General features: G+C 40.2%; 13 protein-coding genes and 5 long non-coding RNA genes across 20 annotated transcripts; 5 read left to right on the top strand and 13 right to left on the bottom strand.

The window, feature by feature from the left end:
* Positions 1–2484: 2484 nt before the first annotated feature.
* On the bottom strand, positions 2485–26628 carry LOC134677999 (kanadaptin). The gene is made up of 10 exons (XM_063536440.1): positions 26215–26628; positions 24643–24775; positions 22991–23183; positions 15277–15454; positions 13442–13613; positions 11863–12011; positions 10890–11050; positions 5409–5567; positions 4617–4759; positions 2485–2885 (listed from the first exon to the last, which is right to left on the bottom strand). The coding sequence occupies exons 1-10, from the start codon at positions 26471–26473 to the stop codon at positions 2504–2506; spliced, it is 1929 nt and encodes a 642-aa protein (XP_063392510.1). The 5' UTR covers positions 26474–26628; the 3' UTR covers positions 2485–2503.
* Positions 26629–27917: 1289 nt separating this feature from the next.
* LOC134677788 (uncharacterized) lies at positions 27918–115181 on the top strand. The gene is made up of 53 exons (XM_063536215.1): positions 27918–28072; positions 29160–29282; positions 35678–35804; positions 37321–37458; positions 37876–37972; positions 38622–38771; positions 39718–39859; positions 40535–40705; positions 42319–42451; positions 43629–43754; positions 46534–46635; positions 48272–48399; positions 53638–53781; positions 54754–54889; positions 55302–55397; positions 56474–56584; positions 58632–58721; positions 59441–59618; positions 60510–60673; positions 61497–61710; positions 64825–64989; positions 66020–66207; positions 68155–68259; positions 69941–70055; positions 72009–72175; positions 74334–74388; positions 74783–74835; positions 77289–77415; positions 78171–78257; positions 78877–78978; positions 79713–79853; positions 80693–80832; positions 82185–82376; positions 83848–83952; positions 84504–84718; positions 85030–85182; positions 85496–85595; positions 86413–86486; positions 88080–88185; positions 89625–89717; positions 90153–90259; positions 91823–91982; positions 94144–94199; positions 95845–95998; positions 96552–96678; positions 98117–98226; positions 104255–104419; positions 105433–105531; positions 106376–106463; positions 108959–109059; positions 110073–110132; positions 110799–110837; positions 114125–115181. Exons 1-53 carry the CDS (start codon positions 27918–27920, stop codon positions 114209–114211), a joined length of 6561 nt encoding a protein of 2186 aa, XP_063392285.1. The 3' UTR covers positions 114212–115181.
* Positions 114608–454511, bottom strand: LOC134677979 (fatty acyl-CoA reductase wat-like). 2 transcript variants are annotated; one of them, XM_063536412.1, is made up of 13 exons: positions 454367–454511; positions 453438–453531; positions 448121–448287; positions 447041–447131; positions 446078–446223; positions 443606–443715; positions 443086–443157; positions 442159–442279; positions 441198–441320; positions 439933–440052; positions 438084–438235; positions 434518–434623; positions 432412–433322 (listed from the first exon to the last, which is right to left on the bottom strand). In XM_063536412.1, the coding sequence occupies exons 1-13, from the start codon at positions 454498–454500 to the stop codon at positions 433208–433210; spliced, it is 1551 nt and encodes a 516-aa protein (XP_063392482.1). In that variant the 5' UTR covers positions 454501–454511; the 3' UTR covers positions 432412–433207. The 2 variants fall into 2 exon arrangements, with proteins under 2 accessions (XP_063392481.1, XP_063392482.1); XM_063536411.1 differs by lacking the exons at positions 432412–433322; positions 434518–434623; positions 438084–438235; ... (8 more) ...; positions 453438–453531; positions 454367–454511 and adding exons at positions 114608–116394; positions 116507–116870; positions 118042–118222; ... (7 more) ...; positions 140771–140954; positions 170328–170457.
* Positions 157419–162901, bottom strand: LOC134677967 (uncharacterized). The gene is made up of 2 exons (XM_063536398.1): positions 162343–162901; positions 157419–161799 (listed from the first exon to the last, which is right to left on the bottom strand). The coding sequence occupies exons 1-2, from the start codon at positions 162766–162768 to the stop codon at positions 157711–157713; spliced, it is 4515 nt and encodes a 1504-aa protein (XP_063392468.1). The 5' UTR covers positions 162769–162901; the 3' UTR covers positions 157419–157710.
* LOC134678051 (uncharacterized) lies at positions 191584–194224 on the top strand. The gene is made up of 2 exons (XR_010100157.1): positions 191584–193230; positions 193704–194224. It is a non-coding gene; the product is annotated as an uncharacterized LOC134678051 (long non-coding RNA).
* Positions 197118–206484, bottom strand: LOC134678052 (peroxisomal biogenesis factor 19). Its single transcript, XM_063536496.1, has 8 exons — positions 206350–206484; positions 205342–205500; positions 204378–204428; positions 204068–204153; positions 201891–202013; positions 200155–200306; positions 199359–199479; positions 197118–197682 (listed from the first exon to the last, which is right to left on the bottom strand). The coding sequence occupies exons 1-8, from the start codon at positions 206411–206413 to the stop codon at positions 197581–197583; spliced, it is 858 nt and encodes a 285-aa protein (XP_063392566.1). The 5' UTR covers positions 206414–206484; the 3' UTR covers positions 197118–197580.
* Positions 227569–234717, bottom strand: LOC134678030 (uncharacterized). Its single transcript, XR_010100155.1, has 2 exons — positions 234402–234717; positions 227569–227686 (listed from the first exon to the last, which is right to left on the bottom strand). It is a non-coding gene; the product is annotated as an uncharacterized LOC134678030 (long non-coding RNA).
* On the bottom strand, positions 262717–265552 carry LOC134678012 (uncharacterized). The gene is made up of 3 exons (XR_010100149.1): positions 265486–265552; positions 263631–263700; positions 262717–262806 (listed from the first exon to the last, which is right to left on the bottom strand). It is a non-coding gene; the product is annotated as an uncharacterized LOC134678012 (long non-coding RNA).
* LOC134677830 (uncharacterized) lies at positions 268303–272803 on the bottom strand. The gene is made up of 2 exons (XM_063536256.1): positions 271807–272803; positions 268303–268500 (listed from the first exon to the last, which is right to left on the bottom strand). The coding sequence occupies exon 1, from the start codon at positions 272721–272723 to the stop codon at positions 271812–271814; it is 912 nt and encodes a 303-aa protein (XP_063392326.1). The 5' UTR covers positions 272724–272803; the 3' UTR covers positions 268303–268500; positions 271807–271811.
* On the bottom strand, positions 301608–342268 carry LOC134678006 (uncharacterized). The gene is made up of 3 exons (XR_010100148.1): positions 342093–342268; positions 323243–323383; positions 301608–302554 (listed from the first exon to the last, which is right to left on the bottom strand). It is a non-coding gene; the product is annotated as an uncharacterized LOC134678006 (long non-coding RNA).
* Positions 325788–326948, bottom strand: LOC134678023 (uncharacterized). Its single transcript, XM_063536459.1, has one exon. It carries the CDS (start codon positions 326761–326763, stop codon positions 325810–325812), a length of 954 nt encoding a protein of 317 aa, XP_063392529.1. The 5' UTR covers positions 326764–326948; the 3' UTR covers positions 325788–325809.
* On the bottom strand, positions 348539–406859 carry LOC134678026 (uncharacterized). Its single transcript, XM_063536462.1, has 7 exons — positions 406752–406859; positions 388828–388891; positions 387024–387139; positions 376441–376596; positions 350263–350469; positions 349478–349636; positions 348539–348543 (listed from the first exon to the last, which is right to left on the bottom strand). The coding sequence occupies exons 1-7, from the start codon at positions 406819–406821 to the stop codon at positions 348539–348541; spliced, it is 777 nt and encodes a 258-aa protein (XP_063392532.1). The 5' UTR covers positions 406822–406859.
* LOC134677966 (uncharacterized) lies at positions 359546–362476 on the top strand. Its single transcript, XR_010100141.1, has 2 exons — positions 359546–359674; positions 362119–362476. It is a non-coding gene; the product is annotated as an uncharacterized LOC134677966 (long non-coding RNA).
* On the bottom strand, positions 414544–423846 carry LOC134678025 (uncharacterized). The gene is made up of 7 exons (XM_063536461.1): positions 423743–423846; positions 421982–422122; positions 417922–418104; positions 417250–417459; positions 415901–416122; positions 415405–415569; positions 414544–414751 (listed from the first exon to the last, which is right to left on the bottom strand). Exons 1-6 carry the CDS (start codon positions 423813–423815, stop codon positions 415415–415417), a joined length of 984 nt encoding a protein of 327 aa, XP_063392531.1. The 5' UTR covers positions 423816–423846; the 3' UTR covers positions 414544–414751; positions 415405–415414.
* Positions 454512–476597: 22086 nt separating the features above from the next.
* Positions 476598–480523, bottom strand: LOC134678029 (ubiquitin-fold modifier-conjugating enzyme 1). The gene is made up of 4 exons (XM_063536464.1): positions 480272–480523; positions 479250–479381; positions 478541–478708; positions 476598–476727 (listed from the first exon to the last, which is right to left on the bottom strand). The coding sequence occupies exons 1-4, from the start codon at positions 480392–480394 to the stop codon at positions 476644–476646; spliced, it is 507 nt and encodes a 168-aa protein (XP_063392534.1). The 5' UTR covers positions 480395–480523; the 3' UTR covers positions 476598–476643.
* A 4371-nt stretch (positions 480524–484894) lies between these two features.
* LOC134678054 (BLOC-1-related complex subunit 5) lies at positions 484895–495497 on the top strand. Its single transcript, XM_063536498.1, has 7 exons — positions 484895–485021; positions 485868–485975; positions 487875–488041; positions 488865–488940; positions 489605–489717; positions 490299–490433; positions 495357–495497. Exons 1-7 carry the CDS (start codon positions 484922–484924, stop codon positions 495435–495437), a joined length of 780 nt encoding a protein of 259 aa, XP_063392568.1. The 5' UTR covers positions 484895–484921; the 3' UTR covers positions 495438–495497.
* Positions 495498–505433: 9936 nt separating this feature from the next.
* Positions 505434–506991, bottom strand: LOC134677789 (uncharacterized). The gene is made up of 2 exons (XM_063536217.1): positions 506956–506991; positions 505434–506165 (listed from the first exon to the last, which is right to left on the bottom strand). The coding sequence occupies exons 1-2, from the start codon at positions 506989–506991 to the stop codon at positions 505662–505664; spliced, it is 540 nt and encodes a 179-aa protein (XP_063392287.1). The 3' UTR covers positions 505434–505661.
* A 20170-nt stretch (positions 506992–527161) lies between these two features.
* Positions 527162–560149, top strand: LOC134677980 (fatty acyl-CoA reductase 1-like). Of its 2 annotated transcripts, none has more exons than XM_063536413.1 (13): positions 527162–527297; positions 528508–528601; positions 537863–538029; positions 538351–538441; positions 540675–540820; positions 541874–541983; positions 543574–543645; positions 548292–548412; positions 549354–549476; positions 550183–550302; positions 550631–550782; positions 556661–556766; positions 558264–560149. In XM_063536413.1, the coding sequence occupies exons 1-13, from the start codon at positions 527164–527166 to the stop codon at positions 558388–558390; spliced, it is 1563 nt and encodes a 520-aa protein (XP_063392483.1). In that variant the 5' UTR covers positions 527162–527163; the 3' UTR covers positions 558391–560149. The 2 variants fall into 2 exon arrangements, with proteins under 2 accessions (XP_063392483.1, XP_063392484.1); XM_063536414.1 differs by lacking the exon at positions 527162–527297 and adding an exon at positions 527340–527375 and having other exon boundaries at positions 558264–560148.
* Positions 560150–568463: the final 8314 nt, after the last annotated feature.

The following is a 568463-nucleotide window of genomic DNA, read 5'->3' on the forward strand; positions in this document are numbered from 1 at the left end:
TAAAGGGTGTGTTTGTTTTTTTTACACATGTAACTTGTCTTGTGTCTAATTTATTGTACTGTTTTACTATTATAAACATCACTATATACGCACATCATACAACAGTTTGCGCCGAGGGGCACCATACTGCTGCGTGTGTCATTTCGCAGCCGTATGGTTTGTCTCTACTGCGCGATGTTACTAGCCCCAACGACGGTGGTAGTGGAATATTTTTTTATTCTTATTTTTACAATTAAGTACTCAACAATCTGAACATACATCAGTTTGCGCCGAGGGGCACCATACTGCTGCGCGTCCAATTTCGCAGTGGTATGGTTTCACTCTACTGCGCGATGTTACTACGCACAAACGACTTAATTTCATGTTAGCCGAGTATGGGTTAAAGGGTGTGTTTGTTTTTTTTACACATGTAACTTGTCTTGTGTCTAATTTATTGTACTGTTTTACTATTATAAACATCACTATATACGCACATCATATAACAGTTTGCGCCGAGGGGCACCATACTGCTGCGTGTGTCATTTCGCAGCCGTATGGTTTGTCTCTACTGCGCGATGTTACTAGCCCCAACGGCGGTGGTAGTGTGGAATATTTTTATTTTATTTTTAGAATTAAGTACTCAACAATCTGAGCATATGATTCGGTTAAATTATGTTCTAATGTATGGGCAAGAAAAACAAATTATATCCAGCATTCAATGAATGTAGTATGATACCTTTGGGTATGGTGCTTTACGCACACTAGCGTCCCTCCCCCTCCCCCTGACGTAACCTCCCCTTTTAGCTTGAAATATGTCCCGGTTTACGGTTTTTTTTTTTTTGAGAAAAGTATTAGAGTTAGGAAAAAAGTGTAAAAGTAAGAAATAATCCTTAATAAATTTTAAACAAAAAAGGTTATATAAGTTTTTCAACGGTAAAATTTTGTCGAAGTTCATCTAGCTAAAACATCAATATGGTGCGTCGTATCAAAAAAATGAATATAACCTTTTTTGTTAAGAATTTAATAGGGAACATTTCTTTCATTGACACTTTTTTCCTATATTGTATACTTTCCCCAAAAAACAAAAAACACTCTCAACCGGGACATATTTCAAGCTAAAAGGGGGGGTTGCGTCAGGGGGAGGGGGAGGGACGCTAGTGTGCGTAAAGCACCATACCCAAAGGTATCATACTACATTCATAGAATGCTGGCTATAATTAGTTTTTCAAAAAACACAATTTGACCGAATCAATACAACAGTTTGCGCCGAGGGGCACCATACTGCTGCGCGTCCAATTTCGCAGCCGTATGGTTTGTCTCTACTGTGCGATGTTACTAGCGTCAACGACGGTGGTGGTGGAATATTAAAATTGTATTTTTTTAGTGTCACAATTATTCAGCATACAACAGTTTGCGCCGAGGGGCACCGTACTGCTGCGCGTCCAATTTCGCAGCCGTATGGTTTGTCTCTACTGTGCGATGTTATTTCACACAAATGACTTATCAATTTAATGTCAGCCGGGTATTGGTTTAGGGGCGTGTTTTCCTTTTACACATGTTACTTGTCTTGTGTCTTATTTATTGTACTAAGTGTTTTACTATTATAAACCGTTATATACGCATACCATACATTGAAATTTATTTATTGTACATACCAGCTACCAGTTACATTAATCAGCATAAAACAAAACAGTTTGCGCCGAGGGGCACCATACTGCTGCGCGTCACATTTCGCAGTAGTATGGTTTCTCTCTACTGCGCGATGTTACTATGCACAAACGACTATTAATGTCAGCCGAGTATGGGTTAAGGGACGAGTTTGCCTTTTACGCATGTTACTTGTGTTGTACTAAGTGTTTTTCTAATATTAACATCGTTATATACGTATACCCGGTATACCATACAACAGTTTGCGCCGAGGGGCACCATACTGCTGCGTGTGTCATTTCGCAGCCGTATGGTTTGTCTCTACTGCGCGATGTTACTAGCCCCAACGACGGTGGTAGGGGAATATTAAAATTTTATTTTTACAATTACTCAGCAATCTCAGCATACAACAGTTTGCGCCGAGGGGCACCATACTGCTGCGTGTCTAATTTCGCAGCCGTATGGTTTGTCTCTACTGCGCGATGTTACTAGCCCCGACGACGGTGGTAGTGGAATATTTTATTTTTATTTTTACAATTAAGTACTCTACAATCTGAGCATACAACAGTTTGCGCCGAGGGGCACCATACTGCTGCGTGTGTCATTTCGCAGCCGTATGGTTTGTCTCTACTGCGCGATGTTACTAACCTCAATACTGGTGGAATATAAAAAATTTGTGTTTACCTGACGAAGCCTGCGTTGCGGATATAAAAGTTTAGTCTCTGAATAAACAAAGTATTTACCAATTAAATAAACTTTAAAATTACTTCCCTTTCTCGTTTCACAATATATTAAAATGTTATATTTGTTATGTTATTTAAATACTTAAAGATACAGAGTATAAAATAAAACGAGCAATGATTCAATACAACTATATTTACACATCATCTGTCATTTCAGGCATATCCCTATCGGACTCTTGCTCAAAATAATTCTCCGGAGCCACATAATTCTCCGGCGGCCTCATGGGTCCGAACACTCTCTTCTCTGCTTTAATCTCTGCTTCATCAGTTTCTGCATTGTCTATATTATGTGTGGTTGTATCACTAGTATCTACACTTTTGTTACTCATGTCTATATTATCTGTATTTTTGTCCACGTCTGAGTTTTTATTATCTGTATTTTTGTCTAAGTCTGGTTTATCTGTGTCTGTATTTGGTGTTTCTTCGTCGGAGTCCATTTCTTCGACGAATTCTGTTTCTTGCTGTTTTTGCGGAGCTGGTTTTGGGAGTTGTTTTTTGTCGTCTTTTAGTCTTATTCTGAAAACAAGAAAACAGTGTAATTATTAGAAATGCCCTGAATAGTGGTTTTGGACGAATACTGAAGAGTCAGACTGAGAAATGTTTGCACCGATTTTGATAACCCACGCAGTGCACGCGTCATTTTAAACGTCAAACTTCAATGAAAATATGACGTATAAAACCTCGGAGTAATTAACAACGGAGACGCCATGTCTAAAATTTTCGGTACAAAATAGTCTGCCGTTTTTTGCGGGGGAGGGGCACATCAAATGTATAGGTATGTACGTCATGTCAGATAAACGTCAGTCCATACATATGGTTGACCATTGGCCGCCTATTTTCGACAGAGGGGAATGCCTGTTAATGGCGGCTCCATTGTTAATTACTCCGAGTATAAAACACACTTGCACTGCGTGGGATTTCAACTACTGCCAATCATTCAAACCCTTGATAAAAATAAAATATTTTGTAATCTACTAATGCTCAAAACAGAGTCTTTTTGTGTTTAACAACCACAGACAAAACATCCTCCAGACTGAGCATAGTCGCGCTACCCCCTCTGCCACGCATACGGTAAATTTACTCCATGTTCGAGTCGAAAGTGTCTTTGTGTGACGTCGGTGTCTTTGAACGGACCAATCACGGCACGGGACTTCGCTCACCTCGTCCCGCGCACCCCCGCATTTTCATCATTGGTTGCATGAAATAATTGCTCTAACCTCGGTCTAGAGGATTCCTAGTCTATGTTAACAACTTTCCAAGAATACTAATATCTATATCTAGGGGAGACCGAGGTGAATTGACACAGAGGAGGGTTGGAACATCGTCGATTTTTTGGAATTTATTAACTAGAAACTAGGTCGCAACAGTGTGCGTTTGTTAGCTCGTAACTTGAACTAACAAACGCGCGCTATTGCGACCTAGATTTTAGTTAATAGATTCCAAAAAATCGACGATGTTCCAACCTTCCTCTGTGTCAACTCACCTCGGTCTCCCATATAGCCCGCGAGCATAACTTATAATTGAACATATGGGTACGCCATTTTAAAAAATTCCAAAAATTGAATCGACAAAAAAAACCTCGCGAAATTTTTACGAAAATCAGTTGAGAATTGCAACCTGTAGTGGAGACCATACAAACGAAAGCATTTTTTTTCCCAAGCTGAAACGGAGACCTTCGTTGACGCTCGTTCTATTTTTTTCAATTTTGTTGTGTTTTATTGATAAAATTAGTTTGCCAGACTAATTTGATACGTTTAGCGGATTACCCTAAACCGGCGAGCGTGTATGAGGAATGTTATGAAAGCGAAGTAAGCGAAAGTGGTATGTCTGGATCGTAGCAAGTAGAAATGCGTGGTCTCTGCCTACCCCTCCGGGAAATAGGCGTAATTATATGTATGTAGTAACGTAGGGTAGGACGCCCTCCGACCAGGCGGGATGACGATCTGCGAAAGACTGCAGGCAGATGCTGGATGCGGCAAGCTGAAGACGGCGCTATGGCGCTCTTTAGGGGAGGGCTGTGTCCAGCAGTGGACTAATATAGTCTGATGATGATGATGACGTAGAGCTAAAAGATATGATTGAGTGCAAAGTGTCCGAAAACGACGTCGAGGATAGGGCGAAGGGGAAGCTAATAACACGGAAAGCTGACCCCATCACCATATGGGATATATAGCTCGGGAGAGAGAGAGAGATGATGATGATGATGATGATATGTATGTATGTGTATGTAACGGATTGAAAATGTACCTTTTCCCGTAGACGACAGAGTTGGCGGTCTTCAGTCCCGGCGCGGGGGCGGTCTGCGTGAGGAGGGGCGGCGCGGCGGGGCGCGCCAGCTGCGCGAGGCGGCGCCGGGACGACAGCTCGCTCTGCAGCTTACTTATGGCCATCTGTTATAGAAAATATCAAGTTAAGGCAGGGGTACGAAATTTCTCCTTTCGGGCATTCTCGACTCCATTTACATGGCTCAACATTGCTCCGAGCAATTATTAGGGTTGGCACTACTCGACGTCCCTTTGCATGTACAACCGCAGATAAGAATTATCTATTCAGATAAGAATTATCTATTCAGATAAGAATTATCTGTGGTCGTATACGCAAAGGGACGTCAAGTTGTGCCATTAGACCTGAATTTTGACAACCCTAAATAGCCGAAAGGGATAGTACTATACGTTAGAAAGGGGCAACATGATTCGTCCCTGAATCGCTGTCTAACTTCGGTTTTGTACGAAGTTTCCTTCTTATACTTACGGTAATAGGTACTATTATTTATTCTGTGCCATTACACCATCGGATAACCTTTTTATGATTTATGATACACATTACATTTACGCAAACGAGTCCTCTGACCTGTCTGTCCGTCGATATAACGATTAATATGTACAGTCAAGGAACTTTGTCACAGTGACAATCAATATGAAAGCCGCTAGAGACCTCATACGGTTGTCACTGTGACAAAGTACGAAATGGGTCGGAATTTAAATTCCTTGACTGTACAAATAAAATATATTCTATTCTATTCTAAATATAATAACTAACCTTAGTCTTAGAAATTTCAGCCTTATGCGCCATGGTGGTCCCGGGTATGGCTTGCATGTAGTCATCCATATCTTGGGGCTGGTTCTTGGCGGCTCTGAGTCGTTCTAGAGTCTTCTGTTCCACGGCGATCTTCTCTTCTAGATCTTTGATTTGCTCCAACTAGAATTAAAAAGAATTTCAAATGAAGTAGTCAAGATGAGAAATGAAATTGGTAATTAATATTTATAACTGGCTAGTGGGGCCTATATCAGCACAACATGCTCTTTTTTACATATCTCATACATAAACTACATAACTCTTACTTTAACACTTGATTTTTTAAATATTAATTATTATTATATATTTTTGGACCCGGGTATGTCCTTAAACTACGTCCAAACCAGCGGTGGTAGGTCCCGCAAGGGGCCGCCTGGTTTGCTACCACCCTCCCGCCGGAGTCAGGCGCCAAGCAGCCTTGCTGCGTTTCGTCTATGTGCGGGAGTACCAGTGCCTTTGGGGGATGATTGGCTGTCAGTTGTGTTGCATAATGCCGGTTTTTGGATTCCTGAGTGACGTCGGGCCGAGCGGCTCACGCTGGAGGGTAGCGGGATCCGAGGCACGGTCTTGCCGGTGGCCGACCGCAGGAAGTTGGGGGCCCAATTGTACGACAGCCACGTGCGAGAGGCTGCCCCGCCACCTAGCGAAAAATCCTGGAATAGCTCCACCGTGCCAGTTGGCGACTGGACGGGAGGACCCGGTGGGTTATTTCAGGGGGGCTCGGGCGTCCCCGCAGTCTCCAAGTGAGCTCCTCATTGTCCGGATTAGCTCAAGTGATCCAAATGGTAAACGCAACGCCTCGACAGGCATTTTTTCACCCATCCCACACTCCACAAATATGAAATTGAAAAGAAAAAAGAATAGGGTTAAACACCGGCTGCACTTCCTCCCATTGAAAGTGCACCTCACCAACATCAGGGGGTTGCACTCAAATATCGATCCGGTCCACCACCATCTTGAAACCGAAAAACCGCACCTATTCTTTTTGACGGAGACGCAAATCAAAACCCCAGCGGACGCGTCGTACCTCAACTACCCAGGCTACTCACTGGAACATAAGTTCAGAGCACGTGCTGGGGTCTGTGTGTACGTCCGCGATGACATTTGCTGCAAGCGTCTCCGTTGCTTTGAGGCTGCCGGGTTTTCCACTTTGTGGATTATGGTTGACTCGGGCTCAGAGAAAACTCTGTATGCCTGTGTCTACCAATCGCACAGCGGAAACCAGGAGACAACTAGGCTCTTTGACCACCTTACTGAGATGGCAGATAAAGCCCAACAGCGGTACCCTGCGGCTCAACTCGTATTCCTTGGGGACTTTAACGCCCACCACGAGGAGTGGCTGTTCCCGTTCAAGAATACTTGCCACGCTGGGAGGGAAGCGCGCAAATTTGCTGTATCCCTAAACCTTACCCAGCTGGTAAATGTTGCGACGCGGATACCGGATGTTACTGACCATACACCCAATTGCCTTGACCTTCTGCTGACAACTGATCCAGACAGGCACTCGGTTTCGGTCTCAGCTCCGCTAGGATCGTCCGATCACTGTCTAGTGAAATCCGTGTCGATCCACTCTCCTCCTGATCTCTGCCCTAGGGGCACGAGGAGAGTATGGCGATACGAGTCAGCGGACTGGGATGAGATGCGGCATTTCTTTGCGTCTTTCCCCTGGCGGCAGGTCTGTTTTTCTTCGGGTGACCCCTCGTGTTCTGCTGAGGCTGTTGCGGATGTGATTCGGCAGGGAATGGAATATTTCATTCCGTTCTCCGACCTATCGCTCGATCACAAGACCCGAGCATGGTACAATTCGGACTGTGCTCGTGCCCTTAAGCAGTCTGCATACCAGGCTTGGGTATTAGCCCGCGATACCAAAGCTGGAGCACAGAGGGTTCGCGCGAGGAAAAAAGCCTTTAACTCAGCTGCCAAGTCCTGCAAACGGGTGCTTCGAAAGGCTCGATTCGACCACGTCAGTCGAATAGGGGCCAAACTCGCCTCCTACCCTCCTGGTAGCAAGCGGTTCTGGTCCCTGTCGAAAGCGGTCGAATCCAACTTCTGCCGACCCACATTGCCACCTCTGCAGAAACCTGATGGGACACTGGCCCACTCCGCGACAGAGAAAGCAAACTTGTTTGCTTCTCTGTTTGCGAGCAATTCACGTCTAGACGCAGGCTCAAAACTTCCACCTACGCTACCTCAATGCAGTTCCTCTATGCAGAGAATTGCTATTCATCAAAAAGAGGTACGCCGAGCTCTGCAGAATCTTGACGTGAATAAGGCCAGTGGACCAGACGGTATACCTGCACGTGTACTAAAGTAGTGTGCGCCTGAGTTGTCTTCTGTACTGACACGCCTGTACCGCCTCTCTCTCCAAACAAGAACGGTGCCGAAATCCTGGAAGCTTGCAAACGTGCAGCCAGTACCCAAGAAGGGTAGTCGTGCTGATCCCTGCAATTACCGACCAATCGCCATTACCTCCATGCTCTGTAAAGTCATGGAAAGGGTACTTAACGGCAAGCTGCTGGCATACCTCGAAGCAAATGATCTGCTCAGTGACCGTCAATATGGCTTTCGCCGAGGTCGGTCTACTGGGGATCTTTTAGCGTATGTCACGCACTGCTGCGGCGAGGCCATCGAGAGGAACGGTGAAGCGCTTGCTGTTTCACTGGACATCTCGAAGGCCTTTGACAGGGTTTGGCACGCAAGTCTCCTTAGCAAGCTTCCTGCATACGGCATCCCTGCTGACTTTTGTAGCTGGCTATCTGATTTCTTGAGTGAACGGTCGATCAGAGTAGTTATTGATGGCTGCTCTTCAGACCTCATGGCCATTGACGCCGGTGTTCCTCAGGGGTCTGTTCTCTCCGCAACCCTTTTCCTGCTCCACATTAACGACATGCTGCAACCCAGCATTGTAGGTTATGCAGATGACAGTACGGTTGTTGAGAGATATTTGGCTAGTGCAGGGGACAGCAGGGAGGATATACGTTCACAGAGAGAGGCCATGGTTGAGCGAATGAACTTGACCCTTAGTCTCGTTTCCCAGTGGGGTGATGACAATCTGGTCACGTTCAATGCCTCCAAAACGCAGACGTGTCTATTTTCCGCAAAACGGAGTCCATTCGACCTGACTCCTTCTTTCCGGGGTGCATCTGTACCTATTGCCGACAGCCTGGAACTCCTCGGCATGGAGCTGAGTTCAGTCCTCAGCTTCGGCAGCTTCATTGAGTCTAAAGCACAAACTGCGGCCAGAAAGCTGGGCGTCCTAAATAAGGTGAAGCGATACTTCACACCTGGACAGCTTCTAACACTTTACAAAGCTCAAGTCCGGTCGTGTATGGAGTATTGCAGCCACCTGTGGGATGGCTCAGCTAAATACCAACTCGCCGCTTTGGACTCAGTGGAGCGCAGAGCCAGGAGGATGATTGGCGACAAGAAGCTAACGGCTAAGCTTCAGTCTTTGGCCCATCGGCGGAAAGTCGCCAGCCTGTCGGTATTCTACAGGTTGCACTTCGGGGAGTGTGCCCAAGAGCTACACGAGCTTATTCCACCGTCCCCATTCTACCATCGGAATTTTAGACGCACGGCCGGTTTCCATCCTTACTTGGTAGATATTCCACCAATTCGCACGAAGCGCTTTGCTTCTACTTTCCTTATGCGCACTGCCAAGGAATGGAATTCCTTGCCGGCGTCTATATTTCCGTGTTCTTATAACCCGGCAACCTTCAAATCAAGAGTGAACAGGCACCTTCTGGGCGAGCTCGCTCCATCGTAGGCCACGTCTACGCCTCGGCTAGTCTGTGGCCATGAGTAAGCCCATTCATAATAAAAAAAAAAAAAAAAAATTTAATATAATAAATAATAATTATGGGCTCAATATTAACGACATTAAAAAAAAAGAAGACACCCGGTGTTTTTACGTAACGTACAAATAGCCATGCCAGATAAACGTAGGTCCATACAAATGTTTGCACAATTGTGCAAGGTTTTCGGCAGAGGGGTAATCTCTTATAGGCGACTCCGGTTAAATACTCTAAGTTCAAGACTGACCAGTTTGTCATGTCTCCTTGTCGTCGCCGTAATTGTCGCGTCGCTGGTCGCGTTACTCAGATCCTCCTCCCACGTGCCATTAACCGGTTAACCCCGGGTTAGTGGCGATAAGACTAACCAGTTTGTCATAGGTGAGCAGCTTCTAGCTACATAATTTACCATGACAACTCTTACTTTACCATGAAACCGGTTAACTCCGGGTTAGTGGCGGTAACTCACCAGTTTGTCATAAGTGAGCGGCTCTAGCTACATAACTGACACTAATAAACCGGTTAACCCCGGGTTAGTGGCGCTAACTCACCAGCGTGTCGTAAGTGAGCGGCGCCTCCTTAGTGTCGCCGTACTTGTCGCGTCGCTGGTCGCGTTACTCAGATCCTCCGACCTCCCACGTGCCATTAACCGGTTAACCCCGGGTTAGTGGCGCTAAGACTAACCTGTTTGTCATAAGTGAGCAGCTCCTAGCTAAATAACTGAAACTAAAAAACCGGTTAACCCCGGGTTAGTGGCGCTAACTCACCAGCGTGTCGTAAGTGAGCGGCGCCTCCTTAGTGTCGCCGTACTTGTCGCGTCGCTGGTCGCGTTACTCAGATCCTCCCACGTGCCATTAACCGGTTAACCCCGGGTTAGTGGCGCTAATACTGACCAGTGTGTCATAAGTGAGCAGCTCCTAGCTACATAACTGACACTAATAAACCGGTTAACCCCGGGTTAGTGGCGCTAACTCACCAGCGTGTCATAAGTGAGCGGCGCCTCCTTAGCGTCGCCGTACTTGTCGCGTCGCTGGTCGCGTTTCCGCTCGACGGCGCCGGTGCGGTCCAGGAAGGTGTCGTCGTCGCTGTCGTAGTAGTCGTCCGCGCCCCAGTCGCGCTGCTTGCGCCGGCGGGACTCTGATCCTCCCACGTGCCATTAACCGGTTAACCCCGGGTTAGTGGCGTTAATTCACCAGTCTGTCATAAGTGAGCCGCTCCTAGCTACATAAGTTACCATAACAACTCTAACTTTACCATGAAAAAGGTTAACCCCGGGTTAGTGGCGGTAACTCACCAGTGTGTCATAAGTGAGCAGCTCCTAGCTACATAATTTGCCATGACCGGTTAACCCCGGGTTAGTGGCGTTAATTCACCAGGCTGTCATAAGTGAGCCGCTCCTAGCTACATAAGTTACCATAACAACTCTAACTTTACCATGAAAAAGGTTAACCCCGGGTTAGTGGCGGTAACTCACCAGTGTGTCATAAGTGAGCAGCTCCTAGCTACATAATTTACCATGACCGGTTAACCCCGGGTTAGTGGCGTTAATTCACCAGGCTGTCATAAGTGAGCCGCTCCTAGCTACATAAGTTACCATAACAACTCTAACTTTACCATGAAAAAGGTTAACCCCGGGTTAGTGGCGCTAACTCACCAGCGTGTCGTAAGTGAGCGGCGCCTCCTTAGCGTCGCCGTACTTGTCGCGTCGCTGGTCGCGTTTCCGCTCGACGGCGCCGGTGCGGTCCAGGAAGGTGTCGTCGTCGCTGTCGTAGTAGTCGTCCGCGCCCCAGTCGCGCTGCTTACGGCGACGGGACTCTGTAATAAAGGATACTTAAGGCCACGCCACATCGGCTGCGTCACGCAAGCGGTGTGCCGTCTCTCATAAAGAACTGTATATTACAACGTGCACGTCTACGCACACGCACCCGGTGTGCACAGGCCTTTAACATAGCGAAAAACGTCGAAGGCCATTGAAGCCTATTAGAATTATGTATAGGATAAATGTAAAAAGTAATGAGGACTGTCTCATATTGTAGCATGCGACAAAAAAATTTTCACCACACCAGCTCGGAAAGGCTTACTTTGCGCTTCAAAAACTGATAGCAAAGTTGCATTTTATTCACATGTGAGGCAAAGTAATCAAATGTAAATTTTGAGTTGTTATCTTATGTTTCCTGGTTGAATTGACTTTTAAATGATAATTTGGGATGATAAATATTTAATAACATTCATTTGGATTTGATTTGGTTTGATTGTGTTTGATATTTTACATTTAATATTTGTGTGGTGTATATGTTGGTGTGGTGAAAATTTTTGTGATTCACTCGGGGGCAAATTTTGTTTAACCCTCGTGCTTTGAAACCCTCGCAACGCTCAAGATTCCATTTCTCGAACCACTCGCTGCGCTCGTGGTTCAATTATGGACTCTTTCGCCTGCTCCGGTATCGATATTAGCACGAGCGGTTAAACAACAAACCCCCGAGTGAAACAAATAACTATTGTCAAAGTTGTCAGACCCAAAATTGCAGTTCAATATCTTACGTCTGTCTAATCTACCAAGCCCTTGAATTCGATTGTCCCTATCTGTCATTGTAAAGTTCGTGTTAGTTAGATAGAGACGAACATACCATGGCTAGCCTGTCGCAGTACCCCAGCCCGGTCTAGTAAGCGGCATGCCGCAAGGGCGCATGCCACAACCGCTTCCTTCTTCTTCCCCTTGTGCAATACTTCTGCGATGACTGGCTGGCCGCGGGCGTCCTCTATAGGCAGCTCTACCCTGTGGACAATTAAATTCGTGTGAGACCACAGAATAAGGGCCACCCCACATCTAGCGTCCCTCGAGCGTCGGCGTCTGGTCAGCGCTATGGAAAATGACGTCGCTGCGCAGTTGCGTCGACGTTGCGTCGAGCAGCGGCCATAGAATTGTAGACGCCGACGCTCGAGGGACGCTAGATGTGGGGTGGCCCTAAATAATAGTACTAGGTACAGAAGACTCGCTCTCTAACAAAACGCGTCTGTTACGATCAGGACATATATGACCGCTAGGTGGCGACAGCGCCACGCGCGGCTTATGGCTAGCCACCAAAATTGGTGTGGACCGGATGTACTTGTAGCTGCCTATTGCAAAGCGACGAACTGCACGGTACTCTATAGCATTCAAACTTCATCATTATTACTTCATCATTAAGTCAACTCTACAGCGCTCTAATTTCTTCTATATCACTCTAAATCACCACTACAGCACCTGCAATATTATCTTTACCTGAATTTGAACTGTCCCGCGCCTCTCTCGTCACAATCATAGGTGAGTTCATGCCCATCCCTTTCGTAGTGAAGTGTTGTTAGTATGAACACTAAATATACTCCTACTTACTCTAATTCGATCCTCAGTACTCTTAATTTCTTCTATATCACTCTAAATCGCCTCTAAAACGCTCTAATTCATATTTACCTGAACAAGCTCGTCTCTATAGCACTCTAATTTCTTCATTATCACTCTAAGTCAACTCTACAGCGCTCTAATTTCTTCTATATCACTCTAAATCCCTCTATAGCGGTCTAAACTCATATTTACCTGAATAAGCTCGTCTCTATAGCACTCTAATTTCTTCACTATCACTCTAAGTCAACTCTACAGCGCTCTAAAATCACATTTACCTGCACAAGAACTGTCCTGCGCCCCTCTCGTCGCAATGATAGGTGAGCTCGTGCCCCTCCCTCTCGTAGTACCCGCGCAGGGTCTTCTTAGGGTCCTGCAGGAACAGCTCCTCGTTGTTGGTGGCCGCGTAAGGGTTCCCGGAGAGATCTGGTTCTTTATTCCTTCTACTAATACTAATACTAAATAGATACTTATATATATGTATGACTCTCTAATAAGGCTTCTAAAGCTTCTGAATCACTGTAAATATACTCCACCTTACTCTAAATCGATTCCATAGTACTCTAATTTCTTCTGTATCACTCTAAATCGCCTCTAAAACGCTCTAAACTCAAATTTACCTGAACAAGCTCGTCTCTATAGCACTCTAATTTCTTCATTATCACTCTAAGTCAACTCTACAGCGCTCTAATTTCTTCTATATCACTCTAAATCCCCTCTATAGCGGTCTAAACTCATATTTACCTGAACAAGCTCGTCTCTATAGCACTCTAATTTCTTCACTATCACTCTAAGTCAACTCTACAGCGCTCTAAAATCACATTTACCTGCATAAGAACTGTCCCGCGCCCCTCTCGTCGCAATGATAGGTGAGCTCGTGCCCCTCCCTCTCGTAGTACCCCCGCAGGGTCTTCTTAGGGTCCTGCAGGAACAGCTCTTCGTTGTTGGTGGCCGCGTAAGGGTTCTCCGAGAGGTCTGGCTCTTCTTCTGCGTCCTCGCCTGAAAAATTAAATTGTAAATGTAGATTTCACTTTTTTAGGGTTCCGTACCTCAAAAGGAAAAAACGGAACCCTTATAGGGTCACTCATGAGTCTGGCTGTCCGTCTATCACAGCCCATTATCTTCAAAAGTACTGGACCAATTAGGTTGAAATTTGGTACACATTATGTAAATTCGTGACCCAAAGACGGACATCTAACATCAAAATGTTTTGATAAGTACAGTCGCCATCAGATATATCGAAGCGGCCAAGGTGTTCACAATATCTGAACATGCACTCTAACGCCTTGAAAATAGAGGCGTGTTCAGATATTTGGGAGCGCCTTAGCCGCTCCGATATATATTGGCGACTGTACATGGATTTTGAGCTGACAAAGACCATAAATGACAGCGCTGGCTAACCTTAATACCATATCCTAACGTTGAACGAGGATTGAAAAAACCGGCCAAGTGCGAGTCGGACTCGCGCACTAAGGGTTCCGTACCATTACGAAAAAAACGGCAAAAAAATCACTTTTGTATGGGAGCCCCACTTAAATATTTATTACATTCCGTTTTTAGGGTCCCGTAGCCAAATGGCAAAAAACCGAACCCTTATAGATTCGTCATGACTGTCTGTATGTCCGTCCGTATGTCACAGCCACTTTTTTCCGAAACTATAAGAACTATACTGTTGAAACTTGGTAAGTAGATGTATTCTAAGAACCGCATTAAGATTTTCACACAAAACTAGAAAAAAAAAACAATAAATTTTGGGGTATAGGGGATAGGTCTTCAAAAATGATATTGAGGTTTCTAATATCATTTTTTTCTAAACTGAATAGTTTGCGCGAGAGACATTTTCAAAGTGGTGAAAAGTGTGTCTCCCCCCCTGTAACTTTTAAAATAGGAGAATGATAAAACTAAAAAAAGTATATGATGTACATTACCATGCAAACTTCCACCGAATATTGGTTTGAACGAGATCTAGTAAGTAGTTTTTTTAATACGTCATAAATCGTAAACCGCAATTTTATTATGTTACTTGCTGCTACGGAACCCTTCATGGGCGAGTCTGACTCGCACTTGGCCGCTTTTTAGTATTTGTTGTTATAGCGGCAGCAGAAATACATCATCTGTAAAAATTTCAACTGCCTAGCTATCACGGTTCATGACTTTCATGAGATACAGCCTGGTGACAGACAGACGGACGGCGGAGTCTTAGTAATAGGGTCCCGTTTTTACCCTTTGGGTACGGAACCCTAAAAACGTTAAAGTTGGTTTGGCAGCTGATTTTTATACCGGGTGTGGCCTGTAATACGAGCAAAAAATTAAACTGTAGGCTCTACTCCTCATACTGACCAACATTTGTTCAGCAACTTTTAAAAATAACTTGTGGTTTGATTTTTAATACACTTTAAAGTTTATTCTACGACGCAATGTATTGCGAATTTTGTTATGTTTAAGGCGTGACAAGCAACGTTAAACACAATGGCATGGCGATGGCGTCCATTGAAGATAATATTTATTTTGTATGAAAAATAGGGAGTCTAAATACTTCATATTTTTTAAAAGTTGTGAACAAAAGTGTCACCGTTTGAGGAGTACAATCTATGTTTTAATTATTTGCTCATGTTACAGGCCACACCCGGTATAATAGGAAATAGTTACGTAGGTCACTCACCCATCCCCCAATCTATCCCTTGTTCCTCCTTCCTCCTCTCCTCCGCCTCTCTATCCTTCTCCCTCTGTTCCACGGCCTCCTGTATCATCCTCTCCCTTTCTTGCTTCATGGTTTTCGCGCGCTGTTTTATCTCCGTTACGGTCAGTTCGGATTCGCCCTCGCAATCGAAGTCTGGGCCCTGAAAAAAAAAGGATTTTTTATATTAAATAGAAAAAACTGGACAAGTGCGAGTCGGACTCGCCCACCGAGGGTTCTGTACTTTTTAGTATTTGTTGTTAATGTTGTTATAGCAGAAACAGAAAGATATCATCTGTGAAAATTTCTACTGTCTAGTTCATGAGATACAGTCTGGTGACAGACTGACAGTGGAGTCTTAGTAATACGGTCCCGTTTTTAACTTTTAGGTACGGAACCCTAATAAAGCATACTAGCTAGAGCTAATTTAACAGTCACCACGGCAGTTTGACGACCAGTCTGGCCTAGTGGGTAGTGACCCTGCCTGTGAAGCCGATGGTCCCGCGTTCGAATCCCAGTAACGGCATTTATTTGTGTGATGACACAGATATTTGTTCCTGAGTCATGGCTGTTTTCTATGTATTTAAGTACATATTTATATATTATATATATCGTTGTCTGAGTACCCACAACACAAGCCTTCTTGAGCTTACTGTGGGACTTAGTCAATCTGTGTAAGAACGTCTTATATTTATTTATTTATTTATTTATTTTATTTATTTTACACCCAGTGTATAATCGCTTCTGCTTATCATGATATACCTGCTAGGATATCACATACAATGTCATTACGACAAGCGATAATTAACTACTGCTTAAAGGTCAGATTTGACTGGCCCCGTAAACAAGGCTGGCAGCCATGAGTCGAACAAAAAACCCTCGCATGTACCTATTACTAACCAATTAAATCTAAACCTTTGTTAAGACCAAGAGTCAAATCTTTTTTTTTTTATTATTATGAATGGGCTTACTCATGGCCACAGACTAGCCGAGGCGTAGACGTGGCCTACGATGGAGCGAGCTCGCCCAGAAGGTGCCTGTTCACTCTTGATTTGAAAGTTGCCGGGTTATAGTAGAGTTTGCTAAAGAATTGACCTTGAAATACGAGCTCTTATTAAAAAATAAGCGAACACTGTTTTATTCCGAGCAGATTCGTAACGACCCCAATAAATCAAAACGAATGTGGAAGGTCGTAAATGTAGAATTAGGTCGTAAGACCCGCGATCGTGTTGACTATACCGACCGCATAAGGGACCCAGATGGTAAACCTTTTTCATCTAAACAGGAACTAGTTAACGCACTGAATGTGGAGTTTATAACTGCGGCAAGCAAGTGCGGTGCCCCCCCGGCCAACCGGCCCCTCGCCGGCGGTGCGCTGGCAGCTAACGCGGGAGCGAGTGACGTGTCAATGTGGTTTACGCGGTTCAATCCCTCCGAAATAGTTAACATACTGAGATTCCATATAGCTTCAAAAACTAGCACCGACTACTACGGTCTTTCCGCAAGCTTACTTAAATTAATAGCAATACCAACTGCTACTACGATCTCGTGCATTTGTAACGCTAGCGTTCGCAAAGGGACCTACCCCTCTGCCCTTAAGAAGGTAAAAATCAGTCCGCTGTACAAGGGTAAAGGAAAACGATCTGAAGCTAAATCATACAGACCGATTTCCCTTGTACCAGCAATCAGTAAAATATTAGAGGTAGGGCTAAATAAGAGATTGCTGAATTATGTACTGGATAGAAACATTTTATCGGATCGTCAATTCGCATACCGGGCAGGACGCGCGACCACTGACCTGGTTCGAGAAGTGGTGTGGCGCGTGCTGAGCGCGCGCGAGGCGGGCCTGCGCGTGGCGCTGCTGTGCTGCGACCTCTCGCGCGCGTTCGACACCGCAAACCATGGCCTCATCGCCGACAAGCTCCAGTTCCATGGGATTCGGGGTCCGGTCCTCTCCTTGCTCTCCTCATTTATGTCCAACAGGATCCAAGTGGTGGTGGGCGAGGGGGGACGTGTCACCTCCACGGAGCTGGAGAATGTCCTCGGGGTACCCCAGGGATCGTGTCTGTCGAATACGCTCTTCAGCCTCTTACTGAACGACCTTCCCGCGTCCATTAGAGGCGCCGAAATTTATGTGTACGCAGATGATGTGGCTGCGGTAATTGAGGCTCCTTCGGACGCTATGCTCGAAACTAAAGTTAACCAAGTAGTCCATAAGCTCGAGGAGTGGTTTGCGTCGAACGGCCTCGCATTGAACAGGGACAAAACTTGCTTCCTGACATTCGATTTGAACGGTAAAGCTCAAAAGTCTCTCAATGTGAAGGCTGGCGACACGTTATTACAACAAGTACGGTCGACAAAGCTGCTGGGTTTTCTAGTCGATTCCTCTCTCACCTGGGACGGGCACATCGATGAGCTAAGCTCGAAACTTGGGCGGGCGTGTTTCGCATTGGGTAGGCTGGCCAACACCGCGTCACTGAACGTAGTGCGCTCCTGCTATTTTGCGACAGTGCATAGTCTACTCACATACGGTGCCGAGGTGTGGGCCCGCGCGGCTGATTCTCTGCGCATATTTCGAATGCAAAAGAAAGCATTACGTGCCATTATTAAAGCACCAACCGACACCTCATGCAGGAACCTCTTCGAGGACCTAGGGGTCTTGTCATTGCCAGGCGAACTTGTGTACCAGGTGGCGCTATTCACTCACACTAACTTACACTTGTTCAAGAAGCGCGGCACGAATGAGGGTCATGCGCTCCGTAGCAATAAATATAGTTACCGTCTTGTCACACCGAAACACAAGCTTTCGAAGTCAGAGCGTTCTCCATACATTATGGGTCCGTCCGTTTATAACAGACTACCCGCAGCGGTCAGAGATGCAGCCTCCACCGATGTATTTAAATGTAGACTGCGAAAGTGGCTACTAACCTTATCTTTGTATGACGTCGAGGAGTTTTTTAAATTACCATATACATAGGTAATAGGTTATAGGTTATAACTTATTAATACTCATACGTTGTATTAACATATACTTAATGTAATTATTGTCTTTATACGAAATGTAAATGATTAATTAATATAATTTTTTTTTTTTTTTTTTTTTAAATTAAATAGTCATTTATTATTCATTTTATACAATCATAATATTACACATCATTAATATAATTATTGTAAAAAAACCCTAAAAATAATTCAAATAAAACTTAACCTACACAAAGCTTAAAATAACCCACCCTGCATCGTACCTGGCTCAAAGGTCCCCATAATGCCTGCAGCGTTCCCCCGCTGAACTGCTATGGAGACCTGTTGAACCAAGTACGACCCAGAGCGAGGATCACCACCTCTCTCCCGCAAACGCCGGCCTATTTCCCCAAAAAGTCGGCGAGCTTCGACTCCCCACGGCCCCGCTGTCTCCAGTGCTACCGGCACAAAATCGTAAGCGGATGCCAGTGCGGAGTATTTAACGTGCTTATAAATCTGCGTTTTGGAGGCATTGAACGTGACCAGATTGTCATCACCCCACTGGGAAACGAGACTAAGGGTCAAGTTCATTCGCTCAACCATGGCCTCTCTCTGTGAACGTATATCCTCCCTGCTGTCCCCTGCACTAGCCAAATATCTCTCAACAACCGCACTGTCATCTGCATAACCTACAATGCTTGCTTACGGTGCTTCAGAGATAAATACCATTTTTGTTCTGCAGAAGAGGGCTATTCGAGCAATATACAAAATGAACCATAGAGACTCACTTAGAGATAAATTTAAGGAAATTGACATAATGACAGTGCACTGTCAATACATTTATGAGAATATTCTGTATGTACATAAAAATATTGTAAATTTTAGGAAAAATTGTGAAAACCATAATATTAATACTAGAAATAAACATAAGTTCGCAGTGCCCTTCACTCGGCTCCATAAAATTAAAAAATCATTCATGGGTAATTGTGTAAGATTTTATAATAAACTTCCAAACCATATTACTGAATTATCTATTAATAAATTTAAGAATTATGTAAAGCGTAAACTTATTTCCAAAGCTTATTATACCACACAGGACTACATGAATGATAATACAACGTGGGATTAATTGTTATTCGAAATGATTATTTATTTATTAGGTATATTTGATTATTGATGAGGAAATGGATATTCCGATGTAATATTATCTACTTGTTTGTTACTTATGCTTTTTTTTTTACATTTAGATTTTATTCTAGAAATTCTAGACTAGTATTTTTTTATACAATTTTTTTTTAATGTTTGACGATCCTTTTGTGAAATTCTTAGTGTTAAATTTGACATGTATAATAATCCAATTTTATTATGGAATAATATTAACATCAATAAATTGCTCTGATAATTAGATTAAGATTAATTACGATTCATAAGAGCTTGTTGCTAGGCCTACATGAATAAAGTACATTTTGATTTGATTTGATTTGAATGCTGGGTTGCAGCATGTCGTTAATGTGGAGCAGGAAAAGGGTTGCGGAGAGAACAGACCCCTGAGGAACACCGGCGTCAATGGCCATGAGGTCCGAAGAGCAGCCATCAATAACTACTCTGATCGACCGTTCACTCAAGAAATCAGATAGCTAGCTACAAAAGTCAGCAGGGATGCCGTATGCAGGAAGCTTGCTAAGGAGACTTGCGTGCCAAACCCTGTCAAAGGCCTTCGAGATGTCCAGTGAAACAGCAAGCGCTTCACCGTTCCTCTCGATGGCCTCGCCGCAGCAGTGCGTGACATACGCTAAAAGATCCCCAGTAGACCGACCTCGGCGAAAGCCATATTGACGGTCACTGAGCAGATCATTTGCTTCGAGGTATGCCAGCAGCTTGCCGTTAAGTACCCTTTCCATGACTTTACAGAGCATGGAGGTAATGGCGATTGGTCGGTAATTGCAGGGATCAGCACGACTACCCTTCTTGGGTACTGGCTGCACGTTTGCAAGCTTCCAGGATTTCGGCACCGTTCTTGTTTGGAGAGAGAGGTGGTACAGGCGTGTCAGTACAGAAGACAACTCAGGCGCGCACACTGCTTTAGTACACGTGCAGGTATACCGTCTGGTCCATCGGCCTTATTCACGTCAAGATTCTGCAGAGCTCGGCGTACCTCTTTTTGATGAATAGCAATTCTCTGCATAGAGGAACTGCATTGAGGTAGCGTAGGTGGAAGTTTTGAGCCTGCGTCTAGACGTGAATTGCTCGCAAACAGAGAAGCAAACAAGTTTGCTTTCTCTGTCGCGGAGTGGGCCAGTGTCCCATCAGGTTTCTGCAGAGGTGGCAATGTGGGTCGGCAGAAGTTGGATTCGACCGCTTTCGACAGGGACCAGAACCGCTTGCTACCAGGAGGGTAGGAGGCGAGTTTGGCCCCTATTCGACTGACGTGGTCGAATCGAGCCTTTCGAAGCACCCGTTTGCAGGACTTGGCAGCTGAGTTAAAGGCTTTTTTCCTCGCGCGAACCCTCTGTGCTCCAGCTTTGGTATCGCGGGCTAATACCCAAGCCTGGTATGCAGACTGCTTAAGGGCCTCGGCTCGAGCACAGTCCGAATTGTACCATGCTCGGGTCTTGTGATCGAGCGGTAGGTCGGAGAACGGAATGAAATATTCCATTCCCTGCCGAATCACATCCGCAACAGCCTCAGCAGAACACGAGGGGTCACCCGAAGAAAAACAGACCTGCTGCCAGGGGAAAGACGCAAAGAAATGCCGCATCTCATCCCAGTCCGCTGACTCGTATCGCCATACTCTCCTCGTGCCCCTAGGGCAGAGATCAGGAGGAGAGTGGATCGACACGGATTTTACTAGACAGTGATCGGACGATCCTAGCGGAGCTGAGACCGAAACCGAGTGCCTGTCTGGATCAGTTGTCAGCAGAAGGTCAAGGCAATTGGGTGTATGGTCGGTAACATCCGGTATCCGCGTCGCAACATTTACCAGCTGGGTAAGGTTTAGGGATACAGCAAATTTGCGCGCTTCCCTCCCAGCGTGGTAAGTATTATTGAACGGGAACAGCCACTCCTCGTGGTGGGCGTTAAAGTCCCCAAGGAATACGAGTTGAGCCGCAGGGTACCGCTGTTGGGCTTTATCTGCCATCTCAGTAAGGTGGTCAAAGAGCCTAGTTGTCTCCTGGTTTCCGCTGTGCGATCGGTAGACACAGGCATACAGAGTTTTCTCTGAGCCCGAGTCAACCATAATCCACAAAGTGAAAAACCCGGCAGCCTCAAAGCAACGGAGACGCTTGCAGCAAATGTCATCGCGGACGTACACACAGACCCCAGCACGTGCTCTGAACTTATGGTCCAGTGAGTAGCCTGGGTAGTTGAGGTACGACGCGTCCGCTGGGGTTTTGATTTGCGTCTCCGTCAAAAAGAATAGGTGCGGTTTTTCGGTTTCAAGATGGTGGTGGACCGGATCGATATTTGAGTGCAACCCCCTGATGTTGGTGAGGTGCACTTTCAATGGGAGGAAGTGCAGCCGGTGTTTAACCCTATTCTTTTTTCTTTTCAATTTCATATTTGTGGAGTGTGGGATGGGTGAAAAAATGCCTGTCGAGGTGTTGCGTTTACCAATTGGATCACTTGAGCTAATCCGGACAACGAGGAGCTCACTTGGAGACTGCGGGGACGCCCGAGCCCCCCTGAAATAACCCACCGGGTCCTCCCGTCCAGTCGCCAACTGGCACGGTGGAGCTATTCCAGGATTTTTCGCTAGGTGGCGGGGCAGCCTCTCGCACGTGGCTGTCGTACAATTGGGCCCCCAACTTCCTGCGGTCGGCCACCGGCAAGACCGTGCCTCGGATCCCGCTACCCTCCAGCGTGAGCCGCTCGGCCCGACGTCACTCAGGAATCCAAAAACCGGCATTATGCAACATAACTGACAGCCAATCATCCCCCAAAGGCACTGGTACTCCCGCACATAGACGAAACGCAGCAAGGCTGCTTGGCGCCTGACTCCGGCGGGAGGGTGGTAGCAAACCAGGCGGCCCCTTGCGGGACCTACCACCGCTGGTTTGGACGTAGTTTAAGGACATACCCGGGTCTTAGTTTTATTCTGTGTGTTTGAATCATTAGTTTATATCCAAATGCAACTGTGTATTATTGAACATTGTCATAAGTGCTTGCTTATTGCTGATAAGTGATAATTTTTAAGTTAACTGTTTAACTGGACTGTACTGCACTGGTAAGCATGGTAACTCCTGGTTTAACCGGTTAACCCCGGGTTGGTGGAATGGTGCAAGTGGGCCTTACTAAAACTATATAAGTCCTTGTGCTGCTGCCGAACTTGATCTGATGCCCCACGCGGACTCTGGTATAGTGGTTTGGCTTCAGCCGATCCCGGTTGAGATGTGTGCCATGGGTGCTCCCGAGGTCATAGAGGTACCAGCCGGAAGGTGGCTCGTCAGCTTCAGCGAACGCCTTGTATTGGTATGATATATTACATGTCCTAACGGGTATAGTTTTAGAGAAATGTTGCTCCAAGTGAAGCGCTGCAGTATCGAACTTCCCCCCTCCCCCCCACTAAATGAAAAGTGGCTCTACGGCTCCCGGTCTGTATCTGCTCATGACCAGCTAAGAATCAACTGTGCCAAGTTTCAGCGCATAGTCGCAAAATGCAAGGTGTCATGCTCTAACAAACCAGCTAGAAAGTTCCATAGGCCTGCAAAATTATCTCAAACTGTCAACTGGAACTTACTAAAACTATATAAGTCCTTGTGCTGCTGCCGAACTTGATCTGATGCCCCACGCGGACTCTGGTATAGTGGTTTGCCTTCAGGCGGTCCCGGTTGAGATGCGTGCCGTGGGTGCTCCCGAGGTCATAGAGGTACCAGCCGGAAGGTGGCTCGTCAGCTTCAGCAAACGCCTTGTATTGCAGGACTGCGTGATGTCTAGAATAAAGAAAATATTGTTAATGTTATAAAATAATAAATTTTATTAATTTCCGATAGCTAAAGGTGGTTTGGAAGAGATCGCTTTTTAGCGATAAGACCGCCTGTTGTTTAACCTCTTCTGTATTCTTTGTATTGTTTTCCGTAATGAGGTGTGCAATAAAGAGTATTTGTATTGTACTGTATTGTATTGTTACACGGAGCCAGAGGAGACCTCGAACAAGATGGGATGAACTCAAACTCATAGAGGGTCCAAACTGGAGAAGAGTGGCCCATGACATATCCCAGCATTGCAGCAGCATTGGCGAGGCGTCCAAACACATAGTATGGTTGCTGGAAAGAGCTAGAGGAGGCCTTTGCCAAGCAGCACACTGAGCTTAGAGATATACTCTAACTCAAAAAAGGGCTTAATAAATAAATTGTATTGTATTGTAAGGGGTTAAGAGTGTTGCTCATAATAAATAAAAAATATAAATAAAAAGCCTTTTATTTCCTTTCGTTATAAGGTTTACTCGGGTAACTCCGAATGTCGAAAACTGTCGGATAATTCCGAAAAGAGACTTTTATTATGATGGAATTTAGGGTGATTTTCATCTGATTTTCGGAATTATCCGACATTCGGTATTACCCAAATACACCTTACATAAAGTTTGTTAATATAATTTTGTTAATTTAATTTGTAGGAACCCGTTAGGTGAAGGCCTCTTCCAAAGATGTCCATTTTTCACGGTCTTGTGCTATTCTTTTCCAATTTGGACCAGCCATTCTTTTCATGTCTTCCTTTTTTTTTTATGTAATAGTCAGCAAACGAGCAGACGAGTCGCCTGATGGGAAGCGGTCATCGTCGCCCATGGACATAAGCAACACCACAGGAGCCACTTAAGCGTTGCCGACCCTTGAGAACCCTAAATACCCGCTTCTTGAAGAATCCCATGTCGTAGCGCAAAGGAAATACCTCAGGAGGCAAGTCATTCCACATTCTGCACGTTCTGGGAAGAAACGAGCGAGATGCCCGCTTATTCTTGGTGTGCCATGTATCTAAGAAGTGGGGATGAACTTTGCTCCTTTGGCGGGAGGTTCCTCCCAGCGCATGTTTGGTTTGCCTTTTCGGCGCTTACCGTGTGGGCCTTTCAAGTTCGTGACTATGGCTGTCCATCTGTGGTCTTTAAGGCGAGCCACATGTCCAGCCCATCTCCATTTTAGCTTTCTAGCGTGTTCTAGAGCATCTATTGCTTTTATTTTACTATGTCTTATCTTTTGTATCTTTTTTATGTTCAACATGCTCATAATTGGCTCATAATAAGGAAGAGTGGAGAAGATTGGGGGAGGCCTTTGCCCAAAGGCACACAGAAGCGGTTACCGTAGAATGTAGAATAAGGAAAACGTTAGATATAGTATAAAAAAGTACCTTTTCTGAATTAAGGCTATAAATAAATAAAAAAAGTGTTGCTGTCCTCACCTGGAAATAGTAGGATGCGCCATGACAACATCACAGTTGGCGAGACGTCCAAACACATAGTATGGTTGCTGCGTGAGGGGCACTTTGTCCACTATCATACCAGACTTTATGACCTCCAGGGCATAGTCGGAACCTGAAAAATATAATATAGCCGGTCAAACACGTTTCACAGTAGAAAAAGGCAAGTAAATTAAATTTCCTACGGGTCAATAACCCTTTGTGCCTACGGTGTTTAAATTTGCCGCTCTTTTGCCACTGACGAAAATAGCTTGACAGAGTATAATAAGTAAATTATAATATAAATGTGCAAAATATAATGGTAAAATATAAAGTATATATGTGTGTAACTTGTTACTCAAGCTGTAAGTTTTCCTAATAAATAAAATAAAATAAAATAAAATATATATTAGGAAATAGCAGCTCAGTCTTTACTACACCTATTTCTGATCTGAACTGCTTAATTGCTCAAGACAGGCTGGCTCACTTCGCGATTTCGTCGCTTTGCTACAGGTAGCTAAAACCCCATCCGTTCTACCCCAATTTTGGGGTTTGCCATAAGCCGCGCGTGGCGCTGTTGCCACCTAGTGGCTATATCTGTCCTGATCGTAACAGACGCGTTTTGTTAGAGAGTGAGTCTTCTGCAGAGATGTGAAAAATACTTTATAAAAAGTATTTAAATACAAAATACAAATACTTTCTTGATAATACTATTTCAAATGCAAAATACAAAATAGTTTTTGAATTTGTATTTAAATACAAAATACGAAATAGGTATTTTCAAAATACTTTTTAAAAATACAAATACTTTGCGATAAAAGGTACTCTGAGTAGTGAATACCTAGTCTGAATTAAAAAGTATTACTCGGAATTTCCGAGTTGAAAAGACTCTCTTTATTCTTTGAAATCAATCATCAATCCTCTATCTAAAGTGAAATTTTCTAGTTGTTTGCTCATATTAACCGGTAGGATGTAGGTATGGATGATGGTTTTTAACGGCCAACTTTTAAAGCATTAATTTGTAATGTTTTACAGCTAGTATAATGCCTCTCGTTAGTGTAATGAAAACGTCTCGTTTGTGTTGCACCAGGGCAGAAAAGTCTGTTCTCCTCTCGTGCCTTGAAACCCTCGCAACACTAAAGATTCCACTTTTTTAACCACTCGCTACGCTTGTGGTCATGTGCGACGTTACTAAACAGATTCAACAGTTCCATGTTAAAAGAATGAGAGAGTGGCCAGGATTGTAACATCAGAAGAGATTGTAACTCCTACCTACATTACCTACCTACTATAAAGTATTTTGTATTTGGAAAATAGAAAATAGGTCCCAAAAACTATTTCAAATAAAATACAAAATAGTTTTCTTTAAAAGGTATTTAAATACAAAATACAAAATAGGTATTTTGCATTTTGTATTTGCATTTTAAATACAAGTATTTCAAATAAGTCACATCTCTGGTCTTCTGTACCTAGTGCTATTATTTATTCTGTGCTCAAGATTCAATTTGATTGTGCAAGGGTCTTATAATAGTTTACAATAACATTCCTATGCCATTAATGAATAAAATAACTTACCATCAGGGCAAAGACCAGACCACTTCGGTTCCTTATACGGTATAGGTGTAGAAATCTCTTTCAACAAAACAGCCGGCGGGAGATTACTTTTCGCGCTAGATTCAGGCTTGCTCGGGGTCTCAGGCTTCTGCTCGGGTGGGGGAACCTTCTCAGGTTCAGTCTTAGCCTTTTTAGGCAATTTCCCAATGCGGCCGACTAGCACAGGCTTTTTAAACTCGGTTTCTGCGGAAGTTTCAACATGTTCCGACTTTTCATCCATTGTTTTCTTGTAGTCCAACGGATATGAGATGAGATTTGTGGCTTTAAAGCAACAGTTCAATGGTTTTTATGCAGCTGTATTAAAACTATTAATTATAAATCAGAATAATATAATAAACAAAGCGAATTGAATTCACAAAAGCCGTGAGAAGAGATGCAGACATGACAGTGACAGTGACGTGACAGCTTGGTGGCGGCCATCTTGGCAGCATTTTTTTCATGTATTTGGTAGGCTATGACCATGAAATATACTGCCAAACTAATGAAAATAGTCTGGCAAACCCAAACTGTCAGTAAAAAAAAACTATACTCATCCCTGTCTTTTGGATGTAACTAAATGGACTAGCGTAAGACAAAGACAGTATGACTCTCTATCTATGTTTACTTGAAACGACAGCCCCTGGCCAAACTATAAATAGTCAAGTAAATCTTGTCAGTAGAAAAAGGCGCGAAATTCAATTTTTTTATGAGACGATATCCCTACGCGCCTACATTTTTCAAATTGGGCGCCTTCTTCTACTAACAAAATCTGCTTGACCAACTATATAAAAACTTTTTTGAACCAATGCGTTTTTTTTTTCAATGTTATGACATTGTTTCAATGCGAAACAAAAGGGCATCACGACGTTAATAAATACAAAAATCTATGGCTGCGTTTGTCAAATGTGTTGTTTTTAATTGAATAAAATTAAAATAAAACGTAAAAAAAAATTGAAAAACTAATGTGTACCTACATGTGTAAGTATTATTATAATTTTTATAGAGGTAAGGCATAGCCACAGCGTAATGTTATTACGTTCGAATAACCACCAGGGTAAAAAGGGAAATACCTACCTTACAAACAAGAGTAGCTACTTTAAGGGGTATCCAGACGGGACTGATGAAATCAGTCGATTTGTTCAGGAAAATCATCTAGCGTCCACACGTACACAAATTAAATCACCAATTTGCATTCTACTATGAAAATTGGCATTTTTGTGTCTGCACCTGCTGATGTGATCGGGGAATCAAATCAAATTGGTATTTGCGTCCGCACGGCCCTTTTCGATCGGAGAATTTCATCAGATTGGCGAAAAATTGTCTCGTCTGGATACAGCTTTACTCTCAAGTATAAGATGTAGTACCTAGGTAAGGAAGTCGGTACTATGACTACTGTGTGTAGTATTATATATTATCTATCTATTGATTTCTGACGATAATGCTGCCGGATTTCTGATGATAATTTGATAGCGAGGCCCCTTAAATTAAGACCTTTAAACTTTTGACACCATTTTATTTTTTCATTCTAACTATTTGGGTAAAAATAGTAAAAATATTGTAGATGTAGATCCTATGGATATTTGGCTTTGTAATACATACTTTAAAATTTTCATTCCAGTAAACAATACTGACTTACCGTCATTCCGGAAAATAGTACTGGTTCAATTTTCAAAAACTAAGTAGAAATGCCTCCCAAGACTAAAATGCCTCAAGACAATAAAACGCCTCAAGACACTAAAACGCCTCAAGAAACTAAAACGGCTCAAGACAGTAAAACGGCTCAAGACAGTAAAAATGCTCATGACACTAAAATGCATAATGACATTAAAGAAAATAAAAAGTGAGTATTCCGTACAGGGCTATAACCGCGAAGTTCGCAAATTGCGGGGATTTTTCTCTGTCACTCTAATTACGCCGTCATTGGAGTAAAAGAGAAAAATCCCGCAATTTGCGAACTTCGATTTTCGCGGTCATAGCTCAGCAGGTTCCATTGTCCAAGCAGGTTTATAAATCTGACTGACAAATTGGTTTTACAAACTTTAAATGCGAAAGTGTGTCTGTCTGTTACCACTTCACGCTTAAACCGCTGAACCAATTTGGGCAAATTTTGGTATGGAGATAATTTCGACCCGAGAAAGTTTCTGCACTAGAGGATTTTGGGTTCTAAGTACGATTTTATAATTTTTTTTACGATAAGCTTTTAAAATTTGGGTATAAGTAAATGGATTTGATATACAATTTCCATTGTGATATTTGACTCCCCATTCCATAAATAACGATACTTTTGCCTAAATTGTTAATTGAAAGTTATACTTAGTCATGCTTTAAAAACAAACACATGCATTTTGCTTTCCTCGTATTTTAAACGAAAAGTAGAGTGTTTAACTCAGGTGAAAGGCATATTTTAGCCTCGGACTATTGGCGTTCTCATTGCGTTCGAGCGCCAAACTACCTCAGCAGAAATGAGTGCCTTTCATCCCTTGGTCACAGAATATAAAATAGTACTATCGTACAGAAAGGAAACTTCCTACAAAACCGAAGTTTGACAGCGGTTCAGGGTCGAATCATGCTATCCCTTTCTATTAATATATGGCACTATCCCTTTCGGCTATTTGGGGTTGTCAAAATTCAAGTGATTATCTTAGGGCCACCCCACATCTGGCGTCTTTCGAGCGTCGACGTCTACAATTCTATGGCCGCTGCTCGACGCAACGTCGACGCAACTGCGCAGCGACGTCATTTTCCATAGCGCTGACCAGACGCCGACGCTCGAGGGACGCTAGATGTGGGGTGGCCCTTATCTGTGGTCGTGCATGCAAAATGAAGTCATAATTTTATTGCTCGGAGCAATGCTGAGCCGAGCGGAGCCAAGTTTGGCCGAAGTCAGGAGTTTCGCACCCCTTGGTTAACAATCTACTGTTTTTCAGTGCCGGAGATGCACCCTCGCCAGGCTCGACCGTACCACAGCACTCCAACGAGTTTGTTGAGACGGTCATGGCGAGGTCCCCGCCGCCGCCGCCGCCGAAATCACCGTCACGAGTCCTGCTTGAGTAAGCACGATCTCTCTCTCTCTTTCTTTAGCCCTTCTACCATTCGTCGAAGGGAGGAGTTTCTAAATAAATTATTTCTGTTCTATTCAAGTCTAAGTATTTCTATCATACTTACTAAGAAATGTTTCGGTATCTATAGTTCTTTTTTTTAGCATTAGAAAAAACTTGAAAGAAGGTAAGCGATCTTGACATGTCTTTTAATTGGAAAACGCTTTTTAAAAATCAATAACTATTACTTATGAAAGCAGAAGAATATAAATCATCGTATTAGATTCATAGTTGTAACATATTTGCCGTAACTTATTTTTAAAATGTGTTTTTCAATTAAAAGACACATCAAGATTGTTTACCTTATTTCTAATGCTAAAAAAACGAACTATATAGTCTGATTAGTCCGTATCTTTAGGTACCTATTTAACCCTTTACCAGGCCCCGAAGAACCAGCGTGTCTTAATACGTACTTTATATGCTGTTGCAACCGTATTGAACGCCTTGTAAAAAATGTATTTATGAAAGTCGGAGATCTTCCTCTAAACCAGAAATAAAAATGTGGGTTACGGTTATCCCATCGCCTGTCTAAGTAATGAACTGTCATACTAGATTTTGTCTTATTATATTCTTGATCAGGCCAAGGGATATATTCCACCCACATCTTATATCGGTTATAATAGTCAAGGTTTAACTCCAAATCTCCTACGAACCATTATATCAATCACTGAAAACATTATTTTATGATCTTCATTCATGGCACGCTTCAAAATCCAATAATATATCTTTAGCAGCCATTTAAATCCACTTGACCAGTGATGTTAGTGGTTTGTTTACAAATTCGAACACTTTACTGAATTTAAGAAAAACACAAGCAGATATATAGAACCATTTTTTGTTATTTTCATGATTTTAATGATTGTAAGGTAATATAATCATATATTTTGCTAAATACTCCTGCGTCCTTGTGATATGACCAGAATTAGGATGTGGGATGACTCTATCCCATTGCCTGGCTAGAATTTGCCTGTGTGGGAACTATTCTTCCCATGACCCGATTAGATTTTGGGGCTCTTTGGTTTTTGTTATTTATTTTTAAGTATACAGGCTGTATCAAAAATACGAGTAGGTACCTAATTCGTTTAAGGGCATTCTCGGTACGTATTTATTTTTTGTAAGTATAATAAAATAACACAGTCTCACACCTAGACAGGCAATGGGATAAATACTTACCTCATTACTTTTTGGTTAAAAGCAGGGCTTGTTAACGTTACCAATTCACATTATAAAGTAACGTTACTTAACGTTAAAATCATAAATATACCTTATTACCGGTAGTAAATGGTAACGATACTTGGTAACTTAACATTACTATAACGTTAGCTAGTTAACGTTAATTTTACCGGTAAATCTACTTTTTATTGCAGGGCTTCTTAACGTTACCCAATTCCCATTATAAACTAACGTTACCCAACTAACGTTAACACTATGGTTCATTAAGCTGATATTTGCTTGTAATTTCATATACAATTTTAAGGCCAGTAGACCTTATTGAGCATAAATAGGGTAGGGCTTCTGTCAAATTTAAATCAGTCAAAATACATTAAAGATAATTATGTACGTTAGTAAAACTCAACTTTAATTCTAGTAGTTAGAGTTCATAGTCTTTTGTCATTATTTTTCATGTTTATCAAATGAAAGAGGTGTATTCTACTTGTTTAAGATCTTTGTCTAATATGCATTGCGTCTCCCTCTCTCACTATGCAAAATGTGAGACGCGAATACACATTGGACCGAGATTGGACAGATTGAATACCACCCGGCTGTGTCGTAATATATGTATTTGCCAAAATAAGGAGGTTGCAAAACGTCATAATTTTGTTTGTTAAATATGATGGTATAGCTAATTCGTTACTTGGTCGGTTTATATTAGGTACAGGCGTCTTTGATATAAAATACGTCAAGATTATATAGGTTGGATAATGTCTTGATTTATTTTGTGAAATATGGAGGTGTTACTGAAATGTAATTTAGTCGGATTATATTAAATGAGACACCTGTTTATTGATGTCATTGCTTGTTTGTAAAAATGATTCCATCAAAAACATTGTAAAAAGATGCAAGTCTCACAATGCAATTCTTCTACTACAAAAAAGTTTTAGTAGTTAAACCGTATCAATAAGATATCTTTAATTTTTTCACCACACCAGCTCGGAAAGTCTTAATTTGCACTTCGAAAACTGATAGCAAAGTTGCATTTTATTCACATGTTATTTAGACTTACTAAGACTTCGATGTCCGTCCGTCCGTCCGTCTGTCACCAGGCTGTATCTCACGAACCGTGATAGCTAGACAGTTGAAATTTTCACAGATGATGTATTTCTGTTGCCGCTATAACAACAAATACTAAAAACAGAATAAAATAAAGATTTAAATGGGGCTCCCATACAACAAACGTGATTTTTGACCAAAGCTAAGCAACGTCGGGAGTGGTCAGTACTTGGATGGGTGACCGTTTTTTTTTGCATTATAGTACGGAACCCTTCGTGCGCGAGTCCGACTTGCACTTGCCCGGTTTTTTTATTTCGTACGAAGTTCATGGAAATGCACGTGTAGATTAAGATAATAATGGTTTGCGGGCGGCACATGCAATAAAATAGCCGTGGCAATTTTGACACCGGTATTTTACCCGGCATACCTTTTGTTTGAAAAAAGAAGTAGTCGTGCTGTTTTACAAACAAGAATTGGATTTTTTTAGTTATTTTGGAGGGGGCAGCTTTTGAACTCACAAGTACCCCTACCCCCTACCCCTACTTAGAACCAACAGATTCTTTCAGACGTTGATTGTCATGTGCTTGTGGCACCCACTACATCTGTTTTGAAAAAAAATTAGCTAGTGACAATAATTCTGGGTTCAAATCACGACGCTGCATAATTTTTTTATTAATTTATTTACTATATTTATTTTAGCGCAAAACTAAACAAATTTTTGTTTCCCTTTAGGAAACCCCAAAGTAATATCTAAAAAACACAAAAAAAGAAGAAATAAAGAAAAAGAAAACAAGCAAGAAAAATATTTATAGGTATGTATCTCCTAAACCGTGCGTCGTAACGCAAAAATAATAAAATGTTCGTTCCCCTGTAAGAAACCCCTACTTGGTAATAAAAAAAATAACGACAAAACTTTATAATGCTGTATCTCCTAAACCGTACGAAGTAGCCCAAAAATATTCAAATTTTCGTCACCCTTTAGAAAACCCCTAAATAATATTTAAAAATCACAAAAATAGGAAAAAAAGCAAAAAGATATGAATAGCGATGTATCTCCTAAACCGTGTGTCGTAGCGCAAAGATAATAAGATATTCGTTTCTCTGTATGAAACCCCTAATCGTAAATAAAAAAATTAACAAAAAAACTTTATAATGCTCATTTTCGTTCCCCTTTAAGACACTCGTAAGTAATATTTAAAAATCACAAAAATAGGAAATAAAAAGCAAAAAAAATATTTATAGGTCTGTATCTCTTAAACCGTACGTCGTAGCGCAAAAATAATCAAATTTTCGTTCCCTTTTCGGAAACTCCTAAGTAATATTTTAAAATCACAAAAATAGGAAAAAAAAACAAAAGCAAAAAAATATTTATAGGTCTGTATGTCCTAAACCGTGAGTCGTAGCGCAAAAATAATAAAATGTTCGTTCCCCTGTAAGAAACCTAACATAATTAATATTAAAAAAAAAAACAAAAAAGAAAAATAAAAACAAAAACATACTTTATAATGCTGTGTATCTCCTAAAATATCCTAAACCGTACGTCGTAGCGCAAAAACAACGGAAAACCCCTTTAGGAAACCCCTTAATAACATTTAAAAAACACAAGAAAAGAAAAAAACGAATAAAAAGAAGAAAAAAAATTAAAGAAAAATCTTTAAATAGGGCTGGATCTCCTAAACCGTGCGTCGTCACGCGAAAATAATAAAATTTTCGTTCCTCTTTAGAACCACACGCACTGAACATGAACAACCTATCACATTAGGACATATTATAGTAATATTTTAAGGACATCATTATTATTTCATTGCATGTTTGAGAAAAGCACTATACATGCCTAGCCGCGAAAAGATCTTACCGGCTTCGTATCACTCTCTAAAACCTATAAAACGACACCCATGATGACTTTTATGTCAAAGCACACGGCAGGCATCTTGGACTCCAAAATGGTCATTTTCGAAATCTGCACACCTGATTCAAATAAGGTGCATTTATATCTAGTAAGCCAACATCAACAACATCTATACATATTTACAGTCGAAATGTACTTTTGATAGTAGTAGTACGAAATGTAATCTGAAAGAAATCAATTAATACATTCCTGTAGTGAGGAATCGACATTGATTCCAATTAGTAGTAATTGTAATATTAGAAAAGATGATTCCTGATTCAAGTGATCAGATTACAAAGTAATTTCGAGTAATCGTAGAATCAGGAATCAATTACGAAATGCCCATCTCTGCTTGAGCTTGAGAGTGAATGAATATTCGCTCGATTGTCAACGATGATGACATCTATCAGTTAATCAAACGGGTAATAAGCAGCTGTTAACGTTACCAACTAACGTTAAAAATGGTGTATCGATACCTTTGACTTAACGTTAGCTCAAATTGACAGCTGCTAACGTTACCATTTTATTACCGGTAAAGAGTAGTATAACTAACGGTACCTGGTCTAACGTTAGTTACAACTTAACGTTAAATCTGTCACCTCGTGGTAACGATACCAACTTTTTAACGGTATTTAAAGCCCTGGTTAAAAGCAACACAATTATTCAATTTTATGATACTATCTACAAGAAGAAATTCTTCAGGGAAAGCCTTTAAAAGGAGATTTTATAGCTAGGTACATGAATTCGCTCTAGGTTGAACACAAAAACTGTTTTATTACTTACGTGAGTTTTTATGACATGACAAGACAATTTACCGGGCCATGGGAAAAATAGCTCCCACACAGTTAAACTCTAATAAGGCCATGGGATAATGTCAACCCACATCCTAATTCTGGTCATACACAATAATGCATGAATATTTAGCAATGTTTACGATTACATTTGCTTTCAACACTCAAAATCTACAAAATATCAAAAAATTGTTCGATCTATGTACTTCTGTTGCATGGAAATTATGGAAAGTGTTCGAATTTCTCCGTAGTTTGCTGAAATTAGCGTTCAAGTGAATTGAAATGGCTGCCAAAGATATATTACGCAATTTAGAAGCGTGTTGTGAATGAAGATCATAAAATAATATTTTCAGGGATTGACAAAATATTTTGTAGGTGGTTTGGAGTTAAAACCTGACTACGGTAACCGATATAAGATGTGGGTGGAATATTTCCCTTGGCCTGGTAAAGGGTTAAATAAAAGTACACAAAATCTACCCTCAAATGGCTCCTTAAGTCAGTTGAGGGTAGATGAAAACATTACATGATCAAATAATGTGGATTACAGTTAGGTCGTCCAGTGACAGATCCAGGCGGTTTTATATTGTGTTGCACGATATGGCTGGTGTTCGCTAGGCAGATCATGAAATGCCGGCGTTTCATGATCTGTCTAGGAATATCACCCCTTGAGGTTTGCACGATATGGCTGGTGTTCGCTAGGCATATTTTATTATTATTATTTATTTATTTTCAATCATGTTCGGCTTACAGCGGAAACCAAACGCCAGAACATGGAAAAAACATGTCAATTGAAAAACATACAGATTAATATTTTACAAATACACAAGACAAGTAAAAGGACACAGACAAGTAAACAAAAAAGAAACAATTCATAATCATCAACCAACCGCTTTAGTCTACGGACGTCCGATAAAAACAATTAAATATTGAGATATTTTTGAGTACAAAGCACCCAAGTTATCATTAAAAAGGTCAGCATCTTGGACCGAGCCAACTATACCGTTTAGAAGTGTGAGAGCTCTCGACGTGGGCGCTCGGCGCGCGTACTGCGTGCGCGTCGCGGGGACTGCGAACAACGCATGCCTGCGTCGAGCGCCCGCGCGCACATAGTCGTTGGGGACGAACAGCCGTATACTCGAGAGCACACAAGGATTATCCACTTTACCCCGGAAAAGCAAAATATAGTGGATCGCGAGAAGTATTTTCCTCCGGAACTCCAACGTCTCCAAATATCACGAAATGCCGGCGTTTCATGATATGCCTAGGAATATCATACCCTACTTATTTGATATGCCTAAACGTCGCTAGGCAAATCGTCAAACGTTGAGCTTTGAACGATATGGCTGGTCGTTAGTCAGATCACGAAATGGCGGCGTTTCATGATATGCCTAGGAATATCTCGATATGTCCGATTTTACGATCTGCCGCCGACATATATTTTATTGGGTTGATGACAGGCAACAATTGCGGCGCGCCGAAGAGCGAAGGGTACGTTTCAAGCCGCGGTGGCCGGAGATAAAGAAGCCACCGCTAATCTGCAAGCCGTGGAAGCCACCCGGGCCTCCGACACGAGAGCCACCACTGGTTAGTACAAACACCAACACTCTTAACTAGGGTTACCAGATACAAATTACGAATTTCCTGACAAAATTCCTGATTTCCGAATATTTTTCTCATATTTTTGATGACGGGGGGGGGGGGGGGGTCTAGCTAGGGATGGGATGGCCACTATAGTTACGATTTCTAAAACATCAATAAGTTGAGTGGATCTCATTTATTATTTTTTTTACAATGTTTTTGGATTACTTTAAGTAAATAAAAAGGCACTTTATAAAAAATTCTATCAATTCAAAAAATTCCTCACATTTTCGTGTTCTGTCCCCATTCTGACAAAAGGCCGAAATTCCTGACATGTCAGGAAAAATCCTGCTATCTGTGGTAACCCACTGTCCATCGGTGGACAGGGCCGTCTTAAACTATGCTGGGGCCAATGGGCACATAAGAATTTGCGGCCCTTTGGGAAAGTAAAGAAAGCGAATTAAACTAAGGTTTTTCTACTATGATCTTCTATTTATTATGAGTTATCAAATATACCTACTGTTACTGTCTGTCCTGTAATGTATGGATCAGAATGCTGGGCGACGAAAGTAGTCGATGAAAGAAGAGTGCACGCAGCGGAAATGAGAATGCTGAGATGCATGTGTGGAGTGACGAGAAAGGATCGGATTAAGAATGAGTATTGAGGAAGTTTGAAAGTAGCTCCAGTAACGGAGAAAATGAGGAGTTAACTAGGTTAGCGTAGTATGGGACTATGGACATGTAATGAGGAGAGATGAATGCCATATAGGCAAAAGAATGTTAGGGATGAATGTTGATGGACGGAGAGCGGATGGTAGACCCAAAACACGGTGGATGGATTGTGTGAAAGAGGATATGAGAAAGAAAGGAGTGAGTGCTGAGGACACGAAAGACGGAGGAGAATGGAAGAGAAAAACATGTTGTGCCGACCCCGCATAACGTGGTATACTCGTAAGGGCAGAGGAAAGAAGAGAAAAAGTTCTCACCCTCACCTCACCTAAGTTGACCGTGATGTATATGTCGTCGGGTGAGAAGCAAAAGTCACCAACTAACATTGTTGAAATTGGACAATAAACCGTGTTACAAGTGTAATAAAGTGCATTGTTTACTTTAATTTTTTGATAGTACTTAGTGACTTTTGCTTGTCACCTGACGATGTATTGACTAATGTTACATATAAATTCCATATTAGCAAATCGTTTTGACCCCTATTCTGATATTGACCCCTATATTGATGACTGACTGACTTATAACTTATGTACGAAATATCATTTGATATTTAATTTACTATAGTCGCTTTTCGGTGAAGGAAAACATCGTGAGGAAACCGGACTAATCCCAATAAGGCCTAGTTTCCCCTCTGGGTTGGAAGGTCAGACGGCAGTCGCTTTCGGAAAAACTAATGCCTACGTCAAATCATGGGATTAGTTGTCAAGCGGACCCCAGGCTCCCATGAGCCGTGGCAGAATGCCGGGATAACGCGAAGAGGAGGAGTTTTGACCCCTATTCCCTATTGTTGTAGAAACTCGAGTTGCCCGCGTTGAAGCTGCGCCGCTGGGTGCCGCCGTACCGGCGCAGGCGCCGCCGCCGCCCGCGCATGCTGCGCATCCCGCCAGAAGAGATCAATAAAGAGTTGTATGAGTGCGCCAAACTTAAGAAGGTATTTCTATCGTCATACCAAATATCATGGTTGTCCGATTTGACATAGCATGAACGCACGAGACCTGACCATAACGGATATGATGGTCGTTCTTGTCTACGTGACAGCGTGATTAAAGTTTAAACGGTGTCCGTCATTTTCTATCCCACGGTGTTAAAAAGTGACAGTTACTCGTATTTTATCACGTGGATAAAGCTACCCATTACGCTGCCACTGGCTGCTGGTACTGATAGTTCCACTACTTGACGTTAGATGTGGACTCCGAAATAACCCTTGTTTTGGTAACTGATGTATGGAGTTACTTTCTATGATGCCGGTGCTCAAAAGACACTTAGTATTGAGTGTCTCTTAATGTTACAATCCGTTATGCCTGTTTCATATCTGTTTCTGAGTTTGTAACCGTCTCGTGTGTCCCAGATTTGGCACAACTTCAGCCAAGTGGACCGCAACAAGATGATGCTACGTGGCAAGTTGGCCTGCAACTCCCAGCGGTACCGGTGCGGCATCGGGAGTGGTGAGTTTCACCAAAAAGAATAGATAGTATAGAGGGGTCCTGTCATTGTAAATTTTGTAGTCACAGTAAATTTACTGCCATCTATCGACACACGACTAAAACTCAAAATGGAAACGTATAAAATTATCAATAAAATGTATATATTATGGATAAATGATTTTATTATTTTTATATAATTTTGATCCATGTTCATTCACTGATATCTATGTGTTAAAATTGTTAAATATGAAACGGTGTCGTCACGCCATCTAGCCGAAGATAGGCTAAAGGTGTGTGCGCCATCTATTCGAGAATGACTTAATTTTTCTTGAATTCCGAGGCACGTTTTTTCCTTAGACTTTATTCGTCTTATACGAAGTTACATTATGTCTTTGGTTTCACCTAAGAGGATTTGAAGTAGAGAGTTACTGTCATGGTAAATCATTTAGCTACAGTTCATTTACTGCCATCTTTCGACAGAAGATTAAACCTGTTTGAACGCCATTTGACTTTGATCCTTATTATTTACCTGATATGTGTTAACTTTTTAAATATTAATATGTGTCGTGATGTGCAGATTTCTGAATTTTATATGAAACTAGTGTTAAAAACTTTTTTCACAAAATACCTAAGTTTAAAAAAAATTTTAAACCCATATTGATTCATACAGGTACCCAAACAGCGTGCATAGCGTTCGTAGCGCGCGCCCTACTAAACGATAAGGCAGCATCAGAACTTACTCGACGAGATGTGGACGAAGTCATCGACACGGGGGACAAATTCTACCACCAGTGCATGCTGGCCTTGAAGTGCTACAAAGGTAAGTTTAATATAACAACTAAAAAAAAAACAGGAGGGGCTTAAAAACAGAGATATGCAGGCTATGACAATACAAAATCAACTGAAACATTAGATCCAGGGAGACATACATTGTATTTTGATATACAGTCAGATCAACATAGCGTGCATAGCGTGCCTAGCGTGCATAGCGTGCTTAGCGTGCATAGCGTGCATAGCGTTCCTAGCGCGCGCCCTACTGAACGATAAGGCAGCTTCAGAACTTACTCGATGAGATGTGGATGAGGTTATCGATACGGGGGATAAGTTCTACCACCAGTGCATGCTCACCTTGAAGTGCTATAAGGGTAATTGACGACCGGAACGCAGCTATACCATTAGGGCTACCAGACGTCAGGGTTTTTTAATATTTGTCAGGAATGCGACCATGTCCTGGAATCCCCCCCCCCCTTCAAGAATCAGGATTTTTTGACGTATTGCTGCGCCCCCCTGTTGGTAGTTACTTACTTGGTCACCGCGAAAATCGAAGTTCGCTAAATGCGGCCATCTTTCACTGTCACTCTAATTACGCCTTCATAGGAGTAAAAGACAAAAATCCCCGCATTTTGCGAATTTCGGTTCGTACAGGACCTCAGTTATATAAACTTCCAAGGACATCTATGATTCAGTTTAAACCTCCTAAATTTAGATGGAGTTTACACCGACTTAAATTGGAAATGCCAGGCGTGGCTCACTCCGCGATTTCATCGCGTCTCTACAAGTACATGCGGCCCACACCAATTTTGGTGTCTAGCAGTAGTAGTTGCCTCGCACCGCTACAGAATAGGCGCCTCGCGCTTGCGCCACCTTGCGGTTATATCTGTCGTAATAGACACGTTTTGATAGAAAGCGAACCATCTTGTACCTAGTAATATATCTATTCTGTGGAAATGTCTGAATTTTGTAAACATTTTAAAAACCTATTTTAGGCAAGCGTGAGTTGGAGTTAAAGCAGCTCCTCACCTCCTTCTACTTCAAAGACCACAAGTACACCGTCAAGATTGACGAGAAGGACCGAGGTGTTCTGGCCAAGCATCCGGACAACGTACATTCACCGCCTGATCTCATGGGGTTAGTTTTAGTCATACATACATAGTTAGAATTTTTTAAGCAAGCGTGCGTCCCCTGCGCGCCGCTTTGACTCGTGCCCAAAAAACCGCTCCTCCACGCGAGCCAAGCCACGAGCCCACCGCTTGACACTCGCGACTCGTGGCGCGGCTCGGTTCGCGGCTCGGCTCGCGGCTCGGGTCATGGCTCACACTCGAGTGAAAACAGCGGCTTACATAATATTACCTAGGTACTCCATTGTAGTTGCATCTCTATAAGCCAACTAAGGGTCTCCCCAAATATATCGATGCGCATTCGGCAAAAGCCGATAGGAAAAAGCTTTATGTCCACGCAATAAGAGCGAAGAAGCTGACGACGCGTCGGCCGGCGCCGGCCTCTTATTGCGCGGACATAAAGCTTTTTCCGATCGGCTTTTGCCGAATGCGCGTCGATATATTTGGGGAGACCCTTATTCAATTCAGATTTGAAAATAAGGTATTTATAGCCGGTCAAACAACTCTGTCAGTACCTAGTAAAAGGAACGAATTCATATTTTCTACGGGACGATAACCCTTATATATAATAAAATATAACCCTGCCGCTATTTTCTACTGACGGAAATCGCTTGAGAAGACTATAAGTAGGTTACCGAGTTCTCCGTCACATGTTTCTTTTCCTACAATTCTTACTTATTTTCAGGCTAATGGAAAAGCGCGCCGGCACCAACTACATGTCCATCCTTACCGTCGGCGACCGCAATTTCCTGATCTGGGGGCACCCCCCACCCCCTGAATCTGGCTCGCAGGTCAAGACTGTCTGCTACGTCTTTGACCCACACATGCAGAACGAGATTGGACAGCCGAATAAACTGTACGTCTCCTTCTAAACATGTCTCTCTCACTCTAACTACATGTCTGTCCTGACGGCCAGCAACCGCCATTTCCTGATCTGGGAGCAGCCCCCACCGTCTGAATCTGGCTCGTAGTCGAAGACTGCTATAGCTTCGACCCACACATGCAGAACGAGAGGACAGCCGCATAGATTGTACGTCTCATTCTAAACATGTCTCTCTCACTCTAACTACTATGTCTGTCCTGACGGCCAGCGGCCGCCATTTACTGATCTGGGGGCACCTCCCACCAGCCGAATCTGGCTCGCAGGTCAAGACTGTCTGCTACCAGTGCTACCTCTTCGACCCACACATGCAGAACGAGATTGGATAGCCGCGTAGATTGTATGTCTCATTCTAAACATGTCTCTCTCACTCTAACTACTATGTCTATCCTGACGGTCAGCGACCGCCATTTCCTGATCTGGGGGGCATCCGCCCACCCCTGTATCTTGCTCGCAGAGCAAAACTGTCGGCAATATATTCGACCCACACATGCAAAGCGAGAAGCGACCCACACAGCTGCATAAACTGTGAGATTTCACTGCTAAAGATACACAGATACAAGAAACAGCTAAAGATGAAACAAAGGAATTCCAAGATGGCGCTTGCTTATCCACTATCTATAGTTTCAAGCACCCATGGCAGTGGAGGCGTAGAGACCTATTCGTGGGAGTGAAGCAGCACGACAAAGTGTGGCTGAAAAACTAGAGACATAAGGCACAGGCATCATCGGGCTGGTAGCCTGGTCTCAAATCCAGAGGCTCATCAAATTCACACAGGCGATATAAGCGGCATGAAGTGCCGTGCAGCGATAGCCTTGTATAGCCATAGGCGGAAATGCATTCGCCTTTTGAACCGCTCTTGATACAGGGTTGCAACAATCATCCGTCAGGGATTCAGTGGCCATTGATGATGGTACGATTCATACGATGGCTTCATAAGATCCATCATTCATACAGGGTGTTACTGACCATCGGGCTTTAAATTCAGGGCTCGATTCTACTCGCTAAACTGAGCTACTTTTACTATGGCACCAACCCCGAATTTTTTTTACGTTTTCATAGATTTTGTCTGATCAGATGTCGACGTTTTCTATGGAAAAACCAAAAATTTTTCTCCGATTTTAGGGTTGGTCCCATAGTACAAGTAGTTCAGTTTAGCGAGTAAAATCAAGTCCTGGAATTAAAGCCCCAATGGTCGGACACATACTGTATATAATTAGGTACCATTTAAGAGCGGTGGTGGCCGAGTGGATATGACGCCCGGCTTTCAATCTGGAGGTCGCGTGTTCAAATCCTGGCTCGTACCAATGAGTTTTTCGGAACTTATGTACGAAATGTCATTTGATATTTACCACTAGCTTTTCGGTGAAGGAAAACATCGTGAGGAAACCTGCATACATCTGCGAAGAAATTCAAAGGAGTCCCCAATCTGCATTGGGCTAGCGTGGGGACTATAGCCCAAACCCTCTCGTGCTTAAGAGGAGGCCTGTGCCCAGCAGTGGGACGTATATAGGCTGAATTATTATTTTATTATTAGGTACCATTTTCGTGGTAAAATAGCAATGGCGTCACCGTGTTATTTGTTGCAGGTATGGTGGCGCCGCGTTCATTCGTTACGCCGGCGTTACTTCCTTCGTACTGGACTTCGTGGCCAACTATGGGGGGCTGGACGCCAGCAAACGGGAGTGCCCCATGCCGCCAATTATCATCACTGATATCGAGGTAAGTTTCATGTATTGAATACTATTGATAATAGGCAGCGCCGTCTTAAACTATGCTGGGGCCCCAGGGCACCTAAGAATTTGGGGCCCTTTTGGAAAGTAGAGAAAGCGAATTAAAATAACATTTTTCTACAATGATGCTCTATTTATTATGGGATGGGTAATCAAATACATATACTGTTACTGTCTGTCCTTCGGGGCCCCCTGAGTATGGGGGCCCTGGACAGGAGCCCCGTGTGCCCTTATTGTAAAGACGAGGAGTTATAGTAGATACACTCATCATTAATCTTCCTCGCGTTATCACGGCTCATGGGAGTCTGGGCGGACCCCAGGACGCGGACGCGGAAAAAAATTTGGATGTTTCATACATTTTGCTGGTCTGATGTTGAACATTCCTATGGGAGAGTCAATTTATTTTCGCGATTTTGGGGTCCCATAGTAAAAGTTGCTTAGTATGACCTAACCATTTGATTTGAGTAATTGCTTTTCGTCCAGTTACATACTACATGAATTACTGTCACATAATAAATAATAGTACTAGGTACAGAAGACACTCTCTAACAAAACGCGTCTGTTCCGATCAGGACAGATATGGCCGCTAGGTGGCGACAGCGCCACGCGCGGCTTATGGCTAGCCACCAAAATTCGTGTGGAACGGATGTACTTGTAGCTACCTGTAGCAAAGCGACGAAATCGCGGAGTGAGCCACGCCTGCCCATAGTAAAAGTTGCTTAGAATGACCTAAACATTAACGGGATTGAGTAATTGCTTTTGGTTCAGTTACATGTTACATACTGTATACCATAGTCTAATAAAACATGGTCTTCTCTTCCCAGACTGACACAAGCCTACGTCACAATAACATGGCCGCTATATATAGCGCTATCGCATATTATCAGATAGCGCTGTCGCATGATGACGTAGGCTTGTGTCAGTCACGTGACCACGAAAAGACGGGAAGAGAGTACCAGGCGGAATATAATATAATGAACTTTAACAGTGACAGAGTGATCTAATCACTGACAACTGTTTTCACACGTCTGCCTAGACTGAATGTATCATGGGACGCAATGCTTGTAATTTAAGATCTTATATTACCATATGTTCATTGTGAATAAACGATTTCATTCATTCATTCATTCATTCATTATTATACCATGCTGTATACATTGTTGCAGGTGCTAGCCCGTGAGCCTCTGATCCGTCAGCCGCGATACGAGCTGGATTTGAAGGCGCTACCCGCCCATTGCGAGTCTGAATGGATCAGCTTGCATAACAACACACTCATCGAAAAGAAACAAGGGGTATGTTGTTACTTCATTTGTGCCATTTGCTGGCGCACGGAGAATTTACCCGCTAATAAAAAACAAAAGTATCGGTGAAATAGAGTAGGTATACTAGCCCCGATGCAAATGATTTCGTCTAGTTCCGCGCAACAATTTTGTTTATTTTAATAAATTTTACACATGAACATATAATGACCCAGTAATGGGAACCATATAATAGCAATGTTTAATGTAGTTTATTTTGATCGTATAATAAAATTGCATGAGACTCTTATTGCTGAAAAAAAGGACTTTTCAAAAACGTTGTCCAAATCATATTGTCCTCTCCTACAGCACTGCTGCATGCATGGGCTCGAAACAAAATTGTCAGTACATTGGCAGAGCCCTATTGCTTTCCCTGGTAATAGCCCTTTTCACAGATGTTGTAATCCCACCCGTCAAAAAAAAAAGACATTTTTTTTTTCTTTCAGTACAAACGGTATTTCTTGTATTTGGATTTAGTTATTGCAGAGTATTACCATATAAAATTAAATTACATTAGTATAAGCATTAAATATTAGCAATTTTTAAACAAAAACATTATTTTTGAACAAACGCGAGAACCTCAAAAAATGGGGTCACCTGACGAAAACATATGCATCGGGGCTCGTACTATTAATAAAGACATGAGGACTCCTCGTCCTCTTAGAATAAAATATAATATAAAATTGTAACATTATATGAAACACAAAATACTAACATCTTCAACTCGTCACTTGTGACATGACACCTTCAGCTTACAGATCTTTTTAGGGTTCCGTACCCAAAGGGTAAAACGGGACCCTATTACTAAGACTTCGCTGTCCGTCCGTCTGTCCGTCTGTTTGTCACCAGGCTGTATCTCACGAACCGTGATAGCTAGACATTTGAAATTTTCACAGATGATGCATTTCTGTTGCCGCTATAACAACAAATACTAAAAACAGAATAAAATAAATATTTAAATGGGGCTCCCATACAACAAACGTGATTTTTGACCAAAGTTAAGCAACGTCGGGAGTGGTCAGTACTTGGATGGGTGACCGTTTTTTTTTTTTTTGCTTTTTTTTTGTTTTTTTTTGCATTATGGTACGGAACCCTTCGTGCGCGAGTCCGACTCGCACTTGCCCGGGTTCTTAGACACAAGTTAGCTGACACAATCCTGCGGGAACTGAAAAGCCCGCTCCACACTCGTGCGCGAATCGCGGCGCGAAGCCGCGAACGCGAGTCTGGAGTCGATTTCGCATATCAGCGAACTAGACTCCACACTCGCGTTCGCGGCTTCGCCCGCGATTCACGCGCATAGTCTGGAGGGGGCTAAAGATGTAAACACTATCAGGCAATAAACGATTTCTGATTCGGATTGTGACATTTTCTACCAAAACCAAATTGTCAATAAGTCGTCATTTTCACATAGCTTCAATTTGAAATCAACATTATCGACAACCGACAATTTAGCTATTTCGGGGTTGGTCCCATCCCATCTTCGAGCAACACCGGCTTCCGACACGTCGGAAGGGAGGGGCCCAAGCGATATCTCACCGTACAAATCTTTCTGCCATTTTTCGCGGGGGGAAGGTGCACACAGTCGCACTTCTCACACACTTACATACAAAATCTAATCAGAGGCCCTACCGCGAACCACGTTCGACGTGTTGCCTCTCTATGGCACTTGTAAATTCATACGTAAGTGTGGCAGGGAGGCAACACGTCAAACGTGGTTCGCGGTAGGCCCTCTGTAATGACGACACAAATACATAGAAAATGACACACGTCAAAGACAAATCTTGCAAACCTCGTTCTCTTTTTGTGTACGGACGAGTGACTAGTGTCACAACACGCACACTAACACATTTTCGTTGAAGTATGTCATTGTATTCTGAGAGATGAGAAGTCGGATTTGTCGCTCGACCGATCCGCAATTTGTACTGAGCGAGCAAAATCGATAAATCCAACAATTACTTGAGACTAAAATATAATAATTGTATTTAAATGTAATTAAACGTATGATATGTAAAAAAAATATTACATGTGAAATGTAACACTTTCTTTTTGTAAATTTGATGTCCCCGACCTCTTTTTATAGCAAAAAACCGAGCAAACAGGCATTTTTGTGCAGCAGTGTTCACGCGCGCGTCTGGACTCGGTCTAGTGAAAAATCCAAGTGCAACTAGTTTTATTACCCGCGGTAGATTAGATTGACGCGCTAATCTTGTACCTCGGCAGAGGGGAAATAGTGCGAATGCCGCCTCCGTCCGTGTTGCTCGAAGCATCCCATAGTAAAAGTTGCTCAGTATAATCCCTAAACCTCCCTGGCAACGGGAACGCACTTATTTTTTGGCCACCCTGTAGGTATACTGTAAAATCAATAGATATAGGTATGATAGGTTCATTAGGTGCTTCAGATGCCCGAATGGCAAACTCTCCAGAAATAGGAGCCCCGCGTAGCGGGACTCCGTTGACTCAGGGAATGAGACAATGATTTTCACGATTCACGGTATGCCTAGGAATTTCAGCATCTTTTTTTTTACGGAGAGGGGATGCGTTTAAGCATGGTGTGTGGGACTCGCCGCTCCTTGTTCCTCTCGTGGTGAGAGGGGGGGAGAATTCGACCCTACCCACTAACCCCACTCCGGCGTTTCACCCTCTTTGCCGTTCGTGAGAGGGCACTGGGATCGATGACATTCCACCACGGGAGAATTTCAGGATCTGCCTGATTTTACGATCGGCCGCCGACATGCAGGTGTTATTTTATTAATTGTTCATGAATTGTCCGCAGGGACAGTATCCACTGGAATCCCTGAGCGCAGTTTCGCTGGCGACGTCGCGCACCATCTCGCGTCGGAAGCTTCGAGAGTTCTATCAGAAGGTGCCCAAAGAGGTGAGGCTACTATGATGATGATGATGATGATGATGATGATGATGTGCTCCTAGTCGTATCCGTCAACGGCGATACCAGGACAAATCAGTATCAAGGCGTATCCAGTATTAGTAAATTTTTCACCAATCTGATTCAATTGCCCGATCGAATCAGGAGGTGCGGACGCAAATACCAATTTGGCTCGCCGAATTCAACCGCCGATAATGACCGATATTACCGATAAAATGAGGCGCGGACCGCGGACGCAAGAATACCAATTTGTGAGGCCATTGTTTTCGTTCTGGGGCATTTTTTCAATTTAGAGGGCTCTAATATCACCATCTTAAATTGGACATTGACGCCAACTTCATTTCTGATCAAATCGGTATCGTCTTGGGTCGTCCCATTCGTTTTTCGTCAAGTTCTTAAATTAGTCCTATTCTGCTTTCGTCACTCATTCTACATTCGTCACAATCGTTGGTGGCTTTCAAAGTAGAATGAGTGACAAAAGCAGAATAGGACTAATTTAAGAACTTGACGAAAAACGAATGGGACGACCCAAGACGATACCATCAAATCGACCGATTTGATCAGTCCCGTCTGGATACCACTTCAGGTATTCAGTAAAGCCTGACGTGCATGGGCTGGAACGTGACTTGCAAAACCAAGTTTGTTTTAATCTTCCGGCCACAAGACATGCAGTAAAGCTCGCCATTTAAGTAGTAAGTGTATGTGTAGAGCGGGGGTCTCCAAACCCCGGCCCGCGGGCCAAATCCAGCCCGCGACGCGTTCGTATCCGGCCCGCCGACACCAGGCTGTATCTCACGAACCGTGATAGCTAGACAGTTGAAATTTTCACAGATGATGTATTTCTGTTGCCGCTATAACAACAAATACTAAAAACAGAATAAAATAAAGATTTAAGTGGGGCTCCCATATAACAAACGTGATTTTTGACCAGAGTTAAGCAACGTCGGGCGGGGTCAGTACTTGGATGGGTGACCGTTTTTTTTTTGCCGTTTTTTGCATTATGGTACGGAACCCTTCGTGCGCGAGTCCGACTCGCACTTGCCCGGTTTTTAGAGCCCAACGAGGACGCGGAGTGTTTGGGTCGGCGGTCCAATATATTTCATTCTTTTCCTATTTTCTCGACTCTCGAAAAGACCCGCATACTCAGTTTCTTCGGTCACGTCTCGAGACGAAAGAATTACTCTATAGAGCGTCTAGTGTTGCAGGGTAGGGCAAACGGAACAAGACCGCGTAAAAGGCCACTTATATAATGAAATGATCAAATTAAATCTGCCATGAAAAGACCCCTGAACGCGTTTGCCAAAATGACACCCATTACATCCAACCACGGAAAATGACAGAAATCGTACGGCAAGCAAAATCTGTGCCTGAGCGGCTACCGCGAAAACCGAAATTTGCTAATTACGGGGATCTTTCTCTTTTACTCCAATGAAGGCGTAATTAGAGTGACAAAGAAAAATCCCCGCAATTTGCGAACTTCGATTTTCTCGGTTATAGCCCTGATGTCAGCAGTTGACCACGACACTCTGCAAAGAGTATAACCACTAAGAAGAAGAGTATATTCCTATATTTGAAAATACCTAACTTTTTGTTAAGAAACATGTTCCGAATCCTAATGTTGTTCCAGCCGGTGCCAACATTGCCAATGGCGCCTGAGAAGGGCCCCGTTATGCCCACCAGGGACGAGATCATGGGGTTCCGTGGGGAGGACTTTTTTCTGTACTGCCCGAAGGGAGAGGCGCACATGTTTGGCAGGTAATGTAGACAAACTGATGCACTGTGTAACGACACTACACTTGTATAGTTAGACATAGGATGTTTCTGTTTTTCGAGGAGTTTTTCCATATTTCATTTATTGCATAGTCATGAACATAAATGTAATTTTTTGGTGCTGTAGAATCGAAAACTTTGGGAGGAGTACATAGTCCTGAATGCATGTGGCACGAGCATGCTTCTCACGTGATCAGTTGAATGATCTATGACCTCTGGATCCTGGCAAAAACCTTGATATCAAGCGCAATTATTTACTAGGTACTTTTGGCTGGCGCGATCACCCAAAATGAGTCTTGGCCTCCAAGAGCACGCCATTTTGCTCAGTCCAGAGCGGTATCCCGCCAGCTTTCGCTGACGTCGAGCTCACGGAGATGTGGCTCCACTCTATCTGCCCAACGGTATTTAGGAGGACAGGACGGCGTCCAGTTGGTCGACCCAAGTAGGCCCTTTTGGCTGCCCGATCTTCATCCTTTCGAGGTGGCCAAGCCAGCGAAGGCGTTGCGCTTTGGTCTCATCTATTATATTCGGCACTTATTTACCGTCTTCCCCATCCCAACTACGCAGTCTATCGCGCGTCTAGAGGGCGTACTCTGGAGTACCAAATGGCCGTAGACCGTCTAGACGCCTTAGGTACCGCTGGAGAGACGAAGTGCAGAAAGACCTTAGCGAACTCGGCACCGTTGACTGGACAGAAACGGTATAGTCTTGGGTCGTCCCATTCGTTTTTCGTCAAGTTCTTAAATTAGTCCTATTCTGCGTTCGTCACTCATTCTACATTGAAAGCCACCGACGATTGTAACGAATGTAGAATGAGTGACGAAAGCAGAATAGGACTAAGGGTCTAGCCGTGTTTGTATGGAGCATCGGCCCCAGAAGCCAAATTGATTGCCGTTTTGCCAATTTATTAGGCCAGATGTAAGATGCTATTTCACCAAAAAAATAACCCTAAAATGCTGCAGGTTTTTGAGAAAATTAAAAAAAAGGAAATTTGGTTTTCATTTTTTTTTATCTAAACTACCGAACCGATTTTTTTGTAACTTATACACATTATGTAAGTAATCTAGATAAATTATTAAAAAAAAAATGGAGTTTCAAATATCCTTATAACTAGTAATATTTTCACTTTTAATTTTTCAAAAATTTTTTTTTTATATTTCCGAAATAGGGACACCCACCAATTTTGGGTATTATATGTACAAATTAATGTTCTATAACATATATTTTTTTCAAAAATATTCATTTGGCTCAACAGGGTAAAAATACCGTATGTATGTATGTAATGTATGAACAGACACAACCGGGAGAACTCCCGGTCCCATATCGACCACCGCGCCGCTCTGTACGAATTTGAATTTCGAACGTAACAAATTGCTAAAATGGACTATATTATTATTGGCTGTATGCGGCTTGCTTGTCGTCGCGTCACGAAATTAAAAAATAAAAAGTCGGGAAACGCGGCTCACTAAAAAGTTCCGTTTTAATATGAGCTGCGTTAATATTGATCTTGCAATGGAAAAAAAGGAGATTATACACAAAATATTTTCAAAATCTCCACGATCGTTACATTACTAAAGTCGCACCAAACAAAGTCTGCAGCGTATTTGATAGCTCACGCAGTGTAAGTGTTAAGTATACGTCATAATTTCATAGAAGTTTGACGTTTAAAATGACACTTGCACTGCGTGGGCTATCAACATCGCTGCAGACTTTTTACGGTCTAACTATACGTTCTTAGCAATATCTGCAAACGGCTTCGAGAATATGCGATTGATTATGTAGAAAAAACCCAACTAGCAAAAAAGTCTCAGATTGCGCACTTTATAAGAGTAGTGAGCTTATAGCGCTCTTATTTTTGTTTTGAACTTGTCATCGCTCTTATATTAGTCTTAGACAAGCTAATACGCACTTTAGTAAGTTTAGTCTTATTACCTAGTCTTATATATGTATATTAGAGCATTTTATAATACCATTATAAGCCTCTCGCTCTTACAATAACATTTACTAAATCTCATTGAACTTGAGAGTACCTGGTCTTATATCCACATTCTCTAAGTTCATTTGATCTTATAATAGACTTTCTAAATGCTATTATAAGAATGTAAGACTAATATCAACATGGCATAATACTATTATGAGCCTCTCGCTCTTACAATAACATTTACTAAGTCTCATTGAACTTGAGAGTACTTGGTCTTATATCCACATTCTCTAAGTTCATTTGATCTTATATTAGACTTTCTAAATGCTATTATAAGAATGTAAGGCTAATATCAACATAGCATAATACTATTATAAGCCTCTTGCTCTTACAACAACATTTACGAAGTCTCATTGAACTTGAGAGTACGTGGTCTTATATCCACATTCTCTAAGTTCATTTGAACTTATATTAGACTTTATAAATGCTATTATAAGAATGTAAGACTAATATCAACATAGCATAATACTATTATAAGCCTCTTGCTCTTACAACAACATTTACGAAGTCTCATTGAACTTGAGAGTACGTGGTCTTATATCCACATTCTCTAAGTTCATTTGAACTTATATTAGACTTTATAAATGCTATTATAAGAATGTAAGACTAATATCAACATAGCATAATACTATTATAAGCCTCTTGCTCTTACAACAACATTTACGAAGTCTCATTGAACTTGAGAGTACGTGGTCTTATATCCACATTCTCTTAGTTCATTTGATCTTATATTAGACTTTCTAAATGCTATTATAAGAATGTAAGACTAATATCAACATAGCATAATACTATTATAAGCCTCTTGCTCTTACAACAACATTTACGAAGTCTCATTGAACTTGAGAGTACCTGGTCTTATATCCTCATTCTCTTAGTTCATTTGATTTTATATTAGATTTCTAAATGCTATTGTAAGAATGTAAGACTAATATTAACATAGCATAAGAACACTGTAAGTACGTACTTTTCTGATCTTACTAAAGCTATAATAAGATCAACAGCAGCACTTTAGTAAGATATTAGAGTGATATAAGATCAAGACACTTATATCACAATAGAGAAGATCAATATCAGATGGTTTGATCTTAAATCGTTTTTGGGAACACTATTGTTAGTATAAGTAATTCAACATGGCCACATCATTTGTATTCAGAATGCTTAAAATACTCTAATAGTGCGCTTGAAAAATGCACCTACATCAATGGCTGACTATCAATACAAAATAAAGAAATAAAATAATTATAAAAATATTCAAATACCATATTTGAGTAGGCGCATAAAGTTTGAAGTGTAAAACAGGGTCTACTTTACAATAAATAATATTTTCCCATGTGAATACTTACCCTGAAACATAAACAGACGATGATAAACAGCACGTTATTATATTTAAACATAATTCATAAAAAGTATGATAAACACTTACACTAATATGTTTTTGTCACGTTGCAGTTAATTTCACCCGTATATTTATACTTCACAAATAGAATGTTTCAAACCAAAATAAGCTTATTTAGGCTTACAAGATTCTAACGTTCGACCAATATAAGCCTATGTAGGCTTACAAGATACTTACGTTCGACCAATATAAGCCTATGTAGTATGTAGGCTTACAAGATACTTACGTTCGACCAATATAAGCCTAGTAGTATGTAGGCTTACAAGATACTTACGTTCGACCAATATAAGCCTATGTAGGCTTACAAGATACTTACGTAAAAGCGATATTAGCCTAAAGCAGCTTAATATAGTTTTGAAAAAGATTACTGTGAATGCAAACAACATTCAATTAGACTGATATTAGAACGATATTAAAATAAATACGCTTATGCTTTGTGCCCAAACCCGGGCTTATACGATGATATAAAATCAATATAAGAGCGACAAAATTGTAGTCTAGAGACTGTTGTTAGCGTGATTTTGCTAGTTGGGAAGCCCACTGTCCTTAGAGGAAAACGTAAGCTCTTATAGGAACACTAGTGCGTCTGTCTGTCTGTCCGTCTGTCACAGCCTATTTTCTCGGAAACTACTGGACCAATTAAGTCGAAATTTGGTATACATATGTAAATTCGTGACCCAAAGATGGACATATTTTTATATAATTTTAAAATACATAGGTTCGAAGTTATTTAAGAAAATAGCCAAAAAATGACCATTCCCCCCCTTTAATTCCGAAACTACTGGGTCTAACATTTTGAAAAAAATACTCAAAATAGTTCTTTACCTATAGATGACAGGAAAACCTATTAGAAATGTGCAGTCAAGCGTGAGTCGGACTTATGTACGGAACCCTAGAAACGCGAGTCCTAATCACACTTGGCCGGTTTTTTAATTTCGTGACGCGACGACAACCAAGCCGCATACAGCCAATAATAATAATATTATTATTATAGGCTGTATGCGGCTATTATAGACTATATTATAGTCCATTTTAGCAATTTGTTACGTTCGAAATTCAAATTCGTACAGAGCGGCGCGGTGGTCGATATGGGACCGGGAGTTCTCCCGGTTGTGTCTGTTCATACATTACATACATACATACGGTATTTTTACCCTGTTGAGCCAAATGAATATTTTTGAAAAAAATATATGTTATAGAACATTAATTTATACATAAAATACCCAAAATTGGTGGGTGTCCCTATTTCGGAAATATAAAAAAAAAAAATTTGAAAAATTAAAAGTGAAAATATTACTAGTTATAAGGATATTTGAAACTCCATTTTTTTTTAATAATTCATCTAGATTACTTACATAATGTGTATAAGTTACAAAAAAATCGGTTCGGTAGTTTAGATAAAAAAAAATGAAAACCAAATTTCCTTTTTTTTAATTTTCTCAAAAACCTGCAGCATTTTAGGGTTCTTTTTTTGGTGAAATAGCATCTTACATCTGGCCTAATAAATTGGCAAAACGGCAATCAATTTGGCTTCTGGGGCCGATGCCCCATACAAACACGGCTAGACCCTTTAAGTTGACGAAAAACGAATGGGACAACCCAAGTCCATAGATACCACAGAAACGGCTTTGGACACAGTGGCATGGCGTTCTTTGGTGTCGGAGGCCAAGCTCCATTTCAGGTCGTTGGCTCGTTGCACCACAGCAGTAAGTAGGTAAATAAGTAAGTAAGCCGCATTGGCTTATACAGCCACGAGAGACGTTTTTTCTTACAGACGCTGCATAAATCATCTATCAAGATGTTTAAGGCCCGATGATGATTTACCGTAATATTTCCCACGTTGCAGGGACGACATGGTCATCCGACCCAAATCGGACACAGTCCTGCACAGTCTGGTGGATGTGGCCAACAAGTGCTTCCCCACGCAGTACGAGCAGCTGGACGCTGAGAAGTGGATCCTGCGAGCCACCAGGCATATGGCTAGTTACAGGTACCGTTTGTGCTCTTCAGCCTGTGGCGTCTCCTCGAGCTGTCACTGCCAACGTAGTGTCATTAATAAATAAATATTATAGGACACGTTTACACAAATTGACTAAGCCCCACGGTAAGCTCAAGAAGGCTTGTGTTGTGGGTACTCAGACAACGATATATATAAATAGTTAAATATATAGAAAACAACCATGACTCAGGAACAAATATCTGTATCATCCTACAAATAAATGCCCTTACCAGGATTCGAACCCGGGACCATCGGCTTCATAGGCAGGGTCACTACCCACTAGGCCAGACCGGTCGTCAAACACTAATAGCGTGGGAGCTTGAACGCAATTAGTAAGAGACCTACATCGCGCTTACGGGTTTTAAATGTCAGTTGCTATATATGTAACCGACCAACTCTCCGTGGACTTCGGTCCCCAGGCATAACACCCGCCTGGAGAGAGTACTCTTTATTGCGTCTCTATACCTCCTACAAACCTATTCCATGCCGCGTGACGTGATGTTTCAATCCGGAGGTCGTGGGTTCAAACCCCGGCTCGTACCAATGAGTTTTTCGGAACTTATGTACGAAATATCATTTGATATTTACCAGTCGCTTTTCGGTGAAGGAAAACTTCGTGAGGAAACCGGACGAATCCCAATAAGACCTAGTTTCCCCTCCGGGTTGGAAGGTCAGATGGCAGTCGCTTTCGTAAAAACTAGTGCGTCTCGTGCGTCCGATCGAAGTATTTAGAAGATGTCGCCATCATAGCTTGCCCTTTCAATTCCTGAAAATTTTTTTTTTTTTTTTAAATTAGTTTTTTTTTAATGGAATATTATGCCCTGGATGCCAGTCCTTTAAGCCGAATCTCATGCAAACCTGTGAAAGATTTATGTTTTTTTTTTAGGTTTTTGTTTTGTAGGTGGTTTTAATTTTATATTTATTTTTATTGTAAGTTTGTAATCAAATTGTTATTTTCCGCAGATATAAGACGTTCAAGGTGTACACGGCAATTCCGTGCTGCCTAGTCGCCCTGGCGATGTTGCGTCGTATCCGAGCCCGAGCGTGGAATGAAGATATCCTTGATGAGACGCTAGACCTTGGTTATAATGTGTATCGGGTGAGCTTCCTCTCTCTCTCTCTCTTTCTCTCCCTCTTCCCCCCTCTCTGTCTTTCTGTCTATGTCTGTCTCTATTGCTCGATATGCTACGGCGCGTCCGCGCGCAAGCATATTGCAGGAGAATAAAACTGTTAGAACGCCATTTGACTTTGATCATTATTCTTTCACTGATATATGTGTTAACTTGTTAAATATTAATATTAACGCCATATATCCCTTTAAGTGACTACAGGGGACATAATTTACCATGACAGTAACTCTCTATTTCAAATTCTCTTTACGATGCAGATAGACGAAGATCGAGAGGCCTGGAGAGCAGTGGTAGGAAGAATAACCCATAGGAGTAACGTCCCTCAGACATGAGGTCACGACCACGAATATAATGTTAATATTTACTGAATGATGCCTACAGGAGTCGTTACTGCCCCGCGGTGGACCGATCAGACGCCTGGTGCTCGGTGAGATGGCGGAAAGTTTTCAGATCAGAGACAAGGAATACACGCACAAGGTTTGTTCTATCTCTTCTTCTCTTACTAAACTTTAATAAACTGTATAAAGATAATTACTATTACAGACAGATAAGGCAAAGTAGAAGTTCTCACGGTTCAAAATCAAATGTCAAAATCATTTATTTCGTTAAATAGTATGTCAAGTCTAGATATGTATGTATGTACCTGTGACTGGAAGCCCCGCTCCTCCACGTTTAAGGCCGAGCCACACCGGCTTGCGTGTGCGTGACGTGCGCGTGTGCGTGCGCTAAAATGTTGGAGCCGCACACGCACACATCACGCAAGCGGTGTGCCGTCTCTCATAAGGATCTGTATACTACAACGCCGCACGCGCACGTGCACGTCACGCACACGCAGCCTGTGTGCACAGGCCTTTATATACTTATCTTTATTTGAGTGATGCACACTCTCAAATAATATTAATTTGAGTCTACATCCAGAAAGTTTACCGTTGTTATATTTTTACGCACTGAGGACGCTTTTTAGGGTTCCGTACACAAAGGGTTAAAACGGTATCGTCTTGGGTCGTCCCATTCGTTTTTCGTCAAGTTCTTAAATTAGTCCTATTCTGATTTCGTCACTCATTCTACATGGAAAGCCACCGACGATTGTGACGAATGTAGCATGAGTGACGAAAGCAGAATAGGACTAATTTAAGAACTTGACGAAAAACGAATGGGACGACCCAAGACGATACCGTTAAAACGGGGCCCCTATTACTAAGACTCCACTGTCGGTCCGTCTGTCTGTCACCAGGCTGTACGTATCTAGCCCGCTCCACACTCGTGCGCGAATCGCGGCGCGAAGCCGCGAACGCGAGTCTGGAGTCGATTTCGTATATCAGCGAACTAGACTCCACACTCGCGTTCGCGGCTTCGCCCGCGATTCACGCGCATAGTCTGGAGGGCGCTTCTCACGAACAGTTGAATATTTCACAGATGTAGGTATTTCTGTTGCCGCTATAACGACAAATACTAAAGAAGTACGGAACCCTCGATCGGCGAGTCCGACTCGCACTTGTTCAGTTTTTAACGTAGTGCCAGTTTAAATACTACGTGTATTTTAATTCCGTCAGGAACAAGGCATCGCAGTGTGGGGTAAGCTGATATCGAACAACCCGAGAGTGTTTGATCTCTGCCGAGGCCTGGACGAGTTCTTCAGAACTGCTGACTCTGGGATACTCCAGGTGACTACTTTGAAAATAAATTCCTACTCCAAAGTCGGGTTAGGGTATTTGACTTTATTTAATAGTTATTTAATAGTTTAACCGCTCGTGCTAATATTGATACCCGAGCAAGCGAAAGATTCCAAAATTGAAACACGCGCGTAGCAAGTGGTTCGAAAAATGGAATCTTGAGCGTTGCGAGGGTTTCAAAGCACGAGGGTTAAATAAAATTTGCCCCCGAGTGAAACACAAAATTTGTCACCACACCAACCCGAAGCAAATATTAAATGTAAAATATCAAACAAAATTAAATCCAAATGAATGTTATTAAATATTTATCATCCAAAATCATCATTTAAAAGTCAATTCTACCAGCAAACATTAGAAAACAACTCAAAATTTGCATTTGATTACATTGCCTCACATGTGGATAAAATGCAACTTTGCTATTCGTTTTCGAAGTGCAAAGTAAGCCTTTCCGAGCTGGTGTGGTGAAAAATATAGTACATTACTTTAGAGGAACGAAAGAAACGAAGGTTTGCAGGCTAAGTAGATACAAATATTATTGGATAAGGATACGCGGCCGGCAACTCCCTTTCTCGCCGAGATTTGTATAATGCTTTTCTCAAATTGCAATGAAATATCCATAGGCTAAGGTGGCAATCGATATTAGCTAAAGTTCGTTTTTTTAGCATTAGAAAGAACTTGCAAGAAGGTAAGCGATCTTGACATGTCTTTTAATTGAAAAACGCTGTTTAAAAATCCGAAACTATTACTTATGAAAGCAGAAGAATATAAATGATCGTATTGGATTTGTCGTAGTCAGATCGTATAATCCGCCGTATTACATAACGGCTAGCCGTTTTCAAAAACAGGGGCGTTTTGAAATGCGGCGGTTCGACGATTAGCCGGATTGTCACTGCGATACGTTCTTCAATAAGGCGGCCCACGTTTAGCCGCATCGTACATTGTAGAGTGACCAGTTCTTTCGGTCGCCTACGTAACCGGAGTTTGACAATGTTTGCAATTTAATTTATTTCTACCATGGTCCCACCGCACTACATGTGTTTCTTTTCCAAAACATTTCCTTCACAACTTAAATAGACGGAGCCCCGCAAGCGGGGCTCCTATTTCCGGGCGGTTTGCCCTTCGGGCATCTGAAGTTACCTAACGAACCTAACCTAATTACCTACCTACGCTTTTTTCCCCAAAGTGTAATGTTTTCACGGACGTCTCACTTAATCAATAGGTAGGTAGGTTAGGTTCGTTAGGTAGCTTCAGATGCCCGAAGGGCAAACCGCTCAGAAATAGGAGCCCCGCGAAGCGGGGCTCCGTCTAGTTAAGTTGCGAAAGGAATTTTTTTTTTGAAAAGAAACAGTCCGACAAGCTCCAGATTTGATGGACACCCCAGCGTTTGTCAGGCAGCGCCACGAGTGTTAAAAATGGGAACTAAAAACTGTCAAAGCGGCGGCTATTGACTCGCTGTATTACATTACGGCTAGCCGTGTTGAAGAACGTATGGCGCCGAATACATTCCGGCGGATTCTCATTCAGCCGCATTCAATACGGCTAATCGTTAAACCGCCGCATTTCAAAACGCCCCTGTTTTTGAAAACGGCTAGCCGTAATGTAATACGGCGGATTATACGATCCGACTGCGACAGATTCATAATTGTTACATATTTGCCGTAACTTATTTTTAAAAAGAGTTTTTCAATTAAAAGACACATCAAGATTGTTTTACCTTATTTCTAATGCTAAAAAAACGAATTATTATAGCTGATCGAGAAAAAAATGTAATTTAGCGCTACACAAGTACCAGGGGCTCATGAGTTACGAGAAGGTGTCGTTGACCGACCTGCCGGGCCCCGACGGCCGGGGCATATCCGTGCTCCCAGATATTATTGCCTTAAATATAGTTTGTTAAAGGACTGTCTCATTTATAGAGAAAATCAAACTATCTTTGTCTCACACAAGTACTAGCACCCAAAAGAAAAGGATTAGTATAGTTTTTTTGTTCTTATTTACTGACTTTGGTTTGACCAATTACTTATATATTTATTGTCAGATACCCGGAGCCCTGGAGACGGCGATCTGGAACGAAGGTGGCATGTATTATCTGTACCACCCGTGGCCCGCCGACCGGTATGGAAACAGGGTTTGTATCACCACAGAATAAATAATAGTACTCGGTACAGAAGATTCACTCTCTAACAAAACGCGTCTGTTACGATCAGCACAGATATGGCCGCTAGGCGGCGACAGCGCCACGCGCGGCTTATGGCTCTCTCCAAAATTGGTGTGGAATGGATGTACGCCACGCCTGGTATCACGGCTTGTCAAAACAATATGCCTTTCAGTTCTCATGTTCGTAATGTCCTGCGCTGATGGCCTAGCAATAAGGGTGTGCGACTTTCAATCCGGAAATCGCGGGATCAAACCCCGGCTCGTACCAATGAGTTTTTTGGAACTTATCTAAGAAATATTATTTGATATTTACCTACTAGCCGCTTTTCGGTGAAGGAAAACATCGTGAGGAAACCGGACTAATCCCCCGATAAGGCCTTGTTTACCCTCTGGGTTGAAAGGTCAGATGGCAGTCGCTTTCGTAAAAACTATAGTGCCTACGCCAATTCTTGGGATTAGTTCTCAAGCGGACCCCAGGCTTCCGTGAGCCGTGGCAAAATGCCGGGATAATGCGACGAAGAAGATGCTCGTAAAGTACTGCACCTATATTGACCTCACTTATGCTTGGACCAATAAATTGCCCCGGATAAAATAAAATGTGTGTCCGAGAGATATTAGGCTATGCGAGGAAATTTAACCACTGAAATTTCACGTTGTAAATATGAATTTGATAATATGCTGCTTATGCAGGTGAGCCTTCAAGGCGGCGGTAAGGCATGCCTCCTCTGCTTCAAGCGGATCAGCGGCCTCTGCGACCATTTCCTGGCCGCCACCCGCGACCTTCGCCGGAAGCCGTTCAGCATCAGCGCCGTGAGCGTCACGGAGCGCCCCGGGGGACCGCTTCCTGAACCCATCAATAACTTGAAACGTAAGTCTATTCATCAGCCAGAGGACGTCCACTGCTGGACATAGGCCTCCAAAGCGTGCCACAATGACCGGTGCGGCACCCGCATCCAGCGGACTCCCGCGACCTTTACCAGGTCATTAGAACCGTTCCGCCCCAATGGCCATCGGTTCTACGGGCAATGTGGTGAGCCTTCAAGGAGGCAAGGCGTGTCTCCTCTGCTTCAAGCGGCCCAGCGGCCTCTGCGACCATTTCCAGGCTGCTACCCGCGACCTTCGCCGGAAGCCGTTCAGCATCAGTGCCGTCAGCGTCACGGAGCGTCCTGGCGGACCGCTTCCTGAACCCATCAATAATCTCAAACGTAAGACAAATATCAAAGAGAGTGTATAAGGGAGAAGTGGAACTTGGAGTTGGAAGGGGTAGACCTCGGCGGACTTTCTAAGATCAGATCGGGAAAATCCAAAAGAAAGGCCAGGTCAAGAGCACCCTAAACCGGCGAGCGTGTATGAGGAATGTTATGAAAGTGAAGGAAGCGAAAGAAGTACTTATGTCAGGATCATAGCAAAATATCTTCTGGGAACTAGGCGTGATTATATGTTTGTAATGTTTGTAAGTGAGGATGACGCATTCCTGTTATCCCTCATTAGGGACATAGGGCTCGCAGAAACCTCCATTTGTCACGATCGTTAGCGGCTACTTCCAGCTCTTTCCAGCTGAGGACAGTTCAGCCAGCCTCCTTCTCAACTGATCGCCTCTATGTAGTACAAGGCCTTTCCGACCGCCTACTGCCAGCCGACTGCTAGCGGAGACCCTGCTTGGCCAGATGGCTGTCCGGCTTCGTAGCACGTGTCCGTGAGAGAGTGAGACGCAATGACCAAGAAATCCTTAGACATAACGTCCCCTTTTTTGTTCCAGCGGTGGCCCAAAACCGCTGGGTGGTCCGCGGCAGCTTCCACGAGGGAGACGAACGGTTCCCTGAAGAACACAGGAACAAACAAGCCACTCCTATATCTATAGCTGCTATCGCTATGGCACATGTAGCGCCGATTGAAGAGTGGACCCAGGAAGAAGTTAATGAGGTAGTTTTACTTCTTACCTTATGCTTTATCTTAGTTTATCCTAAGAAGCCAGCCCATCCAGAGCCTACAGTTCACTTTTCAACCATCTCCTCCACTATGTATCATAACGCTCCGCTATTGTTATTTTCAACCATCTCCTCCACTATGTATCATAACGCTCCGCTATTGTTATGCCATTAAGGTCCCAGCTAAATTGGTTGCTCAATACTTGCGCTATGGAATGTCCAATTTAGCTAGGACTCTAAATGGCTTAACATTCCCGTGTGGTGACTGTACAGTGAGTGCTCTAAATTAAGCATCCACGTCGCCATAATTGCTGTACAGAAAAGTAGATATCTATGTTAGGGAACCATCTGTACACTCAGAATTCTCTTTTGTAAGACCATTGGGAAACATGACATCCCTCGCAATATCCCAGCACTCCCAGTCCATTCATCGTTTTTTGGGTCTTACCATCCGCTCTCCGGATGTGATGTCCGCGATCATTCATCCCTAACATTATTTTGCCTTTATTCATCCCTCCTCATTACATGCTCATACCACTAAACCAGTTTTACCACAGTTGTTTTAATAAATGTAGTGGCGGATTTGCAGTCTTTGCCGCCCTAGGCCCCAGGCCCTGTAGACGCCCCTTTCAAGGCACCCATAATATTGACTACATTTTGAGTTATTTCTTGTTACCATCAGCGAATTTTTTGTCACAATTTGCCGCCCCTAAATATCTTGCCGCCCTAGGCCCGGGCCTACTGTGCCTTAGGACAAATCCGCCACTGAATAAATGTAAAAGACCAATGAAGACAAAAATAAACATTACTTTCTTTAGACGCTGATCCGAGGTGACATACTCTACGAAAGCACAATGGAGAACCTAGAGAAGATGGGTATCAGCATGGACACCGGGCCGGCCGAGGGCGAGGGCGAGGCTGAAGAGGAGCCGGCCCCGGCGGGGACCCTGGCCGCTGCTGACGTCATGACGAGGTTCAGGATCACGGACTTTGACTGTATAGAGACGGAGGTCGAAGATGGGAAGTACGTTGGTGAGTTTCTTAGAATCTTATTCCAGTGCTTTTTCAGAAAAAATACTACTTATTTGGTTGGCGCGATGACCCAAAGTCTTGGCAAACACAAGAGTATGTCACTTTGATCGGTTCAGAGCGGTATCCCGCCAGCTTTCGCCGACGCCGAGCTCACAGAGATCGGACTCTACTCTATCTGCCCAACGGTATTTAGGATGACCAACACGGCGTCCAGTTGGTGGACCACAGTAAAGTTAAGTTTTCAGAAAAAATGGTTCCATTTTTTTTAAACCAACTTTTGGGTTATATGGACCCAGAATCACGAGTACCCCAACTAACAAATTGGTCATAAGATCTGAACCTTTTACGACTGATTAATCGTAGATGCGTCGTAAATAAGCAAGGTTTACAACGTGACGTTGTATAAATGTCATTTATACAGCACTTTAGTATTAAAGCAAATTGTGCTTAAATCATAGTTGTACAAACGTTTGTATAACATAGTAATGAAGCAATTTAGTCATTGTCGTATAAAAGTTTTAACCATGACCTTTTCCCGGATTTACAACTTCAATATGACATCTTACAGCACTTTGGTCATAGAAAAGCTTTATGAGTTACTACTGTACAACTAGTCATAACGTCAGCTGTTAAATTGCTAAAATGCCATACAACAGTCATAAACATGACCGTCTTATATAGTTCGTTTTTTTTAGCATTAGAAAAAAGGTAAACAATCTTGATGTGTCTTTTAATTGAAAAACACATTTTAAAAATAAATTACGGCAAATATGTAACAATTATGAATCTAATACGATCATTTATATTCTTTTGCTTTCATAAGTAATAGTTTTTGATTTTTAAAAAGCGTTTTTCAATAAAAAGACGTGTCAAGATCGCTTACCTTCTTGCAAGTTCTTTCTAATGCTAAAAAAAACGAACTATAGCTACTGGGTGATGATCAGGGTAATGGCGGCCGTATCGTGTCGGCTTACGAGTTATAAGTCGTAAGCTGGTGCTTTTAATTGTATATGAGTCATATAACTAATCAAAGATAAATATTCAATTAATTTATTAAATTATATATAATAAATAAACAATATTGCATGCGTATCTGATTTGTTATACTCGTATCTAGTAGATGTCGAGTTACTATACTGGAGTCAGTTATGTAACGCTGCCATACATGACCCAAAAAATTTTTATTAAGCTATGAGCTTCATCACATCTGATATTTGAGTAATTCTAAGCATTTCTAGCGTGAAGTGGGGGGGAGGGTGGGGTACAAAGACGGCCGCCATCCGTCATCTTTAAAAAAAATCTACTCTGATCCTGGTGGGTACTAGGGCAAGTTTGGTATCATTTTCGTATAAACCAAAGACGTAGAATTCATTGCTGATATTTGTTTTTTCAATTTCATAGTAATTTTACAAGAAAAACGTAAAAAGGTGAAAAATTTGGTTGGAGATTTTTGCTACGCGGAGCCGAAACTACAAAAGATAGAAAGTTGAAATTTGCACACTAGATTACATTTATAAAGTGTACAAGAGATAAGAAGCGATTTTGAGAAATTCAACCCCTAAGGGGGTTAAAAAGGGGATGAAAGTTTGTATGGGGTTCAAGTTTTATTTTAAGCTAGGAATTTGAAACTTCGTAAAATGATATATTATTAAAATACAAGAAAACTAATTTCAGCGTTTTTGAAAATTCATCCCCTAAGGTGGTGAAAAAGGAGTTGAAAGTTTGTATGGATATCAAATAAATTTTCGAACGCGGGACTTGAATCTTTGTATTTGGGGATATTATTAAAAGACAGGAAAAGTAATTTCAGCGTTTTGTAAAATTCATCCCCTAACAGGGTTAAAAAGGGGTTGAAAGTTTGAATCCATTACAAATCCGAGTAGACACACATTTCTTATTGGCTCCCAGGCTTGAAATGCTTAGAATTACTCAAGGAACATATGTGATGAAGCTCATAGCTTAATAAAAAATTTTTGGGTCAACTTTATAACTGCTTCCGCTACTAGTACTTAAAATGGTAAAAAGTATAATACTAATACTTATTACTGTTTTTCACAAATTGTTTGACCTGTTATGATACTTATGATTGAAACTGCTTCGCTGTTGCATTTCACCGACTCGTATGTCGTACAAACGTCTGCGTTATGATCACTCTACAAGCAATTGCACTTACATAGCGAGAACTTACGATACTTTTCCGACTAAAAAGTCGTTTAATATATTTTTTATGACAGCTGTAGGACTAAATGTGCTTGCTTATAACGATTGAGTGACCACTCTACGACTGTTTAGCCATAAAAACTGCGCCAAAATCGCGTTGTATAAACGTTTGTATGCCTAAAATTGCATACCAATAAGTTTTAAAAAAAACGTTTGTAAAACATATTTATGACTTATTTTTGCTAGTTGGGACTGTTGCGATAAATCGATCTAGCTCGGTCTTAGCCCTGGGAAAACTCGCATATTTGAGTATTTATATATGTTTTCCGAGCAAAGCTCGGTCTCCCAGATATATATACTCAATTGGCGCAACAATCGAGGAGTGTGATGTACCTATTTTGTATTTTTCTTATCTTTTATATTACAGTATGGTATATTTGGCTTCTTCTGTTTTGAGAGCACATCTAATAATTATGTTATGATGTTTACTGCCCCATTCTGTAGACAAATTTAATGATTAAATAGCTGTCGTCTTTAACAATCTGCCAACCATCAACCGTCACCAATCTCATGATGACGTTTCAGGATCCCTGTCGCCATCGGAAGGAGTGCTGTCGTTGCGAGAGTCTCTGACAAATTTAATGACTAAAGAGCAGTTGTTTTTAACAATCTGTCAACCAAAACCCGTCACCAATCTCATGATGTTCCAGGATCCCTGATGCCATCAGAAGGAGTGCTGTCATTGCGAGAGTCTCTGACAAATTAATGACTAAAGAGCAGTTGTTTTTAACAATCTGTCAACCAAAACCCGTCACCAATCTCATGATGTTTCAGGATCCCTGATGCCATCAGAAGGAGTGCTGTCATTGCGAGAGTCCCTGACAAATTTAATGACTAAATAGCAGTCGTTTTTAACATTCTATCAACCATCACACCAATCTCCTGATGTTTCAGGGTCCCTGTCGCCATCGGAAGGAGTGCTGTCGTTGCGAGACTCCCTGAAGAAGGTCTTCGACGAAGTGTCGCACGCGGTGTTGACCGCTCGAGGCAATTCCATGGCGTTGATGAAGGCTGATAACAAGTACTACATGTTCGATCCACATGCGTGTGATGAGAATGGTAAGTGTAGTCACAGAATAAATAATAGTACTACCGTCACAGAATAAATAATAGTACTACCGTCACAGAATAAATAATAGTACTACCGTCACAGAATAAATAATGGTACTACCGTCACAGAATAAATAATAGTACTACCGTCACAGAATAAATAATAGTACTACCGTCACAGAATAAATAATAGTACTACCGTCACAGAATAAATAATAGTACTACCGTCACAGAATAAATAATGGTACTACCGTCACAGAATAAATAATAGTACTACCGTCACAGAATAAATAATAGTACTACCGTCACAGAATAAATAATAGTACTACCGTCACAGAATAAATAATAGTACTACCGTCACAGAATAAATAATAGTACTCTCGTACAGAATAAATAATATTCCTAGGTACAGAAGATTCACTCTCTAACAAAACGCGTCTGTTACGATCAGCACAGATATGGCCGCTAGGTGGTCCAAGCGCCACGCGCGGCTTATGGCTGACCACCAAAATTGGTGTGGGATGGTTGTACGTTGTACTTGTAGCTGCTTGTTGCAAAGCGACGAAATCACGGAGTGAGCCACGCCTGCTACCGCGCAGAAAGGACTCTTCCTAAAAACCGAAGTTTGACAGCGGTTCAGGGACGAATCATGATAACCCTTTCTAATGTATGGCACTATCCTTTTCGGCTATTTAGGGTTGCCAAAATTCAAGTCTTTATCTATTCTTATCTGTGCAAGAAAAAGGACGTTAAGTGGTGCCAAAACTAATAATTGCTCGGAGCAATGCTGAGCCGAATGGAGCCGGGTTTGCCCGGAAGGAAGAGTGTCTCCCCACTGGTGTAGGCAGACAACAATAAGAGGAAAGGGGACAGCCGCTTCTCCATCCAAACGTAGTCCTCACACTAAGGAAAATATTATTTCCCACATACGGCCCTTCAAACATGTGTTCTATGTTAGAACAGTAAAACTGATATTCGATTGTCATTTTTGAAGTGTCAGCCTGGTAAAAGGTTAATGATACAATCCAATTTCCCCCAGGCTACCCGTCAGATGAGCTAACATCCGCAGCCTGCCTCGTCTGCGTGGGCAGTTCCATCGACGCACTAGTAGCCGCCATTGAGAGTAACCTGCCTTCTGGCAGTGATGATACTTTCAACATCTCGCCTGTCGAAGTTACGCAGGCTAAACTTAACATGGAGTTGGGGGCACCTGAACCCAAATTAGAGGTTAGTTTACACTCAATTTGATCAATGAAGTTTACACTCAAGATGGACTTTGAGATACCAGGAACTACGATATATGGGGTAAGCTTTACAAAAGAGTGCACGAGGTTCTGTCTACCTGTTATCTATTACGCAGGCTAAACTTAACATGGAGTTGGGGGCACCTGAACCCAAATTAGAGGTTAGTTTACACTCAATTTGATCAATGAAGTTTACACTCAAGATGGACTTTGAGATACCAGGAACTACGATATATGGGGTAAGCTTTACAAAAGAGTGCACGAGGTTCTGTCTACCTGTTATCTATTACGCAGGCTAAACTTAACATGGAGTTGGGGGCACCTGAACCCAAATTAGAGGTTAGTTTACACTCAATTTTTGAGCTTCAGACGGACTTTGAGGTACCATCAGGATCTACTATATGGGGTAAGCTTTACACAAGAGTGCACGAGGTTCTGTCTACCATTGTCATGTCATTCTGTTCTCTATGCTCTGCTCTATAAGAACAGATTGATGCTTAGAGGATATAACCAAACGGAGACGCCATGTCTGTAATTTTTGGTACAAAATAGTTGCCGATTTTTGCGGGGGAGGGGCACGTTAGATGTAACTATACGTAACGTAAAAATAGCCATGTCAGTTAATGTCAGTCCATACAATGTGTATAACCATTGGCCGCCTATTTTCGACAGAGGGGAACGCTTGTTAATGCCTACTCCTTTTGGTTATATCCTCCAAGGACTGATGCGTTGTGTAGTTAGTATTTTTATATACCACGAGCCTTTAAGACGTTATTTGTGGCCTCAAATGCGTCGGTAGTTCTACTGACGCACTGGTAGCCGCCATTGAGAGCAACCTGCCTTCTGGCAGTGATGATACCTTCAACTTATCGACTGTCGAAGTTACGCAGGCTAAACTTAACATGGAGTTGGGGGCACCTGAACCCAAATTAGAGGTCAGTTTACACTCCATTTGATCAATGAAGTTTACACTCAAGATGGACTTTGAGATACCAGGATCTACGATATATGGGGTAAGCTTTACAAAAGAGTGCACGAGGTTCTGTCTGCCTGTTATCTATTACGCAGGCTAAACTTAACATGGAGTTGGGGGCACCTGAACCCAAATTAGAGGTTAGTTTACACTCAATTTGATCAATGAAGTTTACACTCAAGATGGACTTTGAGATACCAGGATCTACGATATATGGGGTTAAGCTTTACACAAGAGTGCACGAGGTTCTGTCTGCCTGTTATCTATTACGCAGGCTAAACTTAACATGGAGTTGGGGGCACCTGAACCCAAATTAGAGGTTGGTTTACACTAAATTTTTGAGCTTCAGACGGACTTTGAGGTACCTACCAGGATCTACTTATACATGGTGGCCAAAAAATAAGTGCATTCTCGTTACCAGGGTGGTTTTGGGATTATACTTACTGGGCAACTTTTACTATGGGATCAACCCCGAAATCGCGAAATAAAAATTTAGGGGAGAAACGAGCTCTCACTGCAAAGCCTTTTGATTCGAGCTTTAGGGCTCATCTAGACGATGCAAGAACTCGCATGCGAGTTTCATTACATTGCGGGTTTTGACCATCAGTCGGTTGAATTTGGCGTAAGCAACAGTCCGCAATGTAACAAATCGCATGCGAGTTCGCGCACCGTCTAAATCAGCCCTTAGACTCTGGACTCTAAATCGTTATCTGCCATCATTGAGTATCAATCATCATCATCATCTCAGCCATAAGACGTCCACTGCTGAACATAGGCCTCCCCCTTATGGGGGGTGAATGCCATAATCGCCCCGCTTGGCAGGCGGGTTGGCGATCGCAGTCGAGTACACCGAATTTGAGGGACGCTGCTGCCCGTCCACCGGTGGCCTTTGAGTGGGATGGGATGGATGGGCTTTGAGTATCAATATATATTTTATATTTATGTGGTTGTTTCCAGAGCAAGGACTTCACATGGATTCAGAAGCGCGCCGCAGCCATCATGCCCGGACCACGCGGGGAACACTCGGCGATCGGTAAATCTGCCAAACGGGCCGGCATCGGGGTAAGTCATGCTATCAATATTAGAGATACACCGGATATTCGGTTATTATCCGGTATCCGGCCTATTCGGCCGTTATTTTTATAACCGGCCGAATACCGGATAGTGACCTACTATCCGGCCGAATACGGGATAGTAACTTTGCTTGATTTCGGAGTAAACAAATTGGATTTAAGAAACAGTCACGTCGTAAGTAATCGTACTCGTTTATTACATTTTGAAACAATTTAAATATTCCACTCACTTGCACGAGCACTCATTTTGAACCTAGGGTATCGTCTTGGGTCGTCCCATTCGTTTTTCGTCAACTTCTTAAATTAGTCCTATTTTGCTTTCGTCACTCATTCAAAATTCGTAACAATTGTCGGTGGCTTTCAATGTAGAATGAGTGACGAAAGCAGAATAGGACTAATTTAAGAACTTGACGAAAAACGAATGGGACGACTCAAGACGATACCGAACCTAGAAATGAGTCCGCGTGAACGTTCACTACGAAACAGATCAAAACCACTTAAACAACCGAATTGTAGGTATAGTTCCGCCGGCCGAATATTCGCGGCCGGATAACGAATATTGAATCAGGCCTAACATCCCGGTATCCGGTATCTGGCCAAACAACTATCCGTTGCATCTCTAATCAATATTATCATCATAAAGGTGAAACTTTTTGAAAGCCATCTGTCAAACCCAAGCACGTTATGTATACGCCAAAATCGCTGGCATAAACTTGCTGCTTAATTTGATTCACTTTGCCAAACGATGAACCAAATTGAGTATCACACGTGGGCTATAATTATATGGATGAATTGTATATACTTAGGTGGTCGTTTGAAGGGTTAATTGTCCCCATGAGCTCCATCATCCGGTACATGGATATAGTCGGAAAAGCTCTTGAGTAGTTGACGGATCTTTTCTAGGGGGTAATTGCACAAAAGATCCCTATGGGTCGAAGTATATCCGCAAGAGCCCCCGAAAACAATAAGATAAGATTTATTTTATTTTTATATGAGCCTAGTGTGTCCTACTGCTGGGCAAAGGCCTCCCTCCTCCCTTTCCACGTATCCCGGTCTTGACCCGTCTCCCGCTAGTTCCTATCAAAGGCGTCAAGGTCATCTCGCCAACGCCGTCGAGGTTTGCCGCGACCCCGTGTTTGATGTGGGACCCAATTGGTTGTTGTTTTAGCCCACAAGTCATCTGGCATACGACAAACGTGCGCCCAGTCCCATTTCAGCTTGGCGGCTGTTTCAGCCACATCATCAGCTATTTGGGTTTCGGAGTGTTTCTAATGCGATCGGTTAACTTCACGCCGAGAATACTACGCTCCATGGCGCGTTGACAAACCTTGAGGGTGGATAAGATAAGATAAGATAACAGGGGTTAATTGTTGACTTCAATTTTCTTACACACTGAAAGAAAAATCATTAGTAAACTAAACCAGGAATTAAAATACAGTTCTGTACTGGGGGAAAAAATGAAGTTTAGTAATAATTATAGACGTTTCACTATATCTGTAAAGTTTATTTATTTCTACAAACAGCTCAGTAATCCTAAATCTAATTTCAACAAACAGATAATAGAAATTGCAAAAGTCAATTTGTTCTTATTAGTTGACTCTCCTTGTCCCCGGATTAAGCTTTTTTTGGAATTCTAAGTGTGTTTTTGTTATCCTTTTCTCTCCGTGCAGGATGAAGACAAAGCTGGAAGGACATTAGGGCTACCAGCTGTCGCAGCATTCGCGGCAGCCACCGCCGCGGTACCTCCGCCACACATGCATCAGGACCACATGTTCAACTTCCTAGGTCAGTCTTATGGGTATCGTCTTGGGTCGTCCCATTCGTTTTTCGTCAAGTTCTTAAATTAGTCCTATTCTGCTTTCGTCACTCATTCTACATTGAAAGCCACCGACGATTGCGACGAATGTAGAATGAGTGACGAAAGCAGAATAGGACTAATTTAAGAACTTGACGAAAAACGAATGGGATGACCCAAGACGATTCCGTCTTATGTAATGCTTAAAGTTCGTTATGTTTGAGCAACATTACCGTTGCCTGTGTGGGGTAATGCATCAATCCTGACCCAGTTCCGAGTGGAAACTCGTCTATCCACCATATGCCAACAGCGGATACTGTCTACTGATATTTCGGACTCAGTGCGCAGAGGCGAAGAAAGTTTGGAAAACTGTGATTGGACACACCGAAGGCAGAATATCACGCGGTCATTCACCAATAAGATGGACCGCTCAAGTTAAAGGCTCTGCTTTCTACACGGTCGTCAGAGACGCGTTGGACAGAAACCGGTGGAGACAGATCATCCGCTCCAGATGCAACTCTGATACTGACCACGATCCTCAGACATGAGGGACCGACCAAAGAGAGCCGTGGTAGCATTCGCGGCAGCCACCGCCACGGTGCCCGCGCCACACATGTATCAGGACCATATGTTCAATTTCCTAGGTCAGTCTACGTTATGTCTAACACTCGTTATGTTTGAAGAACATTAGCGTTGCCTGCCGTGAGGTAATGCATCAATCCTAACCCAGCTCCCGAGTGAAAACTCGTCTATTCACCATATGCCAACAGCGGATACTGTCTACTGATATTTCGGACTCAGTGCGCAGAGGCGAAGAAAGTTTGGAAAAAACTGTGATGGACACACCGAAGGCAGAAGATCAAGCGGTCGTCCACCAATAAGATGGACCGATCTAGTTAAAGACTCTGCTTTCTACACGGTCGTCAGAGACGCGTTGGACAGAAACCGGTGGAGACAGATCATCCGCTCCAGATGCAACTCTGATACTGACCACGATCCTCAGACATGAGGGACCGACCATATGTTCAATTTCCTAGGTCAGTTATGGTAGAAGAGCCGACTGCAATATTTAGAAACGACTTGATACCGCGATGAAATGCACAATGGTTTCCCATAAAAGTGATGTTAAATTTGATAGTCTGCCACGGCGGAACTTGCTTCGGCAAAAAAGAAGGCCACTTCCGGTGCGAAAAAAGGAAGCTGATTTAAAAACCCATCTGATACTGAAATAATAGTTATGGCGGCAGTTAGAAATTTACATGTAGACACAGAAAAGCGAAGTCTGTCATTACTTTTTTGCCGGATGTGCTTGGCAGACGCTCCCAAAGGTGACCATCGGGACCCCTAAATTAACCCATCTGATACCATCATGAACAGAGGTCGGACAGGGTGAGCTATTTACCTTATAATTTGACATGTATTACGTCATATTATAAAGCAAATAGCTCACCCCCGCCGACCTCTGATCATGAAACCAATTCTAGTCGGTAGGTATGAACCCTCATTTCAGGAATATATACGTCTGCCAAGGCTTTTTCTGGCGAAACATCTTAAAGCCGACCACTGACTAACAGGCCGCCGGACGGTATCGGCCAGTCAGTTCGAACAAAAATTTGACAGCTTCGAACAGCTGACCGGCCGATACCGGTATCGTCTTGGGTCGTCCCATTCGTTTTTCGTCAAGTTCTTACATTAGTCCTATTCTGCTTTCGTCACTCATTGTACATTTGTCACAATCGTCGGTGGCTTTCAAAGTAGAATGAGTGACAAAAGCAGAATAGGACTAATTTATGAACTTGACGAAAAACGAATGGGACGACCCAAGACGATACCGGACTGTTAGTCAGTGGTCGGTCGGCTTAACACGTTATAAGGCCGGGTTTTTAAATGGTATAGTTTCAAATTCGTACCTACTTAAAAATTCTATTTATCCATTCCCATAGACGCTGGCGCGGACTACTATCTCCAGCACGTGAAGCAGACGGGCAACAAGAACATCAACATCGAAGACTTGTCGCAGAAGTTCGAGATGGGCGCCAACACCTTCTCCATCGCCCTGGAGGAAGCTTACGCGAGGCTGCCTTTGCGACTGCCTGATGAACCCACCGGGGTATGTATAGCTAGAGGCCTTTGGGCCCCACTGGTTACCAGTTCGAGATGGGCGCCAACACCTCCATCGCGCTGGAAGAAGCTTACGCCAGGCTGCCTTTGCGACTGCCTGATGAACCCACCGGGGTATGTATAGCTAGAGGCCTTTGGGCCCCACTGGTTACTAGTTTGAGATGGGCGCCAACACCTCCATCGCGCTGGAGGAAGCTTACACGAGGCTGCCTTTGCGGCTGCCTGATGAACCCACCGGGGTATGTATAGCTAGAGGCCTTTGGGCCCCACTGGTTACCAGTTCGAGATGGGCGCCAACACCTCCATCGCCCTGGAGGAAGCTTACACGAGACTGCCTTTACGGCTGCCTGATGAACCCACCGGGGTATGTATAGCTAGAGGCCTTTGGGCCCCACTGATTACCAGTTCGAGATGGGCGCCAACACCTCCATCGCCCTGGAGGAAGCTTACACGAGGCTGCCTTTGCGGCTGCCTGATGAACCCACCGGGGTATGTATAGCTAGAGGCCTTTGGGCCCCACTGATTACCAGTTCGAGATGGGTGCAACACCTTCTCCATCGCGCTGGAGGAAGCTTACACGAGGCTACCTTTGCGGCTGCCTGATGAACCCACCGGGGTATGTATAGCTAGAGGCCTTTGGGCCCCACTGGTTACCAGAACGAGATGGGCGCCAACACCTCCATCGCCCTGGAGGAAGCTTACACGAGACTGCCTTTACGGCTGCCTGATGAACCCACCGGGGTATGTATAGCTAGAGGCCTTTGGGCCCCACTGATTACCAGTTCGAGATGGGCGCCAACACCTCCATCGCCCTGGAGGAAGCTTACACGAGGCTGCCTTTGCGGCTGCCTGATGAACCCACCGGGGTATGTATAGCTAGAGGCCTTTGGGCCCCACTGATTACCAGTTCGAGATGGGTGCAACACCTTCTCCATCGCGCTGGAGGAAGCTTACACGAGGCTACCTTTGCGGCTGCCTGATGAACCCACCGGGGTATGTATAGCTAGAGGCCTTTGGGCCCCACTGATTACCAGTTCGAGATGGGTGCAACACCTTCTCCATCGCGCTGGAGGAAGCTTACACGAGGCTACCTTTGCGGCTGCCTGATGAACCCACCGGGGTATGTATAGCTAGAGGCCTTTGGGCCCCACTGATTACCAGTTCGAGATGGGCACCAACACCTCCATCGCGCTGGAGGAAGCTTACACGAGGCTGCCTTTGCGGCTGCCTGATGAACCTACCGGGGTATGTGTAGCCTCCTGACTGCCAGATGCGGAGTCTCTCAGATCCATTGCAATTGTTCGATCTATAACAAAACACTGTTTTTGATTTCAACTCTACTTCACATAGCATTATTTTATTTAGTCCTCATGTCTGAATTCAACGGAACGATACCGCTGTCTTAAAAGGCAGGGTCGCCATGTACGGACGGTGTTAATCAAACAACAGCTTCGATGAAGATTATGATTTATTCTGATCTAATTGGGCAAGATACATGTTTTTATATGCACTAACGTACTACTTATATATTACACTACAGATCTTTAAGGGAACCACTGATTGTTTCTGACGATATCAGCCTGTCAGTTAAACGAAAAATTTTACAGCTCTGAACAACTGACAGGCTGATATCGCCCGGCGAACTGGTATTCTGCCCCTTGAATAATGTAGGTAGGTACCTGAGTGAGATATGGCACTTCGTTTACTCTGCTTCAGTGGCGCAATATGATATGTATGTATGTATGTAAACACTTTATTGTACATTATACAGGTATACAGGTAAGTAGGTCATCGGCTTAGACAAATGAAAACGAACTATACTAAACTTACATATGTGACGTCCCATGGGTACCTTATGGCGGTTGGCGCTTACGCTATTATTAACGCCGCTCCAATATTATTGCGGCGCTATGCGACGTAAGCGCCAGCCGCCATAAGGTACCTTTTGCCATGGAACGTCACATATACTAATATGTGACGTTATCTATGAAAAGGGACCTTATTGTTGATGGCGCTTACGCCATTATTGGCGATGCTTCGACACAAATACAATGCCGCGCGACGCTGTGCGGCGTAAGCGCCATCGACATTAAGGTCCCTTTTCATAGATAATGCCCCAAATTATACTAAAATTATGATCGTTATAGGAAGGCGCCGAGGCCGGGGGCGGGGAAGCGGGGGAAGAGACTGAAGAAATAAAACGTAAGTAGAATTTGCTCCTTGAATTTCGGTTTTTAGAATTTACTCTTAAACACAGAACTAAAACAAGTTTACTATTTTAGGGTTCCGTACCCAAAGGGTAAAAACGGGACTATTACTAAGACTCCACTGTCCGTCTGTCTGTCACCAGGCTGTAGGTACCGTGATAACTAGACAGTTGAAATTTTCACAGATGATGTATTTCTGTTGTCGCTAGTTATAACAAATACTATAAGTACTAAAAAGTACGGAACCCTCGGTGGACGAGTCCGGATCGCCTGATGGAACACCAGACGGGTTGCAAGTGCGTTACTGACCTTTATGTTGGGAGTACGCTCTTACTGTTCCGATAACGATTGGTCCTATATACTGATACAATGATGCATTTGATTTTCAGAGATAAAAGACCTGATGACCAAAATGTGGAACGACCAGACGAAGCCGACACAGGTAGGCGCGGCTTATGGCAAACCCCAAAATTGGGGCCGAACGGATGTACTTTTAGCTACCTGTAGCAAAGCGACGAAATCGCGGAGTGAGACACGCCTGGTACAAATAACAAAACTTTGGCATCAAGATAGGATCTACAGTCGTTTTGTAAAATTGACCTGTATAAAATTCATCTTCTCCTTCCTGGCGCTATCCCGGCATTTTGCCACGACTCATGGGAGTCTGGGGTCCGCTTGGCAACTAATACCAAGAATTGGCCTAGGCACTAGTTTTTACGAAAGCGACTGCCAGTGCCATCTGACCTTCCAACCGAGACGGTAAACTAGGCCTTATTGGGATTAGTCCGGTTTCCTCACGATGTTTTCCTTCACCGAAAAGCGACTGGTAAGTAAGTATCAATAGTTATTTGTACAACAAGAGATTTTGATATTTCTTCGAGTGCTTATTTTGAGTCCCGTGCAAGCGAAACATTCTATAATAATTTAGAATCTTGAGTGGTAGTAAGGGATTCAAAAGCGCACGAGATGTAAATAACTTTGATCTCGTGTAGTACACAAAAATTTTCACCCTAAGCAGTGAGAACATACCTAGAGGTACAGAGATAATGGAACCCAAGTATATCGAACTTGTATTAGACCCCGCATGTTGAAATGACATTTGACTATAAAGGTCACTTGAATGTCATTTTGTCTCACTCAGTGAGCAAAATGCGATTTTGCTCACTGGGTGAGACAAAATGACTCAGTGAGCAAAATCGCATTTTGCTCACTGTTTTTAAGAAGCAAAGTACCCTTGTTCGAGCTGCTGAGGTGAAAATGATATTTCGTACAGAAGTTCCAAAAAACTCATTGGTACGAGCCGGGATTTGAACCCGCGACCTCCAGATTAAAAGTCGTACGCTCTTACCGCTAGGCCACCAGCGATCGGTGTTTTATTACCAAGATCAAATACAGGCACGTGGGAAATTGGAGTTGGTTGACTTGATGACTTGGTATCGTCTTGGGTCGTCCCATTCGTTTTTCGTCAAGTTCTTAAATTAGTCCTATTCTGCTTTCGTCACGCATTCTACATTGAAAGCCACCGACGATTGTGACGAATGTAAAATGGGTGACGAGAGCAGATTAGGACTAATTTAAGAACTTGACGAAAAACGAATGGGACGACCCAAGACGATACCGATGACTTTGGTTGTTGGGTGTCGAAGCTAATTCCTAAAGTAGTCTATTTTTTTTTCACTGGTTTGTTTGTTAACTAGAGATGCACCGGATATACGGTTACTATCCGGTATCCGGCCTATCCGGTCATTATTTTACTATACGGTCGGATACCGGATAGTGACCTACTATCCGGCCGGATACCGGATAGTAACATTGCTTGATTTCGGAGTAAACAAATTGGATTTAAGAAACAGACACGGTCATAATCGTACTTGTTTATTATTTTAAAAATTTAATTATTCCACTGACTTGCACGCGCACTCATTTCGAACCTAGAAATGAGTCTGCGCGAACGTTTACTAGGAAACAGGTCAAACCTGCAGAATGCGCACCTGAAAAACCGAAATGAAGGTATAGTTCCGCTGGCCGAATATTCGGCGGCCGGATACCGGATATTCGGCCGATGGTCAGGCCGAATATCCGGTATCCGGCCAAACAACTATCCGTTGCATCTCTATTAACAACATAATACTGGTTGTTTTTTAGTCACCTGGAATAATTTACGGGGTGAATTATAGGCCATACTGAGCAACTTTTAGTATGTGACCAACCCCAAAATCGCGAAAAAACAATTGGTGTTTCATAAAAAATGTCAAGGTCAGATAGCCAAAATGTATGTGGCTTTCCATCAGAGAAGGCTCCTTATTCTTCATGTGCATAAATAAGGACCTTCTCTGATGGAAAGCCACATATAGGGTCTATCAACTTAAGGGTCTTACGGTGTTAGTTCGTAGAGTAAAAATATTAAAATGGCTTGATAACCATTTGTAATTTTTCACCACACCAGCAGAGCTCGCAAAGGCTTACTTTGCACTTCAAAAGCTGATAGCAAAGTTGCATTTTATTCACATGTGAGGCAAAGTAATCAAATGCAAATTTTGAGTTGTTTTCTTATGTTTGCTGGTAGAATTGACTTTTAAATGATGATTTTGGATGATAAAATAAATATTTAATAACATTCATTTGGATTTGATTTGGATTGGTTTTGTTTGATATTTTACATTTAATATTTGCTTCGGGTTGGTGTGGTGAAAAATTATGTGTTTCACTCGGGGGCAAATTTTGTTTAACCCTCGTACTTTGAAATCCTCGCAACGCTCAAGATTCCATTTTTCGAACCACTCGCTACGCTCGTGGTTCAATTTTGGAATCTTTCGCCTGCTCGGGTATCAATATTAGTACGAGCGGTTTAACAACAACTTTGCCCCCTTGTAAAACAAATAACTATTTTTCCAGACTGCGTTACTCCTCGGTGACTACCACCAACTGGGGGTGTGGTGGTCGGCCGGTGGCCAAGTGGTCGCCTTCGACCCGGCGCCCACCATGCCACGTCTTATGCTCACGGAGCATCGGATACAGAAAGGTGAGAAAGAATCCGTCAAGAGCACCCTAAACCGGCGAGCGTGTATGAGGAATGTTATGAATGTGAAGGAAGCGAAAGAGGTATGTCAGGATCGTAGCAAGTGGAAACCCGTGGTCTTTGCCTACCCCTCCGGGAAATAGGCGTGATTATATGTATGTATGTATGTATGAGAAAGAATCCATCTTGTCTAAGGCTGGCTTGTAACCAAAATTGTAACCATTTTAATACACAGATATATTTTTATATCAAATTTCTATAAAGAAAAATACCCTGTATGTAATTGCATGAATTCCATAGTAATTTAAATTATATTTTTTCTTATTTACTCGTAATGGAAGTAAATTATAAGATGTAATGTTTTGAAAAGATATGTCCCGCCGAGGGGGGACTTAAATCGGTATCGACTTGGGTCGTCCCATTCGTTTTTCGTCAAGTTCTTAAATTAGTCCTATTCTGCTTTCGTCAATCATTCTACATTGAAAGCCACCGACGATTGTGACGAATGTAGAATGAGTGACGAAAGCAGAATAGGACTAATTTGAGAACTTGACGAAAAACGAATGGGACGACCCAAGACGATACCCTTAAATCTTTTCGAGGCAGAGGCGTAGGGTTGGAGCCGGTGTAGCTTTATTTGACGTTCATAAGCGCATTGTAATATGCCTACTTGAATAAACTATTTTTATTTTTATCTTATCTTATTTTATCTTATCTTATTTTATCTTATCTTTATATTATCTTATGTGTGTGTGCAGGTGACGAGATCCGTCTCCAGCGCATCAGGGATGAGATGGTCGGTGAAGCAGGGGGCGGGGGGGACGAGGACGAGGAAGTGGGGGGCGGTGAGTCAATGTTTAATCATTTAACTATTTAAATCTTTTGACCACCAAAGACGTCAACTGACGCGCTCGGCTACAACCCAGTATTAACCTTTCTGCATTCCAGCAAGGTTTATGATGACGATGACACGCGACGTTCAAAAGATTAAATACCGTAGAGGCTCCAGTGCTCGACACAGCTCCAATAATCGACATTTTCAATCATAATGTCATAGCAATAAAGTTGACAGCAAGATGTCGAATGTACTATTATCTATCTTATCTTAGCTTATCCTTTCCTCCTTGGCTTGTCAATGTAGAGTCAGACCAAGAAAAGTCTGCAGCGGATTTGATAGCCCACTCAGTGCAAGTGTCATTTGAAACGTCATACTTCTATGAAATTATGACGTGTAAATAACACTCGCACTGCGTGGGCTATCAAATCCGCTGCAGACTTTGCTTGGCCCAACTCTAGCGCTATTTAAATTATTGAGTTTTACAATTGTTTAACTACAGATGCCTGATTCGTTGCCACAGAGGAGTTATTTTCTTATCTTATCTTATCGTATCTTATATCATCTCATCTTATCTTATCTTATCTCATCTTATCTTATCTGATCTTATATTACCTTATGTTTGACAGAGGGCGAGGCACAGCCGGAGCCGGAGCCGACACCGGTGCCGCGCGAGGCCACGCCGGTCCTCATGGTCTTTGCCAGTCCTTCCGAGTTCATTGACAAACTCAGTAAGTACTCGTACAATAGTCATTTGTTTTACAAGGGGGCAAAGTTGTTATTTAACCGCTCGTGCTAATATTGCAAAATAATATAAAATGGAATCTTGAGCGTTGCGAGGGTTTCATTCAAAGCACGAGGTTTAAACTAAATTTCCTCCCGAGTGAAACACAAAATTTTTCACCACACCAACCCGAAGCAAATATTAAATGTAAAATATCGAACAAAATCAAACCAAATCAAATCCAAATCATCATCATCATCATCATCATTTCAGCCTATATACGTCCCACTGCTGAGCACAGGCCTCCTCTCATGCGCGAGAGGGCTTGGGCTATAGTCCCCACGCTAGCCCAATGCGGATTGGGGACTTCACATACACCTTTAAATTTCTTCGCAGATGTATGCAGGTTTCCTCACGATATTTTCCTTCACCGAAAAGCTAGTGGTAAATATCAAATGATATTTCGTACATAAGTTCCGAAAAACTCATTGGTACGAGCCAGGATTTGAACCCGCGACCTCCGGATTGAAAGTCAGACGTCATATCCACTCGGCCACCACTGCTTACTCGGCCACCACTGCTTCAAATCCAAATTAATATAAATATTTATCATCCAAAATCATCATTTAAAAGTCAATTCTACCGGCCGAATATCGGTTCTGAAATTCTATTGGCGGGGTATGCGGCCGATAAATCGTACTATGCCTGGAAAAGGGTTAATTATATATTTTTTAATTTCAGCACTTCAAGGCCCCCTGGACCGCAAGCAATGCCTGGCCCCATACAAGCTGTACACCGTCAAGGTCATCAACGAGCTGACCTCTCTGCTCAAGGACAAGCGACCCGCGCCCAAAGGAGGGGAGGACGAGGGCGAGGGAGAAGGTATGATGCTTACTGTAACTGTCCCACTCAAAAGCGGTCTGTTCCCGACAACGGTATCGTCTTGGGTCGTCCCATTCGTTTTTCGTCAAGTTCTTAAATTGGTCCTATCCTGCTTTCGTCATTCATTCTACATTCGTTACAATCGTCGGTGGCTTTCAATGTAGAATGAGTGACGAAAGTAGAATAGGACTAATTTAAGATCTTGACGAAAAACGAATGGGACGCCCCAAGACGATACCCCGACAACTTACTCACTTACTCGTCTGGCGCAGCGACCCAAAGTGTGTCTTGGCGTCTGACACGACTGCTCGCCACTGATCCCGGTCCTGTGCCGTTTCTCGTCAGTCTTCAATCTGGAGCTCGCGCAGATCAGCGTCCACCACATCCGCCTATCGATACCTGTGCCATTATATATAAAGTTGTCCCCTAAACTTCCGCCCATCAATACCTGGGCCATTATATTTAAAATTTGTGAAATTTTATGTTACTTCTTCTCAGAATCACGAGCTCTTTCTATCATAATAGGAGAAAAAAAAGTGTGCCAAGGTTTTTATTTCCATTCTCTTACCATTTTTTCATAGACTTTGTATGGCGGTCACGGAATGGAAAGATCGAAGATTGAATGGAAATTTTGGGACACTTTTTTTTCCTATGATCAAAAGAGCTCAGAATGATTCCGAGCACCTAAAATAACATAAAAAATCTCAATTTTGATAAAAAGTGTAGGGGACACAACTTCAAATGAAACGCACCTTCCCGGGGTTTTCCCGCGATAACGCGAGGAAGAAGAGACAGAAATAAAATAAAATATTATTATTAACGTGAGATTAATTTTTCAGAGACCGAAGTCCTAGTGGATCCCCTGAGCGACGATGCAATTGGAAAGTACATGGTGCGGACGGGCCGCACGGTCGCGTCAGTCCGCGGTCGCGTCGCTCAACACGAGAACTACTTCAGCGAACCGGCGAGGGACAACCAGGTGTGTATGGAGCCCTAGTGGGGGCTGGGAGGCCTACTAGTACCCTTTGGTCTATTGGTCCCTCTTCGTTAACCCTTTACCAGACTGACAGTACGTGGCGCAACGTCCCGAAGTGGATCTTGGCCTCCGACACCAAAGACCGCCATGCTACTCTGTCCAAAGCCGTTTCTGTTCAGTCGACGGCGCCGAGTTCGCTAAGGTCTTTCTGCACTTCGTCTCTCCAGCGGTACCTAGGGCGTCCAGACGGCCTTCGGCCACTTGGTACTCCAGAGTATGCCCTCTATGCGCGATCTTCCCCCAGCCGGACTACGTGCCCGAGCCATCGGAGTCTAGCAGCTTTCGATTCTCCAATGATGTTCGGTTTGGACACCAGTTCTATCCCCTGGTTCTTGCGGAGCGACGATGCAATTGGAAAGTATATGGTGCGGACGGGCCGCACGGTCGCGTCAGTCCGCGGCCGCGTCGCTCAACACGAGAACTACTTCAGCGAACCGGCGAGGGACAACCAGGTGTGTAAGGAGCCCTAGTGGGGGCTGGGAGGCCTACTAGTACCCTTTGGTCTATTGGTCCCTCTTCGTTAACCCTTTACCAGACTGACAGTACTTACTGCTGTGGCGCAACGACCCGAAGTGGATCTTGGCCTCCGACACCAAAGAACGCCATGTCACTATGTCCAGTTCTGTCCAGTCGACGGCGCCGAGTTCGCTAAGGTCTTTCTGCACTTCGTCTCTCCAGCGGTACCTAGGGCGTCCAGACGGCCTTCGGCCACTTGGTACCCCAGATTACGCCCTCCAGACTGCGCGATCACCCCCCATCCGGACTACGGGCCCGAGCCATCGGAGTCTAGCGGCCTTTGATTCTCCAATGATGTTCGGCTTGGGCACCAGTTCTCCTGGTTCTTGCGGAGCGATGATGCACTTTTAAAGTATATGGTGCGGACGGGCCGCACGGTCGCGTCGCACAACATGAGAACTACTTCAGCGAACCGGCGAGGGACAACCAGGTGTGTATGGAGCCCTAGTGGAGGCCAAGGAAGGGGAGGCACTAGTAAGCCACCAGAACTGTCAAATTTCTATAGAAACTTTTTCACTTTTGCTGCAAAGTTGGTGCAGAGTTAGCTTCAACGAAACTCTAATCCCCGTATACCATCGAGCTGATCTGGTAGCGGGTCCAGTAGGTGGTTACTGGTCGGTAGAACCTTCAATATTATGCGCATATGATTCGTTTTATTAAACCTACTTTTGGGAGTGTAATGTGCAGTAGACATTTGGTAAATAATGTTTTTAAACTGAAATTTTCGTAGAAACTTCATTTCTCATGGCGTATTTCATGTCAACCATTTTCTTTGACAGGACGCCGCCATGTCAGTGGTAGCCATCGCGGTCGCGCACATCGAGCCATGCCACTACTGGAAGCCAGCCCTAATCGACGCTGTGGTCAAATATGGTGACCGATTGTATACAATGTCGCTGGGGAGTGCGAAAAAGCCACCGCGGGTGACCACTTCAGAGTGTGTGCGGGACTATAGGATGACTCACTTTAACGTAAGTACTACTACTAGTAGTAGTAGTAGTAGTAGTAGTAGTAGTAGTAGTAGTAGTGGTATCGTCTTGGGTCGTCCCATTCGTTTTTCGTCAAGTTCTTAAATTAGCCCTATTCTGCTTTCGTCACTCCTTCTACATTCGTTACAATCGTCGGTGGCTTTCAATGTAGAATGAGTGACGAAAGTAGAATAGAACTAATTTAAGAACTTGACGAAAAACGAATGGGACGACCGTAGTAGTAGTAGCAGTAGTAGTAGTAGTAACTTAGTAGTAGTAGTAAACTCTTTATTGTACAAAAAGACATATTAAAAATAACATAAAAATAGTAAGAAGTACAAAGGCTAACTTATCCCTTTGAGGGATATCTTCCAGTTAACCTTTGAGTAGATCCTAGTACCTTTGATTCTTTGAACCTTTGAGTAGTAATAGTCCTTTATGTTAGTCTGTAAGGTATTTGTAATATGGGCCTTATTGCCTGATTTTAAATGTTAAATACATACATATATACATACATACAGGGTCATTTTTGGACCGTAAGCCATATTGTGCGAGGTGATTAGGTAGCCCATACTGAACAACTTTTTCTATGGGACCAACTCCGAAATCACAAAAATTTTTTTGGCCGTTTCATACATTTTGGTCGAGTGGATGTCGACGTTTTTTATGGGAAGGTCAATTTATTTTTGGGGATTTCGGGGTTGGTCCCATAGAAAAAGTTGTTCAGTATGACCTACCTAATCACCTCGCACAATATGGCTAACGGTGCAAAAAATAACCCTGTATAATCACGCCTATTTCCCGGAGGGGTAGGCAGAGACCACGGATTTCCACTTGCTACGATCCTGACATACCTCTTTCGCTTCCTTCACTTTCATAACATTCCTCATACACGGTCGCCGGTTTAGGGTGCTCTTGACCTGGCCTTTCTTCAGGATTTCCCCAATATGATCAGAGAAAGTCCGCCGAGGTCTACCCCTTCCAACTTCCACTTCTCTTTTATACACTATCTTTGTTAGCTTTCTTTCACTTATTCTTTCTACGTTAAATAAGCTACATATAATTAAACGCACATAATCTATTTTATGGGGAGTTAATGCTTTTAATGCAAACGTTGTGGTCAAATATGGTCAGAATTTATACGATGTCGCTGGTAAGTGAGAGCAAGCCACCACGGGTGACTGCCAGTGTGCGGGACTATAGGATGACTAACTCTAACGTTAATCTAGGTCAGGAGTCTCCAAAGTTTCTACCTGAGGGCCATATTGCCCCTTAGAAACTTTCGCGAGGGTGTCTGGTTGCTGCTGTTAGGAACAGTTCCACTCTCAAAGAAGCCTGAACCCCTGGAGCCTGGTTCCGGCGGGCCGGACAGTGGGCGCTCGCTTTGGGTGTCGGCGGGCCGGGGCTTGTAGACTCCTGGTCTAGGTTTTGTAACCAAAGTGAAGTGATCAACCTCTGTCTGGTCTGGTTTCAGGTTACAACGACTGTAGGCGACGATGTAGTGAATGGCGATCTGAAGGCAGGCGACTCCGGATCACTACTCAATGTGCGTCGGGCCATCGCCAAATTCTTTGAATCGGTAAGTATATAGAGTACTAAATCTAAATAATGTTATAAAAAAAATGTGAGTTATATGGCGTTAGCGCTCAGCTCGCTAGCTCATAAGCGTCTGTCAAATCTAAGGGCCTCGCGTTGTATAGCAAAATAATTAGCAAAAAGATGATGCAGTAGAATATTTTTTTTCCTTTGGTTGATGCTTCCAGGCGTGGCTCACTCCGCGATTTCGTGGTGTCGCTAGTAGTACATGCGGCCCACACCACTTTTGGTGTCTAGCAGTAGTAGTTGCACCAACGCACCGCTACGGAACGGACGCCTGCTCGCGCTTGCGCCACCATGCGATCTTATCTGTCATGATAGACGCGTTTTAGAGAGTGATCATTCTGTACCTAGTATCTACTATTATTTATTCTGTGATGCTACTAGAGTTAGACCAAAAAAAGTCTCCAGCGATTTTGATAGCCCACGCAGTGCAACTGTTATTTTAATTTTCCGCCTTTTGTACGATATGTTTTCTTTTGTGCAATAAAGCTGAAATAAATAAATAATAATTAAATATCATGATATATCCAGAACAAGTACGGTGTGATCTGCGCGAAGGACTACTGCGTGGCGATCTGGCAAGGAGAGGCAGGCTCCTTCTGTATGTTCGACCCTCACTCCGTCGGGCCCACCGGGAAGGCATCGGCCATCGGAGGCGCTGGGCTGATTGTCTTCAGTACCACGGATGACCTGGCTGACACCTATCGGGAGAATGTGGAGGGACTGACTCGGCCAGGGAATAACCTGTTAGTGCTCTTAATTTTTTATTTTTCGGGGACTAATTAAGTTAAAATCCGTTGCATCTCCTCAAATTTGCAGGGTGTAAGATTTTTGGGACAATAATCCATAGATAACATTATTAAATTCTCTGTCCGGCTGATAAAAGTACCAGGAGATCATAGCTCAGTAGGAGCTTTCTTCGACCCTCACGGCATCGTACCGACTGGGAAATCATCTTATCGCTGTGGAGCGATAAGATGATGGAGTGTGGACTCTATGTACAAAAACACCATGATGATAAGACTGGCAAAAGAACCCGGCGCTCATAGCTCAGTAGAAAGTTCCGTTTCTTTGACCCTCACTCCGTCGGGGCTACCGGGAAGGCATCTGCCATCGGAGGCGCTGGGCTGATTGTCTTCAGTACCACGGATGACCTGGCTGACACCTATCGGGAGAATGTGGAGGGACTGACTCGGCCAGGGAATAACCTGTTAGTGCTCTTTCAAATACTTTTTTATTTATTTTACGCTCCTCAAAATTACGCCACATAAGATTTTTGGGACTAATCCATAGTTCACCGTTAAATTCTCTGTCCGGCTGATAAAAGTACCAGGAGCATATATCTCAGCAGGAGCTTTCTTCGACGTTCACAACATCGTACCGACTGGAAAATCATCTTGTCGCTCCACTCCACACTCCTGGTACAAAAACACCATAAAGCGACTGGCAAAAGTACCAGGCGCTCATAGCTCAGTAGGAAGTTCCGTGAACGAATACATCTTCTATTCTATGTTTTGTTTCAGTTTCTCGATAACTCCGATCTCGGTTACGTGGGAGTTCACTCCGATACCGGGCAAGGCGGTGGCACCGAGCGCCGTGCCCGACGAGGGCTATGAGTGCAAGGTGAGCGGACTTGTCATCCTCAAGTCAAGACAAAAGTTAGTTATTTCTGCCAACAAACTGTTATGCGGCGGTTGCACAAAAAACCGGTCAAGTGCGTGTCGGGTTCCGTACATAAGTCCGACTCACGCTTGACTGCACATTGGAGCATTCCACGGGCTGTCCCGTACAAACACGCATTTTATTTGCTGTGTTGCGACTTTTTTCTCGGCATTTAAAGCAGGCGATTATTTTTCTGTGCATATTTTTGACTATTTGTCATAGAAAAGGAAACTCTTATACCTTTAAATCTTCAGAAACTTCGCGTTTGTACGGGACAACGGTAGACGATTTCATGGAATGCTCCATTTCTAAATAGGTTTTCCTTTCATCTATAGGTAAATACTATTTTGTGTATTTTTTTTAATTTAGGCCAAGTAGTTTCAGAGATAAAGGGGGGGGGGGGAATGGTCGGACAGACAGACAGACAGACGCACGAGTGATCCTATAAGGGTTCCGTTTTTTCCTTTTGAGGTACGGAACCCTAAAAAAGGTAAAAATCTTCGTCTTCTTCTTTTCCCTGCACTTTTCCCACGTTATGTGGGGTCGGCACAACATGTTTTTCTGTTTAATCTTTCGTCACCTCAGCACTCACTCCTTTCTGTGTATATTACTGCTTTTTATCCGTTTTCTAGGGATACCATACTTAAGTTTTAGTTTTAGTTTGGCAGATAAGTAACAATAATTAATGTAACTTCTCTTTTAATAAAAAAAAAGTTTGATTTACATTGCTACTGACATATCCGGGTTGACAGACTATAACTTAATAATTGTTCGACAGGTGCTGACAGCATTCGTAGAGATGGGAAATGGCCGCACCATCCTACGGGGCTCGCGTCCGCCGGACTCTATGAGGTGAGTAACCTTCACGAAAGATCCAAATATATTCCAATTAACCCGCTTTGATGATTCATTTGAAGATAAGTCATAGTTCCCGAAAGTACAATCTAATTTGAATCTTGAATTGGAATGCTAAAGTTGAAATTCTAGAGGCGCGTATGTGGTCGATAAATCGTAAAATGCCTATACAAGGGCTAAAAGAAATTTGGTATGGGAATAGTTTGAGGCCTGGGGAAGGACAAGATAGTATTAATCATATCACCCCTTACCGAAGACAAGAGAAGGGTAAATAACTAATTATAAAGCCTGACAACAGTTTATTTAACCCTGAGATAGTGTCGCTGCAAACAGCTTACGTATGGCAATAATGTGCGTACGTCATGTATAGTTGGGGTAGTGGGCATTGGCTTCATGTTGATACTCGTATAATGTCAGAAACATTCCTTACAGAGAATTCGGTTCTTTCAATTTACCTAATCGTCAAAATCTGATTCTAAATATTTAATATTTATATATTCTTCGTTTTCTGACTCTGACGAAGTCTGATTTTCATCAGATGTTGTGTCGCTTTCAGGACGACCAACCTCTATTATAAAACGTTCAGTCTCCAATTCAATTATAGGACCTTTATTCCTATAATCGCCTTCAATTTTTTTAACATGATCACAGCAATTGCTTCAATTTTCTTGAGTTACTTCCTATACGATACGATAACCAGTTCAATACAACCGCACTATAAAACGTCAATACCGGTCATGTCAACTTTAAAATTTACCAACAACAACAAGTCAAACAACACAATCCTTCGTCTTTTTTAAGCTGTAAGTATTTGATTGCATTCACTACAATTTTTTAGCATCTTTGGAATATTTTTAATGGCATTTTTGTAATAAAACCGTTTATATTTGAATATATTCGTAGATATTTTCTATTTGTTCACATCGGTGACATTCGATGACATCCAACGTTCGTTGTCAAAGAGTACTTGTTGCCAGTAAAAGAAATTAGTACCATTGAAAATCCGCAAAATGGCGAGGGTCAAATAAACTGTTGTCAGGCTATACTTAGACGAAGCATGCATAAGCTATCTAGACTAGTCAATTTTTCGCCAATCTGATTAAATTGAGCGATCGACTCAGGACGTGCGGACGCAAACACCAAATGGCGGTATCGTCTTGGGTCGTCCCATTCGTTTTTCGTCAAGTTCTTAAATTAGTCCTATTCTGCTTTCGTCACTCATTCTACATTCGTCACAATCGTCGGTGGCTTTCAATGTAGAATGAGTGACGAAAGCAGAATAGGACTAATTTAAGAACTTGACGAAAAACGAATGGGACGACCCAAGACGATACCAATTTGGCTCGCCGTATTCAACCGCCGATAATGACCAATATTACCGATAAAATGAGGTGCGACTCCAAGAATACTATGTACTAATTTGTGAGGCCAGCATTTTCGTTCTGGGGGTATTTTTTCAATTTAGATGGCTCTAACATCACCATAAATCTAAAATTGGTGATTAAATTGGAGATTGACGCCAATTTAATTTCTGATCAAATCGGTCGGTTGATCGTCTGGATATCGCTTTAATATTTCCCTTCGTGTCAGGTTCTGTCGCGATGCAGTACTGCAGTCGGCTGCAAGTGCAATAGTCGGTGCCTGCTTGTCGCAAGTACGTCAGCCGCATCTTTGGACAAGGAACACCGTTGATCAGGTTAGAAAGTTTTCCTGGTATCGTCTTGGGTCGTACCATTCGTTTTTCGTCAAGTTTTTAAATTAGTCCTATTCTGCTTTCGTCACTCATTCTACATTCGTCACAATAGTCGGTGGCTTTCAATGTAGAATGAGTGACGAAAGCAGAATAGGACTAATTTAAGAACTTGATGAAAAACGAATGGGACGACCCAAGATGATACCGTTTTCCTTCCGAAATATTAATCTTGCAGATTCTCCATGACGATTGATACCATCATTCTGCTCTCATTCCCATCTAGTGTTGGTAGGAACTCGAGTCCTTCTGAATTTGAAGAACTTGGCTCGTTTTTACGAGACTCTGCGCTTACAAAACTTCTGAGTCTTTAAGAGCCAACAGGACTGGTCATTTCTACATACAAACGTACTCGACTGTTTCCTCCGTGGGTTTTGATGCTAGAGCCATATTTTTTTCTACACAGATTAATATTGTTAATATCTGTCTCGGACCGTTTTGCTTTTTTTTGTATATTTTTGTTTTCTAAAGCGCTAGAGCCCTTCAAAAATGGTCAAAATGGCCTAATTGACTATGCCGCAATGAGAGGCGTAGTATTCAAAACTGATATCAATTAGCCAAAAAAGCAAAACGGTCCGATACAGATAATTTTATAATCAATTAGATTTCCAAGTTTGGTTAGAGTTGGTTAAGTTTTGAAGGAGGAAATAGTCGAGTACGAAACCTCGATTTTTGAGATTTTTACGCGGGATTTTTCGCCTTGTTCTTATCGCACTACTTTTAGGAGCCGCTTCCGTTAGCGAGACGGGTATATTTACCTAAAATATTTAAAACTCAGGTCCTGTTTCGTCTTAAAAGTCCCGAGTCGAGTCCTTTGATGAGTTTTTTTTTTGCAACTCAAAAGGACTCGAGCCTCCTAATAAAGACTCCGTCAAATATTTTATAGGTTTTTCCTAAATAACAGTAAAGAAATTAGGCGTGTACGTAATCCACAAATTAAATACACATAAAGTATAAAGACATTTCAATAGGTATGTCTGGTTCTTAGTGACGAACGAAATTTTTTGATTTGGTGCTCCGGCAAATATTTCGCTTTCCAAAAGAGTTTGAGAACCGGTGGTCTAAGATTAATCCATGTAGTGTTTTTCATTGACTTACTTACACGCGATTATCCTTAAATAATTTGACGACCAGTCTGGCCTAGTGGGTAGTGACCCTGCCTATGAAGTAGATGGTTCCGGGTTCGAATCCTGGTAAGGGCTTTATTTGTATGATGATACAGATATTTGTTCCTGAGTCATGGTTGTTTTCTATGTATTTAAGTATTTATATATTATATATATCGTTGTCTGAGTACCCACAACAAGCCTTCTTGAGCTTACAGTGGAGCTTAGTCACTTTTGTAATAAATGTCCTATAATATTATTTATTTATTTATCTAATAGGTGATGTCGGAGGGATGCAAGCTGTTCACGGCATCCATCAACAACCTTGGCTACGAGTTCAGACCTGGAGACGATATTCTTATGCCCTTACAGGTAAATAAACCATTTCTAAAATGCGCGCCCCTCCAGAACACCTTCAATTACTAATGGAATATTTCAATATTGTCAAAATTTTTGACATTTCAGACATTGGTAAAAAAAAATCGGATTTTGACACAACAAAAAAAAAGTGGCGGTAATTTTTTCAATTTTTGACTACAAACTCTTGAGTATCTTTTGGATCCTCAGATGTCAATTTTTGTCATGATTAGAGCAAATTTTCCGTCGGACGTACCGTTTTCGAACTACAAGCAAAAAAACTGAAAAAGAGCAAAAATAGTTTTCCACAACTCCTGGAATGGAGCAAACTCGGATTACGCTAATTTAGAACCAAATGAAGGTATTAAGACGATTTCCAGCATGCTGGGAATTCATTCCTGGAAAAAATCAATTTTATTGGCCTATAAAATCGAGTTGTGTTTGTGGCAGGTGATGAAGCGTTTCGTCCTGGGCTCGAATTACGTCCGCTTCGATCTGCAGGAGATCTCTGGTGGACGCATCGAGCAGTTGAAACCCGAGGGTGCCGACACGTTGAGGTAATTCTTCTTCTTAGTCGTTATACCTACTCTTTGCAGAGCGTCGTGGTCAACTACTGACATCAGGCATATTTTTCGCCATTTTCCGCGGTTCGAGGTCATTCTGGCAAATGCGTTCAGGGGTCTTTCCATGGCAGATTTAATTTGATCAGTCTATCGCATACGGCACACACAGGACCACACACACACACACACACACACACACACACACACACACACACACACACACACACACACACGACGACGACGTGATACGGCACACGACCGGGATCAGTGGCGAGCAGTCGTGTTGGAGGCCAAGACACACTTTGGGTCGCTGCGCCAGAGGAGTAAGTAGTAAGTATCGCATAGGTGGCCTGGCCGTGTAGCCAAGATGCCGATCGCTTACGCTCCGTAGCGATCGAAACGCAACTGTCACTGTCACACTAATGTGGAAGAGTGATAGAGAGACATAATGCTTTTCGTTTTCGAAGCGATAGCGATTGTAACCTTGGCTAGGCCGGCTGTTACGCGGTCTTGTTCCGTTTGCCGTACACCACTAGACGCTCTATGGAGTCATGTTTCGTCTCGAGACGTGACCGAAGAAACTGAGTAAGTATGCGGGTCTTTACGAGAGTCGAAATCGAGGTAATTCTAACTACTAAGAAAGCATTTGATCCTAGGCTCGAACTGCAGGTGTCCGGCAGACGTAGCGAGCAGGTGAAACCGACGGTGCCGACACGTTGAGCTAATTCTAACTACTAAAAAAGCGTTTGATCCTGGGCTCTAACTATGAGTACTGAAGGTGTTTGGTGGACGTATCGAGCAGGTGAAACCCGAAGGTGCCGACACGTTGAGGTAATTCTAACTAATAAGAAAGCGTTTGATCCTGGGCTCAACTGCCAGTGTCCCGCGGACGGACCGAGCAGGTGAAACCCGAGAGTGCCGACACGTTGACGTAATTCTAACTACTTAGAAACGTTTGATCGGATCTTGGGCTCGAACTACTGCAGGAGGTGTCCGGCGGACATGTCGAGCAGATGAAACCCAAGGGTGCCGACACGTTGAAGTAGCTTTGCTCAGAAAACATATAAAAACTCCAAAATGCGCGAGAAAACTCCAAATATAGAGATTAAACTGAGTTATAAATGATTGTATCTTCAACCTTCTAGAATGAGATCTTACAGCAACAGCAATCTTAGAATATTTAATATGAAAAATATTTTTTTTTTCATATTAAATATTCTAAGATTGCTGTTGATGATGATGATCATCATCATCATCATCATCATATCAGCCAGAGGACGTCCACTGCTGGACATAATAGGCCTCCCCCAAAGAGTGCCACAATGACCGGTCTTGCGCCACCCGCATACAGCGGACTCCCGCGACTTTCACCAGGTCATCAGTCCACCTTGTGGGGGGTCTACCCACGCTGCGCCTTCCGGTACGTGGTGGTCGAGAACCTTTCCGCCCCAACGGCCATCGGTTCTACGGGCAAAGTGACATGCCCGATTGTTGTTCTAAAAGGTGTGCAGATGTTGATGATGATGATGATTTCTAATATTCGCCTTCCCGTTCCAGAACGGCGATAGCCCGTTTCTTCGGACGCAGGAACACGCACGGCATTTTATGGTGCGCGCCGTATGCGGCCGCCATATGGTCCGCAAGGGGTCCGACCCCGCCGTACTATCTGTTGGAGCCACACGCTGCTGGACCCACAGGCTTGAGGACGGACGGACGGGTATTACAAGCTTTTTCAAATCATTTCATTCGGTCATTCGTTTAATCTTTAGTTCATTCATTCGTTCTTTCGTTTGGTATCGTCTTGGGTCGTCCCATTCATTTTCGTCAAGTTCTTAAATTAGTCCTATTCTGCTTTCGTCACTCATTCTATATTCGTCACAATCGTCGGTGGCTTTCAATGTAGAATGAGTGATGAAAGCAGAATAGGACTAATTTAAGAACTTGACGAAAAACTAATGGGACGACCCAAGACCATACCTTTCGTTTTTAAATTCGTTCAATATTTCATAAGTTTTCCTTCAAGCACAGAATAAATAATAGTGCTAAGTACAGAAGACTCACTCTCTAACAAAACGCGTGTGTTACGATCAGCACAGATATGGCCGCCAGATGGCGACAGCGCCACGCGCGGCTTATGGCTTTCCCCAAAATTGGCGTGGAACGGATGTGCTTTTAGCTACCTGTAGCAAAGCGACGAAATCGCGGAGTGAGCCACGCCTGCTTGAAGGTGGTATTCCATCTCTGTCCATCAGCCATTCATCTCATCTTTAGTTAATTCATTCGTTCTTTCAGTCTTTCGTTCATCTATTCGTTCAATATGGTATTAATTCGTTCTTTAGTAAAATTTTCCTTTAAGGAGGTATTCCATCTGTCCATCAGTCATTCGTTTAATCTTTAGTTCTTTAATTCGTTCCTTCAGTCTTTTATTCATCTATTCGTTCAATATGTCATTTTAATTCGTTATTTTTAATTTCTCATGTTCTGAAAGAGGGTCATTGTTGTTCTAAAAGGTGTGTAGAAAATGATACGTTTTGCACTAGACCATTTTAGTTTCCAAGTGCGATTTTTTTTTTCTACACCGTGTTTTTTTTATTTCCGTTAATTTCAAGGGTACATTCCTGAGCTTAAATCAAGTAACTTTCTCAAAGACACCTACTAAAGACACATATTTTTTTCCTATAAGGCCTCTACAAGCGTGTACACTTGCCTTAGGGCCGGTTTACATATTGATTAGTGTTTAGAATGAGTTCATACATTTGCTACTAAACTTAAGTACAATCTCGGTCGATCGATGTTCGAAATGACATTGATATGTCACAGATTTCAATTGTTTGGTTGAGTTAAATGTAATGCCCGTGTTACAACCACGCTTTATGCTACATTTAATTGCTTTTTAAAAAAAAATATATTGTTTAAAAAAAAGCAAAAAAAAATTTTTTTTTTTAAATTAACTATGCCATTTAGTTCTCTTTAACGTTCTTAATCATACCCCGAAGTTAACGGAATTCAATAAAAACACGGTGTATAAGCAATTGAAAGGGTATTTTTTTTTAAATTTATTTATCATAAAGTACACAACAATTTTATAACAAATTATATTCCTCGCCAAACTGCATTGCCGAGATGGATTTGTTGCACAATTTACATTCTGATATTTGACTCCCCATTACATAAATAACGATACTTTTGCCTAAATTAATAATTGAAAGTACCTACCCTCAAAAAATACTATAAAAATGTGTACTTTGACATGTTTTTTTAAACATCATCATCATCATCATCATCATCATCATCATCTCAGCCATAAGACGTCCACTGCTGAACATAGGCCTCCCCCTTGGACCTCCATACATGCCGGATGGGGGTTGAATGCCATAATCGCCACGCTTGGCAGGCGGGTTGGCGATCGCAGTCGAGTACACCTAATTTGAGGGACGCTGCTGCCCGTCCGCCGGTGGTCTTGGACGTAGTTTAAGGACATACCCGGGTCCACCGGGTCCGAGTCCGGGTAACATGACTCATGTTTAAAAAAACATGCATTTTACTTTCCTTGCATTCGAAATGAAAAGTAGTGTTTAAGTAGAGTGTTTCTTGGGTGAAAGGCATCATTTCAGCCTCGGACTAATGGCGTTCTCACTGCGTTTGAGCGCCAAACTACCTCGGTAGAAATGAGTGCCTTTCATCCCTTGGTTAACAATCCACTCATTTCATTAAATTTTTCGGAAACGTTCGTATTTATCACGCTACTTCAGTCAACGTCAGTACTTTTTATTCCGACACTGACTGAAACAGCCAGACACGTTCGTAGGTTTCCGTGAAAATACGATGGAAAATAATTATGCCCTACATCTGTACTAATTATAATATTTTGTTTTTAGGATGTTGGAACAGCGTGCGTTCTCACGTTCACATCTCCAAAACTCTTAGCGCATGCGTAAGTTTAAATAATACTTTTAACTCTTGGAAAATATAGACAAATAATACATTACGAATATTATACGATACAAGTACAACCACCCGCTATCTTCAGTTACCCGTGAACAAGATGCATGTAACCGCATCGAAATATCGGGAGCTCGAAAACAATACAAAAGGTAATCAGGTATCGTCTTGGGTCGTCCCATTCGTTTTTCGTCAAGTTCTTACATTAGTCCTATTCTGTTTTCGTCACCCATCCTACATTTGTTACAATCGTCGGTGGCTTTCAATGTAGAATGAGCGACGAAAGCAGAATAGGACTAATTTAAGAACTTGACGAAAAACGAATGGGACGATCCAAGACGATACCGGTAATCACGGTCCATAAGGACTGTATCGTTTATTATGAATACAACTTTACGTAGCCGTTTTTTCTGGTATTATATTTTTATTAAAAAATTACACATATAGTTTAATTAGTGCTTTAATAATAAGTAACATTTGGTCCTGGGAGATCACGTAATAAAGCATATGGTTTGGACAATATTTACTCAATCCTCCCGAGTAACTACAATGATTTTGGACAAATACTACAAGAAAATTTACAGTTTGCGAACAAGACGAGATATTACACAAAAAAAATCGTAGGTACTATGTAAACAGCAATTACATATGATTCGTAAAGCGAAACATCTGGGCATGGTCTAATCATTTCTTTTAGTTGGAAAAAAAGTTTTGGATCTGTGCTTGGTGGCCTTTTAGAGAATATGGCATGTTACTTACGACAACCCCGACTTTGGTATACAATATAACCATCAAGGAGCGTTTCTATCGACCTGTTCTAGCCATGGTTCAACGCCATGAATGTCCGTTAGGCTTTGGATTTCGGTAGATTCTTTTAGCTGTTTCCGTCATTTCGCTGGCGTCAAAAATTGACGGGAATCCAAAATGTTGCATAAAAAGTCGTTTTCATGTAAAGATAAAAATTCACCACATTTATTCTGTGGATGTTCAATAGAGCAATCATGAAAAAGACACTTAGATGGCATATTTTGGCAGCACATTAACCTTTTGTTTCTTTAAATCGTACCAAGGAATCGGTGAAATAGTCTCAAATTAAGCTCGATAGGCTTGTCCAAATTACATTTGCTAGACGGTATTAAAATCATCATAAAGTCCCTAAAATAAAATAAATGTAAAACCTTCTTATATCAGATATGGCTTAAAAATACCCCCAGATTATACCTTAAGAACATAGTAATACACAATAATACACACGTCAACAGTTAGACCAGGTTTTATCTGTAGGTATTTATAATAAACGATACAGTCCTTATCCTGGTTGATATAAGTCTGAAATTAACCGTGAATCATTCAAAACTGTTATAGGCCCCGTGCATGAACTATAGGGAGCAGCATAGGAGCCGTCAGATTTTTGGCGCGAGGCGTATATGTGTCGTTTATATTTCCTTTGTAGCCCACAAGATGGCAGAACCTACTATGCACAAGGAAACGAATCGATAAGAACGGTAGATGGTAGCACTTGTTTTGGCAATGTGCACATATGTTTCCGATTCAGGCCACAAGATGGCAGACTCTCGCTATACGATTTTACTTTAATAAACTTTTTGTCGGTTTTCGGTAAAATATGATATTCACAGCTACCTACAAAACATTCCTACGAAAGAACGTCTGAAGAAGAACTACCACCTCTACAATATCTCCGTGCATGTGGCACCCATCAAGAAGTTATTAAAAGAACCACCATTAGTGAAGTCTTCACCTGATGTTAAACTGGTGCCCGCGACTAGCAAGGTAAGCTATCTAGACAGCTACCCGCATGTGGCAGCCGTTGAGAAATTAGTTATCATTTTCGAATATCGAAGCCATTTTTTTAAAGTATTCATTTCACCAATAAATTTTTATTAGGAACCTTGCCCTTAATTTAATTGATAATACCTATAATACTACAACCAAAGAGAATAGATAATATAGAGGGGTCCTGTCATAGTATATTTTGTAGTCACTGTAAATTTACTGCCATCTATCGACACACGACTAAAACTCAAAATAAACACGTATAAAATTATCAAAATAGTGTATATAAATGGATAAATGATTTTATTATTTTTATATCATTTTGACCCATGTTCAATCACTGATATCTATGAGTTAAAATTGTTAAATATGAAACGGTGTCGTCACGCCATCTAGCCGAGCATAGGCCAAAGGTGTGTGCGGCATCTATCCGAGAATGACTTTTTCTTGATTTCCGAGGCACGTTTTTTCCTTAGACTTTATTCATCTTATACGAAGTTACATATGCCTTTGCTACAACTCAGGCACTAATTCACCAATATTAATCCAGGTGGGCGTGGACGGTCTGCGACGGCGAGCGTCCGAGGCCGACAGAAAACATCCGCCTGGTGGCATCACCTGTACGGATGCTCAGAGGGCCACGGAGGCTCAGGACAAGGAGGAAGCCAAGCTAAAGGGTGAGTCATCACCATGTACCATTGGAGACAGAAAGCATCATGGTGGCATCACCTGTACGGATGCTCAGAGGGCCATGGACGCTCAGGATAAGGAGGAAGCCAAGCTGAAAGGTGAGTCATCACCATGTACCATTGGAGACAGGAAGCATCCTGGTGGCATCACCTGTACGGATGCTCAGAGGGCCACGGAGGCTCAGGACAAGGAGGAAGCCAAGCTGAAGGGTGAGTCATCACCATGTACCATTGGACACAGGAAGCATCCTGGTGGCATCACCTGTACGGATGCTCAGAGGGCCACGGAGGCTCAGGACAAGGAGGAAGCCAAGCTGAAGGGTGAGTCATTACCATGTACCATTGGAGGCAGGAAGCATCCTGGTGGCATCGCTTGTACGGATGGTCAGAGGGCCACGGGTGCTCAGGATAAGGAGGAAGCCAAGCTGAAGGGTAAGTCATCACCATGTACCATTGGAGACAGGAAGCATCCTGGTGGCATCGCTTGTACGGATGGTCAGAGGGCCACGGGTGCTCAGGATAAGGAGGAAGCCAAGCTGAAAGGTGAGTCATCACCATCTACCATTGGAGACCGGAAGCATCCTAGTGGTATCACCTGTACGGATGCTTAGAGGGCCACAGAGGCTCAGGACAAGGAGGAAGCCAAACTGAAGGGTGAGTCATCATCACCTATTATTGTAGACAGGAAACATCCTGGTGGCATCACCTGTACGGATGCTCAGAGGGCCACGAAGGCTCAGGACAAGGAGGAAGCTAAGCTGAAGGGTGAGTTCATCACCATGTACCATTGGAGACAGGAAGCATCCTGGTGGCATCACCTGTACGGATGCTCAGAGGGCCACGGAGGCTCAGGACAAGGAGGAAGCCATGCTGAAGGGTGAGTTCATCACCATGTACCATTGGAGACAGGAAGCATCCTGGTGGTATCACCTGTACGGATGCTCAGAGGGCCACGGAGGCTCAGGACAAGGAGGAAGCCAAGCTGAAGGGTGAGTTCATCACCATGTACCATTGGAGACAGGAAGCATCCTGGTGGCATCACCTGTACGGATGCTCAGAGGGCCACGGGTGCTCAGGACAAGGAGGAAGCCAAGCTGAAAGGTGACTCATTAACTCATCACCATAGATACCATCATCTTCCTCGCGTTATCCCGGCATTTTGCCACGGCTCATGGGAGCCTAGAGTCCGCTTGGCAACTGATCCCAAGAATTGGCATACGATGTTTTCTTTCACCGAAAAGTGACTGGTACCCAAATATCAACTGATATTTCGTACATCAGTTCCGAAAAACTCATTGGTATGAGCCAGGGTATGAACCCGCGACTTCCGAATTGCAAGTCGCACGCTCTTACCGCTAGGCCACCAGCGCTTTTTTAAGCACAAACTAAAACTAGGTATACATATTTATTTCGTATGTTGTTCCAGGTCGTCGCAACGCGAACGGCTGGCTGGTGCTCGCTGACGGCTCGCAGTACCTGAGCGCGCGACACTCCATCGCGTGTCGCAAATTCCCTCCCGGTTCCCGTGGTCACCAGGTACGTTCGTCAGTCGTCAAGTCAGTTAATAAAGGAAAAAAGAATCCCTTAATACCATCCCCCATGCTCTTAACTGTCCATCGATGGACCTTATGCCTTTTGTAATAAGGTCCACCGATGTAAGCGCTGAAGCGCTGGTGGCCTAGCGGTAAGAGCGTGCGACTTTCAATCCGGAGGTCGCGGGTTCAAACCCCGGCTCGTACCAATGAGTTTTTCGGAACTTATGTACGAAATATCCTTTGATATTTGCCAGTCGCTTTTCGGTGAAGGAAAACATCGTGAGGAAACCGGACTAATCCCAATAAGCCTAGTTTCCCCTCTGGGTTGGAAGGTCAGATGGCAGTCGCTTTCGTAAAAACTAGTGCCTACGTCAAATCATGGGATTAGTTGTCAAGCGGACCCCAGGCTCCCATGAGCCGTGGCAAAATGCCGGGATAACGCCAGGAAGAAGGAAGAAATCCACCGATGTACAGTTAAGAGTGCATGTTGCTGTTGCTGGATTTCCAACTATCATTTATTAGCGATTCTTCCAATGGTCACTCAACATCATCATCATCATCTCAGCCATAAGACGTCCTCTGCTGAGCATAGGCCTCCCCCTTGGACCTCCATACGTGCCGGATGGGGGGTGAATGCCATAATCGCCACGCTTGGCAGGCGGGTTGGCAATCGCAGTCGAGTACACCGAATTTGAGGGACGCTGCTGCCCGTCCGCCGGTGGTCTTGGACGTAGTTTAAGGACATACCCGGCTCCAATGGTCACTACGTCAGGCTAAATCACGGCTACGAGCGCAGTCCAGTGAGGACGTGTTACAAGTTAATTTTAAAAATATTAAAAGTCCTGTTTTTCTAATGTTAACCCTATTTCTACAAACGCATGGATTAAAGTATAGTGACTAAAAGTGCATCAATTATTACTTATTGCCACTTAGTGAGATTTCAAACGCTGCCGTAACCGCTCCTCTACCCCGCGCGGAAACGAGACGGTTTCATTATTTTTCATACCGCTCACACGTAGCGCACCGCGCCGGTAAGCAGCGTCAAGGAGCCACCATGTCCACCAAGGAGTCACTAAGCTCACCAAATGGATGCGGCGTTAGCAGCGAATTGGGCGGGTCTCAGCCAGATTTATCAACTAACACCGATCTCGACCGACAAAAGGTAACTGTTCGCCACAAACGAAAATTATCTGATGGTAATAGCCATATTTTATCAGATTTAGCTGAGCTAAAAGGCCAGATGGCAGAGATGATGTCTCTCATAAAAACAAATGCCGCAACCCAGACGCAAAACATAACAAAGCTCTGTGCAGATGTTAATACCATTAAAAATTAAATTAGCAATATCTCAACCCGCATCGAGGCCATTACCACTGAACAAGACAATTTAAAGACAGAGGTGTCAAACCTGACCACCTCTATGAGTGCAGCTAACAATAAGGTACAGCTTCTTGAAACAAACTTGAACACACTCAAGTCGTCTATTGAGCAGGCGCCGACAAGCATCACACCGGCTTGCTACAATGATGTCATCGCGGAATGTCAACAACGCACTCTGCGTAGCAAAAATATAATAATAGTAGGTATTGAAGAAGTTGACCCTACGATCGACGACAAGGACGCCCACGAACGACAAGAAATCAACAAAGTCATCCGAGAAATATCCGCCGACTGTCCTGAACCCCAACAAATCTTCCGTCTCGGGAAATATACTCAAAATAAAAACCGACCAATAAAGGCCTGTTTCCCATCAGAGGGACCAGTAAAACACATACTTAGAAACAGAAACAAGACTAAAAACGTAAAAATATATTCGGACCAAACACCTTACCAAAGAGAAATTCTGAAGAACACAAAACAAGAAATGGACTTAAGAAGTTCGAACGGAGAGAAAAATTTGGGCATCAAATACGTAAAAGGAATGCCAACGATTGTTCAGTTGCAGACAAAAAACTAAATCCCAACGGCGTAGACGATTCGAAAAGTCAAATTACATATCAAATTTCAAATATATACTCCCAAATAGAAGTAACGAGCAAGTCAATCAAATGTTTCTACACAAACATCCGAAGCATTGTGAAGCCAGGTAAACTTGACGAACTTAAATGTATCCTGAGCTCGTTTGAAACGATTATACATATTGTTGCTTTAACAGAAACATGGATTAAGGACGACGACGAAGCTAAAAGGCTGCAAATACCAGGATATGCTCACTATTACAACTTTAGACACAATAGCAGAGGAGGATGAGTATCTATTTTCGTACATGAAACCCTGAAACACCATCTAATTGAAGAACGCAATATAAACGACAACCATTTTGTATGGATACACATTGAAAAGTTTTCCCTAGATATTGGAACGGTATATAAACCAGAACGTACAAACTCTGCTGAGTTCATCGAAGAATACTCTAAACAACTACAAGGACGCCAGAGAGTGTTGATTTTTGGAGACTTCAACTACGATCTACTTAAACCAAACTCATCTACAAAGCAATACACACAGACTCTTAAAGAAAAAGACATAAAAATACTAAATAAAATCGACCCAACATATTGTACTCGCCAAACATCTACAACGAGAACGATCTTAGATCACGTATGCTCTAACTTAAAACAAAATAAATTTCATATAGCCATTATAGACTCACAACTGGCCGACCATAAACAAATATATTGTGAAATCAAGAATTATCAGCCACCGCTAAGGAATAAAGTCGAATATACTGCAATAGATTATGATCAATTCTACAAAAACCTTGATACATACAATAAGGAGAATGACGTATATGAACATTTTGAGCAGAAACTACAAAAGTGTTTAACGGAATGTAAAATATTAAAATTTAAAATTTTAAATCCACCGAAGCAAGAGTGGATAAATAAAGAATTGGTAAACGATATAGACAAAAGAAACGAACTTTGGCGAAACTACAAAAATGACTCACAAAACGAACAACTAAAGGAAGAGCTCGAGCGACAGAAGAACCTGGTAACAGAAAATATACATAATGCAAAGAAGACCTACTACTTTAGAAGCTTTAAGGAATGCGTACACAAACCTCGGAAGATGTGGAGCCTAATAAGCGAACTTTCACATAATAAAAGAAAGGAAACTGCACCACCAGCTAAATTGCTATTGGACTCAAAGATCATTACAGACACAGCAGAAATGTGCGAGCAGTTCAATGTATATTTTTCTACGATCGGATCATCACTTGCTAATAAAATTCCAGTAGTTAATCAGAACCCTGTTCAGACTCGTGCAGTTTCTCAAACAAATCACACCGAAACCCTTAATCAGCTAGAGCTAGCCACTACAGACGAAATAAGCAAAATCATAACAAGTCTAAAAGCAAATACCAGTTCTGGCTACGATGGTATTACAGCGAAACTGATAAAATCCGTGAAGCCAATAATAACAGACGAACTCACGAAGTGTATAAATAAAAATTTGGAACAAGGCACTTTTCCCGACACCTTAAAGACCGCTAAAGTAACACCGATTTTTAAATCAGGTTGCAAAACCGACCCCGGAAATTACCGCCCTATCTCAGTACTCCCTATGATCTCTAAAGTCTATGAAAAAGTTATCTACGCTCGTCTTAACAAATTTCTTACGTCAAAAAATATTATATCTCCACATCAATATGGTTTCAGATCAAAATCAAACACGCTCTCAGCTACAATCGACTTAGTTACCACAATTAAAACAAAGATTGACCAAAGGCAAATTACCGTAGGCGTCTTCATTGACCTCAAAAAGGCCTTCGACACGGTCTGTCATGAAAAACTCCTAAACAAACTTCATAATATAGGGATCATAGGAAAAGCCCATGAAATATTAAAATCGTATCTGTTAAACCGCCAACAAGTAGTTAAAATTGACAAACATCAAAGCAGTCCTAGGCTAATAACGTATGGCGTACCGCAAGGATCTATTTTAGGGCCACTCCTATTTCTTCTATACATAAATGACATCCAAGACATAGGGCTAAAAGGTAAATTGACTTTATACGCCGATGATACCAGTCTTTTTTACTATGGACATGACATGGAACATATAATGATAGAAGTGCAAAGGGATTTAGATCTTCTCAATACATGGCTTCAACATAACTTGCTTACCATGAACGTTGCAAAAACAAATTATGTAATTTTTACTGCGAAAAATAAAAATATCAATAACTACACTCCTCCTTCACTAAACAATGAACTTATAAATAATAAAACAGACGAAAAATATCTTGGCTTAATAATAGACAGTCAATTAACATGGAGGCCACATATTGAGAAGATAAAATCAAAACTCACCTCCCTAACTGGTGCAGTCCGCTCTATTGCGCGGTGTCTCCCACAAAAGGTAAAATACTTAATATACAATTCCTTAATCAAGCCACATATTGATTACTTAATCGAAGTATGGGGGACAGCAGCCAAAACCAATCTATCCAAAATACAAATAGCCCAAAATAAACTGATAAAAGCCCTGTTTAACTATAATTCCCGAACCCCTACTAAAAAAATTTACAAAACTCTTAAAATTATGAATATTACCCAGTCATATATCTACTATACATGCTTACTAGTCCGTAAAATACTCCAAAAAGACATACACTCACAGATAAATTTCACAAAAAAACACACAGTACAAAAAATGAAATTACGAAATGCGGATCATTTAATACTGCAGACGCCGCGGACAAATTATGGAAAAAAAAGCATCGTCTATGAAGGGGCGCAAATATACAACAAGCTACCGAGAGATATCAAAGAGTCTAAAACTATAACTACATTCAAAAAACACCTAAAATTCCATATATTCAATAATCTACAATCTGTAAAATAATAATAAGCTAATAAATTGTTATACTAAGTATAATAATTAAATTAGTTAAAATAAAAATTACAAACAAAATAAATTACTTAGATATTAATAAATTGGAAAAATAAAACCAATAATAATAATCCATTGATTAATAGATAAATAATTATACAATTTAATATAAAAATCTCCTTATAATTAATGTGGTAAATACGGTAAATAGAGATAATAATAGATGAATAAAAATGAAAAAATAAAAATATAAAAACCTTTAATAAAATTATAAACAGCAAATAAAATCGAAACGGAATAATAACTAAGAAGACTATAATATTACCTTTTAACTCAAATATTTTACCACATCTGTAGTGTGCACAGCCATGCCGCATCCATCCATGCCGCGTTACATTATAACTCGTGAACATTCATACTAGTTTCGTTATCTACGCTGCAACGCATCTGAACAGGACGGTCGAAATAACTTGTTCTCTAAGCCGCTGGTAATTAATACCTACATGTTACAAACGATTTCTACCCACTTTACCATGCATTACAAAAATTATAGTATAAATTATAGTGTAAATTGTAGTAATTATTATGTATATAATATTGTTTACATTTAAATTAATTAGTGCACGTTAGCCCAAAATAAAAAGTGTTGTTTTATAAGTGTATCTCATGTAAGTGAATTTTGTAAATTCTTAATGAGATAATAAATGTCTTAAACCATAAATGTGGCGTTTATGCTTCCGATGTAGCCCACAAGATGTCAGAACCTACTAAGCCCAATGAAACGTACCGACGAGAACGGTATATGGTTTAGTATTCGCTTTGGCAATGTACATGTGCAATTGTGCATAGTAGCTTCTGCCTTACAGAAACATATGTTTCCGATTCAGGCCACAAGATGGCAGACCCTCCAACGCGCACACTCCCTATACGACCGATTGTCACTTACGAAGTGTAGAGCGTACTTAGACAATGTTCTCTGGTATCGTCTCGGGTCGTCCCATTCGTTTTTCGTCAAGTTCATAAATTAGTCCTATTCTGCTTTCGTCACTCATTCTACATTGAAAGCCACCGGCGATTGTGACGAATGTAGAATGAGTGACGGAAGCAGAATAGGACTAATTTAAGAACTTGACGAAAAACGAATGGGACGACCCAAGACGATACCTGTTCTCTAACCTAAACCCTTCCAGGCCTTGGCGTGTGCCGTGATGGCAGTGGCCATGTCCCGAGTCCAGGATGTCTGCCGCTGGTGCTCTTCCACATTGGACGCTGTTCTGCTGAGTGGCGACCAGCTGTACCAGGACAGTTACCTTCACTACAGGCCAAAGAACACCAAAATACTTCAGATAGAACAGGTTTGGTTTACTTTACTCACTCATCATCATCATCATAACAGCCTTTTAGCGCCCACTGCCGAGCATAGGCCTCTCTTCGAGTACGCCACTTATCCCGGTCTCGAGCCAATCTCATCTAGAAGTGACCCGCAATTTTCCGAATGTCGTCCACCCAACGAGCCAACGGACGCCAGGCAATCCTTTCGTCTGTATGGATCGGTTTTTCGGTATCGTCTTGGGTCGTCCCATTCGTTTTTCGTCAAGCTCTTAAATTGGTCCTATCCTGCTTTCGTCACTCATTCTACATTCGTCACAATCGTCGGTGGCTTTCAATGTAGAATGAGTGACGAAAGCAGAATAGGACTAATTTTAAGATCTTGACGAAAAACGAATGGGACGACCCAAGACGATACCGGTTTTTCTAGGATAGCGGTGCCGTCATATAGCGGCAGTCTCCATACTAATACGGTTAAATATGGATGTCGTAGTATTTGTATGGAGACGGCCGCTATATGACGGCACCGCTGTCCTAGGAAACCAGAGCATAAGCGGCCACCATTCCGTTAACATTTTGGCCCTTAATCACTACACCTTATAATTCCTATAGTTAAAACAAAGTCCCCCGCCGAGTCTCTCTGTTTGTGTGTTTGTAACTCAAAAACTACTGAACGGATTTACATGCGGTTTTCACGTATCGATAGAGTGATTCTTGAGGAAGGTTTGTGTTTAATTTGTTAACCCGTGCGAAGCCGGGGCGGGCCGCTAGTAAATGATACAACCGAGCGCGTTTGAATCTGGATAAATAGTAGGTAGCTTTTGTTGGTATTGATCATGGCTCAAGACAAGGTACGTAATTCGGCCATATAGGTACAGTCACCAGAGCGTGTGTAGAAATAGTGTTGAGTTTTAAGTTCATATTACATGTGTAGGTAATATGTTTGTCTGTAAGGTATTTGTAATATGGGCCTGGTTGCCTGTTTTAAATTTCTAAATATAAATAAATAAATAACGCCATGTAAACCAATCGTTGCCAGATCCTGCGCAAGTTCTACACGCCGGGCAACTGCGTGTGCCGCGTGGTGGTGTTCCAGCCGCGACAGGAGGGCAACGTGGACCTCGACCTCACCGACCAGGTACACACGCTTAAGGCCCCCCCACATCTAGCGTCTTTCGAGCGTCGGCGTCTGGTCAGCGCTATGGAAAATGACGTCGCTGCGCAGTTGCGTCGACGTTGTGTCGACGTTGTGTCGACGTTGCGTCGACGTTGTGTCGACGTTGCGTCGACGTTGTGTCGACGTTGCGTCGATCAGCGGCCATAGAGTTGTAGACGAACTGCGTGTGCCGCGTGGTGGTGTTCCAGTCTCAACAGGAGGGCAGCGTGGACCTCGACCTCACCGACCAGGTACACACGCTTAACATTTAGGCCCCCCCCCACATTTAGCGTCTTTCGAGCCCCAGCGTCTACAACTGTATGGCCGCGCTCGACGCAACGTCGACGCAACTGCGCAGCGACGTCATGTTCATAGCGCTGACCATAGACGCCGACAGAACGCCCTAAGGGCCCCCCCACATCTAGCGTCTTTCGAGCGTCGGCGTCTACAACTGTATGGCCGCGCTGCGCAGTTGCGTCGACGTTGCGTCGACGTTGCGTCGACGTTGCATCGAGCAGCGGCCATAGAGTTGTAGACGAACTGCGTGTGCCGCGTGGTGGTGTTCCAGCCGCGACAGGGCGGCAGCGTGGACTTCGACCTCGCCGACCAGGTACAAAAATTCCTGCCATCTGGTAACCCTGACCCCGTCGCCCCCGCACCGCGCAGGCGAGGACTCATTTAAGCGCTCGGTCTAAACGATAATTTACTTTGACAATATTCCTCTACTTCAAATTCTCTTTGCCGAAGTTAAAGGAATTCAATAAAAACACGGTGTACATGAAGAAATAATAGCTCAATGTAATATCCTCATTGGTTATATTCGCAGCTCTCCGCGTTCTTCAGAGAGGAGAGGCACGGGGTGCTGGTCGCGGGGGATGGGGACTTCGCTGTCGCGCTCTTCAAGACGCCAAAAGGTCAGTACCATCGCGCACTGTTAACTGTACATCGGTGGACCTTATGCCTTGTAGTGTATAAAAAATAATAAGGTTTTTAAATGTTTAAATAGTTAATGGGAAAAATGCCTCGGATAAGATCCGCAGCAAAACATTGGACTATTGGAGTACAAGGGTCCTCTTGTTATTCTAACCTGGTTAATGGGGAGACTTGGTAGGGTGTTGAAAAGACACAGCCAAATATCTGTCATGCAATTTAATACACTTCGCTAACTACTTACAATGCACTCCGCTTTAGGGCGGGCGCTGCTCAAAATACAATCGGTTTCTATAAACCGTCGGCGGTTATGGGGTGACACTATAGTAAACCTTAATCTACGATCGCGAGATGGACGAGACGCGGGGTTTTGGCCAAAACCTGGGATAAAAGTCTAGTGCACTCACGGGTACCGAACGTAGCTATCATCCACAGGCCCGCTGGTATTTAACGCAGCAGGCGGATCGCTGACGGTGGGCGGCGGGCGTTCCTCAAGCTCCGGCTTTGGCAAGCCCGGGCGAGAACAACCCGCGGCGCTCGGAAGTTCCACAAGAAGGACCCGCGCGATGATACCTTGGGATCGTCGGACCGCGGCAAGGCTGTCCGACACACGGCTCGCGGGTCAAGGCCGTGCCCTACGGCTTGATGGTGGCGCCAACATGACGCGCCTCGGAGTCGACAGGCCACGCAAGTGAAGGGGAGGCCTGTGTGAAGCACCTCGGGTTCGCCGGGCGGCACGCCGTACCGCTCGACACACAGTCCACAGGCCTTGGAAACTGCGCCCTGCGGTGAAAACCAGCGTCCCCACGACGCTCAGCACATCAGGGAGCGCGCAACGACGCTCGGAGCAACACGACCGTCGGCCATGCTTGCGCTCGCCGGCGGCACGGAAAGCACTCGGTGGGCTACGCCCTTTTCGCGCACAACACACACACACACGGCGCAATTTACATATATCCCAATCTTCCACCGGCCGGGGTAGGCGGCGGAAGGGGGCGAGGCGGTTTATTTCGATATTCAATTAGGAGCTGTATAAATGCTAGCGAGCCCCAGTTCCAACTGACATATCCATCATCGATTCCAAAATACCCCAGCCCTCCGTTTCGATCCATATCGACGCATCAAACGTCAAACCAACTTAAACCTTTTCCAAATCAGATGACTCTCGAAAAAATATCAATGCTCATTAATACTTGTAATATTTTAAGTGGTTAATAATAATTACTAATAATTATATTTTTATCGTACGTTTTCTACCTTGTTTCATTCAGAATACCTTCTTTCCGATGCGGTAACTAAACGCATAATTTACTTTCTGACAGTTCTCCTGTCACAGATTTCAACTCATTGACACCGTCAAAATCATCATTTATGTTTCATAAAAATTCCGAAAATGATTCTAAAATACGAACTAAATTAGGATGTGACCTACTTGGGCAGTTGGGATGGGTCACGAGGATCACTTTGATATACGTGAAGCCAGGTTTGGTCCAGCAACCTCTGCACAATCTGGGTGACAAGTTCCGTTCAAGTGGCATACTCTTTGGACTTGTTTCTTCGAAACCAGTTAGCCAGGAGGCAGGATATGTTAATCAACCTGCGGCCAAGAAGGTACGTTACGGTTTTACCTAAGTGTCACACTGTGGTGTATGTTATTTTGTTGGAAATGCGACAGTCATGTTGTACCGGTTATCTTGTATGGAAAAGTATGTATTTATCCTAGGCAAATACGTAGCATCGCTACAGCCTTTTGTAATAAGGTCTACCGATGATTAGGAGTGTTCAAAAATGCGGGGGTGCGCGGGACGAGGTGAGCGAAGTCCCGTGCCGTGATTGGTCCGTTCAAAGACACGGACGTCACACAAAGACACTTTCGACTCGAACACGGAGTAAAATTACCGTATGCGTGGCAGAGGGGGTAGCGCGACTATGCTCAGTCTGGAGGATGTTTTGTCTGTGGTCCCACTACTGGACACATAAGCCTCCTCTCATGCGCGAGAGGGCTTTTGGGCCCCACGCTAGCCCAACCATTGCGTATTGGGGACTTCACATACATCTTTGAATATCTTCGCAGATGTATGCAGGTTTCCTCACGATGTTTTCCTTCACCGAAAAGCTAGTGGTAAATATCAAATGATATTTCGTACATTAGTTCCGAAAAACTCATTGATACGAGCCAGGATTTGAACCCGCGACCTCCGGATTGAAACTATTGAAAGTCGGACGTCATATCCACTCGGCCGCCACCGCTATAATAAACTGTAAGGTATCGTCTTGGGTTGTCCCACTCGTTTTTCGTCAAGTTCTTAAATTAGTCGTTAGTAGTTCTGCTTTCGTCACTCATTCTACATTGAAAGCCACCGACGATTGTGACGAATGTAGCATGAGTGACGAAAGCAGAATAGGACTAATTTAAGAATTTGACGAAAAACGAATGGGACGACCCAAGACGATACCAACTGTAACGTTTTTATTCCAGGGTTCTACATGTTCGACGCGACGGACCGCGACCGGTACGGGCGAGCTGTACCGCCTCCCTGTATCGGACACGCACGCGCTTGCTTCTCGCAATATCGTACAGTGAGTCATTTGTTGTTGCTTGTTGTCATTTTTCTTTTTTATGTTCACGTTATTAATTCATGTTTATTTAATTTCGGAGACATTTACTTTAATTTATTTGACTTTTTATTTTTATTTGGTGATGTATATTATTAATTATTTTTAAATTGGTGGCTATGATGTTGTTTTGTAATATGTTTTGTATGCATTTAAGATTTCAAACACAATGTAATATTGTTATTGAATAAATTATGATGATGATGATGATCATCTTCCTAACATTATACACGATGTTCACGAGGAACCCGAAAGATTTTAATCACGCATTTCCGAGGCTTAGCCGCACTTGCACCATCCCACTAACCGGGGGTTAAGCGGTTAAACCGTTAACCCAGTGTCAGCTTGTACTGGTAAAAATGGTAACTCCAGGTTTAACCGGTTAACTCCGGGTTAGGGGGATGGTGCAAGTGGCTCTAATGGAAGGAAAAATTTAATATGAGCTAAGGTCTTTTTTTTTGTTTTGTATATGTGTCGGCGGCCGATCGTAAGATCAGGCATATCGTGAAATTTCTAGGCATATCGTGAAACGTGAAAATCTTTGACTGGTTCCCTGATTCGATTGCTTGAGGGCTTCTATTTCTGGCCAGTTTGCCCTTCGGGCATCTGAATCAACCTAAGGGCCCCCCCACATCTGGCGTCTTTCGAGCGTCGGCGTCTGTCGGCGTCGGTCCAGCGCTATGGAAAATGACGTCGCTGCGCAGTTGCGTCGACGCTGCGTCGACGTTGTGTCGACGTCGGCCTTAGAATTGTAGACGCCGACGCTCGAAAGACGCCAGATGTGGGGGGGGCCTAACGAACCTATCCTACCTATATATTGGTTTAATGTGACTATCGTCAAAACATTACACAGGAACATTACGATCTGCCTGATCTTACGATCGGCCGCCGACATATATATAGAGGATCGGAATGTATGTCGTTCCTAGCCTAAGTTACATTATAAACGTTTAAACTACATTATATGCTTACTACAGGTTCAATCTCTAGCAGAGAAGCTCGGAGCCAACATACCGCCCGTGATGAAGGCTGAAGAGGTATTCTTAATTACAACTTTAAGCCTTTGACGTATATCTAAGGACTGGCCTAAGCCTCCATTCCCACGGGCGCTTTTACAACGCGCGTTAAAAAAGCGTTTGAATGATACATGTGTATTTATTCACACGACAGCGTTGGCGCTTTTTATCAAGCGTTGTTGGATTTTCGACTTTAAGTCTTGGTCGTTAAATCGAATTTACAGTGCGGACAGATTCAAGCGCTTTTTAACGCGCGTTGTAAAAGCTCTGTAATCAGATTGGCAAAAAATTGTCCCCGTTTGGACACGCCTTTAGTGCTTGAAAATGGGGACCTAGGCTCTCCGAAACGTGTTGCGTAAGTGATTAAATATACATATTTCGTTGTACAAGTCAAGGAATTTAAATTCCGACCCATTTCGTACTTTGTCACAGTGACAACCGTATGAGGTCTCTAGCGGCTTTCATATTGATTGTCACTGTGACAAAGTACGAAATGGGTCGGAATTTAAATTCCTTGACTGTACAAGTACCCACAACACAAGCCTTCTTGAGCTTGAGCTTAGTCAATTTAGGCTATGCCTAGTGTGGTGGCCAGCATAAATGTAATATTGTTGTAATTTTATTTCCGAAACAAAACATTTTGTATTTGTATTTGAAATTTGTGTAAAAATGACCTATATTTAACAGGCCGAGCGAGACAATGCTGCAGAACCCAAAGAGTCCAAGGTGAGAGTGATATATTTATGTTTACAGTAAACATGGTGCTATTTTACCTCACTAGTGTGATAATAAGCACATTAAGTCGAAAGGAGAAAACTCATTTATTGTATATTAAGCAGAGCTCGGCGGGGGTGAGCTGTTTTCAGAGTTTGCACAACATGGACATGCCTTGTCATTCGATGGTATATGTGGTGTAATTTAATAACTAAAGAAATTATATTATTTAGGCTGCCTTTCCGCTACGATCTTTACGTCGCCATTAAAACTAATGAATTTTATAGCAAGCTTTTTTAGTAAACCTCTTCAAATAATATGTATATCCATCCAAATGCTACTATTAAAGTTTATTTGTACATAAGGCATTGTAATTTTGGTTTAATTATAATTAATAAAGTTTTATTTTAATATTTCTTTCTAAGGTGTATCTATATTAATATCTACACTTGACATAAGTGACGTCAAAATGGCCTACCCCTGCCGAGCTCTGATAATAAGTGTTATAAAATGAATACTAAACTAAAATTAACTACAACTACAAGTCGAAAGTGTAAAGGGTCATATTATTATGTACTGTAAAGGGGCCCATAGGTAAATAATTACCAGTCCGCCGGACGATGTCGGCCTGTCAGTTAAACGCAAAAGTGACAGCTCCGAACAACTGACAGGCTGATTTCGTCCGGCGTACTGGTAATTTGTGGGCCCCTTAAAACGTTGTACGATACATACATGTGTGAATAGGTAATTCCTTTTTCACCTCAGCAGCTCGAACAAGGGTACGTTGCTTCTTAAAAACAGTGAGCAAAATGCGATTTTGCTCACCGAGTCATTTTGTCTCACTCAGTGAGCAAAATCGCATTTTGCTCGCATTTTGTCTCTCTGTTTGTGTTGTGTGTTGTGAGCAAAATGCGATTTTGCTCACTGAGTGAGACAAAATGACATTCAAGTGACCTTTATAGTTAAATGTCATTTCAACATGCGGGGTCTAATACAAGTTCGATATACTTGGGTTCTATTATCTCTGTCCCTCTAGGTAGGTATGTTCTCACTGCTTAGGGTGAAAAATTTTGTGTACTACACGAGATCAAAGTTATTTACATCTCGTGCGCTTTTGAATCCGTTACTACGTTCAAGATTCTAAATTATTATAGAATCTTTCGCTTGCACGGGACTCAAAATAAGCACTCGAAGAAATATCAAACTTTGATCTCTTGTTGTGCAAATAACTATTTCTACTTTTCGCATTTGTATCGTAATGTACTTTTAACTATCCATATGTTACAGCCGGACCAGTCCAGTACAGAAGGACCTAGAGAGTCCAAGGTGAGAATACATACATGTATTTACATTTTTAGGGTTCCGTACCTCGAAAGGAAAAATTGGAACCCTTTATCACTTTGTTGTCTGTCTGTCTGTCCGTATGTCTGTCCGTTTGTTTGTCCGTCTGTCTGTCCACCTGTCTGTTCGTCTGTCTATCCATCTGTCTGTCCGTCTGTCTGTCGTGACCCTTTATCTCGGGAACGCGTGGAAATATCGAGTTGAAATTACAACCATATTCAGATCTAAAGTGTCATTCTATGGAACTTGCTAACTATGTAAACAAACCGCCATATTGAAATTGTCATTGAATGATGATTTCAATATGGCGGTTTGTTGCATGTTCCATAGAATGGTATCGTCTTGGGTCGTCCCATTCGTTTTTCGTCAAGTTCTTAAATAAGTCCTATTCTGCTTTCGTCACTCATTCTACATTCGTGACAATCGTCGGTGGCTTTCAATGTAGAATGAGTGACGAAAGCAGAATAGGACTAATTTAAGAACTTGACGAAAAACGAATGGGACGACCCAAGACGATACCCATAGAATGACACTTTACAGTCTCTCGAAGCTATGAAAAAAAAAAACTTCTAAGTTAACGTAAAAAAAAACGGCCGTTTGTGCCGCAAGAAAACGGGTATTTTGACACTCTCAAGCTTATGGCTCCTCTACACGATGGACCAGCGCCTGCCACTCCAAGGGACGCAGCCTTGCGGTAGAATGAGATAGCAATATCACTTGCTCCCTCTGACGCATAAATGCGTCCCTTGGAGTGGCCGGCGTTGGCCCATCGTGTAGAGGAGCCATTAGAGCATTTAGTAACTTAACTGGAGACGGGCTGTCATTTTCTACACAAAACAGTCTGCCGATTTTTGCGGGGAGGGGACGTCAAATGTATGGCTATTTACATGATTTGTACGTAACGTACAAATGTGACGTTATCTATGAAAAGGGACCTTATTGTCGATGGCGCTTACGCCATTATTAAGGATGCTCCGATAGAAATACAATGCCGCATATAAGCGCCATCGACAATATCACGGGGGGTCACGAAAAAATCACGATAGATCACGTTGGGGGAGGGGGGGGGGTATAAAGGAAACCTCACGTGTATTTTTCTACAATGAACGAAACTAAGAAAAAATAACCTACCACATAAGTAGATACTTTTTCTCGGTTTCTTTAAACATAGATCTTCACTCTGCACTTCAAAATAGCGAGTCTGTTTAACGAAAATATAAAAATAAACACGATTTTCTATGTACAAGACAATTTATCTTAATATTAGGTCGATGAAAAAATTTCAAAAAAATACACGTGACGTTGTGTGGGGGGAGGGGGGTTGCCAAAAACTTCACTACATATCACCAAGGGGAAGGGGGGGTCAAAAAGTAGCCGACAACACCTCGCGTGATTTGTGCACAACCCCTAAGGTCCCTTTTCATAGATAATGCCCCAAATAGCCATGTCAGATAAACGTCCGTCCATACCAAGGTTTTCACAATTGTGTAAGGTTTTCGGCAGTGATGCAAGCTCTTATTAAGAGCTCATCAACGTCCAGTCGCCATCAGATATATCGGAGCGGCCAAGGTGTTCATAATATAATGTAAATAAATAAATAAAATATCTGTACACGCACTCAAACGCCATGAAAATAGAGACGTGTACAGATATTTGTGAGCACCTTGGCCGCTCCGATATATCTGATGGCGACTGTACACACTAGCGCCACTGATAAATAATTGTGATTATTTAAATTTAACCCTTTACCAGGCTAAGGAGGAGGGAATTTCCCACATGCGGCACTTAAAACATGTGTTCTATTTTCGCTGAGCACGACTGACATTCGATTGTCATTTTTGAAATGTCAGCTTGGTAAAGGGTTAACGTGTGCTATCAAAATCGTTGCAGACTTTTCTTGGTCTTTAGTGTAGAAATTTTGTATGAAATTAAAGTTTTAAAACGAACTACGGTTGCAGGTATCATTCAAGGAGGAACCGGCAATGTTTAAGATTTACGGCATGGAAGTTACGAGTTTACGAAGATTGAACCAGTACGAGAAGTGAACAGTGAGCCAGTGGTACACAGTGAACCAATGTATTTCGTCGCCGTTCATTATGATGCTATATAAAGGTGTATCTACGGGTGTTGAGTTTGAGAAGTGATCCAATGGTAAACAGTGAACCATAATGGTGGGTTTTCTCATGTTTGATCAATAAGTCGACTTACACAAATATTTGCACGGTTTGTTAGTTCCTAATAATATTTTTGTCAATTTATGCGGTAAATATACGATTAATTCGTTTTAAGTCTCAAAACCAAATGTTTTTAAAAAATGTTGTGTTTATGTCGTGGCCATTTTGTATTTGAAACAAAGTTTTAATAAAAAATGAAACTGATGTGAAAATTATTTATTTATTTCTCTCCTAATAAACTCTGATATTTCAATAAAACTATGAAAATCTATATCAAATATTTATTACATTTTGTATAATTTATTACATCTTTATTAATACAACAACACTTAAAATATAGTTAGGTAATCACACAATTTACAAAAATCACCTTAAATATTACAATGTGAGCAAATACCATTTTATCATAACTATCATTGTACTTATTACCACAGAATAAATAATAGTACTAGGTATAGGTACAGAAGAATCACTCTCTAACAAAACGCGTCTGTTACGATCAGCACAGATATGGCCGCTAGGTGGTGACAACGCCACGCGCGGCTTATGGCTAGCCACCAAAATTGGTGTGGAACGGATGTACTTTTAGCTACCTGTAGCAAAGCGACGAAATCGCGGAGTGAGCCACGCCTGTACACTTTAATTCCTGCAAACTGTCATTTTATAATAGTTTTATCACGCATATTTACGAACAGTAACCAAAGCAAATAACATTAAAAATATCCATTACATATCCATATAATTAATAATTAGATTCTACTCTTTTAGAGTCTTTGAAAATATAACTAGTTTATTTAAGTATTTGTTGAAAGTTTCGTATTAAATATGTGTAGGTATCAAATATATATATATACAAAGATGTAAAGTGTCATTCTATAGAACTTTGCTAACTATGTAAACAAAAGTCACTAGTATAATAAACATTCAGAGACAATTTCAATATGGCGGTTTGTTTACATAGTTAGCAAGTTCCATAGAATTACTTTAGTAAAAACACAGTTTAATAAGGCATTCATGATAAATTGTACAATAAACACATTTAGTTCGTTTAAAACGATCTAATACTCGTAAGAAGAAAATAAGTAGCGTAGTTTGAACTACGTAATTAATAGTATTGTAATTATTTACATTCATTGGCTTCCAAGGATGCGAGATTTAAATGATTATAACAGAATTAAATACACCTAACCTTTTACCAGGCTGACAGTTCAAAAATGACTATCGAATGTCAGTCTTACTTATAGAAAATATAATGCATATTTGAAGTGCCGTATGTGGGATATATTTTCCCACATACGGCACTTCAAATCCATTCCCTTAGGCTGGTAAAGGGTTAAGACTCATTCGGTCAGGATCCTTACAAAATACAGTCTGGTAAAGGGTTACATTTAGGGGGAATAAACATTAGGGGGAATATTATATAATATTTCGTAGGTATAGATATATTTTTTTACTTTGATTTAAAAGTGATAATATCAATCAGCTTTTAAAAGGTATCTGCTAGGATCTAGTTCCTAACTAATGTGATATTATTTGTACTTTAAACCGGAATTAACTAACAGGTTTATAGATATTCTAAGCGAGTCGCTTAACTTCAAACTCAGGTAAATCCATCTTTCTTATGCGATTTTGGTATTAAGAAAATGTAATAGGGTAGATATTTGCTGGGAGTGTCGAATGGATTTACTATATAGATAAGTTAAGCGACACAATTTAAAACTATCTAACATATATAATTGTAGTCACTGCTTTGAAACCGTTTCGTCTCTCATACTGCTAATCAATTATTCTTTTGGTTGAGGTACGGTAATATTAAGTCGTTACTACGTTGAAAACATACTCGTTTCAAAGCAGTGACGACATATAATAAATGTACCCAAATATGACGTTTTTAACAAAAAGGTGATTGTCGTTTGTCGATAAGGTTGATTTCAAATTGAAGCTACATGGAAATAGCGCCTTATCAACAACCGACAAGTATTCTTTTAGTTGAAAATGGCACAAATACACATTTTTATGCACCCTTTCAATACCATTAATCCCATCACTTAAGCCTTTATAAGGCAGTGGGAATATATTTCCCACCTGATTTTGAATTTTATTTCAAAGTGATAGGGTTGAATTTTGGACAATTTCTGACACCCTAATGCCTTATAAAGTGTTAACTATCGACACATACTTAGTTCAAAACAAAAACGACACAAAAAACCATAATAACCTCAAAACTAACAAACTTAATACCGTCAGCAGCGCATAATGCAGCCACTTGAGCCTTTTATGCCTCTTAAGACTCTCAGGTATAGTAGTAACTGGATCTTTTAACAGATAAACCCTAATTCCCTTCATGTAGTTTGCTAAAAACTCGTTCCAGTCGATGGCGCTAGTGTCGAAGTCGTAGATATGCTTGTCGGCGTCACAGAGCTCGTTGTAAAGGCGTGTCATGTTGTTGTTGTGGAAGCGCCATTCGCGGAGAGCGAAGAACTCTATCACGGCCGCGAATTGCTCGATTTTTGTGTAGGCTTTTCTTAATCTGGAAAGAAATTGAGTTTATTTTGACTTCGACTGCCCTGGAATGATGATGGTAAAATCTTTGACCCCGTTTTCACTTCACTCCGTTCCATTTTAGTAAATTAGTATGTTTGTGTGATGTAGAACTAGCTATAGCCTGTATCTTTAGGTATTTAAATAAAAGTAAACAAACAATTTGTACATTTTCGGGTAGTTATAACATTTATTGGTTAACCGACCAATTACAAAACCGCCTGGATCAGTCACTGAACGACCTGACTTTAAAATACAATATTCGATCGTGTAATGTTTTCATCTACCCTCAGGCTTAATGAGCCATTTGAGGGTAGATTTGGTTTAGTTTTATTTAAATACCTAAAGATACAGACTACAGAGTTAGGGAGGATACTCACAGGGCCGTCTTTAACCATGCTAGGGCCCCTGGGCACATACCACATAAGAATTTGGGGCCCTTTTGGAAAGTAAAGAAAGCTAATTAGGGGTCATCCACTAATTAAGTCACACGAATTTCTAGGTTTTTTGACCCCTCCCCCCCTCCTTGTCACACTTGGTCACATTTGGCAAACCCCTCCCCCCTAGTGTGACGTCACATTTTTTCTATGAAATCGCCAAATCGAATTAATTAAGTACCTAAGTATTATTAATATTTTATCAAAATATTTTTGACGATATAAATATTAGTAATTTTATAACGCAAAACTCCTTAGGAAAGAAAATTAAACGAATAAAAACGATTATCGTTATAAAAACTTGTTATTTAAATGTACAGCGAATAAAATAATTCGAATAAATTTTCGGTTACTGATGAAGTTAAAGTGACGTCACAAAGTTTGTGTCTCCCCCCTCCCCCATGTCACAATATGTCACATTTTCTTGAGCCCCTCCCTCCCCCTAAACGTGTGATGTAATTAATGGATGACCCCTTAAGCCTTTATAAGGCAGAGGGAATATATTTCCCACTTTAATTTTAACTTCATTTCCAAGTGATAGAGTTCAATTTTGTATATTTCCCGGCACCGTTATGCCTTATAAAGGGTTAAACTAACATTTTTCTACTATGACCTTCTATTTATTATGGGTAATAAAACTGTTACTGTCTGTCCTTCGGGGCCCCCTGAGGATGGGGGCCTTGGGCCCCGTGTGCCCTTATAGTACTGGTACTGGATACTCACTGTGGCTTCTTCCCAAGTATCATGCACACTCCGTCGATGATGTAAGCCGGGATCCAGTGCATCAGCAGAGCGAGGAACGTGTACATGGCCTTGGAGTTGGTGAGGGTCAGCATGTAGTACCACATGGCCTGCATGGGGGGCACGCTCAAGCCGTGGGTCTCGGCCAGGGACATGAATTTACCTGGAATAGAGGGTTAACTTAGTAATCAGGACCCACAAATGTTTTTGTAACATAACATGATGTCATATTTTTACTAACAACTTGTTAACCCTTTACCAGGCTAAGGGATATATATTTCCCACATACGGCACTTCAAACATGTGTTCTATTTTCGATTGGTAAGACTGACATAGTAAAGGGTTAACCTCTCGCATGCCGAATCAGCCGAATGTGGATCCGGGACTTGGAGGATATAACCAATCGGAGACGCCTTGTCTGTAATTTCCTGTACAAAACAGTCTGCCGACTTTTGCGAGAGAGCACGTCAAATGTATACGTAACGTAAAAATAGTCATGTCAGATAAACGTCAGTCCATACAATGTGTATGACCATTGGCAGAATATTTTCGACAGAGGGTAACGCCTGATAATGGCCACTCCATTTGGTTATATCCTTTAAGATACGGGCAGTAAGTGTTGAATTCTAATTGATTTTTAATTAAAGCTCAATACGTACAAATGCGTTTGCCGCCACGAAAGATTAATAAACTTCATACCAGTGGGGCTACCGCGAAAACCGAAATTCGCAAATTGCGGGGATCTTTCTCTTTTACTCCAATGACGGCGTAATTAGAGTGACAGAGAAAGATGCCCGCAATTTGCGAACTTCGATTTTCGCGGTTATATCCCAGAGACTAAAGTCGGAACAAGATAACTTTGCATTGCATTTGCAATTGAAGACACCTCCACACTTCGTTGTATTAAAGTCGTTACAGATGCTGAGTTAGTTTCAGTTGGTGGAGGTGATGGGTTTATAAACTCAAAACTCAAAGAATTATCAGCAAATAGGCGACAGAGGCGCTTTCTTATTAAATTGTGTTCAAGAGAAAGATACACACCTGGAGGCGGAGCGTAGAGAATAGAATAGAATAGAATAGAAATACATTTATTTATGACAAACAAACACAGATGACAAAAACGTGTTGACAAATATACAATGTATAACAATTAGTGAAAAATGCCATAAATGGTCACAACTCAGCATGTTGCTGGCAAAGCCGGCGCTGTTCATCCGTTGTAACCCAGGCGTACGCCAGGAGAACGAGCTGCGAGCCGTAGGACAGCTAGAACGAGGCCAAGACGGAAGATAGAAAGGCGTGGAAGGATCTTGTGGAGGCCCTATGCACCTCTGGGGTGCCCTAGGACAAGCAACAAGAGAAATATAGGTAAAGAGACTTACTCCAAGTAATAGGGGCCTTTTCCGAACACACACAATGATACAGCGGCGGGGCGTCCCTAGCCGGCACCTGGTGGTCTCTACATTATGCACTTCATTAGTAGAAACGTAGTGTAGAACGCCCTCCGACCAGGTGGGATGACGATCTGCGAAAGACTGCAGGCAGATGCTGGATGCGGCAAGCTGAAGACAGGGCGCTTTGGCGCTCTTTAGGGGAGGGCTGTATCCAGCAGTGGACTAATATAGCCTGATGATGATGATGAGTAGAAAAAGAGACATAATATAACTTACTCCAAGTAATAGGGGCCTTTTCCGAACACACACAATGATACAGTGGCGGGGCGTCCCTAGCCGGCGCCTGGTGGTTCTCGGCGCGCGACACGCTCCAGGCCGCGGCCACACACGCGGCGGCGACCGCGTCGCCCGGCACGAGCGACGCGGAAGCGTTTGGCGAGGCGTGTAGGACGTGAAGGAGACCTAGTTCCGCGCCTACTATCACCTGGAAAAAGAAGAAATAGTTATTTGTTTTACAAGGGGGCAAAGTTGTTCTTTTTAACCGCTCGTGCTAATATTGTGCTATGGAGCATTCCATGAAATTGTCTACCGTTGTCCCGTACAAACGCGAAGTTTCTGAAAATTTAAAGGTGTTAGAGTTTCCTTTTCTATGACAAATGGTCAAAAATATGCACAGAAAAATAATCGCCTGCTTTAAATGCCGAGAAAAAAGTCGCAACACAGGAAATACAATGCGTTTGTACGGGACAGCCCGTGGAATGCTCCTATGATGAGGAGGAGCAATGTACTTACCCCTGTTGGTCCGTACACGTTGTCAATCCATCCTGCTACCGGGTCCTTCGCTGTTCCAATCACTAGAAAAACAAAAGAATTCCTTACACACATGTATTTAGAAATAAATATTGACGAAAACTATCTCTAAATAGAATTCTGAACCAATAGGACGTAGGACGTAGGGTGTGGTATTTTGGGGACGTTTGTGCCGGGTACTTACCGGATTAGGATATAGGTTTATGGCTTGTTATTGTGTTGTGTACCAATTTTCTTTTAAATTTGACGATGCGTGTTGCGGATGACATATGTGAAAGTATACATTTTATTTTGACGAAACCTGAGGTGGATGAGCTATCTGTATAGTGACGAAGCCTGCGCTGTGGATCTGAAGGTACTGCTATTATTATGTTTTTTTTGTGGGTCAATAAAAGTAAATTACAACATAACCAATAGGATCCAACCAATATGTTATGGCAACTATTTAACCCTTACCCAGCTAAGGGATATATATATCCCACATACGGCACTTCAAACATGTTTTCGATGAGTAAAGGCCTGTGCACACCGGATGCGTGTGCGTGACGTGTACGTGCGTGTGCGGTGTTGTAGTATACAAATTCTTATGAGAGACGGCACACCGCTTGCGTGACGTGTGCGTGTGCGGCTCCAACATTTTAGCGCACGTGCACGTCACGCACACGCAAGCCGGTGTGCACAAGCCTTAAGACTGACATTCGATTGTCATTTTTGAAATGTCAGCCTGGTAAAGGGTTAGACGACACCGAAAAAGCTAAGAGTTAAACCAAGAGAAGTCTGCAGACATTTTGACAGCACACGCAGTATATACTGTGTTATTTTATACGTCAGAATTTTATGAAATTATGACGTATAAGGGTCAAACAGATCATGAGATCACTGTGTTACGTCTTTCCTGTAGACATTCACAAGAGTTAAGGGCTATAAAGGTTAATTTTCTTATTTAAACCTTATCCACGTGAAAAGGTCCTCCTTTTATTTAGAGAACTATGATAAAATCATTACTTTCATGCCCACAAGCTGTTAACTATTGCCCACAGGAGAGAAAAATGTACAGTTCGCGCGAACACACTAGTTTTCTCTCCTGTCTTTATAGCCCTTAACTCTTGTGTATATCTAAATAAAAAAATAAATAAATAAATAAAGCGTTTATTCACTTACTTACATTTAGATACAATACATTCTTCTGCCAAACCACATAGCGGTTTGTTGGCAGACGAGGCTCCTATTATAATTAGCTTAATATGCAAGTACTAGGTAGTTTATTTATATGTAACTTAAACTTATCTACTTAACCCTTTACCGCATGCGTAGCCCAATATGGCATTTTCAATTTAGAAAACTATTGATAGCTATTAAGGTTCATTTTTAAACAAATACTTTTTATTTATGGTATGAAGTTAAGGGGTCAACTCTATGGTCTGAGCGTACAATATAAAAAACTTAGTGTATGGTTTACATAGGTTGCACTTGATCTTTTATCTTATTTAATAGAAAACTACTTAATTTCTTTTTAAATGTTTGTTTTGTCATCCTTGTAGTCTTTAAATCCGACGGTAGTTCGTTATAGATCTTAGGGACTAAATATTTCCTACATCTCTGGCCATAATAATTCGTAAAACTAGGTACCAGCAATTTATTACTATCTCTGTTTCTTATTAACCTTTGATTGACAATAGGTATTTTAAACTCATCATTACACATTTGATCTAAGGCTAAAAATAACGTGACTTTTTCATGAACTGTTAAAATTTTACATTCTGAAAAGAGCTGTTCATATGAAGTACTTTTACATTTTATTTTAGTTTTTTTGTCAACCATTAATTTCATGAATCTAATCTGTAGTGCCTTTATTTTGTCTAGATACGTTTTAAATGTACGACCGTAGCTTAACAGCCCATACGACAATAGCGAATCCACTAGGGCATAGTAGACTGCATACATAGTAGCCCTATTCAAAACGAACTTCAGATGGTGGAATTTTGCAAGTACTGCCCTTAATTTATTGCATAATCCATTTACATGTGGCTGCCACGAGAACTTATAATCTATAAGCAAGCCCAAGTACTTGTATTGTTCCACCACCTGGAGCTCGACACAGCCGCACGCGTCCCCTGCCGGCCGCGCACTGTGGAGGCAGTCGAAACTGTGCCCCACAATGCGCGGCGGCCTGTACCTACCTCTAGTGTAAGGCGACCGTATGCACATACATTTAGTTTTAGCAATGTTAATAATAATGCCATTATCATGTGACCATTTAATTATGTTAGTTAGATCTTCCTGTATTCTGTTTTCTATTAGGTCTAGGTCTTTATCCGCATATATTAGGCAGGTGTCATCTGCATACATGTAAACACTACAGTTTTTGACAACATTACACATACTGTTAACATGAACTATGTACCCAACGGGCCCGGTTACCGAGCCGGTCGGCACGCCGCAGGAGACGTGCGCGGGCGCGCCGCACTCGCCTCCCACGGCCGTGCGCAGGGTTCGACCTTCGAGGTATGCACGGAGCCACCCATGGAGTGGTCCAGTGATTCCACACTCTTCCATTGCCTGAAGCAGCTGGTTGTGGCCCAAGGTATCAAAAGCTTTTTTGAAATCAATAAAGACCACAACCACCTGCTTCCGCTGGTCCAGAGCCTCGTTGACCTCGTCAGGAAAGACATAACACAGTGATCTGTTTGACCCATAAATAACACTGGCACTGCATGTGCTGTCAAGATCTCTGCAGATTTTCTTTGTTTAACATGGTTTAACTCTAGTTGTGATCGACTTTATTTTCTCGCATGGTAGATGCATAAATATTACGTGAATAAAAGAAGTCATTTTAATCTTTAAGTCTGTTTAAATCTTCTTTACATCGCAAATTATACTAAAATGACAGTAGACCATTGCAGCTTACTAGAGTTAGACCAAGAAAAGTCTGCAGCGATTTTGATACCTTACGCAGTGCAAGTGTCATTTATACGTCATAATTTCATAGAAGTTTGACGTTTAAAATAACACTTGCACCGCGTGTACTATCAAAGTCGCTGCAGACTTTTCTTGGTCATTGAATAGACCTTTATTTAAAATTTATTTATTTAAATTCAATTTTTATTATTTATTTGGTTATTGGATAAATTGGGAAAATCAGTCTGTTTTTTTTTAAATCTACGTATTTTAAAAGGAACCTTTATCAAACGGGACATGTCGGCTCCGTTGGGCCTCTACATTACCTACATCACAGACACATTACATTATCCAGTTTTTAATAAATGTTATCATTCATTAGGCCTTGCGCATCTTTACAGATGATTTAAGCAGCATCTATGACTTATTAACTAGCGACAGCGTCGCTCGTGGCTATATAACCCGATCCTTGAACGGCACAGTCGCCCACATTTGTGACAAATAAAAGTGCATTGAGGATCCGCATCGAGGCGACCCTCATCGCGCATGTGTATTATTGCCCGTTTTCGGGCCAAGTCTTGAAACCAGGACCTATCATGGGTTTCGCGACCTCTTAGAAGGCTGTTCCTCCACTCCACGCGGTTTAGAGCTAGGTCTTCCCATGAGTCGCAGTTGATGTTAAACGCAACCACGTCGCGCTTTGCGCAGTCCTTAAAGCGGAGTAATGGGCGTCCGACGTTGCGCTTGCCTACTGCAATTTGGCTCAGCATAGTCTGTCTGGGCAAACGAGCACTGTCCATGCGTTGCACATGCCCTAGCCACTGCAAGCGTCTCTGTTTGAGTAGCGCGGTGAAATGTTATAAATACTAGTTATCAAACTGTAATTTTAGTTCCGATCGCTGCCGATTGAACACCTGCTTTGGAAAGTAGAGCAAATCCTGACATACCAATCGAAGGTCTGACGACAGCCACGGGGAGACCCTGGGAGTACTTCTGTAGGACGTCCTCGGCCACGCCTTTGGTGTACGCATATGTGTTGGGGAAGTCTCCGATCAGTCTATAATGGAAAACATTAAACGTTAGCTTTAATGATCCTCATCAACTATGATTGTGTTGTTAAGGCCTGTGCACACCGGCTGCGTGTGCGTGACGTGTACGTGCGCGTGCGCCGTTGTAGTATACAGATCCTTGTGAGAGACGGCACACCGCTTGCGTGACGTGTGCGTGTGCAGCTCCAACATTTTAGCGCACGTGGACGTCACGCACACGCAAGCCGGTGTGCACAGGCCCTTACAGGTCATATTTACAGTTACCACACAGGATTGTTATGCCATTTAGGGTTCTAGGGACACCTCCACAATTTGGGGCATTATCTATGAAAAGGGACCTTATTGTCGATGGCGCTTACGCCGCACAGCGTCGCGCGGCATTGTATTTATATCGGAGCATCGTTCATAATGGCGTAAGCGCCATCGACAATAAGGTCCCTTTTCATAGATAACGTCACATTTGTTGAATTTAAGTCTGTGCACATGCAAGGTTAGCTTCAGTTGGTGGAGATGATGAGATTAAAAACTCAAAACTCAAAGAATTATCAGCAAATAGGCCACAGGGGCACTTTCTTATTAAATTGTGTTCAAGAGAAGGGTCTTGGGTCGTCCCATTCGTTTTTCGTCAAGTTCTTAAATTAGTCTTATTCTGCTTTCGTCACTCATTCTACATTCGTCACAATCGTTGGTGGCTTTCAATGTAGAATGAGTGACGAAAGCAGAATAGGACTAGTTTTTTTAGGGACGACCCAAGACGATAGCAGAGAAAGATAGGTAAGGAGACACTTACTCCATATAATAGGAGCCTTTTCCGAACACATGTTATGCCATTAAGGCCCCACTTGCACCATTCCACTAACCCGGGGTTAACCGGTTAAACCAGGAGTTGCCATGGTTAGCCATACAATTTGACACTAGGTTTACCCGCAACAGTTTTACCGCTTAACCCCGGGTTAGAGGAATGGTGCAAGTGGGCCTTAGGGTTCTTGCTAAATTGGGAATTTTATAGCTTAAGTATTGAACAACCAATTTAGCTTGACCCTTAATGGCGCAAAAATCGCGGAGCGTGATGCTACACTCGCCATCAGTTATATCGGAGCGGCCAAGGTGCTCATAAATATCTGAACACGCCTCTATTGTCAAGGCGTTAGAGTGCGTGTTCAGATATTGTGAACATCTAGGCCGCTCAGATATATCTGATGGCGACTGTACCTAATCGGGATCACGATCCTCAGCAAAATGGCGGATAAGAAGAGAAATCTAAAAGTCACGCGGAAGATGAATTTTCTAACGAGATACTCTTTGTATTCGAGCCGTCCCTATGACCTAAATGATCTGTTGATGGCAGTATTTAAGACATTCCACTACTGACTTGGATACCTACGAATATTTTAGTTTTGGTCTATTATTATAGTATGAATTATCTCAGGTGATTTTTTCGAGTTCGGGTGCTAATCCGTTAAACAAAAGCCTTTGTTTCTTTTAAGAGCGGTCTACAGCACGTGCCAAAGCAACCATGTCGTTTAAAAAGCAACTATCGTGATAGTATTAAGGTTCAAATTCATATGATAGCTGGTGGTCTTGTTTTTGGAGATAACAAAAACGTATATCTCCGAATGGGCTGTTTCATGAATTTGAACTATATAATTAGAACGGTAAATTTGCTTTTTAAACGGGCTTGTCCCCGTTACTTACGTCGGGGCAATTAGCAGTAAGCATTGTAACCACTGCATAAAGGAAACAATACCTTTTGTTTAACAGATTAGGGTCCGAGCCCGAAAAAATCACCTGAGATAATTCATACTATACTAAAGTTGGTTTTGAGTATTGCTTGTACTTAAATCAGCTTTAAAAATCTCTTGAATTTTGGTGTTGCTCTTACCCAGGAGTTATGCTGTTAATCGTCTTCTCATCCAGGCTCTCTGCCAGGTCGATGAGCTTGTCTCCAGGGATGGGGCTCTCGTAGAACACCTCGTCTATCTCGCTCAGGGTGCAGTTGCTGGGGATGAACAGACAAACGTGATTACATAAGCACACAATATAGATGTCAGTTATGAACAGAACATATATAGCGACCTATTTATTTGTTGACCAATGCATGTATCCTATCCTCACAGAATGTTGTTATTATTTGTTTATGTAATCTATCATCATTATCATCATCTCAGCCATAAGACGTCCACTGATGAACATAGGCCTCTCCCTTGGACCTCCATCTCGGGGCCGTGGTTTATTTGTGTTCTGCATGATGGGGGGGTGATTGCCATAATCGCCACGCTTGGCAGGCGGGTTGGCGATCGCAGTCGATGAGTCGAGTACACCGAATTTGAGGGACGCTGCTGCCCGTCCACCGGTGGTCTTGGACGTGGTTTAAGGACATACCCGGGTCCAGGACGTAGTTTAAGGACATACCCGGGTCCTATGTAATCTATAATAATCTATGTAATCTATAATGATCAGGAATCTTTTGGCATTGAACCTTCGAGCAACACCGGCTTCCGTGTTGCTCGGAGCATTTCTCTTTTCGAAGCTCGAAACTTGTGAAATGTGTCTTATATACATAATATATAATACCTTCTTAGAACAGTAAAAACCAATGTGGTCGAAACCGTCAGTAATTAAGTAAGGTCAGTGCACCGACGTTGTAATTTTTTTTCCGATAAGTAGATATCATTTTCATTTTGCTATCATGATAGTGATCTATCGGGACTGGAACCTCAGGTATGAGCTTTCTCTGCCAAAAATATCGGAGGTCGTGCCGCTCACGCATCGGCCTCCAGTCACCAAACCCGTTGTCTAAATACCAATGCATAAATTACTGATAGGTATATCGAACTTTTCCCGATATATGTGAATCTTTTCCTCACTTCCTTCTTTATTTACTTGTGATTGAAATGATCGTCCAAGAAATGTCAGAACTTTTAGGCTGTTGTCCAGATATTACTAAGACTCCACTGTCCGTCTGTTTGTCATTAGGCTGCAATAGACGGAAAGACTTATGATGATGATGAGTGATGTATCTACCTATATGCTGTGGAGATGTGGACCATCGCCTTCAGCTTGGTACAAGCCCGTGCTAGAAGCATCATTTCTCGTGTGCCTCTAACGTTTATGAAGACTGCGTCTCGAAGAGGTTCATTAAAGCGAAGTGTGGCTGCGCCGTGGAAGATTACGTCCACCTGTGGATAACAACACAAATTGAAAATAAGTTTTTGGCAAAAATTTCATTTTCGGTACAAGCTTTTATCGCTGACTGTACTTTTCTTTCCACAGGCAATTAATACTCATCGAGACAATTCTAAAAAACCCAAACACAATTAGGTTTCGTTGTTTCCAGAGTTCCTATGGCCACTTCTGGTCTCCATCATCAGATCAGCTCGATGACACCAATATATTGCATTGTCACCCGACTTACGTATGTATGCAAAATTTCAGCTCAATCGGAAACCGGGAAGTGGATCAAATTTAACTTGCAAGATTTGATTACAGACAACGGTCAGGTGAAAGTAAATCAAAAGCTTGTAATTACAAGGACTTTTAGAAAAGAGCATTGCCAAAGTCGCCAGCAGAGGGTAAGTTGATATTACCGTGGCCTAGCGGAGGGGTGCCGGGGCATACATTAAATGTATTATTTGATCTCCATATCTACCCTTGGCGATGCCCTCGATTTTAGATAATTATGTGAGTACTAAAATATAGAGAAAGTCACCACCTTGAGCGAGATTTTGCAAACCTCTGAAACACCGGCAGTTTGCACCAGGTGATATATCCAACTTTTTCCGATGTATGTGAATCTTTTCCTCGCTTCCTTCTTTATTTACTTGTGATTGAAATGATCGTCCAAGAAATGTCAGGACTTTTAGGCTGATGTCCAGATATTCCATTTTTAGGGTTCCATACCCAAAGGGTAAAAACGGGACCCTATTACTAAGACTCCACTGTCTGTCTGTCCATCTGTCTGTCACCAGGTTGTATCTCATGGACCGTGATAGCTAAACAGTTGAAATTTTCACAGATGATGTATTTCTGTTGCTGCTATAACAACAAATACTAAAAAGTACGGAACCCTCGATGAGCGAATCTGACTCGCGCATGACCGGTTTTTTCATATGGTATCCCGTCCCTCTATCAACTCTGTGGGTATTCTATAATTATGTTTGTTCTTACCTCGTCAATAACTGTCTGTCGGTCACTCTCACTAATCCCGAGTCCAACTTTCCCCACATCCCCTTCGACTACTCCGATCTTTGACATGAAGTCGGGGACTTGCTTGCGCAGGCGTTCGTATAGCTGTAACAGAGAAAACGACAAAATATAATACAAGGTGTAGTAAAAAAAGTGGGGATATGTTCAAAGCCATATTCGGTATCGTGTATTCATCATCATCATCATCATATGAACAGATCAGCCAGAGGACGTCCACTGCTGGACATAGGCCTCCCCCAAAGAGTGCCACAATGACCGGTCTTGCGCCACCCGCATCCAGCGGACTCCCGCGACCTTTACCAGGTCGTCAGTCCACCTTGTGGGTGGTCTATCTACGCTGCGCCTTCCGGTACGTGGTCGCCACTCGAGAAACTTTCCCAATGGCCATCGGTTCTACAGGCAATGTTCCTGATTAAGGATACTAAATTAAACAGGTTATTGATGCATGATGATGCTACATTGATACAGCCACGATGCGGCGCCATCGTCAGTGTGGTACTGATAGCGTTAGACCAAGAAAAGTCTCCAGCGATTTTGATAGCCCACGCAGTGCAAGTGTCATTTATACATCATAATTTGATTGAAATTTGACATTTAAAACAACATTGGCACTGCGTGGGCTATCAGAATCGCTGCAGTCTTTTCTTGGTCTAACTCTAACTGCCTAAGGATTTCTTGCCTGCTTATATAAATTGTTTGCCAAAAGATTACACTATAGATGAATGTAAATGTAAAATATTGTTTTAGATGCATTTTAAAGCAAAACGAACGCATAATGCATTTGAATGCAACGCAGGATAATCTTTTTGTACGTATCGCGCGTTTATTTTTCCTTAAGAGCCATTCGAATTCTCACAATGATCTCATTTGTTACGTTATCTATTGTACGGGACCTTATTGTCGATGGCGCTTACGCCATTATTAACGATGCCCCGATATAAATACAATGCCGCGCGACGCTGTGCGGCGTAAGCGCCATCGACAATAAGGTCCCTTTTCATTGATAATGCCCCATTTTGTAACACTCGCAGCGTATCTCGCTTACACTTTTATATTGGTTTTAGCGAGATGCGGTTATAATGACAAAATTATACCAATTTGAAAAATCCCAATGGGGGCTCCAGAACTGAAAATTTAAAAAATGAGTAGATTTGAAAATTAGTAATAAACCCTATACATATTCGGTTTTTACCCCCTTCGCAAAAAGAGGGGTGTTATAATGAATGAATGAATGAAATTTCTATTTCAGGCAACTAGTGTAAGTAGGTAGTGTAGTGTGTGTGTAGTGTAGTGTAATGTCTGTAGTGCAGTGTAGGGTAGTATAAGTTCATGGCAATGTAGCTCCCAAACGGATGAACTGATTTGAGTGCAGTTTTATACTAGTTATTTTTTAACGTAATTTTAATACCAACCGGGTCATCAAACTGTTCCTGTAGTCTCTTCTGTATTTCTTTGTTCTTCTTTGGTCGCGCTAGAAGGTAGATCTTCTTTATGTCTGGACATGTCCTGAAAAGAAAAAAAAAAGAAATTAATATCTACATAGTAACATCAACAAGTTTCAGGTTGGTTTTCAAAACCAAGTTTGGCTCCGCAAAAGCACCATATTATTCTCTTTATTTATTTTTCGTCTTAACCCAACTAGCAAAATCACGCTAACAACAGTCTCTAGACTACAATTTTGTCGCTCTTATATTGATTTTATATCATCGTCTAAGCCCGGGTTTGGGCACAAAGCATAAGCGTATTTATTTTAATATCGTTCTAATATCAGTCTAATTGAATGTTGTTTGCATTCACAGTAATCTTTTTCAAAACTATATTAAGCTGCTTTAGGCTAATATCGCTTTTACGTAAGTATCTTGTAAGCCTACATAGGCTTATATTGGTCGAACGTAAGTATCTTGTAAGCCTACATAGGCTTATATTGGTCGAACGTAAGTATCTTGTAAGCCTACATAGGCTTATATTGGTCGAACGTAAGTATCTTGTAAGCCTACATAGGCTTATATTGGTCGAACGTAAGTATCTTGTAAGCCTACATAGGCTTATATTGGTCGAACGTTAGAATCTTGTAAGCCTAAATAAGCTTATTTTGGTTTGAAACATTCTATTTGTGAAGTATAAATATACGGGTGAAATTAACTGCAACGTGACAAAAACATATTAGTGTAAGTGCTTATCAAACTTTTTATGAATTATGTTTAAATATAATAACGTGCTGTTTATCATCGTCTGTTTATGTTTCAGGGTAAGTATTCACATGGGAAAATATTATTTATTGTAAAGTAGACCCTGTTTTACACTTCAAACTTTATGCGCCTACTCAAATATGGTGTTTGAATATTTTTATAATTATTTTATTTCTTTATTTTGTATTGATAGTCAGCCATTGATGTAGGTGCATTTTTCAAGCGCACTATTAGAGTATTTTAAGCATTCTGAATACAAATGATGTGGCCATGTTGAATTACTTATACTAACAATAGTGTTCCCAAAAACGATTTAAGATCAAACCATCTGATATTGATCTTCTCTATTGTGATATAAGTGTCTTGATCTTATATCACTCTAATATCTTACTAAAGTGCTGCTGTTGATCTTATTACAGCTTTAGTAAGATCAGAAAAGTACGTACTTACAGTGTTCTTATGCGATGTTAATATTAGTCTTACATTCTTACAATAGCATTTAGAAATCTAATATAAAATCAAATGAACTAAGAGAATGAGGATATAAGACCAGGTACTCTCAAGTTCAATGAGACTTCGTAAATGTTGTTGTAAGAGCAAGAGGCTTATAATAGTATTATGCTATGTTGATATTAGTCTTACATTCTTATAATAGCATTTAGAAAGTCTAATATAAGATCAAATGAACTTAGAGAATGTGGATATAAGACCACGTACTCTCAAGTTCAATGAGACTTCGTAAATGTTGTTGTAAGAGCAAGAGGCTTATAATAGTATTATGCTATGTTGATATTAGCCTTACATTCTTATAATAGCATTTAGAAAGTCTAATATAAGATCAAATGAACTTAGAGAATGTGGATATAAGACCAAGTACTCTCAAGTTCAATGAGACTTAGTAAATGTTATTGTAAGAGCGAGAGGCTCATAATAGTATTATGCCATGTTGATATTAGTCTTACATTCTTATAATAGCATTTAGAAAGTCTATTATAAGATCAAATGAACTTAGAGAATGTGGATATAAGACCAGGTACTCTCAAGTTCAATGAGACTTAGTAAATGTTATTGTAAGAGCGAGAGGCTTATAATGGTATTATAAAATGCTCTTATATACATATATAAGACTAGGTAATAAGACTAAACTTACTAAAGTGCGTATTAGCTTGTCTAAGACTAATATAAGAGCGATGACAAGTTCAAAACAAAAATAAGAGCGCTATAAGCTCACTACTCTTATAAAGTGCGCAATCTGAGACTTTTTTGCTAGTTGGGAAGTTAGGTTATTTATAATATGAATATAAGAGTAAAATATAAATACACTTACAAAACAATAAAAAATACATATAAACACATTGTAAGAAACCTAACCTAGCAGGGCAGGGCCCAAGCTGCCGGTGGTCAGGGCCGCAGAGTGAGGAACCGACGTACTATACGCGCCGTGTCCAAAATTACCGCCTTCTGCATCTGACCCTTGATCCAACCACCCAGCGAGAGTCTCTTTAGGTGTTGGTCGAGACTCTTCGCTATGAGACCGTTCGCTGACACGACTATCGGAACAATGATCGTCGAGTCAAAATCCCACATGGCGGTAATCTCATGAGCGAAGTCTAGGAAAGCACTATTATTATTATTTTATTAGAGCATCGTGTGGAAAGCGTTGCTTAGTGTGCTGTCCATCCTGGTGGATATTTTGTCACACCATCTCGTTTGACTTGGTCGTCTGCCGTCCACCTTTCCCATCACCACAAGTCTCCAAGTTATCTGGGTCTCTGCGAGCTGTGACCGAAGTATCTCAGTACTCGTCGAAACAGCAAAAATCGTCGAACAATTTGGTCTCCATTCCGGCCTTCATACGCTTGGACTATAATTTAAGTATGCGGTGCACGTAGCGATAGCCTTACGAATGTACGCTGCCTGCTGCCCGGTGTAAATAAATGGGGCATTATCTATGAAAAGGGACCTTATTGTCGATGGCGCTTACGCCGCACAGCGTCGCGCGGCATTGTATTTATATCGGAGCATCGTTAATAATGGCGTAAGCGCCGTAGACAATAAGGTCCCTTTTCATAGATAACGTCACAAATCTGATTGTTAGTTTAGACTCATTGAGAGTATAGACGAATTATACAGGAGAAACCAGAATAATTTATACCGGGTGTGGCCTGTAACACGAGCAAATAATTAAACAATACACTCTTTTTGTTTGGGCAGTCGTGTAAAAATAGATTGCATTTACTCCTCAAACGGTGACACTTTTGTTCCACAACTTTTAAAAATTATGAAGTACCTATTTAGGCTCCCTAATTTTCATACAAAATAAATATTATCTTCAATGGACGCCATAGCCACGCCATAACATTGTGATTGACGTTGCTTGTCACGCCTTAAATATAGCAGAATTCGCAATACATTGCGTCTTAGAATAAACTTTAAAGTGTATTAAAAATCAAACCACAAGTTATTTTTAAAAGTTGCTGAACAAATGTTTGTCAGTATGAGGAGTACAGCCTACAGTTTAATTTTTTGCTCGTATTACAGGCCACACCCGCTATATTATAGACGAAGCTCTCATTACGTTTTCTAATTGGCAACAACGCCATCGACAATAAGGTCCCGTTTCATAGATAACGTAACATATAGTCCTCCTCGCTGTGTCCGATGATGGCGACTCCTCTAAATGTTTTTTAATTAGAAACAAGACTTATCGATCGGGATATGAACCGTTATTAGTTATCCTTTTTTTTTTAAGACGATTGCGTACTTTATTTTCATAACAAGCCTCTATATACAACAATGTTAAAACAATACTTACTGAAAACCTAAAACTAACAACTAAAACTAAATATTAAATATAAAATATCTCTCCTAAGCTGCCCGCTTCTGGAATGGACCCTAAAATGCTGGTGGCGTTGCCCCTTTGAACCGCCAGACTTAATTTTTGAGCCAGCCAAGTTGTCCTTTTGTATTGTTTTTGAGTTTCCGATATTTACCCGTGAATAAAATGCATGTAACTGTGTCGAAATATCTGGAGCTCGAACGTAATACAAAAGGTAATCACGGTTCATATCCCGGTCGATATGTCGGCGGCCGATCGTAAGATCAGGCAGATCGTAATGTTCCTGTGTATTGTTTTGAGGATAGTCACATTAAACAAATATATAGGTAAGATAGGTTCGTTAGGCTGCTTCAGATGCCCGAAAGGCAAACTGCCCAGAAGTAGAGCGGGGCTCCGTCGACTCAGGGAACGAGTCAAAGATTTTCACGTTTCACGATATGCCTAGGAATTTCACGATATATCTGATCTTACGATCGGCCGCCGACAGTTATAGGTCTAGTGAAACCTTATTATGTTGCACACAATATTTTTTTTATACTAAACTGTAGTTTTATATCCCAGACATGGGTACCTACCTACTTATTTTTTAACTGATCATTAATGAGGCTATATTTAAGACAACATGTATTTGTAATTTGTGTGCCGTTAGTACTAAAGAGAACAGCAACTCTTAACTCGTTATCTATTGTCAGTTATGGATGTGGACGATTGTACACTAAAAAAGTTAGCTTGTGACATCAACAAATAACGGTACGCAAAAATAATGACAGGTCTAATTTATTGACACAAGAATACATTCAATAGGAGACCTACAAACTATGCACAAAAACAGTTATTTTAGAAAGTATTCAAAGTAGTGTTACTATGTTTAATCCGTGTCAAGTGTCAAGCTATCTATTCACATGTCAGATATAAGGTAGCGGCCAAGGTGTTCACAAAGATCTTAACAAAGCCTCTATTATCAAGACGTTAGTGCTTGTTCAGTACTTTATGAGCATCTCGGCCGCTCAGATATATCTGATGGCGTCATGATTGACCTAATGACCATATTTTACAAGATTTTTATTATTGCAATGTACAATCGCCTCAGATATAACGGAGCGGCCAAGATGTTCACAAATATCTTAAAAAAGCCTCTATTATCAAGACGTTTAAGTACTTTAAGTGCTCGTTCAAATATTTATGAGCACCCCTGCCGCTCCGATATAACTTATGCCGAAAATTTCACTATACAAGTGTCCATCGCATTTTCTCCACACGCATAATTATGAGTTATGACTATTATGAGTTTCGTTTATTTTTTTTCCAATTTTATAATTATTGTGACCTTAATTTTATATTAAAGGAAAAAATGGAATGGAATTTTTCCCATTTTTTTCCATTTTTTTCTTTAATATAAAATTTGGAATATCGCTCGCAGACGTATCTGCTTGTTAAAAAATTGATTTATTGTGACCTTTTTTGCCACTTTTGTGTTATTTCTATTCAGAATCACGAGCTCTATCGATCCTAATGGGATAAAAAAATGTCCCACAGTTTTTTTCCTGTTGTGTTACCATTTCCCCATATACTTTGTATGGCGGTAACAAAAAGGAAACTTTTAAAATGTATGGAAACTTTAAGGACACTTTTCTCCTATAAGGATGAAAAGAGCTCGCGATCCTGACTAGACATAACACAAAAGATAAATCTTTATTTGCATACCAGGTATTTTAGATACATGGACATTAGAAAGGGAAAAGTGGCAAAAAGGCCACATTATATAAAAATGGCAAAAATAAAAGAAACGCTCATATAGCACACATTGACAAGCATTGTACATGTGTGTGAATCGCCTAAATGGCGGTCCGACTTTGGCATCAATAGATCACTAACGGGTTTTATTAGAACGGCTATTATCAATTACTTGCATTCATCTTAACCGACTTTTAATAAGGATTTTTTTTAAAACATGGAATATAGAGTCGGCTGAGAGTCGGCCGGAAGATTCCGGCCCTATTTCTCATTACCCTAAAATTTTAATAAGGAGGATAAACAGTGACTTTATATAGAACCAGGTACATTAAAGTACCTATACCGTAAACCCAAAGTTAATGTCATTTAAATATAAATATATAATAAAAATAAATAATAATTTATTATTTATTAAATGTAAATATATATTACATAATTTAAATTTGGGGACATTTTTACACAGTGCTGCTATATCAAAACAGGCGCTCCACCATTATTTTCTTGGATAAAAAAAGTGTCGCTTATTTATAGGTTCTTGGCGAACACTGGTGTCACTACGTCAAAGTAGTTAATATATAAAAAACCTTTAAGTCATGGACTACGGGTGCAAAGGTAAAATGTAAAATATAATATACCCATAAACGTAAAATGTAAAATATTACTTCATAAAACATTGTATATTTTTCCATTAAATTACTATGTTGGCAAGTTATAAACATACTAATAAAATAGCACTTTACTTGAGCAAACGACAGGAAGTGCATACTGATTTTTAGATAATTAAACAGAAGTTGCTAACTTGCTACTTTTCACACATATACAAATGTAAGTATTTGTGTTGTGTTTTTTGTGCATACAGCATGGACATATACAGGATGGCTGAAAAACAAGTGCATTCCCGTTGCTAGGGAGTATTAGGGAATATACTGAACAACTTTTACTATGGGAAGCCTGAAATCGCGAAAAATAAGTGTTCCGTAAACAAAGTTTTGTACGGAACACTAAAAATTTGGCTGTCATACATTTTGGCTGGTCCATTTTCTGTGGGAGTGTAATGTTTTTTCGCGATTTAGCGGTTGCTCTCATAGTAAAAGTGGCTCAGTATAATCCCAAAACCTCCCTGGTAACAGGAATGCAGTTAATTTTTAGCCACACTGAGAGAAAAATCATTAGTAAACTAAACCAGGAATTAAAAAAAACAGTTCTGTACTGGGGGAAAAAAATGAAGTTTAGTAATAATTATAGACGTTTCACTATTTCTGTAAAGTTTATTTATTTCTACAAACAGCTCAGTAATCCTAAATCTAATTTCAACAAACAGATAATAGAAATTGCAAGAACTAGTAGAAATTGCAAATGTCAATTTGTTCCTATAGTTGACTTTCCTTGTCCCCGGATTAAGTTTATTTTTGAAATTCTAAGTGTGTTTTTGTTATCCTTTTCTCTCAGTGCACCGTGAAAAATGTATTTGTATTGTGTTTTTTGTGCACACAACATAGACATATATCCAACTAATGGTTTCTGAGCAGATAATGTCATAGGTGCTAATTTCGCGCTAAAATTAACGAGGTCTCATATTATGGTACACGTGGGATGACACCACGTTGATGTAAATTCTCATTGTTCTGCTAATTATATTATCTAACTTCATCGATAGTTTTTTGCGGAATAAAAACAACATTCTGTTTAAATAATTATAAAAATATCTTAATAACTCCACGGCTTTGAGTATTAAGTAACTGGAGACGTCATTTTCTACACAAAACAGTCTGCCGATTTTTATGGGGGAGAGACACGTCAAATGTATGGCTATTTGTACATGACTTGTACGTAACGTACAAATAGCCATGTCAGATACACGTCAGTCCATACAAAAGTTTGCATAATTGTGCAAGGTTTTCGGCAGAGGGGAAAGCTCCATGAAAAGCTCCCAACTTTAAAAAAATGGAAATCTCAAATGACTCCTCATAGCTGTGGTTAATATACCTACACTTGCGTGAGTAAAAATATTTTCAAAAATGTCAATATCCAGAGAGCAAAATGGGGACAGGTTTTGCATAGAAAGCGGTCGTTTATTGTCTTAAAAAATCTAGCATATGAATACTTAATAATTATGCTATAAATGGCTATAAATATATCGAGCTACCCTCCTCTATTATAGCAAATAATTATGCAAACAAGTATCATTGCAAATTAATAATTAATTAATAATTATCAATATGGCGCCACGGAAACATGTCGTATTGTACCATAAGTTATGCACTTCTTTCTGATATCTCTTGTATATGTTTTTGCATAATCTGCATTATGTTGCATTTGCTATCTGTTGGTCCATTAAAGATTTACATAATGGTTGTATTTGAAAACATTATAATATATAGAGAATCTTCTACACTATCATTAACGTCAAATTATTATATAAATTACTATTAGACCATGAGAAGTCTGCAATGATTTTGATAGCACACGGCGTAAGTGTTATTTATTCGCCATAAATTCATAGAAGTTTGATTTTTAAAATAACACTTGCACTGAGCATACTATCAAAATCGTTGTAGACTTATCTAGGGTATAACTCTAGGTGTATTGGGGTAAATTTAGAAACGGGATAGTTATGAAAATGCTAAATAAAAGTGTCGCAAGACTTTTTTTTTATTATGAATGGGCTTACTCATGGCCACAGACTAGCCGAGGCGTAGACGTGGCCTACGATGGATGGATGGATGGATGGCCTATGATGGATGGATGAACTTTTATTTCTATGTATTTAATTTTTAGGGTTTCGTGCCCAAAGGGTAAAACGGAACCCTATTACTAAGACTCCGCTGTCCGTCCGTCCGTCCGTCTGTCACCAGGCTGTATCTCACGACCCGTGATAGCTAGACAGTTGAAATTTTCACAGATGATGTATTTCTGCTGCCGCTATAACAACAAATACTAAAAAGTACGGAACCCTCGGTGGGCGAGTCCGACTCGCACTTGTCCGGTTTTCATAGATACCTACACTTTGTACGACGGTAACGGAACGGTTGCACCTAATAGAAAATACTTATATATATTTATCTCATTAAGATCGAAAGAGCTCTTGAGTTTGAGTAGAAATAACATAAAAATTTCCACATATAAATTAAGTGTAAGTACAGTAAAGGCGCTCACAAATATCTGAGCACGCCTCTATTGTCAAGGCGCTAGAGTGCGTGTTCAGATATTTTTGAGCACCTCGGCCGCACCTATATCTCTGACGGCGACTGTTCAGTGCGTGTAACGGTATTGCATCAACCGCGCGACCACAGAATGTATAATAGAATGTAGATCAAAGATTAGGATTACATATACTTATTGAAGTTGTATCTTCCGCTGCCGTGTGCTTGTGACTTAGAAAGAACTTGCAAGAAGGTAAGCGATCTTGACATGTCTTTTAATTGAAAAACGCCTTTTAAAAATCAAAAACTATTACTTATGAAAGTAGAAGAATATAAATGATCGTATTACATTCATAATTGTTACATATTTGCCGTAACTTATTTTTAAAATGTGTTTTTCAATTAAAAGACACATCAAGATTGTTTACCTTATTTCTAATGCTATAAAAACGAACTATAGGTATAAGCACTTTATAGTACGTAAATATATGATTTTTTAAGGTGTCGTTTGACGGTCTTTCAAAATGAATATGGGTCTTCAAGAACCATTGATACACATACCTAATATTTTCTGGAATAATCGCTCTAAAAGATAACAAATTGTGTCATTCCCCTCTCTAACTTTTGAAACATGCGTCCAAATAATATAAAAAAATCTCGTGAAAATAAAGTGAAATCTATAGCGAACCAAATTTGTCTATTTTACCACGGAACCCTACATTTAGCATGGCCCGACATGCTCTTGGCCGATTTATTTGCTTATTAGTGCTGTCATAAATTTTTCTGTAACTTTTTTCTTTTCATCCAAAAAAATCCATACAATTCTGACACCATTAAAATTCCTAACAGAATTCCAACCTCAAAGAACGGTTGTATAAGACATACGGATTAATTAACTAATCCACTTGTGATGGGACGCACGCATACATGCCACGGTCGTATGCGCACATTTAGGACATTGTTTCAAAGTGTCGTAAGCGCCTCGCTGTGGAAGGACGTCATACTTGTGGTGTGAGAATATTCTGTTTTTCGTCGATAACTTTTTACTGTCTTAACAAAAATCTATGAAATTTTGTAATAACCTTGTGAATCTGTTTAGGACTATTCCTTTAAAATTTTACGATTTTATGTCGACACCATAAAAAGTTATCATCAAAAAAAAGTAGTAGTAGTAGTAGTAGTAATCACTTTATTGTACACAACACAGGTTTACAAAAATAAATTACAGTAATGGAAGTACAAAGGCGAAATTATCCCTATAAGGGATCTCTTCCAGCTAACCTTCGAAAAAAGTAAATTAAAAGTAAATTATTATCTAGCGTAAACACCCAATATTCGACACTTTGCTGTCAACTTTATTGCTATGAGGTTATGATTGAAAATGTCGATTATTGGAGCCGTGTCGGGCACTGTAGCCTTTACGTTACAGCGTCGTAAAATACACCTTGTATACGTCAACGGACTAGACATGAGTAGTTCGCGAATGAAAGATTCAAATGAAGTACTTCACTTGATGTCACTCTTTCATTCACTAGTTCAGCGCGGATCAGCGCGGATTCATTTAGTTCTTTACTTCAGCAGTTCAGTTTAAAAAACTGTTCATTTACTTGCTCATTCGCTTAAAGAGTGACAAGGACGTCATGTTAAACCCGATTCATAAATAAATTTACTTGAGTGATTCATATTGAATGAAATGATCTATCAAATTCTTCATTCAACTCAATATATCCGAATGAGAGAAATGAAACCAATACTTTTGATATAGATGGATCTGTTGAGTGTTGAGGTACTGAACTAAACTGAACTAGTGAACTAAAAGAGTGAAGTACTTCACGGCGTACGAAAGATGCATATCAATCTTTTGTTTTCAGTGATACATTTTGCGCAATGTCTACAACGGACTTAGGACTTTTAGTTATTGAGGATTACGTCAATTGATATCGAAAGGGATTAAGCGCCTTGCATGGGAATGTAGATAGCTCCTTTTAGTGTGGAATAGATCTAAATCGGACATGTCGGTGGGTCTAGGTCACGCTGTCTAGGCTTTCACTTTCACTTGAATTTTAAATAATGACTGCAATTTTTCGTTAAAGGAGTCTAGCTAAATAAAATTGGCGTCAAAATGATTGGCAAAACTTTTCTTAATGCGATTTTTGTAATATTATTTCATTGCACCTCAGAAATAGTTCAAAAAGGTGCCAACGCCAAGGTCAAAATCTAGTTTTGATATAAACTCGAGTTTTTGAACTAAATATGAGGCCCCCACAACACTTTAGTATCTGGGACTCGCTTCGGCCTCGTCAACCATGATATCTATTTCGCACCTTGACTTACCTTAGTAATTTCTCCACTAGCAGTTTCCCCGTCACAAGTATCCTGGTTTCAGACAAGAACTTCTGTATTTAGGCCTCGCAGACTTTGGCCTCGTCAATTACGTCTATTGACTTACCTTAGTAGCTTCTCCACCAGCAGTTTCCCCAAGAACCCAGTTCCTCCAGTGACAAGTATCGTGGATCCAGACAGGAACTTCTGTATTTGGGACTCGCCGCGGGCCTCGGCCTCGTCGATCATGTCCATGAACGTGATGTCGCCGCCCTGTTTGGGCTCATGGAGCTCGGCGTCCGAAATCATGACTGGAACAAAAAACTGGAGTTTAGAGAGGCGAATCTAAAAAAAACCGGGCAAGTGCGAGTCGGACTCGCGCACGAAGGGTTTCGTACCATAATGCAAAAAAAAAAACGGAAAAAAAGAAAAAAAACAACGGTCAGGAAGGTTAGCTGGAAGAGATCCCTTATAGGGATAAGTTCGCCTTTGTACTTCCATTACTGTAATTAATTTTTATAAACCTGTGTTGTGTACAATAAAGTGATTACTACTACTACTACTACTACTACTACGGTCACCCATCCAAGTACTGACCACGCCCGACGTTGTTTAACTTTGGTCAAAAATCACGTTTGCTGTATGGGAGCCCCACTTAAATCTTTATTTTATTCTGTTTTTAGTATTTGTTGTTATAGCGGCAACAGAAATACATCATCTGTGAAAATTTCAACTGTCTACCTATCACGGTTCGTGAGATACAGCCTGGTGACAGACGGACGGACGGACGGACAGCGAAGTCTTAGTAATAGGGTCCCGTTTTACCCTTTGGGTACGGAACCCTAAAAAAGAGTGTCATATGAAAAAAAATGATACCCTACTAATATCCGGAAATAACACTAAAAATCCTGACCTTTCCTGGACGGTAATTCATCAAGAAATACAAATATTAAAGCCCATTATATCCTGTATCCCAATAAGGCCTAGTTTCCCCTCTGGGTTGGAAGGTCAGATGGCAGTCGCTTTCGTAAAAACTACGTCAATTCTTGGGATTAGTTGTCAAGCGGACTCCAGGCTCCCATGGGCCATGAGCCGTGGCAAAGTGCCAGGATAACGCGAGGAAGAAAAAAAAATATCCTGTATCCCAAAACCTTTCGTGTTCCACCACAATTTGTGACTTAGGGTTTTTTGGGTTTGTAAAGTTTTTTGTCATTTTATCATAGGTACATACCGGGTGTGGCCTGTAACAAGAGCAAATAATTAAAACACAGATCGTACTTCTCAAACGATGATACTTTGGTTCAACAACTTTTAATAATTATGAAGTATTTAGACTCCCTATTTTTCATACAAAATAAATATTATCTACAATGGATGCCTTCGCCACGCCATATCATTGTGATTGACATTGCTTGTCACGCCTTAAACATAACAAAATTCGCAATACATTGCGTCTTAGAATAAACTTAAAAGTGTATTAAAATTCAAAAAAAAAACAAGTTATTTTTAAAAGTTGCTGAAAAAATGTTGGTCAGTATGAGGAGTACAGCCTAAAGTTTAATTTTTTGCTCGTATTACAGGCCACACCCGGTATATTATCTGGGTATATGTTAATACGTTAGATGGTAGTAGGATATTCACTTTTAAACATTTTATGTCGTTCTTTTAATACTCATTTTAATATAATATTTTGTAGGTACCTATTGTCGTGGAAAAAACGATCACCAATCTATATAAAGTAATCAGTTGGCAGCATTAAATACATTAACCTGAGGTCAACTTAATGAAGGAAACATTATACGATTAACAATAGACAATCTGACAGATGGTATCTATACCTACATGTGATTGTCTACCTTACTGTTATAATTATACAGTCGATATTACAACCTTGCACATGATTGGCCGGTGATTTAATGATTGTGACCCTAATTGGTCGAAATAAAAATCATCATCTCAGCCATAAGACGTCCACTGCTGAACATAGGCCTCCCCCTTGGACCTCCATACGTGCCGGTTGGAAGCGACCCGCATCCAGACACTATCACTTGTATGGAATCCTCATACTCTTTGTCTTGTCTCAAACAAAATAAACTATGTTAGTCCTAAAGAGCTAGGCTCTTTTTTTTTTTATTATGAATGGGCTTACTCAATGGCCACAGACTAGCCGAGGCGTAGACGTGGCCTACGATGGAGCGAGCTCGCCCAGAAGGTGCCTGTTCACTCTTGATTTGAAGGTTGCCGGGTTATAAGAACACGGAAATATAGACGCCGGCAGGGAATTCCATTCCTTGGCAGTGCGCATAAGGAAAGTAGAAGCAAAGCGCTTCGTGCGAATTGGTGGAATATCTCCCAAGTAAGGATGGCTCTTAAGAACAATTATGATGATGAGTCCTAGTCTTATCGTGAGTATTATATTCTTTGGACTTATCCCACCTTAGGTCAGAGGGCAACGCCTAGATAGATCTATTTATTGGAACTGGTTTTTGACGATTAAGTAGCCAGTTTACAAAACCGGTATCCTTAATAAATGTAAATATAATAAATTAATAACAGCCTCCAGAAACCGGTAAATGATGAATACTGGTAAACTAAGTGAAAATGATACAAAAACAGGATGATTAATAGGTAGTAAATTGGTCAATAAAACTGTCATTTAGCAACTATTTGGAATAAAACCGGCCAAGTGCGAATTGGACTCGCGCACGAAGGGTTCCATACCATTACGCAAAATACGGCAAAAAAATCACGTTTGTTGTATGGGAGCCCCACTTAATTTTTTTTTTGTATTTTTTGTTATAGCGGCAATAGAAATACCTACTTCATCCGTGAAAAATTCAGACAGACAGACAGACGGACAGCAGACTTATAAGTAATAGGGTCCCGTTTTAACCTTTGGTTACGGAACCCTAAAAACTCAGCTTAGTCAGATAAAGAGACGTGACAATATTATGTCATCATACTGGATCGGATAATTTTTTTAAAGACGTCACCAACTACTTCGACTGAATCAAATATTGGCAAATCTAAATAAACAAATTGTCCACCAATGAAATGTTTACTGAACACTTATTGTATACCACCGTCTATATTATTTACTGACAATTTATGAATCTTATCCCTAAGGTAATAAAGTCTAAAGTCAAGATTGATATTATGTTCGTAGCTTTTTGACTTTTTAAGTAGAGTGACCTTAAGTTTGGGATATAAGTGTTTGTTTGCGAAAACGTGATGTTTAGCGTAGCATCCTGTATTAACTGCTTATTATACATATTTAATTACACAAACGGGTCTACCGCGATATAATTTCATTGTTTTTACGTTTAATTCCTACGTTTCAGCTGAGTTGCGCCAGCTGTGGTCACGGAAAGACTTGAAAACCGGGCAAGTGCGAGTCGGACTCGCGCACGAAGGGTTCCGTACCATAATGCAAAAAAAAGCAAAAAAAAACGGTCACCCATCCAAGTACTGACCACTCCCGACGTTGCTTAATTTTGGTCAAAAATCACGTTTGTTGTATGGGAGCCCCATTTAAATCTTTATTTTATTCTGTTTTTAGTATTTGTTGTTATAGCGGCAACAGAAATACATCATCTGTGAAAATTTCAACTGTCTAGCTATCACGGTTCGTGAGATACAGCCTGGTGACAGACAGACGGACGGACGGACGGACAGCGAAGTCTTAGTAATAGGGTCCCGTTGGGTACGGAACCCTAAAAAAACGTTAAAAAACGGTAAAAACAATGAAATTATATCGCGGTAGACCCGTTTGTGTACAAAACGCGAGAGTTTAAAGTGTTAACTAGGTACTTATTAGCTAACTTTATTACAAATATAGGTACATAGGAAGTATATAAGATCCATTGCTGGTGATTTATGTGTGTTGGTATAACTAGGCACCTTACCAAGGGCGCAAAATATTGATAGGTATTTTTAATTTTTTACTTTTTAGTTGTAGTTAATTTTAGTTTTGTATTCATTTTATAACACTTATTATACAATAAATGAGTAAAACTAGTCACGTGTTGGAAGTGTATGGATTGCCATTAGACACACAAGTAAATAATAGTGTCCGACCGAAACATGTTTTTTTGCCGAAACCGAAACCGAATGTTCGGCTTTGGCTCTAGTTTCGGCCGAAACCGAAACCGAAACTTTTGTAGACTTGTTAAAGTCGTTGAAAAAAATGACATAAAACCCCTTTTATATACATATTATGGGGCTGTCAACACCCAATATCCTTGAAATTGATGTTACTTAAGCAGTTTTTTAAGAAAATTACTGCGTATGCTATCAAAATCATTGCAGAATTTTCTTGGTCTAACTCGATACATTCACCAGTCAAGTTAACATGTAGATACAGGGCCAACCAAAAAACCAACCAAAAACGCGAGCGCGAAATTTTTTGTTGACAATATCGCAAGGCCGGGTACCAATCTTCACCTGGCCTAAAAGTCCGAAGTGCCCCATTGAGGCGAACTTTCATGCGAAGTCAAAGCCGTGCTTCAGGCTTCAGGATAAGTAGTTGAGCACAGACTCCACACACAAACCAATAGTAAATTGAGGTAAAACCACTGATTCACTCCGAAACAATTAGACAGTGTGTGCGTTATAGATATTGACAGCCTCTTAAGACTGCGTCGACCGTCCAGTGGCGCCCTCATTAGTGGGATTGTGTTTTATAATAAACCAATTAATTTCTGTACCTATACATGAATCAGTATATAATATGTAGGTATTAATATTGTTGTCCTACTTATTCCCCAACTTTTGGTCTTATTCCGAAGTACCATTTCGTAAGTTTCGGCCCGGCCGAAAGGTTCGGCCGTTTTTTGGCCGAAACCGAAACTACAGCCGAAACATGATTTTTTGGCCGAAACTGGCCGAAACCGAAACCGAACCTTCGGTCGGACACTAGTAAATAAGGGTGTAGTAGGCCATGACCCCAGGAGGGGATTTTTGTAGTTGCTCTATGAGTGTGGCGTATACAGGCTAGTCAATTTTTCGCAATCTATTACACACCCCTATATATATATATTCGCTGCCTCCCGACTATAGGTATAAGTATAATTATTATGAAGTCATGTTCGCAAAATTATTGGAAAAATCATCATCATCATCATCATTAAGTAACTTAAGAGTTATTCTCTTGTCGGTGGAGTATCTTCCAGCTTTCCGTCTTTTGCACCAGCTCTTTGGAAAATCATAAGATCATTTTTATTTGTATCTGTACAAAATACATCGACCGGCCAACCCACAGACAAAACATCCTCCAGACTGAGCATAGTCGCGCTACCCCCTCTGCCACGCATGCGGTAATTTTACTCGAGTCGAAAGTGTCTTTGTATGACGTCCGTGTGTTTGAACGGACCAATCACGGCACGGGACTTCGCTCACCTCGTCCCGCGCACCCCCGCATTTTTGGCATCATCGGTTGCATGAAATAATTGCTCGAAACTCGGTCTAGAGGATTCCTAGTCTATGGGCCAACCTCATTGCGAATGTCATGATGACATTATGACGATACAATTATTACCGATATTAACAAACTTTCACATCACAAGTCCTTATCACGATGGTTCTAAGGTTCAATTTTGCGTGGCGAGTTAGACAGATTATATGTCTATTACCTTAGAGGATATAACCAAACGGAGTAGCCATTAACATGCGCTCCCCTCTGTCGAAAATAGGCGGCCAATGGCCATACACATTTTATGGAGTGACGCATAGAGCAATCATGCAACCGATGATGCCAAAAATGCGGGGGTGCGCGGGACGAGGTGAGCGAAGTCCCGTGCCGTGATTGGTCCGTTTAAAGACACGGACGTCACACAAAGACACTTTCGACTCGAACATGGAGTAAATTTACCGTATGCGTGGCAGAGGGGGTAGCGCGACTATGCTCAGTCTGGAGGATGTTTTGTCTGTGGGACTGACGTTAATATCTGACATGGCTATTTTTACGTCACGTATACATTTGACGTGCCCCTCCCCCGCATAATCGGCAGACTGTTTTGTACCGAAAATTATAGACAAGGCGTCTCCGTTAGGTTATATCCTCTAAGTCTAATACCGGTTATGGGCACATCGCGAGCGCTATGTCGTTAAATCTGCAACTAATAATGTATTTAAATTGCATATTTGCTTGGCGTCAAAAGTCACTGGCCTCGGTATAAACGGGTCTCAGGGGCTATCTACCGCGAAAACCGAAATTCACAAATTTCGGGGATCTTTCTCCTCCACTCCAATGAAGGCGTAATTGGAGCATTCCACGGGCTGTCCCGTACAAACGCATTTTATTTCCTGTGTTGCGACTGTTTTTTCGGCATTTAAAGCAGGCGATTATTCTTCGTGCATATTTTTGACCATTTGTCATAGAAACGGAAACTCTTATACCTGCAAATCTTCAAGAAATTCGCGTTTGTACGGGACAAACGGTAGACAATTTCATGGAATGCCCCAATTAGGGTGACAGAGAAATTTTCCGTAATTTGCGAACTTGGATTTTCGAGGTTATAGCCCAGAGCGGTTTCACATTGTCCGATCCATAGTCTAATAAAACATGGTCTTCTCTTCCCAGAATGACACAAGCCTACGTCACAATAACATGGCCGCTATATATAGCGCTATCGCATATTATCATATAGCGCTGTCGCATGATGACGTAGGCTTGTGTCAGTCAGGTGACCTAGAAAAGACGGGAAGAGAGTACCAGGCGGAGTATATTATTATACCATGGTCCGATCCGATATGGGTTATCGAACAGAAAGGAAATGCCGCCAGCATGCTTCGTACAATGCCTAAAGGGCCTATTTTAGATTTAAGCTAGTTGTTCTTTGTAATAAGGTTGATATTTGTATGTAGGGATTTTTCTTAAATAAAGACGTGTGGACTGTTGGAAGATTTAAGATCGAGCCACACCGGCTTGCGTGTGCGTGACGTGCGCTAAAATGTTGGAGCCGCACACACACACATGTCACGCAAGCGGTGTGCCATCTCTCATAAGGATCTGTATACTACAACGCCGCACGCGCACGTGCACCTAACGCACACGCAGCCGGTGTGCACAGCCCTTTATTGGCGACTGATTATGACACATAGGGTCAGTTGTTCTACATTGAAACAAACGGAAACAGTGAAACTTAGCGATATCTCGGAAACTAAGAGTAACCAGCTAGTGCCGTCTGTCAAGCAAGGACAGGCTTAGGGACCCCCATTGGTGAGGTACCAATACGCGAGAGCGCCTCGGAGAAGGAGCACGTTGCTACGAGCGTTAATGTGAATTACATATAATTTTAGTTTTGATTTAGTCCAATTTTATTTTATTGTATTTATTGCAGTTAATGCATGTTAGATACATATTAAGTAATGTAATGCCAATTAGCACGTAAGGTTTATCTGTAAGTGCTAATTGATTGAAGTGAATAAATGAAATGAAATGAAATGAAATTCGTGCGGCAAAAGTTTTTTTTTTTCATTTATGTTTCGCAATTTTTAACCAAGATATATGTAGTAACAATAAATACTCTTTATATAAGTAGGATTAGCCTATGGCCTTTTGTGACAGTTGTCAATGTTTGAGGTGTTCCAGTTTAGTTTTATGTTTCTTGCGAAATAAAAGTTCTTGTGTTTTTCATGATGGAGTATTAATTAATTACCCATCCACAAAAGTACAAATACAACAATATACAGGGTGAAATTTAATTCACTGGCCAAATTGAAACACCCGAAAGATCTCTAAAAAATATTAAACACGTGTTTTTTCTTTTAATACCGCTCAGTACATTTTTTTCGAAATAACTCATCATCAAGTTGTCCTAAAAACCTCGTACGTTATGGTGAACCGACAACTACCCACTACACCCGCTTCTCTCTTATCAGTTAAGGTCATTGACACCCTCTCGCTGTTTGCAATCGCGTCACTAATTATGAACCCTATTGCAGCGAGATAAGACGCTTACCTACATAAGTTGCTAATTTTTCCTTCATAATGCAAAGGCAACCCATTTTTAATCTTGTTATTTCTGACTAATGATTATTAACAAAACGTCCGTGGCTTAAAAACAATGAGTAAAAACTAGGTCAGGAATCTTTGCATTCAGGCGTATTTAAAAAATTGAATCAACTTATGTACTTACATGTGATTAAAAGTCGACGCAATTAACGAAAGTCCCACGAGATGGTACTCTTGGATTCAATCCTTGTCTGCGAAGGCGTGGAACTGATTCCATTTCGTATAATCTTTGTGCACCACGTAAACACTCACCACTTAATAAATAACACCGTACCATTTCGTAATATTCCCGGTTCGAAAACATTTTATTAAACCTTAGTACGCGTGCGATTATTATTTTAAGGTTGGCGAGTGACGAGTGACTAATCATTTATGCTAACCGTTATGTTTACTTACCGCTAGCGCGGAATGGTTTAGACTACCCTCGAAATTGATAAACTTGCCTACCATCGCCAACACTACGGGTGGACCCTATTGCAACGATTATAAGGTTTAGTGAAGGTCAGATAAGGATTTTGCTGATGTTGTTGTTAAAACCTACTATTAGGTTTGTTTACATTTGTGGTAATAGGGTGACCACGACTCGTGGAAAATATTTAAAAATTGAAAAATGAAAATTAAAAAAAAATGTACTCTTTTTTTTCGCTAAATAGATTCCTTAACTGTAACCTAGTGCCGGGAATGAATATGGCCAGTGATTTAAATTTCACCCTGTAGAATTGAGTTTGGCGATATTGAATTTTTGGTTGTGTTCTATGTGTATTAAAGTTTATTTGGAGCTAAATATTTTTAAATTTGGGTCACTCTTTGGTGCAGTTTTTTTTAATTGTTTTAAAATACACCCCCTGGTCTCACTATGAAACATTTGTATGTAGTATACAATGAAACAGGTCTTATGTTTAATGAAACATGATGTTAACTTTCCATTTTCCAGTACACATACACAATGAAACAAACTCATTATTTTTTTTAATAATTAAAGTATATGTGCGAAATTTGTGAAAGTGAAACACCGTGAAAATTGATAATAATTTGTCTATCATATGGCAAAATATAAGATACTTAACTTTAGAAACGGCTGAGATAGGATGGTTTATATGTTGAATGTTTCATTGATGGCAAAGTTATAGGTCACTTGTCGAACAATGAAACAGTCGTTTATAAAACACAATGTTGCCCAAAAATGTATGATATCAAGCATGGAGGTGCTCAAAACCCTCCTATCCCGCGTCCACCTAGTTGGCAATCATGCTCGTGGACATAAAAGGCGTACCTTTCCCGTAGCATCCCGTACGTGCCGACCAGATTCTCGATTCACAATGGAACTCAAGTTGTATACAATGAAACAAGTCTTTCGTTTTTATATATTTCAGCAATCTTATTATAATCATTTCATATGTCGGAAACCTTTTAAATAACCAATTTCAGCCTAGCACTATTTTCTTCTTTCCTTTCTCATTAATTGATTGAAAGCATATATGTATTAATGTCACTTATTTATAACACCGTTTCAATGTTTATTAACGATGTTTCATGGTAGACTAAAATTATTACATCTGTTTCACTGTAAAAATTAGAGTGTTTCATTGAAAACATGCACAAGTACACAATGAAACAAAACTCATTTTTGAAAAAAAGGTTCATAATACAAAAACTGTTAAAGATAAGTAGAAACCAAGAATGCCATACGATAGCCAACTAAATTGTTTATCTTCATACGAGATATCACACTCATAACTTTAAAAACACCAGAGATAGGAAGGTTTGAACTTTTAGTGTTTCATTGATCAACAACTTACCCTACATGCATACATTAACACGATCATTCACACATGCTTAAAACGCATGCAACACCAGTTATTAAGTAATTTATTTTAGTAATACTACTGTATATATCTTGTTTGTAAATAAATGATTATACTCCCTAGGTACCTATTACGTTTCCGATCCGAAAACAGTTAAAACTTGTTAATATTGAGTTATAAACAAGGCTCAGAAAAAACGTGCGTCATGTTGAAAACAAAACAACCATAATTTAGGATTTTATGAGTCCATAGTCTACGGATGTGCTTGAGGCATATTTTAACTCTTTGATATTGGTATAGTACCTAACTAAGGAAGTCTCAGGGCTACCAAGAAAATCGAAGTTCGCAAATTGCGGACATCTTTACTCTGTCAGTCTAATTACGTGGAGTCTTCGAGCCGATGTGTCGGAAGCCGGTGTTGCTCGAAGCGTGGAGTAAAAGAAAGATCCCCGCCATTAGCGAATATCGGTTTTCGTGGTAGGCCCCCTGTTTACAAGCTTTCAAAATGACGGGCGTTTTTTCGATCTTTCGTTGCTAGTTCTTGGAAGAAATGCTTTTTATTTGACTATTTTGAGCTTTCAAGGGAGATTTTGGGATTACTATACAGAGCAACTTTTACTAAGGGACCAACTCCGAAATCGCAAAAATAAAATTGTTTTATACATTTTGGCTGGTCCATTTTCTATGGGAGGGTAAAAATTTTATTTCGCGATTTCGTGGTTGGTTCTATGGTAAAAGTTGCTCAGTATAGTCCCAAAAACCTCCCTGACAACGGGAATGCAGTTATTTTTAAGCCTCCGTGAAAAGGGTGACTCACGTTAGACCGGGCCGTGTCCGGGCCGGAGCTTCCGGCGCTTACTTTTCTATGACATGACAGGCGATAACGTGATGCTTTCCATAGAAAACGATGCGCCGATGGCTCCGGCCCGGACACGGCCCGGTCTAACGTGAGTCATAATTCATGTATTTTTTTTAAATATGCAGGGTTTTTTTTATCGAATTTATCGTCTTTCTTAGAACGTAGTGACGTGTTTTACGCAGCGTTTTCGTCATTTTGCTACGTAACGATGCGTCGGTGGTTTTTTAAACCGGTGTGGGCAGTGTCTTACACGTGTTACTGCTTTAAAAAATGCTAATTTTTACCTGTTTGTATCTATGTCGTGATTCGTTAGCTATAAAGCGTTTATTGACCGAGCGTTAGCTGTTCTAGGGTAGTAGGTAGCACCCTTGACCGGCCCCCTTTACCTCGTTTGGCCAGTGTGGAGACACTCCTGACTTCGGTCGAACTCGGCTCCGTTCGGCTCAGCATTGCTCCGAGCAATTATTAGGATTGACACCACTTGCTGACTTCCTTGTGCGTGCACGACCACAGATAAGATAATCACTTGAATTTTGACAACCCTAAATAGCCGAAAGGGATGGTGCTATATATTAGAAAGAGACAGCACGATTCGACCCTGAATCGCTGTCAAACTTCGGGTTTGTAGGAAGTGTCCTTTCTGTACGGTAGTACTATTATTTCTTCTACGGTTTGGCCGCTGCCAACGCAAGAGTTACCATCGGGATCGGGATGAAAATACCGGGATACCGGTTTTGCATTTGAAAATACCGGTATTGAAAATACGTTTAATAAGAAGGGATCCCGGCATTGGAAGCCCTACAACTGCTTCGTTATTTATTGTCGTTTTTTTTTTTTTTTGTCGTAATTATTAGGTACCTATACAGTGTGGAAAGATAAGTCGGGCCCTGGAGGGAAACTACCTTAAATCCTTAAGCTGGCTCATTTTACTTAAAGCAGACATTCCTTTATTAACTGCATTTAACGATTTTTCTTTTTAGGGTTCCGTACCCAAAGGGTAAGACGGGACCCTATTACTAAGACTTCGCTATCCGTCCGTCCGTCCGTCCGTCTGTCACCAGGCTGTACCTCACGAACCGTGATAGCTAGACAGTTGAAATTTTCACAGATGATGTATTTCTGTTGCCGCTATAACAACAAATACTAAAAACAGAATAAAATAAAGATTTAAATGGGGCTCCCATACAACAAACGTGATTTTTGACCAAAGTTAAGCAACGTCGGGAGTGGTCAGTACTTGGATGGGTGACCGTTTTTTTTTTACTTTTTTTTGTTTTTGTTTTTTTGCATTATGGTACGGAACCCTTCGTGCGCGAGTCCAACTCGCACTTGCCCGGTTTTTTTTCTTTAATTTGGCTTGTCTAAAAGGCCCTGTTCAGCAGTGGACGTCTTATGGCCGAGATAATGATGATGATGATGATTAGATAGACAGATTATAAGTCACTATTGCGCGCTGTTCGTGAGGCTTTTAGTACAACGTTTTATTTAAATTACAAATATCATGCAATTGCTATTAGCATACCTATATTACTGGTTTAGGTAATAAGCATCTTCGTTTCCTATTTGCATAGTGCATTGCGAAGTGCATAGTGGGGAATCTACTGTACTAGATAAAATAGATGGCGCCATCGTAGCTTGCCCCTTTTTCTAGGTTTGGCTTAAAGGGCTGGCATCCAGGGCATAAATTTCACTAAAAAACCGGGCAAGTGCGAGTCGGACTCGCGCACAAAGGGTTTCGTACCATAATGTAAAAAAAAAAACAAAAAAAAGCAAAAAAAACGATCACCCATCCAAGTACTGACCCCTCCCGACGTTGCTTAACTTTGGTCAAAAATAACGTTTGTTGTATGGGAGCCCCATTTAAATCTTTATTTTATTCTGTTTTTAGTATTTGTTGTTATAGCGGCAACAGAAATACATCATCTGTGAAAATTTCAACTGTCTAGCTATCACGGTTCGTGATATACAGCCTGGTGACAGACGGACGGACGGACGGACGGACGGACGGACAGCGAAGTCTTAGTAATAGGGTCCCGTTTTACCCTCTTGGTACGGAACCCTAAAAAAAACATAAATTTGACACAATTCTTCACAGGGCAAGCTATGTCGGCGCCATCTGCTAAATACTTCGACCGGCCAACCCCATTGTAGTTTGTTGAGGGCGCCACTGAACTTCAACAGGGCATGATACAAACATCCGTACATCTCTTTCTGCCGCATAGGGGCCCAAATAATTTTTATCTACATTCTACCAGTGTGGAAAGATAAATCGGGCCCTGGAGGGAAACTACCTTAAATAAATAAATAAATATTATAGGACATTCTGACACAGATTGACCAAGTCCCACTCAAGAAGGCTTGTGTTGTGGGTACTCAGACAACGATATACACAATAGGTATATAAATACTTAAATACATAGAAAACAACCATGGCTCAGGAACAAATATCTGTGTCATCACACAAATAAATTCCCTTACTGGGATTCGAACCCAGGACCATCGGCTTCACAGGCAGGCAAGTGGGCATGCAGGCATGCATCGGCTTCACCTTAAATACTTAAGCTGGCTCATTTTACTTAAAGGAGACATTCCTTTATTTTTAAAAAGAAACAAAACTGCATTCAAAAGTTTAAAGGGCCATATATATGTACTGTAAATAAAACGTTATACGATACACGTGCGAATAAGTAATTCTCTACTCGTGTCGATTGAAAACACTCCCTTCGATCGTGTTTTAATTTTCGCTACTCGGTTCGAATTTCCTCTTTTCCGTACTTGTATCGTAAATAAACTATTTCATCGGGCTAGTAGTACCTATCTATATATATAAATGCAAGTGTCCTGACTGACTAACTGACTGACTGACTGATTCATCAACGCAGAACCGAAACTACAATTACAGTATAGGCCTGATTACATAACTGAATAATTGCATAAAATAGGGCATAGGTCAACACTTTAGTAATGAGTAATGACTTGAAATTCTTATTTAAATAATGACTTACGGTAATTATTATTCAATTTAACGTTCTCTAGATAATTCTATGTGTAAATATTTTGTGATACAAATTGATATTTAATTAGGAAATTGTACAATTAATTGATTAATAATTAGTGTATTAATTACTTATTAAGAGCATTAATTAAATATAGAATTTTTGAGTCATGTGTCATACCTAAGTACGCTATAATTTATGTTTAGAATATTTAGAAAACACGAAGTTAGTTATTAATGGCTTATTATTAACCGGGCAACTAAAATATTAAACAGGAACTTTCACTGGGCATATAATAATATAATTTGGCTGTGTATTAATATTTTAGCGCCAATAAATTTATATTGGCCTCAAATTCAAGCATCATATTATTAAAAAACTGGCAGCAAAATCAAGCCATCCAAAAAAATTATAGGGAACTTGAATTGATAGGCTGGCGTCTAAAATAATAAGTTGGCAACTAATATTGTAAAGCGATCATAAAATTTGGTTGTTTATATATTTACATATACAGAATACCTAAGATACCTAAATACATTTAAATAAAAAACATATGCAAACCTAGTACTTTAAATTGTCAAATTTCCTAATCCACAAAACACCACAAATTCAGTACCTATACTTATAGGTAGTCAAAATTCCTAATTATGAAACACCTATTGGCCATTATACCGTTAGGTCTTTAAATTTTTAATTACTGATTTCAATAGTTATCACGGTGTTCTGCAAGAGTTAAAAGATAGCCTCGCCGAGCGAAGCGAGGAGGAGCGTGTTAGGTTGACAGTGTAGTGACCAAACAAAATATTTTAACAGAACTTCACTATTGAATTAATAGATAGCCGTTTTCTTTATAAAAAATGCTTCATAAATAGTCTCCAATATAATAATTCAGTTGCCAAATAAATACTTGGTACCTGCCTAAAAATAAACAAAAGCTGTAACGGCATTAAAATGTTGTCTCATATTGATATATTTTAAGGCTCTGTTTTTGGTGCCAATCTATTATTTTAGTACCCATTTCCATTTTTTTAACTACTCATATTCGATTAATTAGTTGACCGGTTAAATACGTGCCGTTGTTAATTAAGTAATTATAAACGATGTTCTTATTTAAATACAAAATTTTAACGTGATTCATAACTGTCAATTTTGCCATGTTTAACTTACAACGACTATAACTTTGCCTGTCTATCCGCTTCGATTAAGATGAAATCTAAAGGTGGCCACTGACGAGCCTTCCAGCAGTCCAAATAGCGTGGCTGCAATCCAAAATCGGTCCGTGAATGTCAAAAACGTACAATGTTTAATATTAGGATGCCGTCCATTTGGATGAATTCATTGTAACGGCATCTATTTGGAAGGCTCGTCAGTGGCTATTTGAGAGAGAGAGAGAGAGAGAGAGAGATCTTTATTTTGCATCCAATGTAAATATTTTTATTACATACGAGTAGCAATGTACAAATTGCAGAACATTCCCAAAAAGCGGAAACGTTCTCGAGAATGTTCTCAGAACATTCCTGCAACATGGAAATTATTGTTTAAATAAGAGAATATACTTGAAATAAAGTTTAAATAGGCATAACTTAAAACTAAATGTTATTATGCATATATTATTGTCTATTACAGGTAGCTATTTTGTTGATGTGATAAGTTTACCAATAAATTGCTTAAATTCTCACTGTATTTCAGAGAACATTTCGACTTTCGATAATTTTTTCCAAAAAAATGTTTTTTTTTTCTCTAGAATCTAGAGGCCTCTATCTCCCGCCATGCCAAATCTCAGCGCACTCGGACCAACTTGAAAAAATTAAAAAAAAAGTCGGCCATAATGATTTTTTTTAATGCAGTTTGTTTTGTCTCGGGGCCCTCTATGACATTTGATCGAGCACCCCCCACCTATAACGCACCGTTTAAAAGTTGCCATACAAAATAAAAGTGGCCATTTTTCCCGCAATTGTAGCATTTTTCCAAAAAAAAAATTTTCATAGGTATCTAGGGGACCCCGAGATTCCGTGACCAAAATTTCAGCGCGCTAGGACAAAATTAAAAAAGTTAAAAAAAAATGTCGGCCATATTGAAAAAAAATGGCGGCGTCAAAAACTGCCTGGGTCCCTCTATGACATTTGGTCGAGCACCCCCCACCTAAGTCTGACCGTTTGGCCGGGCCGTCATACATTTTTCTGACCGGAAGCGGACGACCAAAAGTCGGAATTTTCTGGGGCTAAGGACTACACCTAAACTATCGTGAATATTCATGGTATAAACTACGATAAATAAATAAATTCTCGTTCTCGAGAACATTCTCAGAAGTTACCGAGAAATTCTCATGTGGAAAGTTTCGCAACTTTGGAAAGTTCTCGTGCGTGCATTGCTACATACGAGTAAACTACATAGCGACATAAAGGCACATGGACCCTGGAAGGGTATCGCAAAAATATTTGTAACAAATTTGGACTGTTGGAAGGGTCGTCAGTGGCCATCTTTATCGCTAGAATAAGCAACAGTCATAGAGAGGTTAGATAACGAAATTTCGATTTTCTTGATTTGCGGTAGTGATGGAAAGTGGTAGTAGCGCCCCCTACGCAGAGTTTTGCGTTATATTCCATATTCAGTGTAAGTACGAGTATGTGTAGTTTGCGGATCCAATACTACATTCATTTACGTCTTGGTTCATTAGCATATTAATGACAGCGTTAATTTAAATTGTTACGTCAGACCGAACTAGAAACTTCTCGGCTTTTAACAATCGTTAGAATTAGAACAATTATCTATTGTTCTAGGTACTTAAACGACCACAATTTTAAATTTAATATGGCAGAATTTGATAATGTTAGGGTGATTTAATTTCTTTCCTAATTATATAAAGGTAGAGTTAGCAAATAAACCACTATAATACTTGAGTTAGACCAAGAAAAGCCTGCAGCGGTTTTGATAGCCCACACAGTGCAAGTGTTATTTAAACTTAATTTGACGTTTAAAATGAAACTTACACTGCATGAAGGGCTATCAAAATCTATACTACTTAAACCGTCTATTTTTATGAAAAATCTAATAAAATAAATAAACCGTTGTTAAAACTATAATGTATTACTTACTGTAGACTTTGGCGTCAATTGCTTTTTGGATTTTGAATGCAGGATGCTTGATAGATGACTGGATGATTGAATAACGTATACAGATGAACTTTTAAATTGTTTTTAATGCAAAAATCTTCAATACATGCAAATTTTAGTATCTAGGCTTATTAATTACACCATTTTGACACTGATTTTGAGTTCTAAAAAAGGGCGTAAGTATATGTGCGCTCGTCAACAGCGAACGGCGAAGAGTGATATGCAAATTAGATGCGGCTGCCCTCCCCGCGCGGTGCAGTCCCCTCGGATCTCCGTGAGATTAGGGTTCCTTAACATGCCCCCCGGCGTTGAAAGTCCTGCTTTCAACAGGATCGTCGTCCAGAGGAAGAGGACAGATTCGATTGAAGGCTCTTCTGATGACGCCTCGATGTGATTGGATATCGGCGACTCTGTTTACTCCGTCGATGCCTGGATGGACACGCACGATACGTCCAAGGCTCCATTTTAAAGGCGGCACAGCGTCTTCCTTGACGATGACCATCGTTCCTGTGTCGAGGTGTCCTTTGCATGACCTCCATTTTGTCTTTTGCTGCAACTCAGAGACATATTCCTTTTGCCATCTTGTCCAAAAGTGCTGGTGGATTTGTTCAATGCGATCCCATCGCTGTAATCTGGTCGGATTTATGTTCTCTAGTGGAGGAACTGGCAGAGTGGTAAGAGGACGTCCGACCAAAAAGTGACCTGGCGTTAACGGATTTAGATCTGATGGATCTGAAGATATTGGTGATAGAGGTCGCGAGTTAAGCGTAGCTTCAATTTTGACTAGAATCGTGTAAAGTTCCTCAAATGTGAGGTGGGAGTCGCCTATCACTCTGGTTAGATGATATTTAAAAGACTTAACCCCAGCCTCCCATAGCCCCCCAAAATGAGATGCGTAGGCTGGAATGAATTTAAAATCAACAAATTCATTCGCCATAAACTCGGAAATGGAGGAAGAGTTTTGTTTTAGGAAAGCATTAAGCTCATTTTTGGCCCCAACGAACTGAGTGCCATTGTCTGAAAAGATAGTTGCAGGTTTTCCGCGACGCGCAATAAACCTGTGTAAGGCAGCTATGTATGCCTCCTTTGTTAAACTTGTGACCAGCTCGAGGTGCAGACACTTAGTGGTGAAACACACAAACACTACAACATAGACCTTGATTAGTTTACATCCACGTCCCTTACGGTCAGCGGCGAGAAGAGGTCCCGCGTAATCTACACCCGTGGTTTGAAAAACATAACCTGGATTGAGACGCTGCTCAGGCAAATGACCCATTATAGGGCTGACTGTTTGAGCCCGTAGCTTGAAACACCTCAGGCATTTGTGTGCGACAGATCTGGCTAAATTGCGACCACCAATAGGCCAAAACTCTTCTTTTATTGAGGCTAATAATAATTGGGGTCCAGCATGCATTAAACGAATGTGCTCTTCGTTAAATATGAGTTGTGTTAATGTGTGTTTAGATGAAAGCAATACTGGATGCTTTTTATCGAATGGAAACTGTGAATTGTTTAATCTGCCGCCTACTCTGATTAGTTCTAAGTCATCGATAAATGGAGATAACGAAAGAAGTTTATTTTTATTAGGCAATGATTGCCTTTTCACTAACTGATCATATTCTTGAAATGATTGCTTTTGAGACCATTTCAAGAGTAAAGTGAACGAATCTTTTAGTTCATCTGTGGTGAGTGGTCCAGATTTATTTATATTATTGTTTCTGCAATTATGAATAAAACGCATTGCATATGCTAGTGCCCTTTTCAATTTAAGTAATTTAGAAAATCTTTTGTAATCAATTAAACCGTGATTTGTGTCTAAAGAGATTGCTGTAGCAGTTACCATTTCTGGCATTTCAATATTGTTTTTTACGAAGTTACTTGTGGGCCAATTAGATTCATCTTCCTTTAGAAAATCTGGGCCATTCCACCACATGGACAAATCTTGTAATTCTGACATGTTTACTCCGCGAGATAACATGTCTGCTGGATTTGTAGCTGTTGGCACATGGCGCCATTCGTGATTAGCAGTAAGTTCTTGAACTTCAGCAACACGATTTTTAACGAATTGTTTTAACTTGTTAGGCTGAGTTTGGAGCCAACCTAAAACGATAGATGAATCAGTCCAAAGAATACATCTTTTTATTGGTATGCGGATGGATTTGAGTACTCTCTCAGTCAGACGTGCAGCGACAAGGGCACCGCACAATTCTAGACGCGGAATCGTCGTTGGTTTTAACGGTGCGACTTTACTTTTCGCACATAGCAAGTTGATCTCCACTTGTCCGTTACATTCCGATCTAACGTACAAGCATGAGCCGTATGCGTCCTGAGACGAATCACAAAAAGTGTGAATTTCAATCACACTATTTGGATCATCATTGATGACACAGCGCGGAATTTTTAAATCAAGTACATGACGTAATTCAGATTGGAACTTGTGCCATAAATTTACAATTTTTGAGGGTAAAGGATCGTCCCAATTACATTTTAATAACCAAAGTTTCTGTAGCATGATTTTAGCTTGAATGACGCATACGCTTAATAAGCCAAGCGGATCATATATCTGTCCTATGGCGGACAGAATTGACCGTTTGGTTGGATTTTGCTCAACAGTTTGCTTTATTGAATAATATAAATTATCATCAGGTGGTGACCAACCCAGGCCCAAGGTGTTTGACGAACCTTGGTCGCCGAGGTTCAATGTTTGACATGAATCTGACTGAGAGAGTTCTATATTGGATCTGATTTTACGGAGATTGAAACAACCTGCGGATAAAACTTTGCACACGCCTTCTTTTATTTTTATTAATTGCTCTTTTGTTTGAGCACCTGTGACCAAATCGTCGACATAAAAGTCGTCACTAATGATTTGGGCTAATTGTGAATCTGGACATTCCAAAGCAAGTTGTTTCAAACACCTGACGGCTAAAAATGGCGCGGATGCTGTACCATATGTGACTGTATTCAATTTGTATAATTTTAATTCTTTAGTAGGATCATCCCGCCAGATAATTTGCTGTAAATGTCTTTGATTTTCATGAACTAAAACTTGCCGGTACATTTTCTCAATGTCTCCGGTCAAAACGTATGGATAATGCCTGAATCGTAAAAGTATTGATAATAAATCACTCTGTATAGTGGGCCCGACCATTTGGAGGTCATTGTATGAGACCCCTGAACTCGTGGCAGCACTGCCATTAAATACAGCACGAAGCTTTGTAGTGGAGCTTTGTTCGCGCAAAATTCCATGATGTGGCAAAAAATAGGGCTTCTTGTTGGTTTGCGTGTCCGATCTGGTCTCAGACATGTGTCCTAGGTCAATATATTCAGACATGAAGTCGGTATACATTTGTTTTAACAGTGGTTGCTTGTCTAGCCTACGCTCAAGTGATAGAAAGCACTGTTTAGCTCGATTGAATGAGTCACCTAAGCATGATTCTGGTTTCTTGAGAGGAACTGCGACGGAAAATCGCCCATCTGGCATTCGAGTAAAGTTTTCCACGAAATTCTGTTCACATAAACGTTCTTCTACAGAATAGACCTGCTTAGAATTATCCGGAACCTCCTCAAGAGACCAGAATTTAGCTAGCTGTTCCTGTACTGTATTGTCCACGATCAGATTACATTGTATTGGTTTGACTGAATTTGTTTGTTTATGATTAAGCCCTATGGTAGGCCCGCCAACTACGTAACCGAGTTTTGTTTTGTGTAATATTGGATAACCTGTACCCAAACTAATTTGGTCGTGTTCAAGTAGCTCCCAGAATATTTCTGAACCCAGTAGAATGTCTATGTTCGTCGGGTTGAAGTATTCTGGGTCTGCCATTATTACATGTTTAGGTATATTTAGTTTAGGTACATTCGATTCTAGAGCTACAACCTCCGGTACAACGTAGAATGTCATGTTGGCTTTAAATTGGCTAGTTCTCGATTCGATTGTTGCATTGCACTTTCTTGAGACATGTGTCAAGACCTGTTTATTTAATCCAGTAACGGATGTTTGATATTCTGTGTATTTAAGTTGTAATTTACGTAACAAGGAATCCGTCATGAAGCAAGACATGCTACCATTATCAATAAAGGCTCTTACTTCATGGCGGTGGTTGTCCTTGTCGTACATGTGGATCACGGCAGTTGAGAGTACGCCTCGCCCTGATGGCACGAATACATGTGACGTCGCACCCACAACTGATGGCTCAGATGATCCTGACGCTGTATCTGAATGAAGCACTGAATTATGTTTTTGTGAACATTTCATGCATGGGCCCAATCTGCAAACGCGAGCCTGATGACCGGGGCGGAGGCAGTTCTCACATAACTTGAGCCTCCTCACCGATTCTGCTCTCTCGTTGACAGATTGTCCTAGAAACTGTTCACACCTATAAATGCGATGATTTTGCCTGCACAAGGGGCAGCTGTAATTGTATGACGCATATTTTGGCTGTGGTGCACTAGTGACTGCTGCGAGACTCTTGACGTACTCGGCAGATTTGTATCGATCAGCTTTGGCGCTGACATTTGTATTATTATTACTCATGTGTAACGTTTCAAGTAAATCGGCTCTGTTTTTCAAGAACGAAGTGAAATCATCTAATTTAATACCTTTTAAATCGGATTTATGCTCTTCCCATTCCCGCAATGTCCTAGCATCCAGTTTTGTACTCATAATATAAATAATGAGAGTGTCCCATGCAGCGGTGGGTTCTCCGAGAGTCTCTAAGGCTCTTAAGTTTTTAGTAAAAGTGTCTATTATTTTACGAATTGATTGATATGATTCTTTCTTATTTTGTTCTAAAGCGAAAAGCGCTTGGATGTGATTCTGAATAAGTATACGTTTATTGTCAAACCTGTCGCACAACAAATCCCAAGCGATTTTATAATTGCGAGCTGAAAACTCTAAAGATTTGATTACCTGCGCAGCGGCCCCCTCCAGGGATGCCCTTAAGTAATGAAACTTCTGTATATCCGAGATCGCCTTATGTTCATGTATCAAAGAGACGAATAAATCGTGAAACTCCAACCACTCCTCGTACTGACCGCTGAATTTCGGAATCTGGATTGTCGGTAATTTAATACCTCGAGTGCTTGTGTGTACCACCTTATGATTCGTGTGTGCCTGCTCCCCAGCGTCACCTGAAACGTACGAGGCACTGGAAGAATTATCATCATTTTTAACAGGTTTATTGGCGTTTAAGATCTCCTGCGCAAGGGCAATGTTCGCGTAAAACAAGTCTTCAAACTCTGTGCGGGCGGCGGAGTGTACGGCCAATTCATTTTCATCAACTAAAATATCAATTTCAGATTGAATTTCCTCAAATTGTGTATAAAGTGCGTCCATTTTGCTTAAACGCGCTTGAAGTTCAATGATTTGTAATGGCGATAACGAATCTAATTTTTCTACATAGTTAATGAAATTGGTTAACCTCCCCTTAATCGCGCCACGCTTACGTATTAAATCCTTTAAGTCTGACATTGTGTTAGGCTATGGGAATGGGTATTAAATGTTACTTGTATAAAACTTACCTAAATGATTTTAAAATTGTATATGAATTGTAATTAAATTGTATATTAATTGCCTTGTATAAATTAATCGAATTGAATAAAGTTTTAAAATGTATATGATTTGATTAGTTAAATACTTTGTATAAGTCTTAAACATGTAAACAAATGCAATGCAATTGCATTTCACAATTAAATCCTATTAGTTAAAATTGATTGCATAACTTGTTTACGTAAAAATGCAACGCGCATTAGGGCGAAACTCGCTCGGCCGCGGCCGCCGGCCGGCTAGCAACAGCGCGCTTGGAGACAAAGTACTTACCTACGTATGCACAAACAACTAATGATTTCGATTTTACGAATTACTTGCACTTGCTATTTTATGAATTATGATTTAAATGTTTGATTTGCAATGAAAAATGCATATAATGGTATGCAGTAATGAAATAGATGTTTACTATGAACTATTTACCGTTAAGTTTTAACTTTAATTGCAACTAAATATTTGTAATGCATATAATTAAATGTTTTACGTACCTATTTAACGCTACAATGGTAACAGTTTGGAAAGAACTCACTCTTAACCACTCGTTTCGGCCTTAAACCTTAAATTCCACTTTAATTTCGACCAATCCTTTGCACTTAACGGCTTTTGTTTCACGTAGGTAAATGTATAATGGCCGATTCCTTTTCTGAATGCAATTTGTAGATGTCTTGACTCTTCGGTTCAGCTGATTAAAACGTTCTGGATTCCTTGTAGGGCTTGATTCTTGTATATTTGGCTCGATGAAGGACCATGTAGACTTTGGCGTCAATTGCCTTTTGGATTTTGAATGCAGGATGCTTGATAGATGACTGGATGATTGAATAACGTATACAGATGAACTTTTAAATTGTTTTTAATGCAAAAATCTTCAATACATGCAAATTTTAGTATCTAGGCTTATTAATTACACCATTTTGACACTGATTTTGAGTTCTAAAAAAGGGCGTAAGTATATGTGCGCTCGTCAACAGCGAACGGCGAAGAGTGATATGCAAATTAGATGCGGCTGCCCTCCCCGCGCGGTGCAGTCCCCTCGGATCTCCGTGAGATTAGGGTTCCTTAACACTTACATTTTTACTTTCATTAGAATAAAATAATAACTATGTTTTTTGTTATTGTGTCATAAGTACTTATACAACAAGTACATAAATTAAAAGCTCTATAGATTTATTTATGTAATACCTAACTTTCTTTCTTGATTTTCAAATAGGAATATCGAAGGTAGATTTCGTTTAAGCTAATTTTGTACCAATAGGGACAGAACAAAGTGAGAGCGTGTCATTAATTCATTATAAACATCATATGTGACGTTATCTATGAAAAGGGACCTTATTGTCGATGGTGCTTACGCCATTATTAACGATGCTCCGATATAAATACAATGCTGCGCGACGCTGTGCGGCGTAAGCGCCATCGACAATAAGGTCCCTTTTCATGGAGAATGCCCCATATTATCCTACAATAGTTACTTATGACTTCCCCACACTTTGCCATTTCATTGCACATGCAGCAGAATTAGTTTGGTTCACCTGTCTGTGAATGCAATCTATCTAAATTACCAGTTTCTAAACCGCAAGATTCAATTGATCCAAATTGAGACATAGAATAGAATAGAATAGAATAGAATAGAATATGTTTATTGACAAAAGAAAACGATCTTACATACACATGGACACAGGTGGATCCCAAACTAGGCTATGCCTGTGACTTGGGCTCCTAGAAAGCAATTGACATTAGAAAATTTTACAGAAAATATTACCGACATTTAAATAACTAAGGATTAGTATAAAAGGAGTTAAAGTTAGGTTCACTAATTTAAGAAGAGATTAACTAGATTAAGAGGACAACTAGTTACTAACTAAATTAATTTACAAATTAAAGTGAGTGAGGATGTGTGAGTGAGCGTGTGTGTGTGTGTATGTGTGTGTGTGTGTGTTTGTAAATACAGGTGTGGGGTAGAGAGGGAGTGATAGATTCAGTTATGGATAAATGTTTCTTAAGAAGCGTTCAGTCTCGTGATAGTTCCAGTCCAAGCATGTTTTAGTCACGGCAATGTTTACTTCTCTTTCAGTCATTTTTTGGAGGTCAAAAATCTTGCAGAACTTGTTGTAAAGGAACGGTTTTAGGTAGGAACTGAAACGTCTACAGAAACTAGTTTTCGTGGGCATTAATGGTATCCTAAAGCAACGAATTCGGAGCCTGTTAAATTCAGCCGGTCCTGCTGAGTGCGGGGCCTCACGGTGGGCCCTGGTGACAATTTTTACCAGAAAGAGTTTTCTAACACTAAGTACGCCGGCCTCCCTGAAAAGACTGTCCGTTGAAAAAAGTGGCGACTTCTTGAGCATAACTTTAAGGACTGACCGCTGAGCGCGCTCTAAACTAATCAATGAAGAGGATGCTGAGCCCCCCCACGCCAAGATACAATATGTTAGAACCGACTGACAAAGCGCAAAATACACTAGTTTTAAGGTTTCTCTATCGGCAACATCTCTCAGTAATTTCATCGTGTATATGAGCTTCCGTACTCTTTTTGCGGTCGCGACAATATGTTGCTTGAAACATAGTTTTTCGTCAATTATTACGCCTAAGTATTTTAAGGCGTCTACACGTGAAATAAAGTGGCAGTTGGTACAGTCGGAACGAAGGGCAACAGCGGTAGGATCACTGCAGGTGTGTAGTACTAAACTAGTATTACTTGGTGGACTCGATGCGCTGGTTTTAAAGAAGCACACATAGTTCGTTTTGTCACAATTTAGGCTCAGGAGGTTGCTGCTCAGCCATTTCGCGGTTCGACGCAGGCCCTGTTGGGCAATTTCAAAGACCTCACCCCAAGTCGACCCGCGAAAAATAATCACCGTGTCGTCAGCGTAATTAATCATATCAGCGTTTTGCATTTCTATTGAGGCCAGATCATTTAAGTATACTAAAAACAATGTGGGACCCAGAATGCTCCCCTGAGGAACTCCGAAAGATAATCCCAATTGGTCGCTTGTTGCTGTACCCAGTTTTAAACATTGCCTTCTATTGGTAAGGTAGCTGCGAAACCACTCTAGGCCAAGACCCCGAATACCAGAACCCTCAAGCTTCGATAGTAAAATGGGTATAGAAACCGTGTCGAAAGCCTTGGCCAAGTCTAGGAAGACTCCAATGCTTTTTAGACCCTTGTCCAGGTAGTTAGCAACAGTATTTGTCAGAAGGGTAACGGCGTCTTCGGTAGATTTGCCTATAAATACGCATATCATGCAACACGGCTAATAACGGTGAAAGCACTATCACAATTAGTTCAGCTGTTTTCTAGAGTACCCGCAACACCAAGATTACGATCAATCAAATCTAATCTATTCTAATTTGGTATGTTGAGTGCACCGATCTGTGTAAGATTATTAAAAATAAATATTATAGGACATTGTTCGAGCCGATTTAGATAGATGTCCTAATTTCCTAAGAGATGGCGCTGTTACAAACGCAAACTAGGTAACAGTAGTTCATCATAGAATGTAATATATAATGTCAAATATGTGAATAAACGATTGGTAATTGGTATTGGTAACTAAGCAACTTATTCAAACAGACATTCTTACACAGATTGACTAAGTCCCACAGTAAGCTCAAGAAGGCTTGTGTTGTGGGTACTCAGACAACGATATATATAATATACAAATACTTAAATACATAGAAAACACCCATGACTCAGGAACAAATATCTGTATCATCATACAAATAAATGCCCTTACTGGGATTCGAACCCAGGACCATCGGCTCCATTGTCCTCAAATATATATTTTTTTAGGGTTCCGTTAAACTTTTTTACCCAAAGGGTAAAAACGTTTCTTCAAACAAAAACGTCACATTCGACACGGACACATCTAATCCATATCGTTTCTAGATCTATTAATTGACGTATCTTAAAGTTCGAATAGGGCAGTAAGACTCCAATGTCACTGTCACCAGGCCCCTGTTTCACCAACGTGACAGGTGCAACGAATTGTAAAATCCCTGTTGCTGACATCACAGGCATCCATGGGCTACGGTTACCGCTTACCATCGGGCGGGCCGTATTCCTGTTTGCCACCATCATTGTATTATTAAAAAAAACTTTATGATATCGGAAAAAAACAGATATTTCTCTTGCTATGTTTATGACAATTGTCACAAGAAACACTACAATTGTCACGAAATTCCGACATATAACTCATTACCTGTCAAGAATTACCTACAATTCTTCTAAATCTTTGACAATTGTCAGAAACTTCGCAGGAGAAATATCTGTTTTTTTCCGATATAATAAACTTTTTTTAAATAATACAATGATGGTGGCAAACAGGAATACGGCCCGCCCGATGGTAAGTGGTAATCGTTGCCCATGGATGCCTGTGACGTCAGCAACAGTGATTTTACAATTCGTCGCACCTGTCACCGATGTGAAATTGGGGCCAGACAGTCGGCCCGATTCGAGCTTTAAGATACGTCACTTAATAGATATAGAAACGATTATATAGTAATATTAGTGTCAAAGGTGACGTTTCTTCAAACAAAAACGTCACTTTTGACACTGACACATCTAATCCATATCGTCACAGAAGAAATAATAGTACTACCGTACAGAAAGGACTGTGATAGCTAGACAGTGGAAATTTTCACAGATGATGTATTTCTGTTGCCGCTATAGCAACAAATACTAAAAAGTACGGAACCCTCGGTGGGCGAGTCCGACTCGCACTTGCTCGGTTTTTATTTAATAATTTGATTGTGGGCTATTTATATTTAACTTATTAAAGGCAGTACGTATTTCTTTACCATTTCAGAGGATAAATTGTAAATATAATGCATCTTTAATTTTATACTTATGGTGATAAAAAAAATGTAAACTATAGTCTGTATCTTTATATATTTAAATAATTTTTAAGAAAAAAAAACCGACTTCCATGGGGGCCGATGAAAGATTATTGTAGATGGTACACTATGTAGAAAAGGAGGTAAAACCACCCACTTTTCTACTAGCATTTCGCTTCTTTATAATGGCTCCTCTACAGGATGGGCCAACGCCGCCCACTCCAAGGGACGCAGCCATGCGGTAGAATGAGATAGCAATATCACTTGCTCCCTCTAACGCATAAATGCGTCCCTTGGAGTGGCCGGCGTTGGCCCATCGTGAAGAGGAGCCATGAGGGTCGTAGTTCTAGCCTAACCTAACCCACTCCTCAGACAGCAGTTCGGTTCTGTGCGGATCGCAGTTCGAACCTAATCAAACCCACTTTTCAAGTAGCATTTCGTTTCTGTAAGGCTCGTAGTTCTAACCTAACCTAATCCTTGTTCGGTTCTGTGAGGATCGCAGTTCAAACCTAACCTAACCCACTTAATGGCGCATGCCGTACGGTGTCCCCCGTACACCGTACGGTGTACGGGGGTTTAAGCGGGAGGAGCTAGTAAGATTGGCATCATCGTAATTTATACCTACATTAATTTTATGGTAGGTAATCATAGTTGTTTATTTAGTTAAGGTATCATAGTGGTTTTCTGGGTCAAGGTCCGGGTCCGAGACCGGGTCCGAGTCCGGGTCCGAGTCCGGGTCCGAGTCCGGGTCCGAGTCCGGGTCCGAGTCCGGGTCCGAGTCCCGGTCCGAGTCCCGGTCCGAGTCCGGGTCCGAGTCCGGGTCCGTGTCCGGGTCCGAGACCGGGTCCGAGTCCGGATCCGAGTCCGATTCCGAATCCGGGTCCGAATCCGGATCCGAGTCCAGGTCCGCGTCCGAACCGGATCCGGGTATGAGTCCGAGTCCGGGTCCCAGTCCAAGTCAAAATCGAAATTCGTAATCACCAAACGTGTACCATGCGTCATTGAAGAGTTCTGTTCTGGTCATCATCAGCAGTTCCACTTCATCAAATGCGACAGTTTTTAATGTAAATGCTTGATTTTATGATGAAAATACAAAAAAATCTATACGCATGCCTTTAAGATTTGAGGAGTTCCCTTGATTCCTCATGGATCCCATCATCAGAACTCGAGCTTGACAAAAATGTGGCTTAAAAACTTAACTTGCTTAACAAACATAACGACGAGGACAAATCGCCAACCGTGAACTATGCGTCGTTGAAGAGTTCTGTTCTGATCATCATCAGCAGTTCCACTTCATCAAATGCAACAGTTTTTAATGAAAATGCTTGATTTTCTGATGTAAATACAAAAATCTCTATACGCATGCCTTTAAGATTTGAGGAGTTCCCTTGATTCCTCATGGATCCCATCATCAGAACTCGAGCTTGACAAAAATGTGGCTTAAAAAGTTAACTTGCTTAACAAACATAACGAAGAGGACAAATCGCCAACCGTGAACTATACGTCGTTAAAGAGTTCCGTTCTGATCATCATCAGCAGTTCCACTTCATCAAATGTCACTTTTTTGGGTGTATATGCTTGATTTGTTGATAAAAACCCAAAAATCACTATATGTATGCCTTTAAGATTTGAGGAGTTCCCTCGATTCCTCATGGATCCCATCATCAGAACTGGGTTTTGACAAAAACGGGACCAATCTGTATGCATATACATTCAATCAAAAAAAGAATTTTCAAAATCGATCTAGTAATGACGGAGATATGGAGTAACAAACATAAAAAAAAATAAAAAAAATAAAAAAAATAAAAAAAAACATACAACCGAATTGATAACCTCCTTCTTTGAGATTTGGAAGTCGGTTAATAAAAGTAAACAAACAATTTGTATATTTTCGGGTAGTTATAAGATTTATTGGTTAACCGACCAAAATTACAAAACCGCTTGGGTCAGTCACTGAACGACCTGACTTTGACCTACATTATTTGATCATGTAATGTTTCCATCTACCCTGAACTGGCTTAAGGAGTCATTTGAGGGTAGATTTTGTTTACTTTTATTTAAATAGGTATTTAAAGATACAGACTATATAATTTAGGTTTTGTTTTTTGAACTACATTATATTTAATAATAAATTAACGAGTTTACTATAAAATTTGTAACATAAAATGCTATAAGTAGATCTTAGATAACTGTCACATAACTTGAGTAATATAAAAATATCTGAAATAAAATATAAAAAAAACTACAATGTATCAGACACCTGAGAAATATTGATTCCTAAGCTATTTGACTCATTTTCTTCCTTCATTCACGGTCTTAAAGATTAACGTTTTTATGAAATTTTAGAAAATAAATATATAATTTAAAATCTTCTATTAATTTATTGCAATGACGACCTATTTAATCAATATTTAATTTTATAAATCACAACTAATATACCTACATATATTTCTAAAAATTAAAAAAATAATAAGTTATCTCGGTTTATTAAATAAATTAAATTGAAATGTAGTACTTACTTGATAAACAAAATATCCTCAAATATAAACAGAGCACACACTTCTCGCGGACGGTATGACTGCTCCGCGCCGCGACTGTCAAACTACTGACGGACTCGAGATGCGCGTACGCAGGTGCAAGCTAGGGCTGCCACTGAACAGGTAATGACCACTGGCCAGGTTAGGGGCAACGATTTAAATATATAGGCCGTTGAGGTTTAGGGATTTCCAGAATTTGGAGGGATTTTCGGATCGGATTAGAGTGTAGTTCTGAGTTCAATATCATCTCATTTGCGAATGACGTGATTAAGGCATGTTAACAAATAAAATATGTATGTATATAACAGGTACATACAGATATTGATGCTAAGATTATTAGATTACAAACAAAATCTAGTCAAGTATATAGAAAATGAATATTTTAGTACAATAATTTGGACACAAGAAAATTGAAAATATAATTATATGTATTATCTTATTTTTGTAAGTGGGTAGAGTCAGGCCGTGAAAAGTCTGCAGCGATGTTGATAGCCCATCACGCAGTGCAAGTGTCATTTTAAACGTCAAACTTCTATGAAATTATGACGTATAAATAACACTTACACTGCGTGGGCTATCAAATCCGCTGCAGACTTTTATTGGTGCGACTCTAGTGCTTGTGTGTTGTACAGAATAAATAATAGCACTACCGTACAGAAAGGATACTTCCTTTCTATTCACCTATAAAAAGAATTCAATTTAATTTTTATAAGGGTCGCTAGATTGGCTAGCTATTGAAGGCTGGCCAGTTATTGAAACCTTATAATATACTAAAATAAGTTTTTGGCAAAAATTTCATTTTTGGTACAAGCTTTTATCGCTGACTGTACTTTTCTTACGACAGACAACTAACACTCATCGAGACAATTCTAAAAACCCCTAACACAATTAGGTTGCGTTGTTTCATCACAGAGTTCCTGTGGCCACCTCCTGTCTTCATCATTAGATCAGCTCGATGGTACCATAATATTGCATTGTCATCCGATTTATATATGCATGCAAAATTTCAGCTCAATCGGAAACCGGGAAGTGGATCAAATTTAACTTGCAAGTTTTGATTACACACAGACAGACAGACAGACAGACAGACAGACAACGGTCAGGTGAAACTAAATAAAAACTTGTAATGAATTCTGTTTATAGGTGAATAGAATTAATTTTTAGAATAGGGTGGCCAGTTGTTGGCCAGTTACTGGCTAACTACCCTAATTCGTTTTATTTCAGTTTCACTTATATAAATTTTGTTTACACGGCCAATAATTTGTTTTTGACAACCCTGAGCATAACATGTACGGTGTGACATCACAACATTCACAACTCGCGTCAGCAGAATGCCGAGGGAGGTGTCAGCCCTGCATTATTTATTGACCTGTATACATATACAATACATTATGTGTTCCCGGTATCATTCTATAGGTAGAATCAGAGATATATATAACTCCGTATAAGATAAATAAAGTCTAAGAAAAAAACGTGCCTCGGACGGCCAAGAAAAAGTCATTCTCGAATAGATGGCGCCATCACCTTTGGCCTATTCTCGGCTAGATGGCGGTAACGACACCTTTTGGTATTTAACAATTTTAACACTTATCAGTGAAAGAACATGGGTCAGTATGGAACAATAAAAATTAAGAATAATTTATCCGTAAACATATTATGATTATTTTATTCATTTTCAATTTTATTTTAAGTTTTAATCGTGTGTCGATAGATGGCAGTAAATGTACCGTGACTACAAAATTGACAATGACAGGACCCCTCTATACTATACAGGGCGTCCCACAGCTATGCCACATGGAGGGAAAGTACCCTGAATATTGTAGATGGAACATTTTACTGAAAGAAGACATTATTTTAATTTTAAAAACAATTTAAACTGCATTCATGATTTTTAAATAATTACATGGTTGAACCGGGAATCGAACCCGCTACACGAGAAAAAAAAAACACCCTGTAGCTTTTTCATCCCGATCGAAAGGCTTCATCATAAGGATTATTTTTTGCTAAATAACATAGTGTCAGAAACTAAAGGAAGACCATGAATTTTAACATTTGATTTGAAATTTAGCGAAATAATCAAAAGAGAGCGGCTTTGTATTCAACAGAATGAGACTCATTTTGAGCATTTGATAAATTAAATTGGTTAATTTGAATTAAAAATGTTAAAATTCATGGGTTTCTTTTTATTACCGACACTATGTTATTTAGCAAAAAATAATCCTTATGATGAAGCCTTTCGATCGGTATGAAAAAGCTACAGGATGTTTTTTTTTTCCGTGTAGCGGGTTCGATTCCCGGTTCAACCATGTAATTATTTAAAAATCTATGAATGCAGTTTAAATTGTTTTTTAAATTAAAATAATGTCTTCTTTCAGCAAAATGTTCTATCTACAATATTCAGGGTACTTACCCTCCATGTGGCATAGCTGTGGGACGCCCTGTATATCTATTCTTTTTACCCGACTACGGCAACGCAAAAGGAGGGTTATGATTTTGACCGGTATGTATGTGGGTATGTATGTATGTATGTTCATCTGTTCCCTCATAACTTCTAAAGTACTTATTATAATTTAACAAACGATATGTCATTCGAATCGTCTTAATCGTCCGCTGGTTATAGGCTATATGGCGTCACAAAAAAATTAACACTGCGCCCTCTAGAGGTCATAAAGTCACGAACCAAAAAACTAAAATTAAGTAATGATGATGTGTTATACATCATTGGAAAGAGCTCGATTAGCACATTTCAAATATATAAATATTGTTAGCTTTTGCACCCGGCTTTGCTTGCATACGCCAGATAAAACATTAATTTATTACCCGACTACGGCAACGCAAAAGGAGGGTTATGATTTTGACCGGTATGTATGTGGGTATGTATGTATGTATGTATGTATGTATGTATGTATGTATGTATGTTCATCTGTTCCCTCATAACTTCTAAAGTACTTATTATAATTTAACAAACGATATGTCATTCGAATCGTCTTAATCGTCCGCTGGTTATAGGCTATATGGCGTCACAAAAAAATTAACACTGCGCCCTCTAGAGGTCATAAAGTCACGAACCAAAAAACTAAAATTAAGTAATGATGATGTGTTATACATAATTGGAAAAAGCTCGATTAGCACATTTCAAATATATAAATATTGTTAGCTTTTGCACCCGGATTTGCTTGCATACGCCAGATAAAACATTAATTTATCGGTTAGGTGATTCGAACTATGAATCTACAAGCGCTCTGGATTATATCCGCGTGTTACGCGACTACGGCGATACTACAGTTGCCTCCAGAAACTCGCGAACTAAATTGACAGGTCAATGTGCACAAATGATACCACAGTTTGGCCAGTGTTGTTCATATCGATATTTTCAAAAAAGTTTGAATTAGAGAATGTCGGTATTTCCAAAATTGTGCAATTTTATAGTACCTAATAGAGACAAGGATATTGAATAAATATATTGTAATTAAATAAATATTTAATTATATTTATTTTGTTTTATTTGTTAGGAAAACTTACAGCTAGAGTTACAATTAAGTTGTAGGTGATAACATAGAAAAAGTGATTTTGGCTCAAAATACAAAAAAGGCCGGCCCAGACGGGGAAATATTTCGTATAATGTGATTAATTTCTCATTTAATTCGAGTGGTGTGGACGCAAAAATTAAATCGCCTCGGTATCCCTATGGCTTCGATTGTGAAGACCAGTCCCTAAACTGGACGTTTAAGTTGACAATTAGGTCAAGATCAAGCAAATCTTGTCAGTAGACAAAGGCGCGAAATTCAAATTTACTTTGAGACGATATCCCATCGCGTCTTCATTTTTCAAATTTGCCGCCTTTTTTACTGACAAGATCTGCTTGACCAAGTATAAATAATTATGGATCAATCTCATCTACCGGCCACATGTATAAAATTAAATCACCAATTTTAGATTTATGGCGACAACCGAGCTCTTGAAATAAAGAACGGCAAGTTGTTGCACACTAACATGACACTGAAATTTGTCAGTTTCTCAGCCGCACTTCCTGATTTGATTGGTAACGACACAATCTTACAATCGAATTAACCACTTTTCTCGTCACATTCATATTAATCGAAATCGTTTGTGACCCCTTTATAATTATGACATGGGTAGTAAGTGCAATATTTTACTTATCGATATCATTTTATCGACATATACCCGTGACTATTTTTTCTTTGCTATTCCTGGTATCATTTTATTTGTCAAACTCATGTCAATTTAGTTCGTGAGTTTATGGAGGCGACCTTAGAAGGTTTTTGCAAAAGAAATTTGTTTGGCCGCTATACATGGTGTTTTTTTAATGACCTGCAATATTTTATTTATAACGTGAATAGGTATAGAAGTCTAGATCAACTAAAAGGTATGAAACAGCCATACAAGAGACGGACGAGGCACGCTGTCCGTACGAAGCTCGCTGTACGCGTTCCAAAGCCGGGCGCCTTCGGCGCCCTCATATTAAAAGAGTCGGGCGTAGCCCGACATACGCGTTCCAAAGCCGGGCGCCTTCGGCGCCCTCAAACTAAAAGAGTCGGGCGTAGCCCGACGTACGCGTTCGAATGCCGGGCGCCTTCGGCGGCCTCATACTAAAAGAGTCGGGCGTAGCCCGACGTACGCGTTCGAAAGCCGGGCGCCTTCGGCGCCCTCATACTAAAAGAGTCGGGCGTAGCCCGACGTCGTACGCGTTCCAAAGCCGGGCGCCTTCGGCGCCTTCATACTAAAAATGTCGGGCGTAGCCCGACGTACGCGTTCCAAAGCCGAGCGCCTTCGGCGTCCTCATACTAAAAGAGTCAGGCGTATCCTGACGTACGCGTTCGAAAGCCGGGCGCCTTCGGCGCCCTCATACTAAAAGTGTCGGGCGGAGCCCGACGTACGCGTTGCGAAGCCGAGCGCCTTCGGCGCCCTCATACTAAAAGTGTCGGGCGTAGCCCGACGTACGCGTTCCAAAGCCGGGCGCCTTCGGCGCCTTCATACTAAAAGAGTCGGGCGGAGCCCGACGTACGCGTTCGAAAGCCGGGCGCCTTCGGCGCCCTCATACTAAAAGAGTCGGGCGTAGCCCGACATACGCGTTCCAAAGCCGGGCGCCTTCGGCGCCCTCATACGTAAAGTGTCGGGCGTAGCCCGAGGTACGCGTTCCAAAGCCGGGCGCCTTCGGCGCCCTCATACTAAAAGAGTCGGGCGGAGCCCGACGTACGCGTTGCGAAGCCGGGCGCCTTCGGCGCCCTCATACTAAAAGTGTCGGGCGTAGCCCGACGTACGCGTTGCAAAGCCAGGGCGCCGAATCGATGCCCTCATACTAAAAGAGTCGGGCGTAGCCCGACGTACGCGTTCCAAAACCGGGCGCCTTCGGCGCCCTCATACTAAAAGTGTCGAGCGTAACCCGACGTACGCCTTCCAAAGACGGCCGCCATTGGCACTAAAGGAGTCGGGCGTAGACCGATATAGGCGGCGCTCTGCGTGCATTTCTGTACTGAGGACGCCCTCGCAAAAGTAATATAAAGTGACTTCAAAATGTTAGTAACGAAATCATGACCCCAAAATTAATAAAATAAAAAATAAGTTCAAAAACTAAAACCCGACTACTGCAAATCGCGCTCTAAAAAGTATGAAACAAGATAGAATTCTTATCTAAAATTATCAAGCAGGAAATATTATAAATGTTACCATTTCTTTTTATTTAAAAATACAACGTAATATAATTTACTGAATTTTTTATATATTTACAGAGATTCAGAGGATCGCCGTGGTCGTATGCCACATTACTTTTAAGTTTATAATCGTGGCATACGACCACGGCGATCCTCTGAATCTCTGTAAATATATAAAAAATTCAGTAAATTATATTACGTTGTATTTTTAAATAAAAAGAAATGGTAACATTTATAATATTTCCTGCTTGATAATTTTAGATAAGAATTCTATCTTGTTTCATACTTTTTAGAGCGCGATTTGCAGTAGTCGGGTTTTAGTTTTTGAACTTATTTTTTATTTTTGGTATCAGTTACAACTGTTAAGTACAAGGTTAAAAATCATTAAATCATTTTACAGAATTGAACTATAACTACTCCACAGGGAAGGATTTTTTTAAATAAATATATATGTATTATAAATAAATAAATAATGACCATTTTACGATAACCTCCCAACCCAGTGGGGAAAAATAGGTCTTTTCAGGATTGGTCCGAATCTATAGTCTGTATATACCTATCTTTAGGTATTTAAATAAAAGTAAATTTAGGGTCGCCTGGATCTGTCACTGAACGACCTGGCCCCTATTTTCACCATGGCGACAGGTGCGACAATTGTCGACATCACTATTACTGACGTCACAGGTCTCCATAGGCTACGGTAACCGCTTACCATCGGACGGACTACACACCGACGATGACGCGGGCAGAAATGAGGTTACTTCGTATGGCAGTAAAAGACTTAAACGCGTTGTCGTAATAAAATTCTTATTTAGTAGGTACTTTACCATAAATTTTGACTGTCTCTACAAGTAACAGTTATTAGGTACTAAAGACATTTATTATGCTAAAAGGCCAGTACCTATCAAACAAAATCTACTAATTTATTGACTTGTTAATGTTACAATGTACTAAATGTAAATTGTAAGAAAAATCTAAAATATAGGATTTTTTAGAAAAATAAATAATATTCTTTTTAAGAATATACTGCAGGCGCTGGTGGCCTATAGATCGTTTTTTTTAGCATTAGAAAGAACTCCGCAGAAGTAAGCGTACAGTTTTTATCAGGCTCTTTAATTGTTAATAATTATTGAATTATCTAATGTAGCACGGTCAATACATCTAGACACGCGGCAGCGTGTCAAGCCAAGTTCAAGCAAAGGAACTGGCTAGCCAGCGCCGAATGTAATATTACACGAACCACTTGGTGCCACTTTTGACCCTTCTATAACTCAAAACATCTTTGACGTAAACACATAAAACTACGTGTGTTTAATTATATCCATAAGGATATCTAGAAGCCCAAATTTCATGAAGCTAGCTCAAACGGTTATAAAGGTATGAAGGTCAAAAAGTCGTAAATTTTAAGACTGACTTATGACTTATAGTACCTAAACCTAACCTACTTCCAGATGACCTAGAAGGATGAAATTTGGAATCCAGCTTGGTTATTGTGTGTAACCGTAGGAAAAAATCTAAAAATAAAATAAAGTTAAAAAATAGGGGGGGTCCCCATACAAAAAAACCACTTTTTATTGGGACTGACATATAAGTACCTAAACCTAACCTACTTCCAGATGACCTAGAAGGATGAAATTTGGAATCCAGCTCGGTTATTGTGTGTAACCGTAGGAAAAAATCTAAAAATAAAATAAAGTTTAAAAATAGGGGGGGTCCCCATACAAAAAACCATTTTTTATTGGGACTGACATATAAGTACCTAAACCTAACCTACTTCCAGATGACCTAGAAGGATGAAATTTGGAATCCAGCTCGGTTAGTATGTGTAAGCGTAGTAAAAAATCTAAAAATAAAAAAAAAAGTTAAAAAGTAGGGGGGGGGGTCCCCATACAAAAAAATATTTTTTTATTGTAGCGTTGGAACCGTTACAAGCAGATATTTGAAACTACCCCAATATATGTATTATTATATTTGCTATATTAAAATAAAGTTTAGTCAAAAAATAAGTGGTGTCCCCATACAAAAAACTTGTAATACGCTCTAAACAACCGGCCAACGGTGTGTCGTCGGCGGCGCGCGGCACCACATAATTATACAAAGAACAGAAGTAAAAACCATACAGCGGAAACACAAGAAAAAACATTAAATCTCAATACCTGCCTAGTTTTCTTTACAAAAAGTATTGATATCCCACCAAAAACATAAATGTAAAAAAGGAGAGCCAAGTTCAATACAAAAATTATGTTTGGCTGTGGGGCTCGCCGCAAAAAGAATGGAGATCTAAATGAGTGCCACTGCCAAGTTCTATGCAAAATCCAAATATGTATTTATAGGAACAAAATAACATTATAAACAAGTATTAAACTCTATTTCTTTGCTTTATTGGATACCTATAACAATTGCTGTTATTTAAAAAAATGTGAGATCTTAAAGTAGGTTAGATTTGGCTTGGCCAGGTTTTATCAGAATTACGATATAAATAAAATTATTGATATAATGAAAACTGGCCAAGTCAAATCTAACCTACTTTAAGATCTCACGTTTTTTTAAATAACAGCAATTGTTATAGGTATCCAATAAAGCAAAGAAATAGAGTTTAATACTTGTTTATAATGTTATTTTGTTCCTATAAATACATATTTGGATTTTGCATAGAACTTGGCAGTGGCACTCATTTAGATCTCCATTCTTTTTGCGGCGAGCCCCACAGCCAAACATAATTTTTGTATTGAACTTGGCTCTCCTTTTTTACATTTATGTTTTTGGTGGTATTATTTACTTCAAATGATTACCGCTAAAAGTGCCGGATTTGGAACCACAAGCTTACTTCTGCGAAGTTCTTTCTAATGCTAAAAAAAAAGAACTATAGCGCTAAGAGCATGCGACTTTCAATTCAGAGGTCGCAGGTTCATTTTTAGAAAAGTCGCGGGTTCGAACCATGGCTCGTACTTAATGAGTTTTTCAAAACTTATGTACGAAATATCATTTGACGTTTACTAGTAGTTTTTCGGCGAAGCAAAACGTCGTGAGGAAACCGGACTAATCCCAGTAAGGTCTAGTTTACCCTCTGGGTTGAAAAGTTAGATGGCAGTCGCTTTCGTAAAAACTAGTGCCTACGCCAATTCTCGGGATTAGTTGCCAAGCGGACCCCAGGCTCCCATGAGCCGTGGCAAAATTGATAGGAATTTTTATAAAATCGTTATAAACATTTTCCATGGAAAAAATGAATCACAATTTTTTAAGTGACCTTACTAATTTTAGATACCAATTTGGTTATTAGAAGTCGTTTGATCATGAATAACATTCACAAATAGGTTCTTAAATTAGATATAAGTTCCAATTAATTGACGTCATATGACGTACTTTGCGATTGCGTCATTAAGTGTCACTGAGTATCCCTTTTGACGCTTTTGGTAAAACCTTAACCTCTAGCCGCCCAGATACCTATAAAAAGGTCTCCTTTTCCATTCTAATTTGAACTTTGTGTTGACAAAATAAAATTTCATTTTGCTTGGCAAGGTTTGACGTAGGCTAGAGGCTAATGGAAGAAACCGCAAGGCGATTAATACACGGTGAATTATATCGGTGATCAGTTGAAAAATATTAAGGTCGTTTCTCAAAAAGTTGGCACCGCCAGGTTAACGTTAACGTTTTTCAAAAATTTTGCATTTTCGCATTTTTTTTTATTGGGATCGTTAAAAGGCAACTTTAACTATTAGAAAATGTGGAAGGGAAGCAATTCCTTCAATTAGTTTAGGAGATATAGGCGTTTGAAATTCAGGTTAATGATATCAAGGACAGGTGAAAGATATTTTGTCTCCAGGTTATCGATAGTAGAAGCAGGTTATCGAGAAATAAGTACAAATTCCAATGAAAATATTGACAGGTTATCGAGAGGCGTCATTAACCTGTGTCCGTTGCCGTTAACCTGGTTTCTTGTCATCGTTCACCTGTAATGAGTGTCATCCACCTGTCCACCACATCATTTTCAATGCCTTCTAAAAATAATCGAAAAATGTGTCATCTTCTGTAAAAAGGGACCTTATTGTCCACCACGATGATTAAAATTTTGGATTCTGACCCACCTCACCTTCGATTCGATTCCCAATTTAACAACAAGTTTCTGTGAATAAGTAAACATTCAATCTTACTGTCTATTCACCCTGGCAGTACCTAGTGGAACTCAGGTTTGGTGCAACATAGGCACATGCAGTTTTGGTCATCCAAGTCGTCTTGGTGAGCACTTGGGAGAGCAGAACTCAAGATAGAGCTGATGCTGGACCATCGCAGTACCTAGTGGAACTCAGGTTTGATGCAACATAGACACACGCTGTTTTGGTCATTCGACACGTCTTGATGAGGACTTGGGAGGGCAGTACCCAAGATACAGCTGATGCTGAACCCTCGCAGCACCTAGTGGAACTCAGGTTTGGTGCAACATAGACACACGCTGTTTTGGTCATTCGACACGTTTTGATGAGGACTTGGGAGGGCAGTACCCAAGATCGAGCTGATGCTGAACCCTCGCAGCACCTAGTGGAACTCAGGTTTGGTGCAACATAGACACACGCTGTTTTGGTCATCCAACATGTCTTGATGAGCACTTGGAAGAGCAGTACCCAAGATAGAGCTGATGCTGAACCCTCGCAGTAACTAGTGGAACTCAGGTTTGGTGCAACATAGACACACGCTGTTTTGGTCATTCGACACGTTTTGATGAGCACTTGGAAAAGTGGTACCCAAGATAGAGCTGATGCTGAACCCTCGCAGCACCTAGTGGAACTCAGGTTTGGTGCAACATAGACACATGCTGTTTTGGTCATCCAACACGTCTTGATGAGCACTTGGAAGAGCAGTACCCAAGATAGAGCTGATGCTGAACCCTCGCAGCACCTAGTGGAACTCAGGTTTGGTGCAACATAGACACACACTGTTTTGGTCATCCAACACGTCTTGATGAGCACTTTAAGAGAGCAGTACCCCAGATAGAGCTGATGCTGAACCCTCGCAGTACCTAGTGGAACTCAGTTTTGGTGCAACATAGACACACGCTGTTCTGGTCATTCGACACGTCTTGATGAGGACTTGGGAGGGCAGTACCCAAGATACAGCTGATGCTGAACCCTCGCAGTACCTAGTGGAACTCAGGTTTGGTGCAACATAGACACACGCTGTTTTGGTCATCCAACACGTCTTGATGAACACTTGGAAAAGTGGTTACTAAGATAGAGCTGATGCTGAACCCTCGCAGTACCTAGTGGAACTCAGGTTTGGTGCAACATAGACACACGCTGTTTTGGTCATTCGACACGTCTTGATGAGCACTTGGGAAAGCAGTACCCAAGATAGAGCTGATGCTGAACCCTCGCAGTACCTACTGGAACTCAGGTTTGATGCAACATAGACACATGCTGTTTTGGTCATTCGACACGTCTTGATGAGCACTTGGGAGCGCAGTACCCAAGATAGAGCTGATGTTGAACCCTCGCAGTACCTAGTGGAACTCAGGTTTGGTGCAACATAGACACACGCTGTTTTGGTCATTCGACACGTTTGGATGAGCACTTGGAAAAGTGGTACCCAAGATAGAGCTGATGCTGAACCCTCGCAGCACCTAGTGGAACTCAGGTTTGGTGCAACATAGACACATGCTGTTTTGGTCATCCAACACGTCTTGATGAGCACTTGGAAGAGCAGTACCCAAGATAGAGCTGATGCTGAACCCTCGCAGCACCTAGTGGAACTCAGGTTTGGTGCAACATAGACACACACTGTTTTGGTCATCCAACACGTCTTGATGAGCACTTGAGAGAGCAGTACCCCAGATAGAGCTGATGCTGAACCCTCGCAGTACCTAGTGGAACTCAGTTTTGGTGCAACATAGACACACGCTGTTCTGGTCATTCGACACGTCTTGATGAGGACTTGGGAGGGCAGTACCCAAGATACAGCTGATGCTGAACCCTCGCAGTACCTAGTGGAACTCAGGTTTGGTGCAACATAGACACACGCTGTTTTGGTCATCCAACACGTCTTGATGAACACTTGGAAAAGTGGTTACTAAGATAGAGCTGATGCTGAACCCTCGCAGTACCTAGTGGAACTCAGGTTTGGTGCAACATAGACACACGCTGTTTTGGTCATTCGACACGTCTTGATGAGCACTTGGGAAAGCAGTACCCAAGATAGAGCTGATGCTGAACCCTCGCAGTACCTACTGGAACTCAGGTTTGATGCAACATAGACACATGCTGTTTTGGTCATTCGACACGTCTTGATGAGCACTTGGGAGCGCAGTACCCAAGATAGAGCTGATGTTGAACCCTCGCAGTACCTAGTGGAACTCAGGTTTGGTGCAAGGTCAGGTCAGGTTAGGTCCGGGTTCAGGTTCAGATAAGAGCCGGGATCCAGGTCCAGGTCCGACTCCGGGTTTGAGTCTAGGTCCGGGTCCGAGTCACAGTCCGGGTCCGAGTCCGGGCCCGAGTCTGGGTCCGGGTCCCAGCCCCAGTCCCAATCCAAGTCAAAATCTAAATCGCCAAACGTGTACTATGCATCGTTGAAGAGTTCTGTTCTAATCATCATCAGCAGTTCCACTTCATCAAATGCGACAGTTTTTAATGAAAATGCTTGATTTTCTGATGTAAATCCAAAAGTCACTATACGCATGCCTTTAAGGTTTGAGGAGTTCCCTCGATTCCTCATGGATCCCATCATCAGAACTCGAGATTGACAAAAATGCAGCTTATAAACTTATCTTGCTTAACAAACATAACGAAGAGGACAAATCGCCAAACGTGAACTATGCATCGTTGAAGAGTTCCGTTCTGATCTTCATCAGCAGTTCCACTTCATCCAATGTCACTTTTGTGAATGTATATGCTTGATTTGTAAATAAAAACACAAAAATCACTATATGTATGCCTTTAAGATTTGAGGAGTTCCCTCGATTCCTCATGGATCCCATCATCAGAACTCGAGATTGACAAAAATGCAGCTTATAAACTTATCTTGCTTAACAAACATAACGAAGAGGACAAATCGCCAAACGTGAACTATGCGTCGTTGAATAGTTTCGTTCTGATCTTCATCAGCAGTTCCACTTCATCCAATGTCACTTTTGTGAATGTATATGCTTGATTTGTAAATAAAAACACAAAAATCACTATATGTATGCCTTTAAGATTTGAGGAGTTCCCTCGATTCTTCATAGATCCCATCATCAGAACTGGGTTTTGACAAGAACGGGACTAATCTGCATATACTTATACTTTTTACAAAACATTTTAATATATGTCTAAAACTAAAAACCCTCATAAGGTACCTTTTCCCGTGGGACGTCACAAATCTAGTTTGAGTATATGTAACGTGGATTTTAAATAATTATCGATCACCTGTCATATGGCAGGTGAAGGACGCTTCGTTCACCTGCCATTGCATCATTCACCTGACTTTTTTGGACAGGTTAACGAGACTTAAGACAAAAGTACAAAAATTTCAATAATATGCAGTTTTAACAGACAGGATAGTTTTTATTCCTAAATTAACACACAAAAGCGATATAACCGCTATATAATTATATAGTTACGAGTATTAGTTGTGGTATCAGTGACATTAACCTGCCGCAAAATCTCATCCACCTGGCAGTTTTAGCCAGGTGGACGATATGCAGGTGATGGGGAAAATGGCAGTTATATCGCGAATACACAAAATGTATTAGCTTGATGAACTCCATACTTAGGCATATAAAACTAAACTATTGTTTACGTTACATATCTTGATAGTAATGCGATAGGTTACATAATTAGCAAGATATCGACTCCAGGATAAAGAGTACTTACCCATTACAAACTCCAATTTCCGATACTTTATCGTTTGTGTTTTATTTGCGAAGCACAATAACCACGTCTTCGTCCTACCAGGTGATAGCTGATGAGTGACGGCTTCAGCTCGTGCGGAGTGAGACGGGAAAGGTGCGGTGGGGGTTATACAATCGTCGTGAATGTGACGCGCCAGGTGACTGTTAAGAATTGCCTTGGACAAACTTTGAAGCCGAATAACTTAAAATATAAGTATAATATTGTTATGCGATAGTAATACTTTAAAACTTAAGGATATATGTTAATAAAATACGGTAATGCCGTTAAATTAAGTTAATATTTTGTGTGGTTTTCATAGCTCGGAACATCAGTACCTCGCGTTGGGACACGGCAGGTTAACGGATAAACGTAGTTACAATATTTTTTTTTGTAATCAATATTTATTAAATTTTTTTCAAAGTATTAGGCCTCTGTGTAAAAAGTCTCTCTAAATATGTATTAATTTTTTATATATAAAAATAGTACATAACGAAAAAATAGTTCTAACATAAACCTATTTACAGGTGGCGGTGCCAACTTTTTGAGAAACGACCTTAATTATTAACCTATTATAGAATTAAATACGCGAGATCTCATGCAATTAACTTAAACATCTAATTAATTACAGTTTAATGATATAGTCAAAATTAATAAGCACTCGATACATGTCTCCAAAATGTGTGTGTGTGGATGTCTGGAAGAGATCCCATAAAGGGATAAGGTCGCCTTTGTACTTCTTACTAATTGTTCCTATGTTATTAGGGTTCCGTACCCAAAGGGTAAAACGGGACCCTATTACTAAGACTTCGCTGGCCGTCCGTCCGTCCGTACGTCCGTCCGTCCGTCCGTCCGTCCGTCTGTCACCAGGCTGTATCTTACGAACCGTGATAGCTAGACAGTTGAAATTTTCACAGATGATGTATTTCTGTTGCCGCTATAACAACAAATACTAAAAACAGAATAAAATAAAGATTTAAATGGGGCTCCCATACAACAAACGTGATTTTTGACCAACGTTAAGCAACGTCGGGAGGGGTCAGTACTTGGATGGGTGACCGTTTTTTTTGCTTTTTTTTGTTTTTGTTTTTTTTTGCATTATGGTACGGAACCCTTCGTGCGCGAGTCCGACTCGCACTTGCCTGGTTTTTAATTTATGTCTTTTTGTACACTAAAAGGTTTACTACTACTACTTGTATGTATAGAACACCATCATCGCAAAAGCGGACTTCTTGGCATGGGTGCGAAACTCCTGACTTCGGGCAAACTCGGCTCCGTTCGGCTCAGTATTGCTCCGAGCAATTATTAGCGTTGACAACGTCCCTTTGCGTGCACGACCACAGATAAGATAATCGCTTGAATTTTGACAACCCTAAATAGCCGAAAGGGATACTTAGTGCCATATTAGAAAGGGACAGCGTGATTCGACCCTGAATCGCTGTCAAACTTCGGTTTTGTAGGAAGTTTCCTTTCTGTACGTCAGTACTATTACTTATTTTGTGCTTCTGGCCGAAGGGTGTGGTGTTTCTGGCAACCTGCCGAACCCTACGCCGAGTCAGGCGACACTACGGAGCCACGCTATTACCAGATATATATATATAACTCTGTATAAGATAAATAAAGTCTAAGAAAAAAACGTGCCTCGGAAATCAAGAAAAAGTAATTCTCGAATAGATGGCGCACACACCTTTGGCCTATTCTCGGCTAGATGGCGTTGACACCGTTTGATATTTAACAATTTTAACACATATCAGTGAAAAAACATGGGTCAGTATGGAACAATAAAAATTAAAAATCATTTATCCGTAAACATATTTTGATTAATTTATACATTTTCAATTTTATTTTAAGTTTTGATCGTGTGTCGATAGATGGCAGTAAATGTACCGTGACTACAAAATTTACTTTGGCAATAGCCCTCTATACTATCTATTCTCTTTGCTGTTATGTCGTCGCCCAAATCTAATATTTAGTTAAATTTAAATTTTATGTGTATTGTTTTTCTTTGTCTTTTATTTTGTAGTTTCACAGTGCCATGGTTTTATACTGTAATGCTGTGTTACTTATTTTATCAATAAACAAAAAATAAATAAATAGCGGATACTCTAGGTAATTTATTTGTATGATGATACAGATATTTGTTCCTGAGTCATGGTTGTTTTCTATGTATTTAAGTATTTATATATTATATATATCGTTGTCTGAGTACCCACAACACAAGCCTTCTTGAGCTTACCGTGGGGCTTAGTCAATTTGTGTCAAAATGTCCTATAAAAAAATTAAAATAAAATAATAATATCATGTACCAGTTATGTTACGGTACCTGATAAAATCTCATTAACAAAATAAAGGTGACATTCCACCACAAACTTAAGCGATTTTCCTCAATAACGGGTTGAAGACGTGAATTCACGTCATCAAGACCATTACGGGGAAAGAACAGGTTTAAAGCTTCAACACACTTAATGCCATTGACGTATAATATCTAAGGACGGGCCTTACGGGCACTAAAAATGGTACTAGTTCAGTGGTCACTCACGAATTTGAGTCAATCGTGCAGTCTAATGCAACTAGTTGCAGCCAATCGGGCGCGTGATGCGAACTCACAGTGTTGCCAACTCGGATTTTGAAAAAATGCTAGACTAATGTCTAGATTATGCCAAAATTATGCCAGAGATTTTTGAAACATCTATGCTATAAAATTGCTAAAATATCACTTGAAATTAGACACTTAAAACACATACATTTTACAAATTTACCGCCTTTTTCTACTGACAAGATCTCCTTGACCAACTTTATATAGTCCGTTGACGTCCATCCGTCCACAAAAATCAAAATTCATATGAAAATATGAACCACATAAGGCGATGGCGCATATTGTTGCTGCCAAGTTGGTGCAAACTTGGCTTAGACTAAATTATGCTAAAAAATATGCCAGATGCTAAATGGAAAATTTTAGTGCCAAAGCGAGTGAAAATATGCCAAATCTGGCATCATTTATGCCAAGTTGGCAAAACTGCGAACTCAAAGTCAAAGTCAAAGTCAAAAATACTTTATTCATGTAGGCCTAGTAACAAGCACTTATGAACGTTTTACATAATAATATATTATCTTAAGCTAATTATCAGAGCAATTTATTGAAGTTAATATTATTCCATAGTAATATTGGATTATTATACAGATCAAATTTAATACTAAGAATTTCACAAAAAGATCGTCAAACATAAAAAAAAATTGTATAAAAAATACTAGTCTAGAATGTTTCTAGAATAAAATCTAATAACAAATGTCAATAAAACTTAACAAAGAAGTACATACATTGAATTATCTATTTCGAGTCACCATTAATCCCACGTTGTTTTATCACTCATGTAGTCTTGTGTGGTATAATAAGCTTTAGAAATAAGTTTACGCTTTACATAATTTTTAAATTTATTAATTGATAATTCAGTAATATGGTTTGGAAGTTTATTATAAAATCTTACACAATTACCCATGAATGATTTTTTAATTTTATGGAGCCGTGTGAAGGGCACTGCGAACTTATGTTTATTTCTAGTATTAATATTATGAATGTCACAATTTTTCCTAAAATTAACAATATTTTTATGTACATACAGAATATTCTCATAAATATATTGACAGTGCACTGTCATTATGTCAATTTCCTTGAATTTATCTCTAAGTGAGTCTCTATGGTTCAATTTATATATTGCTCGAATAGCCCGCTTCTGCAGAACAAAAATGGTATTTATCTCTGAAGCACCGCCCCACAGTAAAATACCATATGCCATAATGCTATGGAAGTAACTAAAATATACTAATCGAGCTGTTTTCACATCAGTTAACTGACGGATTTTGCTCACTGCAAAAGCTGCAGAACTCAGTCTACTCGAAAGAGTAGCAATATGGGGACCCCACTGAAGTTTAGAATCTAAAGTTATACCAAGAAAAACTGTACTATCAACTAATTCCAATTCCTCATCCTTCACAATGACACTTGTTTGCACATGCCTTACGTTACTACTAGTGACAAACTGAATACATTTAGTCTTTTTCTCATTTAACAATAAATTATTAACATTGAACCAATTTACTACCTTTGAAATAGAATCGTTTACATCATTGTACGCTTGTTGCTGTCGTTTGACTTTGAAAATAAGTGAGGTGTCGTCTGCAAACAATACTATGTCATGGTGGGTCTTTACAAGGAATGGCAAGTCATTTATGTAGATAAGGAACAGGAAAGGCCCCAATATTGACCCCTGTGGTACACCCATAGAGACCAATGACCCCGGTGATCGCTGTCCACTCACATCGACCCTTTGTATTCTACCATTTAAGTAGGACTTAAGTAAATTCAGTGCCGATCCTCTAACTCCATAATAGTGTAGTTTCCTGATCAATGACTCATCAACCAATGCGCGCGTGATGCGAACTCATCAACCAATCGCGCGCGTGATGCGAACTCATCAACCAATCGCGTTGTAGCAGTGTCACACCGCTGTACTGGCCCCTGTCATGCCTCATTATTATCAGTCCCTATCTAGGTACTGGCTTTATGGGCAATAGATAGATAGATATCTATCTATGTCTATGCTTAACCCTTAAATGCATGATTTTTTCTTTTTGCCCGAAATTTATATATGTAGGTAGGTATCACATCATTGTTTGCTGATTCTAGGAAAAATTAAAAAAAAATATAACTTCGATTTTCAGTGCGAAATCAGCATTAGAAGTTGAATTGGCTAAATCATATTTATGTAAATATGTAATTTTCAGTAATATATATATGAAATTATTTACTACCATGATGATATGACACAATATATGGTGTTACAGATCTTGTACCTAGCTAGCTTGCATGCAGTGCCAATTCATCATTATAATCATAAATATAAGTAAAATGTCAAATTGAAATAATTAAAAAAACGTAACGCATCGCATAACATAAGGGCCACTTGCACCATCCCACTAACCCGGGGTTAATCCGTTAACCCAGTGTTAAATTGTACTGGTAACCATGGTAACTCCAGGTTTAACCGGTTAACCCCGGGTTAGTGGAATGGTGGAAGTGGCGCTAACATTGTGTGGGTATCGTCTTGGGTCGTCCCATTCGTTTTTTCGTCAAGTTCTCTGCTTTCGTCACTCATTCTACATTCGTCACAATCGTCGGTGGCTTTCAATGTAGAATGAGTGACGAAAGCAGAATAGGACTAATTTAAGAACTTGACGAAAAACGAATGGGACGACCCAAGACGATATTGTGTGTACAGCTTAATTCAAGTTGTATTATTTTCTTTTCCCTATAAACCACATTTTACGATGCAAATATATTCGATACAACATTAAAACGTTCGGGGAGAACCAACCAATAAAATTCTAAAAAAGGTGGAAGAAACCTAACTTAAGTAGGTACTATTTGGTTATGCTATGGTTTCGTTATGTATTTGGAAACACCAAAGTTATAGTTCGTATTTTTAGCATTAGAAAAAAGGTAAACAATTAGAGATGCACCGGATATCCGGTTACTATCCGGTATCCGGCTTATCCGGCCATTATTTTACTATCCGGCCGGATACCGGATAGTGACCTAATATCCGGCCGGATACCGGATAGTAACATTGCTTGATTTCGGAGTAAACCAATTCGATTTAAGAAACAGACACGGTCATATTCGTACCTGTTTATTATTTTAAAACAATTTAATAATTCCACTGACGCTAATATAATCTAATAATTAATTTCGTACCTAGAAATGAGTCCGCGCGAACGTTTACTAGGAAACAGGACAAACCTGCAAAATGTGCATCTGAAAAACCGAAATGTAGTTATAGTTCGCGGCCGATGTTTAGGCCGATTATCCGGTATCCGGTATCCGGCCAAACAACTATCCGTTGCATCTCTATAAACAATCCTGATGTCTTTTTAGGGTTCCGTACCCAAAGGGTAAAACGGGACCCTATTACTAAGACTTCGCTGTCCGTCCGTCCGTCCGTCCGTCCGTCCGTCCGTCCGTCCGTCCGTCCGTCTGTCACCAGGCTGTATCTCACGAACCGTGATAGCTAGACCGTTGAAATTTTCACAGATGATGTATTTCTGTTGCCGCTATAACAACAAATACTAAAAACAGAATAAAATAAAGATTTAAGTGGGGCTCCCATACAACAAACGTGATTTTTGACAAAAGTTAAGCAACGTCGGGAGTGGTCAGTACTTGGATGGGTGACCGTTTTTTTTTGCATTATGGTACGGAACCCTTCGTGCGCGAGTCCGACTCGCACTTGCCCGGTTTTTTTGTAAAACACGTTAATAAAAATAAGTCACGGCATATATGTAACAATTATGAATCTAATTACGATCATTTATATTCTTAGCTGCTATCATACGTAATTATTAAAAAGCGTTTTTTAATTAAAAAACATGTCAACCTACCTTCTTTCTAATGCTAAAAAACGAACTATATATGATATACTTCGATTAATTATTTATTTAGAACACATACAGTCTTAAGTATAGGTATATATGATACAAAGTCATACACCGTGAATCGGCCACAGACCACAGAGCAACATAGACCTACGTGCATATGCATAAAGTTCAATTTCAGTTTTGTCACTTCGGTGACGTGGCGTCCGCTTGACAGCTTTTGTGTTTGACACGGCGTCGAAAAGGTTAATTAATGTAGTAGAGTCAATCACATCAGACCCATGGAAAAATAAAATATTTAGTATTCAACAAATGCTCAAAAACGTGTCTTCGTAACTACTTTCCAAGAATACATTTTAAATATTAAATAATATAGGTAGGTACCTAGTTTTTGGTTATTTTTTTTGTGTAGTTTTTCTTTTTAGGTAAGTGCAACAGATCGGTATCGGTATTCAGCCGAATACTAGGCAACATTCTGCCGAATACCGAATATTCAGCAAAGTGGGCGAATACCGAATATTCGTGGCATCCACCACTTATAATGAATAAGCATATTTTATAACTGGTCTGCTTAAACTTGTTTACAATATTTAAGTACATTTTTATTAAAATTTACAGATAAATTTTTGGACCGGTATTTAAGTACCTACTTTTCATTGACTAAAGTCGGACCAAGGTAACTCTGCACTATAGTTGAGTTGTAGTGTTAATGGTTGACTGGTAGATAATGCCTTATGATTATGGCATTAAGTCCGCCATTTGTACTTTCTTGTATTGTGCAATAAAGGTTAAATATAATAAATATAGTCTGTATCTGGTATCTTTAGGTATTTAAAAAAGAGTAAGTAAAATCTACCCTCAAATGGCTTCTTAAGCCAGTTGAGGGTAGACGAAAACATTACATGATCAAATAATGTAGGTTAAAGTCAGGTCGTTCAGTGACTGATCCAGATGGTTTTGTATTTGGTTGGTTAATCAATAAATGTTATAACTACCCGAAAATATACAATTTTTTTTTTACTTTATTTAAGTACCTAAAGATACAGAGTATAAAAGAAGTCTTTTAAATGATTTTTAGAAATTATATGGGGCATTATCAATGAAAAGGGACCTTATTGTCGATGGCGCATACGCCGCACAGCGTCGCACGGCATTGTATTTATATCGGAGCATCGTAATAATGGCGTAAGCGCTATCGACAATAAGGTCCCTTTTCATAGATAACGTCACATATTGTATTTTTGTGGTCTAAATAGGAGATAAATAATGAAACAACAAGTCAACTAAACAAATGTAATTATAATTTAAATAACGCAACTATACAATATGTGCATAAATAAAATTAATTACGGACTGAAAATCCGTTACCTTCAGAAACAAACAATATACAATATTTGTGACATTCTCAGGCAAAAGGTAACTAGAATATCTATTGGTTATGGCCTTAGGGGCTGTCCATAAATTACGTCATCGATTTTTGACCCCCCCCCCCTATAATCATCCAAAAATCATGCTTCAAATGACCCCATATCCTCCTACTTCATGCTACCGTCATCCGATGTCCAGACCCCCCCCCCCCCCTAATTTGAAATGACGTAATTTATGAATAGCCCCTTAGTGTGATAAAAGAAAAAAAAATAGTGTTGATAGCGCTCGATTTGGCAAAAAAAAATTATTTGTCGCACAGTTATTTTAAATTTGTCAAATATCTAATAACTAGATGTCACATTGCCGCTTGGCGGGCGCCACTGTCGCACACATAGCCAATGAGAATGATTTCTAGTGCCACTTTTATAATATTAGCGCCTTATACTTAACAATTAGATACCTTTTACTTGAAAACGTCACAAATGTCAATAATAGTACAAATCGAAAACACCTTTATTTTTTAAAGAGATTGAATACTCTTATACTGGAAGCAAATTCAACTTGTTTTAAGGACAACCAGTGACATTGCTAATATTTAATCTGAAATAATCACTGCAAGTATTCATTATGTTATATAATAAGTTTCCTGATTAGTTAGGTAATTCTTTTTTAAAACATAAAATGGGGCATTATCTATGAAAAGGGACCTTATTGTCGATGGCGCTCACGCCGCACAGCGTCGCGCGTCATTGTATTTATATCGGAGCATCGTTAATAATGGCGTAAGCGCTATCGACAATAAGGTCCCTTTTCATAGATAACGTCACAATTTTTTTATAACATTTAATTATTGTTTTTACCACGTCGTCCATACCTGCCTTACAGTTATCGAATATATCTGTGCGACAGGATAACCAAAAACATCTAAACACGAATAAGGCGTTCGATCATGTTCAAATTGTTCATATATTTTTGAGCAACACTGTGTACAGTTTAATAGCGGTCACATCGCTTAAATATGTAAAGCAAGGACGCTAAGCACAAAGAATATCGTATATTGACCCTCCTAGTTCTATCTCTATCGCACGCATATTGCTTCCCCACTTGCACCGTGTCATAGACCGCCACCATCATGGGCGGGACAGTATATAATATTATTACGCGCGTGCGATAGAGATAGAATGAGGGTCAATGTACGACATTCTTTGTGATAAGCGTCCTTACTTCATACATTATAATATTTTGGATTTTTACTACAGAATATTGTGGTGTGAAATTATTTATGTAAACATTATTCAAAGTCTTTGGCACTAAAAATTAAACGTCAAAAGCAATTTCAACTATCAAAATACTACCACCAATACAATAAAATAAGGGTTTTATAAAAATTCGTTAAAAACAAATTAAATTAACGAATAATTACAATTTAAAATAGACTGATATCGGTGCAACTATAGTTGGTCAACATTTTTATAAATAAAATAAATATTAAATAATTAATAGTTATAGGACAATCTTACACAAATCGACCTAGTCCTAGATCAGGATGATATTATACACGGTGTAACATGAGTAAACCGAATAATTTTAACAGCGTATTCCTGATCATATTTAGAGACAAAAATGTCCTATAAACTTTTTTGATTTTCGCCTAGTTTCAGAGATATTATTAAAAAAAAAACAAAACAAGTTTTTATTGTTACATAGTGTAAAAGGTCTTCTTGATGGTGATGTTGCTGCTATGCTATGGACGTAGTCTAAATATCCTTATTGATAGATGTCAAAAAGTGACAAGTAACACTGCAAAAAGCAGGTACTACGAAAAAAAAAATTAAAAATCAATTTTAAGTGACAAGTTTGCCAATAACATTTATTTTTTATGTACAAATACACGCAAAAAATTGAAAAAACAAAACAAAAAAAATTTTCTTTTGGCGTAATTGACCTAAACTCATATTACATTTTTTACTTCTTTTGACCTCAGAAATGCGTGGTTAAAATTATTCAGTTTACTCATGTTACACCGTGTATAGTAGATAGACAAACTTAAATACAGAGAAAACCAATAACTCGGGAACAAAATCGGCACTCTTCACACAAATAAATGCCCTTACCGGGGTTCGAAACCATGGACATCTTAAAGTATGGACGCTAAGGAAGAATAATTTCGTACACTGACCCGCCTGTTTCTATCTCTATCACATGCACGTATTTAATATTTCTGTCCTGTCCATGACGCCGGCGTTCAATGACACTATGCGAGGGGCAAAGCAATATAGTAGGGTACTTGACTGTATTTAAAATAAATCATTTTACACCGTGCATCTGCATGCACCTGGAGAGGATGGGGGAGGATCGTGCTGTGAGAAGAGCGTATGTGGGGCACCCGGGCGGAAAACGTCCGTCTGGGCGTCCCAGATACCGCTGGAGTGACGAAGCCCAAAAAGACCTGTCCGTCCTCGGAATACCCAACTGGCGTGAAGTGGCGCAGAATAGGGCAGAGTGGCGCTCTCTTGTGTCAGAGGCCAAGATCCTCTTTGGGTCACTGAGCCAGTGATGTATGTATGTATGTACACCATGCATGAAATAAAGCACCAGAAGATTAATAGAGAAACGTAGACAGCAGTTCTTTTTAGACACGTTTTCTATTTTGAAACCCTTATAAAACTATAAAGAGTAGGTAATTTGATCGTGACGTCACATGCTAGTGTTTCATATAAATTATTCCATTAATTACGTCACACGAATTTCTAGGTTTTTTGACCTCTCCCCCCTCCTTGTCACACTTGGTCACATTTGGCAAACCCCTCCCCCCTAGTGTGACGTCACATTTTAGTAAGTACCTAAGTATTATCAATATTTTATCAAAATATTTTTGACGATATAAATGTTAGTAATTTTATAACCCAAAACTGCTTAGGAAAGAAAATTAAACGAATAAAAACGATTATCGTTTTAAAAACTTGTTATTTAATTTGTACAGCGAATAAAATAATTTAAATAAATTTTCGGTTACTGATGAAGTTAAAGTGACGTCACAAAGTTTGTGTCTCCCCCCTCCCCCATGTCACAATATGTCACATTTTCTTGACCCCCTCCCTCCCCCTAAACGTGTGATGTAATTAATGGATGACCCCTTACATAGTAGCAAAATCGTTTTGACAATTCGAAAAAAGAAGCTGATTTGTCTAGTAGTCAAATACCCTATTGTGGCGGGTCTATGCACCAAATTCTTGGTGCTTAGGGTCCATACTTTAGCAGGCAGAGTTTATCAACTATGCATAGTCAGATTATTAGAATAAAATATTACAATTCGCAAGGAAAAATCAACATACTTATGGCATTATTAGTAAACGCGCTACAACCCTCATAGTGCCACATAAAATAGTAGAAATTAAATAAAATGGAACTAATTAATTTCCATACTAATTGTTGCCATGTTAAAGCATTATACATCAAAAATGTGACAGTTACGTTGACAGTGGCGCCCTCATTTGTTTTCTACCATTTTATGACGCACAGTATGCAGCTATAGTTAGTCAAGCACATCTTGTCAGTAGAAAAAGGCGGCAAATTTGAAAAATGTAGGCGCGAAGGGATATCATCTCATAGAAAATTTTAATTCGCGCCTTTTTCTACTGACATGATTTGCTTGACCGTCTATATTATACGTTTGTCTTAATCTGTCATTTTGACATGTGTTTGTAAGAAAGAGATACATACATAGTTATTTACGATACAAGTGCGAAAAAGTGGAAATTCGAAACGAATGGCGATAAATTAAAACACGACCGAAGGGAATGTTTTAAATCGACACGAGTTGCGAATTACCTATTCGCACGTGTATCGTACAACGTTTTACAGTACATATATCATACCCTTTAAACTTTTGACATCGTGCTATTTTACGCACTAGTGCGGAAAAATAGGACCATATGTACTGTAAAGATTATTTTCAATCACAAATACACATCCATAGTTACACCAGTCAACGCCTCACTTTTATAGAAATGCTATAAAAACACACACCGTTTAAACCGCTCCATACATTTTAGTCTCAATGTGTAATCCGATCAACGAGGTCACCTGAAGAGATCAATTTTTAACTGATTTCTTTGCTAGTATTTTCACACAAAAAGTAAGACACTTAAGGCTACTTGCACCATTTACTAACCCGAGGGTCAACCGGTTAAACCTGCAGTTACCATGGTTACCAGTACAATTTGACACTGGAATGACGGTTTAACCGGTTAGTCCCGGGTTAGTGGGATGGTGCAAGTGTCGCTTAGACAGGATTTTTGAATATTCAATCCATCAATTTTTAACATTTTGACCGTGAAAGTCAATTTTCAACAAGGTTCAGAATGACGCGCCGCACGATACGCGTGGCCTTCAAAAAGTTAGTGACCTCTATTCGGGCAATATCTAACTATCAAAAGAAGATTCTAAACGGAAATAATATTGTAAAGGTTTCGATCCTCGTTGATCGGGGTATAAACACAGCTTAACATACTTCACTAAGCACCAATAGTTGTGATACTGAATACATACAAATTATGACAATTTGATCTTTTTAACATTAATGTAAGAGAACACAGTAGCATATGGACGCAGTACCATTTTTATACCAAGTCGGTAGCAAATAAGCATATGGCTTGATGGTAAGCGGTTACCGTAGCCAAAGGACGCCGGCAACTCTAGGGGTGTTACATGCGCGTTGCCGACCCTTTAAAAACCTGTACATACTGTGGTCCCTCGAGAATCACATTAAAAATGTTTTCAAAAAAGTATGGCAAATTGTCATAATTCATATTCATACAGTTTACTTCTATAACAATATGGCTTCTACATAATCTACATTAGTTTACTAAAAAGTATAATAAATATAATATATATTATATACTTTTTACATACGAACAATACGATCGGTATACTGCCAACACATTACAAAAAGGTATGTATGTGTGTATCTTTAAAGATATTAAGAACGGGTCACTCACAGAATAAATAATAGTACTAGGTACAGAAGACTCACTCTCTAACAAAACGCGTCTATTACGATCAGCACAGATATGGCCGCTAGGTGGCGACAGCGCCACGCGCGGCTTATGGCAAACCCCAAAATTGGGGTGGAACGGATGTACTTTTAGCTACCTGTAACAAAGCGATGAAATCGCGGAGTGAGACACGCCTGCTCACGTCTTAAAATACGGCGATGATGATGATATAATGATAAAATAATCACTTAAGTCGAAAAACGCTCGACATGTTTCACTGCGTACCGAGGAGTGTCATCGGGAGCTTGCGTTGACGGTGACGGACCGGCGCAGACTGCGGATCGCAGCTCTCCGCGCCCGATGACTCGAATATCGATTTTTTTAAATATATTAATATTGTGTAGGCTAATGTGAAACCGCAATTAGGTCAGGCGTGGCTCACTCCGCGATTTCGTCGCGTCGCTATAAGTACACGCGGCCCACACCAATTTTGGTGTCCAGCAGTAGTGGTTGCCGCGCACCGCTGCCTAACGGACGCTCGCGCTTGCGCCACCTAGCGGTCATATCTGTCGTAATAGACGCGTTTTGTTAGTGTGAACCTATGGTATAATAATATACTTCTCCTGGTACTCTCTTCCTGTCTTTTCGTGGTCACGTGACTGACACAAGCCTACGTCATCATGCGACAGCGCTATATGATAATATGCGATAGCGCTATATACAGCGGCCATGTTATTGTGACGTAGGCTTGTGTCACTCTGGGAAGAGAAGACCATGTTTTATTAGACTATGTGTGAACCTGTCCGTACCTAGTATTATTATTTATTTTGTAGGTTTCAATGCTATACATGTGAAAGTTGGCAGTATACCTTATCTCTCGTCATTAACTCGTCATGTCACCTGTCATGTCATGTCACTACATGAGGCTGCACTGGGAATTGTCGGGTGCGGCGAGCCCTTGCGGCGGCACGGCCATGTCACCAACCAGCTCTGTGGGCGGCTGGCCTAGGTCTTGCATCTGGAAAGTAAAATAGAATAAAATTTCTGTCAAAGGAGTACCTATGCGTCATAATGGTCCCAATACCAACATAGTAGGGAATTAGGTCATTATATAGGTATTTCTATTTACTTCATTTCGTTTTAACCTCCTAAGGCCCAAGGTTCTACCTATAGTACTTATTCAGTTCGATGAAATTTCAATCGTATTCAATTGGAACAGAGTCGCATTTGTTTTGTTTCGTTCAATTTTCAGACAAAACCAAAATCAACTCTATTCCCTGCACTAAAGGTTCAAATTTCAGTGGCAATTTCTGGATTTTTCATTTGTATGGCTGGGCCTTAGGAGGCTATGGGCACCAAGCGGAATTCCATTGCAGAACTGAGATACTGGTATTTTAGTCAAAATGTCGTCGCCTTTATTACCTAGGCAACAGAGTCCTATAAAGTAAATAATAGGGAATATTAGGCAAAGCTCTGCGTTGGGGGCACCTTTGTGGCACATACAGTAAACAAACCACATTGACACATCACACGTCACGTCAATCACATGGCCTACCGCGAAACAAGAAAATCGAAATTTCGTTATCTAATCTTTCTATCACTTTTGCATATTCGAGTTTACCCTTGTTAACAAACCGCCTTGATGCACCAATGTTCCAGAACCACTCTGAACCGTTTCCTCTTGACAGTGGGGTCTGTCTCCGTACAGAGCTATACAGCTCTAAGTTTAAGTTTAGTTAAGTTACCTTCTGCATCAGTTCCAACACCACTTCGAACAGTCTCCTCTTGACAACAGGCTCTCTCCATACAGACCTGCCATACAGCTCTAAGTTTAGTTAAGTTACCTTCTGCATCAGTTCCAACACCACTTCGAACGCTCTCCTCTTGACAGTGGGTTCTGTCTCCGTACAGACCTGCTATACAGCTCTAAGTTTAAGTTTAGTTAAGTTACCTTCTCCAACACCACTTTGAATGGTTTCCTCTTGACAGCGGGCTCTCTCTCCGTACAGAGCTATACAGCTCTAAGTTTAAGTTTAGTTAAGTTACCTTCTGCATTAGTTCCAACACCACTTCAAACAGTCTTCTCTTGACAGCGGGGTCTGTCTCCGTACAGACCTGCCATACAGCTCTAAGTTTAGTTAAGTTACCTTCTGCATCAGTTCCAACACCACTTCGAACGCTCTCCTCTTGACAGTGGGTTCTGTCTCCGTACAGACCTGCTATACAGCTCTAAGTTTAAGTTTAGTTAAGTTACCTTCTCCAACACCACTTTGAATGGTTTCCTCTTGACAGCGGGCTCTCTCTCCGTACAGAGCTATACAGCTCTAAGTTTAAGTTTAGTTAAGTTACCTTCTGCATTAGTTCCAACACCACTTCAAACAGTCTTCTCTTGACAGCGGGGTCTGTCTCCGTACAGACCAGCTATACAGCTCTAAGTTTAAGTTTAGTTAAGTTACCTTCTGCATCAGTTCCAACACCACTTTGAACCGTTTCCTCTTGACAGCGGGGTCTGTCTCCGTACAGACCTGCTATACAGCTCTAAGTTTAAGTTTAGTTAAGTTACCTTCTGCATCAGTTCCAGACCTGCTGCATCAGCTTCTGCTGCCAGGACCACTTCGAACGGTCTTCTCTTGAGAGCAGGCTCTCTCTCCGTACAGAGCTATACAGCTCTAAGTTTAAGTTTAGTTAAGTTACCTTCTGCATCAGTTCCAACACCACTTCGAACCGTTTCCTCTTGACATCCTCAGGGTCCGTCTCCTGCTCGGGCTCCAGCTCAGCGCAGACCTGCTGCATCAGCTCCTGCTGCCGACAGTACCTGTCAACAACAAGTTTTATGTCTAAAATTACAATTTATACAAGTTTTTATTATATCGCTGACTGTACTTTTTTTTTACAGGCGGCAAATATTCATTGAGACAATTTATTCATTTATTTTAAACTTTATTACAAAAAACAAAGGTACGAATGGCGGACTTAATGCCTCATGGCATTTTATACTAGTCAACCATAGGGCCAAATGTCAAGGTGGGTACATTGAGAACCATTTCAATTCTGACAAACTCAAACAGTTAAGTTGAGTGGCCTTATCACATAGTTCCTATGGCCACCTCGTGTGTCCATCATCAGGTTAGCTGGATGGTACTATAATAGGTATTGCATTGATGCCCGACTTACATACAATTAATCCAAAATGCCCAGCTGTCGTAGTCATCCTGGGGCACTTTCCCCTTATTCTCCTCGAGCCAGGCGGGGTTGTCCACCAACTCCTTCAAGGAGTAGAAGACCTCCTTAAAGAGGAGGAACATGTTGTTCCTGAAATATAACGATTAATCCAAAATGCCCACCTGTCGTAGTCATCCCGGGGCACTTTCCTCTTGTTCTCCTCGAGCCAGGCGGGGTTGTCCATCAACTCCTTCAAGGAGTAGAAGACCTCCTTAAAGAGGAGGAACATGTTGGTTCTGAAATATAACGATTGATTCAAAACGCCCACCTGTCGTAGTCATCTTGGGGCACTTTCCCCTTATTCTCCTCAAGCCAGGCGGGATACTTGTCCACCAACTCCTTCAAGGAGGGGTAGAGGACCTCCTTAGAGAGGAGGGACTGCATCATGCCTTGCATGAAGGGGAGGAACATGTTGCCATCCTGAAATATAACAAATAAATGAACGAATCAACTTTTTTGTGTGGTTATTCTGGTACAATAGTGGCACAGTTTGTTAGAAGTAATGTTGTATGTATCATATTTTTCAACATACAGTCAGCAGCAGATGTTGCTAAGCGCGCGAGGTGTTCAAAATTACCTTGACACACTTTTATTCTCTTAATAAAGTCGCGTCAAGATCATTTTGAACAACTGGCCGCCTTAGCAACTTCTGCTGCTGACTGTACAAAACAGTTTAGAATTTATAGTCCGTTTTTTTAGCATTAGAAAGAACTTCGCAGAAGTTCGCTTGTAGTTCTAAATCTGGCACTTTTAGCGCTAACAATTTGAAGTAAATTATATGTATTGACCATGCTACATTAGATAGTTCAATAATTGTTAACAATTAACAAGCCTGATAAAAACTGCACGCTTGCTTCTGCGGAGTTCTTTCTAATGCTAAAAAAAACGAACTATAGTATAGAGGCAGATTGTCACAATAATTTCTACCTAGCCACAGTAAATCTGCTGCCACCTTTCGACAACTGATTAAAACTTTTAGAACGCCATTTGACATTGATCCTTGTTCTTTCGCCGATATGTATTAAATTTGTTAAATGCGAAAAAGTGACGCCACTCGAGTATAGGCCAAAGGTGTGGCACCATCGCTCGATGAGATACCTTTATCCTATACCATGCCCATGACCTATGCTCGTGTAGATGGCGACTCTTTTACATTTAACAAATTTAACACATATTAGTGAAAGAACAAGGATCAAAGTGAAATGGCGTTCTAAAAGTGTTAATCAGTTGTCGAAAGATGGCAGTAAATTTACTGTGACTACAAAAACCGGGCAAGTGCGAGTCGGACTCGCGCACGAAGGGTTCCGTACCATAATGCAAAAAAAAAACAAAAAAAAAGCAAAAAAAAAAACGGTCACCCATCCAAGTACTGACCACTCCCGACGTTGCTTAACTTTGGTCAAACATCACGTTTGTTGTATGGAAGCCCCATTTAAATCTTTATTTTATTCTGTTTTTAGTATTTGTTGTTATAGCGGCAACAGAAATACATCATCTGTGAAAATTTCAACTGTCTAGCTATCACAGTTCGTGAGATACAGCCTGGTGACAGACGGACGGACGGACAGCGAAGTCTTAGTAATAGGGTCCCGTTTTACCCTTTGGGTACGGAACCCTAAAAATGACTGAAAATCCGCCTTTATACTAAATTCTCGTTGTCAGATTGCCATGTGACATCACGATTTATTTCAGCTGTCAAAATAAGGGTTTTTTTTAAGTTTTGACATCCCCACAGACAAGACATCCACCAAACTGAGCACAGTAGCGCTACCCCCTCTGCCACAAATATACGGTAGTTTTACTCCATTTTAGAGTCAAAGTGTCTTTGTGTGACGTCCGTCTCTTTGAACGGACCAATCACGGCACGGGATTCGCTCACCTCGTCCGCACCCCCGTGTTTTTGGCAGCATCGATTTCATGAAATAATTGCTCTAAACTCCGTCTAGAGGATTTCTAGTCAATGGAAATCCCTACAACGACAACTGTTTGATGGTAGATCCTCACCTGGTTTTCTCCAAGGTTGAAGTTGCCGAACATATTGGCGAGGTCCTGGTCGCTGAAAGGCGTCTGTAGACCTTCGGAGTTCGAGCTCAGGTTCTGAAGGGTCTGGGATATGGCAGCTGACACCTGGCAAATATAAAATAGTAGTTTTCACACCACCTATTCGGAAATGAGTTTTTTCTTCCCTGCTAGGAGGGATCAAAGTGGCACTTTTCCTCCCTGCTAGGAGGGATCAAAGTAACACTTTTCTGTTCAAGCACACTATTTTTACTTTTTTTTGTACATTATTTTTTTAGCTTAAATAATCTGTTTACGCATCAGATTGTGTCAACACTAAGATTTTTTTCAACACAAACTACTATTGTGCTACAAGGGATCAAAATGATATATTTCCGTCAAGGGCGTACATTGAATCCTGAATGAAGCGATGGATTCTACAATAGAATTCCGAATGTAGTAAGGAATTCTAAAGTAGAATCCTGAGCGTAATGAGGGATTCAAGTGTCAACGCCCAAGACGAAATAATTTTGATACCGTGTGACACACACTGCTTTTCACATCTCCTATGAGGGAATTATGATGCTTAAACAGATTCTTCAATCTAATAAAATAATGTGCAAAAAATGTAAAAATAAAAATGTAATGTGCTAGAACAGAAAAGTGTTACTTTGATCCCTTCTAGCAGGGAACAAAAAGCCTTTTTTCGAATTGGTGATGTGAAATAGTTATTTACGATACAAGTGCGAAAAAGAGGAAATTCGAAACGAGTGGCGATAAATTAAAACACGACCAAAGGGAGTGTTTTAAATCGACACGAGTTGCGAATTACCTATTTGCACGTGTATCGTACAACGTTTTACAGTACATATATGGCCCTTTAAACTTTTGACATACGCACGAAAAGTGCTATTTTACGCACTAGTGCGGGAAAATAGGACCATATGTACTGTAATAGTACATTATTGTCGAGGCTCGGAAGTAGCTACTTGCAGGCTGAGGATTCGTTTTAAACGGACGACCTTGGGAGTCCGTTTAATTGAATCCGAAGCCAGCAAGTAGCCTTCCAGCCGAGTCATATATAGTGCTTTTCTCAAAAATGGTGCAAGAAATATAAATATCATATAAATATTTTACAAAAACAACGTTATTACGTATATATTTTCACAGAAAAAAGCCCTTGCCGCCTTTTTATTTTTTTTAATAAAAAAATAGAAGTGTATTTTTCTGCCGAAAATACGCCAACCTATTTGAGACACCTAAATAGTCGCGGTACTAATCATCTGTTTGGCTGTTTAATGGGCCTGTGCCTTCATTTGATATGGCCATTTCAACTTTTAAAAAGTTTGGAACTCGACAAATAATGGAATTTGTATGCAACATTGCAGTCCCAAAATCGAGACTGCAATGTTTTTAACTTTTTAATTTTTGACTAACCATAAACTACGCGCTTCGCGACCTATTTTTTAGACGGCAAAGTCGACTTTGCCGTCCATTTTTGAGAAAATAAATATTACGGGACAATCTTTCACAAATTTTCTCAATAAGGCTCGGTCAGTGTCAATATACCGAACGTCAGAACACAGCTAAAATTTTGTTCCTATGCCGGATTGGGACAAAGAGTATAGGGTAGGTGTTATACTGTATTAAATATTTTTTTTACATCATGCATGATATAAAGCACCAGATAATTATTAGAAAAACACAGATAATAGTTATTTACGATACAAGTGCGGAAAATAGGAAATTCGAAACGAGTGGCGATAAATTAAAACACGACCGAAGGGAGTGTTTTAAATCGACACGAGTTTCGAATTACCTATTCGCACGTGTATCGTACAACGTTTTACAGTACATATGGCCCTTTAAGCTTTTGACATACACACGAAAAGTGCTATTTTACGCACTAGTGCGGGAAAATAGGGCCATATGTACTGTAAAAGTTATTTTTAAACACAAGTTCTATTTAATAAATCTGATAGAACTATATAAAGTAGGTGAGTTGACCGTGACGTCACGATGTAATGTTTCATATAAAATCCATATTAGCAAATCATTTTGACAGTTCTAAAAAAGTAACTGATTTGACTAGTAGAAAAATACCCTATTTATCATGAGATCATGACAGTAACTTTCTATTTCAAATTCCCTTTGATTGGGGGGAAATGAAATCCAAACCGTACCTCGTCTATCTTGGCGGGGTCCGCGGCGGGGGCCTCGCCGCCGTCCGCGCCCGCGCCCGCCGGCTGCAGCACGGCGGCCGCCGCCTCTGCGCAAACACATACATCAATACAAGTTAAATGGACCAATCTTAAGACATCGGTTACACGCTAATTCTGGCGTTAGTTCAGTCCGTCATTCCATTCGAGTTTTGACTGATGCCAGAATGATGGAAAATGGACTAGACGATCAGTCCAGACTGACAACAGACTGATAAAATTATGACAATAGACATTGGTTACACATTGGGCCTAATGAGGATAAATCACTCACCAGCCATTTTCGAGAATGTCTGTGCTATCTGCTCCTGGCTGATTTCTTGCTCTGAAATACAAAATTTTTGATCATAATCTCTTTAATTCTTTGATATTTGAGAATAGTATTGTCAGGATAATTGATTAGATTATCTAAATTAAATATAAGGCACTGGTCCCACCGCGAGCTAGTAAGCTATGAGCTATCGGCTATAAACACGAACAAAACAATACACTCTTTTTGATTGGGCAGTCGTGTAAAAAGATAAGCACTCCCGTGTAAATAAAAGAGACACGGCGATATTTATAGTTACTCGCCCAGCGGTGAGCTATAAATATCGCCGTGTCTCTTTTATTTACACGGGAGTGCTTATCTTTTGTTCGTGTTTATAGCCGTTAGCTCATAGCTTACTAGCTCGCGGTGGGACCAGTGTCTAAAAAATATACATAAATAAACAAGATACCGAAATTGAATACCAGTTAATTTGAATGAAAAATATATCGATATTCGGTCCCTGCCTACGGGTGACTAGAGGCACAGAATAAATAATAGTTCTAGGCACAGAAGATTCACTGTCTAACAAAACGAGTCTGTTACGATCAGGATAGATGTGACCGCTAGGTGGCGCAAGCGCCACGCGCAGGCAATAGCTAGCCACCAAAATTGGTGTATGGACGGATGTACTTGTAGCTATTTGATGCCACACAACGAAATCGCGGAGTGAGCCACGCCTGCTAGAAGTTCTTCTTCTTCTTTATGTTAGGGGCTATTGCCACCTACTACAACTCTCGATCCAAACCTGCAACTTCAAACAGCTGCAGGATCGTTTTGATCAAAATTAGGGAATGCAAATCATTTATTTTTTATAATCGGTGTTTAACCGAAACCGCGGTTATTTCCATACAAAAAATAACCGATTTGCAAGGAATGCAATCTCGAGAGACTTTAACTCCTCCTGCTAGAGGTTATAAACTCTGCTTACGTTCCCCCGGCACACCACTGCCAGCACTGAAGCTGCCGAGCAAAGCGGCCATATTGCTCTCGAACTGCGCCGCAGCCTCCTTAATGAACTCCTCGCTCCACACCGGCTCCTGAGCCTCTCCGGCTGCGGGCGGCTTCTTCGTCATGTCTTGGAGAGCGCCTGTAATCATTGTTTAAACCAATGAAATTGATTTAATAGACTAAAGAGTATGGTTCTAGCTATAGTACTCATGAGTCACATAAACGTAGCTACATTTTCATTTTAGAATAAGAGAAATGTTTATGAGCACAAATAATAAATAGCACAAAACTAAAATTCATTCAGAACATAAATATATGTGCCAAAAGGTCCTCACTCAGCTTCTTGTCAAATTGTGTATCCTAGGAGACACAACGTGAAGCTGATTTTCAGGGAGGCCTGGTAAAATACTAAAGCTAAAACTATTTAAATTGATATTCTTAAATTTGACATAAATTTAAGCATGTTGGAGAGTGTAACTTTAATTGTATGGAAGCGGCTTTATAGCAACAGATTTGTGAGACCTAACCTCATACTTTAAGGGGTTTTTAACATCATGTTAACTTTATATTGTTGCCACAGTTTATGAATTATTTGTTTATCTATGGGGCTCATTTTAGGTCAAGCTAATTTTCAAAGAAATTACATTTCTTGTTAAATAATTGGTAATAATAAGTTTGTCTTTTTCCAGGAGAACTTTTGTACTCACAAGGTCAAATATTATTATAGCAGACATAATTAAACTTAAGAACTAATCACAATTACTAATTAATTTAAACTAAAAATGTAAGCAAGGACACGTGAAAAAAAAATTCCCAATGACGAAATTTCGTCATTCTTCGTTTTGCACGTTCTCGTATTGACAAAGTTCATTAATGTACGCAATGCTCGTTAATGTATGCAAATATTTAAGGTACAATGCAAACGGAAATAAAAAATAAAGGTTATACTTATTAGGTAATGAATCCCAAGATTATTTTAAGAACTTACTGTCGAGTAGATCGTCCAATTCCGGATCAACCTCCTTTTTAGTCGCATCCTTGTTGTCGGACATAATAATTAAGTAATTAAACTATTTAAATTAAATTCGATGAGAAAATTTTCACAAGACAGTCTAGTTTTTTGACGTTTCAAAATTTTATAGTCAGAGAGAGCTTTATACAAAATAACCTTTGAGATAAATACAGTAACACCAACGTGAGAAATTAGAAATTTAAATATTAGCTTGTAAAATAACTATTCGATGTTTTATATGAATTTGTCTCTATATTAACCACTTAATTTTAATCACTATAATAATACATATTGTTTTACTGAATGAACATTTAGTTTACAAATAATTTACAATTATAGTTATTTAAAATAAGTTGTTATGTTGCTAACCCTGTTTCAGTAATACAGAGAAAAAATCCCTTATTGTGTTTTATCTATGGAGACAATTGACAACTAGCGTTTTGTTACTGCATTTATCTCGTATCATGTGACTAAATATAAAGGCGGAAATACAATTAACACAACGCGTGCACCTAATGTTCGTTTTTTTAGCATTAGAAAGAACTTCGCAGAAGTAACCTTGTGGTTCCAAATCCGCCACTTTTAGCGGTAATAATTTGAAGTAAATTATATGTATTGACCATGCTACATTAGATAATTCAATAATTATTAACAATTAAAGAGCCTGATAAAAACTGCATGCTTGCTTCTGTGGAGTTCTTTCTAATGCTAAAAAAACGAACTATATATACTTACTTTACTCTTTGGTAAGCGGTAACCGTAGCCCATGAATGCCTGTGACGTCAGCAACAGCGACATTTGTCGAATTGTCAAGCCCCCTCCAGACTATGTGCGTGAATCGCGCCGCGACGTCGCGGAGCGAACATATCACGAAGTTGACGTATGACTCCACACTCGCACACTTCACGGCGATTTCGCAGTTTGGTTTGCGGCAAGATGGCGGAAAAGCATCAGCTGATCGAGTTTAACTGTTAGTTATCTATGGCATCATACGTGATTTAGCTGTTTTTCCATTTTGATTTCTTGTGAAACCGTAAAATATAGCTGCTTAATGTAATATAATCATAATATAATTAATATTTATCTGGCCACAGAAGAGCCATAATAGTGTGTAATGTGGAGTCTTGCAAGTTCGCGCTTCGCGTCTCCTTTGACGCGGGCCGAAATACCGACAAAAAACGGAGAACAAGGCGCGAAGACGTGAACAATCTGCGAAATCGACGCCACACTTGCGTTCGCGGCTTCGCCCGCGATTCACGCGCATAGTCTGGAGGAAGCTTTACACCTGTCGTCGTGGTGGCGGGTGGGCCCAGTTTTATAAAGTTACAAGTTACAGGTTACAAGAGTACAGGCTACAGGCACCTGTAATGCACTGTGAACGGCTACAGGTGTTTTATAAATACACATAAATAATTACAGTTGTAAAGAACCACGGTCAATCTCGATTACATGTGAAATCTACAGGTGTGAAGGACATCACTATTTTAAAAAAAACGTGTGTCATAGATACTCGGTTCTCTACTAAATTATGTGTTTTTGTTTGCTGTAAAATATTAATTACTGGAAAAATGGCCAGAAATGAAGGAAAAATCGAGTGGTTGAGAGCGGCGTTCCATGCCAAGGATATACTTTTTGGGCCGTTTTCAGATTCAGATTAAGTTAGATTTAATGAAATATTTACATAATAAGTAAATAACATGTAAATAAGTACTCTTTCACATTCTTACATTAAAATGTATCGTTTCGGTAGCGGCTCAAAGATAAATACGGTGTGTATCGAAAATTATGAATAGTACACTTTACCATAATGTGAATGCACTATACTTAAATAAAGAGACGAATGCTAATAAATCAACGACAAATATCGGCAATAATCCCTTTCCATTTCCTAGTAGATAAAATAAAACGAATCGTCAATAAAATCAATATCAAACATATTGTCACTTTATTTCCTATTTTACTATATATTTCAGATACATTAACAAAAACTGATAAGGTCAGTGCATGGAAAAGTATGCATGCCCTGGCACAATCGTTGGCGTTGGTGCTTAACAATAAAGAGTAAAGTTTAAAATCTCTCAGAAAACGAGTCTACAAGTAACTGCTGTTGTGCTGTTACAGGACTCAAGACGTATGTAAGTTTTTGTTACAAGTGTACCAATCTACACTTGTAATTTACAATATTTTTATAAAACGCTTGTTCGATTATGAGTTTAAAACTATAAAACTCCCGTATTTTCGTCTATGGTTGAGCTACAGGCACTTGTACCTGTAACCTGTAAAATTGTAACACAGTACTTTTATAAAACGCAAATTGTAAAAAACGGAGCAAGTGTTGCCAGTAAACGCCTGTAAACTTGTAACTTGTAACTTTATAAAACTGGGCCCTGGTGACGTCTTGAAATGTAGGCTTGTTTTTGTTGTGAATTTGTTGCCCACCATAAACCATACTAAATTTATGGCGGGGAACAAACAAAAAGTGAGACTGCGACAAGGACAAGCAATAATAACGCTTTCTCTGCTACTCCTACTGAAAGTTCCATAAGTGCATCTCGTTCAGTCATTTGGCCTCTCCCCCGTTTCATCTCTAGAGTCTGGCTAGCCAAAAATTGTTGACAGATATTTCGTTGTTGTATCACTCAATTGGGTAGGTAAAGTTTTTTGAAGATAGGCAAATTATATTTTTTTCCGATAGTATTCATTATAGTGATCACGGAAATGCAGCTCTTTTATTTTTATTTAATTTTATTGATTAAATATAATTTTTTAAATGATCGATATGACGTTTGTGAGGTGAAATGGCAGATCCGATTAATTCCTTTGCGTGTAGTAAATGGGACGAGATAGAAAAAAAAACGATGTCAACTGTCAGTGTCATTCTTGGAAAATAACATGAAAATAATTTTCTGTTACCTTGCGAATTGCTATTAATGTTATCATTGAGATTTTCGACGACCTCAGCACGACCCACGGACTTCTGATTCCCCACGACATCTGCGCGTATTTGGACAAAGATTGAATTTACTTTCGACAACTTGGCACTGCATATTGGACAACGTTTTCTTCCCCACCCCTACACGACGACCCCTGCGCTGACCCTTGGACTGAGTTTTGCAAGAAAAATAAGCGAGTTCATGCGAGATTGCGAGCAGATTCTACAAATTTGAAATTATTATCATAACAGTGATAAGCACAATGCCGTTGAATTAGAGGAGCAATGGCCGTACAGGAGTACGTATCCGTGAAATACATAGGTACATAAAACTTTTTTCACTAGTTTTTTGATTTTTAGAGCACCGTACAAAACTTTGTTCACGGTGCTCTTATGGGATCACTTCGGTCTTGCAAATCGGTTAAATGCGTTTTTCTCAAAGACCGTTTGATGTAGGTACCTGAAATTTGGAATAGTTATGGCAAGTACCATCACTAACACTGTGAATAAGTCGAAACTGCTTATTTCTGATTTTAGGGGGAAATTTAGGGATTAAGAGGGGTAGGCTGAATTTTATTTTCAATTGTAAGAATCGTGTGAGGTACCATTAGAAAGCTTGCAAAAAATTGAGTCGATGGACTGATTTTGACTTCATTTTAGAATGCAATAGTTTCGATAAAAAATGCATTTAAAGTTGCAAGTTTTCATACAAAAAATTTCACCTCTGTCCTGGCGATTTTCGGGAAAACTATAGCTAACAGGCAGCTGACCAGTCAATATCCAACTAAAACGAGTATGGAGACGGCGGGAAAATTATCAGGTTAACTCTAACTTTATTAGTTTTAAAACTGCAGCCTGATCTTTGGTTGCTTAGGGCTAGCTAACTGATGCTTACACTGGTCATTCATATTAAGAAGTAGTTTTAATTAGAAAGATCCTTACTTAAAACTTTGACATTGAAATTTATGACTTATGTCTTTGATACAAAGTTTAATTCTACTTACTTACTTTTGTGAGATATTTAATTTTTTTCTGAATAGCCTACTATAAGTATGAGAGAGTAAAAGATCTGCAAAATGCAACCTTATTATAAAGCAAATAAGTTTAAATTTCGAACGGGCTTTCCAACCAATGGACTATCGCAGTGTGCTCAGTAAGAATCATATTTATTATTGGAGTTTATCAGTTCAAATTTAAATTAAGAATTCCGTTCTTCACTGTCGTTGTGTTTTTTTTTTCACATTAGAGCACATAGAGTTAGTAAAGCGAATAGATATAATAAAGTCATTCAATATTTATTAACAGCTATGGCGTCATCTACCTAAACTGTAATAACGACAAGTAGCAATTAAAAATATTGTATTATGTGTAGAGTTAAAGGTAACTCAGCTCAGGTAAGAAAGCACATCAAATTGTATGAAAGCATCTCATAACAATCAGTCAGATTCATATAATATGTATTCTCATTTCTTTTATTGATTTTAATTTCTTTTCCTTTTGTAAGATTTGATATGTTTTCTGAAAGAGCTACGTATTTGTGATTTCATGTACATATATGTTTATTTTTTATATCAAATTCTATAAAGTTATGTACTCACTGAGTATAATTGCATGAATTCTATAGTAATTTAAATTGTATTTTTCTTAATTACTCGTAATGCATGTTAATTATAAGATGTAATAATGTTTTGAAAAGATGTGTCCCGCCGAGTTTGTTGCCGGTCCCATATTGGGATACCCTCCTCCAATTGAGGGGGGATTTAAATCTTCTCGGGGCAGAGGTGTACGGTTGGAGCCGGTAAAGGTTTATTTGACGTTCATAAGCGCATTGTAATATGCCTACTTGAATAAACTATTTTTTATCTTTTATCTTTTTTTTTTATAGATTTTACTGAGAGTATCTGATTCTACGAAACAGTACCTATTCCTTTTCATTAAGTACCATTAAATTTATGTATTAATTGTATAAAGTATGTATATTTTTGAACCGATCGGTGAGAGCAGTAACTAGATACTGTTCTGTGACGAAAAAAAAAATTAAAATTCACAATTCACAGTTTTTGGAAACAAAGGTAAAGTTGACGAAATATAAAGTAAGCCCATCTTGATCAAACTTGTTTGAGTGACAAAATTGTCAGTTAAGATTTGGTACTCATGAATTCCAGTTCTACTAAAATATTTTTGCTTTTAAAAACTGATGTACAATAAGTCCAAAATTGTCCGGTAAGTTAGGTTTATATTCAAATTATACGCAATTCTTTGTAGTAACTCCGCCAAGTGGACGGGAACAGGTACTGGACGGCAACCGGTACTGGACGGCAACCTGACGCAGTTACCCTACTTGTACTAAAACTTAGACATTTATTATTACTTATTAGGTACTTATTTCTGTGACTTATATGAAACATGAGCAAATTGACTAATATTTTACGTTAATTATATTTTGAGTCAGAAACAAGCCTAACGTCAAAAACCGAGAAATGCCGAATCACAGACTTAATTGTAATATTATTCCTTTTTGAGTCGTGCCTGCCCAGTCTACAAGTTTAAAATACAACAATTGCGAATATATCAAAGATTATGAGGTTGTATGTATACCCAGTATTTTTGACGGATTTAGTTTTTCAGGCTCGAAGTTGCCTGTCAACTCTGACGTATATTAAATTGTCAACTATTGGCAAAGTGCCGTGGCAGAAAAAGCCATTCTCACAAAAAAAAGAATCAATAATAATGAAAATGTTCAGACAAGTAGAAGAATATCATACTTCAATATGTTATGGATGCTAGTAAGATGTAAAAACAACAGTTTAGCGGAATGTCAGTTTACGAAATGGTTTGTACAAATTACAGAGAAATTCATAATAATTTGTTTCTACTAGAAGTGTGCCTTCACCAAACGTTTTAGATAAACGGTATTAGGCCTATATTATATAAACGTTCTTGATTTCGGTTGGCCGAAATGGGACTTACGATTTTTCCTCTTTTCACCTCCAAGATGAGGTTGATTGTTAGTGTTAGAAAGCTGTAATTTGGTATGGATATACAATGAACCCGACAAGGTGGTAAATAAAATCTTTAATCTCTAAAAAATATATCTAAGGTAGAAGCTTTGTAACTTCTACATTACCTATAACTACTAGCCCAGAGGACTTTAATAAAAGTCCAAACTCCAAGGTCCCAGAGCTCCCAGACATTACCTATTTTTATTTCCTAGTCAATAAAATGTACTTATGGGATAAATTAGTATTAGTATCCAAACTTAAAACCACCTAGGGATGTGTCGTATGGTGCTCTGAACACCGTAGTCTTGACTTCGTGCTTGGCCAATTATTATTATTAGATTGCCATGAGCTGTTAAGTTCGTAAACAAGAAATCGGTCTAATTTTTTCTAACAATTTCAGCCATCTGAGTTTAGTTTTGTGTGGTTATCCTCATTTTATGAATGTTGTTCTTATTTTCAGGTGGATGTAAACACTCATTGACGGTATTATACTGATGGCTAATTAGAACCATTGAGCCATCACATACTTCCGTGCAGTATTATTGGGCTAAGCCTCGAGCATCCTGTGAATGTGAAGGATATAATTATTTCCATAAAAAAGAGCAATCGAATCAGGACCAAGATATCCCGAGAAACTAAAGACATTTTATAAAAATGCAATAAAATGAAAATGGGAGACTCCTATTTTAACAATGTTACAAGATCATGACAATGTTATGGTCTATACTTATTAAAATTTTAAAATCAACATGTCTTTATCTTTGACTTGATAATGTACAAATGATTTGGGTTAAGTTTTATGAAATGCAACTTATGCTAAAAATATATTTCAAATTATCGTGAACTCGATGTTGCTTAAGGCGTATCCAGATTCCACGATCGAATCGGGACGTGCGGACGCAAACGCCAATTTGGCTCGCCGATAATGACCGATATTAACGATAAAATGAGGTGCGGACGCAAGAACACCAATTTGTGACGCTAGTATTTTCGTTATGGGGCATTTTTTTCAATTTAAAGGGCTCTAATATCACCATAAATCTAAAATCGGAGATTGACGCCAATTTCAATCCCGTCTGGATACCGCTTTAGCACCGCGAAAGGGCGCTGCGCAGTGCGCGCGGATTGACGCATGCGCGTACCGTATGCTTAGTATCTATGGTAATATGATTTTAAAAAATATGCAAATAAAAGGCGGCAAAGTTTATTCGTTGTGTAATACTCAATAAGTTACCGCTTGTTATTTTAATACTCGTAATAAACAAAATGAGTTCAAGTGACGAAACCGACATGGAATAGACGGCACACCGCCTCATTTGAAAGCAGAAGCAAACTTAATAATGAATAACTAGCTTCCTGCTAAGTCCAGGGACAAATACAACAGGACTTACGACATGCTCATGCTGTGGAAGGACAGCCAAAACGCAAGAAACACCTACTGTGAAAGTGGTTTTTAGCGTATTTATGTGACCAAGCGAAAACTAAAAAGCCATCTACATTTAATATAAACTAAGAATATGCGTTGTTTTTTTAATTGTATTCGCGTCACTTTACCCCTATTAAATACGCTTTACTAAATTGATTTTTTTTATTTCCTCACATAATTTGAGAATAGTGCTTACTATGTATACCTCAATGGAAGCAAAAATGTAGTATTTTTGCGAGTTGATACACTTGCTACTTGTGTTTAGTGGCAAATGTATTAGACTCGCAATCAACACTAATCAATATGTAAACAGGCCCCAATGTGAAGCACACTTACCCAACAGACATAATTATCCATAATACTGTTGTAATGTTAATGCTTAAGATAATTTGTGGATTTATAAAATAAAACGATACGAAATTTACTGGATTTATATTATATTATTTTGTAAGTTTTCTAAAGTACAGTCGCCATCAAATATATTGGTGCAGCTAGGGTGCTCATAAATATCTGAACAGGCCTCTATTATCAGGGCGTTAGAGTGCGTGTTCAGATATTGTGAACACCTTGCCGAGCCCATATATAACAGCCAATAACGACCTAGTTATAAGACTATTAAAATCTTAATTATTATGTACCTATGTACAATACAACAATTACGTTTATATAGTCCTCACAAACGTATAAGTTACCATTTTGGCCAATATATCTTCAAAGCTTGGCACCGAATCGCTGTTAAAGACTTTGGTGTGCTCAAATACGCTGAATTTGGAAAGTAATGTCTGTACTTCCTACAAGACGGTACGAAGCACTTTGAGTTCATCTCTGTAATATTCTATTTCCATTCGAACGTTTCCGGGATCGTCTCCATCTATTGTGTTGATACTGAGATCCAAAATGACTCGTGTAGCAGTCCAAGAGTCGTCGTGAAGGCGTTAAAGAAAATGTTCTCCAAGAAGCAGTGCCAAGTAGTCGAAAGCAGTCGTTATCATTATCAAAATATCCGTGTTGATCGTGCTAGGGACGTTAAAAATACTTATTCAAGAAATCACACCGACATCCAATTACAAGAAAACACAAAGGTTTCGTTCGACCATTACTTTCCAATTATTTTCATGTTATTTTCCAAGAATGACACTGACAGTTGACATCTTTTTTTTTCTATCTCGTCCCATTTACTTCGCGCAAAGGAATTAATTACTCGCATCTGCCATTTCACCTCACAAACGTCATATCGATCATTTAAAAAATTATATTTAATCAATAAAATTAAATAAAAATAAAAGAGCTGCATTTCCGTGATCGCTATAATGAATACTATCGGAAAAAAATATAATTTGCCTATCTTCAAAAAACTTTACCTACCCAATTGTCTATGATTAAAAAAAAGCTAAAAGTCAGTTGTCAATTTATGTCATTAAACAACTGTACCGCTATTCGGAACCTAATAATAATATTGAGAATGGCAACCCTGTTGTCGGTCGTATTGTCCTTTTCTAGCATATACGTCCCTCTCTCTCCCACACTCCCACCACACAGCAGTTTGCTTTTTGGCGGTTGTCGCAAAAACAAATTTCCAACTCATTGGCTTGCTGTTTTTCCATCTGGAAGGTCGTGAAGCTAAACTGCTGGTGAGTTTTTGAATTTGTACCCCAGTTTAGCTGACTATATTGAAAAACAGTTTCTAACGGCTTTTGCCGTTCGAAATAAATATTTAAATTTTGTGTCCTTTAAACTATCTAGCAAATAAAAACGATCCGGAATAATAATGTGTAAGTTTTCAAAGGCTGCCTGCGCGCATCGTGGCTATGCTAATGAAAATACTAAAACACATAATGTTAGAAAACACATCGAGCTGGTAAAGCGTGCACTTGTCACCATTAGAATTTAATTAATTTTATACCTACATTAAGTCTCTTCTGAGTCTTATTAGTTTACTTAAATCTTTGTGTGTCTATAGTAACGGTTGAAATTATAACACTTAAATGGTGATGTGTAATACCCTTCAGTTTTTAAGTGATTTGTGTTTTCGAATACGAAAGGATCGGATAGTTAATACGTGTTACGTAGAACTAAGTATTCAGATAGAAGCTTATAGACGTGTAGGTTTTATCTATCCAAGTATCCATCAGCAACTTGTCGTTTTATCCCGTTCCGGGTTAAATATAATATTGCAAAATGAATTTTTTGGTAATAAACTTGCTGATAAATAACGTGTACCCGCTTGGGAGTCGACGAAGCCCCGCTTCGCGGGGCTTCTATTTCCGCTCTGAGGGACACAAGGTAACGAACAAACCTACATCGCAAGCATTGCATTTATTTTTGTGGAAAGTGAGTACTTCGGCAGTACATAAACTTAAATCTGACTAGACAAAGAGAGAGATTAGCATAATGGCTCTGCGCAAGAATGTCATGGAAATCCTTAAGTATTTCGCTCCTTATATCTCTCCAACTAGATCTTTGATTTTGAAAAAAAAAAAATGGTTAAAATGTAGGTAGATAGGTATCTTTTTAAATAAATAACAGGTACTTACTAACAGTTTAAAAGGTTAAAGAAAAGAACTCTTGCATGTAGTTGCTATATGTGCTTGTATTATTTTGGATTTGAATAACTTCTTTATTCTATATGTAACTACATACAAGAGGGTCAATCTTTAAGCCTACCTACCTACCTACATAAATAGTACCTACACTTGTAAACGTTTTAAATAAAATCGGAAGCCTGTGACTTGAAAGGGCATTAACGATATGGGAATCTTTAGATTGATTCATTGACGAAGACGCATGGTTTGCTTCATTCATATTGTCAAATTATATTCGCTAACTGTAGAGTTAAAGTTTAGTTATGGCAAATCTGCGCGTCACCGTGAATGACACTTTCTAAAAGTGCCTATTAAAGTAAATCCTTTCCCCTTGTCGAGCGAGGAACTCGCAACTAAGGGAATATTACCCATAAACTTCATTTGAATGATATTCTTAAGCCTATGTCTGTTATGGTTCCACCTGCGTAAGGTGTGCCTAAGAGAATCTGTTATTCAGTCACAAACTAACGTCAAGTTATTTGTGATGAAACCAATATGTTGTGTACCTATCTAAGCCTGCGCAAGGCTGCCATGTTTCCACCTGCGTAAGGTGTGCCAAGGAATCTTTGATTCATTTACAAACTGATGTCAAGTTATTGATGATGATATTACAACCTATGTAAGCCTGCGCAAGGCATGTCAGAAATTTAAATGATATGGTAATAACACAGGCTAGACCACAATTATACATATTAAAAAAAAAAAAAATGAATATGTAAATACCTCCTCTTAGAGAAAGTAAAAGGGTTCTAACAAAATAATGTTCTGGGTAAAAATCAGTCGAAATAGGCAAGGCTTCGTTATTCGAGTTTTCATTTTTGTTTACCAATCTTTTTTAAGGGTCCCGAACACCCTATTGGCTAAACCCAAAATTGGACTAATGAACATTTCTAAAATTATAATATAATAGGTATAAAATAACATAAGATGAACATTTCTAAAATTATAATATAATAGGTATAAAATAACATAAGATTCCAGGCCTATCTCGACTCATTTTTATTTTAAAGATGAAAAAATCTTTGCACCCTAATACTTTTAAAATTGTGGTCTGGAGACGCTAAGCCTCATAATGTGGGTGGCATAGATAATACTAAGAGATTTAGTCACCTAAATTCTACCACAAGCCCAGGCACAATATTGATAATTAGAATAAGGTGTGGTCAATCGTCCAAGGTCCAGATAACTACTCTGTGGACTCTAATTAAATCAGGGCTCACGACACGACATAGCTGACGGTTCAATTCTGAAATAAGCTATGTTTAATATCACTCATGGTGTGAAAATAAAATTACAAGAGCACAAAGAGTCTGCTCAAGGTGTACAAAGGGTTCCGTTTAGCGGCCCTATGAATATCTAAAAATCTTTGAAGTTTATGCCTGCTATGGCAGACTAGAAATTAATATAAATTATATTTGCCTCGAGAGCACTAGTTTTTCAGTTAACATGTTTAAGAGTACCTACCTATGAGGTACACGATATAACCAAGGTTACCTATTTAATTGTTATATTCCTGACTGGCATGGTATAGGAAAATTGTCATGTGCTGCACAAGCATGTTAGAAATAAAAATATACAAAACTGACCTAACGGGGCGTTTATGAATGATTTATTTTACACCTTTATGTCTGTCTTGTGACCCTTGAAGATTTGAACCACCTTGATCGTAAGTGCTCCTATGCACAGATTAAGTTTATTTTAAACTACCCATGCCCTAATCTCAAGGGCACGCGCTTCTATGCACGGACCAAATATTGTTATCACTTAATTCACTTATCATTATTCATCATAGTTTGATACTATACGTTTAACAAATGTACCCACCGTGGAATGTAATGTACCCACGACATAAGGTTTTTAATAAACAGTGACTTAATGGTTTGCACGAACGGTTCTAACTAGTATAACTTCGGCGGTCACGTCTAGGGCATGACCCTCTAGTTATCAATTTATACAAAATTATAGCATTGTGATACGGTTTGCTTTGCACAATAAAAATGGGAAATAGGCCTTGCGAAAAGGCGAAGCTATTTTGAAACGCGAGTACTTTTCGAAAATACATTGTAATAGATATAAATATGTCTTTGTCGTGGAACAAGTACACCCAAACAAATGCAGTCATTTATTATAATATGTTGGCAAAACTCTGCCAAAGAGTTATATAGTCTGTCTATACAGTGTAACCAAGGCATCAATGCACATGAATCTCTTGAAACATGGTGGATCAATTAATTTACACCCCGTCTGTGTCTTGCTCCTACCAAATCCACAAGTTAAGGACCTCAACCTATATATAGGTACCCTTCTCGCTCGAGACCTGTAAAAAAAAAAATGTACACAATAATTTCATGTAGTCAAGTGTCGGTAAACTAGGTCCCCACCACTTAGCGCTATCGTGAATATATATGCAAGAACTCTGTATATTGCCTCCCAGGAGGCGGGACGTTATTAGACTATCCTATATAGTAGGCCAGAGATATAGTATACAAAAGTACACTGGCCCAAATTCAGTAATATTATATTTCAGAATATATAATAACATTTACAATCTTGCTATTATTGAAATATAAACAAGGTACAATTATCCTTAGTTCATAAGGAGGATAAGTATACCTAAATATCTAATAGATTCGACAAAGTGCTGATTCTAGCATTGGATGAAATAGGTCCCTCTTAAAGGGCCTCTGCGCTGTTGGCTTTGGGCCACGGGCGCCCGGCAAAAGGTCGGGGACCCCCTGGTTTCGCACAGTTATTGCAAATAATGTAAAATCACGAAATAAGTACATAAATTTGTATATCGGTTAAAAGCACCTATGCGATGAGCTAGGGTTTCGAATTAAGTATCTTATTTCTTATAATTTACACACTGAATATTCAGAATTAAGCAATGTCTATGAATAGTTTACAGAAATTAAGCCTCTTTAGCGGTCAGAACCAATAAAGTTTCAAGGCTTATGTCTACCAGTAGGCACCAGATAAAGTAAACCACTGAGAAATTACTCTTACTACATATATACAAATTAATGAGTAAAATTAAGGTTATGATAGCTAAACATGAGTTTAATTAGAATGACTGCAAATATCGTTGATAAAGTTCTGTGGCAATTCTACATTAACCATTTGAACGCTAAGAACACCAAAAAGCGTCATAACTAGTGCTCACAGCGCAGTGAACACATGAGTGTTGTGGCTTAAGCTCTCAAAGTAACCTTCACACTTTCAAGTAAGGTTTATTTAGGTACATTGACTCGCGTTCTCGTTAGTAAAGCCAGGTAAAGCGTTTAAAAGGGTTAAATGCATTTTATAGCTATAACCTATAACAAAGTATATGGCTTACAGTCATTAAAGAAATTTAGTGATTCTCTATGACATTTCAACAAGTACCTAATTTTATTAACTTTGTGGTGATAGTGATATAAAGAATAATTAAAATATTCGTCTACTTAATCCCGAGGGATTCTGGAAATAAGAAAGGTCCTGTCCTTGTTATATTCCTGTAACTGCTTACTTTACTATTATAGATAATTATTATCAAATTTTATAATAATTGCTACTTATAAATAAAAACTACTCTAGTACTTTATTATTTTTATCTTCTCATACTTGAATTACATTACTCCTTATAACAGATGTTGTTTGCTCCTTGAAGAGTAGACTGACCTATCACATCTTTTTTTTTACCCAGTTTTCATGTAATTAAGTACCAGTATAGCACCCTTGTGGTGACTCACTTATTCTTTTGAACATTTATAAGTACATTAAGTACGTATATAAAATGCTAAGTTAGTATCATTATATAATGGAATATCAAATTGTATGCTTTACTAAATACCTCTCTCCTCACGGGTGTTAAAATAAAGGGTGTACTGCATAATTAATTAAACACTCATAATATAATAATATTACATATACATAATAAGTACATGTATAAATCACATTGGCTTGGCGTCTTCCCACCACCAGGCGATAACAAACACGTCTCAATATTATTATTAGGTTCCGAATAGCGGTACAGTTGTTTAATGACAGCGTTTTACACAAAAATAAAACGCTAATTAAATAACTTACCCTATTCGGAACCTAAAGTTTTAATCCTGCCTGGTGTAAATATGTATAATTTTGAGACAATGAGTTGGAAATTTGTTTTTGCGACAACCGCCAAAAAGCAAACTGCTGTGTGGTGGGAGTGTGGGAGAGAGAGGGACGTATATGCTAGAAAAGGACAATACGACCGACAACAGGGTTGCCATTCTCAATATTATTATTAGGTTCCGAATAGGGTAAGTTATTTAATTAGCGTTTTATTTTTGTGTAAAACGCTGTCATTCATTCAAATTGTTTGCGGTTTATAAGGGGTTTATTTTAAATAATATTAATAATTTCTATACTGATAGTGAGGTTTGCAAACTATTATTTAAGCTCGTAAATTATTACGACAATGTGCAATGTCGACGTGTAGCGTTGTATAACGAAAAACTGCAATGTTTACAAGTCCTAACCAAATGTAAACAAATTAGGAGGTTGGTACGTGCTCTATAAATATTTTGACACTTTAAGTACTAGTTCTAACATTTGCCTATTACTTTGATTAAGTACGTGAATTTATTAATGCCTGAATCTCATAAACAGGACAAGTGTATAAAGAAACGGATAAACTAAAATTTCTGAAAAATATCCATAAAATCTAAATACTGGAACGTAAACATATGTGTTTGTCGTTGACTGTATTTTATATAGTGGTAGAATTTATGTGAGCTGACTTTGAGTGCACGTAAACGTTTATTTAACTTATTTCCTTAGGTACCTTATTTGTGCACAGAAAATCAAAAATATTGTCTAGTATCAAAACAATTATTCCTACTACACAAAGTGTGACCAGCCGAAGATTTTTTGAATTTCCCGCCAAACATTTGTGTAAAATTTCAGTAGCCAGACTCTATATTATTGTACCTCTATGCTCGACGCCTTCCCCCCGCCCCTAATCTCACGTGAGATTGATGATGAATCTCACTCTCACCACCCCACTTTAGCTTGGCCATACTCTACGCACTGATTGACTAGCACATTCTTATTTCGGGCATTAAGTATCAAAGGAATCTCTTTTTGGTCAGTGGGGAGACACTCCTGACTTCGGTCGAACTCGGCTTCGTTTGGCTCAGCATTGCTCCGAGCAATTATTAGGGTTGGCACCACTTGACTTCCTTGTGCGTGCATGACCACAGATAAGATCACATGAATTTTGACAACCCTAAATAGCCGAAAGGGATACTGCCATATATTAGAAAGGGATAGCATGATTTGACCCTGAATCGCTGTCAAACTTCGGGTTTGTAGGAAGTGTCCTTTCTGTACGGTAGTACTATTATTTCTTCTGTGCTTTGGTCGGTCCCTCATGTGACTCATGTCTGAGGATCGTGGTCAGTACCAGGGTTGCATCTGGAGCGGATGATCTGTCTCCACCGGTTTCTGTCCAACGCGTCTCTGACGACCGTGTAGAAAGCAGAGGATGACGAGTCTTTGACTTGATCGGTCAATCTTATTGGTGAACGACCGCGTGATATTCTGCCTTCGGTGTGTCTGTGGGTGTCCAATCAAAATCAGAGCGGCTACCGGGAAAACTGAAATTCGTAAATTGCGGCGATCTTTCTCTTTTACTCCAATGAAGGCGTTATTAGAGTGACAGAGAAAAATCCCCGCAATTTGCGAACTTCGATTTTCGCGGTTATAGCCCTGTTTTTCCAAGCTTTCGTCGCCTACTATAGTTTTAACGAATTAAGAAAGGAATACTATCGTTTTAACGAATTTCCACAAAATAAAATACCTATAAAACAATAAAACACTGTGTCAATTAGATAATTTATTAAAAATGGGGCATGACTCCTCAGCAGTTGGGGCACACGCAGGGCGGGCAGACGGTCGTCGTTCCGTTAGTCGCGTCCGTCACGTAGCGTGGCGTCGTCACCTGTAAAACGATTTCAGCCATAGAAGGTAGGGTCCTATGGAAGTGGTATACGTGTGCCTCCGTGAGGGGCAAAACATACGCAATGCGACACTATGATTGGTCGAATTTATTTGTTGCCGACCATTATCCATACTAAATTTACGGTGGGTTTAAAATGTGAGACTGTGACAAGGACAAACAATAATAGCTCTTTCGCTGCTACTTCTACTGAAAGATACATAAGACCATCCTGTTTGGTCATTACCCCGTACCCTTCATGCCAGATCCAGTTATAGATTCATGTCAAAAGTTGACATTTGACAATTCATTGACTGCAAACGTTTGGCACAGTGAGCGCCATCTGTTTCGGCTGTCAAACTAGGAGCTATTTCTTTTTCTTAGGCTTTACCTCTTCTATTCTATATTCTATTCTATTCTATTATAATCAATAACTCTCTGCTCCTAACATAGCCGTTACTGTCCCTGCCTACGAAGCAGGAGGTCCCGGATTCGAATCCCGGTAAGGGCATTTATTTATGTGTTTTTCACTAATATTTATTTTGTTCCTGAGGCATGGATGTTATCTATGTATCTAAAGTATGGAGGTACCTATGTAAGTATGTACGAGTTAAGTTCGAGTAGAGTTTCTGCGGAAAGAGAAGATTCGTAGAATGTATTGGATTCCATTTCACGACTTCTCTTTTCGCACAGACTACCTACTCGTATATTCGTATACTAGCTGTGCCCGCGGCTCCGCCCGCGTGGAATTCGGTTTTTGTCACTAAGGTGCTAAATCTAAATATATAAAAAATAGTAAATTACATTACGCTGTATTTTTTTATTCAAAAAAATATAACATTTATAATTTCCTGCATGATAATTTCCTAAAATAATTCTATCTTAATGTTTCATACTTTTTAGAGCGCAATTTGTAGTAGTCCGACTACGCCCGACTCTTTTAGTATGAGAAAGTCGAAGTCACCTAGCTTTGGACCGCGTACAGTGCGCCACATACGTCGGGCAATTCCCGACTCTTTTAGTATGAGGGCGCCGAAGGAGCCCGGCTTTGGAACGCATTCAGCGCGCCACGTGCGTCGGGCTTAGCCCGACGCTTTAAGTATGAGGGTGCCTTCGGCTCCCAACTTTGGCAAGCGTACAGCGTGTCACGTACGTCGGGTTACGCCCGACGCTTTAAGTATGAGGGAGGCGCCCGGCTTTGGAACGCGTACAGCGTATCACGTACGTCGATCTACGCCCGAGACTTTTAGTATGAGGGCGCCGTAGGCGCCCGGCTTTGGAACGCGTACAGCGTGCCACGTGCGTCGGGCGTAGCCCGACGCTTTGAGTATGAGGGTGCCTTCGGCGCCCAACTTTGGCAAGCGTTCAGCGTGTCACGTACGTCGGTCTACACCCGAGTCTTTTAGTATGAGGGCTCCGAAGACGCCCAGCTTTGAAACGCGTACATTACGCCCAACGCTCTGAGTATGAAAGCGCCGGAGGCGCCCGGCTTTGGAATGCGTACAGCGTGTGTCACGTGCGTTGGTGTTGGTCTACGCCCGACACTTTTAGTATGAGGGTGCCGTAGGCGCCCGGCTTTGGAACGCGTACAGCGCGCCACGTACGTCGGGCTACTCCCGACGCTTTGAGTATGAGGGCGCCGAAGGCGCCCGGCTTTGGAACGCGTACAGCGCGACACGTACGTCGGGTTAAGTCCAAAGCAGTGCCGGATTAAGATATTTTGATACCCTAAGCATTTCTAGACCATGGTGCCTCCTCTGCCTAGGGTCATTTAGATTACATTATTTTTTTTGGTAAATTGAGTGAAGTTCATTGCAACATTACAGCTGAGAATGGAAATCAGTCATTTTATCACGAAAATTGACAGTGCCGCAGCAGTAATGTTGCAACAGAGTACCTAATGGTGCTGCATTCGCCACCCGAATGTCACCTTTATCATATCTTAGGTGAGAATGTAATTGAAAACGCGAGCGAAGCGAGCGGGAAAATTTTTCGATATAAAAACGCAATTTGATAGACAGCTGTACATTTTTACTTTTAGTTTGGAAATCAGTCACATCATATTATCACGAAAATTGACAGTGCTGCAGCAGTAACGTTGTAACAGAGTAATGCTGCTGCAGTCGCCAACCGAATGTCACCTTCATCATATCTTAGAAAGTGATTGAAAACGCGAGCGAAGCGAGCGCGAAAATTTTTCGATATAAAAACGCAATATGATAGACAGTTGTACATTTTTACTTTTAGTATGGAAATCAGTCACATCATTTTATGACGAAAATTGACAGTACCGCAGCAGTAACGTTGCAACACAGTAATGCTGCTGCAGTCGCCACCCGAATGTCACCTTTATCATACTTTAGAAAATTATCAAAAACGCGAGCGAAGCGAGCGCGAAAATTTTTCGATATAAAAACGCAATATGATAGACAGTTGTACATTTTTACTTTTAGTATGGAAATCAGTCACATCATTTTATGACGAAAATTGACAGTACCGCAGCAGTAACGTTGCAACAGAGTAATGCTGCTGCACTCGCCACCCGAATGTCACCTTTATCATACCTTAGAAAGTTATCAAAAACGCGAGCGAAGCGAGCGCGAAAATTTTTCGATATAAAAAACGCATTTTTACTTTTAGTCCCAACCAGGCGCGAATCCAGGATTTCATACAAAGAAGGGATGGGACAGTTTTCTATCAGCCTAGCTTCGCATAGGGCTCGATATTTAAGGGTCTCAGCGAAGTTGTTTTCATGCAAGAAAGCAGAGCTTGGAATTGACCAAGTGAATTGAATTGGCGAAGTGTGAGCAAGGCAGTAGGCCCAGCTGCGAAAGAGGAAAGCTTGGATTTGGATCCACGCCCAAGTGTAATCAAGGCAGAAGATCAACTTTGCCGTAAGGCAGAAGGCCTCGCATAAGACCTAACGCCGAACCGCAAAAGAGTGGGTTGAAATCGAATCTATGCATGTAATCACGACTCTTCTGCTACCGATTGTTTCCCAAAGAATTACGCGCCATTAGTTTTTGGACAGCTAAAAAAAATCGTGTGGTAAAAACGATGTGTCTGTCCCTAAAATTATAAAATTAGTTCTACTTTTTCAACCTGGCATTTTGGTGCAGGGGGGGCCCTGAACGATTTTGCCCTAAGCACGTGCTTATTTTGCTTATTGGTTAATCCTGCACTGGTCCGAAGGTTTAACTATGCCTACGGCTTTGGGAATCGTACAGCGTGTCACGTACGTCGGGCTATGGTTAAGGCATTCAGAAGTTAAGGTGTAATAAAGAAACTCAGATAAATAAATATATTATACCTACATACAAACACGAACGCTGAAAACACAATACACTCTCTCTCTCTTTTTTTCGGGTAGTCGTGAAAAAGATGGCACTGTGCAATGAGGGGTAATTAATTTACTGTCGTTTAATTTTGTTGTATATTATTAAATGGACATAATTATTCAGTTAAATTTGTTGATGTCCGTACCCCCTCATCTAAACTTAGAGTTAATTTGGCAAAAACCTTCCTCGGTGGCTATTCATGTCACTACGTATTAAATTCAGCGCCATCTGTTAGTTTACCAGGGTACTCAATAGTGGTAGCACATATTTGAAAAAAGTTTGCCCCTCTTTCCTATGTAGCGCCATAAGATTCAGGGGCAAACTTAAATCAAGCGAGTGTTGTGGCTACCCCCCCTTTTGAGCGTTGAATTTTTATAGCCTATAACCTGGCCGGAGATTTTCTCGACAGATTAGTAAAGTTTGCATCAAAATCCGTTCAGCCGTTTTCACGTGATGCGCGTTCAAATAAACAGACAAACAGATAAACAGATAAACAGACAAACAGACAAAAATTTCTGTTATCGATTCTAAGTATCCCCAGCCAACTTTTTTTCAAATATCTTCCATGTACAGACTTTCGACCCTCTACAGCTTTATTATATGTATAGATTATAGTGTAGTAAATGAAACAAGTTGTTGTATGGAGACCCATGCATTAATTTCTCAGTCGATGAAATTTTGCTTGGTAATTGTATAGTATGAGCCGAAACTAACATATAAATATCCAAAAAAAAACACTCCTAAGTTAGGTATTTATACTTAAAAATACAAATCTGTTTATATATTGAACCGAGTAATTCCTTAGTCCAAAATTATTTTACTAAATAAGTTATTTGTATCAGTATGTGATACTAGAAAAAAATCTAAAACTTTTGTCAAACATGAGAATATTTTTTATGATAATTCCTATTTTGACTCTCATTTTCATGGGAAAATTGCTCTGCCATTTTTTCCTTCTTATATGATCTTAGAATATAATTTGGCGTAGTGGGTAAGAAAGAACTATTAAAAACTGAGAGTGGAAAATTTCTCAGCCTGATTTCTTTTTAAATATATACTATGTAGTCACGTATATACTTAAATCCAAAATATCCAAAATAAATATCATCCCTTGTACACCCCGCTCCCTATACACTGCTCCCGATATGTTTAGTTTTTAATACGCTCGTTATTTTTTTTGGATGTTTTTATAGTTGAATGGAAAGAAAACTGTGAACTTAATTCAATAAATAAAATGGATAGAGAAATTTTCCACAGCGAGTAAAAAGGCAATTTCTGAAAAAAAGTATAGTTACATGGTAACTTTTTTAGATTTTCAATTCGTAGGTATAAATCGGCAATAAAATGGCATTCCAGTGAAAAAATTAGATTGAGCAATTTTCCGGTCCAAGCCACGCCAAAAAATTATATTTTGTTAACATTGGTATTTCGCGGGGATATTTTTTTTGATATTTCATATATTGTTGCAATACGTTACAAGAATATATCCGGAGAAGAAAGTTTTAACGGAGCATTTTTCCGAGAAAATATATTAACGATTTAAGATTTTAGGGTTTTACTAAAATCTTATTATTATTATTCTTTGGAAATTTATACAATACTATTTATTTATTGATACTTTATCATGCTGTAAAGTTTTTTCTGGCTGAGGAATTACTGCGGGGTACACTACCTTTATTTACTACACTAATTAGTAGTACCTAGTAATCATAGTAAGAGCTTTGCTTAGTTTGGGAGTAGGTCGATCTGCGTAAGCGCACTACGTAGGTCGATCTGCCTTCATTGGAGTAAAAGAGAAAGATCCCCGCAATTTGCGAACTTCGATTTTCGCGGTTATAGCCCTGTTTTTCCAAGCTTTCGTCGCCTACTATAGTTTTAACGAATTAACAAAGGAATACTATCGCTTTAACGAATTTCCACAAAATAAAATACCTGATAAAACAATAAAACACTGTGTCAATTATATAATTTATTAAAAATGGGGCATGACTCCTCAGCAGTTGGGGCACACGCAGGGCGGGCAGACGGTCGTCGTTCCGTTAGTCGCGTCCGTCACGTAGCGTGGCGTCGTCACCTGTAAAACGATTTCAGCCATAGAAGGTTGGGTCCTATAGAAATGGTACACGCGTGCCTCCGTGAGGGACAACACATACGCAATGCGACACTATGATTGGTCGAATTTATTTGTTGCCGACCATTATCCATACTAAATTTACGGTGGGGAACAAATAAAATGTGAGACTGTGACAAGGACAAACAATAATAGCTCTTTCGCTGCTACTCCTACTGAAAGATACATAAGACTATCCTGTTTGGTCATTTCCCCGTACCCTTCACGCCAGATCCAGATAGATTCATGTCAAAAGTTGACATTTGACAATTCATTGGCTGCAAACGCATAGACATAATATATATATAGACGGTGTCTCAGCGAGCTGTCACTGTTGCCACTTTTGTTTAGTGTACGATTAACAATGAGGCCCACGTTGCTGTATCCATGTCGATAAAGTCATATCGATAAACTATCGACATTTCTTGCAATTTTAATTTTACTTCTAAGGCTTAACGATACCTAAAATGACCAAAAACGCTTTTATTCTTTATTGTGGTTATCAGATCACAATTTTATAGTCACGCCCCAGCAGGGAACCAAGGGAAAGTTCAGATATTTAATTAAAATACATAAATACCTCCTAAAATAGGTGTTCCGCAATAATTGAATTATATTATTATATTATAATATATTCATTATCCATTAGCATTTCAATTATGTTTATGTTTAACGAAGATATTGAAGCTTCAATTAATCGCTATTTCGTTCCGCTGTGTAGCGTTTATCGATATATAACATGATTAAAATCGACTTTTCACATCCCTAAAAGAGCACACATATACGCTTTTACGCACACATACACAGCCTGGGCGCATCAAGAAAGGCAACACTTGATTTGAAGTCCACCTTGTCAACAGTATGGTTGTCCTTTTTTGACAAACGGCATTTTAAAAGAGCGAGGAGAGAGAAATGATACTAGTTGCTGCGTCGTGAAAGAGAACAGAAAAGGTTGGGCCCTTGTGCAAACGTTTGGCACAGTGAGCGCTATCTGTTTCGGCTGTCAAACTAGGAGCTATTTCTTTTTCTTAGGCTTTACCTCTTCTATTCTATATTCTATTCTATTCTATTCTATTCTATTCTATTATAATCAATAACTCTCTGCTCCTAACATAGCCGTTACTGTCCCTGCCTACGAAGCAGGAGGTCCCGGATTCTAATTAGGGTTGCCAGATGGTCGGGATTTGGCGGGATTCTCCCGATTTTTAGCATGTGTTCCCGATTCCCGACAAAGTGTAAACTGTCCCGAAAAACAGCTTCACGTTATAAAACAATAATTTCATGTTCCAACCTGCCCTCGAGCGAGCGAGCTGACGTAGTGCCAATAATGTAACATATCATTGTTTTTAATACAATTACTTTAGTGTGAATGTATTTTTTTTCCCGGCTTAAGTCCCAAAATCCCGAAAAATGAATATTGTTTCCCGATAATAGCGCCTTTCGATCTGGCAACCCTAATTCTAATCCCGGTAAGGGCATTTATTTATGTGTTTTTCACTAATATTTATTTTGTTCCTGAGGCATGGATGTTATCTATGTATCTAAGTATGGAGGTACCTATTGTAAGTATGTACGAGTTAAGTTCGATTAGAGTTTCTGCGGAAAGAGAAGATTCGTAGAATGTATTGGATTCCATTTCACGACTTCTCTTTTCGCACAGACTACCTACTCGTATATTCGTATATTATAGTGTAGTAAATGAAACAAGTTGTTGTATGGAGACCCATGCATTAATTTCTCAGTCGATGAAATTTTGCTTGGTAATTGTATAGTATGAGCCGAAACTAACATATAAATATCCAAAAAAAAACACTCCTAAGTTAGGTATTTATAGTTAAAAATACAAATCTGTTTATATATTGAACCGAGTAATTCCTTAGTCCAAAATTATTTTACTAAATAAGTTATTTGTATCAGTATGTGATACTAGAAAAAAATCTAAAACTTTTGTCAAACATGAGAATATTTTTTATGATAATTCCTCTTTTGACTCTCATTTTCATGGGAAAATTGCTCTGCCATTTTTTCCTTCTTATATGATCTTAGAATATAATTTGGCGTAGTGGGTAAGAAAAAAAAAATGCATATCCAAGTTTATGTATTTGAGAACTATTAAAAACTGAGAGTGGAAAATTTCTCAGCCTGATTTCTTTTTAAATATATACTATGTAGCCACGTATATACTTAAATCCAAAATATCCAAAATAAATATCATCCCTTGTACACCCCGCTCCCTATACACTGCTCCCGATATGTTTAGTTTTTAATACGCTCGTTATTTTTTTTTTGATGTTTTTATAGTTGAATGGAAAGAAAACTGTGAACTTAATTCAATAAATAAAATGGATAGAGAAATTTTCCACAGCGAGTAAAAAGGCAATTTCTGAAAAAAAGTATAGTTACATGGTAACTTTTTTAGATTTTCAATTCGTAGGTATAAATCGGCAATAAAATGGCATTCCAGTGAAAAAATTTGATTGAGCAATTTTCCGGTCCAAGCCACGCCAAAAAATTATATTTTGTTAACATTGGTATTTCGCGGGGATATTTTTTTTGATATTTCATATATTGTTGCAATACGTTACAAGAATATATCCGGAGAAGAAAGTTTTAACGGAGCATTTTTCCGAGAAAATATATTAACGATTTAAGATTTTAGGGTTTTACTTAAGGTGGTTCGCCTAGGTTACTCAAAACTTAACTCTCGCTAGATGGCACCACTTTTGCAAAATTTCAGATTTTATTTTTTTGTGAATTGGTCTTGGTATTTGTATACTTAAAAGTATGTTTCGCGCACTCTTTAAGTAAATATTGAACTATTAAAATAAACATTGAATACTTCATTGTGCAAAAACCACCTTTTTAATTCGACGGAGTGTTGCTGTCACGCTTTTTCCTACTATTACTCACACATGCAAACAGTGTTTCCGTGATCCTTGTAGTAGACAATTTCACACAACGTAAGTATGTTGCAATAGCGTAACGGTATGTTCGTGGAAATACGTGCAAGAGGATTGGGGTTCAAGACTGGTGCGAGTAGGTAATTTCTTTTTGTTTCTCCTTTGTGTTATCTTACCTTTAAACGAGCAATTATTAGATATATAATTATTTATTTATATATTTGGATGGTATCAGAAACGGCTCTAACGATTTCGATGAAATTTGCTATAAGGGGTTTGATCTCTTAGCTAGGTCTATGAGAAAACGCGCATTTTTGAGTTTTTATGTTTTGTAAGCTTTGGTCGGTCTCCCAGATATTCAATCTCCGCTTGGCAACTAATCCCAGAATTGGCATGCGCACTAGTTTTTACGAAAGCGACTGCCCTGACCTTCCAACCCAGAGAGTAATCTTTTTTGGATTAGTCCGGTTTCCTCACATTGTTTTCTTTCACCGAAAAATAGGTATCGGTGTATAAATAGGTATCAAATGCTATTTCGTACAAAAGTTCGAAAAATCATTGGTACGAGCCGGGGTTAGAACCCGCGACCTCCGAATTGCTTTCCGCTAGGCCAGCAGCGCTTCCCCCACATACTCAGTGTTATCAGGTTTTTTAAAAATCAAAAACGATTACTTATGAAAGCAGAAGAATATAAATGATCGTATTAGATTTATAATTGTTACATATTTGCCGTAACTTATTTTTAAAATGTGTTTTTCAATTAAAAGACACGTCAAGATTGTTTACCTTATTTCTCTTCTTCTTCTTCCTCGCGTTATCCCGGCATTTCGCCACGTCTCATGAGAGCCTGGGGTCCGCTTGACAACTAATCCCATGATTTGACGTAGGCACTAGTTTTTACGAAAGCGACTGCCATCTGACCTTTCAACCCAGAGGGTAAACTAGGCCTTATTGGGATTAGTCCGGTTTCCTCACGATGTTTTCCTTCACCGAAAAGCGACTGGTAAATATCAAATATTTCGTACATAAGTTCCGAAAAACTCATTGGTACGAGCCGGGGTTTGAACCCGCGACCTCCAGATTGCAAGTCGCACGCTCTCACCGCTAGGCCATCAGCGCTTCTAGCGTTTACCTTATTTCTAATGCTAAAAAAAACAAACTATAGTAATAATTGTGTTTTTCATTCATAGACAAAATCCATTATTGTTAACCACAGGAAATTGAATACACTTCTTTTTAGGGTTCCGTACCCAAAGGATAAAACGGGACCCTATTACTAAGACTTCGCTGTCCGTCCGTCCGTCCGTCCGTCCGTCCGTCCGTCCGTCCGTCCGTCCGTCCGTCCGTCCGTCTGTCACCAGGCTGTATCTCACGAACCGTAATAATTTTTGTTTTGTTGAAATTTCAACTGTCTAGACAGTTGAAATTTTCACAGATGATGTATTTCTGTTGCCGCTATAACAACAAATACTAAAAACAGAATAAAATAAAGATTTGAATGGTAGTACAGTCATTATATCCAAAAAACCGACCCTACCCGTGAATAATTAGTTCTTGGATTTTTTTTTCGTAGGTCCCTCGGGGGGGTCACTGCAAGTGTAAATTCAAAAAGTAGGCTGAATCAGGCTCCTGCGTTTATTCGAAAAATGGTTTTTTTTCCAAAAAAACGGTTTTTCTTCAATAACTCGGCCATTTTTGATTTTACAGTAAAACCGTAAGGACAAAAATTGTAGGAAATTTGATTCTCTACAAGTTAGTCCAGTCATTATATCCAAAAAACCTTCCCTTCCCTTGAATAATCAGTTCTTGGATTTTTTTTTGTACGTCCCTCAAGGGAGTCACTGGGAGTGTAAATTCAAAAAGTAGACTGAATCAGGGTCCAGTGTATATTCGGAACACGGTTTTTCTTGAATAACTCGGTCATTTTTGATTTTACAGTAAAACCGTGAAGACAAAAATTGTTCAGAATTTGATTCTCTACAACTTTGTTTCCCTTCATTTATGCCGTAAAGCGTGGAACATAGGAGATAATGATAATATTTTGAATTTGTTGCGTTTTTCAGGTTTAATTTCTAAAATATCGATTTTGGGGGAAAGAAGGTGGGAACCAAAATTGTTCAGAATTTGATTCTCTACAAGTTTAGTCCTCTTCATTTATGTCGTAAAGTTGAAAATAAACGAGATGTTGAAAATATTTTGAATTTGTCGCTTTTTTCATTTTTTTTTCCAAACTATCGATCCTAGAAGAAAAATTGTGAGGATCAAACTTGTAGAGAATCAAATTTTCTAAAATTTTTGTCCTCACGGTTTTACTGTAAAATCAAAAATGACCGAGTTATTCAAGAAAAACCGTTTTTCAAATATACACAGGACCCTGATTCAGTCTACTTTTTGAATTTACACTCCCAGTGATTCCCTTGAGGGACGTACGAAAAAAAAATCCAAGAACTGATTATTCACGGGAGGGGTCGGTTTTTTGGATATAATGACTGGACTAACTTGTAGAGAATCAAATTTCCTACAATTTTTGTCCTTACGGTTTTACTGTAAAATCAAAAATGGCCGAGTTATTGAAGAAAACCCATTTTTTTGGAAAAAATCAATTTTTCGAATATACGCAGGAGCCTGATTCAGCCTACTTTTTGAATTTACACTCCCCGTGACCCCCCCGAGGGACCTACGAAAAAAAAATCCAAGAACTAATTATTCACGGGTCAAAATCTATAATGACTGTACTATGGGGCTCCCATACAACAAACGTGATTTTTGACCAAAGTTAAGCAACGTCGGGAGTGGTCAGTACTTGGATGGGTGACCGTTTTTTTTTGCTTTTTTTTGTTTTTTTTTGCATTATGGCACGGAACACTTCGTGCGCGAGTCCGACTCGCACTTGCCCGGTTTTTATTGCAGTGAGGATGTCCTGATTGTAAAAATCAGAGAGATTAGGTAGAGTATAATTTCTAATTATCTTTGTAAAAATAAAAGAATACGTGTAGCCCATACTTAATAATCGATTTATCTTAATAAGAAAAATTAAATAAAAATAAAAAAACAATACGAAATTTAGGTGTAACAAAAATACAAAAAGTTATGTTCCAGCATACAATGACTGGGGATCGAACCGGGAATCTTCCGTTTGCAAGCAAAAAAAAGCGACTGTTTGCATAACACGCCATGATAGTTCTTAGCTAAGCTGACGAACTTCTCGCTTAGGTCAATTAACTACCTGTCAAATATCAGTGTCAACAAAATTGCACTAAACATGACGGCACTCCAAATTCGAGCCGTGGTCAGCCCGGCAACGTCGGAAATGGTATGGCAACGTCGCAAATGTATCTGTACACGACATTTGTGACACACACATACGTAAAATTGATGAAAAGTTAACTATGATTTTTGCATGATTTCTGTATGAAACATTGTTTTCCTGTTAATTTCGCGCAAACGAATATTCGAAAGAAGATAAATGCGGAAATATTTGTGTACCTACTAATAGTGTGTAGTTACTTAATGAGCTTTGATTGAATTTTGTATGAAAAGCGAACCACCTTAAATCTTATTATTATTATTCTTTGGAAATTTATACAATACTATTTATTTATTGATACTTTATCATGCTGTAAAGTTTTTTCTGGCTGAGGAATTACTGCGGGGTACACTACCTTTATTTACTACACTAATTAGTAGTACCTAGTAATCATAGTAAGAGCTTTGCTTAGTTTGGGAGTAGGTCGATCTGCGTAAGCGCACTCATTACTTTTGATTTGGAACTAACGTACCTTAATGAACTTGAATTTTAAGTTTCCATACTTCTTCAGGTTAGACAGTGGAGCTCGAGTGATGCAAAGGCACTGAAAATTATATTACATATAAATATCTGCTACTACTAAATTTGTGTTAATTTTAAATAGGGCTCAAACGTGTCTTGGCCAAGATGGGACACTCTGACAACACCTATATTACTGTAGAATGTGTGGCGATAACGACGAGAGAGTAGTTGTGTGAATGTCGCGCATTACGCCATCTGCCGACGGACAGATTTTTAGAATTGAAGGAATCAAAGTGCTGCCCTTTGGCTTCATGATCCGATAGGTACATGGAGAATATTATTTATTTAGAAATTTAAATCTAGCGACAAGGCCCATATTACAAATACCTTACAGACTAACATACATATGTATTTTAAACTTAAAACTAAACACTATTTTAGGCGATAAAACGGCGTGGCTCCGTTGCATCTGCAGTATGGTGGACATGGTCGAAATAGCTCTTGATTAGGCCAAAGGTTGCTTCTGAGGGGGATTAGACATACGAGATATCTCGATAAAGATGGTATTCAGTAGACTCAAATAGCAGAGAAAAGAAAATACTGTAAATAGTAACTTACCCCTGGCTATATAAACGAATAAAATTATATTATTTTTTTATATTAACATTTTTAAATTTATAATATATTTTTATTATAAAATATATAAAAAAATACTTACTATCTGAAAATACATAAATAGTCATCATTAATTTTTGTTACAGATCGATAAGCAAATGCAAACATATTTGAAGGTAAAAGAAAGATGCACTGAAAGTGCCTAAAAAAGCTGACTAAATTAATAAATCTAATTGAAACAAAGAACTCACCGTCGGAGGCTAAAACAAAACAAAAAAACAATGACATGCATTAAAAAATTAAACGAAATCAGATTTATTTAAAAACACTTATTAGGTATATATATCTTGTACTTACAGGTGTCTGTGAGTAAAAAATATAGTTGCTTTAGTATGTTAGGTATTATATTATTGTTATATTATTCCAATGCACTTATCTATGTACTTACATAATGCTGAAATAATGATGATAATTTATTTTTGAGTTCGTGACATTGAAATGATTACATACATAAAAAATAGTAAAGTAAAGAAACCAATCTTTATATTTACTTACAGTTTTCTGTAATTAATAACATAGATATCTTTTATCAATGATTTATAATTATTATATAGAAACATACAATATTTTAATATCATTTTATAATAGGGACCGTTCCTTTCCGGAACTCATTGGAGTCTTTAATTAAGTAGATACTTTTTTAATTAAAAAGTAAAGTATATTAAATATATTAAGAACGGGTCACTCACGTATTGCGCCGGTCCGTCACCGTAAACGCAAGCTCCTGATGACACTCCTCGGTACGGAGTGAAACATGTCGAGCGTTTTTCGACTTAAAATACGTGAGTGACCCGTTCTTAATATATTTAATATGTCCATGTCTCACGGAAGTTTTGTTATTAAAAAGTAGAGTATATGCTTACCCATAACTGGAAATAATTTAATTAGTAAATAATAGGTGATGATAAAATTCTATTAAAAATTAATTAAATTTTTACACCTAAATATGATATAGATACCGAACTTAAAGGGACCTTAGGTATTCTAGTGTCTAGGTATAAGATAGATTCGGGACTAGTTAACTTCCGAACACATTGCTCATAAAAGTATATGAAAAATATCATTTATTATTTGAAATTATTAAAAGTTTACCTCGGACTGTAAATTACAATTAATGCAATTTAATTTATGAAAATAAAAAGCTTATTAGCATAAAAATATATCTAGTTGACTGTGTGACCTAGATAGCTCAGATATAAATTATATTATATACAATAAACATTAGATGAGTATACGGAGATTGAACATGACCAATTGGAGGCAGAATTAATTTGAAATATTATTATATTCCGTACTCCGTAGTGACATAAGGGTTATGATGTTATTAAATAAACATATTATCAAAATTACGTAAAAAAACCAATGGTTCTCATAGATCTGAAGGTTCCTGAATAGGTAAGTAATTTAATTTTTATAATTTAATAATTAAAACAAACGGAATATACTTCGAAATAAAAATAACGAATATTAAGTAACTTACATATACTCGCTGAAACAAATACGTAAGATTTTAATACAGTTTTTTATTATTTAAAATTGCACACTAAATTGTCATCTCTAATTATACTAAATTCTAATTAAAATGTAAAGTTAAAGTGTATCAAGTAATATAATAATACTCACAACATGCTAAAAAGAAAATAAATTGGTTAGCTAAGTATACTTATTTATAAAAATAATATTTTAACATGTTAATGTAGAGTAAAATCAATAATACTTACTTCACCGTTCTGTGCGTGTTTAGAAATAAAAAGAGCATAATTAATAGTAATAGTTTATAAATTGGTGATAAAAATTAAAATGTATTAATGTGGAACATTGGTGAAAAAAAGAAATACTTACCGAAAGCTAAAAATGTACATTAACTATGTTAGTTAAAAATGTATGAATAAGGTAATCAATGTTTAATATAAATTATTAAAACTAACTAACTAATAAAAAAACAAAACTAATAAAACTTATTTAAAGGTTTATTACTTTAATTATAATACAGGTAATAAATATATTTTTAAGAATTACCGTGAACTGTAAAAAGTACAATTTGTTAATAAAATATGATAAAATGCACCAGTACCTTCTTAATCACATGGAGAAAATGTAATATGTATATATGTACATATATCTAATAAAAAAAAATTGAATGTAATTATTTAAAAGCACAAGGTGTCAAATTAGACATGATTTAAATGAATCCAAATTGCCACTTACGTTAAGCTGAAAATATAATACACAATTTAAAAATAGTTTAGTATTTTGAAAGATAATATGTTATAATTTATATTATAAGTATATTCAGAAATTAATTATGATCCCTCTTCAATAAATGTACAGTCGACGTCAAAGATATGTTTACGATTTTCGCCTTATTACAAAGGAGTAAGGTGCAAAAGTGTAAACATATCTTTCACGTCGACTGTACCTATATGTTAAGAAATATCATTTAATATTACTGAAAACCAACTTACTTCCGTCTGAAATGATATGTGATTCTGTTATTCATTTATTTTAACATATTTTTCCAAATATTTTATTTTTTGATAATGTTTAAAATCACACAAAGGAACACGAAATATATTTTTTTTAATGATTAAAACTAAAATTTAAAAATAAATTATCATCGTAGTTTAAGTGTTTTCGAGGCCAACATATCAGAGATTGACCATTTTCAAATTTGCAATAAAAATAAACCAGACACCCACACAGACAGACAGACAGACACCCACACAGACAGAGACCCAGACAGAGGTTAGTGACGTACCGTTTCCTGGAAGAATTAAAAATAATAATGTCAAGTAACACATAATATTTTATTTTTAAATTCAATATTTTGTAAAATAGAAGTGAACTTACAGTTTGCTAAAAAATAACAAATACTTTTTAATTTCGGGCAATAAATCAAGAAAATAAATACCTAGTATTTAAATTTGCAGAAAAACGTGTGTTCAAAAAAATGAGAATTACTTATAACACTTTAAACTCTCGTGTTTTGTACACATATTTAATTACACAAACGGGTCTACCACGCGACCACAGCTGGTGCAATCAGATGAAACGTCGGAATTTAAGGTAAAAATAATGAAATTATATCACGGTTGACCCGTTTGTGTAATTAAAATAATTAAATATGAGTTTGACTGCATTGCAACTGCTTTGCATTTCAAGGCAAGGATACAGCTTCGTTCGTCTATTTTTTTTCCTCTCGTTTCTATTTATTCGAGAGATAGAAAGACGATCAGGACAAGGGGCCTATAGTAATCATCTTTTCGTGAATTAATATGGATTTCCACAAAGTAACGACCTTACTTACAATTTTTCCAATTACAATTTTTACAATTACATTTTTTTTTACAATTTTTTTTTTGGTACTTATAATTTTCTTCTGTTTGTTTGGCATTTGTCGATGTACGATTGTTATCTTGGCTATGTTGTGGAATTTTGCATAAATACGATGCTCAAAGCTCAATAATTAATGCAATCATCATTATCCTTGCCTTATATCATTTACTTGGGGACCTTGGGGTCGGCACATCTAACACTCTGGTGCCATTTTTGGCGGTCTTTTGTCATATTTTGTGCGTCAGTAGATCTTTTTTGATGGTCGAAGCCCAGTTTGTCAGCGGTCGCCCCTTCCCCTTGAGACCCCAGCACTTTCGGTGGTTACACTCTTTGTAATATGGTCGTCGTTACGCCGTTGGACATGTTCGAACCAACACCCTCACATCAATAATTAATGCAATAATAAACTAAAATAACTTACCGGTGCCTGTTGACAAGATAATAAGATAAGTAACAATAACCAGAAAAAAACCGGGCAAGCGCGAGTCGGACTCGCGCACGAAGGGTTCCGTACCATAATGCAAGAAAAAAAAACAAAAAAAAAGCAAAAAAACGGTCACCCATCCAAGTACTGACCACTCCAGACGTTGCTTAACTTTGGTCAAAAATCACGTTTGTTGTATGGGAGCCCCATTTAAATCTTTATTTTATTCTGTTTTTAGTATTTGTTGTTATAGCGGCAACAGAAATACATCATCTGTGAAAATTTCAACTGTCTAGCTATCACGGTTCGTGAGATACAGCCTGGTGACGGACGGACAGACAGCGAAGTCTTAGTAATAGGGTCCCGTTTTACCCTTTGGGTACGGAACCCTAACAACAGTAATATTTTAATTTATTTCACTAGAAAGTAGTAACTCATGAAACCACTTACCCCCTTTTACTAGAAAGAAAGAAGAGTTATAATTAGCATATTGTGTCTATTGATTTTTTTTTCATTTTTACTTGTATTTAATTTCTGAATATTCCCTTTTTAAAACTAGTGGTCCTGTGAGCAGTAGGAAACGGAAACGGAGTCCATCACTCCCACTCAGTCAAAAATACATCCCTCACTGTCCCTTTTGAATTGCTTATTTTGTGAGGTCCCAAAACGAGTAAAAAAAAACTTCAACGTATACTCACATTTTGTAATGCGCCAAGGGAAGAAAAATATAATTTTAATAATCACACAAGTACGTTTTACGTCATCATTGTCATCAAGTAATAAATAAGAAATTTATTTTATTATTTATAAACATTATTGAGACATTTAAATATTATTGTAACATTTAACTAACAACTTAATTAAGAACTTACATATCGGTCCTGTGAATGAAAAAATATATTTTAGTAAATTGAATTACATAACAAAATTTCATAAATTTAACGTTTATTACTACTTTTTCTTAATATTTTGAATTTCTTAAAATAATTTCCTATTATACTTACGGTAACCTGCAGAAAAACGAAATCAATTTAGAATTCTTAAATGAGTGTAAAATATATACTCGTATTATTTATTGAATATCATCTACGTACCACATTCTAGAAACAATAAAAGTTAAATTAAAAATAAATCCTTAATAATGCTAAAAACAAACAAGGGATCAATTTACCCCGGTGTAAAAAAAAAGAATATTTGTTACAAATTACAATATAATTGTTGTCTCAACAATAGTCGAATTACATGTATATATTTGTGTTCATTTTTGGGGGAATATTATTATTAATTATATTTATTTGTAGGTACATATTTATCAATGTTATCGTTGAGGTACCTAAATATTTTTTGCGACCAAAATTGATAAATAACTACTTAATGTATAAATACAAAATATATTGGCATAATTAAATAAAAATAACTATCGTACTAACCTCTGGCTGTAATAAGGACATGACATGTATGTAATTTTAGTTTTTAACTTAAAAAAATATTATGATGAATTCTGATTTGACAACTTGTTTCGATTATGATCGTATTTTGATACGACGTAAAATACTACGACCGACACTGATCGGTGACACGAAAGTGTGGGTCATATCAAAACCACAGTTATAACCATAACAAATTGGTAAATTGGTTTACCTTTATTTTGCCGTCAATTTTTCTGCAGATTTTCGTTTCACAGAAAATGTTTCAAGTAATTTCAAATCGCAAAATAATCTTTACATAGAATATTTACTTTAAATAATTTTAGTTCAGATTAGTTACGTGTCACCAAAATTTGAAACATTAGATTTGTTTCATGAACAATTTGTTCATGTAATCTCATTCCACAGAATCATCGATCTGTAGAAAAGTCACTTCTTATAAATACAGTTCACCAAAATTTAATATACAGAATAGTCATTTAGTCGAATTTTATTTACTTAGTCGTTAATTTAACGCAATCTGCTTCTCTGGAAGGAATTCGTTTTTAGGGGTTGCCGTTCTACCTACTCGTAACCTAACCCACTTTTCTGGCAACAGTTCGTTTTCTTGGGGGTTACAGTTCTAACCTAACCTAACCCACTTTTCTGGCAACAGTTCGTTTTCTTGGGGGTCGCAGTTCTAACCTAACCTAACCTAACCCACTTTTCTGGCAACAGTTCGTTTCCTTGGGGGTCGCAGTTCTAACCTAACCTAACCCACTTTTCTGGCAACAGTTAGTTTTCTTGGGGGTCGCAGTTCTAACCTAACCTAACCCACTTTTCTGGCAACAGTTCGTTTTCTTGGGGGTCGCAGTTCTAACCTAACCTAACCCACTTTTCCAGCAAGGGTTCGTTTTCTTAGAGGTTGCAGCTCTAAAGTAACCTAAACTCCTTTTTTAGCAATTTCAATGAACACTAAGAGTACATGAAAGGTAATTTTGTAAAATAATAATTGTGGAAATTAATATTCTGTGAACTGTAGTGTCGCACAAATAATATTCAATAAATAATAATTCTACAGTCAGTCTTTTATTTTATTTAAAAATCTTTGAATAAATATTCTGAAGTTTAATCAAGTTACAAAATATGTTTCTTTGAAATGAATAATCGAAGAAACAGAATTAATTGTAATAAAAATCTGCGATTATTCTATGAATAATTTTCTGTATAACAAAATTCTGCAAAAAATTTGGCGGTAAAATAAGGGTACACCTGGTAAATTCGAATCGACTCCCAAGGATTAAAATGTTTCGAACAGCAACAAAATGATCATCATCATTCTCTTGCTCTGGTCCCATTCATTTGGGGTCGGTGCAGCATGTCTTTTTCTTCCATACCTCTCTCTCGCCCGTCATCTCATCATTAACTTGCGTTCGTTTCATATCATCTCTTACATATTCCATCCATCTTTTCCTCGGTTTTCCTCTGCCGTTACTTCCCTCTACATTCATTCGTAATACCTTCGCATCACATGCCCGTACCACGCAAGTTTCGCTCATTGTTTTTCTACTATGGGTGCAACTTGCAGGCTTCCTCTTATATAACAACAAAATAATATAGTTGGGTTGTGTATAACTATGATAGGTACTAAATGTAATAATTCATTAAATTATTTATTTTTGCTACAATTTAGTTATACTTACTGCAGTATCTTTTGCGGGCTATATTAGGAACAATAAGTAATTTAAATTCTTGCAGTAAAATGTGTGTTAAGTGAAATAAGTTTATTTTACAGTAAGGATCAGTATAAATTATACTAAATTAATACAAATAAAACCTAAACTACAATAAAAAATCGCCCCTCGGCAAGGTACCGTAGACGCTGGCAGCATTACCTCGCTGAATTGCAATGCTTATGCGTTGTGCGAGGAAGCTGCCAGCCCTACGGTATTTTTATAGTATCCTATTAGTGCGTAAAATAACACTTTTCGTGCGATGTCAAAAGTTTAAAGGGCCATATGTACTGTAAAACGTTGTACGATACACGTGCGAATAGGTAATTCGCAACTCGTGTCGATTTAAAACACTCCCTTCGGTCGTGTTTTAATTTATCGCCACTCGTTTCGAATTATCTCTTTTCCGCACTTGTATCGTAATAGTACATTTCGATGCTAGTGCGGAAGGTATGTCATTACTTCACGAGTACCGAAATATCTTGCCACGAGCCGCAGGCGAGTGGCAAGACTCGGGACGAGTGAAGAATGACATTTCCGCACGTGTATCGAACGACGTTTTTTAATACAGTTGCGAAAAAATAAGAAAAACATTGTTAATCGTACACTAAACAAAAGTGGTAACAGTGACAGCTCGGTTAGACGTCGTCTTTAAGTATATTATATCTATGGGCGTTTGACAGCTATTCCGTTCAATTCAGTCAACTTATTAAGAACGGAATTTTCAATATTGAATATTAAAAAATAAACGTGTTATAATCATGAAGAGGTAAGTAATTAAATATGAAATATGTAATATTTTTCGTATTCTTACATTAACGGTAGGTTTTTATGCTGATTACGACGTTTAAAGGAAACTAATATTAACACTCATCAATAAGCAGTCGTGAATTGGAACAAGTATAAATTTAAAAAAAATGGAAAAGTAAAAAGCACTAGTTCGAGATAACCAACTTTCCGCACGCTAAACAGCTACGTAAAGTAGCACTTTTTGAGCAACTGTATTAAAAATAACTATTTTAGTTTAAATAAGTTGCATTTGTATGATAAATGGTAAAGTACAAGTACTTACATCCAGCTGTAAATTAAAAGATGTCAATAATATGTTCATAATTGTAGAAAATATTCAAAATAGAAATACTTAACAGTGATTTTGACATAATATTAGGTACCATGTAGAATTGTGAAATATAATTTAATAGTACGTATTCCAAAAAATAATAGCACTTACGTTCAACTGTAAACATAATTCCCTTGGTATTAAAATAATTGAATTATTAGGCGATCTAATGTATTAACCCCTTTGTTAAATTTTTATTCGATTTTATAATTGTTATAAGAGTTAAAAGTCAAACGGAGCACAGCTATGCTCAATATACAATTTTTTTTTTAGTTTATTTATTCACTTATTTTTAAATTTTTTTACATGCATGCCACTATTGAAAACCTCTAGGGTTCATGTAATAGTTTGTGTAGAAATATTTTCCATCATGTCAAGGGACAGTAGTCCACAGGAAAAACCGGGCAAGTGCGAGTCTGAATCGCGCACGAAGGGTTCCGTACCATAAAAAAAAAACAAAAAAAAAAAAAAACAAAAAAGCGCAAAAAAAAACGGTCACACATCCAAGTACTGACCCCTCCCGACGTTGCTTAACTTTGGTCAAAAATCACGTTTGTTGAATGGGAACCCCATTTAAATCTTTATTTTATTCTGTTTTTAGTATTTGTTGTTATAGCGGCAACAGAAATACATCATCTGTGAAAATTTCAACTGTCTAGCTATCACGGTTCGTGAGATACAGCCTGGTGACAGACGGACGGACGGACGGACGGACGGACGGACGGACGGACGGACAGCGAAGTCTTAGTAATAGGGTCCCGTTTTACCCTTTGGGTACGGAACCCTAAAAAGTGTCTTTAATCTATGGCGTCCCACGGTCCTAATAGTACAAGTAGTAGGTGCAAACTGCCTCCAATCAAATTTAAGTCATTATTAAAAGAAATAGAGTCTTTTTTGGTATGTTTAGTTCGATTTTAAAACAAAAAAAATTGATGATGATCTAAAACGAAACAAATCACTTACTCTAGCCGTGACCTCTTCCTTTTTGTCCTGAAATGTAGATAATAAAATAAATCCTTAACACATTTATTTTAACTTCACTTTATCCCTGTTATTAAAATTAGAATATGCCTACTATTTTCATTTTGGGTCACTGAGCCAACGGAGATAAGTAAATCTAAAAGTGGAAAAATTACTGTCTTGGGTGAGTCTTGACTTGAACTCACGGCCTCTGGAGCGATACTCCAGCGCTCTGCCATCTAAGCCACTAAGACCTCATGCATAGCCAGCAAGGCAACTGTAATTTTTCCACTTTTAAATTTATTCTAAGCTTAATAGCATCGTTCGCAGACGTTTCTGCTTGTTAAATATAAAATGGAGTTAAGTAAGATATAAATTTATAGGTTTTTTGTTTAATTTTAACTCACACCAGCAGGCGTAGTCTGTAATCAAAAATAATTAGACAGGTACTAACTGTTTTATCAGCTAAGAAAATAAACATACTTTTTAGTATATGCCTAAACCGATTAAGGTGCATTCGGGTGGTTTTGAAATTGGATATTGCTGAAAATCACCCATATTCGCATTTTTTTTTCTAATTATTCTTTTCGAAAAACCATTTGGGAGTAGGTACTTAGCTTGTGTATTTAATCTCAAAGTAGTAAAACTTTGCCCTTTAACATAACTTTGCCTACCGCGTCACAGTTTAGTAAAAGCGAAATAACTTAAAATTAGTCACAGATACAATTATTTCGCTCATACTAAACTGTGACGCGTACGATGTGATGATGATGATGACATGATGACACGAAAAACTGTAGTCCTAACCTAACCACTATTATTTTAACGCACTGACAACCGCGTTTTCACCCTGAAATCACAATTATAGGTAATAAAACCTCAAAAATATTTTAGTATATATCCTTACATATTATTATAATTTAAAAAAAACGGATAAGTGCGAGTCGTACTCGCACACGAAGCGTTCCATACCATTAAGCAACAAACAGCAAACAAAACACGATTGTTGTATGGGAGCCCCACTTAAATATTTATTATAATGCTGTTTTTAGTATTTGTTGTTATAGCGGCAACATAAATACATCATCTGTGAAAATTTCAACTGCCTAGCTATCTCGATTCATGAGATGTATTCTTGAACTAGGTACTACGTTGTTTTTACTTATGTTTTTATTTTATCAATAAGTATTTGTTTTTAATGAACTTCCAGGTCTATTTACTATTAGATTGTTGACATGCGGATGGCATATATTTATGTATAGGTATATTATTAGGGCTCATCCATTAATTACATCACACGTTTAGGGGGAGGGAGGGGGTCAAGAAAATGTGACATATTGTGACATGGGGGAGGGGGGAGGCACAAACTTTGTGACGTCACTTTAACTTCATCAGTAACCGAAAATTTATTTAAATTATTTTATTCGCTGTACATTTAAATAACAAGTTTTTAAAACGATAATCGTTTTTATTCGTTTAATTTTCTTTCCTTAGCAGTTTTGGGTTATAAAATTACTAATATTTATATCGTCAAAAATTTTTTGATAAAATATTAATAATATTTAGGTACTTACTTAATTCGATTTGGCGATTTCGTAGAAAAAATGTGACGTCACACTAGGGGGGAGGGGTTTGCCAAATGTGACCAAGTGTGACAAGGAGGGGGGGAGGGGTCAAAAAACCTAGAAATTCGTGTGACGTAATTAATGGATGACCCCTTATGTATGTTGTATAATTTCAACTCACTTTATTCTCTCCGTCCTGGAATCACAGATACGTAATATCACAATAATGTATATACAGAATATAATTAATATAGCGGATAAAATACTTTCTTTTGTACCCCTCGCCTTCGAGGTAACGGGGTGTTGTGGGTCTGACGCCATAGCTTTTATAAGGAAGGTGGGATGTAGATTTAGGGAAAGGACCTCTGATGCTCGCGCGGGTTCGTACCTGGTGCAAAGGCTGGCCATCGCTATCCAACGTGGTAACGCGGCAAGTGTCATGGGCACCTTTGCACCCGGTACAGCTCGCGGAGGTATTTTAGATTAAAATATTTTAATATTTAGATATATTTAAGTTATTTTTGTATGATTTTTTATACTTATACCATTAACCCTTTTGTATAATAAATAAATGTTGCCTTATCATTATAATCAAAGCTACTACATTATAAATAAGAAATGGAATTTTTATTTTATTTTATTAACCTACATTTTTTTCTGGCCAAAGGCAAGATTTAAACTGTAGGTTTATATACCTAAATGTATTCATTTTGTGTGGTTTGAACTTACCGAAGCACTGTCAAGCCCCTCATCCTAGAATCACAATAAGTTTTGGAAAAAATTTCATTTTTGCTACAAGTTTAGCAGTAGCACAATGGTTTACTGATGTATAGACAGATTTTACTAGAATAAACGTTTTATTACAATAAAATTACACTTAAAGTGTTTCACTAACTACTTTCTGCCCCAGCCTGAGACGATATTTATTCAGCGATAATTTTACAGCATTACAGCTAGCGTTAATGCGCTGTAAAATTAAATAAGTTATAGTAAAGCTATAGCTTAGCATAAAGACAAAATTTGTTTGTATCTTTATAATACGAATAAACTGTCAGAGCGTCCTTATAGCAAGCGACAATGTGGTACCTTTTGATTGAGAACATCACATATGACAACATCTTGTTGTTGGACCACATGGAGAGTAAAAAACTAAGTTTTTAACTCTTACCACGATCCGTACGTTTTCACCACACGGTAGTTAACTCGATGACTCGTGCGTGTAGTTTTCGATGCGTCATAAAGTGATGTGCTTAACTGCACACCTATTGAAGCTGCCTTTTTCTAACTTTACCAAAATGACCGAGTAAACATCATTCTAGCTTTGGTAGTTTCGGCTATACTTTAATCTGTGTGATATTCACCTATATTACACGCATACACTTACAATTAAGATTGTACTGAGGGCTTACCGCGAACACGTTCGACTTGTTGCCTCTCTGTCGCACTTGTAAATTCGTACGTAAGTGTGACAGGGAGGCAACACGTCGATCGTGGTTAACACTCTAGAGAAAAGGGCAAGCTATGATGACGCCATCTTTGCAAGTCTTTCACAGTTTGCATAAAGTGTCATCCTTTGGAACGTGCTAACTATGTAAACAAACCGCCATATTGAAATTATCACTGAATGATGATTCAATATGGCGCTTTGTTTACATAGTTAGCAAGTTCCATAGAATGGCACTTTGGATTTTGAGCGAAAAGTATAAAGGTATTATGATATGTTTTTTAGTTTATTTGTAAGTATAAAATTTTAATTTTTAACTGACCGAATAGCAGGGAAGACCAGCAAACATGCAAGGTTGCTTCCTCAGGGCACCTCTGCGTAGCTGTTGAGACCAATAAGCGGCGTAAGCTGTTTTGCCATTTTTAATTTTCTTACGTGGTTAACTTTAGACTTGCATCAACATTGAAATTTTATTATTATTTTGCTAGCTCAGTTAAAAACATAATTCAAGTTCAACGTGTCTGGAGCTGCAAAAAGGTAAGCTTTCGACACCGGTGTGTTCCGATGACTCGCTGTAGACCGGGCTGGGGCCGGGCCAGAGCTTCTGGCGCTTCGTTTCCTATAGAAAGCATCACGTGATCACCGATCAGCCGTCATAGAAAATGACATTTCGGTCGCCTCGGCCCGGGCACGGCCCGGTCTAGCGTGAGTCTTCCTTTGGCTCCACATACCTACAGCGGATATTTCTAAACTGGGAATATTACGCGATTTGCCTGTACAAGAGAGCGTGCTGAAAGAGGGTCTTTTAGCGCCCCGGTGTATGTTAGCACTGTGGCAAGTTGGCAACACCGATCTTTGCCACAACCAATGATGTTTGGATATGCAGCCCTGCAGCTCCCATCTGCCAACATAGGTTTCCCCCGCATTGTCAACGCGGAATCGGCAAAATCCGATAGGAAACAGCTTTACGTCTGCGCAATAAGAACGAAAAAGTCGTCGTTTGTTATTAAAATTGATTTATCAAAAAAATACTTTTTTTTAAAGGGAGACAATGTTTTAAGAGGTTCTTTAACCAATCAACAATTGGGCCAATTGGAAACTTGTCTTGATCGTATATACTTATTTTTACGTGTTTTTTAAGTTTTATGTTGATAATTTTTTAACTGAAATTTAAAGAAAGTTTTTTTTTCATTATCTACAATTTACTAACTAATAAATAAATAAATGTTATGTATATTTATTAGTATATAGGTATTTTAAGTGCCAGATAAGTTTTTTTAATAATATAGATTTGTTGTTGCTTATTCTGTTTTTTTTTATAATTTTACATTTTTGATGATTAAATGCCGTTTACTGAAGTATAAAAAAATAGATTTAGTAATTGAAACATATTTTTATAAACCGGTATACTTAAATGTCAATATAGGTACGAAGTAATAGTGACCTAGTCCCCCAGTGCCCAGGGCTGGGAATCGAACCGAACTTTTCCAAGTATAGGTACCTATGCAAATTCGTAAAGGCTTTTGGCGCCTCATTTTTTTCATATATGACATTTATTTCGGTTTATAATTTATATAGTAGTCTTTCTACTTGAAATAACGACTAAAATAATTAAAACATAATTTCATTTTATTTTTAATTTAAAGCTTAAATAAATATTTTTTAATTCCGTAAATAACGTAGTTAATAGTATAATTGTCTATAAAATCATACAAAATAACTCAGAAGTATCTAAAGTAATTAATAAACTTTTATAGTTTATTAAAAGCTAAATAAAATATTTTAGTCTAATAGACCTCCGCGGGCTGTACCAGGTGCAAAGGTGCCCATGACACTTGCCGCGTTGCCACGTTGGATAGCCTTTGCACCAGGTACCAACTCACGTGAGCATTATAGATTCTCTTCCTAATCCTATGTCCCATCTCCTTTTCATTTGTTCTTTAAGTATTTTTTATGTTTATTTGTAAATAGATAACTCATATTTGACTTACCTTTTTTGTGTCATCCTAAAATAATACAATTTCAAGTTCAGAAAAATGCCAATATCTGATTTCCTTTTTGGTATTTAATACGCCATGTTTTAATATTTTCACAAAATAAGTATATTGTATGTAGGTATTTAAAATGACAATATTTTATAGCCATGTTGTAATCTAAGGGGCTAACATAGTCATAGTCATTTATTTATAATATTTTAAATAATACTTGTCAATTTATTAGGAAATAGGTATTTAGTTTTATGACGTTCTAATGGGTAAAGGTTACCTTATGGCGGTTGGCGCTTAGGGGCCATCCATTAATTACGTCACACGAATTTCTAGGTTTTTTGACCCCTTCCCCCTCCTTGTCATACTTGGTCACATTTGGCAGGCCCAACCTATTGGTCCAATATGTTGGGACAAGGTGTAGAGGGGGTATTGGTGTCGGTTGGCTTTTGGCGCGCGGGATGGCGATGAGTTGGCCGCGGTGTCGGTTTTTCGGCCGCACATCAAAGGGATTGGCCAAGCGATTGCGGTACGCATCTACACGTGGCCCAATCGGCAGTGCGTGCTCGGACGCGGTCGAGGGTGGACGTTCATGCTTGTTGTGTTTTTTAAAATTAAAAATCACAAATACGTGGCCAGGTGTAGTAGCGTTCCGACCAAGGCACGGCCAACTCATGGGCCAAGCGTTGGCGGAGCGTTTGGCCAACGTCTAGAGGAGCCATAAAATCGGTTCAAAGAGATTTAATTTAATTATCTCATTAACAGGGTGTTTTTACGTAGCAAATTTTTTTCAAATTTTCTTCAAAATAAATCATGAAAACTAGAAAGTTTCATACTTAAATATACCCCAGGAGCAGAGTACTATCAGCTGTAAAGAATTGGTAACTAATTTATTAGTAGTTTAAATAATATTGTGTAATTTTAACTCACCTTTGCAGCACCATCATCCTGAAATAATCAATAAAATTTTCAAAAAAATAAGTATACTTTTGTAGGTAAAACGACAATGTGTTATAACTATGTCATGTTGTATAATAAGGTTGCCAAATTGTGACGTTCCATCGCTAAAGGTTACCTTATGGCGGTTGGCGCTTACGCTATTATAAACAACGCTCCAATACTATTCAGATATTGCAGGACACGGTAATTTACATTAAGACAATTTTATTAACTTTAAATAGAAATTAGAAAAACATTCCAAAATATTTTTTAATTTCCCAAAAAAAAAAATTATAAATTCACGAAATAAAAAATAAATAAACATCATTTTAAATAGAAATAATTTAAATTTACAGTTTTAAAAATGAATTCTGAACCCTATAGTTCGTTTTTTTTAGCATAAGAAAGAACTTCGCAGAAGTAAGCTTGTGGTTCCAAATCCGGCACTTTTAGCGGTAATAATTTGAAGTAGATTATATGTATTGACCATGCTACATTAGATAATTCAATATTTATTAACAATTAAAGAGCCTGATAAAAACTGCACGCTTGCTTCTGTGGAGTTCTTTCTAATGCTAAAAAAAACGAACTATAGTGTAAATTTATTTCGATAGCGTGACGTGCGTGCGTGTTTGTGTTGTCTATTTTTGTATGAGATTTTGAGCAGCGCGCCAAGCGGGACGTTTTGGAAACTCAAAATCACATACAAATTAAATACAAATTTGTATTATTTTATCCCAGAGCTCTTAATTATTTTGTTCACCGTCTGATCAGTTACATGGTAACTAGTGTAATATTCCATTGTCACCCAACTTGCATTATGTATATGAAGTTTCAGACCAATCGAATAATGGGAAGTGAGTATCAAAACCCCGCAAAAGACAAAAAAGGACGGCCTTTGTCACGAAGAAAAATTTTTTTTTCTCAGGTTACCTTTTCTTCAAATTCTTCTTAATCTGGTTTTATTGCATTTATATATTTAGGTATGTGTAAATAACCTACTTATAGATTATTGATTATGTGGTGCACTTATTACTGAACCAGTGACTCCGGTGAGTTCCATCTTAGGCCCTGTCTTCACTTTCCATCAGGTGTGACTAGAGCCAATCGCTGATCAGTTTGTAATAAAAAAAAACTCTAGCCAAAATGTAATAGTATTGAACTGACAACACGGAAGGGAGGCGGCATTCGCACTATTTCTCCTCTGCTAGGTACAAGATCAACTGAGGGGCTACCGCGAAAACCGAAATTCGCAAATTGCGGGGATTTTTCTCTGTCACTCTAATTACGCCGTCATCGGAGTAAAAGAGAAAGATCCCCGCCATTTGCGAACTTCGATTTTCGCGGTTATAGCCCTGATCTAGCGCGGGTAATATAAATAGTTGCGCTGCGCTCCGATTTCTCACTTGACCGAGTCCAGACACGCGCGTGAGCACTCTTGTGTGTGATGTGTGTATGTGTTGTTGTGTGTGTTTACCTATAATTTCACAGCAGTGTACATAATATTATTTAGCTATGTTACTGTAACATGTGTGTGTGTACATTGCTGTGAAATTATAGGTAAACACACACAACACACACAAGTATGTTCACGCGCGCGTCTGGATTCGGTGTAGTGAAAAATCGGAGTGCAACTAGTTTTATTACCCGCGCTAGATCAGTTGATCTTGTACCTAGGCAGAGTGGAAATAGAGCGAATGCCGCCTCCCTTCCGTGTTGCTCGAAGAAATTAATGAATGAATAATACAATGAAATAAATAATAAACTCACCTCAGCAGGTGCATTCTGAAATATCAAAATGAAACATTAAAAACCTATTTATTTCCATTATTTCTTCTGTTTATTCGTAAATAACCTACGTACGTATATTAATATTGTGCAATTTTAACCTACCGGATCAGTAGTAGTCTGAAATCATAAAATTGCAAGTTTAAAACTATAACTGGGTGAATCTACTTTCATGTGTTCAACATCACGTACAGAGTCCCTGATCGATAACACAAATGTATATAAAAGTATGAGTTTTTTTAGTATTTATTCCTTTATGTTCCTATTAATATTATCTAACATTTTATTACAAAACATTTCATTTTGTTTACAATTTACCCATTCTTTATTGGTTGTCCAAAAGACCAAAAGGTGGTTTTCCATAGTAGGGCTGATTGTCCCCTTGCAACATTGCACCATAAAATTTTGTATCATGAAAAAAATACTGTTTTGGAATTGATATTTAAACACATAATCATTTTTATGGATAAGTATCATTAATAAACTACTGATTTGTATATTTGCGTTACATGTACGGTTTATGAATTTCTTGCGTTTAAATTTTGTCTCTTGAATTATCCACGCCATGCAGGTCAACTGGACAACCGTGAATTAGTTATGAAATATAAATAACGTAGCAAGATACTTGATGACAAGTATTTTTGGTAAGCAGATAGGCCTACCCGCCATTTTCATTACACGAAACTCGCGGCGTCAGTCGGTCGAGTACTGTTGGAGAGTGTGGGTGGCTTTATTATATGTCTATCGGACCACTGGCACAAATATATAAATACGTAACATATTACAGTAAATTGTATTGTACCAGATACTATTTTACATATATTTTACCGTAAGGGTGAAATAAACACAAAACATCTTTAGTATTTATTATACGGCTCAATGTTTTAGATAAGTCCCTCGGACAACTAGTCACTTGGACAACGGAAGTGGTTGTCCGTAGGACATGTTGGTTGTCCCTTGGACAAAAACGATGTGATAAGATTTTTTATAGGGTCTGAAACAAATTCAATAAAGTATCAGAAAGCACTAACATACATATATATGTTAGTGCTTTATGATATTTTATTAAAGGTCATTGGGCGTGTTTGACCCGCTTTATGAACTTTCCCATACAGAGACCAAACTAGTTTTAAAATAGAGAATTTAATCTCACTTTTCTAAATATGTAATTTTTTTTATGCATCAACCGGCAGAAAAAAGTTATGCAACAGTATGTGTACGAGATAGTGTTATTAATGTTTTTACTTTCAGCATTGTGCAAAAGTATCCAGACGGTGCAGCGCTATAATATAATGTGTATACAGCGCTGTCTCGCTCACACAGCGCAACCACGAGTGGATCCGTGTCCGTGTGACCGAAGCCTTACTATCAACCTTAGAGATTTAATAACTGGAGTAGCCATTGAGAGCTTACCGAGGGGCAAGCTCTCAATGGCCACTCCGCCAAAGCGAGGGGTGTCGAAAAACTTGCACAATTGTGCAAACTTTTGTATGGACTGACATGGATATTTGTACGTTACGTACAAATCATGTAGAAATATAGTTGGTCAAGCAGATCTTGTCAGAAAAATGTAAGCGCGAAGGGATATTGTATCATAGAAAAATTGAATTTCGCGCCTTTTTCTACTGACAAGATTTGCTTAACCATCTATAGCTAAACATTTGACGTGCCCTCCCCCGCAAAAATTGGCAGACTGTTTCGTAAAGAAAATGACAGCGATGACATCTCCAGTCTAAATGCTCTAAGCTATCAACCCACTTTCACCCAACAACTCAGACATCAACCCACTATCACTATCACCTAACAACTTACCGAGGGTGGATCCTGAAATCATAAATTTGCAAGTTTAAAATCTATATATGTATTTTAATCGACAAGTTCCAAGTTTTTTGTCAAAAACATAGATTGTCATTGCGTTGGTTAACATGTAATGTAAAAAAAATACACAAAAAAATGACATTAAAAATTACACACAATAAAATAGAGTGTGTACCTACGCTTTGTATAATATAGAGTGGCCAAAAGTACATTATCTTTGCCAGGGAGGTTTTAGGATTATACTTAGCAACTTTTACTATGAGACCAATCTCAAAATGGCGAAAAAACATTTACCCTACCGTAGAAAATGGACCAGCCAAAATGTATGAAACACAAATTTTTTGACGTGAAACGTTAGGTGAATGTCTTTAAAAACCCGTAGTAGAGGTGCCGGACTAAAAACCAAGAGTAACGAAAAGTGTTATGGCGCGGAGGCTTATATCTCCATAACTATAATACCTATATCTATAATTTTGACGTCAGTGTATAGAGGAAAGTAGCCATTACTCGGAATTACATGTGCCGCTGACATAAATGGCGCCGATTTTACGCTAGAAACGGCGCATTCGGAGCTAAAATGACCCCTATTTTCAGTGTTCATTTAGTAATGACTCATCAGCCCATTAACCGATTTCGGTAAAATTGGTGTCATTTGATAGATCTTATTTTACTTTAATGAAATATGAGTAAAATAAAGCACGCGGAATTATAATAAGCTTCTAAAAAATAAAAATGTGACAGTTTTTACAGAATTTTTATCACTGCTCTTGTTTGAGGCCCCCGTGTGCGAAAATAAGGGCACAAAACTGACGCAAAATACCTGAAGTAATAAGATAAAGCAAAAACGGTTCTTTACATACCACTTTTACCCTAGTAAAACATGCTAATCTCCTCAAATAATGCATTAGAATCTATGGCGGCGCGGCGGCGCGAGTTAGTTTGATAGAACACATAGAACGTATGACGGCTGCTTTACAATCTCGAGTTCCTATTTGCTATTGCTAATTACTGTCTTAGTTGGGTACTTTCTGATGTACCTATGGGAAAAACATATTTTAGCAAAGGTCACTTCTGTGGACAATACTATAAAAGGTCACGACTCTGGTACAGTACATATATATCCCGTTATTCTCATTTGAGTCTCAATTACTGAAAAAATTTATTCCGCATGTAAAGGTGCTGCGTAAAAAATTGCTTTTAAATTCCCTTATATTTGCGATGGCTACAGGAAAGACACGAACGAGTTTCCTATAAAACGTGTATTACCCGTATAAAATATCTATTCTCGTAATTTTGGGGTGTTAATTACAAAAAATAGTACCTAATCGTTACATTCATTACTCCAAAATGAAATGATCATATAATTAAATAGGTGACGCTGTAATTAATTGTTTTAAAATTACCCATCAAATGCTGTATTCAAGTTCATTTAGATACAGGGAATCATTATGACCCCAAATAATCTTTACAGATAAAATTTAAGATATTACTCAAAATAATTATAATACATCAAGCATTCGCGAGATGCGCGACACTTCGGTATGGAAATACAAAGCAATAGTATAACAGTCTCACTAAATGCCGAAGGCTGAGCTCTGCGTAGGACCGATTCGAAGGTCCGAAGCGTCCGACAGACGCGCGCCTCCCGTAACTTTTCCAAGTATTTTAAAGTACTTACAAGTGTCTAAATCGCATGATCCAAAGGCTGAAGTCTCGTAGGGCCGAAGGCCCGAAGCATCCAGGAGGTCAGTTCCAAACACAGGTCAATAGTACAAGTGTCTAAATGCGAAGGCCGAAGGCCGAGCTCTGCGTAGGGCCGAAGGCCCGAAGCGTCCAGGATGTCAGTGGTTAAACACAGAACTGACAGCCTGGACGCTTCGGGCCTACGGCCCTACGCGGAGCTCGGCCTTCGGCCCTCGTACTTAGGCACTTATACTATTGTTCTGTGTTTAAGCACTAACATCCTGGACGCTTCGGGCCTTCGGCCATACGCGGAGCTCGGCCTTCGCATTTAGAAACTTGTACTATTGCCCTGTGCTAAAGAACTGACATTCTGGACGCTTCGGGCCTTCGGCCCTACGCGGAGCTCGGCCTTCGCATTTAGACACTTATACTATTATTATGTGTTTAAGCACTAACATCGACGCTTCGGGCCTTCGGCCCTACGCGGAGCTCGGCCTTTGGCCTTCGTATTTAGACACTTGTACTTTTGTTCTGTGCTAACTGCTAAAGCACTGACATCCTGGACGCATCGGGCCTTTGGCCCTACGCGGAGCTCGGCCTTCGGCCTTCGCATTTAGAAACTTGTACTATTGCCCTGTGCTAAAGAACTGACATTCTGGACGCTTCGGGCCTTCGGCCCTACGCGGAGCTCGGCCTTTGGCCTTCGCATTTAGACACTTGTGCTATTGTTCTGTGCTAAAGCACTGACGTCTTGGACGCTTCGGGCCTTCGGCCCTACGCGGAGCTCGGCCTTCGGCCTTCGTATTTAAACACTTATACTATTATTCTGTGTTTAAGCACTAACATCCTGGACGCTTCGGGCCTTCGGCCCTACGCGGAGCTTGGCCTTCGGCCTTCGCATTTAGACACTTGTACTATTGTTCTGCGCTAAGGCACTGATAAAGTGGGAAATCACCGGGACACGATGGACTAAGTATCGAGCACTTGCAGCATGCTGGGACACATCTTCCGCGAGTGCTTGCACTATTATTTAATTTGTGTGTTAGTCATTCGTACTTGCCGAGTGCACTAATGAAAACTACTGTTGTGCCTATAATAAAAAACAAAACGGGGGATGTGTCTGACTTGGGCAACTATAGGCCGATTTCGCTGGCGACAATCACTGCTAAGGTGCTGGACAGGCTTCTTGATGCGCAACTTCGAAAACACTATAAGCCGAAGGATGCTCAGTTCGGTTTTCAGCCAGGAGTGTCGACGGAGTCTGCCATCTTTTGTTTAAAAAGTACAATCCAGTACTATGGAAAGCAAGATAGTCCAGTGTATGCCTGTTTTCTGGACCTTTCTAAAGCGTTCGATCTGGTCTCGTACAACATCTTGTGGAGCAAGGTGTCGTCCGAGACCAGTCTCCCGGCAGAGTTATTAGCGGTCTTTGAATACTGGTACAGCAATCAAATCAACTCTGTGCGGTGGGCAGGCATACACACAGACGAATACGTGCTGGATTGTGGAGTGAGGCAGGGGGAGGTAACGTCTCCGACCCTATTTAATATATACATGGATTGGCTGATTGAGGAACTCAGTGGCACCAAGGTTGGCTGTTACATTGGCGGTACTTGCCTCAACAACATAAGTTACGCCGATGATATGGTGCTGCTGGCTCCCTCAATCAGAGCGCTCAGGAAGCTCTTAAAAATATGTGAGCAATATGCGGAGAGACATGGGCTCAGGTATACAGGGTGATTCAGGAGACGTGAGCAGGACTAACACTGCGCATTTCGTAAATTATAAGCAATTGTTTCGTATCAGTATTAGTGAGGTTAATGTTAATTTTCTAGTCGTGTTGAAAAAAAAAGTTATTAATTTATTTACGACATGCATGGTCACCCTACAATTAGAATACTAAACTACCGATATTCTGTGTCAAATTGAATGTCATCACGGTCTGGTTACTTTTGAAAACTCGTATCTCACTCAAGTCTGACAGTTTATTTTCTTCGTAATCATAATGCTGTCATTACGGTTAAAGAGGTTTTATGTTTATTAATTAGGTCTTGTAGGGTGACCATGATTGTAGAGAATCAAATTTGCCTTCACTAAAAAGTTAAAAAATAGGAAAAAGTGTGGTTGTTTCTCCTAAATACGACGGTGATCGATCAATTATCAGTTACTGAGTGTGCAGGATTAGTCCTGCTCACGTCTCATGAATCACCCTGTATAACACTGTAAAAAGTGAACTACTCGTCTTCAGGGCCGGCAACAAGAAACTGGAGGAAGTTCCTAGGGTTGAATTAAATGGTGCCGCTCTGAGGAGAGTGGAGCGCTTTAAATACCTGGGCCAATGGCTCACCGAGAACCTTAATGACGATCCTGATTTGGAACGAGAGCGCAGGGCATTGACGGTTAGATGCAATATGCTGGTGCGCAGGTTTGAAAAGTGTAGCAGTGACGTAAAGATTACACTTTTTAAAGCTTATTGTCAGGCCTTTTATGCTTGCAGCCTGTGGACCGGCTTCACGCAGCGATCGTACAATGCCTTGCGCGTGCAATATAATAATGCGTTTAGGATGCTGATGGGTCTGCCTTGGTACTGCAGTGCGTCGGGGATGTTCGCCGATGCCCGTACGGATGACTTTTACGCTATTATGCGTAAAAGAGCGGCATCCCTATTGCGTAGAGTGCAGGGCAGCACCAACAGTCTCCTAAGCGCATTTGTCGATAGAGTAGACTGCCCACTGATGAGGCGTTGGAATCAATTGCACGAACCCAACGCATCATCAAAATAAATAGTATTAAGTAGTTTTAGGTATTTATTATTTTACATATTGTACACTAACATAGATATAGGTAGTTAAATTATATATTTTGTACTAACACTATGGGTTCTATGCCTGAAATAAATAATTTCAATTTCAATTAAGCACTGACAGCCTGGACGCTTCGGGCCTTCGGCCCTACGCGGAGCTCGGCCTTCGGCCTTCGCATTTAGACACTTTTTTTTTTCTTTGTATGGACTTGAGGGCGGTGTTGCCCGTAGCCAACGTCAAGTAAAAGGGTAGGAAATTAAACGCGGAAAGGAATAAAGGAACGGAATTTGGAAAAAATGGTCAGGTCAGGTATTTAGACACTTGTACTATTGCTCTGTGCTAAAGCACTGATATTCTGGACGCTTCGGGCCTTCGGCCCTACGCGGAGCTCGGCCTTCGGCCTTCGCATTAGCTATCCACACCACGTTTCACGTCACCCATAGCGGCTGTGTTCCTGATACAGCCTATCTCCATTTTTTTCGCGATTTCGAGGTTTGATCTATAGTAAAAGTTGCTCAGTATAATCCCGAAACCTCCCTCTGAGACATCAACCCACCATCACTATCACCTAACAACTTACCGTGGGTGGATTCTGAAATCATAAAATTGCATGTTTAAAATCTGTATATGTATTTCAATCAACAAGTTCCAAGTTATGTTTGTCAATAACATAGATTGTCATTGCGTTGGTTAAAATGTAATGTAAAAAAATAACTTTATTACACAGAAAAACATGGCATTACAAATTACACTACAATAAATAGAGTATATAGAGTCTGGCTACTGAAATATTACACAAATGTTTGGCGGGAAATTCAAAAAATCTTGGGCTGGTCACACTTTGTGTAGTAGAAATTATAGTTTTGATACTAGAAAATATTTTTGATTTTCAGTGCACACTTAATGTACCTAAGGATATAAGTTAAATATACGTTGACGTGCACTCAAAGTTAGCTCACATAATTTCTACCACTATGTAAAGTACATGCAGTCAACGATAAACAAATATGTTAACACTTTCTCACCATATGCCATTGTAAGAAGGCGAAAAAATTAAATGCAGTTTAAATAATACCTAGCTCGATAATACCGTAATATTAATCCATCACCAAAAAAATACATATGTAATAATATGCTAAATGCAAGTATCAAAATATTTGTGGCGTCTCCTCTAGCTGTCACTGCCAAACGTCGTGCCACAATAACCTAACAGATGGTATTAGGGAGCTAGAACACACCAAAGAACTAAGAAGATACTATGTCTAGAACGCAATTAGTATGTGAGACCTACATCGCGCTTACGGAGTTATAATTATAACGTCAGTTGCTATATATATAACTTCCGACCAACTCTCAGTGGATTTCGGTCCGAGAGTATTCCCTATTGCTTCTCTACTTTCTACATATTTATAGAGCACCAACCTCCTAATTTGTTTACATTTGTTTAGGAGTTGTCGAAAAACTGCAATGATTACAATCATTGCAGTTTTTCGGTATACAACGCTACACGTCGACTTCGCACATTGTCGTAATTATTATTACGCTGCACAAATTTCTTCAATGATAATAACTATGTAGTACTCCGTACTCATACAGCTTCTGGCCATGGTATTTAGAGTATAAAGTTAAAATTTCTCAACGAGAATTTTAAATTTTTTATAAATTTCTGAACGCACCGTCTGCGCGGGCGCGCGCACGACGCTGCTTCCAAGTCTACCAACCTCATTGTCGTTTTCATGCAGCTTTATGGTCATTACGTCAATTACGTCTTTTATCATAAAAAGTGGTTTTTTGTATAAATAACGTAAAGAATTACCTTAAAATATGCGGAGAAGAAAATTGACAACTGACTTTTAGCTCTTTTTAGGGTTCCGTACCCAAAGGGTAAAACGGGACCCTATTACTAAGACTTCGCTGTCCGTCCGTCCGTCCGTCCGTCCGTCCGTCCGTCCGTCTGTCACCAGGCTGTATCTCACGAACCGTAATAGCTAGACAGTTGAAATTCTCACAGATGATGTATTTCTGTTGCCGCTATAACAACAAATACTAAAAACAGAATAAAATAAAGATTTGAATGGGGCTCCCATACAACAAACGTGATTTTTGACCAAAGTTAAGCAACGTCGGGAGGGGTCAGTACTTGGATGGGTGACCGTTTTTTTTGCTTTTTTTTGTTTTTTTTTTTGCATTATGGCACGGAACCCTTCGTGCGCGAGTCCGACTCGCACTTGCCCGGTTTTTTAAATCATTGACAATTTTTGTAGTTGATACAACAACGAAATATCTAATATTTTAAACTTTCGCGTTTTGAATACATATTAACTCACATTATAGACGGGTCTAACGCGAATTATATTCAATTACCTTTATTTACCGACGTTTCGACACAGGTTTCACTGGTCGTGGTCGCGGCTGACTGATTGTCCCAGCAAAATGTCAAAACAGAGATTTGTGCATCTACCCGACGAAAAGTGTATGGAAAAGTTTGGGGTAGACATCACATTTTCAAACCACCCACCACACATAATGTTAATTATTGTCAATAGTCCGACACGCAACACTCACAATATCCACGCACCCGTCCGAAGATAGATCCTTTGGCTTTAGCTTCTGTATCACTGGTTCCCAATAATAATAATATAATTCGCGTTAGACCCGTCTATAATGTGAGTTAAAACGAAATATCTGTCTACAATTTTTGGCTAGCCAGACTCTACTTACTTAGAAGTTTTGTATAATGTAGGTATAGAGTGGCTAAAAAATAAGTACATTCCCGTTGCCAGGGAGGTTTTAGGATTATACTGAGCAACTTTTACTATGGGACCAATCCCAAAATCGCGAAAAAACATTTACCCTACCGTAGAAAATGGATCAGCCAAAATGTATGAAACAGCCAAATTTTTTTTCGCGATTTCGTGGTTGGATCCATAGTAAAAGTTTCTCAGTATAATCCCAAAACCTCCCTGGCAACGGGATCATATTATACTGATTATAGTGAATGCACGTATTTTTTGGCCACACTGTATAAAACATTATGAATCTTATAGAGTTACACCAAGAAAAGTCTGCAGCGATAGCCCACGCTGTGCAAGTAGGGTTGCCAGATGGTCGGGATTTGGCGGGATTCTTCCGATTTTTAGCATGTGTTCCCGATTCCCGACAAAGTGTAAACTGTCGCGAAAAACAGCTTCACGTTATAAAACAATAATTTCAAGTTCCGAACTGTCGTCGAGCAAGCGAGCTGACGTAATGCCAATAAAGTAAAATATCGTTGTTTTTAATACAATTACTTTAATTTGAATGAATTTTTTTTCCCGACTAAAGTCCCAAAATCCCGAAAACTTGATATTGTTTCCCGATAATAGCGCCTTTCGATCTGGCAACCCTATGTGCAAGTGTTATTTATACGTCATAATTTCATAGAAGTATGACGATTAAAATGACACTTGCACTGCGTGGGCTATCAAAATCGCTGCAGACTTCGCGGTCTGACTCTATTCGCGTAATCGCTTTCTAGAAACAAAAACTAGTACCAGCATAGATATACAGGGTGATTCAGGAGACGTGAGCAGGACTTACACTGCGCATTTCGTAAATTATAAGCAACTGTTTCGTATCAGTATTAGTGAGGTTAACGTTAATTTTCTATTCATGTTGAAAAAAAAGGTAATTAATTTATTTACCACATGCATGGTCACCCTAAAATTAGAATACTAAACTACCGATATTCTGTGTCAAATTGAATGTCAACACTGTCATCACGGTCTGGTTACTTTTGAAAACTCGTATCTCACTCAAGTTGACAGTTTATTTTCTTCGTAATCAAAATGCTGTCATTACGGTTAAAGAGGTTTTATGTTAATTAATTAGGTCTTGTAGGGTAACCATGATTGTAGAGAGTTAAATTTGCCCTCACCAAAAAGTTAAAAAATGGGAAAAAGTGTGGTTGTTTCACCTAAATACGACGGCGATCGAGCAATTATCAGTTACTGAGTATGCAGGATTAGTCCTGCTCAGGTCTCATGAATCACCCTGTATGTATTATGTTACTTGAATGTTCATGTCAAATATGTCATTACTAGAGATGCCACGAATATTCGGCAACTATTCGGTATTCGGCTTATTCGGCCACTTTACCAAATATTCGGTATTCGGCCGAATAGTAGGCAACATTCGGCCGAATACCGAATATGTATTGCACCTACCTAAAAAGAAAAAATCACAAAAAAATAACCAAAAACTAGGTATATTTAATATTTCAAATGTATTCTTGGAAAGTGGTTAAATACGAAGGCACGTTTTTGAGCATTTGTTGATTCCAAAATATTTTATTTTTATCATGGGTCTGATTTGATTGACTCTAACTACATTAATTAATTATGTTCAACATAAATATATATCTTAGCAAATGTTGTGCTTTGTTGGCGAAAAGTTTTCGTAATAATACTAATAATTGTGACTCAAAATGTTCGAATATCATGCCGAATATTCGGTATTCGGTATTCGGCCAAATTCACTATTCGGGGCATCTCTAGTCATTACTATGGCCGCGCTGAGGCGTCTGAAACGTCATTTTCTATGACAGCTTATCGGTGGTCACGTGGTACTTTCAATAGAAATCGAAGCGCTGGAAGCTCTGGCCCGGCCCCGGCCCGGTCTAGCGTGACTCATAATTTAATCACATAATTCATAAATAATTTTAACTCACCGAGCCCTGTCGCAGAATTTCCTTGCCCTGTAAGATGAAATTGGAATAAGTATTACAGCGACGGGATATATATATATTTTTTATACCACATTGGTGGCAAACAAGCATACGGCCCGCCTGATAGTAAGCAGTCACCGTAAAAAAAAAAAACAAAAAAAAAATTAAGCTCTTATTACATTTTTAATGCAATGAATGTCTACATGGCTGACACTAATTGAGCGTTTAGAAAAAAAATGTACTTACATTTCATTCGTGTCTTCAAAATATCTCAGAATCATTTGTACATTCACGCCTCATATATGAAAAAATGTGTCCCAAGATTCCTTTCCAGATCGTCACATTTTTGTATGAAAAGGTTTTTTATGATGAACTGGAAACATATTTTTTCATACAAAATTTTGTGACACATTTTTTCATGTATGAGGCGTGAATGTTCAAATGATTCTGAGTAAAATGAGCCCAAGAAGTCAATATTTTGAAGACATGAATGAAATGTATTTTTTTTTTTGGGAAACGCTCTAAGGTGTATTCGGGTAATACCGAATGTCGGGTAATTCCGAAATTCAGATGAAAATCACCCTTAATTCCATCATAATAAAAGTCTCTTTTCGGAATCATCCGACAGTTTTCAACATTCGGAATTACCCGAGTTTTTAATGCAATAAATGTCTGCATGACTGACAGTTATCTGACACGTTCACCTTCTCTATAAATTTGTGGCCCTGGTGGCCAGTTTTCCTGTCAGTCCTAACGAAATAAAATCTACTACAAATTAAAAAAAAACCATAAATAATAAAAATGTTTTGCTATCGTAATTTTGAGCCACCGTGTAGTCACACAAAAATACATACAGGATAACACAGCACTGTGGTGGCCAATATTGCTAGAAGTAGTACGAAAAGACATCTTAGCGGCTGCATCCTGTAAAAAAAAGATTTTATAAGTCACACCACACGATGTTAACAGAAAGCCATTCCAATGAAATCGATCTTAAGGATGACTCACGTAACTCACGTTAGACCGGGCCGTGTCCGGGCCGGAGCTTCCGGCGCATCGTTTTCTATGGAAAGCACCACGTGATCACCTGTCATGTCATAGAAAAGTAAGCGCCGGAAGCTCCGGCCCGGACACGGCCCGGTCTAACGGGAGTCATCCCTTTATACTCTTATTGTAGAATAGCATGCTGTAATACCTAAGTGGGTAGAAGTTTTACATACAAAACTTTTACCTATTTTTGCAACAATTTTTATGAACAAAAAATAGTATTAGATATATATATACTAGGTGCCCACGAGCAACCCGAGACATTTTAACATAACTCAGCGCCAACACTGTCCTTACATCACAAAGCTCGGCGGGGGTGAGCTGTTTTCAGAGTTTGCACAACATGGACATGCCTTGTCATTCGATGGTATATGTGGTGTAATTTAATAACTAAAGAAATAATTTTATTTAGGCTACCTTTCCGCTACGATCTTTACGTCGCCATTAAAACAAATGAATTTTATAGTAAGCTTTTTTAGTAAACCTCTTCAAATAATATGTATATCCATCCATATGCTACTATTAAAGTTTATTTGTACATAAGGCATTGTCATTTTAGTTTAATTATAATTAATAAAGTATTATTTTAATATTTTTTTCTAAGGTGTATCTATATTAATATCTACACTTGACATAAGTGACGTCAAAATGGCTCACCCCTGCCGAGCTCTGTACATCACACACTGTTGCAACAGGCATGTAAGGAGAAGGACAGGCCCCTATTTCACCACGATGACAGGTGCGACAATTGTCGACATCACTGTTACTGACGTCACAGGTCTTCAAAGGCTACGGTAACCGCTTACCATCGGACGGGCGAAGTGCTTGTTTGCCACCAACATTTTAATTAAAAAAACTCCATTATATCGCCAGTAAATAAGTTCCTACTTATTTTACGAAGCTAATGACAGTAATGACAATTGTCACAAGAAACACGACAATTGTCACGAAATTCCGCGACAGAACTCATTTGCTGTCAAGAAATACCGAAAATTCTTATAAATCTTGTGACAATTGTCATCATCATCATAAACTTCGCAAGAGAAATACCTGTTTTTTGCCGATATAATAAAGTTTTTTAATAATACAATTATGATGACAAACAGGAATACCGCCCGCCCGACGGTAAGCGGTAGCCGTAGCCCATGGATGCCTGTGACGTCAGCAACAGTGACATTTGTCGAATTGTCGCACCTGTCACCGTGGTGAAATACCGTGGTGTAGGCTAGTTTTGTGTGTATTGTTGTGTTTTGTGTATATATTGTACATTACCTATATTATTCTTTAATGTGATTTGTAAATTTTAAATTATAATGTTAATTTTAGTAGAATATATTTATTGTCATTTTTAATTCCATATTTATTAATTTTCAAATTCTATGTTTTATATTTATTAATTGTCTAATGTTATTATGTAAATAATGTAAAAATATGAGCTAAATAACTTGAAATAAATGAATTTAATTTTTTTTTTAACCACTCATATCCTACTTTGTCAAAAATCCGGATTCGAATCGATGAAGTCACTATAGAAAGTCCTCAAGATTGGTAATTAAAATTTTGATAACCATATTATGATGTAAAACAGAGCTACGATATTTCATAAACTCCTTTCTCTGCTTCTATGTCACCTTAAACCTAATATTAGAAAAACAATGTTACCTGGTATCACTCTTCCAACTCCAGAAAGTTAACTTTATATTATGAATATTGTGATGTTGAAATTTTTTACATAAAGATTAACTTTATGTGAAAAGTATTGTTCAGAATTTTATATCGCCCGAGATTGTTACCCATAAAACATTACAGGGTGGTCCGGTATACGTTGTCATTTTTTTTTATTAAAATGAAATAATCATGAATCACTTTATTTATTCACTAGCGCCTCGGCTTCGCACGGGTTAACAAATTATATACACCTAAACCTTCCTCAAGAATCACTCTATTGATAGGTGAAAACCGCATGAAAATCCGTTCAATTTTGAGTTTATCGCGAACATACAAACACACAAACAGATAGTCGCGGTGGGGGACTTTGTTTTATAAGGTGTAGTGAGTTTTGTAAGGTGCAAACTACATTTCATACAAACGTATAAGATTACCTACACATATTTAAAAATATATAAATTAATTTCTTACACATCTTTTACAAAATACCACTTAACGCATTCACTGCCAACGTTTTCACTAAGTAGTTAAGTAACCGCCACTTGCACCACCCCGCTAACCTGGGGTTAACCGGTTAAACCGTTAACTCAGCGTCAAATTGTACTGGTAACCATGGTAACTCTAGGTTTAAGCGGTTAACCCGGTTTAGTGATATGATGCAAGCAGGGCTCGGAACCGGTTTTTTTTAAAATAGCCCAATAATTTTTAATCATTTTATGCACTTTCCGTAGGACTGAATCATGTATTTAGGTAACGACTTCGTATTATTACATTATTAGATTGACCCATCAAAAATGAAATAATAAACCAAAGAACAAAAAAGAACGTAATAATACCGGTATTTTTTGTATGAAAAAAAAACCGGTTTCGAGCCTTGGGTTCAAGTGGCCCTAAGTGTACTAACAAGTTGTATGAGTCCATAGTTACTTGAAAATAAATTCATTCATTAACCTGAAACATTATATAAAACACAAACCGTTGTTAAACTAAACTTATCAACAAAATGCACAATTTTTTTATCAGCGCATTTTTGGGACACCCTTTGCTGCAGTCGCATTCTGAGAAACCAATCCGATACAGAGGGCATACCGCGAACACCGAAGTTCGCCAATTGTTAGGTTAGGTTACGTATTAAAACACTTATTTGCTTTTCAAATTATATTTCCAATATTATTCCCAATTAATATTTCCCAATAATACATGTAGCTATATCTGCTAATCCCAAATTTAAATACATATATTAATTATCATATCAATATAACATAAACGGTAGGTAGGTAACGATTCTAAACCGAATGTTATGATGTATTTGTTTTCTCTCTCTTTCTCTCTGTGTCTCTTTCTCTGTCTCTTTGGAAATTGCGTTCAAGCTAGGTTAAACCAAGAGAAATCTGCAGCGATTTTGATAGCCCACGCAGTGCAAGTGTTATTTATACATCATAATAGATGATTAAACGAACTTTCCTAAAGTGAAGTTCGATCACTATTATATGAGTCGCTTCATTCGAAGATATAATGTTTTAACAGGTAGTCCCTTAAACCTACAGGCAACTAGCACGCTTTTAGAGTACTTCATTTGATTCAAAATCGGTATTAGTAGTTCCGGCGGCCACCACCTGGGGGTGGGGAGCTGCCGTAGACTTCATTTTTTAGAGTCACGAACAAAACTTTCTTTTTTGGGTCACCTAGGGATGGGTGGGTGATTATATTTATATCTTCGAATGAAGCGACTCATATAATAGTGATCGAACTTCACTTTAGGAAAGTTCGTTTAATCATCTATTATATTTCATCGCTTCATTCTCGATATAATGTTTTAACAGGTAGATGTTTAGAGTTGAAAGTTTTGTGAGAAAATAAAAACTTATTATTTTTATTAATTTATTTTAATTTTTTATACTTATTTAACATGCCTAATAATCACAAAAGGTATTATTATATGCAGTTAAGCACTACACTTAATATTTAGGAATCGTCATTGTCACTGACATTGGTTTCTGGGAAACAAATCGATCTAGCGAAATCATAATCATCATTACAATTGATTATTGGTCGGTTATAGAATTTGGCAAAGGTTTTAGAGTTGCTGGTCCAGCCAGCCGCCTTTCTGATCGTATCTAAGCTGATTCCAGCCGCAAAAGCCGTTGAAGTAGCAGAGTGGCGAGTACTATGTGCACTAAACACATTGACGTCTACGCCACTTTCATGCAATACTTGTTTGATCCACCTACTTAGGGTTTGACTGCTGGCGGCCTTGTGAGGTCGCTTATATGTCAGGAAAAGCGTTCCCGTGTTACCAACCCTTAAATTTTTCGTAACGAAAATATAATCCTTAAGGGTCGTAGCTGGGCATATACTTAATTTTTCGCGGAAAAAAGGCAAATTTAATATGGGTTGTTCTCGGCCTACAGCAGAAGTTTTAATAATGTCCACTATGGCAATTTTTATTCCATCTGAAATTTCTGTGATATTTTCTAGTTTTATGAGGGATAGGGTTTGCACTCTGTGAGCTGTACAGAGTGCTAACAGAGTAACTAGTTTTTTAGTGATTTTTTCAAGGGGTATATCGGAGTTGGGATACCAAGACGAAACATGATTTAGTACAACCTGAGGATCCCAGGTGGAATTATATTTTGGTGTTATTGGTTTTAATTTAAATGCCCCTTTTAAAAGTCTTTTCACACAGTTATCAGTACCTATCTCGCTGCCAAGCAGCAAAGATAACGCCGAACGGTGGCTATTTAATGAGCCATACGAACAACCCTTATTAAATAGTTCCGTTAAAAAGGAAAGTACCACAGGTATCGAAAGATGATAGACGTCAATATTCTTAGAAGTGCAATATTCCCACCAAAGTTTTATGGTTACGCCATATTGACATAAAGTATTCTGAGCCAATGAGGCTAGCATTAGAGGTACTGCCTCGTATGGGGTTCCCCGCTTGATGAACGCCGCCCGCAAAGCCTCGCGGCACCCAGGGTAAGGCTGGCATGCAGGGGGTGATGGTCCCTGAAATGTGATTTTAACAGGTGTTTATGAGGAGGGAACATTATGATTTCTGACTTTAGAAGTTTTATCAGGAAAGGGAACCATGCCTGCGAAGACCAATAGGGGAATACAAGTATTCCATCAGCTTTATCGTCAACAATCTTTCGTAAGCATTTTAGTATTAGCGCAAATGGTGGGAATGCATAAAAAAAGTTAGAGCTCCAGTTAAGCGTAAACGCGTCTACCGCCATGGCGTCTGGCTCTTGTCTCCATGAGACGAATGCGTCACATTTTGCGTTAGCACGTGAAGCAAACAAATCTACATTTGGGTATCCTAATTTTTTAATAATGGTATCAAAGGCTTGGGTGGACAATTCCCACTCTGTGTCCGGGTTGATTTTCCTAGACTCTTCATCTGCCCGATTAAGTTTGGTATTAACGTATGACGCATATAACCAAATATGGCGCTCCTCGCACCATTGCCAAATTGATCTTGATAAGTCATTTAAATGTGGGAATTGTATACCTCCCATACGGTTGATATAACTAATAGCGGTCGTGTTGTCGATTCGTAATAATATTGCACAGTTGGTAACGTCTGAAGCGAGGCTTTTCAGGCCTAAAAATACCGCGAGCAATTCTAAATAGTTTATATGGTGTTCCATCTCAACGGTTTTCCATGTCCCATTTGATTTTTTATTGCCACATACAGCGCCCCAGCCCGACCTAGAGGCATCTGTAAAGATTTCGTATTTAAAGTTTTTTATCCTCATAGGATTATCAGCAGTGGCAATATTCTTAGCCCACCAGTCTAAGTCGGCAAGAATGGTATTGGGTAATGATATTTTGGCTTCAAAATTATCATTATGCCTTTGCAAAAGGAGGAATTTCTGGCGTTCTAAAATTTTTGTGTACAGCCATCCATACTTAACAGCAGGGCAGGCCGCGACAAGTACACCGATCAATTGAGCAAATTCACGGATACTACAACGTGGCAATTTCATAAATTTGTTAACTAACTGAGCAATTTTATTACGTTTATCACGCGGCAAAGACATAGACATGTTTCGACTATCGAAATTGAATCCCAAAAACTTGCAACTTTGCTTGGGTTCCAGTGAGCTTTTACTAATGTTAATAACGAAGCCTAAACATTGAAGTAGCTTCACAGTCTCATTTACGTTTTTATTACAATCAGTATAGTCATCACCAATGCAAAGGATGTCATCTAAATACATGACAGATTTCAGACCGCTGGATCTTAAATATGTTATTACTTCTTTCATTACTTTAGTAAAAACCCACGGGGCTAACGATAAGCCATAAGGCAGGGCATTAAACTCATAAGTTACAATTTCTTTAGAGCCATAAGCTTGAAATTGAAAACGTAAATATTTTCGATCAGATACATGAATAGGTATTAAAAGATAGGCTTCTTTTAAGTCGATGTTGGCTAAATAACTATTCTGGGCTATTAACTTGGATGCCGTTCGATGGTCTTCCATCTTAACACGTTCGCGGACGCGGATTGCATAGCATCCGTTTTTGTACTCCTCCTGGTGACGCGCCTGCTATTGCATCCGTTATTCTTTTTAAATTTCTTCGTTGAAATGCTAATCAATCCGCTTAACCACAGTATAATATTATTCATCAACTTTTCCTCTACCAGTCACCAGAGTCAAATAATGCGTACTGCCATATTACATAGTTTTATCGAAGTTAAAAATTATCCTGTGACGTCTCCAAATTGGCCCCCCTTTCTGTGACGCGGATGCTATAGCATTCTTCTTTGTATGGCAGCTCCCTTAGTAGCCCGGCAGGTGCGTCTGGGAGTGGACACATGTAATTTGGGTCAATTTCGTGCGCGATAGCGATTTTGACGTATTTTTATAAAATCGTAATTAATGTTTTTCTTACAATTTCTTTAAGTTTTTCATTGTGGTTTAATAAACAAACGTGTTTACTTGCTGTTAATTATACTACAGTAAAATTTTGATAACGATTAATGTGAAAAAGTGAGGCATGAATGTGTATACCTATTATTGAAATAATTACGTTACTAGTCATAGTTTTGGTCATATAATTGTGAATTATAGCCTGTTGGCGCTCGATGATCACCTCCCACAAGGTAAGCACCTTATGACACGCATTTGTGGTATCATTCTGTGTATATTTCATGCCTTGTATTTGGTGCAGATGCATCCGAAAAAGAATATAAAGTTGGGTGAATCATCGCTTGGCAGGAAAAGTGGTAGACGCTTTACGTCCAGAACTTAACGCGGCGGTGCGTTACAGGGAACTGAAAAAGTGTAATGCGGTACATATTGACACTTTTGAGAAGTAGTGTTGGCGTAAAATGCTGCGTATACCTTGGACAGCTAGAAGAACAAACCTCTCATTTTAAGAGAGCTCAACATTGCAACTCGGCTCTCTACAACATGCTATGAGACCCATGACTGGGCCTTTAGATTAGAGCCGGTCTCCAACGCATAATTTGTAGGTAGTATCACATAATTTGAGGTCGAATGAACAGCGAACGTGCTTGGCATGGGGCATGTATGAGATGGACTCAATATTACAATGATAAGCAAAGAGGGAACAAAACAGAAGGAGAAAATTGTTTGAAGAGGTCAGCAAATGAGTCTTTAGAGCAAAAATCGCGCCCTTAGGAAGTCAGAAGTCTCAGCCATCAAGTCCATCGAGCACGATGTATGAATGCTATAACATGCGATGTCATATAAAATCCCATCTTGACTACGTCATGTGACAGACATGCTTATGCATCCGAATTGTATAGCATTTGTTGTCACATAGCGTATAAAAAATATACTTCATATTGACGCGGATTGCATAGCATTCGCCTTGCATAGCATTACGCGTCATATACAAACCTAAAAGATATATTTGTAGTGACAGGAATGCTATAACAGTCCCAATATTTCCATACAAAATTTAGGTGTCCAACTGGTGTGACTGAGCGTCCGCGAACGTGTTAAAGTGAATTTTAGGAATGAATTTATTGAGCGATTTAAGATTCAAAATAAATCGTTTCTCTCCATTAGGTTTTGGCGTCAAGAATATTTTGGAAACGAACTGGTTACTTGATGCATTACATTGTGAAATGGCACCTAACTCTAGTAATTTATTAATTGCATGTGACATGTCACGACTTTCGTCAGAAGAGTAAGTGGGATGGCTTACTGGAGGCTGTTCAACGCTTTTAGAGAAAGGAATTTTATATCCCTCTCGAATCCAAGTTAAAACTTCATTATTTTGAGTTATATTTAGCCAGCAATCGTAAAATGAACTTATTCTACCAGAATGTACCTGGTTTACTGTTGAGTTGGAGCACGAGGCCTGGTCTGAGGGGCAGGTTTCGCTGCCGGTGGAGTTGTGCTGTATGTGTAATTGTACGACCTCCTGGGAGTTGTCATCCTCGTCTGGCTGCCCCGTCCACCTCTGCTGTTGGGGTAGAAGTAGCGAGGTGGACCCCTCCAGTTTCCCGGCGGGGTATAGCGGCTTGCCGTCGACTGGCGAAATCCGGAAGTGGAGGGTTGGTATGGCACCGTCTTTTTTATCTGATGTCCTTGTCTTTGAATGGCTTTGCCTGCCTTAATTTTTTCAGACAAAGCGTTACCAAAGAGAGTATCGTCTCTTTCGGAATCTTGGATTACATGTAGGATGTTCTTTTCCAGACTAGGAGTTATCAATTTTATTCTATCTTTGGTCGACGCGCAGTGAAGGTCTGTCAAGATTCGACAGCTGTCACTGAAATGAGTCAGAGCCTGGGCTTTATTATCGCTATTTAGTAGGATCTCCATACCCTTATTGAGTGCAGTAATGCCTGCACCGAGCTGTTGTTGAAAACCAGACAGTTTTTTATCGCGCCCTCTGACTATTTCAGATACTGCAGCTGAGATCTCTGCGTTAAGTTTTGGTGACTGCAGAAGCTTGCAATTTTCGGGTATTAAATAACTTTTTAAAAGTTTTTCTTTGTTTTCTTTGAGCAGACCCTTTTTTAGTAGAGGTAACCACAGACTGGCTAAACTGTCGTGTATCGGTTTACCAAATTCAGGTATATCATCTGTGGACTCGCCCAAGGCCATAAGTAGTTCCGGTTCTACCATTTCCGCGGATGCTTGCGCGGTTTCATCGGGCATAGGAGCACTTTGCTCCACCTCCGGCTCGGCTATCTCATGTTCTGGCTCAGTGTTTTGGCGAGGATTCACCTCGAGGTCATTCATTGGTAATGGTTGAGTGCACTGGTGCCCCTCGACTTGAAAAGGTTCAGTCACGCTGCCTTCTCGATTAATTTGGTCCGTTAAAGGACGATGGACAACGATATTTGTATCTAAAATAAAAATAAAAATGTATATTTTATTTGGAGACCCAAAAGAAGGTAGGTAGGTGAGTTATGAGAAAACTCAGTTGTACATGTCTCGCAGACAAGACAACGTAACTAATTATGATAACTTATTGTTTTGCATGTTATGTTCGGCAAATGCCTCGTGGTTAACTCGCAGTTAATCACGTTATCGCAATTGACTCGCAGTCAATCCCGACTTTTAAACATACGTTAAAACAACACAGAGGTAGCTCGCAGCTAAAACCGTGCGTTTAACATTCTTTAAGTTATAAATAAAAATCTGAGGGTAGGTAGACAAAACTCAGCATCAATTTCGTACGTTTAAATTACGTACATGTTTTAAAGATTACACTTTAGAAACTAGATTGTAATATTTCTTGATGAAATAACCACTAAAACAAAATAAAAACACTAATTTACCTTGGTCATTGTCTGTTGTTGAGGACTGAATTACTCGAATCCGTTTATAAGGTGGTTCTTTATTTTTCTTTCGTTGTAATTCTTCTATTTTTTTGTGATATGTACTAATTCGTTCGTCGATAGTACGCTTAGGCATGATTTTAGCGCGTGCGCTCGTTGCCGTGCACGAATAAGGAATGAAGTCTACGGCAGCTCCCCACCCCCAGGTGGTGGCCGCCGGAACTACTAATACCGATTTTGAATCAAATGAAGTACTCTAAAAGCGTGCTAGTTGCCTGTAGGTTTAAGGGACTACCTGTTAAAACATTATATCGAGAATGAAGCGATGAAATATAATTATCAATTTCATTTTAAATTATTATTTTTTGACTTTCTGTAAAATTGTGCCATATACTTAGCTTGTAAGAATGCATGTATGTACATATAGCCAGAATATAACTCTTAGGGGTAACATATTGAATATTTGTACGCCTTATTATGGTAAAATAAGGAATGCGACTAAAAACTTTGTATACCACCTATTGTACCCTTATTTATGCAAATAAATATTTTTGATTGATTGATTGATTGATTGCATTTCAAATTTGGAACATCTCTGAAAAAAAAGCAATTTGATTTGACTTCTATTCTAATATCAGTTGAGATGACGTTTTATTCGAAATCAAATGACAATTGCATACAATATTGACAAATCTCGCATGTTGGTATCGGACGATATGGTAATCGACCCCGACTCTAGTTTGTCTCTGAATTAAAAAAAAACTACGGATGCGTGACGTGCGTGAAAAAAGTTTTCATTTGCCGCCATTTTACGTACAGTTTATCTTTTAATTAGTTTATAAGTAAAAATAATTTGTATTGTTGTTTTTAAAGGAACTATAACAAAAGTTTCGTGTAAAATGTGCTTGGTGTCAGGATGCGCTCAGTTTGTATAAAGATTTAAAGAAGATGCTCCTTGACACCACCAGGGATCCTAGGGCTGGCTCATTCCTTGGCCAAAGAATTGGAGTTGCCATCCAGCGGGGGAATGTGGCCAGCATTATGGGCACCCTTCCGCAGGGATCGGATCTGGGGGACTATTTGTGTTAGTTTTATTTAGTTTTTATTTAATTGTAAGTTATTTTATAAGGTTCGATTTAGATGTGTAGAAATGTATTTGTTTGTGTAACTATTTTGTGAAATAAAGCATTATGACTTAAAACTATTTGGGAAACAATATAGACCCAGATAAAAAAAAAATGTGCGATAAATATATTTCGGAGACGCCATCTCATATCCGCGAGTTCCGTCAGAGAGCAAAGTCGGCTGTAATATGAAGTTAGTGAATATATCATAGAAAGTTTATAATATGTGTGTAGATAAAGCAGTGTATGTAACTGTACATAATTAGGCATTAAAACACTCGTGTGATACTATTATGAAACTCATTTCATTCATTTCATAAACCCACACTCGTATTTTAATGCCTTTCATTATGTAACAGTCACATAAACTACTATATTTTGGTAAATGTTTATTAACGACAGTAAAGTTAACTACACTGAAAAATACCTACTTATTTATGCTCTGGTTAACTTATAAAGTTATAATTAATTGCCTGTATACATGGGTAGTCTATTATTTTTCTTTATAGTTTAAAATTAATCTCTATCTTGTTTTAAATTACACGAAGTTTTAAAACTAGTTCTTGCTGGGTGATCCCGCTGTGATTTGCGCGGTTTATAAAACGGCGTTAACACTGCGTTTACTGCAGGGACATATGACATTTGATGAGATATGAGATATGAGTATTTTACAAACACTAACGCAAAACGAAATATTAGGTATAATTTAAGATTTATCTTTGCTTTTATTTCACTCTGCTGTTTAAGTAGGTATTTATTTATCATTTCTAAGCGTCAGCAACCCTAGCGTTGTACCGGTGCGCGCGGTGCGGGGAGCGGCGCGCTGAAGGTCACTCCATTGTATTTTTGTGTAGGTATCAAAACGGTAGGTATTTGCGTTTTCTTTGAGAGATAAGTATCTGTTCGTAAGAACTATTATATAATCTGTGCTTAGGCCGACGATAAATTATTTAATCAACTTTTATAAGTAGGTAATTTAATCATGATTCTTTTTTGTGAAGATAGCAAATTTTATCTTGTATTGGAGCTATGTGTATACAAGTCAATGTACCTGCAAAGTTTCTTTTTTTTATGAAATAGGAGGCAAACGAGCAGACGGATCACCTGGTGGTAAGCGATTACCGCCGCCCATGGTCACCCGCAACACCAGAAGAGTTGCAAGCGCGTTGCCGGCCTTTAAGATGGGCGTACGCTCTTTTCTTGAAGGTTTGAAGGTCGTATCGGTCCGGAAATGCCACAGGCGACAGTTCATTCCACAGTTTGGCTGTGCGAGGCAGAAAGTTTCTGGAGAAACGCACAGTTGAGGACTGATGTTGTTAAGGGTGTATATGTAAATAGGTTTTGATACGTTTACACTATTATCTATGTCTAGTCTTAAGTTCTTTTTTAATTCCATATTTAAATTCTAATGTTATTTTGACTGTTTATATTTTTGTACGTCAGTTCGCAAAATAAACCCATCACAACTAGTCGACTGCCTGGTTTATTGATTATTTTCCACTTTAGCTATCGAAATTCCCTCTACTTTACTTGTCTGTCTTCTTTATTTTGGTCCTTCTCCCTCACTTATGATCTTGCGATCTAAAACCAAGCAGTCGGCTAAAAGCGCTAAAATGACGCGCTCGGAAACGGGTACCCCTGCCACGGGTAGGCTCGGCCAGTCCAAAAAGTTGGATCACGGTGCGGCCGACGCCACCGTACCACCCGCGGCTTCCGACCCGCAAATCCCCGGGACGTCTCGCGAGTGCCTCACAACCGGCACCAGCGCCGAACAAGTTAATGTTCCCCTCAGTTGCAGGTCTCGCGCTTCGGGCTCTACGCGATCATCGGCCACGATTAGGGCACGACGATTGACCGCGGAGGCCCACTTGGCCCGCAAGAGCATAGAAAGGGAACAAGAGCTCTTTCAACGCGAACGGAAACTCCTTGAGCAGGTTAAACAGGTAGAACAGCTTGAACTTGAAGCGAAAATAGCCGCCTTAGAAGCCGAGGAGCGTTCCAATCACACGGTTAGTAATGCATATTCTCGTACAGCATCTTGGGTTCGTGACGTAAATCAGGAAAGGCAACCCGTAGACACACGGGCCGAAGTGGGTGTAACTATTCCGCCACATATAGCGGTAGTTACCACCATGACCGCCGATCCCCCTATAAATTTACGGCCAGAACCTACTGTAGAGTGTAATGTAGTAAATAACCGTATTAATTCACCTTTATTGCGTGAAGACGTCAAACGTCAAAACGGCCACGATAATGCACTGATTGATTTTAACAATGATCATGTAAATGAAGAGTGCCGCCGTCAAGATCAAACCGAGCCAATAACCGGCTCTGCCACGCTTTTACAAGCTATTGCCGATACGGCTGCCGCAGCTAAAGCGCTCGCCGCACGAGACGTGCCAAGAAAAGCTAAAATTGAGCTTCCAACTTTCTATGGCAACTCGTCACAATGGCTTCAATTTAAATACTTATTTGATAGTACTAAAACTTCTTATTCCCCCGCAGAAAATACGGCGCGTCTACATAACGCACTCCGCGGGCCCGCCCGGGAGGCCGTCGCCTCTTTACTCAACACCGCGGCAGCTTCCGAAGATATCATGGCAGCACTCGAACGTACATTTGCTTGTCCCGAAATGATTGTCTTCGGCGAAGTTCAGATTTTGAAAACGCTGCCTCGGCTCGGGCCTGACCTAAAGGAGATAGGTATTTTCGCTAATAAGGTACGCAATTCTTTGTCTACTATGAAATTACTCGGCCTACGAGAATATTTACAATCGCCGGAGCTGTTTCATAATATTCTAGGAAAATTTAACCCTTTAATGAAAATGAGATGGTCTGATTATGCGTCAGATTTGTCAGAAACGTCAAACCATCTCAAGTCAAAGTTAGAACTTTTATCTGACTTTCTAACACGCGAACACGAACGCTATATTAAATTCGCTTTATCGCCAGAAGTAGGGCTTTCTATGTCTATACCGCAACAATCACGAGTACATTTTCCAATGAATAAACCATTTAAACGTGAAAATATACATTCCGTCACTCATGACAAAAATAAAACGATTGGTAAGATAGAGTGTGTTTATTGTAAAAAATCCCACAATATAAAAAAATGTACTGAATTTACGTCGTTATCTGTTGACGATAGGTGGCGTTGGTTACGTGAACACAAAGTTTATAAATGTCTAAAAGACAACTCACACCTATGGAAATTATGCAAAAGCAACCCTTGCGGGGTCGATGGTTGTACTTTTCGACACAACCCTCTTTTGCACGGCAGGCAGGAAACGTTTACATCACCGCCTCCACCCGATACACGGATTAATAACATCATTTGCGTTCCTGCGGCTGAAAGTGGTACCCAGCATTCGTCGAGTTCCTCGCCAGCCGATAATAAGGTGTCAGACAATAATGTGATTGTGTCTAATATAGGTATATCGTGTAACCAACATAAAACGTCTAATGAAATATGTTCAAATATTACAATGTTGAAGGTTTTACCAGTGACACTGTCAGGGCCAAATGGCAGCTATGAAACCTTCGCGTTTCTCGATGATGGCAGTACTGCGACTATGATCGATTGTAAAGTGGCTGCTCGCATAGGTTTAATAGGGCCTGAAGAGATCATAACTGTCAATGGTATCATGGGTTTACAAACAACTACAAAGGTAAGGTACGTTGACTTTTACATAAGAGGTAAATATGAATCTGACATCCATTTGGTAAATCATGCTAAGGCTGTACAATCGTTAGGCTTGAACGAACAAACTCTATCTAGAGAGACTATTGAATCTTATGCTCACTTAAAAGACCTAGCCGAATACTTGACATATGCTGACGCTACACCAACCGTACTTATTGGTGCTGAGCATTGGCATCTGTCAATATGTCGCGAGGTTTGTGAAGGCAGACGTAACGAGCCCGCCGCTTGTCGCACTTTGCTTGGGTGGACTTTGTATGGACCAACGAGTAGCAAAACCAAGCCAGTCGAGTTCGTCAACCATTGTCAGTTAGACCGCACTGAACCTTCTGAAAATGAACGCCTGGAGTCACTGATAAAGGAGCAATACAAACTCGACTCGCTCGGTATCTCTAAGCGCGAGACTCTATTTAGCAAGCTAGACTCCCGTGCCGTCGAGATTCTTGATGCTACCACCACACGCTTACCGACCGGTAGATATGAAGTAGGTCTTCCGTGGCGTGACAACATACAGTGTGTTCCCGATAGCTACCCGCAAGCTTTATCAAGATTTCTAAGCCTCGAAAGGCGAATGATTCGTGAGCCCGCCTTCGCTGACGCGTATAAAAAGTTTATTGATAACATGATTGCCAAAAATTACGCTGAAGAGTGCAATCCCGGCACTTATTATAATCATCTTATCACTAAAAGCGTCAACACCAGCATTGATCTCAAACGCGATACCACTTTAAGCGATTATTCAAATAAAATTCACACCTTATCTGATAACTTACAACCTAGTACAGTCAGTCCGAATAAAGCAGAAACAAATTTTGACATTGAGCTGTCAAGTGTGAATAACAATAAAAATAAATTAAAAACCGAATCTGAACCTAATAAAAGTGACATTAACGCAAGAATAAGGTGGTATTTGCCTCATTTTGGCGTGTACCATCCACAAAAACGTAAACTTCGTGTTGTCCACGACGCAGCCGCGACTAATCAGGGTGTTTCATTAAACTCGTTGCTGCTTCAAGGACCTGATCTTTTAGAAAATTTATTAGGTATTTTATTTCGGTTCAGAGAGGGCGCTGTTGCCATAACAGCTGATATTAAGGAAATGTTTCCTCAAATAAAAATCCGTGAACAAGATCGTGACGCACTACGTTTTTTATGGCGCGACGTTCAGTCAAGGAAAACAACGCCTCTAAAAGAATATCGGATGACAGCTGTCATTTTTGGAGCATCGTCCAGTCCTTTTACTGCGTTGTACATTAAACATAAAAACGCTATGTCTCACCAAGATTCGTATCCAGCGGCAGCCAACGCAAGTATCCATAGTTCTTATATGGACGATTTCCTGGATAGCCTGGACGATGTTGACGAAGCTGCACAGATGGCATCCGATGTTGTGACTATTCATCGTAACGCATGTTTCGAAATGTGTGGCTGGATTTCTAACGATCAAGGAGCATTGCGTCTTGTACCGACTGAACTGCGCGCCGCCCAGCCTAGTGAGATGTCACTTGGTAGTGAGTCAAGTAGCGTCAGAGCCTTAGGTGTTTCATGGGATCCTATATCAGACACTATCGGATTTAGGACCGGTTTAGAAGGTCTCATACTACAGGGCAGTTTTAATAAACGCAAAGTGTTGTCCCACCTCATGAAAGTATACGACCCACTAGGTTTGTTGGGCCCAATAGTGGTCAAAGGGCGTATACTGCTTCAGGAGGCGTGGAGATCCAATATTGACTGGGACACACCATTTCCACCATCACAGATTTTAAAGTGGAACGAGTGGTTTAAGGAACTGTCTGACGTATCTACAATTAGGATTCCACGATGGTACGCCAAGCTCAATGGAGAACCTCTACACAGGGAGCTACACATTTTCGCGGACGCAAGCGAGCTTGCCTTTGCCACCGTCGCTTATTGGCGCTTATTGTATGCAGATGGTACAGTCAAGCTCGCACTCATCACCAGTAAGACGAGAGTCTCACCTTTGAAGCCCACTTCAATTCCTCGTCTAGAATTGCAGGGCGCTTTGATAGCTTCTCGCCTTGCTGTCACTATTAAAGAGTTTCATAAGAAAAAACCTTTACGAACTTTCTTGTGGACAGATTCAAGAACTGTCCTCGGTTGGCTCAGAAGTGACGCACGAACGTACAAACCCTTTGTGGCCCATCGCGTAGGAGAAATTACAGAAAATACGCGCGTGCAAGATTGGAAATGGGTCCCAACTGATTTGAACGTTGCGGACGATGCCACTAGGATTAAGCCGCTTCATCTTAATCCAAACCACCGATGGTTTACAGGTCCCTCGTTCCTCCTCGATCCTCCGGAGAATTGGCCTGTTGAACCAGCTGGTCAGCCTATAGTCCAGGAAGAGCGGAAGCAGACGTCTGGACTTGTGGTTGGTCATCTGACAATTACCGCGGATTTCAGTCGTTTTAGTGACTGGCTACGATTACTTCGTGCTACTGCTCGCGTTTTGCAAGCTGCGTCTAAATTTCGCTCGGTTTTAGATCGCGTAGGTCGCGTTGCTCCTAGCACCGATGTTAGGCTTCGTCAACGTACGAATACACCTACGTCCACCACTCTAATCCCCCTGACAGCGGAACTTATGGAAGCCGCAGAAAGGCACGTCCTGAAGAAAGTACAGTCTGAATCATTTAGTGACGAAATCCCAATAATAGAACGTGGAGAATTGATACCAAAGAGTAGTCGCCTGGCGAAGCTTTCTCCCAGAATGGGGCCAGACAACTTGTTGCACCTAGCTGGCAGAATCGTTGCCGTAGAAGACGTCGGTTCCGAGATCAAGTTTCCAATCATTCTAGATGGACGACACCCAGTAGTGCGCTTATTGGTCAATTTCTACCATCGCAAGGCTGGACATGCAAACAATGAAATGGTGGTCAATGAGGTTCGACAAAAATATTGGCTTCTTCATCTGCGCAGTACTGTTCGAAGCGTCACCAGCAAATGTTTGTTCTGTCGCATCAAAAGAGCAAAGCCAATGAATCCGATGACCGGTAACCTTCCTCCTCAGCGGCTTGCCCACCACCGCCGCCCATTCACGTACACTGGCTTGGATTATTTCGGCCCGTTAAATACCAAGATCGGTCGAAGACAAGAGAAACGTTATGTGGCCCTGTACACCTGCATGACATCCAGAGCCGTTCACCTGGAGCTTGTACATTCCCTTTCTGCTGACTCCGCAATAATGAGCCTGCGACGGTTTATTGCTAGAAGAGGTGCTCCCAATACTGTATATTCTGACAACGGTACATGTTTTGTTGGTGCAGACCGAATTCTACGCGAATTTTATCAGCACGAGGTCTACGATTTTGCTGCCAATAGAGGAATAAAGTGGAGCTTTATCCCTGCCGCTGCTCCTTTTTTCGGCGGATGCTGGGAGAGACTGATTCGCACCGTCAAAGTCGCGCTGAATGCCACATTACGAGAAAGAGAACCTAATCCCGAAGTCCTAGTAACTCTCCTTCTAGAAGCTGAGGCAATTGTAAATTCTCGACCTCTGACCCATGTCCCTATTGGCCCTGAAGACCAGGAAACCCTAACGCCCTTCCACTTTCTAATTGGCTCATCTTCTAACCAGGTTCTGCCTGCAACCCTTGACGACCGAGACCTTTTAAGACGTGCTGACTGGAGGAAGGCGTTGAGATTGGCCGACCACTTTTGGAACCGATGGGTAAAAGAAATTCTGCCAACCATGCAACCTCGCCAGATAGCGGAGAACAGAGAGCACGACTTGACTGTTGGCGACTTAGTCATCATTGTAGACCAGAACCTACCCCGAGGAACCTGGCCACGCGGCCGCGTCGTTGCTACATTCCCTGGCAGAGACGGAGTGGTCAGGGTGGTGGACGTAGCCACATCAGGTGGAATTCTTCGTCGACCTTCTAAAAAATTGGTCAGATTAGAGGCATAAAGTCTCAGTTTATATCTAGTCTGGCTAGTTTTGTGTGCTTTCGCACACAAGGGGGTGGGATGTTAAGGGTGTATATGTAAATAGGTTTTGATACGTTTACACTATTATCTATGTCTAGTCTTAAGTTCTTTTTTAATTCCATATTTAAATTCTAATGTTATTTTGACTGTTTATATTTTTGTACGTCAGTTCGCAAAATAAACCCATCACAACTAGTCGACTGCCTGGTTTATTGATTATTTTCCACTTTAGCTATCGAAATTCCCTCTACTTTACTTGTCTGTCTTCTTTAGATGTCAACCATCCAAGTGATGAAGATGGTAATGTTGTCGCGTAGGGCGATGGCGAAAAGAAGTTGTTAAAACGAAGCTAGAGCAAAGTTTTACCCGTCCTAACCTACTAATATTGAAAGTTGAAACCTGAACATGCGAACGATCCCAAAATTCAAAAATGTAGTCTTGTTCTTGACTTCTTAAGTTCGCCTTTGTGTTACCTGCAACCTATACACATTTAAGCTCTATTCTGATGTAATCAAAATCTCTTTTTTCTCGTACAATAAAGATAAGATAAAAGATAAAAAAAACCAGCGCCCCCTTGCGTCGTCTCCAGATAACAACGGCTAATATCGACAGTAACGCCGCTACGCCCAGCGCTATACCCCATATCAGACCATGACCTGGGAAGGCTGAAGAAGACTTTGTCAGTAGAAATAAAAAACCGGGCAAGTGCGAGTCGGACTCGCGCACGAAGGGTTCCGTACCATAATGCAAAAAAGGCAAAAAAACGGTCACCCATCCAAGTACTGACCCCGCCCGACGTTGCTTAACTTCGGTCATAAATCACGTTTGTTGTATGGGAGCCCCACTTAAATCTTTGTTTTATTCTGTTTTTAGTACCTATTTGTTGTTATAGCGGCAACAGAAATACATCGTCCGTGAAAATTTCAACTGTCTAGCTATCACGGTTCGTGATATACAGCCTGGTGACAGACGGACGGACAGCAGAGTCTTAGTAATAGTGTCCCGTTTTACCCTTTGGGTACGAAACCCTAAAAATAGTTTATTCAAGTAGGCATATTACAAATGTTTACTTAGGTATGTAAGTAGGTACTTACTATTTTTCACTGAGTACAAGAGCGCGGCGCACTCATTATTTCTTCCGTGGTACAAAATCAATTCATTCCCTTTCTTCAAATCTGCCTCGCAAAGTAATTCTGAAAACGCATGTCCGTTGTATACATATTTCTCCGGGAATACCTTGAGTCTCGGTTTAAGCAGTTCTTCGCCTGATCATAGTGGGAATTGTCTCAGGATGTAGGTTGCACCTACTAATGTATAAATCTATGTCCTCTTTTGTATTATATATATATCTGCCTGTCTGTTTTTTTCCCCAATAAAGAAAATAAAATAAAAATGCATAATGGTGGTTCAAATATTTTTTTGGAATTCCTTCCGAATAGAAACTAACAAAGTTTTGTTAGTTTCAGTTAGGCCAGTTGGCCTAAACTGGACTAAAGTGTGGGTCGAAGGTACTTCGCATTTTTTTTCTTAACTCACGCTTGGTGGCAGACTTCTAATGTAATAGGTTTTTCTGTAATCTATTAAAATTCAGAACTCGAAAATGTATTCTGTAAGCAGGCCTAATAAGTGGCCCACTGATTAACAGTCCGACGGACGGTATCGGCCTGTCAGTTAGAACAAAATTTTGACAGTTCCGAACTTCCGAACAACTGACAGACCGATACCGTCCGGCGGACTGTTAATCAATGGGCCGCTTGGCTCTTTGACAAGTAAAACTTTTCAGTCATATAAAGACAGGAAAAATACATAGGTAGCAACATCTATATCTATACATATAATAAAGCTGTAGAGGGTCGAAAGTCTGTACATGGAAGATATTTGAAAAAAAGTTGGCTGGGGATACTTAGAATCGATAACAGAACACGTTCCAACAGTTTTTAGAATTTTTGTCTGTTTGTCTGTTTATCTATTTATCTGTATGTCTGTTTATTTGAACGCGCATCACGTGAAAACGGCTGAACGGATTCTGATGCAAACTTTACTAATCTGTCCAGAAAATCTCCGGCCAGGTTATAGGCTATAAAAATTCAACCCCTAAAAGGGGGGAGGTAGCCACAACACCCGCTTGATTTAAGTTTGCCCCTGAATCTTATGGCGCTACTTAGGAAGGAGGGGCAAACTTTTTTCAAATATGTGCTACCACTATTGAGTACCCTGGAAAACTAACAGATGGCGCTGAATTTAATACGTAGTGACACGAATAAGCCACCGAGGAAGGATTTTGCCAAATTAACTCTATGTTTAGAAGACCGGGTATCAACAAATTTAATTGAATAATTATGTTGATTTAATAATACAACAAAATTAAACAAATTAACTGCCCCTAATTGCACAGTGCCGTCTTTTTACACTTCACGACTGCCCAAAAGAAAGACGAGAGTATGTAGGTATATATTTATTTATGTGAGTTTCTTTATTCCGCCTTAACTTCTGAATGCCTTAACCGATTTAGACGTACATAAGTGTACTTACGTCCGCCGTTACGCCTTCAGCGCCCTCATACTCGAAGCATCGGGCGTAACCCGACGCACGTGGCGCGCTGTACCAGTTCCAAAGCCGGGCGCCTTAGGCGCCCTCATACTAAAAGTGTCAGGCGTAGCCCGACGTACGTGTCACGCTGTACGCTTACCAAAGTCGGGCGCCTTCGGCGCCCTCATACTCAAAGCATCGGGCGTCGGGCGTAACCCGAAGCACACGGCGCGCTGTGCCAGTTCCAAAGCCGGGCGCCTTCGGCGCCCTCATACTAAGAGAGTCGGGCAAAGCCCGATGCACTCATACTCAAAGAGTCGGGCGTAGACCGACGTACGTGCCACGCTATACGCTTACCTAATCCGGGTGCCTTCGGCGCCCTCATACTCAAAGCATCGGGCGTTACCCGATGCACGTGGCGCGCTGTACCAGTTTCAAAGCTGGGAGCCTTCAGAGCCCTCATACTAAAAGAGTCGAGCGTAGCCCGATGCACTCATACTCAAAGCGGCGGGCGTAGCCTGACGTACGTGGCGCACTGTACGCGTTCCATAGCCGGGCGCTTTCGGCGCCCTCATACTAAAAGAGTCGGGCGTAGACCGACGTACGTGCCACGCTGTACGCTTACCAAATCCGGGCGTCGTCGGCGCCCTCATACTCAAAGCATCGGGCGTAACTCGACGCACGTGGCGCGTTGTACCAGTTCCAAAGACGGGCGCCTTAAGTGCCCTCATACTAAATGAGTCGGGCGTGGCCCGATGTATGTGGCGCGCTGGAAGCGGACCAAAGCCAAGCGACTACGACTTTCTCATACTAAAAGTGTCAGGCGTAGCCCGACGTACGTGTCACGCTGTACGCTTATCAAAGCCGGGCGCCTTCGGTTCGGCGCCCTTATACTCAAAGCGGCGATCGTAGCCCGACGTACGTGGCGCGCTGTACGCTTTCCAAAGCCGGGCGCCTTCGGCGCCCTCATACTAAGAGTCGAGCGTAGACCGACGTACGTGCCACGCTGTACTCCTACCAAAGCCGGGCGCCTTCGGCGCCCTCATACTCAAAGCGTCGGGCGTAATCCGACGTACGTGGCTCGCTGTACGCGTTCCAAAGCCGGGCGCCTTCGGCGCCCTCATACTCAAAGCGGCGGTCGTAGCCCGACGTACGTGGCGCGCTGTGCGCGTCCCAAAGCCAGGCGCCTTCGGCGCCCTCATACTAAAAGAGTCGGACGTAGACCGACGTACGTGCCACGCTGTACGCCTACCAAAGCCGGGCGCCTTCGGCGCCCTCATACTCAAAGCCTCGGGCGTAATCCGACGTACGTGGCTCGCTGTACGCGTTCCAAAGCCGGGTGCCTTCGGCGCCCTCATATACTAAAAGAGTCGGGTATAGACCGACGTACGGTACGTGCCACGCTGTACGCAGTGTACGCCTACCAAAGCCGCTTACTGACACAGACTGAATTCCACGCGGGCGGAGCCGCGGGCACAGCTAGTTATGAATATAAATACAAGTTGTATAATATATACAACAGCGAATACCTTCACTATACACCTTGTCAAACAACGCCCCCGCCGCGTTTGTCTATATGTGTGTATGTAGGTATATGTATGTTCGCGATAAACTCAAAAGCTTTCTTAACGAATTTTCATGCGGTTTTCACTTATCAATACGAGTAGAGTGAATCTTAAGAAAGGTGTAAGTTTATAATTAATTATGGTTTTGTGTTTCATCGGTACGATTTAACCGTCAAGTTCCGGTTAAATCGTACCACTAACAATTAAGTTAGGAAATGTATAAGGTCTCCATGATCAGAGATAAATAATAAAATATAATAAGATATGGAGATGTAAAGGCTCTCCAAGTGTCAAAGACATAAAACAGAAAAAGTCTATGTAATACATATTTCACGTCAAGAGACTGTTAAAAAGATATCTTTATTAGTAGTAAGTTGTTCGCAGAAATCGCGAAGCGTCTGGATGACGTAACTGGTGACCGAAGAGCTGGCGCGATGGCGGCTACCTCGCACAATGTATCAGCATTGCGATAAGTACCTACAGCGAGGAAATGCCGCCAGCATCTTTGGTACAATGCCTCAAGGGCCTGTTTTAGATGTTACATAGCTTAAATCTTATATAGTTATTAATTTCTTTTACTCGTAGTAAAACCACTGTATATATCTTGTTTGTAAATACCTAAATGATTTTAATACTTACTTAAAGAAAAAGTTAAAAAATAACTAGACATTGCGCTGGTACCTTGGGCAAAAGGCCACAGCCTGACTTGGGACGCCATTTGCGTTAGCACCTTTGCCACCTCCCATATCACCCATACTAGCAAAATGGCAGGCGCGGCCGACGAAAATACTGCGAAATTATAAATATAGCTGTCGGCGGCCGATCGTAAGGTCAGCCAGATCGTAATGTTCCTGTGTAATGTTTTGACGATAGTCATATTAAACCAATATAAAGGTAGGATGGGTTCATTAGGTTGCTTCAGATGCCCAAAGGGCAAACTGCCCAGAAATAGGAGCCCCGCAGCGGGGCTCCGTCGACTCAGGGAATGAGTCAAAGATTTCACGTCTCACGATATGCCTAGGAATTTCATTAATATATGCTTGATCTTACGATCGGTCGCTGACATAACAAATACCCAGATTAGATTTTTAGTTTTTTTAGGTATTAGTTTTACTTTTGTAGGCAAGTACTTTTTATTTTAGGTTACTTTTTACTGTAAGTTTGTTGTTTAAATAAATCTATTAAGTGAACAAATACGTAAACTTGGTAACAACGTACGACTATGTTCCGTTCGCTATATAGAAACTGCGGGGCCCTGCGGAGGCCATACTAGGTGCGGAGGCCAAAAAACTTATTTAGAACTTTCCGCCCTAAAGTTGAGGAGTTGAGTTTGAGGAATAGGAGCGTCGACCCCCGTCCGGGCTCTTTCCTGGTACAGAAAATATTATGGCTCCTCTACACGATGGCCCAGCGCCGGCCACTCCAAGGGACGCATTTATGCGTTAGAGGGAGCAAGTGATATTGCTATCTCATTCTACCGCATGGCTACGACCCTTGGAGTGGCCGGCGCTGGACCATCGTGTAGAGGAGCCATTACTAGCTGTGTAATGTGGCAATGCCGCTAGCATTTTTGGTACGCTTGAATCACGTTTGACGTACCTGCTGGGTAATATCCTACGGCGAGCAAACCCGGACAGTCCGGCGGTGGAACTCCATCGCCTTCCATCCAAGATCTGTTTTCGATGGCGTCATTGTCGTCATCGAAAAACACAACAACAGTGACCTAGGCCTCACAAATAGAGTAGTTTTACTCCATTTTCGAGTAAAAGTGTCTTTGTGTGAGGCCCGTGTCTTTGAACGGACCAATCACGGACGGGACTCGCTCACCTCGTTCCCCCGCACCCCAGTATTTTTGGCAGCATCGGTTTCATGAAATAATTGCTCTAAAGTCCGTCTAGAGGATTTCTGGTCTATGGGTCCAACAGTGGGATACTCAAACAAGCTACACTGAGAGAAAAGGACAACAAAAACACACTTAGAATTACAAAAATAAACTCGGGGACAAGGAGAGTTAACTAATAGGAACAAATTGACTTTTGTAATTTCTATTCGTTCTTGCAATTTCTATTATCTGTTTGTTGAAATTATATTTGGGATTACTGAGCTGTTTGTAGAAATAAATAAACTTTACAGAAATAGTGAAACGTCCATAATTATTACTAAAACTTCATTTTTTTAGTACAGTTAATTCCGTGATGATTTTTCTCTCAGTGTAGTAAAAAATATCCCCCCATTAGATTTATGTAGTTTTACAGTTTGGCAGTTAAAACATAATATGTAAGGTTAATTAATATATACCTACTTACAATAAAGGGCGACACACCATATTATTAGGAGAATAATCGGTATAGGTAGAAACTTCTTATTGGTCATATTACAGAGATGGCAAAAGCCATTCGTTTACATAAACTATCGCATCAAAATGGCAGAATTGTTTTTATGGCAGTCCTAATGTTCCCATTTCAGATTTTTAGGGTTCCGTAGCCAGAGCGGTCGGAGTAGGTCAGTGCTCGAACACAGAAAAGTACAAGTGTCTAAATGCGAAGGCCAAGCTCCGCGTAATATTGTTCTGTTTGAGTACTGGCCTTCGGCCTTAGCATTTCGACACAAAAACTATTGTTCTGTGTTCAATCACTAACCTGGACGCTTCGGTCCTAGATCCTTTTACTGTATATAAGTTTTTAACATCCTGAACGCTTCGGGAGTTCGGCCCTACGCGGAGCTCGGCCTGCAGCCTTCGCATTTAGATACCTACTTGTACTATTGTTCTGTGTTTGAGCACTACCCTTATGGACGCTACAGGCCTTCGGCCCTACGTGGAGCTCAGCCTTCGGCCTTCTTGTTTAAACCATTGTACTATTGTTTTGTGTTAGAGCACTAATATCCTGGACGCTTCGGGCCTTGGGCCCTACGCGGATCTCGGCCTTCGGTCTTCGTTTTAGCTGTCCACATGTTTCACGTAAACCATTGCGGCTGCGTCCCTGATACGGCCTATACCCATTTTTAACACCACGTCGGTGGTAAACAAGCTTATGGCCCGCCTAATGGTAAGCAGCCTATGGCCTGCAACTCCAGGGGTGTAACATGCGCGTTGCCGACCCTTTTTTTAATCTGTACGGTTTTTTAACATGTACACTCCTGCGTTCCAATGTGTGCGTTACTTCTATTGGTTAGGGAGGCGAATAGGGGAATTTTCGGCAATACTCGAGCGTGGCAGTTTAAGATATGAGAGATACCTTAGACCTAATAGAACAACCTTGTAAAGTATTTAGCTCTATATGTAGTGACGCGCGCCTAGGATAGACGATCAGATTAGTAAAAAAAAATGGATAGTCTGAAATACTCGAGCGCGTCAGATTAAGATATTGGGGGTTGATTTTAGTGTTTAAAGACTAAATTTAACTAATCTGACGATAAGTCCTTGACGCCGCCGAGTTATAGGGTCGCGAACTTGTAAAAAAAAAACGTTAATCCGGCATTCTCGAGCGCGATTTTTTTATTTTTTATTTTGAAGAATATAATCTAAAACTTACTAAAAATACAAAATCTGCCGGTTTCCGCATGACCGGAAGTGTGGAGGAGCCATTTCGTCTTCCTAAGAACGCGTTGCGGCATATAAGTCGCGAACGATACATTTTACAAAAAAAAAGGTTAAATAAACAAAAAAGGTAATTTTATTTTACACAAAAAAGGTCTCTTTACATTTTTGTCCAAAGTTAAAACTTTTTGACTTGAAGCATCATAAAATCGGTCAGATTAAGAGAACCCACCAACATTTTTGTCAGATTAAAAAAATATGCTTTCAGGATACCGAGATAAACCTCCCCTATGAAAATCTGACGCGCTCGAGTATTTCAAAAAAACTTTTTTTTTTTGCATTTTCAAAAATTCATCGTAACTTATCGTCACGCCGAAATCGTCAGTTTTTTTAAAGGAAGCTTCCTTGGGGCCTACTTAACACCCCTTCCGAAAATCTGACGCGCCCGAGTAAATTTTTTTTTTTTGCATTTTTGACTACTTTATATGCCTACCCCCACCACGCAAACCGGCAGATTAGTATACCGTTGTTATCAGAGGCACTCGGGGCATACGTAGTATGAATATCTGACGCGCTCGAGAATGCCCAAGTAACTGTTTTTTTTTTACATTTTTGAAAAACCGTACACGCCAAACCCACCGCTAAAATGGTTTTTGCCATACGAGCTTTTCTTTTCGAAATTATTTTATCTTTCGATTTTGATAGGTCTCGACGGCGCCGTTGAATTACGCCATTTAGCTACCTCGCCTCCCTAACCATATTGCATGGGAGCGACTCTTGACTCTTAAGTTGTATATGTTGCAGTCAAAAGTGTGAACTGGTCAAAAGAACTTTAAACCGACAAAAAGAGGCAAAACTGCTTTTGACTGAGCATGTTGGTCAAAAGTAGTTTTACCTGAAAATCATACCTATTTCTGGCAGCAGTTTCCTTTTTAGGGCGTAGCAAAAAAAAAAACCCTAACCTACCTATTTCTGCGAGTACTTTTGACTGATAGTAACAGTCACAATTACTATTAACCAATGATTTTCAGGTAAAACTACTTTTGACCAACATGCTCAGTCAAAAGCAGTTTTGCCTGTTTTTGTCGGTTAAAAGTTCTTTTGACCAGTTCACACTTTTGACTGCGACATATTATTATATATGTTTCGCGTTTGTAAAGTAGATGCAAACGTGTAAGAAAAGAACATTTATTTATTTTACAGTTACTTATGTTTGACGTTACTAATGTGCACATTTACAATTCTTGAAGTCAAAAGGGAAATGCTTTTTCACGGAACCGCGCGTTATTTTTAAACGGCTGTTTATTTAAATAGCCCTGTTTTAATTAATACCTACACTACTTTCAGACAAACCTGCTTCAATCATTGAACTAATTGCAGTTTTAATACCTTCAATGTGATAATTGTGATTGCGATTAGATTATTTTTTAACCGCCTTCATTTATTTTTCATGCTCTCAAAGTGAGTCAATGCTGTTCTAAGGAGGGTCAATTTCTGAACACGATTTTTTTTCTGTCCGTGATGAAAATCGCGGGTTAGCATCAAATAATACTTACCATTTTTTTTTTACATAAAGAAGCCACACTTTCACACCGGGTTCCATATGAATTCACTGATTAATTGGTTTTTAGAGTACACTTAAAAATACCTAAAGGCTCAAATTACTACTCCCGTGCCCTGTCCGGAATCTACTTTTGAGCATAATGAAAAATCCTACGAATAATTCTACATTAGTATCACTAATTTAGTGTCAAATACTTAAACTAGATGATATTTACTATCACTGAGCACATACACTATTAACGTCATTGTGGTAAATAACTCGTGATCAATGTTTAAATTTTGTCCGAGCGCGCGAGTAAAATTTCGTCGGCAAAACTCAAAGGGCTCTCACAGCCGACGTCTGTATCTGAACCGCCTCGTGTTCCGCCTCACCTGTACTGGCAATATTCGGCTGATTCTCAAAGCAAGCGGATGTACGTCAAGCCGCGGCGTGTTCGAGCAAATCGCATAAGTATTTCGGAATCCGGGTGGGCGACAATTTTTTTCTAATTTCGATGCCCCTTATAAATTTTATTTCCCACATAGCTTTTCAAAAACAATTATCATATTTAGGAGCCCTTTATGTATCTTTATGTAAGCGATAACATAACAGTTTGGTTAAACACGATTTAAATTTTTGGCGAATTTTTTTATTACGAATTCTAATTTCCGTGCCCTAATTCCCATAGAATATTTACCTAAAACAGCTGATTAAGTGGCACGGGAATTAGAAAGTATTACATTTATTGTCAACAAATTTTTAATTGGGGGCACTGTAAGTTAATTGGCAATGTTTACGTCATGTTATTATTACATATATATATATTGGCATTGAATATATATTATATGTAATAATAATATGACGTATATCTTTCTATTTTACATTTAAGGAAATCTCAGAGAATGCACAAACATTTATGAACGGTTTTTTAGTATAAGTACTATTGTACATACTTACAGGGTGGACCCGAATAACCCGGGCAATTTTAATACGTAAGGTAAGTTGGGGTAAGACGACACTGGGGTAAGACTATCACTTGTATGGAATCATCGTACTGTTAGTCTTGCGCCACCTTACCTTATTCATTTATCATATTATAATATTAAAATATTATATTAACATAAAACTATTTTTGGAATTATTACATATTATAATACCCGTACCCAACCCGTACCCGGTTACATGAAACAAAATGAATCAAATTTACAATGGTTTTATTTTGTAAATTTGACAGCTGACAGCGTAAGCCGTATAAAGTTTAAATATCTGGGAGACCGAGCTTTGCTCGGAAAACATATACCTACCTAAAAACTCAAAAATGCGCGTTTTCCCAAAGACACCTAGCTAGATCGATTTTTCATCCCAGAAAACACCCATATATGATCCAATTTCATCGAAATCGTTAGAGCTGTTTCCGAGATCCCCGAAATATATACAAGAATTGCTCGTTTAATAGATTAGTTGTTATAAATTAGCTTTTCTAATAGGTACAAGAAAAATTTAATATATCCTATTCCTACTATATTATAAATGCGAAAGTATCTCTGTCTGTCTGTCTGTTATCTCGTCACGCTTAAGCCGCTGAAACAATATCATCTTGATAATACATATTTGGCATGGAAATAGTTTGAGGCCTGAAGAAGGACAAAGGATCTGGGGGCACGGCAGTGCCGCCGCCAAGTCGAGTAAAACAAAGTGGCAAGGCCGTACCATCAAATCTCAATAACATTCTATATAAATAACATTTAATTTGAGCATGTAGTCTAAGAATTAATACACTTTAAAATCCCTTAGTTTTGTCACTGGCACAATCACTCTCAATCAATATTATTTTAAGGTACTTCTAGCATACCCACAAGTTCCAAATATGAAACGTAATTAGGTTTTAGCTTTTTAAGCCAATAAAAATCTAATAATACTGCAATATTAGTCACGTTCTAAAGATAACTGCATAATTAAGTTTGTAATCCTATAGAAATATATGCGATAACAACGTTACCTTTTAGTTCTTACAATTAGTAGGGAAAATAAAGGTACACTACGATGGACGATGTGAGTATGAATAAAGATGTATTATGATATGTATATACATAGTATCAGTATGGTATGGGTATGTTTACCCGAAAAGAAGGACAGCCTACAAAAAGAGATGGGATCATTTCAATTCATGTAAAAAGATGCAAATCTCGCAACGCAGTTCTTCTACTCTACTACAAAAAAGTTTTGGGATGTAATGTGAAACCAAGTCGGTTATTTTAGTCAGTGCCAGGGGGTATTTTGTAAGCAAGTTTTTTTTAGGAAGATTATGATATTTTTATATTATATTTTATATTTTTGAGAAATTACTTAACCAACCTACGCTTTGAAGATTTTCCCGCAGGGCAGGGACACCCCGTATACCTATGTGTAAAGTAAGGCGGGGTAAGACTAACTTAGTTTATTTTGATCGGGACAAGACTAACAGTATGAGGATTCCATACAAGTGATAGTCTTACCCCGGTGATAGTCTTACCCCACCTTACCTCATATGTGTTCAAACAATTTTTTGGGTTATTAATTTATGAAGGCAGCATATTCGATTTCTTCAGATTAACTTACACAATAACTTCTTCTCACTGTGCCCCTATTTATTTTTTAGTATCATTTCCTATAAGACCATATACCAGATCATATACCTTGTACCTATCTACATGCAGATACATAATGACACTTTTTAATGAATAGTTTTGTATGTAAAGGCGGACAAGTTTACGAAACTACTCAAAGTATTGTTTTGAAATATGTACATTTTACTAAGAGAGAGAGATTAGTTGCCATTTAAATAAAGGAAAGGATTAGTCAAATACGTAGTTTTTAGTGTAACATACTTTCGTAGATTTGTCGTTCGAAAATAAAATTAAAGAAGGTAAATATGTCCGATGCCACTTCAGTATGGTTGCAGTATGTTATTGTAGATTAAAATATACATAAATAATAGTTTTAAGTACCAAAATAAGTTAAGAAAACAATTCCCGTGCCGTGTTTTAATTTCTGTCCTAGTAAAATCTAATTTCCATGGACACACTAATTCCCGTGCCCTGACCAAAATTTTAAATTTAAATAACTTTTATAGTTTTATGAATATTTTTATCCCATAAGAAAATTAATATTTATTATATTTTTTATCAAATTCTCAGCATATTTTTTTTGTGTAATGTTGGTATTTCAAAATTCCATGGAAATTAGACAAAAATGCTCGTTTGGTGAAATTGACCCAGGAGTGTGCACAAAGTTTGGGCCAGTCATCTTAAGCCTAAAAAGGGGGTCAACCTCGGAATGAGAGATAATAAGCTGGAAACTCGTATACACCTTCGTTATGACATTTTAAAGGTTCCCTTAAAAGTCGACGCATATATCATGTGCGCGTCACAAGTTAATCAAGGTCAAAGTTCATGAAAATCGGTTTTTTGCGAATATCAAGATTTCTATAACTCCACCGCTGTTTACATGTAGGGAAGAATTGTAGAGCATAAAATTTGTGACACGTTAAGCATCGAACATTTTTTCATGAGATTAGCCGTTTTCAAGATATAGGGCACAGAAAGCGCAGTGATCAGACATAAGTACTATAAGTTGGTTTGATAGTGAATGAGACCTTACATTTTGTGACTATGCGCTGAAACTTGGCACAGTTGATTTTTAGCTGGTCTGAGTAGATTCTGACCGGGAGACATCGAGAGCCACGGCACATTTAGTGGGGGGAGGGGGGTTAAGTTCGACGCTGCCGCGCTTCAATTGAAGCTTCATTTCTCTAAAGCTATACATATTAGGACATGTAATATATCATTTCCGGATAAATTATGGATGGGGAATCTATTTTTGGAACTAAAACAATGTACTTTCTAACAAAGAAAACGAATAAGAATGTACTTAAAACTACTTCATCTCGCTATTTTAACTACAGATAGAGATTTCGGGAGTTAAATAAAAGCATGTGAAAACATTTTCATGTCTTATTAGTACTTAAAATCTACCTCTTTCCTGTAGAAATACCTTAAGTTAAAGGCTATAAAGCTTAATTTTGTCGTGTATAAAAATAATATTGTCGTGTATAAAAAATAATAAGGTTTTTAAAATGTTTAAATAATTAATGGGAGTGATGCCTCGGATAAGATCCGCAGTAAAACATTGGACTTTTGGAGTGCAAGGGTCCTCTTGTTACTCTAACCTGGTTAATGGGAACTTGGTAGGATATTGAAAAGATAAAACCAAATATATGACATGCAATTTAATACACTTCGCTAACTACTTACAATGCACTCCGCTTTAGGGCGGGCGCTGCTCAAAATACAATCGGTTTCTCTAAACCGTCGGCGGTTATGGGGTGACACTATAGTAAACCTTAATCTACGATCGCGAGATGGACGAGACGCGGGGTTTTGGCCAAAACCTGGGATAAAAGTCTAGTGCACTCACGGGTACCGAACGTAGCTATCATCCACAGGCCCGCTGGTATTTAACGCAGCAGGCGGATCGCTGACGGTGGGCGGCGGGCGTTCCTCAAGCTCCGGCTTTGGCAAGCCCGGGCGAGAACAACCCGCGGCGCTCAGGAGTTCGACAAGAAGGACCCGCGCGATGATACCTTGGGATCGTCGGACCGCGGCAAGGCTGTCCGACACACGGCTCGCGAGTCAAGGTCGTGCCCTACGGCTTGATGGTGGCGCCAACGTGACGCGCCTCGGAGTCGACAGGCCACGCAAGTGAAGGGGAGGCCTGTGTGAAGCACCTCGGGTTCGCCGGGCGGCACGCCGTACCGCTCGACACACAGTCCACAGGCCTTGGAAACTGCGCCCTGCGGTGAAAACCAGCGTCCCCACGACGCTCAGCACATCAGGGAGCGCGCAACGGCGCTCGGAGCAACACGACCGTCGGCCATGCTTGCGCTCGCCGGCGGCACGGAAAGCACTCGGTGGGCTACGCCCTTTTCGCGCACAACACACACACACACGGCGCACTTTACATATATCCCAATCTTCCACCGGCCGGGGCAGGCGGCGGAAGGGGGCGAGGCGGTTTATTTCGATATTCAATTAGGAGCTATATAAATGCTAGCGAGCCCCAGTTCCAACTGCCACATCCATCGTCGATTCCAGAAAATACCCCAGCCCTCCGTTTCGATCCATATCGACGCATCAAACGTCAAACCAACTTAAACCTTTTCCAAATCAAATGACTCTTGAAAAAATATCAATGCTCATTAATACTTGTAATATTTTAAGTGGTTAATAATAATTACTAATAATTATATTTTTATCGTACGTTTTCTACCTTGTTTCATTCAGAATACCTTCTTTCCGATGCGGTAACTAAACGCATAGTTTACTTTCTGACAGTTCTCCTGTCAAAAATTTCAACCTTTTGACACCGTCATAATCGCTATTTATGTTTCATAAAAATTCCGAAAATGATTCTAAAATACTAATTAAATTAGGATGTGACCTACTTGAGCAGTTAGGGTAGATCAGGAGGATCATTTTGATATGCGTGAAGCCAGGTTTGGTCCAACAACCTCTGCACAATCTGGGTGACAAGTTCCGTTCAAGTGGCATACTCTTTAGACTTGTTTCTTCGAAACCAGTTAACCAGGAGGCAGGATATGCTAATCAACCTACAGCTGAGAAGGTACATTACAGTTTTACATAAGTGTCATACTCTGGTGTATGTTATTTTGTTGGAAATGCGACAGTCATGTTGTACCGGTTATCTTGTATGGAAAAGCATGTATTTATCCTAGGCAAATACGTAGCATCGCTACAATTTCCTGATTAAACCTCAATAAAGGGGTACCCTTTTTGTAGTAAACTATGTCAAAAAATCATTACATACAGTCAGCAGCAGATATACCTGAGCGGGCAAGGTGTCCAAGAAAACATATACACTTCAATCGTCACAAAAATAAGGACATCTAAGATGTCATTTTCACGTAGGCTTTCAGTTCGTCACGAATACCTTAACTTCTGAGTTTTTCTTTAACACATACACCCTTATTTACTCACAATGACAATAACGGTTAAAAAGTCAGTGGTAACTAAGCAATCAAATTCAAGCTGCTGTCATTAATACCTACACGCACTGCCAATCACGTACGTCAGCAGCCAGGGTGCCACCAGTTGCTAAGCAGTTGTTATTTCAATGGTAACTAAGCATCAACATTTTATCTGTTTAACTTTAAAATAAATACTGTAGCACTACGAATTGACACCTCCTTTCTTAAAGAAGTATTTTATCGTTAAGTGTCAAACTTATACAATAAATAAGTAGGTTCTACTAGAATGATCGGTTTTTTTTATTTTAACTGTCATATGCAGCTGTTCTTCCAAACCGTTGATCATATTATATACCTATGTTAATATATTTATTTAGCCCACTTATTGTAGTAAAATATACTATACAGGCTGGCCCATTTAGATCGGCCAGTATGGGAAAATCTGATAGGTACTATATGATATACACCGATCTCTTCTTAGGAATCATGTCATCGATTTTAGTAACATGAAAAACTGCATTCATACATTAAAAAAAATGTGTACTCAGCTCGGGAATCGAACCCCGAACGTTTTGAAAAATAAAACTAAGACTATTTCTATTTAGATATCGATTGTGTAGGTCTTAAGCAATAAATGTTACTATGAAACATGATGTCTGAAATTAATAAAATGCATTGTTTTCATATCCTTTAATTTAATTTAGTCAGTTTTCGAAGAGACCAGCATTTTTAGGGTTCCGTACCCAAAGGGTAAAACGGGACCCTATTACTAAGACTCTGCTGTCCGTCCGTCTGTCCATCGACATTCGTCCGTCCGTCCGTCTGTCACCAGGCTGTATCTCAGGAACCGTGATAGCTAGACAGTTCAAATTTTCACAAATGATGTATTTCTGTTGACGCTATTATAAGTGACAAGAAATACTAAAAACAGAATAAAATAAAGATTTAAGTGGGGCTCCCATACAACAAACGTGATTTTTGAGTAGTAAATATCAAATGGCATTCCGCCCAGGTGTAATCTAAGTTACGCCCACTGCGGGTTCAAACCTACAACGTCCTGATAGAAAGTCGTACATACGCTACATGTGCCATTATCTTCAAAAATTATATAAACTAATGCGAAATTAACATAAAACCAGAAGACACAAAATAATAATAATAATGAAATAAAAAAAAAAACAAAAAGCTGTAATCTCTAGGTGCGTACGACTGAGATTTGAACCCGCGGTCTCTGCTTTGAAAAGCAAACGCCTGTTACTGAGACCACGACGTGCCTTGACAATTGGCTCTAAATTCGGCTTCAGTTAGCTTTTGCTATGTGTCATTCGTCTTGACGATTCTGTTAAAAGAAATAGTTTGCAGTAAGTTGACCGAGAGGCTCTTGTCAAATGGTTGAAGGGCAAAACGTGAGATAGATGTATGTGATGACAAGACTGTACTGCTTTCGATGATTGTCAAAACGCTTTACCTGAAATTAGCATGGCTATCTTTTATTCAATATTCGACCATACTTGTATGCTTTAAAGTCTATTTTTCCATATTGTTCAGATATATTTGACACGTTGACCGCTTAGATACCATTGGTTTTTTAGAATAGAATAGAATAGAAATGTTTATTTGCCAGAATACGTTTAACAGCTAACACAGCAGCAGCGTTTACGTTTTGACAGCTAAGGTATCAATGACTTGTTGTAAGTGTAGAAATTAATGAATAGCGACTGTTAACATATTTGTGACACGTTGAGCGCTCACAAGTAAATACTACCATGACAGTCAACAACTTTTTGACAGTTTAAACGTTTACCTCTCTTTGAGCACCTGGAGTGTATAGCGACTTCTGCTGCTGACTGTACATACACACAAGCTGTTAGCTATTGTCCACAGGTGGGGTCACTTTTATTTTAAAATCTATATGTGATCCATAAGTGTCATTTTAACGATTAATAAACTTTATAGAACGTATTATTCACACAGATTACCAGCTCGCCTTGCGTTATAGTGCGTTTCCCGTGCCGCTGCGCCTTCTATGCCGTATATCTTGAAAATGGCTAATGGCATGAAAAAACGTTTTATACCTAACTCGTCGCAAATTGTATGCCCTACAATTCTTACCTACATGTCAATAAAATTGGAGCTATAGGAAACTTGATATCCGCGAATAACCAGTTTTTATGACCTTTGACCTGGAATAACTTCCGACGCGCACACGATATATGCGTCGACTTTTAAAAGAACCTTTAAAATGTCATAACTAAGGTGTATACGAGTTTCCAGCTTATTATCTCTCATTCCGAGGTGAAACCCTTAATTTAACTGGGCCATATGTTTCCGCACTAGAGCATTTTACATTCCAAATTTTTTTTCACTATATGCAATTAAAATCGAAAGATCGTCGTGAATTATAATTATTTATTTAAAAGTTGGTTTTAATTAAATTTGTTGGAGACTTTACATTCTGATATTTAACACCTCATTCCATTAATAACGATACTTTTGCCTAAATTTGTTTATTGAATGTATCTAACCTTAAGTAGTTATGTTTTTTAATTCACATGTATTTTACTTTCCTTGTATTCAAAATAAATAATGAACGAATGAATTTATCCCTTGGATAGCAATCTTCTATTTTCTAACCTGGGGGCTCGGCACTTGGCGGGGGCCAAGTAGAACAAAACAGAGGTCCTATGGCCTTACCATCTTTTTTTCGAAAGCTATTCAGGCCATATTCAACGTCCTGTAATTTTGTGCTGGCTATAGTGTGCATCTTTAGGTATTTAAATAAACTTAAACAAACAATTAGTAAATTTTCGGGTAGTTATAACATTTATTAGCTAACCAACCAAATACAAAACCGCCTGGATCAGTCACTGAACGACCTGACTTAACCTACATTATTTGATCATGTAATGTTTTCATCTACCCTCAACTGGCTTAAGGAGACATTTGAGGGTAGATTTCGTTTACTTTTATTTAAATACCTAAAGATACAGAGAATAGAACCCTGGATTTTCAGTGATATTAAGAGCATAATAGCTTAGAGCTTAAATAGGTTGGATCTTTACTGTACTAGAAATTGTCTTGATATCAATATCGAGAAGGCTGTTCGATTTAATTTTTTAGTGGGATCCAATACATTCTACGACTCTTCTCTTTCCGCACAGACTATATATCGTTTTCAAATCATACTCGTACATCAGTGGTTGTGGTGAAGATAGGGGTATTACCACAGCGCTAACAATTATAAAATCAAATAGAGATCTTATACTATAAAAACCCGTCAAGTGCGACTCAAACTCGCGTTCTAAGGGTTCCAACATTGCCCAATTTCAACAACTTTTTTTTATGTAGAATTTGAATGAAATAGCTTTCAAAAACCCGTAGGGGTTGGATCACAAACTAAGTAATAAAGTCCGACTCACGCTTGACTGTAGGAGTAGGCGTGGCTCACTTCGCGATTTCGTCGCTTTGCTACAGGTAGCTAAAACTCCATCCGTTCGACCCCAATTTTGGGGTTTGCCATAAGCCGCGTGTGGCGCTGTCGCCACCTAGCGGCCATATCTGTGCTGATCGTGACAGACGCGTTTTGTTAGAGAGTGAGTCTTCTACTAGTGTGTAGTTCTTCTAGTGAGTTCTAGTACTTATTATTTATTCTGTGGTAGGAGTCTGAACGCGGATCGCACCCTCTGTCACGTAGACGCCGCCCCAAGTCTCTAACCAACTTCTCCGAACACCACGGCCCAGCGGTTTCACTGCGACTGGGACAAAATCGTACGCTGGCATGGTACATGGCTCTGGCTGGATCAGGTCCGCCTGGTACTCTCTTCCCGTCTTTTCTAGGTCACCTGACTGACACAAGCCTACGTCATCATGCGACAGCGCTATATGATAATATGCGATAGCGCTATATGCAGCGGCCATGTTAGTGTGACGTAGGCCTGTGTCACTCTGGGAAGAGAAGCCCATGTTTTATTAGACTATGGTACGCTGGTTCCAGTTTGGCGTATTTTACGCGTTTGAGCCTCGCGGTATTTTCCGCGGCTGCACCTGTTAACCTGCTAGCGGGAGCCAGGCCGCGTAGCCAAGATACCACTCGCTTACGCTTCGTAGCGATCGAAACGCAGCTGTCGCTGTCGCACTAATATGGAACAGTGATAGAGATACATAATGCTTTTCGCTTGTATTGATTGTAACCTTGGCTAGGCCGGCTGATGCGTAGGCGCAAATGTTAATTACGTTTGTATCGAGAAGTGGTTGCCCACTATCCTCTCAATTAGGTCATAAGGTCAGGATTCAAAATACATTCATTTGCTTTTCAACTTATATTTCCAATATTATTCCCAATTAATATTTCCTAATCCCATATAATTATATTCATTATCATATAACTTAAACTACTACTAGATTACAAATCGAATGTTATAATGTATTTATTTTATATCTAAATAATTAATTAATAATAATTAATTATTAATTATTAGTGAATGTTGTGGAATGAGGAGTTTAGGAATGTTGACCTTGAAAATAAACTTACATTGGAACCTTTTATATCTCGGTATTCATGGTAATTTATTATACTCAAACCAAGCTAACTTTACATGGAATTTAATGACAAAGGTGTGGGAGGTTTTTCATCATAAATTTAAAATGACACCCCCACCCCACACTTCGTTGTATTTTATTTAGTCATATCAGTCATATGTCATGTATTTACAATGTCGGCGGCCGATCGTAAGATCAGGCAGATCGTAATGTTCCTGTGTACTGTTTTGACGATAGTCACATTAAACCAATATATGCCTTAGGTAGGATAGGTTCGTTAGGTTGCTTCAGATGCCCGAAGGGCAAACTGCCCAGAAATAGGAGCTCCGCGTAGCGGGGGGGCTCCGTCGACTCAGGGAACGAGTCAAAGATTTTCACGTTTCACGAAATGCCTAGGAATTTCACGATATGCCTGATCTTACGATCGGCCGATAATTTATACTTCGCTGTATCGCTTCGGTGCATTAATAATTATGCTGATCTGAAACATAAGTAGAGATGGCTGTGGCCATGAGTAAGCCCATTCATAATAAAAAAAAAGATGCAAAAGAGACAGAGAGATAAAATGAATACATTATAGCATTCGATTGGGAATCGTTATTCATAGTTTCATAAAAATGTTTCCTTGCCAATTAAATGATTAAAATAATTTGCTTATGTCCATAACCCATTTTTTTTTGTATTTTATTATGTGCTTGATTATTTTAGGAGCTTTCATTATACCAGTTATAACAAAATCGATTATTATTTGAACAGCTTAAGTCGTCTGTAGAAGTACCTGAAAAAATAAAATGCATAAAGTGAAATTTTAACTCCAAGACTTAATCATAATCGTATATTTATTTCTAAAATGCGGTGGAATAAAGATGTAAAAAAAACAATTTTTGAACAGCACATACTGCCTGAATAGGCATAGTAATATTGAATATTACCTACTATGACTAGATTTTTATGACCTATCATGCAGCATGCAAAAAGAATACAGTCATGATCTTTATATAAATACTACATTATACTAAAAAATATGCAGCATATAATCTAAAAATTCTTTCAAGGAGTAAAAAGCATTTTGTACCAAAAAGTCCAACAAATATTTCTTAAATAAAGGCATTTCGGATTCTCTTATTAATTTAGGTAGCTTATTAAATACAATTTGGGTGCCATGCCATAGTTTGGTAGAAATGTATTTTACTAGTTTTTTGGTGTCTGACGACCAAGGACCGAGAGTTTCAATTGGAAGTGTCGCAAATACTTAATTCAGTTTCAAGAATGCGTACCGTAAAAACGGGGTGCGTAGGTTTCGCGGGGAGAGGTGGGCTTGAGAGGGGAGTGAGAAGGGATTTTAAGGCTACTGCTACAAAAATAATGTATTCCAATTTAAAATGGAGCTATAGTACTTAATACGCATAATAAAAAAAAATCGATCCAACAATCTTCCAAAATCACCTTTGTATGAAAACCCTCTCACCCCAAATACGAGGCACTACGGGGTGAGGTGGGTTTTCCTCTTTATCGTCAAAGTTATGAAATGGAACTAAGTAACCAAAATAAAATAAAAACTAAAATACAAACGTCCGGAATACTTATTAATTATACAGGGTGAAATTTAATTCACTGGCCAAATTGAAACAACCGAAAGAACTCGAAAAAATATTAAACACGTGTGTTTTCTTTTAATACCGCTCAGTACATTTTTTTCGAAATAACTCATCATCAAGTTGTCCTAAAAACCTCGTACGTTATGGTGAACCGACAACTACCCACTACACCCGCTTCTCTCTTATCAGTTAAGGTCATTGACACCCCGCCCCTCCCGCTGTTTGCAATCGCGTCACCAATTATGAACCCTATTGCAGCGAGATTACCTACATAAGTTGCAATTTTTTTTATAATTTTTCATATTAACGGGCTTAGAACCGTCAAAATGCAACGGCAACCCATTTTTAATCTAAAATGTTATTTCTGACTAATGATTATTAACAAAACGTCCGTGGCTTAAAAACAATGAATAAAAACTAGGTCAGGAATCTTTGCATTCAGGCGTATTTAAAAAATTGAATCAACTTACGTACATTTGATTACAAATCGACGCAATTAACGAAAGTCCCACGAGATGATACTCTTGGATTCAATCCTTGTCTGCGAAGGCGTGGAACGGATTCCATTTCGTATAATCTTTGTGCACCGCGTAAACACTCACCACTTAATAAATAACACCGTACTACTTCGTAATATTCCCGGATCGAAAACATTTTTTTTAACCTTAGTACGCGCGCGATTATTATTTTAAGGTTGGCGAGTGACGAGTGACTAATCATTTATGGTTACCGTTATGTTTACCGCTAGCGCGGAATGGTTTAGACTACCCTCGAAATTGATAAACCTGCCTACCATTCGCCAACACTAACTGGGTGGACCCTATTGCAACGATTATAAGGTTTAGTGAAGGTCAGATAAGGGTTTTGCTGATGTTGTTGTTAAAACCTACTATTAGGTTTGTTTACATTTGTGGTAATAGGGTGACCACGACTCGTGGAAAATATTTAAAAATTGAAAAATGAAAATTAAAAAAAAGTGTACTCTTTTTTTTCGCTAAATAGATTCCTTAAGTGTAACCTAGTGCCGGGAATGAATATGGCCAGTGATTTAAATTTCACCCTGTATACACCATTCAGTTTTCATATGTAAAAATAAAATGTTATCGAGGTTTGAATTTCAGTTTTGACCCTACTCACCCCATTACGGTACCTACTTATTTGCGACACTTGGTAATTTATGCGTCGTCTGCTGCCGTCCCCGGCCTCCTGGCAGAGCCCAGGATGTGGGATGGGGCCAGCGTATCAACACATGTTAAGTCGATATGTGTAAATATTTGTTATAGTAGTAGTAAACTCTTTATTGTACAAAAAGACATATTAAAAATGACATACAATTAGTAAGAAGTACAAAGGCGAACTTATCCCTTTGAGGGATCTCTTCCAGTTAACCTTTGAGTAGATGTTTGTGTTTGGTTTGAGATTTGTTATTTGCGGTTCCCCTATTTTTGGCATATTTTTTTTTGTAATAATTGTAGTGTGCATAATAACTTTAGGCATAATATACTGTTAGCATAAACTCACTTGGTACTGGATTGTTGCGCATACGTGCTCTACGCATAATTTTTATTGATCGAAGTGTCTTTTGGCATAATTTTAATGTCCGAATCGAGACCTGGTATCTGTTTCATTTCGCATAATTTTATTTGTAATAATTTATTTTAGCATAATTCGCCATTAAGCATAATGTACTACAAGCATAAAATCTTATGGCATAGAAATGTTTTGCATACTTGCGAGAATCATATATGTTGTAGGCCCAATATTTTTTGGCTGAACTTAATTCGCCGAATGTTTCGCAACTCGCAACTATTATTTCTCATAATTTCATTTCGCCAAATAACAACAGTTTGTTTTCGTGGGGTCGCAGTTCTAACCTAACCTAACCCACTTTTCTGGCAACAGTTTGTTTTCGTGGGGTCGCAGTTCTAACCTAACCTAACCCACTTTTCTGGCAATAGATTGTTTCCGTGGGGTCGCAGTTCTAACCTAACCTAACCCACTTTTCTAGCAACAGTTTTTTTATTGGGCTCCGCATCTGCTCCGGCGCTACGGGCATAGCAGCCCCTTCGCCCTTGCGTAGCAAAGCGCAGGCGCTAATGCTATGTGCCATTCTGCTAAATGTAGCTTATGACAGATGCGTTTTAGATCATACAAGTTATACCAAATATAAAGAATCGAAATACGTTTTCTGCGATGTAAATATTCGCCTAAATCCTATTATGCTAAACAGATTATGCAAGTCACGTTCGTTTTCTTGGGGGTCGCAGTTCTAACCTAACCTAACCCACTTTTCTGGCAACAGTTTGTTTTCGTGGGGTCGCAGTTCTAACCTAACCTAATCCACTTTTTTGGCAACAGTTTATTTTCGTGGGGTCGCAGTTCTAACCTAACCTAACCCACTTTTTTGGCAACAGTTTATTTTCGTGGGGTCGCAGTTCTAACCTTTTTTTTTTTTTGTTACCCAGGGGAAATCCGTTATGGATCCCACTGGCCCGGGAGCAGCAAAGTGGGTATGTCTGACTCCCACGGACTAAAACCCCTGGGGTGTTCCGCCGCGCGCTTTATGGACGGGGTTTCGGGAACTCCAATGTAGACCTCCGATACCCCGCCGGCGTTGCCCTTGCGGGCTCATCTTTTGGGGCTGCTCTAGCAGCCTACTCCGCTGAAGGCACCTCGGAACACTTGAAGGCCTTCCAGCTCGGAATCTCTTCAGGCGAGTGATGAGACTCCCGGCCCATCACCCGCAGGTTCCCGTTAAGGCGGCATCATTCGGGCTGCGTAGGCCCTTCGCCGCCGGCCCGGCCTCCTACGGCGCTGAGGGAGCGAATTTGCATCGTCCTCGCGTATTCTTTCTGCAGCCTCCTTTTGTGTCAGGACGGTGACGCTAAAGGTGGCCACTGCCGCCCATGCCTCCTCACTGCTGAGCATGCGGCGTATTAGCGCCGGCAGTGAGAGGTCTACTCCCACAGCTGCGGACAGGGCGGTGCGAGGCTCCGCCCACGCAGGGCACTCTTCGCGTGTGTGTTGGGCCGTATCCACGACTCCTCCGGTACAGTGGTGACACGCCGTCGTCGGTTCTCTGCCTAATCTCTCACACAGGTACCAACCGAAGCAGCCGTGCCCCGTCAGAAGCTGCGTAAGATGAAAGGAGGGTGCGCCATGTTTGCGTTCGACCCATTCTTTTAGAACAGGCCGCACGGCAGCCACTAGGTCCCGGCTAGCTCCCGGGATTTCCAGACGCTCTGACCACTGCTGGTAGAGGACGTCTTGCGCCTTTTCACGCCACTGGCGGACCTCACGAGGGGCGGGCCAGTTCTCCTCCCTCCTTGCTGCTAGCACCCGCCAAAAGATCGCGGAATGAACCTTGGCTTCAAGGTCCCATGGCGGGCTCCCTGCTAGCAGGCCGGCTGCTGCGTGCGAGTTGTCGCGGTACGCTCGAGCCACCCTGAGAGCTATGGCCCGCTGCGGACGGCGCAGAAGGGCTGCACTCCGAGGACTCAGGGTATCCGCCCATATTGGCGCCCCGTAGAGCGCCATTGAGCGCACCACATTCAAATATAGCCTCCTGCAGGCTCCTCCTGGACCGCCCAGATTTGGAAGGATCCGCCCAAGCGCTCCGGCTGCAGCCAGCAGTTTTGGAGCCAGGCGTCTGAAGTGCTCCTCAAACTTCCACCTACCGTCGAGAACGAGTCCAAGGTACTTCATCGTTGACCCGGCGGCGATCGAAGTTCCTCCCACAGTTATCTGAGTCCCCTCTGGTGGTTTATTTCGAGGCCCATGGAAAACCAGAACCTCGGATTTATGCAGAGCCACTTCCAGACCTATAGCCCGGATCCTGTGGACCACGAGTGCGACTCCGGCTGTGGCCAGGTAAGCGGCCTCCCTGTGGGTCCTGCCACGGGCCGACACGAGAGTGTCATCAGCGTAACACGTGACACTGGTTCCCTGCAGAGTGTCCCCGCGTAGGACCCAGTCATACCCAATGTTCCACAGGAGCGGCCCCAGCACCGAGCCCTGGGGAACACCACACGACATCTCCCGCCTCCCCCAGCCGTTCTTGGTTGGAAATATCACAACGCGGCCTGCAAAATAATCTGCCACGATTTTTTGCAAGTATTCGGGCACGTTGTGGTATTTTAGAGCCACCTTAATTGTTTCCCAGGGCAGGGTGTTGAAGGCGTTGGAGATGTCTAGTGACACAGACATCACAACCCCACCCTGAGAGACCTCCTCCTTGGCTAAGTCCCTTACTCGGGCAATCGCGTCCAGCGTCGAGCGCAGTGGGCGGAATCCATATTGGCAGTCGCTCAGACCCGGCTGCAAGCTCCTGACGAGACGAGTTGCGATTATACGCTCAAAGAGCTTACTCGTCTCGTCGAGTAACACTATTGGGCGGTAGGCTGATGGCTGATCAGATGGGCGCCCATCCTTCCGGAGGAGTACCAGCTTGCCTGTTTTCCACCTATCGGGGAACCGTCCTTGAGTCAGACAAGAGGTAAAGAGGCCTCTGACTTCTTCTTCCAGTTCGCCGAGTGCTACCACCAAAGCACGTCCAGGTACGCCGTCCGGCCCGGGAGCTGTCTTTTTCGACCGGAGTTTTCGGACGGCAACATTGAGCTCAACCTCCGTTATCGGTGGGACCTCTCCTGCTACGTCCGGCGGTCCTATGTTGGGCGCCATAGCTGGCGGCACAAATTCGCCCCTCTCTGGAAACAGAGTACCGACGACTCGTTCCAGGAGGTCCGGCTGGAGACTACTGGTCAGTGGAGGCGCCCAAGGTCGGAGCTTTTCCTAACAACTCGATACGGCCTGCCCCAAGGATCCCTATCAAGAGTCTCAAGCCACTCCTCCCAAGCCACCTCTTTGGCTTTCGCAATGGCCTTCTGCAGAGTTGAGCGTGCTTCTCTGTAGACATCATACAGGGCCTCCTCCTCGGTCTGGTCTCGGATTCGCCTTCTCCTATATCTAGTGTACTGGCGACGCGCAGCCACGCAAGCGTTCCGCAATTGGCGGAGTTCAGGTCGCCACCAGTACACTTGGCGTTTGGGCGAGAAATGCTTAGCCCTTGGCATTGCCGCATCACACACACGGGTTAGAGCGGCGCTGAGAAGTTCCGCTTCCTGATCGACAGGTACCACCTGTGCTGGGTCATTAGCAGCCCTCCAAGACTCGGTTATGGCCGCCTCCCTTGCGATCTGTCTGTCAAGCTTTGACACCATCCACTTTGGACTGTCCCCTACCGCGGGTTGGTTTTGTCTTGGAGTGGCGGTTAGAGTTGTGACATCGAACCGGATATATCGGTGGTCCGATAGCGTCTCTGCGCCAATCTCCACCCTCCAGTTTTGTACACGGCGGGCCAAGGCGTTGGACGCAAAAGTAACGTCCACGATCGACTCCCCTTGTGGCCTCACGCATGTACTTTCCGACCCGGTGTTGAGGACAGTCAACCCCAGAGAGATCGCCCACTCTTCCAACACCTCCCCCCGGACGTCTGTCGATGGGGATCCCCATGCCGTTGACTTTGCATTGAAATCCCCAGCGACCAGTACCGAGATAGGGGATATCTGCCCTACTAGGGCTCCAACTTCTGTGAGCATCTGCTCAAACTCGGAAAGGACACGTCTTGGTGAGAAATAAATTCCGATGATACCTTGTTACGGGTTGACAAGGGTATGCGAATAATAAAGGTCACAAATTTACAACTAACTATGTATATTTATTATGAAAACTAATTCTACTTAAACAACTAATTATACTACGTGTTGGACGCCAGGTGAGTTTTCGTCTGGTGGTCGACGAGGTACTCAGCCGAACCGCTGCCTAAGTAAACGCTAGCTCAGTCGTTGATTTTACTTTCATAGCCGTACACCAAAAGGGCATGACCATACGCTATAACAAAATACAATTTACATTATTTCTCGCTACTAGAAAGAATAATTAACAACAACGACTAATTGAATAAACCTAGGATTTCCTTATCACTAAAACTTACCCCTTTGGTGTAATCGAGACGGCACTCACAAAACAAACAAAATAAATATAATTTCACTTCCACTGGTGGGATATGTCCTGATTTATATTCCAAACAATTTCTATAAACAATTTACAATCATCACTGCACCAGAGGAGGAAGAGTGACTACCTGACTCGCCGTTGCAAGTACAAGTGTTGGTTTCAACTTTTTCCCGACATGCCCGCAACTGTCATTTATTTTTACCCGACTACGGCAACGCAAAAGGAGGGTTATGATTTTGACCGGTATGTATGTGGGTATGTATGTATGTATGTATGTATGTATGTTCATCTGTTCCCTCATAACTTCTAAAATACTTATTATAATTTAACAAACGATGTGTCATTCGAAACGTCTTAATCGTCCGCTGGTTATAGGCTATATGGCGTCACAAAAAAATGAACACTGCGCCCTCTAGAGGTCATAAAGTCACGAACCAAAAAACTAAAATTAAGTAATGATGATGTGTCATACATCATTGGAAAGAGCTCAATTAGCACATTTCAAATATATAAACATTGTTAGCGTTTGCACCCGGCTTTGCTTGCATGCGCCAGATAAAACATTAAATTTTCGGTTAGGTGATTCGAACTATGAATCTACAAGCGCTCTGGATTCTATCCGCGTGTTACGCGACTACGGCGATACAAGAAGGTTTTTGCAAAAGAAATTTGTATGGCCGCTATACATGGTGTTTTTTTTAATGTCCTGCAACATTTTATAACGTGAATAGGTATAGAAGTCCTGATCAGCCAAAATGTATGAAACAGTCAATTTTTTTACAAGATACGTACGCGTTCCGAAGCCGGGCGCCTTCGGCGCCCTCGTACTAAAATTGTCGGGCATAGCCCGACGTACGCGTTCCACAGCAGGGCCCCTTCGGCGCCCTCATACTAAAAGAGTCGGGCGGAGCCCGACGTACGCGTTCCAAAGCCGGGCGCCTTCGGCGCCCTCATACTAAAAGAGTCGGGCCGAGCCCGACGTACGCGTTGCAAAGCCGGGCGCCTTCGGCGCCCTCATACTAAATAAGTCGGGCGGAGCCCTACGTACGCGTTGCAAAGCCGGGCGCCTTCGGCGCCCTCATACTAAAAGTGTCGGTCGTAGCCCGACGTACGCGTTCCAAAGCCGGGCGCCCTCATACTAAAAGAGTCGGGCGGAGCCCGACGTACGCGTTGCAAAGTCGGGCGCCTTTGGCGCCCTCATACTAAAAGTGTCGGGCGTAGCCCGACGTACGCGTTCCAAAGCCGGGCGCCTTCGGCGCCCTCATACTAAAAGAGTCGGGCAGAGCCCGACATACGCGTTGCAAAGCCGGGCGCCTTCGGCGCCCCCATACTAAAAGAGTCGGGCGGTGCCCGACATACGCGTTGCAAAGTCGGGCGCCTTCGGTGCCCTCATACTAAAAGTGTCGGGCGTAGCCCGACGTACGCGGTCCAAAGCCGGGCGCCTTCAGCGCCCTCATACTAAATGAGTCGGGCGGAGCCCGACGTACGCGTTGCAAAGCCGGGCGCCTTCGGCGCCCTCATACTAAAAGAGTCGGGCGTAGCCCGACATACGCATTCCAAAGCCGGGCGCCTTCGGCGCCCTCATACTATAAGAGTCGGGCGGAGCCCGACGTACGCGTTGCAAAGTCGGGCGCCCTCATACTAAAAGTGTTGGGCGTAGCCCGACGTACGCGTTCCAAAGCCGGGCGCCTTCGGCGCCCTCATACTAAAAGAGTCGGGCGTAGCCCGACGTACGCGTTCCAAAGACGGCTGCCATCGGCGCCCTCATAGGCACTAAAGGAGTCGGGCGTAGCCCGATATAGGCGGCGCTCTGCGTGCATTTCTGTACTGAGGACGCCCTCGCAAAAGTAATATAAAGTGACTTCAAAAAGTTAGTAACGAAATCATGACCCCAAAATTAATTAAATAAAAAATAAGTTCAAAAACTAAAACCCGACTACTGCAAATCGCGCTTTAAAAAGTATGAAACAAGATAGACTTCTTATCTAAAATTATCAAGCGGGAAATATTATAAATGTTACCATTTTTTTTATATAAAATACAACGTAATATAATTTACTGATTTTTTTTTATATATTTACAGAGATTCAGAGGATAGCCGTGGTCGTATGCCACATTACTTTTAAGTTTATAATCGTGGCATACGACCACGGCGATCCTCTGAATCTCTGTAAATATATAAAAAAATCAGTAAATTATATTACGTTGTATTTTATATAAAAAAAAGGGTATCATTTATAATATTTCCTGCTTGATAATTTTAGATAAGAATTCTATCTTGTTTCATACTTTTTAAAGCGCGATTTGCAGTAGTCGGGTTTTAGTTTTTGAACTTATTTTTTTTAAATTACAAATTCTAATGCTGAACATAAACGAAAAAACATACAAAAAGTTCGCTCATTCCGGGGATAGAACCTCGGACCTTCATCTTACAAGTCGAGGCCGCGTGCCATTGGGCCATTTTGACTTGTTACTAACCGCCGTAAATAGGTGACCAGTTACAGCGCATATGAACCACTGTTCCTTATTGCACAGACTGAAGGTCTATTATTGAATGATGTCGATAATCCTAAGTTGACTTAGTGACATCATAACATGCCCCGTCCCTCATTAAAAATAAATAAATAACATTTATTTATTTATTTTTTTTATAATATGGTTTCATATCCTTAATATGCCAAACTCCAATGTTCTTTCCATGTGCATTGTTTAACCTAAATACAATGTCCGACAACTTTTCCACTACAACAGCCCTGTCAAATTTAGGAGCTAGCTTAGCCATAAATTTATTACCTGCATTTGACAAATATTTCGTTCTTCTCCAGACTATATCACCTACCTCAAAGGTTGCCTGTCTTGTTTTTTGATTATAACGAAAACTACTCTTCACGTGTGCGTTTTTTATTTTATCTTGCACTTCTTTGAATATTACCCTTCTTTCTTCTAGACTGTTCAGATAAGGTCCCGTATTTACAGTAACACTATCTGTCGGGATAATTAATGGCTGAGCCGAAGGCAAGGGTATCAAATTCGAGACCGTAGTTTCCCTACCGAAAAACAAGTATGATGGGGTTCGCCCCGTGGTTTCATGAACCGCTGTTCTAATTGCATGGCCAATTTCATCTATACTACTATCCCATTCATTATGCTTCTTTGACGTTATATATGAAGAAATCATTGTCCCTATCACGCGATTTACCCTTTCGGTTGGGTTGCTCTGTGGATGGTAGTGCGGAGTGTACCTAATTTCTATACAATACTTTGAGGCTAAGTCTTTAAATAAATGTGACTCGAACTGTTTCCCATTATCACAAACAACTACCTTTGGTGCACCGAATAATAAAAATACTTTTTCTAGAGTTTCGCACATTTTATCCGCCTTACCCGTGCGTAGGGGAAATAAAACAGTGAACTTACTGAATAAGCATGTTACCACTAATAACATGGTGTTACACTTTTTGCTTTTTGGAAAGGGACCCATAAAATCCATAGCTACTACTTGCCAAGGCCACTTTACTTCTCTATGCTGTCCCATATGGCCCAAAGGTAATTCTTGGGAGACTTTACGACTGGCACAACATTCACACGCCTTCACATACAGTTTCACATCTTTAAGCATGTCGTGCCAAAAAAAATTCTGTTTTACTCTGAAATATGTTTTCCTTATGCCTAAATGACCGGAGGTGGGAACATCATGACACTCTTGAAGCACTTTCTCCCGCAACGGTTCAGGTATAAAGAGTTTCCACACGTCCTCTTCATTAGGGAATTCTTTCATGGGGACTTTTTTGAAAAGTCGACCCTCGCTTACCATCCATCCAGAATTGCTAACCTCATTGATTACCTTTGTTACTTTATTCTTGTACCAAGTGTCTTTGTGGCTATCCAAGATTTCAATAACATCCATCTCACACTCTGCCTCAGGTACACCTCGAGATAAAGCATCCGGGACAACATGGCATTTCCCTGGTCTATGAATGATGTCGAAATCGAATTGCTGGAGTTTCATAGCCCAGCGTGCCAATCTCCCATGTGGGTCCTTCATCTTATGGAGCCAAAGTAGTGCGCTATGATCCGTAACAACCGTAAAATGAGTCCCATCAACGTATGGCCTAAATTTTTCTATTGCAAACACGACACTCAACAGTTCCCTCTCTGAAGCTGAATATTTTACCTCTGTATCGGTTAGCTTCCGGCTTAAATAAGCTACCGGCTGGTCGACTTCGGCCACTTTCTGACAAAGAACTGCTCCAATGCCTGAACTGGATGCATCACACTGAATGACGAATGGCTTCGTGTAATCGGGACACGTCATCACTGGCGTTGAAGTTAACAAGGTCTTTAGACTTAACCAGGCTGCTTCAGCCTCCTTAGTCCAAACCAACTTCTTTTTCTTCCCCTTAGTTAAATCGTGAAGCGGAGCCGCCACCATTGCAAAGTCCTTAACAAAGCGCCTGTACCAACTTGCAAGCCCTATAAACCTCTTTAATTCCGTAAACGTTTTGGGTCTAGCAAAGTTCAATATGGCCTCTACCTTTTCCGGATCTGTCCTAAGACCATCCTTGTCGACGATGTAACCAAGGAATCTTAGATTAGACCTAGCGAACTTACACTTATCCACATTAATTGTTAGGTTAGCCTTCTTCAAAACCGTCATAACTTTCCTTAACAGGCGTAAATGCTCTTCGAAGGTCGGTGAACAAATAACAATGTCATCGAGATAGGCCCAGACTTTGCCTTCCTCAGCTTGAAACAGAATGTCCATAAGTCTTTGCTGAGTCTGAGACGCATTCACTAACCCAAACGGCATTACCTTAAAATGAAACAGCCCCCTGCCTGGAACCGCAAATGCTGTTTTCTCTTTGCTACCTTCCTCCAGTTGAATTTGCCAAAAGGCCGATTTTAAATCGATGGTGCTTAAGAATTTAGCATTACGTAAACTGTCTAATATATTCGCTACTCTCGGCAAAGGGTACGTATCTCGTTTGGTAACCTTATTTAGCTGTCTGCTATCCAAACATAATCTGTTTTCGCCATTTGGCTTTTTAACGATTAGCACAGGCGAGCACCAAGAGCTGTAAGATGGTTCCACTACGTCTTTGGCCAGCATGTCATCTAATTCCTTTTCAATTGCTTGTTTTACAATAGGCGAGAAATTGTACTGTTTTTGATGAACAGGTTTACTTTCACCGGTGTCTATACTATGTTTTAAGAAGTTCGTTCTCCCTAACCCATTTCCGACTGTGCTCTTCATCTCTTCTATCAACTCTTCCAAACACCCAAGCTGACCTGAAGTGAGATTTTCTCTAGCTATGATCACCGGTGTGTGTATTACATTCAATGCAGCAATTTCCATATTACTATCTAAGCTCTTACCCCTAAACTTATATCCAATGCCGAACTCCTCAAAAAAATCTTGCCCTAAGACAAAATCTTGTTTTAAGGCTGGCATGATCATAACCCGAACTACCCTAAACTGATCGTCGAAGTTAATGGGCACATCAACAATTTCCGTAATCTGGTGTGCAGCTCCATCAGCCACTGACATCTCAATGGGATCTCTCTCAACGGACTTTAACCCGAGTCTCGCAAGAGTCTTAGCAAATCGTGCATTAACAACCGTGCGACATGCTCCACCATCGAGCAATCCTACACACTCATAACCTAAAATACTTAGAACTACATATTTCCTATTATCATTGTTCTTACTTACTACTAATGGGCACAAATCTCTATCATTACGGGCGAAAAATTTCTTTATTGTGTCCAACCATGTTTGCCACTCTCCACTTTCACGTCCTAGGGAGAAATTCAGTTGGCAGGACTCGAACTTCTCCCTTGGTCTTTTCCCTGACAAACACAATCCTTTGTCGTTATCCCAAACTTCCCACATCTGTAGCAAAATAATCGCTGTTTCGGCATCGAACACTGTCTGAAGACGTGGCCCCCTTCCCGACAGTTCCAGCACCGCCTTGCTGTCAAAACCGGCTCCTGGCCCTGTGCCATCTTGACTTCCGCAATCTCGCCTATCCGTTTAACAGTTTCCTCTGGAGTGTTTGCCATACCCTTATACGCCAGGTCCGGCTCCAAAACATTGACCTTCACCTTAGGTTGCTCAAAACTTTCGCAATTGATCTTTGTCCGTTCCACGATTCTCAGCACGTTCATCATATCGGAAACAGAATCAAAGACATATCTACAGATGGCGCGTTGATAGTACGGTGATAAGTTTTTCTGAATAATCAGTACCTTTTCACGTTCTGTAACCCTATTTGGCAATCTGTTGAACATATTCTGCATCACAGAAATATATATTAATACCGATTCATTACTACCTTGCGTCCTTGCCCTTATCTCCGCTAACAACTCCTCCTGATAATAAGGTCTCTGGAATGCACGTTTCAAGAGAATAACTAATTCATCCCAACTAGTAGCGTACTCTTTATTGGCCCTGAACCAAACTAATGCATCCCCTTCAAAAAAGTCAATTGCATAACGCCATAAGTCCAGATCAGTCGCATTTCTAGCCTCTTTTAATTCACATACACGTTCTAAGAAAGCGTCTACACTCATTTTATTTCCCCCCGTGAATTTAAGACCCCACTGATGCACCGGCACTAATTTCCGCTTTGGTAATATGTCATCCTCAACAACGGTCGAGTAACGCATCAACCTGGGCCTACTATCCCTATCCTGTCCCCACCTACTATCTGAGAACATCACACTCCTATCACCCCTATCCAATACCTCCGCGTGCTCATGCCCCATCTTACTCGTAGAAGCGCCCCCTATGTCCTTAGAAACACTAATCTCTTTTCCAGTCTTTCTATAACTAAACGTCCTAATTCCCCTAAAGTGTTCTGTAAAATCTCTTTATCATCAACAGTCAGATCTTCACTCTCGACAATGTCGTCCTGCCCTTCCAGTTTATCTACCAGAACCTGACACTGTTGTAGCAAGCCCTTCTTACGAATACCCTCATCTTCGGTCGCTTGTGTCACTAAAGATAACCTGTTCTGGACGTGATAAAGTCTGGAGATCAACCGTTTAAACAAAGACCTATCTGGTTTGCCAGTCAACTCTGCAATGTAATTTGACAGAACCTGCAGTTTTGCCGCACACACTTCAAGGTCATATTGAACGGAGCCTGACCTCGGTGCCTTAACTTCTAACCCAGCACCTTTTTCTAGCTCTGCACGCACCAGTTCAGTCAACAGCTTTTTCAAGACCGGAACTGTCGCTGATTTTAAAACAATACCTCGGCATGCGAGCTCAAACTCCAGTTCATCCTTTAATAAAAATTTTGGATCCATCTTCAACACAATAAAAAAAACAAAAATCAATAATACAAACAATAAAACACACTTAAAATAATCTGCCAATTGCCAAAGTATAAAAACATACGTCAAGAACAAAATTGATTAATATCCAGATTAACATCAACCTAGTTAACAGCAATTCTTAATAAATTTTAGTATCCCCAAAACAAAAAAAACTAAGAAACCGAAAATAAAAACAAAAATATGTATAGCAAAAATGTTTCAGTTACTACAAATGAATACACCTAAATTATTTAACTAAAAACTATTTTTATATCAAACCTAACACTAACCTAACTCAAATTAACTAAGAATAACAACTATATTATAAAACTATAACAAAAACACATCAATCACAACGCAAGGATTACGGTGCAAAAATTGCAATTCACCTCAACGACCTTTGGACCTGTGACGACCGCTTGCCAATCAACCGTTATTTTACGTTGGGCGCTATTTTGTTACGGGTTGACAAGGGTATGCGAATAATAAAGGTCACAAATTTACAACTAACTATGTATATTTATTATGAAAACTAATTCTACTTAAACAACTAATTATACTACGTGTTGGACGCCAGGTGAGTTTTCGTCTGGTGGTCGACGAGGTACTCAGCCGAACCGCTGCCTAAGTAAACGCTAGCTCAGTCGTTGATTTTACTTTCATAGCCGTACACCAAAAGGGCATGACCATACGCTATAACAAAATACAATTTACATTATTTCTCGCTACTAGAAAGAATAATTAACAACAACGACTAATTGAATAAACCTAGGATTTCCTTATCACTAAAACTTACCCCTTTGGTGTAATCGAGACGGCACTCACAAAACAAACAAAATAAATATAATTTCACTTCCACTGGTGGGATATGTCCTGATTTATATTCCAAACAATTTCTATAAACAATTTACAATCATCACTGCACCAGAGGAGGAAGAGTGACTACCTGACTCGCCGTTGCAAGTACAAGTGTTGGTTTCAACTTTTTCCCGACATGCCCGCAACTGTCATTTATTTTTAAATTACAAATTCTAATGCCGAACATAAACGAAAAAACATACAAAAAGTTCGCTCATTCCGGGGATAGAACCTCGGACCTTCATCTTACAAGTCGAGGCCGCGTGCCATTGGGCCATTTTGACTTATTACTAACCGCCGTAAATAGGTGACCAGTTACAGCGCATATGAACCACTGTTCCTTATTGCACAGACTGAAGGTCTATTATTGAATGATGTCGATAATCCTAAGTTGACTTAGTGACATCATAACAACCTAAGCCACCTATGACAGCCAGCACAAATCCCCTACCACTCACAGTCTTTTCGATAGCCGGAGATCCGGCTATAGCGGGAGCAATTATGGCCACCGTCTTGTCTTGGTCCGACACCCAATCGTCCCGATTCGGGATAAACTAGGGTTCCGAAACTATAGCCGCCTTAATTTCCCACTCAGCCATGGACTGGAGTAATAGGTCCTGAGCCTGAAGGCAGTGGTTAATATTCGCCTGGATACACTTGAGGGCCATATTATTGGGTTGTGTCCATAGTTTCCTCCGCAGAGTTTTGCTGGGAAGGTGGAGGTGTATCTTGGCTCACTCCTACCTTCTTCCCGGCGTCTTTGTTTGGGCGAGCCTTTTTATTCTGGCACCCTTTGCCACCAATCGGATGATCAGCTGGTTTCCCAGCTGCTTTGCAGACAGCACAACTCGGTTGGGCATTGCACTCGCGCGATTTGTGTCCGGGTTCCCCACAGCGATAACAGAGGTTGCTCCGGTCGACCGCCTTGTCGCACTTGGCACCAACGTGGCCCGTCTCCAGACAGCGGTAACACCTAAGAGGTTTAGCGTCCAAAAGTATTACGCGCGCCGAAATCCAACCTACTTTGAGCCGACCCGCATCCACAACTTTTTTGGCAGCAGCCACAGGGCAACTCAACCACAGCGACGCAGAGCCATTGTGGCTACGCGCAATCACACCGGACTTGACGGCCTCAACAGCGCAGTTCCCGAGCTTAGCCACGGCCACTACGACTTCTTCAGCGATCGCTGAGTCATCCAGTCCCGTGACACGGATGTCAGCACATTTCACGGGTCGTTGGATGTGAACCACATTAGGGTCGAGAACCTCCCGCAGTTTCTTAGCTAGAGCATCCGCCGCGATTTCGGCTTCTTTCGTATCAGGAGGAAGCTCTAGCATTCGAGCTCCAGTAGCTACTGTTCGGAAGCGAACAGCGGAAATCCCGAGATCCTCCAGGTTTATGTGTTTCTTGGCTTCAGCCAAAACCGTCTCATATTTAGCTCCAGCTTCCACAGCTTCCGGCTTCAATGTGAGAGTGACTGCAGCAGTGCGCGGAGGCCGGAGTTTTTTTTTAAGTGCTGACTTAGGCGCGTGCGTTTTGGTAGTTTTCGCAGCTGTCGGTTTTTTGACCGCCTTTTTGGCCTTCTTACCCAACGCGTCTTTCCAGTTTTCACGCAGAGGAGCCGCAGCAGGCGTTGGTGTTTCCTGGGGTACTTCTCTAGCTGTGGCCGCTTCCTTAGCAGCAAGAGTAGTTTTCTTGCGCCTTGGTTTCGGTTTGGCTCCCTGTTTACCGCCTGAAGAGGCAGGGGAAACAACCGCCGCCGTTCCCGCTATAGAATCAGGCTGGGTGCCTGTTGTGACTTCAGTGCTCGTATCTTGTCCAGTCGGTCCGAAGAGAAGAGACGTAGCTCGCTCCGCAATCCGGTCGTGGGCCAAGGGTGGCCGCATAGTTTGGGCTGGCAGCAGCCTGCCCTCCAGCTCCAAGGCTCCTAGCCTCGCATCCAGCATCAGTCCTATCTGGGCCGTCATAGTTCGCATCATATCTTCCATGCTAGTAACCCTTGCAGCACCCTTGCGGGAGGTACTGGCCGGCTGTGTATTTTCTTTTGGCTGAGTCGGAACTGGGGACGTTCGCCTGAACTGGTCCCGAAAGTCCGCTCTCAGCTGGGTCATCTCTGATTTAAGTTCAGTCAACTGAGCTCGCAGGGCGTCGTTTTGTGCCTGCAGTCGCTTTGTTTCTTCCGTAGAAGTGCGCTCTAAAAGGCAATCGACTGTCTCTTTTATAGATGCGGTGGCGTCCTTTAATGCCTTCACGAAGGTGCCTTTTAGATGACCGGAGTTTTTGGCAACATGTGATATTGCATCTAGGCTCTTGTGTACGCGCTGAGAGAGCGCAGCCGCACAAAGGTTATCCTGCGCACCGGGCAGAACGGAGTCAGAACTTAAGCCGCCAGTCTGGCTCCGAGAAGAAAATGGCAGCCGTATACCAGCCACCTCCTCTTCTGCCCTTAACCTTATTTCCTCCCGTTTGGCGCGGTGTAAGTCTTCCTTGGCAATGGCAGGGTCAACGTAATGTCCGGTGGAGGTAGGCCGACCGCGACCTCGCTTTGATACGGACTGAGACCTCTTCTTGGTGGCTCCGTCCGAGTCTGACCCTGAGCTGAGACCACGTTTCCGCCAGAACCGTCTCTCGTTGTCACTGAATGAGTGGCAGCTCATTGCTGAGTCTGACTCAGCCCGATCGTCTCTTGTCCTGTCAACAGAAGCTGACCCAGAACGCACAGGTATTATGCTCCCAGTATCAGGTTCGTCGACATTCACCTCTCTTTCGCTCACATTTGCTCCTGTCTCCTTTTTCTTTGTGGTCGCATGACCCGATCCCGTGCAGCTGCTCTTTGGAGCTGGAGAGTCACAGCGGGTTAAAGATATGCGGATGTCTGGGAGTGATCTCCGGCTCCTCAGTCGACTCCGTAACCCTGCACTCGTTGAGGGCTCCGAAATTTCACCCTCGGAGGGATTCACCGTCGTTGGCAACCCCGTCACGATTTCTATAGGTTCTTTTGGGGTCAATTCGCGGACAGAACGACTCTTTTCGTCTCGCGACGGCGAACCGCCACCCCTCAGCCTTAGTGTACCCAAATTATTATTTGAGCACTCTCCCGCGTTCACGCAAAGTTCATTGGTGTTGGAGTGCGACATCGGGCCGCAGTCCTTCACCTTCCGTTCGACAAAATCCTGATTCCATAATGCATCAGAGTCCGTTTTCATTGAGCCATGGTTGTGTTCACGAAGACCGGCACCCTGCCGGCCTACGAGGCGATTGTTGCCCACCCCTGCATACGAAGGGCAGCCGCCCACCGAAGTGAGCGGACGGGCTTCCTCCTTTCGGAGACCCGCCAGGGGAATATTTTCGCAATCGACCTTCATGTTTTCTAATGCGATGACTCCACATCGTTGTCTCTTTTTTTCGGGGGTGAGCTCCCCCGCACGCTAGGCACTGGACTCCCCCCAGCCATTCATCCCATCAGCACGATCCGCTCACCTTGGGATTGGGGATTTATTATAGTGGTTTTCTCCACGCAGCGCTACTCTCAATGAGCAGCGCCCCCGGCTCGCTCAGTGCGGGTTACGGGTTGCCCGACGGGGGACCGAAACCCACCCAACAGCCACATGACTGTGACCGCCAGACCCGCCGCGCCGCAAGCCTTGAAGGCTCGCCATCCCACGCCGCCAAGCGGCCGCTGGCCCTAAACCGGGCCCCGTCAACAAACCGTGCAAATGCACCACCTCCAAAACAGCTGCATCCCCTGACACCTCAGATTAGCTGAGGCATCCCGGGAGCAGCCAACCACAACAACACGGCACTAAAGCCAACGCAGGAGCAGGCTCGACTGCCTAACCACTCTGTGACTGGTAGTTCGCAGAGGGAGAATAGCAAGCGCGCAACTGAGCGGCTATCCTCCCCCTCCCAGGGTGCACCACAAGGAGGTCTACCAATCCCGCACCCCTCGCAGTTCTAACCTAACCTAACCCACTTTTCTAGCAACAGTTTGTTTTCGTGGGGTCGCAGTTCTAACCTAACCTAACCCACTTTTCTGGCAACAGTTTGTTTTCGTGGGATCGCAGTTCTAACCTAACCTAACCCACTTTTCTGGCAACAGTTGGTTTTCGTGGGGTCGCAGTTCTAACCTAACCTAATCCACTTTTCTGGCAACAGTTTGTTTTCGTGGGGTCGCAGTTCTAACCTAACCTAACCCACTTTTCTGGCAATAGATTGTTTCCGTGGGGTCGCAGTTCTAACCTAACCTAACCCACTTTTCTAGCAACAGTTTTTTTATTGGGCTCCGCATCTGCTCCGGCGCTACGGGCATAGCAGCCCCTTCGCCTTTGCGTAGCAAAGCGCAGGCGCTAATGCTATGTGCCATTCTGCTAAATGTAGCTTATGACAGATGCGTTTTAGATCATACAAGTTATACCAAATAGGGTAAAAGCACCAGTAGTCAGCCTTATAACGAAATTTCTATGTTCAAGATCGTATAATTTGCACACTTATGGGCCAATAGGTATTATCAATGTTTTTTCTGTTCAAGGCATTTTTGCCAGTAATCAGCCCCCTGTATACCAATACACAGCCTTTAGGTACCCAGTGCCCAGCCATCCCATTCTAATGGCTGATTAGTGGGTTCAAATAGAGTGAGCTTATTGTCCAGTGGTCAGCCACAGGCTGACTACTGGGTATTTAATGTATTTCAATCAAATAAATTCATAATAACGTAATTTTTTTAAAGGGGCTTGATATAACGACTTACACTTCATTTTAAAATAATAACAAATCCTAAATCCTATGGTCAGCCTCCCCCGGCTGACTTCTGGGTTTACGACCTTTTTCAAATTACTGCTTCAAACCCAGTACTCAGCCAGGGGAGGCCGACTATTGGATTTTGTACAAAAAAGTAGTTTCCAATAGTCAGCCGCCATAAAAATGTTACTTCCACATGGATTAATATTAATCTTTTACGTTTTTCAGATAGTTTAGGTATTAATTAGGTGAAGCAGTCCATATTCTTTTAAACATAAATCACAATTCGGCTGCTATCGTCTTATCAAAATACCATGTGACATTCCAAAAAAATGGCGCATATCTCTTAACCTTTCATGTCAGAAGACACCACCATTTTGAATTTTTTTTGTGGATCATCGTAGAGTATTCGTTTAAAAATTAAGGTATTTTTCAATGAATAGCTTATCAATCTATAATATTACCTAGTTTTCACATGAAAATCAGAAAACCTTTATTATTTACAGCCAAAAATAGGCAAGAAAGGCTGACTACTGGTGCATGGCTGAGCACTGGTGCCTTTACCCTAGAAAGAATCGAAATACGTTTTCTGCGATGTAAATATTCGCCTAAATCCTATTATGCGTTAAACAGATTATGCAAGTCACATTTCGGACATTTAAACAAACGCAAAATAAAATTATTCGTATCAAAAGTCGGCCAAAATAATAGTAGTCTATTTAAGATTCGGACTTGCAAACATTCGGCCTATTGCATATTATACAAACTGAAGCTTTCTGCAAATTTAACATTCGTCGAAATACATTTCTGCGAAATAGGTTATGCCAGATGCGTTTCGGGTCACGGAAGTTATGCCAAATAGACGGAACCCGTTATTTGCATGTAATGGCCAGGCTAAAGTTAAAAAACAAATATTAAAAAAAATAGGTACATACCATGTAAGCATCAGTTAGAGGAGTGTTGTCTGGCGTAATAGCAATATGTCGCTGCAATCGCGATTGCAGCGACCTCTGGGACGTATGCAATCACCATTGCCACTGCCGCCCACATCCAGCCCTCCCACGCCCAGCACTCATCTGTTATTTGAATTTGAAATATGTAATATCAATAAAGACGAAAGGGGGTGACCGCCTCGAAACCAATTATCCATTCAAAAGTTTTTCCCATTTTCTTCTCTGAATATTTGTTTTTAAGGTAATAGTCAGCAAACGAGCAGACGAGCCGCCTGATGGGAAGCGGTCATCGTCGCCCATGGACATAAGCAACATCACAGGAGTATTTTTACACAATTTAGAGTTAGGAGCAATAAATCAGGTTTTACACAAATTTCAAAACCGAAAAAATCAAACGCCCGATCGTTAGAGCTATGATTAAAATACCTACATCAAATAAAAAAAAATCCATAATGACAATATCCAGGGAGGAAAATGAGGACTACATTTGTATGGAGAATCGATCGTCCCCTACCCTCTTAATGTAAGGCCAATGTAAAGTAAAGGAATGTCAACACACTTTCAGTGATTCAACACAAGTCTAGACAAAAAAAATCAAAATCGCTCTCCTTGATGCGACTGGCAAATCATATTTTATTACTTTTTTGCAACCGGGTTTGTTTAGCCGAATTAGACCCCGCTTAATCCGAATCCGAATTTACCGGCTGCCCGATCGAAATCTTGACCGGAAGTGAGATATTCAAGATGGCGACCAATCTAATGAGTTCCTTGTATGACCCATACTTTTACATATTTTTTTATACAGGGTGAAATTTAAATCACTGGCCATATTCATTCCCGGCACTAGGTTACACTTAAGGAATCTATTTAGCGTAAAAAAAAGAGTACATTTAAAAAAAAAAACATTTTTCAATTTTTAAATATTTTCCACGAGTCGTGGTCACCCTATTACCACAAATGTAAACAAACCTACTCGTAATAGTAGGTTTTAACAACAACATCAACAAAACCCTTATCTGACCTACACTAAACCTTATAATCGTTGCAATAGGGTCCACCCAGTTAGTGTTGGCGATGGTAGGCAGGTTTATCAATTTCGAGGGTAGTCTAAACTAAACCATTCCGTGCTAGCGGTAAACATAACGGTAAGCATAAATGATTAGTCACTCGTCACTCGCCAACCTTAAATAATAATCGCGCGTGTACTAAGGTTAAAAAAAATGTTTTCGAACCGGGAATATTACGAAGTGGTACGGTGTTATTTATTAAGTGGTGAGTGTTTACGTGGTGCACAAAGATTATACGAAATGGAATCCGTTCCACGCCTTCGCAGACAAGGATTTAATCCAAGAGTACCATCTCGTGGGACTTTCGTTAATTGCGTCGATTTTTAATCAAATGTACGTAAGGTGATTAAATTTTTTAAATACGCCTGAATGCAAAGATTCCTGACCTAGTTTTTACTCATTGTTTTTAAGCCACGGACGTTTTGTTAATAATCATTAGTCAGAAATAACATTTTAGATTAAAAATGGGTTGCCTTTGCATTTTGACGGTTCTAAGCCCGTTAAAGTATGAAAGGAAAAATTTGCAACTTATGTAGGTAATCTCGCTGCAATAGGGTTCATAATTGGTGACGCAATTGCAAACAGCGGGAGGGGCGGGGTGTCAATGACCTTAACTGATAAGAGAGAAGCGGGTGTAGTGGGTAGTTGTCGGTTCACTATAACGTACGAGGTTTTTAGGACAACTTGATGATGAGTTATTTCGAAAAAAATGTACTGAGCGGTATTAAAAGAAAAAACACGTGTTTAATATTTTTTCGAGTTCTTTCGGTTGTTTCAATTTGGCCAGTGAATTAAATTTCACCTTGTATAATTATTACAAGAAAAAACAGTACCAAAGTAATAAAAATACGTATTTACTGAAAGTTAGGAGTACCTACCAGAAACTGTTTAAAATATACAGCCCTTTAAAGGTAGAAAAACTCGTCGTCTGCGTCGCATCGAAATACGAAATCCCACTAGTATGGAATTGATACAATACAAAATGCACTAATTTTTAATACTGTTCGTAAACTTATTATTGTAATTTAAACATTAACCCCATGTTCAGGCAAGCACATGTTATCAGCTACATAAACAAATAACACAGTAGTTACCTGTTGCTAACCGCCTCGTTATGTGATGGAAGCCGGCTCCAATTGTGGTCAGGGGCAGAGCCCCCGCTCTTGTAGATGCTTCAATTTAATGTTCCTAGGTTCCTGACACCTTATACACAAACAGAACCGTCACAGAAAGTATTTTCACTATAAAACAATTTTTAATTCACCGTCATAGCGAAACGCGTGCCGTCCGTCGTTTGTTTTCTGATGCGACTAGTTTCCCTTTTCTGCCACGAAGCGAATGAACCGGCGAGTGGCGTGGCTGTCGCGCGGTTGGCGCAAGCACGGCGATTTCCCGCGCTATTTGAATTACGTAGCCGATAGACATGTTTTTAGTATGCCTGAACATACACTCCCCCCCGAACCAAGTAGAGCTTGGTTGATTTTAAGCATCAAGAGGAAGTCTAGCTAATTTAGCAACGGGTCTCATTAGAGTCCCCTTTTGAGTACGAAGTTCTACAACTCGTATTACATTATCATTGCCTGGTAGTAACTTAGTTATTCGTCCGCGTCTCCATTGCAAGGGAGGATAATTATCTTCCTTAATAAGGACTAGGTCTCCAATTTTAACCGAATCTGTCGAATCTGTCCATTTATGCCTTAACTGAAGGGTATGTAGGTATTCGTTACGCCAGCGTGACCAGAAATGTTGCGAAAGGCGTTGTAACAATTGAAAACGATTAAGTCGACCGATATTCGTCTCCTCAAAGTCATACTCAGGTAAGGCCGTCAAAGGTTCCGTTATTAAAAAATGTCCGGGTGTAAGGACTTCAAAATCATTCGGATCCGAACTTAAGGGCGTTAATGGTCTAGAATTCATAACTGCTTCTGCACGGGTGAAGAAAGTACTAAGCTGTTCGAAAGTCAGATTTTGTTCGCCGAGAACTCTACGCATAAGCGTTTTAGCTGTTTTTACTGCTGCCTCAAATAGACCTCCCATATTAGGGCTACTCGGAGGGTTGAAGAACCATGTTATTTCAGATTTAGCAAGTTCCCGACTAATCTCTGTATTATGATTCCGCAGGTACACATAGATGTCCTTCAAATATTTATCAGTGCCAGTGTAGTTTGTGCCACAATCGGATCTAACAAGAGAGGGCAATCCGCGTCTCGAAACAAAGCGTGTAAAGCAGTCTACAAAGGCTTCAATGGAAAGTCCAGAAACCAATTCTAAGTGTACAGCTTTTGTAACCAAACAGACAAATATGCAAAGATAACATTTTTCTACTCGAGCATTTCTTAAAGTGCTGGTCTTAATGTTAAAAGGTCCTGCAAAATCTGTGCCTACACCTTGAAATGGACGCAAAGACCTAACACGATCTGGTGGTAAATCGGCCATTAGTGGTTGAGTAAGGCGTGGACGAACCCGGAAACACTGAACGCATTTAAACGTTACACTTCGAGTTATTCGTCTGACTGTCAGAATCCAGTATTTACGTGATAATATTGATTCAAGCGTATTAGCACCAATATGACAAAATGTGATGTGATAATCTTCAACTAGACGTTTAACAAACGAACTGTTACCGGGGAGCAATATTGGATGCTTGGCATCATATGGCAAAGTTGAATGTTAAAGGCGACCACCGTCCCTGACAATACCTAAACTGCCAAAAAGAGATTTAGCTTTTTTAAGGGTGATTTTATCCTACTTTTCAAGTTGAGTGAATTTATTTCATCGCTAAACGCATCTCTTTGAACTAGAATAATAAGTTTCCTTATGGCATTTCTACGTTCGTTAACTGTAAGGTAAGTCTTTGAAATTCGCGAATTAGGGTTACGTATATTATGGAGAAAACGCAGTATAAATCACGTAACATTTACAATTTTTTTAAAGGAGCTATATCGCTCAATAATATAAAATTTGTCGTCCATAGTAGTTGCAACATTTGTGACGAATTTAGATTTCAAGCCGAGAAGTAATATTACAGGAAATTCAGGTCCTTTACTTGGCCAAGTGCTGGGTTTATCGGTTAACCATGGCGGGTTCCACCATTAACGAATGGTTCAACAAGATAGCAGCAGATGTACCACGTGAGGCCACGTCTGCGCAGTTTTGTTCAGTTGGAACATGTCTCCAGGTAATTTTCACTTCAGATGTTATAATTTTTGATACACGATTCCCTTCGTAAACCTGTAATTTGTGAGGTTGTGTTCGTATCCAAGAAAGTACAATGGTGCTATCGCACCACCCAATAACGTCATTGATCTCTATAGACAATTCGTTAACCAGAGTGTTATATACATGGTTAATAAGGTTAGTCAAAAGTAAAGTACCGTTCAATTCCGACTGAGGAATAGTCATTCGTTTCCGTAGAGGAGAGACTCGCGATTTCGCTAATAAAAGTCTAATGGTAGCTTCACCACTTTCGCTAACTGTGCGTAAGTAAACTACAGCCCCATAACCTACAGCAGATCCGTCACTGAATCCGTGCAGTGAGTAAGTATTGTTTTTACTATCCGCTAATTTCAAACATCGAGGTATTGATAGCCTCGTTATGTTAGGTAGATCCGAGAGGAGCTCACGCCATTTTTGAACAAGTTCTTCAGGGGCGGGAGAATCCCAATCGACGGCCTTATTGCCATCTCCATTACTAAGTAGCTCTTGTAAAAGCAGTTTAGCCCGAAATATTACTGGACTGATCCACCCAAGTGGATCGAATAATTTTGCAGTAGAAGATAGTATAGTGCGCCTAGTAACTTGTTGTTTTTCATCAGGCACATTGACTTTATACGTAAAACAATCAGTTTTCGGATCCCACTGTACGCCTAAGACTTTGATACATCCGTATTGATCATCTTTGTCGAAGTTGTTGGGCATCTCACAATGGTCACGAGGAAAGTCTTGTATTAACCGAGCATCGTTAGCTGCCCATTTACGCAGCTCGTATCCCACAGTGTTCATTAAGGCAATAAGCTCGTTACGCACGCTTAAAGCCTCCTCTAAAGAATCACCTCCACCGTTCAAATCGTCAACAAAACTATTATGACGTAGAATTTTAGTCGCTCGGGGAAAATCTGCTTCTCCGTCATTTGCTAAGTGTTGCAAACAGCGATTCGAGACATGCGGGCTTGACTTCAAGCCGTATGTATTAGTGGTAAGCTCGTATACTGTCAAAGGTAACGAACTATTTTCTCTCCATAATATTAGTTGATATTTTCGATCATCGGGGTGAATCCATGTTTGCCTAAACATCATTTTTACGTCCGTGGTGAACACGAATTTAAGGTATCTAAAGTTCAAAATTATATCAACTATATCGTTCTGCAGTTTTTCACCGGCGTATAAACAGTCATTTAAAGAAACACCGTTTGACGTTTTTCCACTTCCATCAAATACCACACGAATTTTTGATTTGTCACCAGATTTAAAAACTCCATGATGAGCTACGAAATAGTGTTCAAATTCAAAATTCAAATTCAAATTGTCTCGTACTACATATTTGTCTCGGAATACAGGCTGAACTTTAAACCGACGCTCTAAAGCTTGAAATCTCCGATAAGCCATTTGTCTAGAATCGCCTAACCGAGGATGTGTAGGTATAAGTGGCAGACGTACCGTGTATTTTCCATCAGACCCCCGATTTGTGGTTTCAATAAATAGATTCTCACATTCAATATTGATGGGGTCCTTAATTTTCATCATAGGCGGTTCTTCCGATGACCAAAACCTTTCAACCGCTGCGACAAGTGCGCTTCCCGAAAACAAAATATTATCCGCATCCGTATTATTATTTTCAACCGTATTGTACTTATGAATCGAATTTAAACCGAATTGTCATTGACAGACGTATTCACCGAGACCGAATCCAATAAAGCCGAATTATCACTAACCGAATCAGAACCGACTAAAACTAAATCTTCTTTAACCTAGTTAAACATATTAACCGAAGCCGAACCGAATGAAACCGAATTTTCACAAACCAGGTTATGCGAAACCTGGTTCTGAGCCGAAATGCAACTATTAAATGGACCGAAAACCGCATAGTCGAAAATCGTATTTAACGCATATGGCCCACCCGACCCTAACGTTACAATTTCGCCGGTTAAAATCTCGCCTAAAATATCACATCCGATAATAATATCGATCCTTGATAGATGTAATAAATCCGTGTCTGAAATCGGAACCTTATGGATGAATTTTATTATATTCGCCAACCTGCACACATAGGCTGTAGGAATTTTCATAACAATGGCCGTGCAAGATAAAACCTTATTATCATTACCTTTAGGTTTCAAATTCAATACTACCATTTGATCAGTAAGCCTACCTTTTCCGCCGACACCGTAAACAGAAGTATGACAGTTATGTCGCTTTAATAAAAGTAAATTACTAAATGCACTTCTAATTATAGTTAATTGCGAGCCAATATCTAATAAGGCGCGTGTAGGTACAAAAGTACCGTAAGCCGATTGTGCATAAACAATGACAGTAGGTAGTATTATGTTATCCGGTAATTTAGGAACGGATGAAGCGACACGACTGTCAATTAATTGCTATGCGTTTATATTCTTTTTTTTTTATTATTATGAATGGGCTTACTCATGGCCACAGACTAGCCGAGGCGTAGACGTGGCCTACGATGGAGCGAGCTCGCCCAAAAATTCTGCCCAGCAGTGGGCGAAGTCGAGAAATGAATATCCTTATTCTCGCGTACATCTTGTATCGCCGGCGCCGGTGCCGTCAAACGATTATCATTTGAGTCAAAACGGCACGAGTACTCACGATTCGTCTCAAATCGCCCATAAGCCGAATGTGGGGCGTTATTCTCATATCTGTCGACCGACCGATTGTCGAAGTGATCGTAATCGTCATTACAATCAGTATTGCGTTCACCATTGTAATCGAACATACCTACGGCTACGTGACGCGTGTTTTTGTTTATTTTGTTATTTTTATTGACTTTGTCGTTTTGTGTCAAGCAAATCAATTTATGATGGCCAACGTTACCGCAAAAGGAACATGGTACATTACGAGTGCATGAAGTAGCCGAATGTCCACCAAAACATCTAAAACAGTACCCTTTTGTCTGAACGGCGTACGTGGGACGCCGTTCATCCGGGGTTGAGCCTAGAAATTTAAAACAATCGAATACCTTGTGGTTCGTATTACTACAGAATAGGCACCCGACGGGTTGTTTACGTTGCTCGTAAGTATTTAACTTTCGAGTCCTTTCATCAGATTTCGCTGTAACCGAATTATAGTCCGTTGCAGTATCAATGAAATGACATTCATTTTGAATAAACGTTATTAAAATTTTAAACTCCGGTAATCCATTATTTAACCCACCGTGTTTTTGTTCAAATCTAGTTCTTAACTCTGTGGGTAACTTCCCAAGCATCATGAACACAAGCATGTAATCTTCGATAGATAATCCTAAATTTTTAAGAGACCTGCTACATTCTAATAGCGGATTAAGTAACCCTACGCGAAGATTTCGCGGATTCGTCAAGACGGGCAAATTAATCAAGCGCCCTAGATATCGGTCAATCATCATCCTTTTATTATCATATCTACTCTTTAAAATTTCTAGGGCGATATCTAGTCAGGTGTTCAGGTCGTCCGTCATAGTCAGGTGTTGTATAAGCGTCCGGGCTCGTCATAAACATGACTAAACAAATAGTGATAGTTTTGCGTCTTGGAGAGATCGTTTCTGGACAAAATTAGAGAGTTGAACAAACTAATAAATCCGAACCATTCGAATGGTTCTCCGTGATAATTCTGTAGATCAATATTAGGCAAACGGCCATGCACTGAACTTTCCGTCGTCATGTGTGAACCATCAGAATTCGGTAATTTTACAGAAAATGCTTCAAGTTCATTGTAACAGAGATTAGCCTTCTTAAATTGCTCGTCATATACCGATACGCGTGCCCTGTCTGTTTCTTCGTCTAATTTTGTTAACAAATTCTCATAAGAGTCCGATAGATTCTTATAATGGTCTTCGAGTTTACGAATTCGAGCCGATAATACCCCTGATGAGTATTCCTTTGATTTAATCATAGCGGCCGTGTCCATAAACCACTCGCATTCAATTTTAAATTTTACTTCGTAAGTTTTAAGCGCCATCTTAAAATCATAAAACCTTGCACAACAGAACAGACACGCCGTAGTAAAAATACCAACACCTATGAATTAAGTCCGCACCGAACGGAAAACTATTATTTATTATTTATTTATTTATTAGTCAAATAAGTAACACAGCATTACAGTAAAACCAAGGCACTGTGAAACTACAAAATAAAATACAATAAGTACAAAGAAACTACAAATAAAAACCAAAGACAAATTAAACATTAGAACTATGTACCTTTATATTACCTACGTAATAACAATCTTAAATAATTAGCTACAAAAAACCGAATTTACCGCCGATAAACGTAAAAAATGAATATGTACTTAGAACTTAAATCAAAACATTCGCCATGTTTGCCGCAATCGAAGACGCGTTTCTAGTACCAAGGTCGATTTAAAATCCGCGCTCTTAGGACCAAAAATTATGTTCGTAAACTTATTATTGTAATTTAAACATTAACCCCATGTTCAGGCAAGCACATGTTATCAGCTACATAAACAAATAACACAGTAGTTACCTGTTGCTAACCGCCTCGTTATGTGATGGAAGCCGGCTCCAATTGTGGTCAGGGGCAGAGCCCCCGCTCTTGTAGATGCTTCAATTTAATGTTTCTAGGTTCCTGACACCTTATACACAAACACAGAACCGTCACAGAAAGTATTTTCACTATAAAACAATTTTTAATTCACCGTCATAGCAAAACGCGTGCCGTCCGTCGTTTGTTTTCTGATGCGACTAGTTTCCCTTTTCTGCCACGAAGCGAATGAACCGGCGAGTGGCGTGGTTGTCGCGCGGTTGGCGCGAGTACGGCGATTTCCCGCGCTATTTGAATTACGTAGCCGATAGACATGTTTTTATTATGCCTGAACAAATACATATATTTTCTCAAACATGCAATGAAATATTGATGTTATGTTCCTTATAATAGGCTGCGAAGCATGACGTTTCAGGTGCGGCTAGGACAAAAGGTCGTTAATGGAATTTCATACACATCTTGCAGGCCTAGGCCGGCAAAGTCCTCTTTTTTAATTTTCATTTCACAGATATTTGTGACACAGCATCGTGGCATTCATCCATTAAAAAAACTAGAGGCAGTATTTGCTTTATGGTTCGTAATGACACTCTGCCACTACGCCTATAAAAAAAAAAAAAAACAATGTTTGCTATAATTTGCAGTTTTATTTGTATAAAATCAACATGAAATTAATAAATAATACATTCTATAATTTTATAATACATTCTATATTTTACGCTAGCGGCGTCCTACGTCCCATCGACCAGCAGGCGTGCTGGCGCGGCGGCGGACATTCGGGAGCGTCTAAAGGTAGCCAAGTACAGCTGTCTCGGCGCCCAATACGAATTCGTCGCATTTGGCGTCGAGACACTTGGTTCGTGGGGCAGAGGCGCACATATGCTCATTAAGGCGCTTGGGAAAAGGTTGAGGGAGGCAACGGGTGACCCCCGCGCGGGCAGCTTTCTCACGCAGCGAATTGCCATCGCAATCCAGCGCGGGAACGCTGCCTGCGTGTTGGGCACCCTCCCGAGGGCACCAAATTTTGATAGGTATTTTTAATTTTTAGTTTTAGTTATTTTCATTGTAGTTAGTTTTCGTTTTATATTCCTATTTATGTCTTATAGTAATTTATTTTGTCAGTGCATTTATATGGTAATAAAAATACATTTTAAATTATAAATTTAACTACACAAATAAAACATTTAAAATATTTCATCTAAACGTTAGCGGTAAAAAGGTCTACTCAAACACGCGTAGTTATTTTTTTTAAATTGTTATGGAGGTAAAGTTGAAAAATATTTATTCTGTTTTATTGGATTTATGGTGCGTTGTTGATTTTTTGACTTTAATATGAGTTCCGACGAAATAATGAAATTAATATTAAGTGTAATCGTAGGTGTTGGAATTGGCAGCGTAAGCAGAATTGATTTTAAATAACTTGCTGCCTCTGCCGCCAAGTCAAACACGAAGTATGTATATGGTTGCTTATGGCAATTTTATTAATAGAGAAACTAAGAAAAATGGCTTACAGTTAATTAGAAAGAGTTTTGTGGCATATTTTAAATGAATATACTTAACTACAAATTCGTCAACACTGTGGAAATTATACTTATTTACTCCATGCATAAAGCAACGATGTATGTGAAACATGATATCAACATGAAAGACTATGTAAAACCTTTGTGACGAAAACGACAGTCAGACGGATACAAGGCGAAAAAATCAAAGATACATGAAAATATACGGGTAGTAAAAATACACGACTCGTGTAAAACATACGCGTGATAATGATATAGGTACGTGTTGGTTATATTTTGGGTGTAAATAGTTTACTTTAAGTTTTTTCTATAAATAAAACTTGGGTTTCGTGGATTTTTTATTTTATTTATTTCATTGCATGTTTGAGAAAAGCACTATACATACCTCGGCGGGAAATGGGGTTGCCCGCGCTCAGACCTATCCGGCCTCGCTTCGCTCGGCCGTCTATATGTCTTCGGCCGGCAACCCCTTTCGTCCCGGCCTCTGTAGTAATGTACTATTATTTAAGTAATTATTCATGCAATATTTTAATCATTAAATACGATTTTGGGACGCTTACGCGTACATGGATTAAATGTCTCGTTTGATTCATTTTTAGGGTTCCGTACCTCAAAAGGAAAAAACGGATCCCTTATCCTTATAGGATCACTCGTGCGTCTGTCTACATGTCCGTCTGTCACAGCCTATTTTTTTTTTTTTTTTAGTTTATTTAGGTAAACAAACAGTCACTACAAGAAAGGCTTAAATATAAAGTATTTTTTTAATACAGTTGCTCAAAAAGTGCTACTTTACGTAGCTGTTTAGCGTGCGGAAAGTTGGTTATCTCGAACTAGTGCTTTTTACTTTTCCAATTTTTTTAAATTTATACTTGTTCCAATTCACGACTACTTATTGATGAGTGTTAATATTAGTTTCCTTTAAACGTCGTAATCAGCATAAAAACCTACCGTTAATGTAAGAATACGAAAAATATTACATATTTCATATTTAATTATTTAGCTCTTCATCATTATAACACGTTTAGTTTTTAATATTCAATATTGAAAATTCCGTTCTTAATAAGTTGACTGAATGGAACGGAATAGCTGCCAAACGCCCATAGATATAATATACTTAAAGGCGACGTTTAACCGAGCTGTCACTGTTACCACTTTTGTTTAGTGTACGATTAACAATGTTTTTCTTATTTTTTCGCAACTGTATTAAAAAACGTCGTTCGATACACGTGCGGAAATGTCATTCTTCACTCGTCCCGAGTCTTGCCACTCGCCTGCGGCTCGTGGCAAGATATCTCGGTACTCGTGAAGTAATGACATACCTTCCGCACTAGCATCGAAATGTACTATTAACACTATATACAGTATGTGTGACCAACACCGTTCACCACTTATTATAATTAGGTAGGTACTTTGATTATTCGGAGCTTATACCTCTGGAGCGTAAGGCTCCGGAAGGCATTGACAAGGAAAAGGTTATTATTATATTAAATTAGTACATCATAAAATGAAATATATAACGCTTAATAGCTAACAGTGCATGCAGCATTACGTTACATAACTTATATGAAAATAGTAAGTACATTAAATTGTAAATTTTGATTCGCTTCATATCACTAAATATTATGTATTGTTATTACGTCTAAGTACATCTGTTACAAGTTTTTTATATATACCAGAACTGCAGCCAAAAATATCCACCTGATTAAAATGTGTGTTATAAGTGTGGACGAGCCTGCGAAGAGGAGCGCGCTCACCGGCGTGGGTGCGGCAGCGGCCGGTCACGAACAGCCGGTGCGGGCGCGCCTCTCGTTGTCTACTACAGTTGGCCACTTTATAACTGAGTTTATTATTAAGGGCAACACAATCATAGTGGTTGTTGCAGAGACCATACAGTACCATTGACTCGAGCAACATTCGCCTGGAACTTAAATCTAACAGATCATATTTTTTTAGTAACTGCAGCTGGTAAGATAATCTATTTTTGTAGCATCGAAAGTGCATAGTATTTAAGAATTTTTTTTGGACTGTTTCGAGAGCATCTGAGTATTTAGTATAGTAGGGGTTCCAAATTGCTACAGCGTGTTCTAAATGGCAGCGAATTAAGGACTTGAATAATTGCAAATAAGTATTTGGTCGTCGAAATTCCGTACTAGAGCGCATAACAAAACCGTACATCTTGAATGCTTTATTTATTATGCTATTTATGTGTAAATCTAGGTGCAGCTTTGAGTCAAGTGTGATTCCAAGGTCCCTTATAGATTCAACTATTGCAAGTTTTGCGTTACATAAGATGTAAGAGTTATTTATAATTAATCTTTTTTTGGTGAATTTAATAAGTTTGCATTTATCAAGGTTTAGTTCAAGTTTATTTGCAGCACAATAGTTGGAGAAGCAATCAAGGTTCTGGGACGGGGATATCGTATTTCAATGCGACGCACACGCAGACGACGATTTTTTCTATCTTTAAAAGGCTGTATATTTTGAACCATTTCAGGTAGGTAGCTACACCAAACTTTTAGGAAATACATGTTCTTATTGCCGTTATTTCTTGCATTAATAATTAATTATAAAATAATTAATTATAAAAAACCGGCCAAGTGCGAGTAGGTCTCGCGTTCCAAGGGTTCCGTACATTAAGTCCAACTCACGCTAGACTGCACATTTCTAATAGATTTTCCTGTCATCTATAGGTAAAGAACTATTATGTGTATTTTTTTCAAAATTTTTGACCCCGTATTTTCGGAGATAAAGGAGGGGGGGGTTGTAATTTTTTGGCTATTTTCTTAATTAACTTCTAACTAATAATTTAAAAATTATAAAAATATATTTGGAATTCACAAAATGAGCTCTTTCACTTGACATATAACACGATATAGTTTGAAATACTTTTTTTAAACTTTCTTATTCACCTCCCAAAAGCGACCCCCATGTTTAAAATTAATTTACTTTCGTTACATATCCGTCTTTGGGTCACAAATTTACATATGTGTACCAAATTTCAACTTAAATGGTCCAGTAGTTTCTGAAAAAATAGGCTGTGTCAGACGGACAGACAGACAGACAGACAGAAACACGAGTGATCCTATAAGGATTCCGTTTTTTCCTTTTGATGTACGAAACATAAAAATATGGGTCTCTCATACAAGGAACTCATTAAGGTCGCTATGTATGGCCGCCATCTTGAATATCTCACTTCCGGTTAAGATTTTGATCGGGCAACCGGTAAATTCGGTTAAAGCGGGGTCAAAATAGGTTCAAAAAACCCGGTTACCAAAAAGTAATATGATCTGCCATGCCAGTCGAAATTGATATTTACAAAAATATGACCAGTCTATAACTGTCCACGTCTCGCTGGTATACAGTAGCGACCAAAAGTATTTTGACAATGATAATAACTTTGGTATTGTATGAAACATATTAGTTTTTTCAAATGAATTTTTGATAATAATAATAATCATAATATCTTTATTGCGTTCATGTTGGTACAAATAAATACAGGTGGAAACTTACAAAATTATGGCGCAACATGAGACCCTGTTAGGGTATTGCAAAACTATAACTAAAAACTTACACACAAAAAATCTATACAATAATAAATAATACAATTATTTTTGAAATTTATATAGGTCAAAATACTCTTGTATGGAATAAAAACAGTTCTCAATTAAATATTTTTTCAAATTGTTAATAAATTTACCATATTTTTCCTCTTTGGTTATCTCTTTAGGTAGGTTATTGTAAACTCGTATGGTTGTCATGTGAGGGCTCTTACTACTCATTTGCAAGTTACTACTTGGTAGCGCTAATCTGTCTTTATGACGCAGGTTCATGTGATAGGTGCAATGATCTTTGGCCTTAGAATATAGGGTTGGGTGCTTTCGGATGAATTTACAGGCTTCTAAAATATATAAAGATGGTAGAGTCAATATACCGAATTTCTTGAAGAACGGTCTGCAACTATCGGGGGTTCTTATATTGGCGAGGATCCTGACGCATTCCTTTTGTAGAACAAACAGGTCTGAAACCTCGGTGCTGTTACCCCATAGAATAATCCCATACAGGAGCCAAGATTGTGTGAAAGCGTAAAAAGCACTCATGGCCGTTTTTAAATCTGTTGTTTTTTTTATGTTTCTAAGAGCATAGGTGAAACTAGAGAGTTTTAAAGCAACTTTTTCTACATGCGCTTTCCAATTAATGTTTTCATCAACAGTTATACCCAGCAGACTACAATTGTTTATTTGTTCAAATTGGAAATTTAAATATTTGTAATTTAATTCTAGTGGTTCTCTCTGATAAGGTCGAAAATGAATTAAATTTGTTTTTTTTTAAGTTTAATTCAAGGTTATGATCGCCAAGCCAATTTATTATGATATCGAGCGTAGTATTTAATTGGGAAACTGCGGCATTTTTATCCTGGCTAGATAATACAATGGAGATATCATCTGCGTACATAAAACACTTAATATTATTTGTATTCAATATTTTTGGTAGGTCGTTCACGTAAATCAAAAATAAAATGCACCCCAATACGCTGCCCTGTGGGATAGAGCATGAAATTTGTCTCTTTTCTGATTGTACTTGTGCTATCGTGTTCGTGTTTTTATCGTGATGGCTTATTTCAACATACTGTACTCTATTTTCCAAGTAAGATTTAAACCAATTATGAATAATACCACGGACTCCTATCCCATACAGCTTATTTAGCAGGATGTTGTGTTGGACCCGATCATATGCTTTGCTCATATCGAGCAACAAACCAAATGCATATTGCTTTCTATCGATAATACCAATAATTTCCTGAATAAATTTGTGGACAGTTAAGACGGTTCCCCTTTCTTTTCTGAAACCATATTGACCATCATCAAAAATATTAAATTTATCACAAAATGATACTAATCTTTTGGCCATGATTGTTTCAAATAATTTCGAGAACGTTGGTAACATAGCAATGGGACGGTATTGGCCAGGGTCGGTCTTGTCACCTGTTTTAGGGATCGGTTTTATAACTGCTATTTTTAGGGCTTCTGGAAACTTTCCTGTCGAAAACGATTGGTTTATCAAAAATGTCAATGGCACAGTTAGCTCGCTCGCACATTTCTTTACGAGCGATGGAGGTATTTCATCTGTCCCGTAGCTGTGTTTGTTTTTTAGTCCGCGTATACATTTGTTAATTTCGTCATGAGAGGGCGGGAATAGATACATGGTATTATTTGTTGGATTAAGAACTGGGCGTCCATGCGTATTATTGTTGTTAGCGTTTACCCCTATAGACGAAAAGTAGGTATTAAAGGTATCTGCGACAACAATTGCGTCCTTGATTGACTTATTATTGACCTTAAGGGTAATATTTTTAATCGATTGTAATTTTGATTGAGGTTTTTTTCTTAGTTCCGCTATTATCTTCCAAACTGTTTTAATTTTGTTATTTGAACTATTTATCCGTTTTTTGTTCCAAATTTTTTTAGCAATTGTCACGGTATTCTTAAGAGTTTTAGTATAAGTGTACAGATACTTTTTTAGTATTGGGTCATTTGACTGGGCGGAGAGAATATTGAGAAGGCGTTTATGCAAGCAAGATTTTTTTATTCCTTTAGTTAGCCATTGCCTCCTTCGCTCTATTTTTATTCTTTTAACTTTTTTAGGAATGCAAGAATTAAGTAACGTATTGATTTTACTACTAAAGTTATTAAAATTATCATCAATAGTTTTGTTAGGAGAGAGAATTGTAAGCCAATTAATGTTTTGTAATTCTTTAATAAAATTTTGTGTGTTTTTTTCTGTAAATGTTCGTTTGCAGTGTAAGTATTCGCCACGTTTAACTATATATAATTTAATCATTGGCTTAAAAGCTTCTTGAAACACGTAAAAAGCTTAGTTTCATCGAGAGAAAATATAAACTTGGCAACAAAAAATTACAATTTACGGGTTCAAAAGTATTTTGACATGGTTCTTTTTTACAATTTTTTTGAGAACAGAGCCGCAGAATTTAAATATTTTGGAAGTAATTACATCTGAATGCTTCTCTTAATATGCCAAACATAAAGCATATTCGAACGATTTCAAGCAAGCTGGTGCGACTGCACTTTAGAAAGATAAGTAGCAAAGTGAGGTTTCGCGGACTTTTGGTGTATCAATGCATCTGATTTCTGTCTGGAATAAGCAGTTCAAGGCTCGAAACTCTATCACAAATAAGCATAGAAGCGGTTGTCCTCGAAAAACGACTTCTACAACTGATCGTGTAATAAAAAAGATTTCAATAGAACACCCATGGAAGCGTACAGTAACAATTAAAAATTAACTAAAAAATAACTATAATGTAAAGGTTGTTGTTTTTACTATTAAACTACTCTTAATAGAGCATGGATTACATGGTCGACACCCATTAAAAAATATATACATATTTCAGCAAAGAATAAGGTATCCCAATTAGCATTCGCGATTCGTGACAAGTTGTGAACAAGTTCCGATTGCTCAAAAACTTTATGGAGTGACGAAAGCAAGTTTAATTTAATGTCGTCGGATGGTATCAAGTATGTGCGTCGTCCAAATAACAAAAGACACGTTGTGCGATACCAGGTACCCACCCAGTCTAGCCTGGTGGCATTGGTGGCCCTAACGTAATGGCTTGGCGATATTTTTCTCGCCATGGAGTCGGGCCTCCCGTACGAATTGATGGGATAATGGATCGATATGTATATGAAAATTTACTCTACACACAAATGATACCATATACAAAAGAAAATATGCCACTTCGCTGGGTTTTTCAGCATGATAACGACCTCAAACACAAATCCGATCATGTAAAGGCTTCTTTAATGCAAAAAAATCTAGGTTTTTGAGTGGCCTAGTCAAGGTACTGATCTTAAAATGCTATAGAGCTTTTATAGAAAGCGTTGGATCGTCCAGTGTGAGGTGCAGAAATAATTCAAACAATGGGGTTTTTTCCAAGGTCTTCAGTCAGAATGGGCGAACATACTATATGATCATATACAGAAGTTAGGGGACTCTATGCCGTCTCGATTTACTGCTGTGAGGACAGCCAGAGGATATGCCATTAAATATTAATGAAATGTTTTGTTTTAACCGTCTTGCCAGTTCAGCAAAAGCATTTCATTAAAGTGTCAAAATACTTTTGATCTACCTGTAGCGCAAATTATCAGTTTTAATTCTAAGTCTGTTGTTTAGTTTTAGTAATCTAAGTGGAAACGTAACAAATGAAGGGTGAATAAAATATAATCGTAACGTAATGATTAAATATATACCCTATTCATAAACATATTGAAAGAAGTTCGTTTGTCAAAATACTTTTGATCGCTACTGTACATTAGTACGGGCAAAAAGAATAGATAGTATAGAGGGGTCCTGTCATTGTCAATTTTGTAGTCACGGTACATTTACTGCCATCTATCGACACACGATTAAAACTTAAAATAAAATTGAAAATGTATAAAATAATCAAAATATGTTTACGGATAAATGATTCTTCATTTTTATTGTTCCATACTGACCCATGTTCTGTCACTGATATGTGTTAAAATTGTTAAATACCAAACGGTATCGTTAACGCCATCTAGCCGAGAATAGGCCAAAGGTAATGGCGCCATCTATTCGAGAATGACTTTTCCTTGGCCGTCCGAGGCACGTTTTTTTCTTAGACTTTATTTATCTTATACGGAGTTATATATCTCTGGTACGGGCCTTATGAATCTTATGAATCTTATGATGCTTTTATACAGTGTGGAAAGATAAGTCGGGCCCTGGAGGGAAACTACCTTAAATCCTTAAGCTGGCTCGTTTTACTTAAAGGTGCCATTCCTTTATTTTTAAAAAGAAACAAAACTGCATTCAAAGATTTTCTAAAACTCGCTTGCCTCGCCCGGGACTCGAACTGACTAAAAATTCCAATAAAATAAACACTCGCAATTTTATTCTACTAGTCGATACAGTTAATGTTAATGATATAACATTTCTCCAAGAAATATCAGGTCTTACACTCGTCTGTCGTATAAAATATATATAAAATCTAATATCTAGTACTAAAGATTTTTTTTAGACAAGCCAAATTGAAGAAAAAGAAGAAAAATCGTTAAATGCAGTTTTGTTTCTTTAAAAAAAATAAAGGAATGTCTCCTTTAAGTAAAATGAGCCAGCTTAATGATTTAAGGTAGTTTCCCTCCGGGGCCCGACTTTTTTTTTTAATTATGGCTTTTACTCCTTGCAAAATTTAGCAAGGTGGATTCTGCCAATGTCGAGGTATAGACTTTTGACTAGTGAGACGAGAATGTTCGGTTAAATTTTCCCCCGACCCCGATTTTTCCGCCGATTTTCGGCGGGGTTTTTTTTCGGGCCCGACTTATCTTTCCACACTGTATATCAAATATTTCAGTTTGGCCGGCATTCTTTTGTCACATGTGACACCAGTTACTTCCCGCCACTGTCACCAGTATTCGGTGCTGAATAGCTGCTGCATGGCTGAATGGCTTACAAATGATCAAGGTAAATAAATAGTTATCCTGTGAATAATCCTTTGTTTGCTTACCCAAACGATATATAAGTCTATAACTTTCGGTCCTCTGTATTCTCGCGACTCTTTCGTTTTTCAGTTTGAATATTCTTTCACAAAAAAGTTCCGTGCCATTATCAGATGCCTCCCAAACTTTCGTTAACTCCAACCTTAAAAATCCACTGATGAACGATTTCCACATCCTTTTCAACATTTTTGGTCTATTTGATCCTGCAAACTTAATAAAGTTATGAACTGTAAAATAAGTGTTGCGAGGACATATGCATTTTGTATGGCCTTGGCCCAACTGAAGCTCTGCTTGTGCCCTTAGATCAATGAGCTTCGCAGAAAACCCTGTGCGGAACACGGTCTAAGTCTTCACTTACACTTGGACATTGGTTGACTCGGGCTTCGGCCTCGCTTACCAAGAAAATCTATTCAAACTTCAAAAATTCACAATATATTATTTCAGAAATTAATATTACAGGAGAGGCCCATACAACCATTTTCAGTCGCCGTTACGACACGGTGTAGACACATCTTGTGTCGACACTGTCTGTTTCGGTCACAATTCCAGTCGCAGGGTCGTCGCCGTGTCGACACAGTTACCAGAAATGGGGAAGGGTCGACACATACATATTTACATACAAAGTTAGGCGTTAGCCATGTGCACACATTGTTACCAGTTTGCGACTACTTTATCCCAAAATCATTCGTTCATTCGTTTATTTTGTTCCTGTCAGATGGAAAAATACTTAAATAAAAATAAGTGACATTAATACGCCACTTAGTAACCATCTGTTAATGGTTACTAAATAATACAGTAACAAATACGTTCCTGTCCTGTTGTTATAACAAGGTATTTAGTATATGTAACTGAACGATTTGTGCGGTGTACTGGTTTTATATTGTTCACGTTACCAGAACGCACTGTGCTAATGGGGCTTCTAAACGGGCCATAAGTTCACTGCAATATGTGGCCGCAACTATTGGTGTCCCCTTACTCACAGGTTAGAGAGGGACACTAATAGTTGCCGGCCACATATTGCAGTGAACAGCCTAAATGCGAAGGCCGAAGGCCGAGCTCCGCATAGGGCCGAAGGCCCGAAGCGTCCAGGACATCAGTGCTTTCGCACAGAACAATAGTACAAGTGTTTAAATGCGAAGGCTGAAGGCCGAGCTCCGCGTAGGGCCGAAGGCCCGAAGCGTCCAAGACATCAGTGCATTAGCACAGAACCATAATACAAGTGTGTAAATGCGAAGGCCGAGCTCCGCGTAGGGCCGATGGCCCGAAGCATCCAGGACATCAGTGCTTCAGCATAGAACAATAATACAAGTGTCTAAATGCGAAGGCCGAAGGCCGAGCTCCGTGTAGGGCCGAAGGCCCGAAGCATCCAGGATGTTAGTACTTTAACACAGAACAATAGTATAAGTGTCTAAATGCGAAAGCCGAAGGCCGAGCTCCGCGTAGGGCCGAAGGCCCGAAGCGTCCAGGATGATAGTGCTTTAGCACAGAGCAATAGCACGAGTGTCTAAACGCGAAGGCCGAAGGCCGAGCTCCGCGTAGGGCCGAAAGGCCCGAAGCGTCCAGCACATCAGTGCTTTAAGAACAGAACAATATTACAAGTGTTTAAATGCGAAGGCCGAAGGCCGAGCTCCGCGTAGGGCCGAAGGCCCGAAGAGTCCAGGATGTTAGTGCTTTAGCACAGAGCAACAGTACAAGTGTCTAAATGCGAAGGCCGAAGGCCGAGCTCCGCGTAGGGCCGAAGGCCCGAAGCGTCCAGGATGTTAGTGCTTTAAGACGGAACAATAGTATAAGTGTCCAAATGCGAAGGCCGAAGGCAGAGCTCCGCGTAGGGCCGAAGGCCCGAAGCATCCAGGATGTTAGTGCTTTAGCACAGAGCAACAGTACAAGTGTCTAAATGCGAAGGCCGAAGGCCGAGCTCTGCATAGAGCCGAAGGCCCGAAGCGTCCAGGATGTTAGTGCTTTAATACAGAACAATAGTCATCATCATCATCATATCAGCCTGAGGACGTCCACTGCTGGACATAGGCCTACATAGGCCAGAACAATAGTACAAGTGTCTAAAGGCGAAGGCGGAAGGCCGAGCTCCGCGTAGGGCCGAAGGCCCGAGGCGTCCAGGATTTAAGTGCTTTAACACATAACAATAGTAAAAGTGTCTAAATGCGAAGGCCGAAGGCCGAGCTCCGCGTAGGGCCGAAGGCCCGAAACGTCCAGGACATAAGTGCTTTAGCAGAGAACAATAGTGTCTAAACGCGAAGGTCAAGCTCCGCGTAGGGTCGAAGGCCCGATGCGTCTAGGATGTTAGTCCTTTAATACAGAACAATAGTATAAATGTCTGAGTGCAAAGGCCGAAGGCCAAGCACTGCATAGGAACGAAGGCTCGTAATGTCCAAGATGTCAGTGCTTTATCACAGAACAATAGTACAAGTGTCAATGCGAGTGCCTAAGGCCGAGATCCGCGTAGAGCCGAAGGCCCGAAGCGTCCAGGATGTCAGTGGTTTAACACAGAACTGACAAACTGGACGCTTCGGGCCTTCAGCCCTACGCGGAGCTCGGCCTTCGGCCTTCGCATTTAGTTATACTCTTGTACTATTGCTTTGTGTTGGAATACCGAAGTCGTGCATCTCGCGAATGCGTGATGTATTATAATAATTTTGAGTAATATCTTAAATTTTATCTGTAAAGATTATTTGGGGTCATAATGATTCACTGTATCTAAATGAACTTGAATTCAAATTTGTATATTATTTAATAACATTTTTACAACTTTATAACAAATCACTAAAACTTATAAATAAAAAATTTGTAAAAAAAGTCATGGTCCGTAGGTAGGGTGCCCAGAAGGCTGGCCGCATTGCCCCGCTGGATGGCAATGCTGATCCTTTGGGCAAAATATAGGCCAGCCCTCTGGTCACCGGAGGCCTCTATGAGGCGCTTTGATAACTCCCCATAGAGGCGACGCGCGCTAGGTCCCCACGGCCCCAAGGTTTCCACACCAAACGCCGCAAATATATGTAGCTACTACCTAGTGTGACATATTTGCGGCGATTGAGGCTTTCGGCCGAGGATGCGGCCGCACCAGCGCCAACTTTGGTGCCTGGAATATGGGACGGCGCCAGGGTATCTACGCACGTAGCGTCCCAGACAAGAGGCCGTCCCATACTCCAAGGCACCAGCGTCATTCCGTCAGGTCTCTTGCCATCGACCCTGGCCAGACCGTTGGGCTCGAGGACCGCCGGTACCTTGGCACTGACAAGGGCCCTTCGGATGACGTCGTTGAGGCTGGCGTGGCGGGGGATCCTTCCAGCGCTGCGGCTGCATGAGAGGCCGTGGTGGCCCAGATTATTGCTTGAATTCATCATTTGATGGGTAATTTTAAAATAATTAATTACAGCGTCACACCTATTTAATTAAATGATCAATTCATTTTTGGAATTTTTGGAGTAATGAATGTAACGATTAGGTACATTTTTTTTTGTAAATAACACACCAAAATTACGAGAATAGATATTTTATACGGGTAATACACGTTTTATAGCAAACCTGTTCGTGTCGTTCCTGTAGCCATCGCAAATTTAAGGGAATCTAAAAGCATTTTTTTACGCAGCACCTTTACAGGCGGAATATTTTATACAGTACCTACTTAAGACTCAAATGAGAAAAACGGGATATATATGTACCACAGTCGTTACCTTTTATAGTATTGTCCACAGAAGTGACCTTTTCTAAAATATGTTTTACCCAGGTACATCAGAAAGTACCCAACTAAGATAGATAGTACCTAATTAGAGTAATTAGCAATAAGAACTGCCGGCCTAGCCAAGGTTACAATCGCTATCGCTTCGACAACGAAAAGCATTATGTCTCTCTATCACTCTTCCATATTAGCTCGACAGTGACAGTTGCGTTTCGATCGCTACGGAGCGTAAGCGATTGGCATCTTGGCTACGCGGCCTGGAGATTGTGAAGCAGCCGTCATACGTTCTATGCGTTCTATCAAAGTAACTCGCGCCGCCGCGCCGCCATAGATTCTAATGCATTATTTGAGGATATTAGCATGCATTACTATGATAAAAGTGGTATTCAAAGAATTGTTTTTGCTTTATCTTACTACTTCAGGTATTTTTCGTCAGTTTTGTGCCTTAAATTTCGCACACGGTGGCCTCAAACAAGAGCAGTGATAAAAATTCACAAAACTGTCACATTTTTATTATTAAACGGTTTTATTTAGCTTGACCCCGTATCTTCTTTGTATATATCTACATATATATATATATATATGTGCTTCAAATCTTGCAATCGATTTTTCGACCACTTCTACTCAACCGATTTCGATGAAATTTGGCATCCGTATCAAGTCCCGGTGACAATGACTTTTATAATATTTTCAACCCTGGACCTTAAACCCTGATGCTGCAGAAACACTGCTTACCATAACCGAGAGTATTACAGACTTGCTAGTTTAACTATATTATTGTTGCTATGAAACAAATCCTTAGTGACTTATTACTGACATCCAACTCTTCAGTTCTGATGCTGCACGGTTACTGCCTGCCTTAACCACCAGGATTGATACAGTTCTGATACTAGAATAGGATTTTAAGTATTAGGCAGGGGCACTTGCATTTAATAATGGCCTCCAACTCCTCGATCGTGATGATGCAAGGTTACTGCCTGCCGTAACCGACAGGTTAGAGAATGTGTCAATTTTAAGGTAGTGCTCTATGTTTTAGAAAGAGGCATTTACGTTTAATATTGTCCTCCCAAGTCATCAGTTCTGATGCTGCAGGGTTACTGCCTGCCTTAACCACCAAGATTAATAAAGTTCTGATTTCATAGTAGGATTTAAAGTATTGGACAGGGGCACTTGCATTTAATAATGACCTCCAACTCCTCGATCGTGATGATGCAAGGTTACTGCCTGCCATAACCGACAGGTTGGCGAATGTGTCAATTTGAAAGAAGTGCTCATTGTTTTGGGTAGAAGCATTTGCGCTTCATATTGTCCTCCCAACTCATCAGTTCTGTCTGATGCTGCAGGGTTACTGTCTGCCTTAACCACCAAGATTAATACATTTCTGACTTCAAAGTAGGATTTGAAGTATTAGGCAGTAGGGGCATTAGCATTTAAAAATGACCTCCAACTCCTGATGATGCAAGTTGTGGCCTGCCCACACTATAGGTATAGCTTGGAAAATATGCGAAGTCCCAAGTAGGTAATCATTTTAGTATGAGGGCGCTTCGAGCCTTCGACCTTACGCGGTGCTCGGCTTTTGGCCTTCGCATTTAGACATGAGCACTAACCTGCCGGACGCTTGGGCCTTCGGCCCTACGTGGAGCTCGGCCTTCGGCCTTCGCGATTAAGACACTTAACCATTGTTCTCTGTTCGAACCTGCCGGACGTTTCGGGCCTACGGCCCTACGCGGAGCTCGGCCTTCGGCCTTCGCAATTAAAACACTTAACCATTGTTCTCTGTTCGAGCACTAACCTGCCGGGAGCTTTTGGCCTACGGCCCTACGCGGATCTCGGCCTTCGGCCTTCGCAATTAAGACACTTGAACCATTGTTCTCTGTTCGATCACTAATCTGCCGGACGCTTCGGGCCTTCGGCCCTACGCGGAGCTCGGCCTTCGACCTTCGCAATTAAGACACTTGAACCAATGTTCTCTGTTCGAGCACTAACCTGCCGGGCGCTTCGGGCCTACGGCCCTACGCGGAGCTCGGCCTTCGGCCTTCGCAATTAAGACACTTGAACCATTGTTCTCTGTTTGAGCACTAACCTGCCGGACGCTTCGGGCCTACGGCCCTACGCGGAGCTCGGCCTTCGGCCTTCGCAATTAAGACACTTGAACCATTGTTCTCTGTTCGATCACTAATCTGCCGGACGCTTCGGGCCTTCGGCCCTACGCGGAGCTCGGCGTTCGGCCTTCGCAATCAAGACACTTGAACCATTGTTCTCTGTTCGAGGCTCTCAACTAAAAACTTAAAAATAAAATTAAGGTAAAAAAGTTTTAAGTTAAACGGTTTTATTTTAATCAGATGTGTACCAAAAACTAGAAAATAAAAATTATTATACTAATCGGAGTTCTATATATGTAATACCTATGTTTCTTTTCTGGGCAGTATTCATGCAAGACGTGTAGCAAAATGTAGTTTTCTCGAGTCTGATTCTAAACGCCACTTTTCGACACTATGTCAGTGGATTAAGTATTAATCGGATTTTTTTCTCAGACTAAAATAAAAACGTGGGGCGTTAGTATTTAAAAATGTTGAGTAAGATCTATAAAAGTAAAAATATACAATGAAATGTGGACCTTTCTGAGCTAGGTATGACGTAGAAAAAGATAAAATTGTGTTGTAATGATTTCTAGTTATGTTTACTAATATTTCTTTTCCAAATATATGAATGTATTTTATTTCCCAACGTACTTTTATTCCAACGCCCCACGTTTTTATTTTAGTCTGAGAAAAAAATCCGATTAATACTTAATCCACTGACATAGTGTCGAAAAGTGGCGTTTAGAATCAGACTCGAGAAAACTACATTTTGCTACACGTCTTGCATGAATACTGCCCAGAAAAGAAACATAGGTATTACATATATAGAACTCCGATTAGTATAATAATTTTTATTTTCTAGTTTTTGGTACACATCTGATTAAAATAAAACCGTTTAACTTAAAACTTTTTTACCTTAATTTTATTATGTTTTAGCAGCTTATTATAATTCCACGTACTTTATTTTACTCATATTTCATTAAAATAAAATAAGATCTATCAAATGGCACCAATTTTATCGAAATCGGTTAATGGGCTGATGAGTCATTACTAAATGAACACTGAAAATAGGGGTCACTTTAGCTCCAAATACGTCGTATCTAGCGCAGAATCAGCGCCATTTATGTCAGCGGCACGTACTGTTTCTTCTATACATATATCTATACCAAAACTATGTTTTTAGGTAATATAGTTTCTGAGATATAAGCCGCCGCGCCATAACACTTTTCGTTACACTTGGTTTTTGGTCCGGCACCTCTAGTACGGCTTTTTAAAGTCGTTTCACGTCAAAATACAGACAAAAACACAAAAAATCTATTTAGAGTTATAAATCTCTAGGTAGGTGTCAGAACTATAAGATTATATAGGTAGTTTATCAAATTATCCTTAGAGATGTATAGGGTAAAAATCCAGGAGTAAAAATCCTGTATAATTATAACACATTCATTGAAAGAAAAGAAAAGCAGAATGAGGCGTCTCACTGTAATTAATTAATAAAAATAAAGTTACGAAGTATAATAAATAGCTCGTGTTAGCTTAAACAGACCAGTCTCCACAAACAGCACCCGTTCACGAGTATGACGAAATGTTAACAAAAACAAGATATTATGTAACATACCTTGTACCTGATACCAGGTAACGAAAGAACCTACGTCGTCAACCTCCAGGAGTTCTGCATAGCCCCCGAAACAGTTAATCAATATAGGAGTTGTGTCGTTGTAATAAATGTCGGAGTTATCGCTAGCTGTAGTCCCCAATCTAAACGAATTTCTGTTCACTGGAAACAAAATGTGTGTTAACTCAAGCAAAAACTGATAATTTAAGGTACCTACTAAGTAGGTACCTACAGTAAAATATTGTTTGGGAGGTATGACTTATAAACTACTAAGTATCCTAATTTAATTTTGTTTTGTTAGCGGACATCTATTTAAAACTAAAGAATTTTTCAAGAAGATGGCGAAAAATCGGCCAAGTGAGCGGACCACGCACAAAGAAGGGTTCCTAAAGGTAAAATTCCACTTTCCACTCCACTAGAACTCAATTCCACTCCAGTTTCGTGCAACATTTTGTGCAGAGCTCTAATAGTGCTGCCGAAACACCTTTTTTGCACCGGAAGTGGCCTTCTTTTTTGTACTTTCGCCAAGTTCCGCCGCTGCAGACTATCAAATTCGGACTTAACATCACTTTTATGGGGAACCAATGTGCATTTCATCGCGGTATCAAGTCGGTTCGAAATTTTGCAGTCGGCTCTTCTTCTACCATTACATTATGGAAAAAGTCCAGCGTAGGTAGATCTTGAGCAAAAAATGTAATTAAAGAATACGAGTATGAGTGATTATGGACGTAAACTTGACTTGAACTTGGCCGGTTTTTTCATGCAAACATTTAAGGTTATCTACTTACTCAGAAGGGTTGGCATCAGTAACTGGTCATTTTCTGGAAGAACAATAGTTAAATTGTTGCTGTACGTGTACTCGATTTCAGACCCAGTTCTCGCGCGGTAGCAATAATAATTTGTATTATTGACATATGGGAACACCGGCAATTTCAATATCAGCGTCTTGTTAGCAGCATGGTCTTCTTTTTCATTATATATTATTATCTTATTTCCTTTGTATATGAAACAACACAACAGGTGTAAAGGTGTTACAATATTTAAAATGCGTGCATTCACTATGCATGCAGCAGCTGCAGGCGAGAAAATATTTTAAAACCCCTCTGGTCGAATAGCTCGATACTGTAGTTCGTTTTTAGGGTTCCGTACCCAAAGGGTAAAACGGGACCCTATTACCAAGACTTCGCTGTCCGTCCGTCCGTCTGTCACCAGGCTGTATCTCACGAACCGTGATAGCTAGACAGTTGAAGTTTTCACAGATGATGTATTTCTGTTGCCGCTATAACAACAAATACTAAAAAGTAGGGAACCCTCAGTGGGCGAGTCCGACTCGCACTTGTCCGGTTTTTTAGCATTAGAAAGAAGGTAAGCGATCTTGACATGCCTTTTAATTGAAAAACGCTTTAAAAAAATCAGTAACTATTAATTATGAAAGCAGATAAGCAGAGGATATAAATGATCATAAAAGATTCATAATTGTTAAATATATTTGCCGTGACATATTTTTGAAACTTGTTTTTCAATGAAAAGACACATCAAGATTGTTTACCTTATTTCTAATGCTGAAAACGCAACGCAAGCCACAGGCGGGCACACGAATGTCTTCAGCAGCGGAGTTAAAAAAGTCGCAGTGATCAAAATCGGCCTGGAGAGTATATGTATATACGAGTATGTATAAGTCAGACGACGCAACGGAGCCACGCTGTTACGTCGTCGCCCAAATCTAATGTTTAATTTGTCTTTGGTTTTTATTTGTAGTTTCTTTGTACCTATTGTATTTTATTTTGTAGTTTCACAGTGCCTTGGTTTTACTGTAATGCTGTGTTACTTATTTGACTAATAAATAAATAATAAATAAATAAATAGGTAATGCTAAAAAAACGAACTTTATGGGCCCGACACTATCATGAATACCTAATGACATGACTTATGTCATGACATTCCAGCGTTTGGTCCAGTCCGGTCATGACATTCTTAAATCTCCCCACACACTTGGTATTTTAGGGGAGCGGGGGGCTTCTTGTAACAGTTTTAGGAAAAAGGCCTATATTGTCTAAAATATGTATAATTTTATGATTCTGAGTATGAGGGTTTGTAAAGTATTGATCTAAGCACTAATTCCGATTACAAAATAATTTTAAATGTTTAAGCATCTTTTACACCAGACACTTTTTTAAAAACTGGGAGTTGTTACAACTTACCCTGTAATTGGGGCTTGTTGTTACAGTTTTAGGAGAAAGGCCTGTATTGTCTAAAATATGTATAATTTTATCATTCTGCGTATGAGGGTTTGTAATCTAAGCACCAATTTCGATTACTAAATAATTTTACCTTACCCCGTACCCCTTTTACCCCGTTAATAACTTACCCCGTATTTTTCTTTCAATACCTGGTCGAAACAGAGCTCCTATGCACATCCACTCGCTTCGATGTCTGGCGGGGCAATGGCGGTGTTTACGTTATTCCTCGAGTTAAGTATAAGAAAGTCATTCAGCAAAAAAAAATTGTTTTTACTTCCCCGTCACAATTGAGCGTTACTATTTATCTCTGTTACATTAAGCTCCCCTACATCATTACTTTACCACGGGGAGTTTTAATTTATTATTTTCCTAACCGTTTGGCTTAGTTACGTTGTAGAGTACGCTTTGAAGAACACAAAAACCTAAGTATTCAATCAACGGTTCTAATTCTTCTAATTATCTACTCGTAAATCTATGCGCGATGAGACAAAAAAATAATTACAGACAGGTAATTAGAAAGTGACAGGTGATTAGTGAGTGAAAGTGGACGACTTGTGGGCCAAGTTAACCACAGAGTGGGAGCCCCACGAGTCTAACCGGGGAGCCGGCAGGCCTCGTCGGCGATGGCGGGATAACTTGGACTCCTTCTTGAGAGGCTGGCCAGATATTGCACTAAATAGAGACGAGTGGAGAAAGAGGGGGGAGGCCTTTGCCCAGCAGTGGGACACAGCGGGCTCTGAATAATAATAATAATATAATTAGAAAGTGATTTAGAAAATTATTTATTTAATGACCAAAGATGTCCGACCCCCAGAAAAAGAACGTTTGCCTTTAAAATCGAAATAATCAAATCGCGTGATTTTACACAGAAAAAATCCTTATTACTTATGTTTAAATTACACACATTAATGCGAAAGACACATAGACCCAGGACAGTTTGAGTCAGCAAAATCCTAACGACTTGTTTTCGTAATATTATACCTACTTTTAAACTTTTTTATTCCGTCTCAATTACTGTAGTTTTTGTTTTTTAAACAGGTGTACACACACCGATTTGACTTTGAGTACTGCGACGGCCGTTTGAATACGACGATACTCGACGTGACGTCGCACATGAAATGGCTTCACTGGGGGTGTACGGACTAGGAATCTATGCCTTATAAATCTATGGCTACAAATTTGAATTTCGAATTTTAAACTAGGTCACTGACCGCAATTTCGGAACTAAAGTTTTTCAATAGAAAGGAGGATGGGTCAATTATACATAGTGCTGCAGACATTTTGGACTAGTCATTATCTAAGCTTTCAGAATAATCCTTCAGGTATAAGCCTTCAGGTATAAGCCTTCAGGAACGTGGCGAATTAGGCACGAGGTTGGCTAACGTCCGATCACTAGCGCGGCTCGATCAATTCTGCTTACGGAGCCTCACCGCTCCCGCCTTTTAAGTCAAGCAGGCAGACCTGCTCGACCGGTCTACTAACATAACGACAAACTGCCAACCTGTGCCTACGTTCACCCAAGAGAAACCTCTTGACGTTCCAAAGCCTTCTACCTGTCATTATAGTTCAACAACACGCCAATAGATGGTGTTACTCTCTACGCAACATTATGAATTTCGTTACAACCCAATAATAAGTAGCCAAACATTGCTAATCGACTTTATACAGGCGTTTTTAACTATGAACTGTAACGTGGCAATACGTCCTCCTGGAGTCACACTCCGACATATTTAAATTAATTATATATTTTCTTGTAAATAAATAATTTAATAACACAATAATAAACAAAATTTTACAGTTCATTAGATACATTATTTTTTAAATTATTTACTTAATAATATACAAAATAAAATTAAGGTAAAAAAGTTTTAAGTTAAACGGTTTTATTTTAATCAGATGTGTACCAAAAACTAGAAAATAAAAATTATTATACTAATCGGAGTTCTATATATGTACTACCTATGTTTCTTTTCTGGGCAGTATTCATGCAAGACGTGTAGCAAAATGTAGTTTTCTCGAGTCTGATTCTAAACGCCACTTTTCGACACTATGTCAGTGGATTAAGTATTAATCGGATTTTTTTCTCAGACTAAAATAAAAACGTGGGGCGTTAGTATTTAAAAATGTTGAGTAGATCTATAAAAGTAAAAATATACAATGAAATGTGGACCTTTCTGAGCTAGGTATGACGTAGAAAAAGGTAAAATTGTGTTATAATGATTTCTAGTTATGTTTACTAATATTTATTTTCCAAATATATGAATGTATTATATTTCCCAACGTATTTTTATTCCAACGCCCCACGTTTTTATTTTAGTCTGAGAAAAAAATCCGATTAATACTTAATCCACTGACATAGTGTCGAAAAGTGGCGTTTAGAATCAGACTCGAGAAAACTACATTTTGCTACACGTCTTGCATGAATACTGCCCAGAAAAGAAACATAGGTAGTACATATATAGAACTCCGATTAGTATAATAATTTTTATTTTCTAGTTTTTGGTACACATCTGATTAAAATAAAACCGTTTAACTTAAAACTTTTTTACCTTAATTTTATTTTTAAGTTTTTAGTTGAGAGCCCGAAGCGTCCGGCAGGTTAGTGCTCGAACAGAGAACAATGGTTCAAGTGTCTTGATTGCGAAGGCTGAAGGCCGAGCTCCGCGTAGGGCCGTAGGCCCGAAGCGTCCGGCAGGTTAGTGCTCGAACAGAGAACAATGGTTCAAGTGTCTTAATTGCGAAGGCCGAAGGCCGAGCTCCGCGTAGGGCCGTAGGCCCGAAGCGCCCGGCAGGTTAGTGCTCGAACAGAGAACAATGGTTCAAGTGTCTTAATTGCGAAGGCCGAAGGCCGAGCTACGCGTAGGGCCGAAGGCTCGAAGCGTCCGGCAGGTTAGTGTTAGTGCTCAAATAGAGAACAATGGTTCAAGTGTCTTAACTGCGAAGGCCGAAGACCGAGCTCAACGTAGGGCCGAACGCTTCGGGCACTAACCTGCCGAGCTCCGCGTAGGGCCGTAGGCCCGAAGCGCCCGGCAGGTTAGTGCTCGAACAGAGAACAATGGTTCAAGTGTCTTAATTGCGAAGGCCGAAGGCCGAGCTACGCGTAGGGCCGAAGGCCCGAAGCGTTCGGCAGGTTAGTGTTAGTGCTCAAATAGAGAACAATGGTTCAAGTGTCTTAATTGCGAAGGCCGAAGGCCGAGCTCAACGTAGGGCCGAAGGCCCGAAGCGTCCGGCAGGTTAATGCTCGAACAGAGAACAATGGTTCAAGTGTCTTAATTGCGAAGGCCGAAGGCCGAGCTCCGCGTAGGGCCGAAGGCCCGAAGCGTCCAGCAGGTTAGTGCTCGAACAGATAACAATGGTTCAAGTGTCTTAATTGCGAAGGCTGAAGGCCGAGCTCCGCGTAGGGCCGAAGGCCCGTTGCGTCCGGCACGTTAGTGCTCGAACAGAGAACAATGGTTCAAGTGTCTTAATTGCGAAGGCCGAAGGCCGAACTACGCGTAGGGCCGTAGGCCCGTAGCGCCCGGCAGGTTAGTGCTCGAACAGAGAACAATGGTTCAAGTGTCTTAATTGCGAAGGCCGAAGCGCCCGGCAGGTTAGTGCTCGAACAGCGAACAATGGTTCGAGTGTCTTGACTGCGAAGGCCGAAGATCGAGCTCCACGTAGGGCCGAAGGCCCGAAGCGTCCGGTAGGTTAGTGTTAGTGCTCAAATAGAGAACAATGGTTCAAGTGTCTTAATTGTGAAGGCGGAAGGCCGAGCTCCGCGTAGGGCCGAAGGCCCGAAGCGTCCGGCAGGTTAGTGCTCGAACAGAGAACAATGGTTCAAGTGTCTCAATTGCGAAGGCCGAAGGCCGAGCTCCGCGTAGGGCCGCAGGCCCGAAGCGTCCGGCAGGTTAGTGCTCGAACAGAGAACATTGGTTCGTCTTAATTGCGAAGGCCGAAGGCCGAGCTCCGCGTAGAGCCGTAGGCCCGAAGCGCCCGGCAGGTTGGTGCTCGAACGGAGAACAATGGTTCAAGTGTCTTGAGTGCGAAGGCCGAAGGCCGAGCTCCGCGAAGGGCCGAAGGCCCGAAGCGTCCGGCAGGTTAGTGCTCGGACAGAGAACAATGGTTCCAGTGTCTTAATTGCGAAGGCCGGAGGCCGAGCTCCGCGTAGGGCCGAAGGCCCGAAGCGTCCGGCAGGTTAGTGCTCGAACAGAGAACAATGGTTCAAGTGTCTTAATTGCGAAGGCCGAAGGCCGAGCTCCGCGTAGGGCCGTAGGCCCGAAGCTCCCGGCAGGTTAGTGCTCGAACAGAGAACAATGGTTAAGTGTTTTAATTGCGAAGGCCGAAGGCCGAGCTCCGCGTAGGGCCGTAGGCCCGAAACGTCCGGCAGGTTAGTGCTCATGTCTAAATGCGAAGGCCAAAAGCCGAGCACCGCGTAAGGTCGAAGGCTCGAAGCGCCCTCATACTAAAATGATTACCTACTTGGGACTTCGCATATTTTCCAAGCTATACCTATAGTGTGGGCAGGCCACACCTTGCATCATCAGGACTGAGGAGTTGGAGGTCATTTTTAAATGCTAATGCCCCTACTGCCTAATACTTCAAATCCTACTTTGAAGTCAGAAATGTATTAATCTTGGTGGTTAAGGCAGGCAGTACCCCTGCAGCATCAGACAGAACTGATGAGTTGGGAGGACAATATGAAGCGCAAATGCCTCTACCCAAAACAATGAGCACTACTTTAAAATTGACACATTCGCCAACCTGTCGGTTATGGCAGGCAGTAACCTTGCATCATCACGATCGAGGAGTTGGAGGTCATTATTAAATGCAAGTGCCCCTGTCCGATACTTTAAATCCTACTATGAAATCAGAACTTTATTAATCTTGGTGGTTAAGGCAGGCAGTAACCCTGCAGCATCAGAACTGATGACTTGGGAGGACAATATTAAACGTAAATGCCTCTTCCTAAAACATAGAGCAATACTTTAAAATTGACACATTCTCCAACCTGTCGGTTATGGCAGGCAGTAATGTTGCATCATCACGATCGAGGAGTTGAAGGCCATTATTAAATGCAAGTGCCCCTGCCTAATACTTAAAATCCTATTCTAGTATCAGAACTGTATCAATCCTGGTGGTTAAGGCAGGCAGTAACCGTGCAGCATCAGAACTGAAGAGTTGGAAGTCAGTAATAAGTCACTAAGGATTGTTTCATAGCAACAATAATATAGTTAAACTAGCAAGTCTGTAATACTCTCGGTTATGGTAAGCAGTGTTTCTGCAGCATCAGGGTTTAAGGTCCAGGGTTGAAAATATTATAAAAAGTCATTGTCACCGGGACTTGATACGGATGCCAAATTTCATCGAAATCGGTTGAGTAGAAGTGGTCGAAAAATCGATTGCAAGATTTGAAGCACACATATATATATATATATGTAGATATATACAAAGAAGATACGGGGTCAAGCTAAATAAAACCGTTTAAAAATAAAAAAAAATATTTAGAAAATGAGATTCTTTATTGATAGAAACAAAGAAATAAATTAACAAACATAATAAAACTTACAAAAACTATAGGTAAAAAATTAGCCCCAGATCGCCGTCAACGGGCAAGGTGCCCAGAAGGCTAGCCGTATTTCCCCGCTGTATATATAGCGATGCTAATACGCTGGGCGAAATAGTGGCCAGCCCTCTGGTCACTAGAAGCCTCTATTAAGCGCGCCGACAAGTCTTTGTACAGTCGACGCGCACTTGGCCCCCACGGCCCCAAAGTTTCGACACCAAACGCCGCAAATATGTAGCTGCTTCCCAGAGCGGCATATTTGCGGCGCTTGAGGCTTTCGGCTGAGGAAGCCGCAGCGCCAGCAGAATCCTTTAGAAAATTAATTAAAACTTAACTTATTATTAATAATAAATAAATTATTAATCTGCTAATTATTAATAACCTAATAATCTGTTATAACTCATGTATTATATCAGAATAATAATTGTTTCCTTGTTTTGCGTAAGTTTTTTGAAGTTCTTCTGAAGGATATAACAGACATGTATCTATTGCATTATATATATTTATGATGATCAGCCTTCATTTACCACTTTTTAGTCTGCTTGTAAATGTATTTGTCGATTTTGACTCAATATAATATGCTAATGCCTCATTAACACTTAGCTGCCTAGAATTCATTGAAGTTCCTACTGTTGTCGTAAGAACAAGACTACGTTGGCTTATGTGGATTTTCTCCCATATTTTTAACATTTTTGCCGTATTCTATTTCCTGTCGTTCAATTGGGATTTCAGCAGTAGTTAAACACTACGTAATTGTACCAGATCTTTAATTCAGCGTTTTTTTGTTTTGAAAGAGGGACTTTTGAAGTTTAATTTCGGTCTTTCTGCAGGATTAACATTTTCAGACGACGTTGATGCAGTTGGTCTAGTTATGCACACTCGTAATTCTATATTTTGGCCATCCAGACCACTTTTAAACCTTTCCAAAAATGTCTTCTTTAATCTTGACGCACTATTCCACTTGGTATTCAGTTTTGATGAATAACTGGTTAAAATATTTTTCAACCGTCTCTCAGACTCTTTAGTGAAATCTCGTAACTCATATTTTACCATTATAAACTGATAAAGGTGGGAATTTCCGTCATTTTTCCCCTTATTTGTCCATTCTTCAAAAACCCCTTCCTTGAAATAGAGAAAACGAGTTCTCCAAAAAAAAAAAATGTTGTTAAAATTTGTGAAAAATGAAATATACACCATCATAAAGAAGGATAATGGAAGTACATTATATGTAAAATCTAGACTGTTGTCAAGTGTTGTCAAGTGTTTGCCAGTCTATCAAAGTTCGAAAACTAAGAAAAAATTCAACATTTTTAAAGTACATTTTTAATGCTATATATATTGCACTATTACGAGAGATATGAATATGTTTAAATTAAATAGTGCTTACCTTAAAATATATAGTGCTTACCGTCAGCTATAAGATCCATCACTACAACTTTCCACAATATAATGTTTTACTTGAAAGAGATGTTGTTGAACGCATCACAGAATTGCAACTGATATTGTGCGATTGCACTTACCTCGTTAGCTGACTTCGGCGCCCTATAACTCATAATATTAGAAAGTTAGGCATGATCTATTGATGGGTTTGGGGGTTTAAGAATGTTATTTATCTAATCTAATTACTCATTAGTGGAAATTTGATAATGAATTTTGTCCACCTAGCTTGTTCTAGACGGAACACTGTGCGTTCTACAATTATGACGAGTTCATAATGACCAAGCAATAATTATTGTAAAAATTACTTTGATTTCTTTCTATTGAAATTGTTGACATTTTCATTATTAGATTTATATAATTGACTTTTTTATTTTGTATGTTTTAGCTTTATAGATTTCTAACTTATATCGGATTATACTTACATTGTAAGGATTATTTATTTTTCCCTATGTTTTTAAATATGTATCCAGACTGACATGTAAATTAGCTTTACGAATAAAATGATTATGATTATGAATATTATAAGAATGTCATGACCGGACTGGACCAAACGCTGAATAGTCATGACAAGTCATGTGTAATTATTTATGAATCATGACTCAGATAGTGTCGGGCCCGTACGAGTGTTATTTTAGCCCTGAATGCATACTTTCACCCAATCCAACTAGGGTTTGCTCCCGGGAAATACCGGAACCGAAAGTACCGGGAATTCCCGGGATTTAGAGCCAAGCAAAGAACCGGGATTTCAAAATTAAAATCCCGGTACTTTCGGGATTTTCGGGACTAACATTTCTGGTACAATATTTGACTATTTTCTGTTAGTTAGCATGAAATATCATGTTTTTTAAAGAAATATACAGGGTGACCTTAGCCATTGGACAAACCCTGAAATCCCACGTAGGGTTACTTCTCAGAAATGCTCAAACGGTATTTTTTTTTAATTAGAACAAAAGATAAAAAAAAAAATTTCAAACAAAAGTTATCTATACATATAATAAAGCTGAAGACGGTCGAAAGTCTGTACATGGAAGATATTTGAAAAAAAGTTGTCTGGGGATACTTAGAATCGATAACAGAACACGTTTCAGAAGTTTTTAGAATTTTTGTCTGTTTATCTGTTTATCTGTTTGTCTGTTTATTTGAACGCGCATTACGTGAAAACGGCTGAACGGATTTTGATGAAAACTTTACTAATCTGTCGAGAAAAACCCCGGCCAGGTTTTAAGCTATAAAAATTCAACTCCTAAAAGGGGGGGTAGCCACAACACTCGATTGACTTAAGTTTGCCCCTGAATCTTATGGCGCTACTTAGGAAGGAGGGGCAAACTTTTTTCAAATATGTGCTACCACTATAGAGTACCCTGGTAAACTAACAGATGGCGCTGAATTTAATACGTGTTGACATGAATAAGCCACCGAGGAAGGATTTTGCCAAATTAACTCTAAGTTTAGAAGAGAGGGTACGGATATCAACAAATTTAATTGAATAATTATGTTGATTTAATAATACAACAAAATTAAACGACGGTAAATTAATTGCCCCTCATTCCACAGTGCCATCTTTTGGGCAACTGAGTAAACATTAAGTAATCAAGAAAATTAAAAATGAATTTACATAGTTACGTAGTGGCAAGTAGTGGTAAAATAAACACACATATCAACACGCGTATAATTGCATAATTAATAATTATTTAAAATTATTAAGTTTCTCCGTCATTAATTATACCTAATCGTAATTATATCGCATCCATATCAAATCCATATTCATATGTATACCTACAGCACTTAATAATGGCCACAAAGGTGGGTACTTTGAAAAAAAAAACATTGACCTCTGTCATTTTCAGTGCCAATTTTCGTGATAAAATGATGTAACTGATTTCCATACTAAAAGTAAAAATCTACAACAGTCTATCATATTGCGTTTTTTTTATCGAAAAATTTTCGCGCTCGCTGCGCTCGCGTTTTCAATCCCTTTCTAAGATATGATAAAGGTAACATTCAGGTGGCGACTGCAGCAGCATTACTCTGTTGCAACGTTACTGCTGCAGCACTGACAATTTTTGTGATAAAATGATGTAACTGATTTCCATACTAAAAGTAAAAATGTACAACTGTCTATCATATTGCGTTTTTTTATCGAAAAATTTCCCTTTCATAATTTTTTAAATTTTATTATAAAGGTGACATTCAGGTGGCGACTGCAGCAGCATTATTCTGTTGCAACGTTACTGCTGCAGCACTGTCAATTTTCGTGATAGAATGATGTGTTTGATTTCCATACTAAAAGTAATAATGTAAAACTGTCTATCAAATTGCGTTTTTTATATCGATAAATTTTCGCGCTCGCTTCGCTCGCGTTTTCAATTACTTTCTAAGACATGACAAATGTAACATTCGGGTGGCGACTGCAGCAGCATTACTCTGTTGCTACGTTACTGCTGCAGCACTGTCAATTTTCGTGATAAAATGATGTGACTGATTTCCATACTAAAAGTAAAAATGTACAACTGTCTATCAAATTGCGTTTTTTTTATCGAAACATTTTCGCGCTCGCTGCGCTCGCGTTTTCAATCACTTTCTAAAATATGATAAAGGTGACATTCAGGTGGCGACTGCAGCAGCATTATTCTGTTGCAACGTTACTGCTGCAGCACTGTCAATTTCGTGATAAAATGATGTGACTGATTTCCATACTAAAAGTAAAAATGTACAACTGTCTATCAAATTGCGTTTTGATATCGAAAAATGTTCGCGCTCGCTTCGCTCGCGTTTTCAATTACATTCTAAGATATGGCGACTGCAGCAGCATTAGGTAGGTACTCTGTTGCAACGTTACTGCTGCGGCACTGTCAATTTTCGTGATAAAATGATGTGACTAATTTCCATTCTCAGCTGTAATGCGGCAATGAACGTCACTCAATTTACCAAAAAAATTCAATGTAATCTTGGTGACCCTAGGGGAGAGGGGGCACCATGGTCTAGAAATGCTTAGGGCATCAAAATATCTTAATCCGGCACTGCTCATTTGCGGAGTCAAACGATTTGGGACTCGCATTTTATACGAATTTCCGTGCCTTCCCGAAAAAGACCACGGTGAGTGGCGCTCTAGCCAGGCAGGCCGCTTCGCTTTCGCTCGCGCGCGTACCTATACCTTACTCTATCGTCCGATATACACTCTGTCGTTAAAATTACGTGTAAAATTTTAATAAGGGCGAAAAAAACTATTGATTTTGGAGTGTAGTTTTACTTAGTGGTACCTAACTGTAAAATATTTTATCTGGACTACAGTCCTCTAGCATATCCATCTGTCAACTTTACTTCAAGTTCCGCCTCCAGGGGAGAGGGAGAGAAATTAGGATTAGAAATTAGCCGCTTACCGACACAGACCGAATTCCACGCGGGCGGAGCCGCGGGCACAGCTAGTTTCCAATAATCGACAACAAAAAGAAGCACACTGTATTAATCATTGGCAGTGCTTTTGCCAATTTGTTTGAAAATGTGCGGCAATGATGACATTTGTCAAAAGTCAGAATCTTATTAATGTCATAAATAAAAAAGATAATCAAAACGGTCGAAGACGGTTTCATACTATTTATTAGTTTTATTACCTCAGGAGCTACTTGCACATACAGGTTGCTCCAAAGTAAAAAAATCGTAGCTTGTTAATTTCTTCGTAACCGCTACACCGATTGTTATGATACTTTGTATACTGGTTCTAAATACCCTAAAGCATATGTACATTTCGGCTCTGTCCAATGGCTAGGGACACCCTGTATATTATCAATCTAAGGTTGATGCTAATACTTTTACGGCTGACAATATATTGAAATCAAAATAAATATAGTCAATGGGTTTGTCAATGCCGATATGAAATTGCGTAATTTGAAACATTAACCTAACCCACCATTAACCATTAACCTTGACCTAAGGTGCGCTCAGTCTCCTAACTCTTTTAAGAGACTACTTAAACTCCATTTCTTATCTCTTCCTTAATACTTTTGTCTGGTTACTCTTTCTCTATGGCTGGCACTGCTATATTATGTATTTATTTATGTATGTCTATGTAAGTATGTTTATGTATTGTATATGTATATTTATTCTGTTTATTTTTTTTTTGCATGGTAATTTGTCTGTTTTCGATGTATTTAGTGATAAGTTTCTTTCATTGCATTTGCAACACCTACTGACATATGTAAATTTATTAATTTCCGCTACCCAAAGGTTGTCTGGAAAAGATCGCTTTTTAGCGATAAGACCGCCTGTTGTTTACCTCTGCCTGTATTTCTGTTTTCTTTTTTATTATCTTCTTTTATTGAGGTGTGCAATAAAGAGTATTTGTATTGTTGTATTGTATTGTATTGTATTAAGGGCATACGTGTTTCTACTATAAATACTTTTATACGAATAATTAGTTATTTGTATACTAAGTACGAGAAAAATTTAGAGAATTTAGTAATTAATTAAATACTCCTTTTCATTCGAACACGGTATAAGAAACTCTCATATGATAATGACATTATAAAATGAATTAAAATATTTCAGTGACATGCCCTTTGCCTCTTTGGTAAATTGATATGTATTGACGCTGTACCTGCATGCTCCAGTAATAAACCAGTCATTGGTCCGAACGGTTGTTTTACTAAATACCTCACTGGCGACGACGCGAGAGTACCCACGCATTTAAAAAATAAATATGGCGAATTCTTATCTCGGTTCTTTGCCTAATTTCGACTACAAATCCGGAGAATGGTCTATTTTTAAAGGCAAATTAACTCAGTTTTTCAAAGTAAATGTTAATAGTATTACAGCCGATAACAAATGTCCCTGCTGGTAGGAATAGACGGAGTGAGCATCTGGCTAGATGACGTGTGTATCACAGGGCCGGATAAGGCGACTCATTTGGAAAGGTTGCGTGAAGTTATGTTTCGAATTAAAGACGCCGGTTTAAAATTACAAAAAGATAAGTGCGAGTTTTTTAAATCGAGCGTCACATATTTAGGTTACGTCATTGACAAAAACGGCCTTCGAACATGTCCAAAAAAGATTGAGGCAATAGTTAATGCCCCTCGCCCAAATAATGTTCTGGATGTTAAGCGGTTTTTAGGGTTTATTAATTATTATCGTATTAAAGGTCATCTGCTTCCAGAAATATATACAGCCTTTGATTTGTAAATCAATGTATTCTGCTTTTCCAATTAATTAAACTTATATTATTTTAACAAAGAACCAGCCGTTACATCTCGATCATCTTTTTTTCTCTAGAATACCCGCCTGTTATTTTTTTATTAAAAATCAATTCTTACCTACATTTTATTTGTTTTATTTTTAAAGATCGCCAGTGTTGCTAACAGACGGCCATTCTGTTGTAGGAATGTCCCCATTCCGGTTAATGCTCGGCCATTCTACACAAGGCGTATGGCCTCATACAATTATTTTATATCTGTTAACAATCAAGAATTTATTTACAATAAACACGTTAACAAAACTAGTATTCCAAAATGTAACTTTAATCTTATACAATACATCATTGATAAGCATATAAAAAAACTAAAATGAAATAAAACTTTCTATGGCAATGTATCACTTTGATATAACATAACGTTCATTATGCAAGCAATTATTTCAGAAATTGCACTCAATTTAATCACACAATTCTTCAGCGTAGACGTCGCTTCTTTGCGAGTGTGCACGTCACCGTCGACGAGATCACGCACTCCTTCTTATGTGTACACGTCACCGTAGACGAGATCACACACTCCTTATGTGTACACGTCACCGTAGACGAGATCACACACTCCTTCTTATGTGTACACGTCACCGTAGACGAGATCACACACTCCTTATCTCATGTGTATCCGTCACCGTAGACAAGATCACACATACCTTCTTTGTTTTTAATGTGTATCCGTCACCGTAGACAAGATTACACATACCTTCTTTTTTTTAATGTGTGTCCGTCACCGTAGACAAGATCACACATACCTTCTTTGTTTTTAATGTGTATCCGTCACCGTAGACAAGATTACACATACCTTCTTTTTTTTAATGTGTGTCCGTCACCGTAGACAAGATCACACATACCTTCTTTTTTTTTTTATGTGTATCCGTCACCGTAGACAAGATCACACATTCCTTCTTACTCACGTCACCGTAGACGAGATCACACATTCCGTCTTATGTGTACACGTCGCCGTAGACGTGAGGACACACTCCAAACACTGAAAATAAACTCATGTCAGTTACAACTGGTAATACAATTAGTAGCAGACAACTAACAATTTCTTTTTCGTCACTTCTTCACTCAAAAGTAAATAATTATTTCATACCGAACAATAAAAATGAGGATAAGGTTATGATTCCACATTTAGCGTCAAACTTCTACTTTAATTTGCCTCACTAAACCTTTTTCATTTTCATTTTTAAATGTTGCGGCATTGATACAACTAGCATTTACTGCATAACAATTACAATTTATAGAATACCATAAAAACTCAGTCCCATTACTGTGTTTTTCCTCACAAGCTTGATAATAATTTACTTCAATTTTTAACACTCAAATAGAGAAATATTGTTGTTTATGGTGATCGGAATATAGACACTCTAAAAGATAATTCATCTACAAAGGAGCTATCAAGTATAATGAGAAGTTTTAACATGGCAATGCACATAAAAGCACCAACTAGGATTTATGTATTAATGTGTGCGTAATGCTAACTGACACCCACCAACTTGAATTATCAGATTATGACCTGTCACCTTAAACATTAATGAAATCAAGACTGGTACGACCTGGATTGAACTGAAAAGGATTTATTGTTGATTTAACATTCGAAAGTTTCATGATAGTATAAAGGCTCTGAGGCTCTCTTCTTTTGTGAAGTTATTAGCTCGAACAACGCTCAGGAAGCGTTTAATTATCCTGTGTCTTATTCAGACTTTTTTCGATCTGTGTTTTCCCATCATTATCATCATCATCATCATCGACAAAAGGGAATTAAGTAAGTAAGAGATTATCTGCCAAACAATAAACTCTTCAAAATTATGGTAAGATATTTAAAAAAGGTATACACAAATTGCAATAGCAAATATATATGTATCTTCTAATAATAATATATAAATGTAAAGCAACCTGGAATGTCATATACCCACGCAGGTACCAAATTTAGATCAGACAACAGATATAATTACTTTAAAAATGAATTATAAGATCTACCAATAATAATTAGTAAGATATAGGTAATGTACTATCCTACATTAATCATTTTATCGATTAAGTAATTTTAATAAGTTAACAACCAAACTAAATGTTGAGAATAGTCCATAATACGATGTTCTTAATGCCAACAGTAGTTGAGTAATAGTAAAACTTTTGGTATTGACGATATTTCAAGCGAACTAGTGAAGTTAAGTAGGTTATTTTTAAGCAGACCTCTTGCTCATGTACATTTATCCTTCAGTCAAGGCTTTTTCCCAGAACAGCTTAAAGCTTCGTTTGACGATCTTAAAGTAACGATCCCAATAATTACAGATCGTAGTTTTACAGTGTAATTACAGCACAATAGTGATTGTCCCAATAATATCAAAATTAATAGAAAAAGCTTTTTATTAACAAAAGACAATAATAACTTCCTTACTAAACATGATATTTTACACCCTGACCAATTTGGGTTCCGTAAAGGACTAAATCCAGAATTGGCTTATTTTGAATGTGTCAAATTTGTGACTCAAAACTTTAATAAGTCACCGATTATGGAAATTTTCCTCGACATGACAAAAGTATTTGACTTAATTGATCATGCCGAGCATCTCAATAAATTATATGCTAATGAAATTTAGAGGCCAGGCAAATGATTGACTTAAATCTTACTTAGCCAACAGAATGCAGTGTACGCAAATCAGTAAATTTGTTAAAACTAACAACCAAATTAATTACTAAAGTAGGTGCTACACTTATTTATTACTTAAGGGGGGAAGGGGATTTTTTTTCATTAATGATATTCAGATGGCGATACAACTATAATTTCAGTTAGTGGTCAAGATCAAAGTATGTATAAAACAGATATTTATAATGCCTTATCTGATACTAAATATTGGATAGAAAAATTAATAAGCTTCTTATTTAGCTCAGAAAACACAATTTATGCAATTCACTCATATGGAACAATACCTCGACAGCTCAACATTCATATAAATGACTATGCATTTCATAAAACAGGTAACATAAATTAAGTTCTTTGGTTTAAATTTCGATTCATTTTTAAATTGGAAGGACCATAACCACTCTGTCATAATGTTCAAGAATTGACCATTTCGTCTTGGCCTGCAAAAATTACGACTATCTGTTTCCTACGAAGCAGTCCTTATGGCTTATCACGGCTACGTCTCATCATACTTTAGCAAATGCTCCTATGGGGATCAGTTGTAAACCACTATTTAAATATTACTGTAAATCTGGCTTGTATGTATGTATATACTCAAAATCTGTAATTATCAAAAATCATATCCAAAACATTTCCAAGACCTTATGATATGTGCTCCGTCAACCCAAGAGCACAATATCTTACACCATCCACGCTGTATGACAGACATGCAGAAAAAATGCTTATATAAAGATATACAATAACTATACCTGTTCACATAATCACTTGGGGCCATAAGTTTAACAAACTTCCATTGGACTGGCTTCTAGATCACTGCTTTTATAATACTCGTAACATTACCTACTGATTATGTTGCTCATAAGGAGCGAACCAATTTTTTTTTTTTTACTATTTGTAGGTACTCGCTGTGTGATATCTAAATGTTACTTTGTTTTAATTACTGTTGTCTATGATATACCTTGGTGGTATAGTTATTAAGTATACCTATTCTTTAATGTTCATTTATGTTTGCCATTTTGGCTCATGTACCTCGTAGTTTTATAAATGTAACTATGTTAATTTCTTATTAACGGTGTACTGCATGCTGCTTATAAACAGCTGAAGAAGGTGAAACGATTACACACTTAACCCAAGACACTTATTGTACCCTTTTTCTGCTAATAAATCATTTCTATTTGTACTCTCTTTTACTACTACGTTCGAACGTCTCATTTAACCTGTCAGCGTCATTTCGATAAGTAGTATGATGGGAAGATCATGAGTATTTTATTTTCCATTTTTGTATTATCGTTCGTAAGGCTACCCTGTGACAGCTTGAAGCGAAATCCAATGGAGAAATAAAAAGAAACATTATAGTGCTCATCAGCGTCATCAGCAGACTTATGATATCGGAACCAATCATACCGTCAATAACTAGATACATACATGTACCATTAACAAAACTTTACAGGACCTGATACTGGACCATACTGGGCATATCTATCCAAAAAAATAACAGTCTTCTAATTGTGGTCCACCGCATGTAATTTCCGAAAATCAAATTACATTCGTGAAGTTCGGTTTTAAGTACTTATGGTGCTAACATTCGTTCAAAATTGAGTAAAGCTATGCATTTTTATTCAGTATTTACGTCCTAATTTACATGGCGCTATAGGTTCAGCTTGTAAGTTAGTCTCTAATAACATATAAGGTGTACTAAGGTACTGGACTGGACAGCGCTCGTCCGCGACTACGTGACCCACAACCGCGACTAACAACTTCTCTATTCAACTGCAAGTGACACAAAGGAGCCAAGCAACGATTGCAATACAAGGAGCTACAAAAGACTTTTTATCGCCCGCTCAGAAGCCAAAGTGCAAATTGCAGCCGCCTACAACTCACTTAGAGCCACAACACCAGCTGCCCAACACGCATTATACGAGTAGCAGCAAAAACAGCTACTGTAAGTTAAAGCTATAGCTGAACCTCTTAACCAGTTTTATGTCACCTCAGCCTGGCTAAGCTAAGACTATGCAACCATTTTACAGCCATTCTATGTCTAAAGGTTATAAAGTAGGTGCTGAGTGTCGCCTGATTGTCTGCTGGGTTTGTATTTACACATTTGATCCTCAAAACAAACCTGATCGACTGATACATTAATTAAAAATTGTCATCCCCATTACTAAATTATTCATTGAAATATCAGCTTTATTGTGCAGACAAACGATGCAAGTTGTAATGAACTTACTGTATAAGATGTAACGTTAGTCTACCATACATTTCTATATTAATCAAGCTCACCGATCGCTGCATCACGGAAAACCCAAATAATGCTGATCCTCATTCACGTGTAATGGCCGTATATCACATGGGGTCAATTAACATTGGACCGGGCGTGAAAGCGAAAACAAGCGTTTCGTAAATTGCTAATATCTTGTAGTCTGCACTTGATATTTAGTGGGTAGTTTTCTTTTTAGCTTACTCGTAAATAATCTTACTAAAATCACTGAATGATATAAACAATCTATAATAGTCTATATACCTATCTTAAAACTTAGTCGTGTTTGTTATATTACAACACATAACTCGAGAACAGCTGACCCATTTTCATGGTTTTACTGTTTGATTTGTCTCCATCGGAATATCAGATAAACTATTTAAACAGTTAGAAATATTAGAACAAATTAAATTATTTTACTGAAAATATTTTAATTTGTTTTTATGTAGGCCTTGGTAACTTTCTCAGTATATGACATTTATTTCAGTTAATACCTATTAAAATAGACGTAAACAAAATTATAAAAGTAATTCATTGCCATAAGATTGCTCCTAGGGTAGTCCGACACGAAATTGTAGAAAATGATTGAGGGCGCCACTGCGCTTTAACAGACAACACATGATGCAACACGGGTCCATCCATCTCCTTTTGCCGCATAAGTTCGTCCTTCTTGTTGTTTGACGTTGACATATATAACTTTACATCGTAATTCAAACATGTACAATAGATAAATTTGATCATAAAATCACGTATTTCATTAATTGTACATCATCTCTGCGTGATTTATCAATATAAAATTATTTATTAAGAAATACTTTTCCAAAAATATCTTGAATTCAGATCACAATCCATCAACATGCAATTTCGGGCCAATCGCCTATAAAACATGTTTAATGTTATCTTCCGAGTTTAATTACATTTTGTTTTATTGAATTTGATGCTTACTATTTCTTTTCTTCATTTAATTAACTAAGTTGACACAGAAATATTTTAAAATAAAAATAATTATTTACACTGTTAGTCGGTGCGAAGTTTGCCGGGTCAGCTATAAAAGCCGAAACTAAGTTCACCTGAAAGGTAGCACGAACAGTCGAACACGACATTCACTGACAACGACATACGAAGTCGCCGGGTCAGCTAGTTAAATCATATTGTGGTACTTTATGCTGATAAAAGAAATACTTACCCATAACACCATCATCATTATAAAATGAATACTTACTTTTAATAAAATCAGGATAGCCAAGGGGGAACCTTAAATGATTTTATAATAACATAATTATGTACCTATTGCAAAATGTACCAGTTATCTGTTTAAGTGAAGAAATCCCAAATCATTTGAGCCCATTTTACAGAAGTATTTACTGGATAAGAGTTACCGTTCACTGCAAGAGTTTTTTTTTTTTGGTGATCCTCCCGGAATAAACAGTACTTGAAACTGCATAATTATTAACTCTTTTTTTTTATACATAGTTTATTAAAATGTCTGTACAGTGTAGTTTATAAGGATAATACTTAATACTTATGTATAATTATGTAAAAGACAAATTGCTGTGCCCTTACAGGGTACTTAAGTCATATAACTATTGGCAATAAAATTGTTTGAAGTTGAAGTTAATCGCTTATCAAAAACGTCAATTCGTAAAATAGGTAACAAATATTAATCAGAAACACCTTTATTCCTTTATTTTTGTAATCTCAATACTTGTACCCTGTACAATGATTGTATATATTTTTTTATAATTTACTGGCACTACTTACATATGCCACTAATATTGTATTAGTGTATAGTTATTTTACACTACTCCAATATTATTTAATACAAGTGATATTCCTAATTGTAGGCGTGTAGTTGTTAAAATTTGTATGTAATCAAAATTAACACATACCTGAGGTTGTCTAAACGTTCTTACCACTTCGGATATATTAAAGGTCATCTGCTTCCAGAAATATATACAGCCTTTGATTTGTAAATCAATGTATTCTGCTTTTCCAATTAATTAAACTTATATTATTTTAACAAAGAACCAGCCGTTACATCTCGATCATCTTTTTTTCTCTAGAATACCCGCCTGTTATTTTTTTATTAAAAATCAATTCTTACCTACATTTTATTTGTTTTATTTTTAAAGATCGCCAGTGTTGCTAACAATCGGAAGTTTAAACCGCGCGCCTCGAGTGTACTTAATCCGTTGCACGAGTTACTAAAGGTCGATGCTATGTGGAGATGGGGCCCCGAGCAAGAGGGGGCATTCATCGCCAAATCATTAAACGTGAAATGGCTTCAGGCCGGGTTCTAACTCATTTTGATCCGGAAGCGCGACTGGTTTTGAGTGTTGACGCGGGACCCGCCGGTCTGGGTGCCGTAATATCGCTTGGGCCGGAAGGTCACGAGCGACCCCTGGCTTTCGCCTCCCGGGCACTTACGCCCAGCGAGAAAAACTACAGCCAAGTGCACAAGGAAGCCGCAGCCATAGTGTACGGCGTGAAACATTTCCACCAGTACCTTTACGGGCGAAGTGAACCATTTGTACTCAAAACTGACCATCGACCCCTACTTGCCATATTTGGCAAGAAAAATGGCATATCCGTTATGGCTGCCTCCCGTTTGCAACGGTACGCTATTTACTTATCAGCCTACAACTACGTCATTAGTTACATTACTAGTGAAAAAAATGTTGTGGCTGACTATTTCTCTAGGGCACCGCCGAAAGTAGTAAATACGTCTGAGTTAAACATTGACGAAGGTAGTTCGTATTTAAACTTTTTAGACGAGCAAACCTTGCCAATATCATTTGAAGATATTAGGGCGGCGACGGCCTTAGACAAGACAATGAAAATTGTTATGAAGTACATTAAAAACGGGTGGCCGCGTAAAATTAAATGGAAGAATATTCAACCAAATTATAGATGTAAAACTGATTTAGAAGTCGAAAAGGGTTGTATTTTACGCGGTCATCGAATAGTTGTCCCTCCGGCTCATAGAGCACGCGTGTTAGAGGAATTGCATAGGGGACACTTAGGAATCGTAAAAACTAAGAGTATTGCGCGCGGTAAACTTTGGTGGCCAGGTTTGGACTCCGATATAGAACGCATTGTGCAAAATTGCACCGTATGCAGTAAAGTGCGGACCGCCCCACCCCGCTCGCCCCTCCCGTGGCCTAGCGCGCGCGCATGCTGGGAACGTCTTCACATTGACTACGTGCAGGTTGGGCAAAGGATGTACTTGGTCGTGGTAGATGCATTCAGCAAATGGTTGGAGTGTTTACACATGAGTAAAGATGTTTCGTCAAAATCCCTAATTGTAAAATTAAAATATCTATTTTCTACATTCGGCTTACCCAAAACTATAGTGTCAGATAATGACCCAAAAATAAATAGTGAATTATTTAGACATTTTTGTGCAGTTAATGGAATAAAATATTTAAACTCACCAATTTACCATCCCTGCACCATTAGGTCAGGCCGAAATATGTGCGAAGATTTCAAAAAAAATGATAAAATGTATTCAAAATTGCGATGATAAAATGTCAACGGAGGCTATTAATGAGCGATTGTTAAGTTTTCTATTTGAATATCGCAACAGTGTCCATTGTAGCACTAACGAAACACCTGCAAAACTCATGTTCGGTAGGGATTTACGTAGTAAACTCGATTTAATGTTACCTAGCAAAGAAACCGATAGTAATAAAGAGCACGTTGGTTTGGCAGGTGCGCGTAAGTTTGATGTGGACCAAGTTGTTTTAGTTCGATGTTTTGTTGCTCAAAAGCCTGTATGGCGAGTGGGAACAATCTATACATCTATACATCTATCTATCTATCTATCTATACATATAATAAAGCTGTAGAGGGTCGAAAGTCTGTACATGGAAGATATTTGAAAAAAAGTTGGCTGGGGATACTTAGAATCGATAACAGAACACGTTCCAACAGTTTTTAGAATTTTTGTCTGTTTGTCTGTTTATCTGTTTATCTGTTTATCTGTTTGTCTGTTTATTTGAACGCGCATCACGTGAAGAGGGCTGAACGGATTCTGATGCAAACTTTACTAATCTGTCGAGAAAATCTCCGGCCAGGTTATAGGCTATAAAAATTCAACCCCTAAAAGGGGGGGTAGCCACAACACCCGCTTGATTTAAGTTTGCCCCTGAATCTTATGGCGCTACTTAGGAAGGAGGGGCAAACTTTTTTCAAATATGTGCTACCACTATTGAGTACCCTGGAAAACTAACAGATGGCGCTGAATTTAATACGTAGTGACACGAATAAGCCACTGAGGAAGGATTTTGCCAAATTAACTCTATGTTTAGAAGACCGGGTATCAACAAATTTAATTGAATAATTATGTTGATTTAATAATACAACAAAATTAAACAAATTAACTGCCCCTAATTACACAGTGGCGTCTTTTTACACTTCACGACTGCCCAAAAGAAAGACGAGTGTATGTAGGTATATATTTATTTATGTGAGTATTCTTTATTCCGCCTTAACTTCTGAATGCCTTAACCGATTTAGACGTACATAAGAGTACTTACGTCCGCCGTTACGCCTTCAGCGCCCTCATACTCGAAGCATCGGGCGTAACCCGACGCACGTGGCGCGCTGTACCAGTTCCAAAGCCGGGCGCCTTAGGCGCCCTCATACTAAAAGTGTCAGGCGTAGCCCGACGTACCTACGTGTCACGCTGTACGCTTACCAAAGCCGGGCGCCTTCGGCGCCCTCATACTCAAAGCATCGGGCGTCGGGCGTAACCCGAAGCACACGGCGCGCTGTGCCAGTTCCAAAGCCGGGCGCCTTCGGCGCCCTCATACTAAGAGAGTCGGGCATAGCCCGATGCACTCATACTCAAAGAGTCAGGCGTAGACCGACGTACGTGCCACGCTATACGCTTACCTAATCCAGGCGCCTTCGGCGCCCTCATACTCAAAGCATCGGGCGTGACCCGACGCACGTGGCGCGCTGTACCAATTTCAAAGCTGGGAGCCTTCGGAGCCCTCATACTAAAAGAGTCGGGCGTAGCCCGATGCACTCATACTCAAAGCAGCGGGCGTAGCCTGACGTACGTGGCGCACTGTACGCGTTCCATAGCCGGGCGCCTTCGGCGCCCTCATACTAAAATAAATAAAATAAATAAAATTGTTTATTTCAGACCATGAGATCCATATTTTTGTTAGCTAACCAGAAAAACTTACATCCTATGTTAGTACTTACATAAAAACACTTATAACTAATAACTATTTACTACCTTAACTATACATAATGCGTGCCGAGGTAAAGAGTCGGGCGTAGACCGACGTACGTGCCACGCTGTACGCTTACCAAATCCGGGCGTCGTCGGCGCCCTCATACTCAAAGCATCGGGCGTAACTCGACGCACGTAGCGCGCTGTACCAGTTCCAAAGACGGGCGCCTTAAGTGCCCTCATACTAAATGAGTCGGGCGTGGCCCGATGTATGTGGCGCGCTGGAAGCGGACCAAAGCCAAGCGACTACGACTTTCTCATACTAAAAGTGTCAGGCGTAGCCCGACGTACGTGTCACGCTGTACGCTTATCAAAGCCGGGCGCCTTCGGCGCCCTCATACCCAAAGCGTCGGGCGTAGCCCGACGTACGTGTACGTGTACGTAGCTCATATACTAAAAGAGTCGGGTATAGACCGACGTACGGTACGTGCCACGCTGTACGCAGTGTACGCCTACCAAAGCCGCTTACTGACACAGACTGAATTCCACGCGGGCGGAGCCGCGGGCACAGCTAGTAATAAATAAAGTTGGAAATAGGATGTTTACTATAGACGTTAGAGGTATCGGTAAATGTATACGTCACGTCGATCAGCTGTTGCGATATTCAGGTGGGTCGCTTGCTGATAAGATTGATAATGCTGCGCAAGCAAACGACTCGCCGCCGCCGCCCGCGCCCGCGCCTTCCCCGCGCCCTTTGACCTTTTCGCCCGCTCCGGCTCAGGCGCCGACGGCACAGGCGCTGCAACCCTCACCCCCGCGCTCAACTATGTCATTGTCGAGGCCGGACGCAATCGAAAATATTGATCAAGAGATTAACGAACCACTAGATATTGCATCCGACAACGACTTTTATGAGTGTGATGATAATAATGTGGAGGGAGAGGAAACGGATCGACCGGTGCCAGAATTAGAAACTCTAAGCTCCGGACCCGCGAGCCCCGCGTCCGCCTCGGTTCCCGCGAGCCCTGCAGCGCCCGCGTCCCCCGCGGCCCCCGCGGCCCCCGCGGACTCGCAAGTGCTGCGCCCGCGAGCGCAGCAGCAGCAGCTGGCTCAGAACGAGCAGACTGACAACCAGTCGGATCCGGTTCCGCACCGATGTAATTTAAGGCCTAGAACTAAAAGGGTTAATTATAAATAATGATAAGTATAGTTAATATTTTATTGTATTTCTTGAAGGTACATATACCTAAAATATTGTCTGTATTGTTGTCAGGTTCCCAGAATAATGTGGGAGGAGTGATATGTATTGACGCTGTACCTGCATGCTTCAGTAATAAACCAGTCATTGGTCCGAACGGTTATTTTACTAAATACCTCTTAATTCTGACTGAATAATTTCTTGATTCTACATATTGATAACTTTGTTATTATATGTACGTAGGTAAGATATCCCTGCCACAGCCCATTTTGAACGCATGCAAAAATGATTATCAAATTTTGTATCCTTTTTCACGAAACATAATACACATTTAAAATAAATGATGATTTTACTGAACCACAATTCAGTTTTTGCCGATGTTTTTCAACAAACATAGTAAAAATATTACATTTAGGATTAAGCCAAATTATATTATTTAGTAGTAGGTATAGTACGCAGAGGCAGTCCATAACACAGTTAATGTATGTAATGATTGTGTGGCTAAAATACACATATTATCGTAAAAAAAAAAGAAGTTTTTGTATTTAAGAAAGAACCTTCACTTTGGTACTTTTGTTATTGTACTAATGCTAAGAAAAAGATTCATGGTCGTTTTGCGTATTTTTTTTACTGAAAATTGAGGTAAAACTGATTTTTGAAGGCAGTCCCGAAAGTACCGAAAATACTGGGAAATCCCGGTTCCATTTTTGCCTGGTACCGAAAATCCCGGTTCTTTTAAACAGTACCGCGCGGTTCTGCAATCCCTAAATCCAACAGGGGGCCGATTTTAGAAATTCGATCGCTCGATTTCTTGTATTTCGTTCAATAATATCTCCACTACTAGGCATTTAAATTCTACTAATAGAATAGAAACGTCAACGTCCGTCTGGGCGTCCCAGATACCGCTGGAGTGACGAAGCCCAAAAAGACCTGTCTGCCCTCGGAATACCCAACTGGCGTGAAGTGGCGCAAAATAGGGCAGAATGGCGCTCTCTTGTGTCAGAGGCCAAGATCCTCTTTGGGTCACTGAGCCAGTGATGTATGTAATAGAATAGAAAACGAGTGGTCAATACCACAAGATTCCCAATTTCTATCGCTCGTATTTCAAAAATTTGCATTTCACCGTTTTCCACCGATTTCCGAGTAATTCCGAGTGACGAAATAAAACGATCGAAATTCAAAAATCGGCCCTCAGATCCCATTCGAGATTTTTCAACTTACCCCGTACCACTCCTTCATCATTTAAAAACACTATGTACCATATCAATTGATCCCCTTTCTTCAAATCTGCCTCGCAAAGTAATTCAAAATACGCATGTCCGTCGTATACATATTTCTCCGGGAATGTCTTGAGTCTCGGTTTAAGCAGTTCTGCCCCTGAAAAATGCATACATTTCTTTCTTTCTTTCCCAATAAAACCTAATAAAACTGGCCAAGTGTGAGTTGGACTTGCACCCCAAGGGCTCAAATTATTTTTAAATGTTTTTTAGGGTTACGTACCCAAAGGCTAAAAATGGGACCCTATTTATTAGTAAGACTCCGCGCTGTCCGTCCGTCTGTCTCTCCGTCTGCCTGTCACCAGGCTGTAACTCGAGAACCGTGATTTCAACTGTCTAGTTGAAATTTTCACAGATGATGTATTTCCGTTGCCGCTATAACAACAAATACTAAAAACAAAATAAAATTAATATTTAAGTGGGGCTCCCGTACAACAAACGTGTACTTTTATCGTTTTTTGCGCAATGGTACGGAAGCCTTCGTGCGCGAGTCCGATCCGAGCGAGCGCGATTTTCTTAAGTTCGACTCAGACTTCTCATAATATAATAGGTTTTTCTGTAATCTTACTCCAGAAATAGAAAATTTATTCTGTAAGTAGGCCTTAAGGATGACTCACGTTAGACCGGGTCGATACGAGGTTGGGCCGGAGGTTCCGGCGCTTAGTGTTCTATGGATAGCACCGCCTGATCACCCATCAGCCGTGGTAGAAAATGACATTCCGGACGCCTCGGCCCGGGCCCGGCTTAGCGTGTGTCATCCTTCACCGACCGAAGAACCGAAGACCGACCGGACCATCCTGAGATTCCTGAGGGTCGCGAAGTTGGAATATCGACACAATGCGAATTTTAATTCGTTACTGGATACTGGTGAGCGTTCCGACTGAACATCTAGCGACCTACACCAAGGAGGAGTTTTGACAAGAAAGATTACGGCTTACTACAGATACAGTTTATTGACGTGAAACGTAGGTGAACGTCTTTAAAAACCCGTAGAGGGGCTCGGATCAAAAACTGATGTAACGAAAAAGTGTTATGGCGCGGCGGCTTATATCTCCGAAACTATAACACCCACAAACATAGGTTTGATATAGGTATATAGAAGAAAGTAGCCATTACTCGGAACAGCACGTACCGCTGACATAGATGGCGCTGATTCTGCGCTAGACACGACGTATTCGGCGCTAAAATGACCACTATTTTCAGTGTTCATTTAGTAATGACGCATCAGCCCATTAACCGATTTTTGTAAATTGGTGCTATTTGATAGATCTTATTTTATTTTAATGAAATATGAGTAAAATAAAGGAAGCGGAATTATAATAGGCTGCTAAAACATAATAATGTGTTTTTACAGAATTTTTATCACTGCTCTTGTTTGAGGCCACCGTGTGCGAAAATAAAGGTACAAAAGTGACGCAAAATACCTGAAATAGTAAAATAAAGCAATAACGGTTCTTTTAATACCACTTTCATCGTAGTAATACGACATGTTCATCTCCTCAAATAATGCATTAAAATCTATAGCGGCGCGGCGGCGCGAGTTACTTTGATAGAACACATAAACATATGACGGAGAGTTGTGATAATATAAAGATGTAAGTTTTGGTGGAGAAAAATATATTTTGTAGTTGCAGTGAGTTGTTTTATTGTGGAGACACGGTCAGAACCAGGGCCCCTTTGTGTGTCTAGATGCGAAGGCCGAAGGCCGAGCTCCGCGTAGGGCCGAAGGCCCGAAGCGTCCAAGATTTAAGTGCTTAATCAAAGAACAATAGTATAAGTATCTAAATGCGAAGGCCGAAGGCCGAGCTTCGCGCAGGGCCGAAAGCCCGAAGCGTCCAGGATGTCAGTGCTTTAGCACAGAACAATAGTAAAAGTGTCTAAATGCGAAGGCCGGAGGCCGAGCTCCGCGTAGGGCCGAAGGCCCGAAGCGTCCAGAATGTCAGTGCTTTAGCACATAGCAATAGTACAAGTGTCTAAATGCGAAGGCCGAAGGCCGAGCTCCGCGTAGGGCCGAAGGCCCGAAGCGTCCAGGACATCAGTGCCTTAGCGCAGAACAATAGTACAAGTGTCTAAATGCGAAGGCCGAAGGCCGAGCTCCGCGTAGGGCCGAAGGCCCGAAGAGTCCAGGCTGTCAGTGCTTAAACACAGAACAATAGTATAAGTGTCTAAATGCGAAGGCCGAAGGCCGAGCTCCGCGTAGGGCCGAAGGCCCGAAGCGTCCAGGATTTAAGTGCTTAATCACAGAACAATAGTATAAGTATCCAAATGCGAAGGCCGAAGGCCCGAAGCGTCCAGAATGTCAGTGCTTTAGCACAGAGCAATAGTACAAGTGTCTAAATGCGAAGGCCGAAGGCCGAGCTCCGCGTAGAGCCGAAGGCCCGAAGCGTCCAGGACATCAGTGCCTTACCGCAGAACAATAGTACAAGTGTCTAAATGCGAAGGCCGAAGGTCGAGCTCCGCGTAGGGCCGAAGGCCCGAAGCGTCCAGAATGTCAGTGCTTTAGCACAGAGCAATAGTACAAGTGTCTAAATGCGAAGGCCGAAGGCCGAGCTCCGCGTAGGGCCGAAGGCCCGAAGCGTCCAGGAAATCAGTGCCTTAGCGCAGAACAATAGTACAAGTGTCTAAATGCGAAGGCCGAAGGCCGAGCTCCGCGTAGGGCCGAAGGCCCGAAGCGTCCAGGCTGTCAGTGCTTAAACACAGAACAATAGTATAAGTGTCTAAATGCGAAGGCCGAAGGCCGAGCTCCGCGTAGGGCCGAAGGCCCGAAGCGTCCAGGATTTAAGTGCTTAATCACAGAACAATAGTATAAGTATCCAAATGCGAAGGCCGAAGGCCCGAAGCGTCCAGGATGTCAGTGCTTTAGCACAGAACAATAGTAAAAGTGTCTAAATGCGAAGGCCGAAGGCCGAGCTCCGCGTAGAGCCGAAGGCCCGAAGCGTCCAGAATGTCAGTGCTTTAGCACAGAGCAATAGTACAAGTGTCTAAATGCGAAGGCCGAAGGCCGAGCTCCGCGTAGAGCCGAAGGCCCGAAGCGTCCAGGACATCAGTGCCTTACCGCAGAACAATAGTACAAGTGTCTAAATGCGAAGGCCGAAGGCCGAGCTCCGCGTAGGGCCGAAGGCCCGAAGCGTCCAGAATGTCAGTGCTTTAGCACAGAGCAATAGTACAAGTGTCTAAATGCGAAGGCCGAAGGCCGAGCTCCGCGTAGGGCCGAAGGCCCGAAGCGTCCAGGAAATCAGTGCCTTAGCGCAGAACAATAGTACAAGTGTCTAAATGCGAAGGCCGAAGGCCGAGCTCCGCGTAGGGCCGAAGGCCCGAAGCGTCCAGGATATCAGTGCCTTAGCGCAGAACAATAGTACAAGTGTCTAAATGCGAAGGCCGAAGGCCAAGCTCCGCGTAGGGCCGAAGGCCCGAAGCGTCCAGGATGTTAGTGCTTAAACACAGAATAATAGTATAAGTGTTTAAATACGAAGGCCGAAGGCCGAGCTCCGCGTAGGGCCGAAGGCCCGAAGCGTCCAAGACGCCAGTGCTTTAGCACAGAACAATAGCACAAGTGTCTAAATGCGAAGGCCGAAGGCCGAGCTCCGCGTAGTGCCGAAGGCCCGTAGTGTCCAGGATGTCAGTGCTTTAGCACAGAGCAATAGTACAAGTTTCTAAATGCAAAGGCCGAAGGCCGAGCTCCGCGTAGGGCCGAAGGCCCGAAGCGTCCAAGACGTCAGTGCTTTAGCACAGAACAATAGCACAAGTGTCTAAATGCGAAGGCCGAAGGCCGAGCCCCGCGTAAGGCCAAAGGCCCGAAGCGTCCAGAATGTCAGTTCTTTAGCACGGCAATAGTACAAGTTTCTAAATGCGAAGGCCGAAGGCCGAAGGCCGAGCTCCGCGTAGGGCCAAAGGCCCGATGCGTCCAGGATATCAGTGCTTTAGCAGTTAGAACAGAACAAAAGTACAAGTGTCTAAATACGAAGGCCGAAGGCCGAGCTCCGCGTAGGCCCGAAGGCCCGAAGCGTCGATGTTAGTGCTTAAACACATAATAATAGTATAAGTGTCTATATGCGAAGGCCGAAGGCCGAGCTCCGCGTAGGGCCGAAGGCCCGAAGCGTCCAGAATGTCAGTTCTTTAGCACAGGGCAATAGTACAAGTTTCTAAATGCGAAGGCCGAGCTCCGCGTATGGCCGAAGGCCCGAAGCGTCCAGGATGTTAGTGCTTAAACACAGAACAATAGTACAAGTATCTAAATGCGAAGGCCGAAGGCCGAGCTCCGCATAGCATAGGGCCGAAGGCCCGTGGCGTCCAGGCGGCTTAGCACGGTCACGTTTTTATCCCTTGTCACCATGCCTGTCACGTTCTAACAAGTATGTAAGTGCGAAAGGGACGCGCATAGTGATAGTCGATAAAAATGGAACCGTGCTGAGCCCGCAGGATGTTAGTGCTTAAACACAGAACAATAGTATAAGTGTCTAAGTGCGAGGGCCGAAGGCCGAGCTCCGCGTAGGGCCGTAGGCCCGAAGCGTCCAGGCTGTCAGTTCTGTGTTTAACCACTGACATCCTGGACGCTTCGGGCCTTCGGCCCTACGCGGAGCTCGGCCTTCGGCCTTCGCATTTAGACACTTGTACTATTGACCTGTGTTTGGAACTGACCTCCTGGATGCTTCGGGCCTTCGGCCCTACGCGACTTCAGCCTTTGGATCATGCGATTTAGACACTTTTACTTTAAAATACTTGGAAAAGTTACGGGAGGCGCGCGTCTGTCGGACGCTTCGGACCTTCGAATCGGTCCTACGCAGAGCTCAGCCTTCGGCATTTAGTGAGACTGTTATACTATTGCTTTGTATTTCCATACCGAAGTGTCGCTCATCTCGCGAATTTTTGATGTATTATAATTATTTTGAGTAATGTCTTAAATTTTATCTGTAAAGATTATTTGGGGTCATAATGATTCACTGTATCTAAATGAACTTGAATACAGCATTTGATGGGTAATTTTAAAACAATTAATTACAGCGTCACCTATTTAATTATATGATCATTTCATTTTGGAGTAATGAATGTAACGATTAGGTACTATTTTTTTGTAATTAACACCCCAAAATTACGAGAATAATATTTTATACGGGTAATACACGTTTTATAGCAAACTCGTTCGTGTCTTTCCTGTAGCCATCGCAAATATAAGGAAATTTAAAAGCAATTTTTTACGCAGCACCTTTACATGCGGAATAATTTTTTTCAGTAATTGAGACTCAAATGAGAAAAACGGGATATATATGTACCAGAGTCGTGACCTTTTATAGTATTGTCCACAGAAGTGACCTTTGCTAAAATATGTTTTTCCCATAGGTACATCAGAAAGTACCCAACTAAGATAGTAATTAGCAATAGCAAATAGGAACTCGAGATTGTAAAGCAGCCGTCATACGTTCTATGTGTTCTATCAAACTAACTCGCGCCGCCGCGCCGCCATAGATTCTAATGCATTATTTGAGGAGATTAGCATGTTTTACTAGGGTAAAAGTGGTATGTAAAGAACTGTTTTTGCTTTATCTTATTACTTCAGGTATTTTGCGTCAGTTTTGTGCCCTTTTTTTCGCACACGGTGGCCTCAAACAAGAGCAGTGATAAAAATTCTGTAAAAACTGTCACATTTTTATTTTTTAGAAGCTTATTATAATTCCGCGTGCTTTATTTTACTCATATTTCATTAAAGTAAAATAAGATCTATCAAATGACACCAATTTTACCGAAATCGGTTAATGGGCTGATGAGTCATTACTAAATGAACACTGAAAATAGGGGTCATTTTAGCTCCGAATGCGCCGTTTCTAGCGTAGAATCGGCGCCATTTATGTCAGCGGCACATGTAATTCCGAGTAATGGCTACTTTCCTCTATACACTGTTGTCAAAATTATAGATATAGGTATTATAGTTATGGAGATATAAGCCTCCGCGCCATAACACTTTTCGTTACACTTGGTTTTTGGTCCGGCACCTCTACTACGGGTTTTTAAAGACGTTCACCTAACGTTTCACGTCAAAAGATCGTCAGATTGTAAACAATAATAATAATACATTAAAATAATTAAAAAATATAAAACAATAATTCTATGTATACTTCACGCCTTGTGTTTGTGCCTGGCCCACATTGGTGCAGACGCATCCGGAAAAGAATATGTATAAAGTTGGGTGAATCACCGCCTGGCAGGAATAACCCATATAACCATTCCAGTCGCAGAATCATCAAAGTGGTAACTAAATGTCAGATGTGTCGTAACAGAGTCCACACAATGTGTCTAGAATTGTTTCGAAACAAAGTGTCGTCGCCGTGTGTACACTTTTCCGTAACAAGGTGTCGACACATTTGTGTGCACTTTGCTTGCGGTTTGCGACTAAATCTGACAGCAAATTTGTGACAGCAAATGTCAATATAAAATACCTCTTGAAAACCAAGGTTTGTCAAACTACTATTAGTGTCTCGTGTGCTCGTAAGTAATTCTAGTAAGTCATCATGGGCGATGCAAATGATAATAATCGACCAAAACCATATAAACACCCAACACCCGTCAACCTTTTACAGAAAAGTTTTTAAAGAAATGCAATAAGCTACTTAGGTCAGCCAACGAATGCTCAAAAAAGTTGTAGAGGGAAATGCTCGGAACACAATTTTTGACTCTGTAACTTGGTTTGGACAAGTTAGGGGGTGAACATATCAAAAGTCCCCGGCCGTAGCCCTTGAGCGGGGGGAAGGGAGGGGGCTTTGAAGGTCCCATTTTCCGGTTTTTCGATTATATCTCGGAAACTATGCATCTTAGCGACATGGCCACTTATACAAAATGAAAGTTAATTTAATTTGTTACAAGTTTATTCCGTCAATTTTTTCGATATGTTGAATAGTTTTTGAGATATCCGCTCTTGAAAGTTTATTTAGGGCTCTCAATTTTATCTTGAACATCAGTGAAGGTGCTAGGCCGTGTATGGTATCGTTTTCGTATAAATCTGGGTTGCTGAATCCACTTAAGGTATCACATTGACACCATTCCACAAAATTTAAAAAATCTTTTTAGGGTTCCGTACCTCAAAAGCAAAAAACGGAATCCTTATAGGATCACTCGTGCGTCTGTATGTCTGTCTGTCTGAATACACAAAATAGTTCTTTACCTATAGATGACAGGAAAACCTATTAGAAATGTGCAGTCAAGCGCGAGTCGGACTTAATGTACGGAACCCTTAATACGCGAGTCCGACTCGCACTTGGTCGGTTTTTTTAAACTCCTCTTGACGCTTAACCGCTGAACCGATTTCGTTGAAATTTGGTATAGAAATAGTTTGCGTCCCGGAACAGGACATAGGATAGATCTTATAATCAAAATCATCTTTTGAAGGTGTGAAAAGTGGCGTGGAAATTTGTACGGGAAATCAATAACCGCTGAACCGATTTATATTAAATTTGGGATGGTCTACATCTTTGATTTAGTTAAAAATGATAAAAAAAACATGACTTCAAACCTAAACTTAAACAGTATTAACTTCAAGAAGTCAATTCTGAATTCCCCCCTACACCTCATTTCACACCTTTGAAGGATGATTTTTGAGATAACTTATTATGTCCTGTCTCGGGACTCAAAATATATGTGTACTAAATTTAAATTAAAACTGTTCAGCAGTTTAAGCGTGAAGAGGAGTTTAAAAGAAAGTAAGTTTATATGTTTTTACTTTGGAATGGTGTCAATGTGATACCATAACTAAATTTGGTACTGCGAATTTATACGAAAACGATACCAAACATGGCCTCATAGCTTTACTGTTGTAGAAGTCAAAATAAAATTGAGAGCCCTAAATTCTTATTACTTGACCAAACTTGTGTAGAAGGAAAAGGAAAAATAAAAGTCTTCGGCAGGAATATAAGACACAAATATATTTTTTTTTTTGCGTTACTATTTCAATCATCAAATATAAACATACCTTGGTTATATTATTCTAGTGAGATCCTCACAGATAAACAAAAACATTTACTTAAAAAAATACAAGGTCGAAATGTCACGGAACTTGTGAGAGTAATACGTGAAAAATAAAAACTTTTATGACAAAAAAATCTGGACACAATTTAAGAAGCATCCCATTGCGTCGAGGAATCATCTGTATTTTTGCTTGTTTCATTACCTCCTCGCTTCTTTTTTTATCCTTTGTATTCTGTAGCAATTTGTTAGATCTGAAAATAAAGATAACTTGCGTCGTCACGGATGTCGATTTATAGGTTTTAGGGAGTGCAGAATTCGAAAACGATGATCATTTTATAGTCCAAGATGGCCGCTACGTATTTTGTCATAAAAGTCGTCATGAATATCGTTTTATAGGTTTTAGGGAGTGCAGAATTCGAAAATGATGACCATTTTGGATTCCAAGATGTCTGCCGTGCACTTTGTCATATAAGCCGTCATAGATGTTGATTTATAGGTGTTAGGAAGAGCAGATTTCGAAAATGATGACCATGACCAACAAAACGACATCCATGTCGACTTTTAACATAGTGTATGGCCGCCATCTTGGATTCCAAAATAGTTATTATTTTCGAAATCTGCGCTCCCTAAAACCTATAAAACGACAGCCATGACGACTTTAATGACATACTGCATGGCCGCCATTTTGGATTCCAAAATGGTCATCATTTTCGAAATCAGGGCCCCCTAAAACCTATAAAACGACACCCATGACAACTTTTATGACATAGTGCATGGCCGCCATTTTGGATTCCAAAATGCCCATCATTTTCGAAATCTGCGCCCCCTAAAACCTATAAAACGACACCCATGACGACTTTTATGACATAGTGCATGGCCACCATTTTAGAATCCAAAATGGTCATCATTTTCTAAATCTGCGCCCCCCAAAACCTATAAAACGACACCCATGACGACTTTTATTACATAGTGCATGGTCGCCATTTTGGATTTCAAAATGGTCATCATTTTCTAAATCGGGGCCCCCTAAAACCTATAAAACGACATCCATGACGACTTTTATGACATAGTGCATGGCCGCCATCTTGGAATCCAAAATGGTCATCATTTTTGAAATCTGCGCCTCCTAAAACCTATAAAACGACACCCCTGACGACTTTTATGGCATAGTGCATGGCCGCCATTTTGGATTCCAAAATGGTCATCATTTTCAAAATTGGGGCCCCCTAAAACGTATAAAACGACATCCATGACGACTTTTATGACACAGTGCATGGCCGCCATTTTGGATTCCAAAATGGTCATCATTTTCGAAATCGGCACTCCCTAAAACCTATAAATCGACACCCATCTCGACTTTTATGACAAAGTGTTTGGCTACCATCTGCATGCAAGACATTTCTATTATTTTTACGTACTTACAAAAATGGCCCCCTGTCAACTTCCAACCGAGATTTAATCGATAATTTATTCGATTAATGTTCAGATTAATTCAATTTCAATCTATGTTAGGTCGACTAAACTAATCGTGATTAAAATTTGAGGATTAACTTTTTTTATTCCATTAATTAGTCGAATAAACAATTAATCTATTAAGTCCCATCTCTGACCACGTCATTTTTACACTTTGAGAATATCTGAAAACAAATGAACACAAGGAGCCATTTTGCAAATCCAGTAACTTTGTTATTACTTTTGACAGCGCGTGTCATGTGTCTACACAGAGTCGACACAAAGTCGAAACATTTGCGACTACTTTGTGACTGCAATATTTCTCAGCCTTAAACCATATTTATACATCATAATTAACAAGTTTCGTAGTATGTAAAGCGTTATTTCTGTTATTTAAGTATAGTATACGCATCGAAGTACTAAAAATGCATCAAATAATATATTTATGAACACAAGCACTGAGAAGTAAACAATTTCATTTCCGGCTAAACTAAAACAATGTGGTGGCGCGTTGATTATATTACACTTAGTTTATCAAATCACTCGAGCAGTTTAATTCCCCATAATAATTTAAGTCCTATTGTAATATAAATGCAAACAATATATAATTACGTCTTGTAATCCGTTTAAGAGATGGCGTATTAATGTCACTTATTTTTATTTAACTATTTTTCCATCTGACAGTTTCAATTTGACAGGAACAAAATGAACGAATGAACGAATGATTTTGGCATAAAGTAGTCGCAAACTAGTAACAATGTGTGCACACGGCGACCACACTTTATGTCACTTTGTGTCATGTGTCGACCCTTCCCCATTTCTGGTAACTGTGTCGACACGGCGACGACTCTGCGACTGGAATTGTGACCGAAACAGACGGTGTCGACACAAGATGTGTCTACACCGCGTCGTAACGGCGACTGGAAATGGTTGTATGGGAATGGTGGGCGCTTTATGTCCAGAACTTACCGTGGCGCGGTGCCTCTAAGTGCCTTAAAGTCTCTATGGCTATGGTTAAATGTAATATGGCGGTATGCATTGTTTGATTCTGGTGACTAGTAGAGGAAATGTTGGTGAACTAAGAAAACGTTTGTTTAATCAATTTTCCGATGGCGTACTTACCTTCTGGGTACCATTGTTGAACCTTGAACGCTTCCGGCTTCGAATCTTTATCGTCTTCAATCCAAGATCCGTTTTCAATGTCGTCATTGTCGAAAAACACATTGTACGCCCCGGACCTGTGGAAGGCTTCCAGTTGTCAGTATTATCGCAAAAACAAAGATGCAAACGGTTATCTGCCAATTACCTATAGGGACATTTGCCAAGTCAGCTCATATTCAAGTGCGCGTGTACCGCGATATGAGCTGACTAGGCAGTGCCCGCGGCTACAGTGCGGGCCCCCCCCGCTATATGTAAGTCAGTCTCGTCTTAACCATCAGATGTAACACTTATAATATAATCAAGTTAGTAAATTCAGTTTTTTCAATTAACCTCGCTACCCCACCTTCAGGAACTATCTTGCATACTCTAAATACCTAAAATAAAAATGGTACGTTTTCATTGCAGTGTAAAAAAGTGGTGACCCCTTCGATCAATATTTCGGGGCTTCTGTGAAAAAACATGGAGCGTAAGGTGTTTATTATTATACATACTTAGTATGGTATAAACTAGACGCACTTTCTACTGTGGTAACAGTACCTATGCGATGGTAAGCGTTGCAGTAGCGTAAGTGTTGCTAAGCTTACCACGAACGAACGAACGGTACGGAGTGCTTCAGGTTTTATAGATATTAGCCATTTCCTAAATTACCCCGCTTTCGACATTATCCCAATGCTCTATATAGGTGTGGCGAATCGCCACGCATCCGAAGAGTATACTCATGTCGAGGAAAAAGAAGAGGGTGTTGTTGGCAACACTAGAGAGGAGAGAAATGTGAACTGACTCGACGCGGACATGTAAAATAAAGTTGTCTTAAATTAAACAGTGAATTAAACCAATATAATGTACCTAGTTTTCTCATTATAAACGTTACTGTGCCACCGACAGCGACACCCCAAATAGGTAAAGTAAAAAGGCATTTAATCCACCAAAAATCCACTCATTTTTTGTACAATTTACCGGTAACAGTTTGGCTGTTCAATTAAGAACTTTTCAAGAACGCTACGAGTACTATTTATTTTGATATTATTAATGATTGATTAATGGAAACAGGAAACCACGCATTGATTCGGGTTAAATATATTTTTATTTGTCTCAAAAGAAATATTACATTTCACTTATTGAGATAAGTCGATACATTCAGGAATTTTATAGGCTACTGAGCGTTAACACTAATGCAAAATATGTACATATTATTCTTATTAGAGGGACAGTAATAACAAAATGAGCACAACAATAAAACCGTTGACATAAACTAACTTAACACGTAATAATTTCCTGTGATGTTTTTATTCCTAAGTGTGCGATTCTAAAACATGTGGCGGGTAACGCTACGTCTTACGTAGGCGAACAACGCGCGAACGCGGCGCGGCGCGGCGCGGCGAAATACCTTTGATGCCCATAGAAGTGTCCTACGTAAGCGATCTCGTTGCGAACGCGGTGCGGCGCGATTTGCACGCGAATGTCAGGCGGCGCGGCGCGGCGCGGCGCGGCGGCGGCCGCTTTCGCCGCGCCGCGCCGCGCCGCGCCGCGTTCGCGCGTTGTTCGCCTACGTAAGACGTAGCGTAAGCATAGATTCCTTTGTTACCGGGGCTCAAGGCGATAACGTGTTGCCGTTTGCCAGGGCCGGATTTAGATGGCTGGAATATTATCTAAAACATGTTTTTAGTTTGTTTTTGAAGATGTTGAAAGTTGGTGCATTTTTAATGTTTTGTGGTAAATCATAGTATAGTATAGGTACATAAAATTATAGCTAAATATTATTTACCAATCCCGCGTTAAGTGGCTCTTATGTATTGTTGGGACAGCCGACGCAGCATCGGCCGAGGGAACTGTAAATAAAAAAAAGTTGTTTTATAAGGAAGCAAAGTGTTTAACTTCTCTTACTAAATATATTGATAACCAGCAACTCCAGCAAGCGAAAAATCCTAAAATATTGATCTTTGAGCGTAGAGTTGCTATATAAGTTATAAGCAGTAAGTAGGTATATACCCCGGAATCACCCTGTATATATAACTAAGTTATACCGACTATGTATACCTAACCAATAAATCCGGCCAAGTGCGAGTCGGGCTTGCATTCCAATCCAAGGGTTCCGTACATTACTCAATTTCTAAACAAATGCATGAATAAATTAATAAAATACTAGAACGCGAGCTAGCTGCTTTGTTACTGCTCACCGTTTGGAAACAAAAAATTTTATTACATGAATAATTTACATAAAAGTTCCTACAAAAAAGGTTATTCAAACTTTTTCGCTAGGGTCAATATTTAAAAAGAGGACCTTAGAATTTATTTTCTCTCTTTAATATCGTTTTTAATATTGACCCTAGCGAAAAAGTTTAAATAACCTTTTTTGTAGGAAATTTTATGTAAATTATTCAAGTAATAAAAAAAATTGTGCTATTGGCCATCGTTTACGAGTTATTTACGAATGACTAAAAAAGGGGACCTTACAATTTATTTTCTCCCTACAATTTTTTTTTTAAATACTCATCCTAGCGAAAAAAAGTAGCACTTATTTTATAAGAAATCTGAAACAGATTATTTACGTAAAAGATACTTTTTTGCTGTGGGCTACCGTTTACGAGTTATTTACGAAAAACAAGAAAAATAAACGATTGTACAACAAATTATAAGTAACTTTCCCACATTCATAATATTTTGTATTGAGATCACTCTGACCCACGCTTAAAATAATTTTTTATCACCCATTTATCAACAGTTTTGTATAATAAACTATATATATTTTCTTAAACGTAATAAGTGTAGCTTTACGACTGTATTTTTTGTTTTCAGATTCCTGCTACACTTTAAAAAAAATTGTTATAGTTTTAGAGAAATGTTGTTCCAAGTGAAGCGCGGCGGTGTCGAACTTCCCCCCTCCCCCCCCCCCCACTAAATCAGACGTGGTTCTCGATGTCTACCGGTCTGTTTCTGCTCAAGACCAGCTAAGAATCAACTGTGCTAAGTTTCAGCGCATAGTCACAAAGTGCAAGGTGTCGTGCACTAACAAACCAGGTAAGCGAAGCGAGCGTGAAAATTTTTCGATATAAAAACGCAATTTTACTTTTAGTCCCAACCACAACCAGAGAAGGGATGGCGCAGTTTTCTATCAGCCTAGCTTCGCATAGGGCTCGATATTTAAGGGTCTCAGCGAGGTTGTTTTTCCCAAAGAATTACGCGCCATTATTTTTGCAAATTAGCTTTTGGACAGCTAAAAAAAATCGTGTGGTAAAACTATGTGTCTGTCCCTACTTTTTTTTTCCCTAGCCTATTAGAGTGTCCCACTGCTGGGCAAAGGCCTCTCCCCTTAATTTCCACGACTCCCGATTTGGTGCTTCCTCCGGCCAGTTGTTCAGCAAGCTGTCCAGGTCATCTCGCCATCTTCGTTTGGGCCTACCGCGGCCACGTCCCTCTACCGGCATCCACTTGGTGGCTAAGCTAGCCCACCTCTCCGGATGCATGCGGTAGATGTGACCGGCCCAGTCCCATTTGAGCCTAGCGGTTTTCTCGCCTTGCGCAATGCCCTAATTTTAATATCACCTTTTTCAACCTGGCATTTTGGTGCGTGAAACGTGAGTAAAATCTCTTTAAAAAATCCGTAGGGGTCGGATCAAAAACTGTAATTAACTCCGACTCACGCTTGACTGTACATTTCTAATAGGTTTTCCTGTCATCTATAGGTATAGACCTATCTTATGTATTTTTTTCAAAATTTTAGACCTAGTAGTTTCGGAGATAAATGGTAATTTTTTGCCTATCTTCTTGAATAACTTCTAAACTGTTTATTCGAAAATTATAAAAAAATATATTTGAGATCCTTACAATAAGCTCTTTCATTTGATATGTAACATGATATAGTTTAAAAAAATATTTTTTTATTTTTCATTTACCCCCCAAAAGTGGCCCCCATGTTTAAAATTCATTTGTTTACGTTACATGTCCATATTTGGGTCACAAACTTACATAAGTGTACCAAATTTCAATTTGATTGGTCCAGTAGGTCCGGAGAAAATCGCCTGTGACAGACGGACAGACAGACAGACAGACAGACAGACAGACAGACGCACAGAGTCACGAGGGTTCCGTTTTTTCCTTTTGAGGTACGGAACCCTAAAAATCAATGTAATCTTGTTGACCCTAGGGAGAGGGGGCACCTAGAAATGCTTAGGGCATCAAAATATCTTAAACCGGCACTGATTGTTAAAAACTGTGTAATATACGGAACCCTTGGAACGCGAGTCCGACTCGCACTTGTTTTTATATAATTTTACATTTTTGATGATTAAATGCCGTTGTTAATTTCTTAACAATGTATTTTTCACCACACCAGCTCGGAAAGGCTTACTTTGCACTTCAAAAACTGATAGCAAAGTAGATAGCAAACTTTATTCACATATGAGGCAAAGTAATCAAATGCAAATTTTGAGTTGTTTTCTTATGTTTGCTGGTAGAATTGACTTTTCAATGATGATTTTGGATGATAAATATTTAATATTTGGATTTGATTTGATTTGATTTCATTTGATATTTTACATAATCAGAAATAATTACTACAAATAAAAATGTCAACGAAAATTATTCAGCATTTATTTATTTATTTATTTGCACAGGGAAACAAACAGCATATAATTACACATATAGTTAAAATAATTACTTAAGTTAATACAATTGCCAGAACAGTTTCCACTTGTGGGTAACATAATTATTGCTCTGAGTGAAGTAACATGCACTTAGGTATATAAATTAACGAGGCAATTACAAACTAAACCTAAAGATTATACAATTAATGACAAAAGACTACAATTAATACCAAATGACAAAACAACAATTAATGACAAAATGTATGGAACAGGTTAATTAATTACAACATTCACAACATTCAAGAAGAAGAAGAAGAAGCATTTTATACAGATTTGCTGCATTAAAAGTTAGTGATCGTTGTTTGATAATTATTTATTATTATTATCATTTCTTTTTGTTACTTTCATTGCAGATACAAATTTCGTGGTATTTAAGTAAAACATGTCTATATGTAAATATTTCTTTTTATAAGTACTATATGCTCCTACTAAATACTTATTGTTTGCATATCTTTTACGACTAAACGGAATGGAAAACAAATAAGTGGACCTGGTACAAAAGGTTGGACAACTAAATGACAATTTGTTTACAAAATATTGGGAGTCAACAATATTATTCAGAATCTTATATAAGAACGTGATATCCCTCTTTTCTCTACGCATCTGAAGACTTTCTAAATTATCATAGACGAAGGAATTGAATTTATATTTAAGACGATTAAGGAACTTTTTTTGAATTCGTTCTATAGAGTTTATATGTACTGAGTAGGGGGCTCCATGCTGCAGATGCATATTTCAAATGCGATCTAACAAATGCATTATAGAGGAGAAGTATTGTGTTGGGATTTTTAAAATTTTTACTCTGTCGAAGGATGAACCCGAGCATTCGATAGGCTTTAGACGTAATTTTGTCAACATGAGACGTACGTCAGTTGTATCTCACTATCGATATATACTCCTAAGTCCCTGACCTCGTTAACTCTGTTTAGTATTTGCGTACCTATCTTATACTTGAAATGTATGGGCTGATATTTCCGCGAGAAAGTAATTATGGAACATTTATCAATATTCAGGAAAAGTTTATTATTTGTACAATATATATTTAGTCTGTTTAAATCTTCCTGTAACCTGAAACAATCATTCAGATTTAGATTTAATAAGTGTAAAAATCTTAATAAATATCATCCGCATATAGTAATACATTTGAATCTGAAAAACAGTGTATAACATCATTAATATAAATGTTAAATAATAAAGGTCCCAAATGGGACCCCTGCGGGACGCCCGACGTAATAGGGATGAAACTGGATGTAAAGCCTTTAACAGTTACAGCTTGAGTCCTATCTCGCAAATAAGATGTGAGCCATCTGAGTAGATCGTCATGAATGCCGAAGTGTTCCAACTTTTTAAGTAATATGGAATGGGAGATTTTGTCAAAAGCCTTAGAGTAATCTGTATAAATGGCGTCGACTTGGTAGCCCCCATCCATGGCAGTTAAAATGTAATCCAGGAATTCACACAAATTTGTTTCTGTGGAACGTTTGTTGATAAAACCATGCTGTTGGGTTATCAGTAAAGGTCTAACTGTTGGGTATAGAGTATCATAAATAATCTTTTCTCAAAAATGGACGGCAAAGTCGACTTTGCCGTCTAAAAAATTGGTCGCGAAGCGCGTAGTTTATGGTCAGACAAAAATTAAAAAGTTAAAAACATTGCAGTCTCGATTTTGGGATTGCAATGTAGCATACAAATTCCATTATTTGTCGAGTTCCAAACTTTATAAAAGTTGAAATTATCATATCAAATGAAGGCACAGGCCCATTAAACAGCCAAACAGATGAATAGTACCGCGACTATTTAGATGTCTCAAATAGGTAGGCGTATTTATGGCAAAAAAATACACTCCTATTTTTTTATTAAAAAAAATAAAAAGGCGGCAAGGGTTTTTTTCTGTCAAAATATATATGTAAGAACGTTGCTTTTGTAAAATATTTCTATGATATTTATATTTCTTGCACCATTTTTGAGAAAAGCACTATATATGACTCGGCTGGAAGGCTATACTTGCTGGCTTCGGATTCAATTAAACGGACTCCCAAGGTCGTCCGTTTAAAACGAATCCTCAGCCTTCAAGAAGCTACTTCCGAGCCTCGACAATAATGTACTATTTCAAATATTTTGGGTTTTGATATGCCACGATAGTTTTTAATGTCTCGTTTATCACCCTTTTTAAAAATAGGGACTACAATTGATTTTTTCCAGATCTTGGGTAACACTCCTGATTTCAGAGAACCATTAAACAATAGTGTTATCGGTAACGCTAAAGAGCTACTACAACGCTTGAGAAATACTGGATGAATAGCGTCGGGCCCACTACCCTTTGACTCGTTTAACGTCTTCAGATGCTTCTCGACCAATGGCACAGTGATTTCAACGGTGTTGATAACGCTTACTGGCAGATTATTTTCTATGGAATCAAGTGAGCTCGACGTATTTACAATGGGTTCAAAAACAGATAGAAAAAAGTCATTAAATAAATTAGCTGTAGAGTGACCATCATTTGCTGATCTATTATCTAAAAATAAAGTGTCAGGAAGACCGGTATCGTTTCTATCAGTTTTGGACTTTATGAATGACTAAAAGTGTTTGGAATCAAATCTGATATTATTTACAGCTCTAGATAAAAACTAGATTTTGCCCTGTGCGCGGGGCCCGAGGGCCCCGCGGTACGCGTGTTGTTTGCTGTTGGTGCTGTTGTTGATGTGTTGTTGTTGGTAATGTTGTTGTTGCTGTTGTAATTGTGTAGTAGTTTGTTTTCCAGAGGGAAAAGGAAATGAAGTTGTACTTTTGCTTGAAAGAAAAGGTCCGCATGCGAGCACTTCATTCCCGCAGCTCGGCCTTCGGCCTCGCGTGCTTGGGAAATCGTAAGGGACGCTCCGGGCCTTCGGCCCTACGCGGAGCTCGGCCTTCGGCCTTCGCTGGGTTTCGAAGCTCAGCGTCGGGCCTTCGGCCCGCCGCTTCGCTTATTAAAACACTTGAAGGGTTGGTTTTGCTTTGGGGCGTAAGCGGGAAGTTGGAGCTTAAACACGACCCAATAGTAAAAGTGTCTTGACAAGCTCACGTCGGGCCTACGGCCTTCGGCCTTCGGCCCGTCGTTTCGCTTGTCTAAGACACTTTTCCTATTGGGTCGTGTTTAAGCTCCAACTTCCCCCTCTCGTGTGACGCTTCGGGCCTTCGGCCCTACGCGGAGCTCGGCCTTCGGCCTTCGCTAGCCTCGACGCTACGCCGTCGGGCCTTCGGCCCGCCGGCTCCGCTTATCAAGACAGTTGACTTGGTAGAACGCTTGGGACTTCATTCACGCAGCTCGGCCTTCGGCCTCGCGTGCTAGCGCATGCGTAAGGGACGCTCCGGGCCTTCGGCCCTACGCGGAGCTCGGCCTTCGGCCTTCGCGAGCCTCGACGCTCCGCCGTCGGGCCTTCGGCCCGCCGGCTCCGCTTATCGAGACAGTTGACTTTGTAGAACGCTTGGAGGCACCGCATTCACGCAGCTCGGCCTTCGGCCTCGCGTTTCGGGAGTCGGGGTGGAGGCTCCGGGCCTGACGGCCCGTCGCGGGGTCGGCCTTCGGCCTCCCGGCCCGAAGCTCGCCCTTCGGGCTCGCTTAACACAGTTTTTGTATAGAATTTCGCTTTGTTCGTCATTCCCGCGGCGAGGCCTTCGGCCTCGCCCAAAATTACTGGGGGTAGGACACGCTTGGACATTCGGGGTGAAGCTCCGGGCCTGACGGCCCGTCGCGGGGTCGGCCTGCGGCCTCCCAGCCTGAAGCTCGCCCTTCGGGCTCGCTTAACGTACTTGGAAAATTTGTTTTGCCCGTGTCAGCCGCCATTTTGAATTTTTCCAAAAATTTTTTTTGACATGGTAATCTTGGGCCCCCAAGCTCGCCGCATGCCAAATTTCAGCGCGCTCGGACCAACTTGAAAAAAAAAAAAAAAAAAAGTCGGCCATTTTGAATTTTTTTAAATGCAGTTGTATTTCTCTCGAGGCCTTCTATGACATTTGGTCGAGCACCCCCCACCTATCACGCACCGTTTAAAAGTTGCCATACAAAATAAAAGTGGTCATTTTTTCCGCCATCTTGGATTTTTTCAAAATTTTTTTTTACCAATCGAATCCAGGGGACCCCGAGATTCCGTGACCAAAATTTCAGCGCGCTGGGACAAACTTGAAAAAACGTCAAAAAAAAAAGTCGGCCATATTGAAAAAAAAATGGCGGCGTCAAAAACTGCCAGGGTCCCTCTATGACATTTGGTCGAGCACCCCCCCTCTACCTCTTACCGTTTAGCCGGGCCGTCAAACATTTTTCGACCCGGGAGTCGAATCCAAAAATCCATATTTTTCTGGACCTACATTTTTGGCCCTCTATACGAATCACTTTTTTTTTTTAACCCAAGTCTTACAGTTTCCAAATAAAACAGGTACATTAGAAATCAGTCGGTTTGTAGCTATATATAATATTAACTAGTTTTGTGCGTTGTGCGCGGGGCCCGAGGGCCCCGCGGTCTTCTTGTTGTTGTTTTGTTGTTGGTGCTGTTGTTTGTGCTGTTGTTTTTGGTAATGTTGTTGTTGCTGTTGTAATTGTGTAGTAGTTTGTTTTCCAGAGGGAAAAGGAAATGAAGTTGTACTTTTGCTTGAAAGAAAAGGTCCGCATGCGAGCACTTCATTCCCGCAGCTCGGCCTTCGGCCTCGCGTGCTTGGGAAATCGTAAGGGACGCTCCGGGCCTTCGGCCCTACGCGGAGCTCGGCCTTCGGCCTTCGCTGGGTTTCGAAGCTCAGCGTCGGGCCTTCGGCCCGCCGCTTCGCTTATTAAAACACTTGGAGGGTTGGTTTTGCTTCGGGGCGTAAGCGGGAAGTTGGAGCTTAAACACGACCCAATAGTAAAAGTGTCTTGACAAGCTCACGTCGGGCCTACGGCCTTCGGCCTTCGGCCCGCCGTTTCGCTTGTCTAAGACACTTTTCCTATTGGGTCGTGTTTAAGCTCCAACTTCCCCCTCTCGTGTGACGCTTCGGGCCTTCGGCCCTACGCGGAGCTCGGCCTTCGGCCTTCGCGAGCCTCGACGCTTCGCCGTCGGGCCTTCGGCCCGCCGGCTCCGCTTATCAAGACAGTTGACTTTGTAGAAAGCTTGGAGGCACCGCATTCACGCAGCTCGGCCTTCGGCCTCGCGTGCTTGAGAGCTCGTAAGGGACGCTCCGGGCCTTCGGCCCTACGCGGAGCTCGACCTTCGGCCTTCGCTGGGTTTCGAAGCTCAGCGTCGGGCCTTCGGCCCGCCGCTTCGCTTATTAAAACACTTGGGGGGTTGGTTTTGCTTCGGGGCGCAAGCGGGAAGTTGGAGCTTAAACACGACCCAATAGGAAAAGTGTCTTGACAAGCTCACGTCGGGCCTACGGCCTTCGGCCTTCGGCCCGCCGTTTCGCTTGTCTAAGACACTTTTCCTATTGGGTCGTGTTTAAGCTCCAACTTCCCCCTCTCGTGTGACGCTTCGGGCCTTCGGCCCTACGCGGAGCTCGGCCTTCGGCCTTCGCGAGCCTCGACGCTCCGCCGTCGGGCCTTCGGCCCGCCGGCTCCGCTTATCAAGACAGTTGATTTTGTAGAACGCTTGGGACTTCATTCACGCAGCTCGGCCTTCGGCCTCGCGTGCTTAAGAGCTCGTAAGGGACGCTCCGGGCCTTTGGCCCTACGCGGAGCTCGGCCTTCGGCCTTCGCGAGCCTCGACGCTCCGCCGTCGGGCCTTCGGCCCGCGGGCTCCGCTTATCAAGACAGTTGGCTTGGTAGAACGCTTGGGAGCACCGCATTCACGCAGCTCGGCCTTCGGCCTCGCGTTTCGGGACTCGGGGTGGAGGCTCCGGGCCTTCGGCCCGTCGCGGGGTCGGCCTTCGGCCTCCCGGCCCGAAGCTCGCCCTTCGGGCTCGCTTAACACAGTTTTTGTATAGGATTTTGCTTTGTTCGTCATTCCCGCGGCGAGGCCTTCGGCCTCGCCCAAAATTACTGGGGGTAGGACACGCTCGGACATTCGGGGTGAAGCTCCGGGCCTGACGGCCCGTCGCGGGGTCGGCCTGCGGCCTCCCAGCCTGAAGCTCGCCCTTCGGGCTCGCTTAACCTGCTTGGAAAATTTCAATTGCCCGTATCAGCGGCCATTTTGGATTTTTCCAAAAAATTTTTTTGACATGGTAATCTCGGGCCCCCAAGCTCGCCGCATGCCAAATTTCAGCGCGCTCGGACCAACTTGAAAAAAAAAAAAAAAAAGTCGGCCATTTTGAAAATTTTTAAATGCAGTTTGTTTTGTCTCGGGGCCCTCTATGACATTTGGTCGAGCACCCCCCACCCATCTCGCACCGTTTAAAAGTTTCCATACAAAATTAAAATGCTCATTATTTCCGCCATCTTGGATTTTTTCCAAAAATTTTTTTATTCGTAGGTATCTAGAGGCCTCTATCTCTCGCCATGCCAAATCTCAGCGCGCTCGGACCAACTTGAAAAAATGAAAAAAAAAAAGTCGGCCATTTTGAAATTTTTTTAATGCAGTTTGTTTTGTCTCGGGGCCTTCTATGACATTTGGTCGAGCACCCCCCACCTATCTAGCACCGTTCAAAAGTTGCCATACAAAATAAAAGTGGCCAGTTTTCCAACAATTAAAGCATTTTTCCAAAAATTTTTTTTTCGTAGGAATCTAGAGGACTCCGAGATTCCGTGACCAAAATTTCAGCGCGCTAGGACAAACTTGAAAAAAATTAAAAAAAAAAGGCGGCCATTTTGAAAAAAAAATGGCGGCTTCAAAAACTGCCAGGGTCCCTCTATGACATTTGGTCAAGCACCCCCCACCTACCTCCCACCGTTTGGCCGGGCCGTCCAACATTTTTCTAACCGGAAGCGGTAGACGAAAAGTCGGAATTTTCTGGAGGTCACCAGACCGCCCTCTATACGACCGTACCAAACTCGAATACCCCACGAACCTCCTTCCGGGAGAACAATTATGTCAATCAATCTTCGGGTTGCGGCTTTAAATAATAGTAAATAACTTATAACACGACTGTTCCATGGCCTTAATTTTGTATCGTAAACTGGAGAAAGCATTATAGTCAGATATTCTTTTATAAATTTTCTATTTTTTATGAATTCTATTTTTACCCGACTACGGCAACGCAAAAGGAGGGTTATGATTTTGACCGGTATGTATGTGGGTATGTATGTATGTATGTATGTATGTATGTTCATCTGTTCCCTCATAACTTCTAAAGTACTTATTATAATTTAACAAACAATATGTCATTCGAATCGTCTTAATCGTCCGCTGGTTATAGGCTATATGGCGTCACAAAAAAATTAACACTGCGCCCTCTAGAGGTCATAAAGTCACGAACCAAAAAACTAAAATTAAGTAATGATGATGTGTTATACATCATTGGAAAGAGCTCGATTAGCACATTTCAAATATATAAATATTGTTAGCTTTTGCATCCGGCTTTGCTTGAATACGCCAGATAAAACATTAATTAATCGGTTAGGTGATTCGAACTATGAATCTACAAGCGCTCTGGATTATATCCGCGTGTTACGCGACTACGGCGATACAAGAAGGTTTTTGCAAAAGAAATTTGTTTGGCCGCTATACATGGTGTTTTTTTAATGACCTGCAATATTTTATTTATAACGTGAATAGGTATAGAAGTCTAGATCAGCTAAAAGGTATGAAACAGCCATACAAGAGACGGACGAGGCACGCTGTCCGTACGAAGCTGACTGTACGCGTTCCAAAGCCGGGCGCCTTCGGCGCCCTCACATTAAAAGAGTCGGGCGTAGCCCGACGTACGCGTTCTAAAGCCGGGCGTCTTCGGCGTCCTCATACTAAAAGAGTCGGGCGTAGCCCGACGTACGCGTTCCAAAGACGGCCGCCATCGGCGCCCTCATACTAAAAGAGTCGGGCGGAGCCCGACGTACGCGTTCCAAAGCCGGGCGCCTTCGGCGCCCTCATACTAAAAGTGTCGGGTGTAGTCCGACGTACGCGTTCCAAAGCCGGGCGCCTTCGGCGCCCTCATACTAAAAGAGTCGGGCGGAGCCCGACGTACGCGTTCCAAAGCCGGGCGCCTTCGGCGCCCTCATACTAAACGTGTCGGGCGGAGCCCGACGTACGCGTTCCAAAGCCGGGCGCCTTCGGCGCCCTCATACTAAAAGTGTCGGGTGTAGTCCGACGTACGCGTTCCAAAGCCGGGCGCCTTCGGCGCCCTCATACTAAAAGAGTCGGGCGTAGCCCGACGTACGCGTTCGAAAGCCGGGCGCCTTCGGCGCCCTCATACTAAAAGAGTCGGGCGTAGCCCGACGTACGCATTCGAAAGCCGGGCGCCTTCGGCGCCCTCATACTAAAAGTGTTGGGCGTAGCCCGACGTACGCGTTCCAAAGCCGGGCGCCTTCGGCGCCCTCATACTAAAAGAGTCGGGCGTAGCCCGACGTACGCGTTCGAAAGCCGGGCGCCTTCGGCGCCCTCATACTAAAAGAGTCGGGCGTAGCCCGACGTACGCATTCGAAAGCCGGGCGCCTTCGGCGCCCTCATACTAAAAGTGTTGGGCGTAGCCCGACGTACGCGTTCCAAAGCCGGGCGCCTTCGGCGCCCTCATACTAAAAGAGTCGGGCGTAGCCCGACGTACGCGTTCGAAAGCCGGGCGCCCTCGGCGCCCTCATACTAAAAGAGTCGGGCGTAGCCCGACATACGCGTTCCAAAGCCGGGCGCCTCCGGCGCCCTCATACTAAAAGTGTCGGGCGTAGCCCGACGTACGCGTTCCAAAGCCGGGCGCCTTCGGCGCCCTCATACTAAAAGAGTCGGGCGGAGCCCGACGTACGCGTTGCAAAGCCGGGCGCCTTCGGCGCCCTCATACTAAAAGTGTCGGGCGTAGCCCGACGTACGCGTTAAGCGCCCTCATACTAAAAGTGTCGAGCGTAACCCGACGTACGCGTTCCAAAGCCGGGCGCCTTCGGCGCCCTCATACTAAAAGTAATTAAATAAAAAATAAGTTCAAAAACTAAAACCCGACTACTGCAAATCGCGCTCTAAAAAGTATGAAACAAGATAGAATTCTTATCTAAAATTATCAAGCAGGAAATATTATAAATGTTACCATTTTTTTTAATATAAAAATACAACGTAATATAATTGACTGAATTTTTTATATATTTACAGAGATTCAGAGGATAGCCGTGGTCGTATGCCACATTATTTTTAAGTTTATAATCGTGGCATACGACCACGGCGATCCTCTGAATCTCTGTAAATATATAAAAAATTCAGTAAATTATATTACGTTGTATTTTTATATAAAAAAAATGGTAACATTTATAATATTTCCTGCTTGATAATTTTAGATAAGAATTCTATCTTGTTTCATACTTTTTAGAGCGCGATTTGCAGTAGTCGGGTTTTAGTTTTTGAACTTATTTTTTATTATTTATTAAAGTAATAAGGGAACGAGAGAACCATATTGGATATTTACAATTATTATTAGATAGAGTTTTTGTCGGAACGAAGTCGTCTATAATCTTATTAACTATGGAATAAAAACAATCTCCGGCATTTTCAATGTTATTAACGTCTAAATGCAATTCCCAGTTTATTTGGTTTCATTTTGAATTTATTATATCGTATTCTGCTGCATAATAACGGCGAACAGTACGTAATGCAGGTTTTAAATGACGCTCTATCGAACCTATATCAGTCGTTATGCAAAAGACTGGGTGATGAGTGTCAATCGGTACTAATGGGTCTACGATTTTGACTTCACAGTCACGGTTACAAAGCACTAAATCCAACTGCCTACCATTTTTATTAGGTATATTATTATACTGTTGCCAGTTACAGAAGTTCAAAAATGCCGCTAATTGAGTAGTGAGACAGTTGATGTTAGAGTTACTTAATTTAAGGGCTTGTGAACGCTGGTCAATACGGACCCAAACTGCATCTCCAATATTAAAGTCACCTATGACTAAAAAATCGTCATCGGGAAAATCCGTATTTAAATTAGATAAAAATTCAAAAAATAATTTAATGACGAAATTAATAAAGTATTGAACGAACATATCCCAAAAATAAAAATCAAGCTAAAAAGAAAACGTAAAAAACACTGGTTAACTGTAGGAATAAAATTATCTTGCCAGCGCAAAAGATTGTTAAAAATACTCGTGACAAAAACAAACAATACCGTATTACAAAAACACTATATATAGACATTATGATAAAATATTAAAAAAAGCAATTATCACATCCATAAAAATTCAATACATAAATAGGTTAAAAAAAAACAAATAATATGGTCAAAACAATGTGGAACATAATTAATGAAAAAACTAATAAAAAACAAAAAAAAAAGAACCCCAAAACTTAAGTCTACAAATAAACGATACGCAAACCTGTGATCCAAGACAAGTAGCTGAATATTTTAATATTTTTTTATATCTATAGGGAAAACTTCTGAAAATACAATGCCTGCTGAACAACGAATAGGGAGGCCTGTACTCCAACACACTGAGAATACGATGTTTCTTGCCCCCGTTACCTATCAAGAAGTACATACAATAATAAAAAACCTAAAAAACAAAAACAGCCACGGAATATACGATCTCCCGCCATCCTTAATACGACAATGTGCAAACGAGCTAACTCAACCATTATATAATTTAATAAACCAATCGTTTATACTTTCCCCGATTTAATAAAAACAGCCATAGTAAATCCGATCCACAAAAAACAGTCAAAAACTAATCCTAATAACTACCGCCCGATAGATCTACTTCCTACAGCATCGAAAATATTCGAAATAGCGATGTGCAATCGAATAAACGCATTCTGCGAAAAATATAAAATATTTGATGAATCACAAAATGGTTTTCGAAAGAAACGCTCTACAACTCTGGCGGTTTTCAAATACGTTCAATCTATCCTCGACATAAGATAAGATTTCTTTATTGTCAAAACTGTGTTGGTACATAGGTCTTATAAATATTACAGAAGTCCATCAGATTGCCCATTTCGGGCGTACAATTATAAACTAACCTAATGCATGCAAAAAAAAACAAATAAGTAAACAATAACAATAACATTAACATAACATCATGTCATAACTATTAATTGTCTATGTACATAAAATATTCATTTAAATTATAGAAACTTTTTGTTAACAGCCATTTCTTGAGCTGGATTTTAAATCTGATCCCCTCTTGGGCCTTAATGTATTCAGGCAAGTGATTATTTATTTTTATTCCTGAGGCATATGTGCTCTTGCTTAGTATAAAACTAGACGATCTAATCGTACAAACATCATATTTGTATTGCAATCTTATATTATTTTTTTAGTCACTTTTTTTAATAAATATGTCATTTTGTTCCTTAACTAATACACAAATTTCCTAAGACATATTAGACTCAAAACAATACGCTATTGGCATACTACTGGACATGACCAAAGCTTACGACAAAGTTCAATACCCAATCCTATTAAACACGTTTTACCGAAATCGGAGTTCGGGGAATAGCTCACGAATGGGTCAATTCATACTTAACTAATAGAAACCAACATGTCGAAATAGATCACTTTGAGCATAAAACGGGCATAATACAAAAAGTGCAGTCAGAAACTCAAGTAATCACCTCCTCCATACCGCAAGACAGTGTCTGCCTAGTCAGACACAGACCAGACCACAGACAGTGTCTGTGGCTGCCTCCTATTTTTATGTTACATAAACGACCTTCCAAAAACAATACAAGATAAATCTATCTTATTTGTTGACGACCTGTCTGCCCTCGGAATACCCAACTGGCGTGAAGTGGCGCAAAATAGGGCAGAATGGCGCTCTCTTGTGTCAGAGGCCAAGATCCTCTTTGGGTCACTGAGCCAGTGATGTATGTATGTATGTGTATGTATTTGTTGACGACATCTCAATACTCACACCCTGTCAATGTACAACCAACTTAAATGATAAAATAAATAACATCCTTACTAACGTCGAGAGCTGGATGCACGATCACAATTTAGAAATAAATTATAATAAAACTAAATTCGTCGAGACACTTGGTTCATGGGGCAGAGGCGCACATATGCTCCTTAAGGCGCTTGGGAAAAGGTTGAGGGAGGCGCGGGCAGCTTTCTCGCGCACCGAATTGCCGTCGCAATCCAGCGCGGGAACGCTGCCTGCGTGTTGGGCACCCTCCCGAGGGCACCAAATTTTGATAGGTATTTTTAATTTTTAGTTTTAGTTATTTTAATTGTAGTTAGTTTTAGTTTTATATTCCTATTTATGTCTTTTAGTAATTTATGTAATTTAATATTTTGTCTATGTACTAGTAACAAGATTTTAATGTAAACTAAATTAATGACATTCTACCCCTATCAGAGAGAACCATTGGCAATCGATTTCAGCCACAACTCTGTAAACCCGTGTTCTTATAACCCGGCAACCTTCAAATCAAGAGTGAACAGGCACCTTCTGGGCGAGCTCGCTCCATCGTAGGCCACGTCTACGCCTCGGCTAGTCTGTGGCCATGAGTAAGCCCATTCATAATAAAAAAAAACTAGAAATAATCGACACATTTTCACTACTCGGAATCACTATAGATAAAAACATATCCTGGAAACTGGAAATTTTCTTATGCACTTCGCGAAATCAAAAAAACTACCGACATTCAAACCGCACTCTCAACATACTATGCCTTATGGATACTCCTGGCTCTGCTATGGAATAATCTTATGGGGAAATAGTACCTAGTGAAGCTCCCTCCCTTTTCATTAAGAAAAAAAACCTGATACGGATAATCGTCAATATTGAAGAACCGGATAGTTGCAAACCGTACTTTGTAAAATATAAAATACTTACTCTACCCTGCCTTTACATTTTGGAGACTTGCAAATTTGTACATAAATACACAGAATTTTACACAAAACGAGGAGACATGCCCTCGCCCTACCCATCTAGATACAATTCAAGATTAATGCCACCACCCTCCCGATTAAAACTACATTCTACTGGCCCTTTAAAAATGTCGATAAAATTATATAATAAATTACCTGAAGAATTTAAAAAAGAAGAAAAAGAAAGTGTTTTTCAAATAAACTAAAACAAATGCTTATAACAAAAACCTATTATTCTGTGAATGAATATTTAAACGACCAATTATAAAATGTCATTTTTCTGTACAATTACCAATAAGCTTGTTACAGTTGTTACCTAGTGTAAAAAAAAACACATTAGTTTAAGTTAGCTTAAGTTACTTATAAGGATTGCCATGCCCTAACGGGGCTCATGTTTGAGACTTTTATTTTATAAGATCTTATGTACAACATGAATGCAAAATAAACTACTTGAATACTTGAATACATTTAATATTTGCTTCGGGTTGGTGTGGTGAAAATTTTTGTGTTTCACTTGGGGGCAAATTTTGATTAACCCTTTACCTACGGGCTATTAAATCGCTCCGTCACCGCCCAATACGGGCATGTTTTGGCGAGAGTCAGCGGTTAGACATAATTTCACTTACACTTGTAACTTTTGAAGTATTACAGCTACACACTTGAAACTTCACACACACAATAAGTATAATGTTTTTAATCAATAAATAATCACTTGGAGTAATAATATTCACTATTTTTTCTGCTATCAAGCAATATACCAGTCACTAAGAAATTGAAGATTTTTAAGTTACTACTCGCGGATCTCACAAGTTTAGGTTTAAGAACATTAGTTTATAATATACTTAACACAAATAAACACTTAAATAACGATAATTATGAAAATAATGCGTAAATATCAATCACAAAAAACGTTGTACTAAAACAATTTGCCACTTATGGAAAATAGTGATGTGCGTCTATCGACACATTTGTCGATTTATCGATAACCTAGTAAATGTAAAACTGAAATTCAAAAAAGCGGTAATTTTAAAATTATGTTTATGTCAGAGCCATCTACCGAAATATTATGATATTTTTTTCTTTGTATCTATACTAATCACAGTGCATAATGTGACCGCTATTACCAAGCCAAAAGGTCTCGTTTTGCTTTAAAAAATGTTGAACACGACCATTACTTCGATCAACTATAGTTGACACCCGTACTGCAGCGGTGTTGCCTTACTGGCAACTCTGGTTGACACCCGTAGGTAAAGGGTTAACCCTCGTGCTTTGAAACCCTCGCAACGCTAAGATTCCATTTTTCGAACCACTCGCTACGCTCGTGGTTCAATTTTGGACTCTTTCGCTTTGCTCGGGTATCAATATTAGCACGAGCGGTTGTACAACAACTTTGCCCCCTTGTAAAACAAATAACTATTTTATATGTGAAACGCGAGTGAATCACCTTTAAAAAGCCGGTAGGGGTCGGATCAAAAACTAAGTAATTAGTCTGACTCACGCTTGACTGCACATTTCTAATAGGTTTTCCTGTCATCTATAGGTAAAGAACTATTTTGTATATTTTTTTCAAAATTTTAGTCGCAGTAGTCTCGGAGATAAAGGGGGAATGGTAATTTTTTGGCTATTTTCCTAAATAACTTCTGAACTATTTATTTTAAAATTACAATAGAAATATTATATTTTAGATTCTCAAAATGAGTTCTTTCATTTGATATGTAACACGATATAGTTAAAAAAAAAACATTATTTTTTAATTTTCTCATTTACACCCCCAAATGTGGCCCCCATGTTTAAAATTCATTTATTCCATCTTTGGGTCACGAATTTACATGTGTGTACTAAATTGGTCCAGTACTTTTGGAGAAAATGGGCTGTGACAGACGGACAGACAGACAGACGCACGAGTGATCCCATAATGTACCTAAAAATTAGACCTAGTACCTAAAAGTAGACCAAGTTCTTAACGATTGTGTTACGATAACGTGTGACAAAGAACTACTTAAGCCTTCCTCTACCTTAGTTTTTGATGAGTTAATTATCTTCTTGTGAGATAAGGATCCTGATTCCTGAGTTCCTGATCGAATATATAATGTAAGTACCTCCACAGCCGAGAACCTATAATTTTTGACAACCACCACACACATAATGAAAGATTAATACTTACAGTAAACCAAAGCGACACACCACATTATTAGGAAAAAAAGTGTTTTCGGTTGAAACTTCTTATTGATCATATTAAAGAGATGCTAAAGGATATTCGTTTACTTAACCTGTCACAAAATGGCAGCGTGTGCGTCTCAGCACTGTTTTATATGGCAGTTCTAATTTTCTCACCACACATTTTTAGGGTTCCGTAGGCAGAACGGTAAAAGAAGCAAAATATATAATACTAGCTTTTGCCCGCGACTTCGTCTGCGTGGAGTTAGTGACAGCAGCTAAAGTAGGTATAGCGCCTAGATAGTTCTAATAGCAATCATTCAATTCGCGCATTGATTACTTCAATTATTAGGCAATTCATTATTCTTTTCAATTCCATCCCCCTTTGCACTCTCTTCAGGGATGGTTTCTGACTTAAAAACTATCCTATGTCCTTCCCCGGGACTCAAACTATCTCTATACCAAATTTCGACTAAATTGGTTCAGCGGCTTAAGCGTGAAGAGGTAACAGACAGACAGACAGACACACTTTCGCCTTTATAATATGGAATATAGGTAGGTAACTAAGTCTTAGTCTTAAGAGTCCCAAGAACTTAGAAACGATAGGTACCTACCTGAAGAAAATAGAACGAGTAGAAGTAATATTAGAGTCGTAACATTTAGAGTCCAACAAGAATTGTAGAAAAATATTGAGGGCGCCACTTGCTACGTAACTGTCACAAGTTTGATGTGAAATGTTTACGAAATTGTTGCTATAGTATGGGATTTTTTTAGTTCAATTTTAATTGATTTCTACTCCTTATTTTATGTTACACTATACTTGCTTTATTTTCTAAGTACAATCACATGAAGTCGCCGCCATAAAATAGGAGTAATTACCTAATTAAATAGGTAATATATTTTTTGAAATTAAAAGAGAAATGGTTTCCGCGGAACCGCGCATAATTTTTAAACAGCTTTCAATTTAGATAGGTCCTGTTTTAATTAATGCACTACTTTCAGATAAAACGTTTAAGTATTCATCTGCTTCAATCATTGAACTAATTGCAGTTCTGATACCTTTAATGTACTCTCACAACGTCATAATTAGTTTAAAAGGCACGTGTAGCACACACACAATAATACTACCTACTACTATTTTTTGGAATGAAAACTTCTTTAGCGGCGCTGTGCACTTTTTGTGATGGGGAAAAAATGTTAAACTCGCGACAGGTCACGTGACCGTAAGGTTCGAAAGACGTAAGACGGACACATGACCTGGGCTATAACCGCGAAAATCGAAGTTCGCAAATTGCGGGGATTTTTCTCTGTCACTCTAATTACGCCTTCATTGGAGTAAAAGAGAAAGATCCCCGCAATTTGTGAATTTCGGTTTTCGCGGTAGCCGCTCTGATCGAAAAACTGTTACAATGTCATTGAGTTTACACTTCTGCCGGCACTCCCGGAGTGCAACCAGTTGTTTTTTTTCACAAATTGGACTTAAGTATGGAATTTCAGGGGTAGGAAACTAGTATGTTCGGATTGTTCGGGCATTATAATATACTAGCTGTGCCCGCGGCTCCGCCCGCGTGGAATTCAGTCTGTGTCAGTAAGCGGCTTTGGTAGGCGTACACTGCGTACAGCGTGGCACGTACCGTAGGTCGGTCTATACCCGACTCTTTTAGTATATGAGGGCGCCCGGCTTTGGAACGTGTACAGCGAGCCACGTACGTCGGATTACGCCCGACGCTTTGAGTATGAGGGCGCCGAAGGCGCCCGACTTTGGTAGGCGTTCAGCGTGGCACGTACGTCGGTCTACGCCCGACTCTTTTAGTATGAGGGCGCAGAAGGCGCCCGGCTTTGGAACGCGTACAGCGAGCCACGTACGTCGGATTACGCCCGACGCTATGAGTATGAGGGCGCCGAAGGCGCCCGGCTTTGGAAAGCGAACAGCGCGCCACGTACGTCGGGCTACGCCCGACGCTTTGGGTATAAGGGCGCCGAATGCGCCCGGCTTTGATAAGCGTACAACGTAACACGTACGTCGGGCTACGCCTGACACTTTTAGTATGAGAAAGTCGTAGTCGCTTGGCTTTGGTCCGCTTCCAGTGCGCCACATACATCGGGCCACGCCCGACTCATTTAGTATGAGGGCACTTAAGGCGCCCGTCTTTGGAACTGGTACAGCGCGCCACGTGCGTCGAGTTACGCCCGATGCTTTGAGCATGAGGGCGCCGACGACGCCCGGATTTGGTAAGCGTACAGCGTGGCACGTACGTCGGTCTACGCCCGACTCTTTTAGTATGAGGGCGCCAAAGGCGCCCGGCTATGGAACGCGTACAGTGCGCCACGTACGTCAGGCTACGCCCGCCGCTTTGAGTATGAGCCTAGTGCATCGAGCTACGCCCGACTCTTTTAGTATGAGGGCTCCGAAGGCTCCCAGCTTTGAAACTGGTACAGCGTGGCACGTACGTCGGTCTACGCCCGACTCTTTGAGTATGAGTGCATCGGGCTATGCCCGACTCTCTTAGTATGAGGGCGCCGAAGGCGCCCGGCTTTGGAACTGGCACAGCGCGCCTACGCCCGACTCATTTAGTATGAGGGCGCCAAAGGCGCCCGGCTATGGAACGCGTACAGTGCGCCACGTACGTCAGGCTACGCCCGCCGCTTTGAGTATGAGCCTAGTGCATCGAGCTACGCCCGACTCTTTTAGTATGAGGGCTCCGAAGGCTCCCAGCTTTGAAACTGGTACAGCGTGGCACGTACGTCGGTCTACGCCCGACTCTTTGAGTATGAGTGCATCGGGCTATGCCCGACTCTCTTAGTATGAGGGCGCCGAAGGCGCCCGGCTTTGGAACTGGCACAGCGCGCCGTGTGCTTCGGGTTACGCCCGACGCCCGATGCTTTGGGTATGAGGGCGCCGAAGGCGCCCGGCTTTGGTAAGCGTACAGCGTGACACGTACGTCGGGCTACGCCTGACACTTTTAGTATGAGCGGCCTAAGGCGCCCGGCTTTGGAACTGGTACAGCGCGCCACGTGCGTCGGGTTACGCCCGATGCTTCGAGTATGAGGGCGCTGAAGGCGTAACAGCGGACGTAAGTACTCTTATGTACGTCTAAATCGGTTAAGGCATTCAGAAGTTAAGGCGGAATAAAGAAACTCACATAAATAAATATATTTTATTATACCTACATACACTCGTATTTCTTTTGGGCAGTCGTGAAGTGTAAAAAGACGGCACTGTGCAATTAGGGGTAATTAATTTGTTTAATTTTGTTATATTATTAAATCAACATAATTATTCAATTAAATTTGTTGATACCCGGTCTTCTAAACATAGAGTTAATTTGGCAAAATCCTTCCTCGCTGGCTTATTCGTGTCACTACGTATTAAATTCAGCGCCATCTGTTAGTTTTCCAGGGTACTCAATAGTGGTAGCACATATTTGAAAAAAGTTTGCCCCTCCTTCCTAAGTAGCGCCATAAGATTCAGGGGCAAACTTAAATAAAGCGGGTGTTGTGGCTACCCCCCCTTTTAGGGGTTGAATTTTTATAGCCTATAACCTGGCCGGAGATTTTCTCGACAGATTAGTAAAGTTTGCATCAGAATCCGTTCAGCCGTTTTCACGTGATGCGCGTTCAAATAAACAGACAAACAGATAAACAGATAAACAGACAAACAGACAAAAATTCTAAAAACTGTTGGGACGTGTTCTGTTATCGATTCTAAGTATCCCCAGCCAACTTTTTTTCAAATATCTTCCATGTACAGACTTTCGACCCTCTACAGCTTTATTATATGTATATGTCGCAGTAAGATAGATAAAGCCGCGCGTTATATAGTTATAACTCTAGGGATATAATTATATGACGTAACATAGTTATATGGAAGCGATTCATTACTATCTTACTAGGTATATCTATCTATACATATAATAAAGCTGTAGACGGTCGAAAGTCTGTACATGGAAGATATTTGAAAAAAAGTTGGCTGGGGATACTTAGAATCGATAACAGAACACGTTCCAACAGTTTTTAGAATTTTTGTCTGTTTGTCTGTTTATCTGTTTATCTGTTTGTCTGTTTATTTGAACGCGCATCACGTGAAAACGGCTGGACGGATTTTGATGAAAACTTTACTAATCTGTCGAGAAAATCTCCGGCCAGGTTATAGGCTATAAAAATTTAATCCATATAAGGGGGGGAAGCCACAATACTCGCTTGATTTAAGTTTGCCCCTGAATCTTATGGCGCTACTTAGGAAGGAGGGGCAAACTTTTTCGCGCCTGGTTGGGACTAAAAGTAAAAAACCGGGCAAGTGCGAGTCGGACTCGCGCACGAAGGGTTCCGTACCATAATGCAAAAACAGGCAAAAATAAAACGGTCCTCCATCCAAGTCCCCGCCCGACATTGCTTAACTACGGTCTATAAAATCACGTTTGTTGTATGGGAGCCCCACTTAAATCTTTATTTTATTCAGTTTTTAGTATTTGTTGTTATAGCGACAACAGAAATACATCATCTGTGAAAATTTCAACTGTCTAGCTATCACGGTTCGTGAGATACAGCCTGGTGACAGACGGACGGACGGACAGCAGAGTCTTAGTAATAGGGTCCCGTTTTACCCTTTGGGTACGGAACCCTAAAAATGTACAACTATCTATCAAATGGTGTTTTTTATATCGAAAAATTTTCGCGCTCGCTTCGCTCGCGTTTTCAAAACCATTCTATGATATGATAAAGATGATATTCGGTTAGCAACTACAGCAGCATTACTCTGTTGCAACGTTACTGCTCCGGCACTGTCAATTTTCGTCATAAAATGATGTGACTGATTTCCATACTAAAAGTGAGAGAGTGAGGGTACGTATGAAAATTTCCAACGTAGGCATTCGATTTGACCTTACGCGGACGCCCTTAAAGTCATGGAAAAAATCTTGCTTTCGGGCTTGCGGCCAGCCGATTTTTTCGACATAGGTTACCGATTTTATAGCGAATTTTGCTCTCTTGCACGGCAGATTTATCGGCCAAGGCGAGTTGCTACTTAGCCGCGATCCTGAGACCTAACTGTCAAAGTGATAACACTTTGGCAGTTAGGTCTCAAGGGCCCCGTGAAAGCCGAAAACTAAAAGCATCCTATCAAGTAGCGCTTTCGAGTGAAGCCAAAGAGCGAGCAGTAGAAGAGTCGTGATTACATGCATGGATTCAATTTCAAGCCACTCTTTTGCAGTTCGGCGTGAGGTCTTATGCAAGGCATTCTCCCTTACGGCAAAGTTGATTTTCTGCCTTAATTACACTTGGGCGTGGATCCAAATCCAAGCTTTTCTCTTTCGCAGCTGGGCCTTCTGCCTTGCTCACATTTCGCCAATACAATTCACTTGGTCAATTCCAAGCTCTGCTTTCTTGCATCTTTTCTGTATGAAAACAACCTCGCTGAGACCCTTAAATATCGAGCCCTATGCCAAGCTAGGCTGATAGAAAACTGTCACATCCCTTCTCTGTATGAAATCCTGGATTTGCGCCTGGTTGGGACTAAAAGTAAAAATGTACAACTGTCTATCAAATTGCGTTTTTTATATCGAAAATAGTACTCTGTTGCAACGTTACTGCTACAGTACTGTCAATTTTCGTGATAAAATGATGTGTCTGATTTCTATACTAAAAGTAAAAATGTACAACTCTCTATCAGATTGTGTTTTTATATCGAAAAATTTTCGCGCTCGCTTCGCTCGCGTTTTCAATAACATTTTAAGATGTGATAAAGGTGATATTCGGGTGGCAACTGCAACAGCATTACTGTGTTGCAACGTTACTGTTGCAGCACTGTCAATTTTTGTGCAAAAATGATGTGACTGATTTCCATACTAAAAGTAAAAATGACCAACTGTCTATTAAATTGCGTTTTTATATTGAAAAATTTTCGCGCTCGCTTCGCTCGCGTTTTCAATTACATTCTGAGATATGATAAAGGTGATAATCAGGTGGCGACTGCAGCAGCATTACTCTGTTGCAACGTTATTGCTGCAGGACTGTTAATTTTCGTGATAAAATGATTAGACTGATTTCCATATCCAGCTGTAATGCGGCAATGAACGTCACTCAATTGACCAATAAAAATTCAATATAATCTTGACGACCTTAGGGAGAGGGGGCACCATGGTCTAGAAATGCTTAGGGCATCAAAATATCTTAATCCGGCACTGGTCGTTTGCGGAGTCAAACGATTTGGGACTCACATTTAATACGCATTACCATGCCTTCCCCATCGAATGATTCGCGAAAGTCTCGCAACGCATTGAGGTTACAAAGGGCATGTGGTTTTCCTCAGGAGTCTGAAGAAGACCACGGTGAGTGGCGCTTTAGCCAGGCAAGCCGCTTCGCTTTTGCTCGCGCGCGTATACCTTACTGTATCGTCCGATATACACCTACTACTCTGTCGTTTAAATCACGTGTAAAATTTGAATAAGGGCGAAAATAGCTATTGATTTTGGAGTGTAGTTTTATTTAGTGGTACCTAATTGTAAAATATTTTATCTGGGCTACAGTCCTCTAGCATATCCATCTGTCAACTTTACTTCAAGTTCCGCCTCCAGGGGAGAGGGAGAGAAATAGAACAGACCGAATTCCACGCGGGCGGAGCCGCGGGCACAGCTAGTAACTATAATACGGCTTTAGTTTAGTGACATAGTTATATTACTGGATTACGTTTAGTGATATAGTTATATTACTGGATTAAGTTTAGTGAAATAATTGTAGGTAGGAGTGCAGCGGTGCGGCGGAGGTATAGTTATATCCCTAGGGATATAGTTATATGCCGTATAATACTTTTTAGCAATGTTACGTAAAAGTACAGGTCGATTCACGAAAGCTGGCGCGAGATTTCTACAGAGTGACAGCTATTTTCATTGAAATTCTGTCAAATCTCGCGCCAGCTTTCGTGATTCGATCGCAATGCCTCATAAACCCTTAAGAATAGCAGCATGAAAATATATATAATAGTTATCTTACTAGGAATATGATTATAATACGGCATATAACTATATCCCTAGGGAAATAACTAAACCTCCGCCTCACTGCCGCACTCCTAATACCTACAATTTCTATCTTACTATAGGAATATGATTATAATACGTAGTTACGTACTATACGGCATATAACTATATCCCTAGGGATATAACTATACCTCCGCCGCACCGCTGCACTCCTACTTACAATTATTTCACTAAACTTAATCCAGTAATATAACTATATCACTAAACTAAAGCCGTATTATAGTTATATACCTAGTAAGATAGTAATGAATCGCTTTCGTATAACTATGTTACGTCATATAATTATATCCCTAGGGTTATAACTATATAACGGCTATATCTATCTTACTGCGACATATAGATAATTAGTGTTTAAAGTTATATATATATTTATTTGTGTACCTGTTCTACAGGTATGTAGTTTATCAGAATTATTAGTTGTTCAGTTGTTTTCCACTGTTATAATAAATTCCTCTGTTCTCCTTGCATCATTTTTTACATGTCTCTGTTTGGCCCGATTGTTGACTGGTAGAGAATGCCATTAAGCATTAAGTCCGCCATTTGTACATTATGTTTATGTTTTGTGCAATAAAGTTAAAATAAATAAAGTGTTATATTTTGGATAGTGCCCTCTTTAGTACGATTCGGGACTATATTAGGGATTTACAATAAAACCATCTGTTATATAGCCAGACCAAGACTGATTTATTTTTATTGAAAGCTAAGTACCTATCGGTTCTTCGCATATTGAATGAAGAGTTCGTTTTTTGAAAGAGCAATTTTCGTTGATAACATAATTTATATATTTCTTGAGGTTCATACTAGCACAAGTACATAGGACATAGGTACATAATAATATTATATTAAAGAGTTAAGATAAGATTTTGAAATACAGCCCGCAACTTCTTCCGGAAGATTTCCAAAAATAATGCAGTATGCCGAGACGACACTTTTACGTGAAGTGCAGATTCAGAACGATGATCATTTGCGGACGTGCCTGAAAAAAATAACTGAGTTTTAGTGTGCTCTATCATGTAGGTACATACATATTAAAAATAGCTTGCTTGAAATTAATTCATCAAAATGCTTTTTTATGGATCCTATTTGATTGGATCAAAACGCTTTTTATGGATCATATTTGATTGGATCAAAACGCTTTTTATGGATCCTATTTGATTGGATCAAAACGCTTTTTATGGATCCTATTTGATTGGATCAAAACGCTTTTTATGGATCCTGTTTGACTGGATCAAAACGTTTGCTTCAGAATTACTCTCTCGGTCGTAATAGGAGAAAATGAGCCAAATAAAAAAATGCAGTTTTATATAAATTGGTGGTTTTCGAGAGAAGATGCCTGAGTTGCTTAAGAAAACACCCAAATCACCATACAGGTGCATTTAAAAATTGAGGAGTTCCCTCAATTCCTCTTGGATTCCATCTGATCAGAACCAAATTAATATGGGACCACTTTTGAGGTAACTCCTTTCAAAGAACCACATTGGCCTTTCAAACAAATAAAGAATTACTCAAATCGCACCACGGATACGGAGTAATCGGTGAACGTACATAAAAAATATAGCCACAACCGAATACAGAACATCCTTCTACGAAATTGAAGTCGGTTAAAAATGGTCAACATTATATACGTACCCGTTAAGCATTAGTTTGACTTCGATTTGTTTGAAGTTTCGCAGAATTTGGTGCCATACCAATGTATGCCGGATGCAAAGGCCAGACTGATCACCGCCAGGACCGCTAACACTAGCAGTACTGCGGCGACCATCCAGCCCAATTTGGACAAAGTTCTGCATTCATCTGTCAGAAAAAAGGATTCAAGGGTCATTCTGTGAGGATCTTAAGGGGCCCACAGATTAACAATCCGCCGGACAGTATCGGCCTGACAGCTAGAACAAAATTTTGACAGTTCCGAACAACTGACAGGCCGAAACCGTCCGGCGGACTGTCAATCAGTGGGCCCCTTTTGGAGCATTTAGTAACATTTCTGTACAAAACAGTCGCCAATTTTTGCGGGGGAGGGGACATCAAATGTATTGCTATTTCTACATGATTTCTGCGTAATGTAGTGGAATTATCAATAAAGTACCTACGCAGGTGGTTAAAATTTCACCATGTATATTTTGCTTACCTAACGGATAACATAATGTACGAACAGGCTCCTGGTATAAAAGCAACATCTTGTGGCTCTCAGTACCATTATCGCTACTTAAGTTCGCCCTCATAGTTTCATCCGCGCAATAGATTTGAGTACCATTGTCAATTCGCTTAAAAATCTTCCATAAATTAAGCTTTACATAGCTGTAGCTGTTTATTTGGGGCAACATTGCAATTCTTTCTGGTCTGGTTGTTCCTGAAAGCATATAACGACAGTAAGACATGTGTCGTTCACGAGTGAATGATTTAAATGAACTTCTTTTGATTGAACTCGCTCACTCTTCAACCCACTGATGATTTAACTCGCTCAGTCGCTCATCTATCTCAGTGTACTAATTCGATGACGTAGTTATTCTTTGCCTTTTTACACGACTGCCCAAACAAAAAGAGTGTATTGTTTTCAGCGTTCATGTTTGTATGTATTTATTTACCTATTTATGTGAGTCTCTTTATTCCACCTTAACTTCTGAATGCCTTAACCGATTTAGATGAACTACATCATTAGAATCCTTACGTCATCCCGGGTGACATAGGCTATGTGACGCCATTATAAAAACAATATGGCGGACTTAATACGCGATATAATTACAAGCTTTAGTTCAACTTGCCCTGTTACTACTATGTACCTACAGATGTAGTGCATAATTGTTTTCCATCGTATTTTCTCGGTAACGTTCGCATTTGTCATGCTAACTAAGTACTTCTGTCAACCTCAGTATTTTTTGTACCGAGATTGACTGAAATAGTAAGATACATTCGTACGTTTCCGTGAATATACGATGGAAAATAATTATGCGTAGTGCATAATTATTAGGGACCCTATTACTAGGACTCCGCTTTCCGTCCGTCCGTCCGTCTGTCACCAGCCTGTATCTAACGAACCGTGATAGCTAGACAGTTGAAATTTTCACAGATGATGTATTTCTGTTGCCGCTACTTAAAAATACGGAACCCTCGGTGGGCAAGTGCGACTCGCATTTGTCCGGTTTTTTTTTTATTTTAAACGCAGAGCGCATCCTAGTATGTCCTACAAGTAAATGTAATTTACAAAAAAAATTGCATGTTAGCTTTATGTCGACTGAATACTGATTCTAAAACTGTATTAAGACCTAATTGTAACGTATTCTGACAAATAAACATTTATATTCTATTCTATTGGTAGTCGAGGCAGCGAGAAAGAGATGGCGGGACGACCTGGCTGCATTCCAGCGGGATTGGCGGGATCTTGCTCAGCACAGGGAGGACTGGAAAGGGATAGGGGAGGCCTTTGCCCAGCAGTGGGACACACACATAGGCTAAAAATATATATATTCTATACCATACCGTATATCTGATACCAGGACAAAACGTGACCGTTCTTGGGATCAGGATTAGGATAAAGCCGGTCATACTCCTCAACGCTTATATTTTTTCCAGCTAAATCAGGAGATGAGTCTATATAGTCCATCCACGCCCAGCACGCCAGTTCTACGGGGGTCGTGTCGTTGTATACTATCACCGTTTTGCTTGGCCAGATCCACATCGATTCACGGGCTGAAAGCAAAATGTGATAAATAGGGAATATTAGGCAAAGCTCTGCGTAGGTGGCACCATTAGCACATACAAACAAAAATCAAAGACACATCATGTGTCACTACGTCAACCTCATGGCCTGCCGTGAAACACGACAGGGTCACCTGTGGCCTCCAAGGTGCCCACTGATTACCGTCCGCCGGACGATATCGGCCTGACAGTTAAACGCAAAATTTGACAGCTCCGAACAACTGATAGGCTGATATCGTCCGGCGATCTGGTAATCTGTGGGCCCTTTTAGGAAGGCCTCAGGTGACCCTCGCGCAGGCAGCTTTCTCGCGCAAAGATTGGCCATAGCAATCCAGCGCGGGAACGCTGCCTGCGTGATGGGCACCCTACCGAGGGCGTAAATCCCCATCTTAATTGTACTTAATTGTAAGTTGCAGGTACCTACTCATTATTTTTCTGTGAATATTTACTTACAGTTATTAAGTCCGGTATCTGTTTGGAAACTGATAGTAATATTCTCGCTTTTCGTTTTGGTTCCATTCACAGTCTCCTTAAGGCAGGATATTTCTGTGTTGTTGTCCTCCGATATGAGGGGCCTTTGTAAGTCCAATCGTTTAATTCCTTTCTCGTCACGTTCCTCGTATAGTGCTATTGTTTCTTTTTATATGAAACAAGGGTTAATGTTCAATTTTATTAACCGACTTCCAAATCTCAAAGAAGGAGGTTACCTATCAATTCGATTCTATGTTTTTGACGTGAAACGTAGGTAAACGTCTTTAAAAACCCGTAGAGGGGCTCGGATCAAAAACCGATGTAACGAAAAAGTGTTATGGCGCGGCGGCTTATATCTCCGAAACTATAATACCTATAAACATAGTTTTGATACAGATGTGTAGAAGAAAGTAGCCATTACTCGGAACAGCACGTGCCGCTGACATAGATGGCGCTGATTCTGCGCTAGACACGACGTATTCGGAGCAAAAATGACCCCTATTTTCAGTGTTCATTTAGTAATGACTCATCAGCCCATTAACCGATTTCGGTAAAATTCATGTCATTTGATAGATCTTACTTTATTTTAATGAAATATGAGTAAAATAAAGTACGTGGAATTATAATAAGCTGTTAAAAAATAAAAATGTGACAGTTTTTACAGAATTTTTATCACTGCTCTTGTTTGAGGCCACCGTGTGCGAAAAAAAGGGCGCAAAACTGACAAAATATACCTGAAATAGTAAGATAAAGCAATAACGGTTCTTTTAATACCACATTCACCATAGTAATACATGCTCATCTCCTCAAATAATGCATTAGAATCTATGGCGGCGCTGCGGCGCGAGTTACTTTGATAGAACACGTATAACGTATGACGGCTGCTTGACAATCCCGAGTTCCTAATGCTAGTAAGTATACAGGGTGATTCATGAGACATGAGCAGGACTAATCCTGCACACTCAGTAACTGGTAATTGATCGATCACCGTCGTATTTATGTGAAACAACCACACTTTTTCCTATTTTTCAACTTTTTGGTGAGGGCAAATTTAATTCTCTACAATCATGGTCACCATACAAGACCTAATTAATAAACATAAAACCTCTTTTACGAAGAAAATAAAATGTCAAACCTGAGTGAGATACGAGTTTTCAAAAGTAACCACACCGTGATGACAGTGATGACATTCAATTTGACACAGAATATCGGTAGTTTAGTATTCTAATGTTAGGGTGACCATCCATGTCGTAAATAAATTAATAACTTTTTTTTTCAACACGACTAGAAAATTAACGTTAACCTCACTAATACTGATAGGAAAGAGTTGCTTATAATTTACAAAATGCGCAGTGTTAGTCCTGCTCACGTCTCCTGAATCACCCTGTATAGTAATCTTAGTTAGGTACTTTCTGATGTAATGGGTAAAACATAATTTAGAAAAGGTCACTTCTGTGGACAATTGGTACTATAAAAGGTAACGACTGTGGTTCATATATATCCCGTTTTTCTCATTTGAGTCTCAAGTATTGAATGAAATATTCTGCCTGTAAAGGTGCTGCGCAAAAAATTGCTTTTAGATTCCCTTAAATGCGATGGCTACAGGAAAAACACGAACGAGTTTGCTATAAAACGTGTATTACCCGTATAAAATATCTATTCTCGTAATTTTGGTGTGTTATTTACAAAAAAATTGTACCTAATCGTTACATTCATTACTCCAAAATGAATTGATCATTTAATTATTTAAATAGGTGTGACGCTGTAATTAATTATTTTAAAATTACCCATCAAATGCTGTATTCAAGTTCATCTAGATACAGTGAATCATTATGACCCCAAATAATCTTAACAGATAAAATTTAGATATTACTCAAATATGTGCGACTTCGGTATTCAAACACAAAGCAATAGTACAAGAGTCTTAACTAAATGCGAAGGTCGAAGGCTGCTCTCTCGAAGGCAAGAAGCGTCCAGGATGTCAGTGCTTTAACACAGAACAATATTACAAGTGTCTAAATGCGAAGACCGAAGGCCGAGCTCCGCGTAGGGCCGAAGGCCCGAAGCGTCCAGTCTGTCAGTTCTGTGTTTAACCACTGACATCCTGGACGCTTCGGCCTTCGCATTTAGACACTTGTAATATTGTTCTGTGTTATAGCATTTAAATCCTGGACGCTTCGGGCCTTCGGCCCTACGCGGAGCTCGGCCTTCGGCCTTCGCATTTAGACACTTGTACTATTTTTCTGTGCTAAAGCACTGATGTCCTGCACGCTTCGGGTCTTCGGTCCTACGCGGAGCTCGGACTTCGCATTTAGACACTTGTACTATTGTTTTATGTTAAAGCACTTAAATCCTGGACGCTTCGGGCCTTCGGCCCTACGCGGAGCTCGGCCTTCGGCCTTCGCATTTAAACACTTGTATTATTGTTATGTGTTAAAGCACTGACATCTTGGACGCTTCGGGCCTTCGGCCCTACGCGGAGCTCGGCCTTCGGCCTTCGCATTTAGCCACTTGTACTATTGTTCTGTGTTATAGCACTTAAATCCTGGACGCTTCGGACCTTCGGCCCAACGCGGAGCTCGGCCTTCGGCCTTCGCATTTGGACACTTGTACTATTGTTTTGTGTTATAGTACTTAAATCCTGGACGCTTCGGGCCTTCGGCCCTACGCGGAGCTCGGCCTTCGGCCTTCGCATTTAGACACTTGTACTATTGTTCTGTGTTAAAGCACTAACATTCTGGACGCTTCGGGCCTTTGGCCCTACGCGGAGCTCGGCCTTCGGCCTTCGCATTTAGACACTTTTACTATTTTTCTGTGCTAAAGCACTGACATCTTGGACGATTCGGGCCTTCGGCTCTACGCGGAGCTCGGCCTTCGGCCTTCGCGTTTAGACACTTTTACTATTGTTCTGTGTTATAGCACTTAAACCCTGGACGCTTCGGGCCTTCGGCCCTACGCGGAGCTCGGCCTTCGGCCTTCGCATTTAGACACTTGTACTATTGTTCTGTGTTAAAGCACTAACATTCTGGACGCTTCGGGCCTTCGGCCCTACGCGGAGCTCGGCCTTCGGCCTTCGCATTTAGACACTTGTAATATTGTTATGTGTTTAAGCACTGACATCTTGGACGCTTCGGGCCTTCGGCCCTACGCGGAGCTCGGCCTTCGGCCTTCGCATTTAGACACTTTTACTATTGTTCTGTGTTATAGCACTTAAATCCTGGACGCTTCGGGCCTTCGGCCCTACGCGGAGCTCGGCCTTCGGCCTTCGCATTTAGACACTTGTACTATTGTTCTGTGTTAAAGCACTAACATTCTGGACGCTTCGGGCCTTCGGCCCTACGCGGAGCTCGGCCTTCGGCCTTCGCATTTAGACACTTGTAATATTGTTATGTGTTTAAGCACTGACATCTTGGACGCTTCGGGCCTTCGGCCCTACGCGGAGCTCGGCCTTCGGCCTTCGCATTTAGACACTTTTACTATTGTTCTGTGTTATAGCACTTAAATCCTGGACGCTTCGGGCCTTCGGCCCTACGCGGAGCTCGGCCTTCGGCCTTCGCATTTAGACACTTGTACTATTGTTCTGTGTTAAAGCACTAACATTCTGGACGCTTCGGGCCTTCGGCCCTACGCGGAGCTCGGCCTTCGGCCTTCGCATTTAGACACTTTTACTATTGTTCTGTGTTTAAGCACTGACATCTTGGACGCTTCGGGCCTTGGGCTCTACGCGGAGCTCGGCCTTCGGCCTTCGCATTTAGACACTTGTACTATTGTTCTGTGTTATAGCACTTAAATCCTGGACGCTTCGGGCCTTCGGCCCTACGCGGAGCTCGGCCTTCGGCCTTCGCATTGGCGGTCCACACCACGTTTCACGTCAGCCATAGCGGCTGTGTCCCTGATACAGCCTCTCTCATTTTTTTTGCTTTTTTTTTGTTTTTGTTTTTTTTCATTATGGTACGGAACCCTTCGTGCGCGAGTCCGACTCGCACTTGCCCGGTTTTTTTTTCTTAGACCAAGTAAAGTCTCTTGGCAACCCTAATAATACCTTCTGTTTTATTTCTCGTGATGCTCCAAGATAATTTGTCTCCTTTATCCAAGTGTGCTTCGCAAGTGAATTCCATATATGGTTTTTCATCGTCTACATATTTTTCAGGTGTCACTGTGACTTCCTTGCTCGGCTCCTGACCTGATAAGATAAGATAAGTAGGTACTACCTATATCTTAGAGTATATAACCAACGGAGACGCCATGTCTAAAATTTTCGGTACAAAATAGTCTGCCGTTTTTTGCGGGGGAGGGGCACATCAAATGTATAGGTACGTCATGTCAGATAAACGTCAGTCCATACATACGGTTGACATGTGGTTGACCATTGGCCGCCTATTTTCGACAGAGGGGAACGCCTGTTAATGGCGGCTCCATTGTTAATTACTCCGAGGTAGTAATAGTAGTAATATCAGGGGTGCGAAACTCCTGAGATCGGTCAAACTCGGCTCCGCTCGGCTCAGCATTGCTCCGAGCAATTATTAGGGTTGGCACCACTTGACTACCTTCTGCGTGCACGACCACAGATAAGATAATCACTTGAATTTTGACAACCCTAAATAGCCGAAAGGGATAGTGTCATATATTAGAAAGGGATAGCATGATTCGACCCTAAACCGCTGTCAAACTTCGGTTTTGTAGGAAGTTTCCTTTCTGTATGGTAGTACTATTATTTATTCTGTGGTAATATTAGTGATCACTTTATTGTACACAACACAGGTTTTACATACCTAATTCTACTTTTTTTCCTCTATTCAAAGTTGGACCAGCCCACAGACAAAACATCCTCTAGACTGAGCATAGTCGCGCTACCCCCGCTGCCACGCATACGGTAATTTTACTCCATGTTCGAGTCGAAAGTGTCTTTGTGTGACGTCCGTGAACTCGTTCGTCGTTTGAACGGACCAATCACGGCACGGGACTTCGCTCACCTCGTCCCGCGCACCCCCGCATTTTTGGCATCATCGGTTGCATGAAATAATTGCTCTAAACTACGTCTAGAGGATTCCTAGTCTATGGACCAGCCATTATTACAGTCACATATTATTTTATCCAGTTGCAATAATACTCGACATCTTTTTACTCGACTGCATAAGAATTAAGGAAGGGAATGTTTTTCGAGTGTATGTATGTCAGTTTATTTGGCACGCTCTACAGCCCAAACGGCTGGACTTTGACTAGGTACCTATGAGGTGTAGGTAGTAGGTAGTTGTATTCGTCAGAATTGTGTTAGTGACATATTTAGACTAAATATTTATAAGGGTAAAACGGGACCCTATTGCCAGAGAGTATTACTAAGACTTCGCTGTCCGTCCGTCCGTCCGTCTGTCACCAGGCTGTATCTCACGAACCGTAATAGCTAGACAGTTGAAATTTTCACAGATGATGTATTTCTGTTGCCGCTATAACAACAACTACTAAAAAGTACGGAACCCTCGGTGGGCGAGTCCGACTTGTTTTTAATGGCGTCCGCGAATAAATAGTCGTGGGTAATACCTATTTTTTTCAAAAATATATGTAAGTAGGTAAGCAGTAGGGATTTTGTTTTGATACTAATAATTCCTCGTTATATATTCGACAGGCTATCTTGTAGGTATATCCTCTAGCCGCCCATACGTCAAACCTTGCCAAGCAAAATGAAATTTTATTTTGTCAACACAAAGTTCAAATTAGAATGGAACAGGAGACCTTTTTATAGGTCTCTGGGCGGCCAGAGGATATTCTACACCTATATAGTTATAATATAAAAAAATATACTTACAGTTAACCACAATAATGTATAAACACATTACTAGAAACCATATTGTGATTGGGAACGTTTTAACTATGATCATAGTTGTGACGGGACGTTCTATTATGTTGAATGTCGAACTGTAAAAGCGGCGAGGGCGTCTCATTAATGGTTTTAATTTAGCCCATACTCTAACTATGATTAAACGAAAACACTAAGTGCGAGTTGGACCCGCGCGCTGAGGGTTCCAATGAGGAAAAAGATGTAAACGCAGTTCAGTCGGAAAGAGCTCTTAATATGGGCTCCATATTCGTCTAATGACTATGAATTTCGTTTTTGTCTACAAGAAGGTATGGAGAATAAAAAATTTAAATATATACTAAAATCACGTCCTGCATTTTCTGTTTCTGAACATCCAGACGGCATGCAGCAGCTGATGATAGTGATGATATTATGCTAGTAAAAGCAGTCATATAATTATATATATAGATTGAATGGTCTTGCAAATATATGGATTGAGTCAGAAGTCACAGTCACATTGTAAGTACATTGATCACAGATACCTACTGATTATTTATTTATTTATACGTTTACACACTGTCAATAAATTAACTTAAAAAGGTTAAAGGTTGAGGTTAAATTGAAGAAGAAGTTAAAAGGTCAATGTGGGTAATTCCGTCATAGGGACTAAATATTCCGTCCACTAGCATTTTAAAATTTTATTTTTTGCCATTTTTATTTATTGTGACATTTTTTGCCACAAAAACTAAATAGGAAAAAAACTCTGGGACATTTTTTATCCCATTAGGATCGAAAGAGCTCGTGAGTAGATTTTTAACCCTTAATCAAACGGAACACTATTTATGAGATTTTTGAAAACTAAGATTGGTTTTTATGTAATGTGGGTGCGTAGATTACGAAAAATTTTTGAATGAAGTGTGAAATAGTTTCCCATTGTCCGTTATGGTTACGAACTTTTTACTAGTTAGTAGCTCCCCCCGGCTTTGCTTGGAATTCAAGTATGATCCTTTAACGTTATCTACAAAAACCAAAGAAATGAATAAAAGAAAAAAGAAAACAAAAACAGGCACAGATTTTTTTGAGTAACAGGCAAACGGGCATATATTTTTATTTATGGAAACCAATTAAAATTTAGGTGGAGAACAAACACTGGGAAATAATTTCCCACTTGATAAAACATATAATTTTTTTTGTAAATCGTACGTTTAGGAACAAACAATGGGAAATAATTACCCACTTACTAAAACCTAAAAATCTTGGCTAAATCGATAAATTGGGAGGCACGTGTTCAAAAATCGGAGGAGATAGAGAGTTTTTCACGTTTTCTTTATTTCCAAGCATTCAAGATTTAGCACGTGTAAAGAAATCTATTAAAATTGTAATTAGTTCATTAATTGAATCGTTACTTTATCTGAAAATAGCACATTCACTCATTAGAGCAAGTACTAAATCTTCGAACAAATCTAACAGAAAACATCACAAAACAGCTTGTTAGGCATCTATGCATGTTAGTTTTTTATATATTACAAGAAGGATTACCTATTGTTTAAGTTACTAATTGTTTTGTTTAGGTGCATGATTCGATTAGTTAAGTGAGCGCTTCATTCGCCAACAAACTGGTTACAGTTTGGCGATATTGTAAATTTTGTTTATGAGCATGTACCTTTTGTGTAAATAAATAAAAATAAAAAAATGCCATCTAAATAATTAACGCTCAAGGATCTCAAACCAATTTAAATTAGCTCAAAGATTTTAGTTATTTCATCGCGTGAAATTCAGAAACGTACGTGTATGTACCGTAAAAGTAACTTTGCCCTGAGACAAAACTTTGCCCACCGCGTCACAGTTTAGTAAAAGCGAAATAATTAAAACCAAAATATTACTTTGATAATCCGCGTAAAAAGATAACGTGCTAGTCAATCAGTGCTAACCCGTTATACTTACTTGCGTATTTTTTGCATGCAATTAATGTTCCCACCCTCCCACTGCAAAAATAAATACGCAAATAAATATATCAAACCACCACCAAAAGAATAATACTCGACACGTGTTTCGCCTCTCTACGAGGTATCCTCAGGAGCTGCTGACGGTCTGACGTCCGGCAACGGACCGCACTGATTGACTAGCACGTTATCTTTTTACGCGGATTAGCAAAGTAATATTTTGGTTTTAATTAATATCCTCCTTGAATTGTATTCCTCATAGCTGAGGGTCGTGACCTCTATAAATTACTTTTCGAACGATTGCTTTCCACGTGTTTCGGTCTTCGGCAGTATGAATGGCCTCGTGAACTTTCATGCCGGAGTTGTCACTGATTTGATCAGTCCATCGCATAGGACTTCTTCCTCTTCGATATCCCTCTTTTTTTCCTGTCACCAGCATTTTCTCCAGAGTGTCGTGTCTTCTGGCTATGTGACCAAAGAAGTCAAAGATTCTGCGTAGACAGATCGTCGATAGTCTCAGGGTGATTCCCACTTCGCGTGGGATAGACACATTCGTACGGCGGGCTGTCCAAGGAACGCGTAACATTCTCCTCCAGCACCACATTTCGAATGCGTCAATCCGTACGCGGTCAGCTTTTTTGAGGGTCCAAGTTTCAGCCCCATAGAGGAAGATTGAGAACACCAGTGCCCTCACCAGCCCAACCTTTGTCTTCAGAGAGATTGCCCTGTCTGACCAGATCTTAGTCAGCCTTGTCATCGCGCCTTTTGCCATCCCAATTCGCTTTCGCTTTAATTAATATGGATTTCCGCAAAGTAACGCCTGATTCTATTCACTATTTGAAAAGCGAAATAACTTAAAAGTAGTTACCTAGAGGATACCCTTTCTGAGGAAAGTGTATAAAGGGCAAAGTTTTATACTTTTACGGTATCTCCATCTCTATTTAGTGCCATGCCTTATGGGAAACGGTCGCAGAGATAGTTCAGAGCCGGAAACCGCTACCAACTTTTAGTATGTTGTTAGGCATGGCATTGGGTCTCCAAAACTGCCGAGAGACGGCGGCGCCGGCCACCTACTTCAGCGGAATGACGTCATCAAAAAGACTCCCGCTTCGTTGCGAATATTGCATACTGCACCCAAATTATGCATAGCACATACACGTGTGGGGTATTAAATGAAAGCCAATTAAATAAACTATATTTTATTCATACAAAGTGTATCAAAATATGCAACAGTTTAAGAGAAATTTACAAAATAATAAAAATTACGTAAAAAAATATTCGATTATTTGGGTTTTACAACCAAACCAAAAGTCGGACGATAAAGCAATGTACTACACCATTAAAGATGACGTCTCAAGCCATACACTGATATCAATAAAATCAAAATTGGACCAAATATGTGGAAATTATGCATCAAAATGTAGATATTCGCCCATACAAATGCATAAAAGTTAAAAAAATCAAAATTGGTCATTTTCAGGATAATCCACATAAGCTTCTAGTATGTTATTAGCAATATGACCTGGAGTCTAAAACTGCCGGGAGACCATCGCTGTTGTTCCTCAGTTACAAATAATGACGTCATATAAATAATCACTGCCGAATTTCGTAAAATGTAAATTATAGCTATACCACGAGTCTCACATACACGTGAGTTACATGTAACGAAAGGTTATTAAATGTATTATGATTCACCTAAACATTGTTTGTAAAAAAAATGTACGGTTTCAGAGCTAGAAACAACGAAATACCACTTTTTATGGAAAAAGTAGATATGTATCAATTTTATAGCTAAACTAAAACCGTCAAAAAAAATTTGCGTATAACATTTAAAAAACTTGTTATTCAACTATATATCACAATTTAAATTTTACATTTCCGACAAAAACTGTGGAAGTTGTGGAAAAAAAACTAAAGCGCCCCAACAATTCTACCTTAATACGCTCATATTATGCAAAGAATAGTTCTATTTATCGAGTATTAAATGAATGAACATTACATAAAATACATGAAAACGACATTTTCGAATGGAACCATAATTAAAAAAATAATAATTTACTTGATAAGTAAGCAAAATATTGTTTCTTTAAGTACCTAATCTCCTCCTTTCAAAGTCGGTTAAAATGTAGCTTTTGTGACCTGGGCTACAAAGACAAATAAATTGACACCTCATTTATCAAAATCAGTTCAGTAGTTTCATGCAAACGGTACCTACACATGCACGCATAGATAGCAAATTCTGCCGTAGTCGGACAAAAAATAAAAATTCAATAATTAGACCTTTACTATTATGGCCTGGCGTGGCTTGGCATGTAACGTTGAAACTCTCAGGCCGTAGATGTTAGCAGGCCTAGCGGGCGTCGCCTCGATGAGTTAGCAAGATGCCTTATGGAGGCTTCGAATGATCAGAGGGAGGATCAGAGGGAAAATTCTGCCAGCCTTCTCAGCTCAGCCTTGAAACCCTTGCACCACTCAAGATTCCACTTTTATAAGAAGATCCTCTTTGCTTTGGGTCACTGAGCCAGTGATGTATGTATGTACAAGGCTAATCGAGGCTTAAATATATAATTATGTATAAGTGAACTGATAGGGCATTTACCTCGATAAGGCATTTTGTATTAGGCATGTACCTACTTACTGGCATGTAACTTTACATTTCTCTAATAATGTAGCGTTAGGCCATGACAATAAGAGTCTATTTCATATTAATATTTACCGCAACTACAGCAGGAACTGCTATCTACGTATGTAATTATGTATTTTTTACATGAAACAACTGAACTGATTTTGATAAATGAGGTGTCAATTTATTTGTCTTTGTAGCCCAGGTCACAAAAGCCACATTTTAACCGACTTTGAAAGGAGGAGATTAGGTACTTAAAGAAACAGTATTTTGTTTACTTATCAACTAAATTATTATTTTTTTAATTAAGGTTCCATTTTAAAATGTCGTTTTCATGTATTTTATGTAATGTTCATTCATTTAATACTCGATAAATAGAACTATTCTTTGCATAATATGAGCGCATTAAGGTAGAATTGTTGGGGCGCTTTAGTTTTTTTTCCACAACTTCCACAGTTTTTGTCGGAAATGTAAAATTTAAATTGTGATATATAGTTGAATAACAAGTTTTTCAAATGTTATACGCAAATTTTTTTTGACGGTTTTAGTTTAGCTATAAAATTAATACATATCTACTTTTTCCATAAAAAGTGGTATTTCGTTGTTTCTAGCTCTGAAACCGTACATTTTTTTTACAAACAATGTTTAGGTGAATCATAATACATTTAATAACTTTTCGTTACATGTAACTCACGTGTATGTGAGACTCGTGGTATAGCTATAATTTACATTTTACGAAATTCGGCAGTGATTATTTATATGACGTCATTATTTGTAACTGAGGAACAACAGAGATGGTCTCCCGGCAGTTTTAGACTCCAGGTCATATTGCTAATAACATACTAGAAGCTTATGCGGATTATCCTGAAAATGACCAATTTTGATTTTGTTAACTTTTATGCCTTTGTATGGGCGAATATCTACATTTTAATGCATAATTTCCACATATTTGGTCCAATTTTGATTTTATTGATATCAGTGTATGGCTTGAGACGTCATCTTTAATGTTGTAGTACATTGCTTTATCGTCCGACTTTTGGTTTGGTTGTAAAACCCAAATAATCGAATATTTTTTTACGTGATTTTTATTATTTTGTAAATTTCTCTTAAACTGTTGCATTTTTTGATACACTTTGTATAAATAAAATATAGTTTATTTAATTGGCTTTCATTTAATACCCCACACGTGTATGTGCTATGCATAATTTGGGTGCAGTATGCAATATTCGCAACGAAGCGGGAGTCATTTTGATGACGTCATTCCGCTGAAGTAGATGGCCGGCACCGCCGTCTCCCGGCAGTTTTGGAGACCCAATGCCATGCCCAACAACATACTAAAAGTTGGTAGCAGTTTCCGGCTCTGAACTATATTCCCATAAGGCATATGACTATAATTGCTTTTCGGAGTTAATCATTACTATATTTACTATCTTCATAATTCGTTAAACGAGAATAGTTTACAAGGGGGCAAAGTTGTTGTTTCCCCATGTGCAAATATTTATTCATACCGAGGAAGAGAAAGATTCGAAAATTAAACTACGAGCGTAGCAAGTGGTTGGGAAATGAAATTATGAGCGTTGCGAGGGTTAAACAAATTTTGACCACGTGTGAAACACAAAGTTTTTCACCTCAGCAACCCGAAGAAAATATTATTATCAATTTCAAATGAACGATATTAAATATTTATCATTATCATCATATATCATTATCAAATTTAACCTACATTCTAATAATTCAAAATCATTTTTCATGGAACCAACGGATGCACATGAGGTGGAAGAACTAATTAAGAAACTGAAGCCAGAAAGTGCTCCAGGTTTTGATGGTTGCGGGCCGTCGCTAATCAAAGCAGTAGGAAAGGTTATAATAGAGCCTCTAACTCACATATTTAACCTCAGTTTGGAGACTGGAAAATTCCCTGACTGTTGGAAACTGGCAGTTGTCTCACCTATTTATAAAAAAGGAGATAAAAATGCTGTAATTAATTATAGACCTATTTCTCTTTTAAGTGTTTTCTCCAAATTATTAGAAAAAATTGTGAATAAACGCCTTGTTAAGTTCCTGGAGAAAAACTCGTTTATATCGGATAATCAGTTTGGATTCCGTTCAGGCAGGTCCACTGAAGACGCCGCAGTCCTCCTCACTAATATCATCTCACAACATCTAGACAGTGGCCAAAGAAGCATAGGAGTATTTCTAGACCTTGCTAAAGCGTTCGACACCGTCTCAATCCCCATACTCTTAAAAAAACTGGAGGCAGCAGGAGTGAGAGGTGTCTCCTTGCAGTGGTTTGGAAGCTATTTAACAAATAGGCGGCAATCGGTAAAAATTGATGAATTCCTTAGCAGTCAACTTCATGTTAACTTTGGTGTTCCGCAGGGGAGCATTCTCGGGCCAACCCTTTTCACAATATATATTAATGACCTTTTACAGCTAGATATCCCCAACTCAAACATGATTTGTTATGCAGATGATACTGTGGTAACGTTTTGTGGTAAGACCTGGGAAGAAACGTTCTCAGCAGCCAATCAGGGACTAGCAAAAATAGTTTCTTGGCTTGATGGCAACCTCCTTACCCTAAATGTAGAAAAAACGTACTACATCCCTTTTAGCAAAACAATTTTAACCACTCCACCGACATCCAAACACTTAACCCTTCATAACTGTGGTAACACGCACCCGCCTTGCTCCTGCAACCGCATCACTAGATGCTCAACGGTTAAGTATTTGGGTCTCCTCATCGACCAACACCTGTCCTTTAAAAATCACATTCAAGTCCTGTCAAAGAGAGTAAGAAAGATAATTTTTATTGTTAAACGCCTCCGCGACTGCACTCCATTAAACATTATACAAATGGTGTATTATGCCTTATGTCAATCCGTAATACAATACTGTATTGCAGTATGGGGTAGTGCCTGTAAGACAACACTGCTAGACCTCGAGCGAGCCCAAAGGGCTGTTATAAAAGTCATGCTCAGGAAACCTTTCCGATACCCGACTGAAAATCTTTACAGAGAAAGTAAACTTCTAACGGTTAGGCAACTGTACATAATGAAAGCGGTTACTCGCACCCATGGACTAATATTTAAAACATCGTTGCATGATGAATTATTAAAAAGAAGAATTTACCGGGTTCCCCTTCCAAAGAGCAGCTCAGCTTTTGCTAAGCGAGCTCCTTACTGCATGCACCCTTTTATCTATAATGTCATATGCAAACACATAAACATACAAAACAGTGTGTTTCCCAAGTTGAAGGTGGTCCTGGGGAAATGGCTGTTGACTTTGTCATACTGTAAGACAGAGACCCTATTCTCCTCGAGCAAGTAGGATCATACATACAAACATACATACACAAACACACACACTCATCCACACACTTAATCAATTATACTACAATACACCCTTCACTACCACCATCTTTATTTTGTAAATATAGTTAACTATATACTTACTGCATGCCTTTTTTAGTAATTTTAAAGATGTTTGTATTTAGTATTACAATTAAAATTCCTTAAGTACTAGGTAAACTCATAAACCATAGACATAATATAAGACAGAAGTGTATCAAAAATTTATATACTTAGGAACTCTCTATGGTTCCCAAGATACAGGCTCGGCCTAGTTTGGGGACCACTGTCAATTTGTTATGATGTAATGTTTTTTTGCCTCATTAAATCTTTTTCATTTTCATTTTTCATTTTCATCACGTAAAAGTCAATTCTACCGATCAAAATGAGGAAACGACTTAAAACTTACATTTAATTACTTTGCTACTCTTGTGGATAAAACGAATCTTTCTCATTGACTCACTTGAACAATCAAGAGGGTATTATTTATTTACCAGCTGGTGTGGTAAAAAATATATTTCCCACAACTTATGTAATACAAACCAATAAAGAAACAATTTTTATTACAAGCAATTTAATTAAATAAAAAATATAAAAAAGTACAATATACAGTGTGGAAAGATATATAAGTCGGGCCCTGGAGGGAAACTACCTTAAATCCTTAAGCTGGCTCATTTTACTTAAAGGAGACATTCCTTTATTTTTAAAAAGAAACATAGGTAACTGCATTCAATGATTTTCTAAAACTCGCTTGCCTCGCCCGGGACTCGAACCGACTAAAAATTCCAAAAAAAAAAAACTCGCTATTTTACTGTACTAGTCGATACAGTTAATGTTAATGATAACATTTCTCCAAGAAACATTAGGTCTTACACTCGTCTGTCGTACAAAATATCCATAAAATCTAATATTTAGTATCAAGATTTTTTTAGACAAGCCAAATTGAAGAAAAAAAGAAAAATTCTTTGAATGCAGTTTTGTTTCTATTTAAAAATAAAGGAATGTCTCCTTTAAGTAAAATGAGCCAGCTTAAGGATTTAAGGTCGTTTTCCTCCAGAGCCCGACTTATCTTTCCACCCTGTATAGGTAGGTACCATGGCGGAGTAACATGGCGGTCTTTGGTGTCGGAGGCCAAGATCCACTTCGGGTCGTTGCGTCACAGCAGTACCATAAACTGTGGTTACTTTGATTCCTGGGGTAACCTTGACCGTCGATTTTAAACCATTAAGGAGTTGGTTTCTGGCCACATTCATCATGTACTTCTGTTAACGTCGCCAACCACATCATAAAATTCTTAAGTACGCGTTCAAAAATCAACGCGTCTATATTTCCGTGTTCTTATAACCCGGCAACCTTTAAATCAAGAGTGAACAGGCACCTTCTGGGCGAGCTCGCTCCATCGTAGGCCACGTCTACGCCTCGGCTAATCCGTGGCCATGAGTAAGCCCATTCATAATAAAAAAAAACATATTCCTCAAAATCGATTATCAAGGTTAACCCACGAATCAAAGTAGGCCAAATTTACGGTAAGTAAGTAAGTAAATAGTATGACGAGTCGAGGTTATGTGGATATGGCTTCAGGGATGGCGGTGGGGGTGGAAGAGAACCAGCCGCTGATCCAGTACAGCATCAGCGCCCAGAAACAAACGCGGAACAGCTTGTCGACGCACCACATCCTGGGAAAAACAAGAAAGGAGTAAGTAAACACTCGACTGAACCACAGAATAAATAATAGTACTAGGTAAAGAAGAGTCACTCTCCAACAAAACGCATCTGTCACGATCAGCACAGATATGGCCGCTAGGTGGCGACAGCGCCACGCGCGGCTTAAGGCAAACCCCAAAATTGGGGTCGAACGGATGTACTTTTAGCTACCTGTAGCAAAGCGGCGAAATCGCGGAGTGAGCCACGCCTGACTGAACTAAAACTGAACAGCACAACTTTGACAACGATAAAACAACTTCGTCAGTAGAAAATGGCGTGAAATTCAACGTTCCTATATTTAGGACACATCCTAAATCACATTTATAGTTTGTCAAAGGACTGTCTCATTTCAATCATAGACAAAGAGATCCATTATCTTTGTCTTACACTAGTATTAGCACCCAAAAGAAAAGGATGAGTATAGTTTTCCTGGTTCTTACTGACTGACAAATTGGTTTGACCAACTATACAATCGGGTCTATTGAATGAATTTATTTTGTTACTTTTATTTACAGAATTTTGCGAAGCGCGTTCAGAATCGCCAGACCTAATTAGTGTGCAGGTATGAGCATGATATTCTGAGCGCTTCGCGCGCTGAGAATGTCGGGCTTCGCCCTACCTATTAGTGTGCGGGGCGCTGCAGTCGCCATGTACCTAAGTATGATTCGCGCGCACAAAATGTGGGGCTTCTCCCGACCTATTAGTGTGCAGGGCGCCGCTGGCGCCATATAAGTATGAGCACGTCAAGCGCGCTGAGAATGTCGGGCTTCGCCCTTCCTATTAGTGTGCGGGGCGCTGCAGTCGCCATGTAAGTATGATTCGCGCGCTCAAAATGTCGTTGTATGTAAGTAAGAGCGCCAGAAGCGCGCCTAGAATGCCTGCGCATCGCACGGACTTATGGCTCCTCTACACGATGGGCCAGCGCCGGCCACTCCAAGGGATGCAGCCATGCGGTAGAATGAGATAGCAATATCACTTGCTCCCTCTAACGCATAAATGCGTCCCTTGGAGTGGCTGGCGTTGGGCCATCGTGTATAATAGCCATTACCACTAGGCGATCGGCGCTTTTTGTGACTTAAAATGAATGAAGTAAGTCAATCCAAGTACAACTAACAGAGTAGTGGAGCCTCGGGTAGTTAAAATAAGCAAATGTTAGAGCCAACTTACACTTTCATGTGTTTCTTGGCGGCTGGGATGGTGTCATCTGTCTCCTTGAGGATGTAGCGACGAGCTACTAAGATGCAGTCTTCGAAGTAACGCTTTATATCTAAACCTGTATGAAAAAGGAAGATAATTTAATTTATTCTGTTGCGATATATAGGTATCATAATCATCATCATTGGCCACAGCATCTTTACAGATGAAAAATGCAGTGACTAAAGAGGTATTTTGAGGAGGCATTTCTTGCCGCATCGATCACAGACGCATCTTGACTCCTGGGGTGGTCCAGCAGCTCTGCGATTTCGTGAGAGACAGAGACATAGGTATACCTATACATATAATAAAACCTCAATAGCACGAATCTCAGGGGAAACGACAAAAAAATCCTGTAATATCATCTTATGGAGGGTATCAATATCAACTTCCAAGTTGATATTGATGGCGATTTTGATGAACAACACTATTACAACAGCCAATACTCGTACTTGGGTAAACATCACATTATATTGATCTTCAAATAATTGACTTGATAAACTATTAGACTTGGTGTCGAGTCCTATCACGGAACGTTAATTTTTCCCATAGAATTCAATGGAAACTGATGTAGTACAGCTCCGAACCTAAAACCAATGGCGTCCGTGTAAAATATGAAAGTCATATAACGTAAGTGGCTCCACTGCCCGACACGGCTCCAATAATCGATATTTTTAATCATATGTCATAGAGTTAGACCAAGAAAAGTCTGCAGCGATTTTGATAGCCCACGCTGTGCAGGTGTTATTGTAAACGTCAAACATCTTTGAAATTATGACGTACTAGCTGTGCCCGCGGCTCCGCCCGCGTGGAATTCGGTTTGTGTCAGTAAGCTGCTAAATATATAAAAAATAGTAAATTACATTACGCTGTATTTTATTATTCAAAAAATCATAACATTTATAATTTCCTGCATGATAATTTCTTAAAATAATTCTATATTATTGTTTTATACTTTTTAGAGCGCGATTTGTAGTAGTCCGACTACGCCCGACTCTTTTAGTATGAGAAAGTCGAAGTCGCCTAGCTTTGGACCGCGTGCAGTGCGCCACATACGTCGGGCAATTCCCGACTCTTTTAGTATGAGGGCGCCGAAGGAGCCCGGCTTTGGAACGCATTCAGCGCGCCACGTGCGTCGGGCTTAGCCCGACGCTTTGAGTATGAGGGTGCTTCGGCGCCCAACTTTGGCAAGCGTACAGCGTGTCACGTACGTCGGTGTACGCCCGACTCTTTGAGTATGAGGGTGCCTTCGGCGCCCAACTTTGGCAAGCGTACAGCGTGTCACGTACGTCGGTGTACGCCCGACTTTTTGAGTATGAGGGTGCCTTCGGCGCCCAACTTTGGCAAGCGTACAGCGTGTCACGTACGTCGGTGTACGCCCGACTCTTTGAGTATGAGGGTGCCGTAGGCGCCCGGCTTTGGTAACCCTACAGCATGTCACGCACGTCTCTTTTAGTATGAGAAAGTCGAAGTCGCCTGGCTTTGGACCGCGTGCAGCGCGCCACGTTGTCGGGCTACGCCAAATTCTTTTAGTATGAGGGCGCCGAAGGCGCCCGGCTTTGGAACGCGTACAGCGCGACACGTACGTCGGGTTAAGTCCGAAGCAGGGCCGGATTAAGATATTTTGATGCCCTAAGCATTTCTAGACCATGGTGCCCCCTCTCCCTAGGGTCATTAAGATTACATTTTTTTTTGGTAATTTCAGTGAAGTTCATTGCCGCATTACAGCTGAGAATGGAAATCAGTCACATCATTTTATCCAGAAAATTGACAGTGCCGCAGCAGTAATGTTGCAACAGAGTACCTAATGCTGCTACAGTCGTCACCCGAATGTCACCTTTATCATATCTTAGGTTAGAATGTAATTGAAAATGCGAGCGAAGCGAGCGCGAAAATTTTTCGATATAAAAACGCAATATGATAGACAATTGTACATTTTTATTTTTAGTATGGAAATCAGTCACATCATTTTATGACGAAAATTGACAGTACCGCAGCAGTAACGTTGCAACAGAGTAATGCTGCTGCAGTCGCCACCCAAATGTCACCTTTATCATACCTTAGAAAGTGATTAAAAACGCGAGCGAAGCGAGCGCGAAAATTTTTCGATATAAAAAACGCAATTTTACTTTTAGTCCCAACCAGGCGCGAATCCAGGATTTTATACAAAAAAGGGATGGGACAGTTTTCTATCAGCCTAGCTTCGCATAGGGCTCGATATTTAAGGGTCTCAGCGAGGTTGTTTTCATGCATAAAAGATGCAAGAAAGCAGAGCTTGGAATTGACCAAGTGAATTGAATTGGCGAAGTGTGAGCAAGGCAGTAGGCCTGCGAAAGAGGAAAGCTTGGATTTGGACCCACGCCCAAGTGTAATTAAGGCAGAAGATCAACTTTGCCGTAAGGCAGAAGGCCTCGCATAAGACCTAACGCCGAACCGCAAAAGAGTGGGTTGAAATCGAATCTATGCATGTAATCACGACTCTTCTACTGCTACCGATTGTTTCCCAAAGAATTACGCGCCATTAGTTTTGCAAATTAGCTTTTGGACAGCTAAAAAAAATCGTGTGGTAAAAACGATGTGTCTGTCCCTAATTTTAAAATTTGTTCTACTTTTTTGTTTTGCTTATTGGTTAATTCGGCACTGGTCCAAAGGTTTGACTATGAGAGCGCCTTCGGCGCCCGGCTTTGGTGAGCGTACAGCGTGTCACGTAGGTACGTCGGGCTAAGGTTAAGGCATTCAGAAGTTAAGGTGTAATAAAGAAACTCAGATAAATAAATATATACCTACATACAAACACGAACGTTGAAAACACAATACGCTCTCTCTCTCTCTCTCTCTCTCTTTTTAAAGGTAGTCGTGAAAAAGATGGCACTGCGCAATGAGGGGTAATTAATTTACTGTCGTTTAATTTTGTTGTATATTATTAAATCGACATAATTATTCAATTAAATTTGTTGATGTCCGTACCCCCTCATCTAAACTTAGAGTTAATTTGGCAAAAACCTTCCTCGGTGGCTATTCATGTCACTACGTATTAAATTCAGCGCCATCTGTTAGTTTACCAGGGTACTCAATAGTAGTAGCACATATTTGAAAAAAGTTTGCCCCTCCTTCCTAAGTAGCGCCATAAGATTCAGGGGCAAACTTAAATCAAGCGAGTGTTGTGGCTACCCCCCCTTTTAAGGGTTGAATATTTATAGCCTATAACCTGGCCGGAGATTTTCTCGACAGATTAGTAAAGTTTGCATCAAAATCCGTTCAGCCGTTTTCACGTGATGCGCGTTCAAATAAACAGACAAACAGATAAACAGATAAACAGACAAACAGACAAAAATTCTAAAAACTGTTGGAACGTGTTCTGTTATCGATTCTAAGTATCCCCAGCCAACTTTTTTTCAAATATGTTCCATGTACAGACTTTCGACCCTCTACAGCTTTATTATATGTAGGTATAGATGAATGATACTTGCATTGCGTGGGCTATCCAAATCGCTGCTGACTTTTCTTGGCCTAACTATTGGTGTGTTTACGCTACTTACCACTGGCATCCACTTTGTATTCTATCCTTTCACGCGGATTCAGATCATTTCTGTACTTCTGACCGATGTCTGAATGGAAGTCCCACTGGTTATTGGTGTAGTATTCGAAGACCTCGAAGCCTTTCGTCACACGGCGTTGGACGCGGCACAGGCTGCGGATATTCAATCATAATCTTCTTAGCCCCAAATGCCCCAATGTAATTTTAAAAGGACATGCCTTAACAGATTTTAAGGGCCCACAGATTACCAGGACCCCTATTCGACAAGCGACGTTTGACGTATCGTGTTGATCTCCCGTTGATGTGGGAAAAATCATAAGTTCTCGAATACGTACAATGTCAAAATTTGACATTAACAATCCACAGTTAGGGTGACAAGCAAACCAAACCGAACCACCCTTAGTTTAGAGTGGAGTTTTCGTTGTACCAAATGATATTATCCACCGTTGATGGAATCAACACTCAGTATGCAATAAAATCAACTGTTGATTTGACGTGGATGCGAAATCTGACAGTTGTACGTGTCGAATTTGGCCCCAGTTCGCCGGACGATATCAGCCTGTCAGTTGTTCGGAACTGTCACCTTTTGCGTTTAACTGACAAGCCGTCGTGGGCCCTTTAAACTCTTAGTGGGCCCCTTTAAACTCTTGTGGAATAAAATAAACTCTTCATCAAGTCCAAACGGAGGGAGGGGTTCAAGGGGGGTTGCGAGAATAATAAAAAGTAAGTGAGTAATTGGACTTGATTCAAAAAGTTTTTCTACTAATAAAACGGCCTTCGTTTTTTTGCGGGCCAGATTGTATGGATTTTGGCTTAGAGGGCCTTTTTGATAAAGAGCTTTTTAAAATTATCCTTTTCTTCGTTTTACATAATTAGCAGTATATCAACGAGCCATGTCCTATTATTTTTTAACCCTCCACGCAAAAAGAGGGATGTTATAATGGAAAGTTCCTCATGCACATGAAGTATAAGGACCCTTCTTTGATGGAAAGCCACATTCAAAACTTACACAGGTTCAACAAAGCGCTGGTGGCCTAATAGCTGTAAGAGTTGTAAGACCGTGCGACGCGGGTAAATCCCGGCTCGTTTAGTCACAAGCAGACATATCGGAACGGCTGAGGCGCTCACAACTATCTGAACAGGCCTCTATTGTCAAGGGTTTTAGGCAGGCTCCTATAGCCGTGGCAAAATGCCGGGATAATAGGGTGTTTCATTTTTCCGATTTTTCGATTTTCATCTGACTGCTCGAATTCTTGTTCTAACAGATAAAAAAATATTATACGTTAAAAAAAAATTAAAATCGGTCATCATTTAGAGGTTGCACAAAATTAACAAAGATTTTTCAAATAACCACAACGAGTCCAACGACTCTACAGCGGAGGGTAGAAAATGGTTTAAGCGGCTACCATCAAGGCGGAAAGTAGGGTGATACGGAACCTTCGGCATATAAATAAATTTTAAAATGAGTAGTAAACTTGGATTTTGGTTACTCGATAAATGTTGTAGTTAAGATTTTTCAGTTTTTCCACCTGTTTCCAAAGGAAAAGTGCTTTTATCGTGTTTTAGACGCAAAATTTAGTTTTCTCATTCAATTTTAGTATCAGTTCATTCTATTTTGTCATTTTAGAACATAGTTCATTTTCACGCAATGTATGGGGTTCTCATTCTCACTCTACCTTTTCAAACTGTGCAACCTCTAAACGTTATTCAATTCTTTTGAAAATTGAAATAGATAGTTTTTAGGGTGGGGAGACTTCATTGGTGAGCAAAGTCAGGAAAAGTATTACAACTTTTTTTCTCCATACAAAAGTGAAACACCCTACGGGATAACGAGATGATGATGTACGTACACTGGTTCGTAGCGAAGACACCAGAGCAAGCAGTCAACTAAGATGGCGGGCAGCCAATGGAACAGCAGCACACAAATGTTGTGGTACAGACGAGAGTGCTTCATCGATCCCCCGGGATACCTGAGTGAAATAATTCCATGTCAACAGTATAATGGCACATGGCTCTACCCGTTCAATGTTGTAAGCTCTTAGTTTCCTGCTACCGAAAGGTTGTCTGGAAGAGATCGCTTCTTAGCGATAAGACCGCCTGTTGTTAGCGTAGCTTTTAACGTGCATTTAATTTTCTGTGTATTTTTAACTGTATGGTGCACAATAAAGAATATTTATTATTTATTTGTGTCTTTTCCTTATCTCGGGACAATGGGGTCCCGGACCTTTGGGAGGCGTGGGGCCGAAGCCAACAGCGCAGAGGCCCATTAATACACTTTAATCTAAAAGCAAGGGATACACGTGGCGGATACCATCCCCGAACGCACAATGTGATACATCCGGAGATGGTCCCCGCCAGGTGCAAAGACTATTGCAGTGCAGCACTTTTGTGCTGCGATGGGAACTAAGGTCATGGGCTATAGATTTGCAAGTTGGAGTTGGAAGAGACTAGCGGAAAGCTTATTATTATAAATATTATAATTCCATTTCAATAGTAGTATGTACAGTCAGCAGCAATAGTTTCTAAGCGGGCGAGGTGTTCAAAATGATAATAAGAGCGCGTCAAGGTAATTTTGAACACCTCGCCCGCTTAGCAACTTCTGCAGCTGACTATGGGTTTCCCTTGTACTATGATATGGGGTTCTTCAAGAAGCATGTATTTAGGGTTCTCAAAGGTTGGTAACGCATAAGTAGCTCCTCTGATGTTGCTTATGTCCATGGGCGGCGAAGACTGCTTCCCATCAGGCGGTTCGTATGCTCGTTTGCTTCCAAATAAATAAATAAAAATACAGTACAACCTCGACTATCTGAACTAATTGAGACCAAGACTAAGTTCGGATAATCAGAAGTGTGTCACAGATGTCACCAGATATATGAGGCAAAGTTTCGCGAACTAGACGACTTGCACCATCCCACTAAGCCGGGGTTAACGGGTTAAACCTGGAGTTACCATGGCTACCAGTACAAATAAACACTGGGTTAACGGTTTAACGGGTAAACCCCTGGTAAGTGGGATGATGCAAGTGGCCCTTAGTCTGATAAGTCGCTAACTCTTGTCGCTGGGTATTTGTCCCCAATGGCATTGGAAGCGTCCATAGGCTGCTATGATCGCTTACCAGGCAACTCCGTTGAGCGGCACTCTGTTCAAGATGATTTCTCTGCCAGCTTCTATCATCTCCTCCCATGTTATTTTGACCTCTGCTGAAGATGTGAAGTTGATGACATTTATATGATGGACACTGAAAAAACAGGTTAGATTGTGTAGTAGTGAATCCAGTTTTTAGGGTTTCGTAGTCACCTAGAAACCCTTACAGTTTCGCCATCCATGTGCGTCTGTCTGACCGTCTGTCCGAGGCTTTTCTCCGAGATGGTGAGTGCTAGAAAGCTGCAATTCGGCATGGATACATAAATCGTTCATTGTGACAGAACGGTAAAATAGAAACTATAAAACAAATTTTTTAGGGGACCTCACATAGGTACCTATGTTTTATTTTTTTTTGTATTGACCCAAAAGTGTGGGGAATTGTTAGATAGATCTTTCAAAATTTTTTGATAAAGTTAATATTTTCTGAAATAATCGCTCAGAAATAAAAAAAATTGTCCCCCCCCCCCCTCTAACTTTTGAACCATGGGTCCAAAACATAAAAAAAAATCGTAAAATAAAAGCTTGATAAATACTTTCAACGAAAACTATAGCGAACATGATCGGTGCAGTCGTTTTTGAGTTATTGCCAAAAATCTTCTCTCCTTAGTAAAAAGACGTACAAAGCGCTGCAAATGTACTCCTTTACGGCTCGGCCACGACATTGAGCGACTTGCGACGGCGGTAGCGATAGCCATAGGTTAGAGCGAGGTATACCCACCTTTCGTTCCCACCTATGGTTATATAGCTGCCGCCGTCGCAAGTCGATCAATGTCGTGGCTGAGCCGTTATGCTTGGAACGTACTTATGATACTTATTAATAGCCCCCGTTTGGCCTAATTTGAGTATTTTGACAGACTGGTAACTACGAGACCCTACACTGAGCATGGCCCGACATGCTCTTGGCCGAGCTGGTAAGTTTGTTTGTGACTCACCCCTGCTCGATGTACTCCCAGCAGCAAATCATAATGCCGTTGATGAAAATGTCGACAGGCAGATAGTCGGCATAGCTGTTACTCTTGCAGTACATAGACCTGATGACGCCCTTGCCGGCCCCTGAAATAGTTATTTGTACAACAAGAGATCAAAGTTTGATATTTCTTAGAGTGCTTATTTTGAGTCCCGTGCAAGCGAAAGATTCTATAATAGATTCATTGAGCGTAGCGAGTGAATCTAATTTAGAATTTTGAGCGTAGTAAGGGATTCAAAAGCGCACGAGATGTAAATAACTTTGATCTCGTGTAGTACACAAAAATTTTCACCCTAAGCAGTGAGAACATAGAGGTACAGAGATAATAGAACCCAAGTATATCGAACTTGTATTAGACCCCGCATGTTGAAATGACATTTGACTATAAAGGTCACTTGAATGACATTTTGTCTCACTCAGTGAGCAAAATGCGATTTTGCTCACTCATTTTGTTTCACTCAGTGAGCAAAATCGCATTTTGGTCACTGTTTTTAAGAAGCAAAGTACCCTTGTTCGAGCTGCTGAGGTGAAAATATATTTGGTCAAGCAAATCTTGTCAGTAGAAAAAGGAAGGAAAATTTTAAACGCAGTTAGCCACACTACGTTTGAATTGTTCGAAAATCGCGTGTCATTTATATCTTGTCTGTGGAACTGTTTTGTTTACATTTCATCGTTGTTCGATGTACATCAAAAAGTATAGAGTTAGACCAAGAAAAGTCTGCAGCGATTTTGATAGCCCACGCAGTGCAAGTGTTATTTATACGTCTTCATTTCATAGAAGTTTGACGTTTAAAATGACACTTGCACTGCATGGGCCAGCAAAATCACTGCAGACTTTTCTTGGTCGTACTCTACAAACTCTTGTTTTCAATTCGGAACTTAAGAAGCTTACCGATGAGCAGTCCAGTAGGTCCATTTATGTTGTCAGTCCAGCCCGGGAGTGGCTCTTGGTAAATAGGGATCACTGAAACACACGTATTACTTAGGTATTATAATTATGGGTCGGTGGCAGCGTAAGGATAGCACTTGTTTGCCTAGGCAGATTATGTTGAGCCAGATATAATTTTAAAAGCGCCGCATAAGACGTCCCTTGCTGCGTGAAACGCGACATGGTCGCTTTTGATATCGATAGGCAACTAGGCACACTTGGGGCTCTTCAGATCGCGATGGATGGACTTAATGCATTAAGTCCATCTTTTGTACTGTAAGGTTCTCTTTTATGCAATCATCATCTTTGGCCACAGCATCTTGACAGAATGATTGTTGCAGTGACAGTTTATTAAGAAGAGGTCTGTGCGCCGTCGGAGATCGGAGGTGCGGCACACCTTTTCCTATGGCTGTAAAGGCCAATCGCAGCACGACACTTCCTAAAGCAATAAAGGTTCAATAAATAAATAAGTAAAATGTTTTACCGATGGAGGGCCGCAGAATGCCAATCGGCAAGATGTCTAGGGCTTCAACGACCAAAGCTTCGCCAAGTGCCTTCGTGAATGCGTATGAGTTCGGTAGCTTCTTCAGCAACCTGCAAAAATCAAAGGACCTAGATAACGTGTAGGTATGTGAGGTGTGCAATAAAGTGTATTGTGTATTGCAATGCATTGCAATGCATTGCATTGCATTGCATTACATTGTATTGCATTGCATTGCATTGCATTGCATTGTATTGTATTGTATTGTATTGTATTGTATTGTATTGTATTGTATTGTATTGTATTGTATTGTATTGTATTGTATTGTATTGTATTGTATTGTATTGTATTGTATTGTATTGTATTGTATTGTATTGTATTGTATTGTATTGTATTGTATTGTATTGTATTGTATTGTATTGTATTGTATTGTATTGTATTGTATTGTATTGTATTGTATTGTATTGTATTGTATTGTATTGTATTGTATTGTATTGTATTGTATTGTATTGTATTGTATTGTATTGTATTGTATTGTATTGTATTGTATTGTATTGTATTGTATTGTATTGTATTGTATTGTATTGTATTGTATTGTATTGTATTGTATTGTATTGTATTGTATTGTATTGTATTGTATTGTATTGTATTGTATTGTATTGTATTGTATTGTATTGTATTGTATTGTATTGTATTGTATTGTATTGTATTGTATTGTATTGTATTGTATTGTATTGTATTGTATTGTATTGTATTGTATTGTATTGTATTGTATTGTATTGTATTGTATTGTATTGTATTGTATTGTATTGTATTGTATTGTATTGTATTGTATTGTATTGTATTGTATTGTATTGTATTGTATTGTATTGTATTGTATTGTATTGTATTGTATTGTATTGTATTGTATTGTATTGTATTGTATTGTATTGTATTGTATTGTATTGTATTGTATTGTATTGTATTGTATTGTATTGTATTGTATTGTATTGTATTGTATTGTATTGTATTGTATTGTATTGTATTGTATTGAATTGCATTGTATTGTATTGTATAACGTTCAGCATTCTAATAAAACGTTTATTGCCACGGCCACGGTGCTCTCGCAGGATACGTCTGTGTTTGTGCAATACCTCTGTCAGAATACTTCTAATACTTATAACACTTTAAACTCTCGCGTTTTGTACACATATTCAATTACACAAACGGGTCTACCGCGATATAATTTCATTGTTTTTACCTTTAATTCCGACGTTTCAGCTGAGTTGCACCAGCTGTGGTCACGGAAAGACTGACGTCCCAACAAATGTCAACGGAGATATTAATAAAACAACACTAAACTACCCGAAATTAGTTTATAAAAATGTTCGGGGTAGACAAAGAAATTGCAGCTACCCGTTAAAGTTTAATGTTTATTGTCCACGGCACGACACGCAACACTCACAGTATCCGTACACTGGTCCGAAGATATATCTGCTGGTTTCAACATTTGAATCACTGGTCCCCAAGTAGACGATAATTTGTAACCGTCCTCTCGATTGAAATTTTTAGGGTGTTTTGTTGGGACGTCAGTCTTTCCGTGACCACAGCTGGTGCAAGTCAACTTCTAATACTTGTTGAATCAGATCTCCGTATATATGGCTGTTGTGCTTCCTAATATCTTATACTTTTCTGGAACGTGGACCGCATACCGTCGTCACATCCGCACATTAGACCGATTCCACCGAAAATGCCTTCGCAAAGTCTTAAAGATCAGCTGTCTATCCATGGTTACAATCGCTATCGCTTCGACAACGCAAAGCATTATGTATCTCTATCACTCTTCCATATTAGTGTGACAGTGACAGTTGCGTTTCGATCGCTACGTAGCGTAAGCGATCGGCATCTTGGCTACGCGGCCTGGTCCGACACCGAAGTTTTGCGAAGAGCCAAAGTGATTGGGATCGAAGTTTATATTATGCGACGACAACTTGGCTGGGGCGGCCATTCATTCCATGATCTGGAGGATCTTGTGAGCGTTTTAGGGGGAGGGGTAAGGCTAGAAAATTCTAGATATTTCTAGCAGTAGCTACTTACAAAGGCGTCACAGCAGAGACGGTAGCAATCGTCCATCTACTCCTTAATCTGAATGATCTTGTAAGGGAGGGTAAGACTAGAAAAGTCTAGACATTTCTAGCAGTAGCTACTCACAAAGGCGTCACAGCAGCGGCGGTAGTAGATAGTCCATCCATTCCATGATCTGGATGATCTTGTGAGGGTTTTAGGGGGAGGGTAAGGCTAGAAAATTCTAGATATTTCTAGCAGTAGCTAGTCACAAAGGCGTCACATGATAGCAGCGGCGGTAGTATCGTCCATTTACTAAATAATCTGCATGATCTTGTGAGGGTTTTAGGGAAAGAGTAAGACTATAAAAGTCTAGATATTTCTAGAAGTTGACTTACAAAGTTCTAGATATTACAAGCAGTAACTACTCACAAAGGCGTGACAGCAGCGACGGTAGCATCGTCCATCCATTCCATAATTTGGATGATCTGGTGGGGGTCGGCTGGGGGAGGGTAGGGTTTTTCTTCTAGAAGTTTTTCGTGGAGATGGCAGTAGGCGGTCGAGATGTGGACGAATAGCTGTGGAAGATGTGTGGTTTATTGGTAAATTCTAACGTAATTCAAAACTACAACACTACTTATTTCATTCAAATCAATTTACTACACTAACACGTTCACACTAATACTTACACGTTCTTTCTGATGCAAAGCTTTAGTAGTAGGAGTATATTGTACAATAAACAAACAAGTGCGAGTCGGACTCGCGCACGAAGGTTTCCGTACCATAATGCAAAAAAAAACCAAAAAAAAGCAAAAAATAAACGGTCACCCATCCAAGTACTGACCACTCCCGACGTTGCTTAACTTTGGTCAAAAATCACGTTTCTTGTATGGGAGCCCCGTTTAAATCTTTATTTTATTCTGTTTTTAGTATTTGTTGTTATAGCGGCAACAGAAATACATCATCTGTGAAAATTTCAACTGTCTAGCTATCACGGTTCGTGAGATACAGCCTGGTGACAGACGGACGGACGGACGGACGGACAGCAAGGTCTTAGTAATAGGGTCCCGTTTTACCCTTTGGGTACGGAACCCTAAAAATGGCGTTTGGGAGAGTAAGGATTCCACGCTCACACTGTTTTCCGTGCTCCAGGACGCGTACGTTTAGCAACACCTCTTTTGAAATACCATGGCACACCCTTCGGCTAGAAGTTCGCGCTTACAACAGTTACTAGCAGTGGCGGTGGCACGCGCACCACAAAAAGGTGAAGTGCACGTAATGACGCGATCGTTGCTGGAACACCCTCAGCTCGTAGTAGTTTTTGTCCCTATAAGTATACCATTACCGCATTACCTAATGTCCGTTTACGCCATCATCAATGCACAAGGAACTCACCAGAAGATGCTTGCACTGCTTCCCGAGCTCCAATACGAGTTTAGTTCCGCGTACGTTCAGTAACACCGCTTTCCTCAGTTCCTCGTCGAATCTAAAACATGATCAGTGAACTCATTACGCTCATTACAAAATATTAGAAATTATGGGAATATAACAATAAAAAGCAAGCTGAAGTGGCAATGGGCAGGCCACATTGCGCGCAGAGAAGATGGCCGATGGGGTCGAAAAGTGCTCGAGTGGAGACCACGGACTAGCAAGCGCAGCGTAGGACGTCCACCCACAAGATGGACGGACGACCTTGTTAAGGCCGCCGGAAGACGCTGGATGCGGGTCGCTTCCAACCGGTACGAATGGAGGTCCAAGGGGGAGGCCTATGTTCAGCAGTGGACGTCTTATGGCTGAGATGATGATGATGATGATGAACAATAAAAAACCTTTAGTTTAAGGCAACTAGTGGCCCACAGATATAGTAGATTGTTAACCAAGGGATGAAAGGCACTCATTTCTGCCGATAGTCCGACGCTGAAATGATGCCTTTCACCAGAGATAAACACTCTACTTTTAATTTCGAATACGAGGAAAGTAAAATGCATGTGTTTTTTTTTAAACATTAATAATAAAATAAATAAGTATAAATTTTTATATGTAGTATTTTTTTAGGGTACTTTCAACATTAACCATTTAGGCAAAAGTATCGCTATTTATGGAATCCCCATATCAGACACAAATATCAGAATGGAAATTGTATAACAAATCCATTTATACCCAAATTTTAATTGCTTATCGTAAAAATAATCGTACTTGGAACCTAAAATGCTCTAATGCAGAAACGTATCATTTTCTGAACAATGACCCTCTTTCAGAGCATGAGAATTAAAAAAATATTTTAAAACGTATTTTTTCGAAGAGAGATTGTGCTCAAAGTTATTGGGACCAGAACAAGGTCTCAAACTTTGCGGACTGACTTTAATGATGCTTGAATGTGACGGTAGCAGCCAATAGCAGCATATATAAAATGAGTCTCTGACTATAACGACGCCGACGCCTCTGACCAGAGCAAGTATTAAATTATGATTGTACCTGATAGTGGCAGCAGCGTGTATGATGATGTCAGTTTCCTCAATGATCTTCTGACGATCAGCCGGGCTAAGACCAAGGTCTGGCTCGCTTGCGTCTCCAGCGATGAGTGTCATCTTTTCCAGGAGAGGTTCAATGCCGCCGCGCATTGTGCGTACTTTCTCAAACAACTGTGAGAATTAATTGTACACATTGATGAGAAATTTTCATCACTCCTACAGTCCGTTTAGGGATCTCGTTAGATCGGGCCGTGTTCGGGCCGGAGCTTCCGGCGCTTACTTTTCTATGACATGACAGGCGATCACGTGATGCTTTGTAGCGATGCTACATATTTGCCTAGGATAAATACATGCTTTTCCATACAAGATAACCGGTACAACATGACTGTCGCATTTCCAACAAAATAACATACACCAGAGTATGACACTTATGTAAAACTATAATGTACCTTCTCAGCTGTAGGTTGTTTAGCATATCCTGCCTCCTGGTTAACTGGTTTCGAAGAAACGAGTCTAAAGAGTATGCCACTTGAACGGAACTTGTCACCCAGATTGCGCGGAGATTGGTGAACCAAACCTGGCTTCATGCATATCAAAATGATCCCCCTGGTCTACCCCAACTGCTCAAATAGGTCACTTCCTAATTTAATTAGTATTTTAGAATCATTTTCGGAATTTTTATGAAACATAAATAGTGAATATGAAGGTGTGAAAAGGTTGAAATTTTGACAGGAGAACTGTCAGAGAGTAGACTATGCGTTTAGTTACCGCATCGGAAAGAAGGTATTCTGAATGAAACAAGGTAGAAAACGTACGATAAAAATATAATTATTAGTAATTATTATTAACCACTTAAAATATTACAAGTATTAATGAGCATTGATATTTTTTCGAGAGTCATATGATTTGGAAAAGGTTTAAGTTGGTTTGACGTTTGATGCGTCGATATGGATCGAAACGGAGGGCTGGGGATTTTGCTAGAATCGACAATGGATGGGGAGTTGGTACTAGGCCACGCAAGTGAAAGGGAGGCCTGTGTGAAGCACCTCGGGATCGCCAGGCGGCACGCAGTCCACAGGCCTTGGAAACTGCGCCCTGCGGTGAAAACCAGCGTCCCCACGACGCTCAGCACATCAGGGAGCGCGCAACGGCGCTCGGAGCAACACGACCGTCGGCCATGCTTTCGCTCGCCGGCGGCACGGAAAGCACTCGGTGGGCTACGCCCTTTTCGCGCACAACACACACACACACGGCGCACTTTACATATATCCCAATCTTCCACCGGCCAGGGCAGGCGGCGGAAGGGGGCGAGGCGGTTTATTTCGATATTCAATTAGGAACTGTATAAATGCTAGCGTGCCCCAGTACCAACTCCCCATCCATTGTCGATTCTAGCAAAATCCCCAGCCCTCCGTTTCGATCCATATCGACGCATCAAACGTCAAACCAACTTAAACCTTTTCCAAATCATATGACTCTCGAAAAAATATCAATGCTCATTAATACTTGTAATATTTTAAGTGGTTAATAATAATTACTAATAATTATATTTTTATCGTACGTTTTCTACCTTGTTTCATTCAGAATACCTTCTTTCCGATGCGGTAACTAAACGCATAGTCTACTCTCTGACAGTTCTCCTGTCAAAATTTCAACCTTTTCACACCTTCATATTCACTATTTATGTTTCATAAAAATTCCGAAAATGATTCTAAAATACTAATTAAATTAGGAAGTGACCTATTTGAGCAGTTGGGGTAGACCAGGGGGATCATTTTGATATGCATGAAGCCAGGTTTGGTTCACCAATCTCCGCGCAATCTGGGTGACAAGTTCCGTTCAAGTGGCATACTCTTTAGACTCGTTTCTTCGAAACCAGTTAACCAGGAGGCAGGATATGCTAAACAACCTACAGCTGAGAAGGTACATTATAGTTTTACATAAGTGTCATACTCTGGTGTATGTTATTTTGTTGGAAATGCGACAGTCATGTTGTACCGGTTATCTTGTATGGAAAAGCATGTATTTATCCTAGGCAAATATGTAGCATCGCTACAATATCCCCTCTCTCGGCAAAGAGGTTAAGCGCCGCTTAACCGAGGCAGCCGGGGTAACCGGAGAAAAAAAATCTTTTCCCAAAAAATCATCTGGTCCAGTAGGACGTTAACTATACATGCGGACATATACATGCGCTCCATATTTATTATCGTTTGACACTAAACCTATATTTATTTGTTTCGTATGCTACTTAATATTTATCTTTAATTTACCTATATTATGTTCTAGAACTATAACGTAGACGTATACCTCTTAACACTATGCTGTGGTCAGATCATGACTATCACATGTTTCACATTAGAAATCACAGCGTGTGGCCACCACACTGTGGTTTCTGCTACTCAACTAAAAAATATAACCTAGATTTCCTTTGAAATAGTCTTAAGTTGTATAATGTAGTCGCTATAGTTAATAAGGAGCTAACTCTCATTTTGAGGCTAATTGATATCTTTTAATGCTAACAAAAATATTATTTATCTTTGATTAGGCTAATTTATTCTAATTAATTAGTATATTACATGTATTTCTATTCCTAATGTAATGCTACCTATTGATATACTAATGGTTATGTTTTACTATAGCATGCTCTGCTATGCCTATATTCCTACAAATACAAAGCCACTAGTACCCTAATATAATGTGGTTACTAGTTGGTAGTTTTTATTTATTACTTATACTAGCAATAGTGGAAGTTACTTGTAACCCGCACTTAAATCAAACTCCAATATGCAGCCAATGGGCTTGCATTAATTGAAAAAGAAAAAACTTGGTTTCCTTTTCCATGTCCTACTTAGTGTATTATATCCACCATAATTGAGTCACCCTGGGCCCTTAGGGTATGTAGTTACTTATAAAATTTGATTTCCTAGGAAATGCTTGGAACAAATGTTGACCAGTTGGGTCAAAGAAGCATGTATGCTTGAAAAAAAAAGAATGGGCTAAATCTTAATATGCCCTAATAATATAAAATAAATTGTTACGTGTGACATACACCTTGTGGGACTTTAATTATGTCCTTGACATGATACTTTCCAATTTTACCCGTGTCTATCTCCTGAAGATCATATACGACATCCGAATGCTTCTTAATGACTTTGCATTTCAGGAAGCGCGGTGCCAATTTTGCGGAGAAGAAGTGTGCTGCATTTGACTGTACAAAATTACGCCTCCATACGATATCGCCTACGCTTAGCCGTAGTTCCTTACGGCGCAGGTTATATCGTACCGCGTTTTGTTTGTACGCTTTGGTCAAAGCATCAGTGACGCGCTGGAAGATATCTGCCATCTCGTTGAGAGCAGTTGCTCTGTCGGACCGGTTGGAAATTTGGAGGTCGTCTAACGAATTTGGAATACCGCCCCTAATGGAATGCAGCATGCCATCCGTCATCATCTCTCGCCCCTTTGCCAACAAGAATGGTGTATGCCCCGTTACAATATTAATAGTGCTATTCAAAGATAGCTGGATTTGCGGTAGGTACTTGGACCAGTTCCTTTGGTCTTGTCCTACTAAAATAGCTAGGCAGGTCTCAATAGTTTGATTAAAGCGTTCTACTGTATTAGATTGAGGTGCGTAATATGCGTTATAAAATATCCTTGGTATTGAGTGTGTGGCACAAAAATCTTTAAATTGTTTACTTTGGAATATTGTTGCGTTGTCGCAGATTAAAACACATGGGATTCCCTCTTTGTTTAAAATTTCTGATTCTATAAATGTAGTTACTGTTTTAGTTGTTGCAGTTCTAAGTGGGTGAATCCAACAATATTTTGTAAATACATCAACTATAGATAGTATGTAGACGTGACCAGAATATGATTGTACTAAAGGACCTATTAGGTCGATAGATAGAGTGTGTATAGGTTTATTAACCTTTTTCTGGTTTGTCATGTGCCCATGTGGAGGCTGATTTGAGTGTTTGTATGCTTTACACTTCTCACACGTGGCCACATAATTTTTCACGTCTGCATACATGCCTTTCCAAAAATAGTTTTCTTTAATTTTTGATAAAGTTTTAAATGTGCCAGGATGGACTGTTAATTTTTCATGATTTTCTTTAATGCATTCTAGTATTAATTCTCTAGGCAAAACTATTTTCCAATTATTTTCGGTCTGTAAATTTGATATTGGTTTTGAATATCTAAATACTACATTATTTTTTATATACGACAATGGCGCCCGAAAAAAGTTTTAAATATCAACCTGGTTGCTGTGAGCTTGGGAGAGCGATAAGATAAATGTATAAAATTAGTATCAGTTAAAAAAAAAAAGAATTAAATGCAATTATTGGCTTTCACTTGCGTGGCCTGTCGACTCCGAGGCGCGACACGTTGGCGCCACCATCAAGCCGTAGGGCACGGCCTTGACCCGCGAGCCGTGTGTCGGGCAGCCTTGCCGCGGTCCGACGACCCCAAGGTCTCATCGCGCGGGTCCTTCTTGTGGAACTCCTGAGCGCCGCGGGTTGTTCTCGCCCGGGCTTGCCAAAGCCGGAGCTTGAGGAACGCCCGTCGCCCACCGTCGGCGATCCGCCTGCTGCGTTAAATACCAGCGGGCCTGTGGATGATAGCTACGTTCGGTACCCGTGAGTGCACTAGACTTTTATCCCAGGTTTTGGCCAAGACTCCGCGTCTCGTTCATCTCGCGATCGTAGATTAAGGTTTACTATAGTGTCACCCCATAACCGCCGACAGTTTAGAGAAACCGATTGTATTCCGAGCAGCGCCCGCCCTAAAGCGGAGTGCATTGTAGTAGTTAGCGAATCGTATTAAATTGCATGTCATATATTTGGTCTTATCTTTTCAATATCCTATCAAGTTCCCATTAACCAGGTTAGAGTAACAAGAGGACCCTTGCACTCCAAAGGTGAAATGTTTTATTGCGGATCTTGTCCGAGGCACTATTTCCATTAATTATTTAAACATTTTAAAAACATTATTTCTCATACAACAACTACATTATTTTTTATATACGACAGCTTTCCATAGAAAACGATGCGCCGGAAGCTCCGGGTCGGACACGGCCCGGTCTAACGTGAGTCATCTTTTATGGCACGCATGGGCGTACGCAGCACTTTTTAAGGGGTGGGGCAGAAGTAGGGGAGGCTGAGTACGTTGTAACAGGGTACGGTTGAAACAGAAATTCTTAGCTCATGGTTAGAGACCAGGGTGGGGCAACTGCCCCACCTTGCCCCACCGTGGGTACGCCTATGATGGTGCGTAAATTTGTTTTAACTTTGCTGACGTGCAAACATAGCGTAGTAAATACTTACGGGGTCTTTGAGCGTGTCCTCCATGCGCTGGCGCGGCGTCTTGCCTTTCTTCTGCCGCACCAGCAACAAAATCTGCTTGATGTCCGGACACTTCCTGGAATATTTTATGTACTTAGGTACTTCATAACAAAAAAATTTGCTCAATAACTATCTTAGTTGAATTTGTAACAGGTAACACATAGTTCCTGGAAATACCAAGCATATCAAGCAGATACAATACGCAAGCAATACGTCAATAAGTCTGCGAAGGATAACCTGCTTCGGGACTCCGGTGGCGTTAAGAAAGACCTTTCACTATGCACCTCCCTAAGACGTGTAGGTAGGTAAACAAAAAGGTAGGCATGGAAAAATTCGCAAGCCTCTACTAAGCTTCAGTAGCTCAGCCGGTAGTGACGAACATAGAGGTGGTGAAGATGACCACATACCTGAGCAATTTTTAGACCATCACCTGGCCCATGAAGCTGGTGGTGACTATAGCATGGGGCTGGTGAAGATGGCCACATACCCTGAAGAGCTTCTCGATCACCTTGCTCATAAACAGGTGGTGACAACACGGAGCTGGTGAAGGGTGCCACATGCCACATACCTGACAACACGGAGCTGGTGAAGATTACCACATAACTGAGCAGCTTCTCGACCAGCACCTTGCCCATGAACCCGGTGGTGACTATAGCACGGAACTGGTGAAGATGGCCGCATACCCTGAAGAGCTTCTTGATCATCTCGTTCATAAACAAGTGGTGACAACACGGAGCTGGTGAAGATTACCACATAACTGAGCAGCTTCTGAACCAGCACCTTGCCCATGAACCCGGTGGTGACTATAGCACGGAACTGGTGAAGATGGCCGCATACCCTGAAGAGCTTGTTGATCATCTCGCTCATAAACAAGTGGTGACAACACGGAGCTGGTGAAGATGACCACATACCTGAGCAACTTCTCGACCAGCACCTTGCCCATGAAGCCGGTGCCGCCGGTTACGAACACGGAGCGGTTGCTGAAGGTGGCCGCGATGCGGTCCGGCATCGCTGCCAGCTCCTCCGCCGAATATGTCGTCTCCATGTCTGCAAAGAACAAATGATAGAGAGCCTGTCAAAAGAATGTCGACTGTTAACAGGCGTGGCTCACTCCGCGATTTAGTCGCTTTGCTACAGGTTGCTAAAAGTACATCCGTTCCACACCGATTTAATTTGGTGGCTAGCCATAAGCCGCGCGTGGCGCTCTCGCCGCCTAGCGGCCATATCTGTGCTGATCGTAACAGACGCGTTTTGTTAGAGAGTGAGTCTTCTGTACTTAGTACTATTATTTATTCTGTGGTATAGGTAAACTCCGTAAGCTTCGGCCCGGACACGGCCCGGTCTAACTTGAGTCATCCATAATTCACAGTACCGTAAAATGGGGTGAGTTGACTGAAATTTGACTTTCAAACCTCGATAAAATATTATTTTACATGTGAAAACTGAATGGTGTACATAATAAGTGGTTCGGACGTTTGTATTTTATTTTGGGTAGTTCCATTTCATAACTTTGACGATAAAGAGGAAAACCCACCTCACCCCGTAGTGCCTCGTATTTGGGGTGAGAGGGTTTTTCATACAAAGGTGATTTTGGAAGATTGTTGGATCGATTTTTTTTTATTATGCGTATTACTATAGCCCCATTTTAAATTGGAATACATTATTTTTGTAGCAGTAGCCTTAAAAACCCCTCACCCCCCTCTCAAACCTTCTCTCCCCATTCATAACCCACCTCTCCCCGCGAAACCTACTCACCCCGTTTTACGGTATAGGTGCGAGGCAGGAACTTTCTGGAGAAACACACAGTTGAGGACTGCCAACGGTCTAAGTCAGGGGTCTCCAACCTGTTTTACCTGAGGGCCATATTGCGCCTCAGAAACTTTCGCGCGCGCCACCGTCGCGGCGAAAAGATACTACGATATACCTACGTTATTCATATATATGGTACAAAAACAAGTCAAAAAACAATAAATAAAAATAACTTAAAATTAAACTAAATACAAACTATTCTAAAATAAAATAAAACTAATCTAAACTACATCTAAAAAAGACCCCTGTGGCAAGGTCCCCAAGATGCTGGCTGCGTTACCCCGCTGAACTGCCAGACTAAAGCGTTGAGCGAGGTAACTGCCGGCTCTCGGGTCCCCAGTTGCGTCCCTGAGTCTCTTTGAAAGGTTTCCAAAGAGACTCAGGGCGCCAGGACCCCACGGACCCAGGGGATCCATTTAAATTAAACCCAAAAAGTATAGGATCACTACATTTTATATTAAAGAAAAAAATGACAAATTACGCTTCTGGCAGGACTTGAACCCGTAACCTCCGCAATCCTCGCGTTAGCTCTCCCAATTGAGTTACGGAAGCCTACCAGAAGCTCTTGCTAAATAATCTGTAGCTCAATTCGGAGAGCTAACGCACGGATTGCTGAGGTTGCGGGTTCATGTCCCGTCGGAAGCATAATTTTTCCATTTTTTCCTTTAACATAAAATTTGGAATATCGCTCGCAGACGTATCTGCAAGTTTATAAAATTGATTTACAGTACATATGGTCTTATTTTCCCGCACTAGTGCGTAAAATAGCACTTTTCGTGCGATGTCATAAGTTTAAAGCGCCATATGTACTGTAAAACGTTGTACGATACACGTGCGAATAAGTAATTCGCAACTCGTGTCGATTTAAAACACTCCCTTCGGTCGTGTTTTAATTTATCGCCACTCGTTTCGAATTTCCTCTTTTCCGCACTTGTATCGTAAATAACTATTTTATAGGATCACTTGTTATTAAAATATTTAAATAAAAACTTACCAGATACTTAAGTATTTTCCACTTTTCTGAAAGAACCAGCTTTAATCACGGGCGACAAGAAACTGAGATCTTTTTCCTCGTGATTTCAATTTCCACTTCAACTTTGACCCACAGTTTTGTATGATGTCATGCATATTCATGCGCAATTTTGGCGCTAACAATAAACAATAATCGGCCAAGAGCATGTCGGGCCATGCTCAGTGTAGGGTTTCGTAATTACTATTCTCAAAATAGGGCAAACGGGGGCTATTATATATGGTCAAGCAGATCTTGTCAGTAGAAAAAGGCGGCAAATTTGAAAAATGTAGGCGCGAAGGGATATCGTTCCTTAGAAAATTTGAATTTCGCGCCTTTTTCTACTGACAAGATTTGCTTGACCAAGTATAGTTAAGTTACATTACAAGTATAAGGGAGTACCTTTATTGCATTTGCAGGTAAAGTATTTTTTCTTTAGGAGCGATATTTACGAAAATACTAAAAAAAATAAGTACATTGTGCGACATGGGTCGTAAGTTAAATATATTGCAAACGAGAGTAAGTTAAATCGCGACGGCTTGCCGGAGCGATTTATATATACTTGAGTTTGCAATATTATTAAGTACGCCCCGAGTTACACGCAATGTTTTTCATCACACTTGCGATACAAAAAATAAGTTCAAAGACAAAAAAACTGTTAATTATGGCACTAGAAACTTCATAAGTCCCAAGGGAAAACGCTTTTTCTATAACTCCCGCTAAATTTGCGTGCAATTCTACATTTACTGAGCGAGTGTGATGAAAATGTAGTTTTTATTCCGCCGTTCTGTCGCACTGCATGATCCATGCCAAATTGCAGCTTTCTAACACTAACGATCACGGAGCAAAGCCTCGGAGAGACAGACAGACAGACAGACTGACATGGCGAAACTAATATAAGGGTTTCTAGGTGACTACGGAACCCTAAAAACTGCCTGTTTGTAGAAGAGATAGGCAAAAACTCCCCCTTTGGCCTTTACCCTCTGACGCCGCGGGTTAGATGCTATGGTGGAAAAACGACACAAACTTAAAAGTTAGACCAAGAAAAGTCTGAAACGATTTTGATAGCACACTATAACTTTTGTTATAATTTTTTCACCCTTTCGTCGCACTATTCGTCATATTGTAGTGTGTAATTGTAGTGTGTTAGAGTCAGACCAAGAAAAGTCTGCAGCGGCCCACGCAGTGCAAGTATTATTATGACGACCGGTCTGGCCTAGTGGGTAGTGACCCTGCCTGCGAAGCCGATGGTCCTGGGTTCGAATCCCAGTAAGGGCATTTATTTGTATGATGATACAGATATTTGTTCCTGAGTCATGGGTGTTTTCTATGTATTTTAAGTATTTGTATATTATATATATCGTTGTCTGAGTACCCACAACACAAGCCTTCTTGAGCTTACTGTGGGACTTAGTCAATCTGTGTAAGAATGTCCTATAATATTTATTTATTTATTATTATTATTATTTATTATTATAAATGTCACAAATAAGTAGGTGAAAAGTTTATGGTATATATTTGCTGTTTATTTCTTTTGCCCTGATTGTCTGTCACTTTAAAGTGCCGACCACAGAACATCGACTAATCGGCCATTTTTGCCGACTAATAGTCGCCGACTAATCGCTTACTACAAATGAGGCCGGATCGTCGGCTTTCCCGACTAGTCGGTACATTCCTCAGAGGTTGTTTTTTTTTTATTATGAATGGGCTTACTCATGGCCACAGACTAGCCGAGGCGTAGACGTGGCCTACGATGGAGCGAGCTCGCCCAGAAGGTGCCTGTTCACTCTTGACACAAAAAGCACACAAATCAAAAATTTGTTGTGCACAAATCAAGCGAGGTATTTTTGGCTACTTTTTGACCCCCCCTCCCCCTTGGTGATATTTGGTGAGGTTTTTGGCTACCCCCCTCCCCCCACGCAACCTCACGTGTATTATTTTGATTTTTTTTCAGTCGACCTAATTTTAAGATAAATAAATAGTCTTGTACTTATTTAGAAAATATTGTTTATTTTTCTATTTTCGTTAAATACATTCCCTATTTTGAAGTGCAGAGTGAAGATTTATGTTTAACGAAACCGAGAAGAGGTATTTACTCCTGTGGTTGGTTTTTTTTTCTTACTTTTGTTTACTGTAGAAAAATACACATGAAGTTTCCTTATACCCCCCCTCTCCCAACGTGATCTATCGTGAGTTTTTCGTGACCCCCCCTCCCCCCATCAAACCTCCCGTGATTTGTGCACGACCCCTCATGGTTTTCAAGCTATTCTATCTCTCCCCATGTAAGTAAGTACAAACACTTGAAACTCGAAAGAAAAATAATTCTAGGTACTTACTTGCTATAGAAGTAGGTATAATAGTTTTCACCTCAGCAGCTCGGTAGAAGAGCCGGCCGCAAATTTTTTAACCGACTTGATACCACGATGAAATACACAATGGGAAACCATAAAAGTGATGCTAAGTCCGAATTCGATAGTCTGCCACGGCGGAACTTGCCGAAAGTACGAAAAAGAAGGCCACTTCCGGTGCGAAAAAAGGGGGCTGATTTAACCCATCTGATACCGAAATAATAATTATGGCAGCAGTTAGAAATTTACATGTAGACACATAAAAGCGAAGTCTGCCAGTATTTTTTTAGCCGGAAGTGCTTGGCAGACGCTCTCAAAGGTGGCCAACGGGACCCCTAATTTAACCCATCTGATACCACCATGAAACCAATTCCAGTCGGTAGGTATGAACCCTCATGTCAGGAATATATAAGTCTGCCAAGGCTATTCCTGCCGAAACACCTTGGCAGACGAGATTATGTAAGCAAGGTCGGCATCGGTTACCCTACACTAACCCATCTGATACCACCATGAAACCAATTCCAGTCAGTAGGTACGAACCCCCATTTTAGGAATATATAAGTCTGCCAAGGTTTTTCCTGCCGAAACACCTTGGCAGACGAGATTATAAGCAAGATGACCATCGGTTACCGTACACTAACCCATCTGATACCGCCATGAAACCAATTCCAGTCGGCAGGTATGAACCCTCATTTCAGGAATATATAAGTCTGCCAAGGCTTTTCCTGCCGTAACACCGTGGCAGACGAGATTATGTAAGCAAGGTCGGCATCGGTTACCCTACACTAACCCATCTGATACCACCATGAAACCAATTCCAGTCGGTAGGTATGAACCCCCATTTTAGAAATATATAAGTCTGCCAAGGTTTTTCCTGCCGAAACACCTTGGCAGACGAGATTATAAGCAAGATGACCATCGGTTACCGTACACTAACCCATCTGATACCACCATGAAACCAATTCTAGTCGGTAGGTATGAACTCTCATTTCAGGAATTTATAAGTCTGCCAAGGCCTTTCCTGCCGAAACACCTTGACAGACGAGATTATGTAAGTAGCATCCGCATCCGAGGGATCCGTATTTTGGAATTATACAGATTACGGACATTATTAATAGCTGTAGGCTTATTTATTACTTTATGATTATACATATTTGTATATTATTATGTTATTAATAAAATATATTTATAATTTATCAAACCTAAACTTAATACATTGGGAATTCATTACCTGCTTACGGCAGTAGTAGGGATTAGTGGGTGAGTTCTGGCTCACTGAGCCAGGCCAACAGTCCCTCCCCCTTTTTTCCCTTGTTGAGGCCCTGCAACCTTGCCTTGAACCCAAACTAATGTCATTGTAGCTCGAATCTAACCTAATCTATTTTTATTGCTTTTAAAATATTTCAATTATCTACTTTTGCAAAGTTAAATGTTGTAATCTCTATTTCGCAAAATGGAATTTTAATGTGACTTTAATGTATGTGCAGTCTACTTAGTAATTGGGTTTAAAGATATAAAAACACACATTTTATTTCCTATCCTAAGTATCCTATCCTAAGTTTATTCAAATAATATTCTGAACATATATAGTAACATCATTACTTATTCTGTGTACAGTGGAGAAAACGAATGAAATCATGCAATTTGATTTTGCTATTTTTAAATAAAGAGTAACCAAACAGTATTTTCCACAGTTGTTGGTAATGATACCATCTCTTACAATTTCTCTTCATGAACATTTTATGATACCTAACCTAACCTTCCAGTTTTCGCCCGAATTAATCAAAAAATTCACCAACACCATTTACACCAACCAAATAGAAAACGGGTCCGTGTCCGAATTCGCGATCTCGAGTCCGGGTCCGCGTCCGGGTCCAGGTTCAGGTAGAAGTCGAATTCAAAATCTTGCTTGTTTTGCCAGTGGTACCCCACTTGCTTAACAATCAATTAGAAAAAGACAAGTCGTCGAGGAGTTCCGTTCTGATCACCATCAGCAATACCACTTCATCAAATGCCACTGTTCTTAATGTAAATCCTTGTTTGCCTGATGAAAATACAAAAGTCACTATACAATGCCATTCAGATTTGTAGAGTTCCCTCGATTCCTTATGTGTCCCATCATTAGAACTTGAACTTGACGAAAATGTGACTTAAAAACCTAACGTGCTTAACAAACATAACGAAGAGGACAAATCCCCAAACATGAACTATGCGTCGTTGAAGAGTTCCATTCTGATCATCATCAGCAGTTTCACTTCATCAAATGTCACAATTTTGAATGTAAATGCTTGGTTTGTTTATAAAAACACCAGTATCACTATATGTTAGGGTGGTTCAAAAAACATTTTTTTTTTCCTAAGGGGCACCCCCTTATTTAGTTACACTTATTATGTTGATAAAATACACCAAGTTTCGTAATTTATCTCAACTACAAGGGGACGCCTCACCACGTTGAAATTTTGTATGTTGTTTGAAACCCAAAAAAAAGAGTATTATTCAGAATTTTATTTAAATATCTGGTTTCACACTATTTGCACATGTGATGTATAAGTTTTGAAGTAGAAAAACATTTTCTTTCAAAATAATATCTTTTAAATCACACTTTCAAATAATGTGAAAACTACTACTTACATAAAAATCTACGCACGCAGGGATACCAGCAATTTGGAACGCCTTATCGTGACCGGTAAAATAGAGGGAAAAAGGCCTAGGGGTAGAAGTCCCAAACGATGGTCGGACCAAATAGCGGAGGAACTAAAAATACCTGTCAGCGACGCACTCCACCAAGCTACAGAACGGGACCGATGGAGACAACTAGTTGACGGAATCAAACGGAGTCACGATCCTCAGCAATGAGGGACCGATTGAAGAGAGAGAGACATAAAGATCTAAAAAATAGTAACTTAATTTTTTTGGATTTCATACAATTTGAAAATTTCTAAGTGTTTGAGCACCCCCTTGTAGTTAAGATAAGATTACAAACTTGGTGTATTTTGTCAACATAATAAGTGTAACAAAATAAGGGGGTGCCGCTTCTTCTAGCTAGAGTTTGAATTTTTCCCATACAAACGTGAACCACCCTACTACTATATGTATACCTACAAGATTTGAAGAGTGCCCTCGATTCCTCCTTAATCTCACCCTCAGAACTGGGTTTTGACAAAGACGGAACCAATCTGTATGTATATACTTACAAGTTACAACTCAACTAAAAAAAGAATTTTCAAAATCGATCCCGAAATGACGGAGATATCAAACTTTAAAAAAAACCGAATTAATACCTCCTTTATAGGGTTTCGTAGTCAAATGGCAAAAAACGGAACTCTTATAGATTCGTCATGTCTGTCTGTGTGTCTGTGTGTCTGTCCGTCCGTATGTCACAGCCACTTTTTTCCGAAACTACAAGAACTGTTTAAACTTGGTAAGTAGATGTATTCTGTGAACCGCATTAAGATTTTAACACAAAAATAGAAAATAAATACAATAAATTTTGGGGGTCCCCCATACTTAGAACTGAAACTTAAAATTTCTTTTTCATTAAACCCATACGTGTGGGGTATCTATGGATAGGTCTTCAAAAATGATATTGAGGTTTCTAATATAATTGTTTTCTAAACTGAATAGTTTGCGCGAGAGACACTTCCAAAGTGGTAAATTGCGTGCACCCCCCCCCCCCTTTAATTTCTAAAATAAGAGAATGACAAAACTAAAAAATATATATGATGTACATTATCATGCAAACTTCCACCGAAAATTGGTTTGAACGAGATCTAAACTAGCCTCTAGACTGCTTGAGTCTCTTCAGCGATGCAATATTGACTATCGGTACATCGAAGTGTTGAAGTGTTTGTATAGTTACGCCACCATGTCGGTCCGAGTCAGGAGCAGAGTGCGAAGGTGATTCTATTGCAAAGAGGTGTAAGGCAGGGAGATGTTATCTCTCCGAAACTGTATACTGCCGTAATGGAAGACGCCTTCAAGCAAGGACTTGGCATCAACATCAACGGCGAATACATCACTCACCTTTGGTTTGCCGACGATATCGTAGTCATGGCAAAGTCGATGGAGGAACTCAGCATGATGGTCGATGACCTCAACCGAGTTTCACAACGGGTGGGCTTGAAAATGAACATGGACAAGACGAAACTTATGTCAAATGCCAATGTTGTGCCCATCCCAGTCTCTGTTGGGAACTCGGTACTCGAAGTTGTTGACTCGTACATCTACCTAGGACAAGTAGTCAAATTAGGTAGGTCCAACTTCGAGAAGGAGGTTAACCGCCGAATCCAACTCGGTTGGGCAGCGTTCGGGAAACTACGTAATGTCTTTTTGTCCGACATACCTCAGTGCCTCAAGACGAAAGTCTTTAATCAATGTGTGTTATCAGTGATGCCTTACGGCTCCGAAACGTAGTTTTTCACTATCGGCCTCATCTCAAAATTCAAAGTCGCTCAACGAGCTATGGAGAGGGCTATGCTCGGAGTTTCTCTGCGTGATCGAATCAGAAATGAGGAGATCCGTAGACGAACTAAAGTTACCGACATAGCCCACCGGATTAGCAAGCTGAAGTGGCAATGGGCAGGCCACATTGCGCGCAGAGAAGATGGCCGATGGGGTCGAAAAGTGCTTGAGTGGAGACCACGGACTAGCAAGCGCAGCGTAGGGCGTCCACCCAGAAGATGGACGGACGACCTTGTTAAGGCCGCCGGAAGACGCTGGATGCGGGTCGCTTCCAACCGGTACGAATGGAGGTCCAAGGGGGAGGCCTATGTTCAGCAGCGGACGTCTTATGGCTGAGATGATGATGATGAACATTGTCCGTCACCCATGACGTCAGCGTGTTACGCGTTACGCTGTCTCGTCGTATCATTTTTTCCCCACCTTAAAAAGTGCTCAGCGCCGCTAAAGAAGTTTTCACTTCAATAATACAAAAACAATAATAAAGCAAACCCAAAAAGCGGCCAAGTGTGAGTCGGACTCGCCCATGAAGGGTTCCGTAGCAGCAAGCAACATAACAAAATTGCGGTTTACGATTTATGACGATTAAAAAAAACTACCTACTAGATCTCGTTCAAACCAATTTTCGGTGGAAGATTGCATGATAATGTACATCATATATATTTTTTAGGTTTGTCATTCTCTTATTTTAGAAGTTGAAGGGGGGGGGGGGGGTGCACACAATTTACCACAAGTGTCTCTCGCGCAAACTATTCAGTTTAGAAAAAAAATATATTACAAACCTCAATATCATTTTTGTTTTGAAGACCTATCCATAGATACCCCACACGTATGGGTTTAATGAAAAATAAATTTTAAGTTTCAGTTCTAAGTATGGGGGACCCCCAAAATTTGTTTTTTTTTTCTATTTTTGTGTTAAAATCTTAATGCGTTTCACAGAATACATCTACTTACCAAGTTTCAACAGTTCTTATAGTTTCGGAAAAAAGTGGCTGTGACATACGGACGGACAGACGCACAGACAGACATGACGAATCTATAAGAGTTCCGTTTTTTGCTATTTGGCTACGGAACCCTAAAAAGGAGGTATTAATTCGGTTTCGGGGCGCAGTACTGTGACGGCCCTGCTTGATGTCACGGACAACATTCTTTGCTCACAAGATAAGGGTATGTGTACACTGCTTGTGCTACTACTACTTTCCAGGGCATTTGACTGTATTAATATAGACCTGTTACTATCAAAGCTAAGTTACTATGGATTTGATAATAGTGCTCTGCATTGGTTTCATAGTTATCTCACATTGCGGCACCAATATGTAAAGCTGTCCTCAAGTGATGGACCGGCCAAAGTCTCAGGAAAAATGCCCCTATCCAGAGGTGTTCCGCAGGGGTCGATACTCGGCCCAATCCTGTTCATCTTATATACAGCAGACATCACAACTCACATCACACACTGCAAGTATCATATTTATGCAGATGACATACAGATATATATTACTTGTAAACCTTCTGAAATTGACACTGCTATTCAAAAACTTAATGTAGACCTTGCAAGTATAGCCTCTTGGGCTTTAGATAATAGTTTAATGCTCAATCCTTCTAAAACAAAATATCTAATATTTGGCACCAAAAATCAGCTGAACATAATCAGACCTACTGTAGATCTATTCCTATCAGGTGAACCCATTGAACGCGTATATGAGGCTCGAAATTTAGGCTTGATTATGGACAGCGAACTTAGGTTTGAGAAACATGTTACTGAATCTGTTAGAAACTGTTTTTACAGGCTCAAACTACTATATAATATACGACCATTTATCAACGAAACCTTGCGCACTCAGTTAGTTGAAGCTCTTGTTCTTTCCAAATTAAATTATATGGATTTAGTGTATGGTCCACGTCTCCTATCAAAAACAAAGCGACTTATACAGAGGGTGCAAAATGCTTGCGCCCGGTTCTGCTTCAATATCCCACCTAGAGGCCATGTGACTCCTTTCTTAAATAAACACAGTGTTCTTAAAATGCTGCACCGTCGAAAGCTTCATCTAGCAGGTCTTCTATTCGGCATTGTAAAATACAAATCTCCGTCATATCTTTTTGAGAAGTTGTCTTGGATGTCCACTCGTAGATCACTTGGCGCACGTAATTGCAGCGTGCAGTTGGTAACTCCTCGACATGCTACAGCTGCCTTCCGTGGGAGTTTCAAGTACATGGCCACCCGTTGCTGGAATAACATTCCACCCCCTCTCAGGAACCTAGAAAGTATTATAAGTTTTAAAGCCAAACTCAAAATATTCACACTACAACACCAGCGGCAACAGGAAACTTTAAGGCATGACACTAGTTGCTTTTAAGGTAATTACTGGCGAATATAACTACTCGTCAATAATTATATTAAGGTAATTATAATTATAAATAGAATATTTTTAGATTGAATTTTAATATGTATGTCCTAAATAGCAAGCAATTGTATAATAATAAATACCTGTTTTTTATGTCCTTTCCTCACTGTAAGTAACCCAATGCGTCTGTATGTATAGTTTTGCTGTCATATCCCTTCTTTATCGCTGTCTGTTTGCGCGTGTGTTTTATCTGCCTTTTATGTAAGAGATATTTTCTTGATCTCTCCTTCACTTCTCACTTTGGTAAACAGAATAAACAGTGTGTTTGGTAACCTTTTTTAACGTTAATCACGTATGTAGTCTTATTTATTTATGTTGTTTGTTTGTATCCGAATATTTGTAATGTTTTCACAGTTATTCCATGTGTTTTATGTTTGAAATGTTCTAGTATTCTCAATTGTTATTGTTAGCACCCTGTCTGCGCGGCATTGCCTTTTAGGTTATCTGTCATTTGTCACACCCGTAGGCCAGATGGCGCTGGCAGCCGCCGCATGGTTGCGTTCAGTTCTACGAGGCCGTGCCGTACAGCTGCGATCGTGGCCCACCAAAATGGACTCGCCGGAAGACCAGCGCCGACTCTCGGGTCAGCATTATGCTGAGGCGAGCCCATTTCGTGGTAAACAATTTGTAATTATGTTTGTATTAAAAGCCTTGCATGTTACTTTTGTATGTACACTAAGATTATCACGAAAAATAAAATAAATGATTTATGAAAATGTTTTTTTAATGTTTGATATCTCCGTCATTTCGGGATCGATTTTGAAAATTATTTTTTTTAGTTGAGTTGTAACTTGTAAGTATATACATACAGATTGGTTCCGTCTTTGTCAAAACCCAATTCTGATGGTGAGATTTATGAGGAATCGAGGGCACTCTTCAAATCTTCTAGGTGAATGAAATGATGATGATGATCCTTCCGGCCGATTTCGACCATGGCGACCACTTCGACTCATAGTTAGCTCGGCACTCGTGCGCCCGAATATGGCTGACATAGCCGATCTTGGAGGTGAACCTCCGCGCACATTGAGGGCACGTGAGAACACCAGCCACATAGTGGTAGTGAATGGAAGCAGGCTGGCGCGCTTTCAGATCATCGCGTTTAGTGTCGAGGTCAACTTTACGTTGCTTCTCGAAATCGCGCACTTTGTCATGCACCAGCCTGCGCCACTCAGGACGTTGTGCTACATATAGTAGTAGGGTGGTTCACGTTTGTATGGGAAAAATTCAAACTTTAGCTAGAAGAAGCGGCACCCCTTATTTTGTTACACTTATTATGTTGACAAAATACACCAAGTTTGTAATCTTATCTTAACTACAAGGGGGTGCTCAAACACTTAGAAATTTTTCAAATTGTATGAAATCCAAAAAAAATAAGTTACTATTTTTTAGATTTTTATGTAAGTAGTATTTTTCACATTATTTGAAAGTGTGATTTAAAAGATATTATTTTGAAAGAAAATGTTTTTCTACTTCAAAACTTATACATCACATGTGCAAATAGTGTGAAACCAGATATTTAAATAAAATTCTGAATAATACTCTTTTTTTTGGGTTTCAAACAACATACAAAATTTCAACGTGGTGAGGCGTCCCCTTGTAGTTGAGATAAATTACGAAACTTGGTGTATTTTATCAACATAATAAGTGTAACTAAATAAGGGGGTGCCCCTTAGGAAAAAAAAATGTTTTTTGAACCACCCTAACATATAGTGATACTGGTGTTTTTATAAACAAACCAAGCATTTACATTCAAAATTGTGACATTTGATGAAGTGAAACTGCTGATGATGATCAGAATGGAACTCTTCAACGACGCATAGTTCATGTTTGGGGATTTGTCCTCTTCGTTATGTTTGTTAAGCACGTTAGGTTTTTAAGTCACATTTTCGTCAAGTTCAAGTTCTAATGATGGGACACATAAGGAATCGAGGGAACTCTACAAATCTGAATGGCATTGTATAGTGACTTTTGTATTTTCATCAGGCAAACAAGGATTTACATTAAGAACAGTGGCATTTGATGAAGTGGTATTGCTGATGGTGATCAGAACGGAACTCCTCGACGACTTGGCTTTTTCTAATTGATTGTTAAGCAAGTGGGGTACCACTGGCAAAACAAGCAAGATTTTGAATTCGACTTCTACCTGAACCTGGAGTCCTGGACCCGGACGCGGACCCGGACTCGAGATCGCGAATTCGGACACGGATCCGTTTTCTATTTGGTTGGTGTAAATGGTGTTGGTGAATTTTTTGATTAATTCGGGCGAAAACTGGAAGGTTAGGTTAGGTATCATAAAATGTTCATGAAGAGAAATTGTAAGAGATGGTATCATTACCAACAACTGTGGAAAATACTGTTTGGTTACTCTTTATTTAAAAATAGCAAAATCAAATTGCATGATTTCATTCGTTTTCTCCACTGTACACAGAATAAGTAATGATGTTACTATATATGTTCAGAATATTATTTGAATAAACTTAGGATAGGATACTTAGGATAGGAAATAAAATGTGTGTTTTTATATCTTTAAACCCAATTACTAAGTAGACTGCACATACATTAAAGTCACATTAAAATTCCATTTTGCGAAATAGAGATTACAACATTTAACTTTGCAAAAGTAGATAATTGAAATATTTTAAAAGCAATAAAAATAGATTAGGTTAGATTCGAGCTACAATGACATTAGTTTGGGTTCAAGGCAAGGTTGCAGGGCCTCAACAAGGGAAAAAAGGGGGAGGGACTGTTGGCCTGGCTCAGTGAGCCAGAACTCACCCACTAATCCCTACTACTACCGTAAGCAGGTAATGAATTCCCAATGTATTAAGTTTAGGTTTGATAAATTATAAATATATTTTATTAATAACATAATAATATACAAATATGTATAATCATAAAGTAATAAATAAGCCTACAGCTATTAATAATGTCCGTAATCTGTATAATTCCAAAATACGGATCCCTCGGATGCGGATGCTGCTTACATAATCTCGTCTGTCAAGGTGTTTCGGCAGGAAAGGCCTTGGCAGACTTATAAATTCCTGAAATGAGGGTTCATACCTACCGACTAGAATTGGTTTCATGGTGGTATCAGATGGGTTAGTGTACGGTAACCGATGGTCATCTTGCTTATAATCTCGTCTGCCAAGGTGTTTCGGCAGGAAAAACCTTGGCAGACTTATATATTTCTAAAATGGGGGTTCATACCTACCGACTGGAATTGGTTTCATGGTGGTATCAGATGGGTTAGTGTAGGGTAACCGATGCCGACCTTGCTTACATAATCTCGTCTGCCACGGTGTTACGGCAGGAAAAGCCTTGGCAGACTTATATATTCCTGAAATGAGGGTTCATACCTGCCGACTGGAATTGGTTTCATGGCGGTATCAGATGGGTTAGTGTACGGTAACCGATGGTCATCTTGCTTATAATCTCGTCTGCCAAGGTGTTTCGGCAGGAAAAACCTTGGCAGACTTATATATTCCTAAAATGGGGGTTCGTACCTACTGACTGGAATTGGTTTCATGGTGGTATCAGATGGGTTAGTGTAGGGTAACCGATGCCGACCTTGCTTACATAATCTCGTCTGCCAAGGTGTTTCGGCAGGAATAGCCTTGGCAGACTTATATATTCCTGACATGAGGGTTCATACCTACCGACTGGAATTGGTTTCATGGTGGTATCAGATGGGTTAAATTAGGGGTCCCGTTGGCCACCTTTGAGAGCGTCTGCCAAGCACTTCCGGCTAAAAAAATACTGGCAGACTTCGCTTTTATGTGTCTACATGTAAATTTCTAACTGCTGCCATAATTATTATTTCGGTATCAGATGGGTTAAATCAGCCCCCTTTTTTCGCACCGGAAGTGGCCTTCTTTTTCGTACTTTCGGCAAGTTCCGCCGTGGCAGACTATCGAATTCGGACTTAGCATCACTTTTATGGTTTCCCATTGTGTATTTCATCGTGGTATCAAGTCGGTTAAAAAATTTGCGGCCGGCTCTTCTACTAAACAAGGGTACTTTGCTTCTTAAAAACAGTGAGCAAAATGCGATTTTGCTCACTGAGTCATTTTGTCTCACTCAGTGAGCAAAATCGCATTTTGCTCACTTAGTGATACAGTATGAGTGAGCAAAATCGCATTTTGCTCACCGAGTGAGACAAAATGTCATTCAAGTGACTTTTATAGTCAAATGTCATTTCAAAATGCGGGGTCTAATACAAGTTCGATATACTTGGGTTCTATTATCTCTGTCCCTCTAGGTATGTTCTCACTGCTTAGGTTGAAAATTTTTGTGTACTACACGAGATCAAAGTTATTTACATCTCGTGCGCTTTTGAATCCCTTACTACGCTCAAGATTCTAAATTAGATTCACTCGCTACGCTCGTGAATCTATTATAGAATCTATCGCTTGCACGGGACTCAAAATAAGCACTCGAAGAAATATCAAACTTTGATCTCTTGTTGTACAAATAACTATTTTCTTAATAAATATAGTCGTGATATTTTTCACAATACTTAAATAACAATAAACACTCAGTTTATTAGGTAGGTAAAGTAATATTTTTCTATTTTTGCAAGAAACAACTGTATTTGGCGCTCAACTATGAACTGTGTTTTCTCGTAGGTATAGGTATTGTTTACCAGTACCAAGGTCGCCCTTGATTTTGTAAAGATGTCACTTTATGTTAATAACTGACTTGGGTGTATTTTTAATACAGGCTGTTTGGCATCGTTTGACAAATTAAAACGGCAGATAGGTTGAATCATTTGCCATCTTCTCAGGCTTACATTTTTTTAATTTGGCGCACATTTTTTTTTTTTTATTTAACCCATGGGTTTACTCATGGCCACAGACTAGCCGAGGCGTAGACGTGGCCTACGATGGAGCGAGCTCGCCCAGAAGGTGCCTGTTCACTCTTGATTTGAAGGTTGCCGGGTTATAAGAACACGGAAATATAGACGCCGGCAAGGAATTCCATTCCTTGGCAGTGCGCATAAGGAAAGTAGAAGCAAAGCGCTTCGTGCGAATTGGTGGAATATCTACCAAGTAAGGATGGAAACCGGCCGTGCGTCTGAAATGTGACAAGGAGGGGGGGAGGGGTCAAAAAAAAGGTTGCCGGGTTATAAGAGCACGGAAATATAGACGCCGGCAAGGAATTCCATTCCTTGGCAGTGCGCATAAGGAAAGTAGAAGCAAAGCGCTTAGTGCGAATTGGCGGAATATCTACCAAGTAAGGATGGAAACCGGCCGTGTGTCTAAAAGTCCGATGGTAGAATGGGGACGGTGGAATGAGCTCGTGTAGCTCTTGGGCACACTCCCCGAAGTGCAACCTGTAGAATACCGACAGGCTGGCGACTTTCCGCCGATGGGCCAAAGTCTGAAGCTTAGCCGTTAGCTTCTTGTCGCCAATCATCCTCCTGGCTCTGCGCTCCACTGAGTCCAAAGCGGCGAGTTGGTATTTAGCTGAGCCATCCCACAGGTGGCTGCAATACTCCATACACGACCGGACTTGAGCTTTGTAAAGTGTTAGAAGCTGTCCAGGTGTGAAGTATCGCTTCACCTTATTTAGGACGCCCAGCTTTCTGGCCGCAGTTTGTGCTTTAGACTCAATGAAGCTGCCGAAGCCGAGGACTGAACTCAGCTCCATGCCGAGGAGTTCCAGGCTGTCGGCAATAGGTACAGATGCACCCCGGAAAGAAGGAGTCAGGTCGAATGGACTCCGTTTAGCGGAAAATAGACACGCCTGCGTTTTGGAGGCATTGAACGTGACCAGATTGTCATTACCCCACTGGGAAACGAGACTAAGGGTCAAGTTCATTCGCTCAACCATGGCCTCTCTCTGTGAACGTATATCCTCCCTGCTGTCCCTTGCACTAGCCAAATATCTCTCAACAACCGTACTGTCATCTGCATAACCTACAATGCTGGGTTGCAGCATGTCGTTAATGTGGAGCAGGAAAAGGGTTGCGGAGAGAACAGACCCCTGGAACACCGGCGTCAATGGCCATGAGGTCCGAAGAGCAGCCATCAATAACTACTCTGATCGACCGTTCACTCAAGAAATCAGATAGCCAGCTACAAAAATCAGCAGGGATGCCGTAAGCAGGAAGCTTGCTAAGGAGACTTGCGTGCCAAACCCTGTCAAAGGCCTTCGAGATGTCCAGTGAAACAGCAAGCGCTTCACCGTTCCTCTCGATGGCCTCGCCGCAGCAGTGCGTGACATACGCTAAAAGATCCCCAGTAGACCGACCTCGGCGAAAGCCATATTGACGGTCACTGAGCAGATCATTTGCTTCGAGGTATGCCAGCAGTTTGCCGTTAAGTACCCTTTCCATGACTTTACAGAGCATGGAGGTAATGGCGATTGGTCGGTAATTGCAGGGATCAGCACGACTACCCTTCTTGGGTACTGGCTGCACGTTTGCAAGTTTCCAGGATTTCGGCACCGTTCTTGTTTGGAGAGAGAGGCGGTACAGGCGTGTCAGTACAGGAGACAACTCAGGCGCACACTGCTTTAGTACACGTGCAGGTATACCGTCTGGTCCACTGGCCTTATTCACGTCAAGATTCAGCAGAGCTCGGCGTTTTTTTCACTTCTATGCCAGTTTTTCGTAAATTTCAAAGTTTTTACTTGCATAGTAGTAAAAAAACATGGCCAATTTTGTTTTTCTAGGCATGAGAAGATAGCAAATGACTCAACCTATCTGCCGTTTTAATTTGGCAAACGATGTACCAAACACCCTGTATAACCCTGTGACCGCCAAAGATGTCAACTGACGCGCGCGGATACAGCCAAATAATATATAAACCTTCGTAAATTCCGACAAGACGTAGCGTTCAAAGGGTTGACACGTGTAGTGTTAAAAAAAAAATTTACAGTACATATGGTATTTTCCCGCACTAGTGCGTAAAATAGCACTTTTCGTGCGATGTCAAAAGTTTAAAGGGCCATATGTAGGTACTGTAAAACGTTGTACGATACACGTGCGAATAGGTAATTCGCAACTCGTGTCGATTTAAAACACTCCCTTCGGTCGTGTTTTAATTTATCGCCACTTGTTTCGAATTTCCTCTTTTTCGCACTTGTATCGTAAATAACTATTTCATCACACTCGTTCAGTAAATGTGGAATTGCACGCAGGCGTAGCGGGAGTTATAGAAAAATCGTTTTCCCTAGGGAGTTATGAAGTTTTTAGTGCCATAATTAACAGTTTTTTGTCTTTAAACTTATTTTTTAACCGACTTCCAAATCCCAAAGGAGGAGGTTATCAATTCGGTTGTATGTTTTTTTTTATTTTTAACCGACTTCCAAATCCCAAAGAAGGAGGTTATCAATTCGGTTGTATGTTTTTTATTTTTATTTTTATTTTTTTTATTTTTTATTATATTTTTTATGTTTGTTACTCCATATCTCCGTCATTACTGGACCGATTTTGAAAATTATTTTTTTGATTGTATGTATATGCATACAGATTGGTCCCGTTTTTGTCAAAATCCAGTTCTGATGATGGGATCCATGAGGAATCGACGGAACTCCTCAAATCTTAAAGGCATACATATGGTGATTTTTGTGTTTTTATCAACAAATCAAGCATATACATTCAAAAACGTGACATTTGATGAAGTGGAACTGCTGATGATGATCAGAACGGAACTCTTCAACGACGCATAGTTCACCTTTGGCGATTTGTCCTCTTCGTTATGTTTGTTAAGCAAGTTAAGTTTTTAAGCCACAATTTTATCAAGCTTGAGTTCTGATGATGGGATCCATGAGAAATCGAGAGAACTCCTCAAATTTTAAAGGCATGCGTATAGAGATTTTTGTATTTTCATCAGAAAATCAAGCATTTTCATTAAAAACTGTCGCATTTGATGAAGTGGAACTGCTGATGATGATCAGAACGGAACTCTTCAACGACGCATAGTTCACGTTTGGCGATTTGTCCTCTTCGTTATGTTTGTTAAGCAAGTTTAGTTTTTAAGCCACATTTCTGTCAAGCTCGAGTTCTGATGATGGGATCCATAAGGAATCGAGGGAACTCCTCAAATCTTAAAGGCATACGTATAGAATTTTTGTATTTTCATCATAAAATCAAGCATTTACATTAAAAACTGTTGCATTTGATGAAGTGGAACTGCTGATGATGATCAGAACAGAACTATTCAACGACGCATAGTACATGTTTGGTGATTTCGAATTTCGATTTTGACTTGGACTGGGACCCGGACTCATACCCGGATCCGGTTCGGACCCGGACTCGGACTCGGACCCGGACTCGGACCCGGACTCGGACCCGGACTCGGACCCGGACTCGGACCCGGACCCGGACTTGGACCGGGACTCGGACCCGGACTCTGACTCAGAGACCCGGACCTTGACCCGGAAAACCACTATGATACCTAAACTAAATAAACCACTATGATTACCTACCATAAAATGTGGGTATGATGATGCCAAACCCCTCCCGCTCAAACTCCCGTACACCGCACCGCATGCGCCGTTAAGTGGGTTAGGTTAGGTTTGAACTGCGATCCTCACAGAACCGAACAAAAGTGGGTTAGGTTTGGTTAGAACTGCGAGTGTTACAGAAACGAAATGCTACTAGAAAAGTGGGTTTGATTAGGTTCGAACTGCGATCCTCACAGAACCGAACTGCTATCAGAGAAGTGGGTTAGGTTAGGCTAGATAACTACGACCCTTACGGAAACGAAATGCTACTAGAAAGTAGGTACTGGTTTTACCTCCTTTTCTACATAGTGCACCATCTACCATAATCTTTCACCGGGCCCCATAGAAGTCGGTTCTTTTTTCTTAAAAATTATTTTTATTTTTATTTTTTTTATTTTTTATGTTTGTTACTCCATATCTCCGTCATTACTGGACCGATTTTAAAAATTCTTTTTTTGATAGCATGTATATGCATACAGATTGGTCCCGTTTTTGTCAAAATCCAGTTCTGATGATGGGATCCATGAGGAATCGACGGAACTCCTCAAATCTTAAAGGCATACAAATAGTGATTTTTGTGTTTTTATCAACAAATCAAGCATATACATTCAAAAACGTGACATTTGATGAAGTGGAACTGCTGATGATGATCAGAACGGAACTCTTCAACGACGCATAGTTCACCTTTGGCGATTTGTCCTCTTCTTTATGTTTGTTAAGCAAGTTAAGTTTTTAAGCAACATTTTTGTCAAGCTTGAGTTCTGATGATGGGATCCATGAGAAATCGAGGGAACTCCTCAAATTTTAAAGGCATGCGTATAGAGGTTTTTGTATTTTCATCAGAAAATCAAGCATTTTCATTCAAAACTGTCGCATTTGATGGAGTGGAACTGCTGATGATTATCAGAATGGAACTCTTCAACGACGCATAGTTCACGTTTGGCGATTTGTCCTCTTCGTTATGTTTGCTAAGCGAGTTTAGTTTTTAAGCCACATTTCTGTCAAGCTCGAGTTCTGATGATGGGATCCATAAGGAATCGAGGGAACTCCTCAAATCTTAAAGGCATACGTATAGAATTTTCTGTATTTTCATCATAAAATCAAGCATTTTCATTAAAAACTGTCGCATTTGATGAAGTGGAACTGCTGATGATGATCAGAACAGAACTCTTCAACGACGCATAGTACACGTTTGGTGATTTCGAATTTCGATTTTGACTTGGACTGGGACCCGGACTCGTACCCGGATCGGAACCGGACCTGGACTCGGACTCGGACTTGGACCCGGACTCGGACCCGGACTCTGACCCGGACTCGGACTCAGAGACCTGGACCTTGACCCGGAAAATCACTATGATACCTAAACTAAATAAACCGCTATGATTACCTACCATAAAATGTAGGTATATAGTATGATGATGCCAAACCCCTCCCGCTCATACCCCCGTACACCGCACGGCATGCGCCGTTAAGTAGGTTAGGTTAGGTTTGAACTGCGATCCTCACAGACCAAACAAAAGTGGGTTAGGTTTGGTTAGCACTGCGGGCTTTACAGAAACGAAATGCTACTAGAAAAGTGGGTTTGATTAGGTTCGAACTACGATCCTCACAGAACCGAACTGCAATCAGAGAAGTGGGTTAGGTTAGGCTAGAACTACGACCCTTACGGAAACGAAATGCTACTAGAAAGTACTGGTTTTACCTCCTTTTCTACATAGTGCACCATCTACCATAATTTTTCACCGGGCCCCATAGAAGTCGGTTTTTTTTTTCTTAAAAATTATTGTATCGCAAGTGTGATGAATAACACTGTGTGTAGCTCGGGGCGTAATAATATTGCAAACTCGACTTACTCTCGTTTGCAATATTTAACTTACGCCCCATGTTGCACAGTGTATACTTACCCTTTAGTCCGTAGCGGCAACATACTTGCCATCAAACTTAAAACAAAAACGCATCTCTACATTAAGAATTACGGCAGGCGTGGCTCACTCCGCGATTCCGTCGCTTTGCTACAGGTAGCTAAAAGTGCATCCGTTCGACCCCAATTTTGGGGTTTGCCATAAGCCGCGCGTAGCGCTGTCGCCACCTAGCGGCCATATCTGTGCTGATCGTGACAGACGCGTTTTGTTAGAGTGAATCTTCTGTACCTAGTACTATTATTTATTCTGTGATTACGGTTTAAAATCGAATGACTCGAAAGGAATGTCAAATGGTTAAAGGGTACAAAGTAGGTACTTTACCTACATAGTAATTTAGCAGTGGCGGCGCGTCCATAAAAGCCGATTCCCACCGGCTTGCCTGTTTTTGGACGTTTGAACAGAGTTGTAAAGGAAATATGTAAGCCAAATTAGCCCCGGCTTGCCTACTGATATGTATGACGCGCTGCCACTGTAATTTAGTCAAGAAAATAGGAATTGCATTAAATTTTTTTGCAAGGCGCCAAAGTTTTGCGCATGCGCATGTAGGTAAGTAATTTGTCGAGTGGTAGTAAACAAGAGTTCCGAGCGCGGTGAGGGTACAAGGTCCAAATATTTATTTTTAGATCTGATAAGTACTGCAATTTAAATGAATAAGGTGTTAATCTCAATTCCTTAAAAAAAGAGTACTTACCTAATTGGCAGCAAAACTACTTCGTAATAATATTGTCGAAAAAAAAACGGTGTAGAAAAAATATGATAGTTTATTGTTAATCAGGTATACACATGTGGTCACTTCGCCTCCCCCTTTTCTTGGTAGGAGATGACCCCCTTCTCTATGAGTTCAGGGATTTCCACCGCCAGCCAGGGTCCCAGCTGAAAAGATACATTGTCAAAATTAAGTAAAATAGACCAAAAAACGGACTAGCAAGCGCAGCGTAGGACGTCCACCCACAAGATGGACAGACGACCTTGTTAAGGTCGTCGGAAGACGCTGGATGCGGCTCGCTTCCAACCGGCATGTATGGAGATCCAAGGGGGAGGCCTATGTTCAGCAGTGGACGTCTTATGGCTGAGATGATGATAGACCAAAATGACAACCCTCCTTTAAGAGGTGTGGGGCATAGATAGCCAATACAAAAAATGGCAGTAGAATTTAAAATCAATAGTGATGGAAATCCATAGGCTACCGTGACTGCCTACCATCAAGAGAGATGTACGTTTGTTTGCCACCGATGTGGTATAAAAAAAATGGTGGAATTATTTCGTAAAGGCTTTCTTTATTCTTCAAAAATGGACGAAAAAGTTGCATTTTACAAGCTTTTATTTAGTTTCACCTGACCCTTGTCTGTCTGTCGGTCTGCAATCAAATCTTGCAAGTTAAATTTGATCCACTTCCCGGTTTCCGATTGAGCTGAAATTTTGCATACATACGTAAGTCGGGTGACAATGCAATATTATGGTGTCATCGAGCTGATCTGATGATGGATACCAGAGGTGGCCTTAGGAACTCTGTGATGAAACAGCGCAACCTAATTGTGTTATGGGTTTTTAGAATTGTCTCGATGAGTATTAGTTGTCTGTCGTAAGAAAAGTACAGTCAGCGATAAAAGCTTGTACCAAAAATTATTTTTTTGCCAAAAACTTATTATGATATGATTTTAGATGTCAAATCAAATACCTTTTTGAGGTATGTTCGAAATTTGAACGATATTATTAAATCGATATCTTTGTTACTATTGTTTACATAGTTAGTAAGTTCCATAGAATGACACTTTAGTTTTAACCGAGATGTAATACTTATAGTAGGGTCAGTAAGGAACACAAATGTATGGAAGTGCATGCACTTTAGTCTCAGGCGATGCCGCTTGGCACGATTGTTCCTTAGGTCAAACAAAGTTGATCTGGCCCGGTAGCCAGGAGATCGTACCATGCAGACCCCCCAAGAAGGGGGGGGGGTCTGCATCTGTTCTTTTTCCGAACAGACTCTAGTAAACATTTTTAATCTTTGACTTTGGGCATAGTTCCATTTGTATGGAAATCGTTACCGCCACGCGCTATATATTATTATTTTTTTACAAAAAAATGTATGAATGCCTACTATAAAGTGATATTTTCCAGAATAAAGAATACATGGGCTACATCGTCCAATTTTTTATTTAGTGCAAATCGCCACACTGTGATTGTAACATCCAAAATTGTCACAAAAAATGACATAACATTTTCATGTTTTGTACAAAAATATTTTTTTTTGTATGGAAAGGCATAATAATTATTTCAAAAATGAATTCCTCGTCCCTAATTTATACGAAAATGATATATAAGTTGCCCTAGTTGCTAAGACTAGGAAGGAATTTAGCATAGATTGGACCTGGGGAGCCGACTCTTTCACCCCCCCTTTTTGGGGGGTCTGCATGGTACGATCTCCTGTCTACCGGGCCAGATCAACTTTGTTTGACCTAAGGAACAATCATGCCAAGCGGCATCGCCTGAGACTAAAGTGCATGCTAAATGACCTTACTGACCCTACTATTACTCCTAAAGCCATAGCGTGCGCGATGCCAAACTTGGGAACATTCCTAGCCCAGAGCGGCTTGAAGTGGTCGGTCAAGCAGATTTTGCCGCCGCGGTACATTTTAACAGTAACTAACATAGCCAGTATTAGTTATAACCGAGATGTAATACTTACTCCTAAAGCCATAGCGTGCGCGATGCCAAACTTGGGAACATTCCTAGCCCAGAGTGGCTTGAAGTGGTCGGTCAAGCAGATTTTGCCGCCGCGGTACATTTTGGCGGTTTTGCCGTCGAGGCCGGGCAGCGCTAGCTCGGGGGCCGTTGTTGGGTACGTTATGGGAATCTGAAATAAAGAAATAGTTTGTAGAAAGTAGAGAGGCAATAGAGAGTACTCTCTCCAGGCGAGTGTTATGCCTGGGGAGTGGGGACCGATACCCACTGAGAGTTGGTCAGAAGTTATATATATAGCAAGTGACATTATAACTCCGTAAGAGCGATGCAGGTCTCATACTAATTGCGTTCTAGACGTACTATCTTCTTAGCAGTTTGCGCGTTCTAGCTCCCTAACGCCATCTGTTAGATTATTATGGCACGACGTTGGCAGTAACAGCTAGAGGAGATGCCACAAGTTTTTTGTTTTACAAGGCGAAAAGGAGATGGCGGGACGACTTGGACTCATTCTACCGATGACAGGGTCGAGTGGAGAAAACGAGGGGAGGCCTTTGCCCAGCAGTGGGACACTAAAGTAGGCTAAAAAAAAGGGGGGGGGGCAAAAGTTGTAGTAACGCCTTGTGTTAATATGGATATGGATAACCAAACAAGCGTAAGATTCCAAAATTGAGCCATAAGCGTAGAGAGGATTATTAGTATTATTACAGACTTACATCAAATTCCAGGTCAAACTCATACTTCAGCAGGTTGTGCACATACCAGCACTTGCCGAACCAGCGAGTGCCGGTTTTATCTGACTCCAGCCGGAACCAGTCATTATCTGCTGCCTTGTTGTTCTCTACATACTGCAACAAAAAATGTAATGTGACAGGCTGGAGGGAATTAACAAATCAAGCTTACAATTTTCTTAACCCTGGAGTTACACACAATGTTTTTCATTAAACTTGCAAAGAAAAAACAAGATTGTAAGCGAAATACTTATTACACATGGTGACATTTCAAACATAATCATATATGATTATTTATATTATTTATATTATTTTGGTTTCATAAGTAATAGGCGTTTTTCAATTAAAAGACATGTGAAGATCGCGTAGTATTTTTTTTATATGCTAAAAAACGAACAAGTGTGGGTCGGACTCGCGCACGAATGGTTCCATACTATAATGCAAAAAAAGGCAAAAAAAAAACAGTCACCCATCCAAGTACTGACTCCGCCCGACGTTGCTTAACTTCGGTCAAAAATCACGTTTGTTGTATGGGAGCCCCACTTAAATCTTTATTTTATTCTGTTTTTAGTATTTGTTGTTATAGTGGCAACAGAAATACATCATCTGTGAAAATTTCAACTGTCTAGCTATCACGGTTCGTGAGATACAGCCTGGTGACAGACGGACGGACGGACAGCAGAGTCTTAGTAATAGGGTCTCGTTTTACCCTTTGGGTATGGAACCCTAAAAACGAACTATAGTGACAAAATCATCATAAATTAGCCTATTCCGTAATAAAGTTTCCTGTGCCAAAGTATAAAGTAACCAGGAAGTGAATAAATACATGACTAATTGTAAGTACTAGATGTGTTAGAAGATACAACTAGACCAGAAGTAAAAGTTAGTCTACAAGTTCTACAACTGATATTCTTTTCACTATTTCCACTTATTAAGCAAACCCAGCGAACCTACGTGCATTTAAACAGTAAAACAGCTGTTAATTAATTAATTTTCTCATTAAATACCTTGATAAGTGCCTGATATTCTTCCTTCAAACGTGTCACCCACAATTCTTTGTCCCTAGGCCCAGCCTTGGTTTGCAGTAGCGGGATGCTACTCAGGGTCTTGCGCGTGCCTTCGTCTACCATTTTGATCTAATAGTTGATCTCTATTTCATAACTTTGAGTAGATTGTGGCGAAACACTACAACAGGATTTTCAAGACGAAAACATTAGATCAATTGGGAAACTACTGCAATTTAGTCGTCATTTTTTGTGACGTAACATTTTTATGTGATGCTGTTATGGTTCTTAAGTCGTAAGCAATAAGGTCTAAGTTAGTTAAAATAGCAAAAGCACTTAATCACTAATTGAAGGAATTTTCACCTAGCCGATTCGATCAGCTGTGACGTTTGACGTCAACGTGTCATTCTGCGTTTTGTTATTTAGGTGTGCAAACTGTAAAATAAAGGTAAATTTGTAATACAATCATAATGTCTTTTTTATTAACTTTAAAATACATTTATAAAGTTAAATAATCACTAAAATATGCATAAAAGTAACCAGGTGACACTTAAATTATAAAAACCATTAAATTTGTAAGCTACAGACAAAACGCATAAATGACAGTTCGATCGTGTTGTCCGAATTGAATTAGGTACTTCAATTGGTGATCGATAATATTTAAATAAAAAATATTAAGACTAATCGTTTCAATCTGATAGTATTTTATTTAGGCAGAAATAAACAAGAGTGATTATATTATTGAAATACGATAGGAGATTTAAACATAAAAGTATGTGTAGGTAATATTTTCTTTTGCATGTAAGTAAGTGGGTGTGATTTGGACATATTATAAGTGGATAGTATTGAGTATTGATGTTGTCAACAAATTCTAATCAGAAATAAAATAAAATTATAAAACATTTTATGAAGAAATTCATTTATATATGAAAACGATACATTACAATAAGTAAAAATAGATTCTGTGTACTGTTAAATCCCGTGCCTCGCTGAAATAACAGGTACTAAACTTAGTAATTATATATTTTATCGAGGAATCTGTAATCACCAAAAGATGAAAACATTTTACAGTGTCAGTTGTTTGATATAACTATAGAGAGGCGTAAAAAAAGGTCGTTCACCATCTTATCTTATCTTATCTTATTGTTTTCGGGGGCCCTTGCGGATACACTTCGACCCATAGGGATCTTTTGTGCAGTTACCCCCTAGAAGAGATCCGTCAACTACTCAAGAGCTTTTCCCACCATATCCATGTGTCGGATGATGGAGCTCATGGGTAGCGTTTTAAAGTCCTTTGGTTCCAGGTATCCTGCTCCAAAGTCCTTCATTCTTTGTCTGGCGAGGGCGTGACATTCACACATTAAGTGTCTTACTGTCTCTTCCTCTTCACCACACATACGACAATCGGTGTTGTCAGAGTGTCCCATCTTGGCCAGAAATCCTTTGACCCCGTAGTGGCCAGTAAACACCCCCGTTATGATTTGGAGTTGTCTTTTGCTAAGTTTCCAAAGCTTTTTGCTCCAGCCGGAGTCTATTCCTTGCATAAAGAGCTTTGCATGCTTTAGACCCGTCAGACTATCCCATTCTTCCTGGTGTTTGGTTTTGGTATGGTCTTTAATAGCCGTTGTGATGGTTCCCTGTGAGAGCCCCACGAATGGTTCCGGACCTATAAGGTTACTTACAGATCCGGCTCTGGCGAGTTCATCTGCATTTTCATTGCCTATGAATCCCTCGTGCCCTGGGATCCATACCAGTTGCACCCTGTTTTGCCTTCCAAGCTGGTTCAGAGCTTGGACGCCATTATATACCAGTCTAGAGTCCACTCTGGGAGCTTCGAGCGCTTTGAGAGCGGCCTGACTGTCGCTGAGTATATAGATATTCTTCCCTTGGGTTCGCCTAACTATATTCTCATGAACACAGGCAATTATAGCGAATGTCTCGGCTTGGAAGACAGTGGCGTAATTGCCCATGCTTATGCTACTACTAAAGTCATTTGCATAAATGCCTGCCCCCGTACCAGATTCTGTCTTAGACCCATCTGTGTACCATATAATGTCGTTTTCATCAGAGATTGGTGCTTCAAGACCTTCGGTCCACTCAGCCCTTGTTGGAATTTTAACGTTAAAATTCTTATGGAACACAAACTTGGGTTGCATCTTATCGCAGCCCATGTTCGTAATCCTTTTCATGAAATTGTCGCATTCCATGTTTGTGTGTTTGGTCTTTGGCTTGCTATCGCTCCAGAGTCCTGTTAGGGTCAACCTGTGTAGCGATTTCCGCGCCTCAGATTGTATCACTAGGTGTAGCGGCGAGAGGTCTAGCAGTACCTCCATCGCCGCTGTTGGCGTCGTTCTAAACGCACCAGTAATAGCCATGCATGCCGTTCTTTGTATTTTCATAAGGGCATCCCTGCATGTGCTCTTTAGTGTCCTTGGCCACCATGCCAGGCATCCGTACAAGATGATAGGCCTTACCATCATGGTATAGATCCATCTTAGTACCTTTGGGTTTAGACCCCACGTTTTGCCATAAGCCGATCTACACATTCCAAACACTCTAAGTGCCTTGGTGGTTGTTAGTTCGACATGCTTTCTCCAGTTCAGCTCTTTATCTAGTGTAACGCCTAGATATTTCACTTCATTAGACATTTCCAGTACCCTTCCATAAAGCTTCAGCTGCTTCATGCCATTAAGGGTCTTTTTCCTGGTAAACGGTATTACTACTGTTTTGCCTGGGTTTATGGAGAGTTGATGACAGTTGCACCATCTTTCCACTTGCTTCAGTGCTTTATTCATGATTTCCGATACTGTTCCCGGGAATTTCCCGTTTACAAGAATCACTAAATCATCTGCGTACCCTACCGTATGTATTGGGCCTTTGTTTAGTTCTTCCATCAGTGAGTTAACTACCAGACTCCAGAGAGTTGGTGAGAGAACCCCACCCTGTGGACAACCCTTCGTAGCCGTAGCTAATATTTCATCTCCCATAAGGGAGGATTTTATTAGTCGGCTATTTAGCATAGTACCAATCCATCTACAGATTGTTGGTTCTATGCCATGTTTAGATGCTGCAATATTGATTGCCTGATACGTGGTGCGGTCAAATGCCCCCTCCACGTCTATAAAAGTGGCCAGACATAGTTCTTTGTTCTCTATCGCCTGTTCCGCTCTGGTTGTCACCAGATGTAGTGCCGTTTCAGTCGATTTACCCGGCTGATACGCACACTGCAATTGGTGCAGCGGATGCCTCTTAAGAGGACCATCCCTTATGTGTCTGTCTACCAGTTTCTCCAGTGTTTTGAGGAAAAACGATGACAGACTTATCGGCCTGTATGATTTGGCTTCTGTGTAATCTGCTTTGCCTGGTTTAGGCAAGTACGTTACCTTTACCATCCTCCACACACGCGGTACGTGTCCGAAGGCTATGCACGCTCTGTACAGTCTACCTAAGTGCGGTATTAGTACATTGGCGCCCTTTTGTAGTAGTATGGGGTAGATTCCATCTGGCCCCGGGGCTTTGTATGGTTGAAATGTGGATAGTGCCCATTGTATCTTATCGTGATCTACTACCTTTTTAGACGTGTCCCAGTTGTACCTGGTCGTGCTGATGGATTGTTCCATTGCACCGGTTGCTACATCGTCCGTTACGCTCTGATGTATTATCGAGCCTGGGAAGTGTGTGTCACACATAACTTTGAGGGTTTCTAGCCCCGTTTCAGTCATTCTTCCGTCACTTCTTCTGATGGAAGTGAGTGGAACTGACTTCGTTGCAGCTAGTGCCTTTGTAAGTCTCATGCCTTCCGGTATGGACCTGATTTGATCGCAATGGTTCATACATGCTTTCCTTTTTGCTTTCCTCACAGCTTTGCTGTATTCCGTGAGTTTTCGCGCGTAATGCTCGAAGTCATTGGTCCTTTTAGCATCATTGAAAACAGCTCTGGTTTCCTTCCGGAGTTTTGCAATCTCCGGGTTCCACCAGGGCACCTTCTTCGCCAGGATTTTCTTTTCCGGGCAGTTGTTTGTCCAAGCTGTATAGACAGCTTGTGCTATTCTGTCTGTTTCAAGTTCTATGTCAATAATAGAGTTTAACTTGCCTTTAGGGTCTCCCAGTTCCACCTCCAGGTCACTTTTGAATGCTAACCAGTTGGTGTTCCTGGGATTCCGTTTGCGTATAGTTTCTAACTATAGAGAGGCGTAAAAAAAGGTCGTTCACCATACGTTCACCCTGTAAAAACATATTGTCGTTCAAGCTAACAAGCGTGCATAATATTTGAATTTATTCGGAATTCGGGGAGTTGTACATCATAGGGAGGTCTCATTTCATCAGTGGCTGGCCGGAGAAGGCACTGCAACGGGATTTGCGGAAATCAGGGGGAGAGGCCTTTGCCCAGCAGTGGGACATTACAACAGGCTAATTGATATTGATATTGATATTTATTGAAATCAAATTTTACAGCATACACCAATGCACTGTAAAATCAAGTAGTAAAATTAAGTACCTAAGTAACAATAAAGCGATTAATAAGCTACCTATTACATGTTTGATTCGCAAAAACGTAAATTTTTTTTAAAAAGTTTATGACTTTCGTCAGCAAACTATTAAAAAAAAGGAAAAAAATTCGGTATTACAAGTAAAATCTATGTTTCCCCCAGCATGGGATCAGAGCAGTCTTCGGCTGCCGCGCCGAAGGCGGCAACGCGGGCGCCACCCGTGCGCCGTGGACACACCATCGCTGCCCCTAGTAGTGCTCCAGGTGAGCAATCTTGTTTTAACATTATAAGGCCCATTTGCACCATCCCACTAACCCGGGGTTAAGCGGTTAAACTGTTAACATAGTGTCTAATTGTACCGGTAACCATGGTAACTCCAGGTTTAACCGGTTAACCCCGGGTTAGTGGAATGGTGCAAGTGGGCCTAAGTCTGACAAAGTTTTCATTTTTATAAACACATTTATTGCCGACTGTACTTAGCCAAAAAGCACTGTAATCCTATAGAGCGCATATACTTTAGAAAATTCTAACCATGCCTCTGAGTTGGGTGGCCGAGTGGTTGAGGCATGTGTTGTGAATGCAGAGGACACAGGTTTGTTCTCGGCCCTGGGCACCTGGGGTTCATCAGATCAGGGGCCCATTTATCGAATGATTAGACTTAGACTAATATTATTGTCCACAAACTGTCAAATTGTATGAGTTGTCATGACAACACACTAATAATATTAGACTAATATTGTTCGAGAAATGGGCCCTAGCTTGTTGCTACTAAATTATTGCATTGTCTTTTGTACTCTTTATAAAAAAATACTTGCAATAAATCAACTTGCATGATTTTATTTATTTAGTTTGAACATACCTGTGGACACATTTCTGTACTTAATGTAACTTTATTTACATTATTCATCATTTTTCTTAGGCTAGGTTTTTATAATATGTATATAAAAGTAAAATATAAAAACACTTACAAAACAATAAAAAATACATATAAACACATTATAAAAAACCTAACCTAGGGTGCCGCCGGCAGCGGGGCAGGGCCCAAGCTGCCGGTGGTCAGGGCCGCAATATGCAACTTTATTATTATTACTTCAATTGATATGTGGCAGAACAACGTCGAGAGCCCCCGGCCAGTGGCAACAATTCCCCGGGAGCGAGCGTATGTAGTGATTCCGAACTGCCCTACATCTCATACACCGTAGACCGGCCTATAGGAGGTAAGTCTACTGTCAGACCAAGGCCCCTACGTTTTCTGTTCTCTTTGACGGCGCAGCAACTAGTATCATTTCTCTCTCCTCGCTCTTTTAAAATGCCATTTGTCAAAAAAGGACAACCATACTGTTGACAAGGTGAACTTCAAATCAAGTGTTGCCTTTTTTGATGCATCCAGGCTGTGTATGTGTGCGTAAAAACGTGTATGTGTGCTCTTTTAGGGATGTGAAAAGTCGATTTTAATCATGTTATATATCGATAAACGCTACACAGCGGAACGAAATAGCTATTAATTGAAGCTTCAATATTTTCGTTAAACATATACATAATTGAAATGCTAATGAATAATAAATATATTAAAATATAATAAAATATTTCAATTATTGCGGAACACAATATCTTAGTAGGTATTTATGTATTTGAATTAAATATCTAAATTTTCCCTTGGTTCCCTGCTGGGGCGTGACGATAAAATTGTGATCTGATAACCACAATAAAGAATAAAAGCGTTTTTGTTCATTTTAGATATCGTCAAACCTTTGAAGTAAAATTAAAATTGTAAGAAATGTCGATAGTTTATCGATATGACTTTATCGACATGGCTACAGCAAGGTGGTGTTAAATTGTTAATCGTACACTAAACAAAAGTGGCAACAGTGACAGCTCGCTGAGACACCGTCTCTATATATTATAAGTCTATGTGTCAGACTGTCAAGGTCTCGCAGATACTCACGTGCAATTTGCAATACATTGTGGCATTTGGTCATACAATTGAATTTGTTGTTTACTATGGATAGTATCCTACTTAAGGCCACTTGCACCATTCACTAACCCGGGGTTAACCGGTTAAACCTGGAGTTACCATGGTTATCAGTACAATTCGACACTGGGTTAACCCCGGGTCAGTGAGATGGTGTGGGCCTTAGCCAGCAGCCAAAAACTGTCTTATACTGAAACTTATTAACTATTTTCATAAATTTATGATTTATTTTATTTTCACTCTAACGAGCGCACGCTGTACTTGTTGCAGTAATTGAGTCCAATAGATACCATTCATAAAGTTGTTACTCATAGATTTTTATAAATACAATAGGTAGGGCAAACCTTGGCCATTCGGTGATACGTAGTTATTCGGTGATAGTCAGTTTTATTGTCTTTTAGCCGAGTTACCCGGTAATTTTTTTGCTTAAAACAATGTTTAAGAGATACCATGGATGTGACTAATGTGGTGTAATATGGTTTCAAGTAATATAATTACCAGGTAACGCGGATAATACACATTAAAACTGACTATCACCGGATAACCAAGTATCACCGAATGGCCAAGGTTTGCCCTACACTCTTTATTAAATCTATTATATTTTATTTATTTATTTACTGCCCCACTTCGCGTCAATTTATGTACAATTCAATATGTCAAATTTTGTTCTCAATTTTCAGCAGTTCTTTCAATTACCGTTAAATCATATTGTGATTTGATATTGTGAAAAAAATTGGGTTATTAAATTTCAAGAGTAAATGTACCAGGGTAATATTGTAACATAAATCCAATGTAGATACAGTCAGCTACATAGTTAGTTAGATATATACTGCAAAACGTAATTCAAGACCAAAAAAAGTAAGAAATGTTGCCACTTTTTTACTAGCGCGTCTTGTATTTATGTACAAATAAATAAATAAAAGTACTTTTTTAAATAGTAGGAGTAAAATTACTAATGAATAAATTATCTTAGCGTGATTATTTATCAAAAGGAATTTACAATTTTACAAACAAATTATTGCAGTGGCAACATTGTCTCACTTTTTTTGGTCTTGAATTAGGTTTCGCAGTATAGTTGAACTTGCTATACTAAATTTGCAACTGACTATACATGTGCCTAATTCAACTCGTAACATTGTATCAGATTCCCCCAAAACATCGACCAAGAACCAACGCCAGGACTCCAAAAAGTCGCTCCTTCAGCGGCGACAGATGTCGCTGCAGGCTCGCAAGACTAAACGCACCAGAGACATTGTTGTTGTCAAGGAACAGGCGACGGCGACACTGGATGAGGACATACGGCGGTTACAGGTATAATTTCCTGTCATTTTTAGGGTTCCGTACCCAAAGGGTAAAAACTTTACTAAGACACCGCTTTTCGTCTGTGCGTCTGTCTATATGTCCGTCTGTCTGTCTGTCTGTCTGTCACCAGGCTGTATCTCATAAACCGTGATAGCTAGGCAGTTGAAATTTTCACAGATGATGTATTTCTGTTGCCATAACAACAAATACTTAAAACAGAATAAATATTTAGGTGAGGCAACGGCAAAAAAACAGCTTTGTTGTATGGGAATACAACAAAGCTGGTTTTTTTGCCGTTTTGTGCGTAATGGTACGGAACCCTTCGTGCGCGATTCCGACTCGCACTTGGCCGGTTTTTTTAGTAAGTATAGTTAAAGGATTTTAACACATTCACTGCAAACATTTTCGTAGCGCAACGCTCGGTGATCCCACCATTTTCCCGCCTTGTAAAGGAAATCGGCAGGAAACCGTTATCAAAAGTTTTGAAAATTGTATAAGTGCGGCGTGGCTAAAAAATAACTGCATTCCCGTTGCCAGGGAGGTTTGAAGATTATATTGAGCAACTTTACCTATGGGACCAACCCGGAAATCGCGAAAGAAAAACTTGGCTGTTTCATACATTTTGGCTGGTCCATTTTCTATTGGAGGGTAATTTTTTTTTTGCGATATAAAAGTTGCTCAGTATAATACCAAACCCTCCCTGGCAACGGGGATGCAGTTATTTTTTGGCCACCGTGTAAGTATTTTTTGAAAAAAAAAGCATTCGGACAAATGAAACATTATGACAATAGAATACCGCATAATCAACCTACATTACCTTCGTTTTTTTAAGGAAATCCCAACGTTTCTGCCCATAATGCGCGGCACATTAGGGCTGCCCGGCGCTCGTGATCCAGAAGTGCTCGAAGGTAAGGGGGGTCTGCACAGTGGCGTAGCTAGCATGGGTGGCACCCGGTGCGGAAATTGTGGGTGTCACCCCAAAAGTCAATCAAAATTGTAAAATATATTTAAAAAGAGTAATTGTAATTTATGTTTATAGCCCAGGATTTAAGTACTCCATCGCAAAATTTTTATAAGTGTTACTACTGATGTTCACGGTCGAGTGTCACCCCTAAATGGGTGACACCCGGGGCGGACCGCCCCCGCCCCCCCCCCCTAGCTACGCCACTGGGTCTGCATAATGGTTGAGGATTCGTACGCTATTCCGGTATATTATAATCTACAGCTACAAAGACAACCTTTTTTATTTTTTTGATAAAAGACAGAAATATAAGCGTGAGAGAGTGGCAAAAACAAGACAATGAAAATAATGTTGACCCAGGCCTCTCATATTCGAGAGGGTTTGCCCGGGCTATAGCCCGCACGCTGGGCTAATGCGGGTTTGGAACTACACATGTAGGTATATCCTGATTTCCTCACGATGTTTTCGTTCACCGAAAAACCAGTGGTGAATATTCCGGTTACTTATTACGGTGCGCGAGTGAATAATCGTCTCGTCGGAAGTTTAAAATAAATATATCACTGAATATTAGAAATACTGAATAGTATAATATTATCTGGAATTGTTATCAGGGCTAGACCCGCGTCCTTGGATACGTCTGTGTTCGCGACTACAAGCCCATTTGGCGGCCTGCGCTACCCCACTGGCTCAGGAACAAGTGCAACTGGCCACTAAACTTAAAGAGGTAAGATCAACTGGCTACTAAACTTAAAGAGGTAAGTTGAACTGGCTACTAAACTTAAAGAGGTAAGTTGAACTGGCTACTAAACTTAAAGTGGTAAGTGCAACTGGCTTCTAAACTTAAAGAGGTAAGTGCAACTGGCCACTAAACTTAAAGAGGTAAGATCAACTGGCTACTAAACTCAAAGAGGTAAGTACAACTGGCTACTAAACTTAAAGAGGTAAGTTGAACTGGCTACTAAACTTAAAGAGGTAAGATCAACTGGCTACTAAACTTAAAGAGGTAAGTGTAACTGGCTCCTAAACTTAAAGAGGTAAGTGCAACTGGCTACTAAACTTAAAGAGGTAAGTGAAACTGGCCACTTAACTTAAAGAGGTTAGGTCTATTAGCTACTAAACTTAAAGAGGTATGATCAACTGGCTACTAAACTTTTTATAGTTTTGTGCATGTCATTTTTTATTTTATTACTTTTATTGCAATTTAAATAGATAACGATCTACTAGTGAATTAAATTTTTCTGTAAAATTTTGTGTCATTGAACTGATATACTTAAATAAATCGATCTTTTTATTTTATTGTTTCAGGCGGACTCTGAAATCTCCCGCCTCTACTCCTCAATGGTGGACAAACAGCGAAACAACGCTCGTCACGCGGAGCGACTCGCTAGAGTACATGAGGCCGCACACCAACTCAGTCGATGCAACTCACTACTACAACAGGTATACTGTACTGTACTATACTGTACTGTACTAACAGCGAGACAACGCTCGTCACGCGGAGCGCCTCGCCCGAGTACACGAGGCCGCACACCAACTCAGTCGCTGCAACTCACTATTACAACAGGTATACTGTACTGTACTAACAGCGAAACAACGCTCGTCACGCGGAGCGCCTCGCCCGAGTACACGAGGCCGCACACCAACTCAGTCGCTGCAACTCACTATTACAACAGGTATACTGTACTGTACTAACAGCGAGACAACGCTCGTCACGCGGAGCGCCTCGCCCGAGTACACGAGGCCGCACACCAACTCAGTCGCTGCAACTCACTATTACAACAGGTATACTGTACTGTACTAACAGCGAAACAACGCTCGTCACGCGGAGCGCCTCGCCCGAGTACACGAGGCCGCACACCAACTCAGTCGCTGCAACTCACTATTACAACAGGTATACTGTACTGTACTATACTGTACTGTACTAACAGCGAAACAAGGCTCGTCACGCGGAGCGCCTCGCCCGAGTACACGAGGCCGCACACCAACTCAGTCGCTGCAACTCACTACTATAACAGGTATACTGTACTGTACTATACTGTACTGTACTAACAGCGAAACAACGCTCGTCACGCGGAGCGCCTCGCCCGAGTACACGAGGCGGCACACCAACTCAGTCGCTGCAACTCACTATTACAACAGGTATACTGTACTGTACTATACTGTACTGTACTAACAGCGAAACAACGCTCGTCACGCGGAGCGCCTCGCCCGAGTACACGAGGCCGCACACCAACTCAGTCGCTGCAACTCACTACTATAACAGGTATACTGTACTGTACTATACTGTACTGTACTAACAGCGAAACAACGCTCGTCACGCGGAGCGCCTCGCCCGAGTACACGAGGCCGCACACCAACTCAGTCGCTGCAACTCACTACTATAACAGGTATACTGTACTGTACTATACTGTACTGTACTAACAGCGAAACAACGCTCGTCACGCGGAGCGCCTCGCCCGAGTACACGAGGCCGCACACCAAGTCAGTCGCTGCAACTCACTACTACTACAGGTATACTATACTGTACTATACTATACTATACTATATTGTACTGTACTGTACTAACAGCGAAACAGATTAATGTTAGGTATCGAGGTTTTAACCACTGTAGGTATTTTTTTACTAGATTCGTCATATTATTATGGACGAAAAACAATAGCCAATGAAGATGCATAAAAAACTCAGTGTTTTTCACAAAAAAAGGTAGTTTTCCCATTCTGACGTCATTTTGCTATATCAGATTTTCCTCAAGGCAAAGGTTAGATATTTATTTTTATTAACGTCTAAATAAGTGCTTTCGGTATTTTAATATTTTTTTTGCTCTGATAATAATTTTTTATTTCATACAAAATAAAAACAATTATAAACTAAAATTAAAACTACATAAAGCTACAATTAAAATAACTACTAAACTAAAATAACCTATAAATAAAAATAACCTATAAATAAAAAACTGGCTCTAGTTCAGTGCCTTGGGGCAGGGTGCCAAGAAGGCTGGCGGCATTGCCGCGCTGGACGGCAATACCAATGCGTTGCGCAAGGTATGAGCCAGCCCTCTTGTCACCCGTCGCCTCCACGAGGCGCTTCGCCAGCTCGGCGAATATGCCGTGGGCGCCAGAGCCCCAGGGCCCTAGGGTTTCCACCCCAAACGGCTCAAACATGCAGCCAGAATCAATGGCTGCATATTTGCGCCATATTTTAATATAGACTTATAGTTATTATTATTTTCTCTTTATTTATTTATCGTCTTAGGTTAGGTATTTTTATAATATGAATATAAAAGTAAAATATAAAAACACTTACAAAACAATAAAAATACATATAAACACATTATAAAAAACCTAACCTAGGGTGCCGCCAGCAGCGGGGCAAGGCCCAAGCTACCGGTGGTCAGGGCTGCAGAGAGAGGAACCGACGTACTATCCGCGCCGTGTCCAAGATCACCGCCTTCTGCATCTGTCCCTTGATCCAACCACCTAGCGAGAGTCTCTCGAGATGTTGGTCGAGACTCTTCGCTATTAAACCGTTCACTGAATTATTATTATTATTAATTCTTTATTTCAGATATATTTTATCCATACAATTGTTAGTTTGGCTTATGACTACGTTATTTACTTACTACTACTACATTATCATTTGATCTTCTACCTTAACACAAAGAAAATTAAGACGATTTTAAAAACGCACTTCTTATTGTCGGTTGTCAATAAGACGCCATTTCCATGAAGCTTCAAAATGAAATCCTCGTATGTAATTAATCTGTTTCGCTGTTCATGTTTTTTTTTTTAAATCAATGTAAATAATTTATTTGTGTGTCGTTGGCGTAATACGTGTCGCCATTCAATTTTAGATTAAGTCAGGTCCCCACAGAAAACCAGCGCCACGGTCTGTCGCGGCATCATGCTGAGTGGGGATCCTATTTTAGCGTCCTAATCTGTTTTATGTCTGCATACTTTTCTTTTTTTTTTCATGTACTATGTTGTGACGTTAAAATAAATGTATTTCTTCTTCTTCTTCTAAATCCACCTTATCGACAACCAATAATGTGGTACCTTTTAGTTGAAAACGTCTCATTTTACTTAATTACGCGTGTAACACAATAACGATAGTTACATACGAGGATATATTTAAATTTGAAGGCTGCAGGGCCTAAGGGTCAAAGGGTGCCTTGTCTTAACTCGTATTAAAATACCGGTCAAGTGCGAGTTGGAAAACCCTTCACATTTACCATGATACGATACCACGAGCGTAACAGGGGTATGGAAAGTAGAATCTTGAGCATTGCGACAGTTTCAGGTGTCATAAGTTTTTGAATTAGGAAAGGGATACCTTTTCATTTTAGCGGTATCTCTGAAAGGGAAACCCCTTCCTAGAGCTAAGTCAATTGAACGGGTAAGCAATTCAAAGGGAAAGCCAATCGTTGGGGCTATTCGATAACCGACTAAGGCCCACTTGCACCATTCCACTAACCCGGGGTTATGCGGTTAAACTGTTAACCTAGTGTCAAACTGTATGGCTAACCATGGCAACTCCTGGTTTAACCGGTTAACCCCGGGTTAGTGGAATGGTGCAAGTGGGTCTAAGGGTCACTTGCACCATCCCACTAACCCAGCGTCAAATTGTACGGGTAACCATGATAATTTCAGGTTTAACCGGTTAACCCTGGGTTAGTGAATGATGCAAGGGGCTCTAAGCGATTTAAAGGCTTTTTTCTGGTAAGTCACAATTATTTTGCTCGAAACAGCAAACTTTTCCATTTTTTCTTTATATTTGAAAACTCTTCATGATTTCGCTAGCGGACTTTAAGATCGCAACGGCATTGCAGGCGTCCATAGGCTACGGTGACTGCTTCCATCAGGCGGGCCGTATGCTTGTTTGCCACCGACGTGGTATAAAAAAATACGTATTCGACCGGTATTCTTATCAATTCTAAGGGCTGATTTAGACGGCGCGCGAACTCGCATGCGATTCTATAGTTATATACATTGCGGACTGTTGGTTACGTCCAATTCAAACGACCGATCAAAACCCGCAATGTAATGAAACTCGCGTGCGAGTTCTTGTACCGTCTAAATAGGGCTTCAAAAGCGACGCATGTCATAACATGTGACGTGTGACAAATAGTATTGTTTAGTTTTTTGCAAAACGTAGACTATTACTCATTTCCTCGAATTTTAAATTCACAATAAGTTTGACGAGAGAGGCGAGTGACGTTTTCGTATGTGACGAACGGGTCAAAGGGTATGGCAGTCAACGTGTTATTTTCGTCGCGTGATGCGTATGTATATGAGTTAGACCAAGAAAAGTCTGCAGCGATTTTGATACCATACCACAAAATTGACAGAATAAATAATAGTACTAGGTACAGAAGACTCACTCTCTAACAAAACGCGTCTGTTACAATCAGCACAGATATGGCCGCTAGGTGGCGACAGCGCCACGCGCGGTTTATGGCTAGCCACCAAAATTGGTGTGGAACGGATGTACTTGTAGCTACCTGTTGCAAAGTGACGAAATCGCGAAATGAGCCACGCCTGACCATACGCAGTGCAAGTGTCATTTATACGTCATAATTTCATAGAAGTTTGACGTTTAAAATAACACTTGCACTGCGTGTGCTATCAATGTCGCTGCAGAATTTTCTTGTACTAAACTTTATCTACATGGGTGATACTGAAAGGTTTTAGAATGGGCCACTTATAGGATCAAGTATAAAATTTGTTTTTGAAAACAATCTTTATAATGTCTTTGAGAATGTACTGCAATTTGTCTCGTTGTGATCAGCGCCGTCTTTAATTATGCCTTGAGCACATAAGAACTTGGGGTCCTTATGCATAATCATAATCAAATATACTGTTACTGTCTGTCCTTCGGGGCCCACTAAGGATGCCCCGAAGAGCCGGTAAAGACGATAATGGTTATGATTCCTAGCAATTTGATAATTGTATAGGTAGGTCATGATCATCATCATCATCTCAGTCATAAGACGTCCACTGCTGAACATAGGCCTCTCCCTTTTTTGGGGGGTGAATGCCATAATCGCCACGCTTGGCAGGCGGGTTGGCGATCGCAGTCGAGTACACCGAATTTGAGGGACGCTGCTGCCCGTCCACCGGTGGTCTTGGACGTGGTTAGGTTGTGGATAGGTAGGTACAGCTAAATAAATACTTTAACAAATGTCAACCGAATTAAATATACCTATCTGAAAACAAGATAAAATTAATTAAATTATATTTGTACGATTTCTGACTATCCGATTCTAAAAACCACCCTTATTATATTTTCAACTTAAACTGAACCAAAAGGCCAATGTGTGATATTGTTTGTGTTATTGCCATTTTGAAAATATTCTTTTATTTTCAGACATTATCGGACGTGGAGGAATTAAACGCGCTCCTGCCGCCAGACAAGCGTCTCGAGCCTTTTGTATGGGGCGCGTCATAGCCACGCACACAAGTCACATACGTGGGCCACACTGAAAGTTTCTGGGTTCTGATATATCAATCAATCAAAGCATTTATTTTCAGGCTACTAAGTTGCCCTGCTAAGCCGAGTGGCGCTATCTCAAAAGAAAATCCATTGCTAATTTATACGTTAGTTTCTATAACTGAGAATTCCATTTTTCAAAATCATTTGATTTTGAGATAGCGCTATTCGGCTTAGCAGGGCAGTAAGGCCCATAGATACATACAGTGGCGTAGCTAGGGGGGGGGGCGGTCCGCCCCGGGTGTCACCCATTTAGGGGTGACACTCGACCGTGAATATCAGTAGTAACACTTATAAAAATTTTCGTAAAATGAAAGCGATGGAGTTCTTAAATCCTGGGCTGTATAACATAAATTACAATTACTCTTTTTAAATATATTTTACAATTTTGATTGACTTTTGGGGTGACACCCACAATTTCCGCACCGGGTGCCACCCATGCTAGCTACGCCACTGGATACATACCTTACAAACTAACATTGTATACACAATAATAAAAATCTTAAATACGAAAAAATCATTTTCGTGACGCATATATGAAACATATATGAAACGACTTATTTTTTCTAAGTGGCCAGTCCATGAATTTTCAGTATGACCTAAGTAGCTGGATGAAAATTATCGATATTAGCGTCAAATTCGCGTAGCGTTGCGGGAAATTCGCATCTTTCCTGTGGACATTATAAAAAATAATTCGGGTATATTAATACTAAGGCTTTTGTACTTTTAAGAAGTATAAGTTTTAAAGTGGCCAGCCAGAAAATTAGGTTGCAAAGTAGATATACTTTATGATGTCCACAGGAAAGGTTACATTAAAATTTAAAACTCATGAACACAATATTAACTCACATTTATATACGAAGGTAATAAAATAAATTCGCGATAGACCTATCTATAAGTGTGATTCAATAAGTTTACATTAAGACGAAACAGGAGCTGAGTTTTAAATATTTTAGGTAAAATATACCCGTCTCGCTAACGGAAGCGGCTCCTAAAACTAGTGCGATAAGGACAAGGCGAAAAATCCTGCGTAAAAATCTCAAAAATCGAGGTTTCGTAGTCCTCTGTTTCCTCCTCCAAAACTTAATCAATCGTAACCAAATTTGGAAATCTAAATGATTATGAAATTATCTGTGTCGGACCGTTTTGCTTTTTTGGCTAATTGATATCAGTCTTGAATACCACGCCTCTCATTGCGGCATAGTCAATTAGGCCATTTTGGCCATTTTTGAAGGGCTCTAGCGCCTTAAGCCGGGTACTCACTAGCGAGCTGTAACCGAACATGCGTGATACAGTAACGAGGTTCTAGTGTGTACGCGTGTTACAGTTTCGGCTCGCGACGTCGCCGGAACGCTTTCACCGAGCGTACTCATTTTGCGAGCTGTAACTGTAACCGAACAGATACAGTAACGAGGTTCTAGTGTGTACGAGAAGGCCAAGCCGCTGGAAGCCGGATCTATCCTCAGTTTTGGTTTGTAACTCCACGATGTCGGACGAGTATTTTTCGCATGTGCAGAATACATACTAGATGCCTACTCGATGATCATAAACGGCCACGAAGATGTGGGAAAGTAGTTCCATAGAATACACTACATAGTACACTATTTTCCCTGTAGGCGTCTATCAGCAATAGTAGTTTGTGTTACAAGGGATCAAAATGATATATTTCCGTCAAGGGCGTATATTGAATCCGGAATGAAGCGATGGATTCTACAATACAATTCTAAAGTAGAATCCTGAGCGTAATGAGGGATTCAAGTGTTAACGCCCAAGACGAAATAATTTTGATACCGTGTGACACATACTGCTTTTCACATCAACTATGAGGAAAATAAAAAAATCTTAGTGTTGACACAATCTGATGCTTAAACAAATTATTTAAGCTAAAAAAATAATGTGCAAAAAAAATTAAAAATAGTGTGCTTGAACAGAAAAGTGCCACTTTGATCCCTCCTAGCTGGGAAGAAAAGTGCCACTTTGATCCCTCCTATTTGCAGGGAAGTAAAAGCCTTTTTCCGAATAGGTGATGTGAAAAATACATTTATCCTCTGACCATTCACTCATGTCGAATAAATACTCGATATATAGCTGGTTCGCAGCGGCTAGCAACAACTAATCTTGACGTCGACGAGCGCAGTGCAAGCGTCCTTTAGTTCGCGACAAAAACCGACAACCGTCGGATCGCTGCGAGCCGCTCGTGTAGCGTTCGTTGCAGGCTCGCGAGCACGTACACACTATGTTTTTGGCAACAGTTACAGTTACGTGCAACGTTACGGGTTCAGAAATGAGTACGTTGTACTTAAACGTCGGCTCGCTGCGAGCCGCTCGTGTAGCGTTCGTTGCAGGCTCGCGAGCCACGTACACACTATGTTTTTGGCAACAGTAACAGTTACAGTTACGTGCAACGTTACGGGTTCAGAAATGAGTACGTTGTAAACGTCGGTTCGCTGCGAGCCGCTCGTGTAGCGTTCGTTGCAGGCTCGCGAGCTACGTACACACTATGTTTTTGGCAACAGTAACTGTTACAGTTACGTGCAACGTTACGGGTTCAGAAATGAGTACGTTGTAGATGTCGGCTCGCTGCGAGCCGCTCGCGTACCGCTCGCAGCAGGTTTGCGAACCACGTACACACTATGTTTTTTGGTTACAGTACATGCAACGGTTACAGTTACAGCTCGCTAGTGAGTACCCGGCTTTAAAAAACAAAAATATAAAAAAAAGCAAAACGGTCCGACACAGATATTGACAATATTAATCTGTGTTGAAAAAATCATTGCTCTAGCTTCAAAAACCATGGAGGAAAACGAGGAGTACGTTTGTATGGAGGAATGACCACTCCTGTTGGCTCTTAAGTCATACTAAAAAGTGTATGACCCTTTAGAGGCGTATGCGGAAAGTGAAAACATGAAATCAATGTTTTTTTTAATATCAGAAAGATAAAATGTAATACCTGTTAGAAGTTTGAGGATTGTTTGCTGTATAATTAAAGAGAAAGACAGGTGGCATTTAAAAAAAATTATGTGGCGTTGTCTATGAAAAGGGGCCTTATTGTCGATGGCGCTTACGCCATTATTAACGATGCTCCGATATAAATACAATGCCGCACGACGCTGGGTGGCGAAAGCGCCATCGACAATAAAGTCCCTTTTCATAGATAATGCCTCATATGCTTTAATTGCATGATCTCTAATGGCCTGTTCTAAAAACTTTCAGTGTTATAGTGCGTAGTTTTGTAACTGAGCCCGAGCTAATCCTAGTCTATTGTTAAGTAAAACCGCTCGTGCCACGTGCCACAACCACCCATATAACCATTCCAGTCGCAGAATCATCAAAGTGGTAACTAAATGTCAGATGTGTCGTAACAGAGTCCACACAATGTGTCTAGAATTGTTTCGAAACAAAGTGTCGTCGCCGTGTGTACACTTTTCCGTAACAAGGTGTCGACACATTTGTGTGCACTTTGCGTGCGGTTTGCGACTAAATCTGACAGCAAATTTGTGACAGCAAATGTCAATATAAAATACCTCTTGAAAACCAAGGTTTGTCAAACTACTATTAGTGTCTCGTGTGCTCGTAAGTAATTCTAGTAAGTCATCATGGGCGATGCAAATGATAATAATCGACCAAAACCATATTTATAAACACCCAACACCCGTCAACCTTTTACAGAAAAGTTTTTAAAGAAATGCAATACGCTTCTTAGGTCAGCCAACGAATGCTCCAAAAAGTGGTAGAGGGAAATGCTCGGAACACAATTTTTGACTCTGTAACTTGGTTTGGGCAAGTTAGGAGGTGAACATATCAAAAGTCCCCGCCCGTAGCCCTTGAGCGGGGGGAAGAGAGGGGGCTTTGTTTGAAGGTCCCATTTTTCGGTTTTTCGATTATATCTCGGAAACTATGCATCTTAGCGACATGGCCATTTATACAAAATGAAAGTTAATTTAATTTGTTACAAGTTTATTCCGTAAATTTTTTCGATATGGTGAATAGTTATTGAGATATCCGCTCTTGAAAGTTTATTTAGGGCTCTCAATTTTATCTTGATATATCTACATCAGTGAAGGTGCTAGGCCGTGTATGGTATCGTTTTCGTATAAATCTGGGTTGCTGAATCCATTTAAGGTATCACATTGACACCATTCCACAAAATTAAAAAAAAACTTTTTAGGGTTCCGTACCTCAAAAGCAAAAAACGGAATCCTTATAGGATCACTCGTGCGTCTGTATGTCTGTCCGTCTGAATACACAAAATAGTTCTTTACCTATAGATGACAGGAAAACCTATTAGAAATGTGCAGTCAAGCGCGAGTCGGACTTAATGTACGGAAGCCTTTAAACACGCGGGTCCGACTCGCACTTGGCCGGTTTTTTTTAAACTCCTCTTGACGCTTAACCGCTGAACCGATTTCGTTGAAATTTGGTATAGAAATAGTTTACGTCCCGGAACAGGACATAGGATAGATCTTATAACCAAAATCATCTTTTGAAGGTGTGAAAAGTGGCGTGGAAATTTGTACGGGAAATCAATAACCGCTGAACCGATTTATATGAAATTTGGGATGGTCTACATCTTTGATTTAGTTAAAAATGATAAAAAAACATGACTTCAAACCTAAACTTAAACAGTATTAACTTCAAGAAGTCAATTCTGAATTCCCCCCTACACCTCATTTCACACCTTTAAAGGATGATTTTTGAGATAACTTATTATGTCCTGTCTCGGGAGTCAAAATATATGTGTACTAAATTTAAATTAAAACTGTTCAGCAGTTTAAGCGTGAAGAGGAGTTTAAAAGAAAGTATTTTAATAAGTTTATATGATTTACTTTGGAATGGTGTCAATGTGATACCATAACTAAATTTGGTGCGAAACTGCGAATTTATACGAAAACGATACCAAACATGGCCTCGTAGCTTTACTGTTGTAGAAGTCAAAATAAAATTGAGAACCCTAAATTCTTATTACTTGGCCAAACTTGTGTAGAAGGAAAAGGAAAAATAAAAGTCTTCGGCAAGAATATAAGACACAAATATAATTTTTTTTTTGCGTTACTATTTCAATCATCATATTATAAACATACCTTGATTATATTATTCTAGTGAGATTCTCATAGATAAACAAAAACATTTACTTAAAAAATTACAAGGTCGAAATGTCACGGAACTTGTGACGGTAATGTGTGAAAAATAAAAACTTTTATGACAAAAAAATCTGGACACAATTTAAGAAGCATCCAATTGCGTCGAGGAATCATCTGTATTTTTGCTTGTTTCATTACCTCCTCGCTTCTTTTTTTGTCCTTTGTATTCTGTAGCAATTTGTTAGATCGGAAAATAAAGATAACTTGCGTCGTCACGGATGTCGATTTATAGTTTTAGGGAGTGCAGAATTCGAAAACGATGATCATTTTATAATCCAAGATGGCGGCTACGTATTTTGTCATAAAAGTCGTCATGAATATCGTTTTATAGATTTTAGGAAGTGCCGATTTTGAAAATGATGACCAGTTTGGAATCCAAGATGTGTGCCGTGCACTTTGTCATAAAAGTCGTCATGGATATCGTTTTATAGGTTTTAGGGAGTGCAGAATTCGAAAATGATGACCATTTTGGATTCCAAGATGTCTGCCGTGCACTTTGTCATATAAGCCGTCATAGATGTTGATTTATAGGTGTTAGGAAGAGCAGATTTCGAAAATGATGACCATGACCAATACAACGACATCCATGTCGACTTTTAACATAGTGCATGGCCGCCATCTTGGATTCCAAAATAGTTATTATTTTCGAAATCTGCGCTCCCTAAAACCTATAAAACGACAGCCATGACGACTTTTATGACATATTGCATGGCCGCCATTTTGGATTCCAAAATGGTCATCATTTTCGAAATCAGGGCCCCCTAAAACCTATAAAACGACACCCATGACAACTTTTATGACATAGTGCATGGCCGCCATTTTGGATTCCAAAATGGCCATCATTTTCAAAATCTGCGTCCCCTAAAACCTCTAAAACGACATCCATGACGACTTTTATGACATAGTGCATGGCCGCCATTTTGGAATCCAAAATGGTCATCATTTTCTAAATCTGCGCCCCCCAAAACCTATAAAACGACACCCATGACGACTATTATGACATAGTGCATGGCCGCCATTTTGGATTTCAAAATGGTCATCATTTTCTAAATCGGGGCCCCCTAAAACCTATAAAACGACATCCATGACGACTTTTATGACATAGTGCATGGCCGCCATTCTGGATTCCAAAATGGTCATCATTTTCGAAAGCGGGGCCCCCTGATACCTATAAAACGACATCCATGACGACTTTTATGACATAGTGCATGGCCGCCATCTTGGAATCCAAAATGGTCATCGTTTTCGAAATCTGCGCCCCCTAAAACCTATAAAACGACACCCATGACGACTTTTATGACATAGTGCATGGCCACAATTTTGGAATCCAAAATGGTCATCATTTTCTAAATCTGCGCCCCCCAAAACCTATAAAACGACATCCATGACGACTCTTATGACATGGTGCATGGCCGCCATTTTGGAATCGAAAATGGTTATCATTTTCGAAATCTGCGCCCCCTAAAACCTATAAAACGACACCCATGACGACTTTTATGACCTAGTGCATGGCCGCCATTCTGGATTACAAAATGGTCATCATTTTCGAAAGCGGGGCCCCCTATAACCTATAAAACGACATCCATGACGACTTTTATGACATAGTGCATGGCCGCCATTCTGGATTCCAAAATGGTCATCATTTTCGAAAGCGGGGCCCCCTAAAACCTATGAATCGACATCCATGACGACTTTTATGACATAGTGCATGGCCGCCATCTTGGAATCCAAAATGGTCATCGTTTTCGAAATCTTTGCCCCCTAAAACGTATTAAATGACACCCATGACGACTTTTATGACATAGTGCATGGCCACCATTTTGGAATCCAAAATGGTCATCATTTTCTAAATCAGCGCCCCCCAAAACCTATAAAACGATACCCATGACGACTTTTATGACATAGTGCATGGCCGCCATTTTGGATTTCAAAATGGTCATCATTTTCTAAATCGGGGCCCCCTAAAACCTATAAAACGACACCCATGACGACTTTTATGGCACAGTGCATGGCCGCCATTTTGGATTCCAAAATGGTCATCATTTTCGAAATCGGCACTCCCTATAACCTATAAATCGACACCCATCTCGACTTTTATGACTAAGTGTTTGGCTACAATTTGGCATTTCTATTATTTTACGTACAAAAATGGCCCCCTGTCAACTTCCAACCGAGATTTAATCGATAATTTATTCGATTAATATTCAGATTAATTCAATTTCAACCTATGTTAGGTCGACTAAACTAATCGCGATTAAAATTTGAGGATTAACTTTTTTTATTCCATTAATTAGTCGAATAAACAGTTAATCTATTAAGTCCCATCTCTGACCACGGCATTTTTACACTTTGAGAATATCTGAAAACAAATGAACACAAGGAGCCATTTTGTAAATCCAGTAACTTTGTTATTACTTTTGACAGCGCGTGTCATGTGTCTACACAGAGTCGACACAAAGTCGAAACATTTGCGACTACTTTGTGACTGCAATATTTCTCAGCCTTATACCATATTTATACATCATAATTAACAAGTTTCGTAGTATGTAAAGCGTTATTTCTGTTATTTAATTATAGTATACGCATCGAAGTACTAAAAATGCATCAAATAATATAGTTATGAACACAGGCACTGAGAAGTAAACAATTTCATTTCCGGCTTAACTAAAACAATGTGGTGGCGCGTTGATTATATTACACTTAGTTTATCAAATCACTCGAGCAGTTTAATTCCCCATTATAATTTAAGTCCTATTGTAATATAAATGCAAACAATATATAATTACGTCTTGTAATCCGTTTTAGAGATGGCGTATTAATGTCACTTATTTTTATTTAACTATTTTTCCATCTGACAGTTTCCATTTGACAGGAACAAAATGAACGAATGAACGAATGATATTGGCATAAAGTAGTCGCAAACTCGAAACAATGTGTGCACACGGCGACCACACTTTATGTCACTTTGTGTCATGTGTCGACCCTTCCCCATTTCTGGTAACTGTGTCGACACGGCGACGACTCTGCGACTGAAATTGTGACCGAAACAGACGGTGTCGACACAAGATGTGTCTACACTGCGTCGTAACGGCGACTGGAAATGGTTGTATGGGCACCTGCATAAAAACCTGCGTACTTCGGTTACTGAGTGCCGGCGAGTCGAACGCTACAGAACCAGTCTAAAATGTGTCATCGAGATGCGTAACAAGGGCGCGTTATCGGAGAGCGCACCTACACTGGTTTTTTGAGCGTTGGACTAGCCCGCGCTCAGGTGCCAAATAGAATAAGTATGACCCTTTTTTGCAGGTAAGTCGCACGTGCGGTTTTACTTAACAATAGACAATAGGATTAGCCGCCGGGCTCTGTTACAAAACTACGCACTATACCCATGTATTAAAGTAAGTAACACAAATACGAGTTTCTAAGTAATGCCTCGATATAGTCAAATATTATTAGCTTTTGCTGTCATTCGCAATGTATGTACATCGGTAATGAGATGAAGGCCCACTTGCACCATTGGACTAACCCGGGGCTAACCGGTTAAACCCGGAGTTACCATGGTTACCAGTACAATTAGACACTAGGTTAACGGTTTAACTGCTTAACCCTGGGTTAATGGGATGGTGCAAGTGGGCCTTATTATAATAAACTAATTAAGTATGTAGCCAACATAAGTATTGATAATATAATAAATGCTCAAATATTATTGGGTTTTATTATTTGCTAGCTTAGAACTAAGTTTTTGAGGTTCTTTGTGTAACTTTTTGGAATTACATCTTTTGTTACGAATTAACCCTTTGGCTGCTAAAGATGTCAACTGTGCGGGTACCGCGAAAACCGAAATTCGCAAATTGCGGGGATCGTTCTCTTTTACTCCAATGAAGGCGCAATTAGAGTGACAGAGAAAAATCCCCTCAATTTGCGAAATTCGATTTTCGCGGTTACAGCCCTGAGGGCCGACCGCGAACCACGTTCGAAATGCTCCCTGTCACACTTACGTACGAATTTACACGTGCGACAGAGAGGCAACACGTCGAACGTGGTTCGCGGTAGGCCCTCTGACGACGCGGCTACAGCCACAAAATAAATAATAAATACCGTACAGAAAGGAAACTTCCTACAAAACCGAAGTTTGACAGCGGTTCAGGGTCGAATCATGATATTCTTTCTAATATATGGCACTATCCCTTTCAGCAATTTAGGGTTGTCAAAATTCAAGTGATTATCTTATCTGTGGTCGTGCACACAAAAGGAAGTCAAGTGGTGCCAATCCTAATGGCTCCTCTACACGATGGCCCAGCGCCGGCCACTCCAAGGGACGCAGCCATGCGGTAGATTGAGATAGCATTATCACTTGCTCCCTCTAACGCATAAATGCGTCCCTTGGAGTGGCCGGCGCTGGCCCATCGTGTAGAGGAGCCATAATAATTGCTCGGAGATGCTGAGCCGAGCGGAGCCGAGTTTGGCCGAAGTCAGGAGTTTCGCACCCCTGCTACAGCTCAATATCAATCTTCGTGCATACCGACAACACATAAATTTTACAAGCTTTGTACATATTATGTTATTGTTTTCCATCGTATTTTCTCGGAAACGTTCGTATTTGTAATGCTAATCAACAATTTAGTCAACTTCAGTACTTTTTGTACCGAGACTCTCGGTGGCAATAGTTATTTGTTTTACAAGGGGGCAAAGTTGTTGTTTAACCGCTCGTGCTAATATTAATACTCGAGCAAGCGAAAGATTCCAAAATTGAACCACGAGCGTAGCGAATTATGTGCGAGCGCACATAAGGTTAATAAATGAAGAACGAAGATTTAAATATAGGACTTAGCCTTTAATAGCTAGGTATTACAAAGTATAAAAAATGTATGAAAAATATGGGTCGCGGCCGCGTGTGCTCGGTCCGGCGACCTGAGGCAAATAAGTAGGAAGAGTAGCGGGCGCGCCGGCGGCTGGTGGCGGGGGTTCCTCCCCCCGCGGTCGTCTGATGACGTTGTAAGCAGCGGCGCAGACATGCTGGGGGCCCTTGAAAGCCCTGCTTTCAAGAATCATGTAAAAGACATATGCGGTTCAGAGCCCGTCTGACAACTCCCCGCACGGTGTCAATATCAGCGACCCGTGGTACTCCGTCTGAGCCAGTATGAAGTTTCACCACTCTGCCCAGACGCCATAACAGTGGGGGTTGATTCTCGTCTTTTATTAGTACTAGGTCTCCCTGCTGCAGATCCCTGGCGCGCGTTTTCCATTTGGAACGTTGCTGCAGCTCCATGACGTACTCAGACTGCCACCGCTTCCAAAAGTGCTGCCTTATCTGCTCCAGCCGATTGAAGCGGTCCAGGTTGCGAGTGTTGGCTTCTGTCAGGTCCGGGGCCGGAAGCGACGTCAGTGGCCTGCCAAGGAGAAAGTGCCCGGGTGTGAGCGCTGCGTAGTCATTGGGAGAGGAGGAAAGGGGGCAGAGAGGACGACTGTTAAGGACAGCCTCAATTTGAGCAAATAAACTCGAAAGCTCCTCAAAGGTGAGGTGCGTGTTCCCTAACGCGCTAACCTAACCTAAAATGCGCTTAATATGAAATTTTGCTGATTTAATGCCAGCCTCTACATAGCCGTTGAAATTAGGAGCGTAAGCCGGGGAAAATTTAAATTCAATGTTGTGATCAACTGCAAACTCTAAAATAGGGCCAGAATGTTGTTTAAAAAAGGCATTAATTTCTTTGGCAGCGGCAACAAAGTTTTTGCCGCGAAAATGGAATCTTGAGCGTTGCGAGGGTTTCAAAGCATGAGGGTTAAACAAAATTTGCCCCCGAGTGAAACACAAAATTTTTCACACCAACCCGAAGCAAACATTAAATGTTAAATATCAAACAAAATCAAACCAAGTCAAATCCAAATCTTTGTTATTAAATATTTATCATCCAAAATGATCATTTAAAGTCAATTCTACCATCAAACATAAGAAAACAACTCAACATTTGAATTTGATTACTTTGCCTCACATGTGAATAAAATGCAACTTTGCTATTAGTTTTTGAAGTGCAAAGTAAGCCTTTCCGAGCTGGTGTGGTGAAAAATTTGTTTAACCCTCGTGCCTTCGCGATTTCGGAGTCGGTGCCATAGTAAAAGTTGCTCAGTGTGACCCATTCATTAACGGGCTTGAGTAAATGGTTTTAGAATAGAATAGAAATAGTTTATTCGTGGCATAAAAAATAGGTAACAGACAAAGAGAAAAAAAAGAGGAACAAAAATAAAAAAAATACACTTAACATTACAACACATATCATTACATAACAGAACAACTAAATAGCCACGAAATGGTCCCGACTCAGCATGGTGTTTGCCTTGATGGGCCAACGCTGGTCTTCCGTCGGGGCCATGGCGGACGAGTGAATCACGGAAACATGACATTTTAGATTTCGTTAAACCTTTGAAGTAGAATTAAAATTGCAAGAAATGACGATAGTTTATCGATATGACTTTATCGACATGACTACAGCAAGGTGGTGTTAAATTGTTAACTTTTAGTCAAGGGCCCAACGTTTTCTTTCTCCTGTTCTCTTTCACGGCGCAGCAACTAGTATCATTTCTCTCTCCTCGCTCTTTTAGAAATGCCGTTTGTCAAAAAAGGACAACCATACTGTTGACAAGGTGGACTTCAAATCAAGTGTTGCCTTTCTTGATGCGCCCAGGCTGTGTATGTGTGCGTAAAAGCGGATATGTGTGCTCTTTTAGGGATGTGAAAAGTCGATTTTAATCATGTTATATATCGATAAACGCTACACAGCGGAACGAAATAGCGATGAATTGAAGCTTCAATATCTTCGTTAAACATAAACATAATTGAAATACTAATGGATAATGAATATATTATAATATAATAATATAATGCAATTATTGCGGAACACCTATTTTAGGAGGTATTTACTTATGTATTTTAATTAAATATCTGAACTTTCCCTTGGTTCCCTGCTGGGGCGTGACTATAAATTTGTGATCTGATAACCACAATAAAGAATAAAAGCGTTTTTGGTCATTATAGGTATCGTTAAGCCTTTGAAGTAAAATTAAAATTGCAAGAAATGTCGATAGTTTATCGATATGACTTTATCGACATGGCTGCAGCAACGTGGGCCTCATTGTTAATCGTACACTAAACAAAAGTGGCAACAGTGACAGGTCGCTGAGACACCGTCTCTATATATATTATATGTCTATGCTTTTAGTATTAAGTTTACATACTGTATTGACTGTATAGTCAATCAATTAACAATTAAAATGACAACAAAAATTATAAAGTCAAATGTTATGTTCGGCCATAATAAAACATAATATATGTAGGATTAATAATTTAAAATCTATAGGCTTTAAAGCTAGAATTTTATAGGCCAGCGTGTCTTTACATACCTATGTCGAAAAACCGGGCAAGTGCGAGTCGGACTCGCGCACGAAGGGTTCCGTACCATAATGCAAAAAAAAACGGTCACCCATCCAAGTACTGACCACTCCCGACGTTGCTTAACTTTGGTCAAAAATCACGTTTGTTGTATGGGATATTTAAATCTTTATTTTATTCTGTTTTTAGTATTTGTTGTTATAGCGGCAACAGAAATACATCATCGGACGGACGGACGGACGGACAGCGAAGTCTTAGTAATAGGCTCCCGTTTTTACTCTTTGGGTACGGAACCCTAAACAATATAAAAACTACAATTTTGCGTTATCCCTCTTAACTCATACTGCGGGCGCAGCACGGTTCCATTTTTATCGACTATCACTATGCGCGTCCCTTTCGCACTTACATACTTGTTAGAACGTGACAGGCATGGTGACAAGCGATAAAAAGGCTACCGTGCTAAGCCGCCTGGTTTACTTATGGACAAGAGAGCGTTTGCAACTACACACAAGACCTTGACCGAACGGCCTAAGATTACATTTTTTAGGCATTTAGTTGCAAGGTCGACAAGATAATCATACTTATTGCCTAAATCTGCACTAATATGTCATAAGGGGTCATCCATTAATTACGTCACACGTTTAGGGGGAGGGAGGGGGTCAAGAAAATGTGACATATTGTGACATGGGGGAGGGGGGAGACACAAACTTTGTGACGTCACTTTAACTTCATCAGTAACCGAAAATTTATTTAAATTATTTAGTTCGCTGTACATTTAAATAACAAGTTTTTAAAACGAATATAGTTTTTAATCGTTTAATTTTCTTTCCTAAGCAGTTTTGGGTTATAAAATTACTAATATTTATATCGTCAAAAATATTTTGATAAAATATTAATAATACTTAGGTACTTACTTAATTCGATTTGGCGATTTCGTAGAAAAAATGTGACGTCACACTACCCTAGTAGCATTTTCGTTGGGGCCCACGGTGCCAACGGTAGGGAAAACGTTGGGATGAGGTTCGTTCCGTAGCCAACATTAATTTTGTATTGGCCCACCATCGCATTTACCAACATTCGCTGTGATACAGATGCCCAACAATGGGCCTTTGTGTATTTTGGTACCGTTGGCTAAACAACGATAATATTCGTTGGCCCAATGATGACATATATCGCATTTACCAACATTGGCAGTGGCAGTGATGCCCAACAATGGGCCTTTGTGTATTTTGCTACCGTTCGCTAAACAACGATAACATTCGTTGGCCCAATGGTGACGAATACCGCATTTACCAACATTGGCTGTGGCACGGATGCCCAACAATGGGCCTTTGTGTATTTTGGTAACGTTGGCTAGTCAACGATATCATCCGATGGCCCAATGATGACAAATATCGCATTTACCAACATTGGCTGTGGCACTGGTGCCCAACAATGGGCCTTTGTTTATTTTGGTAACGTTGGCTAATCGACGATATCATCCGATGGCCCAATGACGACAAATATCGCATTTACCAACATTGGCTGTAGCATTGATGCCCAACAATGGGCCTTTGTGTATTTTGGTAACGTTGGCTAATCAACGATATCATCCGATGGCCCAATGATGACAAAAATCGTATTTACCAACATTGGCTGTGGCACTGATGCCCAACAATGGGCCTTTGTGTATTTTGGTAACGTTGGCTAATCAACGATATCATCCGATGGCCCAATGATGACAAAAATCGTATTTACCAACATTGGCTGTGGCACTGATGCCCAACAATGGGCCTTTGTTTATTTTGATAACGTTGGCTAATCAACGATATCATCCGATGGCCCAATGACGACAAATATTGCATTTACCAACATTGGCTGTGGCACTGATGCCCAACAATGGGCCTTTGTTTATTTTGGTAACGTTGGCTAATCAACGATATCATACGATGGCCCAATGATGACAAATATCGCATTTACCAACATTGGCTGTAGCATTGATGCCCAACAATGGGCCTTTGTGTATTTTGGTAACGTTGGCTAATCAACGATATCATCCGATGGCCCAATGATGACAAAAATCGCATTTACCAACATTGGCTGTGGCAATGATGCCCAACAATGGGCCTCTGTTTATTTTGGTAACGTTGGCTAATCAACGATATCATCCGGTGGCCCAATGATGACAAATATCGTATTTACCAACATTGGCTGTGGCACTGACGCCTAACAATGGGCCTTTGTGTATTTTGGTACCGGTGGCTAAACAACGATAACATTCGTTGGCCCAGTGAGCACAAATATCGCATATACCAACATTGGCTGTGGTACTGATGCCCAACAATACCAGTTGAGTTTGCTTGTGGCGTCACTAGATGGCGTTACTGTCTCCAAACATCGAAGTTATAGTTATTTTCTCGATTATTCCGGATATAATCATAATATTTATTAAAGGAAACTTATAAATCTATTTGCTATAACTATAAAATTTACACATAAATTTAAAAAATTGTATTTTACCAACATTTTCTCAATTTAAATCTCAAAAAACATAAATCTCGCTTACGAAGTTTCGAAGTGCGGTTAGTATATATACAAATTAGAGTGTATAGTAAGTGTACTTGCTTCGGCAGTACATATACTAAAATTGGAACGATACAGAGAAGATTAACAACAACTGCTGCCTAGGGCCTTCATGTGGATACAACCAATGCCTACCGTAGTGTAATTGTAATATTTATCAGCAAAGGCCCTACGTCGTATTACACAACCACTTAACGTAGGGTAACTGTAGGACTCGTAAACAAAAGCCCATTACATAATAGACTGTAGGCACACTATAAATTACACAACTATTTACCTACGGTAGTATTGTAAGAATCCTACACAAGGCCCAACGTTAAAGTTACAATGTTGGCCCTTTGTGGGACAAGCTGTGTTGGGCCTTCAACCTGGTGTACGACTACCTACCAACCTACCTGACTTGCCGTTGGGTAATTGTTGAATTTGCAAACAGAAGCACAACGAAAAAAGTGCCCTTTTTTATTTTTTTGCAGTTGGCTCTACAGCAAGCCATACGGCCAAATGTAACAATTAACCAACCATCAAACAAATGTGTATAGGCCCAACCACGGCCCAACCAAAACCACCACCGTTGAATAATTGTATGATTTATTTAAATAGGCCCAACGAAAAAATTACTCTAATGGCCCTCTGTTGGGAATCTTCGGGAGAGCCTTTGTCGAGGGCCCTCCAGCAAATCGTACGGCCAAATGTAACAATTAACCAACCATCAAACAAATGTGTATAGGCCCAACCACGGCCCAACCAAAACCACCACCGTTGAATAATTGTATGATTTATTTAAATAGGCCCAACGAAAAAATTACTCTTATGGCCCTCTGTTGGGAATCTTCGGGAGGGCCTTTGTCGAGGGCCCTCCAGCAAATCGTACGGCCAAATATAACGGTTGCCCAACTAATACGTAAACAAAGGCCCAACAAAATCCCTACAAGAAAATGCTATTAGGGTAGGGGGGCAGGGGTTTGCCAAATGTGACCAAGTGTGACAAGGGGGGGGGGAGGGGTCAAAAAACCTAGAAATTGGTGTGACGTAATTAATGGATGACCCCTAAGCACATATGTCTAAATAATTATAATTCTTTAGCTGAGTCATTAATCTCAGGGCTAGGTATACAGAACAATCAAAGTTTAGGTAAACGCGATTTTGACCACTAGAGTTAGACCAAGAAAAGTCTGCAGCGATTTTGATAGCCCACGCAGTGCAAGTGTTATTTAGGTATAGGTACCTACGTCATCATTTCATGTTAACCGAAATAAATATATGTATTAAATAAAATAGGTAGAAGTATAACGTATAAAAAATGACATATAAAAATCACTGCAGAATTTTCTCGGTCGATCGGTCGGTGATATAAGTCATCATATTTAAAACGTCATAATTTCATAAACGTTTGACGTTTATTTAATTACTTATTAAGTTTCAGTTTAAAATGTGCGATACTTGTCTTTTGTATTTGTATGCCATATGGCGAAGCATAGTGATACTTTATTATACATTTAAGACCTACCTGTTGTATCTATGTTTAACAAATAAATAAATTGGAATTTGGTTTAAAATGACACTTCAATCAATCAATCAATCAATCAACATTTATTCAGCAAATAGGCCACAAGGGCACTTTTACACGTCAACATTGAATTTACATAAAAGCAAAAATAATAACATCAACAATTTTATAAAATAAAACTAACAATTCAATCTAACGTATTACAATTACTAAGAGATGTATATGGTCTCTTAATGTCGAATTACATACAAAATACAGATAAAAAAACACACAAAAAAAATCTATAATAATACTAATACTTGAATAAAGAATAAGAATAAGAAACCATTTATTGCAACACAAAAAGCACACTGGTTACATAATATAATAAGATTTACCAAAGAATTTGTGCGGCAAAAGGAACGGGCTCAGCATACGCCGCGTCAGTCATTTCATTAGAAATTGCCTGCGCAGCGCTGATTTTCAGTCCGTCCCCTTCACTGAACCACATTGTCATTTATACGGGTTAGTGGAACTTGCACTGAGTGGGCTATCAAAATCACTACAAACTTTTGTTGGTCTGATTCTACATAAGTAATTATGTAATATTAAAAACCCCTAAGTTAAGTAATATTAATATTACACCTTACACGTGTCCCCACCGAGCGTCCAGCGAAGGACGAATTTTCGCCGCAACAGGCCGCTGGGTCGGCGCGGACTGCGCTTACTCACAGACCTCACAGTCCATCATAGAACACCGTTGTAGTTGGTCCTTTCTATATCTATCTATAACTATTTTATAAATCGGTAAGTTTTATTAATTATTTTAATAATAAACGTGTAATCGAAGTAGTAAAACGGAGTTTATAAGTTTATAATTGAGTGTGGATATTTAATTCGCGGTCCACCGTCTCGCAGCGGTTCAGTTGGTCCTTTTACTACTAAATCCATTGGTAAGTTTTTTTAAATTGTTTTATTAAGATAAGTGGCTTTGATTTAAGTTCAAGCAGCAATCAAGTTAGTATTCTACATAAACTGGTATTATTATATAAAGTGTTTTTTATATATATATTTAAATGGTTTATTTGTCATAAAGGGTGGATATATAAGAACAATTTTATAAATTAGGAACGTAATTTTTTTTAAACTATGTTTATGTAGTACAAACACAAACGAACAAATGATAACTACAAGCAAAGTTACTTTTTTTAAGTTTAAACTATTTACAGAAAGTGTCCTTTACCTAAAAACCATCATTTCATAATTTGAAATGAAAATGACCTCCAGAGTGTTTCAAACACTTTCGGCATCTTATCAAAAAAATTAAATAATCTTCATGTTCGAAAATGCAGTTAATTAGAATATCAATGGCTTTAAAAATAACTAACTATTGTCGCTCAAGAAATGTACCAACCCACCCTTCAAACTAACGGAGTTTTCCACCACCGTTTGACAGGTCTGTCCATTAACTATAATTTAAATTAACAAATACAGAAACGTAACTATACAATTAAATTAGCAACGAAAACATTTTAAAATGCCAACTTTTTATGGTCTGCAGTAGTTGACTGATATATGCCTTTTCAAGAGAATTCAGAAATCAAGAAAAATATATTAAAGAAAAGAAGAGAAGATTTGAGAACCTTCACCTTTAATCTAGGAGTTTGTTGAAATTCTTCTTTTAAACTTCTTTCTTATATTTTCATACGCCGTGGATTACACCGATTACCAGTTCGCTGGACGATATCAGCCTGTCAGTTGTTCGGAGCTGTCACCTTTTGCGTTTAACTGACAGGCCGTTATCGTCCGGCGAAGCGGTAATCAGTAGGCCCCTTAAACCTCTTCTTCTTCTTCTTATTAGGGGCTATATAAGGCCCCATAGCTTCATTGCGACCAACCCTGATCTATTGTGATCGCCACCTACAACTCTCGATCAAAACCTGCAACTTGAAACAGCTGCAGGATCTTTTTGATCTCGAGAGACTTAAACTCCTTAAACCTCACTTCACCATCATCATAATTTAAGAGCATGGCTCTTGTCGGTGGAGTATGCGCCAGTTATCGCGGTCCTCGGCCAGGTTCTTTAGGTCCCTGTAAGACACGACATTTGCTTTTGCTTATAGTTGTTGTATATATGTCGGCGGCCGATCGTAAGATCAGGCAGATCGTAATGTTCCTGTGTATTGTTTTGAGGATAGTCACATTAAACCAATTTTATATATAGGTAAGATAGGTTCGTTAGGTTGCTTCAGATGCCCTAAGGGCAAACTGCCCAGAAATAGTAGAGTAGCGGGGTCAATACCGTCAACTCAGGGAACGAGTCAAAGATTTTCACGTTTCACGATATGCCTGATCTTACGATCGGCCGCCGACATATACACACAACAACTATAAGCTAAGCCACAGATCATATAATACTAGTAGCTAAGCTATACAGCTTGCCCGTGGTTTTCCTCTTCCTCTCCTAGCTTCGATCTTGCCTCACTTAGCTGGGTCGATAATATATCCTTTTTTGAAGCCGTGTTAGCCGTGGGTTGTAGCTGGTGTTGTAAGCGGGAGTAATGGAGCGGGTCGCTACTGCTCGCTTGCGACACATCCGCGCTCGGAACTCCAACTTACCGGCATTATTTACCAACTTACTGAACTAACTTACTGTTGTTTTATGATGGCGATTACTACACGGTAACTACTGTTATTAAGTACAAGTTACAGTAAGTCTATGTTGAAAATTATATGATGCCGTGGGCCTAAGCAGCTCGAGGCAGGATGGTTGCAAGAAACTGTCTATCCACTTAAGAGTCGAATCCGCAGCTAAAAAAGCCTTCCGTGATTCTTCTCGCTTATTATTATATTTTCTGTTTTTTCTATTGATTGTTTTTGTCCTTCTTTGTCAGTTTTGTATAATTCTGTGTGTATTGTGGCAAGCAAATAAACAGATTATCTATATATCACTTGATAGTCTCATCGGAAGATCAGCGCTGGAAGCCACCAGCAACATGCTGAGATGGGGCCATTTCGAGCCATTTTAATCTTATTTTGTGTTTTCTTATTTGTGTATTGTCTATTGTCTCGTTTGTTTGTGCTTAAGAATAAAATCTAAGTATTCTATTCTATTCTAAAAAGCCTCTCTCATACAATTTGAAGTAACGCTCTCAATTACAAACGACATGCTTAATGAAGTACATGAATATTGACATCAACAGTACTGTTACATGGTACTAGGTTTCGTTGCTAAAAATTGTTACAAGTAGATACAAAAAAAAAATAGACATTTTGTATACACAGTGTTTTTTTTATTTCCGTTAATTTCAAGGGTGCATTCCTGAGCTTAAATCAAGTAACTTTCTCAAAGACACCGACGTTCTAATTAACTCCATTTCGGAGATAATTAATAATTTATTTTTTTCCTATAAGACCTTTACAAGCATGTATACTTTCCTTAGGGCCGGTTTACATATTGATTAGTGTTTAGAATGAGTTCATACATTTTCTACTAAACTTAAGTACAATCTCACACATGATATGATATGTCACAGATTTCAATTTTTTGGTTGAGTTAAATGTAATGCCCCTGCTACAACAACGCTATATGCTACATTTAATTAATTTTTAAATTATTTTTTTTTATAAAAAAAACAAAAGAATTTTTTTTTATAAAAAAAACAAAAGAATTTTTTTTTTACAAAAATTAACTATGCCATTTAGTTCTCTTAAACGTACTTAACCATACCCCGAAGTTAACAGTATTCAATAAAAACACGGTGTATAAAAAACCTTCTACTCACTCTAATTTCTTTCTATTGAAATATGTTCATGAATTTCATGATTAAATATAAATAAATATAAATATAAATATAAATAAATATAAATATAAATAAATATAAATATAAATAAATATAAATAAATATAAATATTATACGACATTCTTACACAGATTGATGATTCATTTTATAATTCGTGATGCCAAATAATCCGACAGCCTAAGCGTAGAAAGTAATTGTAGGTAAGTAAGAAAGAAGTTAGCTCGTTGTATGTAAAAAAAAACAGTTCTTTTAAAGGAAAACAGCTACGATTATATGAATAAATAAATATTATAGGACATTTTTGCACAAATTGACTAAGCCCCACGGTAAGCTCAAGAAGGCTTGTGTTATGGGTACTCAGACAACGATATATATAAATAATATATAAGTACTTAAATACATAGAAAACACTCATGACTCAGGAACAAATATCTGTGTCATCACACAAATAAATGCCCTTACTGGGATTCGAATTCGGGCTTCATAGGCAGGGTCACTACCCATTAGGCCAGACCTGTCGTCAAAACTACGATAGAATACTTTAATAACTAAACTGTAATCTAACCTAAGGTTTTTTCTCTTCCCGTTTTGAATTGTCGGATTAAAATTAAGCCTATGTTAAAAAAAATTTGACAACTCAATAATCATAACCAATTCTGAGTAAATATTACTAAATCCGAAATTTCTTGTCAGCTTAATGGTCTTTTTTGCAGTCAGTTAGTCATGATTAGGTAAAACCGTCTTAATCAATCGGATGTCACAACTTTCATCACCTCAGTGCAACTTTAGGCGTTCATTTTTATCATGCAATACCTAACATCTGTGAGTGTTAAGCACTAAAAAAATTACTCGAAAATAAAATGAATAAATATCATAGGACAATATTAAAATAATTTGACTAACTCCCACTGTAAGCTCAATTAGGCTTGTGTTGCGGGTACTTAGACAACGAAATACTTTTCTATTTCTAAATTATACATTATACGAAATACCTACATTAAAATTAACTATAAATTAAACTTAAGTATATTTAATAATATCTGACCGAGCTTTGCTCAGAAAACATATGTATAAAAGCTCCAAAAAGTGCGTTTTCCCAGAGATTAAGACCTAGCTAGATCGATTTTACCGCCCCCTAAAACTCCCATACCTATAGAAAATTTCATCTAAATCGTCATATTGATCGTTTAAAGGTATTAGATAAAATATTATTTTCACCTCAGCAGCTCGAACAAGGGTACTTTGCTTCTTAAAAACAGTGAGCAAAATGCGATTTTGCTCACTGAGTCATTTTGTCTCACTCAGTGAGCAAAATCGCATTTTGCTCACTGAGTGAGACAAAATGTCATTCAAGTGACCTATATAGTCAAATGTCATTTCAACATGCGGGGTCTAATACAAGTTCGATATACTTGGGTTCTATTATCTCTGTCCCTCTATAGGTATGTTCTCACTGCTTAGGGTGAAAAATGTTGTGTACTACACGAGATCGAAGTTATTTACATCTCGTGCGCTTTTGAATCCCTTACTACGCTGAAGATTCTAAATTAGATTCACGAGCGTAGCGTAGCGTAGCGATTATAGAATCTTTCGCTTGCACGGGACTCAAAATAAGCACTCGAAGAAATATCAAACTTTGATCTCTTGTTGTACAAATAACTATTGCCTAACGCAATATCTTCCGAAACAAAGCTAAAACACCTAAGTTGGGTTATCGAGATCCACGGTGTATGTACAGTCGCCATCAGATATATCGGAGCAGCCAAGGTGTTCACAAACATCTGAACACGCCTCTATTGTCAGGGCGTTAGAGTGCGTGTTCAGATATTGTGAACACCTTGACCGCTCCGGTATATCTGATGGCGACTGTAGACAAATAGCCCAAATAGGGCCAAAGTTAAGTATTTGTCAAAGTGAAAATAATGCAATCGGCTACTTATGTCAACCGCGTAACTCCGTCAATATTGACAGTCGACGTAACACCAGCTTTCGTACGTGTCATCGCTTCATCAGTTTGGTAAACTGTCAAATAGTAAACTAGGTTGGGTAAATAGGTATGCTCATATTTATAGAGATTTGATCTCGCTGGATTATTGCGTATCATGACCACTTTCGGATTTATTTTCTAACACGTCAACCTTTTGTGAAAAATAAATTAAAAGGTTAATAATACTTAATTCAAATAAACTAAGTCTATTCCATATTTGAAATTTGTACAGATGTAGTGCATAAATATTTTCACCACACCATCTCGGAAAGGCTTACTTTGCACTTCAAAAACTGATAGCAAAGTTGCATTTTATTCACATGTGAGGCAAAGTAATCAAATGCAAATTTTGAGTTGTTTTCTTATGTTTGCTGTTAGAATTGACTTTTAAATGATGATTTTGGATGATAAATATTTAATAACATTCATTTGGATTTGATTTGGTTTGATTTTGTTTAATATTTCACATTTAATACTTGCTTCGGGTTGGTGTGGTGAAAAATTTTGTTTCACTCGGGGGAAAATTTTGTTTAACCCTCGAGCTTTAAAACCCTCGCTACGCTCGTGGTTCAATTTTGGAATCTTTCGCTTGCTCGGGTATCAATATTATATAGCACGAGCGGTTAAACAACAACTTTGCCCCCTTGTAAAACAAATAACTATGTATTTCCATGTATTTTTACGGAAACAGATGTAGGTACTTATGACATAAGATATGCATATGCACATGTAGATTCTTATTTTGTCCGATTTTAATACAATTTGGTAAGTTTGAAGAGCTCCCCATTCTGGGCCGAATAAATACGAAATTAAATTTTGTAAGAGAAAAATGTTGGTACTAATGTAGGTACCTAAATTTACAGTGACGAAAATTCCATACGTTTTCGTAACTCAGAGAAAGATTTTTACATTCTTAGGACATTACGACGAAATTATTCTATATTATATAGAATAGGAAATGATATACTTTATCCCCTAAATTGTATCTAAATAGGACGAAAAATAAAAGACAAAAAAAAACAAAAATCGGCTCAATAAAGGAATGTACATATATACTTTACGATTTAATTTGTAATGATTCACTTAGCACTGGAAAAATAAACATACCGACTTTGGTAAGATGGAAAGTTTGGAAAAGCTAATGGTTATATTTCTGACCTTCATTGAAGATATGATTGTCATTATTACAATAACCAAATGACGTCACGTCATTTAATGGAAAACACCGTGGCGGTTATGTCCGGTTTTTACAACTAATAACACTTAACTGAAAGAGATAACAAGCGTGGTAAAATAAACATTAAACATCCTCTTTTTTAAAAAATACTTGCGATTGTTTCCCGTTCTCAAATTTATCTATAGGTACACTAGCGACGTTTTACACAAGACCTTAACAAATTATACATCTGAACGGTCCTCAAGAATCACTCTACTGATAGGAGACAAGCGCATGAAAATCCATTCAGTAGTTTTTGAGTTTATCGCGAACATACATACACATAAACAGACAGACGCGGCAGAGGACTTTGTTTTATAAGTTGTAAGTATATACTTATTAGTGATAAATGATTTTGCACTCGTAGAAAAACAAATCAAAGGCAAAAATTTACTACCGTAAATCACCCAACTAATAGTCCTATGATTCGGCTAGCGATAACTGACGCATCAAGTTGATCTCTTGATATGGGATAAATTGTGAGTTGTTGAATACGTGCAGCTGTCAAAATTTTACATAATCAATCCACAGTTAGGTGATAACCAAACCAAACCGAATCACCCAGAGTTCAGAGCTGAGTTTTGGTTGTACCAAATGATATTATCCACGGTTGATCGAATCAAAACTTGATAGAATCAACATGCGATAAAATCAAGAGTTGATTTGATGTGGATGCGAAATCTGACAGTTGTACATCTCGAATTAGGTCCCAGTACCACAACTTATGGTCCACGAGTTCAATTCGCGATTCAGTGTAAATAGTACTGTATTAGGGTTCCGTACCCAAAGGGTAAAACGGGACCCTATTACTAAGACTTCGCTGTCCGTCCGTCCGTCTGTCCGTCTGTATGTCACCAGGCTGTATCTCACGAACCGTGATAGCTAGACAGTTGAAATTTTCACAGATGATGTATTTCTGTTGCCGCTATAACAACAAATACTAAAAACAGAATAACATAAAGATTTAAGTGGGGCTCCCATACAGCAAACGTGATTTTTGACCAAAGTTAAGCAACGTCGGGCGTGGTCAGTACTTGGATGGGTGACCGTTTTCTTTTTGCATTTTTTCCCGTTTTTTTTTTGCTTTATGATACGGAACCCTTCGTGCGCGAGTCCGACTCGCACTTGCCCGGTTTTTTTTTATTTGTCCGAGTTTTTTAGCTGCTAATGCACATCTTAAAATACGTTGTGTTACTAATTATTAACTATAATGCTCCTTATTCAGTTACTATATCAAATATCACTTTCATTGATAAAATAATGCACCTCGCACATGTGCGCATTCCGTACGTTTCTGGTCGTTTCTGCAAGGCCGCCCGGCTTGCGTCAGTCTTGCGACAGACCGGGCCAGTGTGCAGGCCCTTAGTCAAGCGAAATGTTAGTGAAATGGACAGAAAACGGAATTGTGGTGACATTACTGAAAGAAAAGAAATGTTATGTGGGTACAGTGTGACAAGAAATTGAAGAAATTTATGGAGGGCGCCACTGAGCTTCAATATGCATAGCAAGTCATTTCATGTCTGAATCTTGCGGAAGTTAAGTAAGTTGAGGAGTACAATCTATGTTTTAATTATTTGCTCGTGTTACAGACCACACCCGGTATATGTAAATAAACAAGAATTGCTCGTTTATTGAACATTGAATAATTTTACGGTTTAGACTCACTTGTTTTTAGTCACTCGCGCGACATGTTTCGGAGAGCCTAGGTCTGCTTTCTCAAGCACTAACAGTGCGAGCCGTTCTTTTGTTACCTATTTTTTATGCCACGAATAAACTATTTCTATTACATATTATCATGGCGACTAAAACGTGTTTAGTGCTCTAAGTATATTTTATCTAATACTGGATATCTTTCTGCAACTTCTGACATTTCCATAGAACACAAGGCTACAACATTTGTGAAGAAACAGCTAACCAATAGGCACTTAGGACAATAACAAGCGACACTAGATTTCTAGCCTCCAGCATTTTGCTATATACGCAATAGTATTAAGGCATGTGTTGAAATACGTTTCTGGTGTTAATATTTAAGATATAGCCGGTCAAACAACTTTGTCAGTAGGAAAAGGCGCGAAATTCAAATAGTTCATGGGACGATTACTCATCGCGCCTACATTTTTTTAAATTTGTCGCTTTTTTTTTACTGACGGAAATGGCTTTTTTTTTAATTTATTAAGAAACAAACAGTCTTATAAAACAGATAAGTATATAGAGTAACATTCTTCTAGTAATAGACTTATAGTTTCCTATATGTAAACAAATATTTTAATAAAAACTTATTACTAAGTATAAATGACATGCATATGTACTAGTATGTGTGACGAGATATGTGAGGAAATCTTAATTTAGCTGGTCATAAAGGTGTTTATTATTTTAAAGAAGAAAAAACTAATTTTTTAAACAATCTTAGTGAGCTGCTAAATATGTCTACGTTTTGGCACTTTACATTGTACAACCTACATGTGCGTTTAATGTATGAGTGAGTGAGGCTTGCCAGACTTTAACTCAGACGACGTTGAAGAACGGAGTTTTTTAAAAGTTGTAGGTAGGCAGAAATCGGCTCTGATTCGAACTTTAAGATATCCCCGACCGTTGACCCCGGTCACCGCTTCCCATAGGGCGGCTCGTCTGCTCGTTTCATGGCTACCACATCTAAAAAAACCGGGCAAGTGCGAGTCGGACTCGCGCACGAAGGGTTCCGTACCATAATGCAAAAAAAGAACGAAAAAAATGCAAAAAAAACACGGTCACCCATCCATGTACTGACCACGCTCGACTTTGCTTAACTATGGTCAAAAATCAGGTTTGTTGTATGGGAGCCCCACTTAAATCTTTATTTTATTCTGTTTTTAGTATTTGTTGTTATAGCGGCAACAGAAATACATCATCTGTGAAAATTTCGACTGTCTAGCTATCACGGTTCGTGAGATACAGCCTGGTGACAGACGGACGGACGGACAGCGAAGTCTTAGTAATAGGATCCCGTTTTACCCTTTGGGTACGGAACCCTAAAAAAGAACGAAAAAAATGCAAAAAAAAACACGGTCACCCATCCAAGTACTGACCACGCCCGACGTTGCTTAACTATGGTCAAAAATCAGGTTTGTTGTATGGAGCCCCACTTAAATCTTTATTTTATTCTGTTTTTAGTATTTGTTGTTATAGCGGCAACAGAAATACATCATCTGTGAAAATTTCGACTGTCTAGCTATCACGGTTCGTGAGATACAGCCTGGTGACAGACAGACGGACGGACGGACAGCGAAGTCTTAGTAATAGGGTCCCGTTTTACCCTTTGGGTACGGAACCCTAATTAGTAATAAGGTCGGGTACAGAACCCTAAAAAGCTGACTTACCTAAGTCCTACCTAACCACCTAGGTATACTTGGGTAAGTATACCTATTTGTGGTCTTCCTAGACATTTGGTCATATGATCTTGGCTAAAATGTTGTCATTCGTAACTTTAATATTATTCTGTGCCCAGAAATCACCATATTTATAAGGTTTTTATAATCAACCAAAATACACAGTAGGCTCTCGTGGTCTCGTGCGATCTTAACATTCTCCGTGCTACCTCTACGTGTTGCAACTTACGCGCAAAGTCAAGGTTGACGAAAGACGAAATTGACGAAATTCCCGCGCGTAGGCGGGCATTTCTATTTAGGGCCACCCCACATTTAGCGTCTTTCGAGCGTCGGCGTCTGGTCAGCGCTATGGAAAATGACGTCGCTGCGCAGTTGCGTCGACGTTGCGCCGAGTAGCGGCCATAGAATTGTAGACGCCGACGCTCGAAAGACGCTAGATGTGGGGGGGGGGGGGGGGGCTTAAAGTTGTGCACCAACCCCCAACTTCTCATGCGACGTTATAAAACCGGTCGAGGCACACCTGCAGATCTACATGTCGGAGATACTGTGTTCAAAAGGGTGGCCAAATTTAAATACCGTAAACTCAGGTTACTTTGACCCAATGGAGGGTAACTTTGACCCGCGTGAAAACCACATTTAAAAGAGTCTTATTCAAAAATAAGAAATAAAAATAAAATAATAAAATAAAATAAACCTCATGGCATATTTCCATAATTATAGTGCAGGAATATAACCTGGACCTAGTAAATCTCAACGGCCAAAGTTGCACGAATGTCAAAGTAATGTAATGTAAGTGTATGTGTGTGTAATGTTAATGTCAAAGTATGCACGCAGCATGTTATTATTTAGGTTAGGCATTACATTAAATTTGTACATCCGCATTTGTGGATAAACATAGTGATCGAAATGTATTAAAAGTACCACCTGTATTTATTACCTATGTTATACAAATAAATTTCTGATTCTGATTCTGCCCTCCAGGGCTAAAGTAACCCGACTTTACGGTACCTGGGCTGTACAATCAACGACAACAATACCCGTGACGAGGAAATCAACATTCGCATTCAGAATGCCCTACGATGCGGCATATAACTAATATCATTTGATATTTACCAGTCGCTTTTCGGTGAAGGAAAACATCGTGAGGAAACCGGACTAATCCCATTAAGGCCTAGTTTACCCTCTGGGTTGGAAGGTCAGATGGCAGTCGCTTTCGTAAAAACTAGTGCCTATGTAAATCATGGGGTCAGTTGTTAAGCGGACCCCAGGCTCCCATGAGCCGTGGCAAAATACCGGGATAACGCGAGGAAGAAGAAGAATGCCCTGCGACGCGGCGCAGCTCTGAGGCTTCTCAGCAGAAAAACTAAAATCCGATTTTACAAGACCATAATACGACCCCCAACTTGCATTTTAGATTTTGGAATTTACATCTTCGAGTAACACCGGCTTCCGACACATCGGCCTCCCATAGAAAATGAGCCAGCCAAAATGTATGAAAGGCCAAATTTTTTTTTCGCGATTTTGGAATTGGTCCCATAGTAAAAAGTTGCTCAGTATAATCCCAAAACCTCCCTGGCAACGGGAATGCAGTTATTTTTTAGCCACCCTGTATATAGGTACGGTATAAATAAATTAAAACAATCATAAGAAATAGGGCTTATTTTGCAGATGTCAAAATTATCGCATGCTGACTGATAACTATGATAATTGGAGACTCCATGTTTATTTAATAACTTTGCAGAATATTCTGCAGTTGCAAAAACTCTTTAACTATTCAATATAAGGTCCATATTCGCGTGTACCAGCGTAGTTGGCTTACTGGGTCACTGTCGCAACCACTGAGGCAAGCGGTCGGAGACCGACCTTCATTTGTTTTAGTGTAAAAAGGGCGTATGAGCGAAGAGATAGTTGAAACCTTCTCCCGTTTTGATACCAATTCGATACGGACTGTAAACTTCGGTTACTTATGACTGGATTTGACTCAAAGTTAAGTAGATATATCGTGGTTTGTAATTCTCGGAATTTAGGTGTGAAATTGCGAATTTATATTTGCCGGCGGTAGTGATGGAAACATTGCGGGGAAACCGGTTTCATAGAGTTAAGTAGATCAAGAAAAGTAAGCAGTGATTTTGATAGCCCACGCAGTGCAAGTGTTATTTTAAACGTCAAACTTCTATGAAATTATAGACATATAAATAACATTTACACTGCGTGGAGCCGTGGACTATTAAAATCACTGCAATAAGTAGCTAGTAGTTAGACCAAGAAAAGTCCGCAGCGATTTTGATAGCCCACGCAGTGCAACTTTTATTTATACGTCATAATTTCATAGAAGTTTGACGTTTAAAGTAACACTGGCACTGCGTGGGCTATCAAAATCGCTGCAGACTTTTCTTGGTGTAACTCTACAGGGGCCCACTGGTTAACAGTCCGCCGGACGGTATCGGCCTGTCAGTTAGAACAAAATTTTGACAATTCCGAACATCTGACAGGCCGATACCGTCCGGCGGACTGTTAATCAGTGGGCCCCTTACCTATAATTAGTTATTTGTTTTACAAGGGGGCAAAGTTGTTGTTTAACCGCTCGTGCTAATATTGATACCCGAGCAAGTGAAAGATTCGAAAATTCGAATGGTTCGAAAAATGGAATCTTGAGCGTTGCGAGGGTTTCAAAGCACGAGGGTTAAACAAAATTTGCCCCCGAGTGAAACACAAAATTTTTCACCACACCAACTCGAAGCAAATATTAAATGTAAAATATCAAACAAAATCAAACCAAATCAAATCCAAATGAATGTTATTAAATATTTATTATCCAAAATCATCATTTAAAAGCCAATCCTACCAGAAAACATAAGAAAACAACCCTAAATTTGCATTTGATTACTTTGCCTCACATGTGAATAAAATGCAACTTTGCTATCAGTTTTTGAAGTGCAAAGTAAGTCTTTCCGAGCTGGTGTGGTGAAAAATAAATGATTACTTTATGGTTTATACAATGTATACAAATTGAATAGTATTTGTACCTACACTATAGATTTTTATGATAGTTCATACAATTCAAGGCTGTCTTTAATATATCCTTCTACGTGCCGTGGCAATCATTATAAGGTATAACATAATTAACTACATTTTCCTCGCTCTTATTATTAGTACGTTAAAGTCTAATTTCGGTTAATTTGTTGACACGCAAGATGAGTAATATCTGCCATAAAAGACGTCATTCAAAACGTCACGGGTTAAAAGGTCATTGCGAGTAACTATGAAATAAAGGATAAGATAAGATAGAGTCAGACCGTTAAAAGTCTGCAGCGATTTTGATAGCCCACGCAGCGCAAGTGTCATTCTAAACGTCAAACTTTTATGAAATTATGACGTATAAATAACACTTAGATACACTGCGTGGGCTATCAAATCCGCTGCAGACTTTTCATGGTGCGACTATACTCTGAGGTGGATTGGGGTAAGATTGAAAGGGTATTTCATGAGGGGTAAGATGAAACATCGTCCGAATGCCGAAGCAGTCACCCGGGTGACTTCATCTTACCCCTCATGAAAAACGCTTACCCATACTACCCCAATGCGATTTGGGGACTTCACATACACCTTTGAATTTCTACGCAGATGTATGTAGGTTTCCTCACGATGTTTTCCTTCACCGAAAAGCAAGTGGTTAATGTTAATATTTCGTACGTAAGTTCCGAAAAACTCATTGGTATGAGCCAGGATTTGATCCCGCGACCTCCGGATCGAAAGTCGGACGTCATATCCACTCGGACACCACCGCTTAATCCACACATCCGACACACAGACACAATAATAGTTATTTGTTTTACAAGGGGGCAAAGTCGTTGTTTAACCGCTCGTGCTAATATTGATACCCGAGCAAGCGAAAGATTCCAAAATTGAACCACGAGCTTAGCGAGTGGTTCGAAAAATGGAATCTTGAGCGTTGCGATGGTTTCAAAGCACGAGGGTTAAACAAAATTTGCCCCCGAGTGAAACACAAAATTTTTCACCACACCAACCCGAAGCAAATATTAAATGTAAAATATCAAACAAAATCAAACCAAATCAAAACCAAATGAATGTTATTAAATATTTATCATCCAAAATCATCATTTAAAAGTCAATTCTACCAGCAAACATAAGAAAACAACTCAAAATTTGCATTTGATTACTTTGCCTCACATGTGGATAAAATGCAACTTTGCTATTCGTTTTTGAAGTGCAAAGTAATTCTTTCCGAGCTGGTGTGGTGAAAATAATAGTACAGCCGTACAGAAAGGAAACTTCCTACAAAACCGAAGTTTGACAGGGTTTCAGGGCCGAATCATGCTCTCCCTTTCTAGCAAATGGCACTGTCCCTTTCGGCTATTTAGGGTTGTCAAAATTCAAGCCATTTTCTTATCTGTGGTCGTGCCTGCAAAGGGACGTTGTGTCAATGCCGAGCCGAGCGGAGCCGAGTTTGGCCGAAGTCAGGAGTTTCGCGCTCCTGACACAGATCCGTCCATAGTCTAATAAAACATGGTCTTCTCTTCCCAGTGTGACACAAGCCTACGTCACAATAACATGGCCGCTATATCGCTATCGCATATTATCATATAGCGTTGTCGCATGATGACGTAGGCTTGTGTCAGTCACGTGACCACGAAAGAAGAGAGTACCAGGCGGAGTATATTATTATACCATGGATCCGTCGGATAGACTCTTAATCCTCATTTGTTCTTTGCAGACATGGAGACGACATACTCGGCGGAGGAGCTGGCAGCAATGCCGGACCGCATCGCGGCCACGTTCAGCAACCGCTCCGTGTTCGTCACCGGCGGCACCGGCTTCATGGGCAAGGTGCTGGTCGAGAAGCTGCTCAGGTATGTGGTCATCTTCTCCAGCTCCGTGCTTGTCACCACCGGCTTCATGGGCAAGGTGCTGGTCGAGAAGCTGCTCAGGTATGTGGTCATCTTCACCAGCTCCGTGTTGTCACCACCTGTTTATGAGCAAGGTGATCGAGAAGCTCTTCCGGGTATGTGGTCATCTTCACCAGCTCCGTGTTGTCACCACCGGATTCATGGGCAAGGTGCTGGTCGAAAAGCTGCTCAGGTATGTGGTCATCTTCACCAGCTCCGTGTTTTCACCACTGTAGCCCCGTGCTCTAGTCACCACCAGGTTCATGGACAAGGTGCTGGTTGAGAAGATCTTCAGGGTATGTGGTCATCTTCACCAGCTTCGTGTTTTCACCACTGTAGCCCCGTGCTCTAGTTACCACCGGGTTCATGGGCAAGGTGTTGGAGCAGCTTGTCGGCCATCTTCACCAGCCCCATACTGTAGTCACACTAGTCACCACCGGCTTCATGGGCAAAGTGCTGGTCGAGATGCTGCTCAGGTATACATAAAATACACTTCTATATGAGTTAGCTAACAAACGAGCCACCTGGTGGCAAGCAGTCATCGTCCCCAACGTCAGTAGAGCCACTTATGTTATTGACTTTTGAAGACCTTACAAACTTGCTTTTTGAAGAACCATTTATAATTAAATGGAACTTGGAAATTGCACCAAAGGGTAACCCATTTTACATCATACTTACCTACATCATGTAGGTACCATCGCCCACACTGTTAGCTGTCAATCGGTGGACCTTATTACAAAAGGCATAAGGTCCACCGTAGGACAGTTTTTAAGAGTGTTGCTATTTTGTACGTAACTGAGCTATAACCGCGAAAATCGAAGTACGCAAATTGCGGGCATTTTTCTCTGTCACTCTTATTACGCCTTCATTGGAGTAAAAGAGAAAGATCCCCGCAATTTGCGAATTTCGGTTTTCGCGGTAGCCCCTCTGATGCTTTATACTCATCATCAGTTTGACAAAGACAAATATGTCTAGTGTGTTTGGCCGTGAATAATTTTTGACTGATTTATCAATAAGTTGTGGGTTTTCAAAGTAATCTTCTCTTTATACCTACAAATTGGCATACAAATTCAATTGAACTAAACTAGCCTCATAGACCACATGCTTAAATTATCTAATAAAAACTTATAATAGTTCTCAGCAGCTTCTAATGTGAATGCGTTGGTGTTTCCAGGAAGTGTCCGGACATCAAGCAGATCCTGCTGCTGGTGCGGCAGAAGAAAGGCAAGACCCCGCGCCAGCGCATGGAGGACACACTTAACGATCCCGTGAGTATTCTTTATTAACATATTATATAGCTTGTTAGGCCAATCTGAACGTGTACCTACTGACATCAAACCGATATTAGAAAGATATTATCATCTATTGGCTGTCATTCGCGCGGCCGCTCGCACTAATACTTTTGCGGACAAGTCTGAGCGAAATGAACGCGCGAATGACAACTGATATGATTCCAATATCATTCTAATATCGGTCAATGCATGTTCGAATTAGCTTGTATGCATCGTCAGCATTCCGCGAGCCGGAAGGACCAAGGCATGCGTGGGCTATCAAATCCGCTGCAGACTTTTATTGCTGTGACTATACCAAAAATCAGGTAGGTTATCGATTTATCTTATCGCGGCTAATGATATTGCGGAAAACTTAATAGTTGCTGTTATTTTGTACCACTGAAACGGTTCAAGATAATGCGATTTTCGTTACATTGCGGTAGTCGATCGACTGAATTAAGTGTAGGTACTCTTTTCTTTAGTTAGCAATGTACTTGTCGAAAATTGCATGAAAGTTCTTGAATTGTCTAAATGAGGCTTGATAGATCAATCTTAAAAAGTAGTATACCCGTGAATTGCTTATGCATATGAAAGGTTAAGAGTATTGATAGTATAGGCATTTCTAGTGAATGATGAGTAACCTCAACAGTCCACTTAACCGAGTTTACCAGCGCCCCTGAGAATGATGTTGCAACGGCCGTTGACATTTTCAGACGAAACCACACGTCTCATTCAACTTTAACGTAGTTATTATCTGTGAATGTGACCACAAATACCTGGGGCCAAATTCGACATGTACAACTGTCAGATTTCGCATCCACGTCAAATCAACAGTTGATTTTATCGCATACTGAGTGTTGATTCCATCAACGGTGGATAATATCATTTGGTACAACCAAAACTCAACTCTAAACTAAGGGTGGTTTGGTCTGGTTTGCTTGTCACCCTAACTGTGGATTGTTAATGTCAAATTTTGACATTGTACGTATTCGAGAACTTATGATTTTTCCCACATCAACGGGAGATCAACACGATACGTCAAACGTCGCTTGTCGAATAGGGGTCATGTTAGGGTATTTTGCTTGTATTGTGTCTCAAGCTTCGAGCAACACCGGCTTCCGACACGTCGGAAGGGAGGGGCCCAAGCGATATCTCACCGTACAAATCTTTCTGCCATTTTTCGCGGGGGGAAAGGTGCACACAGACGCACTTCTCACACACTTACATACAAAATCCAATCTGTAATGACGACACAAATACATAGAAAATGACGCACGTCAAAGACAAATCTTGCAAACCTCGATCTCTTTTTGAGTACGGACGAGTGACTAGTGTCACAATACGCACACTAACACATTTTCGTTGAAGTATGTCATTGTATTCTGAGATGAGAAGTCGGATTTGTCGCTCGACCGATCCGCAATTTGTACTGAGCGAGCAAAATCGATAAATCCAACAATTACTTGAGACTAAAATATAATAATTGTATTTTCTCAAACATGCAATGAAATATTGATGTTATGTTCCTTATAATAGGCTGCGAAGTATGACGTTTCAGGTGCGGCTAGGACAAAAGGTCGTTAATGGGATTTCATACAAATCTTGCAGGCCTAGGCCGGCAAAGTCCTCTTTTTTAATTTTCATTTCACAGATATTTGTGACACAGCATCGTGGCATTCATCCATTAAAAAAAACCCAGAGGCAGTATTTGCTTTATGGTTCGTAATGACACTCTGCCACTACGCTTATAAAAAAAAAACAAAACACAATGTTTGCTATAATTTGCAGTTTTATTTGTATAAAATCAACATGAACTTAATAAATAATACATCATTAACCAAATTCTATAATTTTAAATTATAAATTTAACTACATAAATTAAATTAAATTACATTTAAAATATTTCGTCTAAACGTTAGCGGTAATAAGGTCTACTCAAACACGCCACGGTCACGGTCTATTTTTTTTTTAATTGTTATGGAGGCAAAGTTGATAAATTATCATTCTGTTTTATTGGATTTATGGTGCGTTGTTGATTTTTTTACTTTAATATGAGTTCCGACGAAATAATGAAATTAATATTAATTGTAATCGTAGGTGTTGGAATTGGCAGCGTAAGCAGAATTGATTTTAAATAACTTGCTGCCTCTGCCGCCAACTTAAAGACGAAGTATGTATATGGTTGCTTATGGCAATTTTATTATTTGAGAAACTAAGAAAAATGGCTTACAGTTTATTAAAAGCAGTTTTGTGGCATATTTTAAATGAATGTAACTACAAATTCGTCAACATTGTGGAAATTATACTTATTTACTCCATGCATAAAGCAACGATGTATGTGAAACATGATATCAACATGAAAGACTATGTAAACTTATGTGACGAAAACGACAGTCAGACGGATACAAGGCGAAAAAATCAAAGATACATGAAAATATACGGGTAGTAAAGATACACGACTCTTGTAAAACATACGCGTGATAATGATATAGGTACGTGTTGGTTATATTTTGGGTGTAGTTTACTTTTAGTTTTTTCTATAAATAAAACTTCGTGGATTTTTTATTTTATTTATTTCATTGCATGTTTGAGAAAAGCACTATACATACCTCGGCGGGAAATGGGGTTGCCCGCGCTCAGACCTATCCGGCCTCGCTTCGCTCGGCCGTCTATATGTCTTCGGCCGGCAACCCCTTTCGTCCCGGCCTCTGTAGTAATGTACTATTAAATGTAATTTAACGTATGATATGTAAAAAAAATATTACATGTGAAATGTAAAACACTTTCTTTTTGTAAATTTGATGTCCCCGACCTCTTTTTATAACAAAAAACCGAGCAAACAGGCATTTTTGTGCAGCAGTGTTCACGCGCGCGTCTGGACTCGGTCTAGTGTAGGGTTGCCATACGTCCCGGTACGCCGGGACATGTCCTGGTTTGAAGCATGATGTCCCGGTGTCCCGGCCCATAAGCAAATTGTCCCGGTTTATAAATCATAGTTATTTAGTAGGGGGCATTGAGACAGACAGACGGCCCGACGGTCAACAAAGTGATCCTATATGGGCTCCGTTTTTTTCCTTTTGAAGTACGAAATCCTAAAAATCTACCTACTATTATCTCGAAAAAATTTCGCGCTCGCTTCGCTCGCGTTTTCATTTAGGTACCTACATTATTTGTGACAGTCAAGTTGAAATTTGGTACACATATATTATGTCAATCTATAACCCGAAGACGGACATGTAACGTAAATAAAATGAATTTTAAACATAGGGGTCACTTATTGGGGGGTAAATGAGACACTTAATAAACAAAGTTTTGCAAACTATATGGTGTTATATATCAAGTGATAGAGCTGTGGGAATCTCAAATATATTTTATTAATAATTTTAAGATTAATAGTTTAGAAGTAATTTAAGTAAATAGACTAAAAATTACCACTTCCCCTCTTTATCTCCGAAACTACTAAAATTAAAAAAAAACTAAATAGTTCCTTACCTATAGATGAGAGAAAAACCTATTAGAAATAAGGTACTTGCGCCTAATAAGGCCCACTATTAATTTAATTTTTTATATTTTTCATTTTTGATATGAACTTGCAATTTTGTCTATGGTACTAACCAAACATGGGCGAGAAATTTAAACTCATTTACACTTATAAAAGTATGAAATTTTGAAATTGAGCAAGCTTTAAAACTGGGCCTTATTAGGTGCAAGTACCTTATGCAGTCAAGCGTGCGTCGGACTTATTACTTAGTTTTTGATCGTCCCTTACGGGTCTTTTTTAAACATTTCACTCACGTTTCACATCAAAATATACATTGTTGAAAATTTCGTAATGTACGGAACCCTTGGAAGGCGAGTCCGACTCGCACTTGGCCGGTTTTCGTTAAATGTCCCGATCTGAGCCCCCACACTTATGGCAACCCTAGTCTAGTGAAAAATCCAAGTGCAACTAGTTTTATTACCCGCGCTAGATTAAATTGACGTGCTAATCTTGTACCTCGGCAGAGGGGAAATAGTGCGAATGCCGCCTCCCTTCCGTGTTGCTCGAAGGTCTCAAGTGATTATCGATTTCTTCTATATAAAATTCTACTAATCAGGATCATCAAATTCTTGTTTATGTATATATTTTGGGGATCTATCTCTGAAACGGCACTAACGAATTCGACGAAAGTTGCTATAGTTACGGGGGTTTTCGGGGGCGAAAAATCGATCTAGTTAGGTCTTATCTCTAAGAAAACGCGCATTTTTGAGTTTTTCTAATACCTTTAAACGACCAATTCTTGTTTATGTAGGTACGAGTATATATATTTCGGGTCTAACGATTTCGATGAAATTTGATCGATTATCTAGCTAGTTCTTATCTCTGAGAAAACGCGCGTTTCGAGTTTTCTTATATTTTCCGAGCAAAGCTCGGACTCCCAGATATTCCTAATAAAATGTGTAAATATCAATACATACCATAGGTACCTAGCAATGCACGCACGAGAAGTTTCCAAAGTTGCGAAACTTTCCACATGAGAAATTCTCGGTAACTTCTGAGAATGTTCTCGAGAACGAGAATTTATTTATTTATCGTAGTTTATACCATGAATATTCACGATTGTTTAGGTGTAGTCCTTACCCCCAGAAAATTCAGACTTTTGGTCGTCCGCTTCCGGTCAGAAAAATGTATGACGGCCCGGCCAAACGGTCAGACTTAGGTGGGGGGTGCTCGACCAAATGTCATAGAGGGACCCTGGCAGTTTTTGACGCCGCCATTTTTTTTCAATATTGCCGACGTTTTTTTTAAACTTTTTTAATTTTGTCCTAGCGCGCTGAAATTTTGGTCACGGAATCTCGGGGTCCCCTAGATACCTATGAATAATTTTTTTTTTGAAAAATGCTACAATTGCGGGAAAACTTGCTACTTTTATTTTGTATGGCAACTTTTAAACGGTGCGTGATAGGTGGGGGGTGCTCGACCAAATGTCATAGAGGGCCCCGAGACAAAACAAACTGCATTAAAAAAAATCAAAATGGCCGACATTTTTTTTTAATTTTTTCAAGTTGGTCCGAGCGCGCTGAGATTTGGCATGGCGGGAGATAGAGGCCTCTAGATTCTAATGAAACAAAAAAAAAAGCTTTGGAAAAAATTGTCGAAAGTCGAAATGTTCTCTGATATACAGTGAGAATTTAAGCAACTTATTGGTAAATTTATCACATCAACAAAATAGCTAACTGTAATAGACAATAATATATGCATAATAACATTTAGTTTTAAGTTATGCCTATTTAAACTTTATTTCGAGTATATTCTCTTGTTTAAACAATAATTTCCATGTTGCAGGAATGTTCTGAGAACATTCTCGAGAACGTTTCCGCTTTTTGGGAATGTTCTGCAATTTGTACATTGCTATAGGTACCTATAAAAAAATCAATTTTGCGATACCGTCTCTTAACGAATACCCTTAGCTTCATACAGAGGAGGCTCAATTTACAACTGTCAAATAATACATAATGCATAATAATAATACATAATGGGCTATAGGTCATTGCCCCCAAAAAACCTAAGAACATAAACATAGCCAAGCGTGGCTCACTCCGCGATTTCGTTGCGTCGCAACAAGTACATCCGTCCCACACCAATTTTGGTGGCTAGCCATAAGCTGCGCGTGGCGCTTGCGCCACATGCTTTACATCAATAGAACTCGCAAACTTTTTTCGAAAATTTATAGCGAGTATATTGAAACGCAATACATGCTATTTGCTTACAAATACATAAGTAAGTTATACAAAACCTACAAAACATAAAAAACTAAATCTAAAAATAAATAAAACTAATCTAAAAATATATTCGACACAGTTATTTGCCTACGGAGTTGATATCACTATGACATTTTAAAATTTGCGAGTTCTATTGGTCAAAAGCAGGTCAAGACCATATTTGTTTACATTCTAGACTTAGACTAGAGAGAGCTTTACACATGTTACCTAATCAAAACAGAAAAACTAATTGGAAATGCGACCTTCAGACTTCATTACAGTTAGATCCTCATGATGTCATGTAAGTAATGTTAGTATCGAAGTCGGAAGATGAAATCTAGGCCTATATCAAGGTTAGGCTATGTCACAGAATAAATGATAGTACTAGGTACAGAAGACTCACTCTCTAACAAAACGCGTCTGTCACGATAAGCACAGATATGGCCGCTAGGTGGCGACAGCGCCATGCGCGGCTTATGGCTAACCACCAAAATTGGTGTGGAACGGATGTACTTTTAGCTACCTGTAGCAAAGCGACGAAATCACGGAGTGAGCCACGCCTGGTATCACGTAAAAGATCCGTTTGCGTGATCCATTTCAAAAATGTCTGCGCGCAACCATCACAAGACCTTCACAATCTCAAGGTCGGCAAATTTGGCCAAGCTGGTTGCCCAACCGATTGGGCAAGCCTGAGCATGGGCGAGCCAAGGCCACAAAATAACTAGTACTACCCAAGGCTGCGGCCGTGGCACACGGATCATGGTACATGTTCATCTCACGATTATTGACTTTTTGCAATGTCGATATTTGCATTTGATAAAACTTTTAAAAAAACCTGCCAAGTGTGAGTAGGGGGCGATTTTTGAAATTCCATCGCTCGATTTCGTACTCGGAAATCGGTGGTAAACAGCGATATACTAATTTTTGGAATACGAGCGATAGAAATTTGGAATCTAATGGTATTGACCACTCGTTTTCAATTGTATTAGTAGAATTTAAATGCCCAGTAGTGGAGATATTATTGAACGAAATACACCAAATCGAGCGGCCGAATTTCAAAAATCGGCCCATAGGACTCGCGCACGAAGGGTTCCGTACTATTACACAAAAATGGGGGAAAATCTCGTTTGTTGTATGGGAGCCCCACTTATATATTTATATTCTGTTTTTAGTATTTGTTGTTATAGCGGCAACAGAAATACATAATCTGTGAAAATTTCAACTGCCTAGCTACCTATCGCGGTTCATGAGATACAGCCTGGTGACAGACAGACAGACGGACAGCGGGGTCTTAGTAATAGGGTCACATTTTTACCCTTTGGGTACGGAACCCTAAAAAGTACCTAGGTAAGGTTATATTGTAAACTAGTACTTATATGTATATGTACTCCACGCGCCTCGCTTTTATGAAGTTGATGTTCATATCAATGGCAGTCATTTAATTGACAAACAGAAACGTATTTTTTAAAAGCGGTAATACCTTTTTACCCGACTACGGCAACGCAAAAGGAGGGTTTTGTTTTTATATAGAATGTTACCTACATTTCGCAAGCTTCGTGCAGAATGGCGCGACCGCTTTCCTGGCTCATATGGGCGACTTGTTTGTCCAAACCTGATATTGGTTGAGAAATGAGTGACACGATTAAAACACTTCAATTTGACGGGTTTTTTGTACAAAAGCTACTCTGGAAATCGGTTAAAATGTAGCCTGTATCCCGTCTATATTAGGTTGATCCAAAAATACGGTATCAATTTTTTTCGGCATATTGTTGATTTATATATATCTTTTCTAAATTTCTGTAGGTAGGTACTTATCTTTTTTTATGTCGTTGCATAGCATTTTATTATTATTATTTTTTTACAAACGGTTGCGTTTGAGTATAAAAGCTAAAATAATAGGTATGTTTTGAAGATTATACATTTAGTTTTAGTTAAATGAGTACCTAGTTTAAATTTTTAACATTTTGTAAAATATGTATAAAAAAGTAAGAAAAATATTACTTCAAAATATTAGTTTCCGTATTTTTGGGCCGTCCTGTATGAACCTAGTGCAAATACGTTTGTTTTTAAATCTGGACTGGACAGCTAGGTATCTCTCCACTACCTACATATCTACACCTACGTGTACTACCTACGCCTACGCATTTTAAAAATAATCTAACACTAGTAGTTCGTTTTTTAGCATTAGAAAGAACTTGAAAGAAGGTAAGCGATCTTGACATGTCTCTTAAATTGAATAACGCTTTTTATAAATCAATAACTATTACTTATGAAAGCATATTAAGAATATAAAGGACTTATATATTACCTTCGGCGTCGAGACACTAGGTCCGTGGGGTAGGGGGCTCGGGGGCTCCACAAGGAGCTCAGCAAACGCCTAAGGCAGGCCACAGGTGACCCTCGCGCGGGCAGCTTTCTCGCGCAAAAATTGGCCATAGCAATCCAGCGCGGGAACGCTGCCTGCGTGATGGGCACCTTACCAAGGGCGCAAACTTTTGATAGTTTTGATAGGTATTTTTAATTTTTAGCTTTAGTTTTTAGTTGTAGTTAATTTTAGTTTTGTATTCATTTCATAACACTCATTTTACAATAAATGAGTTTTCCCCCCATAATATAAATGATCGTATTAGATTCATAATTGTTACATATTTGTCGTAACTTATTTTTAAAACGAGTTTTTCAATTAAAAGACAGATCAAGATTGTTTACCTTATTTCTAATGCTAGAAAAACCAACTATATTCAATGTGCAGGTAATTATGATAATACAATGTCATTAACAATACATGTTCCGCAAATAAATAAATAAATATATAAATAAATAAATAAATAAATAAATAAATAAATAAATAAATAAATAAATATTGGGGACATCTTACACAGATCAACCTAGCCCCAAATCGTAGACAATAGTGTACAGTCGCCATCAGATATATCGGAGCGGCCAAGGTGTTCACAAATATCTGAACACGCCTCTATTGTCAGGGCGTTAGAGTGCGTGTTCAGATATTGTGAACACCTTGGCCGCTCCGATATATCTGATGGCGACTGTACAATTAGGTTTAGACATGAGACCTAACAATGTGAGTCAATGACCTATTATCAGTTCCGATTTAAAAAGAAGAGGTTCTCATTCGTTAAAGTCTTTGTTAGGGTTCCGTACCGCAAAAGGAATAAACGGAACCCTTATAGGATCACTCGTACGTCTGTCTGTCCGACCCCCCCCCCCCCTTCCTACCCCTTTATCTCTGAAACTACTGGGCCTAAAATTTTGAAAATTACACAAAATAGTACATACCATATAGATGGCAGGAAAACCTATTAGAAATGTGCAGTCAAGCGTGAGTCGGACTTAATGTACGGAACCCTTGGAACGCGAGTCCGACTCGCACTTGACCGTTTTTTTTTATAATCCCAGATCCTTCGTAAACGGCTTTTGTTTACAAACATTATTTGACATAGGTATTCCTAATCATTACGTCACACAATTTAACTCAAACACCTAATTATTTTCCAGCTATTCGAAAAGGTCCGCACAATGCGCGGAGGCGTGCAGTCTCTCCTCGACAAGATGACCCTCATCTCAGGAGACGCCAGCGAACCAGATCTCGGCCTCAGCCCTGCTGATCGTCAGAAGATCCTTGAAGAGACTGACATCATCATACATGCTGCCGCTACCATCAGGTACCATCATTAAGTCACTTTTGATTTTAAGCATAGTCCGAGTCTGGTAAGATGACCCTCATCTGAAGAGACGCCAGCAAACTAGACCTCAGCCTCAGCCCTGCTGATCGTCAGAGGATCCTTCAAGAGAACTGACACCATCATACATGCTGCCGCTGCCATCAGGTACCATCATTAAAGGGTCATTCCATAATGAACGCTACCAAGGGTCCAAAAATGAAAATTGGATTAAGAAGTCTACACTAACCACAGTAACCACCTACTTACTACAGCTGTATTCAAATATAGGGTACTTGGATAATAAAGTGTGTTATTTTTCAGATTTGACGAAGAGCTGAAGAAGGCAGTAATGCTGAACGTGCGCGGAACCAAGCTGATCGTGCAGCTCGCTAAGGAGTGCAAGCATCTGCAGGTAATATAACACTTTATACCAGGGGTCTCCAAACTCCGGCCCGCGGGCCAAATCCCGCCCGCGACGCTTTCAATCCGGCCCGCCGAGACCCAAAGCGTCCGGCCCGCGGGAGCTAGGCTCCAGGGATTCAGCACTACTCAGCTGAAACGTCGGAATTTAAGGTAAAAACAATGAAATTATATCGCGTTAAAGCCGTTTGTGTAATTAAAATATATCTGCAGGCAATTGCTATTACATTTGGCTAGGGGTTTATTATTACGAAATAGTTTGACGACCGGTCTGGCCTAGTGGGTAGTGACCCTGCCTGCGAAGCCGATGGTCCTGGGTTCGAATCCCAGTAAGGGCATTTATTTGTATGATGATACAGATATTTGTTCCTGAGTCATGGGTGTTTTCTATGTATTTAAGTATTTGTATATTATATATATCGTTGTCTGAGTATCCACAACACAAGCCTTCTTGAGCTTACTGTGGGACTTAGTCAATCTGTGTAAGAATGTCCTATAATATAATATTATAATATATAGTTTATGAATTTATTTCCGATACCGAAACAAGGAATATCCTTATCCTTAATTATTGCTGTTCGCCGCTTAGACTAAAAATACTGGACAAATGCAAGTCGGACTCACCCACCGAGGGTTCCGTACTTTTTAGTATTTGTTGTTATAGCGGCAACAGAAATACATCATCTGTGAAAATTTCAACTTTCTAGCTATCACGGTTCATGAGTTACAGCCTGGTGACAGACAGCCGGACGGACAGATAAACGGACAGGAGCATCCCACGGGCTGTCCCGTACAAACGCATTTTATTTCCTGTGTTGCGACTTTTTTTTCGGCATTTAAAGTAGCCAATTCTTTTTCTGTGCATAATTTTGACCATTTGTCATAGAAAAGGGAACTCTTGAATGTACCTGTAAATCTTCAGAAAATCGCGTTTGTACGGGACAAATGGTAGACAATTTCATGGAATGCTCCACAGTGGATTCTTAGTAATAGGATCTCGTTTTTACCCTTTGGGTACGGAACCCTAAAAATGGAGACTTAGGAGAGGTTAATAGTTATTTGTTTTACAAGGGGGCAAAGTTGTTGTTTAACCGCTCGTGCTAATATTGATACCCGAGCAAGCGAAAGATTCCAAAATTGAACCACGAGCGTAGCGAGTGGTTCGAAAAAAAATGGAATCTTGAGCATTGCGAGGGTTTCAAAGCACGAGGGTTAAACAAAATTTGCCCCCGAGTGAAACACAAAATTTTTCACCACACCAACCCGAAGCAAATATTAAATGTAAAATATCAAACAAAATCAAACCAAATCAAATCCAAATGAATGTTATTAAATATTTATCATCCAAAATCATCATTTAAAAGTCAATTCTACCAGCAAACATAAGAAAACAACTCAAAATTTGCACTTGATTACTTTATTGCCTCACATGTGGATAAAATGCAACTTTGCTATTCATTTTTGAAGTGCAAAGTAATTCTTTCCGAGCTGGTGTGGTGAAAATATATTTTTGGGTCTCTACTGTTTCCCAAATAGTTTTAAATCATAATGTATTGTTTGCCCGAATTTTCGTTTGTCATAATTGGTTTTTCTCGGAAACGCGTAACTTTTCAGGAATGCCATAAAACAAACCTAACCTAACCTAACCCATCTATAGAATAACCTTACGAAAATCCTGAAAAGTTAATGGTTTCAGTTTTATGACTAACGATAATATGACAAACAATACATTATGACTTAAAACTTTATGGGAAACAAAGGGACTCCTATATTTTTAAACTGAACGTGACGCTTTTAACACAGATTATATTGAAGTGACTGATCTCTAAATTAAGTTCTGCAATAACCAACAATCACTACACCTTATAAACCAAAGTCCAAAACCGCCTACTTTATGCAAAGTGTTATTTTTCACTTTTTGACATCTATCAATAAGGATATTTGGACTACGTCCTATAGCAGCAACATCACCATTAAAAAGGACTTTTACACTATGTAACAATAAAAACTTGTTTTTTTTTTAATTAAAATTATCTCTGAAACTAGGCGAATTTCAAAAAAGTTTATAGGACATTTTTGTCTCTAAATATCAGGAATTACGCTGTTAAAATTATTCGGTTTCCTCATGTTACACCGTGTAGACAGATCTTTAATCCTTTCGTTCGACTATACTTTGAAGTTATGTTGAAACTATTTTATCTTATGGTATTATTTGTGTCTTGCAGCTGATGATACACATTTCGACCGCCTACTGCCATCTTCACGAAAAGCTTTTAGAAGAAAAACCCTACCCTCCCCCCGCCGACCCCCACCAGGTCATACAATCCATGGAATGGATGGATCAAGCGACAGTAGCCGCTGTGACTCCCACGTGAGTATACCAACACACACAAGATGATGGCAGAGCTAACAAATGGAGACACAGAAACAGAAATCTAGTCGGTGATAACATACAGATGCAACTAGGGCTCAGAACCGGTATTGAAATACCTGTTAATACCGTTCCAAAACCGTTATATTATTTCGTTCACTAAGAAATCGTTAATTGATGGAACGCGAACTAACAAATTTCGCTCTCTCTCCTAACCGGTAAGAAGAGGGAACGGAACTTTATGGTTGGCAGGAAACGATATAATACCGGTTACGCTTGGTTTTCGGAGACTCTCGGTTAAACTCGTTGTCATACGTGAAAGAGATAGCACTCGTTCTATCACGCTTCGATTTTTTTCAATTTAACCGGTTAATTTTGTTCCTTGAGAACGAAATGAGAACGTATATAGCATAAACCGTTATCTCAAAAGAATAGTTCTTTAACCGGTAACCACAAACGGAAACGAAATCCTTTTCGTTCCCGGGCGAATGAACGAAACCGGTTTGACAAATGAGAACGGTTTCCGAGCCCTGGATGCAATAACTTGTTAGGGGCAGTCAGAATCCCCACGAAAAATGCTACTGACTAAAGTGCACACTACACAGTCTGTTATTATGTCATGGGTACCTAATATAATTATATACACTTTGTATACAGATAATTCGATTATTTCGACGACCGGTCTGGCCTAGTGGGTAGTGACCCTGCCTATGAAGCCGATGGTCCCGGGTTCAAATCCTGGTAAGGGCATTTGTATTATGATACAGATATTTGTTCCTGAGTCATGGTTGTTTTCTATGTATTTAAGTATTTATATTATATATATATATATATTATATATATCGTTGTCTGAGTACCCACAACACAAGCCTTTTTGAGCTTACCATGGGGCTTAGTCAATTTGTGTAAAAATGTTTAAAAAAAAAAACAGATCACTGGCTTACCGTTGGCTCAAGTAGTGAATTAGTGATGTTCTACAGGAAGAGTGTTATCGTACCTATTATGCTTATTTCTCGTACACCAATGATTACATCGAGTACATTATGTTCACAGGTTACTGCAAAAGCTGCCCAACTCGTACGCGTTCACGAAGGCTCTAGGTGAAGCGATCGTCGTCGAGGCTATGAACGAGATCCCAGCTGTCGTGTTGCGGCCCTCTATCGGTGAGATATCCTTATTTGTTATGTTGTTACTTATATCAAAATAAGGTTAAAATAGGGTTACTAGCGCCATCTACACACAAGATGATGGCAGCGCTAACAAATGACGACACAGAAACGCGGTCGAAACAGAAATCTAGTCGGTGAGGGAACATATAGACGCAACCAGGGCTCGGAACCGGTATTGAAATACCTGTTAATATCGTTCCATAACCGTTATATTATTTCGTTCACTAAGAAACCGGTTAATTGATGGAACGCGAACTAACAAATTTCGTTCTCTCTCCTAACCGGTAAGAAGAGGGAACGGAACTTTATGATTCGCAGGAAACGGTATAATACCGGTTACTCTTGGGTTTCGGATACTCTCGGTTAAACTCGTTGTCATACGTGAAAGAGATAGTAATATTTACTCGTTCTATCTTCGCTTCGGTTAATTTCGTCCCTTGAGAACGAAATGAGAACGTATATAGCATAAACCGTTATCTCAAAAAAACAGTTCTTTAACCGGTTACTGTAAAAGCTGCCCAACTCGTACGCGTTCACGAAGGCTCTCGAAGCGATAGTCGTGGAGGCTATGAACGAGATACCAGCTGTCGTGTTGCGGCCCTCTATCGGTAAGCATGCTGATTTATGAGTAACAAGAGGCGCGGCTAACTCCGCAATTTCGTCGCTTTGCTACAGGGTGGCTACAGGTAGCTAAACGTACATCCGTTCCACACCAATTTTGGTGGCTAGTCAAAAGCCGCGTGTAGTGCTGTCGCCACCTAGCGGCCATATCTGTCCTGATCGTAACAGACGCGTTTTGTTAGAAAGTGAGTACTTACTGACGGCTTAGAACCTCTTAGCCTTCGGAGAGACGTTGGCTCTCTTTGCATGTTCTACCGTCTGTACAATGGGGAATGCTCGGAAGAACTTTTTGATTTGGTGCCATCGTCTCGTTTCTATCACTGCACCTCCCGCCAAAGGAGGAAAGTTCATCCCCACTTCTTAGATACATGGCACATCAAGAATAAGCGGGCATCTCGCTCGTTTCTTCCCAGAACGTGCAGAATGTGGAATGAGTTGCCTCCTGAGGTATTTCCTTTGCGCTACGACATGGGATTCTTCAAGAAGCGGGTATTTAGGGTTCTCAAGGGTCGGCAACGCTTAAGTGGCTCCTGTGATGTTGCTTATGTCCATGGGCGACGATGACCGCTTCCCATCAGGCGGCTCGTCTGCTCGTTTGCTGACTATTACATAAGAAAAAAATTCTTAAATTGTTTATACGACAACGGTTTCACTCACTTGAATTTTTAGTCGCTATTGGCGACATGTTTCGGGCCCGTCGGGGGTCCTTCCTCAGGCTCGAGGCAGGGGAGGTTGTGCACGAGTTGCAGCCGCCGCGAGCACTCGAGCCTGACGAAACCGTTGTCGTATAAACAATTTAAAATATGTCTCACGAAAGTTTAATATCGATTAAAAAAATTCTTCTAACTGTTTAGAAGAAATTGTTGTTGTTGTCTGTTTGTTTGTGTTGTGTTTTAACTCTTTGTGTGTTTGTGTGTGTTGTGCTGTTTGTTTACATTCTGTAATGTATGTGTTTGTTTCCAGTGATCCCGATTTGGCAAGAGCCGATCCCCGGCTGGACTGACAACATTAACGGGCCCACTGGATTGCTCATTGGTAAGTCGCACTTTTGATTAATAAAATGATAAATAAATAAATATTATAGTATATTCTTACACAGATTGACTAAGTCCCACAGTAAGCTCAAGAAGGCTTGTGTTGTGGGTACTCAGACAACGATATACAGGGTTTTTGGTACATCGTTTGCCAAATTAAAACGGCAGATAGGTTGAGTCATTTGCTATCTTCTCAGGCCTAGAAATTTTTAATTTGGCGTAATTTTTTTTTCACTTCTAACTATGCCAGTTTTTCGTAAATTTCAAATTTTTACTTGCATAGTAGTAAATAAATAAGTTCAAAAACTAAAACCCGACTACTGCAAATCGCGCTCTAAAAAGTATGAAACAAGATAGAATTCTTATCTAAAATTATCAAGCAGGAAATATTATAAATGTTACCATTTTTTTTTATAAAAAAATACAACGTAATATAATTTACTGAATTTTTTATATATTTACAGAGATTCAGAGGATCGCCGTGGTCGTATGCCACGATTATAAACTTGAAAGTAATGTGGCATACGACCACGGCGATCCTCTGAATCTCTGTAAATATATAAAAAAATCAGTAAATTATATTACGTTGTATTTTTTTATAAAAAAAAATGGTAACATTTTTAATATTTCCTGCTTGATAATTTTAGATAAGAATTATATCTTGTTTCATACTTTTTAGAGCGCGATTTGCAGTAGTCGGGTTTTAGTTTTTGAACTTATTTATTTAATTAATTTTGGGGTCATGATTTCGTTACTAACTTTTTGAAGTAACTTTATATTACTTTTGCGAGGGCGTCCTCAGTACAGAAATGCACGCAGAGCGCCGCCTATATCGGGCTACGCCCGACTCCTTTAGTGCCTATGAGGGCGCCGATGGCGGCCGTCTTTGGAACGCGTACGTCGGGCTACGCCCGACTCTTTTAGTATGAGGGCACCGATTCGGCGCCCTGGCTTTGGAACGCGTACGTCGGGTTACGCTCGACACTTTTAGTATGAGGGCGCCGAAGGCGCCCGGCTTTGCAACGCGTACGTCGGGCTCCGCCCGAGTCTTTTAGTATGAGGGCGCCGCAGGCGCCCGGCTTTGGAACGCGTACGTCGGGCTACGCCCGACACTTTTAGTATGAGGGCGCCGAAGGCGCCCGGCTTTGGAACGCGTACGTCGGGTTACGCTCGACACTTTTAGTATGAGGGCGCTTAACGCGTACGTCGGGCTACGCCCGACACTTTTAGTATGAGGGCGCCGAAGGCGCCCGGCTTTGGAACGCGTACGTCGGGTTACGCTCGACACTTTTAGTATGAGGGCGCTTAACGCGTACGTCGGGCTACGCCCGACACTTTTAGTATGAGGGCGCCGAAGGCGCCCGGCTTTGCAACGCGTACGTCGGGCTCCGCCCGACTCTTTTAGTATGAAGGCGCCGAAGGCGCCCGGCTTTGGAACGTGTACATCGGGCCACGCCCGACACTTTTAGTATGAGGGCGCCGAAGGCGCCCGGCTTTGGAACGCGTATGTCGGGCTACGCCCGACTCTTTTAGTATGAGGGCGCCGATTCGGCGCCCGGCTTTCGAACGCGTACGTCGGGCTACGCCCGACTCTTTTAGTATGAGGGCGCCGAAGGCGCCCGGCTTTCGAACGCGTACGTCGGGCTACGCCCGACAGTTTTAGTATGAGGGCGCCGAAGGCGCCCGGCTTTGCAACGCGTATGTCGGGCTACGCCCGACTCTTTTAGTATGACGGCGCCGAAGGCGCCCGGCTTTCGAACGCGTACGTCGGGCTACGTCCGACTCTTTTAGTATGAGGGCGCCGAAGGCGCCCGGCTTTCGAACGCGTACGTCGGGCTACGCCCGACTCTTTTAGTATGAGGACGCTGAAGGCGCTCGACTTTGGAACGCGTACGTCGGGCTACGCCCGACACTTTTAGTATGAGGGCGCCGAAGGCGCCCGGCTTTGGAACGCGTACGTCGGGCTCCGCCCGACTCTTTTAGTATGACGGCGCCGATGGCGGCCGTCTTTGGAACGCGTACGTCGGGCTACGCCCGACTCTTTTAGTATGAGGACGCCGAAGACGCCCGGCTTTGGAACGCGTACGTCGGGCTACGCCCGACACTTTTAGTATGAGGGCGCCGAAGGCGCCCGGTTTTGTAACGCGTACGTCGGGCTCCGCCCGACACTTTTAGTATGAGGGCGCCGAAGGCGCCCGGCTTTGGAACGCGTACAGCCAGCTTCGTACGGACAGCGTGCCTCGTCCGTCTCTTGTATGGCTGTTTCATACCTTTTAGCTGATCTAGACTTCTATACCTATTCACGTTATAAATAAAATATTGCAGGTCATTAAAAAAACACCATGTATAGCGGTCAAATAAATTTCTTTTGCAAAAACCTTCTTGTATCGCCGTAGTCGCGTAACACGCGGATATAATCCAGAGCGCTTGTAGATTCATAGTTCGAATCACCTAACCGATAAATTAATGTTTTATCTGGCGTATGCAAGCAAAGCCGGGTGCAAAAGCTAACAATATTTATATATTTGAAATGTGCTAATCGAGCTCTTTCCAATGATGTATAACACATCATCATTACTTAATTTTAGTTTTTTGGTTCGTGACTTTATGACCTCTAGAGGGCGCAGTGTTAATTTTTTTGTGACGCCATATAGCCTATAACCAGCGGACGATTAAGACGATTCGAATGACATATCGTTTGTTAAATTATAATAAGTACTTTAGAAGTTATGAGGGAACAGATGAACATACATACATACATACATACATACCCACATACATACCGGTCAAAATCATAACCCTCCTTTTGCGTTGCCGTAGTCGGGTAAAAAACCATGGCCTATTTTGTTTTTCTAGGCATGAGTAGATAGCAAATGACTCAACCTATCTGCCGTTTTAATTTGGCAAACGACGTACCAAACACCCTGTATATAATATATAAATATGTACTTAAATACATAGAAAACAACATGACTCAGGAACAAATATCTATGTCATCACACAAATAAATGCCCTTACTGGGATTCGAACCCAGGACCATCGGCTTCACAGGCAGGGTCACTTACCCACTAGGCCAGACTGGTCGCCGTAGGCCAGGCTCTCGTTAGACCGGGCCAAAGCTTTCGGCATATCGTTTTCTATGGAAAGCATCACGTGATCGCCTGTCATGTCGTAGAAAAGTAAGCACCGGAAGCTCCGGCCCGGACACGGCCCGGTCTAACGTGAGTTTAATGATATTTCTACCATTGTACAGTCATCAGCAATAGTATCTTACACAACTAGGGCCGCAAAAATATATGACGCGCTCTTATTGCGCTCCAAATAAGAACGTGTCACATATTTTTGCAGCCCTAGTTGTGTAAGATACTATTGCTGATGACTGTACCAATTTATGAACCTCTTGTCTGTATATGATTTATGGATCCTGACCGATTTTTTATTTGTCATCTTTTTAATTTTATTCGGGAACGATTTTTCTGCTCCATACAACACATCCGAGGTTCGAACCCACGATCTTAGATCACCACATATACCTACTCTATGTATATGTACATAGACATATACATAATACATACATTTCTTACATACATACATTTCATACATTTACATACATTTCTTTAATTTTCACGAAAGGTTAAATTTCTTCTCAAAGCCTGCGTTTTTATTTATTTAAACTTTGTTGCACAAAATACTTTTAAAAAAATGTACAAATGGCGGACTTAATGCCAAAAGGCATTGTCTACCAGTCAAATATAGGGCTAAACAAAGATGTAATAAAAATGGTGCAAGAAGAAAAGTAAGATAATTTAATTAGGAACTAATAATATATATATATTTTTTATATATAAATTTTTGTTCCATTGTAATTTACCCTGCCTTATGTACAATAAAGTGTTTACATACATACATACATACATACATACATACATACATACTATTGCAAACAACTGAAAAACATAATAAAGTACATATAATACAATACACAGATAAAATAAATAAAATAAATACAACGGATATACTACTACATAATTCTCACATACTTGCATATTAATATATTTGCGGGTCACTTCTGGATGAGATTGGCTCGGGACCGGGACAAGTGGCGTACTAGAAGAGAGGCCTATGCTCAACAGTGGGCGATAAAGGGCTGATATGATGATGATGATTATATTACGATGGACTAACTACCTAAACTCTTGTTTACAACAACTTGTACTCTTTTTTAATAAACTTAAATCTCCAATAACTCGAAAGTTGATTTAAACCAAGATTTAGACTCCTGAGGGCTTACCGCGAACCGTTCGACGTGTTGCCTCTCTATCGCACTTGTAAATTTGTCCGTAAGGTTGACAGGGAGGCGACACTTCGAACGTGGTTCGCGGTAGGCCCTCTGGTTGTCAGACTTAAATCATTGCAAATGAGCTCTAGAATAAACCCTTTCAAGAATAATTCGAATTACCCGTCGAGTCACCTTGTACATTCTTATCCTCTAGCCATACGTCAAACCTTGCCAAGCAAAATTAAAATTTGATTTTGTCAACACAGAGTTCAAATTAGAATGGAACAGGAGACCTTTTTATAGGTTTCTGGGCGGCTAGAGGTTAAAGTTGAAGTGACCTTTCCATAACTCTTGATGATGTGTTTCAGGGGCCGGTAAAGGCGTCATCAGATCCATGTACTGCAAAAGCAACAGTTATGCCGACTACTTGCCCGTCGACGTATTTATCAACGGCATCATGATTTGCGCCTGGGAATTCATCGAAAATCAGTAAGTAATCATTGGAATTAACTAAAAGAGAAAAAACTTGAGGCTGGTGCCGTTAAAAGATGTTATCGTCTTTCGGTAGATGTCGCTATACGCCACCCATACCCATTAATGTTAAGGTCATGCTGAGCAACTTTTACTATGGGACCAACCCCGAAAACTTGGAAAAAAAATTGATGTTTCATACATTTTGCTGGCCTGATATTTAAATTTCATATGGGAGAGTCAATTTTTTAGGGTTCCGTACCCAAAGGGTAAAACGGGACCCTATTACTAAGACTTCGCTGTCCGTCCGTCCGTCCGTCCGTCCGTCCGTCCGTCTGTCACCAGGCTGTATCTCACGAACCGTGATAGCTAGACAGTTGAAATTTTCACAGATGATGTATTTCTGTTGCCGCTATAACAACAAATACTAAAAACAGAATAAAATAAAGATTTAAATGGGGCTCCCATACAACAAACGTGATTTTTGACGAAAGTTAAGCAACGTCGGGAGGGGTCAGTACTTGGATGGGTGACCGTTTTTTTTTTTTTGCTTTTTTTTGTTTTTTTTTGCTTTATGGTACGGAACCCTTCGTGCGCGAGTCCGACTCGCACTTGCCCGGTTTTTTTTCGCGTTTTCGGTGTTGGTCCATAGTAAACGTTGCCCAGTATGGCCTAAACATTAATGGGTCTCTTTCTTGGCCTTTCCTTCTGATACATACTGTATAATGTAGCAAAATTTCTGGTCGCTCTAATTGTATTAAAATTTCTAGCTACTTCCAGACATAGTTATATGTAGCCTCAACGTTCTTGTCAAATTTTCTGGGATTACAAATGTCGTTTTAAAAAAACAGACCGGAACTTCGATTGCATGGCGGATTTTTCCTTTTTGTCACACCTTGCAAAAAGTAAAACTAATAACACTACTATTTAGTACTTACTTAATTATTTGATTTTTACAGCGTCCAGAACGTGAACATAGTCAATTTCACATCATCAGCAGAGATCAAGGTCACATGGTCAGAGATGATCGACGCGGGTCGAGAGATCATCATGAACCGAGTGCCGCTTAACGGAGTCGCCTGGTAAGTGGACGCTGTAGCCTACGAACGTTTAAATCACATTGTGAACATTTCACATCATCAGCAGAGATCAAGGTCACATGGTCAGAGATGATCGACGCGGGGCGAGAGATCATCATGAACCGGGTGCCGCTTAATGGAGTCGCCTGGTAAGTGGACACTGTAGCCTACGAACGTTTATATCACATTGTCAACAAGTTGAACTTCACATCATCAGCAGAGATCAAGGTCACATGGTCAGAGATGATCGACGCGGGACGAGAGATCATCATGAACCGGGTGCCGCTTAATGGAGTCGCCTGGTAAGTGGACACCTTAGCCTACGAACGTTTATATCACATTGCGAACAGCAAATCCTTCCTTTTCTTCTTCGCGTTGTCACGGCTCATGGGAGCCTGGGGCGCGCTTGACAACTAATCCCATGATTTTGACGTAGGTACTAGTTTTTACAAAAGCGACTGTTGTATGACCTTTCAACCCAGAGGGGAAACTAGGCCTTATTGGGATTAGTCCGGTTTCCTCACGATGTTTTCCTTCACCGAAAAGCAACTGGTAAATATCAAAATGATATATCGTACATAAAATCCGAAAAACTCATTGGTACGAGCCGGGGTTTGAACCCGCGACCTCCGGATTGGAAGTCGCACGCTCTTACTGCTAGGCCATCAGCGCTTCTAGATGGTTGTAAAACGGAAATAATTTCTTGCAGGTACCCTGGTGGTTCGATGAAGCACTCAAGGCTGTATCACAACATCTGCATGGTGTTGTTCCACTGGCTTCCCGCTATGTTGGTAGACTGTCTGCTCTTCATTCTTGGTTACAAGCCGGTGTAAGTGCTATTAAATTAAGCTCTAGTGGTGTCGCATAGCTTATAAGTTAGGTGTCACTAAGATAAAACTCAGTTTTGCTCACGATGTAACATTTCTGTTATGTATGTGTGCGTGAGCGCACCACCCCTCTTCCATTACTAGGTACGTGCATGTGCAAAAAGCAGTGTGTCTATAGCCATCAGTTGTTTCAATGGTGCCCTTCCCAAATACAACATTGTTACCAAGTAAGTATCACTGTTACCAAGTTTAAACTCTAACCAGGCCCAATACATTCCACGACCCTCTTTCCGCACAGACTATCACATTATATTAATTCCATATCCGCAGACTGTGTCGAGTGCAAAGGCGTATCAACAAAGGCTTCGAAGTGTTCGAATACTATACCAACAACCAGTGGGACTTCCAATCCGACATCGCGCAGACGCTGAGGAAGGATCTCAACCCGCGAGAGAGACAAGACTACAAAGTGGACGCCATCGGTAAGTCTAAAATAAATGCCTTTAAATCTGACCAAAGAGAAATATCGACACTTATAGTGACACAAAACAAAATGAAATGCCATTCGACTTTAAATCTTACCAGTAAAAGATAGAATATTAAATGCAATTGCATTTCATTTTTAGTTGTACCACTGTTCATGATAAGCAACGTGTGACGTTATCTATGAAAAGGGACCTTATTGTCGATGGCGCTTACGCCGTTATTAACGATGCTCCGATATATATTCAATGCCGCGCGACGCTGTGCGGCGTAAGCGCCATCGACATTATCGACAATAAGGTCCCTTTTCATAGATAATGCCCCGATATAGTTAGAACAGAGTGCTCACTCCATTTACGTCAGATTTGGTACCAAAACAATTATTATTTTCGCAGTCGACATCTAGCATCCGGTAGCGGAATTATTACGACATAATGTCGCACTATACAGTGTTGCCAACTCGGATTTTGAAAAAATGCTAGACTAATGTATAGATTATGGCAAAATTATGCCAAAGTTTTTTGAAATATGCAAAAAAAAATGCTAAAATGTCAACTTGAAATTAGATACTTAAAACACATACATTTTTCAAATTTGCCGCCTTTTTCTACTGACAAGATCTGCTTGACCAACTTTATAATTATAGTCCGTCGACGTACATCCGTCCCCAAAAGTCAAAATTCATATGAAAATATGAACCACATAAGGCGATGGCGCATATTGTTGCTGCTAAGTTGGTGCAAACTTGGCTTAGACTAAATTATGCTAAAAAATATGCCAGATGCTAAATGGAAAATTTTGGTGCCAAAGCAAGTGAAAATATGCCAGATCTGGCATCAATTATGCCAAGTTGGCAACACTGGCACTATAAGTGTCCACTTTTACACACAATCCACGATTATTTTGGCGACGTGTATACTTGACTTATACTCTGTATCTTTAGGTATTTAAGTAAAAGTAAACAAATAATTGCGGCCAGAAAGCTGGGCGTCTTAAATAAGGTAAAGCGATACTTCACACCTAGACAGCTTCTAACACTTTACAAAGCTCAAGTCCGGTCGTGTATGGAGTATTGCAGCCACCTGTGGGATGGCTCAGCTAAATACCAACTCGCCGCTTTGGACTCAGTGGAGCGCAGAGCCAGGAGGATGATTGGCGACAAGAAGCTAACGGCTAAGCTTCAGTCTTTGGCCCATCGGCGGAAAGTCGCCAGCCTGTCGGTATTCTACAGGCTGCACTTCGGGGAGTGTGCCCAAGAGCTACACGAGCTTATTCCACCGTCCCCATTCTACCATCGGACTTTTAGACGCACGGCCGGTTTCCATCCTTACATGGTAGATATTCCACCAATTCGCACGAAGCGCTTTGCTTCTACTTTCCTTATGCGCACTGCCAAGGAATGGAATTCCCTGCCGGCGTCTATATTTCCGTGTTCTTATAACCCGGCAACCTTCAAATCAAGAGTGAACAGGCACCTTCTGGGCGAGCTCGCTCCATCGTAGGCCAGTCTACGCCTTGGCTAGTCTGTGGCCATGAGTAAGCCCATTCATAATAAAAAAAAAATGAGAGAGTCTGTATCAGGGACACAGCCGCTATGGCTGACGTGAAACGTGGTGTGGACCGCCAATGCGAAGGCCGAAGGCCGAGCTCCGCGTAGGGCCGAAGGCCCGAAGCGTCCAGGATTTAAGTGCTATAACACAGAACAATAGTACAAGTGTCTAAATGCGAAGGCCGAAGGCCGAGCTCCGCGTAGGGCCGAAGGCCCGAAGCGTCCAAGATGTCAGTGCTTTAGCACAGAAAAATAGTAAAAGTGTCTAAATGCGAAGGCCGAAGGCCGAGCTCCACGTAGGGCCGAAGGCCCGAAGCGTCCAGAATGTTAGTGCTTAAATAAACCATAACATAAATAAATAAATAAATAAATAAACACAGAACAATAGTACAAGTGTTTAAATGCGAAGGCCGAAGGCCAAGCTCCGCGTAGGGCCGAAGGCCCGAAGCGTCCAGGATTTAAGTGCTATAACACAGAACAATAGTAAAAGTGTCCAAATGCGAAGGCCGAAGGCCGAGCTCCGCGTAGGGCCGAAGGCCCGAAGCGTCCAAGACGTCAGTGCTTTAGCACAGAAAAATAGTAAAAGTGTCTAAATGCGAAGGCCGAAGGCCGAGCTCCGCGCAGGGCCGAAGGCCCGAAGCGTCCAGGATTTAAGTGCTATAACACAGAACAATAGTACAAGTGTCTAAATGCGAAGGTGAAGGCCGAGCTCCGCGTAGGGCCGAAGGCCCGAAGCGTCCAGGATGTTAGTGCTTTAACACAGAACAATAGCACAAGTGTCTAAATGCGAAGGCCGAAGGCCGAGCTCCGCGTAGGGCCGAAGGCCCGAAGCGTCCAAGATGTCAGTGCTTTAGCACAGAAAAATAGTAAAAGTGTCTAAATGCGAAGGCTGAAGGCCGAGCTCCGCGTAGGGCCGAAGGCCCGAAGCGTCCAGGATTTAAGTGCTATAACACAGAACAATAGTACAAGTGTCTAAATGCGAAGGCTGAAGGCCGAGCTCCGCGTAGGGCCGAAGGCCCGAAGCGTCCAGGATTTAAGTGCTATAACACAGAACAATAGTACAAGTGTCTAAATGCGAAGGCCGAAGGCCGAGCTCCGCGTAGGGCCGAAGGCCCGAAGCGTCTAGGATTTAAGTGCTTTAACATAGAACAATAGTACAAGTGTCTAAATGCGAAGGCCGAGCTCCGCGTAGGACCGAAGGCCCGAAGCGTGCAGGACATCAGTGCATTAGCACAGAAAAATAGTACAAGTGTCTAAATGCGAAGGCCGAAGGCCGAGCTCCGCGTAGGGCCGAAGGCCCGAAGCGTCCAGAATGTTAGTGCTTTAACACAGAACAATAGTACAAGTGTTTAAATGCGAAGGCCGAAGGCCGAGCTCCGCGTAGGGCCGAAGGCCCGAAGCGTCCAGGATTTAAGTGCTATAACACAGAACAATAGTAAAAGTGACTAAATGCGAAGGCCGAAGGCCGAGCTCCGCGTAGGGCCGAAGGCCCGAAGCATCCTGAATGTTAGTGCTTTAACACAGAACAATAGTACAAGTGTTTAAATGCGAAGGCCGAAGGCCGAGCTCCGCGTAGGGCCGAAGGCCCGAAGCGTCCAGGATTTAAGTGCTATAAACACAGAACAATAGCAAAAGTGTCTAAATGCGATGGCCGAAGGCCGAGCTCCGCGTAGGGCTGAAGGCCCGAAGCGTCCAAGATGTCAGTGTTTTAGCACAGAAAAATAGTAAAAGTGTCTAAATGCGAAGGCCGAAGGCCGAGCTCCGCGTAGGGCCGAAGGCCCGAAGCGTCCAGGATTTAAGTGCTATAACACAGAACAATAGCAAAAGTGTCTAAATGCGATGGCCGAAGGCCGAGCTCCGCGTAGGGCCGAAGGCCCGAAGCGTCCAAGATGTCAGTGTTTTAGCACAGAAAAATAGTAAAAGTGTCGAAATGCGAAGGCCGAAGGCCGAGCTCCGCGTAGGGCCGAAGGCCCGAAGCGTCCAGGATTTAAGTGCTTTAACAGAGGACAATAGTACAAGTGTCTAAATGCGAAGGCCGAGCTCCGCGTAGGACCGAAGGCCCGAAGCGTGCAGGACATCAGTGCTTTAGCACAGAAAAATAGTACAAGTGTCTAAATGCGAAGGCCGAAGGCCGAGCTCCGCATAGGGCCGAAGGCCCGAAGCGTCCAGGATGTCAGTGGTTAAACACAGAACTGACAGACTGGACGCTTCGGGCCTTCGGCCCTACGCGGAGCTCGGCCTTCGGCCTTCGCATTTAGACACTTGTAATATTGTTCTGTGTTAAAGCACTGACATCCTGGACACTTCTTGCCTTCGGCCTTACGTAGAGCGCAGCCTTCGACCTTCGCATTTAGTTAGACTCTTGTACTATTGTACTATTGCATCTCGCGAATGCGTGATGTATTATAATAATTTTGGATAATATCTAAATTTTATCTGTAAAGATTATTTGGGGTCATAATGATTCACTGTATCTAGATGAACTTGAATGCAGCATTTGATGGGTAATTTTAAAATAATTAATTACAGCGTCACACCTATTTAAATAATTAAATGATCAATTCATTTTGGAGTAATGAATGTAATGATTAGGTACAATTTTTTGTGTAAATAACACACCAAAATTACGAGAATAGATATTTTATACGGGTAATACACGTTTTATAGCAAACTCGTTCGTGTCTTTCCTGTAGCCATCGCATTTAAGGGAATCTACAGGCATTTTTTTACGCAGCACCTTTACAGGCAGAGTATTTCATTCAATACTTAGAGACTCAAATGAGAAAAACGGGATATATATGAACCACAGTCGTTACCTTTTATAGTACCTATTGTCCACAGAAGTGACCTTTTCTAAATTATGTTTTACCCATTACATCAGAAAGTACCTAACTAAGATTACTATATACTTACTAGCATTAGGAACTCGGGATTATCAAGCAGCCGTCATACGTTATATGTGTTCTATCAAAGTAACTCGCGCCGCCGCGCCGCCTTAGATGCTAATGCATTATTTGAGGAGATGAGCATGTATTACTAAGGTGAATGTGGTATTACAAGAACCGTTATTGCTTTATCTTACTATTTCAGGTATATTTTGTCAGTTTTGCGCCCTATTTTTCGCACACGGTGGCCTCAAACAAGAGCAGATATAAAAATTCTGTCAAAACTGTCACATTTTATGTTTTAGCAGCTTATTATAATTCCACGTACTTTATTTTACTCATATTTCATTAAAATAAAATAAGATCTATCAAATGGCACCAATTTTACTGAAATCGGTTAATGGGCTGATGAGTCATTACTAAATGAACACTGAAAATAGGGGTCATTTTAGCTCCGAAAACGTCGTGTCTAGCGCAGAATCAGCGCTATCTATGTCAGCCGCACGCACTGTTCCGAGTAATGGCTACTTTCTTCTACATATCTATATCAAAACTATGTTTGTAGGTATTATAGTTTCTGAGATATAAGCCGCCGCGCCATAACACTTTTCGTTACACTTGGTTTTTGGTCCGGCACCTCTACTACGGCTTTTTAAAGACGTTTCACGTCAAAAAAAATAATAATAATAATAATTTGAACATTTTCGAGTAGTTATAACATTTATTGGCTATCCAACCAAATAAAAAACTGCCTGGATCTGTCACTGAACGACCTGACTTTAACCTACATTATTTGATCATGTAATGTTTTCATCTACCCTCAACTGGCTTAAGGAGTCATTTGAGGGTTGATATTGTTTACTTTTATTTAAATACCTATAGATACAGACTACGAGTATAAGTTGGGGCACCGACCGTACAGTCAAGGAATTTAAATTCCGACCCATTTCGTACTTTGTCACAGTGACAACCGTATGAGGTCTCTAGCGGCTTTCATATTGATTGTCACTGTGACAAAGTACGAAATGGGTCGGAATTTAAATTCCTTGACTGTACATAGAGTCGGACCAAAAAAAGTCTGCAGTGGATTTGATAGCCCACGCAGTGCAAGTGTCATTTATACGTCATAATTTCATAGAAGGTCTGACACTATAGTTCGTTTTTTTTAGCATTAGAAAGAACTTCGCAGAAGTAAGCTCGTGGTTCCAAATCCGGCACTTTTAGCGGTAATACTTTGAAGTAAATTATATGTATTGACCATGATACATTAGATAATTCAATAATTATTAACAATTAAGGAGCCTCATAAAAACTGTACGCTTACTTCTGCGGAGTTCTTTCTAATGCTAAAAAAAACGAACTATAGCTATATTTTTTTGTAAAATTGCATATCTTCGTGTCGTTTTCGTGATCTGTTTCTTTAACTTAATGTCTTGTGTATAGGCCTGGACATCTCCCGTTACTTCGAGGACTGCATCCTGTCAGCTCGTCGCTACATCCTGAAGGAGACAGATGACACCATACCAGCTGCCAGGAGACACATGAAAGTGTAAGTTGTATCAAAGAGTATTTAGTGTAGAGTTAGAGGCGGTTTTTCAGAGTAATTTTGTAGGCACAGTAAATTTACAGTAAATTTGACAGTAATATTACAGTAAATTTGGCAGTAAATTTACAGTAAATTTGGCAGTAAATTTACAGTAAATTTGGCAGTAAATTTACAGTAAATTTGGCAGTAAATTTACAGTAAATTTGGCAGTAAATTTACAGTAAATTTGGCAGTAAATTTACAGTAAATTTGGCAGTAAATTTACAGTAAATTTAGCAGTAAATTTGGCAGTAAATTTATTGTGACTGCAAATATTATTTTATCGATCCGCCTCTTTGTTTGTAGCCACAGTAAATTTACAGTGAATTTGGCAGTAACTGTGTATGAAAAGCCTCTATATCAATTTCTCTTTGGTTGTATTGTGCTAGCTCTGCGATTTGGTAAACTGTTGCTGGGCGTTTTCAGAAATAAATATCGAAAAGCCGATTTTCACAGATCCCGGTGTTTTTGGGTTCTTTCAACTCAGAATCACTCATCATCATCATCAGCATATTAAATTCTGATGATAAAATAATATGTCCCAAAAATTTGTATGAAAATTGTACATTCCACTACGTCACGCACATACAAGTGAAAAAATTGTTCGTACTAAAACGTGACGTAATGGAATGGACATTTTGGGACATCTTATTTTAATGGTGGGATGGAGAATGCTGTCGATTCTGAGTAGAATGAGCCCAAGAACGTCCAGATGTGAAAGAATCAGGTTCTCAATATTTATTTCTGAAAAAGCCCTGCTATGTATAGCGACCAAATCGAGTGAAATATGTTGTGTATTTTTAACCAATACCTACTGTAAAAAGTTAAATGTGACATTCTCAACGAAAAGGCTACTTCTTGTCGGTTGAAATAGACATCTATTAGATATCTTTTAGACATCACCAAGATACGATAACGATAGGTTTAAGATCTAACCTGTCAAATTTGACATTTGCGCGATTCTGGAGATACTCTTGAACGATTTCCACAGTATACGACTTAGAGATCCAATTCACATCTAATAGATATCTTTCTCTATCTAATGTAAAAGTGACATTGGTTGCCCGAATTGCGCTGCAAAAGAGAACTAGTTGATATCTAAACTATACCGTATCTAGAATGGATGGATGAGTACGTGTCGTCTCTTGTGAATATCTTGAAGTTCGAATACGGCAGTAAGACAACAACAATAGACAGTGTCAGTAGGATAAGTCTTTCTAGAGATCTATCCCAGTAAAACTTTTGGGGCACTGCAGAAAGTAATTACCTAACAGATTTTTTTCCTACATAATTTTTAACCTCTAGCCACCCATACGTCAAAGCAAAGCATAATGAAATTTTATTTTGTCAACACAAAGTTCAAATTAGAATGGAACAGGAGACCTTTTTATAGGTCTCTGGGCGGCTAGAGGTTAAATTATATCTTATATTAACAAAAGTAATTTATATTTTTTGTTTCAGCATGTGGTGCGTGGATGTCATGTTCCGCGTGTGCTTCTGGGCGCTGATGCTGTACTGGCTCAGCGGGTGGTTCACCCCCCTCTTCTCGTCCACCCCCACCCCCACCCCTGAGCCCATCTCCACCTAACCTCTGCTAGTCCCACTAGCTGATAAGTTAACTATGACAACTGAATTCAGAGAAACTGGGCCCATAACCTGTTATAAAAAGTTTTTTCTCGAAGCTTTTTTAGTATACAAAACAAGCATAGAAAAATACGAGATAACGAGACGTTTGGTCAGATTTCAATCTAGAATTGCATCTAATATCCTCTTATATACTTATATACATCTATAATCTTTTTCATTGGGAAACAATATTTTCCTGACTCTTTGTTAAATCAAATCTGATCATGAAACTTTTTACCTAATGTAAAATAATATAAGTTGTAGAAATTCTGTAGAAATAGAAAGAAATCATTTAAAAAGCTCCTGAAAATAGACATCTATAGTTACAATCCTAAATATATTGAAACACGGCTATGTAATAAGTAATAAATGAGAATATCCTGAATATCCTAGATACCATCAAGCCATGGTCACCCTACTTCGTGTTAACAAAATGGCCGTGTCTGTTACCTGTAGTATTCTGTAAATATTAAGTTTTAAGGGTACTTAGTTTAGTTTTTGTCACTGTATCAAGTCCTTGTTACCTGTACGTATGTAATGCTCAAAATTGATGTGATGATGATGATAGTTTTGTGTTCAGTCAGCATCAATAGTATCCGATGAAACAACGCTCCAAAAGTATCTGCCACCCTGGAATGAAATTGTTTTCCAAATAGGTATATCTCTACAGTTCGCGATTTAAAGTATCTGTCACAGTCTAATTGTTATATAATAGGGTAATTCGACAGTAACTGGCCACCGGCCAATAACTGGCCACCCTAAATTAAAAATGAATTCTATTCACTTATAAACAGAATTAAGTATAAGGTTTCAATAACTAGCCACCTTATACTAGAATTAATTCGGTTTATAGGTAAATAGAACTCATTTTAGTTTAGGGTAGCCAGTTATAGTGCGTAGCTTTCAAACAGAGCCCGATGGCTAATCCTATTGTCTATTGTTAAGTAAAACCGCACGTGCTACTTACCTGCAAAAAAGGGTCTTCATTATTCTATTTGGCACCTGAGCGCGGGCTAGTCCAACGCTCTAAAAAATCAGTGTAGGTGCGCTCTCCGATAACGCGCCTTTGTTACGCATCTCGAAGACACATTTTAGACTGGTTCTGTAGCGTTCGACTCACCGGCACTTAGTAACCGATGTACTGGTTTGCCGGCGAGTTGAACGGACCACACACATCGTAACATAATTAGTTCACTTTGAATCTTATTGCAATTTCCATAGGAGCTGTAATTCAATACCCAGGTAAACTGAACGAATGATTTTTTATGCAGATGCTTGTGGCACGTGGCACGAGCGGTTTTACTTAACAATAGACAATAGGATTAACCATCGGGCTCTGTTTGAAAGCTACGCACTATACTAGCGAATTACCATACCGCCACTGATTTATTTTTGCTAATCTATTAGAAAATTGTATACCTACCTGTAGTCTGATCATTTACTAATGATGGCGACTGTTCAAGTAATGTGTCCATGATTTTGTATAGTTTAAGTAGAATTTCTTAGATACAATAATAAGCTTTAATAAATATCTTTAGTTATCATTTTGTCTGCGACTCCTATATTATTAATTTTAGTAAAAATGAACCTTAAGTTTAGGCTTTAGAGTTCATTGTTATACATTCATTATTATTGCTAATGGGTTAGGGAGCGCGGGCGTAGTGTTTAATGTAAGATTTTGTATTTTTATAAGTTTTATATGAACAAGACTTTTTCAATGAAATAAATAATTTTTATATAACAAGTATCTTATTTATTTACCTCAAGAACCTATCTTATTACCAGAATGCGGAGAAGGAAAAACATAGGGTTATGTATTTTACATATGGCGCGATTCGGGAAATGAATTAGAGATTAACTAGATACGATATAATAAAGATATGTGACGTCCCACGGGTAAAGGAACCTTATTGCGGTTTGCGCTTACGCTATTATTAAGGCCGCTCCAATATTATTGCGGCGCTATGCGACGTAAGCGCCAGCCGCCATAAGGTACCTTTTGCCGTGGAACGTCACATATCTGTACCATTTCATATCTAGTGAATCTCTAATTCATTTCCCGAATCGCGGTGCCAGCCGCCATAAGGTACTTTTTTCCGTAGAACGTCACAAATCTTTACTATATTCATTTCCCGAATCGAGCCGATAGACTTTGAGTTGAGTTAGAGATGTCAAAGACGAACCCAAATATGTAGATTTTCGTATATGTTAAATCTTTCACAGCAATCGAGATACGAAAATAGTACATTTCGATGCTAGTGCGGAAGGTATGTCATTACTTCACGAGTACCGAGATATCTTGCCACGAGCCGCAGGCGAGTGGCAAGACTCGGGACGAGTGAAGAATGACATTTCCGCACGTGTATCGAACGACGTTTTTTAATACAGTTGCGAAAAAATAAGAAAAACATTGTTAATCGTACACTAAACAAAAGTGGTAACAGTGACAGCTCGGTTAGACGTCGTCTTTAAGTATATTATATCTATGGGCGTTTGACAGCTATTCCGTTCCATTCAGTCAACTTATTAAGAACGGAATTTTCAATATTGAATATTAAAAAATAAACGTGTTATAATGATGAAGAGGTAAGTAATTAAATATGAAATATGTAATATTTTTCGTATTCTTACATTAACGGTAGGTTTTTATGCTGATTACGACGTTTAAAGGAAACTAATATTAACACTCATCAATAAGTAGTCGTGAATTAGAACAAGTATAAATTTAAAAAAATTGGAAAAGTAAAAAGCACTACTTCGAGATAACCAACTTTCCGCACGCTAAACAGCTACGTAAAGTAGCACTTTTTGAGCAACTGTATTAAAAAAGTTTTTACAGTACATATGGTCCTATTTTACCGCACTAGTGCGTAAAATAGCACTTTTCGTGCGATGTCAAAAGTTTAAAGGGCCATATGTACTGTAAAACGTTGTACGATACACGTGCGAATAGATAATTCGCAACTCGTGTCGATTTAAAACACTCCCTTCGGTCGTGTTTTAATTTATCGCCACTCGTTTCGAATTTCCTCTTGTACGCACTTGTATCGTAAATAACTATTTTTACAATGTTTAAAATAATCATAAGAAAAAGTATTCATTTCTTTCTACATCCGCTAGAGAGAAATAGAGTTAGACCTAGACAAACATGGAGATAAAAGATTGAAGATACACACACATACACACATACACTGCATATTCTGATTGGACTTACATTGCATATTCGCTGACGCAACAAGCATTTAGGTAAAATTTTATACCCCAACTCAAAGCCACCTTGTATATCAGCACAGCAACGCGCGTGTGACACCGGCATTAGATCCATTGATCTATGACGTACATTGCATGTTCGCTGACGCAACCTTACCCACATAGTTTTAGCACCAAACCCAAAGTCACCCTGTATATCTGTACAGCAACGCGCGTGTGCCACCGGCATTAGATCCATTGATCTATGACGTACATTGCATGTTCGCTGACGCAACCTTACCCACATAGTTTTAGCCCCAAACCCAAAGTCACCCTGTATACCAATACAGCAACGCGCGTGTGCCACCGGCATTAGAACCATTGATCTATGACGTACATTGCATGTTCGCTGACGCAACCTTACCCACATAGTTTTAGCCCCAAACCCAAAGTCACCCTGTATACCAGTACAGCAACGCGCGTGTGCCACCGGCATTAGAACCATTGATCTATGACGTACATTGCATGTGCGCTGACGCAACCTTACCCACATAGTTTTAGCCCCAAACCCAAAGTCACCCTGTTTATCAGTACAGCAACGCGCGTGTGCCACCGGCATTAGAACCATTGATCTATGACGTACATTGCATGTGCGCTGACGCAACCTTACCCACATAGTTTTAGCCCCAAACCCAAAGTCACCCTGTTTATCAGTACAGCAACGCGCGTGTGCCACCGGCATTAGATCCATTGATCTATGACGTACATTGCATGTGCGCTGACGCAACCTTACCCACATAGTTTTAGCCCCAAACCCAAAGTCACCCTGTTTATCTGTACAGCAACGCGCGTGTGCCACCGGCATTAGATCCATTGATCTATGACGTACATTGCATGTTCGCTGACGCAACCTTACCCACATAGTTTTTCATAACAAAACCGGTCAGGCGTAGTGATGTGCAAGCACGAAAACATCGATAATATTTAAATGAAAATGCTTTATTACCACAAAAAAGTACAAAATATAAACTAAACTAACTTAAACGAACTATTCTAATAATATTAAGTATAAGTTATAATTATTTCTAATTAATGTGGCAAACGGTATTGGCGTAAGCATGATGCTGATGGCTCCTCTACACGATGGGCCAACGGCGCCAATCCAAGGGACGCATTTATGCGTTAGAGGGAGCAAGTGATATTGCTATCTCATTCTACCGCATGGCTGCGTCCATTGGAGTGGTCAGCGCTGGCCCATCGTGTAGAGGAGCCATGAAAATGCCCGCCCACATGGGTGACACTTCAGCGCTGTTTTTCAGCCAGAACCAGATTCCCTTCGCACCTCCACAAATCAATTTCATGTATTGTAAACCGCGTTTTAACATCTACATAATACATAATACCGGGTGTGGCCTGTAATACGAGCAAAAAATTAAACTGTAGGCTGTACTCCTCATACTGACCAACATTTGTTCAGCGACTTTTAAAAATAACGGTTTGATTTTTAATACACTTTAAAGTTTATTCTAAGACGCAATGTATTGCGAATTTTGTTATGTTTAAGGCGTGCCAAGCAACGTCAATCACAATGATATGGCGTGGCGATGGCGTCCGTTGAAGATAGTATTTATTTTTCGAGTGACCAACGTATTTATCATTCAAAATCATCAGTTAAAAGTTTTAGTTTTCTTCTAATTTCCTTTTCGATTGGTATTTATCGATGGTCGTAAATTTAAGAGTTAGACTGTTGTCGGTGTAGCTCTCTCCATTTGACTCTATCCAGGGCCGCCGCCTTGATTTCCTTATACGACATTACATTGACCTTTCTTTTATTTGTGTTATGTAGCTTATCCTACCCTTCCTCTTCCTCTCTTGTCTGCAATCTTTCCTTCTATTATGTTATTTATAAAAGCGTCATGTTGTATAAGGTGACCAATCATTTTTCCTCTCCTACTCTTATCGATATCATTTATCGATAACTTTACAAAAAGCTCTCGACCGCGGCACATCACTACACCGATGAACCGCGACCACTTTCACCCACTATGTTTGTTTTACCTCCACTTACTATTTAGCACTATTGTGCGATACGCTTTCCACGCTACACGAAACTAAAACGACATCTTTGTATGGAAGTTTGATGGCGGTTACGCCGTTTTGGTAACTGTGAGGAAATAGGTCAAATAATTCGCTTTCCACGCTATACGAAACTAAAACGACATCTTTTTATGGAAGTTTGAATGTTTTAATGTTTATTTGGGCACAAACGGTACAATAATGCTTACAGATATTAATATTATTCAACATATGAACCAGTGAAGTTGCCACTAACTACTAACACGTATATAAAAATAAACTACGGTATATTTAAAGGCGGTTACGCCGTTTTGGTAACTGTGAAGCAACAGGTCAAGTTATACGCTTTAAGTATACGCTATTCTGAACTAAACGGCGAATTTGTATGGAGGTTTGACGGTGGTTACGCCGTTTTGGTAACGGTGAGGCAACAGGTCAAATACCGATTTCGCATTCCACCCTAACCTGGGCCAAAAACGGCGAAAATGTATGGAAGTTTGAAGGTGTTTACGTCGTTTTGGTTATAGTAAGGCAGTAGGTCAGCTGATCACGTGAATGGAGTAGTTTTGCGGTGTGTAATACAAATCGTTTTTTGTACAAATATTTTTACAATTGACATCACAGATTGAACTTAGCAGAAAATTTGATTGTACAATTAAACTAAAATCAACACATTACAGGAAACAATACAAATAAATAACACAGGAAAATGAGGTTAAACAACAGGCGGTCTATCGCTAAAAAACGATCTCCTCCAGACAACCTTTACGGCCTGGCCACGACATTGGTCTAAGGCGATCGGCGGCGGCGACCGGCGGTAAGTCGCAAAAACAATAACCCGGCGACGCATAATGCATGCCACGAGCCTTGTCGCCGAGCGGTAACCGTGCAGCGAGCTACACACGCGCGCACGGCCTTGCGACCAGTGCTGGCGAGCAAACTACCAAGAAGAACGAAACTAGGACTCTACAAAACCTACATTCGATCCAGGCTAACCTATGCCTCGCCAGCCTGGTACGCACTACTGAAACCATCCAACAAACAGAAGATGGCAAGACAGGAAACAAAAACCCTACGGACGATCCTAGCAGCACCCAGATACGTCCGCAACGCCACCATCATACAGGACCTCAAGTGGCGCACCCTGGAGCAGTTTATCTGCCGATCCGCGCGGGCCATGTACGACCGCGCGGACAACTCCAGCCACCCGCACCTCCAAGGGATAGCGCCACACTACACGAGGCCGCCCGAAAACTTCGGCCGAGCGCTACCACGGGAGCTACAAACGCTTGCACCATCGCCGTAGCGGACCACGCCACCCGCACGGCTCAAAAACAAAACAACTCTAATCATAGATGCCACCGCAGTCCACAAAATGACTGCAAACAGCCCGGCCCATGATTATGGGACCGCGACAAGCCGCCGCCTAAGTGACTAAAAGTCAGAAAAGGCCACCCCAGCGTCGTTAATGCAGACGCTTGAGGAAGACGAGAGACGTCGCCGAGCGGCAACGCGCGCGGCGTGCACCGGGCGACCGGCGGCGGCGGCGAGCGGGGAGGGGCGCGACTCGAACATTTGTATCGGGCAGCGCGGGCGATGCCACGACTTTAGAGCGGCGCGACCGGCCTAAGCGGCGAGACGGATCGAGCGGGGCGATGCGAAACAAAACATTTTGTTTTTTTTTCGAGCGACATGGAGACGGAAGGGTTTATTATTGAAATTTTAAATGTACTTTCGCGTATTTAAGTATGTTGTGACGTCTCCACACTTATTCTTGTGTAAGTACTCGTTTTTTTGGGTGCTTTATATATACAATATATAAAATACTAAACTAGATGTAAATAAATTTGTCGTCCTGTATTTAGACCATGCACCCATTGACAAACGATGAAATATATTCTAGGCACTTTTGAACAAGAAAACATGATTTTAAATACGTCTACGTCCCAGCCGCTCCTAGTCGCTGTCGCCGCTACTGAAAGTACGTGGCATGCCTGGCGGTCGCTCGCGTTTTCCGCCCCGCCCGTCGCCCCGCCGATCGCCTTAGACCAATGTCGTGGCCAGGCCGTTGTAGCAGAAATGAATAAATTTAATGTCATGTCAGTAGGTGTTTCATATTCAATATAAATAACCCGATAGGTACAAAACAGTAAGTATAACATACAAATAAAAATAAAATATTATATATTAGAGATGATATAATGATATTTAAAACATGATACAAACTTTTACTTTCATATCTAAGCCTATACCTACGAATAGGATGTTCTATCGGGGTCAAAAACGTTTGGAAAAACCAGCGCCTTTTTTGTTGACATTACGAAACCTAACGATTTGAGTACATTTACCTTTTGGCCGCCGGACCTAGTCCGCAAAGACGCTCACTCACACGCCAGAGCAAATTTTAAGTAAACAACTAATAAAAAGTTTAGGGATTGCCAATAGTGATATCGATATTTACAATTTATGGTAAAAATCTTTTTAATTTAGCTTTGTTCTTATCCTGTTTTAATTTCATTCCAAATTGCCAAAATTAAACATATGTTTTACACTCGAAAATGTTTAAAATATAGGGATTTAACATAAAAAACAACCACTAAACAATGTCGATTCAAGACGTGATATCGCCGCACTAGGCTGTACGAGAAGTCTTTTATACAAGACAACGGCGCGCATGGACTGCCCGCAGTGCAGACCGACAAGGACAGTTTTCGCGCGGATTAAGTAATAATAGTCTCTAGGTCAACGGCGTAAGCGCTTGTCGGTACGTAAACTTTATTGGCGTAACGTTAAAGCTGCGCATCATGTATCGATAAAGTCAATATATCGGAACTGTTTTAGTAAAAATTACACGTGGGTTGAATTTTTTATGAGTGTAGATATTATTCCGGAATTAGAATCTATCATTATAATATCAGTTTGGTTTACATTAATCTATAAACTCTAACCAAAAAAACCTTCAACGACTTGTTATAAAAATACACATTAATTTCAATGTTATAATAAAAAACTTAAGTCTGATAAACAGGTATGTCCATCTGTACCACTCTTGTGCGAAGCGGTCGCTGCGGTGTATCCCTTCCCAATAAGCTATAAAATAACATCAATTATTTTTTTATTTATCCTTCTGCAATTAAATAGTCCACAATCTACAAGGGCAAATTTACTTGTCTGACTCTACTTTATACAGCTAAAGAAGCTGCCTGAACTTTACATAAAGTTATGCCTATCTGACTCTCGTTCTACGTATTCTAGTAAGTAGTTACCTACTATTCAATAAAAAAAAATTGGCGATTAACAAGTGTTAAAATACTTAAATAAAAACATATTTCTGACTTTATATTTAATTTAAAAATTCCCATATCGAGTTAACATTCCCATCCCTAGCTGTCTTTTATACAAGACAACGGCGACGAGGAACATGAAAAACATTGAAAATTGGAGCAATTTTTTTAAAAGCCTTATTATAAAAGAATGGATTTATATAGCTGCTTAAAAAGCAAATAAATGAAAAAACAAAGACCTAAAATATGAACAAGAGTGTAAATGAAATTGCAAATGTTATTATTTTCACATTAACTCGGTGGTTGAATTTGTGTCTTGTATACAAGACGACGGCGCCAGCGTATCGTTCTATCGTTGTCTTGTATACCGGACAACGGCGCTCAAAGGGTTAAGGTATTTCCGTACCCAAAGGGTATAAACGGGACTCTAATATGTATTACTAAGACTCCGTCCGTCCGTCAGTCTATCCGGCTGTCTGTCACCAGGCTGTATCTCATGAACCGTGATAGCTAAGACAGTTGAAATTTTCAAAGATGATGTATTTATGTTGCCGCTATAACAACAAATACTAAAAAGTCCAGAATCCTCGGTGGGCGAGTCAAACTCTCTTTTGGCCGGGTTTTGACCTATCCCTCTACGCCGGTAGGTTGTGAAACAGAAAAATTGAATCAGGAACATCTGGAGTAAACTCTTCCTGGTAGGATCCTAGAGACCCTTTCACCATCTCCGGTCAAAGGGGCGGTCAGAAGTCAGGTCAGAGGGCTGCTCTTGACCGCTTTCGCCACCGGTGACTGATAAAAATTACGTCAGTTCGACTATCACTAGCGACAACACACGGGCTCGCGCTGCGGACGGTAGCGACGCGAGTGAAAGTGCGAAAAAAGAAAAAGTATAAGTAGGTACTTAGCGTCGCTTGCACCATCCCACTAACCCGAGGTTAACCGGTTAAACCGTTAACCCAGTGTCAAATTGTACTGGTAACCATGGGAACTCTAGGTTTAACCGGTTAACCCCGGGTTAGTGGCTTGGTGCAAGTGACCCTTACGGTATATACTGAGGGCGCCACTGAGGATTGTCAAGAACTCATGATATGACCACGAAATATTCGTCGCGCTGAAAATTTGATGTTATTATTATTTCAAAATATACTTCAGTATTTTACATTAGGTACCGAGCAATTTTTGAGAATAACGAATTCCCTAAACGTATTAATACCCATTAAAAATTATTTAAAACTCAATATTACAGTAAAAATTGCAATTTTAACCCTCATGAAATGTAGCCTTCGGAACAGTTTTGAATAACCAGTTTTCTTTAAAACCAAAGTTATCTCATCATCATCATCATCATCATCTCAGCCATAAGACGTCCACTGCTGAACATAGGCCTCCCCCTTATGGGGGGTGAATGCCATAATCGCCACGCTTGGCAGGCGGGTTGGCGATCGCAGTCGAGTACACCGAGTTTGAGGGACGCTGCTGCCCG

This window comes from Cydia fagiglandana, chromosome 27, assembly GCF_963556715.1.
Source record: "Cydia fagiglandana chromosome 27, ilCydFagi1.1, whole genome shotgun sequence".
Classification (NCBI taxonomy): Eukaryota; Metazoa; Arthropoda; class Insecta; order Lepidoptera; family Tortricidae; genus Cydia; species Cydia fagiglandana.

Coding starts and splice junctions, on each gene's coding strand:
- LOC134678052 (XM_063536496.1), bottom strand. CDS start 206,413: ATGTCCGACAACAAGGATGCGACTAAAAAGGAGGTTGATCCGGAATTG. Junction 204,154..204,377: donor GACATTCTCGAAAATGGCTG/GTGAGTGATTTA, acceptor GTGTTTGCGCAG/AGGCGGCGGCCGCCGTGCTG. Junction 202,014..204,067: donor ACCCCGCCAAGATAGACGAG/GTACGGTTTGGA, acceptor TATATTTGCCAG/GTGTCAGCTGCCATATCCCA.
- LOC134678026 (XM_063536462.1), bottom strand. CDS start 406,821: ATGATCAATAAGAAGTTTCAACCGAAAACACTTTTTTTCCTAATAATG. Junction 388,892..406,751: donor GTGTGTCGCTTTGGTTTACT/GTAAGTATTAAT, acceptor TTTTATTTACAG/TTCCCTCGGCCGATGCTGCG. Junction 350,470..376,440: donor TGATGAAGGAGTGGTACGGG/GTAAGTTGAAAA, acceptor TCATATACAAAG/GAAATAAGATAATAATATAT.
- LOC134678029 (XM_063536464.1), bottom strand. CDS start 480,394: ATGGTAGACGAAGGCACGCGCAAGACCCTGAGTAGCATCCCGCTACTG. Junction 478,709..479,249: donor AGTTTGACCTGGAATTTGAT/GTAAGTCTGTAA, acceptor TCTTTATTTCAG/ATTCCCATAACGTACCCAAC. Junction 476,728..478,540: donor CGCACGCTATGGCTTTAGGA/GTAAGTATTACA, acceptor GTATCTTTTCAG/CTGGGACCCTGGCTGGCGGT.
- LOC134677999 (XM_063536440.1), bottom strand. CDS start 26,473: ATGGATGAAAAGTCGGAACATGTTGAAACTTCCGCAGAAACCGAGTTT. Junction 12,012..13,441: donor GCGGGACAGTTCTTATGCAG/GTAAATGTGATT, acceptor AATTGTCCACAG/GGTAGAGCTGCCTATAGAGG. Junction 4,760..5,408: donor CTGAAATTTCTAAGACTAAG/GTTAGTTATTAT, acceptor TTTCTATAACAG/ATGGCCATAAGTAAGCTGCA.
- LOC134677830 (XM_063536256.1), bottom strand. CDS start 272,723: ATGAATGACCTCGAGGTGAATCCTCGCCAAAACACTGAGCCAGAACAT.
- LOC134678054 (XM_063536498.1), top strand. CDS start 484,922: ATGGGATCAGAGCAGTCTTCGGCTGCCGCGCCGAAGGCGGCAACGCGG. Junction 485,976..487,874: donor CGTAGACCGGCCTATAGGAG/GTAAGTCTACTG, acceptor ACATTGTATCAG/ATTCCCCCAAAACATCGACC. Junction 488,941..489,604: donor TGATCCAGAAGTGCTCGAAG/GTAAGGGGGGTC, acceptor AATTGTTATCAG/GGCTAGACCCGCGTCCTTGG.
- LOC134677980 (XM_063536413.1), top strand. CDS start 527,164: ATGGAGACGACATACTCGGCGGAGGAGCTGGCAGCAATGCCGGACCGC. Junction 528,602..537,862: donor AGGACACACTTAACGATCCC/GTGAGTATTCTT, acceptor ATTATTTTCCAG/CTATTCGAAAAGGTCCGCAC. Junction 549,477..550,182: donor CCGCTTAACGGAGTCGCCTG/GTAAGTGGACGC, acceptor AATTTCTTGCAG/GTACCCTGGTGGTTCGATGA.
- LOC134677789 (XM_063536217.1), bottom strand. CDS start 506,991: ATGGCCCCGACGGAAGACCAGCGTTGGCCCATCAAG. Junction 506,166..506,955: donor ACCAGCGTTGGCCCATCAAG/GCAAACACCATG, acceptor ATTTTAGGTTAG/GTTAGCGCGTTAGGGAACAC.
- LOC134678025 (XM_063536461.1), bottom strand. CDS start 423,815: ATGATCATAGTTAAAACGTTCCCAATCACAATATGGTTTCTAGTAATG. Junction 422,123..423,742: donor ATACATTATTGTGGTTAACT/GTAAGTATATTT, acceptor TTATCTTATCAG/GTCAGGAGCCGAGCAAGGAA. Junction 415,570..415,900: donor TACATTATGTTATCCGTTAG/GTAAGCAAAATA, acceptor TTTTTCTGACAG/ATGAATGCAGAACTTTGTCC.
- LOC134677967 (XM_063536398.1), bottom strand. CDS start 162,768: ATGGACGCACTTTATACACAATTTGAGGAAATTCAATCTGAAATTGAT. Junction 161,800..162,342: donor TGGAGGGGGCCGCTGCGCAG/GTAATCAAATCT, acceptor AGGTGTGAACAG/TTTCTAGGACAATCTGTCAA.
- LOC134677788 (XM_063536215.1), top strand. CDS start 27,918: ATGCCTCCCAAGACTAAAATGCCTCAAGACAATAAAACGCCTCAAGAC. Junction 28,073..29,159: donor GACATTAAAGAAAATAAAAA/GTGAGTATTCCG, acceptor ACTGTTTTTCAG/TGCCGGAGATGCACCCTCGC. Junction 90,260..91,822: donor GAGGGTGCCGACACGTTGAG/GTAATTCTTCTT, acceptor TTCCCGTTCCAG/AACGGCGATAGCCCGTTTCT.
- LOC134677979 (XM_063536411.1), bottom strand. CDS start 140,952: ATGATTTCGGACGCCGAGCTCCATGAGCCCAAACAGGGCGGCGACATC. Junction 128,501..129,828: donor AGGAACAGTTTGATGACCCG/GTTGGTATTAAA, acceptor TCTCTGTTACAG/CTATACGAACGCCTGCGCAA. Junction 116,871..118,041: donor ATACTTGGGAAGAAGCCACA/GTGAGTATCCAG, acceptor ATTTCTTTCCAG/ATTAAGAAAAGCCTACACAA.
- LOC134678023 (XM_063536459.1), bottom strand. CDS start 326,763: ATGGCCGATTTACCACCAGATCGTGTTAGGTCTTTGCGTCCATTTCAA.